Source organism: Hypanus sabinus, chromosome 2, assembly GCF_030144855.1.
Source record: "Hypanus sabinus isolate sHypSab1 chromosome 2, sHypSab1.hap1, whole genome shotgun sequence".
Taxonomy (NCBI): Eukaryota; Metazoa; Chordata; class Chondrichthyes; order Myliobatiformes; family Dasyatidae; genus Hypanus; species Hypanus sabinus.
The window spans coordinates 141,656,657-142,233,372 of NC_082707.1; the positions used below are offsets into that span (position 1 = coordinate 141,656,657).

A 576,716-nucleotide genomic window follows, 5' to 3' on the forward strand; every position below is an offset into this window, starting at 1 on the left:
AGTTTGTCAAAGTTTTAGATGTCATGCTGGATCTCTGCAAACTACTAAGGAAGTAGAAGTACAGCTGTGCTTTCTTCATAATTGCACTTACATGCTGCGCTCAGGAACATTGAGGAATTGAAATTTCCTGACCCTCTCCACCTTTGATCCTCCAATGAGGATTAGCTCATTGACATCTTGTTTCCTTCTCCTGAAGTTAATAATCGGCTCCTTGGTCTTGCTGATGTTGAGAGAGAGATTGTTGTTGTGGCACCACTCAGCCAGATTTTCAATTTCCCTGCTATATACTGATTCATCACCACCTCTGATTCAGCTGAAGCCAGTGGTGTCATCAGCAAACTTGAATATGGCATTGGAAATGTGCTTAGCCACACAGTCATAAGTGTAAAGAAATTAGAGAAGGGATATAAGCACATAGCCTTGTGGTGCACCTATGTTGATGGAGATTGTGGAGGAGATGTTCTTGCCAATCTGAGATGACTGGGATCTGCAAGTGAGGAAATACAGTATCCAATTGCACAGGGAGGTATTGAGGCCAAGGCCTTGAAGCTTATTGATTAGTTTTGAGGGGTTGATGGCTGACCTGCAGTGGAATAACAACATCCTTATGTATGCATCTTTTCTGTCCCGATGTTGCAGAGTTCAGAGAAGAATCAATGAGTTGACATCTGCTGTGGACCTGTTGCTCTGGTTGGCAAACTGCAGTGGAACCAAGTCACTTCTTGGGCAGGAGTTCATCACCAACCTCTCAAAACACTTAATCACTGTGGATGTAAGTACTACTGAGTGATTGCCATTGAGGCAGGTTATCATGTTCTTCTTAAGCACCAATATAATTGATGCCTTCTTGAAGCAGGTGGGTACCTCAGGTCAGTGGCGTATCTAAGGTATCGCAGGTCTGGTACCTGCCCTGGGCACCACTTGAAGGGGGGGGGGCGCCACTGAGCAGTTTCATTTGAAGTCAGACAAGCCATCTTCGGATAGTGAAAAAAGGATTTTCTTCAGTTGTATGATCTGTCTTTGATTATCATGGGTGAGAAGCACTGGGATGGCCTTATTTCAGAGCATTGTGTAAGAAGATCATGCAACGTTTCTTCATGAAGAAGAAGGAAAGTGGAGCTGAAGGATGGAAGAGACGAAAGTTGGAGGCGGTGGAAGCCAAGAAGTCGAGTAAGTTCTTCATGCCCTTCTTTGAAAAGCCCGGAACCAGTAGTTTGACACGTTCCATGGAGTCACCTGCACCTGCTACAAGTTTGTTAGAATCCAAAGCTGGATCAAGTACAAATGCATCACAAGCCAAGGAGGAAGTCAAGTCAGATAAATCCGATATGATGAGATTAAGAGTGAGGCTGCCACAGAGAACGTGGACACGACAGGAGGGGAAGACGATGGTGGTGGTGGTGGTGGTAATGTTGAGTTTATTGACGAGATTTTACCTGACGAGATTGAATCTGACGACACTGAACCATCTGAACTGGATGGTGTCAAAGAGCCTTGAACTGTCATACCAGAAGTGATTGAACAGCATGACATTAGACTTCTGAAGTTCGACAAGGATACTGGAAAAGCAATTCTGCCTGACACATTGAGAACAGAAATAATAAAGCTTGATTCGAAGTATTTTCAGAACAGTGAGGGGCCTTTCCTACTGACAAACAACCATTCAATGAACAAAACTTGGTTCAAGAAGAAATTGGAAAATGGTCATAGTGAGGAAGTGACTTGCTCATGACTGGTCTATTCCCCTTCTAAAAAGTCTGCATTTTGTATCCGTTGTCTTCTCTATTCCCGGTCAGACCATTAATTCTCATTGGAGCAGGAAAGTAGATTCAACCAGTGGAAAGCACCTGAAAGGATTAGTGTTCATGAAAATGCCAAGAATCATTGGAAATGTTTCACATAGTGGAAAGAAATGGAAAGAAATTTAGCTGGAAAGAGAGGAGTTACTTACGTGGTATTTCAGTCACAGATTGACAAGGAAAAGCAGCAGTGGTGTGTTAACTTGACGAGAATCCTTCACTGCATAAAATTCCCTGCGACTCAGAACTTGGCTTTGCGAGGACACAGGGAGTCACTTCATCTAGACGATGACTCCAATGTGGGAAATTTCCTTGGCTTACTGAAACTACTGGCCATCTTTTACCCTGTCATAAAAGAACACCTCACTCATTTGGAAAGTCATCCTGGATCCACATCTTATCTTTCACTGAGTGTCCAGATTCCAGAACGAATTCATCCACATGATGGCATCCAACGTTCGCCAGAGTTTACTGAGAAACATTCATAAAGCCAAATCCAATGGTCTCATGTTTGACTCGACTCCTGATCAGGCACACCGTGAGCAGATGTCAGAAGTAGTGTATGTGGAAGTTGATTTTGAGAGGAAAACAGTCCATGTTAGAGAGTGCTTCCTTGGTTTTATCAGATAAGCCAGAAGGATGCTGAAAGCTTGGTTGAAGACATCTAGAAACAGCTAGACAAGGACGAAATGGAGCTACAAGATTGTTGGTCACAATGTTGTGACAATGCTGCTGTGATGGCTGGATACAGAAGTGGTGTTCATCAAAGAATAAGTGAGAAAAACAACCTGGCAGTGTATGTGAATTGCAACAATCTCTCACTCAACTTGGTGGGTGTACATGCAGCCAAGCAGGATACAATGATGGTCACATTTTTTGGAACCATCGAAGCTCTCTACGAGTTGTCCTGTCCAAGACAGGAAGAAGCTGCAGAAGATCGTGAACATAGCCCAGCAGATCACATAAACCAGTCTTCCATCCTTGGACTCACTTTACACCACACGCTGTTGGAGCAGTGCTGCTAGGTTAATCAAGGACACGACCCACCCAGCCAACACACTTTTTGTCCCTCTTCCCTCTGGGAGAAGGTTCAGGAGCTTGAAGATTCGTACGGCCAGATTTGGGAGCAGCTTTTTTCCAACTGTGATAAGACTGCTGAACGGATCCTGACCCGGATCTGGGCCTACGTTCAAAAAATCTTGGACCTGACTTGCACTACCTTACTTTCAATTTACTATTTTCTAATTATGATTTATGATTTAAACTTTTATTATACTTACTTTGGTTTGTACTTCAGGGAGCGCAAAGCGCAGAATCAAATATCGCTGTGATGATTGTACGCTCTAGTATCAATTGTTTGGTGACAATAAAGTAAGTAAGTTTTTCTCGCATTCAACACAGCGCCAGGAAAAACTCAAAAATGCCATGCCTGTTGTTGTTATGTTGGAGACTGAAACCAGGTAGAGTGCAAGGACAAAAGCAGTGAAGCCCGTCAACAAATACCTTGCGGAGAGACTTCAAGTTCTCCAGGACATGATAGACAATGAAAACGAGACCAGTGAAACAAGAAGTGACACAAGGCAGCTGTACAACCACGTGTTGAGTTACGATTTTCTGATTTTGCTAGGATATTGGAACAAAGTATTCATTGGCATTGACCGTATTCAAAAGAGGCTGCAGGATCCTAGCATGAACTTCGACAATGCTACCCTGGATTTGAAAGCCCTCCAAGATCATTTTTATTATAAAAGAGAAGTGGTGGTCAGTGAGTCACTCAAAGAAGGAGTTGGTCTCTGTCAAGAATGGAATATTGAAGTTGAAAGACGTCAGAGACAAAAGAAAAGAATAGGTGATGAAAACTTGAGAGACACTGGGTTAACAGCTAAGAAGGAAATGGAAAGAGTCATGAAGGGAACACTCGAACGTCTTCACAGAGAAATGGACGAAAGGTTCGCTTGAGTTAGTTTGCAGAGAGGAGGTGCAGTGGTTAATGGACTGGTGCAGAGCCAACAACCTGTCTCTTAATGTGGACAAAACAAAAGAGATGGTTGTTGACTTCAGGAGGGCACGGAGTGACCACTCCCCACTGAACATAGAAGGCTCCTCGGTAGAGATCATTAAGAGCACCAAATTTTTTGGTGTTCCCCTGGCGGAGAATCTCACCTGGTCCCTCAACACCAGCTCCATAGCAAAGAAAGCCCAGCAGCGTCTCTACTTTCTGTGAAGGCTGAGGAAAGTAAATCTCCCACCCCCCATCCCCTTCACATTCTACAGGGGTTGTACTGAGAGCAGCCTGAGCATCTGCATCACTGCCTGGTTCAGAAATTGTACCATCTCAGATCGCAAGATGCTGCAGCAGACAGTGAGGTCAGCTGAGAAGATCATCGGGGTCTCTCTTCCCGTCATCACAGACATTTACACTATATGGTGCATCCGCAAAGGAAACAGAATTATGAAGGACCCCATGCACCCCTCATACAATCTCTTCTCCCTCCTGCCGTCTGGGAAAATGTTCCGAAGCATTCAGGCTCTCACAACCAGACTATGTAACAGTTTCTTCCCCCAAGCTATCAGACTCCTCAATACCCAGAGCCTGGACTGACACCTTGCCCTATTGTCCTGTTTATTATTTATTGTAATGCCTGCACTGTTTTTGTCCATTTTATGCAGTCCTGTGTAGGTCTGTAGTCTAGTGTAGCTTTCTCCGTGTTGTTTTTTACATAGTTCAGTCTAGTTTTTGTACTGTGTCATGTAACACCGTGGTCCTGAAAAACGTTGTCTCATTTTTACTGTATAGTGTACCAGCAGTTATGGTCGAAATGACAATAAAAGTGACTTGACTTGACTTGACTTGATGACACTGACACCAAGTTTGGGTTCCTTCTCGATGTTGAGGGATTGTGTTACAGTGCCGACAGTAACGACCTAAAGAAGAAGTGCGAAAATTTGGGTGAATTGTACAGCTCTGATGTTGATGGACAGCAACTATATGAAGAAATTTTGGATTGCAGAATGTTGCTATCAAGGTGGGTCAACATGAAAATATCAAGACCTGAAGAGCTTCTTGAATTTATTGTTCAGTATGGAGATGAGAGCGTCTTCCCCAATCTTCGCATTGCTATTCAGATAATGCTAACCATCGCAGTTTCCATCACCAGCTGTGAGAGATCATTCTGCAAGTAAAAAGTAATACTTTTGTATTTGAGAACCTCCATGGGTCAAGGCAGACTCTGTGATCTTGCTCTGCTGAGCGTAGAAAGAGAAGAAATTGAAAAAACTGACTTTGATCACATCATAGGTCAATGTGCATCTCTGAAAGCAAGGAAGGGGCAGTTATAATTTTCAAGTAGTATCATAATTTGTTAACTAAAAGATTAACAAGCTTGATTTGTACTTTTGAGCTGATAAAGTTATCTAAAAGATGAGTGTCAGACGTTTGGACAGGGTCGCAATTTCAGTGCTTGCCCATAGACGCTATTTTGCCTAGATACGCCCCTACCTCAGAAAGATTGAAGATCTCAGTGAATATTCCAGCCAGTTGATCAGTGCAAGTCTTTTGAACTTGGCCAGGTACCCTGTCTGGGCCGAATGCTTTTTGTGGATTCACCCTCCTGAAGGCTGCTCGCACATCAACGTCAGAGACTGAAATCATAGAATCAGCAGGGGCTGTGGGAGTTTGTGACAGCTCCTCCATGTTTTGATGGTCAAAGTGAGCATAGAAGGCATTGAGCTCATCTGGAAGCAAGGCCCTCTTGTTGCCTGTGTCACTTGATTTTACTTTATACCAGGAGAAAGAAGCCTGTCACAAGTGTGTGAAATATATATCAGGATGATTTGCTGCATCCTAGTAAGGCACTTCTTAAAACAGAGACAGATGTATTTCTTAAGGCTAGATACAGAGATGGAGTTTCAGTCAAAAATAGATTACGATTTTTGGATGTAGAATTAGAAACAGAATTAAAAAATAGAAAATATAGTGATAGAGATTCTTCAGAAATTGTGAGTGATTGATACAATAGCACAGAATGCAAGCAATCTCGTTCTAACTGAATATTGTAGCAGATGGATTTTGGATATCAAGAGGTTTGACAAAATTCATTGCCTGATTCTTTCAGCCTTCAAAATCAGAATCAAGTTTATTAACGCCTTTGCTGTGAAACTTGTTTTGTGACAGCAGAATTATAGAAGACAAAAACTTCTGTAAATTACACTAAATAAAGTGAATAGTGCAGAAGAGGAATAGTGAGGGAGTATTCATGAGTGCGTGGTCCATTCAGAAACCTGATGTCAGAAGGGAAAAAGCTGTTCCTAAAATATTGAGTGTAGGTCTTCAGACTCCTGTACCTCCTCCCTGATGGTAGTAATGAGAAGCTGGCATGTCCCTGATGGTGATGGTCTTTAATGATGGAGTTAAAAGAACCATGAGGCATCATCTTTTGAAGATATCCTTGATGGTAGAGATGCTTCTACCCATGATGGAACTGGCTATGCTTACAACCCTCAACAGCAGGGGTTCTCAACCTGGGGTCCACAGGCCCTTCAATTAACAATAGGTGTCCATTGCATAAAAAAGGTTGTGAACCCCTGCTCTACAACCTCCTCCCATCCTGCTCATTGCAGCCTCTATACAAAAGACAGTGGTGCAACCAATCAGAAACCTCTCTACTGTGCATCTATGGAAATGTTCTAGTCATTGGTGACATACCGAATCGCCTCAAACTGACAATGAAGTATAGCTGCTGTTGTACCATTTTGGTGATTTCATCAATGTGTTGGGCCCAGGATAGATTCTCGGAGATGCTGATGCTCAGGAACTTGAGCTTGCTCAGTGTTTCTGCTGCTGACCCCTCAATGAGGACTGGTGTGTGTTCTCCCAATTTCCTGTTCCTGAGGCCCACAATCAATTCCTTCACCTTACTGACGTTGGTTGCAAAGTTGTTGTCGGAACACCACTTAAGCAGCCAACCTATCTCACTCCTGTACGCCTCATCAGTGCCTTCTGAGATCTTTCACTGTCTTTCACCACTGACCATCAGTTGTTGAAAGAAGACACATAGAGGAAACAATTGAAAATCACATGTGCTTTAGTGGGAATTAATCCTATTATTGCAAAAGTTTATGGTGCTTTTTTACTTTGTCAAATATATTTCAAATAGTTGGGAAGTAAATACCACAGTGTTCCTGCAAGTAGCTTAAGAACGATGTCCTCAGTTTAAAAAGCCACAGGCTCATAATCAGTTCAATGAAATGAGATTTCTCATGGGTAGTTTTATTTCCCTAATACTTTGAGCAATTGTACTTTGTGCCAAACACTGCCACATGTTTTCCTTCCATACATTATGTAAATTAACAGGCCGTCACTGCCTGGCAAAAGCTAAGTGAGGCACTTAAAATAGAATAGGATATTTTCTTCTATCCTCAGCCTTGATTTGATCAACTCCAATTCTCATGCCATTGACAAACAGCTTGTTAATGAGGGTGGTCATAAAAGAATAGACGACTGGTTCAAGCTGGCAGAAAGACTTCAATACTCTAACTCAAATCACCACGTGTAACAACAGTAGTGTGTAGAAGAGTATTGCTGAACACAGAACACACCAAACCCTGAAGTGGATGGGCTACAGCAGCATTAGACCAGGAACATAAACTCCGTGGGCACTTTATTAAGCACAGGAGATATCTAATAAGTGGCTACTGAGTGTGTGCTTCAGTCACTACAGGGAGGCTAAGTACAATGGTGAAGAGGTTAAATGGTATAATTCACACATTATGATCTGATGAATGTTCTTAAGTTGCCCTTTCCACACATACTATCTCATCAACTACAACTGCAAGAGAGCAAAAACAGAGCAGGAAAATAGACCTGGTCAACAGATTTCTACCCTAAGGTTGTAAGCGAGCATTTTCTATGGCAATAAGCTTCCAATTGTACAAAATAATTTACTTTGCACTTTGTACTAACACACTCTTAATTGAATATTAAAAAATACACAGTAAAGTAATATATTTCCCAGTAGGTTTAAAGAGAGCATGGGAAGCAGAACCAGTGGAAATTCAATTGACGATGGGATACAGTGAGAATCAAGGGAGTGAGAAGGTGCAGGGAAGCAGGACAGCAGTGAGTGAAGGAGAGCATGGAAATCAACTTTAGCTGAGCCACAAGCAGAACCACTGGGGTTCCCAGATAATCAGAGGTGGAGATTAACTTTTCCTTTTATTCTATTCAGATTCAGAATGAGAACCAGAATTAAATCACAATAGGATGTGTGTGTGTGTGTGTGTGTGTGTGCGCGCACGTGCGCCATTACAAAGAAACATGGCAACGCCTCTAGGAAGTTTGCAAAATTCTGCATGTCATCTAAAACTTTGCAAACACGAGGAAATCTGCAGATGCTGGAAATTCAAGCAACACACACAAAATGCTGGTGGAACGCAGCAGGCCAGGCAGCATCTATAGGAAGAAGCACTGTCAATGTTTCGGGGCCGTGACATTTCGTCAGAACTAACTGAAAGAAAAGATAGCGAGAGATTTGAAAGTTGGAGGGGGAGGGGGAAATGCGGAATGATAGGAGAAGACCGGAGGGGGTGGGGTGAAGCTGAGAGCTGGAAAGGTGATTGGCAAAAGGGATACAGAGCTGGAGAAGGGAAAGGATCATGGGACAGGAGGCCTGGGGAGAAAGAAAGGGGGAGGGGAGCACCAGACGGAGATGGAGAACAGGCAAGGAGTGATTGTCAGGGGGGCAGAGAGAGAAAATAGAGAGAAAGAAAAGAATAACAATGGGGATAGATGGATGGATGGATAAACAAACAAACAAACAAATAAATAAATAAATCGGGAATGAGGTAAGAAGGGGAGGAGGGGCATTAACGGAAGTTAGAGAAGGCAATGTTCATGTCATCAGTTTGGAGGCTACCCAGCCGGTATATAAGGTGTTGTTCCTCCAACCTGATTTTGGATTCATCTTGACAGTAGAGGAGACGATGGATTATACATATCAGAATGGGAATGGGATGTGGAATTAAAATGTTTGGCCACTGGGAGAGCCTGCTTTCTCTGGTGGACAGAGTGTGGGTGTCCAGCAAAATGGTCTCCCAGTCTGTGTCCGGTCTCACCAATATATAGAAGGCCACACTGGGAGAACCAGACACGGTATATCATACCAGCTGACTCACAGATGAAGTGTCACCTCACCTGGAAGGACTGTCTGGGGCCCTGAATGGTGATGAGGGTGGAAGTGTAAAGGCAGGTGTAGCACTTGTTCCGCTTACAAGGATAAGTGCCAGGAGGGAGATCAGTGGGAAGGGATGGGGGGTACGAATGGAAAAGGGAGTCGCGTAGGGAGCAATCCCTGCGGAAAGCAGAAGGGAGGGAGGGAAAGATGTGCTTGGTGGTGGTACCTCCTACCCAAGATCCACAAGCCTGCCTGTCCAGGTAGACCCATTGTCTCAGCTTGCTCCTGCCCCATTGAACTCATTTCTGTTTATCTTGACCCTGTTATATTTCATTCCTGTATGCCCTCTAATCTTCATCTGAGATTCTACCAACAATGGTTGTATCATCAGCAAATTTATAGATAGTATTTGAGCTATATCTAGCCACATAGTAATCGGTATAGAGCAAGTAGAGCAGTGGGCTAAGCACACTCCCCTAAGGTGAGCCAGTTTCGATAATCAGTGAGGAGAAGATAGTATCACCATTCCGCACAGATTGTGGTCTTCCAGTTAGGAAGTCAAGCATCCAATTATAGAGGGAGGTACAGAGGCCCAGGTTCTGTAGCTTTTCAATCTGTACCGTGGGAACAATGGTGTTAAACATGAGCTATAGTCAATGAGCAGTATCCTGACATAAGTGTTTATATTGTCCAGGTGATCTAAGGCCATGTGAAGAGCCATTGAGATTGTATTGTGTCTGCCGTAGACCTATTGAGGCAATAGGCAAGATGCAGTAGGTCCAGGTCCCTGCTGAGACAAGAATTCAGTCTAGCCATAACCAAACTCTCAAAGCATTTCCTTACTTGGTTCAGGAACACACAGTTATTACCCCTCAACCTTCAGGGTCTTGGAACCAGTGGAGATAATTTCACTCAGCTTCATTCACCCTAACACTGAACTTTTCCTACAACCTAAGGACTCACTTTCAAGGACTCTTCATCTCAAGTTCTTGATATTTTTCTATTATTATTATTATTATTATTATTATTATTATTATTATTATTATTATCATCATCATCATCTTTTTTATTTTTGTATTTGCATACTTTGCACATTGGTTGTTTGTCCATTTTTTGTGTGGTTTTTCATTGATTCTATTGTTTCTTCATATTTACTATGAATCGCCACAATAAAATGAATTTAAGGCTTGTATATGTACTTTGATAATTAATTTATTTTGAACATTGAACTGCTAATGTTTTCCAACTGAGCTAATTCAAAAGGTGCTCAATGGTCATTTGTGAAACCCCGAGGAGTTTCAGAGGATTAATGGAGGAGCTTAGGATTAATGGCACCTAACGACAACTCCTTTGCTTGCATCTTTGGAAACAACTCTATTTCTATCCCTATTTTTCCCTTTCAGGGTTTTTTTGGAGTCCCTGACCTGGAGTTACACACTGACTTTGGTTCTTTGTGGGAACGGGACCCGCCCTCAGGGTTTCACAAATGGCTGTTGTTCATCACGCCAAGGGCTTGGCCTAAGAGCTTTGCTTGCCTTTGGAGGACCGAGATTTCGTCACCCTAGAGACGGGGTGATCGGAGTTTGGTGCCTCTGCAGGAGATCGGTGTGTTTTTGGAGAAGGAAGATCTCTGGCTGTGTGCCCAGAGACCCGAGATCTTCGGGCACAGACTCAGAAAAAGTGACACAACGGACTTCTAACATCGTAAACCAGCGAGTTGTTTGTTATGTCTCCCCTCTCGCTGTGAAATAGAGGCACCTCTTTCTCCCTTCAAGACGTACAAAGAAGCTGGATGAAATCAGCAGGTCGGGCAGCCTCTGTTGAAAGAAGCAGTCAACATTGTGGGTCAAGACCCTTCTATGTCGATTACCGGGTAAACAAGCAGTGCTGGTGGGGGAAGGAGGGATTGTTGCTTGCTGCCGCTTATGCATGGGAGGGAGGGGAGCTGGGTGGGACTTTGTGGTTCTAACATTTAACTGTCATTCATTCTTTGGAGCATTCCTCTGTTTTCATGGATGGTTGCAAAGTAAAAGCATTTCAGGATGTAGATTGTATACATTTCTCTAATATTAAATGTACCTTTGAAACCTTTGAATTGCTGATGAAGGTTTAAGATATATTGGTGTAAGATAGTTAAATATATGAATGTGACATTTACGGACACTGGTTGCATTGTTGAATAAACTAGTAAAGTGACTTTTCCAGGTTTGACTGCTCTCCCAGTAATCCTGGTGGAACCTTTGTGGAATTTATTAGTAAGATGCAGAGACATACTGCAAAGGAAGGCCAAAAAAACTAAGATAGTTTCTTTTTGTGCCCAGATGTCTCTTATGAGAAAAAAACAATTCTTACAGTACTAGTAGATTGAAATATATGGAGCTTGGATTCCCTTCCTGGGTATCAAATGGACTTAATGGTTATTTCAATGCTTCAGTACTAATTCTGAAATGAGCTGCAAAAGCCATTTCATTACTTTAATAGGCTACATGCAGATGGCCTTTCATGCATTGTGACAAATGCCCTGTTCTGTCTTAGAATGCTATTAGGCCGAAGTAAGCTGGCAGTGGTCCTTTACAAAAATGTCATTTGAAGGTTTGCTGGAATAGAGAGACCTCAGAAGATCAGATATAGAAATATTGCAAAGCTGCAGCTCAAGTTGATCAGAAAAGTAAGACAACCTCTGGACTCTAGAAATAATGCAGACAGCAAAAAAAGTCAAAGAAGTATAAAATCATTAACAATGGCTAATTGAATAATAGCTGGATAGATACCATGATAACGTGGCAAACCAGATCAGCAAATTTGTGGATGACACCAAGATTGCAGGTGTACTGGACAGCAAGGAAGACTGTCAAAGCTTGCAATGTGATCTGCACCAGCTGGAAAAATGGCCGATGGAATTTAATGCAAACAAGTGTGAGATGCTGCATTTTGGGAGGACCAACGGGGTAAGTCTTAAATAATGGGCGGTAGAGCACTGAGGATTGAGGTACAGTATAACAGAGGGATCTGGGAATACAGATTCATAAACCCTTGAAAGTGGTGTCCCAGATAAAGAGAGTCATAAAGAAAGTTTTTGGCACATTGGAGTTGGGATTTTATGTTGAAATTGTATATGAAGTTGGTGAGGATTAATTTGGAGCATTGTGTCCAATTTTGGTCACTTACCTACAGGAAAGATGTAAATAAGATTGAGAAAATGCAGGAAAAAATTAGTACAAGGATGTTGCCAGGACTTGAGAACCTGAGTTATAGGGAAATGTTAAATAGGTTAGGATTTTATTCCCTGGAACATAGAAGATTGAGGTGAGATTTGATATAGATATAGAAAATTATCCCAGCTTTTCTCACTGAGGTTAGGTGAGATTACAACTAGAGTCATGGGTTAAGGGTGAAAGGTGAAATGGTTAAGAGAAACATGAGGGGGAACTTCTTCAGTCAGAGAGTGGTGAGAGTGTGGAATGAGCGGCCAGCTTAAGTGGTGATTGTGGGGTTAATTTCAACATTTAGGAGAAATTTGTTTAGGTACATGGATGGGAGGGTATGGAAAGCTATGGTCTAGATGCAGGTCAATGGGACCAGGCAGATTAAAGGTTCGGCACAGATTAGATGGGCCTAAAGGCCTATTTCTGTAGTTTATAAAGGTCTCCATGGAGTGCCAGGGAAGTCTAAGGTCTGTCAGAATGATAAGAAGAATGAGGGATGGGAGCTAATGGGAGAGAAGTTTATGTTGGATTGTTCTCTTGTTGAAAACTTGTGGGGGGAGGGAATTAAACGTACTGCTACGTGAATTTCATTAAATATATATAGATAGGTAAGATCTACTTATTCTGATAAGAACTTTGTTAATCTGAGAACATAAGCTTAGAACAATTGGTAAAGGAACCAGGGTTGTGTTAGAAGAATGTTCTTCTAAGAGTGAACTCTAATGAACTGGAATTCACTGAAAAAAGGACTGGAAGCATATTCTGCAGTGGATTCCACAGGGACAGAAATGTTATGTATTTGCAAAGAGAATAATGGTTGTGTGGTGCAAAAAGATCAGGGAAGCAAGGATGGATGCAAAAAAAAAACTCAACAATTCAGGCAAAGCCAGGAACAGATTTAATAAGTCAAGCTCCTTTCTTCAGGACCAACTAGAAAGATCTTTCAAATCCATCGCCAGCATAGACATTACTGGGTTTAATTGTTTCCTTCTATGCCATATTATTCTATAAAAGCAAAGTCATAGATATAGCATGAAACATGTATTATTCAAATATAAAAGTACTGGAATTATTCTACAGGTCAAGTCTTCAACATGAAATGCTAATTCAATTCCTCTCTTTCTCACATGTTGCCTGACCTGCAGAGATTTTTGTCTATTTTAGGTATTCCTTCTCTCTGTATTTTACTTTAGGATGAAGTGTATGTCTGTATTATAAAACTTTTCTTAGAGTTATTTAGAATTTCAGTTGGGCAGACCATCCCATCTATTCAATAGCTGGGTTTTATTGCCAGAATTGCAGCATATAAATCCAAAGAGAGCACCTAGTATGTTGAAATGTTCTACTTGAAGAACTGGACTTGAAGCAAAAGCTCTAAATCAGTATTTTCATCTGAGCTTGAAAAATAGTATATACCTTAGAGCAATCCTCACTCATTTCCTTGCTAAATTGGAAGAGATATTTTCAGTGAGACACAGCATAGCTTACGAACTCTGCATCAGATACACAGACTCCGGGCATTAAACAATGAGAAAATATCAAAATGCCATTTTGCTTGTCAGAGTGGCATTTTCTCAATAAGCCTTCAGCTTGTTTACAGCATTTCACATTTAATAGCTGTCATCATTTATTGCAAAGTGCTGCACATAAGACACATCGCTTCTGATCAATAGAGCTTGATTATGGACACCAAACTGTAAAATTCCACTGTGAATCTTGTTGTCCACAATTATGCCTAATAAATAAACCAGTCAATAGAACAGAGTTTCCTAATTGGAGAGAAATTGTGTGAAAGGGCTTTGAGTTAATTGCACTACTTCAAGGTAGTGAGAGTCTGTTGCTCCATTTGTTCACTTATGAAATCACGTTGTACACTTCAAGGGAATCACTCTTGGGAACATATTATCAACCATTCTCTTGTTTGAAGTCAAGACCAAGTCACAAATTCTATTTTAAAATTGCTAATTATGGGGTCATTAGACTTGTAATCTTGTTGCCTTGAGTGGTACTAGACTCCCTCTATCAATTTAAGAAGGTCTACGACTGAAAGCTAATATCTTTTGACAAAGCCTTCTTTTGCAAAATGATGGCTGGTCCTTTCCACCTCATTAAAAAAAGCAAGTAGTATCATATCCATTGTGCGACTGTTATATTACAGACTTCGCTTGACAAAGGAGTAGGCATTCAGTTTCTTCATTAAATGAACTCTTTAAAAAATTACTTTCATAGCTGGAAAGAGCTACAGGCAGTGAGCAACTTTAACAAAGCCTGGAAAGGGTTCGGAAGAAAGCTGCCTGACATACATTTTTCAATTATGAAAGTGTTAGGGTGAGACACATACATTTTTTGCACCAGGCTTAGACTAATTGATCAGAACAGAAAAGTAAATTAAAAATATAATTACCCACCAAAGAAAAATCCACTAATTTCACAAGACTTTCAATGCCTTAGAGGGAAATGAGTGGGGACCTATTCAATATTTGAGGCTTCTCTTCCAGATGAGCTCAATGCCCTCTACAGTCACTTTGACCAGCAAAACATGGTGGAACCATCACTAATTCCCATAGCCTCTGATGTTCCTGCGACTTCTGTCTCTGAGGCCATATGTGAGCAGCCTTCAGAGTGTGAACCCACAAAAAGCATCTGGCCCGGACGGGGTACCTAGCAAAGTATTAAACATCTGTGCTGATCAACTGGCTGGAATGATCACCGAGATCTTTAACCTCTCACTTTGTCAGTCTAAGGTACTGACCTGCTTCATGCAGGCTTCAATTATACCAGAGCCTAAGAATAATGTGGTAACCTGCCGCAATGACTATCAGCCAGTATCATTTACATCTACAATGATGAAATGTTTTGAGAGGTTGGGGATGAAATATATCAACTACTGCCTGAGAAGTGACTTGGATCTGCTTCAATTTGCCAACAAGAGCAAAAGGTCCTCAGCAACTGCCATCTCATTAGTTCTTTTGTCTACCCTGGAACACCTGCATAGCAAAGATGCATTTATCAAGATGCTCCTTACCGACTATAGCTCAACATTCAATACCATCGTCCCCTCAAAACTAGTCAATTATCTTCAAGACCTTGGCCTCAAAACCACCGTGTGCAATTGAATACTCAATTTCCTTACTTTCAGACCCCAGTAATGTTTGGATTCACAATAATGTCCATCAGCACAGGTGCATCACAAGGCTGTGTGCTTAACCCCCTGCTCTACTCGTTTTCCACTGATGATTGTGAGGCTAAGCACAGCTCCAGTGCCATATTCAAGTTTGCTGATGACACCATCAGCATCAGCTGAATCAAAGGTGGTGACAAATCAGCACAGAGGAGGGAGATTAAATCTGGCCAAGTGGTGTCACAACAACAACCTTTCACTCAATGTCAACAAGACCAAGGAGCTGGGTATTGAGTACAGAAGGAGAAACTAGAGGTCCATGAGCTAGTCCTCATCAGAGGATAGGACATAGAGAGGGTCAGCAACTTTAAATTCCTCGGTGTTATTATTTCAGAGAACTTGTCCTGAGCCCAGCACGTGAGTGCAATTACAAAGGAAGCAAGGCAGCACTTCCTTTGTATAAAGGAAGTACAGGCACTGCCTTGCTTCCTTAGGAGTTTGTGAAAATTCAGCACGGCAACTAAACTTCTGGCAAACTTCTATAGATGTGCAGTGGACCGGCTGGATCACAGCCTCGTATGGAAACACCAATGCCCTTGAATGGAAAATCCTACAAAAAGTAGTAGATACGGCCCAGTCCATCACAGGTAAAGGCCTCCCCACCACTGAGCTCATCAACTGTTGTTGCAGGAAAGCAGCATCCATCATCAGGGATGCCCACCACCCAGGTCATACTCTCTTCTCACTTCTGTCATCAGGATGAAGGTACAGGAGCCTCAGGACTCACACCACCAGGTTCAGAAACAGTTCCCACAACTATGAACTCATTTTCAATGACTCTTCATCTCATGTTCTTGATATTTATTGCTTATTTATTTATCATTATTATTTCTTTTTTTGTATTTGCACAGTTTGTTGTCTTTTTCACACTAGTTGAATGCCTGACTTCCTGCTGTCTTTCAATGATTCTATTATGGTCATTAGTCTGTCATGGATTTTTTGGGTATGCCCACAAGAAAATGAATGTGAACCTACCGGTTCCTGCAGCTACCTTGACTATACCTCTTCCCAGCCTGTCTCCTGTAAAAAATGCTGATCCTTTTTCTCAGTTCCTTCATCTCCAGGATGCATCTTTCCTTTCCAGCACATCAGAGGGGCCCCCTTCTTCAAAGAACGGTGTTTCACTTCTTCTACCACAGATACTACCCTCATTTCCTACAAATCTATGCTCACCCCACCAACTCCCGCCTCAACATTAACAGAGTTCCTCGTGTTCTCACATTCCACCTCACAAGCCTGCACATCCTCCACACTTCCGCCATCTCCATAGGGCTCCTACCATCACACATATCTTTACCACCCGGCCTCTCTCTGCTTTCCACTGGGATCAGTCCCTCCATGATTCCCTTGTCAATTCGTCTCTCTCCACTAATCTCCTCCTGGCACTTATCCCTGCATGCAGCAGAAGTGCTACATCTCCCCAATCACCTTCTCTCTCACCTCCACCAAGGACCCCAGACAGTCCTTCTAAGTCCAGTGCTCCTGATGAGGCCTTCTCTACATTGGTGAGATCAGTTGTAAATTGGTGGTGACTGCTTCTCTGAGCACCTCTATCTACCTGCCAAAAGCGGAGTTTTCCATTAGCCCTAAATTTTATTTCCAATTCCCAATCCTGTTCTGACACGTCAGTCCATGTCCTCCTCTTGTGCCAAGATGAAGCTACCCTCAGGGTGGAGGAGCAATACCTTATATTCCATTGGAGTATGCTCTGACATAATGGCCTGAATACCAATTTCTCCTTCCAGTAAAAAACCCCTCCCCTTCCCCTTGTCTTCTATTCTCCACTCGGGCCTCTTTTACACCTTCGCATCTGCCTATCAGGTCCTCCTGGATCTTCTTCTCCTTCCCTTTCTCCAGTGGTCCACATTCCTCTCCTATCACATTCTTCCTTCTCCAGCCCTTTACCTTTCCCACCCACATGGGTTCCCCGAGCACCTTCGAGCTATCCTCCTTCCATTCCCCCACGTCCAGAATCAGAATCGGGTTTATTATCACCGGGATGTAACATGAAATTTGTTAACTTAGCAGCAGCAGGTGAATGCAAAACATAATCCAGCAGAGAGAGAAAAAAATAATAATAATACATAAAATAAAACATAGTAATATACAAGTAAATCAATTACATATATTGAATAGATTATTTAAAAATGTGCTGAAACAGAAATACTGTATATTAAAAAAAAGTGAGGTAGTGTCCAAAGCTTCAAAGTCAATTTAGGAATTAGATGGCAGAGGGGAAGAAGCTGTTCCTGAATCACTGAGTGTGTGCCTTCAGGCTTCTGTATCTCCTACCTGATGCTAACAGTGAGAAAAGAGCATGCCCTGGGTGCTGGAGGTCTTTAATAATGGACGCTGCCTTTCTGAGACACTGCGATGGAGCTGACTAGATTTACAACCCTCTGCAGCTTCTTTCAGTCCTGTGCAGTGACAGCATCTTCCCCCTTCCTTTCCATTCCTGAAGAAGGGTCTCGGCCTGAAACATTGACTGTTTATTCGTTTCCATAGATGCTGCCTGACTTGCTGAGCTTCTTCAGCATTTTGTGTGTATTGCTTTTGATTTCCAGCACCTGCAGACTTTCTAGTGTTAATAAATATCAGGGTTGTATATGGTGACATATAGGTACTTTGATAATAACTTTATTTTGAACTTTGAACTTTAATAATTTTTTCTGTAATCCAATGTCTTGATAGACATATTTTAAACTTATGAAATATTAGGATAGCTTTTCAGAAAACGGGGAGGTATTTTTATTTCCTAGAATGAGTGGGTTTCAGTTAGAATTCAAAATATAAAAGGAGTCAAACTCTTGCCCAAGCAACTTTGAATACAACCACCTCATATTTTGATAGATCAGTATGGAGAATAGATCACAAGTGCTTTCCCAAGAGCCAGATTTTCATTTAACTATTTTAACCAGGTTAAGTAAACCAGATTTCATTCTGCATTTCAGTCATAGTGTTGGGTGATTGGTTTTACTGGGTCTCCACTCCTGAAATAAGCAGTGGGCCACAGACTGCATTCCCAATGATACTTATTGCTCAACAGAAGGGGATTGCTATCCATTACATCATCATCATCAGGTGCCACACCCAGTTTAAGCTTTGACTGTCATGGCCCACACACTCCTGTTTCGGGTCAAGTGGATCAATTCATTGGTATTCATTTCCAGTTCTCTGGCTGCTGTCTCCATCATCATTTGTCTTTGCCTTCCTCGTGCTTTCTTCCCTTCAATCTTTCCCATAATTACCGTGCATTCTAACTCCTCTTTCCTAATCACAGGTCCAATGAAGTTATGTTGCCTTTTCATGATCTCATACATTATTTCTCTTTTTCTGCTTGCTCTGTTCATGACATCCTCATTAGATATTTGTTTCATCCATGATATTCTTTGCATCCTCCTCAAAAACTACATCTCTGCTGCTTCAATTTGTTTCCTCATGTTACTGGATATTGTCCAATATTCTGAACCAGATTAACATAACTGGATAAACATAACATTTCAGTGCTCTGAGGTGGGTTGTCATGCCTAGATTAGTGTTGGTCAGTATACTCTTCATTCTCGTAAAGGTGTCTTTTGCCAACCCTATTCTTCTTTTGATGTCCATGTCGCACCTGCCATCTGATGCCACCCACCTTCCTAAGTAGCAAAAGTTCTGAACTTGTTTTATGTCTTCCCCGTTTGTTCTCAGCCTGCAGATAGGACTCTCCTTCTTTTTGGAAATCACCATACATTCTGTCTTTTTGCAATTGATAGATAGACCCATTTTTGCACTTACTTCAACAACTGTATCAATTAAGTTTTGTAGTTCTTCCTCCGTACTTGCCATTAACACAGTGTCATCTGCGTATCTGAAATTATTGATGATTTCACCGCCAACTTTGATTCCCAAAATGTCTCTTATTTTTGTAATGTTGTTTCACTGTATACATTAAACAAATCAGGGGAGAAAATACACCCTTGTCTAATGTCTCTCTTGATTTTCGTAAACTGACTCACTTATCCATCTATTCTTATAGCGGCAGTTTATTCCCAGTACAGATTTCTGATTAGGCGGAGGTCTTTTGAATCTAGATCTAGAGTTTCCTGTAATATTTCAAATAAATTATTGTGCTTCACTTTATCAAATGCTTTTGTGTAGTCGATAAAACAAACAGGCAAACCTCTTTGCACTTGAATAGCTCGTTCTGATAGTATCCTTAACATCAATATCGTGTTTCTTGTACCTTTGTCTTTCACAAAACCACATTGTTCTTTACCTATTTCAGCTGTATCTTACTTTTGGCTCTTGTCATCAAAATTCTTAGAAGTGATATGACTCATTAAACTTATGGTCCTATGTAATTCACATTCTATTGCTCCAGGTTTCTTAGGGAGAGTGATAAATACTGATTTTTTCATCTCTTCTGGTATTATTCCAGTCTCATAAATGTCATTGATTAAATCAGTAAGTTTTTCCAATTCCGTTGCATATTAAGCAAATGAACACACGAAAACACACACACACACACACACTTCCCACAGTCCCTTTTAAACACAGGGTTTCTGGGTTCCCACATTGCCTTTCACAGATCAGTGCCCCATTCCCATTTCCCATGTCCACACTTCCTGGAATTTTACTGGTTTCACTGTAACATGTATCATCCTTCTACATAACATCTTAAAAATATTTAATTAAAAGTGCAGGGGTAACATCCAGCAGTTGAAAAAATTTGCTAGATGGCTCCACCATCATTGTCCTGAGCATGCTGGATTAATCAAGTTTTACTCACCTTCAAAATTCAGCCGCACTTAACACTGAATTTCAGAGGCAGATTCCACTGAATTGACACAATATATAGTGCATCCTAAACTAAGCGTAGTAAATCATTGGCCAATCCTAAATCAGTAAACATTCCTTCATATAGAGGCTGGTGAAAAATTACTATTTCCTGTCACATACGAAGGTTTAAGTGTGGAGCTATGTAAACGTACAAGGGATGGAGGAATGGAAGGATTTGTTGTAGGGTGAAAAAAAGGCTTGAGGAGGAATTAACCTGCCAGGGCTATTGTGTCCTTTTCTCTGATGTAATTATGTTCCGGTTATTTGTTAGATGACGCCATTGATCTGATGCCTAGAGATAAGGCTTTTCTTTGCTTGTGAGGTGAATGCATGTTAGCGAGGCTGTATTTTTATTGCTATCAATGGCTGTTGCAGATGTCGGCCAATGTCTTTAGGAACAAGTGAAGCCCTGGTGAAGATCATTCACTGATTATGATAATTGAGGTTTTGTCCTTTGAAAGTAATGGAATCCAAGTCATGAGAATGCATAACAAAGAGAAGAACTTGGAGGTGATTTTAATCACAAGAACTTTGTTTCCTCAAATGAAACCAAATTGTTGGCACTCATAATATTAAGACAACCATTGCACCGATGAAGCCAATGGGAAATCTTACTTTATAAAAGGAAGATACAGATGGTTGTTGGAGGGGAGCACTTCAGAGCTAAAGGCATTTCTGAGCTCATTGTGCTGGGCTCAGCGACCTTCATCTGCTTCAACACTGACCCTTTTCCAGCAGGAGGTTAGAAATGGAAATGCTTGTGCAGATGATTGCGCAAAGTTTGGTTGTACTAGCAGCTTCTCAGATAATGAGCAGTCCAGGCTGACGTGCAGAAGAGCCCATAAAACATTCAAGTATTGGATAATGTTTTGATAGGTAATGCCATACACTTGCCAGGCAATGATGATTTTAAACAACAGGAACTTTAACAACCTGAGGACAAAATCAGAGAAAAAATTAATTAAATAAGCCATATAAACATGGTGTTGGCAAGGAAGACCAGTACTCTTTAGCAGATAGCTCACCTCCTGAATTCTCTTTAATGAGGCAGAAGTCAGGAGCATGGTGAAATATCCTGACTTCTATCAAGCAGTGCAGAATTAACAGAAAAAAAGCATTGTTACTCGGGCTAAAGCATTGTTCTTAGCTCACGTACTCTCAACATTTTATACATTCATCAGATAGTAGCTATGGTCTGGCATTACCTATCATACAAGGTCGTCTCGGTAGCACAACAGTTAGTGCGATACTATGATAGCACAGGGCATCGGAGTTTGGAGTTTAATTCCAACGACATCTGCAAGAAGTTGACATGCCTTCCCGTGAATGGAAGTGTTTCCTCCGGGTGATCCAGTTTCCTCCCACATTCCAAAGGCATATCGACTAGTAGGTTAATTGGTCATTTTAAATTGCCTGTGATTATGCTATGGTTAAATAGGTAGGTGTCGGGTGGTGAGGCTCGTCGGGACAGGAAGGCCTGTTTTGTATTGTACCTAAATGAGAGTAAAGTAAATAAGTAATTCAGAATAAATTGACATTTCTTTGAAACTGCCTTCAATTGATCATGTCTACCATCTTAAAGGGCAAGGGCAGCACACAATTCTATTTCCTTTCAAACGATGTGCTCTTCTGACTTAGATATCCATTGCATTCCTTCAACGTTACTGGAACAAAGTCACTGAATATCAAATCTAACCACCAATATCCAGAAGTACCTTACCTACACAAACTGCAGCATCTGAAGATACTGGTTGGCTACTAACTTCTGAAGTGTAGTTGGGTAGCTAATGCTGCTACTGCCAATGATACACAACTCTCAAAGTGTGTGATATAAAGGCATTCATCATTTGGACTGTAAGGTTACATGCTATCCAAGAATATGGAGGAAATTATAGAAATATTACGTTTGTCCTTTACAGGAAAATCATGATGGCTATTTTCTTACACCTACTAAAGTGGGTTCCTCATTGTTTTGTTGTTGAGAATATGTAAGCACTAATTCATGTCAAAATGATCAAAAATGGGTATTATCTTCATGACAAAAGTATCAAAAAGCATGGTGTCCCCTTGCATCTTAAGGTAACATTACGTCTTAGGAAAGCAGTATCTTCTAATATCGGTCTACAAATTTTGGAAGAATTGTTTAAAAGTTATGCAGCATTATGTTGAAATCTCAGCTGCGAACATGACAAGATGGAAAATAGGAATAGCATCTAACCATACTTCTAAAATTGATCCAACATAGAATAAGATCATGGCTGTTCCTGATCTTCCTTGTGGAGAAACTACTCCTCAGCTCTGCTCTAAATTCTCTTTTGATGCACAGTCTAGTGACATGCCCTTGGGGTTATCACAAGGGCATGCCACTAAACTATCCATCAAAAGAGAATTTTCTCCTCTGTTCAGCCTCCTGGAGCCTAAAATATGGCAGATATGTTTTTTAATATCCCATTTCTCAAAACTCAAAAGAGTATGGGATGATTTTACTCAATTTAAGTTCTTAGTAATAATAAAAACAATAAGTATTTTATTAATCCTGACTGGGAATTTTTTTCTGTTACAGCATCAACATTTGAAAACACACTTAGCAGTGTGCAGAATTAACTAATATACACAATAATAATTTACCCATGTTCAGTAAGGTGCAATAATACTGTATGAAATAATAAAACAGACTAATGTACTATGATGTGTGTTCTCCTGTCACACAGAGATGAAATGCTGTATATGCTTATTGTATTTAGTAGGAGGGATTTTCTTTAATGATCCTTGTGACAGCGGAGCTGAATGAGGACAAGCCTTTCATCCCAAAAATTTATTTAGTGATGACAACATAATTTTCCTTGGGAATAAAAGTTGTAACTGCATGCAACATTCCAATTGTTCTTCTTCTCCCTAAACCCATCACCCCTAATGGGCCATGGGCCACCGACAGCAGCTTGCCAGAGTCGCAGACCAAAAGCTGATCGGCCTGTGGCTTCCATATTCACCACACAACTTCATCCATCTTCTAGACAAAGATCCTTCCGCTCGTAGGGATGAGGACCTTAGAGCTTCTGTTGTCATTTCTGTAGCTCTGCATTTTTTTCAGGTTGGGTTGCTAGTCCCATGCCCAACCCTCCTCCTTTTGCAGCTAGGCTTGGGAATGTCCTCGGCTATACCAGTGCATCTAGACTTCCTTGTTTTCCCACTCCTGTATCTAAGCCATGAAGGTCAACATTGTACTTGCTACTTAACTGCTTATCGTACCGGCATGGTACCTTTCTGCATCTCATGTACACATGTTGAGAAAGTAAATGCGATTGAAGTTTCTAATTCCTTCATGAATTCATAATTCACAAGCATATTATTTTTTCCTATTTTATCAGTTTTCTATTTTGAGTGATGGAAACACATTATCTTGCTTTCTCTGCTTACCAACCAGGTTGCCAAGGTCTATTAAAGGCCTTTCAGTTATGTAAACCATGTTCTCACAAGTTGATATTAATGTGTTGATTTGGTTGCTGACTTTGTAGGGGGTCAGCTTCACAGATGGAAGCCCAGTCTGGGGCAAAGAAATAAACTTTGATAATGATAAATGATGGTAGGAAGATGAAAGTGTATACCCAACAGGGATCCAGCAGGGAACAAGATATATTCATCCATCAGTCTCAAGTATACTAACTCTCAAAAGCTGACAGAAAGTAAAGCAGTCACTATGTGATTATAGAGCAGGTTGAGCTGCAGATTGCTGGAAAGGTATACCACAGTCAAACATGGCTCTGAGCAACAAACTGGTGCAGCTTCTGTTGAAATAATTCAGTTATACATTTGAAATTTATCAGATAGTCCCATAAAGATTGGGTGATCTTCTCTGCCAGTTTATTAGCCAAATGCTATGTAATAGTAAATGAACCGCCTCATCCCTTCCTGTAGCATATCGCTAACTGCTTGGCTGGGCCCAGGTAGGTGCAAGCATTGGCTTCAAAACTAAAGTAACCTTTGAGTCAATCACCACCCCTGTTTGTAATTCAGTAGAGTTCAAATCCACATAATGTGCATAGAAGACCAAATCCTTTTGACAGTGATACTTCTTATGAAACTCATGCTAAGCTACACATGCGTTTCTAATACTGATGAATACTTACCTATAATAGGAGAGATTTACCCATTTGTTTGGAGACTGCGCTCTCTGGTGAGTTCCCATGATTGCTAAGGGTGAAAAATTAGTGAGTGGTGACAAACTTCCAGTAATATAGCGGCAAGTTCTACGGGGTTAACAAAAGGTACTGCTGTTGCATTTAAACGTATTTTTAATTATCGCAAGATCCTGCTGAACGCTAGGAACTGCAGGTCTACCCTGTCAGCGAGTTGCTCGCTTGTGGAGAAAATGAAGGAGCAATGCAACGTGATGCCGCCTAAATTGAAGGAGGCTTACAGCCTATTGGCAAGTGACTATTTTGATTGCTTTTCTTGTAATCACAAGACCCTTTTGGACATTGTAAATGTGGAATGTCACAAGTTCGAGATGGCAGGGCAACTGCATGGCCTTAGTCATAGCAAGGACTAGGCCTCAAGCTGTGGTGTCACCTGTTAACAGCCGCCCAGGAGAGATGTTGGGGCTAGAAGGCTCCACCAGGGAGCAGTGTGGTGTGGCATCCAAGCTGGTGTTGGTAGTGCACCCTCACTGCAAACCCTCCGGAGCAGTGTGGTGTGGCATCCAAGCTGGTGTTGGTAGTGCACCCTCACTGCAAACCCTCCGGAGCAGTGTGGTGTGGCATCCAAGCTGGTGTTGGTAGTGCACCCTCACTGCAAACCCTCCGGTGCTCACTTGACAGAAGACAAGCTCTGTTGTGGGCGTCTGCTGATCTTGATAGTGTTTGATGGCTTGAGTTTAGTCTCTTTTACTGAGTGGCTGTATCTTTCTATCTTATACACATTACGTGTGCTTTCTGATGTGTGTGCCTGTTGGTACTGTGTTTTGTACCTTGACCCAGGAGTGACGCTGTCTTGTTTGGCTGTATTCATGTATGATTGAATGACAATTAAACTTGAATTGAATTGAATTGAATTGAATATGGAAGGACATTTGGGTTTTGGATGCAACTACTATAATAATTAAAACAGCCAGTCAGCCGGCTTCTCACTGAACTGTAGGTGTGAGTACAGTAGCAACCTGAGTACAGGTGTGTGAGAGTTCACTGCATGGCCCTTCCAACATGCTTTACTACTGAGCACTGCTCTTTGATCTGCAGCAGAGATCTCCCACCTCCCACTGAAATGCACAAAGAAGTGTGAAAAGTTATGTTTTGATAACTGACCTAGTTCATTGTCAACACCTTAAGGGTTCCGGGACGCACTCTGAGACAGACACTGGTTATTACTGCTGAGTTGTTAACGCAGTGGAAGCTATGCTTGTTCCTCTCAAATGCTCTTGGTCTCCCTGCAGAAAGAGCATGTTGTATGGAATGCAAGGAGTGACTTGTGGAAAGGACCTGTGGGGAAGGGCTAATGAGTGATGTCAAGCTCCTCAAACCTCCTCTGCACTGTGTGTAGTCGGGCACAGACTATGTATGTGTTCTTAAAATAACAACTTGCCCTCTATAGAACAGCCATGACTAATATAAGACATGAAGATATAGTTATTAAGACAGGTAGCTCTCCTGTTATTTGTATGAACTACAGAAATTCTCACCATGGCTTGAAGTGTTGATTTAGTAAACAAAACAGTAGGCTTGTCCCTTGTATTCAAAATGAGGTGGGAATAGATGCCTTGGAGCCACTTCCTCTCTCCCAACAGTTGCTGCAGTCCTCTGGGCAGAAGCAAGCTGTCAAAACCTTTTCCTTCTCTTGAGCTGCCAGAAGATGAAAAATACTCTCCTATACACAATTCCCAATCTCCTGTCCCCTCCTTCCAACAATGCACATCAAGTCATGCTTGCTCCAGGTGAATCCATTACGCAAAAGATTTTCTATTGACTTCTTGTTCTGAACTCAGTGGTCTACTGTTACATCTCTGCGACTCAGGAGAATTATACTGGAGTTCTTCTTGCATAGCATCACTGGAACTGATGTGTTGTGTTGAGGCTGGAAGAAGCACCCTTCTCACATTCTTCTCCAGACAACAGTGGGAAGAATTGGAGGAGTTAAGATCACCACAACTGGAATCTGCTTTAGGAAGAAAGAGTTAACATTGGCACTACCCAGTGATAATTCTTCTAGCTCAACCTATTTTCCTGCTAGTGACCATTCAGTTTTTCACGGCAATCTTCCAAAGTTGTGTCTTTCGAATGGTGCCAGCTTGGTATCTGAAACCTTTCCTTGCATCATTTTCTTTACTTCCTTACTCCTCTATTGTATTTGAACAATTGTGGACAGTGTTTGTAGCAATGATAAGCATCTCCCTGCTTAAATTAGCTCATGCCACAGCCAACACATGACCTTTCCTGAATCCTAGTCTGATATTGGCCACCATAATTCTTAGCAGATGTCACACCAGTCTTTGACTTAATGTAATGTGATAGGCCACTAAATGATAAATCCTCTAATTAATGTGCAATCATGGACCACTTTTACATGAACGTTTCCACAAGGTTATGCCAGCATTCGTCCAACTATACTGAAGCCAGAAAATAATAACAGTCCTAAGAAAACAGAAAATGAGGCTGGGTTGCAAGCAAAATATTGAACTTGAGCCAAAAAAGTGAGAAGTTGATTTGGAATTGCTGTGAATTATGTTATTTATGTCACTTATGCTTGTCATTTATGTGCTGTGGGGGTAGTTGTTATATTGAGAGGAACACCAGGGTTTCAATGGGGAGTTCCTTGATAGCGGGATTGATGGGGAACTTAGCAGGTTTGAGGGGCCTGATGTTCTACTCCTTATCCTATTTTAAAATATCCTATACAAAGAAAAATTGATAAAATCTTGGCCTGGAGGGCAGTTCAGCAAAATTACCTACACCTCCTGTGGTGAAAATAAGCAGTACACCACTTTTACAATCTTATTTTGCTGCAGGTTTCAAGGAAGTTTGAGACTTTAATATTATAATATTAATCCATTTGTTAGGCATAATGAGAAGAATTAGATTATACTGGTTCTTTGCAGATAATGTCAGACGGAAATTAATACCCTTTTTTGGCGTCATGCTTCTCATTTCAAATATTTCAATCAGCCATTTGGTTCATTGTTATACGCAGTCTGTGAAAATCATGAACGTTCAGCCTCAAGGTTTCTCCTTGAAGATGTCCTCAGTTGTCTTTCAATGTGGCCAGTGACATTTCTAATTCTGTCGCTTGCAGCCATCCCTCAACCACAGAGGTAGTTCAGCCAGCTTCCAAAAATACCAGCTCTTTGAAGCAACCCTCCTGTGCTTAGAGTGTAAAATGGGTCTCTCGTCCGTATAATAAATGAATTCATGAATCTCTATTCCCAGGTGACATTAATAGCAGTGTGGAACAGTTAATGTTAATTTCTGCAGGTAACGCATGAAGGCTCAATAGGAAGCTGTAAAGGTCAGCATCTGTTGTCATGGTGGAAGGTGATGAAATTTGATTGGTTGTTAAATGTCATCAATGTGTCCTAAAATTCTATGTGTCATAATCTCCATTCAAGCTGATTAATGATAGTGTCTCACTTTATTTTAGATGCCTGCTAAATTTCATACAGAAGATGATTAAGCAAACAAAATTCTTCTGAATTCCTTACAGGTTCCCTGCAATGTATGTTTACAATCTGCAGAAGGTCTCCCTTACAGCTTTTTGAATTCAAAGGCAGCTCAGGAATTCTCAGTGCAGTAATATGCAGCTTGATCAGTAGATGAACTAACTTCAATAGTTGCCATGGTACCATTTACCGACTTCTATGATACTGGCTGGAAATAGATTACAGGGCAGGCAAGCCATTTCAATTTCAATTTGCTCACCAAAATGCTGAGCTATCGCAGTACTCGGGAAATTTGTTAGAATGGTCTGAAATCCATTCCAGTCTGTAGATATTTCAACATCCTTTTTAATCAGACCTTGTTAAATGAATGCAGTGCCTGAATAATGTATGGCTATGGTTCTTTTGGTTAAATGGTCTAGATAGCAGGCAATCCTCGGAGGACCCATGTTAATCAGTCATTTCCAGGTGAACCTTTTCTCTCTGTAGGCAAGGCTTGATCGTTAACGCAGCCCAGGCATTACAGACTGCCAGTAATCATTTCCACTCAGTTGCATCTTTTTTCTTCAGTACAATTCGGCCTAAATTTGGAAAAGAAAAATTGCAAAACTCCAACCATAAATTGCATGCAGGCCAGTCTAAATTTCCATGATCCTCTGCATGAGTTTAAAAATAAAACATTGAGCAGGGTTAGGGTCCACTCATAAAACTGGTCAAACCCTAAAATGAATTCATCAGCATGCTCTCTGAACTTGTTGGCAGATCTTCAAAGAGGCCTTAAAAATGTGCAGAGTGCAAGGATATAGACAGAAGTAACTTATAAACAGTTCAATATAACTTTATTTTAATCAACCTGCCCTGTGCACCCGAATTTAAGGAAGAAATGAGAGGCATCATATATTTTAATAGTTTTCTTCAATCATATAATTTTGGATGGCTGGTGGGCCATTGACAATGTGACTTTAAGTCCTTATGTTACTGTGATACAATCATTTCCAAGCCCATAGTTACCAATCACATGAATATAAAGGAATATTTAATTGCTTTTTAAAATGCTGCATGACAGGTCATTTGATACAGATTTTTTAAACATTGAATGCAAATGCGTTTGAATGGGAAGCAGAAGAGACAAGATATTTTCCAAAGCAGAAGAAATTCCAGCCACAGTACCCATGATTCAATGGCGATGATTTTTATCTCAGCCCAGGGTCAGTACACGTGGCTGAGAGGTGTGAGTGGGCAGACACCAGATATTCAGAATCTCAGGAGGACACTGTGGCTTTAAATATAGACCTTATTAGAATGTAGTTTGCTGCATATTGCTTTGAAAACAGGGAAAGAAATCCAGCTGGGGAATAATGCTCTACAACTCCTGATGTAGCAAGATGTCAGGAGATGGTGAGATTAGTCACTTCCCTCAATATGACCACTCATTGCTTATTAACATATTAACATTAAAATTTACATTTGCCAAAAGCAGTTATACGTTTAGCCTACATTCAAACCTTTCTCACTTGGCTTTCCATTTTTCTTTGTCATCTTGATCCTTTTCTTCTCTTCCATGCCATTTACAGTAGGGGTTACCTTCTTTATTGGTGACCATGCCTGACTCCTCTGAACAGCAGAGCCTTCCTGGGCAAACACTGTCAGGAGCCCCATCTCTGCAGCCACTGCTCTCATGGTGGGAGACACAGAGAGTTGCAGTGACATACACTTGAGAGAGATGTGCTTCATTGTTCAGGAGCAAGCACTAGCAGCTGGAACAATCCAGTGGGTGACGTTTTTGACATCTCAACCATGAATAGATAAATACTTTAGTCACGCCAGCAATTACTAATGTTTAGTAAGAGTATAAAAGAGCTGATTTATGTGTGGTGAATTACATTTACCTGTCTGGACACGCCCCCCCCCCCCTGCTGACTGCTCCTGTGGATCCTCCCACAGACCCCTGTATAAAGGCGATTGGAGGCACTGCTCCTCCCTCAGTCTCCAGGATGTCGTGTGGGGATCTCTTGCTCATGACTGCTCTCCTCCAATGAATAAAAGCCTATATCTCACCTCACGTCTCCGAGAGTTATTGATGGTGAATCATTAAGCTTGCAGTAATTCCATCCCGGATCAATGTCACTTTGTAAGCCATCTTATAGGGTATGATTTCCTCTCTTTTAATTGATGCCAAGATTTAAATATTAAAATTCATTCTCAGGTTCTAGATTAGGATAACATTTGTATTCATTCCTTTTGCCCTCTCAAGGCGGTGGTGGACGGCCTTCCTGAACCACTCCAATACAGCACTTTATTAAACTGAATGGCTTCCTGGGCCACTTAGGAGAGCAGCTGGCCGTCATTGACAGCAGACACTGAAATGGCAGGAAGGCTAGCTGACCAGACAAGGTCAGCAGGCAGGAGGTGTTTCCTGCTAGAGAGGCTGCTACTCATGCACCATGATCAAAGGCCAGTAGATTTCAGACCTGCCACATTTCCTGATGATGCTGTGTTATGATTCAACAGTTACCAACTTCCTTCATTCAGGGTTACTTGTCCTAAACTTGGAATGTTCGCACTTCCAGAGGAGAGCTAACCCCATATCCCCACCACCTTCCCATACACCTGCAAGCTTTTAGCATTCAAGAACTTATCCAGTTAACTTCTGAATGTCGTAATTGAATCTGCTGAAGATTTAATACCTGATTGAATAGAGATATTAATTTTCATCTGGCAAAGCACTTGTGAAACCCCTTGGGATGTTTTACTAGCTTAAAGGTCCTATATAAATGCAAATTTGTGTTGTTGATGACTGCCTATAACATTGAAAAACTATTTGCTCAACAGTTTTTCATTTTGCTTCCACTAAAACCCAATTTCACACAGATTGCTTGAAGATTATCAGATTTTCTTCATTTATTTCTGTCCTGTTCAAAGTAAAATGAGAGCATCAAAATTTCATTGCTTGAAGTACTCTGATGACTTGTGTCCCAGTTAGGCAGAAACACTGAAGGCCCTAGATCATAAAAGACAGAGCCACCTAAAATGAGTGCAGAATCAGACCTTGAACAGGCAGAAACCTGCCGTGTTAATTCAGTTCCTCACTCTTTGCACGCTGTTGTATTTTCTACTCATTCCAGCAATGTGGCTTTTGCAGACTGAGGCAGTACGTAAGAGGACCTTCTTAGTTGCCCTTGTTCAGCATTTTGTTGAACTGCTGCACCCACAATGTCACTCAGGAGAGAGTTCCAGAACTTTGACCGGGTGACGGTGAAGGAATGGTGGAATATTTCTAGGTCAGTATAGCTTGTGGCTTATAAGGCAACTTCCAAGTGGTGGAGTCCTCCTGTTTTTGCCACATGTGACTTTTGCTTGAGGCTGTCAGTTTGGAAGGTGCTGTCTAATGATACCTGATCGACTCAGTATTTGCAATTGACGCCCGATTCCGAAGTAAAACATTTAACTTTTAGTTTCTTGGCAGATCTGCATGGCTAAGAGGTCCACAGATAGATCTGTTCTCCATGGAGAAATTACAGCACACGTCAACCAGGTGCTATTACACTTAGAGACCAGGGAACCCTCTGAACTTGAATTTAAATTAAATTTAAATTTAATGATGCATTCCTAATTATGAGGAAAAGGGCAGAGCTTAGTTATGCTCGTGCTAAACAACAACTCCTTTGCTTGCATCTTTGGAAACAGCTCTATTTCCATCTTTAATATCTCTACTTTTCCCTTTCAAGGTTCTTTTGAAGACCCTGACCTGGAGTTACATGCTGACGTCAGTTCTTTGTGGGAATGGGATCTGCTCTCGGGGTTTCATGACTGGCCGTTATCCGACACGCCAAGGATACGGCCTAAGAGCTTAGCACACTTTCGGAGGCCCAGGATCTCATTGCTCTGGAGACGGGCGGATCATATGTCAGTGTTGCGGCAGGAACTCAGTGTGTCGTGTGATTTGGAAGATCTCTGGCTGTGTGCCCAGAGACCCAAGGTCTTTGGGCACAGAGCTCCGAAAAGGCAACACAATGGAGTTTTAACATCTTAAACCAGCAAGTTGTTTGCTATGTCTCCCCTCTCGCTGTGAAATGCAAACACATCTTTCTCCCTTATTAGGGAGAGATCAAACTTGGTGTATGTTGATTACCAGGTGAACAAGTTATTCTTTGGTGTCTTTGCTGTTACTTTGCTCACGCTTGAGTGTTCAGTGGCTGGTGCCAATGCTTTTTTGCTGGTGGGCAGAGGAGGGGTTGTTGCTTGCTGCCTCATACGCGCAGGTGGGAGGGAAGCTGGGGGAACTTTGTGGTTCTAACTTTTAACTGTCATTCATTCTTCAGGGGCACTCCTCTGTTTTCATGGATAGTGGTGAAGAAAAAGCATTTCAGGATATATATTGTATACATTTTTCTGACATTAAATGTACCTTTGAAACATTTGAGACCATAGACCTTAAGGCATAGGAACAGAATTAGGCCATTCAAGTCTGCCCCACCATCTTGTCATAGCCAATCCGTTGCTGTCTTAAACCAATTCTCCTGCCTTCTCCCCATAACCTTTCACACCCTGACTAATCAACCTAGACCTTAAATGTACCCAGTGACCAGGCCTCCACAGCTGCCTGTGGTAATGAATTCCACAGTTTACTACCCTCTACCTAAAGGAATTCCTGCTCATTCTGTTCAAAATGGAAATATTTCTATTTTGCGGCTGTGCCTTCTGGTCCTAGAACTCCCCCTTCCAAAGGAAACATCCTCTTCATATCCACTGTATCTAGGCCTTTCAACATTTGATTGGTTTCAATGAAATCCCATCTAATTCTTCTAAATTCCAGCGAGTACAGGCAAGAGCCTTCAATCACTGCTCACATGAAGAGCCTTTCATTCCTGGAATCATTTTTTGTGAACTTCCTCTGATCCCTCTCCAACGTCAACACGTCCTATCTTAAATAAGGGAATCAAAACTGCTCACAGTACTACAAATGAAGTTTCACCAGTGCCTTATACAGCCTCAGCATTTCATCCTTGCTTTTATATTGTAGTCCTCTAGAAATGAATGCTAACATTGCATTCGCATTTTCCTCACCACTGATTCAACCTGCAAATTAACCTTTAGGGAATCCTTCCCAAGGACTTCCAAATCTCTTCCCACCTCAAATTTTTGAATTTTCTCCTTGTTTAGTAAGTACTCTGGTTTTACTCCTTCTACAAAAGTGCATGACAGCACACTTTCCAACATCTTCCACCTCCCTGCCCATTCTCCTGTGACATTTAAGTCTTCCTGCAGCCTCACTGCTTTCTCAACACTACCTGCCCTTCCAGCTATCTTCATATCATCCACAAACTTGGCCAAAAATCCATCAATTTCATCATCTAAGTCCTTGACATACAACATAAAAAGAAATGGTCCCAACTCAGACCCCTGTGGAACATCACTAGTCACTGGCACCCAATCTGAAAAGGATCCCTTTATTCCTACACTTTGCCTCTTGCCAATTAGCCAATGCTTTATCCATGCTAGAAACTTTTCTTTAATATCTAGGCTCTTATAATGTTTAGCAGCCTCATGTGTGGCACCTTGTCAAATGCCTTCTGAAAATCCAGGTACATACACAATAACAACAGATTCTACTTTGTTTATCCTGCTTCTTCTTTCTTTAAAGAATTCCAACAGATTTGTCGGGCAAGATTTTCCCTTAAGGAATTTAGCCTATATTGTCATGTGCCTCCAAGTACCCCAAAACTTCATCCTTAACAATCGACTCCTCTGCCTTACCAACCACTGAGGTCAGACAAACTGGCCTATGATTTCCTTTGTTCTGCCTCTCTCCCTTCTACAAGAGTGGAGTGACTTTTGCAAGTTTCCAGTCCTCTGGAACTATGCCAGAATTATTGATTCTTGAAAGATCATTAATAGTACCTCCACAATCTCTTCAGCCACCTCTTTCAGAACCCTGGGGTGTAGACTATCTGTTGCAGGTGACTTATTTGCCTTCAGACTGTTTAGTTTCCCAAGCATCTTCTCCCTCGAAATAGCAACTTCGCTCACTTCTGCCCACTGACATTCATGAACTTCCAGCATACTGCTAGTGTCTTTCATAGTGAAGAGTGATGCAAAATACTTATTCAGTTCATTTGCCATTTTCTTGTCCCATATTACTACTTCTCCTGCTTCATTTTCCATGGTACAATATCTACTTTTGCTCCTTTTTTTATATTCGAAAAAGCTTTTGGTAACTTCTTTGATATTATTTGCTAACTAAACTTCATATTGACTTTTCCCATCTTACGGTTTTTTGAGTTGCCTCCTGTTGGTTTTTAAAAGCATCCCAATCTAATTTCCCACTAATCGTTGCTCTGTTATATGCCCTCTCTGTGGCTTTCCTGTCGGCTTTGACCTCCCTTGTCAGCCATAGTGGCATCATCTTCCCTTTAGAATACTTCTTCTTCTTTGGGATGTAACAATTTGTGCCTTCCAAATTGCTCCCACAAAGTCCATCCATTGCTGCTCTGCTGTCATCCCTGCTAGAGTCCCCTTCCAATCAACTCTGGCCAGCTCCTCTCTCATGCTTCTGTAATTCCCTTTACTTCACTGTATTACAAATACATCTAGCTTTATCTTCTCCTCTGTCAAGTTTCAGGGTGAATTCTATCATATTATGATCACTGTTACTGAAGGGTTCCATTACCTTAAGCTCCCTAATCATATCTGACTCACACAACACCAAATCCAGAATTGCTGATCCCCTATTGGGCACAACCATCTGCTCCTAAAATCCATCTCAAAGCTATTCCATAAATACTCTCTCTTGTGATCTAGCATCATCTTGATTTCCCCAGTCTATCAGCGTACTGAAATCCACCATGACTGATGTAACATTGCCTTTTTGACATGCTTTACCTATCTCCCATTGTAATTTGTAGACAATATCCTGGCTACTGTGTGGAGGCCTGTAAGTAACTCCCATCAGGATCTTCCTACCCTTGCAGATACTTAACTCTACCTACAAAGATTCTATATATTCTGAAGATTAAATTTCCTATTTTATTAGCAGAGCCACTCCTCCTCCTCTACCTACCCGCCTGTCCTTCAGATAGATTTTATATCCTTGAAAATTAAGCTCTCAACTACAATTGTCTTTCAGCCATGACCTGTGTTACCCACAATGTCATACCCGCCAATCTAACTGAGCAATAAGATTATCTGTCTTATTTTGTATACTGCATGCGTGCAAATATAACACTGTCAACCCTGTATTTGTCACCCTTTTCAATTTTGTTCCTCTTTTACACTGCAACTCATCTCACTGACTGCAATGTTGCCCTAACATCAGCCTGTCCTGCTAGCAGTCTCACTACACAATGCCTCTGTAAACCAACTGCCCCACCCTCAGCACTATCACTCCAGTTCCCATGCACCTGTCAAATGAACTTAAACCTTCCCGAACAGCTCTTGCAAACTTGCCCGCAAGGATATTGGTCCCCCTCACATTCAGGTGTACAGGTCATACCTTGCCTAAAAGAGATTCCAAGGATCTAGAAATCTGAAACTCCATCCCTGCACCAGTTCCTCAGTCACCCATTCATCTGCCAAATCATCTTACTCTTGCCCTCGCTGGTATGGGGCATGGGCAACAATCCAGACACTGTTACCCTGAAGGTCCTGCTTCTCAGCTTTCTATCTACCTATCTTAATTCTCTCTTTGGGATCTCCTCTCTGTTCTTTCCAATGTCATTGGTACCAATATGTACCAAGACAGCTGGCTGTTCACCTTCCTCCTTTAGAATGCCGTGGCAACGATCCGAGATGTCCCTGACTCTGGCACATGGGAGGCAAAATCCCTCTATCCCATCCACAGGCTCTCCTATCTACTCTAGCTTTGGAATCCCCTATCACTACTGCATTCCTCCTCTGCCCTCTTCCCTTCTGAGCAACAGTGCCTGACTCAGTGCTGGAGACCCAGTCGCTGTGGCTCCCTCCTGGTAGGTTGTCTACCCTCATAGTATCCAAAACGGTGTACTTGTTACTCGTTATTGAGCGGAATGGCCACATGGCCTTGTGCTAGCTGCCTATGTCCTTTACCTCTCCTGACAGTTACCCAACCTCCTGCCTCCTGCAACCTAGGGGTGACTACCTCCCTGTAGCTCCTGTCTACCATCTTCTCAGTTTCCCTCATGAGCCGAGGTTGCTGTTCCTGGTGCAGATGTGGTTATCTGGGAGGCTGAAGGCTTTCCAGAATTCCCGTATCTCACACAAAGAACAAAATACAGCTCCTGGAGCCCACTCATAGTGCCCTAACTATACACTAATTGACCATGTTAATCCAGAATCAAGTTCGCTGTATCTCAGCCCAAATCAGTCTTCATTTTAAATGTACACAACACATGTTCCAACAGTCTCTCCAAATTAAGTTATTTCCACAATAATGTATAAGAAACCAAAAATCTGCAACCATTTTTGGAAGGTGGTATGATAAGTGGATCAAACTGTCTAAAGTGCATACGCAACATGGATAAAACATTTAAAGGGGGAAGAGGAGTGAATTAGCTAACACAGATGTGGAAGAAGGGCTGGGAAAACTCAAAACTGTCAGTATGGGAAGGGCTCAGATCACAACAGTAAGGATGCAGGGACAAAAGCAAAGTGTAGTGTTCAGTTAGAAGTACTAGGTGGGCTTGTGCTAATTGGCCAATTGTGGCTCTAGGAAGAACTCAAAGAAACCTAAGTGGTCAGTCATAGCAGTGAAGAGGCTCTGAATAAGCCACTTTTGAACTTAAACCACATTCTGAACATCCCAATGACAACTTCATTTAAATTTATTAATTAAATTTTGAGAACAGTATGAAGATATGCCACATAACCAGAAGATGCAAATAATGCTTTCTATACATTGTACCCAGTAGCTGTCCTTTGTTTAAGTACACACCAACATATTCTGAGGATTCTTGGTGACAGGTTGAGAGCTAAGCTACCTACAAGCCTGCAACGTTGCTGTCCTTCACCTTTGCAATACCCTATGAATTTAATATTTGGAACAGTAGGCAATGCAGCAGACTGCAATATCATAACAGTTACTTTCAGTTTCACTTTCGCAGTGAAAATGGGTGATATCTCTTGTGCCTTGTTAGTGAGCGAGAGAGCCTGTGGCATGCCGAACTGCTGGGTAGACGATGGTTTTTGTTGACTGCAGATCATGGTCTGTGTTTCGGTGCTTTGCTGTTACTTGGAGGGTGGTGGGCGCTGACACTTCTTGCTGAGGTGTGATTGAATATTTCTGCTGCTGCTTTTGTGACAGAGGGGGAGATGGCGCTATGGGGTTCATTCTTCTGAGATCCTTCTGTTTTTCATGGATGTCTGCGAAGACAAGTATTTCAGGTTGTATACTGTATACATTCTCTGTTAATAAATGCAACCATTTGAACATTTGAACCACTTGTTTTATCGTGAGGTGGCATTACATGGCACAACATCCTTTGCATCTTGCTTTTTATATTCATGGAAGAGTGTTTATTATTTCACAATGTGATTCAACAGAGATTCAGTACTCCCACCTCTCTAGTAAATCCAAAAACTTTAGCGTATTAATGGCCGTGCAATTTAAAGTATCTCTTAATAGAAACTGCTGTACTTTAAGCACAACATTGAAGATAAGCATCTGATCCAATAGCTTTATTCCTGTTCTCCTCAGCACAAAGTATATTTGAGACCCAGTTGAGTTATGATGTTCTTCTGTGGCAAGTGTGAAGCAGCTTCCTCTTTTAGTTCAGCATCACTTTCAGTCCCTCAAATACCTTTTGCAGACTTCCTCAGATGACACCTGCACCTGTGGTAACACCTTGTTCAGTCTTCACCTCATAAATCATATGATGTAACGACTTCCTGATGGCTGTTACATTCTTCCATCTCTCTTCCTGTTGGCTTGGTTGGATTCTCTTGAGCTCACCTGATTTAAGAGGAGACACTTCCGTAGCTGACATCCTCTTTTTATCCCACATGAGATTTTGGTTTTGCCACTTTGAAATTGGAATGTGGTTCTGGTCCTACAGTTTAACTGTCTCTGGATTTCACTGGAAGCGAGCCCTGGTATTTGCACTACACGAAATAGCATTATGAAGGACCCCACGCACCCCTCATACAATCTCTTCTCCCTCCTGCCGTCTGGGAAAAGGCTCCGAAGCATTCGGGCTCCCACGACCAGACTATGTAACAGTTTCTTTCCCCAAGCTATCAGACTCCTCAATACCCGAAGCCTGGACTGACACCTTGCCCTACTGTCCTGTTTATTATTTATTGTAAGGCCGGTCCTGTTTTTATGCACTTTATGCAGTCCAGTGTAGGTCTGTAGTCTAGTATAGCTTTCTCTGTGTTTTTTTAATTACATAGTTCAGTCTAGGTTTTATACTGTGTCATGTAAACCATGGTCCTGAAAAATGTCTCATTTTTACTATGCACTGTACCAGCAGTTATGGTCGAAATGACAATAAAAGTTGACTTGACTTGACTCGGCTTGGTGTCAATATACTTCCAAACATTGTAAAAAGCATCATTACAAGCTCCTTTTGCCTTTCTACAAAGTGACCAGGCTGGTCCTATGGCATTCTCCAACTTCCCACTGAACTGTGAATATTGTAATCACAATCTTTGGTGAGTTAATTTCTATTTTATGTCAAAAATTTTCAATTTCATCTGTGCCAAAATGTGTGCCATTGGCTGATCAACGTACCTATCAAATTAAGCCTTCAGCTTATCAACAGCTGCTGAAGATGTGGTTGAATTAAAGTAGTCAATTTCCAGGAAGTATCAATTGTCCCCAGCTTTTTTGTAATCTCAGCCATGGAGGGAACACTCATTCAGGCACCATCAGACACCTTTTGCCAAGCACTTGGTTCCTTGCCTCCTGAACTCTCATACCTTTCGTTTGAAGTTTTTAACTTCTCCATTCATTCCTGGTCATTTCAGAATCTGACAAAATTTCCTCAAATGTACTCTCCAGTTATGTGTGTTTCGGCATTTCTCTCTTCTTGGTGATGATGCTGGCTCTTTTTCAGCTCTAAAGCATAATCCGCCAGAGTTGCTGAGCTCATCTCATATGTGCAAGTATGAGTCAGGACTGTTTCACTGGCCATCCACTTGTAATGGCTACAAGCTATTCTTCCAGCTGTCCATCAAGCGATAGGCTTTGCTAAACTCCATAACTGATTCTGCAGATCCTTTTGCTCTGTTTCTGTGTGTCCAGAATTTGTCTCTCCTGCAGGAAAACACTCACGCTGTCATGCATCTGTAATATGCCTCTTACTGCCAAAATGGTGGACAATCCGTGAGTATATCTGCAAGCTCTCAGTCAGCTGCTATAGGCTCTTGGGGGCTTACTGGAACTCTTCATTACGAACACTTCAGGGGGTTTGGAATCAATTTGCATACGTGCACATCTCCCATATTAGCACTGCAACATCTCAAGGCCAAAAGTCACAGCCAATAGCTCCTTTGTGATTTGAGCTTAGCATGTCTTAGTCTGTCAGGGCTCTGTTTGTGCACAATATTGGTTGGATGCCTTGCATGAAAGCTGCTCCAGGATCCTTTGCTGAGGCTGATTATCGCATCAGCTCTTCTTCGTCATTGAATCAGAGCAGTTGTACACTTAGCTGTAGTTTGTTGATGGTGTACTCGTGGATATGCTTCAGACGGCATCCAATATTTCACCATGGGATGAAGAATTCCATTAAGCCTGAAAGAGATAATAGCAATTGAGTCAGTGTTTACAGATTGCCCATCATGCCAGTTATAAAATGCCCAGCATCACGTGTATCTTCCTCCAAGAGAGACGAAATGTTAACACAAGAGTAATCTCTCTTTGCTCAGTGATTCAGATGGGGAAGGAATTTGCTTCAATAGAGTCACCAGGATGGACTGCAGGGCTACTAGATCTTTAACCCACCACCTTATTGTGTATTTATTATTTCAGTAATATTTGATTAATCTTGTAAATATGTTGTTGATTATGCATTCTTGTGGGTTTAAATAATTCATTATAGGTTCTATACAAAATTAAATGAATTGTATGCGTCACAGCAGTACCAGTGATAATTGTGCACTTCACTTAAAGTAAAAAAATGAAGTTAATCTCATATCAGACTCATTTGTTTTCTTCTGATTAGTTTTATGTTTTGGAGTAACAAAGCATAATAGTAGTGATGAGGTATTTTTAAAACAAACCAAGGATGACTATCTACCTGTGGAAAGGCAGCAAGGTGTTGAAGTTAACAAAAAAGCAAGCTCAGCATGAGTTCTTCGAAAGGGAAGATACAGTTAATTCTAAAAAAAAGGCAGAAAACTGAAGAATTCACGGGTTGTTAAACAGTGAGTACCAGGTGACAATAATCATTAAGAAAAGAACAGAAATGGCTGGCTGCTTCAGAAAGTTTGACGTGCTTGACTACACAACAGATAGCTGGATTTTATATACAGAATGGATTGGGCAGTATTTTAAAGCAAAGGAAATAGCCAGTGAGAAGTGAGTGCCAGTTTTGCTGAGTACATTGGATTTAACAGCATACAGTTTGCTTAAGAGTTTGACTGCTCCAACCAAATCAGCAGAAATGAGCTTTGCTGATATTGTGAAAGTATCCAGGAACATTTAGAACTGAAACCATTGTTGATTGCAGAATACTTTAGGTTTCATAAGGGAAATCAAAAGGCAGGGCAGTCCATTTCAGCATATGTAGCTGAATTGAAGAGATTGACGAGCATTGCTAGTTTGGTAATGGGCTTAATGATGCACTGAGAGATTGCTTAGTTTGTGGAATCTTACAACAAAACAGTGAAAAGAAGCTTCCAACAAAGGCACAACTAACATTTAAAAGAGCAGTTGAAATTGCAATATCAATAGAAACACTAGCCAGAGACACAATTGATTTGCAGTCAGGAATGAAAGTGAGTGTGAACAAAATTGTAATGTCTAAACAGAGACCTGCCTGGCTGAACAAATTGGTTAATGTTGTGGCAAGAGTTCACATACACCAGACCAATACAGGGTTAAAGGTAAACTTGCATTAAATGCAACAAAGTAGGATACGTAAAAGAGCATGTTGGACAGATAAAACTGAATGGGCTGCAAAGAGAAGAGAAAAAGCTAAATCATCACGTTGCAGTTTCAAGAACAGTACGGATCTACATGCTGTTCATGAAAAATCTGATAATGATGAAAGTGACAGAGGACTGAGTAGCCTTTAGATTTATAGTGTGAAACTAGCAAAAGACAGCAATATGGCTTACAGTAGAAGTGAACAGAAAATTACTTAAAATGGAATTGGACATAGGTTCCACTATTTCAGTCATTCCACAAAATGAATTTGAATGGCATTTCAAAGATATTAAACTGAAGTTTGCTAATATCCAACTGAGAACATACTGAAGATCTGATAACTCCTGTGGGAATGAAATTCATGACAGTGAAGTACAACAGCCAAGAAACAACATTGTGCATGTATGTGGCAAAATCGGAAGAATCATCATTGTGGAGGCATGATCGGCAGAGACAACTACAAATTGATTGGCAATCCATCCACAATTTGTATGCCACATCACCTGTAACAGAGACCATAAGATCACAAGAGACAGGAGCAGAATTAGGCTATTCAGCCCATCGAGTCTGTTCTGCCATTTGATCATGGCTGATCCATTTCCCTTTCAACCCCATTCTCCTACCTTCCCCCTGTAACTTTTCACACCCTGATTTATCAAGAATCTATCAACCTCCACCCTAAATACAGCCAATGACCTGGCCTCCATAGACACCTGTGGCATTGAATTCCACAGATTCTCCACTCTCTGGCTAAAGAAATTCTTCTTCATCTCCATTGTAAAAGAACATCTCTGTATTCTGAGGTTGTGTCCTCTGATTCTAGTCTCTCCCAGTATAATCTCCTCATCACTTTAATTTAGGCCTTTCAATGAGATCACACCTCACTCTTCTAAATTCCAGTGAGTACAGGTTTAGAGCATCAACTGCTCCTCATAAGAATGTCTTTTGTTCCCAGAATCATTTCCTTGAACCTCCTTTGAACCTCTCTCTAATGTCCACACATTCTTAGGTAACAGGCCCAGAACTGCTCACAATAGCCCAAGTGCCATCTGACCAATGCCTTATAAAGCCTCAGCATTACATCCTTGCGTTTTGGATACTGTAGGTGGGGATGACCTACCAGGGACAAGTTGCAGTGGTTGCATCTCTGGCACCGAGAATGGACCCTCAGCTCAGAAGGGAAGGAGGGAAAAGAGGAGAGCAGTAGTGATAGGGGATTCGATAGTTAGGGAGACAGAAAGGAGGTTCTGTGGAAGAGATCGAGAATCCTGGATAGTCTGTTGCCTCCCTGGTGCCAGGGTCCGCGATATCTCAGATCGAGTTCCAGTATTCTCAAGAGGGATGGTGAGCAGCCGGATGTCGTGGTCCATGTAGGGACCAATGATGTGGGTAGGAAGAGTGAGGAGGTCTCGAAAGGTGAGTTTAGGGAGCTAGATGCCATGTTAAAGGACAGGACCTCCAGGATAGCAATAACATGCAGGTGGGTTTAGAAATAGTAAGATAGTGCAGATCAACATGCGGCTGAAGACATGGTGCAGCAGGGAGGGCTTCAGGTTTATAGATAATTGGGCAGTTTTCCAGGGAAGGTGGGACCTGTTCCGGTGGGATGGTTTACATCTGAATTGGAGGGGGACAAATATTCTTGCAGGTAGGTTGCTAGAGAGGCTCCAGTGGATTTAAACTAGTTACAAGGGGGGAGGGGAACTAGCGTGTAGGAGCAGATGTATGGGAGAAGGAAGAAAAAGAAGACAGTAAAGTTCTTTGTACTGTTAGAGATAAACAGAGAGGAAGAGGTGGAGAATTTCTTAAATGCATTTATTTTATGTTGTAGCTATTAGTGAAACATGGTTGCAGGAGGGGTGTGATTGGCAACTAAATATCCCTGGATTTTGTTGCTTCAGGTGTGATAGAATCGGAGGGGCAAGAAGGGGGAGGTGTTGCATTGCTTGTCAGTGAAAATATTAGAGCAGTGCTTTGGCGAGATAGATTAGAGGGTTTGTATGGGTGGAATTTAGATGTTAGATATGGCCCTTGTGGCTAAAGGGATCAAGGGGTATGGAGAGAAAGCAGGTACAGGGTTCTGAGTTGGATGATCAGCCATGGTCATACTGAATGGCAGTGCAGGCTTGAAGGGCCGAATGGCCTACTCTTGCACCTATGTTCTATGTTTCAATGAATTGAGGAATGGGAAAGGTGTAGTAACACTTATAGGGGGTATATTATAGGCCACCTAAAGGGGAGCGAGAATTGGAGGATCAGATTTGCAAGGAGATAGCAAATGTTTGTAGTATAGGAGTTGGGATATAATGTTAAAATTGCACAAGGCATTGGTAAGGCCGAATTTGGAGTATTGTGTACAGTTCTGGTCTCTGAATTATAGGAAAATTTGAACAAAATAGAGAGAGTGCAGAGAAGATTTACTAGAATGTTACCTGGGTTTCAGCACCTAAGCTACAGGGAAATATTGAACAAGTTAGGTCTTTATTCTTTGGAGTGTAGAAGGTTGAGGGGGGACTTGATAGAGGTATTTAAAATAATGAGGGGGATAGATCGAGTTGACATGGATAGACTTTTTTCATTGAGAGTAGGGGAGATTCAAACAAGAGGGCATGAGTTGAGAGTTAGGGGGCAAAAGTTTAAGGGTAACATGAGGGGGAATTTCTTTACTCAGAGAGTGGTAGCTGTGTGGAACAAGCTTCCAGTAGAAGTGGTGGAGGCAGGTTCGGTATTGTCATTTAAAGTAAAATTTGTCTATCCTGCTTGTTATTTCCTCAAAGAATTCCAACAGATTTGTTAGACAAGATTTCCCCTTAAGGAAACCATGCTGATTTTGGCCTGTTTCGTCATGTACCTCCAAGTACCCTGAAAGCTCATCCTTCACAATTGGCTCCAACATCTTCCCAATCGTTGAGGTCAGGCTATTTGGTTTATACTTTCCTTTCTTCTGCCTCCCTCCTTTCTTGAAGAGTGGAGTAATATTTGCAATTTTTCTGTCCTCCAGAACCCTGCCAGAACCTAGTGATTCTTGAAAGATCATTACTAATGCCTCCACAAACTCTTCAGATACCTCTTACAGAACCTTGAGGAGTAGTCCATCTGGATCAGGTGATTTATCTACCTTCAAATCTTTTAGTCCTCAAGCACCCAGTTATAGTAACTGCACTCACTTCTGCCCCCAACACTAGTGTCTTCTACAGCAAAGACTGATGCAAAATAGTCAACTGAAAGCAAATTAAGAAAGCTACTGGATGATGCCAAAACTGTCTCCATGCAAGGTCAGTATTGAATCCAGGTCTCTGCTCTGTGAGGCAGCAACTCTGCTCCCTATACCACTGTGCCTCCAATGTAGCATTGTACATTTTTAGTACTTTTTATTTACCTCTGGAAACTTCTTAAGAAATTTCTTAGGAGTGAGTTACATGTTTTAGCATACACTACTTGGGACTATGTTTTTCCATGTCTTCTGTGTTCGATCCCCTCTACTCTCTCTTGTTCCCTCTCCCCCTGCCTGGGTTCAGTGCCATGATGTTTTACACTCCCTTAGAGATTTCACTGGCACTCTGATCATCATGTGATATTGTGAACTGACCTTGACCTGTTTCTCATACTCCTCCGCTTGCTGCTAGATTTCTTACCTCTGCATATCTGTTTGCATTTGTGACATTTATTCTCACTAGCTGGGCATGACTCGTTCTGCTGTTCATGTCATTTCCCACAATACTTCCATGATTCTTTTCTTTGCTGGATATGTTTGATTGCCTTAGAAAAAAATTCTGTTGTCCGCTATCTGACCCAGTAAGCACACAAGATGCTGGAAGAATTCAACAGGCCCAGCAACATCTATGGAAAAGAATAAACAGTCAACGTTTTGGGCTGAGACCCTTCATCAGGACCCACCCTGATAAGATCTTAAGACCATAGACATAGGAGCAGAATTAGACCATTCAGCCCATCAAGTCTGCTCCACCATCCCATCATGGCTGATCCTGGATCCCACTAAACCCCATACACCTCCCTTCTCAAATCTCCTTTGATGCCCTGACCAATCAGGAAACAATCAACTTCCACCTTAAATATACACATGGAATTGACCTCCACTGTAGTCTGTGACAGAGCATCCCACAGATTTACTAATTTCTGACTGAAAATATTCCTCCTTGCCTCTGTTCTAAAAGATGGCCCTCTCCCTGTTTTGAGGCCATGCCCTCTAGTTCTGGTGCCCCATCATAGGAAGCATCCTCTTCACATCCACCCTATCTAGTCCTTTCAAAATTTGGTATGTTTCAATGAAATCAGCCCACATTCTTCTAGATTCCAGGGAGTTCAGGCCCAAAGCCAAAATGCTCCTCATATGTTAACCCTTTCATTCCCAGAATCAACCTGTTGAACCTCCTCTGGACTCTTTTCAATGAAAACACATCCTTTCTGAGATACGGGGCCAAAAACTGTTGACAATACTCTACGTGTGGTAAGACTATTGTCTGATAATGGCTCAGCATTATCTCCTTGCTTTTATATTCTATTTCTCTTAAATTAATTGCCAACATTGCATTGCCCCCTTTACCACAGACTCAACCTGCAAGTTAACCTTCTGGGGGTCTTGCACGACTCCTGAATCCCTCTGCACCTCTGATGACTGAACCTACTCCATATTTAGATAATAGTCTGTACTATTGTTCCTTTTACCAAAGTGCATTATCATATATTTCCCAACACTGAATTCCATCTGCCACTTTTTTGCCCTTTCTTCCAATTTGACCAAGTCCTGCTGAAATCGCTTTGTTTCCTCAGTACTTTCTACCCCTCCATCTATCTTTGCCACAAAGACCCCGATGAAGGGTCTCAGCCTGAAACTTCGACAGTTTACTCTTTTCCATAGACGCTGCCCTGCCTGCTGAGCTCGTCCAGCATTTTGTGCATTTTGCTTTGATTTCTGGCATCTGTAGATTTTCTCATGTTTGTGTTCTGACCCATCAGCACGACATTAACACACATTTTCCTGGTCTAAATCAGTAGATACTCACTCACTCTTGCATTTCAAAGTTTCTATTTAATCTCTTCACAGAGCAATGAATCCCTTTGATTTGCAGAGTCACAATTTGCAGCCAGTAACTTTGGTTCAATTAAATATGTGTTGAATTTCTCCCTGTTCACTGGACATCTCCTGACGTACTTGGATCTGTCAATCACTTTGTTGCATGAAGACTGCAAGAAAGTTGAAATGCTTTGAGCACCTCATCCAGTGCCTCAATGGGAGTCCTGATTGTTGACTGAAGTTCTCGATCTTAGTGACATACTGAGTACAATAACATCTTCATTTTTCATTCCTGCTCCTTACTAGCCATTAGAAAATCTGACCAAGAGAGAAAAAGCCTTCTCCTATTGTTTTTGCTTATTTGCTTAATTGCTTACCTCTAAGCCCAGCTACTGAAGTGGATTTATCTGGTCCATGTTCCAACTTGTGGGTCGATAGTGTACGGCCCAATGGTAAAATCAAAGTCTGTGGTTTCCACTCACACCACCCATGCATCCAGTGTGTGCTATCTCAAAGGGCTACTTTTATCTGTTATCAACATACACAGTACCAACAGATGATCCTATAATCTGTCTCTTTAAAGCCCTATTGCCTACCTATCTCCTAATACAATTCTCGTGGCATTTCTTGAGAGCAATTCAGTTTTACAAACAAAACCACAAGTAAAGTCAGTATAAATATTCAGCCTCATTTGAGACACCATGTTACATAATTCCCCACTCATAGCTGTTCTTTGAATACGTCCCTTGTCACATTCGGTGAATTCTTCACAAATCACATTGTAACGTTCTCCTTCGCGTGTAACGAAACGCCGAATTAAACGTCGAGATAAACCACAGTCAATAAGAACCAGATCGCAGTAAGATTAACCATTTACTGTTCACTCTTCACATTAACATATGGTGAAAACTGTTGATAAAACAATACAAGATTGATACAGTATTTGTTCCTTCCTTAATATCACATTTCAAGTGTAAATACTTGCAAAGGTGACTATAACTACATTACACTAAGGAGAGTATACAGGGAGAGTTTACCTGCTCCATTGACTACTTTAAATACACTTCCATGCAAACTATCCGCAACTCTTTAACTAACGAAAGCATAAACATTATGGACCGTCGTTACTTCTAACAGGATCGGCATTAACATCTTAGTTCAATATATCGATTATCTATTAACTTACAGCGTTGCTCTCACTGTGATTTCTCATGCCTGCAAAACAACTTCTGCTCAGGTGTGCCTCGTGGTGAGACCCCACCCTCGCGCTAATTTCAAACCGGTACTTTCCCACAAGACGCGGCGAAACCGGATGTGATGTCATCGCATGCCGATATATTTTACATGCAATGAATATACTTTAAACACTTCTAATTCTAACTAGAAAATACTATCGAATGAATTACTAGGTGAAAATATTATAAACTAAATAACTGTCGTAAAGACAGCACACACATAATTAGTTTATTTCTGAATTACATAAAAGCTTGTAGTGTGGCCAATGAACACCTTAACAAACCCTTTGCCCAAGAAATGCTAGTTGCTTACACAATTGTTGCATAACCATAAATTTCACCAGCATGAAACAAACTGCTGGAGAAACTCAGTGGGCCAAGCAGCATGCATGGAGGCAAAGGGATTGAAAACGATACTCAACCCACTGATTTCCTCTAACTGCTTACGTTTTTATTTGCTCTAGATTCCAGCAGTCTCTTGTCTCACTGTCTCTTGTGTCTCTAAGATATCGCTACATGGGACAAGATTCCTTAAAGGTGCAAGTCAGGATCCAGATTTAAATGTTTCATTTTTAACCTTGCACCTTGCTTCCTTCGTGCTCCATTCCTGCCTGTGTATAGGAAAATTCATATGACAGTGCAAAAGTGAGGAGACTTTCATCAGCCATTGGGAAAACAATTCTGGGCTCCATCCTTTAGATCAAAATTCGAAGTATTAAGGAAAGTGAAGTCAAGAATGATACTTTGATAAGAAATATGAATTTTTGCCAGTTTTACATCTGCATTGTTCTCTATCACACAGACAAATGTAAACATTAGCTTGATTTTCTCTCTCTAAGTGTACAGTTACTCCACAGATAAGCAAAAGACTTACAGTGTTTTCTCTTTCATTTTCACATTTTCAGCTTCTGCAGTACTTTGCTTAAGGTCAAGGAGAGATTTAATGTAGATGTTTAAAATTATGCGGGGAAGTCTGTTTTCACTGGTGACAGGAAGAGACAGATTCAGGCTACAGAATCTGAAGGATCCAGAACTGAGAGCCTGAAGCGATGAAGGAAACAGATTCAAAAGTAAATTCTGAACGGGATGTTGAATATATACTTACTGCAGAGACATTCTACAGAACTATGGAGAAAGAGATTTATTTTTGGAATCAACAGTGCTTGTTCCTGTACCTTCAAAAAAAGCACAGTGTAATCAAACCACAGTTGATTGATCCCAGAATATTATGATATGAACATAGAATATCAAACATATAATGCTACAACGTAATATGGGGGGATTAACTATTTGTAACTATTTATCTATTTTAACAATTTCTTCCAAGCACAGTATAGAAAGCTGCACACACAGCATAACCATAATTTTGGCAGACACCCGCAATAAAAGTCTTTTCCAAAAGACATAGGATTAGTAAAACACAAACTGTGCGTCATGAATAAAAACACATGTGGAAATTTGTTTATTTGTATTAGGGGAATTAAAATTTTATTAGGAAAAAACTTCTTCTGTGACCTGTGATACGTAATCCAATACAAATGCATCTCACTAACATCCAGCTGAAATGTAATGTCAAACAGATTCCACCACAGTACACATTTCAAGCTTTCCTACGTATTCTTTCATTATACTCACAAAATGTAAAGTAAGTATTTGCTTCAAAAGAATTTCTTTTAAAGAAATAAGGAACCATTTTCACAGAGACTTCACTAAATTCCTCTCTTTGTGGTACTGTCACCAGATCCAAGTACTTTTGTTTATCCAAAAACAGCAGCCCCAAAATGGCCCCTTTTAACTGGTGCTGAAAATTTGAAATCAAGACAAGAAAAATCAGAAATAATCAACAATCTCTAAACCACCCAGGCTCTTTTTCTCACTGCTGCCATTGGGAAGGAGGTACAGGAGCCTGAGATTGCATACCACCAGGTTCAGAAATAGTTGTTACCCTTCAACCATCAGGCTGCTGAATCAGCACAGATAACCACCAAAATGATTTAACAACCTATGAAATCACTTCCAAGAATTCTACAACTCATGTTTTCAGTACTATTCATTTGTTTGTTTGTCTGTTTGTTTATTTATTTGTATTTACATTTTTGTGTGTGCACAGTAATTGTCAGTTTTTGTAAATAGTTTTTCATTTATTCTATTTCTTTGTTCCCGTGAATACCTACAAGAAAATGAATCTCAGGGTTTCATACTTCGATAATAAATTAACTTTGAACACTTGTAGGTTCAAAAACAAGTTTGAAATTCCGAGGGAGGAGCCAGTCAATCTTGTTCAGTACTCTCCTACCCATCAGTTGTACTGTAATTTCCTTGTGAGGATCCACAACAGTCTTCCTTAAATAAATATAGAAAATGCAAGGTACACGCAGAAGATCAGGCAACATATGAGGAAAGGGAAACAGAGTTAATATTTCATGTCAAAACCCCTTCATAGCAACCAAATAAGCTTCAAACCCTGGACCTCTGAACTCTCTCTGCAACTGGATGCTCTACTTCCTTATCCGGAAACCATAGTCAGTGTTGATTGGTAATAACCTCTTTCATGCACTGACAATCAACACAGGCACATCTCAAGGATGTGTGCATAACCCACTGCTTTACTCTCTCTATGACTGTGTACAAAGCCCAGAACAATTGGCATCTACTAGTTTGCAGATTACACCACTGTAGTTGGCAGCATCTCAATAACAACAAGCAGGCATACAGAAGTGAAGTGTATCAGCTGGTTGAGTGGTGCTGCAACAAACTCACTCATTCTTTTTGCACAATTTGTTTATTTTGTAATTTATAGTATTTTTTTATGTCTGTGCACTGTACTGCTGCTGTAAAACAACAGTTTTTACAACACATAAATCAGAATTATGAACCTAACTCTGACACTGATCCTGAAGCAGCACTTGACCTGGTTGACGAGACCTGAACCAGGAAAGGTTTGAAGAATCTCCATTGACAAAAAGGCTTTGACTTCTGCTGAAGTGTACTAGCAGACTAAACCAGCCTTCAAGGCTTTGAAACATCTTGATTGCCCACACATTCCGATGTCACTGTGGATCAAACAGAGTATTTTTTTTTTGTTTTTTAATATTTTAAACAATAGAAGGAAAACATCTTAAGCAACAAGAAATGACTTAAAACAATTTTTTAAAGTGAGCCCAACTGGGCCAAAAATTTGTAAATGACCTTAAACTGATCCTTCCCTCTGTCTTATGCCATTCCTCTCCAGTGAAATGTGTGAAGTCACTGATTTGACCTGATACAGATTCAATAGGTAAATTTACCAGCATAGCTGCTGTGAAACAAAGAAGTTTGGATCTCCAGCAGTGGAATCCATTCAGATCCGAATGTTGAAACAGAATCTGATATTGTTGGGAATCAGCCATGAGGAATTTAGGACTTCTTACTTGCACCTAACTTGAGGGATTTCCTGAGTTTCCAGACATTTGTAAAGGAGAATGCCAATCATGGCAATGTGTTTTGTGTTGATGGTCTTTGACTGAAGGTAGTGGGAGAATTTTAAACATTTGCAAAGGGAGGGAGGGACATTTGTTCTTAGGATACCAGGATTTGGCTTTCAGTTTCTTTACTTAACTATGGTACTTCCAAAAATGAGCAGCACCATCTCTTCCATGAGGGTCCATCATCATCTGCAAGTAACTGGGTCAATACTGAAAATCAAAGCCCAAAGGTTGATTGGAAGTCCAGATCAAAGCCTGAAGGTCGTTCAGCAGTTCAGAAGTCAAGGGCCTATCACTGAACCCCTGAATCTGTGAATTTCGGTGAGTCCACTGGAGAAGGTGAAGACCCGAAGTCCTCTAGTGTGTTGGTTGTTAACGAAAGTGCTGCATTCCACTGTATATTTTGACTTACATGTGCTAAGTGAATCTGAATCAGAAATGCAGATGTACCTGCTCCAGTTTTACTTTTAGGAATAATGGACAGCATTTTTGTTTTATATGTTTCGTTTCTGGGTTGAATTGCAGGCAGCTGGCACAGACTTCGAGAAGAACTGTGAGGGTGAGAAGAACATGCAAGAAGGTAACTAAGCTGTAATTGGAAAAGAATGTTGGGAGGTGTGCAATGGGGATGTGAGGAACTGAGCAAAGCTCCTGGAGCCTCTTCTTTCCAAGAATTTCTTCACTTCCTCACAACTATCAGCACCCACTCCTGTTAGAATGCATTTCCCTTTTAGGAATTTATAGCAGCAAATAACACATAGAGCTTATCTCAGCACATAGCATGTCAGAGAACGAAAATCACTAACAGCCATTAAAAGCAATTTGTTTTATAAATTGGTTTGCACTTAAAACAGAAAACATTCTGTTTATTATGTTGTAGGTTTCTCTGAAATGAATATTTCTTCAATAACCTTAGTCAATAGAGAAACGTGCAGGCAATTTTAAAAGCAATGATGCAAATATCTGCTGGAACTTCGAGGTATTAAAATTCATTGTAATTACCACTGAGCCCTAGACCCCTTTGGTAATCACAAGTCCATAGTTTAACAGTCATGAAAAATTATAAGCATTTATTTCATTTTATTTATTAACGGCAATCATACAGTAAACTATTCAGTGAGAATCACAGGGAGCGTGTACTCTGTGTCCTGTGACAACTGGAAAGACTGTAACCGTTAAACTTTGTATCTGGCATGTACTTCTCAAATACTTCAAATTTCAGTGATGCCAACAATTTAACCAAAACCCTTTCAAATTCTCATTTTGGAATGTATTTTTCATAGTAATTCTTATCATAGAACAAATGTGATTGTAGCCAATGGTGCAGAAATATGGTTTACTTATACCCTTTGGGGAAAAAAAGTTTCCAACTGATGTATCAATATACAGAACACAAATAAACATAAATATGTACTTTTATTGGTACCACATAGAAAAAGACATACCTATTCACCTGGCTAGCCAATAATGTTGAAATACATATTGCATTACATTTTATCCCTTAATTATTTTAGATCACTTTTACATAAAAATAATTCTCTTCACCATCTTTGTTCTTTTTGTGATTCTCACCAACAGTTGAGTTTGACATCATGAATTTAAGTTCTGGAGGAATAGTTTCATCTCTAAAATCATTTTATAACAACTCCTTTCCAATCTGCTTAGATGAGGAGGTTGCTGTTTTAACTTAGAGTCTTAGAGTCATAGAACATTACCCCACAGAAACAGACCCTTTGGCTATTCTGGTTTGTGCCAAACTATTAATCTGTCTAGTCCCATTGATCTGCATCTAGACCATTGCTCTCCATACCTCTCCCATCCACGTAACTATTGAAATATTGAAATATTGAAATTAAACCCCTATCTATCAGGGTTGGCATTGGGGCCATTTCTTTTTACATTGTATATCTATGATTTGGATGACTTTTGTGGCCAAATTTGAGGACAATAATAGGTGGAGGGGCAAATAGGGAAGCAAACAGTCTGCAGAAGGGCTTAGATTGGGAGAGTGGGCAAATAAGTGACAGATGTAATATAATGTGGGGAAGTGTATGGTCATGTACATTAGTAGAAGGAATAAAGGCATAGATTGTTTTCTAAATGGGGAGAAAATTCAGAAACCAGAAGTGGAAAGGGGCCTTAGAATCCTCGTGCAGGATTCCCTTAAGGTTAACTTGCAGATTGAATTGGTAGTAAGGAAGGAAAATGCAATGTTAGCATTGATTTTGAAAGGACTAGAATATAAAAGCAAGAATGTAACACTGAGACTTGGTTAGACTGACATTGGTTAGACTGTACTTACAGTATGGTGAACAGTTTTGTGCCCTCCTCTAAGAAAGGAAATCCTAGCATTGTAGAGAAGGTTCATGAGAATTATTCTGGGAGTGAAAGGGTTAATGTATGGGGAGCATTTGATTCCTTTGGGCCTGTACTCAATAGAGTTTAGAAGAAAGGGGGGAGATTTTATTGAGACCTATTAAATATTGAAAGGCCTACGTTGAGTGGATGTGGAGAGGATATTTCCTAGAGTGGGGAAGTGTAGGACCAGAGGGCACAGCCTCAGAATAGAAGAACATCCATTTGAAACAGAGGTGAAGACGTACTTCTTTAGCTAGAGGGTAGTGAATCTTTGGAATTCATTGCCACAGTGGACAGTGGAGACCAAGTCATTAGGTATACTTAAAGTGGAGATTAATAGGTTTTTGATTAATCAGGGCATCAAAGGTTATGGGGAGAAAGCAGTAGAACGGAGTTAAGAGGAATAATATATCAGCCATGATGGAATGGCTGAGTGGGCTCATTGGGCTGAGCGGCCTAACTCTGCTCCTACCTCTCATGGTCTTATGGTCTATAATTTGCTTTTCAAATTGGCTGGTAAACCACCAAAAATTAAACTAACCATAAAATAAGAAACACATTGTTGTGAAGTTTCTTACTTCCCACACTTCACCTCAACAAGAATGTCAACTTAGGAACAACTTTTTCCTCTGAGAACTTGGTAGAACTTTTCACATGAAACCAAATGATAACTTGATCCTTCTCAGCAGGACTGAATACATACAGAATAAAGTTGGCTTTGTTTTGCTGTAGAATGTTACAGAATCATACTTCAATTCATTTTTTGATACTATAGGAGGAGTTTTAAGTGAGTTATACTAGGAATGTGATCAGCACAATGACAGTGAAACATAAAAATGAATAATAAAAATCAAAAAATCAGCTTAAAGCATTCAGCAGCAGGAATAGTCAGAATCAGCTTTATTATTGTGAACATTGATGTTTTACAGCTGCAGAACATTGCAAGACATAAAAATTACTATATATTACAAATATAAATAAATAATGCAGAATTCATGGGTTCATGAACAATTTAGAAATCTAATGGCTGCAGGGATAAGCCATTCCTGACGCAGTGAGTGTGAGTCCCTGATAGAAGACATGAGAACAGACAGACAGACAGACATACTTTATTGATCCCGAGGGAAATTGGGTTACATTCGCACCAACCAAGAATAGTGTAGAAATATAGCAATATAAACCCATAAATAATTAAATAATGATAAGTAAATTATTCCAAGTGGAAATAAGTCCAGGACCAGTCTATTGGCTCAGGGTGTCTGACACTCCGAGGGAGGAGTTGTAAAGTTTGATGGCCACAGGCAGGAATGACTTCCCATGACTCTCAGTGTTACATCTCGGTGGAATGAGTCTCTGGCTGAATGTACTCCTGTGCCTAACCAATATATTATGGAGTGGATGGGAGCCATTGTCCAAAATGGCATGCAACTTGGACAACATCCCCTTTTCAGACACCACCGTCAGAGAGTCCAGTTCCACCCCCACAACATCACTGGCTTTACGAATGAGTTTGTTGATTCTGTTGGTGTCTGCTACCCTCAGCCGGCTGCCCCAGCACACAACAGCAAACATGATAGCACTGGCCACCACAGACTCGTAGAACATCCTCAGCATTATTCAGCAGATGTTAAAGGACCTCAGTCTCCTCAGGAAGTAGAGACGGCTCTGACGCTTCTTGTAGACAGCCTCAGTGTTCTTTGACCAGTCCAGTTTATTGTCAATTCGCATCCCCAGGTATTTGTAATCCTCCACCATGTCCACACTGACCCCTTGGATGGAAACAGGGGTCGCCGGTGCCTTAGCCCTCCTCAGGTCCACCACCAGCTCCTTAGTCTTTTTCACATTAAGCTGCAGATAATTCTGCTCACACCATGTGACAAAGTTTCCCACCGTAGCCCTGTACTCAGCCTCAGCTCCCTTGCTGATGCATCCAACTATGGCAGAGTCATCAGAAAGCTTCTGAAGATGGCCAGACTCTGTGCAGTAGTTGAAGAGGACATGTCTGGGACGGTGAGGGTCCTTCATGATGGATGTCCTCAGTGGTGGGCAGGGTAATACCCTTGCTGAAGCTCATTGAGCTTACAACTTGTTGCACCCCCTTTCAATCCTGTGTATTGAAGCCTCTATAGTTGGTTGTGCACCAGTCGGAACGTGTGCATCTGTATGAATTTTCAAGAGTCGTCAGTGATGTACCACATCTCCTCAAATTCCAAATGAAGAAGAGCCTTCTTTACACCCAATTGTTGTAAATCTAGAAAATGTTTGGTTACATTATCATGGCAGATTTTTTATTTGGAAATTGACTGATATTCAAAATTTTATTTTGTGTAATTAATATTTTTCCTGATAGTGCTATGGTGTATTTCATTTAGTAGCTTTCTATAGAAGCAGTGTGCTTTGCTGATAGCATGTTTGGGTTTTTGGTTAAAGATAAGGGGCTTAATTCAGGAATGCTGAGTCAGCCAGTCCGAATGGTGGAATTCAGAGAGCTGGGTGGAGAAAGATTTGTGATGGACACTGTTGGGGTTCATATCCTTTTTGGCAGGAGCTGCAGAGAGAATAGGTGGGAAGATGGCTGAGGATGCCGTGGGAAGGAGCATCCCCACTGCACAATGTGGTTTGTGCAGATGAATAGATCCAAGGAGGAAGGGCCAATACTGTACTCCAGAGAGAGCGCTCGTTTGTTCAAGATGGATTTCAAGCAACGTTCAGCATGTGCTGTGTGCTTTATCGCAGACTCTGAGTCCAGCATGTGAATAAAAAGCACAACTTCAAGATGAGCTACAACTTTATCTGCATATTTGGACTGGGTAACTGTAATGGGCCCTTTTATTTTTTTCCCCATTTTCTTTTTCCTACAAATTGTTTGATAAAGCTGAAAGTTGGAAATATGGTTTCTTTATAACTTTATGCAGTGTACAATCTGTAGTTTCTTGCCAACTAACAATTATGTATGGGCACTATTTACATAGCACTTGTTCAACTAGGTTCCTTTAGTCGGAACATCATGATGTTCCTGTTTGGTTGAACCTCAAATCATACCGACCCTTGATGGCTACATGTTTATGAAAGGTAACCTTTTCACTGCTGAATCCATGGCTGTTAGCAGGGCCAGCAACAAGCCAAACTTCCATACAATCCCTGTGAGGGGGGCTTCGATGTATTGTTTTCTATGATGGTTTTTGAATAATTAATTTAGGTTAAATCACTTCTTCACAATCTGACATTAAAAAAAACTGGATCTTTTGGTTTTCCACTATAACAAAAAACACAATGACACGTCCCCATTTCCAGGCAAGATGCAACACAAGCCTTTCAGCATTCAGCTCTTAGTTTGTAGCTCTGGTAGTGATCCATAAGCTATGGCACTTTAATTACTCAGTTGAGTACATTTTCAATTAATTGAGGGTTTTTACCTCTGCCCTCTTTCAGGAAGTGAGCTCCAAATTCCACCACACTTCAGGTGAATATTGTCTGCTAATCCTTCTGACAATTACCTTACATGCATGCCTTTGCATTTTCCAAGTGGCTGATTTTAGTTTATACTGTTCGCTTTTTATTTCAGTGCCTTCAATTTCTACTTCATCTGTTATGTTCCACATTTAAGCTACTTAAATGTTTGCTTTTAATGATGTATTAGAATGACCAGGTTGCAATGGAGATTCCCTGTTGATCGCTTGCTGGATCATATTTGCCAGCCTCCATTTCTCTCAGGCATGCAGTAAATTTCTATCAACACACAACAGACCAAGCACATTGATTAAAAATTTCATCTTTGATAAATGCAGCTTTCAGAATGTTTTATATTCGTGGGAGGAGAAACATTAACACTCTGTTTGTAAACTAGAAACCCTGCTGCAGCGAATATTCTAATCTCAAGATCCAGAAATTACACAAAAATTTCTAATTGAGTAATTAGATTCAAATCAGTAATTAGGCCCACATTGTGACAGCACCAGTGGTATCAGAAATATGTGAAATTGCTACCATGGCACAGAGCCAAGTAATTATGGAAATACTTAAAGAAGCGTAACATAAGTCTACCTTCCTTAAATAGTTTCTGCACCTAAAAAGCACACTCATATTGAAGGGAAATCTGCTATATAATTAAACCCAAGCTTTTTGCTGAATGAGTGTTACTACAGAACTACAATTATGTCATGCAGTTTAGATGGAAAGCAAATTAGAAAATCGGAGTTATAGCAAGATGCACGATGGAAACTAACCTTTCAGCCCATCGAGTCCACACTGACAACAAACATCCATTTTAACAGTAACACAACCCAAGCATATTTTATTCTTCTCACATTTTCAAGAACTTCCCCCGAGATGCTACACTCAAAGATTCAATCCATCAGGACTCATGATGAAGTGTTGATGAAGGGTCTCGGCCCAAGACGTCAACTGTTAATTTCCCTCTGTAGATACTGCTTGATCCACTGTGTTTGTCTGGGTACTTAAGACTAATATCATGCTACCTATTTCCTACTAATGGCTACTTCATTTTGGTACAGAGTGGGGAACATATAGATCACATGGCAAAAAAAATCACAGGTTGTGTGAGGCAAGCAGCACGTAGCAGAGAGCCCTCTGCCTGTCTGTGTGAACCTTTGGGTAAGACGTTAAATCACCAAGGCATGCCTCACAGCTGAATAATAGCTCCTGACAGGACTTCACTTTAAACAAACAACTGCTTTTGTACACAGATCCAAGTTGCAGGGGTCCGTGATCAGTCTGCCATGAATTCTTGCCATGGCTTTGCCGAATATATGTGTCTGTCCTGTGGTGCAGCAATCCTGGAAGGAATCCAACATTATGTAAAATTGTCAATTATGTGCAACAGCATGATAAAAATCAGGTCCTGTTGTTAACACAAATGGAAGGCTTGTCCCAGCAATTGCCGATGATGAAGTTATGTGCACCTGGCAAGCCTGATACCATGGAACTATGCCAAAGCCATATATCTGAGTTATAGCAGCTGTGAGACAGATGGGTTGTCTTCTTTTCTGTCCATTCAATAATTATTTCCCCTCACCAGCATTACCTCATAAAGCAGTATGAACATTGTCAAAACACCTTACAAGGAAAATTTAAACTATAACCACAGCAAAGAAGGCATCAGATTGGATCAGCTAAAATGACTAAAAAACTCAGCCAAAGAGCTGAGGTTAAGAAGGGTCTGAAAGAGCTTCAGAGAGGGGAAAAGAATTTAGTGAGGTTATCATAAACATAAGAGATCGTGCAGATGTTGGAAATCCACAGTAACACATTCAAAATTGACGTTTCAGGTCAATACCCTTCATCAGATCTAATGATAAACGTCCTGCTGAAGGGTCTTAGCCTGAAACATAAATGGTTTATTCCTCTCCATAGATGGTGCCTGACCTGCTAAGTTCCTCCAGTAATTTGTGTGTGTTACTTAGTGAGAGAATTCCTGGGGTGTTCGTGGAATGGGTAGGGTGGAGAGAAACAGGAGAGGCTAAAGTCGGGTATCCATCTCAAAATTAGCTCAACTTGTTTACTTCTCCCCTTTTTGGTTTAAATTTCCAGCATCTGCAGTTTTCTTTTTATCTTTAATCTATCCTTCAATATATCCTGGACCTCAGTCCAGGGTAGAGTATTTCCTTATATTAACTTTAATAAGTTACTGACATTTTAATTTTCTTTTTCTTTTGACCTTTTGTCCCAGCTCTGAACTATGAATTACAACAAAAATAAGCTTTTATTTGTGGCCCTGCCATTTCCTTATTATCCACTCCAGATGTGTGTAAATCCACCCTTGATTTGCTCACATTTACTATTCCTTTGCTTTTTTAAAGATTTCTAGAAATGTTTGCTGGACATGTTAACATTCAGATTGAGTAAACAGTATTTTATACTCTGTAGAGATAGGAAACATGAAAGCGTTTTGTTGTTATTCACTCTTGCATGGCTTGACAGGATACATGTAATTTAACTAAGTTCAATGCCTAAAACTGGGGGTCACCGTCTCAGAAATAGAGGGCAGCCATTCGCAACTGAGTTGAGAAGAGGGTAGTAGTTCTTCGGAATTCATTGCCAAGATAGCTTTAGAATTCGTTCAAGACACACTACTGGATATCAAGGGAATCAGATGATGTGGGGACATGCCAGGATGGTGTTTTGCTTCCCAGGTGTCAGAATCAAGGATGTCTCAGAGAAGCTGCAGAACATTCTCTGCAGACAATGGTCATGTTTCAAATTGGCACTAATGACAGGGGTAGAAAGGGAAATGAGTCCTTTGTAGGGAGTTAGGAAAGAGGCTGAAAAGGTACTAATCGCTGGATTATTCCCAGTGTCACATGCTAATCAAGGCAGAGATAGATTAGATAAATGTGTGGCTGAGGAACTGATGCAGAGTGGCAGGGCTTCAGGTTCTTGTATAATTGGAACGTCTTCTGGGGAAGACGGGGTACTCTTTAACAGGAAGGGAGCTAATATCCTGGCTGGGAGGCTCACTGATGCTACTCAGGAGGGTTTAAACCAGTCTGGCAGGGGGATGGGATCCAGAGCACCAGATCAGAAAGTGGGAGGAATGAGAGGAAGAATGTCATGACCATTAAGAACAGGGAGGATCAAGATAATAGACACAATAGGATGGATGGTTTGAAGTTTGTGTATTTTAATGCTAGGAGTATTATGGGTAAGGGTGATGACTTTAAAGCATGGATTAGTACGTGGAACTATGATGGTGTTGGCATAACAGAGACTTGATTGAGAGAGCGATAAGACAGTGACAGTGGGAACAGAACATTCTACAAAAAATAGTTGTTCCTCTCTGCACCCTGTGATGCTAGCAACTCGACATTGTAAAAACAAGTGCTAAAGAAATGGCAAGAGAAACAAAAAGTAGTGGTTGAATGGAAAATCCTACAAAAAGTACTGGATATGACCCAGTCCATTATGGATAGAGTTCTCCCCACCATTAAGCATTTCTATATGGAGTGCTATTTGCAGGAAAGTAGCATCCATCATCAAAGAGTCCCAACACCCAGGCCATGCTCTCTTCTTCCTGCTGCCATTAGGAAGAAGGTACAGGGGCCATATGATCCACACCACCAAGTTCAGGAACGATTATTACCCCTCAACCATCAGGCTCTTGAAACAAGATAACCTCACTCAACTTTACTTGCCACATCACTGAACTATTCTCACAATCTATGGACACATTTTCAAGGACTCTTCGTCTCATGTTCTCAGTACTTAGTGTTTATTTATTTATCATTATATTTTTCTTTTGTATTTGCACAGTTTGTTGACTTTTGCATGTTGGTTGTTTGTCCGTCCTGTTGGGAGCAGTCTTTCATTGCTTCTATTATGTCCCTTGGATTTAATGAGTATGCCCACAAGAAAACGAATCTCAGAGTTGTAAGTGTGTACTTTGATAATAAATTTACTTTGAATTTTGATTGTTTGCTTATGTTCCAGAATTTTGATGTTTTAGAATAGAGTTGTGCTAATAATTAGACACTGTATCACAGCTGGGGACATAATAGAGGGCTCATCCAATGAGTCTATTGGGTAGAACTCAAAACAAGAAAGATTCAATCACTCTGATGGGATTACAGTACAGATCCCCTAATGGCCACTGGGACGTTAAGGTGTAGATATGCAGGCAGATTCAGGAGCAAAGAAATTTCTGGAGAGAGTTCTTAAGACCATAAGTCCAGAATTGGGCCAATTGGCCCATCATGCCTGCTCCACCATTTCCTCATGGCTGATCCATTTTCCCTCTCAGCCCCAATCTCCTTCCTTCCCCCCGCCCCCATATCCTGTCATGCCCTGACTAATTAAGAATCTATCAACCGCTGCTTTAAATATACATGAAGACTTGACTCCACAGCTGCCTGTGGCAATGAATTATTTAAATTCGCCACTCTTCATCTTCGTTCTAAATGGATGTCCTTCTGTCCTGAGGCTGTAACTTCTGGTCTAAGACTCCGTCGCCACAGGAAACATCCTCTTCACATACACTCTATTGAGGCCTTTCAACATATGAAAGGTTTCAATGAAGCCACCCCCCCCCCCCACCCCACCACCTCCATTCTTCTGAATTCCAGTGAGTACTAGCTCAGATATCTTATGGTGTCATGGACACAACAGGCCATCAGTCACTCAGCCATCAGTCCGTTAATGTGAAAAGTGAAGACTTGAATACCTACAGCATTTTTGTGTGAGGAAATTGGACAGACTGACAGAGAAAATCTTCCTGAGAAGGTATACTTATACAAAGCCAACTGAGTACAATGAAAACCAGCTGGGTAACTTAAATGATCCTGAATGCATAAGCAGCATCAGATGCATGTTCAGATTAATAATTATAGCTCATTCAGCTCTGAACTCTGGTGGGGAAACACAGCTACAGCCTCTACAGAGCTCTAAAAATTAAAAAAAATATTAGATAATAGACTGACTTCCAATGAGTCTCCATGTAGTGTGAAAAGATTTCCTAATTTTCTTTGCAAGAATGGACATTTCTTCAAATACAATACATTTGGTTTGTCAGATGGTTTACCTGTTCATGTAACTGCATATTATGCTGGCCCTAATCATTCAGGGCATTGACTATGGGATGTGCCAAGTTATGCTGTGGTGCTATAAGATGGTGATGAAGCTTGGGATAATATGTGCACAGCTCCGTTCATCCTGCTGTAGAAAGATGTTACCAAACCAGGAAGAGTGTGGAAAATATTCACAAGGATTTTGCCTGGACTTGAGTGCCTGAGTTACAAGGAGGGGTTGTGTAGCCTGGTCTTCATTCACTGGAATATGGGAGATTGCGTAGTGACATACTAAATACAAAAGATTCTGCAGATGTTGGAAATCCAGAGTAACACGTCAACTTCTGGATGAGACCCTTTATCAGGAAGATGTTCATAACCCTGCTCCTTTTAGTGAACCCTGGATGATACTCAGTAATATCCCTGTCCCCCACTACCTCTTCTGGTTTGTGGACTTTTCTAAAGCTGATTTAAACATACACAGTGACTGACTGAGATTTCCTTGCCAAAGAAACACCAGGACTCACTTGTATCCCATCTCACTGGAGACATGGCATACTCCTAGGCCATGGAACATTGCCCATTGAGAGTATGTTCACAATCCTCCCATGAGTGTTGGGCAGGGCTGCATCTGCTGGGGAGGGTCGAAGGAAAGGATCAACCTCTGCACTGTTCATAACCACCTGAAATGCACTGTGGATCAGCACACGGGTGTCAATTGCCACAGAGGGGAAATATTGAAAGCCTTGGACAGACATGGGAGGGTGTTTACATGGAAATATACTATTAGGTTTGGATAGAATTATAAACATTTGAAAAACCATGGTCTAATTAGGGACAGTCAGCGTTACTTTCTACAGGGCAGGTTGTGTCTTACTAACTTGAGTCAGATTTTTGAGAAGCTGACTGAAGAAGGTAAAGCTGTGGATGTCATCAACATAGATTTTAGTAAGGTGTTTCTTTGACAAGGTCCACCATGGGGTGGCTCATCAAGAGGTTAAGATGCAAGAGATTCACAGTGAATTGGCCATTTAGATTCAAAATTGACTTGCCCATTGAGGACAGTGGCTGATGGGGCTTATTTTGGCTGGAAGTCTGTAATTACTGGTGCTCTGCAGGGATCTGTACTGGAACCTTTGCTATTATGATATACATATAACTGACCTGGATGAAAACATAGATGGATGGGTTATAGGTTTGCAGGTGACACAAAGATTGGTGGTGTTGTGGGTAATTAGAAAACTGGCACAGCAGTATATAAAAGAAGCTGTGGCTCTGGACTGACAAATAACAGATGGAGTTTAACCCGGCCAAATGTGAAGTGTTACAGATTGGGCAATCAGTGTAAAGGGACAATACACTGTTAATAACAGGACGCTTAACAATTTTGATGAGCAGAGCAATCTTTGGGTCCAAGTCCATTGTTCCTGAAAAAGGCTACTCAGGTTGCTAGGGTGGTATGCTTGTCTTTATTTTTCAAGGAAATGAGTTCAAGAATTAGGAAGATACAGAATGTTGCTGCTTTATAAAGCATATGAAATATTGATTTCAATTCTGGTTGCCCCATTACGGGAATGGATTTGGGGATGTGGAGAGGGTCCAGAAGAGGCTACCAGGATACTTCCTGGATTAGAACGCATGTGTTATGTGGAGAAATGAACAAACATTTCCTCTCTCTCTGGAGCGGCAGAGCCTGAGATCTGTAAAATTATGAGAGGCGTAGATAGAGAAGGCAGCTGGTATCTTTTGCACAGGGTTAAAATGTTTAATACCAGACAACATGATTTTAAGTTGAGGGAAGTAAGTCCAATGATGCGCTGGGCAAGACTTTTTATTAAACACAGGAAGCTGTGATGATCAAAAATATTCTGTCAAGAGTAGCAGTGGATGGATATATATGGTAGAGACGTTCAAGAGGCTCTTAGATAGGTACTTTAATGTGTAGAATATAGACATTGTGCAGGCAAAAGGGATTAGTTTAATTGGGCCTATGATTACCAATTTATTTAGTTTAACATCGTGGGCCAAAGGGCCTGCTTGTGTGCTTTACTGTTCAAGGTTCTATGGGTGCTGAGTGCATGAAACTGAGATTGAAGTAATAGAATGGGATCCCAGATTCTCAGGGCCAAAGGGCCAGCTCCATATTTTACTTGGCTGTGTTCTTAATGATATGAGTAATTCTCCTTTTCATCACGCTATTAGTTTCCATGCATCTCTCACTAACTTTATTTTTTTGTCTACAATACAAATATCCATTTAATCCATTTATGATCTAGCCTAATTTATAATGATCTGTTTCTTTCAAAATTCATCTTATTGTTGCTATATGACTATGTCTACTGTAATCTAATATTAAATGCAATCCCGCCCCCCCCCCAGCATTCCCTCATTTAATCACTCCACCATTTCCTGTCATGAATTTTGCTGTTTCACTCCTACAATTTTAGGACTTTACCAACCTCTACACATCTCTACCTCCACTAAGATGAACCCCATCCACTTAAACAAGGCTTGGGTATTCTGCCATTTTATCCTGTTAGGCACCTCAGTGTCAAATATTGTATCATAACACTCCTGTAAACTATCCAGGGTGATCTGACTGCTGAAAGCAAACATACAAAAATCATTGTATGGAAGATGTTCTTTTACTGCAGGCCTGTTACCTTACCCAGACATTTAGCAGGGAAAATGATCAGGACTAGCCAGAGTTCATCGTATACTCAGTGCATTTATAAACTTTTTCTCAGAAACAAACCGAAGATAATGTAAGCTATTCCAATTATGTGGATGTTGTGAGATCTCTGGAGATAAAAGTTTTTCATTATTGTGCCTGAAGGGCTGCGAATGCCATGTTGATGAGGTTTTTGTTTGCAAGTACATAATATATAGTGTTTTTAATTGGGTGTTCAGTTGCTGCCTGATATATAACCTGGATATACATTGTTTTGATGCCTGTTTAAAAATAATCATGAGTAGAGTCACAGGAACACTTTTGTTTTGAGTATATAACTAACTGACTTCTCAATCCATTCCAAAATCTCAGTATCTGGACATTCTATTATTTCAGTCGCAAACTGATATGCTGACTTTAGATCAATAAGTAAACCTTAAAGTGACACTGCTTCTGAACCAAGTGAAGGATACCTAAACACAATCTATTAACCTGAAAACACTAACCACATCTACAATTTTAAAGTGATCAGAACCATTACCAGCTGTAATTCAAGAGTTGAGACACCAATGTAAAACAAGACAAGGGAACCTATATAAAAATATACAGGGGATATACCTTTCAGATCTATTTTTTTACTGAAAGGACAAGCTGTCTATAGCACAAAAGCAGACAGATCCACATAAATTGATCATTAACAAGACTGAAATTAGTCTAATTTACCAGGCTCTGTGCTACTGCTTTTCAATTTTGCTTAATTTACCTTTCAGCTTTCAAGTACCAGCATTTCTCCAGCCTTCATTAATTCCCTTTCTTTCCTCATGAGATTTGCTATATTCTGAATGAGTGCTGCAGTCTTTGTGCATTTGGTGAAAACGAAGAGTTTTTCTTGACACATTATACAATCTGAAGTCTTTTTTGCCAAGTATTCAATTAATATTCAAAGAGACAAAATACATTTTATTATGTAGACAAGAATAACATTCTTTTAGATTTAAAAAAATCTCACATATTTTAATGGGTAATCCTAACTCCCAATGGCTTTCAAAAGAACTTCTTTCACACTTGTTTAGCAAGGATATTAATGAATATGGAACTAAGACGGGTGGATGGAGTTCTGATACAGATCAAGAATGATCAATTTTAAAATATGGATGGGATCAATGAGCGGAGTGGCCTATTGCTATACCCAAAAGCTTAAAATATAAACACAAGTGAATCAATGTGCTAATGAACAGAACAAGTGTTTTATTAATTATTTCAGCTAAGATTATCAACCAATGGACAATTCCCGGTGGAAAAAAGATTTACGGAGCTCTGGGGAAGGCTGAAACGTTTGGATTAATTGTATAGTACTACCAAAGAGTAAGTGCGGGCATGAGGGGGTCAAAGAGCTTCATTCAGAGAAGAAGGATTCTATTATTTATGATTCTCTGGCTTCTATTAGATTCTCTTTTCCATCATCTGCAAATATCATAATATCTGTTCCCACTTAAGGTTTCAGAAATTAAAGGAATATTTACAAAGGATGAAATATGACTCATAGATACCATCTTTAATTTTCTAATGACCTTTTTTGAAGGAAAACAATTAAAATCACAATCTATTCTTTCTTACATAATTTTATCTGCATTATGTTTTCGTAAATATTTAACATTGGCAGTAAGCTACAGCTTTTGGGTGTCCATTGAAAATTGCAGACTCTCGGATATTCCTGATGCAGTTGTGCACAGTTTCTTGTTTTGGATTGTTTTCCGCTACAGTTGAAAATGACTTCCTATCATACACATAACTGAGCAAATCAAGGTGTTTTGTTACCACTTTCAACCACTCCCAGGCAGCCAAAGGAGTGAACTGAATTAATTGAACTGGGTTAATCTTTGTATGGTGGTTCTACCTACAATGAATTACCTTAAATACAATCTAACCTTCAATTAGTAATTGAAGCAAAAGCAAACTGTTTTGTTTTACTCACAGGCAAAATGGAGTCAGATAGGCCCAATGTCCTAGAGCAATGAGAATAAGGGTGATTGACTCTTTAGGATAATCAGGATATTGTAAGAAGGTATGAACATGGTCATATTCCTATTGATTCTAACTTAATATTTTGGTTCTGTCAAAAATAGTTTCATTATATATTTCCTCATCTAATTTGGTATATTAATTTCCATTTCATCAAGAGTTAATAGGCTTATAACTTATCTGATTTGTATTTTCCAATCCATTGACTGTAGCTTTTAAGAATCAAGCTAACATGAATCTTCCCTTTAGTTGTCAGCTCTTCATCCTCTTCCTTTGCATCTAACAGCAACCTTTTACCTCTAACTTATTCAAGTTCTAATAAAAGGATATTTACCTAATATGTTAACTGTTTCTTTCTCCACAGATGTTGCCTGACCTGCTAAGTGTTTCTAGTATTTCTAGATTTGGTTTTCTTTTCAGAAAGTGCTGTGCCCCTTCTTAATTGCTATTGAACTATCTGAAGAATTACCCATTTACTAACTGAGTAATACAAGCATAACCACGCTTAATGTACCAAGAATATAAAAAGGAAAATCTAATTGATTCTTGACAGTTTATCATTTTCAGACATTCTAATGTGATTGGAAACAGAAGCAAAAAAAATCTCCAAAATTCACTCCCTCTCAGCAACATGATGAAAACAAGCCAGAACAGAATGCAGACAACTGTTAAAGAGCTTTTTTATTTAAAACTTGAATTAGTTATTCCAAATAAATCATCTATAGAGTTAGCTGATATTTTTTGCTGTTGGTGTAGTTTGAAATTCAAAACAATTGTAAGTAAGACTCAATTGGGAACACAATAAAATTGTTGTCTTATTTCATTTTATTGTATCATTTTCTCCACCTAATAAAAAATCTTGACATTGAACCATGTAGTGAGCTGATAGTGTCGATTACCAAAATATGTTGATTGTAAAGGATGTCTTGAAGGAGCCAAAATGGCTGGAGACTCGTGGAGGGAATTCCTGAGCTATTGACCTTGATTGACGGCTGAGCAACTAATGCTTAATTAATACATAGAGGAGCAAGGAAATGTACAACTCACCTTGGCTTTCAACCATCCAGGAGAGATTGAAGGGCCCTGAATATCTGGAAAGGAGCACACAGAAACCATCTGCAAACAATAATGCCCAATGCAACCTGCCCACCTACTCCAGCAAGCATTATGTGTCTATCTGTCGTAGAATCTCTGCAATCCACGCAGGAACCTACGGAGGAAGTGAGTCATCACACCGAAATTGCCCATAAAGAAGAATAAGATGGTTAATAAAAGAAAACTGCAATACTTATAAAGAAACTCTTAATTCAAAAACAAAAAACACGATTCACCAAGACTCAGCTAGCCAACCAATGTAAAGCACAAATTAGTGCAGAACTAAACAGCAACTCCTGACACCAACATGCTAAGTATTTTCAGTTTTTCCTTTGTATTTCAAAGAAAATGTCTAATAATTAACCCCTTGGGAACAGTTGACCTGTCTATTTAAAAGCGCAAACGTGAGGAAATCTGCAGATGCTGGAAATCCAAACAACACACACAAAATGCTAATGGAATGCAGCAGGCCAGGCAGCATCTATAGGAAGAAGCACTGTCGACGTTTCGGGCCGAGACCCTTCGTCAGGACTAACTGAAAGAAAAAATAGTAAGATTTTTGAAAGTAGGAGGGGGAAGGGGAAATATGAAATGATAGGAGAAGACAGGAGGGGGTGAGGTGAAGCTAAGAGCTGGAAAGGTGATTGGTGAAAGGGATACAGAGCTGGAGAAGGGAAAGGATCATGGAACAGGAGGCATAGGGAGAAAGAAGGGGGGAGGGGAACACCAGAGGGAGATGGAGAACAGGCAAAGAGTGATGGGCAAAGTGAGAGAAAAAAAGGGGGGGGAAATAAATAAATCAGGGATGGGGTAAGAAGGGGAGGAGGGGCATTAACGGAAGTTAGAGAAATCAATGTTCATGCCATCAGGTTGGAGGCTACCCAGACGGAATATAAGGTGTTGTACCTCCAACCTGAGTGTGGCTTCATCTTGACTGTAGAGGAGGCCATGGATAGACGTATCAGAATGGGAATGGGACGTGGAAAAGGCCACACCGGGAGCACCAGACACAGTACTCACCAATACTGCGGTATTGTCTGGTGCTCCCGGTGTGGCCTTTTATATATTGGTGAGACCCGATGCAGACTGGGAGACCACTGCGCTGAACACTTACGCTCTGTCCGCCAGAGAAAGCAGGATCTCCCAGTGGCCACACATTTTAATTCCACGTCCCATTCCAATTCTGATATGTCTATCCATGACCTCCTCTACTGTCAAGATGAAGCCACACTCAGGTTGGAGGAACAACACCTGATATTCCGTTTGGGTAGCCTCCAACCTGATGGCATGAACATTGACTTCTCTAACTTCCGTTAATGCCCCTCCTCCCCTTCTTACCCCATCCCTGATTTATTTATTCCCCCCCTTTTTTCTCTCACTCTGCCCATCACTCTTTGCCTGTTCTCCATCTCCCTCTGCTGCTCCCCTCCCCCTTTCTTTCTCCCTAGGCCTCCCGTCCCATGATCCTTTCCCTTCTCCAGCTCTGTATCCCTTTTGCCAATCACCTTTCCAGCTCTTAGCTTCACCTCACCCCTTCCGGTCTTCTCCTACCATTTCACATTTCCCCCTCCCACCCCCCCCCCACTTTCAAATCTCTTACTATCTTTTCTTTCAGTTAGTCGTGACGAAGGGTCACGGCCCAAAACATCGGTAGTGCTTCTTCCTATAGATGCTGCCTGGCCTGCTGCGTTCCACCAGCGTTTTGTATGACTTGTCTATTACTTGAATTCAGGACAAACTCGATCAGCACTTGCTATACGACTCTGCAAATTCTACCAACTTTAAGGATTCATACGGTGAATTAAATATCTGCAGGATTGCAGAGGCAATCAGGAGAAGCAAATGACCCATAAATAGCTGATGATTTCATCCCTCCCAATAATGATTATTACTTCCTGCTGGTGTTCTGCAAGACAAGGTTAGGCATTACTGTTAACTGGAACTTGGAGCTCCAGAATTATTCATAGCACCTGTAGCGTACTCTGCATAATTTAGCAATGTGGCCTCTGGAACGACCATACTCTCTCATATGTTTCCATACAGACGTATGCAAACATATCTGATGTTATTTTGGAGGCAATGTTGTATTTCAACATTAAAACAAATCACATCCTTCAAAACCAAGTCACAGAGCCAATGATTTTTGTTTTTTGGAGGATGAACTGATCTGAAAATCTCTTTGTTTGCCCTGTTGTCAATGGTTACAGTTCTGCCAAGTATCAGGTATATTTCACTTTGTTGAAGGGATGACATAAATGCATTTTGTTGTAGTAAAATCATTATAATCTATACACTTGCAGGAGAGCACATTCCTAGATTGTCTCCATATAAACTTCTCAAATAAATAAATAACCATGTTCCAGGGTAAGATATTGCATTATACATAGTCTTTGGTTCTGCAGAGATCAGAAAAGCATTGGTGTTGCTGCAGCCCTCAAAGGAAGTTGACACAGAACTGTATAGCATGATCCTAATCTAAATTAATCCCATCTGCCTGCATGTGGTCTGTATCCCTATATTCCCTGAATCACTCTATTCCCTACTTTTTCATGCTTCTATCTAAATGCATCTTCAACATCATTATCACATCTGCTTCTACCATGAGTTCCTGCCACTCTCCCTACTTAAAGTTTGCCCTGTGGTATTCGATAGTCCCACCCTGGATATACGATGTAGACTGTCGGAATCAGGTTTATTATTGCTTTCTCATATGAAATGGAATTTATTGTTCTGTAGCAGTGGTACAGTACGAGACATAAAAATACTATAAATTAAAAAATAACTAGTGCAAATGAGGTAGTGTTAATGGTCTAATGGACCACTCAGATATCTGATGGAGACCAATGTTGAATGTTGGTGTTCAGGCTCCTGTAATCTCCTGCTTAGCAATGTTAAAGAGGGTAAGTCCGAGACAGTGAGGCTCCTTAATGATGGATGCTGCCTTCCTGAGGCACAGTCTAGAAACATAGAAACATAGAAAACCTACAGCACAATACAGGCCCTTCACCCACAATGCTGTGCCAAACATGCACTTACTTTAGAAATTACCTAGGTTACCCATAGCCCTCTGTTCTTCTAAGCTCCATGTACCTATCCACGAGTCTCTTAAAAGACCCTATTGTATCCGCCTCCACCACTGTAGCTGGCATCCCATTCCACACACTCACCTCTCTCTGTGTAAAAAAACTTACCCCTGACATCTCCTCTGTACCTGCTTCCAAGCTCCTTAAACCTGTGCCCTCTCGTGTTTGTTGGCATTTTCAGCCCTGAAAAAATGTCTCTGTCTATCCACATGATCAATGCCTCTCATCATTTTATACACCTCTATCAGGTCACCTCTCATCATCCGTCACTCCAAGGAGAAAAGGCCAAGTTTACTCAACCTATTCTCATAAGGAAGGCTCCCCAGTCCATGCAACATCCTTGTAAATCTCCTCTGCACTCTTTCTATAGTGTCCACATACTTCCTGCAGTGAGGCGACCAGAACCGAGCACAGTACTCCAAGTGGCGTCTGACCAGGGTCCGATATAGCCGTAACATTACCTCTTGCTCTTGAACTCAAACTCATGGTTGATGAAGGCCAATAACTGCGTGCCTCCTTAACCACACAGTCAACCTGCACAGAAGCTTTGAGTGTCCTAGGGACTCAACCCCAAGATCCTTCTGATCCTTCACACTGCCAAGAGTCTTACCACTAATACTGTATTCTGTCATCATATTTGACCTACCAAAATGAACTACCTCACATTTATCTGGATTGAACTCCACCTGCCACTTCTCAGCCCAGTACTGATTCCTATCAATGTTCCGCTGTAACTTCTAACAACCCTCCACACTATCCACACCACACCCAACCTTTGTATCATCAGCAAATTTACTAACCCATCCTTCCACTTCCTCATTCAGGTCACTTATAAAAATTACAAGGAGTAGGGGTCCCAGTACAGATTCCTGAGGCACACCACTGGTCACCGACCTCCATACAGAATATGATCTATTTACAACTACTCTTTGCCTTCTGTGGGCAAGCCATTTCTGGATCCACAAAGCGATGCCCCCCTGGATCCCATGCCTCCTTGCTTTCTCAATAAACCTTGCATGGGGTACCTTATCAAATGCCGAGCTGAAATTCATATACACTACACCTACCGATCTACCTTCATCAATGGGTTTAGTCACATCCTCAAAAAAATTCAATCAGACTTGTAAGGCACGACCTGCCTTTGACAAGGCCATGTTGACTATTCCTAATCATATTATGCCTCTCCAAGTGTTCATAAATCCTGCCTCTCAGGATCTTCTCCATCAGCATACCAACCACTGAAGTAAGACTCACTGGTCTATAATTTCCTGGGCTATCTCTATTCCCTTTCTTGAATCAGGGAACGACATCTGCAACCCTCCAATCCTCCTTTGATGCAAAGATGAATGACAGCGGTACAGCAATCTCCTCCCTCACCTCGCACAGTAGCCTGGGATATATTTAGTCCAGTCCCGGTGATTAATCCAACTTGATTCTTTCCAAAAGCTCCAGGACATTCTCTTTCTTAATGTTTATATGCTCAAGCTTTTCAGTCCACTGTAAATCATCTCTACATCACCAAGGTTCTTTTCCATAGTGAATACTGAAGCAAAGTATTCATTATGTACCTCCGCTATCTCCTCCAGTTCAATACACACTTATCCACGGTCACACTTGATTGGTCCTGTTCTCTCATGTCTTATCCTCTTGGTCTTCACGTACTTGTAGAATGCCTTGGGGTTTTCCTTAATCTTGTTTTCCAAGGCCTTCTCATGGCCCCTTCTTGCTCTTCTAATTTCATTCTTAAGATCCTTCCTGCTAGCTTTATAATTTTCTACATCTCTATCATTATCTAGATTTTTGAACCTTTTGTAAGCTTTTCTTTTCTTGACTAGATTTTCTACAGCCTTTGTACACCATGATTCCTGTCCCCTACCATCCTTCCCCTGTCTCATTGGAATTTACCTATGCAGAACCCCAAGCAAATATCCCCTGAACATTTACCCCATTTCTCTGAGAACATCTGCTCTCAATTTATGCTTTCAAGTTTCTGCCTGTTAGCTTCATATTTCCCCTTACTCTAAATAAGCATATTCCTCACTTGTCTGCTCCTATCCCTCTCCAATGCTATAGTAAAGCAGATGGAACTGTAATCACTATCTCGAAAATGCTATCCCACTGAGATATCTGACACCTGACCAGGTTCATTTCCCAATACCAGATAAAGTACAGCCTCTCCTCTTGTAGGCTTATCTACATATTGTGTCAGAAAATCTTCCTGAACACACCTAACAAACTCTACCCCATCTAAACCCCCTGCTCTAGGGAGATGCCAATCAATATTGGGGGAATTAAAATCTCCCATCATGCCAACCCTGTTATTATTACAACTTTCTAGAATCTGTCTCCCTATCTGCTCCTCAATGTTCCTGTTACTATTGGGTGGTCTATAAAAAACACCCAGTGAAGTTATTGACCCCTTCCTGTTTCTAACTTCCACCCGCAGAGACTCAGTAGACAATCCCTCCATGACTTCCTCCTTTTCTGTAGCTGTGACACTATCTCTGGTCAGCAGTGCAATGCCCCCACCTCTTTTGCCTCCCTCCCTGTCCTTTCTGAAATATCTAAAGCCTGGCACTCTAAGTAACCATTCCTGCCCCTGAGTCACCCAAGTCTCTGTAATGGCCAGAACATCACAGCTCCAAGTACTGATCCACACTCTGAACTCATCTGCCTCTTGAATATGTTTCAGTGTGGGGGAGGGTTGTGCCTGTGTTGAATCTGTCTAAGTCTACAACCTGCACATTAGATCCACCACACCAGGCTGTGATGCAGCCAGTCAAAATGGTCTCCACCATAAGTCTGTAGAAATTTGGAAGTGTTTGCTGATATATTAAATCTCTTCAAACTCCTAACAAAGATAATAGCTGGTATACCTTCTTCATCATTTCATCAGTGTGTTGGCCCTAAGATAAATCCATTGAGATGTTGTTGCCCAGGAGCCTGAAGCGGCCCACTATTTCCATCAATGATCCCTCAATCCAATGAGAACTGGTGTGTGCTCTCCCAGTGATCAAGTGACCAAGAATTTCTTGGTTTTCATGACATTAAGTGAAAGTTTGTTGCTGTGATGCCACACTCAGCCAACCATTTTATCTCACTCCTGTAACATCTGAGATTCTGCCAACAGCATTTGTGTTATCAGCACATTTATAGAAGACATTTAAGCTGTACCTACCAGACAGTCATGAGTGTAGAATGAGTACAGCAGTGGGCAAGTAGTGCATATGAGCTCAATTGCAATGTTTAAGGGATGTTTGGATATGTACATGGATGGTAGGGGTATGCAGGGCTATGTTCCCGATGCAGGACGATTCAGGTAGGCAGTTTAAATGGTTTAGCATGGTCTAGATGGCCCAAAAGGCCCATTTCTGTGCTCCACTATCTGTGACTCTATCCAATTGTGTATCTAACTTCATAAATAATTATATTCTCCGTTTTCATGATGGCCTTCTATAGGTTATGCCTGTAGAATTCTGGATCACTGGTCTTGAATTCCACAGATCATTCCCAGCGGCATTGAGAAGATTGGGTCTAGTTCCACCATACAAAAGCTCAGAGTAAAAGTCAAAGAAATATACTACCTCCCAAACTTCCCAGTTACACACCCCATCAAGGCCTTAGCATCCTGTCTGTGGCAATGTCTGTGTATTCACATTCGTCTTATCAGCATGTTAGAACCTATTGAACTGGAGGAAGCAAGTCATCTACAACCCTAGAAAGATGAAGGGTTGTATTTAATAAATGTTGTCTGGACCAGTTATGGATGCCCTGCACCCCATCACAGAATTATATCTCTCTCAATAGTTACCCTTTGATCTTTCACATTCAGACTATTGTGCCGGACATCGCTTGTCAGCAGTTGGAGTACAGGAGGAGAACTCATCAGAACATGTTTGTAGGGAAAACTTGTAGAATTGTCCTTTAATAAGGAAATGGCTGAGATTAATAACTAACCCTCAGAAAAAAATCCAAGCCATTATGCATCAATATGTAGACAACATTCAATAGCAGGCTATTAAATGATAGTTAATATTTTCCCAAGACAAGGACAAAGTCTATATGACCATAAGATGTAAGAGCAGAATTAGGCCATTTGGCCCATCAAGTCTCCTCTGCCATTTCATCATGGCTAATCCATTCCCCTCTCAGCCCCAATCTCCTGCCTTCTCCCCGTATCTCTTCATGCCCTGAGTAATCAAGAATCTATCAACCTTTCCGTTAAAAATAACAAATGACCTGGCCTCCACAGCCACCACTCTCCGGATATAGAAATTCATCCTCATCTCCGTTCTAAATGGTTGTCCCTCTATTGCCCTCTGCACCTAGACTCCCCATCATAGGAAGCATCCTCTCCACGTCCACTCTGTTGAGGCTTTTCAACATCTGATAGGTTTCACTAACATCCCCCTTCATTCTTCTGAATTCCAGGGAGTACAAGCCCAGAGACATCGGTCGGTCCTCACAGGGCAACCCTTTCATTCCTGGAATCATTCTCGTGAAACTCTCTCCAATGTCAGCACATCCTCTATTAGATAAGGAGCCAAAAACTGATCACAATACTCCAAGTGAAGCCTTACCAGTGCCTTATAAGAACTCCACATTACATCCTTGCTTTTATATCCTAGCCCTTTCAAAATAAATGCTAATATTGCATTTGCCTTCCTCACCATTGACTCAGCTTGTAAATTAACTTTTAGAGAATCCTGCACGAGGACTCCCAAGTCCCTTTGCAGCTCAGATTTTTGAAATTTCTCACCATTTTTAAAACTGAGCCTGACTTAGTGCCAGTCACTGCAGCTCTGGCCAAAAGGTCATCCCCTTAACAGTATCCAAAAAGGTATACTTATCATTCAGGGAAACAGCTACAGGGGTAGACTACTGCCTACCATTTCCCTTCCTTCTCCTAAGAGTCCCTCAGTTATCTTCCTCTTGCAACCTAAGGGTGAATTCATCCCTGTAACTCCTGTCTATCATTTTCTCAGTCTCCCTTATGAGCTAATCATCAAATTGCAGCTTCAGTTCCTTATCATGTTCTCAGAGGAGCTGCAGCTCAGTGCACATGGTGCAGGTGTGGTTATCTGGGAGTCTGTAGCTCTCCCAGAATTCCCACATCTTATACAAAGAACAAAGTATTGCCTCTGGAGTCATTCTTTCTGCAGTAACTGTGCCTAGTAGTTGAGAATGAAGAATAAAGAAGGAGAAACTTATCTGATACTTACTTCTCCCGAGCCTGATCTCAGCTAAGCTCAATGAGCCAAAGCAAAAAACCTTCCCAGTCTAACACACACGCAATGGACGCTCCACAATGGCTGCCTCGCTTGTCCCTGTCTTATTTTTAGTCACCTTTGCTAATGAATTCCATTGACTGTTTGGCCACAGTTCGACCTCTGAAAACTGCTGTGATGCACGTCTTTGTTAACCTTTAATCATGGATCTGTGTGAAGCCACACCTTCTTCTCACTCTCCTATCCACTGATTGCAGTTCAAACTCCAAATCAAAGCCAAAGTAAACATATTGTCAAAATACATGTATGTCACCATATGCTACCTCAAGATGTATTTTCTTGCAAGCATTTACAGGAAAATAAAGAAATACAATAGACTTTATGAAAAAACTAGACAATGTTCATCATCAATGAGATAAAATTCAACCCCACTTCCTACTGCCCAAACCCTGCCATCAACATTCTAACTAGGCAGTACATTCCATTGTAACGTATAACTACCCTCTATGTCAATCTTATGAAGGCAAAAAAAGAAAGTAAGCAAATTTGAGACCCTGATTCAACAGATAAGTCTCATCTGCCATGATCTTGTCTGGTTGTAGTGAGCAGTATTTTTACTCTTTGCAATTCTGGTTGAAAATCCAAAGGCCGGAGCTTTCCCTACAGAGACAGAATATGAAATTTTGAAATATTTAGAGATTCGTGATTGTGGTTTATCCATTGCAGCACTACTGTTCTGTGCAATACTGTCAGCACCGTGTAATTGGCCTGTGATTTTCTAACTTGAGCATTCAAGATGCTGAAGACTACAAAATAAATAGTGGACATCCCAGCACACATCCCAGAGCTCCGTTATCATGATTATGGTTGGAACATAGTGTACAATTTACTCTTACTATGCTAAGTATGCAGCAGCCTCTTATACTTCTATTCTGGCTGATTGCTTGTGGAGCTCCTGGGGAAATCCATAACCTTGGCTTGCAGCAGCCTCCCGTGAATCGTTGTGTTTCTACTCCTGAGTCAATTAGCAGTGCTTTTCAAAGAATAAATTTGAACAACTGCCATCAGTGAGCTTTCACCATTTGTGAAATTAGTTTACCATCAGCCAAGATTAATATAACTTCCATTCAAAAACAACTTGTTAAAATGATTTACAGGACTGTCAGAGCCTTGAGACCTCCAGCAGAGAAACAGGGTCCTCAATGCACCAAATACCTGCAGGTCATCCACCACCTATCTACATATTCTGATTTTATTTTTATTCTTCTCATATTCTCAACAACTACACCCCAGGCTCTACTACTCACCTGTATCCATTTATTTTACCAAACAGCACATCCTAGGAATGCGGGAGGAATGCAAGTGCATCCAGAGGAAGCACATCAAGTCACAAGGTGAGTCTGCAAAGGCCACACAAACAGACCTGAGGTCATGTGCAGCTGCAGCCTTATGAGCTGCACCACTGTAGATGCTTTCTAAATTATTGTCCTACAGGCAGTTTCTAAATTATTTCAGCAAAATGATATTCACCAATTTTATTTTCTGCCCAAACTTCTCTACTATTCTATAAAAGTTAAGGGTTTATCTAATTCTAGTGTTTAATAAGGTGAAATTCCTCTGGTGAGGAATCCAGAACAACAGTTAATGAACTTACAATTAAGCTATCCTATTCAAGAATGATGCTGGGTGCACTTATTCACACTCAGCTACTCAAGGGTACACACTAACAGAAATTTCAAATTTCTTCCCCCACAAGAGGCACTGAAGTTAATACCCTTTCAATAAATCATTTGAATTAAGGCACAAAAAAATCAAGTAGTCTCACAGTGCAGATCATCCATGATATAGTGGAATGGTGTTAGAAAATTAAAGGATGGATTACTCGTGTTGCTATGTCTTGATGAGCTGGTAAACCTGAAAATTAAGAATAAATGTTTATAAATCATGGCTAATTTTTGCAGACATATCAAGAGTGTGGCTTTATGCCCTCAGCAGGGTGTACACATGCTCATGGGATCTTTGCATTTACTTCTGACTTTGCCATTAGTTAACTTCCCAGGAGAAGAGTGTAAGAAGCAGAAGCAGGAATCACTCATTCAATATCTTGCACCTGTCCTGTCAATCAATGAGATTGTGATTGAAATTTGACTTGACCATCACTTTCTCAAGCTAACCATGTGTTCTTTGATTTCCTTAATATTTAAAGATATTTTGATGATCTTTTTTGGAATATGCACAACTGAACCTCCAAACCCTGTTGGACATAGATTTCCCACAATTCAGTATCCTTCAAATGAGAAATTTCTTGTTATACTGACAAACCTCGTTCTAAGTCTGTAACCCCTAGCTTTAGACATCTAGCCAGAGGGAACCTCCCCCCTCCATCTATAATGTCAAATCTCATTACAATATTTTATGCTAGATTAAATAAAACTCATTCTTCTAAGCTCCTCTGTTTAGTCTCTCAAAGGACAATTCCCCATCACGGCAATTCACCTCCTAAAGGAATTTCGTCAAACTATCTGGAGAGGGAATCTTAGCCACTTGCCGTTTCTTTAGTCCAGTGGTGAACAACAGGGGTGTTAACACTTCTTCAGCTGAGGTCATCTAACTTGATGAGCATAACATGTCGGCCTCTGGCTCTACGATTCACTGGATGAAGTCACTGATCCAGCATAGAATTAGAAACCATGCTTGTTGCTGATGAAGAACAGATTCTCTAGCAAACATTAATAGTGATAATAAATCGGAATAATTACATTGAACTTAACTTGTTACCAATCGCTTTGTTTAGACAGCAATGTCTGCAGCACCAGGGACATTGCTCTGGTGTATATCTGCTTCTGTGCAGAACTCCCGTGGCTGTAACAGACTGTTTATATAGGAATGCGAATGACAGCAGTGATTCATCATCCACTTTGGGAGAAGAGCAGCATCTCCTTCAAGGATCCCACATGGTGCAGGAATTGGTAAATAAGTAAAGCCTTCTAGCGGGGAAGATAAGAAGTCATTTTCTCAATCCACCTAATGCAGCTTGGAGTCTGGATTGGCTGATTCTCTCAATTGCTTCATAATATTACAAAAGGAAGATTAAAATTCTTAAGTAAAAAAATCTCAGAAGTCTTAGGGCTGAAATAAATGTAAATAATACAAGGTGGTTTATCAGCAATTCCGTACAGACCAGTGCTTCTATTTTTAAAATAAAATATGTCCAATATTTCAATGGAGGAAAGATGATTAAGGGACAAGATTCGACACAGCTTGCATTGCTTCTGCTTTGACTGCAGGATAAATCCTGTAGCTGTTGCATTATGTTGAAATTCAGTTCTCTATTCACAGTACAGCAATGAAATTAATTCAGCCAAATCATCAAAGCAACCTATGAGCTTTGCAGCCATACTTCCATTGATTAATATGTAAGTATACATATATATTTTCAGAATGACTTTGTAATTAAAGTTATAGATTATAACAAGTAGCCAATCAGTTCTGGGATGTGGGATAAAGGAGAGAACTAATGCATAGACAGAGAATGAAAGAAGCAAAAGGGCCATGAGATGATAGGTACTGGATAGAATTCAGCTTGCATTTCTACCGTTAAATTGGCACCACATTACCACATCCAGCTCAGCACCAAATTCATATATGACATGGCTCTCTTTCTGCCAGCTCTTTATTTCATTCAGAAAGTTCATAGAGATCAAATTTCAGGGTGAATACAGTTTCCATTCATCACCATGACAGATTTTATATTAATTCTAAAAAAAAACTTGCATTGCATTACTCATAGATCTGGGATTTCTTGCTGATGGGGCAGTTTGAAATGAGTCACTAATTCCTCCTTCTCAAGCTTGTGTTGTCAAAATTTATACAAAAGGGTTCTTTACTCAGCTTATGCTTTGGTCGCTGGGAACTTGCTTGGGTTACATGGTTGCTTGCTTGCAGCAGATATGAGCTTCAACAATGCATATAAATTATCTTGGAGAAAACCCACCATTCAACAAGGAGGTACAGACACTCATAACAGAGGACACCAGGATTGAACACCGAACCCTGACACCACAAACTGTAATAACATCAAGCTAATCGCTATGCTACCTTATAGCTTATTCTCTCCAATCCAGGAAGTATCTTGGTAAACATCCTCTGCACCTTCTCCATTGTCTCCACATCCTTCCTATAATGGGGTGACCAGGATTGCAAATGAGACTTCAAATGCAGTCTGACCAAAGTTTTATATAGCTGCAGTGTGACTTCCTTACCCTTGTTCTCAACAGCCCTACCAACTAAGGCATGCATGACATATGCTTTCATAATCACCTTATCCACTTCCATAGTCACTTTCAGTGAACTATGGACTTCAATACCAAGATCCCTCTTTTATTCAGTGCTATTACATGATCTACAATTAACTGTACACTTCCTCCATTCATTTGACTAGTAGATGTGAGCACTGTTGGGTGACAGTCATTGAGGCAACACACCCTTTTCTTTTTGGGTACCAGTGTGACTGATGCTCTTTTGAAGCCGGTAGGAACCTTTGACTACAGCAGTGAGATATTCCTTGAATATTCCAGCCAGCTGGTTGCCACAGGATTCCAGTGGCCTTCCAAGCACACCATCAGGGCCTAACACCCTGTGAGTGTTCACTTCTCTGAAAGAAGATCTGACCTCAGCCTCTGAGGCAACATCACAGCAGGGTCAGTGCTGCAGAGATTCACACAAGTATGATTTTATTCTCCCTTACAAAGCATTCATAAAAGGTTTTGAGTTCATCTGGGAGTGCAGTGTCATAGCTACTTATGATGTTAGGTTTCACCTTCTAGAAAGTACTGGCCTGCAAACCCTGTCAGAACTGACATGCACCGAGTTCTGTCTCTAACTTCACCTGGAATTGCTTTTTTGCTCTTAAGATGGACATACCTGGACTTCTTTTAAAGTTTTTGAACATCGCAGATCCACCCTTCAACTGATTGCAAATTTCCTGGTTCATCCGCCGCTTCTGGTTTGGGTATATCCAGTGAGTTCTCAAAGGCACACACTCATCCACACAGCTATTGATGAAATTGGTGACAACTGTGGTATACTCATTCAGGGCTGGAGATGAATCCCTGAGAATGGTCCAGTCCATCAATTCAAAGCAGTCCTGATGTGCTCCTAGATCTTCCTTGTCCATGCCATTGTGGTTTTCACCACGGGTCCTGTATGCCAGGTGATCTGACTTGCCAAAGTGCAAGCATGGGATGGCATGGTAAGTGTTCTTGATGGTGGAGTAACAGTGGTCAAGTGTGTTGGCTTCTCTAGTTCCGAATGTGATATATTAGTAGTATTTGTTCAGAGCCTTCTTCAAGCTGGCTTGGAATGATCGGGAAAGGATCAGGATGTATTGTCTCACAGTGCCGGCCTGACATTAGCCGGGGGTGGAATATAAATGGCAACCAGGATGAAGGCAGAAAAGCCACTCTACAGATAGAATGGACAACACCTGATTGCCAGATGTTCCCGGCTGAGGAAACAAGACTGGAACAGAATTGCCATGTCTGTGCAGCGTGATGAACAGATCATGAAGGAAACAGTGCCACCTCTGCCTGTTCAGACCATGCAATGGAAGGTGAAGCCCTCAGGCTGAAGCTTTGGGGGGCGGGGGGGGGGGGGGGGGGGTCAGCCATGTTTCTGTGAAGCAAAGTACACAGCATTCCCCGATGTCCTCCTGGGACTGCAATATCGCTCTGAGATCCTCAGTTTGATTTTCCAGACACTGCATTAGATAGGAGGATGGCAGAGAGAGGCACTGTGATATAATTTAGGAAAGTAAACAGGAAATAGATGCCCTGAACATAATTGACAGAGGAATGTATGGAAGGCAATCTCATACAGTGATATTGTATATCATGTGATGAATCAGGCAACAGTGAAACCTGCTCACAGTTCAAAGTAAATGTTGTTAGAAACAATATGTGTAGACCTGCTTTTGGGAGACCCTTTCCAATCACACAGGCTGTAGATGCTGAACACAAGAGATTCTGCAGATGCTGGATATCTAGAGCAAAGCACAGAGAATGTTGGAGGAACTCAGCAGGTTCGGCAATATTGGTGAAGACGAATAAACAGTCAACGTTTTGGGCCAAGACCCTTCCAGTATCTTATGTGTGTGGTTGTAGTTTCTTTTTCAGAGATCCAATCTATCAGTAGGATCTCCTACTCAACTGGCTCTTGCAGCCTACTGGATGTGTATTATATCAGTAGTGGAGGGACAAGTGCAAAGAGGTGGTGTGCAGGGCCCAGCAAATTTCTTTCTGTAAGGTGTAAGATCCTTACACCCCATTACAGGGCAGTTAACTGCATCTTAATCCTGCAAAACACTGATATTTTAAACAAGATACCCACACCCTCCACCCCAGGACTGTGCACCGCATCCCTATGCTCCTTCAGGAAGGCTAATAGTGTTGCCAAGTATGCCTATCTGGTCATTCTCTTTTCCCTCTTCCAACTTCTTGGTGAAGATACAGGAGTTTGAAAGCCTGGAAGCCAGACTCTAGACCGGGGGTCGGCAACCTGCGGCTCCCGAGCCATTTGTGGCTCTTTCACCTCTGTGCTGCGGCTCCCTGTGGCTTTGGGAAATAATTGGTCAGTATTTAATTAAAATGTATTTTATGTTAGTTTGTTAGCTTTTGAAATGTAATTCTAAATTTGAAGATTATGGTGATCTTGTACAATGTAAGTGTGGCGACACATTTTCTGACACATCCGAAACGGCTCTCAATTAGCCAGCATTCCGGCTAAGGGAGATTGCCTACGGGGGTTTGTGAGTACGTGTCTTTTGCAGCATCTGCGTCCATGGGGGCTGGGTTGAGGGAGGCTTAGAAGCAAGGCTGTTTAGTTCGAATAAAGTTATTCGACTGCAGTTTACTGACTGCCTGAACACACCGCTGCAACGTGTTTTTATCGCTATTAATATACGTCACCACTGCCAATACCTGACACCCGCCAGTGCGCGATTTCTTTAATTTTTCGATCCAAGGTAAGCCAACTATGGAGAATTCTAAAAAAAGAAAAGTGACTGAAGAAAACAGAACGTTTAATGATACGTGGACAGATTCATTTGCTTTCACTGTTGACGAGACTGGTTTACCGGTATGCTTAATATGCAATGAGAAACTAGCAAACAACAAAAAGTCAAATGTCGCAAGGCATTTCCAGAGTAAACACGCAGCCTTTGCTCAAAAATATCCGGATGGAGATGAGAGAAAAAAAGCCGTTTCGGAACTGATGCGGAAGGTTGATCTGAGCAAAAATCATTTCCAGAAATGGATGAAGTCAGGAAAATCAACGACATACGCCAGTTATATTGCCGCTCAGGAAATAGTCAGGCACGGGAAGCAGTTTACAGATGGTGAATATATAAAAGAATCTTTCATTAAGATTTCAGAACATCTATTCACGGACTTTAAAAACAAGAGTGAAATTGTGCAGAAAATCAGGGATATGCCCCTCTCTGCAAAGACTGTCAAAGACAGAACCATAAAAATGGCAGAAGACATCACAAGACAGCAAATTAAAGACATCAATTCAGCTGTGGCCTACTCGATTGCCTGTGACGAGTCTAAAGACAAAGGCGATATTGAACAAATAGCGTTGTTCTGCCGGTATGTAAACTCTGCCGGGCCACAGGAAGAACTGATTGAGTTGATACCTCTAAAAGACCAAACACGGGGGGAGGACATCTGTGAGGCTGTCTTGAATTGTTTAAGAGCCAAAGGAATAAAGACCACCCATTTGGTGTCAGTAGCTACTGATGGGGCTCCGAATATGACGGGAACGCACAAGGGATTTGTGGCTTTACTGCAGAAGTCGCTGGACAGAAAGCTGCTGACTTTTCACTGCATCTTGCACCAAGAGGCACTGTGCGCTCAAACATTTCCTCCGGAATGCACAGAAGTAATGGATGTTGTCATTCAGATTGTCAATAAAATAATGGCAAAAAGTTTAAATCACCGTCAATTCCGTTTGTTACTGGACGAGATGGAAAGCGCATATTCTGATCTCCTGCTGCACAACAAAGTCCGGTGGCTGTCCAAAGGGGAGGTGCTGAAACGCTTTGTCGCGTGTCTGGAAGAAGTGAAAACTTTCCTGGGCAGCAAAGGGCTCAACTTTCCTGAGCTGGAACAGCCAGAGTGGCTGGAAAAGCTACACTTCATGGTAGACATGACAGCGCACCTGAACACGCTGAACACAGCTCTTCAGGGGAAAGGACGCACAGCCCTGCACATGTTGGAGGATGTCTTGGCATTCGAGCGCAAGTTGACAGTGCTTGCCAGAGATTTACAGAAAGGCACTTTGTCTCACTTCCCCAATTTGAGAGAGTTCAAACAAGGTCACGACATGATAATTTCGGAGTATTTACATTCTGCAATCATCGCAATGCAAACATCGTTTGGGAAACGCTTCTGTGAGTTCAGAGAGGAAAAAAACACATTATCCTTCCCGGTCACTCCCTTAAGCATCGATCCTTCCCTACTGAATACGACTGCATTGGCAGGTGTGAGTCAACCTGATCTTGAGATGGAACTGGCCGACATAGCAGACAAAGACATATGGGTGTCCAAGTTTAGACGCTTGACAGCAGACCTTGAAGATGTTGCCCGTCAGAAGGCCGTTCTTGCTCAGAATCACAAATGGAGTGATATTGAAAACCTTCCAAATCCGGACCAACTTGTGTTTGAAACATGGAATGCTGTGCCCGACATTTATGTAAACATGAAAAAGTATGCGCTTGGAGTCCTGTCGATCTTTGGATCCACATATGTATGTGAGCAGGTGTTCTCCAACATGAACTTTATTAAAAACAAACATCGCGCATGCTTCACAGATGACAGCTTGCGATCCTGTGTAAAGATGAAGGTGACGTCATACAGCCCTGATGTGCAGACGCTGTGCGCTGAGGTCCAGGAGCAGAAATCCCATTAACCAAGTATGATAAATATTTTAATTGCCTATTATTTTATGTATATTCATATTTTTTCATTGTTCAGTGAAATAGTCCTTTTATTTTTCAGGCTGACAGCTGGCTGACGATATTTTTGGTTTGCTGCTGGCGGAAAATTTAAGTTCGGCGTTTTTCATAAATACAAGAAGGACTCAAATAGACATTGAGTATTTTACTTAAAAGTAACTTTCAACCCAACGTCTTTTTTTCGGAGTTCAAAATGTTTTTGTTGCATGCAGAAATGTAATTTCGTTTTCTCTGCAGGAGTTCATCAATTTCATAAATGCAACACATTATAGTTTGTTTATACATAGCATAAAGGCAAAAAAAACGTTGTATGCAGTGTTATTTCATTTTAAATGTCAAACGGGTTTTGCGGCTCCCAGTGTTTTCTTTTCTGTGGGAAACAGGTCCAAGTGGCTCTTTCAGTGGTAAAGGTTGCTGACCCCTGCTCTAGACCAATGTCCTGCCCTCTGCTGTCAGACTTCTGAATCAGTTATCTCTTTCGCATCCCCTTGCCAATAGTGCTTCCTTGTTCTCAGAACATTAATTCTACCTTTTCCTTCATTATCAATTTAGCATTTTTGCGCTACGATGAGGCATTCCATTGTTTTATACTCAATGTAATTGTTAATTTATAATTACCAAGTACATTATTTACTCTGCAAGCTTCATACAAACAAAGAATTTCATTTCATCCTCAAGTACATGACAATAAACTTATATGAATTTTAATTTGCAACCCACGATGCATTGGCAAAATCAAGGGCATCAATCTGCCATGATGATCTTCATTTGCACCAATGTATTGTTGAAGTAAAAGCTAGATATTTCTTCAGCTCTGAGGTGTCTATATTGTGCTCTTCTCTCTGAAATATATTCCACTCAGAAATTTTCCTCATTACAGTAGAGTACTGCATGGTGTGCAGTGTAAGCTGTCAGAGGATCCTTCAGAGAAGAGGAACAAAAGCAGCAGAGATCCTCCTCAGAAGAGTACGACATAGCAAAAGCAGAGGATGCAGCAGTTGACAAAGAAGCATGGTGTGGATAGTAAATTAATCTGTCAGCAATTTTGGTGGTCAGATTAGCCCCCTGCCCTGAAAATGGACACCGTTCTTACTAAAAGCTTCATCGTTCTTTCAATCTCGTATTAAGAAACATTCAAACCATTCAGTCAAGTTCTGTATTAAGAACACAGTGACAATGCAAACTCCAAAGCTGCTGTAGAAGTGTATTGCACATCAATGTGAAAAATGTGATAAAAGATGATAAATTTAATCCCAGCACAATATTGCCTTCCATTCATTCCTCTGTCAATTGTTGTCAGGAACATTTCCCAAATCCTACTTATACAAGTACATCAAAAATCATGAACTTGAAGGAACAAGCCTAGCCTTCCTTTAGTTATTCATTTCAAACCTTGTTGAAAAAGTTTGATATGATAATTTTATTAACTTTTTCTTTTTTTTAATGAAGCTACATCATTTGGATCTGCTCAAAAGGCACTGATAATTCACAAGCCAATCAAAGGCTAACATGTTTCACTCTCCCTCAAGAATATACATAAAATATTTAATGTTTGGTTTAGTTTTGAGTTGGAGGGATTAATTATAAATCTATCACGCTCCCAATTTGAAACCACAGTGCTGTGCAAAGCAGATTTTCAAATCTTGTCTGTCAGACCAAGAAGCTAAAGCCTCAAACTTTGTTTGTCAACTTGAAGGCATATTTAAATGAAAGAAAAACAGATGGTTTGTATTTTCAATGATAACAATATCTCAGGGCAATAGCAACTGGAATCATAAATATTTTCATGACAAATCGTAAAAGATGGTCCGTTTGTTTTCCAAGGCCTATATGGAGTTCTCAACAAGATTATACATTTTATTTTAGTAAACCATGTAATATTTTAATCGTTCATTAACCATAAAGAGTGCAAAAGTCCAACCACAGCATGCTGGCTTATTAAAAAATAATGTACATTTGCTTCAGGTTGCTTCGAGCTGGCTGTAAAAGCGACGTGTAAAGATATCTGTAATATGCACTTGTGCCAGCTGCAACACAGAGCAAAACAGAAAGGCATGTAAACAACCCAAGCGATAGATTGTAATTTTTTGTTATATCAATGTTTCATGATTAAAGCTGATAACAAAATGCTTGATCTGTTTTTGCTAGCTAAATAAACTTCTGTTTAATAAGAAATCAGTTTCTGTCAAACCGGTTTCTACCCTTAATCTGGCCACCCCTCATCAGGTTCTTAATCATGTGAATTTATAAAACTGTTCTATTCCACCAGTTTCACCTGTTCTGCCACAAGCATCAATTTATTGGCCTAACGTTGAGTGAAAATGCAATCTCTTTACAGAAGCATAACAGTGATTTTTGTACGGAGTCATTAACCTTTGTAAGGGTCTTCTCTGTAAGACCCAGGTACAATCTGTTGGAATCCAGCAGAGGGAAACTTTCCAATTAGCTATAAAGCACAATTTGAATATTTTTGCTGATAATCAGAAATGCATTTTAATCTGTATTTGCCATGTGGGGAAAAATGAAAATTAATAAATGATAATTTTCTGGGAAGTGCAAGCTATGGGGAGGGAAAGAGCATATGTTTCATCCCTGCCTGACGTATGAATAAAAAAGCAATTTCCATGCCCCAGGTGAGGAGTGGCCTTCATCCAGGCTGCTGTGTTCACAGTTAAGGCAGAGATACTGTAGACTCCTAGTTTTTTTTTCCAATTTGGGTACATCTTGGATGTCAGGGCTGCCTGACCTGCTGAGTTCCTCCAGCATTCTGTATGTGTTGCTCAGGATATTTTACTGTCTGTTTAATCCCTTCACACAGTTAGTCCGAATGTCCAAAACATGGGAGGAGTTCAGGACCAGTTCTGCAGCGATGACCTTAGTACATAAGCAATCAGCTTCTCATTTACAAATAAGAGCTGGAACAGGAAGAGCAATTTATAAGTCGTGTGGCACTGCTTATATAGCAAGGCAGAGTCCTACGTGATACACTGTCAGCCATCATCTACCAGTTATGCTTTAATGGAGTAGGCATCCCTGTAATTCATGAAGTCAGTGTGGTTTATTTGAGAGTGTGGAAGGCAACCAGATCTCAGAGCCATAGTCCTTATTTCCAGATATCCACATGAAAATTTACAGTAGCATTTGCTAAGCATATAGGCATTACTTCTGCTTTATGCAAATATAGAATGAGACAGGAGTTGCAGTATTTCCTCAGGCGATCATTCCAGGTAAATAGATGGAGGCCTGCAGTGACCTTGGCAACAATTGTGTGCTGGCTGTGGCAGCTTGCTCACAGGACATAAAATAGTCAGTTATAGCTTCCTTAGAGAAACACATCATCTTTATACTCTGCTCTTTTCAGACCAACCAGTACAACACCCTGCATGTTTCAGAATGAAAAATACAGATTCTTATCATATAGCCTTCTCCATTTGTTCTTCCTGAAGTTCTGCTCATTCCTGTGATCATGATTCTTCTCCACAGTGGGATCTGTTATAGTGATTGTTAAAAATCTTCCAATATCACAAAACTCTTCCCAGGCATTTAAAAAAAACCAGAAATAAATAGAAGCAAAAAGTATTCCATACTTCTCTGGCTTTGAAATTGAGAATACCTGAGAATTCCTCTCCCAAGTGTAGCCCAATCTTTTGTGACTGATCTGAGAAAAATGCCAGTGGTTAGAAACAAAATATCAGCATTCGGAATCAGAACCACATTTGGACACGTGTACAGTATGAATGCCTCATTTCTTGTGATCAGAACAAGTGAATTAGTCCACCATGTGAATTTCTTTCTCCTTTTGCTCTGAATTTAGGTTGCAATGAGGTGAAACACGTGTTATGATAAAGTGATGGTCTATTCAGTGTAGCATAAATGATCTCTTGGCATGACTCAAAGAAGAACCCTAGCCAGCATGCAACTTTTTCTGTTACTATCAGAACACACTGGCATATTTTCCTCATGTTCATTGGCTTACAAACAAAACAGTGATGACACTTGTTCATAATTCTAGGGCTGGAAGCACCTAGGATCATAGAGTACTACAAAACAGATATTGGCCCTTTAGCTTATCTAGTATCTTCTTCTCTATTATGTATTGCATTGAAATGCTGCTGCTGCTGTTAACAAATTTCACGTCACATGCCGGTGATAATAAAGCTGATTCTGATTCTGATTCTGACCAGCAGATATACAGAATAACCACGCTAACATGATATAACCTTACAAGTTCCTTGCTGTTGACTGTGTAGAATAAAGCACAGGGTAACACAGACCAGTAAGTGAAGAAATAGCTAGAATGCTTTATTCCACAATATTAGTGAAACCTTTGTTGGATTTGTGTATTTCTATGGAGTATAATGTGTTTATATTCCTGCCTAGCCCATTCACAGAATGAGCTTGAGAACTCTACTTATTGAAGAAGGTTCAAAGTAGATTTGAGATGTTTGATTACAAACACCACCATCTAGTGGCCTAACCTAAAGCTTCCAAATGTGGCTAGTAAGAATAATGACATTTCAATCAATAACAGATGTCAAATGCTGGAGAAACTTAGCAGATCAGGCAGCATCTATGGATGGAAATAAACAGTAAGGGATTTTTTAGTCGAGAACCTTCACCAGGACTTTGTGTTGTTGAAAAATTCCAGTATTTGCTAAATCTTTTGTGTCTCAGGTTTCCATCAGTGAGGAATTCTGTTTCCAAGTTGGCAATCAGGATGCTGCCATCAACATTGGAACAAATGATTTGGAAACAGGTACAAGCAGTACTGTGTCTTGATCTTGTTTTACTGGCTGACCTGTTCTGTTAACTCTGCCTTTTTAATATCCAGATCTTTTTATATGCTTATTGACCCTAGATGTAAAGGTTAACAGAACAAGCATTTTCTGAGAAAGTTTTCCACCTTTTGTAAGCAGAGGTGATTACTAACTTCTCCACAGGATATCTGATTCTAATATTGTCTCCTGATTCTAGACCCCTCCACCATGGTTCCAATCAAAATCCTCAATTAAATCATACTTTTGTAATCAATAAAAATATCAGTATTATTTCATTCCAAATGTGCAAATCAACTTTTCTTTAGTACATAATTGCAACTGATTAAAGGAACATAACGGATGGGATTACACTGAGAGTTGGCACAGATTCGATGGACTGAATGGCCTCCTTCTATGTATTAAGAACAGATGAGCAATTTGAGATATATGCATTTAGGAAATTTGGACTGAAAGAAGGTGTGCTTCTTCTTAAACTTCTAGAATTCAAAATATTGTTTCATCGAGGGAGAGTTGAACAGATGTAAGCAATGAACCAGTTCCAACGGCACCAAATCTCTTCTGTTGAATGAGCACTCACCTTGTCAGGATGTACTCAGAAAATTAGTGTTTATAGTATGTGTAAAAGTTTACAGAATCAAACTCCAGTAAAGTAAGAAAAATACTGCTGGAAACTGAATGGTGAAACATTTTGAGAGTTAAATATACAGAAGCTGAATCAAAAATATTTGCAACAGCAGAAACAGAGGAAATGATGCAAACACACACAAAAAATGTACAAAGCCATTAAAATTAGAAAGCAAAGGGAAAACACTGCTTGAAAGATGATAACAATCTAATGTAAGAATTTTTAACAGAAAACATGTGAAAGGAAAACAAATTAAAAGTGGATCAAATGAACGCAGAATGATTTCAAACTAAAGTTCCCCAGGAATGCATTGACTAATGATGGAAGTCCCATGCACATGATTTGCATGGGACTCATAGTATGAATAGTCCTCAATATCCAAACAGTCGACTTTACCTTACCTTTAGCATACAGTGTATGGGCTCCAGTATACCATTTCCCTAAGTGAGGGTATCATCAATTGCATTCACTTTGCCCACGATTTATGCCTGACCACTCGACCATTTTACACAAGCAGAAAGAATTCTATTCACCCCATTCCATTAGGCACAGCCAGAATTCAGAACATAGAAAACCTACAGCACAATACAGGCACTTCGACACACAAAGTTGTGCCGAATATGTCCTTACCTTAGAAATTTCTAGGCTTACCTATAGCCCTCTATTTTTCTAAGCTCCGTCTACCTATCCAAAAGACTTTTAAAAGACCCTATCATATCTGCCCCTACCACCGTTGCCGGGAGCCCATTCCACGCACTCACCACTCACTGAGTAAAAAACTTACCCCTGACATCGCCTGTACCTACTCCCCAGCACTTTAAACCTGTCAACAACACACACAAAATGGTGGTGGAACACAGCAGGCCAGGCGAATTTCCAGCATCTGCAGATTTCCTCGTGTTTGCACCTTAAACCTGTGTCCTCTTGTGGCAATCATTTCAGCCCTGGGAAAAAGCCTCTGACTATCCACATGATTAATGCCTCTCATTATCTTATACACCTCTATCAGGTCACCTCTCATCCTCCTTTGCTCCAAGGAGAAAAGGCCAAGTTCACTCAACCTACTCTCATAAGGCATGCTCCCCAATCCAGGCAACATCCTTGTAAATCTCCTCTGCACCCTTTCTATGGCTTCCACATCCTCTCTGTAGTGAGGTGAGCAGAACTGAGCACAGTACTCCAAGTGGGGTCTGACCAGGGACTAAATAGCTGTAACATTACCTCTCAGCTCCTAAATTCAATTTCATGATTGATGAAGGCCAAGGCACCATATGCCTTCTTAATCACAGAATCATCTGTGCAACTGCTTTGAGCATGCTACGGACTCGGACCCCAAGATCCTCCACCCTGTCTTATCATTAATACTATATTCTGCCATCACATTTGACCTACCAAAATGAACCACCTCACACTTATCTGGGTTGAACTCCATCTGCCACTTCTCAGCCCAGTTTTGATACCTATCAATGTCCCGCTGTAACCTCTGACAGCCTCCAGACTATCCACAATACCTCCAACCTTTGTGTCATCAGCAAACTTACTAACCCATCCCTCTGCTTCCTCATCCAGGTCATTTATAAAAATCATGAAGAGTAAGGGTCTCAGAACAGATCCCTGAGGCACCTCACTGGTGACCGACCTCCATGCAGAATATGACCCATCTACAACCACTCTTTGCCGTCTGTGGGCAAGCCAGTTCTGGATCCTCAAAGCAATGTCCCGTTGGATCCCATGCCTCCTTACTTTCTCAATAAGCCTTGCATGGGGTAACTTATCAAATGCCTTATCAGGCTCGTAAGGCACAACCTGCCCTTGAGAAACCCACGCTGACTATTCCTAATCATACCGCTCCAAATTTTCATAAATCCTGCAGCTCAGGGTCTCTCCATCAACTTACCAACCACTGAGGTAAGACTCACTGATCTATAATTCCCTGGACTATCTCTATTTAGTCATAGATGGGGCTGCATCTGCTTGGGCAGTCTGTCTAAATGAAGGAAGATTTTATTTCAGTGCAATTCTTTCACTCAGGGAGAGAGTACCCACCTTTATTTATTTGTTTTTCAAGTGAATTTGGAGGATATTTATGGAGACAGTGTTGGTGATAGCATTCCAGTGCTCCTGACATGTAAGTAGTCCAGTAGCACATAGGAGGATAGAAATCACTGCTAGATTTAGTTACCAGTTTCAGGATATGATCATCAAATACCCAGTTCTTCAATGAGTGAGTGCTGAACTGGAACATTGAAGACAATGATGAACGTTGTTATCAATGTCTGCTTTTGCCAAAAGTGGCTTCCAGGATGTACAGTAAGACGTCGCCCATGTTTGCCAAAATCATGATGTAAACCTTTTTTGTTATAAGACCATAAGACATAGGATTAGAATGAGGCTGTTCAGCCCATCGAATCTGCTCTGCCATTCCATCATGGCTGTTCCCGGATCCCACTCAACCCCATACATGTGACTTTTCACTATAACCTTTGATGCCCTGGCCAGTCAGGAAACTATCAATTTTTGCTTTAAACATATCCATGGTCTTGGTCTCCACAGCTGTCTATGGCAGAGCATTACACAGATTCACTACTCTATGGCTAAAAAAGTTCCTCCTTATGTCTGTACTAAAGGATCATCCCTCAATTGTGAGGCTGTGCCCTCTATATCTGGACACCCCCACCATAGGAAACATCCTCTCCACATCCACTTTATCTAGGCCTTTCCACATTCAGTACATTTTGATGAGATCCACCTGCATTCTTCTAAATTCCAGTGAGTACAGGCCCAAAGCTGCCACACGCTCCTCACATGTTAACCCATCATTCCCAGAATCATCCTTATGGTCCTCCTCTGGATTCTCTCCAATGCCAACATATCCTTACTGAGATATGGGGCCCAAAACTGTTGACAAAACTCCAAGTGCGGCCTGAATAGTGTCTTATAAAGGCTCAGCATTATCTCCTTGCTGTTATAATCTATTCCCCTTGAAATAAATGCCAACATTCCATTGGCCTTCTTTACCACAGACTCATCCTGCAAATTAACCTCTGGGAGTCTTGCACAAGGACTCCTAAGTCCCTCTGCACTTCTGATGTTTGAACCTCCTCCCCATTTAGATAAATGTCCACACTATTGTTTCTTTTACCAAAATGCATTATCATACATTTCACAACAGTGTATTCCATTTGCCAGGTTTTTGCCCATTCTTCCAATTTCTCTAAAACCTGCTGCAATTGCATTGCTTTCTCAGCACCACCTATCCTACCACCTAACTTTGTATCATCTGCAAACTTTGCCACAAAGCCATCATTTATTATCAAACAATATGAAAAGTAGTGACCCAATACTGACCCCTGAGGAACTCCACTACTCACAGGCAGCCAACCAGAAAAGGCCCCCACTTGCTACCACCTGCTTGTCAGCCATTCCTCTATCCATGCCAGTATCTTTCCTGTAACGCCACAGGATTTTATCTTGATAAGCGTGTGGCACCTTATCAAATGCCTGATGAAAATCCAATAAATTACATCCACTGCCTCTTCTTTGTCCACCCTACTTGTTACTTCCTTGAAGAACTCTATCAGATTTGTCAGGCAAGATTTCCCTTTACAGAAACCATGCAGAAACCAAGCTCTCAACTATGACCTTCTTTCAGCCACAACTCAGTGATGCTCACATCAACATACCATCCAAGCTCTAATTGCGCCATGAGTTTGTCCACCTTATTCTGAATACTGCGCGCATTTAAATACAGCACCTTCAGTCCTGCATTCTTTGTCCTTTTGAACTTTGCCTCTGTGGTACAATTTAACTCTTTGCTCAGTCAGTCTTTGTTCCCAATCATTGGCTTGCCCTTCCTTATGCTCATATTACATCCATTATCTACTTGCAAGCCTGCTGGCATGTCCTCCACTCTGTCATACTATTTCCCATTCCCCTGCCGCATCAGTTTAAACCACTCCCATGGAACATGTGCTGCAGCGGGGATAGGTTAGTAGAAACTTCTTGTCTTACAGCTGTTGAGTGTAAGGTCTATATTCTCTAGAGTTTCAGGGAATTAATGTCTTAAAACTCACACTCTGAATGCACATAATTGCAAGTGTTGTCTACTTTCTATAGACTTGGATTCTAGAGTGTAGTTGCTATACATTGAATAGCTCCCCATTAGTTATGAAGGTGAGCTCCATTCCTACAGGACATAGAGAAGTACAGAAACTAGTCCTTCAACCCATACAGTTCATGCTGAAATATTTAAGCTGCCTTCTCCCATCAACCTGCACTAAGACTATAGTCCTCCATATGCCAATCATCCCTCCCTATATCCAAACTTCTCTTAAACATTCAAATCGAGTTTGCATGCACCATTTGCGCTGGCAGCTTGACCCACACTTTCACAACCCTCTTAGTGACCAAGTTTCCTGTCATGTTCCTCTTAAACTTTTCCCCTTTTGCTCTTAAACCATGACCTCTAATTCTAGTCCCACTCAAACTCGGTGGAAAAATAGACTGATTGCATTTACCCCATCTATATCCTTCTTAATTTTGTATACCTCTATCCAGTGGGATATACTTTGCATCAAGGAATATTGAGACAAATGATATGACTCTATTGACACCAGTCACCACCCTCTGCTGTATAATCATTGGTTAGTATGGTAGCTTTCCAGTCACCCTGTGAAGGCAATTTCAGTGAACGGCCAAATTTGATGAGTGTTTTGCATAGCCACTCCCAATTTGTGAGGTCAAGAATGCATCAAGCCGACAATTGCCTAGTATCATGGATGTTGAGATTTTGCTATGCTGGAGCAACTTCCTACATTTTCACTTCAAAGTCAAAGGGAAGCTGTTGGGTGGCAGTGTTAACGACATGCCATGAGAGTGACGTGGGAGTCAACACACTTGTTTACAGTGAAAGCTTTGTTTCCACAATGATGATTATGAAGCAAACTATCTGGATCTTCAAGCAACAAATCGGCTATCTGCATCACTGGAGAGGAGCAGGAGCTGAAGCACATCTGGATCAAGTAGGCCTGTCATCAGAAAGCACAATTGCTCCCTGGGCTGGGCAACAGCAGTGGCAGCACAAATGCCTTCATGCAAAGAAAGAATAGTAGGTTGGTACTTCATCGCCTTGCTATAGTGTCAGCCTCTAGAACCAAAGGGGATAACTTCACTGAACTTCAGTTGCTCCAACTCTGAACTATTCGCATAATCTTCGGACTCACCTTCAAGGACTCTTCATCTCATGTTCTTGATATTTTACTTATCTATCTATCTATCTGTTTATTTTCCTTCTTTGTGTATGTGCACAGTTTGTTGTTTTTTGCATACTGCTTGTCCACCCTGTTGGTGCAGTCTTTCATTGATTCTATCATGGTTATTAGATTTATTGAGTATGCCCACAAGAAAATGAATCTCAGAGTTGTATATGGTGACATAAATGCACTTTGATGATAAATTTGCTTTGAATTTTGAATTAGGCCAAGTGATAATAAAAGAAAAGAGACTGAGGAAGGTGTACAGTTTGAAGGGAAATCTGTGCAGAGTAGTGTTTTCAAACACCTGCTGTCTGTGTCTTCCTTGGGTTTAGAAGTGTGGGTCTAAGAGATGCAGTTCCGCTACCAAAGCTCTGCTGCTCAAGCCTAGTCTGAACACAACACTGTGATCATCGCACAGATGTTGGTGCTGCCCTCAGCTGCAACCTCAGCCGTGTGCCAGCCATTCTGGCAGATGGAGAAGAATGCCGGCACAATTGTGTGATGCTCTCAAATCATTTTACTCTTCATTAATAGTGCCCAACCCTTATTGGCTATATGTTTCAGATTGTTCCTTGGTCTCCACAGGGAAAAAAAAGGATGAAAAGATTTGCTTTTGTACAGTCCCTCATTTGGTGCATACCAAATCCCTTAGCATACCATCAGGTAACTGCTGTGACACAGGAAACTCTCAGCAGTCAGTCTGCATGGAACAAGTCCCCACAAACAGAAATACAAGCAGGCAATTAAAACAAGTGCAATTACAGCAGCAACATCTGGGGCAAGTTGAAAAAATGAAATCCATCGTTTTACAAGGGTGCTCTTTGACTCTGATACTCACTTTCATCTCTATGCTTTGTATCTCTTCTCCTGATGACATTTCACCTGCCCTCTTTTATTCGGACTCCATCTTTCTGAGCTGGTGAATACGAGTGAGAAAAGGGAAACACATTCAGAATTTCTGAAGTCGTCTTTCCTGCTGAAGCACCAGGCCGCTTATCCAACACTCCTTTTCCATCTACTATAATCTGTCTCTTGAAATGATACGTGCAGGAAAATGCTGCATTGAAAGGTGATGGATGAAACAGAAACGTGAGGGAGTGTAATTCTGAAGGATTTAGGTGATAAAATGCCTGATCATTTCTTTCTCACTGTCACACTCCAGGAGTTAGTGCTTGAAAATTGTGGCAACTAATTTTACGGAGAATGAGTTGGCACATTTCTTAGTGAGATTGAGAAGGAAAAGTAGTGAATGCGACAAAACTGTCACTGTCAGCAGATCTGTTTTATGTGATATACAGTATTTATTTTGATTTACCAGAATATGTATACTGATAATCATAAAATGCAAAGCAGGTATTTTAAGCCCTGGTTACAGATCTTGTGCATGATAACAACTAAATCTTCGATATTGATTAGATCGTGTTGTGCCTCTATTATGCTATGTTGTGCACTTTAATTTTCACCTGTCAAAGATTGCACTGGAGATCTTTTACAAATTATACTGTAAAGGATAAAGTATTGGATCAAACATCATATGTTGTTTACCTTAGCACATCTGATGTTTTCTCAGGCATAGGCGCTCACCATTGAATTTTCTGTTTTGGTAATGTGCATTACTACCCTTTGATGGCATAAATTGCAACAAAAAGCTACAACCTCTGACCTTTGTGCAGTAGTCTTAGCATAAGTAGGAGCTTTATTGTTCTTTTCACTATTTAAAAGCACATGCCAGGGACATCGGGAGAGATGATTAGTTGTCTTCAGAAATGTTTCAAATTGTTAACCCAGCATCTACGAGTGCCCCAGTGGCATCCATAGGCCACATTCCCTGACTGGATCCATTTCTGTGGCCTGGTCTGTTTCCTTTTGACAAGCTGGGATTTAATATGGAAGTAGACAGAGACAAACCTATCTCCCAAGAACATGCTCTCACAGCCTGCCTGGACATTTAATATAACATTGGAGCAGAATCGGGCTATTTTGGCCCATCAAGTCTGCTCCGTTGTTCGATTATGGCCAATTTATTATCCCCCTCAACCCCACTTACCTGCCTTCCTTCATAACTGTTGACCCCCTTACTAATGAAGAACATATCAAACACCGCTTTAAATATACTCAGTGACTTGATCTCCATAGTGGTCTGTGGGTATGAATGCTCTGACTGTGCATTGTGGGACATGCAACCAGTAAATGTCAAAGCTATTGAGGCTTCAGTGGTGGCTGAGATAGAAGATAGATGAGGAACCCATCATGGTGCCTTTGGTTAGTGCTGATGAAATAGGAGGGTGGGACTATGGAGGAATCCATGGGAGAACAACAGAGGTAATGGTGAGAGGAGAAGCCATAATAGGATGTTTGTTAAAAAGCACAGGATAAATGCAGAACCCTGAGATGCATTACGACAAGTAGCTTTGGAAGAAATGGTGCAGTAAACCCTTCCAAAGGCTGCAGTCAGGTCAAGATAAGGATTAACAGCTTACACGTGTTGTCTTCCAGTTGGCTGCGATTAATGGATTCAGTGAGAGACATTTTGAGTGCTCTGGACAGAAGGGTATCCTGACTGGAGAATGGGATGGATTTGGAAAGCCACACAGCAAAATGGCTGTGATGCATCAACACAGAAATGTGTGGAGCCTTTGTGAATTAAGGGATGCTCTGACTTTTGCAAGCCCCATTAAAATTTCCCTTATAAAGAGCAAGACATCCAAAACAACATTGAAATATGTACTCAGAAGATGATAGAGAATCTTATTCTCGGATAACTTAGCAATGAGTTCTAGATAGCAGAACGTGATGTTTAACCCCTACATTCTGTTCGGGTTAAATTTGACCTGTTTTGACACTTGACAGCAGTAAAAACACCTTAAATGTCATTTTTTTAGCTGAAATTTGATGATTTTTCCTAAAGTGACCCAAAATGAGCGAGAATGAAAATATTTGAGAATTTTATATTTTTGAGCTGGTGCTACAGATTTTTGTACATTGAGGCTGTTCCGGGTCAAATTTGACCCGTATCTATTGAAATGGATTTTAGATCTCTGTAACATTAATTAAGAATTAATCACCCATTTATTAATGTCAAATAGGCTATTTATACATTCTAAATAGAACTGTGGTTCAAAATTTGATATAGACGCTTGTTATGAGGGGATTCTTGGGCCAGGTCAAAATTGACCCGGACCATACTGTGAAGGGTTAGAATATGAACACGTTGCCTGGGTTAAAGGAAAGTGATATGCTATGCAGACACATTTTGGGAAAAAGGATCATTTGTACATGTCAACATTTGCCAACTCCTTGATTGAATTTGTACTTTTGTTAGGGTTATCACTTTTGTTTCATTCTGAGGTTTATAATTTAGATCAGAGAAACACAGAAATTGACTTCAACTTAAATCTGAGAAGGACAAAAGAAGATCAAATCAAATTTCTAGAAGCCAGGTTTCAAAATGAAAGTGATGCTTTCTTCACAAAAACAAATGAACACATGGAATGGACTCCAAGGTGGAGACTAAAATTCTGGAATGATCAATTTGTTTTGTTGTATTAGGGGAACAAATTGCTCTTTATAAGGGAAATTTTAATGGGATCTGCAAGAGATGGTGCATCCCTTAATTCACAGAGGCTCCACACATTTCTGTGTCGATGCACGACAGCCATTTTGCCAGCTGTCTGAATTTATTGTATACCTGCAGTGTGACAAGCGAAGAGCACGAAGGTAGAACCAGAGCGCCTAAAGCAGAACACAGCAGAAGATTATATGGCAAGGAAGTAGAGACAGCAAGACGTTCGGACCAGCATGGATGGGTGAGAGGGGGAAGGGCAGATGGCAAAGGACAGAAAGAACTTGAGAAAATCTGCAGATGCTGGAAATCCAAGCAACACACACAAAATGCTGGAGGAACTCAGCAGGTCGGGCAGCATCTATGGAAAAGAGCATAGTTGACATTTTGGGCCAAGACCCTACATCAGGACTGGAAAAAAAGATGAGAAGTCAGAGTAAGAAAGTGGGGGATGGGGGGAGGAAACACAAGGTGATAAGTGAAACTGGGAGGGAGGAGGGGTCGCGAGGAGGCCACTCTCAGGTTGGGGGAGCAACACCTTATAGGGTACCCTCCAACCTGATGGCATAAACTTCGATTTCTTGAACTTCCAGTAATGCCGGACAGGACAGGGCAGTGAAAGGTGTTTTAGTCTTACTTAAAGCACTGGTATCCTTTGTGAAAATGGGGTATGAGGTGTGGGAATGTTTGACAAATCTAGCCTCCAAAACAAGGATATAGCCTCTGAGTATAGTGTACATCTGCTGACGAGGATTCAACAAAGAGTTACAGTGTGGAAGTAACTGCAGTGGCTGAGCAAGCCTATGATGTTGGGCTGCAGTCACCCCGGTTGTACTTAGCTAATCTGTACACAGCAGGGCCTACCTTGTTGACCCAGAGCAACATGGTGCCTAGCAACAATGCCCTAACCTGAAGCAGGGCCTCAAACACACACTAAGGGAAAGCTTAGCCCTTGAAGTTCAGCTTTTGCATATTTAAATATTTGAATGTCTTTGGCCAATCATCTCAGATTTATTTTTAATAGGATATAGGGCAAAAACCTTCTTTTAAGCCCACATACTTCCCAGACTTGCTCCTTTAGTGGTAGGGAAGAGGAAGGGGTTTTGGGGAATGGGATTATATATTTGCCAACAGCCCCACCTACTGGAATGTAAGCAGCTGGAGGTAAAGGAGTAGGTTTACCACACACCCTAATCACTGTTCCCCTCCAGAATCAAGAATCCTGTGATCCCACGCCTACAATAGAGGGCATTTGCTTTTGAGCTCAGACTGGCAATAAACTATTGAGAAGAACAGATTTGAATAAAAGAGCATCACTGCATTTACGTAGAACCAGACATCTATTATTTTCACAATTATTAGGGATGATATATAAAAGCAAAAGTGAGTCAGCCAATAATTAACTTTTAATTAAACTAAACAAGAATTAATCTTTCTACATAATCTTTATCCCATACATGCATAATATTTTTCTTGATGTGACCATGATTTAAATTAATTTTGCAAATCTGCTCAACTCTCCTACATCATTCTGCTATTATTTTCCAGGAGTTGTTTAATTATCCTCAATCCTTGCTAGGGGGCTCCATCTCCCAGGAAAGATTTACATCAGGTCAAAGAGCACTTTCTCAGTGATAAGTGAATGTTAATCCAGCTCAAACAGAACAGCAGATTTGCATTTTGACTCTCATTTATTTCTACAATGCATATAATGCAACAAATATTTCTCTGGCCAATTATTTTTTAATGTTCTGGTCTGCTTTAATTAAGCATGCTGCAGGTATCTCAAGTTTACCAGCACTGTAGGTGACGTGGAGCTTGCTGTTGAACTGCATTAATTTAGTAGGAAAGGAGCTTCTTTATCTTCCTAACAAGTTCTGTATTTTTCAGGAACTTAGAACATGATGGTTACTGTGGTTACATGCCAGCACATTGATGAATAGCAGTTCCTAATTAGACCAGATTTCAGGGACTTCTCATGTTCTTCTTACTCACGCTTCTGACAGTCTGCAACATTAGGTCACATTGTGCTTGGCTCAGCCAGCACCTGGGCTGATCCCCACAGATCCAGTAACATTCTGCAGCCTCATGGAGAGACATGGTCTGTGGGCAATTATCCCATGAAGCCCAGCTCCAAATTATCCTGTTGATGTAGAGCAAAGACTTACTCTCAAACTTTTCCAAGTATTTCTGAAAAATACATTTTAAATGAGTTGGAATCAAATTAAATAATTAATGTGTCTGAAAACACAATTAACTGATGTAAATTAATTAGAAAGATCATATCTCTGTCTGCTCACATCAATATCACAAATTTCATCCTCTCCACTGTGAAACCTTTCAACTACATTTTTCAGCCGCTCTTTCATAGCACTTTTTCGTTCCTACAGATTTTCCTTTCAGGCCTGCTCTTGGCACCAGATAATCTTAAATGTTATCAATAATGGAAGAATCCCCTTTATTTCTATAGAGTTAATTAACTAATCAGAGGCATATGGAGAGACCAAGATTGATTTGAAATGCATTGCCAGTACAGATGTGGAAGCAGATTTGCAGAACAGAAATGAATATGTACGCCTGAAGAAAGAAATTGCGGGGTAATGATGGAATGGACAGAGAGCAAAACTGTTCCTATGCTTCTTTAAAATATCCAGTTCAGCCAGGAAGGAACGTTTGTCTAAGCTTTATAATTTTATGATATTAATTCTTGAGTTCTGTGTAAGAATTAGATTATGATTCAAAATATTTCCAGTGGTACAAATTATTACCACTGCTAGTTGACTATTATAAGCATTCTGAAACTGTGGCCCCATCTACAAAATTGAAATCAGTAAACTGTTGGTCAAATAATCTTTACGTCAGGGAAGAAAGATTGTGAACCATCTTCCCTCAACAATCATATCTAACATTGCTCTTTAACTCTATCCAAAGAGTTCACAATGAATTACATTTTATCAAGACCAGACAAGTTTGTATGAACTAAAATCAGCATAGATGCACATAGTAGTTAAGAGCAACATGAACATGCCGTCGTTTCTCCGACATGCACACTACATGAACATCCCCAACATTTGATAACTAATGATAAAATGGACATTCACTAACATCCGCTGTATTCTGCTGCTAGGCATCCTCCTCAAATTGTAAGATGTTATCCATCACTGGTTTCCACCAAAAACCAACATGAAGCTGATAGGTAAAAAAAAAATGTCATGTTGTGCAATATCATTATGTACCATTCGATACAATTATTAACTATGAGTGGCAGTTTTCTTCATCGGTGCTGCGCTTGAGTAAGTTATTGTTTGACCTTTAGATTTACATGTTTATGCGTAGAAATGGAAATGCATGTAGCAATGTTGCCGACGGACATCCAACATGTGATTGACGTCACTGTTACCATATAGCATTATATGAAGTTACTTAGGAAAGAATATAGTCTCATGTTCAGGAGCGGGACTTGACTACGTGCTCCATATTAACAAAGATCCAGCACAATATTAATAACATTATGATAAATATTATAGTTTATGAGTATTCCTTAACACGTATTGCATGTCACAAAATGCAATTCAGTGTCCAGCTTGCCCAAATAATAAACTGCACAAAATGCCGGAGGGACACACCAATTCAGGCAGCATCTATGGGAGGGAGTAAACAGTCAGTATGTTGGGCTGAGAAAATAAATAAATCCCCTTAGGGACATTAGTTCTTAATAAGAAATATTGTATCCATCTTTTATCATGGCCAGAAGCAATGGCTCATAACCACTTGAAATTTTGCAGAAGCTGAAAATCTTGAGCAACACTCACAAAATGCTGGAAGAGCTCAGCAATACAGGCCTGATCTACGGGGGAAATAAATAGGTGACATTTTGGGTGGAGGCCCTTTATCAGGAGTGGGGCAGGGCTAGAATAAGAAGGTTGGGAGGTGAAGAAGTACAAATTGGCAAATGGTAGGTGAGGGAGGGAGAATGAAGTAAAAATCTGAAATGGTTGGTAGGTTGAAGAGATAAAGGGCAGAAGAAGAATTCAAACCCGATAGCATGAATGTTGATTTTTCAAACTACCGGTAATTACTCAGGACTGGAAAGAAAGGGTGCAGAATATGAAGGTGGGGAATAGAAGCTGATAGGTGACAAGTGAAACCGGGTGTAGGGGAAGGTGGGTGAGTGGGGTGGGGGGACAAAGTAAAATACTGGGACATGATAGGTGGAAGAGGTAAAGGGCTAAAGAAGAAAGAATCTAATAGTAGAGGACAGCGGACAATGGAAGAAATGGAAGGAGGAGTGGAATGAGAAGAGGATGATGGACAGGTAAAAAAAAGGGGTGAAAAGGTAACCATGATGAGGAATAAAAAAAGACAGAAAAGGGAGAGGGAGGAGGCGAGTAATTACCAGTAGATTGAAAAATCAATATTCATGCCATTGGGTTATCCCTTTATCTCTTCCCCTATCAACTATCTCAGATGTTTTCTTTATTCCCCCCCTCCCCTACACACTCACTTTTTCCCTCATTTGGTCTTACCTACCACTTGCCAACTTGTATTCCTTCACCCTCCCTCCCCAACCTTCTTATTCTAGCTCTGCCCCCCTCCTTTCCAGTCCTGATGAAGGGCCTCCACCCAAAATGTCGCTTGTTTATCTCCCTCTGTAGATGAGGCCTGTATTGCTGAGTTCTTCCAGCATTTTGTGAGAGTTGCTCAAGATTTTCAGCTTCTGCAGAGTTTCATATGGTTATGAGCCACGGTTAAGCATTGCTTCTGGCCATGATAAAACACGTATACAATATTTCCTATTAAGAACTAATGTCTCTAAGGGGGTTTTATTTATTTTCTGCATCCATTGACTGCTTGAGTAACTACGTGAGGTTAATGAGCTACATTTCATTGGCGTCCTGTGCTCTGATCTATGCAGCCAAAACTGGACTTGTTATGTTTTGCCAGTACAGCGAACAGGTCCGTAATTTTGACTCGGAGGTAAGAAAACTTCAATGTCTTTTGAATAAAATCTAAAAAATCTGAGTGAGAGAGAATGAATAGCCTGTGGAGAGATGATCATAGATTTTCTTTAGTGTGACCATCTGACATCACATAGAAGTACAACAACAAGCTACAGAAATGGGGCTGGAAAATGTATTGCCCAAAGCCTAGATAGAAGACTTCCATTTGGATTTTCTTATCATCTCATGAGCAGTCAGGTGGGCTGCTGGCATCTGACCCAATAGGGGCATTATAATATAGCAAGTTGGTGCAATTTCCTTAACATAAAAAAGTGGCAAGATCCCCTAAATTCCTGAAATGTCTCCACAATGGCTAAACTGGGAGCCAGATAGCTAAATTAGTCAACAGCACAGGACACCATCTTGGCAAAGTGAAAGATGAAACAGTTTGTTAACAACTTCAGTGCTCCATCAACATTAATGTCTCAGAGGAAAGAGTGCATGATGTGCTATAGGGGATTAGGCCATAAGAACATAAGATATAGGAGCAGAAGAAGACCATTCAGCCCATCAAGTCTGCTCTGCTATTGGATTGGAGGAGAGAGAGAGTGTTGAGCCGGGTGGATCCCTCTCAGGTTCCTCCTTTATCTGGAGAAGGAATGGAAAGAAAGCCAGTTCTGATTGCAAGATAAAGGTTGCAGATTTCTCAACTACATTATGGATACATTACAGACAATGATGGCTACATTAGACTTTTAAGAAACTCTTAGGTAGGCACATAGATGATAGAAAATAGAGGCCTATACAGGAGGGACGTGTTGGATTGATCTTACAGTAGGTTAAAATGGTGGCAAAAGATCATCAGCTAAATGTCCTCTACTAGGCTGCAGTGTTCTATGTTCTATATTCACTGGACATTAGATGGATTTGGAAATGCAAATGCCTTGGAAATAGTGTCACAGGTAGTTAGGGTTATAAAGAGAACTTCTGGCACATTGGTCTTCATGAACCAAAATACTGAGTACAGGAGTTGGGATGTTATGTTGAAGTAGTGTAAGATGTTGGTGAGGCCTAATTTGGAGTATTGTGGACAGTCCTGGTAGCCTACCTACAGAAAAGATATCAGTAAGATTAAAAGAGTGCGAGAAAATTTACAAGGATGTTGCTGGGACTTGAGGACCAGAGTTACAGGAAAAGGTTGAATAGGTAGAACTTTATTCCCTGGAGCATAAAAGAATGAGGGGAGATTTGATAGAGGTATAATAACAAAATTATGAGAGATATCGAAAGGGTTAATGCAAGTAGGATTTTTCCACAGAGGTTCGGGTGAGATGAGAACTAGAGGTCATAGGTTAAAGGTGAAAGGTGAAATGTTTAAGAGAAACATGAGGAAGAACTTCTTCGGTCAGAGGGTGGTGAAAATGTGGATTGAGCTGCCAAGGGAAAAGGTGGTTGCATGGTTGATTTCGACATTTAAGAGAAACTTGGATAGGTACATGGATGGGTGGGTTATGGAGGGCTATGTTCCAGGTGTAGGTTGATGTGACGAGGCAGGTTAATGGATCAACACAGACTAAGTGGGCCTGTTTTGTGCTGTGGTGCTCTATGTCTCTATCACTGTACATCATGAATATTTTGGTGCTGCATCCTGCATCTGTGCAGAACTCAACAATCTTCTCACCTTCGCAGTATGGTTCCACCTCACCCTTGGATTGTCTTAGGTCATTTTCAACAAACAATCTACTGACATTTATGATAAATCCACTGACATTCACAATAACTTTAACAGCACCTCTTCCTAGCCAGTCACTTGAAAGGAATCCAATTTCTCCGCCTCTACCACATGTTGTAAAATTGAGGCTTTCTGCTTCAGGACATCTGAACTGCCATCCTTCTTCAGGAAATGAGATCTTCCTCTACAGCAAGTTGAACCCATTTCCCATAGTTCTGCTTTTATGCTTTTGACATGTATGGTTCTTTAAGCTTGTTATAGCTGGGGGTGGTAATGGGGACAACTTCTACTGCGAGTTAACTGCTCTGAATGGCATGTACTCTAATAACCTCTGGCAACCAAGTCCAGCTCCTGGCCTTCACATGTGGCTTAGCTACTAAGCCCGGCAGAACCATTCCAACTGACAGGGGACAGGGCAAAGGTGGGTTACTGGTGCCTTAAAGCCAGTTGCTTTGAGTAGATGAGGCTCATCGGCCATGGTTGGCAGCTCATTGAAGAGAAAGGAAACTCTGATCTCAAAGCTCCGCTGCCTTGTAGTTATACCCACTCATGGAGAAGGCTTTGGGAGTAAACCCCAAAGGGAAATTTGGAGCTGGAGTCCCTAAGAAAGTCCTACATTGAGTTCAATGCTGATTGGCAACTCCTGCGATGCTTCTGGTACCAAACTGTATCGGTCTATGCCGTTCCTTTGGGTACATCAGCTGCTACGGTTTGCTCTCAATATCATATTACCAAGGCTTGCATACATAGACAGCTAGGACACAAACTCTGTGTTCAACTCTGACTGACGGAGGCTTGAGACTCAGACTGCGTGTGCAATGTCTCACAGAAACAGGACCTTTGACTCAGCTGGTTCATGCCGACGAAGATTTCCATTTCAGATGGTCCCACTTGCACACATTTGTCACAAGGGCAGTGAGATATGCCTGAAGTGGAACTAGATCCTCTGAAAGTGGAATAGTATTAGAAGTGAGAACAACAGAGCACAATTAAATAGTGGAAACATTCTGTACAATTCTTGATGGGAGAGACGCTATTACCATCTGACGAGGTGCAAGCTTACCTTGATCACAGGCTGAACTGCTGAATCAATCAGACTGAAGTCATATCCAGCAAGCAGGGCTCTTGGCATTGATTTCCTTCCTTATTAATCTACTTCCATATCTGCCACATTAACTGTCTCCATGCCCTCCTTCCTTTTGAGCAACCTCCTGTACCCGTTCCCTTAACGCCCCTTTCCTCCATCCCTGAATATTGCTGGTGAGGTATCACCTTTCTCCATTCTACCTCCTTGGCTAGAAAGGCACAGCCCTACCTCATCATCTCCCCCAGTCGTAGAATCATAGATCGAAACAGGCCTCTTTGCCCACCTAGTCTGTACCAAACTATTATTCAGCCTGATCCCATAGGCCTGCATCTGGACCATAGCCCTCCATACCCCTTCCACCCATGTACTCAACCAAACTTCTCTTAAATGTTGCAATCAAACCCGTATCCATCACTTCCACTGGCAGATCATTCCACACTCTCACCACCATCTGAGTGAAGAGGTTCCCTCTCAAGATCTCCTTAAATATTTCACCTTTCACCAATAACCTATGACCTCTAGTTCTAGTCTCACCCAACTTCGGTTGAAAAAGCCTCTTTGCATTTACATTATCTATACCTATCATAGCTTTATATACCTCTATCAAATCTCCCCTCATTCTCTTTCACACCAGGGAATAAAGTCCTAACGTATTCAACCTTTCACTAAAGCCCCTTGAATCATACTGAATCACATCCATCTTTTCCTGCAAACATCTTCTGTGAACATACATCCAGGAAGGCTTGATCTGATTGTGGTAAACTATGTATACCTGTCTGGACACGCCCCTCTGCTGACTGCTCCTGTGGCTCCTCCCACAGACCCCTGTATAAAGGTGATTGGAGGCACTGCTCCTCCCTCAGTCTCCAAGATGTCATGGTTCCTTTTGCTGCTAATAAAAGCCTATTGTTCACCTCCTGTCTCCGAGAGTTATTGATGGTGCATCACTGATACAAAGAAAAATTGCCACTACTCAGCACTCCAGTGTGAAAAACAAGCAAAATTCCACTTTTTTCATCTTCAAGCATTTTAGTACATGATAACAAGCAAGTAACTTCAAAATGGTGGCCTAAAACCAAACTTTTACAAATAGCTATCCGATTCTCAGTTCATCAACCAAAGTGTATTGCTTGCCATTACTCAACCTATTTGTTTTTAACCTTGGAAAATCAAGAGGAAAAAAATGGTTACATCTATAATGGAATCCTGTCAATCTATTGAAAGCATATAATTGCTTCCCTGAACTGTAGTGTTGGTTTATCCTCAAATACAAAAGGGCATTATCCCTAAAATTTGCTTGCTGTGCTTATTCTGAGTGCTAACACAGTCACTCAATCCTTGATTTCAGCTGCTCCTCTGGTATAAGGAGAATGATAATGAAATGTACAGTAAATCAGAGGATTTTGAAGCACAAGGTATCAATATCAAAAAACCCACTAAATTCTGAGGCAAAAGGAGTTTTAAAACATATTTCTGAATGCTCTGATACCTTGCTATCAGAGAGGCAGCCCTGATGATTTTGCGTAAACCTACAATGTGGCACTACACAGCCAGAGCAATGTTCTTTCATTGGTTGCTTAGAAACCATCATAACTCAAGCTAGCAACTTCCCTCAAGCTCAGCAACAGAATAGAGCAAAAAGAAACACTCAAAGCTGATTGCATGATTCTGGCCTCTCACTTTAAGTGTCTCAACAAAATGAAAGGTCTCCTGCCCAGCAAGGGTGTCAAGAATTACAGTGTCTTCTCCATGTCTGTTTTCATCCTTTCTCTGAAATAACATCTGCAGAACCTTGATGGATTGAAAGGTTTTGTCAATATTTCAACTCGCTCAGTTGCCAGGCAAACATTCGCATTTTTATCTTTGAGACCTGGTGACTGATGTGGTTGTATATGGTATAGGTACTTAAGGAGAACTGTGGATCAAAGCATGAGTTCAATAAATAGACCCAAAACTTGCAATTCAGAAAACAGTGATCTGTGTAGTTGTGGGAAACAATGAGGAATTGCTTTAGCCAACAGTGGTGCATGGAAAGGTTATTGCAAAAAGACCACCCCCATGTCCAAAGAGATCAAAGAACATGTCATCAACGATTGTTTTCACCATCTAATATTGCCTACATGCTGCACAGTCTACTACTCATAAATCATTTATAGCAATGATAATCAAATAGCAAACATGTCCTACACCATTCATGTCACTAACCTGCCCTTTGAGCTTTAACATAACCTGCCAGCTGGGTTCAACAAAGAAATTGGTTTACATTTCCCCAATTTTACACTCAATAAAAACCATCCAAAGCAATATTCAGTGCTCTGACTGTAACTTTGCATAGGTACAGGTGCATGAATGTCTTATTCAGGTACTCTATTTTATTTCCCATTATGGTACATTTGTCCATGATCTATGAAGCATTTACTGGCACTGTCAAACATACAGTCCACTGAAGCTGTCAACAAACAGCAGCATGCAGTGCATTCTCACAAGGTGATGCTGCAGTAACTCACCTTGTGTGTGTGTGTATATATATATATATATATATATATATATATACACACACAGACATATATATATATATTTCAAATTCTAATATTTGCACCTTTCCTACCTTCAAATGGACTGTAAGTGAAGGAAGTGTGAAATCATTGCCTTATACTCTCGTGCTTGTTCAGAACTAGCAATCAAAATGGAATTTTTTTCCCACTCAGCAGTCCAATCAGATACTGCTGGCTGAATTCCATAGGCTGGCACTCAGACAACGTACACTGGTTGCTTATTCTATTGGGAACCATTTGGAAATATCATACTGCTGAAGAAAAATGCACATGACAGTGTTACTAAATCCACTAGATCATCAATAACGGAGCCCAATTCTGTTGTATATATTGTGTGGATATGCTTTAAATTAACAGCTGCTTTAATTTTCCCAGATTTCATTCGACTCAAGACAAATAAGAAAGCTGTTCTGCAGTCTTGTTAGTACCATCCAATTATCAACATTTGTGCAGTAGGCCACTTTTGGCTACTGAGATCTGCAAATTCATAGGAGAAGGGTCCACTTAAAAACTGGCAGATCTATCCACATCTGTTGATTTTTACACAAATTGTATTGAAGCTTGTAAGTCCTGATGGAGTTCAACAGGGGAGCAGAGACTTCCTCAGATTTCCCTGCACTGTTTCAGAAAACAAGACAGAAGCCTGTAAACAGAGCCTGTGCCAGGTTAACCTGGAACAATTCCAGCAGGCCCATTGATTTGAACAGAAAATTAGCAGCAACAAGAAGAATGGTAGAGTTTTGTTTTACCAAGTGTTTGCAATGTGGGTATTGCTCATAAGGATAGCATTCATTGCCCATTCCATTTTGTCCTTCAGACACGATGAGTCACCTTCTTGAAACACAGCGGTCCACTGGTAGAAGCATAGTTATGTTGGATAGGGAGCTCCAGGGTACTGGTGCACTGGTGATGTATTACTGATGATATACACTCATTGGCCATGTTATTAGGTATCTCTTTACCCAGTGAAGTGGTCACTGAGTGTATGTTTGTGATCTTCTGCTGCTGTAGCCCAGCCACTTCAAAGGTCAATGTGTTAGGAATTCAGAGACACTCTTTTGCACACCACTGTTATTAGTTGAGCTACCTGTTGCCTTCCTGTCAGCTTAAACCAATTTGGTCATCCTCCGCTGACTTCTCTCATCAACAAGGCGCGTTCACCCAAAGAACTGCTGTTTCTCTTTTGGTTTTAATTTTTGCACAGTTCTCTGTAAACCCTAGAGTCTGCTGTGTGTGAAAATCCCAGGAGATCAGCGGTTTCTGAGATACTCAAAGCACTCTATCTGGCACCAACAATCATTCCACAGGCCAAGTCACTCAGATCACATTTCTTCCCATTCTGATATTTGGTCTGAACAACAACTGAACCTCTTTCCCATATCTGCATGTATTGAGATGCTGCCACATGATTGGCTGATTAGATATTTGTATTATCAAGCCAGTGTACAGATGTACCTAAAAAAGGGGCCACTGAGTGTACTTCCAAATGAGGAAAATGAGAAGGTTAGAGAAGTGCATGCAAAATGGCAGTGTTCCCATGGACCTTCTCTCTTACACTTCATGGAGATGAAGGTCGTGGGTCATGAGTTATAGAGGCTCTGTCAGAGTAGCCTAACCAACTAACAATAATATGTTTTAAACATAAGAAATTTTGCAAATGCTAGAAATCCAAAGCAACGTATACAAAATGTTGGAGGATCTCAGCAGGTCAGGGAGCATCCATGGAAACAAAACAGTCAACACTTCAGGGCAAGACCCTTCGTCAGTAAGTTTTGCCATAGTATATTCTTTAGACACAGTATATTGGTAGAGGAAGTACTGAATACTTAGGATATAGGATGGAGTAGCCAACCAAATGCCTGATTTTTTTGGATAACTTGAGTTTCTAGACTGATGTTGCAGCTGTGCTTGTTCAGGCAAGTAGAGAGCATAAACACAAGAGATTCTGCAGATGCTATCGAAATCCATAGCAACACATACAAAGTACTGATGAAACTCAGCAAGTCAGGCAGCGACTACAGAAATGAATAAACAGTCAACATTTAAGGCCGAAACCTTTCAACAGGATTGGAAAGAAGGGGGAAGAAGCAGAATAAGGAGATGAGGGGAGGGGAAGGATTACAAGCTAGAAGGTGATAGGTGAAGACAGGTGGGTGAGGGAGCAGTAAGAAGTAAGAAGCTGGGAGGTGATAGTTGAGAAGTTAAAGGGCTGGAGAAGAAGAAATCTGACTGGAGAGGAGAATGGATCATGGGAGAAAGGGAAGGAATGGGCATTGGGGGCAAACACTTTCTGCACTACATTGACAACTGGATTGGTGCTGCTTCATGCCTCTCCTCGTCAACTTCATGAACTTTGCCTCTAGCCTCCACCCTGCCCATAAATCCCCTTTCTCAATCTCTCTATTTCCATCTCTGAAGACAACTGTTCATTGATATTTTTAACAAACCCACTGCCGCGCTTAGCTATTTTGACTACACTGCTTCCCATCCTGTCTCCTGTAATAATACTACTCCCTTTTCTCAGTTCCTTTGTCTCCACCTCATCTGTTCCCAGGGTGAGATATTGGCCGATTAGGAAAAGGGGAGATGCAACAAGACCTGGGTGTCATTGTACACCAGTCATTGAAGGTGGGCATGCAGGTACAGCAGGCGGTGAAAAAGGCAAATGGTATGTTGGCATTCATAGCAAAAGGATTTGAGTACAGGAACAGGGAGGTTCTACTGCAGTTGTACAAGGCCTTGGTGAAACCACACATAGAATATTGTGTGCAGTTTTGGTCCCCTAATCTGAGGAAAGACATTCTTGCCATAGAGGGAGTACAGAGAAGATTCACCAGATTGATTCCTGGGATGGCAGGACTTTCATATGAAGGAAGACTGGATCGACTAGGCTTATACTCACTGGAATTTAGAAGATTGAGAGGGGATCTTATTGAAACGTATAAAATTCTAAAGGGATTGGACAGGCTAGATGCAGGAAGATTGTTTCCAATGTTGGGGAAGTCCAGAACGAGGGGTCACAGTTTAAGGATAAAGGGGAAGCCTTTTAGGACCGAGATGAGGAAAAACTTCTTCACACAGAGAGTGGTGAATCTGTGGAATTCTCTGCCACAGGAAACAGTTGAGGCCGGTTCATTGGCTATATTTAAGAGGAAGTTAGATATGGCCCTTGTGGCTAAAGGGATCAGGGGGTATGGAGAGAAAGCAGGTACAGGGTTCTGAGTTAGATGATCATCCATGATCATACTGAATGGTGGTGCAGGCTTGAAGGGCCGAATGGCCTACTCCTGCACCTATTTTCTATGTTTATATGTTTCTATGTAAGGCTTTCCTTTCCAGGATATTAGAGATGTCCTCCTTCTTAAAGAATGGGGGTTCTCTTCCTCCATCATTGATGCTTCTCTCATCCATAACTCCTCCATTTCCTGGACATCTGCCCACACTTATCCTCTTGCTGCCTTAACAGCATAGAGTTCCTCTTGTCCTTACTTACCACCCCATGATCTTCTGCGTCCAGCACATCATTTTCCGCAATATCCACCACCTTCAAAGGGACCCTACCATCAATTATATCTTTACCTTCCCCTCACTATCCACTTTCCACGGGGCTCTCTCCCTCAGTGATTCCATTGTCCATTCATCCCTCCACACTTATGTCCCTCCTGGTATTTTTACCTGCAAGTGGAAGAAGTGCTACACCTGCCATTCACCTCCTCCATTACCCACATTCAGGTCCCCTAACAGTCTTTACTGCTGAGGCAACAGTTTACCTGTGAATCTGTTGAGGCCATCTACTCTATCTGGTGTTCCTGATGTGACCTCCCTTACACTGGTTAGACCCAACGTAGATTGGAGGACCGCTTTGTTGAGCACCTCCAAATCCTGCTTTTTAGCAGGGTTTCCTGGTGGCCAACCTTTTCAATTCCAATCCACATACCCGTTCCAGCATGTTGGTCCATGGTCTCCTTTACAGCCATGACGAGGCCACTCTCAGGGTGGACGAGCAACACCTCGCATTCTGTCCGGGTAGCTTCCAATACGATCACGTGAACATCAATCCCTCCCACTTCTGGTATCTTTTCCCCCTGCCCCTTCTCTGTTCTTCAATTCCCCAATCTGAATCCCCCTTACCTCTTCTCTTCTCCTCACCTGACTATTACCTTGCCCCTAATGCCCACTGACAAAGTTCTACAGGCCCTGAACTCACTTCCAATATTTGACAATTCAAGGATGCACAATTTGATGGAAGATGTTGGGAACAGCAATCTTTATATGCTGGTGTCTCCAAATACTGGCTCAATCTGGAGCTGTGCATATGCAATCTTGGCCAGGCGCCATCCTCACAGTCCAGTTATTACAAAGCCCATCTTGCCGAAAATCGATTCTTGAGGTAAATTGCAATTATAAAATGTTATAACACATATCTGGCACATCAAGCAGGTATTGCTTTTTAATCAAGGACCATATAGTCAAATCATTATATTCTGCTTACTCTCATACGTGTCCAAACAGATTGTGTTATAACATCACCCTATTCAAAGAAGGTACAGATCCAAAATTTGTTTCTTCAACCTCATGAACAAGACCTGATACCCGAATTCAGTTTATTACTAGAAATATGATTTCAAAGGTATTCCACCAAGTGTCTACTTTAATTGATTAGATTCTAATCATTAGGATCTTTGAAACTTTGACTAATGAAAGAAGGCAAATCAGCTGGCAGATTAAAGCATATAAATTCAGTTAATGATGAAAAACACACTCATTCAACGTTAATGATAAAGAAGGAAATTTAGTAATGAAAAGGAAATCTATACTGTTTATGTTTTTAAATTGAACAAGCCTTTAATCATGATTTTATCTGTTTCTTTTGTTTATAGTCATCAGATGTATCTAATTATTGTGATATATACTGACAGATTTTGATGGATTCTTGCACAACTATGAGTTGCTGCAGAACGGAAATCCAGTATAAAGATAGAGTTCAAAATGTCCTCCTGGAAATCACACTTTGCTACTAACTGGGCAAAGTTCAAAACATTAAACATCTACCATTTGTTCAACATAGTCTAAAAGCTTTGAATTTTACTCATGTTTATAGTTATATTTCTCAAATGTTAATGCCCATGATATGTGGTGAATTGGTGAGATGTTGTGGAAATACTAAATGAAGATGGATACCAGCCTCTGAACAGACAAAGGAAAAGCCATCAAATTGAATAATAATTTTGCTTCGTTTCTGTTATTCTTTCCATCTGATCCTGCATAATTTTACTAAACTAACTGGACAGCCATTTAGAAGATCGAGCTTTGAAATAGTTTACATTATCCTTCTAATAAAAAAGGCAATTTATTTGGAATGACCCATAAAAATATGAAATTAGTTGATATTCAGAGCTGATTTAAACATTATAATGTATATAGTATCTTGGCAGAAAATGTTTTCTTAGGCAGTTTTTGTTGCTCGGGATGATCGCTGATGATGTTTTGGTTCGTCTATGATATTCTGGTGATACCATCACCAAGTCAAATGTTAACATTAATCCTCTGCCACATAACCAGACTGAACCCAAGATCCTACTTCTTCCCATGGTTTCATTCAGCCAGAGTCTTCCCTCTCTGCACACCTCCCACACCCCCTCTCACCCCCCCCCCCCACACACAATAATAGAATCAAGTGTGGCAAAATATCTCATTATGGCCACAATCATGATAATTTGAGGCAACTTGATACATTGGCCAATCAGGAGAGTCCTCATTCCTAACAACCTATCTCAATCAACAAGCTCATGGTCATAATAGAACCATAGAACCTTACAGCACAGAAACAGGCCTCTTAGCTGTGCTGAACCATTTTTCTGCCTGATCCCACTGACCTGCACCTGGGCCATATCCCTCCAAACCCCTCTCATCCATATCTGTCCATGTTTTACTTAAATGTCAAAAGTGAGCCCACATTCACTACTTCATCTGGCAGCTCATTCCACACTCCCACCACTCTCAGCGTGAAGAAGCCCCCCTCCAATGTTCACTTTAAACTTTTCCCCCTTCACCCTTAACCCATGACCTCTAGTTTTTTTCTTCCCTGGCCTCAGTGGAAGAAGCCTGCTTGCATTTCACTCTATCTACACCCATCATAATTTTATATACCTCTATCAAATCACCCCTCATTCTCCTACACTCCAGGGAATAAAGTCCTAACCTATTCAACCATTCTCTGTAACTCAGTTTCTCAAGTCTCGGCAACATCCTTGTAAACCTTCCCTGCACTCTTTCAACCTTATTAATATCTTTCCTGTAATTAGGTGACCAAAACTGCACACGATACTCCAAAATCGGTCTCACCAATGTCTTATACAACCTCACCATTATGTTCCAACTCTAATACTCAACATTGATTGTCTGGGATCAACAAGCAATTCCACCTGTCTGGCTACATTCCAACTGAATAGGGAGATAAAGTTTTCCATTTGGAATTCTGGACCAACGATATTCTTACAGAATCAGCCAACTAATTCTCTTTCAAAATAATCCTTGGTCTTTGTTTCAATAATGTTTTATGTCACATCCTTTGTGTTAATTTATACTAATATCATTCTATCCTCCTGAGTCAAACATTTTTACTTCTAACTGTTCCGTGTGAGTGGAGCAAAAGTGACAACAGAGTAGTAGGATTAAGCATTTTTACTGAGTCATGCTAGTAACGGTATGCTGTGGGTGACATACAGTGTGGGAGAGAAGAACCGGGCCCATCAAAGCAAAAGCATACTCCAAAAGAGAAAGCCTTCTGCGAGTAGGAGGCCTAATTGATTCACACGCGATCAATCAGCCACATGAGCAGCTGCCACATTCTCGCAATTGATCCAATACTGTTCACTAACAAAGCTTCATAATCTAGAAGCCCTTTGTCAAGACATCTGACAGGTGATCTCTTCAGATCTAATGAAGTGAAAACCTGAAATAAATGCCTCATCTTCAGTCTCTTCAAATGAATAAAGTGCACTATTTCTAATGCTTTTCCTTTCCTTCCCTAACAGATCGGTCATTGCTAAACTTCATTATCTGTCATTATCTAATTATGTTTTTGTACAAAGTCAACATTGTTTCTCAGTTTTTTTATTATTTGTAAGCCAACACTGTTTGGCAATAGCAATCGTATGAGAGCACTGGCAAGAGGCCAGATCTTGAAGCAATTCATCACTAATCACACAGCCCTTCCTCCATTCTTATGCTTTGATAATCTGTTAACTTGAAACATATTGAAAAATCTCAATGTTTAGTATTTCTAACTCCAAACAGGAGAATATCCTGCGTTAGCTTTCAATCATCAATTTCTGGACTCCTATTCATATCTAAGCTTAAGGACTTTATAAATCTACATGGTAAAAACTTAATCATAATTCATTTTAGCAGATCGCTCTATTCACAATGAACAGATATTCTCAGCTGGAAGAACAGACTCCAGTCATTGAGAGTCAGCAGTGGAAAGGGTGAGCAGCTTCAAGTTCTTGTGCAACAATACCTCAACAGATCTACTGTGGGCCCATCACATTGATGCAATCATGAAGAAGGCACACCAGCAGCTGTACTTCATTAGGAGTTTGAAGAAATTTGGTATGTCACTGAAGATGTCAGTAAATTTCCATAGATGTACAGTGAAGAGTATTCTGACAGTTACTGGTCTGAAACCTCCAATGCACAGGATTGAAAGACGCTGCAAAGCGTTGTACCCTTGGCTAATTCCATCATGGATACTAGCCTCGCCATCGGAATCCGAATCAGAATCAGATTTAACATCACTGGCATATGTCATGAAATTTGTTGTTTTGCGGCAACAGTACATTGCAATGCATAATAATAAAGCGCTTACTGCAATTTACAGAAATTAATATAAAAAATTAAATAAATAGTGCAAAAAGAGAGCAAAAATGAGAGAGAAAATAGTACATGGGTTATGTTGGGTCTGTGCACAACTACATATTGATTCAATAAAAGCACATGTGCAGGAGATGGCTTTAACTGTTGTGTTCACATTGCAGTGAGAGAGAGAACAACCTGCATGCATATACAACAGATCATTACGTAGTGCTAAGGGAAGGGGGTCTTTGCTCTAAAAGAAATAGATCCATACATTTCATTTTCTTTCCCTTCAGACTAATGCAACATAAAACTGTCTATGTACAAAACATTCAATTTCCCTTTCATAAACCCATATTGCATATAAACATGCTTTCAAAATAACAGTCCATAAATAACTTCACAGTTCTAAAGATTCAGTCTTCTGGGTGGTGCCTCTGGACCTGTGGAGAGTCATTAGGTTTGTTAGACATCCTGACTAAGACAACATTTGTTAGGCATCTTGGCCCAGACAATGTTCAGTGACATGATCATCACTGAGAGGTAAATCAAGTGACAGTAATGTGTTCATCTTGTTGGAGACAGTTGACTCAGGTGTGTTTTTCAGTTGAGCATCCCGTCTCTGGTCCACATGACGTCTCCATATCTGATCTCCAATAACCACTGTGTACATCAGTGGTCCAGTTCTTGTAGCTATCCTACTGGATGTCAGCTTGTCTTCTCTGTAATTGCACACTAGGACTTCCTGTCCAATCTCAAAGCTCCTTGCTGCTTCACTCGGCAACTGGCTGAACCGTTTATTCTGCACTTCCTTCCACAGGTATGGATTCAGGAATTCTACGCAAGATCTCAGAATCCTGCTCATGAACAGCATTGCAGGTGTTTGATTCAATGTCACATCGTCAGAGTTGTGAAACACTATAAGGAAGTTGTCTACCTTGTGCTGTAGAGGAATGTCCTTCTTGTCCATCGTTTTAATTGACTTCTTGAAGGTTTAGATGAACCTTTCAGCTAACCTATTCATTGCTGGGTGGTGAGGTGGTTGACTTTATCGGTATAACCTCCGGCCACTTCAAATGAGCATCCACAGCAATCCGAAACGTGGAGTTCATGAATGGCCCAGCAAGGTCAATATGTACTCTTTGCCATGGTGAAGACAGACTCTCCCGTGGGTATAATGGTGCCTGTGGGAACACATTTTGAACTTTTTGGCATCCTGAACAACTTTTGGACAAGTCTTCATTCTGTTTATCTACTCCCAGCCACCATACTTAGCTCCGGGCAAGACTCTTCATCTTGACTGTATCCAGGTGCCCTTCATGCAAATTTCCTAACAATTTGGTGCACAGTTTAGAAGGAACCACAACATGAGATCTCCACATTAGCATTCTTTGACAAACCATCTGTTGGTCTCGTCTCACAGAGAATTCTGGAAACATGGTGTTACATTGAACTGGCCATCCTTACATGGGATTTCATAGACTTTAGTCAATGTATCATTATTCCTTGTTTTCCTTTGTCTTTCAGAATTTGTTGCAGGCAACTAGTCCACCAATGTGGTGTAGGACACTTCTGCTGAGTGACTTCTTCAGTTGCCAGGAGTGGAAGATGTGACAAGCCATCAGCGTTGCTATTTTGCTTGGTACCATTGAACTCTATGTCATCAGAGTTGGGCTCCTATGAATAGTGCCTAACATTGTAACCAGGTAGCAATCACCACTGGAATTCTCTTCCTGGGATTGAAAATGGACACAAAGTGTTGGTGATCTGTCACTACTGTAAACTTTTGTTTGCAGAGGTAGTGGTGGAGCTTCTTTATTCCCCATATTAGATTAAGGGCCTCTCAGCTGATCTGTGCATAGTTGCGTTCTGCACTCATCAGCGATCTTGAAGCAAACACAATTGGTCATTCAGATCCATCTTCCATAATATGTGACAAAACGGCTCCAATGCCATTAGCAGATGCATTGCACGCCAGTCTGGTGGGCAGGGATGGGTCATTATGGGTGAGCAGTTCATCGGATGTTATTTGTCTCTTTATTTCCTTGAATGCTCTTTCACATCTTTCTGACCATTCCCACTTTGCTCCTGTCTACAACAGTGAGTTCAATGGGTTCAGCACTGTAGCAATGTTTGGGAGAATCCAGTGGTAGTAGTTTACAAGGCCCAAGTATGACCCGAGTTGTGACGCATTCTCCAGTTTGGGTGCCTGATGCACTGCTTCAATCTTCCCTTGTGACTTACATAAGCCATGCTTGTCAATGACATGTCCACAATACAAGATTTCATTCTTGAAAAACTCAAATATGATGGCAGAATTTAGTATTAATGATACTACTCTTAGCAGTGTGGAGGATCAGAGGGATCTTGGTGTCTGAGTCCATAAGACACACAAAGCAGCTGCGCAGGTTGACTCTGTGGTTAAGAAGGCATATGGTGCATTGACCTTCATCAATTGTGGAATTGAATTTAGGAGCCAAGAGGTAATGTTGCAGCTATATAGGACCCTGGTCAGACCCCACTTGGAGTACTGTGCTCAGTTCTGGCCGCCTCACAGCAGGAAGGATGTGGAAACAATAGAAAAGGTGCAGAGGAGATTTATAAGGATGTTGCCTGGATTGGGGAGCATGCCTTATGAGAATAGGTTGAGTGAACTCGGCCTTTTCTCCTTGGAGCGACGGAGGATGAGAGGTGACCTGATAGAGGTGTATAAGATGATGAGAAGCATTGATCATGTGGATAGTCAGAGGCTTTTTCCCAGGGCTAAAATGGCTGACACAAGAGGATTCAGGTTTAAGGTGCTTGCGAGTAGGTACAGAGGAGATGTCAGGGGTAAGTTTTTTTATGCAGAGAGTGATGAGTGCGTGGAGTGGGCAACGGTGGTGTAGGCAAATACGATAGGGTCTTTTAAGAGACTTTTGGATAGGTACATGGACTTAGAAAAATAGTGGGCTATAGGTAAGCCTAGTAATTTCTAAGGTAAGGACATGTTCAGCACAACTTTGTGGGCCAAAGGGCCTGTATTGTGCTGTAGGTTTTCTATGTTTCTATGTCAAAACTCACATTTCTCTCTCTTTGTGCACAGACCATACTCACTCAGACTGGTATGCACTTTACCAAGGTTCTGGAGGTTCTCTTCATCTTTTTTGCCAGTCACAATGATGCCATCAAGGTAACATTGTGCTGCTGGATATCTTGGAGCACTTGGCCCGTTGTTCTTTGCCAGATTGCTGGAGCTGATATAAGGCCAAAGATGAGATGATTATACTGGAACAGCCCCTTGTGAATGTTGATTGTTATGAGCTTCCTGCTTGACTCTACAATCTCCATTTGCTGATAGGCTGGTGACAAGTCAATCTTTGAAAACCTTTCCCTGCCTGCCAAAGATACAAAACAATCTTCTATTCGTGGCAGGGGTACCACACAGTACGCGGCACTGGGTTGATGCTCACCTTGAAATCCCCACATATGCAAATGGCTCCAGTCTTCCCTTTCTTGATCACTGGGACAATGGGCACGGCCCAATCCCTCCACTCAACCTTGGAGAGAATTAAAGATACCTCTAAGCTCTGCAGTTCAGCATCCACTTTAGTACATAATGCATAAGGCACTAGATATGCTTTATGGAATCTTGGTGTTGCTGATTCATCCAGTTCAATTCTGGTCTTCATACTTTTGAGTTTACCAATAACCTTCTCAAATACCTTCCCATAAACATTAAGCAGCTGTGCAGTCTCTGATTAGAGCTAATATTTGGGCTGCCATTGCCGGTTGATATCACTCTGAGAGCTTTGATTGAGTGCCACTCTTGTTGGGTTTTTCTCAATCATTCATGTCTGAAAAGTGTTGGCCCTTCACTTTTCAATACATAAAGAATTAAGTGTTGTGCTTGGCCTTCATGCATACCATTTACTTTCAGTTTGCCTTTGGGAAACACTTTGTCACCTGCGTATGTCTTCAGCATCATCGAGTTCTTCTCTAAAGGTATCTTAGAAAACAGTATTATTTAGTCAGCCTCTGGAATTATGGAAAAGGCTGACCCTGGATCCTGCTCCAATTTCAGTTTTACACCAGACACATCTATTATGATCCAAATGATTTTGTGATCTATTTTAGTTATCTTTTGCAGTTCTTGGCATAACAGTTCACCTTTGTCAGACTCCTTGTTGTCTGATTCTGTTTTGCATTCCGTAACTTTATGCACTTGCTTAGTTTTGTGTTTTGAAACTTTTCACTAGATTGTGCTTTTTGTCTGTCTTGCACAATCTCTCTATGTGACCTTGTCTGTGGCTCTTTTTGCGGACTTTTTCTTTGAACCAACAGTTATTTGCATCTTGGGAGGATTTGCAACATCAATGACATCGTTGGCTTGTTGCACTGTTCAGGGACATTTTGTGCATATGACATTCTAAGCTCCTTTTCTGTAGTTCTGCTGCATCCTTTGCTGCAGTCTCTAACGATATTGCAATGGTCAATGCTCATTCTAAGGTTAGGTTTCTTTCAGATAATAGCCTTTTTTTGAATACCTTGACTATGCATGCCACATACAAGCTTGTCCCTTAATGCATCAGAAAGTCCATCTCTAAAGTCACAATACTGGCAAAGTTTGTGCATTTCTGCAATATATTCAGAAATGCTTTCATCTTTTGACTGGTTACTTTAGTAAAATCTTTCAACTATTACCATCAGTTTAGGGTTCAAATGATTTTGTATAATTGTAACAATTTTGTTGAACGACTTGCTTGCTGGCTTTTCAGGGGTTACTGGTTGCATAAGTAACTTATGTTCTTGCACCCACTAAGCTAAGTGTAGGGGCTTTCTTTAGCTCCTTCATGTTGTTTGCAGCTTTCTTTAGTGCTATCAAATTTGTCAACTTTCCTAAATGAAGCCATCACCACATTATTTTCACTTTAAATTCAATGAGACTTTCACTGTGCTCACGCGTTCCTTCGTTAGTGTCCATGACGGCTTTCTCATGCTATTTAACCCCACCCCCCTTGTTTTGTCCCATAATCCTTCTGTAACTGTTGGTGCTGTTCATGATATTTTCTGACATTCAGGTTTGTTCTCGTCGCCAATTTGTTGTGTCTGCGCACAACTACATATCGATTAAATAAAAGCATGCAAGCAGGAGATGGCTTTAACCGGTGCATTCACATTGCAGCAAGAGAGAGAGAGAGAGTAAAATGCACATGCGCAGATAATAGACCAATATGTAATACTAAGAGGTGGGGCTCATTGCTCTAAAGGAAATAAGTCCACATGTTACAAGTTCGTTTATTGACCATTTTACTATCTGATGGCAGTGGGGAAGAAGCTGTTCCTGAAACATTGAGTGTGTGTCTTCAGGCTCCTGTACCTCCTCTTGATGGCAGCAATGAGAAGAGGGCACGTCCTGCGTGAAGGCAGTCATTAATGATCAATACTGCCTTTTGGATGCTGGAAGGTCTAGAGCCCATGATGGAGCTGGCTGAGTTTGCAACCCTCTGCAGCTTTTCTAATCCAGTGCAGTGACCCCTCCATACCAGATGGTGATGCAACCAGTTGGAATCCTCTCCACAGCACATTTTTAGAAATTTGCGGAAGTGTTTGGTGGCATACAAAGTCTCCTCAAACTTCTGCTGAAATATATCCACTCTTGTGCATTCTTTATAATTGTGCAATAAGTTGGGTGCAGGATAGATCTTCAGAGATGATAACACCCAGAAGCTTGAAACTGCTCACACTTCCCACCACTGATTCTTCGATGAGGACAGGTGTGTGTTCCCTCAACTTCCTGTTCCTGAACTCCACAGTCAATTCCTTGGTCTTACAGATGTTGAGTACAAGTCTTTTGCAACATCACTCAACCAGCTGATCTATCTCACTCCTGTGCGCCTCCTTGTCACCATCTGAAATTCTGCCTACAATAGTTGTATCATCAGCTAATTTATAGATGGTGTTTGAGCTGTGCCTAGCCACACAGTTGTAGGATGAAAAGTGAGTACTTCCATAGGCTAAGCACACATTCTTGAGGTGCACCAATGTTGATGGTCAGTGATGGGGAGGTGTTATTTCTGATCTGCACAGATTGTGGTCTTCCAATGAGGAAGTCAGGGATCCAGTAGGATCAAGGGAGGTACAGAGGTCCAGGATTTGGAGATTGTTGTTTAGAACTGAGAAGTTGATTGTGTTGAAAGATGAGCCATAATCAATAAACAGCAGTATGATGTAGGTAATGCTATTGCCCAGCTGATCCAAGGCCATGTAGACATGTTGAAGCAATAGGCAAATTGCATCAAGGGTATCTTCAAATGGTGGTGCCTCAGGAAAGTGGCATCTATCGTGAAGAAAACTCACAATTCCTGACATACCCTCTTCTCATTACTACCATTGAGAGGAGGGACAGGTGCCTGAGGACACACACTCAACAGTTTCTTCCCTACGCTCTCAGATTTCTGAACCCATGAACACAATCTCACTATTTCTTTTTGCACTATTTGTGTATTTTATTTTTATTGTAACTTAGTAATATACTGTAGTAATAATTGTAATATAATTCATTGGGATTGTAATTAATTATACTTGCAATGTACTGATGTCACAAAACATCAAATGTCAGTGACAATAAACTTGTATCTAATTCACAAGGGTTCTCACTCAATGGTCATTTTATTAACTACTTCTTGAACCTAATAGTAGCCACTGAGAGAATGCTCATGGTCTTCTGCTGCTTCAAAGTTCAATGTGTTGTGCGTTCAGAGGTGTTCTTCTGCCCACCAGTGTTGTAACGTGGGGTTACTGTCACCATGCTCTCAGCTTGGACCAGTCTGGCCATTCTTCTCTGAGCTTGCTCATTAACAAGACAATTTTGTCCATGGAACTGCTGCTCTCTGGATGGTTTTTGTTTTCTACTCCATTCTCTGCAAACTCCAAAGTGTTGTGCATGAAAATCCCAAGAGATCTGCAATTTTCTGTGATACTCAAACCACCCTGTCTGGCACCAACAATCATTCTACAATCCCAGTCACTTAGATCACATTTCTTCCCCATTATGATGGTCTAAACAACATCTGAATCTCTTGTCCATGTCTACATGTGTTTATGCATTAACGAGCAAGTGTACTGGAGTACCTAATAAAGTGGCCATTGAGTATATATTTTTGTTATTTGTTAAAATTTATCTTGCTATGGGTGGGCTATATCTTTCGCTGAAAGCAAAACGATTTAAGCCAGCCTTCAGCCATAACATTCTTCTTTAATGACCTTTTGTTTTTGAAATAGTTTGTTTATTTGGTTTTATAACCAAACAGCTCCAATAAGTGACACAGCTGTGCAATTATTAACTTGCAAAATCAATGTAATGTAAAAGGTACCATTGGATCTGAAGCTCAATACAGACATATAAATTAGTTCAAAGCTATGTCTGGAGTGAGGCTGATGCATTTGTTCACCATTCAACATTAAAACTCATGTAGTTTGGTGTGCTGCTATAGCTCAGGCTGAGCAACTTATTATAACAAGCTAAGTTATTAAGTTAGCAGATTTAATTTACCGTCATCGAGATATAACTTCTATTGGTGAAGTAATTTATTCCATCCTCTGTGGAGCACTAGGATCTCATTTGTTAGCATGCTGTTCTACTCAACCACTGCCTGCCATTCATCTCCAGTCTCAGTGGAATATTGAACCTGCACAGAATTTTAATCAGAATTGATTTAACTAAATCCAGGAACCAGCATCAAAATTGGTAGAAACCCTGAGAGAATTATTGTTCTGTTTCTTAAAAGTATCTATCAGACTAAATGCATTGGAATATTAATATGTTTGGAATTATAAAAGGAGGTAAGAATCTGTGCATGGGAGGGAAAATGGATCTAAGTTTTTTTTCTGGAGTACAGATGGATTTTTTTAGCTGCATTTGAATTATGCAGTTGTGTGTAAAATACCTCAACCATTAATTTTCACTCAGAATATCTGTAGCAGTGTATTCGTTCTTTCTTTTAATTAAAGCATATTCCTTTATCTATGCCTGTTGATCCACCTGCAGCTTTGGAATCACAAAAGTAACGGAGTCTAACACAGCACAGGCAACACAATCACATGAATCGCATGAAAATGAATTGTTTCCTTATTTTATTCTGTAAAGAATTACTTTTAATGTGTTCTAGAAATATAATTGGTTGCAGTTTTATTAAAACAATTGAAAATGGGTATATCCCCAATATAGGCATTACTAATGAATGCCCAATCATCCATCTCTGGTTTTAAAATTCAAAGTGGTTTAAAATTACAAGCTCATTGTTATGCCTTGTTAGCTCTCTTTCGAAAATTTGACTGAATTTTTTCAGGAAAATGCTATGATTTTCATAATGAACTGCTGCCATTTCCACAATATGTATCACCAAATTCTACATTTTCAAGTGTATTTGTATGGCTATAGAAGACCTGAATTTATTGACAGATGTTTGACAGTATTTTCCTGACTGCCCTCTGATATGTAGCCCTCATGGTCCTTCACCAACATTTAGAGTGAAGAATCTGTTCAGACAACTGTACAGAATAAAATAAGGAAACAATTCATTTTCATGCGATTCATGTGATTGTGTTGCCTGTGCTGTGTTAGACTCCGTTACTTTTGTGATTCCAAAGCTGCAGGTGGATCAACAGGCATAGATAAAGGAATATGCTTTAATTAAAAGAAAGAACGAATACACTGCTACAGATATTCAGTACTTGAACCAGCCAGCAAAATATTAATTACTACAACTTAGCAACACTATGACCACTTTGACAATGTTGCTGTAAAATGGACTTGTCCTTTTTTGTTCTACCTGTGTTCTTTTTTGTTAAAATATTCCTGAATTATTGATGTTACATTCATGTTTTTTTCTTGTGGAAGCTCCTTTTCTGATGCTATCTGCCTGCAATGCTGCTGAAAACAAGTTTTCAATTATACGTGCATACATGATTTTAATTTGATTTTGAAATCTATAATACAGGGAACGTCTGTGTCTAATTCTTGAACTGAAGTGCTGAAGAGCATTAGTTTGGTATATCTGTAGGATAGCTATGTAAACCATGAATGCTTTGACAGATGAATACAATGTGACCTTTATCGGAAATATCTATTACAGCTAGGCACTGGAGGCACTTGGGAGTCTTTGTGCAGAAGACCCTAAAGGTTAACTTGCAGGTTGAGTCAGTCGCGAGGAAGGTAAATGTAATGTTTGCATTCATTTCAAGAGGTCTAGAATAGAAGAGCAGGGATGAGGCTATATAAGGCACTGGTGAGGCCTCACCTTGAGTATTATGAACAGTTTTGGGCAGTTTATCTAAGAAAGGATGTGCTGGCATTGGAGACCGTTCAGAGAAAGTTCACGAGGATGATTCTGGGAATGTAAGGGTTATCATGCAAGGAACGTTTGATGAATTTGGGTCTGTACTGGCTGGAATTTAGAAGGATGAGGGGGTATCTCATTGAAATCTTTCTAATTCTGAAAGGCTTAGACAGAGTAGATGTGGATAGGATGTTTCCCATGGTGGTGGTATCTAGGACAAGCAGGCACAGCCTCACAATAGTGTCCATTTAAAGCAGAGATACATAGAAATTTCTTTAGCCAGAGGATGATGAACTTGTGGAATTTGTTACCACAGAGAGCTGTAGAGGTCAGATCATTGGGTGTATTTAAGGCAGAGATTGATAGGTTCTTGATTGGACATAGTTATGAAGAGAAGGCCAAAGAATGGGGTTGAGGAGGGGAAAAAAGGATCAGACATGATTGAATGACAAGCACCCCTGATGGGCCAAATGGCCTAATTCTGCTCCTATGTCTTATGGTCTTACAATGTATGATTCACAAAACCTGCTGTTGTGTCCATGACCTCTATAAAGCACACAGAAGCAGGGGCTGGAATAGGATGCAATGTCCCTCAACCTAGCTGTACCATTCAGTTAGATTGTGGATATGTGTTCTGTGCTGTCACATTTCCTTGCCAGATTTCTGTTTCATGTAGTCCAAAAATCTATCTCAATCTTTAATATACTTAATAACTCATCAACCACAGTTCCCTAGATAAGAATTCCAAAGATTCACAATCCTTAGAGGACTGTCTTCCACAGTCCTTTATGCAGACACTATGCTTTCCCATTCAAAAATATCCCTAGTCATCCCCACTGGACACCTCTCATTCTAAAATCCGGAAGGTACAGGTCAGAATCAGAAGGATCACAGGCTTGAAAGGTGTTCTGATGTTGGCCTCTGAGACAGAGATCACAGTGGCACCAGATGCTGTAGGGATTTGCACAGGTGTAGGTTTATTCTCCTTTTCAAAATGTGCATAACAGGTCTTTAGCTGAGGGGGGGAAGTCACATGATGACGTAGGGTCGAGACTTTGGAAATCCAGCTCCCTCGTAAAAAGTAATGAAATAGGGTTTAAATGAAGAAGAATTAATAAATACCTACTAGAAACTATTTATAAGTAACTCAGGATTATTTTTGGATATAGCTCCTAAACTGAAACAGAAGAAAGCTACTACTTTGAAGACTGTGCAAATCGGCTGGGAAGAAGGCCTAACCATATCAGCGAAGCCTTGGACTCAAGTTGGATCTCCTCCCGGCGAAGTGCATGGCACTTCTGATGATGCGGGACAGGAAGTTGCAACAATGTCGGCGGTCTCTAAAAATAAACAGCAAGAACAACGCATGCGCGAAGAAACAAGTATGCATGAACAGATATTAACAAAACTACAAATCCCAACTACGGCTGGAAGTGAATCGGAAGTGGAATCAGACTCTTTGGGAAATACAGAAGATGAAGAAGAGGAAAAGAAGAGAGAGATTAAAGGAGACGTAAGAGATATCTTGATATATATGATGAATGAATTAAAAGCTATAAGAACAGATATAAGAAGGATGCAGAATACACTCAATAATGTGGTGTAAAAACAAAAGAAGAGGGATAATAAAGTTAAAGAGATGGCAGTAAAAGTGGAAGAAAATACTGAAAGAATAGATAAGATAGAAGACAATAATCTTGCCTGGACAATAGAAAGAAAACGAATGTTGGAAAAAATAGATGCGCTTGAAAACTCTAGTAGACGAAATAATATTAAAATTGTTGGTCTTATGGGAGATACAGAGGGAGAAAATCCAATAAAATTCTTTCAAGAATGGATTCCGAAAATTTTGGAAATGAAAGAAGGAAGCCAAGTAATTGAAATTGAAAGAGCACACAGAGCTTTAAGACCAAGACCTCAACAAGATCAAAATCCAAGATCAATTTTGATAAAATGCTTAAGGTAACAAGATAAAGAAATGATCTTGAAGGCAGCTACTCAAGGTGCTAAAAAGAGGAATGGGCCATTGACAATAGAAGGGAAAAGAGTTTTTTTTTATCCAGACATAAGTTACGATCTTCTGAAGAGGCAGAAGGAATTTAATCCAGTGAAAAAAATTTTTATGGGAAAAGGGCTTTAAATTTTTATTGAGCTACCCAGCAAAACTGATAATTTTCCTGGATAACAAAGAAAGAAGATATTTCATTGATTACCGGAAAGCGGAGAAATTTGTACAAGAATTATTTGATGTCCACAAAGAGGACTAAAGAATTATAGAAATGAAGTGGACTAATGATGAAGACTGAAATAAGATTGGACTTGATGGACATTTATAAGGAAAACAAAAATAGTTGAGGAGTATTAATTGGGAGTAGAGACATTAATTATTTTCTTTTTTTTCTTCACTAATATATTTTCTTTCTTTTTTTTGCGGGGTAGCTGGAGGCGCTCCTGATCGATGGCTGTGAGTTTCACGTGTACAATCATGGCAATTGCCGTGACCCGTAAAATGGGGGAGGGTAATGTAGTGTTCTTTTTATTCGCAACATTAGTGGGGGGGTATTTTGTTTTTTTTTCTTATATATTAGTTACCTTTTTTCTATTTTTCTTCTTTTTTGCCTGGATGGTTCGGGAGAGACTCATAGCAACATGGAGAATTTCAAAGAGTTCCCAAGGTATTATGAATGATTAATTTACTTAATTTTTTAAGTTTTAATGTTAATGGACCTGTGAAAAGAAGAAGAGTTTTAACATATATTAAGAAAATGAAAGGAGATATAGCTTTTTTACTAGAAACACATGTAACAGAAACAGAACATAAGAAATTAAAGAGAGATTGGGTTGGAAATGTCATTGCAGCTTCATTTAATTCAAAATTGAGAGGAGTTGCAATTTTGGTTAATAAAACTTTACCAATTAAAATACAAAATGTAGTAGTTGATTCTGTGGGGAGATATGTGATTATACATTGTCAATTTTTTTTCAGAATTATGGACTTTTATGAACATTTATGCACCAAATGAAAATGATGCAAAATTCATACAAGAAGTTTTTTTTTGAATTTGGCTGATGCACATGATAAAATATTGATAGGTGGAGATTTTAATTTTTGTTTAGATCCAGTTTTGGATAGGTCAACTAAAGTTGCTACAAAATCAAAAGTAATAAAACTAACTTTATCATTAATGAAAGATTTAAACCTGATTGATACATGGAGAAAAATTAATCCAAGAGAAAGAGATTATTCATTTTATTCAAATAGACATCAAACTTACTCAAGAATTGATTTTTTTTTCATTATCAAAAAATATTCAGGATAGAGTGAAAAGTGTGGAATATAAAGCAAGAATACTGTGAGATCATTTCCCCTTGATAATGATGGATAAGGAGGAATCGATCTATAGATGGAGATTTAATTCAATTTTATTAAAACGTCAAGATTTTTGTGATTTTATGAAAAAATAGATTCAATTTTTTTAATACAAATTTACATTCAGTTGAAGATAAAATTGTATTATGGGAAGCAATGAAAACATATTTAAGGGATCAGATTATAAGTTATACATCTAAAATTAAGAAGGAATACATGGCAGAAATAGATCAATTGGAAAAAGATATCATAAAGTTAGAAAAAGAATCTCAAAGATATATGACAGAAGAAAAATGAAGACAACTTGTTAATAAAAAATTACAATATAATACACTCCAGACATATCATACAGAAAAAGTAATTATGAGAACTAAACAGAAATATTATGAATTAGGTGAATGATCACATAAGATTCTTCCTTGGCAGTTGAAAACAAAACAGGCTTCTAAAACAATAAATGCAATTAGAACAAGTATAAATAAGGTTACTTATAAACCTTTAGAAATTAATGAAACTTTAAAAAAGTTTTATACTGAACTATATCAATCAGAATCACAAAATAAGATTACTGAGATAGATAAATTTTTATCACAAATAACCCTTACAAAATTAAATTTGGAAGAACAGAAAGGATTAGATATGCCCTTTATGTTAAAAGAGGTTGAAGAAGCTTTAGGATCACTTCAGAGTAATAAATCCACAGGAGAAGATGGTTTTCCTCCTGAATTTTATAAAAAATTTAAAGATTTATTAATTCCTCCTTTTATGGAATTAATATATCAAGTAGAAAGAATGCATAAACTCCCACAATCTTTTTTAACAACGTTCATAACTGTATTGCCAAAAAAAGATAGAGATCCTTTAAAACCAATATCATATAGACCTATTTCTTTGTTGAATACAGATTATAAAATAATAGCAAAAATTTTATCTAATAGAATATCTAAATATTTACCAAAATTAATACATATGGATCAAACAGGTTTTATTAAAAACAGACAATCAATGGATAATATAACCCGGTTACTTAGTATAATTCATTTGGCACAAAAAAGAGAGGAAATGAGTGTGGCAGTTGCTTTGGATGCAGAAAAAGCATTTGATAGATTGGAATGGGATTTTTTATTTAAGGTATTGGAAAAATATGAGGTAGGAAAATCTTTTATACAATGGATTAAAACTTTAAATACTAATCCTCAAGCTAAAGTAGTTACAAATGGTCAGATTTCAACACCATTTTGCTTAACGAGGTCAACAAGACAAGGCTGCCAATTATCACCTGCTTTATTTGTATTGGCAATAGAACCATTAGCTGAATCAATTAGAACAGATTCAGACATTGGGGGCTTTAGAGTTAATCAAGAAGAATATAGGATTAATTTATTTGCTGATGATGTTTTGATTTATTTAACAAACCTATTGCTATCTTTGCAAAGATTATCTTTTAGATTGGAAGAATATGGGAAAATATCAGAGTACAAAAGTAAACTGGGATAAAAGTGAAATTTTACCCCTTACCAAAGGAAATTATAATCAATGTCGATTAGTAACTCAATTTCAATGGGAAATGAATGGGATAAAATATATAGGTATTAAAGTTGATGATGATGTAAAAAATTTATATAAACAAAATTATTTGCCATTATTAAAAAAAATAAAAGAGGATCTTGATAAATGGATAATGTTACCAATAACATTAATAGGTAGAGTTAATGCTGTAAAAATGAATATATTTCCTAAATTGCAATATCTATTTCAAACTTTACCAATACAATTACCTCAGAAGTTTTTTCAAGAACTGAATAAATATGTAAGGAAATTTCTTTGGAAAGGAAAGATGTCAAGAATATCATTGGAAAATTGATGTGTAAATTTGATTTAGGAGGGTTACAACTTCCAAATTTTAAGAATTATTATAAAGCAAATCAACTTAGATTTATTGCGTCTTTTTTTGATTAAAAAAAACCGGCATGGATTAGAATAGAATTAAATAAGATAGGAGAAAACATACCAGAAGATTATATATATAAATGGGAATCCAAATGGATAAGGGGATAAAAAGAATCTCCTATATTAAGACATTTGATTGATTTATAGAATAAGGTAAATATGGATGGTGAGATAAAGAAATCTTTATTAGCAAAAAGAACTTTAATTCAAAATAGGCTCATTCCTTTAACAATGGATAATAAACTTTTACATAATTGGTTCCAAAAGGGGATTAAATATATAGGTGATTGTTTTGAAGGAGGTATATTGATGTCAATTGATCAATTAAAAAATAAATATAAAATATCAAACAACACTCTTTTCTGTTATTTTCAATTAAAGGCTTATTTACGAGAAAAGCTAGGTCAATGTTGATGCCAAAACCTAGTGAAATAGAAATACTAATTCAAAAAGGAAAAATTAAAAAATTTACATCTTGTATGTACAATTCGATTCAAAAACAGACAATTGAATCTGGAATTCATACATCAAGACAAAAATGGAAATCTGATTTGAATGTTAAAATTGATGGAAAAAGTTGGTCAAGATTATGTTCTGATAGTATGATAAATACAATAAATGTTCAACTTAGATTAATATAATATAATTTTTACATCAATTATATATAACACCACAGAAAATAAATAGATTAAATTCAAATATGTCTGACCAATGTTTTCGATGTAACCAAGAAATTGGTACTTTTTTACATTCTACTTGGTCTTGTTTTAAAATTCAACCATTTTGGATACATTTAAGACTTTTATTGGAACAAATTACTGGAGTACAACTCCCACATAGTCCAATGTTATTTTTATTAGGAGATATTGAAGGGACAATACTGAAACTTAAGTTGAATAAGTATCAGGAAAAAATTATAAAAATTGCATTGGCAGTAGCTAAAAAAGTTATCGCAGTTACTTGGAAATCTGATTTATATTTAACTATGGATCGTTGGAATAATGAAATATATAGTTGTATTCCACTTGAAAAAATTACATATAATCTAAGAAATGAATATGATATGTATTTGAAAATTTGGCTCCCATACATACAAAAGATGGGATTAAATATATAGGTCCTTTGAAGATAAAATTATAAAGTAATTGGGGAAAGTAAAAATAAATATTAAAATTATTTTGAACTCCATGGAGCATGTGGGGATCCTCCGATATCCAGGCAATCTTTTTTTCTTCTTTCTTTCTTTCTTTTTTTTCTTTCTTTAGATAAGGGTAAGTGGGGGGGGGGGTTAAGGGGAGGGGAGAGGATCAATATTATTTTTCTTTTTTTCCCATTACATTTATTCTTTGTAATTTTCTAAAAAAAATTAATTAATAAATAAACAAAAAACAGGTGTTTAGCTCAATTAGGAGTGAAGCATCACAGCCATTCATGATATTAAGTTTTGCTTTGCAGGAAGTATTGTCCTACAAATCCTGCCAGAGCTGGTTTTCATCTAATTCTGTCTCTGACTTCAATCAGAATTGTTTTTTCACTCTTAACGTTGCCTTTTAAAGGTCTTAGCTGGACTCCGTGTATAGTTCTGGACCACTGGTCTTGAATGCCGCAGATTTAGCCCTCAATAGACTATGATTCTCTCGGATTATCCATGATTTCTGGCTTGAGTAAGTCCAGTGTGTTCTCAAAGGCACACACTCATCCACACAGGTCTTCATGAAGTCGATGTCAACTGTGGCATATTCATTCAGATTCAAAGATGAATCCCTAAGTATTGTCCAAAGCAGTCCTACAAATGCCCCTCAGCCTCCATTGAAAATATTTTCTTTGTTCCCACCACTGCTGCTGCAGTCTTCAGTCTTTGCTGATATGTCAGGAATAGAAGAACAACCAGGTGATGGGACTGTCTAAAGTGTGGCCGTGGGATGGCATGATAAGCATCTTGATAACAGCAATCATGGTATATTGGCTTCTCTGGTTCCATAGATGATATCAAGATGTACAAACAAACTGGATGAACTCAGCAGGTCGGGCAGCATCCGTTGAAAGAAGCAGTCAATGTTTCGGGTCGAGACCCTTCGTCAGGACTAAAGAAAGAGGGAGCAGGGGCCCTATAAAAAAGGTGGGGGGAGGGTGGAAAACCAATCAGAGGAAAGATCAAGGGGTGAGGGAGGGGAAGCAGGGAGGGGATAGGCAGGAGAGGTGAAGAAGGAATCTAAGGGGAAAGCATTATGGGTAGTAGAAGAAGGCGAGTCATGAGAGGTGATTGGCAGCTAGAAGAGGAGACAGAGTGAAGTTGGGATGGGGGAAGGGAGAGGGAGGGAATTACTGGAAGTTAGAGGATTCAATGTTCATACCAAGGGGCTGGAGACTACCCAGACGGTATATGAGATGTTGTTCCCCCAACCGAAGTTTGGCCTCATCATGGCAGTAGAGGAGGCCATGTATGGACATATCTGAATGGGAATGTGAAGGAGAGTTGAAATGAGTGGCAACCGGGAGATGTTGTGTCGGACAGAGCGGAGGTGCTCGACGAAGTGGTCCCCCAATCTGCGTCCGGTCTTGCCGATGTACAGGAGGCCGCACCGGGAGCACCGGATGCAATAGATGACCCCAACAGACTCAAAAATGAAGTGTTGCCTCACCTGGAAGGACTGTTTGGGGCCCTGAATGATGGTAAGTGAGGAGGTGTAGGGTCAGGTGTAGCACTTACGCTTGCAGGGATAAGTGCAAGATTGGAGATCTGTGGGGAGGGGCGTGTGGACCAGGAAGTCGCAGAGGGAATGATCCCCGTGAAAAGCAGAGAGGGGTAGAGAGGGAAAGTTGTCCTTAGTGGTGGGGTCCTATTGAAGGTGGCAGAAGTTGCAGAGGATAATATGGTGGATCCGGAGGCTGGTGGGGTGATAGGTGAGGACAAGGGGGACACAGTCCCTGTCGTGGTGACGGGAGGATGGGGTGAGGGCTGAAGTGTGGGACCTCTCATGACTCTGCCTCCTTCTACTACCCATAGTGCTTTCCCCTTAGATTCCTCCTTCACCTCTCCTGCCTATCCGCTCCCCCACCCTTTGATCTTTCCTCTGATTGGTTTTCCACCCTCCCCCCACCTTCTTTATAGGGCCCCTGCCCCCTCTTTCTTTAGTCCTGACTAAGGGTCTCGACCCGACACGTTGACTGCTTCTTTCAACAGATGCTGCCCCACCTGCTGAGTTCATCCAGCATTTTTGTACGTCTTGATTTGACCACAGCATCTGCAGTGTACGTTGTGTTTTCCTTAGGTGATATGTTGGTGGTATGTTGTTTGGAGACTTCTTTAAGCTGGCCTTGTTGAAATCCCCAGCAATGAGAAGAAGGTATTGGGGTGCACCGTTTCGGGACTGCTGATTACTGTACTCAGCTCCTCCAGTGCCTACCTGATGTTGGCCTGTGGTGGAATGTACACAGCTACCAGGATGATGACAGAGAACTCCCTCAGCAGATAAAATGAACAACATTTGATTGCAATATGTTCCAGCTCAGGTGAGCAGGACTGAGACAGAATCACCACGTCTGTGCATCTCGATGAGTTAATCATAAAGCATACTCCACCTCCTCTACCTTTAAAGGACTGAACTGTTCTGTCTTTGCAGAGAATGGTGAGGCCATTGAGCTACAACTGCAGCATCCAAAATGGCACCCATGAGCTATGTTTCATGAAGCAAGGTCACAGCAGTCTCTGATCTTTCCCTGGTGCTGCAATCTTGCTCTGAGATCTCCAGTTGTATTTTCCAGAGACTGAATATTCGCCAGCTGAATAGTTGGGAGAGGGGTTCTAAAGTCCTTACGTTTGTATTGTACCTGCAGGCTGGATCAGTTTCTATGCTTATATTTTCTTAAAAGAGTAATGCACATATGACCTGTGTCTGCAGTCCAGGGTCTGCCAATTTGAGTATCAATAGATTTTTAAAATGCCATAAAACAATGTTGCTCACTGAAGTACCCATGTCTGTGACTGTGGATTTCAGTTGTAGTAGCAGAAACATAGAAAACCTACAGCACAATTCAGACCCTTTGACCCGCAAAGCTGTGCCGAACATGTCCTTACCTTAGAGCTACCTAGGCTTACCCATAGCCCACTAGTTTTCAAAGCTCCATGTACCTATCCAGGAGTCTCTTAAAAGACCCTATCGTATCCACCTCCACCACCGTCGCCGGCAGCCCATTCCACGCACTCACCACTCTCTGTGTAAAAAAGCTTACCCCTGACATCTCCTCTGTATCTACTTCCATGCACCTTAACACTGTACCCTCTCATGCTAGCCATTTCAGCCCTGGGAAAAAGCCTCTGACTATCCACACAATCAATGCCTCTCATTATCTTGTACATCTCTGTCAGGTCACCTCTCATCCTCCACTCCAAGGAGAAAAGGCCGAGTTCACTCAACTTATTCCCATAAGGCATGCTCCCCAATCCAGGCAACATCCTTGTAAATCTCCTCTGCACCCTTTCTATGGCTTCCACATTCTTTCTGTAGTGAGGTGACCAGAACTGAGCACAGTACTCCAAGTGGGGTTTGACCAGGGTCCTGTATAGCTGTAACAATACCTTTCAGCTCTTAAACTTAATCCCACAGCTGATGAAGACCAATGCACTGTATGCTTTCTTAACAACAGAATCAACCTGCGCAGCAGGTTTGAGTGTCCTATGGACCCGGACCCCAAGATCCCTCTGATCCTCCACACTGCCAAGAGTCTTGCCATTAAGACTATATTCTGCCATTATACTTGACCTACCAAAATGAACCACCACACACTTATCTGGGTTAAACTCCATCTGCTACTTTTCAACCCAGTTTTGCATCCTTTCAATGTTCCATTGTATCCTTTGACATCCCTCTACACTATCCACAACACCTCCAACTTTTGTGACATCAGCAAATTTACTAATCCATCCCTCCACTTCCCCATCCATGTCATTTATAAAAATCATGAAGAGGAGGGGTTGCAGAACAGATTCCTGAGGAACACCACTGGTGACCAACATCCATGAAGAATACAACCCGTCTACAACCACTCTCTGCCTTCAGTGGGCAAGCCAGTTCTCGATCCACAAAGCAATGTCCCCTTGGATACTATGCCTCTTTACTTGTTCAATAAGCCTTGCATGGGGTAACTTATTAACTGTCTTGCTAAAATCCATATACTCTACATCTACAGCCCTACCTTCATCAATGTGTTTAGTCACATCCTCAAAAAATTCAATCAGGCTTGTAAGGCATTACCTGCCTTTGACAAAGCCATGCTGACTATTCCTAATCATATTATGCCTCTCCAAATGTTCATAAATCCTGCCTCTCAGAATCTTCTCCATCAACTTACCAACCACTGAAGTAAGACTCACTGGTCTATAATTTCCTGGGCTATCTCTACTCCCTTTCTTGAATAAGGGAACAACATCTGCAACCCTCCAATCCTTTGGAACCTCTCCCGTCCCCATTGATGATGCAAAGATCATCGCCAGAGGCTCAGCAATCTCCTCCCTTGCCTCCCACAGTAGCCTGGGGTACATCTCGTCTAGTCCCGGTGACTTATCCAAGTTGATGCTTTCCAAAAGTTCCAGCACATCCTCTTTCTTAATATCTACATGCTCAAGTTTTTCTGTCTGCTGTAAGTAATTCCTGCAATCACCAAGGTCCTTTTCCAAAGTGAATACTGAAGCAAAGTATTTATTATGTACCTTTGTTATCTCCTCCGGTTCCATACACACTTTTCCACTGTAACGCTTGAGTGGTCCTATTCTCTCATGTCTTATCCTCTTGCTCTTCACGTACTTGCAGAATGCGTTTTGGGGTTTTCCTTAATTCTGTCTGCCAAGGCCTTCGCATGGTCCCTTCTGATTCTCCTAATTTCTTTCTTAAGCTCCTTCCTGCTGGCCTTATAATCTTCTAGATCTCTATCATTACCTAGTTTTTTTGATCCTTTTGTAAGCTCTTCTTTTATTCTTGACTAGATTTACTACAGCCTTTGTACACCACAGTTCCTGTACCTACCATTCTTCCCCTGTCTCACTGGAACGTACCTTTGCAGAACCCCATGCAAATATCCCCTGAACATTTGCCACATTTCTTCTGTACGTTTCCCTGAGAACATCTGTTTCCAATTTATGCTTCCAAGTTCCTGCCTGATAGCCTCATATTTCCCTTTACTCCAATTAAAAATTTCCCTAACTTGTCTGTTCCTATCGCTCTCCAATGCTATGGTAAAGGAGATAGAATTATTTTCACTATCTCCAAAATGCTCTCCTACTGAGAGACCTGACACCTGAACAGGTTCATTTCCCAATACCAGATCGAGTACAGCTTCTCCTCTTGTAGGCTTATCTACATATTGTGTCAGAAAACCTTCCTGAACACACTTAACAAACTCCACCCCATCTAAATCCCTTACTCTAGGGAGATGCCAATCAATATTTGGAAATTTAAGATTTCTCAACACAACAACCCTGTTAATATTACTTCTTTCCAGAATCTGTCTCCCTATCTGCTCCTCAATGTCCCTGTTACTATTGGGTGGTCTACAAAAAAACACCCAGTAGAGTTATTGACCCCTTCCTGTTCCTAACTTCCACCCACAGAGATTCCGTAGACAACCCCTCCATGACTTCCTCTTTTTCTGCAGCCGTGCCACTATCTATGATCAACCGTTTCATGCCCCCACCTCTTTTGCCTCGCTCCCTCTCCTTTCTGAAACATCTAAAGCCTGGCACTGCCATTCTTTAGTGGCCATCCCTGCCTCTACACCATCCAAGTCTTGGTAATGGCCACAACATCATAGCTCCAAGTGCTGATCCACGCTCTAAGCTCATTCGTTTTGTTCATAATACTCCTTGCATTAAAATAGACACACCTCCAACCATCGGTCTGAGCGCATCCCTTCTCTATCACCTGCATATCCTCCCACTCGCACAGTCTCCAAGCTTTCTCTATTGTGAGCCAACCTCCCCTCTTCTGTCACTTCAGTTCAGTTCCCACCTCCCAGCAATTCCAGTTTAAGCACTCCCCCATAGCCTTTGCAAACCTCACTACCAGGATATTGGTCCTAAATGGGAATATCTAATTATCTCATCAGAGCTGCATGTAAAGAGTCACCAGTTACCAGGCAGCATCTTAACAATCAGGTCCAATCTGTTCAACCATCAGCATCAGACAACTATCTCAAACAAGGAATTTACCCACAGAATCTTCACTGCTCTGCCTTTAGTAAGGGTGATGTCCTTAAACAAGGAAACCAACTGCTATGCAGTGCTCCAAATGCAGCAGGACTTCACCACTGTTGTATTCCATCCTTCTGCAATTAGAGCTATTATTCACTTTGTCCTGCTATTTACTTGCAGTGCATGCATATTAACTTCTGGTGTTTCATTTAAGATGACAGCCCGATTTCTATGAAGACTGGCCTGCATTTGTCTCGCTTCATTAAAGCTTAGTCTGCATTTCCATCTTTCCCGTCAAAGTAGACAACTGCACATTTCTCACAATATATTCCATGATTTCAGTCAATCACAACTTGCCCACATTCTCTTTTCAGTTTTCATGCCTCCTCATGACCTACTTTTACACGAATCCTATTATTTTAAGCAAACAAAAATTAAGATCATTACCCCCTTAATCTAATCATTAAAATAAATTGTAAATAGTCAAAGATCCAGCTCAGATCCCTGAAGCACCCACCTAGTTACAGTCTGCAACTTGAAGAAGACCCAATTATCCTTACTCAATGTTTTTTTTTTCAGCATCACCTTCTCAGTGCATGTCAAAACATTACTCTCAATAATTTCTCTTCTGGTATAATCTCTTATAAGACATCAAATGCCTTTTTGAATTCCAAATATCTTTCTTAGACATCATTCTCCTTTTTCACATGCAAGTCCATAATACCTCATACAGTATACATCTGCAAAACAATAACTACAATTAGTTGTTCTGTGCAGCATTGATACAAGCAAGATATAAGTACTATTTGAACTCTGAACAAAATAATCTCTGCTTGTTCATAGCAGCCCTGTCTTATTTAATTCCAAAGAATTGCAGCTTACAGTATATACAAATGTGTTTCTTGGATGTTTGTAGGAGACTGCAAACCTTCTTGGTGATTCCCCCATGGAGAGGCTGCACTAAGGAAATGTCGCACCAAATGTTTCAGGCCCAGTGGTTACAGCTACTTGATATCTTCTCCAAGGAACAATAGTTTCATTGACTAATTAGTTATAAGAACAAACTGCCACTTTATTGAATCGATCCACTATAAAACCACACAGCTAGATAAATAAGAAGTTCTTTCTGTAGTACTTGAGTATGTCATGCCTTTAATAACGTTGCTGATTCAGCCAACATCTACATCTGCCATAACATTAATGTCTGCTTTCTGACAAAAATGGATCTCATCCCATTACATTGTAATCAGCTTGATTTGTCACCCTCTAATTCATTTTAACTGAGATTTCCTGACATGAGTAGTGAAAATCAGATAGGTTCTTTTATCTCCCCTCTCAGTTGTTGATAGGAAAAAAAATCTCTGTGGTGTAGGTATGAAAAAAGTTTTAAAACATAAAGACTACAAATCAAAATCCATCCCATCTTAAAAATATAATTATTTTATTCCTTCTTACGGGCACTATGAATAAAATGAATGCCATTTACCAGCATATTCATAAAGAGTCAGTAAGGCTGCAGGCAAAGCTCTCAAAAGAATATAAGAAAGAGAGAGTTTCCTAGTTAAAAAAAAAACTGGCAGCAATGATTTCAGAGGTCAGAAGACCACTGACAGCAGGCTTATAATATTTCTTTAAGTCATGCTAATGGTGGTAGGTCCCGGTCTCTTACCCAACCTTGGAAAATGACACCCCTCCTGACAGAGGCAGTAAAACATTCCGGAGGATCAGTGCATTGATATTTTAGTTAAAGAATTTCTATAGGATTGCCTGATTTATACATGTGGGAGATACTGACTGAGGGAAGATTTTATACCATTTGCACTGCGCTTCACGCTCTCCCTTTCCTCACTTTTTAATGACGGTCATCATAATGTTGCCTGTGGGATTGTGGAGAATCTTTCACTGCAGCTGCTCTTGTCTGAGGTCACAGTAGTTAATCTTTTTGATTTATGTACCCTGTTCAATATAATTGTAGTAAAGTATTTTTCCTTGTGCTATTGAGGTTCTCGATGTGCAAATTCATCCCACAACTGGTGTAGCATAATCCTTTTTTAAGTGACTTTCTTCCAAGTGCTGCTGAAGATCTCAGTTGATGTTCATTCTGTGCTGTAGCCTGAGAATTGCATTTGCTGGTCCTCCCTTATTTTGTGACAACAAGAAGCTTGAATGTGTTTAAGGTTGATACAGAACAGAATCAAAGAGTTTTCCCATCAATACATCTGACAGACTTGAAATAATTTACTTCAACCTTTAAATTACACATAAACAATATATTTCTGAAATTATGCATGTTATATCCATAGTGTCCAAGATATCTTCAAGGACCGGTGCCTTAGAAAGGAGGTGTCCATATTTAAGGATTCCCATCACCCAGGACATGCCCTCTTCATGCTATTACTGTTGGGAAGGAGGTACAGAAGCCTGAAGGCACACACTCAGGATTCAGAGGCAGCTTCTTCCCATTTGCCATCCAATGTCTAAATACACAATGAATCCATGAACACTACCTCTCTACTTTTTTATTTCTTTATTTTAACTTAACTATAGACATATACATACTTAATGCAACTCAGTTCTTTTTTCTCTATATTTATTTATCATGTATTTCACTGTACTGCTGCCATAAAGTTAATAAACCACAACGTAGGCTGGTGATATTTAATCTGATTCTGGTACACCCAATATGGAATATAAGAAATTCTGCAAAGTTTTTAGAACAGCATCTAGCCCAGTGCCTGCAATTAAAGCATCAGACATGATGGAGGATTAATAGTTACAAGTATCTCTTCATCCCTTGATGGCCTCTTGTGTCTCAGTCATTCAATTGATAAGCATGATCATCTGCTTAAGTATTTCTGAGGAGGTACTGGAGGAACAAAACAAAGTAAAAGCTGAATACAAAATATTAGTGCTTCACAACATTTCCCTTCAATGATAGTAATGTCCTGATTCCCTTTCACCTATCAGTTTTATAAGTGGTTTAGACTCAAAATCTCTGCATGAAAGTGGTGGTGCTCTGCTAACCCATACATTCTCATGGGAATGCGGGCAGTCTAGCAATTTCTTCCTTCCTGCTTCCTACAAAGACTGTAGCAACCAGCCAGGGCCAACCACAGAGTTCACTGTCTCAGCACTGCAACGGGGGTGGGGGGGGGGTGTCATGAGTTGCTGGATCAGTTAAGGCAAACCTTCACATAATGCTGAGACATGAGATTCTCCAGATGCAAGAACCATATTCTACCCACTTAAATGAAGAAGGCTGGGTTTAATTGATGCAACACATACAAAACGATGGAGGAACTCAGCAGGTCGAGCAACATCTACAGAAATGAATAAACAGTTCATGTTTTGGGTCGAGACCCTTCATTAGGTCTGGAAAGGAAGGTAGCAGAATTCTGGTTACCCTCTCACAACTTCTCTTCCTCTTCCCCCCACCTTCATGACCTGCTCATCACCTCCATTTGGTTCCCTGCCTCTTTCTCCTTATTCCATGCTCCACTGTCCTGTACTATCAGATTCCCTCTTCTTCTTTAGCCCTATCCCTCTTCCACCTGTCCCCTTCCTGCTTCGTACATCATTCTTTTTCATCCCCCTTTACCACTCACCCACCTTCTCCCTCACGTTTTTCACATCACCTTCCAGCTTCCCCTCCGCACATCTCTTTATTCTGGCTTCTATCCCCTTTCTTTCCAGCCCAGATGAAGGTCTCTGTGCACATTTTTCACTACTTATTTCCCTCCAGATTTGCTATCTGACCTGCTGAGTTCCTCCAGTGTTTTGTGCGTGCTACTTCATTTTTTGAAAAGGTAGAGTATTGTTCTGGGAGCTGGTGCTGCAACTGAAATGGGCCTTGCAAAATAAGAGGAGTGATGGATAAGAGAGTGAGGATTCCAATTTTCCATCGCCGTTCTCAGGGCCTGAATGGGGAAGATTTTTTTTAAAAGAGCAAGCAGTCCTAGAAGTTATTTCTAGCAGCCAGAGTTTAGTAACCTGCATGCTGACAGAAACTCAGTCACCTTGTACGTGGTCAAGACGACTGAATGTATCAACTCCCACCAAGCATACCACAAACATGCATTACCCTTTTTCACCACTCACCACCGGTTGCCTGTCAACAGACTCTATCCCCCAGAATGCACATTCAACACCCAAATGCACCAAACCACTCTCATACACTTCAAGCCTCGGACCCAGATTTTTCACACTGCCAGTACTGGGAGCTAAGTCACATCACTTAAGTGCATTACATGTGGACAGGTAATCTGATTTCATCTGGAACAAAGAACGGGTCAATCCAGCCAGGCAGTAAGTAACCAGAGATTTCAGGCAAGCCATCATCTCCTATCTCCTCATGGAAGAGGCCAAATTCAGATGTGTCACCTGAAACTGTCATCAGTGACAGTATTCACAGCCCAATCCTTATTCAATTCCACTACCTCACCTCATAGTCTTTGTATTTTCAGACCGAAGTTGATGTAAGCCTGCCTCTCTTATTTTCCCCAACCTATGCCACAACCTTATCCTTGAAACTTTTTCATTTTAAATACCCAAAAATTTCAACCTGGTCGGGCAGTGCAGGGAAGTCAGTAGACTGAAAAGACAAGAGACTGAAAGTGCAATATATCTAGAGCAAAACAATAAACAGCTGGTCAAGCAGCATCTATGGAGCAGATGGATGTTTTGGACAAATGCAACCTGCATGAATGCTGCCTGATCTGCCGACCTCTAACATCAGCTTGTATTTCATCTCCAGGAAATCAGTAATGGTGCAACTACACCGTCTTGGTTTCATAGCAAACAGTGTGCAAAGTTTAAGGAATAGCATGAGAGCAATAGAGAAGAGACTTCAAAGTTTGTCTCTCAAAGCTACTAGCAGACTCTTCCACTGAAAGTCCATGCTACAGACACGTCAGGTAAGGAAATGGCACATGGAAAATGGGTACTAAACCCTGAGAGTAAGTGCAACTGTTTTAATCTTTCAATAAATACTTACTTGCATTGATATTTTATTATCACATTGTGGTCAGCTGGACAATGCAGCATTAAGAAATAGGTGGAAGTCAATTATTGATGTGGAGGAATTATATTTCTTCTTTGTGGCAGCAATTTAAACTGATTTTATTCACACAGTCTGGACAGCTTGGATGTATCTACCTTTCCGTTTCCTTTTCCTCAGCTGCTTGCCAGGTAGCTGTCGACATGGGCTCTGGGCCCTGATGCACTTGAGTCGGCAAACCAGCACAACAACTACTCAGCCAAGTTCCGCTTGAGCAACTCAAGCAGTAGAGACATGGTTTCAAATGACCCAAAGGACTGCTCTGTCTCATTTCCAGTCACAGGGCATATATATGCAGGCCCAGGTGTTCTTCTTAATGTTCTTCTTCAAAGCTATCAGCCAGATTTTCAAAGGGTATCACTGTCACTTCGGTGGCTCCCTTTGTTCTGTGGAGTAGACTGCCACATGACTGCTGCCAGGATTCAAGGCACTGTTGTCAAAGACAAAATCTAAGTAAATTTATTACCAAAGTACCTGCAATATATGTCACCATATAATATCCTGAGATTCATTATCTTGCAAGCATTTACAGGAAAATAATGAAATATGATAGAATTTTTGAAAAATTATACATGTGTTTTTATACATATTAAGACTATTCTTTACTCCAATAACTACCTGTCCAGTAGTTCCATCACTTCAGTGAGCTGCTCTTTGTTCAGAGTAGCTGGCTAGCGGTTCAGAGAAGGTAAGTCAGCCCATCAGGCAGTGGATGTCGAATTGGGACATCGGGCCACAGGAGAAGCCAGGTTGGGTTCAGAGGAGCTAACCTGGGTGGAAACCGTGCTGCTGCTTGCTACTTGGAGACATCGGAGTTGGTGTCCTTAACCATGAGTGACTGTCTTGGAGGTTTCATTCGCATCGCAAGACCCTGTTGAACACTGATTGCTGCAGACCTGCTTCCCTTGTTTGGTGGTAGACAGGTGGCGAGGCAACAGTGTTGCCTTGGTTGTAGCTGGACTAGGCCTCAGTTTATGGGCTTGCGTTGTAGCTTGGTGTCTGCTCCCCTCGGTGCTGTCCTCCAGTGGTGGATCAGTGGAATTACAGGCTGGACACCGGGATGTCGCTTAGAACTTGGTCAAAAATTTTATTTTCTTAAGTGACTATGATCTTTTTTTCCTTTATTGTTATTCTGAATGAGCATGTATGTTTTTGCATCTTGGCCCAAGAGGAATGCTGCCTCATTCAGCTGTATCCATGTATGGTTTGAATGACAATTAAACTTGATTTGATTTGACTGACAAACAACCCATATGTGAAAGAAGATAAATAGTAATTTATATATGATACCTATATTATTTATATGTATATTTATATAAAATACTGAGACCATGGGTTGAAGAGTCCTTGAAAGCAAAATATTGTGGAATCCGTTCAGAGTTCACAGTTTGCTACATCAATAGCTGTCAGACATTGAGCATCTAAAGCCTTTTTTTTATTTCTAACAGAGACAAGTGTGATCAATGGTGCCTAAAGTTCAACGTGGCTTCAGTCAGTGCCACTTTGCCTCAGCAGCATCTTCCCTCAGTACACTAACCTTTAGATAAAAGGGAGTAAAATTTGGTTCTTTTTAGTGGCTTCCACGTGCAAAAAAAACTCGAATGACAATTTATCAGATGTTTTGTGCAGCTCTGGCTCCACTCACCAATGTACCTAGTGAATAAGAACTAATTGCTGTTGTACAGTAACAGATGTATGCTGTGATAAGAACACCTTGATGCAGTCTATCATTGATTCTATTATGGTTATTATTCTATTTGCGATTTATTAAGTACAGCCACAAGAAGATGAATCACATGGTTGTATGTGGTGGTGTATATGTACTGAGATCATAAATTTACTTTGCACTTCGTACCTCCTCCTCTTTCTTCTCCCAGCAGCGAGCCTGTTTAATCTCCCAATCACAATATCCTGTAAGAAAAATGCCTACCAGTGTACCCTTGTCTAGAACAGCACAGGAACAGGCCTTTCTGCCCATCATGACTCTGCTGACCATGGTGCCAATCTAAATTAATCCCATCCATATGCACATGTACCCTGTCCCTACTTACCCTGGCAGTTCACAAGTCTGTCCAAATATCTTTTAAAAATTGTAAGTGCTTTTGCCATTGCCTGTGTATTTGTCATTTCTACCCTGGGGATAAAGACTGGCTATTCCATCTACTCCTCTCATATTTTTATATGTGTCTATCAGGTTGTCTAACCTTTCCTTATTCCATGTACACTCCAATCCAGGTAACATCCTGGTGAACCTCTATTGTACCCTCTCCAAAACTTCCATGTCCTTTCTGTAATGTGGTAAGCAGACCTGTCCACAATACTCCAAATGAGGCCAAACCAAAGTTTTATACAACTGCAGCATGAATCGTCACCTTTTATTGTCAATGCCCCAACCGATGAAAGCTAGTCGGCCATTTACTTGCACTAATGGCACTTTGTGCATTACTGTGATATTTTGGTGCTGCCTCAACTTATTTTCTGCTACTTATCTATTTAATACTGTTTTTCTATTACTGTTTTGTTTTTATCTACCGCTTTGTTTGATTGCCTAAGAGGAAGCCAAACAGAGTTTCATTGTACCTATGTATAATGACAGTAAAGATCATTCAATTCAATTCAATTCAATTTATCATCTTTTATCATCCTATCCACTTACACTCAGTGGCTACCTTATTAGGTATACCTGTACAAATACCTAACCAGCCAATCATGTGGCAGCAACTCCATGAATAAAAGCATGCAGACATGGTCACAAGGCTCAGTTGTTGCTCGGACTAAACATCAGAATGGGGAAGAAAAGTGACCTAAGTTACATTGACCATGGAATGATTGCTGGTGCCAGACGAGGTGGTGTGAAATCTCAAAAACTGCAGTTTCCTGGGATTTTCACACACAACAGTCTCAAGAGTTTACAGAGAATAGTGTGATAAACAAAAAAAAACACATCCAGTGAGCAACAGTTCTGTGGGTGAAAACACCTTGTTAATGAGAGCGGTCAGAGGAGAACGGCCAGACTGGTTCAAGCTGACAGGAAGGTGACAGTTACTCAAATAACCTCGCATTACAACAGTGGTCTGCAGAAGAGCATTTGTGAACACACAGCATGTCGAACCTTGAAGTGGATGGGCTACAGCAGCAGAAAACTACACCAGGTTTCTCTCCTGTACCTAATAAAGTGGCCACTTTATTTTTTGCCATTTTTCTTGAGCTACAGTCTCTTACCTCAAGATCCCTCTGTGTATCAATGCTCCTAATGGTCCTGTAATTTACTATATCTTTCTTCTTGCATTCACCCTCCCAAAATGCCTCACACTTGTTCTGATTAAACGCCATCAGCAACTTCTCTGCCAAAATTTCCAACTGATCTATATCCTGTGGAATCGATTGGCAGACTTCCTCTCTACCCACAACTGCACTAATTTCCATGGCATCTGCGTACTTACCAATCAGACCATCTACAGTTTTATCCACATCAAACAACAGAAGTCCCTGCACTGATCCTTGCAGTATATCACTGGTCACAGACCTCCAATCAGAATGTCACCCTTCCACCTCTATGACCAAGTCCATTCTGTTTCCAGTTTACCAATGCCCATGTGTACAGTAGCAGATCGGTAGTGAGAATGTGCCAAGTGCACATGCAGCCAATCGATTGGGCCTCCTGTGTGCAGCAGACACTCTCCTTTGGGTGCAGGCCCATGAGTGCGCATGTGCTTTGTCTCAGTGGGCCCGTTGTGTAACTCCCACACTGTAAATTGCACAGCATGTGCCATTACTAACATGACTTAGTAAAAATGTTTACTCAAACGAGTCTGTTGTAGTTCTTGCTCTGCGCACATGTAATACCACAGAACCCATGTGAATTAAAGTTCTGCGCCCGTAAACCATGGGAGATGTTGTTAGGTGCTTTATTAATATCTGTGTGGAGAACACCCATTGCATCGTTAGTTATCTTCCCCACTTCCTCATAAAGTTCAATCAACTTACTGAGACAGGACTCACTAAGGCAGGTTGATGATCCCTAGTAAGTTCATAATTTTCTAAATGCAAGTAAATTCTTTCCTTACAATTTTACTCAATAGCTTCCCAATAATACCACTGACATGGAGCTCAGAAGCCTATAATTTCCTGGTTTGTTCCATTCCCTTTCTTAAACAAAGGAACCATATTGGCTATTCTCTAGTGTTCTGGTACTTCACCTGTGGCTAAAGAGGAAACAAAGATCTTTGGTAAGGCCCCAACAATCTCCTTCCTTGCATTCCTCAGTATTCTACTTGAGATATCTTCAGGCTCCTGGGACTCATCCAGGTTAATGTCTTGAGATATTCTGCACCTACTCATCCTTGGTATTGATATGCCCTAAAATATCAATATCAACTCCCTTAACCTCACCATCATCCACTGGAGAAGATTGAAACTAAGTAATTATTAAGGACTCATCAGCTTCCTCTTCACATATAAATCCTCTTCTTTATACCTGACTGGACCTACCCTTTACATATGAAATGCCTTGGGCTTATCCTTAATCTTTTTAGCCAAGTATATTCCATTCTTTCTTTTAGAGCTCATAATTTTTTATGTTCTTTCCTGCTTTCTTTATACTCCTTGAGGTCCTTGTCTTTATAAGTACTTCCTCTATTCTCATTAAATTATATTAAATACACTATATTTTGTTATCTAAGAACATTAGCAACCTCACAAGAACATGCCAGTTCTGAATCAATTTACCTTTTAAAAAACGCTCTTATATCAGATGCACAGTACACTTATTCCCAAACAGGACAGTCCCAGTATATTCTCCCAATTCCTGCCTATTGACATTCTAATGAGCTTCCCCTAATTTTAGCATTTCACCTAAGGACCAGACTTATCCTTATTCCAAGCAATTTTAGAACATACTGAATTATGCTGGTAAGGGAGTCTTCTAAAGTTATGTTTATTCTAAAATTATGTTGTTATTGTAAACGTAAATACATTCAGGCAGCTTGCAATTAGCCTTCAGTGTTCTGTAAATTGCAAGCAGCAAGTTGAAGTTACCAACCCAGGCTGCTCCACAGACCAAGAGATTGCATTTATATTGGCCAGATCTTAAGACAATGGGGTTGTATTAATTGCCCTGCATCAACTAAAGGTTTAAGGAATTTGCACCAATGAATAAGTGTTCCAGCCAAGGTATTTGAACAATCAGAGGTGTCTCCCACTGAAGACCTATAATTCAAAGGAAGCATTGGCAACCCAAAGTATTGATGTGAACAATGTCTTTGTAAAACTACAGAGTAGGTACCCTGCAATCTACCACTTATGAACTCAAAATGCCTGTTGTATTCCCTTATATTTAAAACCCTTGTTATCAAGGTTTCAAACTTATTCTAAAATACACCAGCTCACAAACAGGTATGGCACTATATTATGCCCCCAAATTAATGTATGCATACCCTTCTGGCATTCCAAACAGTCAGTAGCCACCTTTCACAACTGCTGGCCCTGTTTCAGCAAGGCACCGAAGACTGCCTGATAGCTGGTCTCTTACACAAACACGAATACACACATGAACTGTATTTTATACCTACCAATGCAGATCTCCACCATGTTCGTTGATACTTTGTGATCCTGTAGTCATTGATCTGAACAGATCATAACGTGGGTGCTGCTTTTGAAAATACTCACTCCCTTAGACTGCTAAATCACTAGCCACTCAGTGGACCATGAACGAATCCCGGATCAGCCCCCAGATGTTGTGATTGTGAATAAAATCGCTAAAGTCACTGAAGCTGGTGATATAGAAGTCTTTATTGAGCACAACAAGTAGGCATCATTTTGGAGACACCTTCAGTAGAGGCTCAAAAATTCAAAGGTACATTACATTTTTATATCCTTACGATCAAAGATAACAGTAAGTGATCCAATGAAGTTTCAATAGTTATAATGACATTATCATTACTTCAACACTTTGGGTTGGCAATGCCTCCCTGGATTTGCATACCTACAGTGGGAGACACCCCTGAATGTTTAAGTGCCTTGACAAGGACTCTTCCCTGAACTAACACAATGGTACAAATTCCTTAAACCCATAGTTGATGCAGGGCAATTATACAACCCCATTGTTTTAACATCTGGCTGGTACATATGCAGCTTCTTGGTCTGTGGAGCAGCCTGGGTTTGTAACTCCAACTTACTGCTTGCAATCTACAAAAACACTGAAGGCTAATTGTAAGCTTCCTGAATTTATGTACGAGAACTGAGTGTTTGTGGGAATTTAGAGTTCTAGCATAAGCTGAAAGAAATGATTGAAATTTACTAGATGCACCCAACTAGATGTGCTGGTAAAAGTGAAGTGCTTAAGGAATATTTGGGATAGTATTGTACAAGAGTGGTTTTAGCTTGAATTAATATCTGCTATATCCACATAACTCTAAAAGACTCTGGAATATACCTCTGGACAGAAATATCTCCCAGCAAGGCAAAATTTAAGAAGGTCAGATTAAGCAGTGCAAGGCAGATGCCCTTCACTTTAGATCCCTTCCCCAATGACTAGCCTACCATATCCCAACATATACCTATGTACATCTACACTATCTAACATCCCTAACTGGCTATCTACAAGACAGAGCAGAGATGGCAATAAAATGTTCCAGAAATTTGATTACATCCTCTTCATCCCTTCAATATCTGATAACTATAACTATCAGTAGTGGCCGTCAGTAGTCACTCTGTGTGCAGGGTCACCATCAAGTTAACTTCATTTCAGGTTCACAGGTAACAGTTCACCATAACAATACCATGACGGCTGATTGTCAGAATGATCTGACAATGGCATCTCAGTCCTATTGATTAACCTGCAGGAGGTATGGGGTAGTCTCTATTTGAATGCTCTAAGGACCTCACCCCAGTTAGTCTGTCATTTTGATCGCTGGCCTAGCCACTGAAAGGGCCCAGGACTTATTCATGCCAGGTCCTGATGAAGGGTTTCAGCTCAAAACATTGACAGTTTCCTCTTTTCCAGAGATGCTGCCAGGCCTGCTGTGTTCCTCATGCATTTTGCATGTGTTGATTAGCTTGGAGACATTTGAGGGAGAAGTTATGCCCAGGTGTATTTGATGGGATGGCAACTATTGAGGTGCAGGTAACTTAACTACCTTCAGACCTTCAATTTCCCAAGCACCTTCTCCTTAGTAATAATAACTACACTCACTTCTGCCCCGTGATGTCTTCAAAATCTGGCATCTTCCACAGTGAAGACTACTTACTTTGGCAACCTCATCGCCACATGAATTTTCTTGAACAAAAAGAATAAATCAATCCTTTGTGTGATTATGCCAATAACAAGATGAAATTAACCACAAATAACTTGCAATATTCATTATCAGCTAAAAAAAAGCACGGAATCAATTCCTTTGCTGAATGTGTTTATTCATGTTTTATAAAAGGGAATGCATTGGCTGGACCGCAGAGTCTGTCTAAGGTGTGCATGCACACATCTTTTGCTACAAAGGAATTTAAATGGCACACTAATGGTTGTCCCCCTCTACCTCGTTGGCATGTTAAGTATATTTTGCCATTGTACACAATCATATTTCATTTTCCAGTTTCTGATATGGACAGTATTGACAATGTGGAATTTGCAATGCTTTGTCTTTAGATTATAGAACTGTCTTATTTATACTTCTCTTATTGAAGAAATTATTTATTCACTATGTCAAATTCCAAAGAAGGGCATCAGGCACAAAAGAACTTGGAGATAAAGGTGGGAAGAATTGCCTGGAGGCTGTGGAAGTGAGCAAGGTCCTCAATGAATACTTCTCTTCGATATTCACCACTGAGAGAGAACTTGATGACAGTGAGGACAATATGAGTGAGGTTGATGTTCTGGAGCATGTTGATATTAAGGCAGAAGAAGTGTTGGAGTTGTTAAAATACATTAGGACAGATAAGTCCCCGGGGCCTGACGGAATATTCCTCAGGCTACTCCATGAGGCAAGAGAAGAGATTGCTGAGCCTCTGGCTAGGATCTTTATGTCCTCGTTGTCCATGAGAATGGTACCGGAGGATTGGAGGGAGGCGAATGCTGTCCCGTTGTTCAAAAAAGGTAGTAGAAATAGTCCGGGTAATTATAGACCAGTGAGCCTTATGTCTGTGGTGGGAAAACTGGTGGAAAAGATTCCTAGAGATAGAATCTATGGGCATTTAGAGAATCATGGTCTGATCAGGAACAGTCAGCATGGCTTTGTGAAGGGCAGATCATGCCTAACAAGCCTGATAGAGTTCTTTGAGGAGGTGACCAGGCATATAGATGAGGGTAGTGCAGTGGATGTGATCTACATAGATTTTAGTAAGGCATTTGACAAGGTACCACATGGTAGGCTTATTCAGAAAGTCAGAAGGCATGGGATCCAGGGAAGTTTGGGCAGGTGGATTCAGAATTGGCTTGCCAGCAGAAAACAGAGGGTCATGGTGGAGGGAGTACATTCGGATTGGAGGGTTTTGACTAGTGGTATCCCACAAAGATCGGATCTGGGACCTCTACTTTTTGTGATTTTTATTAATGACCTGGATGTGGGGGTAGAAGGGTGGGTTGACAAGTTTGCAGATGACACAAAGGTTGGAGGTGTTGTGGATAGTGTTGAGGATTGTCAAAGATTGCAGAGAGACATTGATAGGATGCAGAAGTGGGCTGAGAAGTGGCAGATGGAGTTCAATCTGGAGAAGTGTGAGGTGGTACACTTTGGAAGGACAAACTCCAAGGCAGAGTACAAAATAAATGGCAGGATACTTGGGAGTGTGGAGGAGCAGAAGGATCTGGGGGTACATGTCCACAGATCCCTGAAAGTTGCCTCATAGGTAGATAGAGTAGTTAAGAAAGCTTATGGAGTGTTAGCTTTCATAAGTTGAGGGATAGAGTTTAAGAGTCGTGGGGTAATGATGCAGCTCTATAAAACTCTGGTTAGGCCACACTTGGAGTACTGTGTCCAGTTCTGGTTGCCTCAGTATAGGAAGGATGTGGAAGCATTGGAGAGAGTGCAGAGGAGATTTGCCAGGATGCTGCCTGGTTTAGAGAGTATGCATTATGATCAGAGATTAAGGGGGCTAGGGCTTTACTCTTTGGAGAGAAGGAGGATGAGTGGAGACATGATAGAGGTGTACAAGATACTAAGAGGAATAGATAGAATGGACAGCCAGCGCCTCTTTCCCAGGGCACCACTGCTCAATACAAGAGGACATGGCTTTAAGGTAAGGGGAGGAAAGTTCAAGGGGGATATTAGAGGAAGGTTTTTCACTCAGAGAGTGGTTGGTGAGTGGAATGCACTGCCTGAGTCAGTGGTGGAGGCAGATACACTAGTGAAATTTAAGAGATTACTAGACAGGTATATGGAGGAATTTAAGGTGGAGGGTTATATGGGAGGCAGGGTTTAAGGGTTGGCACAACATTGTGGGCCGAAGGGCCTGTATTGAGCGGTATTGTTCTATGTTCTATGTTTAACTTCTCATTCATTTAAAGCAGAATGGCTTAACAAAAAAGTAGAAACAGCTACACGGAAATCTCACGAGGTCAGAAACACGCAGTTATGGGAAATATTCATGGTACAATACAGAAACTGGTGTTACTTGTGTGCATTGTTGCAATGCAGAAGCTGCTGGAGAATTGGCAAGTGGGAAGAAGTGAAGTGATATTGGAAACTTGACTTTTTAAAGCATCATTTAACAAACAAATCACATTTGCTCTGGCTAGAAAATCCTTCATTACCCTCTACAGGCCTGCTATGTATGTTTGTGGGGGTGCATACGAGTGTGTATGTGTACAAGAGCAAAAGCAATCAAGCCCAGAGGAGATCAAAGTTCGTATTGACTGTTATTTTATTTCTTTTAAACAATGAACAACAAACTAGACTTGGTAGTTTATAATCCTTAGAATAGCTTCAGGTTTACTTCCGTTTAAAATTCAGTGCACGTACATTATTGTCACTGGGTAAAAAATTGCACAGCGCAAGCTTTTTCACACACTGTCCAGTACAAATTAGAGGGAACATTATTCCAAAATGGCAGTACTGGAATCAGATTAGTCTTACACGCTGAATGATGCCACGATCTGTCAGCCATGCAGATTCCCTACAGGAGTTGCTATAATGTCAATTCATTCCAATCTGATCTAAGGAAGAACATAAAGACAGGACTAGGTCATTTAACACAAGCTTTTGCAATGAGGTATTGGCTGATTGTCACTAATTCTGTAGGCATGGTTTGGGCCATAATTTGTCAACATAAATCCATCGATCTCGGATTTGAAATTAGCATCTGAGCTTGTATCAAATGCTGTTTACATGTGAGTATTACAAGCCACAACCATATTCTGCTTTGCAGAATTATTTCTTAACATCACTGCTGAAAGCCTAGTTCTAACTTGTAGCCTATACCCCACAATGCTCAGGCTGTCCAGCCAGCAGAATTGTTTAATCTAATGTTAGCTTCCATTAACATCTTAGAACTTTCAACCAGGTTACTCTTTTTCTTTCAAATTCCAGAGAATATAACTCGTTTTTGTAATTGATCTTCATATTTCAAAGGCTGAACTTTAACCTTTAAAGTATATTACTGGGAAATTTGCATTGAATTCCTTTCTAAACTGCTGCCTGTAGCTGTAGGCCTCCTATAACTTTTTCATTCGTTTCATCCTTGTTCCCTGTCTCTGAATACTAGTCAAATTTCTAATCAGATCAATTATCCTCCTTCATTGATTCCAGTAGCTTCAACTTTAACTAACCCTTTCTAAACAACAGCTTTATCAAATGCTTTCTTGATCAACACTCATGGCATTCAATAACATTTATTTGTGGATATGGATAGGATGTTACCTACGGTGGGGGTATCCAGAACTGGAGGGCACAGCCTCTAAATTGAGGGGTGACAGTTTAGAATAGAGGTTAGCTAGGGAATGGTGAATCTGTGGAATGCTCTGCCAAAGACTGCAGTGGAGGCCAAGTCCATGGGTATATTTAAGGCAGAAGTTGGTCATTTTCTGATTGGTCAAGGCGTCAAAGGATATGGAAAGAAGGCAGGAGTCAGAGCTAGGTGGGATCCAGGATCAGCCTTGATGGAATGGCAGAGCAGACTTGATGGTCTGAATGGCCTAATTCTGCTCCCATGTCTTATGGTCTTCATTACATACATTCAGTGGCCACTGAATGTTTTTTCATGGGTCTTCTGCTGCTGTAACCCAAGGTTCAAGGTGCTGTGCATTCAGACAGGCTCTTCTGCATTCAAATATTGTTATTTGAATTACTGTTGCCTTCCTGTCAACTTGAATCAGTCTGACCCTTCTCCTCCGACCTCTCTCATTAACAAGCCATATTCACCCACAGTTGCACACTGGCTGCTTTTTGTAATTTTCACACCATTCTTTGTAAACTCTGTTGTGAGTGAAAATCTCAGGAGATCAGCAATTTTTGATACAGTCAAACCACCCCATCTGGCACCAACAATCATTCTATGGTCAAAGTCAACTTTCTTCCCCATTCTGATGTTTGAGCTAAGCTGCTTGACCAGGAGTGGCTGTTTAGATATTTGCAATAATGAGCTGGTGTACAGGTGTACCTGATACTTGCTCCTCAAGCCCTTCTCCATATAGTTAAAAAGCACCCTTAAAAAGCGTACCCTTAACTCTAATAGAGTAACTTCTAATAACAATTGTTCCTTATTTCTTGCAGTTCTCTCTCAGGATTCTTCAGAAAAGGAGTGCCATGCAGAATTTTCCAATCTAAGTAAACTGTTCGCCATTCATAAGACCTTTGTGAGGTTATAAGAGCATGTGCAATGTTCTCAACTTCTGCCTTTCAGTACTATATTTGATGGGGGAAGGGATGCCTAAAACCCATGGAGAAATTTTCACCACAGAAGCTCCTCTCAACAATAAAAACAGAGCAACTGAGATTCATGAAATGAATTAAATCCTGTATTAACATTCAGAAAAGCAGAAACAATTAGAGAGGGACTATGAAAGAACATTACTCTCTTCAGAATTTCAACTGATATTATTTGGCATTATTCCATAAGATATCATTCTCAAGTCAAGCTGAGAGCACACACACTCTCTGTCTTCCCAAGTGTTTGTCCTGTGGTTCACTGTTTGCAGGAATTAGCAGAATTTTTGATGTCTGCAGGGGTCGCATTACTGGCAACCAGAACCATCAACAACTAATTTTGTGGGTGTCATCATCTGTTGGCATGGGAAAATGTTCAATGTGATATCTCAATTGCCAATCTAAACTGCATCCAGCTCTATGCAAAACTGATTTTGCCATCTTTAGTTCTGATGTCGTTTTTCTCAAACTAAGATAATAGCAATCCATTTGATGATTGTTGATATTGTTCTTTTTCTTGAAACTTTTACTGGAAAATAAAATGTTTCAAGTACTATTCAGGAGTTTTATTATTAGAGTAAACACAAAATTCACAAGGCACAGCTGTTGATTTACTGAACAACATATAATAGTCAGGGAGTAGGATATGTATCAGCTACCTGTGATCTATTGAAATGAGTCATTGAATATTATTTCAAAAAGGTGCCATTCAATTTATTATCTGAGTCAGCTGTATGATACAAAACAGGCCTTCAAGAAAGTTTCCACCTGTTATTTGCAATTAAGAGAGCAGGCTATCTTGGGGGACAGTATTATGGTGGCTAAGGTATGAAGACTATTTTCTGGGTAACTGCAAATAACTTTCCTTTAAGAATACAGTATATTCAATTCCCTTCAGATAGTGCCGAGAGAATTTCGTTCTAACACACTTTCAAATTCTGCAATCCACATTTTAACAGTTCCTTCTGCAAAGAAATTTCCTATTTTGCATCTAGTTGTTTTAGCAAATATTTTAAATCAATGACATCTAGATACTAACCCATAGGAAATCGATTCTATCTCCTCATCTCTTGTCTCTCCTCATACCTGAGGCTACCATAATACTGCTTACAAGATAGTGAAGTCCCTGAAGAACCGTGTACAAATAGCACATCTGAGTCCAACCCAAAGATCTCCAGTACAGCAACTAGAGTCCACTCTCTCCCATTTTTTGAATACTCCCAAGATAGAACAAACTGCTGTTATATGATAAGTGCTGTTTTTAACAGGTGCAGAATAGTGTTAACCAACAACAAAGTGGGACCTCCAACAGATGTAAACTGCATGGGCAACACTGGCAGGACATGAATGACAAGATGCTGAGCAGATAAAGCATAGCTATCCTGCTGTCATAATAGAAAATAACAGGCAATTTTCTTGTAGGTCTGTTTTGGGGACAATCTATTTATATATACATCTCCATTAATTTCTTTAAACTTCTATGTTATTTCATCAAATAGCAGGTTTTCAAACACATCTATGTTGGCTATGCTGTACTAAAGTGAGAAATAATTCAACATGTCGTTGCCACTCATCTGCTTTTGAACAAGGAAGATGAAGGAGTTGTCTGAGCTCTTTGATCTGGGAGATAATTGCGCCCCTTAGGTTAGACTGGATTTGAACAGTGTAGATGAACAAAAAGGATTTTAGATCTTTCACATTCTTTTATAACACAAAAGGCCATTCAACCCACTCTCTTGGTGCTATCTCACGGAGCATTCCATTCTGTCAGTAATTTGCCTGCACTTAATGAAGAAGGCATTTAGCATGGTGACTTCATCAGTCAGGGTACTGAGTAGAAGAGTTGTAAAGTTATGCTTCACTTACATAAGCTGCTGGCTACACAACTCTTGAAGCATTGTGTGCAGTTTTGGTCACTCTGTTATTGGAAAAATCTTATTGTAAGAAGGTATGAAGTTGCCCTAGCAAGCAAGGCGAAAGAGAATCTGAAGGGATTCTATAGATATGTTAAGAGCTAAAGGTTTTAAAGGATAAAATCAGTCCTCTGGAAGATTAGAGAGGTAACCCATGTGTGGAGCTAAAAGAGATGAGGGAGATCTTAAATGGATTTTTTTGCATCTGTATTTACTAAGGAGATGGACACAGCATCTATAGAATTAAGGCAAAGTGGCATCAACTTCACGGAATCTATACATATTATGAGGAGGAGGTGCTTGATACGAATTAGGGTGGATAAATTCCCAGGGCCTGACAAGATGATCCCTTGGTCCCTGCAGGAGACAACTGCAGAAATTGCCAGAGTCCCAGCAGAGATATTTAAGTCATCCTTAGTGACAGGAGAGGTACCGGAGGACTGGATGTTGTTTCACAGTTTAAGAAAGGCTCTAAAAACAAACCAGGGAATTCTAGGCAACTAAGCCTGATGTCAATAGTGGGACAGCATTGGAAGGTATTCTAAGGGACTGGCTAATGAGTATCTGGATAGACATGGAGTGATTAAGGATAGTCAGCATGGCTTTGTACAGTAAGTGATGTCTAACCAATTTTATAGTGCTTTCCAACGAAGTGGATGAAGGCAAGGCAGTAAATGTTGGCACTGTGGGAGAAACTAGACAGTGACAGGAGAAATTAGCCTTTTTGACTTGAAACTTGTGGCTACTGGAGAGCAGCAGGGATCCATGTTGGGTCCGTTGACGTTTGTCATCTATATCAACAATCTGGATGATGATCAGCAAATTTGCGAATGACACCAAGATTGGGGGTGTGCTGGACAGCGAGGAAGGTTATCATGGCTTGCAGAGGGATCTGGACCAGCTGGAAAACTGGGCTGAAGAATGGCAGACTGAATTTAATGCAGATAAGTACGAGGTGGTCCACTTCGGTAGGACCAACCAGGGTAGGAATTACACAGTGAACGCTAAGGCTCTGAGCAGTACTGTAGAACAAAGGGATCTGGGAATACAGGTCCTTAATTAATTGAAAGTGGGGTCACAGGTAGATAGGATCGTAAAGAAAGCTTTTGGCACATTGGCCTTCATAAATCAAAGTATTGAATTCAGGAGATGGGAAGATATGTTAAAGTTGTCTAAGACATTGGTGAGGCCTAATTTGGAGTATCGTCTGCAGTTCTGGTCACCTGACTACAGGAAAGATGTAAAGAAGTTTGCAAAAGTACAGAGAAAATTTACAAGGATGTTGCTGGGTCCAGAGGACCTGAGTTATAAAGAAAGATTAAATAGATTCGGCCTTTATTCCTTGGAACGTAAAAGGTTAAGAGGAGATTTGATAGAGGTATACAAAATTATGAGGGGTATAGATAGGGTAAATGCAAGCAGGCTCTTTCCACCAAAGTTGGGAGAGACTACAACTAAAGCTCATGGTTAACAGTGAAAGATGAGAAATTTAAGGGGAACATGAGGGGAAACTTCTTCATTCAGAGGCTCATGTGAGTGTGGAACTAGCTGCCAGCACGTGGAGCATGTGAGCCTGATTTCAACGTTTAAGAGACGTTTGGATAGGTATATGCTTGGTAGGGGTATGGAGGGCTATGGTCCCACTGCAGGACAATGGGAGTAGGCAGCTTAAATGTTTCAGCATGATCTAAATGGGCCCTAGAGCATGTTTCTGTGCTGTACTTTTCTATGACTATTAAACTAGAAAGAGTGCAGAAAAGGTTCAAAGGGATGTTTCCTGGACTTTGGGGGCCTGAATTACAAGGAGAGGTTGCATAGACTAAGACTTTATTCCCTGGAACATAGGAGATTGGGAGGTGAGGTATGTAAAACCACATGGGACAGAGACAGGGTGAAAACACAAACTTTTTCCTAGCTAGAAAGGGACAGCAAGATGGCAATAGGTTGAAGGTCAGAGGCAAGAGATTTAAAAGGGATGTGAGTGGAGCAAAGGGCCCTGCATGTTTGGATTGAGCTGTCAGAAATAATGGTTGAGGCTGGCATGCTAGTGACATTTAAAAGCCATCTCAGTCTTGGAGAGGTGAGGATTAAAGAACTATGAGCCAAACACACACGCGAGAGTAACTCACTGGGAAACGCAGTCAACATGAATGAGATGGGCCGAAGGGCCTGGTTCCATGCTCTTTGACTCTCTGACATGCCGATGAGTTTCCCCTGAAGCCCTCACCACTGACATACAATAGGACCAATTGTTTTTCATTAACCATTAACCTATTAGCACATCATCGGCAGGTAGGAGGAAACCAGAACACTGGAGGGAAGCCCAAGTAGTCAAAAGGAGAATTTACAAACTCAATGCAGCCAGCAGGGGAGATGAGCGTCAAACTATTTTGTTGGAGCTGTGAAGCAACAACGCCACCTGCTGCACGCTTCTATAATGTGTCTGCAAGGCAGTCGGGAACAGAACCTTAAACTTGGACCTTTCTCAAAAGATACAAGCCACCTTTGGTCTGACTGGATGTGTTATTTTTCTTACAGTTTAACTTTTCTCTGCTTGCTTTATATAACTTTTATAGAATCAACTATATACCTGTAATTGTTTAGTGAATTTTCCAGTAATTCTAGTAAGCTACCTTTATATTTTTCTGGAAACTTCTTAGTTTTCAATAACAGGTGTCACATGACTTGAATTTGGCTATTTTATAGGCTAATTGTTATCACTAAAATTTTCTGTTATTTATCGTTTAAGTATGAGACAACCACAACTACTTGTTAGTCTAGCCTTTTCTTTGTTCTTTTGACTTCTCGTCTACTTGTTCTCCTTTGCTTTTGTAACCCTTAATAAAACAGTGATAAGCAATAAATTTTATGCCTCATTCTAAAGAACTTTTGGATAACAAAGGCAACAGGTGCAAATAGTGATGTAATAAGGGTGGTATCATGGTTCGGAGACCATTCCAGTCAAGAGATGGAAGGAGACAGAGTAAATAGGTGATGGATATTGATCTTTGCTGCTAGAGTGAGCAGATATCGGTGCTGAGTATCTGCATAACTCCAGGGTCAATGCAAGATACTGGAAGACAGATGGTTTTACGGTGCACCTAGTAACCAGCCACGCAAGTCAAATTAGAAATGAGCTTTGCTGTGACACTTTCAATAGCCAGAGACCAAATTAAAACTTGGAACTTGAAAGGTAATAACCTCTGCTTTTGTTTTAGCTGAGCCACACTTACATTGATGAGAGCGCTAAATGCATGACTCAAAAAATAGTGCAGGGAAAATTGGTTTCAATTCACACCATGTTGTCAGCAACAACAGTGAAAGGCTGAACTGAGATGGGCTCCACTTACCCAAACCAGAGCAGCATCCTGTCAAATAAGAGAACTGGGATTGTTGTCACCTTTAAAACAATAGACAATAGGTGCAGAAGTAGACCATTCAGCCCCTCGAGTCTGCACCGCCATTCTGAGATCATGGCTGATCATTCACTATCAATACCCAGTCCCTGCCTTGTCCCCATATCCCTTGATTCCCCTATCCATCAGATATCTAACCAGCTCCTTCTTGAAAACATCCAGAGAATTGGCCTCCACCGTCTTCCGAGGCAGTGCATTCCACACCTCCACAACTCTCTGGGAGAAGAAGCTCTTCCTCAACTCTGTTTTAGATAACTGACCTCTTATTCTCAATCCATGCCCTCTGGTACTGGACTCTCCCAACATCTGGAACATATTTCCTGCCTCAATCCTATCAAATCCTTTAATTATCTTAAACGTTTCAATCAGATCCCCTCTCAATCTCCTCAATTCCAGCGTGTACAAGCCCAATCTCTCCAATCTCTCTGCGTAAGACAGCCCTGCCATCCCAGGAATCAACCTAGTGAATCTACGCTGCACTTCCTCAATTGCCAGAATGTCCTTCCTTAAACCTGGAGACCAACACTGTACACAATATTCCAGGTGTGGTCTCACCAGGGCCCTGTACAAATGCAAAAGAACATCCTTGCTCTTGTATTCAATTCCCCTTGTAACAAAGGCCAACATTCCATTTGCCCTCTTCACTGCCTGTTGCACTTGCTCATTCACCTTCATTGACTGGTGAACTAGGACTCCTAGGTCTCTTTGCATTTCTCCCTTACCTAACTCGACACCGTTCAGACAATACTCTGCCCTCTTGTTCCAGCTTCCAAAGTGGATAACTTCACATTTATTCACATTGAATGACATCTGCCAAGTATCAATAAAGACAGGAGCTGGCTCAAAATGTGCGAATAGTCATCAATTTAAAGGAAAAAGTCATCTCCATAGCATAAAGACCTAATTAAGAAAAGACAGGATAGACAGAGTCCAATTGCAATAGTAAGCAATGTCAATAAAAATCTGTATGAAGTGCATATTAATGTATTAAAAAATCAAACACAATTAATCATACAACTGAAATCAAAGGGTCTTGCCCTAAAACTATATGGGGACCACAAATCTGTACTGGTCAAGAAGCTAATTAATAGGAATAAAGCTTCTTTTGCAAATGTGAGAGTTGCATGCATAAGCTAGATCAGGAGATTAAATTATTTTTACCAGTTGGTAAATAATGGCAAACATTTCAACCAGTATGCATTTCATTGAAACCCAAAGCCTAGTTTCTGTGATTTCTCCTCCCATTGATACACAGCCTATTCTCAATTCTAATTGTGGTATAAATGGGATGGGTGAGGGATTAAACATTTTCCAGATCAATGAAACCCCAGTTAACCTTGCTAGCAAGAGGGAATACATGTTTAAAGATTACCTATAAAACCAGAAGAGAGTTGTGGCAATATATATATATATTTTTAAATGTTATCTGGAAGACATTGGAATATAATGGCATAAAAACAAGATATGATTTATGTCCAAATTCGTGGTCATGAAATTTTCTCCCAATGAGGAGCCAATACCCTTGAGAGAAGAAGAGAGAAGCAAGTTGGTGGAAAACATCAGCTGGAAAAAAATGTTGCTGTACATACTGCTGTTGACTATCTAGTATAGGAATGGTTTACAAAAGTTTTATTACAGTACATTAATACCATTACCAGTTTGCTGAACTATTATGGAGATGGATTAGACATGGCTTTAAGACAATACGGAATGAATACATGTACGTACAAACCTGAGGTCTTGTGCAAATCGTAAATGTAGTATTTCTTTGCAAAAATATTGGACTGGAAATAAAGAGCTTGACATCAAAGTACAGATAGAAATAATGTACCATCTGCTAACTCATTTTAAAACTGCCAAACTGATTTCTGAGCTCAAGGTGACTTGAATTTTTACAGCAAGAAAGAAAGAAGAGACTGATATGCTCAATGCATCTAGGTTTAGAGTCCAATTAGAGATACAGAAGGCAGTAGGAAAGATTTAATGTTACATTGTAATGAATTCTGGTCATCACGTTTCTGGAAGGCTGTCAACATTTTGGAGTAGATGGGGAAGAAATCTACTAGGATAGTAAATTTCTTCCCCATACTGGTAATAATAGTAAGTCTCAGGTAAAGGCAAGTTTGTGAAGAAACTGGAAAAGACAAGTCTCTGCAGCTTATTTTGATACTGAGCAGTAGCTCCACCCCCCCACCAATACGAGATGGTGATGCAGCCAGTTGGAATGCTTTCCATGGTACATCTGTAGAAATTTGAGTGTTTTTGGTGACATACCAAATCTCATCAAACTCCGAACAAAATATAATGACCGTCATGTCTTCTTTGTGGCTGAGTCATTATGTTGGACCCAGGTTAGATCCTCAGAGATATTGAAACCCAGGAACTTGAAACTACTCACTCTTTCCATATCTGATCCCTCTATGAGGACTGGTGTGTTATCCCTTGTCTCACCCTTTATGGAGCCCACAATCAGATCTTTGCTCTTACTGACATTGAGTGCAAGGTCGTTGCTGCGACACCACTCCACCAGCTAATATATCTCGTTCCTGTACACCCTCTCGTCACCATCTGAAATTCTGCCAAAAGTACTCATGTTGTCAGCAAAGTAGCAATGTAGTCTCAGTACTTCTGAGTACTTTTCCTCGAGATTATCATCAGTTTGTGAATTTTAATTATCTATTCCTAATAAAGTCCCCCTTTCTTATGTTTTAAAGGAGGATATTCTTTCTTAGGCCCATTTCTAACTAGTTACATTTTCTAACAGTGTGATAGCTGATTTCTAATTACTCATTGTTCTGCATTGCCAGTTATATCTAACCATTTGCACCCAGCCATACAAATAGCTGCCAGGTCCTTGGCACTGACATCTGCCTTAAATTGGCTGTTTGTCAGAGCAACATTCATTATGCTAAAAATTATAATTACCAAAAATTATTACCTTCCTGTGTATTATTGTTTGAGCTGAACTTATCCATGTTAAATGGAGTATATGTTCTCACACTCCTGACTGTGCTTTGTAGATGGTGGGAACACTTTTTGGATAACTCTGAATACCAGACACTGACCTACTCTAGTATTTATACAGCAGTTAAGGATATGGTCAACATTGACTCAGTGGATGTCAATGGTGGAAGTGGACTTCAATGTCAATAGAAAATTAATATATTCACTTGGAGATGGTTATTGTTTGAAACCAGTGGTATAAGTATTGCTTGCCGCTGATCAACCCAGATAATAGCAAGAATTCAAAGGAAGCTTGCCTCTATACATCTAAGAAAAAATAGAGCTGCTATATTTATTTCTAGGTTGATAATGGGCAGACAATGTTAATTCGATTATGTACTAATGTCATAAAAGTAAAGGAAATTAATATTACAATGGAGATATATGTCAAATTTTATCATTTTATTTCTATTCTCCCCAATCCCATGGAAAATGGCATAATTATGATGTTTCAGCAAACTGTTTTCATCAATTATGGCTTAACCTAGTCGCAGTTAGGCAAACTACTAAATGGATATTAATTCTGTGGAAATCCTTCATAATGACAGTGATCCAAGTATGTCTAATGATTGTATTTGTCACATCCTCTGCTGATAAGGTGAGAAACCCTCTAACTGTAAAATTTGTCAATGAAACCATGATGTTTTCTTTTTTCCATAGGAGCTGCCTATAATTGTGCCATCCAAGTCAATTAGGAAAAAAATTGGACTTCCAGATTTGCAATACAAGTCACATTTTCACTGTCAAATTTATACATATGCAATCTTTCACAATTATACTGGTAGAAAAACAAGTAACAAAATAAAAGTCTTGTGAAATGCTGTCACATTCAAAGTATTGAAGAAATAGTTTAGTGATTTTAGATTGAATCTTCATGAAAAACAGCAATTGACATGCTGTAGATATTTGCCACGATATGTTCCTAAATCCTGGAACTCTGCCATTTATTTCAATCCTGCTTAGTTTATTGGCTCCAAGAATGAGTAAGATATAAGGCGGTACAGTTCATAGGACTAAAATGATACCAACATTGAAGTGGGAGTTGGCAAATACTGGATTGTTGTCAATGGACATTGCATGGGATTAGAAAACGTTGTCCTCAGGCGTTTTCACGTGAGGTGTGAAAGGTGGTTTCGTCAGCTCCACTCAAAGTGGAAGGTGCTGCTATGGCAGCAAACTCTAGACACGACAGATAACACCAGAGAGCACGAAGAGTAAGATGTGCTAAAAGATTTTATAAGCAACGCAGATGCAGTCAAACTCTGACAACTATTGACTTATGTTTCATTTTGGATGAAATCTCATTCAGATGTGTTACATTTCTAGACTTCTGTAAGTCACTGTTGTGAATCCAGCTTGAACTATTACTGTTATTGAAAACTTAATGTTTGCGAAATAAATCTGTCTAGCTTTGGCAAGTTATTACAATTTGCAAGCGTATTGAACCAAATTGCTTTGGATGGAAACCGTGATGGGAAAGATATGTAAGTGCCTTTGCCAATCTATTACAATTTACAGGCAGTTTGAACTCAGCTGCTGGCATTGAAACCTTGTTCTGTGAAAGAAATGTGACTAAATTTGCCAAGATTTTACACATGGCAAGTATTCTAAACTCAATAACTGAGACTAAAACTGTGATGCGAAAGAAATGTTGCCTGATTTTGTCAAATGCAAATATATTTTTATTAATTTGTAACTAGTTACATCTACTGCTAGAGGGCTAGAAACCTTGGCTGATGTCTTTTTATAAATCTGATAACTGACTAGATTGCTGCCAGTAGCTGAACAATTCTTGCAACGTAAATGATCCATGCTTACCTAGGGCAATCACATCCATTGTGCAAATGGGTTTAACTATTTGCCATTCCCACAGACATTAATTACAAAGATGCTATTTATACCACATTGTGCATGCTATCTATTTTGAGCAGTTCAATAAGATTTTTTTGCTATCTCATTAAAATGCAATTAACTCAGAGTAGTTAATTCTCTGTACCACTGTTTTAAAAGTTCTGCCGATTTCAATCACGTGATATGTCTTGAATAGATTTCAGTTTGCACTGGTGAGGATTCTCCCAAGGAATTGACAGCAATGTTTGTAACAGCAAAGCCCTGAGACTCCACATCAAACATTCACTTGTGGATGTTGATCACAATTCAGGAAAAAAGTTGGAAGTTAAGCAGATACTAGCCTTATTTTTATTGAAAGGATCTGAGTTTTATTATTAGCTTCATGTAGCAGACAAATTGAACAAAGCTGAAGCAGTGCAGAATTGTGGAAACTTAGCTTTTGACACTTAGAAACTCTTCCATTCCTGTTTGGTGTCTTTGAAATGCAGCTGTATGTATGTCGGGCAGGGGAGAAAGCAACGTTGAGCTTCTCGCTTGTCTTTTCTGCATCATGAAGGGACTGATTACGGAAAGTACTGTACACGCTGCAGTCACAAACCACATTCACAAGCAACACACGACTAGTACAAGCTTCAGGCAAGCTATGAGATGGGCAGGTGATAGAAGGAAAGCATCCTTCAAATAAAAAATCGTACATAGGCAACTCTCACCATGTTGTGTAGTTAAATATTTAAGTTGCCCTAAAATTGGCTGCACAGTTATCTTTAGGTCATAAACCGAACAGACAACTTTGGATACGTGGATTTTGTTTTAGGCTTGTTACCATCAAACAGAACTTATTATGTTGGTATCATTATCACAAAAAAAGGTTACCACGTGCTGTTGGTTAATGCCATTCTCGTATTTGAAAATCTATTCCCTTGTATAAGTCAGCATTAAACTGATATAGTTACCCAAATTTTTCCAGCCAAAGCAAACTGACTCCACAAGACCGCACCTACCCACAAATCTTTAGCATTCATTTCAAGAGGATTGCAACATAAAAACAAAGATGTAGTGCTGAGGCTTTATAAGGCTTTGGTCAGACCAAATTTGGAGTACTGTGAGCAGTTCTGGGTCCTGCATCTAAGAAAGGATGTGCTGGTATTGGAGAGGGTCCTGAAGACATTTACGAGAATGATTCCAGGAATGAAAAGGTTAATGTATGAAGAAGATTTGATGGCTCTGGGCCTGTACTTGCTGGATCTTAGAAGAACGATGGGGTTCTCATGGAAACATATCAAATATTGAAGGGCCTATATAGAAAGGATGTGGAAGGATCTTGGAATGGAGGGCGCAGCCTCAAAATATAAGAACATCCCTTTAGAACAGAGATAAGGATGGGTTTCTTTGGTCAGAGTGTGGTGAATCTATGGATTTCCTCATCACAGATGGCTGTGGAGGCCAAGTTATTGAGTATATTTAAAGTGAGTTTGATAGGTTCTTGATTAGTAAGAGTGTTAAAGATTACGGGAATAAGGCAGGAAAATGGGGTTGAGAGTGAAAATAAATCAGCTATGATTGAATGGTAGAGCAGAGTGGATAAGGAGAAAAGCCTGATTCTCCTCTATGTCTTCTGGTCTTATGGTCTTGCTGATTTTCCACAGGCAACTTCCTTCCCAAAGTTGTTCAATCCCAAATAAAAGCGGCCACAAAATTAAGTATTTGGATATTTTGACAGGTGGCTAATCCATAGCCTGCTGTCAAATATTTTGAATGTTTCTGAATATTCCCAACAAAGACAAGTAAAAGTTCATTTAAAAAGATAAACATTGATTGCATGTTTAAAAATCTTAATTTGAATTAAACCAGAAATAATACCGTATACCTAATACATCTTTGGTCCCTTGCAGCTGTTCATCTTTCTGCAGCTTGATGGGGGAATGAATGAAACTGCTGAGCACGAGTTGGAGAACGATGCTTTCTAATCGTACTTCATGACATAGTGTCAATAACAAAACACAGAAAATCAGCTCTCTGGAATTGGGACTTCATGAAAATGCATCCAGGTGCAGAAGTCCCAAGCTACCTCAAACATATTTCAAAGCTCAAAGTGCATTTACTATCAATGTATAAATTATACAACCTTGAGATATGTCAGCTTACAGGCAGCCACAAAACAAGAAACCTGGAGGAACCCAATTTTAAAAAAATTCTGACACACAATGCACAGGGAGAGAGAGGAAAAAACAAACCATGCACCAATAAAAGCAAAGAACAGCATTCACAGTGAAATTGAGCCCAAAGGGTGGAAACCCGGAGCAGTCGGAGCAGGCCCATAGCCTCAGTCGCCGTTCGTCATAGAGCTGGGCAAATCATTGCCAAACTTACAGACATGAAGCCTGGAGCTGCTGAAGTAGTGTCAATGCTGGGGAGAGCTGAGTAAAGTGTCAGCAGTTTCAGCATTTCTCTGAAAGATCCAAGCCATTACCACATTTATTAATATTTACCTAGACTCCCAGATCAAAAATGTTTAAAGCAGTAAACATGTTAATAAAAAAAGCAATATTTTTAAATTCACTTAGAATCCTGAACACACGAGATTCTGAAAATTCTGGAAATTATTGTTTGATTGAATATTCTTAAGAGTTATATATATAGTTTTTATTAATAATTATTTTATGCACATTGTATTGCCATATACTTGATTTTATTTTATAAATTTGATTTGAAATTATAGCAGCTCCTTCATCGTGAAAACGCCCATGATGCATTGCTTTTGTTTTGAGCTGTGAGAGCTTCAGAGCTCATTAATGGGACAAATTAAGAATTTATTACCAAGAGAATTTATTTTAATTCAGTATCAGAATGCCTGAGGAGAAAACAGATGTGTGCCTCCATCAAATGCTTCTCTGTGTTGTAAATTCTCTCAGTCGATGTGCGCATCAAATTTGACATCTGTGATGAAGAAATGCCTTTTTGTATTGCTTCACCACAGAAGTTAACCCTGGTGTACACATACACCACATATCTAAACAGGTAAAGGGTTATCGTCTATATCTGAAACATGATAGAAAAACCAGGATGCACTAACAACTGGACCAAACTAAAAGCTGTATTTTAATCAATGATGCAACAAAGTCATACCCACTGACAAAGCTAAATGAAAAATTTGCTTTCATTGCTTTATTCACAGTTTTCCAACAAATGTTGTTCTCTTTTTTCCTGTACCATAAAGCTCAGCTGAGTAATGCCCATTGAACTATTGGTAGAAATTTACTATAATCGCATGTATGTACATTTGCAGTGCATGTTGCAACAATTGCTCTTTTAAAGAGCCAGGGAAAGTATTTTGCTTTGTGATTCAAAACCCATGCCAATGTGATTGACTCCAAAATAGTGGCTTGATTAGCCATTAAATTTTAAAGCACATAATAAATCCCAGTGGAGCACCTGGCATTAACCCAAGTACAGAAGCTTCCATTGCTCTTGTCAAAATAAAGTTGCAATGGTACCTGAATCTACCCAGGTGACATCTGTCACAGTCATATTCACAGCCTCATAGTTCTCTGTGGCAATGTCTGATGCTTCCTGCACCCATAGCAGTATTAGTGTGCCAGAGCTGGAGGCATATTGGCAAAAAGGCAGTGGGGAGAGTTCTTGGAAAACCTCAACATTGATTCTGGTCAACAGAAAGTCCCATGGTATCAAGTTGAACACAGCTAGGATAACATAATACTGTTTACCTCTATTGTATTCCCTCAGCTTAATGGATCAAAAAATGGAACATTTAGCTTTATGTATCAAGAAACAGAACAATTCATTCCCACTAATTACAGCTGTCAATATACTCTCAATCGTCAGCAAAGTGACGGAGGTGTTGTCCAACTGTTTTGAGTTTTCACCAAAATTGATCAGTTCCAATTAAGCAATCCCTGGAGTATTAACTAGAGCAACATTAATGAAAGAAGTCTACACTGCTTCGATATCTCATAGATAATGAAAATGTCATGCAACGAGACAAGACACCATTTGAGCACGGGCTGATAGGTTCCCAAGTGATGATCTCGACAGTCAATGGTCAGCTTCAGAAACAATGGGTTTCATTTTCCCTCCTGGATATCAGTGACATTTTCATTGTCAGAATGCCCAACATTAAATTCCCAAGGATTACCACCAACCAGAAACTTAACAGTACCAGAAATACAGATTCCAAATTTGCAAGAGTAGGTAACTTGCTGAACCCCATGGGAAATTACTCTCCTCCTGATTCGGCAAAAATCTCCCCACTATTTACAAATCAGGAATGTGGCAAACTACCTTCATTTGTTTGGATATGAGCAACTTCAGCAGCATTCAGGTAACTTTGATGCCACCCAGGAGAAAGCAGCTCATTTGATTGTACATCCCATTAATCGTCACAAACTTTTACACTCCGCTCCTCCAAAGTAAATTTATTATCAAAGTACATAACTGTTACCACACACTACCTTGAGATTAATTTTCTTGCAGGTATTTACAGTAAAAAAGTGATAAGGTAAAACTTACAAAAAAGATACATGAACAGCCAAAGTCCAGCAGACACCACCATGCAAAAGAAGACAAACTGTCCAAATAAAAAAGTACTAAAAACGTTATTTGTAAGGAGTCCTTGGAAGTCAGTCCAGCAGGTTGTAGAATTATTTCAGAGTACTCGTGATGAAGTTGTCCATACTGGTTCTGAAGCCTGATGGTTGTGGGGTAATAACTGTCCCTGAACCTAGTGGGACTGAAGGCTTCTGAACCTTGGTAGCAGCAAGAAGAAGACATGGACTGGATGGTGGGGGTCTTTGATGATGGATTTTGGTTTCTTGTAGCAGTGCTGTATGTAAATGTATTCAGTGGAGGGGAGGGCTTCCCTTGCAGTGGACTGGGCTACATTCATCACTTTCTGGTCCTGGGCCTTGGTGCTTCCATACCAGACCACAATGCCGCCAGCCAGAATTCAGTTCAATTCAAGTTTAATTGTCATTCAACCATACGAGGATACTGATGAATATAGCCAAATGAGACAGTGTTACTATGGAATCAAGGTCCTGAAACACATGACCAACAGTCACACGCAAGAACGCATTCACAGAATAGAAGTGTCCTTTCATCCCCACCCCATGACGCTGTGGCTTAATGCCCAGTCTCACACACAAACAAGTCAACAAGCCCATATAGAATGTCAGTGAAGTACAACAACCCAGAATGTGCAAATATTTAGTCCAGCCCCCTCCCCGCACAGCCCACCAATATCGAATGTCAACCCACTCCAACGCTCACCAAGCAACACTGCAGTTTTGTGGCCCAGTCCTCATGTATACAAGTACGTTTGGAATACCTGCAAAAATACAATGGTGCAAGATATGATTGTATATAGTCCAGACCCCCCAGCCCACTGAGGTCATCTCTCAATTGGCCATGACATCCGAAGCCCGCTAGGTGATACCACGGCTTAGAGGCCCAGTCCTTGCAAATAGAGACACATAGAGATTATTAGTAAAAGCATAACCAGACAAATATATATGTATATAGTCCAAAACCCTCAATCCTAATGAAATTGTCAGTCACTGCGCTGTATCACCCCTGGTAGAGTTAGATGCCTCTCTCCCAGTGGGTGAAAAGCAGCTCGAGGCACAAGTCCATTGAATGCTGCCAAAAAGATCTGCAGTCAACCACAACAGAGCTTGTCTTCTGCCAAGCGAAACCCTGGGAGGGCAGCTCCAACTCGGTTCTGGACGCCACGCCACACCGTCCCCAGTGAGCACAACAGCTTTGTCTCCTCACTCTGGCGGCTGCAAGCAGGTGACGCCTTGGCTCCAGGCCTAGTCCTTACTACGGCTGAGACCAGGAAGCTCCCCTGCCTTCCGCCCCTGCTCGCATCCAATTAATCCGCAAATTGGATTAATCTGCATACCAGATTAACAATGTCCAAAGAGGTCTTGCGATCACAAGAAAAGCGACTGTGACAGCCACTTGCTGCTTGACTGTAAACCGCCATCGACCCAGGTGGCAGCACGTTGCATACCTCCTTCATTATCTCCGCCAGTGAGCAACTCGCTGACGATGTAGATCTGCAGTTCTTAATGTATATTGTGATCATTAGATGTACATTTAAGTAGAATGGTAGCACCTTTTGGTGATCCCATAGAAGCCGCTGCAGCCCATCTTGCCACCATCTTGCCAGAATACTATGCATCTATAGAAGTTTGTCAAAGTTTCTGGTGACATACCGAATCTACACAAATTTCTAAGAAAGAGGAGGTGCTATTGTGCTTCTTTGTGATGATCTTATATGCTCATAACAGCAGAGATCCTCTGATACGTTGATACCAAGGAATTTAAAGCTACTGACCATTTCTGCCTCCGATACCCTGATGAGGACTGGCTCGCAGAGACTCTTCTTCCTGTAGATAATAATCAGCTCTATTGCTTTGCTAATGTTGAGTGAGAGGTTGCAGCACCACTCAAGCAGATTTTCCATCTCCTTCTTTCATGCTGTTTCATCACTGCATCTCTGGTGTCATCAGCAAACTTAAATACAAAGGCACTATGGTTATATTTCAATTCTTTTCACAGAGCCAACAAGGATAGGGACAGTGGACACACAGGAACAAGATCTTTCCTGACTTATGCACCATTCTGGCATCTTTCAGCTTCCATTCCAGTACTGATGAAGGGTCCTGGCCCGAACTGTTGACTGTTTATTCATTTCCATAGATGCTGCCTTAACGATGAGTTCCTCCAGCAATTTGTGTGTGTTACTTATGTATCACAGATTTGGAAATGTTTCACCATCCCTCCTCATTGCTGTGTCTAAAACCTTGGAAGTCCCCACTCTCATGAGAATGGGAGTACTGTCACTATAAACTGCTGAAGAAGGCAGTTTTCTCAACTGATTGAGTTTGATAATACTGATGATGGAGTGAGTAGAGCAACAGGAATAAGCACAGGTGCACCACAGGTAAACCCCTGCTTGGCTTGCTTGACACCTATGACTGTGTGCTTAAGCAGAGATTCAGTGCCATATTCAAGTTTGCTGATGACACCACTGTTGTAGGGTGAATCAAAGATGGCAACAAATCAGCATATAGGAGAGGAACTGAAAATCTGACTGAGTGATGCCACAGCAAAAATCTCTCACTCAATGTCAGCAAGATGAAAGAGTTGATTATTAATTTCAGGAGGAGGAAACCAGAGGTCCATGCGTTAGTAGTAATTGGGGGACTGAAGGTGGAGAGGTTCAGCAACTTTAAATTCCTCAGAGTTATCATTTCAAAGGACCTGTCCTGGGCCCAACACACAGGTATAATTATGAAAAAAAGCATGGCAGCAGCTCTATTTCATTTTAAGTTTGCAAAGATTCAACATGACATCTAAGATTTTGACCGACTTTTATAGAGGTGGGGTGGAAAGAATATTGACTGGTATGGAAACACCAATGCCCTTGAACAGAAGATCCTACAAAAAGTAGTGGTTTTGCTCCAGTCCATCATGGGTAAAGCTCTCCCCAGCATTGAGCACATCTACACAGAGCACTGTCACAGGAAAGCAGGGACCCCAACATCCAGGTCATGCTCTCTTCCTGCTGCTGCCATCAGGAAGAAGCGATGGGGCCTCAGAACCCATCTTTCCAGCAACAGGAACAGTTATTATCCCTCAACCATCAGGCTCTTGAACCAGAGGAGTAACTTTACTCACCTTCACTTGCTCCATCACTGAACTCTTCCCACAACCTATGGACACACTCTCAAGGATTGTTCATCTCATGTTCTGGTGTTTATTGTTTATATTTATTATGGTTATTATTCTTATTAGTTTTTTTTTCTTTTTGTGTTTGCACAGTTTATTCTCTTTTGCACACTGGTTGTTTGCCCTGTTTAGTGCAGGTCTATCATTGATTCTATTATGGTTATTGGATTTATTGAGTATGCTCACAAGAAAATGAATCTCAGGGTTATATATGGTGATGTATACAGTATAGACTTTGATAATAAAGTTACATTGAACTTTAAAATCACAAGTACATAAAACTGCGAACAGATTGTGCCATCAGTTGAAATGATTCCAATTCCTTATTGAATCATGGCTCTAATTTGTCTCTTTCCCTTTGCTGATTATCATTGTATCTGTTTGAGTAAAGCAACATTCTGAAACATATTTACAAAACTATAAAAATAGTATTTGTGTAGTCCATTATTCTGCACGGAGGAAAGCTTCGATTTCCAGAGGCTCTGGCTGCGGGAGGTCTGAGAGGAGACCCTCGAACAGCTGTAAGTCTGCAAGCACTGGCTTTGCACTGCAGAGGGTTGACGCGAGAAACAGTGGACTAGCTGCTGGAAAAGCAGGAGATTAATTAATTAAATCATTGATTGATCAATTGATAGAACGCTTCCTAAACATAATGTCTTGATCGGCAATTTTAACAAATAATACTGAAGACTTCCTTTTAAATCATCTGCAAGGATCTAATGCACAGTTTCAGATATGTAGGAGTCAGCTATGAATATTGAGTTTTTGGAATCTTTCGTAGTTGGTTGGACCTACTTAGCTCCACCTGAATGAACTATATGTGACATACATTAGCTTTTATAAATACACTGTCGCCTCAACATTTGTAATGTATGACTTTAATAAATTGCTGTCAAAGTATAAAATCTCATCTGTAACATCACGGCTGAAGTTTCAAAATGAAAAATTGTGAGGTCATTGTTCACTTGTAATTAGCAGTCAGGCATAGAATTATAGGTCTATGGGTGATTTATAATTGGCCTCCTATGAACAATAATACAGAGTCATAAAGATCACCTGTCACCTTTGCCAACATCTACTGCAAACACAATTTGTCAATACAAAGCTCGCAGCATTCAATGGACATTGGAAAGCTGAGCTGTGCTGGGAAGCTTCAGTGAGTAGCAGTACAATGGTGCTGCCTATTGGTGCAATACAGCATTGCACCTAGGCGCAAACCCATACCCTCAGGATGCTTTTCTCCCCTTTGAATAAGGTTCTGGGGGGATGGGGGATGGAATTAAAGGTAAGGAAATTCGAAAAAAAAGGCACAATCCGAATATATTTGCATTTGTTCTAATAACTAGTCTCCTCTCCTGCTCTCTCTGCAACAATAAGCTTATTTTTTTCTCTTTCCCACTTTTGAAGGATCATTGACCCGAGATTTTAACCCTATATCTCTTTCCACATAAATGACAGACTTGCTAAGTGTGTCCAGAACTATCTGTTTTTATTTCAGACGTGCATTATCTACAGCTCTTTTTTGACTTTTATCCACTGCTATGATCCCCGAAGCCTTTTTAAATCTTCATCCCTACCCATTCAGTTGTGTATCACGACCAAACTTTGAAATGGGGCAATTGCTCCATTTGGCCAAGTCAGTGATGTAGACCATGCATAGCTGCGACCCACGCACCAATCCTGATGTTATCCCATTCACTGTGGTCTCAAAACCTGAAAATGGTACTTCTTTGTCCACTTTGTTCTACTACTGCTAACCAATTCTCTGTCTGCTTCGGTATATAGTAGCAGCTGGCAAACGCTTCATAAGGAGTTTGGACTTTCTCCGCAGAATGCACGGATTTTCTCCCATATTCCAAAAGATGTATAGTTAGGGTTAGTGAGTTGTGAGTATACAATGTTCGCACCAGAGACACTTGCCCAGCATAATCCTCTCAGATGTGATTCAGCTCAAATGGCACACTTCACTGTATAGTTCAATGTTATGTAACAAATAAAGGTAATCTTTTAATTACTTCAGTTTAGTGTGCTCCAACCTTGCTGACCAACTACCTATGTGAGACCTTTCCTAAAACTTACCGGGTTTTCAAGCATACAACATCCACTGCTTCTCCCTTCTTCCCTTAATACACCCTTCTTGTCACATCCTCAAAGAATACCAGTAGATTAGCCAAACATGATTCTCCTCACAAATACATGCTGATTTTACTCAATGCAATTATTCTTTCCAAGCTGCTCTGTTATTACATTTTCACAATTCATTCCAGAACCTTCCTCACCAGACAAACAAGGCTAAAATGTAGTTGGTTTCCTGCATCTATCCTCTTAAAGACTGCTACCATCTGCACCATACATGTCCCCACCTAGCTCAAGAGTAGCAGCACCACACAAAACCTGCAGTCTTACCAAGATCCCCAAAACGACTCATGGGAAAACTTGGGAGAAGCTTCAGTAGTTCTCCCCGTGCTTTCTGTTGGGGGCAGATAATGGAGCTCTGTGATGCTGATGGGTGCTTGCGCATATTTCCTCAATAATAGAGGATCCATTCAATGGGAGCATCTCACCTCTTTATTCTGACGTCTTCCCTCTTCTTTTGAGTCCCGAAGAAGGGTCTCAGCCCAAACCGTTGACTCTTTACTCTTTTCCGTAGATGCTGCCTGACCTGCTGAGTTCCTCCGGCATTTTGTGTCTGTTGCTTTGGATGTCCAGCATCTGCAGAATTTCACATCTGCATGACCATCTCTGTTGTCTGGTAATGCATTCTGCATATACAATGGTCATAAACCACAGGGCCTCTGACTTTGCCACTGTCCCTAATCCACAAGGCCATCTGCCCCCTTGCTGTTCTAAAGTCACAGGACCCCTTGTCACTTGTACTGCCTTTAAACTCATGGGTCTGCAATGAATTACGCTGCAGGTAATCAGGAAAACTAACAGAATTATACTGCTTATTTCTTGGGGAATTTAATGGAAAAATAATGGAATTTAATGGAAAAATGCTTCAGTTATATGGAGCAGAGTTAATGTCACATCTGGAATATTGTGTACACCATAGGTTTCTTAATGCTTTTTAATGCTCTGAGAAGAATTATTACATTGATAGTAGTAATTATGAGGTTGTCTTATGAGGAAAGGTTGACAGGCTAGGCTTGTACCTGTTGGAGTAAAAAAGAGTGAGGGGGTGTTAACTGAAATATATAAGAGCTGGAGTGTCCTGACAAGATAGAGTATGTGTGGAGAGAATGTTTCTTCTTCTGATAGAAACTTAGACAATTTTTAAAAAAAAACAGAGCTTGCCTATTTCAAACAGACATCAGAGAAATTGTTTTCTTTCAGCAAGAAATAAAACTCTTCAGAGCTCTCCTCATCAAAGGCAGTTGAAGCAGAGGTAAAGAGATGCTTAATGACCCAAGAAGTGAAAGGTTACCAGGGTTAAATGTGAGGTTAGAGTTGAAGCAGTAATCAGCCATGATTCAATTAATTGGCAAAACTGGTTTGAGAGATTGAGTGGCCTACTCTTAATTCACACCCCTCATTTTCAAACCTGCTATGGTCGCTATGTCCCACACTGACCCTAAGCTCACTGAATCACTGTCCCTGTATCTACCAGCTCTCCAGTGCTATGGAGACAGAAGCCCTGCAGTGTCTGAACAATCCAAGAGACACAGAAGTCATGATGTGGTCCATAAATTCAAGATTTAGATCACTTCAGAACTTTAATTAAAACATTGTACAGTGAACTCCACCTAGTGTCCAACGCTGAAATAGACTCAGCACAAGCAGTTGAATGTTTCTCTCATTCCAACAAAGCTTCACTCTGTAAAATATAATAATGCATAATTAATAAAAGAAAACAAAAACAGCTGCAGATTTAATCAGGAAACCTTCTTGCTGTGGCTTCCTGAGAGTACCACAAACATTCCTGGGCCAGCTCTGGCTGGCTACTGCCCATGGTTCTGATCAGAGCTGGCAGCTGTCAGCATATTTAAACCGCATTGAGACCTGGATTTCTACACATGCTGTCAAGTGTAGTCTGGCAGACCCTGTCTGCCTGCAATTCCTCAGAACTGCACTTGCATAGCGCCTCTTAGATTCTGTGCTGCTAAGTCTTTTGATTTCATTAGGTATTCTTGGGTGAAGCATTAATGGAAGGTAAATTACATTTTACATTATTTCATTTTATTTTAATGACTTTGATTACTGGTAGATGTTTTAGGTGTTTTAGTTAAACTTATTTTTACAGGTTAATATTTGTCATTTGCCTTTAATTATTTACTTCAGTTTTAATTGTTTTTAAATGTCCTTCAATGGTGGAGACATTTAAAAACAAATTAAAATTCAATTACGGCCTCTACAGCTGGCAGATGTCTACCTCTGTCAGGAGCAGCATCCCCTCACTGCATCACCAGATGCCCAGTCACTGCTGGGAACATTGCATTGTCTTCCAGGCACGTGAGGTCCTGGAAAGTTGTTGCCAATTCCTGGGTGAGCAGGATCAGCGAGACCAGTCCCGCTTCGTTCACGCTTCAAGCCCTGCTGAGGGTTTGACTGAAGCTAACACAGAACTGCAATACTGGGAGATTGCTGTAGTGCTGAGCTCTCTGTTTCTCAGATGAGATGCCATGTTGAAGCCCAGAAGCTCACCAGCTTCTTGCAGAAGATGGTTGGGCACTGTAATTCTGTATGCTAGTTGCTTGTGGAGGTCAGGCCATTGTGGTTAGGTGGAAGGTAAGTCTTTTAAAGCTTGGGGAACTGAAGTCTGTGGAGGGCACAAGAGTCGTTGAGACCTGGACTAGATTAGACCTGATCATATTGAGTGGTGCTCAGGCTCTGAGGAGGCTAAAGGTGCTCCAGATGACTGAGCTATGGGCTGTTCTGCAATTTGTACTGCCTAACCGGGTTAATTCATCACCTTTCATTTTGCCCTTTGTTGGAACTGACTGCAGTGCACTATGAAATTCAATAATCTGGCCTGGATTCCGACATTGTAACTCTCCGAGTTTGAGTATTACATTGCATGGTACTAGGTAACTTCAAAAATCACTGAAAGTGGGGTGCACAAAGAGAATTTTGCTGACCTCATTGGTGGTGAGGGGAAATATGGTTTGAATTTATTGATCGGATAACATGAAACTATAAAATAGAGCAAGCATGTGCGTTTGCACTGGAAATTCTTACAGAAAGTGGTGTCTGTGTAGTTCTGTACCCCATTTGGTAATGAAGGCCAGGTCCTTGTAGACAGGTTGTAGGTAAGTTTTTGAAAGACTGGAGACGTGAATTCTGTAGAGAGCTGGCAAAGAATTAGAATTAGAATTAGAATTAGAATTTTATTTCATCCATCCATCTCACAACATGAGGGAATAAAAATCTTTATGTAATGTCTCCGTTGCAAGGTACAAGTAATAAACTGGAGAAATGTTGAGGATTTTGTCCAAACACTAAGATTGTATACATAATTGTTCTGTATACATGTATGTACAGTCAGATATGCAATCAGATGAATGTGTATTGATCTATCTGATGGCCTGGTGAAAGAAGCTGTCCCAGAGCCTGGTGATCCAGGCCTTAATGCTGCAGTACTGTTAGACAGACAGTAGCAGCTGAACAGTTTGTGGTTGGGGTGGCTGGAGACCCCGATGATTCTCCGGGCCCTTTTTATGCACCTGCTTCTGTAAATGTCCTGAACAGAGGGAAGTTCACAGCCACAGATGCACTGGGCTGTCCTCATCACTCCCTGTAGAGCCCAGTGATTGAGGGTAGTACAGTTCCGGTACCAGGCAGTGACACAGCCAGTCGGTTTGCTCTCAATGGTGCCTCTATAGAAAGTCCTGAGGATATGGGTATTCGTGTCGAACTTCATCAGCTGTCTGAGGTAAAAGAGGTGCTGTTGTGCTTATTTTACCACACAGCCGGTATGTACAGTCCAGGTGAGATCCTTGGTGATCTGTATACTGAGGAACCTGAAACTACTTATCCCCTCAATTACAGTCCCACTGTTGTGATTTGGAGCTAGTCTGTCTCTGTTCCTCCTGTATTCCACGATCAACTCCTTTGTTTTTCAACATTGAGGGAGAGATTGTTTTCTTGGCACCACTGTGTAGGCTGTGTCATCATTGTTGGAAATAAGGCCTATCTATGTTGCGTCATCTGCAAATTTGATCAGCAGATTGAAGCTGTGTGTGGTAACACAGTCATGGATGTATAGGGAGTAGAGGAAGGGGCTCAGGACACAGCCCAGGAGGGCTCCTGTGTTGAGGGTCAGAGGGGTAGGGGTGAGGGTGCCCATCCTTACCACCTGCTGGCGATCCGACAGGAAATTCAGGATCCAGCTGCACAAGTCGGGGTGCAGGCCGAGGTCTCTGAGCTTCATGAGCAGGGGACATAAGGCCTGGGGTAGATTAGACACGAACATATTGAGTAGTGGGCAGGCTTGAGGGGACAAGTAGCCTAATGATGCTCTTATTTTCCTAGTTTGCAGTGCTCTCTATGTTTCAAACTACTTTTGATTGTCTGCATTTCCCTTTGCTCCAACTAAGATAAAACAAAATCAAAGGTTTTCTGCCCTCTTAGTGTACTGCTTTTGGATATGACCAATCACAGAGCTTCATGTAAGTCAATGCCAGGCCAGCAAGTGTATTTATGTGACCAAGGCAAGCATGAGTGTACCTCCGGGTATCAAGCTTTATTTACTGACAATGATTACAGTTCACAGCCCATGTACTCAAGGGGTTATGTGCATTGAGTGAACAGCATGTGCCTCACATAAAAGTGAGATACCAGATCAACTGTGTACTGAAACAATGATTCATTGATCTCAGAGTCTAAAGAGCCCACCAGCACATAGCACATCATGTCTTAAAGTTTATGAATGTTTGCTGCATGCTGCGGTAATTTGTCATCATTAGGACCATCTCAAGTCAAGTTCATTGCAACAACTGTACACAAAAGTGAGTGGTTGGAGAAAAGGTAGGTCTGCCTTTTAAAACCAAACAGTTTTAACTGCAGACTCCAGTTTCCCATTCACCAAGAGCTGCACATCTCTCTTCCTTGCATCATACACTTCAGTAATCATTGTTACCTGCTCTTGGCCACAAAACAAAAATAAACAATGTAAGATAACCAGAGATTTGTAGTTCAGACCTTACAAAACTACATAAAGGAATCGACTAGTCACCCTTCCACATTATCTGAATGGCTGCCTCCCATGCATTTTCACCTTTCTTTATTCAAAAGATGCATGCACAACAGACACGGTCAGCATTTGTTACCCATGATAGATTTTGATCTGGGTGGGCTTGCTCACCCCTTTCTGAGGACAGTTAGCAACCAACTGTATTACTGTGTACGTCAAGTCACAGACAAGCTAGAAGTGGCAAGGATAATTCACCTGAAGGGCATCAGTAAGCTGGATAGTTTTACATCAATCTAGTAATTTCTTGGCCATCGTAGTAATTTATTTAATTGACTTCCAATTTTTCAACTATGAAGAGATTGGAACGCAGTCTCTTGGATTTTGCAACATATCTTCAGATTATTTGTTCTGTAGCAATCACTTCACTACTGTGCCTACGCCTCAATGGCCTGGCATGGGACTGCAGCATCCCAGCATGAACAGCAGCTGTCTCGGATAGTTGTTTGACAGGCAATAGTGCGAGCACGGTCAGAGGAGTCATGTTGCATTAACAAGAGCTGTCACCTTGAGATAAGACAATAGATTTGTGCTCCACTGAACCATTGCAATCATGTTAACCTGTTAGAGAAAAGTTGCTGGACCACTGACAGGCTACAATCTCATGTACCTTGAATCAAAACGAGAGGACTTTCTGCTGTTATTCAAACATTGGTACTAATGGCAGAGGCTGTTGCTGAAATTACTGTAGATGAGTGAACTTGGTGTTTTGTTGCAATCCCAGATAAATAGTCTGCATTGAGAACTACTCAACAGTGGCAATGCAATCATTCCGAGAATCCTTTATAGTCAACTCATTACACTTAGTAAATGGCTAATCCCTTATGGATTCATATATAAAGCCATCGAGTCTGACTGACGTTTGAGAAAAGCCATCCCAGCCATTCCATTTCTGCTTTATCCATGAAAAAAATGTCTTTTCAAATATATTTCCAGTTCCCTTTATTAAAATTGCAAATGCATACTTCCACTTGATGGAGAGCATTCATGGTCAGACCCCTGATCCCCCTTCTCCTGTCCTCAGCCTATGTCCATTGACAACTGGTCCATCTGCCAGAACAAACAGTTTCTCCTGAATTAATTACTTACACTACTAATCCCTTCACATCTTTCTACTGAAAGGCAAAACATAACAGCAAACATAATGCCGGTGTTTCAGCTTTCCATGTAACAGTGTGGTAGAACCATACAAGTACAGGGGATGTGTAGCATGGAAGACAGAGCTCCCACGTTATAGTTCAGAATCACAGCGTAAGACCCAGATCAGTAGTGAGGTTGGAAGATGAGCTTGACTGGACTGCATGTGGGCCTGTACACAAGCTCTGAGTTTTTGCTGGATTAGATTGTTTGCTCCATGGCAAAAGAAAAAAAAACTGTCTCAATAACTTTGCAAAACTGTGAGTAGCAAGTAAAAATCCATCCTTTGCCTTGTGTGCTCAACGGACAGTGCTGTAGGAGCCATTACTATTCTTCCACAAGTCTGAAAACCAGAAACAGAGTTCAATTCACAGATGTTGCTGAAGTTCATGTTTAGCACTTACAACCAAAGTCATGTTTCCAACTCTGGATGTTTTATGTACATAACCATTGTTAGGGAAGTTCATGGAGAAATGGATGATAATTAGGGTAGAGATTTTATCTTGTCTATGTCATGAATATTGACCAGTTCAATGTATCTAGAGTCAATAAATCAATCATCAAGCAAAACATTTAAAACAGAGCAGAATCCATAATAAAGTAGAATTGTTTTTTTTATTGTTCCTTAAAGATTTAATGACATCATTTGGTGATTTACAAAGTCTTAAAACCAGAAAAACTAAGTTTTTTGATTTGTGCAAACTTACTCTTTGTAAGTTGATAATGTGGTGCTGTTAATGGTATACAGTCATTTATAAATCGTGTGACCCAAAAAATACGAAATGTACTATCTGTCTAAATTACTAAAAAAAAGTATTTTTGGTAAATCTGGTAAATTTGGTAAATTTTTGGTACAAGAGAGTGATGGCAATTTTCATTCTATCCTACTTTAAATGGAAAGGTAAAAGGTGGAGTCCCATTGTCTCATAATGTTAATTTTCTGAATAAACATACTTGTGATTCAATGACTGGAACACATCAGTTAGACTAAGTATTCAATTTCAATTTTTGTTACAACCAATATAATTTTATTTTGGCGATCTACACTGAATCGATTTAGAATCGATTGGAAATTCATTTCTAATTCCCTAAGTGACATTTCAGTAGATACTTTAATTGACAGTAGGCTAAGCTGTCCTAGGACAACACTACAGACTTGAGTTTTTCATCTGCTAAAGGTTCCTCCTCCTTTACCTGCAAATCTCATTTGCGGCTGATTTTGTTTGTGACACTCTGAAGCCTGCTGCGCTGTTGGTTCATAAAGGAACAATAAGAACACAAGAAATGGGAACAGATAGAGGCCTCTTTCTTTGAGCCTTCTTCACTGGACATCAAGCACATGTTTGATTTTCTACTTCAAACCCATTTTACCGCTGTATGAAACTCTGTTTTGAATTAACTCAATGGAAGAGTTTTTCAAATCCATTGGGTAGAGAATATATTTAAATTTTTCCTCATTGCATTCAGAGTCATAGATCATGGCAGTACAGAAACAGACCCTTGGTCAATCTAGTCCCAGCTGAACTGTGATTCTGCCTAGTCCTATTGACCAGCACCTGGATTACGGCCATCAATAGCCCTCCCATAGTATTTATCTAAACATCTCTTAAGTGTTGCAATCAAACTCACATTCACCAATTCAAAGGCAGCCTGTTCCACATTCACACCACCGTCTGAATAAAGAAGTTAACCCTCAAGTTCCCATTAAACATTTCACCTTTCACCCTTAAACTTTGATCTCTAGTTCTAGTCTCTTCAAACCTCAATGGAAAAAGCCTGCTTCTACTTATCCTTTCTATACCTCTCATAATTTTGTATACCTCTATCAGAAATACACTCATTCCCTGATGGTCCAGGGAAAAAGTCCTAACTTATTTAACCTTTCTCTATAACTCAGATCTTCAAATCCCTGCATTATCCTTGTAAATTTTCTCAGTACTCTTTCAATCCTTTTGATATCTTTCCTGTTGGTAGGTGACCAGAAATGCACAGAATACTCCAAATTTGGCCTCACCAACATCTCATGTACTGTAACTTTGATACAACATTCCAGCTGCCATACTCAATACTTAGATTTATGAAAACCAATGTGCCAAGAAGTGTCTTTATGCTCCTATCTACCTGTGATACCACTTTCAAGGAACTATGGATCTGTATTCCCAGATCCCTTTGTTCTAACACACTCCTCCATGCCTGACCACTTACTGTGTAAGTCCTACCCTGGTTTGTCCTCCCAAAGTGCAACACCTCCTTCACGCTTGTCTACATTAAATCCCAGCTGGTCCACATCTACCTGCAGACTTTGATAGCCTTGCTTGCTGTCCACTATGCTCCCAATCTTGTTGGCATCCACAAAGTTGCTGAATGGATGATCAAGATGGTGCTGGTGAGCATCAGTCACTCTCTCCGGCTGCAGGAATTTCTACATCTTCCTCTTAAGTATATTCCTGTAGCATGTAAATTTCCTCTTAACAAAGGACCACAAAATTACACCAGAGATCTTCAGATCTCATGTTTGATGGTTAAATGCGGAGCAGTTAAGTGTCAACGCCAAGGCCAAGGATGAAAACACAGCAGGAGAGGCAGGATTCAAACCAGGCTGAAGCGCGAAGGGTTGAGACCTCCTCAGCCTACCATCTTGTTAGCAAATATACAGTAAATTAAAAATAAAGTTGATGATCTCTGGACAAGGCTGCTGTATCAAAGGATGATGAGGCAGATCTCAGTTGTTTGATGCATTGAGACTTGGTTAACAGCGAACACGCCGGACGCAGCTATCCAACCAGAAGATTTTACGATTTTCGAACAACTTCTGGTAAGGAAAGAAGTGCCAACGTATGCTTTTTAGTCAATTCTCAGTGGGGCACAGATGTTGGGTTATGTCAACTTCTTGCTCTACTGACTTAGAACAACTAATGATTAAATGTAGACCATTGAATTTGCCTCAAGAGTTCTCATCCCATGATCCTGACCGCAGTTACATACCAGCCACAAAACTGCTTGATGCTCTCTGTAAGTCAGAAACAGCCCATCCCGACGCATTCCAATTATAGTCAACTACTTTAACCAGCCCTGTTTGAAGAAAACCCCATCTAATTATCACCAGCAATTAACCTGTTGTACCAGAGGTCCCACCACACTACACTATGATAAGGAATGACTATCGTTCTTTCCCGAGACTTCATTTTGGCAAGTCGGATCGTTTGGCTGTACTCCTGCTATCTGCATACAGACAGAGGCTAAAGGTCAAGGCTCCAGAGATCAAGACAGCCAAGAAGTGAAACACAGGAAGCTGAGGAATGATTACAGGATTGCTTTGAGTCAGAGGACTGGGCGTATTCAAGAACTCATCTGAAGACCTGAATGACTACACTAGGGTCATAACAGACTTTATTAAAAAAAAGCTGTGGATGAGTTTATCCCCATGAAATCATTCAGTGTTTTTCCCAATTTGAAGTCCTGGATGAACAATGAAATCCTGAACCTGCTGACAGCCAGATCAGAGGCTGGAGATCAAGAATGTTACAAGGGGTGCAGATATGATCTCTGGATAGCCATCTCTTGGGCAAAGTGGAGACTTCAGCCTAGACTGGAATCAATGAGGGATGCTCAACAGCTGTGACAGGGTTTGAATGCCATAACCTCCTACAAAGCTAGATCTTGCAACATAAGGGACAGCAGAGCTACACTCCCAAATGAGCTCAATGCCTACTATGCTTGCTTTGACCACTTGAACAAGGAGGAGACATTGCACACCCCTATATCTCCCTATGATTCTTTGATCTCAGTATCTGAAGATGACATGTGGTCTTCCTTCAAGAGAGCGAATCCAAGGAATGCATCTGATCCGGACTGGGCGCCTGGCTGAGTACTGAAGATCTGTGGGGCTGGTGTATTCACAGGTATCCTCAAACTCCTGCTCCGGCAGTGTGTGGTACCCACCTGCTTCAAGCAGGCGTCAATCATACAGGTGCCCAGGAAGAGCATGGTAACCTGCCTCATTGACTATCGTCCAGTGGCACTTACATCCACAGTGATGAAGTGTTTTCAGAGGCTGGTGTTAAAGCACACCAGCTCCTCTCTGAATGGTGACTTGGATCCACTTCAATTTGCCTTCCGAAACTATAGGTCTAAAGCAGATGTCATCCCCTTGGCTTTCCACACAATCCTGGAACATCTGGACAGCAAAGAATCAAACATCAGAATGTTTTTTTTTAATCAATTACAGCTCAGCATTTAATACCATCATCCCCTCAAAACTAACCAGTAGACTCCAAGACCAGGCCAGAATACTGCTGGTGCAATTGGATGTTGAATTTTCTCACTTGCAGACCCCAGTCAGTTGGATTGGCAAAAGCATCTCCTCCGGAACCCCCATCGGCACAGGAGCACCACAGGGATGTGTGCTCAGCCCCCTGCTCTACTCGCTTCACCCCTGTGACTGTGTTGCAAACTACAGCTCCAACACCATATAAAAGTTTGCTGATGACACCACTGTTGTAGTCTGTATCAAAGGTGGTGATGAATCAGCATACAGGAAGGAGATTGAAAATTTAGCTGAGTGGTGTAATAACAACAACCTCTCACTCAATGTCAATAAGACCAAGGAACTGATTGTCGATTTCAAGTGTTAAGTATCCCGTAACTGGATAACTTACCAGCAAAGATAGAGAGGTCCGTTGGAGTCTGATGGTACTATTTTCGAACGTTTTTATTCATAAAGGGGGGCACAAAAGTAAGGTTAATACAAACATTCAGAACATATACATCGGCAAAACTCAATCTAAAGCGCGGGTATAGCAATAATCATCATTAACAAATAATCTCGACTGTTGTCTAGGGGATAATATATTGTCCGTTGGAAATATAAAAGTCACTCAGAAGTCTGCAGGCTTCAGTCTTTTTTGGGGAATCGCTGGGTTTCACGTGTTTTAGAGAGATTGAGGAGAAACGACAAAACTTGCCCGGGTCTTTGATGAAGCAACTCCGTTGAGTCAGGGGAGCGTTGTTTCCCTGTTATTAGTTCGAAGTCCTTCTCGGTATTATCAGACACCCGCTCCCCAGGCAAAGGAGTTACGGAGCACACGTGGCTTTTGAATGGCTTCCAGCTATCACGGGAGCGTTGAGCAATCGAGTCCTTCTGGTGCGTCGCTGGGGTACCGCCTCCTGCAGTCCCCTTTTATCTTGACTTGCAGAGTTGTAGATGTCCATCAAAGTAGGGTGATGCAATCCCCACCCCCACGTTGCCCGAGGGTGTCCATATCCATGGTAGCTGTCACGTAGCAGGGTCATGCCCTCAGCACAGGTGTCTCTCAGAGCAATGGCCAAAACCGTTACATTGTCTCTCATTTTCCTGGGTCCGAGACCCGAATTAATAGTGCTCTTGCGATTCTCCGGAAGAAGGGGGCTGCTCCCGCCCCTTCGGCCCCTCAGAGCTGTGGTACATTCATAACACAGGAGAGCCAAACCAGAGGCTCATGAGCCAGTGATCATGGGAAGATCGGAGGTGGAGTGTGTCATTATCTCAGAGGATCTGTTCTGGACCCATTATATAAATATAATTGCAAAGAACGCACGACAACACTTCTACTTCCTCAGGAGTCTGCAGAGGTTTGGCATGGCATTTGAAACCCTGTCAAGCTTTGGTGGAGAAAAGTGTGCTGACTGGCTGCATTATGGCCTGGTATAGGAGCAAAAAATCCTACAAAAGGTATTGGGTTCGGCCCAGTACATCATGAGTAAAACCCTCCCAACCATTGAGCACGTCTGCATGAAACGTTGCAGTAGAAAAACAGCATCCATCATCAAAGATCCTCACCACCTAGTCTTTTCTCATTGCTGTCATCAGGTAGAAGGTACAGGAGCTTCAAGCCTCGCACCACAGTTATTACCACTCAATCATCAGGTTCTTGAAAAAATGGGGAGAGCTACACTCATTTAATTACTCTGTTATATTATTATTTCATGCTCATTATTTATTGCTATTTATTTCTATCTGTATTTGCACAGTTTGTTTACAGTTAACAGTTCCTGATGTTTACAGTTTACAGTTACTGTTCTACAGATTTGCTAATTATGCCTGCAGAAAAAGAATCTCAGGGTTGTATATTGTAGTCTGATAATAAATTTTACTTTGAACGTTGAACCAGTTTACCACATTATTCATATAGATGACGATCAACAATGGACCCAGCACCAATGCCTGTACCATACCTCTAATCACAGGAATCCAGTCAGAGAGGCAGCCATCTGCTTTACATCAACCACTCTCTGGCTTCTCCTGCAAGACAACGTTGAATCCAATTTGCTATTAAACCTGAATGCCAAGCCACGGAACCTCTGGACCAGACTTCCATGTAGAACTTTGTCAACAGCCTTGCTACAGTCCATGTACCCAACACCTGCTGCCTTGTCTTCATCAACGTTTCTGGTAACTTTCTGGAAAAGCTCTATAAGTTTGGTTAGGTATGACCTACCAGTCACAAAGTTATGTTGACTATCCCTAATCAGTCCCTGTCTATCCAAATACTCATACCTCTGGTCCTTTAGAATACTTTCCAATAACTTATACACTTCTCATGCCAGGCTCACCAGCTGATAATTTCTCAGTTTGCTCTTAGAGCTTCTTTTAAACAGTAGCGCAACATTAGCTCTCCTCCAACTGTCTGGCACCTCACCCACGGCCAAGTATGTTTAAATACCTCTGCCAAAGCCACTGCAATTTTTGGACCAGCCTCCAATAGGGTCTCTGGGGCACCTTGTCATGCCCTGATGACATATCCACCCTAATCTGTCTCAAGACAACAAGCACCTCCTCTTCTGTAGTCCTGATATGGCCCATGACCTCACTACTGTTTTGCCTCAGTTCAATAGACTGCTTCCAATTTCCAAGTAAATACAGATGCCAAAAATCCATTTAAGATCTCCCCCACTTCTTTTGCCTCCATGAATAAATGGCCATGCTGATCTTCAACTGGACTAATTTGATCCATTGCTATGCTTTTGCTCTTATATTCCTCAAGTACCTTGTTTGTCCCTTGCTACCTACACCTGCTATGCACCTTCATCGTCTTCTTAACCGGGACCTCACTATCCCTCAAAAACCAGGATTCTCTTGTAGCCTTGCCTTTTATTCTAGCAGGAATATACAAGCTCTTTACTCTGAATATTTCACTTCTGAAGGCCTCCTGCCTACCAAGCACCCCTTTGCCAGTAAACAATCTATCCCAATCTACACCTGCCAGAGCCTTTCTGATGCTTTCAATGTTGTCCTTTTCCCAGTTTAGAATCTCATCCCGAGGATCAGTCTTGCCCTTTTACATCATCATCTTGAAACTAATGGAATTATGATCCATAATGTTCCCCTACGTACACTTGCATCACTTGCTGTGTGTCATTCCCTAACAGGAATCCTAAACAGCCTACCCTTTCATCTAAAACTGTGACCCCACCTGTTCCGAACTCCTCACCCAAGAAAACAACCCTCCTTGAATGCAATTTGTAAAGCCCTATGTAAAAGAAATCATAAGTTCCAATAAGGTATCCTCTCAATTTTCAAAATGCTGGAATTACAGTTGAACTACCGGACAATACATGGATCTTTTGGAACTACACATGAAACTCCAACTTTAGGTACAGAGCAGAGATAACTCCATGGGGACATAGCATTCGAATATTTGAATGGATCACTTCTTGAACCTGTTTTAGAAAATTTCAGAGTCGTTGGCTTAAAAATAATACTTCTTGGATGTTTGGGCAATGCTAGTGTCAGGAGAAACATAATTCTTTTATTTGGTTGATGGTTTTATATTGGTCAATTAAATGCTAAGATCTAATCTATCATAATAACATTTATAATCAGTATTTTTAGGTCTACATTGCATTGAACCTTCTGTTCATTGTGTGGTATTTTGGAAAAAGGTTACTGAGAAACAATGTTCCTAAAGCTCTTCTGAGAATGGTTTCCAGAAACTGGAAATGGTAGATCAGTTATTGATGACGTTAACAATTAGTGTCATTATTGTTTAACATTGTGTTCCCTACAGGCCACATAGCAAAATGTTTCCAGATGCAAACTGCATCCATTGCAACCAAAAACTCTGTGAAAGATCCCACTGTGTCATCTGCATAGCAGGAAGCAAAATTCAGCTCGTGCCACAGAGGTTAAAATATTCATCAGAGGTTAAATATATTCATAAATATCTAAGTTAAAATGTTGATACATTTTGCACAGGAACACGGGAATGAATAATACTTATTGATTATTGACAGCAAGAATGTTACAATATACCCTAGGTTTGGAAGAGAAAGGTGGATGAAATTTCTCTTTCATTGCTGTTTCTATCTGCAACATTTTGCAAATAAAACAGAACATAAGGACCAAATAGCCTATTTTTTTGTCAGAATTGTTCAATGATTATTTGATTTTAAGATGAGGACTTCTCCCATTGAAATTACTGTGGACAGATGGTATTCTTTGGGCTGGAGTCCAAAAACAAGCTGAGCATTCTTAAAAATGTAAGATGGAACAGCGATCATCAGACATTTCATTAGGCACTAATGCGTTACATTCAAAGAGCTGTGTCATATCAAAATAAGTTTAAAAGGAAATTCAATGAAGATTGCAATTCCCGAAGTTGATAAGAAGGATGATTTTTCAGACTTGCTACTGAAGCAACAGAGCCAGTGTAAAGTGTAAGTTATTCCTGGTAGAATATCCTGAAGCTGGTCCTAGTAATTCTACATTGAATGCTACCACCATACGGTGGGCCATGAACATAGCTCATTAAAGTTACTATCAGGGAAGTACATAGGTTAATGTTCTTAAAAGACTAGAATTGAATGCAGAGACCTTGTCCACAGAAATTATTTTCAGGACTGATGAGCAATCACGGAGGAGCTCCTGCATAGGGCATTTCCTTTTAAATTATATGAAAGTAGATGAGTGGAAATTGTTATCACTGGGGTTCAACATTTGTAATTTAGAGATGTCAATTTTCAATCCATAAGATTAACAGGAAAGAGCTTACAAATACAGCACATTATTGCCGATTTAAATGAATTTATGCAAAGTTCTTCATAATATGTATTGAGATTTAATGATGGATTTTTAAAATTATGACCACTAATTAATTAATTAATCTATAATAATATTTGCTTAATGGAAAATATACATAGCATTGTCATAAAAAGGACCTTTCTCATTTTCTTTGTCTTGGCTATGTTTGAAAATTTAAGTTCAATTTCAAATTTAATTATCATTCAATCGCACAAAGGTATACAGCTAACATTGTTTCATATCCTTATTTCCCAGTCCTTGTTTCCGAATCCACCCACAACCTCAGCCCTCCTATTCCTGAATTGTCCCCAAACTAATTCTTCTCCAAGTCATCTACACTCCTACGTACTGTTCCCTTGTTTTTCTGATTTTCATGACACTACCAAGAGCAGCCTTGCCATCAGCTGCCAAGATCGCAGCTCCAAAGTTCCATTCACCAGAATTTGCACAAACTTTTCTCCTTTAAGATATTCCTTAATCCTAACTCTTGGATGAAGATTTTGGATAACTGGACCAAGTTTTCCAAAATATCTCATTGTCAGTGTTTTGTTTGATAAAATTTTTGAGAAAACCTAAAGGATATTTCATTCTTCTATCGAAGATGCTAAATAAAGGTTAACTGTTTTTGGAGCAGATTGCTCATCTATCAGAGACACTTTCCCAACTTTAATACAATTGGGCTTCAATAAGAAGGAATTCAGGCCAATTCTGGAATTTGCAAATTAGCAATTCAGCCTAATTTTTCTGCCGTAAATATCTCTTGTTGGCTGGATATATAAATGTATATATGCATACATTTTTAAAGATTGCAGGACATGCTAACAGAGTTGTTAATGAATTGAATATAAACCTAAACTTCATAGACACAGAGTATAAAAGCAGAGAGGTTAAGCTGAACCTTTCAACATACATGTAAGGCCATAATTAAGCTATTGTTTCAAACTCTGGGCATCACATTTCAGGAAATGTGAGGGTGCTAGAGACTGTACGGAAGAGACACTGAAGTGCAAATGGAGTTGATGGATTGCAACTAAAATATTACATTGCTTTAGATGGAGTTTATCTCTTTGGAACAAAGAAGTTTGAAAGAAAGTGTAAATAACAGGGAACTGATGGTTCAAGTCACTGACAGAAGATACGTCTAAGGTGAGAGACATGAAGAAAACATGGTTATGAAAAGGCACTCGTTGCATGTGGGAATAGATGAAATTGGATCAAGAAGTTATTGAAACAGCAGTGAGCAAAAATGATTTTCAAGGCTTCGGGGAAATGGTGTGACTGATGTGATTACTATGTGAAGCATATGGACTCATTTGGCCGCCTTCTATGCAGTAACAAGTCTATGGATTCCTAAACAGTAATGTAGGCATGAATGTGAACATTCGATTGTGATTTCCCTATCTTCCCAATGATCGAATCTATCTAGGCTATAAAGCAAAACAAAATTATTGCAAGTCTGATTGTTACAGGTTTTTGTGAGTCAAACATGTTTGTAAAGCTCCCCTTCCATCTTCACACCAAAGACTCTGGAGTATTAAAATTACGTTACATTGCAAGCTCCAAAAGGCAACAGGCACCCAACGTCCCCATTGACAACAACACATAGTTGGAGCATCTACCAAAAGAAAGAAGACTGATGTCAGATCAATGATATAATACTTTCTCTTATAATTACTGTTGCCTTTCTGCTATTATTCTAAGTCAAAGTGTATTAGAAATGAGGCAAACAAAAGCAGGAAAATAAACAGGAAGAAAGAGTGAGACAAAGAGAAGTTTACAGGAAGAATGGAAAGACATTCAGAAGGAAGTTTTGTGGGTGATGTGGAAGGAATATGGGACAGTGCAGGACAAAGAATAAGAAGAAAATTTTCAGGCTTATAGTTGAGAGCAATGAGAAAACAGGGGTAATTCCAATTTTACTCATGACTGTAATCCTTCTGACAGAGTCCTTGCTACCATTACGTTTTTACATTCATCAGTAAAAGTTTAAATTAATTTGGATATTGGAAGCCCTGAATGGAAAGCATGAGCACAGACTGAAGCATAAAGAGCTTCAGGAAAATAAAAAAAAATTAAATCATGTGGTTAGAGACTCCACATAAATTATTGATAACTATTGCAATATTTTGTAAATACTGCAATTGTGCATTGATTTAATTTAGCAGAATTATCATAGAACTGAAAATATTACAAAATTAGCAATGTACTTATGCCACACAATTAATAAACAATGATTGCTTGGTGATGTTAACTCAATTATTTCAAATCATCTTGACACACTAAATGCTCTTTGGATGTGATGGTGGTTTTTTTCTTGGATCAGATTTTAATTTCTTTTACTATTATTATACAATCTTTATTTCAAAACTAATGGTGGTATTCGTTTGAGATTCATGAGTCAAAAGTAAGTAATGCAATGTCTTTTATTCATTCAGTTTACTAGAAACAGCTCTCACTGCATTAATAAGAAAGAAATCCAATTCATGTGTCAGCAGCATAAAATAACAATTAATATTTCTCTACTGTCGTGTCATTATCATAGTTTCTTATTCCGTCAGATTGGTGAAGTAGAAAATAGAAATCTATTCCCAGTTCATGAATAAATAAGCATTTATTTAGAACTGGGCAAATAATGAACTGATTGCTATTTCTTTATTCACAGATCACAAATGCTTCCTTGAAAAGCAAGCATTACTATTTGATTCTGGTGATTGCATTCCTTTAAGATGTGTCTAATCAATTAATCAGCATTAAATTATATGGCTTGGACAGTAAAATCTTCTCCCATGTAATTCAATAGTGTTGAGTTGTGAGGGTCATGAGAAGGTTTGGCAAGGAGAAGCATTCCAGTCATAGATTATGGGTTTGAACTCCTGTCAGGAGCATTTCCCCTTTTCCTAAGCAAGGAAAAAGAAATTTGCATCAGTAAAGACCAGCAAGATGAGGTGATATATGCTGTTGATCATTATTTACACCATTTAAAGTAGATGTCACATGTACAAGATATAATTATCTAGTTGTGGAGACTGCTAATAATGCTCAATAATTTCATGCATCTCCACAATTAAATTCAGCTCTGTTTCTTGTCACCCAGGAGAATTAGGTCAACCTGCTCCAATATTGGACTTTTGGAACAAAGTATATGCAAGAATTCCTAGACATGGAGCACAACAAACTTAGTACTAACATTTAGGTAATAGTTGTTTGGAAATAAAAAGATCTTACCTGTCAATATGTCAATGCTATTGGCAGAAGTTCTGTACTTTAACTGAAATGGCAGTAGAATTTTATTTCTGCATGTTAATTAATAACTTTGAACCTTCATGCTCTTTTTTCCATTATGTTCAGTGCTTAAAGTTTATAGTAGCAAGATTATGCCTCAGTTAATCACATCATCTCTCTAGTCTGAAATTCCAAGCTCACATTGAAATAGCTAGGATGCAAGGTTTGAGGGGTGAATAATGTGAAGACTGAAGAGCTACTGTATGTTGATAAAGCTCAATGTTTAATGTCTGTAGCAATATTTAAATAAATTGAAAATGCAGCATAAACAGAAATATTTATCTTCACAAACTTCCCATTTCACACATGTAACTTCACCATTCATGAACTAGTTTATCAGCCTAATCACGCCACACATTAAATAATTCATGTCTCCAAGATTCTAACCAAAGTCCCGAGGGTCATTATGAAAGGGTAATTAGACAAATGGGGAAATGGAACATTAAGGGTCAGAAATTCTTTCCCTTGCATAACACCTTCATGTGCTATACAAGTAAATTTTAAACAAAATCCAATCTCTATATGTTCTTCTTTGAGACAATACAGTGATACATAGCACACATTCAAAGATAAGCTGCTTATCTCTCCACTTTCACTACTGTGACCAAAGCCCTCGAGTCAGTTGACTTACAGATGAATTTTGACTAGTGGCACCATCATAAAGTAAATGCCAGATACTCTGAGTTATAATTATCTTGTTGTAGAGACTCTGACAACACTTCTGTAATGTCATCAATCTCCACATTCAAATTCAGATCAATCTCATTGGATCCTCTGCACTACCAAAGACCCAAGCTTCTCAGATCTCTCCTCCCATTTACTGCTACTAACACTCAGCAGCTCCTCACCCTCTCTGCAGCTTGGTCATCACCACATCTGCACACACAAACACCTCTCTCCTCAGCCTCCCACTGGCTCTTTAACTCACTGTCCCAACCTTTCTGCCTGCCCCACTACACCCAACCACAAAACACTAATCTTCCACCCCTAACCCTTCAAGCATTATCTCTGCTCCCCGCAGTCTCTGGGAATTCTAGCCTTTGTAATGGTGAGAGAGACCTCAGGGGGAAAGCTACTGGTTACAATCGTATTTGTAAGCCTAATTCAAACATCATGTGAAGTAGAATGTCAGGCTCTTAGAGTAACATAGTCCTTTTCCCTGTGTGAAAACACATTCCAAAGAATTTCTAATCCTAATTACTTACATGTATCATAGATTGAATATAGACACTAGAAAACAAAAAAAAGGTTGCATTAAAGAACACGTTTTATAATTGCTTACAGGTTAAAATTAATGATCAGAAGTAATGAAGCAAGCCAGCAAATGACCACAAACAATGGATGAGTTATTACCACCCAAAAGCCCCAATGTCGTGCTGCACAGAATTCAGAGTCATCTGAGTCAGGGACAATGATCTGACTGATAAGAGATAGTAGATAAACTGCTTTCCTAATGCGTGTCTTGCCACTGACACTGTGCCAACTTGTTCTGTTGCCCCTCAGGTCACCATAGTGCAGCAGTTTCAAGCTGCCTTCTGAGCTGGTCTTTCTGGAGCCAGCACAGCCATTTGCCAGTGCTGTGTTCTTGCTCCACACATCAACTTCACTTCATGCTCAGGGCAGATGTAGAATTGCAATCCTATTTCAACAACAAGCCGTGTCAATTAGTCCATTCATGTTTGAGTGGAAGTCTGGTGCTAATCACTCGGGCTGAAGGAAGGACATTAAATGTACTGTGAGTTCTAATTATTGAAAGATTCCAGACACCAAAATTAAGCATAGAAATAGCAAAACAATTATTCAGAGACTTCGGTGTGATATTCTTAATTTACTTATCCTATTCAACAATGGCATAATTTGATTTTGTCAATCATTGAAATAAATTAATTTCTTTGTTATGAGAATGCTGCATAATGGTTCTGTCACTGGGCTGATAATCCTAAAACAACTGTTTAGACCATGTCAGGTGAGGAATTTAAATTCAGTTAATTCAATAAATGTCGATTTAAAAGCTTGTTTAAACAGCAGTAGACACAAAGCTGCGAGCTTATTGTGAAATGTCTGTCTAATTCAGAAATAACTATTAGGGGAGGAAACGTCTTCTGCTTTGGTCTACACGTGAAGCCTGATCTATAACAATCTGAATTGATCTTTGAGGTGATTTAGTGAACTATTCAGTTCAAAGGTGATTTAGAATGATTTTCGATGGTCATCTAATCAACAATAACAACATCATGTGAATATATAATTACAGCAAAAAGTACTCATCCACAATGGTTTTTTTTTGCTGATTTGTTTGGAGTAATTGGCAAGATGTTTGCCTCATCCAAAGGCCATTAAATGAAGTACATTTCCTACTTTGTACAGTTCTCCTGACACAAAGCATGAAGTATAAAAGACCATGGAGAACCATAAATAAACCTGGAAACAAATCCTTATCTGCAGCCTTCAAGACAGGTGTATTCCAAATCAGAAGAAATTTTCAAAGGGAAGAAGGACACTACCGTGGCTGACAAGTGAAGTCAGAGCAGAAGTAAAAGCAAAGGAGAGGGCTTGCAAGGAAGCCAGAAGATTAAGAAGCTTTTAAAAACTTGCAGAAGGAAACTAAGAAGGTCATTAGGAAAGAAAAGATTAATTATGAAAGGAAGCTGGTGACTAATATCAAAGAAAATACTAAAAGCTTTTTTAAGTACATAATGGGTAAAAGAGAGTCGAGGGTAGACATAGGACCAATACAAAATGACGCTAGAGATATTGTAATGAGAGATGCAGAGATGGCAGAGGAACTGAATGCGTGTTTTGCATCAGTCTTCACAGCGGAAGACGTCCGCAGTGTACGTTCAAGAGTGTTAGGAATGTGAAGTTTGTGCAGTGAAAATTACGACTGGGAAGGTGCTCAGGAAGCTTAATGGTCTGAGAGTGGATAAATCTCCTGGACCTGATGGAATGCACCCTCGGGTTCTGAAGGAAGTAGCTGGAGAGATTGCGGAGGCGTTAATGGTGATCTTTCAAGGATCGATAGATTCTGGCGTTGTACTGGATGACTGGAAAATTGCAAATGTTACTCTGTTATTTATGATGGGTGGGAGGCAGCAGAAAGGAAACTATAATCCTGTTAGCCTAACATCAGTGGCTGGGAATTTGCTGGAATCGATTGTTAGGGATGAGATTACGGAGCACCTAGAGGCACATGAGAAGATAGACCAAAGCCAACTGTCACAACCACGGATTCGGCAGCGCAGTAGATACGGCAATTGCGCTTGTGAATTTGCATGTGTCAGGTAATTATTATTTAATCGTGATAGCGTTGAACTACATTCTGGTCATTGTAGTGCTTGCTGAGATTTGGACAGAGCATAGCAAAGCTTCGCTGCTGTTTTGCATTCGGCCTTCCCTGAGCCATTGGTCTTTCTAGTGGTATTCGTTTAATGTTAGAGATTCTTTTTGGTCGCAGAGTAGGCTTCATTTCCCTTTTGAGAGTTTTAGCTAATGGTCCTGTTTGACTTAGTGTTTATTGTTTTATTTTCTCTTTTTTGTATTAAAGTCTGTGAACTATCAACCTGCTTCAGTGTCTCTCACTCCACAGTTGGGCCATATCCTAAACGTGGTGACATCAGCATGGTTTCCTGAAAGGAAAATCCTGCCCGACAAACCTACTGCCATTCTCTGAGGAAATTACAAAAGCAGGGTAGGCAAAGGAGATGTAGTAGAAGTGGTGCACTTGGATTTTCAGAAGGCCTTTGACAAGGTACCACATGTGAGGCTGCTTAACAAGATAAGAGCCCATGGAATTACAGTGAAGTTTCTAGCATAGGTGGAGCATTGGCTGGTCGGCAGAAAAAAGAGAGTGGTATTGAGGGGATTCCATTCTGGCTGGCTGCCAGTTACCAGTGGAGTTCCACAGGGGTCAGTACTGGGACCGGTGCTTTTAAAGATGTAAGTCAATGATTTGGTCTATGGTACTAATGGATTTATGGCTAAATTTGCCGATGATACAAAGATAGGTGGAGGAGTGGGTAGTGTGAAGGAAACAGAGAGACTGCAGTGAGACTTGGATAGTTTAGGAGACTGGGCAAAAAGTTGCAAAAGAAATACAGTGTTGGAAAGTGCATGGTCATGCATTTTGGTGGAAGGAATAAAAAGGCAGACTATTCTATTGACAGGGAGAAAATTCAAAATGCAGTGATGCAAAGGGACTTGGGAGTCCTTGTGCAAGATACCCTAAGGTTAACCTCCAGGTTGAGTCAGTAGCGAAGAAAGCAAATGCAATGTTGGCATTCATTTCTATAGAATGTAAGAGCAGGAATGTGATGTTGAGGCTCTATAAGGCACTCGTGAGACCACAGTTGGAGTATTGTGTGCAGTTTGGGGCTCCTTATTTTAGAAAGGATATATTGATATTGCAGAGGGTTCAGAGAAGATTCACGAGAATGATTCCAGGAATGAAAGGGTTACTGTATGAGAGACATCTGGCAGCTCTTGGGCTCTATTCCCTGGCGTTCAGGAGAATGAAGGGGGATCTCATAGAGACATTCCGAATGTTAAAAAGCCTAAACAGATTACATATGGCAAAGTTATTTCTCATGGTAGGGGATTCTAGTACAAGAGGGCACAACTTCAGGATTGAAGGACGTCCATTTAGAACAGAAATGCAGAGAAATTACTTTAGTCAGAGGGTGGTAAATCTGTGGAAATTGTTGCCACGAGTGACTGTGGAGGCCAGGTCATTGGGTGTAATTAAGGCAGAGATAGATAGGTTCCTGATTAGCCAGGGCATCAAAGGGTATGGGGTGAAGGCAGGGGAGAGGGGATGACTGGAAGAATTGGATCAGCCCATGATTGAATGGCAGAGCAGACTCGATGGGCCAAATGGCCTACTTCTGCTCCTATATCTTATGGTCTAAATGATACAGTATTGGGTATATCTCATTAAGAAACAATAAGGTGTTCCCACAGAAAGGTATACTATAAGTGGTGCCAATGGCTGGCTCTTCAAGCTCACCTGCAGAAACAGGTTAAATTCCTCTCTCTTAATGTCTCTGTTCCCATTTTCAAGGTGACTGGGGTTCTATTAAGGTTCATGACCCGCAGTGTCACTTAAAATGTAAATTTTCACAGTGGATGAGTTCCCATTCTTGGAGCTCAACAACTGGCTGTTTTCCAACATTCTCCAGGTGCGACGTGAAAGACGCACCTCCAGGGAGGGACCCTCGGAGGGCCTGTGGACAAACAGTTCCGGGCTGGTGCCGCTGGTGAGGCGTCACGGGAGAAGAACATCTTGGACATCTTGGTGGGTGGTGGATGCTGATGCTTTTTGCTGAAATGGGTGGAGGGGTAGGGGAGGGTTGATGCTTTGCTGCTGCTTGTGTGTGGGGTTTTTGGGATTCTAATGTTTTTCTGTCATTCATTCTTTTGGAGTTCTTCTGTTTTTCGTGAATGTCTGCGAAGACTAAGAATTTCAGGTTGTATACTGTATACTTCTCTGATAAACTGAAAGTGAACTGTGTAATTTTAACCGTGTCACCTAGCTTTACATACACTTGTAGATTTATTAGAGTGTTACGTGCACATCTGCTCCTTTCCTCCCATTAGTCAAAAGAGGGACACACAAGTGCTTTCAGAATTCTGGATGAACTCCAGGTAGCGCTGTAACCTTGGCACATGTTTGCCATAGGGTCTTCAGTTACAATGGAAAAAGCAGGCATCAGAGCAAGAGGAGATGGGCTGGAGACAGGCAGGATTCTCAGAGCCTAAACAAGGTAGGAAAGGGAGGCTTATTTTAGATTATATCCATCCCCCAAGGGAATTTGGAAGCTACTTACCTTTTCCTGCTCTCTGAGGAGCAGTGCATTTGGACACAGGTTTTCCAGATCAGTAAAAACAGAGGTCAGTGACCTTCTACAAATCTTCATTCAGCCATTCCTGATCTAGACTGTCCACCAAAATGCAAGGTCAATATCATCCTGAACTTACACTTGAGGTCACTTAAGTCGGTGCTGCTAATTTATCCTATAGACTCAAAGTTACCACTCAGTGCAACATTAGGGATCTTCATTTTCTTCATGAAATGAGATAGTTGGCATTACCCACACCGGAGTTAACAGTACTGCAGGACTCCATGCATTCACTCCCAGTTCTATCCACCGAAACATTTACTGAAGCTGCGTCTCCTCTGAGGTGCATGATATCCTTGATGGTCAAAGCCATATAGTCTGGCAGCTCATGAGACTCTTTCATCCTCAAGCTGCCGCAGCCACGGACTCGGCTGCAGGCTCAATGCACGCCCCATAGGCAATGTGTGCAGCAGGTTCGACAATTACACTCATGAATAAGTATGTATCAGCTAATTACTATTCCCTTCTTTTCATTGTAGCACTTGCCGAGATTTGCGCAAAGCACAGCAATGTTATGCTACCTGCTTGCATTTGGCCTTGCCTAAGAAAGTGGACTATTAAGTCTATTGACACTGAAAACTAGCAGCATTCACTTTATTTTTAGGTATTACTTTCGGCCGCAGTATCGGCATCTAGTTTTCCGTATGAGAGTTTAAGTTAATGGCCCTGTATGGCCTAGTGTTTATTGTTTTCTTTTCCCTTAAAATCCCGTTTGCATTAAAGTCTGTGAACAACTGACCTGCTTCAGTGTCTGTCTCCCCACTTGAGCCATATCCAAATGTACTGTCAGCAAGTCTCGCCCACACAGAAGTGAACCCAGCTGACTTTGCCCTGAGATTCATTGGTCAGGTAGGGGGCAAGCTTTAGCAATGGAATCTGTTCTGGGTGAAGCTACTGAAACAATGAGGCAGATAATCCCACGCTGACAAGCCCAGTCTTACCTGGAGGATCATCCCTCACAGCAACTGTTCAACAGCTCACCGCAGACAATCGGTGTCAGTTGTCTGCAATTTTTGCTGTCATGGCTGCCAACCACGAACTCACTGTGGACAGCCAGCATCAGCTGACAGCCATTAGCATTCCCGGCAAAGCAATTCAGCAGCCTTTTGCCGAGTCAGTCGGACTCTCAGTATCTCATCGGTCCTCCTTGTCTGCTGCTCTGACAACCTCTGCCACTAATGCTCACACTTCCACACCCAGAGCAGAACTGACTCCCAAATTTGGGTCACCACAGACTCCAACACCCGTACAAGAACTGAGTTTTCCACCAGCAGGCAGATGCTCTGGGGATCCCAATGGCTGTGGAAATGTTATTGCGAGCTGACATTCCAAGCCCAGCCTGATCATTTTGGTGATGATACGTGAAAACTGGCGCACATGGTCAATCTGCTGGATGGGACTCCACTCAGCCTGTTCAACACCTTACGGGAGCAAGGATACCCCGTAACTCAGTTGTTCTGCCATTTCATTGCAGGGTTAAGGAGGTTGTTTGACCTTCCAGTACGGGGTCAGGAGGCTACCCATCGACTCCTGAACATGTCCCAAGGCAGAAGGATGATGAGGGCTTACGCAGTCAAATTCCGCACACAGGATGAACGAGAGACTGCCTTCTAGCGTGGACTGAACGCAAAGGAGATTGCTGTCCTTGATGAGCAGGAAAATCCGATTAACCTGGCTTTTCGAGATGATGACCAGGTAACTGAGTGGCACAGGGGGAGAATATCTCAAGTTTCCTACACACTATCTGATCACCGTCTTTCCTCACCCCTTCCCTCATCATCCAGTACCCAGTCCACAGAGGACCCTATGTAAGTGGGGTATAGGTGCCTGTCTCAGGAGGAAAGGTTTGGTGCAGGAGAACAGGTTCCTGCCTCTATTATGGTGATCCAAGACACTCCCAGACTTCATGTCCAAAGTGTGCAGTGTAAGAGGAAACCCGACAGCAAGGAGGGTTCCTGATGGGTCGCTTCTCTCTACGACTAGCTTTCCCTTGTCGCGGGGATCTCAGATCCATAAACTTAAAGTATGTATCAACTCTGGTGCAGCCGGGAATCTCATGGACATCTCTCTAGATCAAAGATGGGGAGTTCTGACTCAGGAATTCAGAGATTAACATTATTAACAGTTTAAGATCAACATCAAGGCCCTAAACGGAAAACTTCTCAGCACAGGCTCGATCCACTTTTCCACCGAATGGCTCCAACTTGCTCTCGAAAGCAACCATAGTGAAGAACTCTCTTTCTATCTGGTTGATTCTCCTGAACTGCCACTGGCGCATGGTCTCTGCTGGTTATCCTGACATAATCTAGGGATCAATTGGTCTCTTAAAGCACTCCAAGTGTGGGGACCACCAGGCCTGTCTACTAGTCTGGGTCCAGCTCAAGTTCTGTTCCATGAACGCTCTCTTGTGTCAGCTAAGGATGTGGACCTGTCTGGAATTCCAGGTGAATATGCGGATCTCCTTGAGGTTTTCCGTAAAAGAAAGTCCACTCCCCTGCCTCCAAACAGGGCTGTGGTACGACTGCACCACAGACCTCCTACCTGGCAATACAGTCCTCCCTAGGGTCAGCTCATTTCCCCTTCCCATCCTGAAACAATGGCCATTGAAGAGTACATCAAGGGAGCACCGGCCTTGGGATTTATCCATCCCTTAACCTTGCCAGCAGGAGCAGGTTTCTTTTTGTGAGCAAGAAAGATGGCAAGCTCCATCTCTGTATTGACTATCGGCCCCTAAACAACCTCACTGTGAAGAATCATTACCCTCTTCCCCTGCTGGCGTCGTCATTCGGATATCTCCAGAGAGCAAACAGATTTTCCAAAATTCATCATCGTAATGCTTGTAATGTAACTTCTTATGAGAGAAGGGGGTGAGTAGAAGACAATTCTCAACACCTCTAATGGCCACCATGAGTACCTTGTGATGCCCTTTGGTCTGGCCAACATGCCTGCTCTTTTCCAGGCCTTATTTAATAATGTGCTCAGGGACATGTTGAACCGGTTTGTTTGTGCATTTAGATGACACCCTTATCTATTCCCACTCTCATCAGGAACACATCCAGGATCTCCTAAGGGTTCTTAGACAGCTCCTCAAAAATAAACTGTACACCAAGCCCAAGAAATGTGAGTTCCATAGAGACCAAATATCATTTTTGGGCTATGTGCTTACCCCATCCAGTGTTCAGGTGAACTAGAGTAAAGCTCAGGTAGTTACAGAGTAGTCCTAACCATCTATAGTCAAACAGGCACAGCACTTCATGGGATTTGCGAACTTCTTTCACCGCTGCATCCGGAATTGAGGCTTTATTGCATCTCCCATAAATACACTCACCAGGAAGACCTCGGCAGGATTCCATCGGACAGACAGTGCTGACCAAGCATTGTCAAAATTCAAGTGATGCTTCAACACTGCTCCAGTGCTTCAACACCCAGACCCATCATGGCCATTCGTAGTCGAGGTGGTTGCTTCCAATGTTGGCATTGAAGCTGTCCTCTCTCAATGCTCTTCTGTGGATAACCAGCTACACCCTTGTGCCTTTGTTTCCTATTGCTTTACTCTGGCCAAGAGTAATTATGATACTGGAACCAGGAACTTTTGGCTGTCAAGGAGGCTCTGGAGAAATGGTGATGCTGGCTGGAGGGGGTAGAGCATCTATTGTTGGATTAGACAGATCATATTAACCTTTCCTAACTTCAGGATGCAAAGAGACACAACTCTCATCAAGCCTGATGGGCTCTCTTCGTCACCCAGTAATTTCATCTTCACCTATCGTCATGGCAGTAAGAATGCCAAGGCCAATGCTCTGTCCCACCAGTTCGATGGATCTGAGGACAATGTTGATCCGGAGCTCATTCTTCCTTGCTTATGCATTGCTGCTCTGGTGACCTGAAAAATAGGGGTGGAAGTGAGGGCCGCCCAACAGTAAGACCTAGTCCCAGGTGGGGGCCACCCAACGGGGTGTATGTCCCTGCTATGGTGCACACTGAAGTCTTGTAATGTGGTCACTCCTCCTGTCTGGCTGACCATCTCTGAATTCAACAGACCCAGGAAGTTACAAGGAGACAATTTGCATGGTCATCTATGTCCCAGGATGTCTATGACTTTGTATCTGCCTGTTCCACCTGCGCTCAGAACAAGACCCTGCAGGTCAGCTATGTCTGCTGCCTGTGCTTCAGCACCCCTTGACCCACCTCTCAGTAGATAACCTCCTCTAATGGAAACACCTCCGTTTTGGTTGTTGTAGATAGATTCCCCAAGGCTGCCCACTTTATTGCCCTCTCCAAGCTCCCATTGACTCATGAGACTGCCATCCTCAGGGTTCAATATGTCTTCAGGCTCCACGGCTTTCCTCAAGAAATAGTGTCTGATTGTGGTCCACAGTTAATTTCCCAATTTTGGAAGGCTTTCTGCTCTCTTGTAGGAGCCACAGACAACCTCTTGTCTGGTTTCCTCCCCCAATCCAATGGCCAGACTGAAAGAGTGAACCAGGAGTTAGAGACAACCCTGTGCTGTCTTGCCTCTTCCAACCCCACGTCCTGGAGCTCCCAATTGGTTTGGACAGAGATCGCCCACAATAATCTTCAGCTGTCCTCCACTGGCACGACCCCTTTTGAATGCTAGAAGGGATTCCAGTACTGCTCTTCCCTGGCTGGGAGATTGCTGTAGGAGTTCCACTCAACAGCTCAACAGCTGATCCAGCACTCCTGGAGATGGGCCACCCAGAAACGACACTCCTGGCAGGCTGATTGGCTCCGTCAACAGGTGAGGCCTTTCAAACCAGGAGAGGAGGCACCGAGGGATCTTCTCCTGAAAGTCAAGTGCTGCAAATTGGCTCTGCGGGACAGTCTGTGAACAAGGTCTCATACAGATTGTGTCTGCCATCATCAATGAAGATTCACACAGTGTTCTATGTTTGCCAGTTTAAGCTGGTGACTAACTCTCCCCTGGCTCCAGTTACCTCATCTCCCTCTCCTCCCCACTTGGTGGATGGTTCCCTGGTCAATACTGTGCAGCACCTCCTAGCATCTCTCTGGGTACGGGGTAAGGTCCAGTACCTTGTGGATTGGGAACAGTATGATCCTGAAGAATGTTCTTGGATCCTGCAAAGGACATCCTGAGCAAGTTGCTCATCCGGGACTTCCAGCGGGCACAGGTTTGTGGTGCCTCAGGAGCTGCACTGAGGGAAGGGACACAACCACGGACTCGGCTGCAGGATCTACATGCCCCCGCAGGCAGGCTGCGATGCAGGTTTGGAAATCGCACTTGTGAATATGCACGTGTCAACTATTGTTTATTATTCCCTTAAAATCTGGCTCACTGTAAAGTCTGTGAACTGTCAACCTGCTTTAGTACCTCTCTCTCCACACGGGCCATATCCAAACACATAGGATCAGCTGTGCCTGTTGCCTTAACTCCATTCTCCTGCTTTCTCCCTCTAACATTTGATAGCCTTACTAATCAAGAACCTATCAATCTCTGTATTATAAATACCCAATGACGTGGCCTCCACAGCCATCCCTGGCAATGAATTTCTCAGGTTCACCGACCTCTGCTGAAAAACCTTTCTCCTCATTTCTGTTCCTACATGATATACTTAGATTCTGTTCCCTCCAGTGCTAGACTCCCCCACCACAGAAAACATCCTTTCCACATCCATTCCATTTAAATCTTTCAATATTCGATAGGTTTCAAAAAGATCCCCTCCCCATTCTTCTAAACTTCAATGAGTACAGACCTAGAGCCATCAATCGCTTCTCAAAAGTCAACCCTTTCATTCTCGTGATCATTCTGGTGAACCTTCTATGGACACTCTCAATCCTAGCACATCCTTTCATAGATAAGGTGTCACAACCACGGATTCAGCAGCGCAGTAGATACGGCAATTATGCTTGTAAATTTGCAAGTGTCAGCTAATTATTTAATTGTGATAGCATTTCACTCCATACTTGTCATTTGTAGCATTTGTTGAGACTTGGACAGAGCATAGCAACGCTTTGCTGCTGGTTTGCTTTCGGCCTTCCCTCAGGAAATGGACTTCCGAGTCAACCGACACTGAAGACTAGCAATATTCATTTAATGTTTAGACTTTCTTTTCAGCCGCAGTGTAGGCTTCATTTCCCATTTGAGAGTTCTAGTTAACAGCCCTATTTGGCTTGCGTTTATTGTTTATTTTCCCTTTAACACTGTTCGCATTAACGTTTGTGAACGATCGACCTGCTTCAATGTCCCTCATTCTGCACTTGGGCCATATCTAAACCATGTGACAGCAAGTCCTGAACACACAAAGATGGACCCAGCAGAGAGAGAGAGAGAGAGAGAGAGAGAGAGAGAGAGAGAGAGAGAGAGAGAGAGAGAGAGAGAGCAGCTGACCTTGGCCGGGAGATTCTTTGGTCAGGTAGGAGACAAGATACAGGCAATGAAATCTGTTCTCAGCGAAGTTACGAAGAGTACTCAGACAGCTTCTTGGAAATAAGTTATATGCCAAGCCTGAAAAAATGTAAATAGACCAGGTGTCGTTTTTGGGCTATGTACTTACCCCATCCAGTATTCAAATGGGCCTAAGTAAAGTTCAGGCAGTTGCAGAGTGGCCCAAACTGTCTACAGTCAAATCAGTACGGTGCTTCGTGAGGTTTGCAAACATTTGTCGCCATTTCATCCAGAATTTTGGCTCTATTGCGGTTCCAATTAATGCATTCACCAAGAAGACCTCGGCAGGATTCCATTGGACGGACGATGCCGACCGAGCATTTTCCGAGCTAAAGCGATGTTTCACCACTGCCCTGCTGCTGCAACACCCAGACCCATCGCAGCCGTTCATTGTTGAGGTGGATGCTTCCGATGTCAGCATTGGAGCTGTCCTCTCTCACCGCTCATCTGCGGATAGCCAGCTGCACCCCTGTGCCTTTCTTTCCCTTCGCTTGATTCCGGCCGAGAGGAATTACGATGTTGGGAACTGGGAGTTTCTAGTTGTCAAGGAGGCCCTGGGGGAATGGCGACACTGACTGGAAGGGGTAGAGCATCCATTTTTGGTCTAGACAGATCACAGGAACCTCTCCTATATTCAGGATGCTAAGAGACTCAACTCTCGTCAAGCCCGGTGGGCTCTCTTCTTCACACGGTTCAATTTTGTCCTCACTTATCACTCCGGCAACAAGAACACGAAGGCCAACGCTTTCTCCTGGCAGTTTGACAGACCTGAGGACAATGCTGATCCAGGGCCCATCCTTCCTCGCTTGTGTATCGCTGCTCCAGTGATCTGGGGAATAGAGGCAGAGGTGAGGGCCACCCGACAGTCAGATCTAGGCCTGGATGGGAGACCTCCCAACTGGCTGTTTGTACCTGCTGCAGTGGATTCCAAAGAGTTGGAATGGGGTCACTCATCCCGTATGGCTGGATATCGGGGAATTCAATGGACTCAGGAGTTTATAAAGAAAGAATTTTGTTGCCTATCTACGTCCCAGGATGTCCACGACTTTGTATCCGCCTGTCCCACCTGCGCTCGGAACAAGACATCACACCAACATCCTGCAGGTAAGTTATGTCCACTGTCTGTGCCCTACCGCCCCTGGTCCCACCTCTCAGTAGATTTCATCACTGGACTGCCCCTGTCCAAAGGAAACACCACCATTTTGGTCATCGTGGATCGATTTTCCAAGGCTGCCCACTTCATTGCCCTCCCCATGCTCCCATCGGCTCGTGAGACTGCCACACTCATGATTCAATGTGTGTTCAGGCTCCATAGCTTTCCTCAAGACATAGTGTCTGATCGTGGACCACAGTTCACTTCCCGCTTTTGGAAGGCTTTCTGCTCTCTTGTAGGAGCCACAGCCTATCGTCTGCCTTCCACCCCCAGTCTAATAGCCGGACTGAGAGAGTGAACCAGGAGTTGGAGACAACCCTGTGCTGTCTTGCCTCTTCCAACCCCACATCCTGGAGCTCCCAATTGGTTTGGGCAGAGATCGTCCACAATAACCTCCAGTCATCCGGTATGTCCCCTTTTGAATGCCAGAAGGAAATCCAGCCCCCACTCTCCCCTGACTGGGAGATCGACGTAGGAGTTCCTGCTGCTGAACAGCTCATCCAGCGCTACAAGTGCACCTGGAGACGAGCCAGGGCTTCTATGCTACGCATTCCTGACAGGCTGGTCAGCTCCGTCGACAGGTAAGGCTATTCAAGGCAGGAGAGGCAGTCTGGTTGGCATCAAGGGATCTTCCCCTGAAAGTCAAGTACCAGAAATTGGCACTACGTGGGACCGTTTGTAGTGGAAAAGGCCGTCCTATAGATTGCATCTACTAGCATCACTGAAGATCCACCTATGATTCAATGTTTCCCAGCTCAAGCTTCCCCCTCCTCCCTGCCTGGTAGATGTTTCCCTTGTCCATACTGTTGCGCCTCCTGGCATCTCGCCAGGTACGTGGTAATGTCGAGTACCTTGTGGACTGGGAAGGGGATGGGCCAGAGGAATGCATTTGGATCCCAGCGAAGGACAAATCACAGATCCAGGACTTCCAGCGGATACAGGTCTGTGGAGCCTCAGGGGCTGCGCCTAGAGAGGGATCCCTGTCACAGCAGCGCGGTAGATACGGCAAATGTGCTTGTGAATTTGCACATGTCAGCTAGTTATTTAATTGTGATAGTATTTAACTCCATGCTTATTGTTGTAGTGCATGTCGAGATTTGGACACAGCACAGCAACGCTTTGCTGCTAGTTTGCTTTCAGCCTTCCCTGAGAAATTGGACTTTCAAGTCAACTGACTCTGAAGACGAGTTTAATGTTTATATTTTCTTTTCGGCTGCAGTGTAGGCTTCATTTCCCATTTGAGACTTTTACTTGACATAGAAACCCTACAGCACAATACAGACCCTTCGGCCCACAAAGCTGTGCCGAACATTTCCTTACCTTAGAAATTACCTTGGGTTACCCATAGCCCTCTATTTTTCTGAGCTCCATGTTCCTGTCCAGGAGTCTCTTAAAAGACCCTATTGTGTTGACCTCCACCATCGTCACTAGCAGCCCATTACACACACTCACCACTCTCTGCATAAAATACTTACCCCTGACATCTCCTCTGTACCTCCTTCCAAGCACTTTAAAACTGTGCCCTCTCGTGCTAGCCATTTCAGCCCTGAGGAAAAGCCTCTGACTATCCACACAATCAATGCCTCTCATCTTATACACCTCTATCAGGTCACCTCTCATCCTCTGTCACTCCAAGAAGAAAAGGCCAAGTTCACTTAACCTATTCTCATGAGTCATGCTCCTCAATCCAGGCAACATCCTTGTAAATCTCCTCGGGTCTGATCAGGGCCTTATATATCTGCAAGGTTACCTCTCGGCTCTTAAACTCAATCCCATGATTGAAGGCAAAGGCACCATTTGCCTTCTTAACCACACAGTCACCTGTACAGCAGCTTTGAGTGTCCTAGGAACTCTGACCCCAAGATCACTCTGATCCTCCACACTGCCAAGAGTCTATTCTGTATTCTATATTCTGCCATCACATTTGATCTACCAAAATGAACCATCTCACACTTATCTGGGTTAAACTCCATCTTTTCATCCCAGTTTTGCATCCTATCAATGTCCTGCAATAACCTCTGACAGCCCTCCACACTATCCACAACACCCCCAACCTTTGTGTCATCAGAAACTTTACTAACCCATCCCTCCACTTCCTCACTCAGGTCATTTATAAAAATCATGAAGAGAAGGGGTCTCAGAACAGATCCCTGAGGTACACCACTGGTCACCGACCTCCATGCAGAATATGACCCATCTACAACCACTCTTTGCTTTCTGTGGGCAAGCTAGTTCTGGATCCACAAAGCAATGTTCCCTTGGATCCCATGCCTCCTTACTTTCTCAATAAGCCATGCATGGGGCACTTATCAAATGCCTTGCTGAAATCCATATACACTACATCTACTGCTCTTCCTTCATCAAAATGTTCAGTCACATCCTCAAAAAATTCAGTCAAGCTCATAAAGCACGACCTGCCTTTGACAAAGCCATTCTGACTATTCCTAATCATAATATGCCTCTCCATAAATCCTGTCTTTCGGGGTATTCTCCATCCACTCACCAGCCACTGAAGTAAGACTCACTGTTCTATAAGTTCCTGGGCTATCTCTACTCCCTTTCCTGAATAATGGAACAACATCTGCAATCCTTTGGAACCTCTTCCATTCCCATTGATGATGCAAACGTCATCAGCAATCTCCTCCCTCACCTCCCACAGTAGCCTGGGTTACACCTCATCTGGTCTTGGTGGCTTATCCAACTTGATCCTTTCCAAAAGCTCCAGTACATCCTCTTCCTTAATATCTACATGCTCTAGCTCTTCAGTCTGCTGTAAGTCATCTCTACAATCACCAAGATCCTTTTCCGTAGTGAATACTGAAGCAAAGTATTCATTAAGTACCTCTGCCATCTCCTCCAGTTTCATACACACTCTTCCACTGTCACACTTGATAGGTCCTATTCGCTCATGACTTATCCACTTGCTCATCAGATACTTGTAGAATGCTTTGGTTTTCCTGAATCCTGCTCGCCAAGGCCTTCTCATGGTCCCTTATGGCTCTCCTAGTTTCATTCTTAAGCTACTTCCTGCTAGCCTTATCTTCTAGATCACTATCATTACCTAGTTTCTTGAACTTTTTGTAAGCACTTTTCTTCTTGACCGGATTTACAACAGCCTTTGTAAACCACAGTTCCTGTACCCTGCCACCCTTTCTTTGTGTCATTGAAGTGTACCTATGCAGAACTCCACACAAATATCCCCTGAACATTCACCAAGTTTTTTCCTTACATTTCCCTGAGAGCATCTGTTTCCAATTTATGCTTCCAAATTCCTCACATTTCCCCTTACTCCAATTAAACACTTTCCTAACTTGTCTGTTCCTATCTCTCTCCAAAGCTATGGAAAAGGAGATAGAATTGTGATCACTATCTCCAAAATGTTCTCCCTATTGGCCTAGCATTTATTGTTTATTTTCCCTTTAACACTGTTTGCATTAACGTTTGAGAACTACCGACCTGCTTCAGTGCCTCTCACTCTGCACTTGGGCCATATCTGAACCTAGTAACGTAAGGTGCTACAAAAGCTATCTGCCTAATGCCTTGTAAAGCCTTGCTTTTATGATCTATGAATGCTAGCATTGCACTTGTTTTCCTTACTACTGACTTACCCTGCAAGTTAACCCTTACAGATATCCCTTTGCACCGCTGAGTCTGAATATAAACCCCATTTACAAAATAATCTACAGCTTTATTTCTTCTACCAAAGTGCATTTCCCCTTTAGGAAAACATGTTTATCTTGGTGTATTTTACCATGTACCACCAGTATCCCAAAACCTCAACCATAAAAAATAGGCTCTAACATCTTCCCAACCACTGAAGTCAGGTTAGCTGGCCTATCATTTCCTTTTTTCTGCCTCCCTCCCTTTTTAAAAAAAAGGTTCTAAAGTTCAAAACTAAATTTATTGTAGAAGTACAAATATGTCACCATACACAACCCTGAGATTCATTTTCTTGTGGGCATACCCAATAGATCCATAATAGAATCAATGAAATATCACACCAACTTGGACAATCAACAGTTTGCAAATGACAACAAAGTGTGCAAATACAAAGAAGTAATATTAAAAATAAATGAGCAATAAGTATCGGGAACATGAGATGAAGAGTCTTTGAAACTGAGTCCATCATTGGGGACATTTCAATGATGAAATGAAGTTAAGTGAAGTTATCCCCCTTATGCAAGAGCCTGATGGTTGAGGGATAATAACTATCCTTGAAGCTGGCGGTGTGAGTCCTAAGGCTCCTGCACCATCTTCCTGATGGCAGTTTTGAGAAGAGAGCATGACCTGGGTGGTGTTTGGGAGGGGGGGGGGGTGCAGGCCATGGTAATGGATGCTGTTTTCCTGCAAACATTTCATGGTGGAGAGGCTTTACCTGTGATGGACTGTGCCACATTCACTACTTTCTGTAGGATTTTCCATTCAAGGACATTGGTGTTTCCATACCAGGCTGTGATACAGCCAGTCAGCATACTCTCCACCACAGGAGTTTCTCAAAGTTTTAGATGTCACGCTGAATCTTTGTAAACTTCTCAGGAAGTTGAGACGCTGCGATGGTTTCTTCAAACTTGTACTTGCATCTTGAACCCAGGACAGATCCTCCAAAATAATAGCCTCAAGGAATTTAAAGTTGCTGACCCTCTCCACCTCTGATCCTCTGATGCGGACTCTCTTGTGGATCTTTGGTTTACTTCTCCGGCAGTCAATAATCAGCTCTTTATTCCTGCAAACATTGAGTAAGAGATTATTGTTATGGAACCACTCAGCCAGAATTTCTATCTCCCTCCTATATGCTGATCTGTCACTAATTTGAATCGGCCTGCAACAGTGGTATCATCAGCAAGCTTCAATATCGCATTGAAGCTGTGCTTAGCCACACAGTCATAAATATAAAACGAATAGAGCAGGGGGCTAAGCACACAGCCCTGTGGTACACCTGTGCTGACAGAGACCATAGAGATGTTTTTACCAATCCAAACTGATTGGGGTCTGCAAGTGAGGAAATCCAGGATCCAATTGCACAAGGGAGTATTGAAGCCAAGGTCCTGAAATGTATTGATAAGTTTTGAGGGGATGATGGCATTAAGTGTTGAGTTGTAGCTGATAAGGTACATCCTGACATGACCTTAAAGTGACATTTGTAATTTTCCAGTCCTCCAGAACCATTCCAGAATCTCTTGAATCTTGAAAGATTACTAGTGATTCCTCCACAATCTTTTTGGTTACCTCTTTCATAACCCTGGGGTATATTCCATCTGGTCCACGTGACCTACCTACCTTCAGACCTCTCAGCCTCCCAAGGACCTTCTCAATAGGAATAGCAACTACACTTGCTCCTGCCCTGACACTCTCCAACTTCTGGCTTCCTGCTAGTGTATTCCACAGTGAAGACTAGCACAATATATCTATTGTCATTTCTTTGTGCCCCGGTACTAGCTCTTCAGCATTATTTTCCAGAGATCCTGATAGCCACTCTTACCTACTTCACAGTAACAGAAACAGGAGTAGAGAAAGTTGGCTATCTATCTCAGAATCTCTATTTTCTTAAGGGTCTGGATCCATTTGCTGTGACAGCAGATTGTGCCACCATTTGCCTTTGGAACTTAATAGGTCTATGAGATGCAGGAGAAGAATAAGGCCATCCAGTCCATTGAATCTGCTCCTCAGTTCAATCATGGATGTCTTTTTCCCTCAACCTCTTCTCTCACCTTCTCCCTGTAACCCAGAACTCCTTTAGCAATCAAAGAGTTATCACTCTCTGCCTTAAATACACTCAGTAACTTGCCTCCACAGCACCTCTTTGGCAACAACCTCCACAGATTCCCTACTGTCTTGCTGAACATATTCCACCTCATTCCAGTTCTAGAGGAATGTCACTTTATTCTGAAGCTGCTCTCAGATCCTAGACTCTCCAACTCATGGAAACATTCTTTCTATGTCCACTCTACTCAGACTTTTCAATGTTCTGGAGAAATTATAAAAGCATAAGCAAAGCCAATAAGCAATGTAAAAAGCAATGCAGCAAAATCTGCCAATGGCCGTTTACCTCAGATAGGAGAGACACAAGGTTCATCTGAAACCCGGCTCCATGAATAATGTCTGAATGACACATTTTTCAGCGGCTTGTAGAAGTTTGTGTAGAGGTGATGGCATCACCTTCTGTTGTAACGAGAGCTGAGGGTGATTTCCCAAATGTAGGTGACATCTTGATCAGTTCAGTGGTGCTGAGAAAAGCTGGGCACGAGCCTGCATGGGTGCTACCCCCATCAGAAACACTCCTACCACGTTGATGCAGTGTTGCTTTTATAGACTAGACCTTGCAGAAGGAAAAAGGACACACACAAAATGCTGGTAGAACACAGCAAGCCAGGCAGCATCTATAAGGAAAAGCACTGTCGACATTTTGGGCCGAGAACCTTGGTCAGGACTAGTCTAGTCTAGTCTAGTCTAGTCTAATCTTTCATCTAGTCCTGACGAAGGGTCTCGGCCCAAAACGTCAACAGTGCTTCTCCTGATAGATGCTGCCTGGCCTGCTGTGTTCCACCAGCATTTTGTGTGTGTTGTTTGAATTTCCAGCATCTGCAGATTTCCGCGTGTTTTCTCAGAAGAAAAAAGGATATTACTTACCTGTTCCATGAAAAATGGAAGAACAGGAACAACAGAAGGCACCTGGGTATTGAATACCTGTAAAATCAAACAGGCTCCTCACTTGGAAAAGAACATTTACCTTCCCGAGTGCTCTATCTCTAACACGACACAATACACACAAAATGCTGAGGAGCTTAGCAAGTCAGGCATCATCTATAGGAATGAATAAACAGTCGCTGTTTAGGGCCAGGAATCTTCATCAGGACTGGAAAGGAAGGGGGAAGATGCCAGGATAAGAAGATGAGGGATGGGGAAGGAGGATAAGCTAGATCAGGGGTGGGCAAACTTTTTGACTTGAGGGCCACAAAGGGTTCTAAAATTTGACAGGGGGGGCGGACCAGGAGCAGATGGACGGAGTGTTTTGGTAATACACCTCATAAGAGAAAACAAAATATCATGGGATATGTAGAAAACATTTGCTTTAATTTCAATTGAAAATGAACAAATGCATTACAACAAAATATCTGTCTTTGAAGTTCCATGGTACTTAGCTATTTATTGAAATGACTTTTAAAACACTGAAAATTAAATGAATAAAACACAGCTTTTTTTAATAGTAACAGTTATTATTTTAAAGCACTGAAAATTCTATTATCCTTCAAGATATTATCATCATCACTCTCCTCCTGACTGTCTTTATTTCAAAAACGGTAGGATATGCAGGTCTACTTGTCCTGCTCCTTCTTATTCAATTGTCCCCTATGCCAAAACTCAACAACGACCCGCACAATGACAGAACAGTGAGAGCGCGCCAGTATGCGGAGCTCTGTGCTCGCAAATCCCCGCAGGCTATCTCCCTTAGCCGGAACGCTGGCTAATTGTGAGCCGGTTCGGATGTGCCAGGAAATGGGTCGCCACAAGGTCACAAAGTAAAGCGCAAATGTGGAGTAATACGCTGCACCTCGACAAAGGTCAATGTATATAGAGTGCGTCATCTATTGGGAAAATGCCAGAATTGCGGGGAAAAAACGTTAACAAGGTCTATTAATATAATTTCATCAAGTTCTGCAGGCTGGATTAAAAAGCTTAACAGGCCGCATATGGCCCGCGGGCCGTAGTTTGCCCATGCCTGAGCTAGATGATGATATGTTGTAAGTATTAACCCAAGACTTGGAGCAGTTCACGTTGAATTTCCTTCTCCTCCAGCACTCCTGTAGCATGGGAAGTGAACTCCTCAGCAAGCCCATGGGGTTTTGGCTATTATCACCTCCCCACAATACTTCCAAAGAATAAAGGTTTGCTTCATTCCCCATTCCTGTATTTGCTTCTTCTTAATTCAGTTACATTTACTGCAACCAAAGTTTTGAAAGCAGAAGCTTTTGAAAAGAAGATATACACAGCGCAAATTAACCACAAGAAAGCCCTCAATGGCATCATTAGCTATTTAATACAGTCCTTTCTATTTGTCCCAGTCTAGCATATGTCTTTACTAGGCTCACTATTCTACGAAGAGCCCTAGACACTCCCCCCCCCCACCACCTCCACCCCAGCATACCTGAGCTAATGGAAGAGGCAGCAAGTGGCAACAGGGAGGGCATTTGAGGGCAGTTCTGACCCTGGGCATGACTTAATTGCACCATCCTGCCTGAGCTGTGGCTGTCTGCGCTGGATACAGAGGGGTCACTGAAAAGGCATGGCTGGAGTGCCCAGTGGTGGTGACAAGAATAGGAACCCTCTTGTCCTAAAAGGAGGCAGGTTCCTGCTCTACGATCCCTCCAGCAGGCCTGGGTATCCAAAAGTTCAGAAATCAAACACTGATAAACTAGCGGCACAACCAAGGACCCAACAATGCTCAAAATGGAAAAGGGCTGAGTAATATTAGGATAGACCATCATTTCAACCTGAACAACCTGATCTTGTAGTGCACACCCACTCCTGTTTTGAATGTGACTATCTGAACTGTTCCAAGATCATAACAAGTCACTCATCCTTCTATTAACATCATTCAGTATATTTAGTGGTAATGTATGTTATATATTATAGTTTTTCAAATCTTGGATTATACTTAACCAATTTTAGATGAATGCCTACTACATCCTCTAGATGGTGTCAAAACACTGCAGTGACAATTCCAGAATAAAAAGAAAATGATCCAGATTCTTGCAGTTTGATCAGTTACTGTCAATCCCACTATATTCTGCACAAAAGCAAGTGCTAATTAGCCAACCCAGTTGTTATTATAGCAGAAAATTCTGAAGGTACTCAGCAGGTCAAGCTGCATATGTGGGATTAAGGAAGCTAATTATTTTTTTGAAATTATTTCAGTTTTATATCTTTGAGATGAATTGTATTGATAATGAACTTCATTTAAATTATAAATGATTTTCATTTTTAATTACCTACAGTAATTTTAATAGATTTTAAGTGTCACTGAAAGTCAGAGACTTTTAAAAATATTTTACTTCCTTGACAGCCTCAATACAAGACGAAGCTCCATCTCTGCCTCTTCAGCTTGTAGACGAGAACCATCAGGGTGTTCAATGACATATCCTGAACCTGCTCACCTCTGAGGGCCTGCCATGCCTTGCCATTTTCCAGAATACAGAGGCCCAGAGTAATTTGATTGATTCTAATCATTCATCTGTACCAGATTAGTAAGAAGAAAATATAGGGTCAGTGGAGGAGGGAGAGGATGGTAAGTCTATTCATAGATCCCAGACAGCAGACTGAATTCTACACAATTTAGTCCATGATTTGGGTCCTAGACACCAGTTGAAGTAGAATTGAGCCTTTCAACCACCACTAGACCATCATTTCTATTTATAGAACACCAGTGTCTTAAAATACCTAACTGTATATAGTTGGTATATAAATCTATAAAATAATTACTGTATTCAAGGGTTTTGATATGTTGATAATATGGAAACTAAAATAAGGGCCTATATCTGCAGCACAATCTGCTGGAAGAACCCTGTGGGTCGAGCAGCATCAGTGAGAGGAAGGAAAAGCTCGACGGCTGAGATGAAACCCTGTATCAGGACCGTGGTTTCTGCATTTGCACTCACATCAGAAAGCATGATCACATTTGTCGTTTACACAACGGGTCTGAAATCTGGAAGGAGACAACAACAAGCTGCTATCCCTTCAGTATGTTCAATGCAACCAGTTGGAATGAATTTCTTGGCATACTGTATGAGTATTTCTGATGCTCAGAAAAGATATTCTAAAACAATTTTATTTTAAAATCAAACTATAAAAACAGTGAACAATTGCTATAATGTAAAATCATTTAAATTCAAACAATTTTAAAAAATAAAGAAGTGGAATATATTAATCGCTTGCAGTTACTCTCTTCTGCAGAAATGTAGAAGAACTTTGTGATCAGCCCAGTGCTGGCACCAGAGTATTGTTGCAACACCATGCTTACCAATGAAAAGAAACCATCAGTGATCAGCTACCAACAAAAACTAAACTTCCATAACAGTGCATGCACATGTGGTAATCGGAGAATTGCTGGCAATCCTGCATGGAGTATTGGCGGTTTCATGCAAAACTGATAGGATTTCTCTGCAGATTCAGCAGAACACTTTCAGCATTATCACCATGAGAGAAACGGGTAATTTTTCTGGCCCTCATCCTTGATCAATTGTTCAAGGCATATTTGAAGCTTAACCTCCCAAAAGTGGATCTGTGTAGCTGGCATCACATTGAGTAAGTTATTAGTTATTGCAATTGCCAGCATGTTGGCACCCAGCCCTGTTAAACAGATGCTATAGATTTCTATCAATCCACCATAGATACTGGAATGCTGGGCCAAATATTTGTGTCAACTTCTTTTGAATAACACAACTATTAGTTCTTTCCACCCAAGCCTTATTTTATCTCATCCTTCTACATTCTCTGTATGGTTTCCTTCTTAATACTATTGTAAAAACCATTCCAAAGACCTGGAATCTATTAAAAGTTAAAGCTGACTAACATTTTTAGAAGTTGATAAAATACGCTGGTGATTAGGGAAGAGATTCTGGCGTTTAGTCAAGTTTTAAGATACAAATCAATTAAATACCACATCTTTGTACATGCAAGCTCTCAGTGGCTGATCACAGTCCATTCTACCATGCATTTAAATGCAAAAAAAAACTTATAACACCAAATTGATGAGGAAATGTCTCCAATTATATGAAAATAAATCCATCCTTGCTCATCAGTCAACAATGCACCAATCCTGATAGAAGTCTTTAGCAAAACTGCCTGAACGATTGGAACCCATAAATGCTTTGCGGGGCTTCTGGATGCAAATCCCAAAAAAAATACTGTAAATTGGACTACCCAAGCTGACAAATAGTATGGATATCAATGGCTCAGTGGATATGGTGCCTCAGGAAGTGGCACCATCACCATCTAGATATGCCGCCGCCTTCTCATTACCACAATCAGGGAGGAGGTACAGGAGCTTGAAGACCCATACTCAAGTATTCAGGAACAACTTCTTCCTTTATGTCAGCAAATTTCTGAATGATTCATGAACTGATGAGTGCAACCTCATTATTTCTTTTTTTTGCACTGTATATTTATTTTTGTAATTTATAGATTGTGCTGCTGACACAAAATTACAAATTTCCCATCGTATATTAGTGACAATAAAGCTGATTCTGATGTTGATTGATTCTGAAAAGTGAACATTCCTTAAAGCAATTAAAAATAAAATTTACTCTTTATATTAATTTGTTCATTTTTATGTTTAATAGGATTGAAACAGTAAAACACTGGTAAATATAAAAACAATCAAATAAATGTAAATTAATTCAATTAAATCAAATAATCGTAGATGAAATCAAATAATAAAAACAAGAATGTAGAGTGAGCCTTTATAAGGCTTTGGTGAAGCCTCACTTGGAGTTTTGAGCCCCCTATCTAAGAAAGGATCCACTGGCATTGGAAGAGGTTCAGAGGACATTCATGAGAATGATTCTAGGAATGAAAGGTTTACCATATAAGGAGCAATTGATAGCTCTGGGCATGTACTCACTGGAATTCAGAAGAATGAGGAGAGGATCTCATTGAAACCTATCAAATCTTGAAAGGTCTCGATCAAATGGATGTTGAGGGGATGTTTCCTATTGTGGGGGAGTCTAGAACCAAAGGGCACAGCTTCGGAATATAGGAAGAGAGATGAGAAAAATTTCTTTAGCCAGAGAGCATTGAATCTGTGGGATTTGCTGCCACCAGTGGTGTTGGATGCCAGGTCAGTGGGTATGTTGAAGGAAGAGGTTGATAGGTTCTTGATTAGTCTGGGTATGAAGGGTTATGGAGAGAAGGCAGGAGATTGTGGCTGTGAGGGAAATGGATCAGCCATAATGAAATGTCAGAGCAGAATCAAAAGACCAAGTGACCTAATTCATTTCCATTACTCCATTACGATCTTATATTTTCCACAATAGTAACTGAGAATATTTATTTCTACCCGACTACACTAAGTTGCTGTTGCAACTTTTTGTGTCTTTCTTTGCACCAGACTACTCCGAAGAAATTCTGACCAGTTTCCTACACCTTATCAACTTGATTTTCCCTTTAACAACTGGTGTACCACTTTGGAAACCATGGGGGGGTGGGGGAGGGAAGGGGTGACCTATCAGAGGAAAGTCACAGTGGTCAGGTCTTTGGAAATGAGTCTGGCTCTGTGAAGGAGGAGAAGAAGCGAATTGGAGTGATAGAAGATTCATTGGTTAGGGGAACAGAAAGGAGAGTGCTCCCAGATGGCTTGTTGTCTCCCAAATGCCAAGATCAGGACATCTCAGATCAAGACAACAACATTCTGAGGTAGAAGAGTGAGCAGCTGGAGACCATGGTCCCTCTTGGTACCAATGACGTGGGTAAGAGGAGTGACGAGGTTCTGCAAAGTGAGTTCGGGGAGTTAGTGCTAAGTTAAAAAGCAGGACCTCCAGGGTTGTAACCTCAAGATTACTACACATGCCACAAGCTAGTGAGGTCAGAAATAGGAAGATTGTATGGTTTAACACATGGCTAAAGAGGTGCTGCAGGACAGAGGGCTTCAGATTTTTGAATCACTGGGCTTTCTTCCAGTTAAGCTGGGACCTGTACAAGTGGGATAGTTTGCTCCTGAATTGGAAGAGGACAAATATCCTAGCAGGAGCATTTACTAGTGTTGCATGGCGTGGTTTAAACTGGAGTTGCAGGGGGATATAAAACAGAGCACCAGAACAGATGGCACAGCATTTGTGGAGAAAGATGTTGAACTGAAATACAAAGCAGGAATCAAAACATCAAGCATGGAGGGACTAAGGTTCTGAGCTGTGTATATTTCAATGCAAGAAGTATTGTAGGAAAGGGGGATGAATTTAGCGCATGGTATGAGATTGTAGCCATTAGTGAGATTTGGTTGCCGGAGGGGAAGGAGTGGCAGCTTAGTGTTCTGCGGTTCAGTTGGGTTTCAAATCTAATAGAGCAGGACAGGTTAAAGGTGCAGAGGTGGCATTACTATCAGGGAAAATTTCATTGTAGTAGCTAGTCAGGACAAACCAGAGACCTCGTCTAGTCAGGCTTTATGTGCAGAACTAAGGAATAAAAAAGGTATGTCCTCATTAATGCGATTATACTATAGACCACCCAACAGTCCACAGGGTTCAGAGGAGAAAATTTGTACAGAGATCATGGACTGTTACAATAAACATAAGGTTGTAATAGTAAATGCGAGACTTTATTTACCACACCCCCCCCCCCCTTTTTCTCTCTTTTTTCTCTTTCAGTCCCTCTCACAATCACTCCTTCCCTGCTCTCCATCTCCCTCTGGTGCTCCCCTTCCCCTTTCTTTCTCCCTAGGCCTCCCGTCCCATGATCCTTTCCCTTCTCGGGCTCTGTATCCCTTTTGCTAAACAACTTTCCAGGTCTTAGCTTCATCCCTTCCCCTCCTGTCTTCTCCTATCATTTCAGATCTCCACCTCCCCCTCCCACTTCCAAATCTCTTACTATCTTTTCTTTCAGTTAGTCCTGACGAAGGGTCTCGGCCTGAAACGTCGACTGTACTTCTTCCTATAGATGCTGCCTGGCCTGCTGCGTTCCACCAACATTTTGTGTGTGTAGGTTGTAACAGTAGATGATATCAACTTTCCACATATTGACTAGGATTTCCACAGTGTTAAAGGGCTGGATGGTAAAAAGTTTATCAAGTGTGTTCAAGAAAGTTTCCTTAATCAGTACGTAGAAGTCCCAACTAGAGAGTGTGTGATACTAGATCTCCTATTAGGGAATGAGACAGGCAGGTAACAGAAGTTTATGTAGGGGAACTTCTGCATCCAATTATCATAATGCCATTAGTTTCAAAGTAGCTATGGAAAAGTATAGGTCTGGTCCATGGGTTGAGATTCTAAATTGGAGAAAGGCCAACTTTGATGGTATCAGTAAGGATCCGGCAAGTGTGGATTGGGGCAGATTGGTTTCTGTCAAAGGTGTATTTGGTTAAGTCGAAGACCTTCAAAAGTGAAATTTTGAGAGTACAGGGTTTGTAAGTTCTTATCAGAATAAAAGGCAAGGATAACAGGTTTAGGGAACCTTGATCTTCAAGAGATATTGAGAGATATTGAGCCCCTGGTTAAGAAAAAATAAGAGGTGCCTAGGAGATATAGGCAGGTAGGAACAAATGAAGTACTTGAGAAGTATAAAAAATGCAAGAGGGCACTTCCTGTCTTGAGGAAAATTAGGGTGAATAAATCCCCAGAGCATGACAAGGTGATCCCTTGGATGCAGTGGGAGACTAATACAGAAATTGCAGGGACCCTAGCAAAGATACTTAAAACATCCTTAGCCATGGGTGTGGTACTGGAGGACAGGAGGATAACTAATGCTGTTCCATTGTTTAAGAGAGGCTCTAAGAATAAGCCAGGTAATTATAGGCCAGTCAGCCCGATATCTGAAGTGGGAAAGTTATTGGAGGGTATTCTAAGGACCAGATATATAAATATTTGGATAGGCACAGACTGAGTAGGGCTCTTCATCATGGCTTTGTATCTGGTAAATCATGTTTAACATATCTTATAGTGCTTTCCAAGGAAGTTATCAGGAAAGTTGATGAAGGCAAGGCAGTATAACATACATCAGGGGTCTCCAAACTTTTTTGCACTGCAGACCAGTTTAATATTCACAGTATTCTTGCAGACTGGGTGACTGGTAGGGGGGAGGGTAGCGGTAATCACGACTGGAATATAAGTGATAAGTCAACTAAGTCACTTATAATTGGCTAATACACTCAATTTTGTTCCTAAAAGGGTTTATCTAACAAATTTAATATTAAATACACAGCACATATTTTCTCTGTATGAACATATAAAATCATTGCAACACACCAATATCGCTGAATCAGTGGGAGCCCTGGGCTTGTTTCCCTGCAACAAGAGGGGTGATGGGAGACAGCGATACTCGAAAGGTGTTCCTTATTTCTATTCTGCAGTTTAGTTTTCGTTGTATTCATTGCAGAAAAGTCTGCTTTGCAAAGATATGATGTTGGAAATGGAAGCAACGTTTTCAGTGCTCTTGTGGCTATCTCAGGATATTCAGCCTTGACTTTGATCCAGAATGCCGGCAGAGATGATATGTCAAACATACTTTTCAGACCACAGTCATTTGCAAGCTTGAGGAGTTGACTTTCTTCCCGTGCTGACATGGATGACGCGTGGGGAATGACCTCACGTGTGTAATGACCTCGCATGTGTGATGACCACGCGTGTGTGATGACCTCAAGTGTGTTCAAGTTTCAACAGTGGGCGTGACAGGGAACGAGGAAAGGTGCAGCTGACTCATATCGTTTCATACCGCCAAATCATATCATTGCCTCGCGGCCCGGTAGCACATGCTTTGCGGCCCGATACTGGTCCGCGGCCTGGTGCTTGGGGACCGCTGATCTACATGGACTTTGACATCTACAAGGCCTTTGACAAGGTCCCGCATGGAATGTTAGTCAAGAAGGTTCAGTCGTTTGGCATTCAAGGTGACATGATAAATTGAATTAGACATTGGCTTCGTGGTAGAAGCCAGAGTATGGTAGTAGATGGTTGCCTCACTAACTAGAAGCCTGTGACAAATGGAGTACCACAGGGATCGGAGCTGGGTCCATTGTTGTCTATCACTTATATCTATGATCTGGATGATAATGTGGTAAACTGCATCAGCAAATTTATGGATGACACCGAGATTGAGAGCGTAGTAAACAGTGTGGAAGACTACTAAAGCTTGCGGTGGGAACTGGACCAGCTAGATCATAAGATATAGGAGCAGAATTAGACTATTTGGTCAATTGATGCTGCACCACAATTTCATTATGACTGATCCAATTTTCCTCTCAGCCCCAATCTCCTGCCTTCTCTCCGTATCCCTTCATGCCCTGACCAATCAAGAATCTATCAGCCTTTGCCTTACAGACTTACAGATTTACAGACTTAGGCTACACAGTTACCTATGACAATGAATTCTACAGATTCACCTGTCTCGGGCTAAAGAAATTCCTCCTCATCTCCATTCGAAGAAAAACAGCCCTCTATTCTGAGGTTGTATCCTTAGGAAACACCATAGGGAACATCCTCTCCACATTACTTGATCAAGGGCCTTGCACCATTCGATAAGTTTCAATTAGTTTACCCCTCATTCTTCTGAATTCCAGCAAATACATATGATGTAAAAAGAATTGGTCCCTACACAGACCCCTATGAAATACCACTAGTCACTGGCAGCCTGCCAGAAAAGGCTCCCATTACTCCCTGTGGTGAACTATGTGCCTGTCGGGACACGCCCCTGCTGACTGCTCCTGTGGCTCCTCCCACAGGCCCCTGTATAAAGGAGATCTGCGGCCTGACGCTCGGCCTCAGTCTCCAAGACATTGTATGATAGACACTCACTCCTGGTTCCTTCTTCCAGTCAATAAAAGCCGATATCTCGCCTTACGTCTCAGTGTGAGTTATTGATGGTGCATCACTCCCACTCTTTGCTTCCTGCCTATCAGCCACTGGTTTATCCATGCTAGAATCTTTCCTATAATTCCATGGGTTTGTAGCTTGTTAAGCAGCCTCATGTGTGGCACCTTGTCAAAGGACTTCTGAAAATCCAAGTACACAACATTAACTGATTCTCCTTTGTCTATGCTGCCTGTTATTTCTTCAAGGAATTTCTGCAGATTTGTCAGGTAAGATTATTCTTTGAGGAAACCATGCTGATTATGGTCTATTTTATCATGCATCTTCTGAGACCTTATCCTTAATAATCACCTCCAACATCTTCCCAACCACTGAGGTCAGACAAACTGGCCCATAGTTTCCTTTCTTCCGCTTCTCTCCCTTCTTGAAGAGTGGAGTGACATTTGCTGATTCTAGAAAGATCATTACTAATGCCTCCACAATCTCTTCAGTCACTTCTTTCAGAACCCTGTGGTGTACTCCATCTGGTCCAAGTGACTTCAGACCTTTCATTTTCCCAAGAACCTTCTCTCTAGTCATGGTAATTCCACACACTCCATAGCCCTTGACACATGGAACTTCCACTGTGAAGACTGATACAAAATACTATTCAGTACCTCTGTCATTTCATTGTTCCCCATTACTATATCTCCAGCATTGCTTTCGAGTGGTCAGATATCCACTCATGCCTCTCTTTTAAACTTTATGTATCTGAAGAAAAAGAAACATAAGGAGAATATGGGGGGAAGCTTTCTATGACTCTCCAATTCTATGTCATCTAAAGCTGTTATCCATGTGCAATTTCACCTATTTGCCCAGTTGTGATTAAAGAGTGACTTTTTTGCTCCCCATTAAGAAATTGCCTGTTTTTGAAATTTTCGCTCTTGTTTTCAGTGTGGTCTTGCCCTCACTGCAACCTCCTCCAGCTGCTTCATCTCTGAGATACTTGCTCTCCTCAAATCCTGGCTTCTGGATCAATGATGACCACTGACAGGTACAACAGAAGTCTATCCGCAAAGATATGGGGTCAGCAGTTCCCTCTCAAAAGCCCCCTGCTACTTCATGTCTTTTTTTTCCCTTTAATGCACCCGTAAAGCCTTCCACTTTCACCAAGGATTTGGTCATTTCACCTCACGGCCCAACACCAGTCTATGTTTGGTAACGTTGCTGTGCGATGGTATGGAATTCTTTACAATGCTAGAGTTTCCATGATTTTGGAATTTATTAAGCTCAATAAAAACTGAAATCATAAAGCATTTTATATGTTTGCCTGAGGCAATGCTTTACAAGTTTATGTAACACCTTGGGCTAACACACAGAAATGCTTTAATAATTTGGTCACTCTCCAGTTTTCATAAGTAAACCAATGAATCACAAAAAGCACATTGGAGCAGTGTTTCTTGTTTTGGCTTAAAATTCAAAACCGACAAAAAAATTTATTTTGGTCAATTGAACATGTAGAAGTAGGCAGCCATCGATCCCTGGTGATTAGGGGTTTGTGCCTCTGGTGGACTGTGTCCTCCCCAGGGAGCAAGGCTGGACGGGAAGATTTGAAGAACCGGCTGTTGCCCATGCAGTGGATTCCCCCCTCCATGTCACTGATGGAGTTGATGCACCATCAATAACCATCAATAAAAATAGGCTTTTATTAGCTGCAAACGTGACCACGACATCTAGGAGACTGAGGGAGGAGCAGTGCCTCCAATCGCCTTTATACAGGGGTCTGTGGGAGGAGCCACAGGAGCAGTCAGCAGAGGGGCGTGTCCAGACAGGTATACACATAGTTTACCACAGGAGTCCAAGGGAAGGACAAGTGACAAAACAGCTTTGTATCAGTGTCATTACAGAGGTTGCCAGAGTGAAGTTGTAAACAACATCAAACTGCCTTAGGGACCCTGGCTCCGGATTTCTTCCACGGGGTTTATTCCCGGTCTTTCCCATGGATGGGTAACATAAGACATACAATTACGTCCAGAGTCATAAGTATCATAAAGCCATAAGACCATAAGACATAGGAGTAGAATTAGGCCATTCAGGCCATTGAGTATGTTCCACCATTCCATCATGGCTGATCCCGGACCCCACTCAACCCATACACCTGCTTCTCAATATACCATTTGATGCTCTGATCAGGAGACTATCAACTTCCACCTTAAATGTACCCTTGGACTTGGCCTCCACCACAGTCTGTGTCAGAGCATTCCACAGATTCACTACTGTCTGGCTAATACAATTCCTCATTGCCTCTGTTCTAAAGGGTTGCCCCTCAATTTTGAGGCTGTGCCTTCTTGTTCTGGATTTCTCCACCAAAGGAAGCATCCTCTTCACATCCACCTTATCTAGTCCTTTCAACATTTGGTAGGTTTCAATGAGATTCCCCTGCATTCTTCTAAATTTCAGTGAATACAGGCCCAAAGCTGCCAAACGTTCCTCATATGTTAACCCCTTCATTCCCAGAATCATCCTTGTGAACTTCCTCTGGACTTATGCTTCACAAAAACGTAATTTGGCTCCACCAATAAATTTACAAATGGTTATTTTCTCTTATCAACATATTATTATTTAATTAAGTGTAGCACACATTTAGCAGTTTTGTAAGAGCAGTCTACTCTGCTTTCAGCCTGTTTGGGTTACTGCTGAAGATAAGGAATGAAAGGATTGTGTGTCATCCATTAGGAAGGTCAGGCTTGTTTTATTTTGTTCAGCGAGAAATGATGAGAGAAGACGCTGGAGAGAAGCAGTCATAGGATTCGACCCGGTGGGGGACCATGATTTGATGGAACCTGGTGCCAAGATTGACTGAGGATTGGCGAATATGAATTTGGAGAAGAGTTGAGTTCCAACTTGTGCACATTCAACTGTTTAATTATAATGGGCCTTCTTTTGTTTTTTTTCTTTGGTTTCTTTACTAATCCTTTAGTTAAATTAAGAGCCATAAATTAAATCTTTTAATTCCTATATTCCCTACACTTATACAGCCAAAGAAATTAGTGGGGTTTCATAAGCAATTGGAATCAAAGATTGTCCCTAGAATATTTCCAGAAAATGGAAAGTTAATTAATGTTACTTTGTCATATAGTAAAAGTGTATTTTATCTGCAAAAGCTATTTGCATCCTGGATTTCCACCATGTTAATCAAAAAACTGGAGTCTAGTATTTCAGGAGTTTCCACCTGAAAGAAGGTGTTGGATTCTGATGTTTTTGATTCAACTTTCTTTCCGAAGTCAAGTAAAAGGCAAAAAATTTGTTGCTTAAAGATCAATCTAATAAGCACTAATAGAAGAGACAGTAGCAGGAGTCTAAGAGCATACAGGGAATAAAGGGAAAGAAATAAAATCTAAAGATCACAGGCCAGCATGTTTAGCCCTTCTTATACCCCAGATAAACTGGAATTCTATTCAAATTTGTAGATAAGACTTTACCAATCAAATAGCCCCTATTCAAATAGTGTGGCATCAAGAAAAGCTTCCAGATCATACAAAAGCAACCACTAGGGGACAAACAGTACAATTGCTTGTATGGTGGATTCTGGTTAATTGGGACACATTGTAACCAGTACATCAGAATCAGATTTATTATCACCAGCATGTGACGTGAAATTTGTTAACTTAGCAGCAGCAGTTCAATGCAATACATAATCTAGCAGAGAAAAAAATAATAATAAATAAAATTTTAAATAAAATAATAATAATTAAGCAAGTAAATTGGTTAGATATATTGAATAGATTCTTTTAAATGCGCAAAAACAGAAATACTGTGTATTTTAAAAAATGAGGTAGTGTCCAAAGATTCAATGTCCATTTAGGATTTGGATGGCAGAGGGGAAGAAGCTGTTCCTGAATCACTGAGTGTGTGCCTTCAGGCTTCTGTACCTCCTACCTGATAGTAAAAGTGAGAAAAGGGCATGTCCTGGTTGCTGAAGGTCTTTAATAATGGACACTGCCTTTCTGAGACACCAATCCCTGAAGATGTTCTGGGTACTTTGTAGACTAGTCCCCAAGATGGAGCCAACTAAATTTACAACCTACTGCAGCTTCTTTTGGTTTTGTGCAGTAACCCCTCCATACCAGACAGTGATGCAGCCTGTCAGAATGCTCTCCAAGGTGCAACTAAAGACGTTTTTGAGTGTATTTCTTGACATGTTAATCTCTTCAAACTCCTAATAAAGTATAGCCACTATCTTGCCTTCTTTATAACTACATCGATATGTTGGGACCAAGTTAGGTCCTCAGAAACCTTGACACCCAGGAACTTGAAGCTGCTCACTCTCTCCACTTCTGATCCCACTATGAGGATTGGTATGTGTTCCTTCATCTTACCCTTCCTGAAGTCCACAATCAGCTCTTCCGTCATACTGACGTTGAGTGCCAGGTTGTTGCTGCGGCACCATTCCACTAGTTGGCATATCTCACTCCTGTATGCCCTTTCATCACCACCTGAGTTTCGACCAATAATGGTTATATCGTCAGCAAATTTATAGATGGTATTTGTGCTATGCCTAGCCACATAGTCACGTGTATAGAGAGAGTAGAGCAGTGGGCTAAACACACACCCCTGAGGTGCGGCAGTGTTGATCGTCAGCAAAGAGGATATGTTATCACCAATCCACACAGATTGTGGACTTCCAGTTAGGAAGTCAAGGATTCCATTGCTGATGGAGGTACAGAGGCCCAGGTTCTGCAACTTCTCAATCAGGATTGTGTGAATGATGGTATTAAATGCTGAGCTCTAGCTGATGAACAGCATCCTGATGTAGGTGTTTGCGTTGTCCAGGTTATCTAAAGCAGTGTGGAGAGCCGTTGAGATTGCATCTGTCGTTGACCATTTTAGCACAATTAAGTGGCTGCTCCAATTTGCTGATGTTTCATGGAAACATATAGAAGAAAAAGTGTAACAAATTATATATTTGAATGAAATACAGAACAAATTAGAAGACTTCCAATACTACTGTAGTACTATAAAACAGTGAATTAGTTCCTAACACTTATCAAGGGAGGAATTCATCCATGTTATGATCTTTTGACTGGTAATTAAGAAAATCAGTGCAGATGCCTATTCCAGATAATGGACTGCCTTCATCTAAAGCTATTGATGATTACGTTCTCAAAATCTTCATTTTCATTGTAGCATTGAAGATGATTGCTGATACTTTCAAATTCTTAGTACCTCCTAACTTGAAGTAGAGAAATTGTTTCATTTTTACTCACAGCCATTTCTGGCATCTCCAAGCCTGAATGCTTGAAACCAAAGCAAGCAAAACAGTTCTAAATTGATTTACTGCTTATTTCTTAGCAAATATCAGTGACAAAAGTCACTGATTTTTGAACACCAACACAAGCACCTGTTGCTATTTAAAAACTGAGCTTGTGGATTTCTGCCAATGCCCAAGTTAGGGAAAGGTCCATATGTAAGAGGTCATGGCCCCTCCACAGCTGTGACATCACCACAATTGCAGCTGTCTCAAATGCAAGAGATTTTGCAGATGCTGGACATAAAATGCTGCAGGAATTCAGCAGGTCAGACAGCATCCATGGAGGAGAATAAACTCCCAACATTTCAGGCTCACCCTTTATAAAGTATATCGTGGGTCTCTGCCAGATTTCCAGTGATGTTCTGAGGCTGATCACATGACATGTCCTGTTGCTAGAAGAAATGTGCCAGAGCAGCAGAGACAACTTAGCAGGGAGCAATCACTTTAAAAATAAATTGCAAAAAAATTCCACAAGGACCACAAAGCAAGAGAGAATGAATACTTACTATGACAAATCAACAAGGTAACTGAATGCTAGGAACAACTGATTGAAGCTGGCTGGTGCAATGAATGAACAAGGTCTGTGGATATGAGCTGGGTCTAAACAGGCTACAGGTGATGAGTTGGAAATGAGTGGCAGTTGACTCCTGTTAGCAGGGTGGAGACCGGGAGGTGTCTGCCTGTGCAGGCCTGACAGAATCCATCAACTGGTGAACAGTGTGCCCTGGACTGCCTTCCACCATCCTTGGTTCTGGAGCTGCAGGCTCCGATGGGTTAAGTGCTTCACGAGCAACAGGCTTGAGACATGACACATGGAAGGTAGGTGTCTTGCTGAGGGATGGAGGAAGCTGGAGATGGTATATGACTGGACTGATCTTGAAGGGACCGATGAACTGGGGCGAGAGCTTGCAGGAGCTGGTGCGCAGGCACAGATCTTGGATGGATAGCCAGGCATGGTCCCCAGGCTGGAGCAGTCTGGCTGGATGCCACTGGCAGTTGCCCTGACACCAGTAGGCACCTTTGGCAGCTATGATAGCTCTCTGTACCCTCTTCTAAGCATTCCAGCAGCAGCGAACTAGGCCCTGGCAAATGGAACCTCCATCAGTGTTGCCTTCGTAGGGAACAATACAGCTTCGTAGCTATGAAGCACCTCTGCCCGTGGCAGAGGTGTGTAGATTGTGGGGCAGTTTGGCACAGAGCAGATACCTCTTCCATGTTGTCCGGTTAGATCCAGTGGAGCATCACAGAAACTTCTCCACTTGCTAATTGGCTGTTTCTCACTGACTGTCTGTAGATGATAGCCAGGGGACAAACTCACTGAGGCGTGAAGGAGTGTGAAGGAGTGAGCAGAAGGCTCACCAGAAGTGGGAGACAAATTGTAGGCCCCAGTCGAACGCAATTTCCTGAGGAAAACTGTAGACGTGAACTACACATTAGCGTACCAGGCTGCCATCGCAGTAGCTGATGGAAGTTTGGGGAGGGCAATAAAGTGGGTAGCTTGGAGAACCGGTCCACCACTGTCATGATCACTGTGGCCCTATCAAAGATGGCAAACCCATGTTGAAATCCATGGCATTGTGGGACCATGGGTATCGAGGGACTGGCAAGGGCCCTAGGAGCCTAGAGGGTGGCTGGTTGGAGGAATTGGACTGTGCACATTGAGGGAAAGCACTGACAAATTGACGCACACCTGCAATCATGGTGGGCCACCAGAACTGGTGTTGCAGAAAATCCAGGGTCTGCCATGCACCTGGATGGCTGGAGGGTGGTGAGGAGTGGGCCGACTCGAGGGCCTCAGGGAGCACAGCTGCCAGCATGTAGATGCAGTTGTCGGGTGAGTTGGCCAGAGCTGGCTGCAGCTGCAGGGCCTGGCAAACCTGCTTCTCAAGAGCCCAGGCGATCTGCAAGGATGAAATGATGGGCTGAAGGTTGACCTCCATTTCAGATGAGATCAAACTATCATGACAGGTGTCCACCTTAGTGTTCTTGGAGCCTGGTCAGCAGATGATGGTGAAGCAGAATGGCTCAACGAAAACGTCTCAGTGAGCCTGACACGAGTTGAGTTGGCGGGTCTGCCGAATAGATATGAGATTCTAGAGGTCAGTCCAGATCAGGAAAGGCTTGGTGTTCCCCATCAGCCATCTCTCCATTCCTCCAAGACCTATTTAGTGGTGAGTAGCTCCCTGTCTCCTACTCCAGTACAGTGCTGTGTAAAATTGAATTTGCACATGCAGGGGCACAAGGGTTTGTCTTTCCATCTGATCGTCACTGGGAGAAGATAGCCACAGCACCCACGTCAGGTGTGTCCACCCTGACCATAAAAGGTCCAGGGAGGTTTGGATGGTGGAGAATAGGAACTGACGCAGTAGACCAGGCCATCCGTGAGGTGGGGGATTTTGTGAGGAAGGTAAGGGGAGAGGCGATTTGGCTGTAATTCCTGATGAAATAGCAGTAGAAGTTTGGAGAAGCACAAGAAGTGATGTGGCTGTTTGAGGGAGCTCAGCTGGGGCCATTCAATGACAGCACACTCATTCTGTGGGTCCATGGTTTTCCTTTGGGTGAAAGGACGTAACCCAGGAAGGAAATGACTGGGGAGCGGAACTGGCATTTCTCTAACATGCAGTAGAGCTGGTTTTCGAGAAGACACTTAAGAACTGAATGGATATGTCAGATACGGTCTTGGGGGACCTTGGAGAAAATGACGATGTCATTGAGGTAGACGAATACATACCTGTGTAGCATGTTCCATAAGATGCTTGTCAACTCAGACAGCCAGAATGATGAGGCTCTTGAGGTCAGTGGGCATCTCCCAAGTAGACAGCTTGCCTTTCAAGCACTCTGAGATGCCATGATCTTAATAGGCCATCAGTATGTCTGCATTCCAGCCATACATTACTGTGGGGGTCCTGAATTCCATGGTGTAATCCAGCACCAAGCATGAGTCTGGACACAGGCAAGGTATCCAATGCACTACCTACTTTCCATTTCCCAGTGAACTCCTCATATTTATTGAAAATATGAGATTTATTGTCTCATTTAGTGACAGCCCAGGTCAGCGCTCGCCCAGTCAAGAGAGAGATGATGAAGGCAATCTTGGCTTGGTCTGTAAAATGCAGAGGTGGCTGGAGCTTGAGGTGTAAGATGCATTGGGACAGGAAATTGTGGCATCAAGATGGGGGGGCCATTAAAGAATACAGGCACCAGAATCCAGGGCTCCAAGGGAGGAGGTTGACTAGCATAGGGTTGTCGTATTGAATTGGAAAGTTTGTTGAGAGGGGCAAGCAGATGGTCAATGGTTTCCTGGTGCTTCTGGATCAGGTGCTCACATTGACAGATGACTTCCTTTAGACTCACAAATTCTGATGGGTCACTCATTGGTTCGCCCATCCTGTCCGGAAGAGTACAGGAGGCTTGACCCAAATGCAGGGCAGTAGAGACAGTGGTGACCACTTCAATAATGATACACTTAATAATACACTTTAATAATAAACTGCAAAATAACAACCATGATGGACCACAAAACAAGAAGTAACAGATACCTAACATGACAAGGAAACAAGGTAATTAAAGGCTAGCAATCAGCAACAACTAGTTGAGGCTGGCTGATTCAATGACAGTACAAGGATTATGGATGGGAGCTGGGTTTAAATAGGCTGCAGGTGATGAGTTGGAACTGAGTTGCAGGTGACTCTTGTTTGCTGAGGGAAGACTGGGAGCTGCTTGCCACTGTAGTCCTGACAAAATGAGATTGGCAAATTGAGGAACATTTAAAATGAGAATGGCTGTGTTTAAGTAGCCATTACTGCATCTTGGAGTGACCTTCTGTCAGTGTTTTGTTGGGCATTAACTTGAACTTAACTTTCATTATCTGATGAAGTGTGAGAGAAATGAGAATTTTGATCTCTCTCCACCATCCACAACAACCAACATAGCAAATCCTGGTGCATTTACTATGTTATGTAAAGAAAGAAAGAACAGAGGACAGAGAAACGGGAGACAACAGTTAAGCATGATGCACTCCTCAAATTCAATCCATTTCCCCACCTCATCTTGGATATTCAGAGAATAAAGATCTGAAAACCCTAATGAGATCTGCAATTAGTTAGTTTCTAAAAGCTCCAGGAAATCAAAGACTCCATTTAGAGGAATGTGTTTATTATGGGGAACTGCCTATCTTCTTACTGAGCTGTTGTTGGTGCCCCAGTGGAGAATGGAGGACTTTTAATTCCCAGGCACTTATTTTGGTGAGGCAGACAGCTTTAGATTCCAGTGAAACTGATGCACATTTCATTAAGGCAGTATCCCAATGTCACAAGCAGTCAGAGCTACAGATTCTGCAGTCTGCTCTGAGATCCTGTTCAACAAACCAAATCGAATGCTATCTATAAATGCATTTCTTAGCTGAAATATTATTTCCAGTAATTTACCTTTGAAGTTGGAAGGGAGAAAGGGAATTTTCCAGCAGCTATACAGATCATTCCTAAATCCAACCCATTTTCTGGAGAGACCTCAGAGTCTCCTTGCTGTTGACAGGAGAAGACAAATGTTTATCAGTCAATGTGCACCTGGTTATATTATTTAGCATTTGTGTTATTTTAAATTTCTGATACACAATTAACAAAATCAATAGATATCTACTAACATACTGAAAATCTCTGCATAATGCACAATACCTGAAACATTTTTCATGTCACAGTTTTTCCATCATGAATTTCTATTGCACTTTAGTGTTCTTAGGTATTGTACTAGTCTGTTTTCCCCTCCCCCATAAACTGCATAGCATTATGGCTCAAAGTGTTTGATAATGCTTGTTCCTGATTGGCTGTGATTGGGCTTCCTGGTTCTTTCTGAAGTCAGTTGTTAAATGTTCTGTTCAGATTAGTTTTACATCTTTGACAATGTCTGTGAACATCTTTATTCTTTTCTTTTAAGTTGTTGGCTTCACCCTATCTGTAGCAGTTTTCTATTGGACAATATTTACTTTCTAGATTTCATGCCAGGTTCATTGTTTTACTGTCCTATTTGGTTTTCTATTTGAAGTGCCCTATTGAGGTTCATTTTGCCTTCCCTCGGCTGTTTCCAAACAGCACCTTTGCTTGTTTAATGTTTTATGCTCTCTTGTTTCCTCCACTGAGTCATGTACTTTAATAACAACTTCTATAATTAGACTTTAGTTTGCCCCTTACTTTTAACATTGTGTTCATGAGGACCTCAAATCACAACATTAAGAGTGGTAGAAGCACACCACTTATCAACTAATTACCCAAACACCTGCCCCGCAAGCCATCTCCTCTCCCATCTCTTGCAAAGTCCTCATTGGCTTCAATCCTTTCATTCAATAGGTGTCATGTCACTGGCTTTAACTCCACAACAGATGAGTAAGCAAGCTCCATCATTGCAGAGGGACTACCTAAGAAGTGCAAAAATGTTCTATCCCAGTGTACTTGATTTATTTTTGAAACTCTATTTCTTTGGGTGCATAATCTCTCTTAAAATAAATATTCTCACATATATTTTGAATACCTGTCTTCTTTTCTTTTGAATTTCCTTGCTTTTTCTCTAGCTTGTTATTGTCCAGCATACTATTTCCCCAGCTATTATTTTTTACCCAACACAAACTCCAGGATCACATTGCATCCCAACTCGACACAATTCCAACCTACCTGATAACTTGTTGCATATTTCATGCCTTCACCTACTCACTGGCCCTCCCTTCCTCTTCACTCCAAAACTCCAACTGCGAGCATCCTGCCTCACCAATTATAAAGCATTATAATGATTAACTGTCTAGGAAGGGAAACAGGTAGTCTGCCAACAGCAATGCGGATCACTCCTAACAGTCCTAACACGAAACAAAACTAATTCACTTTCATAATTTGGGTGAAAAATCATCCTATTGCAGCCAGGTTATGGTTTCCACTTAAATTGATAAAATGGAAAATTAGTTGAATTCCAAAATGGACAAGAAGTCAACTTTATCTGTTCTTCACATGAGAAGTGAAAATGAAAATTATAGTTGCACTACAAACCCACTTTCTTGAACTGTCACAATCAATGCCACAGGCACTCAAATTCTAAAGATGAAGAACAAGAAACATTTGTCCATATGAATGTATTTCCATTATAATTATTTACATGTGCATTTCCCAGAGTGACACACTGACATTTAAAGATAGCCATTCAACACACATTTTGTCATCAGCATCCAAATCATTAAAGAAGTTCTCCAAAGCTACTTGCATATATTTGTGTAAAACTACACTTACCATCATTGTGCAATGATAAATTTCTGCTTGTTGAAGGCAATGAAAGGTTTAAAAATATCCTGCAATGCAAGATATGAAATAACAACCTGCCATCTGCTATTGGCAGATTAATCTCTGCCAGTCACAGGTAGAATTTAAAAGCTGGCCAAATTTTTTTAAAATGTCCAAACAGTCAGATGTATCACAGTCCCAGAAATAAACCAGCAATTTAAATAATGTTTAAAGAATCATTTTGGCATCTCAAGCTGGAATTTTAGTTAGCATAGATAGCAAGACCATTAGAATCTCACAGTGTAAGTGCTGAATGCAAATATGAGTTGCAATCATCACAGAGGTCAATTTGATTATGCAGATTTAACATTCAAAAGGCATTGATAAATTTACAGTTTAAAGGAATGCTAAATGTATATTACAAAATGTATGAATTTATGTCCTACTAAACAAATTTCATTTAATATTCTTGATATAAATATGAAATTAAACAGCTCTATGTAAGGTGCTAATTGCGAAGACAAAACCCCTCAATGTGTTGGTATATATCAATTGATGATTCTGTGGGCAAGGAAAAATGAAGATAAGGACTGTAGTTGTCTGTGGAACAGAAAGATACACATTATGTATGTTTGGACTCGGTTGTAGAAAAAGATTCTAATGTACCTTCTAAGCACAATCATCAGTTACATGAGGTAGTGCAGACCAGTTATAGACTGGGAAGATTCAACAGGAAGAGGCAGATCTAAGTGTCGAGTAGGCTGGAGTCAAACAGCCAACGGTGCAGTGAAATGAACATACCTGTTAACCGTCACCTACATGTCAATAGGGTTTAATGACCAGATTCAAATTGATTTGATACTAGCTGGGGTAAGCACCATTTCTCCTAATGGGTTTGTGTAATGATAATCACTTACACATTCGAATTCTCAGTGTTCTCTTTGATTTTACAGGAGAAAACTTAAGTGCACATAATACAAGCTGCATTGCTTGTCATTAGTTCATGAGGGGATGTTGAACCTCCTTTTATAAACTGAGGTGATGGAATCCTAAGTTGACAGCGAGTGGCTAAGACCAATTGATTTGTAAATACACATCTTAAATTATTTTGTAAGTGTGTGCACAGAACAAAAAAAATCCATAGCTTGAAGCCGAAGCATGTATTACAGAAAATTATTTACTGCTTTCCAGATTTGTGAGAATGGTAATATTTACTACTCCAATCTTTCCTTTTCATATATTTGAGACATATGTAATTCACAATTTCCTTTACATCTAGACTTGTTGTCATTAGTTTCTTGAGATTAATAATTTCACTGAACCATCAAAAAGCTCCTTAATTCTGCCCAATCCATGATATTCCCATCATGTGTGTTGTAGGAAAAGGAGAGCACCTTTTCACTTGTGGTCTTCCCACTGAAGTGTGAGCATTCATGGTGCTGTGACAGATGCAGAAATGGGACAATTGTGTGGAGGACATTATAACAAGGAATCATACTGTGTTGTTTGCTTGGTTCTTTCTCTCTGCTTCACTAAATAAGTTTCACAATTGCTGCAAAGGTCGAAGCCACAGCATGACAGATTGAAATTGATGGGCCATAAAATATTTCCCTGCCTTAGGCTGGTTCTTAAATTGTTGGTAGATATCAGAACTGCAACATAATGGCATTGTTGATCACTTGTACTATACCAATGCATGCAGGGTAGTTTGCTCAGGTAGGCGTCAATGTATAGGCAGGCTCCGAGAGCACAAAGTGCCACTTGTGACATCAGCAGCTGCTTAAATTATGAAGCATCACATCTATCAAGGGATCCAGTATAACATGAGGTACCAGATAAAAAGCACAGTATGATAGAGGATGTGAGTAAGAGGACTGAAGGAAAGGGACGTGAAAGGAAGTACTGCAATTTCATCTGAAAGAGCCATCAATCTGTTAGTCATTTTCAATGATAATTAACTGTCCTTTCATTTGGTTGAAAGACTGAATGGTAAACAGAATTTTTCAAAGCCCAAATCATGCCTGAAATAAACAGCAAAAGTGAATGACTGGATGAAAGGGATTGAGCACCTGAGGCAATACATCAGAGCATATTTAGTAATAGTTGAAAGTGTTTATAGCCAAAATATTTTAAACATCATTTTGAATTTTCAAAATAGAAACATCACAGCCATTTTCTAATATAGTAATTTTTGAATCATCGTTCTAATTGGAGTTACGATGAGGCCCTAAGTTGTAGAATGAACCTTAAAAATTGCAGTTCAATTGTGTACAAGTATATAAAAAATAATTAACTTTATTGAGTTTATTTCAGTGTATATTGATGATATATTTTTTCCGAGGCTAACAGCTTAAATTATATTTTTAAGTGGTATACTACTTTTCTAAATTGAAAATTGGCCTTCATATCATAGCTGTTTCGTGTTTATCTTAATAACAATTGTCTTTTATTCAATTATGGTCTTCTTAGCCAATCCTCCTGGATGGAGGATGGCATGTTTTGAGAGTTTTGAAGTGACTGATGAGGTTAATATTAGAACTACAAACTTGCTCGCAGTTAAACCAACTGTCTGATGGAGTAGGTAGTGGGACAGCTTGGAAGGCAGACCACTCTTTCTTCGTGTGTATCATAGAATCATAGAGAGCCAATCCTGCATTAATTATGCATTCTCATCAACTACACCTAGATTCTACTGCTCATCTATATTAGAGACAATTTACAAAGGCCAATTAACCTTTTGATGTGGAAAGAAGTGGGTGTACCAGGAGAAAACGCGCAGAGTCAAAGGGAGAATGCACAAACACTACACAGATAGACCTGAGTTTGGGATTGAATCCAGCTACCTCACTCTGCTGCCTTTTGTGTGCTTCTAGTGAATGATGTCAAGGTTCTCAGTTCTGGTGTCCTCTGTAAGGAGTTTGTACGTCCTCCTCGTGGAATAAGTGGGTTTTCTCTGGATGCTCTGGTTTCCTTCTACAGTCCGGTTAGTAGGTTAATTTGACATTGTAATCTTTTCCTGTGATTAGGTTAGGGTTACATCAGTGATTTTGGGCAGTGGAGCTTAAAGTGCGGGAATGATATTGGTTTTAGGTAGCTGATATCGGAGATGCAAATAACGTGGCCTGCTCTAAGGAGCCAAGTGAGTATAATTAGGGTTGGAGATGTTGACCTGGGAGACGGTACTGACATTGCTTCTCTTACCCTTTCAAAGAATCTTCAGAACTGGTTGTACTCTTCCTGTGTCTGGGGTACCACTGATGGGTAATCTAAGTCTCAGAAGCCTTTAGAAGTTCCAGGATCACTTAAGTCTAGTAGTCCATGAACTTTGTGCAACTTTTGAGGTTTTATCCTTTCTGTCAATCAACCAAAGGCCACACTGCCATCTTGGAAATGGTGGTGAACTTTACCATTGATGTCTGCCATTACTCAGAGAACTGTCAAGGAAAGGAGTCATTCTCCAGGATTTCACTGTGAAGCTTTAGAGTAAATGGGCAGCATTGTACTCTGGGTGCAAGTTGGCAGGTGTCATTTATCTTGCAAATGACCTTTGTAGGGCTTATTTTGTCAGTGTTTCAGTGAATAAGACCAGTTATGGCTTGGACCTCGCCCTCCAAGTGCCTGCAAATGCAAATGTCACCCGTATACTTCATCTTAGCCATTGAGGTTCGGGTGATCTTGCTTCGAGAATATTGTCACTGTAGGTTGAGCAGCTTCCTGTTAGTTCCATTTCCATGGAAGCTGTGGTGGAAATGAGGTGCAAATTGTAGGGAAAAAGACTGGTAGATTATGATGCTCTGAATGTTGGAGGCATGGTGTTTTTGAAATCAGCAATACCACAACTTAGATATGGTCATTGGTGAGCTTTGGTGAGACCCATCAAAGAAGTAGGTGTGTGTGTGTGTGTGTGTGTGTGTGTGTGTGTGTGTGTGTGTGTGTTTTCATATGATGCTTGCATCAGGTTGGTTGTATTCATGGGTGTGGATCTCCTGGTGGCTACCCGTTTCATCCTGACACGTCCCCCATGGCCCCATGGCCTAAGTTTGAGGCCAAACTTAGGTGGGATGAGTAACACCTCATATTCCATGTGAGTGGCCTCCAACCCGATGGCATGAACATCGATTTCCCTAACTTCCGGTAATTTCTTCCCACTCTCTCCTCTCTTTTCCCATTCCTCATTCTGATTATCCTCGCATCCATTCTCTTTTTCCCACCTGCCCATTACCTCCCTCTGGTTCCCCTCCACCTTCCCCTTCTTCCATGGCCCAGCGTCCCCTCCAGCTTCTTTTTTTGCTCTTTACCTTTTTCACCTTTCCCCTCCCAGCTTCCTACTTCATTCCGCCTCCTACCCACCCTCGTCCCTCTCACCTTGTCTCACCTGTCAGGTGCCAGCTTCTTCTCCCCTCCCACCCCCGCGCCAACTTTTTAATTCTACTTCCCCCTTCCTTTCCAGTCCTAGGAAGCGTCTTGGCCCGAAATGTCTATTCCTTTCAAAAGATGCTGCCTTGATTTGCTGAGCTCCTCTCGCACGTTGCGTGTATTGATCGGCCTAGATGTACAGCATTTGCTGAATTTGTCGTGTTTATAACTTGTTCTGCCGGGAACATTGATTGTCCCATAACGTTCAAGGCTCATGGGTCCATTCGTACAAAACGTGAACTGAGTAATGTTTAGATTCGGAAGTTTAACGCATAGGCGATATTTCAATCGGTTTCAGTATCAACATCAAAATTCATAAATATTGAGAAATCGCGATTGATCTGTTACAAGTTGAGTTAGTACAGCAATCCACGGGAATACTTGCAAATGTTGTTTCTGGGAACAGTTGCTGGTTAAACTCTAATAACTAATGAAGCCTGTCTTCTAGTCTTCACCCTGCAGATTTCAGCCTCGGTAAACGAGTAAGACTTGGCGGCAGATTGTTGGAACTCCATGACAGAGGAGCATCCGCAGGCAAGTTTCAGCCATGCATGGAGTCTGGTCTCTTCTGCCAGTCTAGGCTGAGAGGGGGTAAACTTTAGACAAGGCTGCCACTGCAAACAGCTAACGGGACAAAAACAACGTGTGTGAAGTGTAAAACCCGGCGACGGCCATTGCAACACTGCGCATGTCAAACCGCTCCCAGATTGGACAAGATTCTGTTAAATCTGGCAGAGCTGCCCCGTACGGCTTCTACGTGTAGATCTTTCTAGGGGAAGATTGTTTCAATGTTGTTATTCTGTGTGTGTGTGTGTGGGGGGGGGGGGGGTCTGTCTGTGTGTTTGTGTGTATGCAGAGGAGGAAGGAGATTCTATCCATTTTTATATATCTATATGAAAAGAGTGCAGTTTGTCAACGAGGATTGTGCGAACTTGTATAGAACAATTTATACTGAGGTTAGCCCAAACAGTATAATTTGTTCTACTATTTGAATGATTGTTTTTAACATCTTTGATGGGAGTAAAGTTTTTGGTTTTCTCTGGCCTGATAACGACAAAAGAGTGAATTGCAAACTTGACAATGGGTGCAAAGCCACCTTTCGAAACAAGTTCTGCCTCTCACATCGGCGTCAGCTTTCGGGCCCGCACTGCTCGATAATGCCTCAGATGTACACGGAAGTGCGAGGTGTAATTACATTTGTAACTGAAGACTGGAAACGTACCTGGGAGGTGTCGTAGACCAGAATGTCAAGACTGCCGACACTTTCGTTCACGAAGGTTCAGTCAAAGCTGAAGAGTTTTTATTTCTTTGTTTGACAGGTGCTCGTCTGGAAACGAACTCGATGACTGACTCAACACGCAAGCAGATTTTCACAAAGATTGTTTTTAACATACATATAGGATAAAATTGTACAAACAGAATTCTGGTAAAGGTGCAACGGTGAAATTTAAATTGAAACGAACAGAAATTTTCAATTGAAATTTCAAAAGTAAGATTTTAAGTAATTGGGTGTAAGTTAGACATATAATGGGCGGTCAGAGTACTTTCCTCAGTTGTGGACTTCGTGAAGCATGGAGACGTTGACACGGTTGGAGGTAACAACATAAGAATAGTGAGATGCTTTTAACTTTTCTAAGAAAAAATAAATTATATTTTATACCAGCCACTTGTATTTTTAGTCGCTGGGTTTCACGCAATATGTTGGGCTGTCGGTCCTGTTTTTCTAAAGTCGACATTATAAACTTGACGGCTGAAGTCTGCGATTTTATCTCTGGTGGAACTGGCCGCATTGCTTTCAATGAGCTGAGCAAAGACACTACCATCTACCACTTGGTGACACTAAAGTGGCGCGGAACAAAGGCTTCCGCGTTCACAGCCGTCACAACATCGAAGCGTTCTGTGTAAGACCGAGAAGCCGCAAAGCGTGTCGAAAAGAATCCCGTTTAAAAATACGAACTTATCTGATATTTCTATGTAGTTTAAGTCACTTCCCCTGCTCTTGGTCTTTCGAAAGTGTGATCGACAATGTTTCAATCTCACCATGAATGTGGGTGTCCTACGCCTCAGTGAGAAATACCTCACATTCCTAAGCAACAATCTGCAAACCTCATCCTCTCTAGGTTGTAACTGAGAGCAAGTTCTTTCCCGCAAGCGAATGGCGTGCGGTAAAGTCTCGAATTTCCCAAGAACACAAGTCAATTGCGTTTACAATCTAACATTTTGAACCGTTGAATTCCATATTTCACTTAATATTATAACTTATTTTAGATTATATCAGAAAACTATCCTATCCTTAACACCGCATTATGTGGATTCTTCTTGCGGTTTCCAGTCTTGGAATGCTTTGCGCAATGCACTTCGGGAGTTGTAAATTACAAGGGAAAATAAAGTTCATTGCTTGACTGTCAACTACTGCAGACAGGCCTGGGTATCTAAACAAAAGCATTTTGAAAAATACGACATGCTGACATATTTCGGATGTCCATTGTTGCTCTTGTTGCAAAATATAGCAACAATATTGTTTTGTAATGACGGTGTTACTGCGGCAGCTTCTCGGCTGTTGAAGTCATTCACAATCTCTTGCTCGAAGCAAAGACTTTTAAGTATACGCATTTTGGGGGTATCTCGAGAACATTATTATTATTATACTGGGAAGGCTTGATGTATTTACAACCTCGTTGCAAACAGGGCTTGTCAGAAGCTCGTTCACGAACTGACTGGTGAAATTAGCAAACTGAAAGACCATCTGGGTGGCATCAGGGTCATCCCCACTGCTGTCTAACTCAATGATGGGCGAAATATTCCTGAATTGGATATCTAACCAAGGGGAAAGATCTTGCAGATATTAAAATGCATGTTTTCACGGCTCATTTATCTGGTAAACCAAATGGTCGTCAGTAGGTTTGATGGCGCTTCGCGGGCCCTGGCTGCGCGTGGATTCAAAGCCTCAGTGAAGGGGGTCACAAATAGTACTTAATCCATATTTCCCCAAAGTATTCCTAATCCGCAATAGAGCGTTCAAAACAAAACGCTGCGCCAAATTAAATAAATACATCGCTAATTCAGAAGGCCCAGTTGAATGAACTTGTAAAGGAGTTACTCGTTCGTCAAACGACAATCGTTACATTCGGAGTCGAGCTGAACGCTACATTTTCCGTCGGTCCGCTTCTCTCTCTCTCTCACACACAGTACCCAACAGAAACAAAAAGAAGTTCGGCACGTAAAGAGCCGCAAGTGCGAAGAATGCGCGGCACGGATCGGAGATTGTGTTAGTATTTTGATTTAAAGGTGCGCCCTAGTTCATCAACGGGAAATTCAGGTCAGTTGCGAGTTTTCTGAGCAGATGCAGGAATTTTACAGTTGGCAGCCGTCGGATCCAGAAACTAGCTTACTTAGTGTTCATTTGTTTCCACTGCGCTAACGAGAAAGTCTGAGCTGAGTTCCCATCAACCTTGGGAGTGGAAACTAAATTAATAACACATCAACCCCCATAGTGTAATCTACTTATTGCAGTTGGAGAGGTTTCCAACTGAAAATGAACGGAGTCTGGTTCATTTTCTTTTTCAGCCAAAGAAAATCCAGGGAAACCGCTCCATCTTGTTATCACACTGACGGGAGCGTGTTGTTTGCCTCGAACTACTGGCTCTCCTGAAACAAATGCTTATAAAATCCCAAGATTGTAATTTCATTCCGACGATGTTCATGTTACAGTTGACAGATTCGGCCACGGGCCACTGTGAAATTACAACTTTAAACCTGCTCACGAGTTCTCAGTACTTCCGAACATACAGTGGAGTTTGGAGGGTGGGGGTTGAGGGGGCTGCTTCATTTCGCATTTGGGTCGATATCTTGGGGGCAAATAGGTGGTGCAAGCGTTCAGGTAGAATCCAGAGTCCAGTGTTGAAAGTTTTGAGTGATGCAATGACATCAATTCCACCAAGTGTATCCAGTGAGATGAAGCAGTGAAAATAAGGACGGATGACAGCCCTTTTACCGGGACTGGTGTTCCGCCATTGCCCGACTCCACCTCCAAGTTTATAAAGAGGTGAGAAAATGGACCCCATGTTTCAAGCAATGCGCAGTTAAGCTCTAAATCTTATCTACCGCCCCACTACAAGAAACAGTGTAAAGGGGGAAAAGGTGCAGAAAAAATGGAAATGAGACTGCAACTCTAAACTCAATACGTGTATTTAGAGAACAAACAAATCGACTACTACTTGCTACCAATGGGGCTTTTATTGTTCTCTTCTACCACCACCCGCCACCCACACCATCAACTTTGCCTTGCAGTCCCAGAGTACCCAGAGACTACGAATACCCAACAATAATTATTCGCCTTAGGAACCCAACACGTCGGCGAGTGAACTGCCGCGGGAGTGATCTCCACCTTGTCAAATCAACTCCCAATCTAATATTCACACCAACTTGGTTTACTCATCCAAAGGTCAGGTGGAAGAACCCTGCCTAATTTTGCCGAGGCGCACAAGACACGAACGTAGAACCAGGATGGTTGGGTGAGGGTAAGAACACCCTGCAACCTTATTACTCCACACAAAAGTGTAAATAAAATTGTACGGAACTTGCATTGACGAGGCGCTGTTCATGAAAGCGCCATGTCTCAACAAGTTGCACGTATTACACAGCGCAGTGCCTCATTCTTCGCAGTGCTTTCGGGAATTTGGCTCCAAATATTTAAAACTTTATTTTCAATTAATTTAATAATTTACGAAGCTCGTCGTTTTTCTTAAAATAAAATATCGATTGTAGCCCTACCCAGTTTGTTCAGATTATCTGAGGTACCACATATATCGGGCCACAATTCTCAGTGCAGGTCTCCTTACTGGCTATATGTACCTGATTGGTTTTAAATCCCTAATGTAGAAGGCAGTGCCGACTATTAACTGGACAAGAATATCAGCATGAGAACGAAATTGAATATAACGCAAGGCAGAAAGATACATTTAGATTCAGAATCAAAATTAGGTTTAATGTCATTGGCGTTTGTGGTGAATTTGTTTTGCAGCTGCAGTACTTTGCAATGCATAATGATATTTTAAACTATCAATTACTAAAAGAAATATATATAGATTAAATAGATGGTGCATAAAGAGAGCAGAAGAGCGAGGTAGTGTTCGTGGATTTACTGTCCATACAGAAATCTGATGGCGGAGGGGAAGAAGCTGTTTCTGAAATGTTGAGTGTGTGTCCTCGGGCTCCTGTACCCACTCCTCCTCGATGGTAGTAATGAGAAGCGGGCATGCCCTGGGAAATGGTGGGGGTGGGTGGTGGTGTTCCCTAATGATGGATACTGCTTTATTCTGAGGTATTGCCTTTTGAAAGTATCCTCGATGCTGGGGAGGCGAGTGCCCATGGTGGAGCTGACTGAGTTTACATCTTCTGCAGCTTCTTCCGATCCTGTGCCGTGGCCCTTCCATAGGACAAATACTTCGACCGTTGTCTAATATCCCGAATAAGGACTGGGGGAGCAAAGTATTGGGGAACATTGTTCCGCCTTTCTTAAAGCCTTAATAACTGCTCGTCTGAGAACGTGGTCAATCAATATGCACTAGTGATTTACTCGTTAGTGATCAGCGCCGTCTCCGCCGTTAATGGCATCAAAGTGATAATCATGGTTATTTACTCTTCCCTGCTCCTCTTTCAGCATTTTAACTGTCTTGTATGTTTTCTTATTGAAACAGAAATTTAAAATGAAACAACTGTGCGACACTTTGCATCTTTACATGCGTGGTGATATAAAAGCAAATATCAATCCTCCGACAAATGTTTATTTGCCATTATTTACCAATCAACGCTGGAGTTTTTCTGGGTTACTGAAGGCGAAAGGAGCTGTATTGGCATATTCTATGCTTTCCCGCTGATTCTGGAAACGATTTATTTTCCGTGGGCTTTAATGAACAATTTTCATGCTGTGGTTGCTAAGTAATGAACTGGCTCATCACAAATTTCAATACGACTGTTTAAATATTTTTGTTTCATATACACCGTCTACTTTTGCAAACTGTAAATATTTATGAAGCATCAAAGCGAATGTTATTACATATTAGCGGTATTTGGTGTTTATCTCATATACAATACATTAGAGTTGAAACGCCAACCAGTGGAAACTCCAATTTGCGGCGAATAAATGTGAAGGATTCCACTAGATGGCGTACCTGTATTGTTTCCGAGCTGGATTTGAAGCTGTACCGCATCCTATTGAACCTGACTTTGCGACTAATTAAATACTCTTTGTTTCCTTCGTGGAATCTTGGAGAGCTATGCTAAAATCAACACTGTTTTGCTAAAATTTTACACAACACTTACAACAATCTCAGTCAACGCCAAATATTGTCACGAAGAGCTAGTTTAGCTATTATTACTGCATAACGCCCAATTTCTTCACTCTAAACCTCAATTTCGCGGTTTTGCTTGCCGTTATAATGTTAAACTATTGCCTAATTGCACCACGATAGATGATCAATATTGAAATTTCGTTATTGATATAAATAAACTTCAAATCGCTGTAAATAGTTCCAGGAGAAATATAAGTTTGATCTTTTAGCATATCGAATCATATGTAAGCACGCAGGCACAATGTTTCATAGAATCCTAGTTTTTCATCCTAAATGACTCCGCCGATGATGCACGATGAGGGTGATTCATAGATTACGGGAGCACAAACGTTTACATGGCACTTGGGAATAATAAAGGATACGAAGTTGTTGAAAATGATGCGACATTTGTGGGCTGGACTGCTTTGGCGAAAAGCAATAGCGGCAGTAATCTGTAGTTAGTTGCAGCGCTTTGTTTATGTTGTGTACTCTGCACAGACTGTAACCTTAGCGTGTCGAGACAAGCAGCTCATTTAGAAAATGTGCTGAGAATTGCTATAGGTAGATTCAACGGAAAGCGTTGTCACCGCCGCTCCGACAGTCGTTGAACTGCTGATAGAATTCACTTAGGTATTCATAATTATTCATACTGGTCTTGTGAAAATTACATCAATACGAACGAATCGCAATTGTGAACATCGTCAAAGTCACATATAAATAAAATATTAAACAGGGACGATGGCAATATTACTGCAGAATTTCGTTTCTTTAGCTGAAGCATTATTGTCGGGGACAACAACTCATATTACAACGCTAAACACCGAAAAGCGTGTTATTCAAGCAATCGGTTTGCGCCTCATTCCCGAATGATACTATTGAGTACTCTTAAGCAGCAAAGAAACAGAAAGCTGCTACGATAGGACACAGAGAGCCGCGGGAGACGAGAACTGAAAGCTTGTGATCACGATTAATTTTCACACTTGATCGGCCAAGATACTGAAGTCACAACCATACAAAAATATTAAATCATACCCCTTCGCCTTGTATAAAGATCGATTTTCGCAACTGATACTTCGAACAGTGGAACAATTAAGTTCCACAAGAATTTCAAGTAAGAACGTTTGTTAATATTACATTTATAGGGATTGATTTTTGTACCCAGTTTCTCTGTGCTGTCCCAGTGCCGTTCAAAATACATGTAGTATTGTGCTAGACAAGATGTTAAGCAAGTAACATTTAATATAGATGAGAAACGTTTTAAGCTATACCAGCGTAATAAATGTTTCATTTAAACTTTTTACTTTTGGCCATAGTTTCAATGCAAGCGGGTTCTGTTGGAGGCGATTTTTGCAGATTACTCCTCAAAAGGTTGTAATGTTTTATTTAAAGTGAGAATGTGTGAATAAACCTAATTATCTACTTCATACGATGACATCGGGATTTTGTCGTATATGGCTTAGTGAATTTTTCCTAATGTGGATGCCAATTGCATCATGTTGGGAAACGTCAAAGATATTTTTTACCCGTTTAAATCCGATGCGTCACACCAATTGCGACGAAAGTCAATATTTGAAATCATGTTGTTAACACGACGCCTGCTTAAGATCACTGGCTCATCATCAGTCTGTGTGCTTACGATATCGTCCATACAGGAAACAGCAAATAGCAATGCTGTATTTATCTTAGAAGTGAGTTCCCGTTAGGCCAAATTAAAACAAAAGATAACCATAATATTTTGCACATGACTTTATTTGAGCATTTCGTAACATAGATCAATTTATACATAGATTTGTACTTCCTACTAGAAGATAAATACAGAAATCTCATTAGTCTTTTATATTTCATGTTGGATTAGGAAAAACAATACACAATATAGCTAATCAGTTTAACTCTGAGACCAACCTAAACACACGAGTCAAATAATATTAATTATATTTTGGACCAAATTCAATACTGATTTGTCTTCGCAGCCATTGTCTTATCATATTAAAATTATATGATAATGGAAAATTGGAAATTTTCGCCTTATTACGAAACGGGTGCAGAATCAAGTTGAGTATGTTCAGGTGATCAAATACCACCATATTATTGCCATAATTTATGGCAGCATTGTTGGAATCCTAGAGTTTCCTAAATGCGATATAAAAAAGGTAAATGCGTCCTCTTTGCCAGATTTTTCCCGTATCTCTAGATTATTCGAAACGCTTAATATTTAACTGATCATTGGATTTTTAAAAATATAATTCTTGCAATATATTGGTAACCGGCTGCAAATTTCAAAACCTTTAGCATTAAGTCATGGAATCATTTTGATATTTGATCCTTTCGTGTAATCTTAGAAAAAATATCACCTTCCTAATGAGTCAATTATTCACCTAGCTTACTTATTTCCGAGTCAGAACCATATTATTTGTTTGACTCCGCCAGATTCAGCACATTGCAGTAAGTTTTTCTATTTTATCATTCACATATTCGTCTTTTTTTTTTCAGTGCAAAGGCCTTCTGCAGTGCAAATGCGTGATAAAGCTCCGACTAGGAGTTATTCAACACCCCCACAATAAATGATTCAATCTGCTGAGGCGCGTTTATGGGGATTTAGAGGTGCAATTTCTGTACGAAGTAAATTCGGTGGCTCACAGTGGTCGTTCGTCACCGACTAAATGTAGTGGTGCGATTTCGGCCTATGCACCTCGGAACGTGACATCACTACCTGTAAATAAAGAAACATTGACATTTTATGGATCTCAATGTTGCCATGTAGACAATGTTTAGGACATTTGCTGCATTTCGCTGATATTGAAACCAATCCCGAGTCCTTTGTTTAACCGAAATTGCTGAAACGTTGCCTCGATTTTAATTTTATTTTCGAAAACGTTCCGCGATATTGGATCGTGTTAACAGTTACTATGTGCTTGCGCAGGGGATGGGGGTGGGGGTCAAAGGTTCTGGTGTGTGTGTGTGTGTGTGTGTGTGTGTGTGTGTGTGTGTGTGTGTGTGTGTGTGTGTGTGTGTGTGTGTGTGTGTGTGTGTGTGTGTGTGTGTGTGTGTGTATTCCCCTGTAGTTTTCAAGAGTATTTCCCAGTGACACAATGTTATGATGGAAAGATGCTGCAAATGACAGCACCGGTAAACGTTCATCTTAATCATCGGGCTCTTAATTTAGCTTGGTGCTGTTTTTTTGTGCTGAGCAGCCGCTGACAACCTACAGGGAGTTAATGAGTGACGAGGCATGGCTGCTGTACCAAATAGCACTTTCCTGGTGCGAAGACCACTAACTGGGAAGTTTAGTTAACTACTGTTCTCGCAAACCTAATAATGTAACCTGTAACAAAACCCCCAAGAAACATAAAGCACGCTAAATACAGAAACTTTCAATCACTAATTATTAGCGCCTACAGTCAGTTAAGTGCATGGTTTAGTTACTCTGATAAGACATGAATCGCCAATTCCTTCAAACCTCTCCCGATCAAAGGTCCATTTCCCTCACTCGCAATTAAAATAACCAACAGTTGATGGGCCTCAATTCCCCAAATATATTTTTGTTTGAGTGGTGAATATGTGTACTTTTCCCTTGTAAAATGAACAACCCTCACAACATTTAAGCCGAAGTTATCAAATATTCTGAACCAGAGGTATCTTGATATTACTGCCTTTATAACAATCTATTCTACTACCGGGATACTTCAGTTGGGTTGTGTATCATTCATGACTGAAATTACTCCAGGAGAGTCAGCTCTTGGTCAAAGTACAAAATTATTGTATTTCGGGATCATGGCAGGTCAGTAAACCTAATAATTACAAATTTTGATTGTAAAGACTGGGATTGACTTTCCAACTGCATTTGGCCATATTAACCAAATTAACATTTATTACACTAGCAATGGCAAATCTCCAGAATTTTAAATACATTATCATCCAAAAAGTAATACAGTGCTTCAAAAAGTGCATGCAGAGACTGGAACGTCCAATAACGGCCGTGTTCCCACCACAACAGGGAAATGAAATACCCTGGAGTCCGCTCCCATGTCAATATTTCTTTTCATTGAAGGTCAAAGGTAAAATTCTGCAGAAGACACAAAAATCACCATTAATTTAAAGTAAATTTTATTTCAGAAACGTCTGAACTTCGTAAAAGAAACAATCAATTATGGTTAAAAATAGAGACGTTTCCATAAATGCAATGTTTATTAAAAATTCCGCGCTGAACTTTCTTTCTAATTCGAATGTCAAAGGGTGGCGGGGGGGGGGGGGTGGGGGGGAGGCGCTGGAATTTCACTGTAATAATTATGCTTATATAGCTCTTGATGTTTGTTTTCTTTTATTACAAACGCTTGTGGTAGCCTTTGGGAATAATTATTACTATTCCTCTTTAAGGTCCGTTATTTTTCCCGGTATCTACCAAGTAGTTATTTTGGCCTATTCAGTGGGGTTTGAATGAATTGCTTTATTTAGTATTCTAATTATCACATATTTTTTAATAAGGAAGGCTTATTTGATGCAAGTTTCTGAACCATTAAAACTCTTAACAGCCATTTCCAAATGTGTAACAACCGGAGCAGTTCGGATTCCCAAAAGATGATGCCCGTTTTTACTTGAGCAAACTTCTGAAACTTAAACTATGTCAAACAAGCAAAATTGAAATACGGTTAACACATCGGAACAAGCACAACGTGCTCACTTCCCTCATTGCTCCAAAATCAGTGTGGAATACACATTTGTAAACGCTTCAAAATTGTTACACAGAAACGCTGATTTAAGTACTGCCAAATCACAGCAACAACAGAGGTTCAATGCAAACAACAGCTGTGTCTATTTTTTCGAAACAATTCTATGACGACTTGTGCATGAGCATGCAATCAGCTAATCTCGTTTCTTTCGTGTTAATCAACACTTTCCTTCCTGCATATCATAGTACAAGAACTACAGTTACCCCACATCAGTAAATGTTTATGTAACCTGTCTTTTCCCAGGAATCCAGTTACGCTAAATCATTTCATGCTACACTGAATAAGAAAACGAGCAGGGGTCAGATTAGACTTTAAATATATACGGCGAAAATAAGTTCACAATTTGCTTTACGTGCGCGCACCCACACATGCACAACGTAGGGAGCAATTTACGACCTTGCACAGATTTACAGGTGACCTTTTGCCCTCAGATTGTGTTAAAAATTCACAGTGTGTTCAAATTGTGAAACCCTTTAGCTGAATTATAATACAGTAACAAAAGCTCTATATATTTAATTCGCCTAAAGTTTCTGATATCCTTTCAGACTCTCTTTAAAGGTTTTGGCTTAAAATATATATAATACAATAATATGTAATAAATGTTTCCATACCACAATTTACCACACAGTTAAAAGTTTTAAAGCAATTATTTTAATAATTATACTCGTCATTGCTTAGAATCGATCTTTAACATTACGTTCAGGGATTTAAATAAAATGCACAGCTTTCTCCGGGAAAGCGATACCAACCGCAATACCATTCGATGTGGAAAACCAGTGACAGAATGAGCGCTTTTGTTTTAATTCTGCCAAATAACTGGGTAGAATACCAACTGCCTTTAATTTATCGCACTTTTACAGCGAAAATAAAATCCGAGGACCCTAATCGGTCGCCTAGTTCAGGAGTTCAGCGCACACAACGTCGGGCGATTCAGTTTTCTTCCGAGCCGTTCGCCTCCAATATCTTGACTTCGCTTCATGTCGTGTCCCTGTCGAAGGAAAGACCCCGACCCCAGCTTAACCAGCAGAACAAAATATAAATATCAATATTTTGTAAAGTTGTGAGTTTGTCTGCAACTCTGTGACCGGAACAAAACTAAAAGGTTTGCACAATGACCAGCTATTTTTGCAACTATTCCAAACAGATCATAACAAATATTTAATACATGAAACAAATTATTATATAAGGTCGGGATGTTTTAAATGCACGCTCGTGAAAGCTATACTACTCATTTACAACCCAACATTTACAACCCATTTAAACGGTCATTATTTGTAATGGCCATAGAAGTTGAACTTCAGATGACGCATTTTATTGAATTTGAAGGAATTTAACATAAGGATAAAGCAGCGCAGTCCGTCGGGGCGCACCACCCGCCACCATGTCTCCAAGATGAAACACGGGATAAAAATCAGAGCAGACGAGGAGCATGTCGGGCTGGGTCCCCTGCAGACCGGTACTTAGGGATCGGTCCAGATCCGGCCTCGCCCCAAACCTAGACCGCTTCCCGGGACTTGCCCCAACCTTCGTCCCGCCACCCTCGGATCCATTGGGGCCTGAGATCTGTTTCGATTTCCTGCCCCAACTTTGCCGGGTCTTGGGCCGGAATGATGTCTCGGGGGAGCCTATGTCGTTGACCCGGGATGGGTGGCCTCTCCGCCGACAGCTATCCGAGGGTTTGGGGGGGGGGGGGGGCAACTGCAGCTCAAAGACATCAATCGCCGTCCCGTCATGAGCTGAAACACACTGAAGCATATTGACCGATGTTGACAAAATGAGACGGCGGCATCGATCCGCCCGGAGCAGCTTCAGGCATTTTTGTTTTGGGTTCTGGGATCACGCCCTCAGAGTTATAAAGTAGTACCGCGCCTCTCCCAAGACCTCCTCTATTTTAATTCCCCTTCCCTGAAAGTATAAACAAACTTCTAGCAGAAACATAAAACATTGACGTACCGAAGGCTATTATCCGGGCGCATGGTGAACGCGATGCATTTGTAGGAAGGGAGTGGAAGTGAAGATGGAGAGCATGGGCCAAGACGCGAGGTGAGGCGCCCTCCTCTTCCTCCTCGCTTCTCCCGCCCTTTCGCCGTATCCCTCCGCGGGACGCCACGCTGATTGGCTGCGGGCCGTGCCGACGCACAGGCGCGGCGCGGGCTGTGATTGGGCAGCGAGTGAAAAGATTGCGGCGAAGCTTTGGAGCGGAGCGCCCAGGGGCCGCGATGAATTGCAGCAAGCTGGCTCCGCTCGACGTGTTTTTTAAGAACATGAAGTAGTGGCTCTTTTTTTTATTGCTACATGAGTTGCCAGCGCTGGCGATTGCGGTCCAACTGTGCTGCTGCAATTTTACCTGTGTGTGATGTTGGACATGGGAGATAAGAAAGAAGTGAAAATGATTCCCAAATCATCGTTCAGCATAAACAGCCTGGTGCCCGAAGCGGTTCAGAGTGACACCCGTCACCGAGCTGCCCCCGAAGACGAGGACAAAAACATCCTGCCAGCCGTGGAGTCCAAGTCTGAAAACCTGCTCAGCAAAAGTGACGGCACCTCGGCCGAGCCGCCCTGCGCCGAAGACAAGGACAAGCCGGAGGAAAAGAAGGCCGAGGGCAAGGAAGGCGACGGTGCGAAGGAAGGAGAGAAGAAAAATGGCAAATACGAGAAGCCCCCTTTCAGTTATAACGCCTTGATTATGATGGCAATCCGGCAAAGCCCGGAGAAACGACTGACGCTGAATGGCATCTATGAGTTCATCATGAAGAATTTCCCCTACTACAGGGAGAACAAGCAAGGCTGGCAGAACTCGATCAGGCACAACTTGAGCCTCAACAAATGTTTCGTCAAAGTTCCTCGGCACTACGATGATCCCGGGAAGGGAAACTACTGGATGCTGGATCCGTCTAGTGACGACGTCTTTATAGGTGGCACCACCGGCAAACTTCGCAGGAGATCCACCACATCAAGAGCAAAGTTGGCTTTCAAGCGGGGAGCGCGCCTCACTTCGACTGGACTGACATTTATGGATCGGGCAGGTTCCTTATACTGGCCTGTGTCTCCATTCTTGTCCCTTCACCACCCCCGAGCCAGCAGTACGTTAAGCTATAATGGAACCACCTCACCTTACCCCAGCCACCCGATGTCCTACAGCTCGGTGTTAACTCAGAACTCTCTGGCAAACAATCACTCATTTCCAACATCCAATGGGTTAAGTGTAGATAGACTTGTGAATGGAGAAATCCCTTATGCCACTCACCACCTCACGGCCGCGGCCGCCTTGGCCGCCTCAGTGCCGTGTGGCCTGTCTGTTCCGTGCTCGGGTACTTACTCGTTAAACCCCTGCTCGGTGAATCTGCTGGCAGGACAGACAAGTTACTTTTTCCCCCACGTTCCTCACCCTTCAATGACTTCTCAAAGCAGCACTTCAATGACGGCCAGGACAGCGTCCTCGACGTCTCCACAGGCGCCTTCAACTCTCCCCTGTGAATCTCTAAGACCTTCTTTGCCAAGTTTCTCCACGGGACTTTCAGGAGGACTTTCTGATTACTTCACGCATCAAAACCAGGGGCCCTCTTCAAACCCTCTAATACACTAACAAATCCCTTCGAAAAGACTGTAAGTTAACATTTTACACACATTTGCGTTGTAAATAATTCTCAAAATAAGCCCAGGTATTTTTATTCAAGTCCCCATTTTTGTCTGCATTTTGTCAAATCCGTAGGGTCGTTTGTTTATTCAATTTCAGCAATGTGCAATTTGAGGCGGTTTAGATAGGAAGCCACTAGTTAAATTAATGTAGATGTGTATTTAAAATGACAGCATTCCAACTAAGTTTAAATTAGGCAGGTCTTTTTCAACTGTTCCAACAAATTCCATGTTCGCAGTATTATAAGTTATCATGGCTTTGTTGCTGGCTGCTGATTTCAATATTAGCGGTAACTTTTTTTACTAAAATAATTAATAATCATAGTTTGATTTGTTTTTTTTTAATCAAACATGACCTGACTTAAAACATGCCTAACCTTTCGGTCATTTTTTTCCCATTTGGTTACAAAATGGTTCATGTTTACTTTTAGACCAAAGACGGGGCTAGAAATGCACTCCTTGTTTAAAAGAACAAGTACTTTGAAAATAATTATTATTTCCAGTTTACAACACTGCCTGCAGAGAATCAGAAGGGGACAAATTTGATGAATGCCTTTAGTTTGTGTTGTGCAGAATTCGATGTATGTGGTCACTAACAGGTCCCTTTTCATTTCTTTATGTAAATGTAGTGAAATGTGTAAACCTATTGTACTACAAAGATAAAATTTTGCGGACGTGTAACCTGTGTTGCTTAAATGCCTCATGATTCCTTGAGTGATTGTTAATGTCGTCTCTAAATTTCATGATTGTGATATTGTGATCATATGCCCGTGTTGTCACTTAAAATGTTTACTATACAGAAGGCACCGAAATAATAAAAAAAATAGGTTACATTCAGAAACATTGACATCTTGTCCTTTTCTTTTTCATGACGAAATGCAATAATTATCCACTGTAATATTTTAAATGCATTTCTGAATGCAGTCTACAAGGGACGAGAATCTACCAAATCGACAGAGGACAGGAGCCAATTTGATCTAGGCCTAAATGATGCTTTTATTCTGGTTCAAGTTTAGCTTGAATGGTTGGTACAGTATTTAAGTTCGGCTCCAATTCAGTCATTACATTCAAATTTGCTGTAATTGAAGAAAATAAGGATTGCATATCTTGATAAATGGATACTTTATACATTAGAAAATATTTATCTTCAGCAGTCAATTTCCATCCAGTTCCATATGATATCCTTTAAACTGTTCGAGGTGGTTATTTTTAAAACAAATAATTTCAATTAATAATTCTTTAAATACTCTGACCATTAATTATATTTATATATAAAGTCGCGGAAGGCGCTTAGATCTTACTGTTGTTTGGTATATATTTTTGTTTTGAGCGTCTAATCTGGTTTCAATGAGCACATGGGCCTGTCATTTCACAACATTTCAGAATTTATATATCTTTTAAGCACTCCACTGACTTCCAAAAATGTATCAACAGCCAAAATATCACGTATTCTAAATATTTTAAATCGACCGTATTAAAATAAATGCTCCCTAGTTAACAGCGTGTTCATAGTTGTTGCCAATTGGTCCCATGACCATATTGCAATGAAAAATGGCAAATAATTTTCAAAACTACATTGACCGAAAATATCAAATGACCGCTAAACCTACTGAATGCTGTGTATATTACGTAAACATTCAGACACACAATATTTAATCGCTCCCTTTATAACCACACAAATATGTACATCTATAATTTAATCGAAGATTAAATTAATCTGTGTAATGATTGAGAACTGCTACCTTCCGTCTTGATATAGTTATTCAATATCAGTACAGTTAAAGGACCATAATGAAAAGAGGGGAAATCTCGGAATATACCACACTGCATGAAAACTTGTGCGAACACATTCCCTGCAAATCCGATCTGCCTGTAGGTCTGCCTTATTTGTCTTCTTGTACCGCATTGAAGATGCCCACGAGTAATACAATAAGGCCAGCGCCTTTTACAATAGGCCCGAAGGAAAACGAATCACTACTCAAGATGTTATCGCTCCAATGTTAAACGGGGTTATATGAAAGAAGGAAGTGTGTCTCCTGAATAAAATACAAGTAAATTTATATGAAAAGAAAAACGATAGTTTGCGAGGGACTGTGGAATGGATCTATTATAATAAGAACCATTACCAACTCCTAAAGAAACGTGAAGGTTCATTTACATAGTGGCAAGACGCAGTGACGTTGACTGTTATCTCTGCCTCTGACTAGTCGGAGAAACTATATCCCTCTTTCTCTCCTCAAAACCAGTAAATAAAGTTAATCTAATTGTTGATTGTACGATGTGTACAGCCGGTTTGAGAAAACGCACGGCTTCTCTATCGAGTGGTGGTTGTTTTACCAAAACTCAGATTAAAGATCTTTGTGCATTTCAGATCTATGGTCCGATTAGATACGTAACAAGTGTAACTTCGGAAAGCATTTGGATAAATATTTACAGGTTTTTGTTCGGAGTATGTAATTCTGACGTTTTACGAAATGCACATCGGAATATTCTGCATTTTGGAGGCAGGACGAAGAACTGACAAGCAGTACATTACATCTGGTAAGTGCATGCTTTATCTTATTGTTTTGTTGAAATAATTTGGCATGGGCTTCTAACTTAGTTTGAAATGTTAGATATCTGTATGTGTGAATTGTGCTGCACAATCTTTATTTTAATGATTTACTGGAGATGTGGTTTAATTAGTCATGGGCGTTATTCTAACATCATAATTAGCACCACGACCGAAGAAAAAAGGTCGTTCAACAGATTAATTTTATGACTTAATATCATATCCGTATTATATTGCGTAATATAAATCATGTGAATGAATACTAAAGTACATCCATGATCACTCCAAATCGACTAGAAATTCTCCAGTTTTTAGCAATATAGAATAACTTTTGTTTGTCATTAACAGAAGCCGATAAAGCAAACAAAAGTAACTCGTGCTGTAGATACCGTAATTGTGTTACTAATCTATTGTCTGGTCGCTTTGGGTGTCGCCGGATAGGGAGAGGGAACGGATCGCGAGAGTGTTTCAGTTCTCGAAAGTGCTGGGCTGTGATTGAGCGGACAACTAATATGAATACACGACACCAGATCTGCAATTACCCTTATACTAAAACATTTAGGTCCGTCAACAGCGAAGTCTGGAAGATTACAGTCCATTTTAAAAACGAGGCTATGGCCTTTAGTTATAAGTTCTTTTAGAATCAAATATTCCCAATAACATCCCTTACCCGATCGATCGGAATGCGTTTTATAATTTTGAAATAGTTCATTGCTTCCAACGCATTCATTTCTTTTCCAGAGCCCCTACTTTGAAAATGCAAATATCGAAACAATTGAGCTACTCCAAGAAACGAGGACAATATCTATATTATTGATACATCGTATTTATAACTAGAAGTATATCTAGAGCGAAGTTGTGATTTTTACAGTCAAATTTTGAACAAAGTCTTTAATTTTTTTAAAAAAAGTCAAGTTTATAACTCATTTAAACTTTTTGGTCAGTTTCCAGTCGTTTTGCAAATCTCAAACTGTACTGGTAATATTTTGCATGTCTGTTGCTATCAAGCTGAATCTGAATTATCTCAAATGCAACCTGCACAATTGAGATTTTTCCCATTTTATGTTCCCTTTCTAAATGCGTACCGTTTTCCATAGAGTACGTTTCGTTGGTTTGCTTTTAGCTGCATTTTCCCATCAACAGAAACGTTCTCCGTATAAACCAGAGATATATATGTCTACTCAAAAATATATCTGCTTGTTAGTCCGCTTATTTGGTGGGATATGTTAGAACTTGATTCGATTAGTCGGGGTGGAAATTTCGGTTCGACAAGCTTAGGTCAAAATTGGTGTTCCCGGGTTAGACGGGGTGAAGGTGAAGATCGCTGGAGGTTTAAAGGGTGTGTGAATGGTGCCTGGGGTTCGCAGTTCTTGTCTACTGTAAACCTTCCTGGCCAAGCTTCACCGCAATTGCCTCGAAACGGATGATAAATACATAGAAACCAGACTAAGAACTGAAGTTCATGCTATACTAGATAGGTAAGCAGTGAAGAACAATGCAATATCCGAAATCAACATATTAATCAAAGGAATCAACCTGTTATTTATTCTGTCAGAGGCAACGCGCTTAGGAACACCCAATGATCAAGAAGGCAAATTATTGCATTGCAAGTTTTATTATTCTTTTTACAAATAGAATGCAATTGCTATAAGATGACACTTAATTGTAAGTTTTAAAAAGCAAATATTGCTCAGTAACACCTCTTAAACGATCGCTTCAGAATACTTTCTACTATTTTGAAATAGTTCAGTATTTCAAACGCGTTCCTACTAACTTTAGCTGTGACGACGGCCATCGTTAAAGCAATTTTATACGCAACTTTGTCGATTAATATATAAAGATTAGGAGCGACTAAATACAGTTAAATGCAGTGTGACTTATACATTGTCGAATACCGTTTTAAGATTGTCTTTGTATTTACGTCTTGGTAATCATCAAATTGTATTTTATTATTAAATGTAGATACAAGTATTTTAGAGAACATTCAGCGTACAGGTTTCTGGGTGAAACAATTGTTGTTAAATTAAACAAAAACCAATCGAAAATTTAAAATTGTTGACAAATTAAGTGGATCCGTATAATTACCAAAAACTGGCACATGCACATGTTTCATTTTTCCTACATACTGCTAAAATTACTTAACAGAAAGCACACACACACACAATTAGCTTGATTTTCTTCAAATCTATTAACCATGTTTATTTTTTTTAATTTACTAAATCTTATACATCATCGGGTTGCATATACAAACCGCACGTCAACACGTGGTTGTATTTACATTTTCTTTAATTTTTTTGTATTTTAAACGATCTTAAAATTTTATTTGAAATAAGAATTCACAAGTTCGTTGTAATCATGTGGCTGTTCATGTTAAAATTACTGCACCGCTATGGAAAGTGAAAACCTGTGAACGTGCATCATTAATAATGTAAAATTTATCACTTGGAATTAATTTCAAACGCTATGTTAGTGCAATAAAACGTGCTGTACGTTAGTTGCAATTAAAATGTGCATATTGCATTTTTTTTATCTCGTGGGACGGATATTGAAGCATTTGGTTCACTGAAGACTGCGGATGTTATAGACGTACGATATTTATTTATTCAACAATTTCGCCGTGGAGTTGAATTATTTGCTGCTTTGGGCAATTTCATTAGGGTACGCCATACGCTTTAGTATTACATGTTTACAGTTGCTTAACGGCAAAGAATAAAATGTTGGATGCATTTCATTTACCGAAATAACGCAACGTTTTAAATAAGTTGATCGTAATATTTAATGTTTTGTTTTCAGACCGCAACATGGAATTATTTTTCAAATTACTATATATATTTATAGTTTTATATATATAGTAATATATATAAACATTCTTTTTTATTTCTGATCACTTATACATACATATTTTGCGTAATTGTAAGTGGTCGTATGTATTTTATTGTAACCGCAAATTATGATGGATAGAGAGTAATCATCTTGAAAATAACATTTTAACCTACATAGAAAACAGCAGCGGTGACCTTAACGAAATGAAGAAATACAAAGTGGTATATCTGCCCACTGAAACTAAAGTATTTTGCATATAATCTTACAAGCGAAATGTGTTTGAAAACGCATTTATTTGCATACAAACATTCCTAATTGTTTCATACTCTGTGTGATTATACCTAGACCGGTTCTCGCTTGAGTGCCAGGACTTCAACATTATTGAATGTGACAGGACAATTTGTTTGCGGTGTTTAAAGCTGTTAGCTCAATATATGGAGTTTATTTTCAGTGGCTATATAATACTTCCATCATGGAAATGTTCGCATTTCTCATTTTTTAAATCCGAGGAAATTTCACAAAAGAGTAAAAAGGTGTTATTTCTGCATCACACGAGAGTTTGCAAGATCCAAACCCTTCCAAACAGCATGTTTCACGTTTAGCAGGAATAATCACAAATATAATTTGTAATGTCTTTAAAAAATAGTGATTATATCGTTAGAGGACAGGTAGGTTTACCTTCTTTGCTGTTTTGATTTTATCTTTGACAACTGCTAACCTTTTCAAAAATAGATTATGACCGCAGTCAATGGTAGCGTGGGGGCGCTGTTGATAAAGCAATGAGACACTAACAACAGGTCTCTTTCAATATCTCTTTTTTTCTTCTCTCGCTTTCCTTCACAGCTTGTATCTGTGTTTCAAAAACATAATGCATGTTTTCGATTGTCTTTTCAACATTACGCATTTACACCACTATCGGCACCAAGCCGTTCCGCTTCTCACGGTCTCCAACATTGTGGTATAAATTCGAACTCAGGAGTTCGATTTGACTCCAAAGCCAGGAGTAACTTGCCTAGTAGATTCGGGTTTCAGACATGAACTGATAAACTTTAGCGCCGATGGGAATGGAATCCATCCCACGGTATCTTGCTATTCTAACAAGGCAAGGGCGGGTCGACACTCAGGAACCATTACACCGCTTGAACAACAGTTCAATATTACATCAAAAGAAGAAGTCACATGCCCAATTTTTCAACCAAAATTGTTCCCGGGGTTCCCTGCAAGCCTATTTAAATATATACAAAATATAAGTGTTATTTGGACAGCTGGTAGAATGCGAACATGCAAATCTTTGTTAGCAAATGTTTTGCTTTATAGAAATAATGTTCAAACTATTTACTGCGCGTTGTGTCTAGTCATTAATCTTTAAAAAATATTCAGCTTTTTATTTAATAGCAATAAAGATTCTGTATCATTTTAGAGTGTAAATATATTTGGATTATAATTTAAATGCGTGTCGGTACATACTTAATATCGTTATATTTATTTTTCCCTTTTTTTGCATTTTCATTAACACTTAATATTTTGACATCTGGAATATCATATGTCGTTCAGGCAATCGCGTTTTCATCGTTTAAATTATAATCACGCCTTCATTCCTTAACAATCCATCGTTCTTTTTTATTTAAAAATTCTACTGAAAACCCGATTTATATTATTAATGAAGAGTTTTAAACGTTCACTTAACAAATTTTAAAGACAGATTAGCATTGAAGATAAAATGCTGTGTGGTGACGCAAATATGTACTTTAACGGTGCTTCATAACCACGACCGTCCTAACTATCGAATGTTAAGTTAGTTTTCCTAAAAATCGTTGTTCTGTGTTTTTTCTTCTTAAAGAACATTTATTAGAAAACAATGATCTTCATGACATGGATCTGATTCTTCAAAAACAGCGTGAATGTGGGTTTTGCCAATTCCGTCGTAGTTTAGGTAGAAAATTACAGATACTAATTTATAAATGGAATTCGGAGTTTATGAATAAATTCAGTGGGAATTCTCCATTAACTGTCAAAGTTTATTTAAGAATTAATCGTTCATCAGTCAGTTTTGCCAAAGCCTAATATTATTTCGGCCAGGAATCCGCACTTCTACTGAACATGAAACAAGATTGCTGGGTGAATGCAGATGTAGGCGACTTTTAAAACAAAAGAAATAAGTTGATGCGATACCACACGCCCAGTGTCGGAATATTCACTAGAGGAGATCACTTAGATCACCTTCTATCGAAAGACACAACGATTTTGACAGGAAAGTCGGTAGAGTGAACACTCGCTAAACACAGGAGTTCTGCAGAGGCTCGAAGCCCAGAATAACACATACAAAATGCTGGAAGAATATTGTATGTGATAGAAATTGTGGAACTTTGCATTTGTTGACCTGCTGAGTTCCCCCAGCATTTTGCATCTGTTACTTACTCCCTATATTTACACTGTATGTCAACGTTTCGTATTTCAGGCATTACGTGGAAACTGAATGGAAGTTGATTTCTCGTATAATATGACATAAACAATTGCAGTTTCACTTTTTATAATTTTGTTTTGATGAGTATCTGCGAAACACTTGCAGGCCACGCGCTGTAGACTCAAGTGTAAGTGTGTGCGCTACATCGCGAATACGCCGGAGAGAAAGTCTTAAAACTAATAAAAAACATTTTTGCTTCATCAAGAAAACAATGAGACGTTTGCTGTACAAGACCTTGTCCTAAATGTTCCCATTGAAATGTCAAAACCGTTCATATTTGCCATGGATGCAATTGAAGCACAGCAAAGTTCACACTTCAATATTTAATATAAAATGCTGGTAATTGCTTCAATAATTAGACTACATTTTGTCTTTCTGCATTAACAGTTACTGCGTCATGCAATTTTCTACAATAATCTTCTCTAATGACCCACCAATTCTCCTCTTACTAAAATTAGTTTCTGATGATCTGTAACGTCTTGTTTTATTTTTCTTATGAACATTGCAATTCCTGTTTCTTTTAAAAGAGATTCAAAATGTTTTCCACACTAATACGTTCTGTAGTATGGAGCAAAAACAGAGAAAGAAGCTTTGTCTTTTGCCTTGAAGGTTGACTTAAGTATGAAATGATCCAAACAAGAAAAACGAAGTTAGCCAAAATGCTCATAAGAGCTTCCCACGTTTTGAGTAATAGCGGCATTAAACATTATTGACAGAGCGTAAATAAGAATTTACTACTCTGATTAGTTGATATGTTCAGGAAATGGAGAATACACTCCTATGCAATTACATTCTATAAGTCATTTGGGACTCGGTGGGGATTTATTTGCGGAAGCATGCAAGAAGGTTCGATTCTGACAGGAAACTTAATGTGCATATACCTCGGACTGCTGCACACATTTGGAAATAACGTCGCTGAAAACATATTCCACTTGCTCAAATCAAGCAGATAGTTGAAATGTATACTTGGCTAAAGCACATCGCTGAAATTAAAATTATTCTAAGCACATTTATATCAAACAGACACCTAATTTAAATACCCGTATGCGAGCTAACAATTTGAATTTGTAACTCATGGTACTTAAAATTATTACTGCAATGCAAACCGCGGCAAATTACATGCCCATTAAGCGGTGATCCCATAGCCAAAAAGAATAATAATCATTTTCTGTTAGGCTTATACTTAATTACTCATTCCGGTTGCCTAGACTATATCGACTCTGAAATTGACTTAGTGAAACTATGTGCGCAGTACGATGAAACGTCTGTTCCTAACAATAGGTAAACAAGTTAACCACACATTCAAGATGAATCATTTATCAGGAGCTGATCACAAATTACACAGGTTTTGGTTTGTATTGACTTGTGTGTTTATCTATTTATGAAATATTTTACGCAATTAATTCCATAGCCATTGGCTTGCGTTCATGTTACGGTATTGTTTTGAAACAAGCCTCTTATAATCGAGGGAACATGCCATAAAAGTATTTTACCTACTAATTATATTGGTAGCAGCGCTATTAAACATGACTGCGTTTAACAAATGAATTAATACCGCTTAATTCTGGATGTACGATTTTAAAGCGGACAAGGGAAATACAGAGTATTTCACATGAACCTTCTATAACTGAATAATATGAAATGCTGGTTTAAAATATACGCCACGTCTAAATCCATAAACAATTAAAAGAGTAATTCTACTTGAAAATTTGCAATTGTGCCGATTGATAGTAAAGTTGATGTCATTTTCTGTGCTGTGTTAGATATTTGATCAGCTATCGGAAATCAGCACCATTTCAGTTTGTTTTGTTACTTTAAATATTTTAATTGACTGTGATGGTTATTTTAAATGCCAGTTATCAATCTCTAGCCAGATTTTATTGATTTATAAATTGCTATTGTGATCATAATTTTTTTTTCCACCGGAAGACTTATTCATCTCTGGTGTCCGCCTGCAGCATACTCAAGCAAAACGTTTAACGCAGACTAGTCTTATTTTTTGTGATTATCATTGATACTGGTGAGATCAAAACCAGAAGTTATAATGAGAATATTCGACTGTTAGCTTGTTGAAAGTATTGCGGATTTGGGGATGTTCTCTTTCATTGTAAGGCACTCCATTTACGATTCCTGCACACAATCGGATGTGCTGGACAGGGTGGATGCGCGCACATGAGCGCGTACGATTCTCCTGCGCTGTTTCGACTTGGAAAGTCCGAGCCTGGCTAGGACAGCGTGGGTGGAAGCACTGATCTTTTCTTTCCGCTGACTCACTTGCCCAATAGCCTGAGCTAATGCTGAGGGCGTCGTGTGAATGAACTAGAAAACACTCGACAGGTCGTGAATAATCGTTTTAATGAGTGTGTAAAGCATGCGACGGGGTGCAGAGTGCTGTCGGGTTAAACAAACAACTTGTACCCTGATGTAATCCGATTGTTAAAGTGCAAAGTGGTGTCATTCCAGTTTTCCGTTCCGTTGCTTAAAACCAAGGCTCCAACACGCGGGAGTCCAATTGTCCCAATTAAAGTAAAATAACAATATTTTCTTAACTTGAATGTGATCTTGTTTAATGTTAGTCTGTGGTTTAGCCAAGCATCAAGTCAGACAAAAAGGTGATTTGTGATCGCACTACGGTCTTTAATCAAAGTCCAAATTAACACATAGTATAGTTCCTATCCATAGACAGCAAGAAATTGATATAGTATTAATCAAAAGAATGCGCATATTTAGTATATTTTCTTTATCAAAGCAGTTGAGTGGGCGGTACATTGAAAATCTTCTGGCACCGATGAAAAGCATCAAGAGGTATATTTGATATTTTATACCCAGGCGAAGTACACGGTGAGAAGATTTCAAACATTTGCAGTGTGTAAAATCTTGCCTTGGAAGCTGATTGAGACACATTTCCACACAAATAAAAGCTTAAATTACAAATAATCACGTGCTTCCAAAATGCAATCCAAGTCTGAAACTTTGGAAGACTTTGCTCACCGTGGTGGGGTTGGTTCATTTCGAGACAATAAGATCGAAATAAATACTTTAAATTAATCACAAGAATATGCACCCTACAGAAAGTTAAACGATGTTTTTAAGCAATCCACTTCAACTGCTCGTGTCTTTTTTGGTGAATTTCCATATGAGATATTGGCCAACTTTAAACCTGAAGATTGAAGAGAAGCATGGCGGTTTGAGTGAGATTGTATGCATTTTTAGAACGTCATTTCAGAACAATTTAAAAATAACACTTAATGTTGGTAAAGTGATAGTATCTGCAAAGAATTAGATAATCTGTCTGAATAAACGTTGAAATATTACCGGCCGTAAACATTAACATGAAAAGAAAGAGTTTGCAGAGCACTGGATATTTTTGATCTCTGTGATATTAGTCATTGTTAGTTTTTTCACACTTACTGTTCTTTATGAAACAATCTGCATTCTCGAATATTCACTTACACTTTGTTAATTGTTATTAAATATATTTATTTTGACATCCACAATTCAAAAATAAGGCAAATATTATATTGCCAAGTGAACAGATCAAACAGAATTGCAGTAATTATACAGTATCGTAAAATCAGTCCCAGCAAGTTGAAGATTTACACGGTGTAGACGTGTTATGTAACTTGCTTGTTCTGACCTTTCCAAAGGTCTGAGAAAAGTGGTAGAAATACAAGGGACTGATATTTCGGAATTATTTCAGTTCACATGCCAACATTACAGAAAAAGACCGAAATCACGGTCGTGTTTTTTTTTACAAAGCTCACACCGAATATTGCGTATTAATCTGGCTGTTTGTTTTCTCTGGTTTTCTGTGTAAGGAAAATGCACTAACATATGTTTACGACAATACAGCTGTGCTTTAAGAAACGTTTGTCTTGCTGAAGTGAAAACAGGTTACAGAAACAAAAACATTTACAACGTCAGAAGCAGGCGGTGACAATTCCTAACACGTCAACGGCAACCCGCGAGTTTCAGAGGCAAAAGGAAAATGGAGATGTTCCCCTCAGATTTCTATGTGACTACATGTTATGTAATTTGAAAGTGTTTCTCACGTCTAAACTTTAGAAGTAACTCTCACGCCTGTTTACGGCATCAGAGCCGTCGAATGTTTAGACAACGGAATTGCAATACAAAAACGCGACTCGTGTTACCAACTCCACCACCCCCCGCCTTTATTGCTTTAAAATGAAGCTATTATACAAATTCCAGCAATTTGCAAATAACACCTCCATCCACGTAAACTTTAGCGCTCTCTTATATTGTACCCGGATTAGCAAAAACAAATACAAATGTTTAAACCCACGTCAAGCTGCAAGAAAATGCAGGAGATTGCAAGTAAAACATTCCTGGTGTCGGGTGGGCGCGCCGGGATTACCCAGCCACACAAGTAGAGGACGTGAGGCGGCAGCCGAGCTCCGTTGCTGGGTTGGATGAATTCTCACTTATACTTCCTCCGGCATCAGACGAATCTCTGAAGCTAGATTCTTTCTAAAGTCATTGCACCTGCCCAGAGGTATCTTCGCTCTGCCAACATAATTAAATATGTCCTTATGACCACACTGGCGCTGTGATGATTTAGGTGCAATGCTTTCGCTTGAAGGATATGGAAGTTATTGTCCGAGATGGTGTCATAGAAGCGAACTTAAGACAACAAGGAATGCGGTCCATAGAAAGCGTGAATGTGATGAATAAAATGCTGGTTATAGTGCACGGAAAAAATGTGACATCCACAGCATAGAGTGCTCCCTTGTACAATAAAAGCATGGTTCGGCGCCGTTACTTGTGGACGGTAAATAGCAGTTCTCTGCCGGAGTAGGAATCGCTATTGTTAAACACGCTAAAGCAATCTTGTGTGAGATAAAGGAGAAAGGCTAGAGACATTCTTGAGATTGAATTTCTTGAAGTATCCCATTCTCGCAACAGTTCAATAGTTTTTGAAAATTACTGTATTAAAAGGAAACATTTTATCTAAAGTTCACAAGAGCAGAAACTGAGGGTTTGCTGTCTGCTCGGTCCATTTCACCCCCCCCCCCCCAGACTTAACGGTATACAAGATGTTTTAAGTGCCTTCCATATGTTTGATGTCATTGTACAATAGCGAACCTTAACCTGGATTGAAGTCAAGGTTGAATTCCATTATCGAATTGACATAATCAAACCTATGCACAACTATACACACATCGATGTCCATTTACTCACTTATTTTCAGTGAGAGTTATTGTCAATTCTTTTTTTCCCATTTAAAAATGATACATCTAAAATCTAAAATAGTTCTCTAGTAACTCTGCGGTAATCTAGCAATCTTCGAGGTACAGTTACAGTTTTATGTAGCAGTTGCATTAACACATTTAGCATTAACTACATTTTATTTAGGATTTAAAAAATAACAATCCCTTGATAAAATATGCATTGCATCACCATTTAAATTTGCTGAAATTAATCTTGCGTTGTCTAGACATTTCTCAAGATTATTTCTCTTGCTTCACTAAAACAATTGTCGCAAAAGTAACGTGATAATGCAACGTGTATCCTGTTTGTTATTCGATAAATTGTAATTGAGTTGCGGTATTAGAAGTTACAATCGAAAGTATTTTGACTTGTAACAGTGAAAATTATTTAGCTTATCTTCTGAGAATAGATGATAACATGGGATAAATCATTGGCCCAACTCGTTCACGTTGACTTGCTGTTCTCGTTCAAGTTAAAATTATGTACCAGCCGTTTATTGTTAATAATTTCTTCAAACTTTCTTTACAATAAGCAGCATGGTAATATTTTAGAGTACGTTTCACGTTATCAATAGCTTAATTTCTGTCAACAGACGTGCATCAGCCGCAAATTTCTCCCCTACAAAAAACATGTGGGGGTGGGAATCAAAAAATATGCTCTTCCACGGTATGATTTTTCAGTTGGACATAATGATCTCGAATAACCATCGCTTATCTTTTTTTTAACGTAATTGTTGATTAGATTGAGGTCTTTACCGCTTTTGGCATACCTCGGTTAACACAATCTTCACAACTGCTTCAATTTTTTTTCACAGAACATCAGCATACTAATATTTTAGCACATTTCATTGAGAGTCTTTCAAATTTATAATTTTACTTATCAAAACAGTTTCTTGACGTTTGCTTTGAAATTAACTGGCATATAATAATCCCCAATTAACTGAGAATGTAAAATAGAGGTCTTTCACCTCGCTTCCCAATTGGTATGAAGGAAGCGTTCCACGATTCTTACCGTTAAGTTTGGCATTCATACAAAACACCTAATAACATTATAAAATATGTCACCTTGGTTGACGTTTCATTGCCCACACGTGATCAGTAATTGCTTTCAGGGATATTTTTAATCTGATTTTTCCAACGTAAACGTCAAAACCATTATAGATTTATGTATATATGTTGGGTGAGTTTATGAACACTGTATTTCCACCTTAATGAACAAAATGATTTTAAAACGACTTTGCGTGTTTGAACAAGAGCTGCAAGATCTGAACATTATTAATGTTTCAACGTATCCACACTTACTTTTGAATATAGTTTATATAATCAAACGCAGTTTCAATGCTTGCTGCATCTGAGTATTTTGCAATTGAAAGTCCCCCCTCCCCCCACCCCCAGGAATAAACAGGTACAATTGCTGTCGGGCTATGTATGTTTTTTCTCCGCCATGGTGTTAACGCAGCTAAGCAGATCAAACAATAGCTAACTACAGTTGGAAGTCTTCCCATTGCTAACAAGTAGAGGAATACGCGTAGGTTTGTTTTTGTACTGAAAATATATGATCATTATTTGAAGCACATTGACTGCAGAAGTTGGATTTGTTTAGGAGAAAAAAAATTATAATGATACTTTAAAAAGTTTCCTTGATGAATAATCTTTAAAATATAATTGTAAAATGTTAAGATTCTTTGTTTTGTTCTAAGCTCTTTAGTACAAAAAAAAACCTAGGCAGACACTCAATGCAGGATGATAAGAATACTGCACTGTCAGAAGTGCAATGTTTCAGATCAGATGTTTCAGATCATATTGAGTAGCAAACAAAAATTGTAGAAGAGCAAGTAAATTATCCTTGATGTCCTAGCCAATGCACATTGTTCAATTAACGCCACTAAAATACATTATACAGACACTTCCACATTGCTGCTTAGCATGTACAACTGGCAACCAGACTTCCTACACTACAACCTGAGTCCATTCCAAGAAGTGCTTTATTGGTTATAAAGGATTCCGAGAAGGTGTTCTGAGATTGTGAAGATTTATCCTTGCTTGCCTTCATCAGTCTTAAGGTAACATAATTAAATCTGAACAACATAACAGAACCTTACAGTTCTTGTACAACAAAATAAGTGAACTTCAAATGTAGCATTTAATCTGAATAGTGAAAGATTAATATTAAGGCTGAATTTTTTTTAAACTTTATTTGATAATTTTAAGAATTTTAAATGTGAGATAAATTTAAACTTCATTCTCTAGAAAAGATTTTGTAAGAATTAGAATAATACTCTTTTACCTCAGGAATCTGAGGTATTATGAAGCAGACAGATGGGATGATTCATCTGCACAATTTGCTGCTTCTCCTACTCAAACAACTTTGAGCTATATTATCCCAGTTTTTATTGGATTTCAGTTGACTACACAAAACTGTCTGTAATTTGGCACCAATTGCAGCTAATTGAGCAGTCTCAGTCACATTGGCCATGTGGATGGTTTGATCTGTGGCAAATGGAAATGTCAGTGTTTGACAAGAAATGCTTGGAGCTGGGCACAGAACACATAACAGGTCCTATTCCTTCAGAAATGTAAGATATGCAACAAAAAGCATCTCATTCCTCATAATTTGAAATTCAATTGTTTCGGAATTAATATTATAAAACAAAAATGGTCATTCTTCAGTTACATAACATTATAGAATGAGATGAATGGGCAATTTTTGTTTTATTTTTAATGCACATTTCTACTCCGAAATACTGATCACCACATGGTAACCATAATGTATATGGCAAACAAGAGTGTTTTATTTACATACGAAAAATAAAGGAGATTAGTAAGTCAATTTTATTTAAAAAGTACATAAATTAATAGATTATTATACCATAATATGGATGATTGCTAACTTAATATTTTAAAGCAAAATAATTTTCCAAATTTGTAATTTTAAAATAGCTTTCTTGATGCTGAGAGATATCATGTTGCAAAAAACAGTTTAATGCATTACCTTGAAGTATATTATTATTTTGTACCATCATTGCTACATTTCCGAGCGTGCAGATTGACAAACGGTGTTTTTTCAGATGTAACTGTAGTACCATACCTACAGAAAATATGGTACCCAATGTACAAACTTGGATGCTGTTGGGAGTTCTAAAATGCATATGAAATCAAAGTGCAGGTAAGAACAGGTTGAAACAAAAGGTCTGTATTTTACTCTTTTTTTGATCAAATAATAGATTTGGTTATTTTCCCAATCAATGTGATTGGCCAATAAACACTCATTTCTACATCAATATAATTTCATATTTTATATACAGCATAAAGAAGCTAATACCAGGTTAGAAAGCAATACCATACATGCTAATTTAAGTATATATTGTAGTGCTTGCTAATTACTTATGTGAGAATGTGTAGGCATCATTGAAGGATAGAGGATATTGAGTAAGTTAAAACCAACAATTACCTCATGTTTTAATTAACAATCTACTCCTTTACCTAGCACAGTGTCTTTGCATTCATAAAATAAAACAATACCCTTGGTCTATATTTACTGAAAATTGCATATTCACATTCTCCCTGTTTTGTGAATTAAGTGTGAGATTACACAAGCAAAGCTTTTAATGTGATTTATTAACATTTATTTACAGTGTGATTAATTAAGAACACATTCAGGAATCTGCACATGCAGAACAAATGTACAATGCAAACAAATTAACTATTTCCATTCAGCCATTTATTATACTTGGCCTGATTAACTTTTTTTATCTACTGTTCTCAAGTTATTATATTTGTGAAATGCATTAGATACTCGTGTTCAATTTACAGAAGGATACCTAATAGTAATGACATATATGGTTTAAAAGTCATGCTTTTCAACATTCAGGGAATGGGGATTGTGTTTATTTTTAAAGGTAATATTAAACAGCTGTTCTTAAACTCAGTTTACGTTGAGACTGATTTGGTACAAATCTGTTTAGAGAAATTGTCTAGCAATGTCATTTTTTTAACGGCAAGGGAATGAAAATGGGATGCATTTCTCTGCCTTTTGTTTGTTGTTTCTGTGCCTTAAATTCCAACAACAGACTGTGTTAGAATAGTTCTTTTGATAAAATAAAGTGGCCAAAGACATCTTGTCTATCTGAGAGAAAATGCAGATAATGCATTCATAATTGTTACTCAATTCTTAAAGTTTTGAGCAACAAGAAAGGATTTCACCAGAGATTATTTGTCTCTGATTTTCCTCATTCTTTCAGGAGAAACTATTTGTTCCTTAAATCAAGATATCCTTCGTAGGAACATTATGCTCCCTAGAATATTCCAGTTGAGATTGGAGCTTGCTTATATGTGAATTTAAACTTTGATCCATTTCAGCCATTGCACAAGATATACTGTATATCAATTGCATATGGAAAATGCTAGAGATAATTGCTAAATGAGTTAGCATCTTGAAGATTTGTTTTAAGTCTATGACCTTTCATCAGAACTGGGAAAAGTAAGAAATCAAACACTTGGCTTGCAGAACAAACGTTTTATGATATTTTCCTATGTTGTTTCTACTAGTCATGCTGTGCCCATTGCAGGTGGTGTTTAGTTAATGCATAGCTACTTGATTAATTGAATCACTTTAGTTACAATAGCATATATGGCATTGTAAATGGTGACCTGAGGCATTTTGAGGCATAAATAATCTTTATTGAACTAAGTTTATTCTGATGGAGAATTAGGGGCTTGGAATGATAATTGTTTCTCTTTCCATAGATGCTGCCTGTTCCATTGAGTGTCTCCAGATATCCCCATATCGTTTCAGATTTTCAGCACTAACATGCTTTTGATTTAAAGAAGAATTTGGTTGTGGAGCTCAAATGCATATCAATTTACAATTTTGGTGAGTCTTTATTAATTAATCGCTCGTGGTTATATATATATATATATATATATATATACTGTACATGCAGTTGTTTCTTTTCATGGAATAATAATTTCCCTTTACAAAAATAAAATGTTGATATTATTGTACACCACTCTATCTTAATGTTAATTTTTCAAGCTACCAGGGAGTATTATGCAGTACTTTAACAGGCTACACCATATTAGGTTGTGATTCTTTTCTTGCAGCAAGGGTTACAGCTAACAGCTATTTTCTGTGGTACACTTCCTGCATATTATGATAGTATTATGGCAGAAACCTCTTTAGCTTTGTATAGATTCAAACAATTTGTCAGTCTTTTGAAAGCAATCCGATGTATTGTTGCAAAAGAAATAGCATTAGGTTTTCCAGTTGATCCCCCGATGAATTTCTCACCAATTCTCAGAATGGGAGTTGCAAAGAGTGTAATTCTGATCGTGGCAAATTTTGTGAAAAGGATGAACTTCAATGCTAGGAATAAAAGCACAGGCAATTTGCATGAAAACACAAGATCAATATAATTGAAGCAGGACAAGTAATAGAGAGGCAAAAAGGAAAGGTAGAGCTACTGCTTCGTAGTTCCAGCAACTGTGTTTGAACCTTGGGTGCTTTGTGTGTTGGCTTGGTACGTTCTTGTTGAGAGTACATGGACTTAAGCTGGGTGCTCGGTTAATTGGCTCTGTAAATTTCTGCTAGTGTAGATGAGTGAAAGGAGAATTGATGTGCATGTGTGTGGAGCTAATGTGCATTTCACAAACATACAAATTGCTGGAAGAACTCAGCAGGTCAGGCAGCATCTATGGAGGGGAATAAACAGTCAATGTTTTAGATCGAGACCCTGCATCAAGACTGCCGAGTTCCTCCAGCAGTTTGTGTGTGTTGCTCTGGATTTTCCACATCTGCATAAACTCTTGAGTTAATCTGAGTGAGAATGCTGTATGTTAAAGCATAATTGATGTATTTTCTCTGAGAATTACCTTAGACATGGGCTGAATGAGATCTTTCTACATCAAAAAGAAAATCTGAGAAATATACTTTAACCAAGTGTACATATGTGGATAGTGCCCGTGACTGGCTGTGTGACTCCAAGCCCAGGTAGGCCTAGCTGAGAAAAAGCTGGAAAGAAACACTGTTAAAGGAGAGAGACCATTACTCAAAAGGAAAAAAGGGATAAATCAATTGAACACAGCTCATTCAAACCTGTCCAGCACAAACTGAGTTTACTTCACAAGTAGTTGCTTAAATGACAGGGTTAGTCAAATTATTAGAAATAATTTTGAATGACAGTAATAATCCTCTTTTTGAAAGGCATAGATGAATCAAACACAACATGGAAGGATCAGATGATTAGATGTCATTAAGTGGATTTTAGCAAGGTTTTGACACATACACAGCTGGAGGACTGGTCAGAAAAGCAAAGGCCACTGCATTTGACTGAAACTGGAAAGGTCGATCCAATATTGGCCCAGAGGAAAGTACAACTTGTAATGGGTGGTTGAATGTCAGAATCCGAATCAGGTTTAAAATCACTGGCATACATATGACATGAAAGTTGTTGTTTTGTGGCAGCAGTACATTGCAATACATAAAATTAAAAACTATAAATTAAATAAGTAGTACAAAAAATGAAAAAAAGAAAACAAAATAATGAGGTATTGATCATGGGTTCATTGTCCATTCAGAAATATGGTGGCAGAGGGGAAGAAGCTGTTCCTGAATTGCTGAGTGTGTGTCTTCAGGATCCTATACCTCAGAGGTTCTCAACCTGGGGTCTATGGACCCCTTGCTTAAGAGTATTGGTCTATGGCATAAAAAGGGTCAGGAACTCCTGTTGTATCTCCTTGATGGTAGCCATGAGAAGAGGACATGCCCTCAGTGAGGAGGGTCTGTAATGATGAATGCCATCCATTTGAGGCATCGCCTTTTGAATGTGTCCTTAAACCTGTGGAGGCAAGTGCCCATGATGGAGCTGGCTGAGATTTACAACTTTCTGCAGCTTTTTCCGATCCTGTGCAGTGGCCTCTCCATACCATACAGTGATGCAACTAGTTAGAATGCTCTCCATGGTACATCAGTAGAAATTTTCAAATGTCTTTGGTGGCTTACCAATTCCCCTCAAGTTCCTAATGAAGTATAGTTGTTGTTATGCCTTCTTTGGAATTGCATCAATATTTTGGGTCCAGGGTAGATCTTCAGAGATGTTGACACCCAGGGAATTGAAACTCCTCACCTTTTCCACTGCTGATCCCTCAATGAAGACTGATATGTGTTCCCTTGACTTCTCCTTCTTGAAGTCCACAATCAATTCTTTGGTTGAGTGCAAGATTGTTGCTGTGACATTACTCAACAGCTGATCTATCTCACTCCTGTACGCCTCCTCATTAACATCTGAAATTCTTCGTCAAATTTATAGATGCTGTTTGATCTGTGCCTAGCCACACAATTGAAGAGAGTAGAACAGTGGGCTAAGCACATCCTTGAAGTGTGCCAGTGTTGATTATCAATGAAGAGGAGATGTTATTTCTGATCCACACAGACTGTGGTTTCTGGATGAGGAAGTCAAGGATGAAGTTACAGAGGGAAGTATAGAGGCCCAGGTTTTGGAGCTTGTTGATTGGAAAAGAGGGCATGAGTATGTGGAACGCTGAGGTGTAATCAAGAAAGTGCAGCCTAATGTGGGTACTACTATTATCCAGGTGATCCAAAGCCGCGTAGAGAGCCAATGAGATTACATCTGTGGCAGAACAATTGCAGCAATAGGCAAATTGCAGCAGATCCAGGTCCTTGCTTAAGCAGGAGTTGATTTTAGCCATGGTTAACCTCTCAAAGCACTTCGTCACAGTAGATGTGAGTCCCACAAACATGAGAAATTCTGTAGATGCTGGAAATCCTGATTTAAGAGTCCAGATGATGGGTCTTGGCCTGAAACAATCAACTGCTTACTCTTTTCCATAGATGCTGGCTGGCTTCTGAGTTCCTGCAGCATTTTGTGAGATGTGAGTACACTGGGCAATAGACAATGAGGCAGCTCTCTGGGCTCCTCTTGGGCACTGGTATGATTGTTACCCTTTTGAAACAGGTGACTGCAGCAGTGAGAGTTTGAAGGTGTTTTTAAACACTCCCGCCAGTTGATTGGCACAGATTTTCAGTGTCCTATCAGGTAAACCCTTGTGAGGGTTTACCCTCTTGAAAGATGTACTGATGTCCACCTCCAAGACAAAGATCATAGGGTCTCCAAATGCTGCAGGTATTTGCACAGGTGTACTTTTATTCTCCTTTTCAAAGCATACATAAAATACATTGAGCTCATCTGGGAATGAAGCATCACAGCCATTCATGATGTTAGGCTTCGCTTTGTGGAAAGTAACGGGTGCAGGCCCTGCCAGAGCTGATGTGCGTTGGATTCTATCTCTAATCTCAACTGAAATTGCGTTTTGCCCTTAAAATAGCCTTCCATAGGTAGCACCTAGACTTCTGTGTAGTTTTGGATCACCGGTCTTGAATGCCGCAGACCTAACCCTCACCGGACAATAAATGTCCTGGTTCAAACACCGCTTTTGGTTTGGGTTGCTTTCCTCACTGACTAATAGTTCTGCCAGGCTCTGGATTTGGCCCTATTCTTTTCATACATTATGTAACCGAATTAGACTTAAGTTTGGCATTAAGGTTAAGTATATTTCTGATGAAATAAAAGTTAGTTTGCGGCTAATAAGGGAAAGGAAATTGGAGATAGCACTGAAGTATCAAAGGTCTCGTCAGTTAGGTAGAAAGGTGGCAAGTGGAATCCAGTCCAAGATGTCTGAAGTAATTCAGTTAGGGAAAGCAAAAAGACCAAGGTAATGCTTCTTAATTTATCATTATTTTTGTCTGTAGCAAAGATTGTGTTTAATGCCCATCCCTAATTCATCGGGAAGAAGGTACAATAACCTTAGGCCCCACACCACCAGGTTCAGGAACAGTGATTATACTTCACCATCAGGCTCTTGAACTGGCATGGATAACTTCACTCACCTCAGCACTGAACTGATCCCACAACCTATGGACTCGCTTATTTATTGATTTATTTGTTTGCTTGATTGTTTACTGTATTTTCACAGTTTGTCTTCTTCAATTGAAGTTCAAGGTAGTATATGATAACATATATCTACTTTGATAGCAAATTTACTTGGAATCTTGAAATTTGAACTTTGTACGGGACTCACTGGAATGGAGTTCCAGGAGTTAGACCCATTGACAATGGAGTTCGGGTGCTTTATTTTCAATGGCGTCTGGTATGTAGTGGAGGGGAATCTGCGGATGGTGATGCTTTGTGCTGCCTTTGCTCTTCCTTGTGGTACAATTGTGTGTTTCAGAAATGCTAGGCAAGTAACACAGTGCACTTTACAGATGACAAACATCGCAGGCGGTGAAGGGAATGAAGGTTCAGAATTTTGAGTGGAGTGCCATTCAGACAGGCTCCTTCATTCTGAATGGTTACTGAGCTTATCAAGTCTTTAGCTGAACATTACCATTTAACTGATAAAAAGAGTATTCCATTGCCCTCCTTGTAGATGATGTAAATTTGTCATGAGATAAGTCACAGCACACCCAGAATACGACCTGCTCTTACAGCCACCCTATTTATGTGACTTTGTTCTCAATGGGCTTTGCTCCTGTGGGAACTCAATAATGACAATGCCACTGAATGGCAAAGGTAGGTGTTGGAGCTTTTCTAGTTAGAGATGTGTCACTGCGTGTCGTTACCCTTCTGCACATGTTGCTCACGTGATACATTGTGTGAGTAGCACAGACCAAAAGGAGGAGCTTTGTCCAAAAATCCAGATCCATGAGGTTACTGAGACATGCAGGTAAGATAACAACCAAAGCCAACAGGATTAGTCCGCATATCTCCTCTTCAGTTGAACTTTGCTCAATGATCCAAGTAGTTTCCATCAGTGCTCTAAATATCTATGACCCTTGGATAACATTAAATCACAACCAATCTGTATAAATAAGTGTGAGGTGCCCAACAGAGAAGTAGGCATTCAGAGTTAAAGAGAGTTGCAGAAAAATAATTTCAGGAGAAGAGATAAACGAATACCCGTCATGTTCTAAGAAGAGTTATCCATGTTTATTTAAAATTTTATTGATAAAATTTAATATTGAGTTCAATTGGAAATAAAAAATGGTAAGTGTCACTATTCCCCTTTCCCCACACCCATTTCCAATGAGACAGTAACTAATGGGAGTTGTCAATAGGGCTGTTCAGCAGCACTAACACATCAAAGACATGCTCAAGAAAGATGAGTCAGAGTCAGAATCAACATCAGGTTATTAACACTGACATACATCATGAAATTTGCTGTTTTGAGCCAGCAGTACAGTGAAATACATAAAATATGCTATAAATATGATACAAAATACTATAAATAACAATAATATATAAAAGAGATAAGCAAAAAGAAAGCAAAAATACTGGTATTAATGGATTCATTGTCAGGTCAGAAAACTGATGGCAGAGGGGAAAAAGCTGTTCCTAAAATGTTGAGTGCCTGTTTTGAGGCTCCTGTATCTTCTTGCTAATGATAGTAATGAGAAGAGATAACATCCTTCATTCTAATCACAGTGAAGATGTGTCTGCCTTCACGGCAGACGCTCATCTCCTGACTTCTCTATAATCTTGGTCCAAGAATGGATGGAAGAGCTAATTATGGAGAAGGACAGGACTGGACCTAGAGTTGAGATTTTTGATTGGAGAAAGGCTAACTTTGAGGGGATGCGAAGGGATTTAGAGAGAGTGGATTGGGTCAAGTTGTTTTATGGGAAGGATGTAATAGAGAAATGGAGGTCATTTAAGGGTGAAATTAAGAGGGTACAGAATCTTTATGTTCCTGTTAGGGTGAAAGGAAAGGTTAAAGGTTTGAGAGCACCATGGTTTTCAAGGGATATTAGAAATTTGGTTCAGAAAAAGAGGAATGTCTACAATAGATATAGGCAGCATGGAGTAAAGGAATTGCTCGAGGAATATAAAGAATGTAAAAGGAATCTTAAGAAAGAGATTAGAAAAGCTAAAAGAAGATACGAGGTTGGTTTGGCAAATAAGGTGAAAGTAAATCCGAAAGGTTTCTACAGTTATATTAAAAGCAAGAGGATAGTGAGGGATAAAATTGGCCCCTTAGAGAATCAGAGTGGTCAGCTATGTGTGGAACCAAAGGAGATGGGAGAGATTTTGAATGATTTCTTCTCTTTGGTATTCACTAAGGAGAAGGATATTGAATTGTCTAAGGTGTGGGAAACAAGTAAGGAAGTTATGGAACCTATGACAATTAAAGAGGTGGAGGTAATGGCGCTTTTAAGAAATTTAAAAGTGGATAAATCTCCGGATCCTGACAGGATATTCCCCAGGACCTTGAGGGAAGTTTGTGTAGAAATAGCAGGAGCTCTGACGGAGATCTTTAATATGTCATTAGAAACGGGGATTGTGCCGGAGGATTGGCGTATTGCTCATGTGGTTCCATTGTTTAAAAAGGGTTCTAGAAGGAAGCCTAGCAATTATAGACCTGTCAGTTTGACATCAGTGGTGGGTAAATTAATGGAAAGTATTCTTAGAGATAGTATTTATAATTATCTGGATAGACGGGATCTGATTAGAAGTAGCCAGCATGGATTTGTGCGTGGAAGGTCATGTTTGACAAACCTTATTGAATTTTTTGAAGAAGTTACGAGGAATGTTGACGAGGGTAAGGCAGTGGATGTAGTCTATATGGACTTCAGCAAAGCCTTTGATAAAGTTCCACATGGAAGGTTGGTTAAGAAGGTTCAGTCGTTAGGTATTAATGCTGGAGTAATAAAATGGATTCAACAGTGGCTAGATGGGAGATGCCAGAGAGTAGTGGTGGATAATTGTTTATCGGGATGGAGGCCGGTGACTAGTGGGGTGCCTCAGGGATCTGTTTTGGGCCCAATGTTGTTTGTAATATACATAAATGATCTGGATGATGGGGTGGTAAATTGGATTAGTAAGTATGCCGATGATACTAAGGTAGGAGGTGTTGTGGATAATGAGGTGGATTTTCAAAGCTTGCAGGGAAATTTATGCTGGTTAGAAGAATGGGCTGAACGTTGGCAGATGGAGTTTAATGCTGAGAAGTGTGAGGTTCTACATTTTGGCAGGAATAATCCAAATAGAACATACAGAGTAAATGGTAGGGCATTGAGGAATGCAGAGGAACAGAGAGATCTAGGAATAACTGTGCATAGTTCCCTGAAAGTGGAGTCTCATGTAGATAGGGTGGTGAAGAGGGCTTTTGGAACGCTGGCCTTTATAAATCAAAGCATTGAGTACAGAAGTTGGGATGTAATGCTAAAGTTGTACAAGGCATTGGTAAGGCCAAATTTGGAATATTGTGTGCAGTTCTGGTCATCAAATTATAGGAAAGATATCAATAAATTAGAGAGAGTGCAGAGACGATTTACTAGGATGTTACCTGGGTTTCAGCAATTAAGTTACAGAGAAAGGTTGAACAAGTTAGGTCTCTATTCATTGGAGCGTAGAAGGTTGAGGGGAGATTTGATCGAGGTATTTAAAATTTTGAGAGGGATAGATAGAGTTGACGTGAACAGGCTGTTTCCATTGAGAGTAGGGGAGATTCAAACTAGAGGACATGATTTGAGAGTTAGGGGGCAGAAGTTTAAGGGAAACACGAGGGGGTATTTCTTTACTCAAAGAGTGATAGCTGTGTGGAATGAGCTTCTTGTAGAAGTAGTAGAGGCCAGTTCAGTTGTGTCATTTAAGGTAAAATTGGATAGGTATATGGACAGGAAAGCAGTGGAGGGTTATGGGCTGAGTGAAGGTAGGTGGGACTAGGTGAGATTAAGGGTTCGGCACGGACTAGGAGGGCCAAGATGGCCTGTTTCCGTGCTGTGATTGTTATATGGTTATATAATTCCAATGTTGAACTGGGGAGAGAAATCCCTTGATAATAAGGCAGTACTTGAGCGCCAGTTCTGATGAAGGGTTTTCCACCTGAAATGGTGTGAGGTTTCTCTTTCTATAGGGTGCTGCTTGGCTGGCTGTGTTCTTCCAGAGTTTCTCATTTTGTGGCTGAATGTAGCATCAAGGAGCCCCAGAAAAGTGAAACCAGTCAGAACCTCAAGGTAATGATTCTGCTAGCCAGCATCTTATCTAGCCTTATTAGTCGCCTCTGAAGCAACAAGACTGGAATGGAAATAATTCATCTAACCCCAAGCAGCTGCCTGAAAAGTAGAAGCAGATGAGGGTGCTCTTCAACTTCCAGGATAAATACAGCTACAATAATGCTGAAATGCTCGACATTATCTTAAAGTGGGAAGTATGCTTTATTGGTATGTCATCCACTAACGTAAGTGTTGATTCCTCAACACCAACACTTCTGTTATGGTGCACCACGGAGGCTATCCAATAAAGTTATCGAAGTTTATTCACAAAGTTTGTTGACTGCACCTCCCAAAGTTACAAATTTTACACATAAAAACCAAAGGCAGCACATGCAGAAAACATCTGCAAGCTCCTCCCAGTGTATAATGACTTGGTAGTATGTTCTAAATCCTTCATCGGTGCAGAAAGGAAAAGTCCTGGAACACTATATCTCACCATACCATAAAAGAATCTTCATTATAAGAACTACATGAGTTCAAGATCAGTACTTGAAAATCTTTAAACTTCAGACACTGGAAGAACTCAGCTTGTCAGGTAGCATCTATGGAAAATATGGAAGAGACTAAACAGTTGATGGTTGAGCCAAGATCCCTCTTCAGGGCCAACATTTCCATTATGATGAAGCCTGTTAACTAAAAGTATTGAAGTCCATTCAGTAAGTTTGTTGACAACACATCCCAAAGTTGCAAACCCATAGTCTCTTATGGCTCCAAACATCAACTATTTATTCTTTTCCATAGTTGCTTCCTGACCTGTTGAATTTCTCCAGCATTTTGTGTCTGTTGCTTTGGATTTTCAGCATCTGCAGACTTTCTTGTTCTTGTGATAAAACTACAGATTATAGAATTATGAAAAAGAAATAGGCAGTGCTGAAAATGTTGCATACCATCCTAATTCACAACAGACTAAGAAGAAGATGTAACCATTAAAATGTTTGTGCCACTTAATAAATTCCTGGCTGAGCATTTACCTCAGCGCCATCTTCCTGAACTAATTTAATATCCTTTGATTACCTTAATATTTAGAAATCTATAAAAGCATCTTCAATATACAGAGCAATTGAGCTTCCACAATTATTTTGGGTAAAGACTTCTCAAGTCTCACTACTGTCTGGCTGAAAACAATTCATTCCATCTTAATATCAGATGGCCAACCTCTCATTCTGAGTTTATGACTCCCTGTTCCAGACCATAAGACCATAAGACAAAGGAGCAGAAGTTGGCCATTCGGCCCATCGAGTCTGCTCCACCAATTCATCATGAGCTGATCCAATTTCCCCTTTAGTCCCATTCTTCCACCTTCTCACCATAACCTTTGATGCCCTGACTACTCAGATACCTATCAATCTTTGCCTTAAGTACACCCAATGACTTGGCCTCCACTGCCACCAGTGGCAACAAATTCCATAGATTCACCACCCTCTGGCTCAAAAAATTTTTTTGCATCTCTGTTCTGAATGGGTGCCCTGCAATCCTCAAGTCATGTCCTCTCGTACTAGACTCCCCCACTATGGGAAACAACTTTGCCACATCCACTCTGTCCATGCCTTTCAACATTCAAAATGTTTCTATGAGGTCCCCCTTCATTCTTCTAAACTCCAAGGAGTACAGTCCAAGAGCGGTCAAGCGTTCCTCATATGTTAACCCTCTCATTCCCGACATCATTCCAGTGAATCTTCTTTGAACCCTCTCCAATGTCAGCACATCCTTTCTTAAATAAGGAGCCCAAAACTGCACACAGTATTCCAAGTGAGGTCTTACCAGTGCCTTATAGAGCCTCAACATCACATCCTGCTCCTATACTCTATTCCTCTAGAAATGAATGCCAACATTGCATTCACCTTCTTCACACTGACTCAACCTGGAGGTTAACCTTAAGGGTATCCTGCACGAGGACTCCCAAGTCCCATTGCATCTGAGAACTTTGAATTCCCTCCCCATTTAAATAATAGTCTGCCCATTTATTTCTTCTACCAAAGTGCACGACCGTACACTTTCCGACATTGTAATTCATTTGCCACTCCTTTGCCCATTCCCCCAATCTATCCAAGTCTCTCTGCAGACTCTCTGGTGTGCAACTTGCTTTGGTGGGTTGGTCAGGTTATGACATGCAACGAAACACAACATTCAACAATTATAAAGGTAAGAATTTAATGTAAAAAGCTGATAAAAGAGGTTAAAGGATGGATATGGAATAAAATGTGCATAAATAAATCAATGCTAACATGTATTTACAATATAACCAGCCTTATAAAAATGGTTTAAAGCATCTACAGTGCAGGGCAGTGATGGGTACTGATATATAGAGGGAAGTGGGTGGGCTAACTTAATGGTTGGTCAGATTCCTTTGGTATGCAATAACCCATATGTGCTCTCACTATGGTGTCAAATAATTGGAACAAGGCATCTCTTACTCTCGGGCTCAAATCCACAGAATAAATGCCAATGTATTGCTTATTCCTCACAATTGCTTGCAGTACCCACAAGATTACATTCAATGATTGTGTACGTAGCCACCCATGACACCTTAAACCTATGAGTCACTCATCATTTTAGAAAAATTCTGTCTTTCTACTTTTACTACCATATTAGTAGAGCTTACATTCTTCCAAATGAAGGAGATATATTACACTGGAGCAAACTTCTAGATCTTCCTATTGAAATCACTTAAAGGATCCTTTCACTTGATCCACCACAGCAGGCCAATATAACAGCATCTTACCAACCTCTCAAAAGCAAACCGGGGTGGTCCTTAAATGAAATTCTTCATCAATGCTAATAAACAATGAAATAAAGGATGATAACCTTAATGGCCCTTTCAATTAAGCACCTTTCCAAGAGCTCCAGGAGTCAGAGCTGATTGGCTAAAGGAAAAAGGAAGGATTGTGCCTGGATGACAATAGTACTACTTCTGCTTCCTCTCCAGAGTACTTGAGGATAAAATTCACGTGTGGGCATGCCCCAGGGGTTCCCAACCTTCTTATGCCATGGATCCCTACCATTAACTGAGGGGTCTGTGGTCCCCACATTGGGATGCACAGTGCTAACATGACCTCTTGACCTGGCAATGGCCCAATTATCCATTTGTGTCTGATGACTCACTATGAAGAGATTCTGCCCCGAAACCATCCTTGACAGTATATAGAATGCCAACTCCTGAGTAGTGAGCAACTTGTCAAATCAAATGATGGTCTGTTTGCCTCTTTGCTGCACAGTGCACAAGCAGTGACGGCCTAACCAGACTTGAGTTCTTGCCTTTCCGAGTACAGGGAAGCTAGTAATCATTGTAATGTTGAGAAGAAGGGTACAGATGATATCTGCATGTCTAATCTATTTGAATTTTGAAGACTCGAAGAGGAAGTAGAACATAAGAAGGAGCATAAGACTTCTTCATGTTAAGACATCTTCAAAAATGTCTGCTGCATGGTGGCCAGAGACTGCAGTACTGTCACAACAGCAGCTATCACTCTGCCCTATAGGAGGTTCAGCCTGTCACTGTCAATGATCCTGAAGTCGACGGGGGTACAGCCATCAGAAGACCATCAACATACATTCAGCGGCACTTTACTAGCTACAGCAGATACCTAATAAAGGGGCCACTCAGTGTAAATAAAAAGTGTCCTTGCTTTCATATCTACTTTGTTGTGGCTTGCTGCGATTGTAAAACCTCTGTGGACATTGAAGGCAAGGACTATAATTGTTCAAGAGCTGTTATCAACGCTTCAATGACCCTCACATGCTCTGAGTAAGTCCCAACATTAAGCGCTCTCAATATTAGCTACTGCTATTGCCACTGGCTGGATACTGCATTTATGACAACGTATACGACAGATAAATGCAAGAAATTCTGCAGGTGCTGGAAATCCAAAGCAATGCATGCAAAATGCTGGAGGAATTCAGCAGGTCAGGCAGCATCAGTGGAAGTGAACAAACAACCAACGTTTCAGGCTGAGAGCCTTCTTCAGGACTTGAAGAGAAGGGGGAAGATGCCAGAAAAAAACGGTGGGAGGAGTGGAAGGAGAATAGAAGGTAATCGGTGAAGCCAGGTGAATGCGAAAGGTAAAGGCTGGAGAGGAGAGTGGACCATAGGAGAAAGGGAAGGAGGAGGGGCCCCAGGGGAAGGTGATAGGCAGGTAACAAGAGATGAGGACAGATTGGGGAGAGGGAGGGGGAGGGAAAAATGTTTTTACAGGAAGGAGAAATTGATATTCATGTCCTCACGTTACCCAGACGAAATACAGCATGTTATTCCTCAGCCCTGGTGTGAGAGGAGGCTGTGGACTGACATGTCAGAACAGGAATGGGAATTGGAATTAAAGGTTGGGTCACCAGGAAGTTCTGCTTTTTGCAGGTGGAGTGGAGGTGCTGGCTGATGCCGTCCCCCAATTTACAACAGTTCTCACCAATGTAGAGGAGGTCACATCGGCAGCACCAGGCACAATAACCAACCCCGGCAGATTCACAGATGAAGTGTTGCCTCGACTGGAAGGACTGTTAGGGGCCCTGAATGGAGGTGAGGGAGGAGGTGAGTGGACAGGTTTAGAGCAACGTGAGGCTTGTAAGGAAGGTGATTAGTGGGGAGGGACAAATGGAAAACGGAATCATGGATAGAGTGGTCACTGCAGAAAGTGAAAAGTGAGGGGCTGGAGGTGAAGATTGGTGGTAGGGTCCTGGTGAAGATGCCAGAAGTTGCAGAGAATGATGTGTTGGAAGGGGAAGCTCATGGGGTGGTAGGTGAATTCAAGAGGAACTCTATTACTATTAAGGTAGTGGGAAGGTGAGGAAGTAAGGATATCTGGGAAATGAGACAGATGCGGGTGAGATGGTAAAGGAAGGGCAGCCCTGTTCTTTAAAGAACAGGACACCTCTGATGTCCTGGAAAGGAAAGTGTCATCCTGGGAACATATGTGACAAAGACAAAGGAACTGAGAAAAGGTAATAGCATTTTTAGAGGAGACAGGGTGAGAAGAGGTGTAGCCCAGATAACCTTCGGAATTGGTAGATTTATAAAAGATGTCAGTTGGCATTTTGTCTCTGGAGATGGATACAGAGAGATGGAGAAAGGAGAGGGTGGTGTCTGAAATGGACCAAATGAATTTCAGTGCAGGATGGAAGTTGGAGGCAAAGTTGACAAAATTGACAAGCTCATCATGGGTGCATGAAGAAACACCAATGCAGTCATCGATGTAGCGGAGGAAGAGTTAGGGAGCATTACTGGGAAAGGCTTGAAACATGGGCTGTTCTACATATCCAATGAAAAGAAAGGCATAGCTGGGGACCATGTGTGTGCCCATGGCTACCCCTGAAGTCTGGTGAAAGTGGGAGAATGTGAAGGAGAAATTGTTGAGGGCAAGGACCACTTCTGCCAGACAGAGGAGAGTGGTGGTGGAGTTTTCGGGAACTACCTGCACTTAAATCAAAATTCTGTTTTCTTCTCAGTTGGGTGCCAAACTGGTGTAGATTCCTCACCCTTTCCAGTTCAAGCATGCAGCATTTGGCATGATCAAATTTCTCCCTTACTTTGACTATCAAGATATGAGAAAGAAATCCAAACTTCTTCTTTGAAATAATGTCAGTGCAGTTTAGCACTCAACTGAGAAGAAAACAGAATTTTGATATAATGCTTCACCTGAATGATTGCATCCCTGCTAGTACCGACAACCCTGATATTTTTACTGAAGTCTGCAGTAGAGGACGTAAACCCCCAATCTTTTGATTCTAAGCCGAGCGAGCTGCTACACCAGCCATGGCTGATACAAAAACTAAATTAGAGGGAAATAAATGAAGCTTCCTCAAACATAACATTTGGTTGCACTGTAGACAGGTTGGAAGTATGAGAAGGATGAAGTGGGACAAATTTTGTAAATGTTAGAAGAAGAATGCTGTTACCATGCCACAGGGAATTGAGATTGGAGCAGAGCAGAGAACAGGTTGGAATTGTTAATCGTTTTGTGGGTTCATCAGAATAGCAGCTCCACAACTGATGGTTAAGGATATCTGATGGCTTTTCATTTCTTAGTTTTGCTATTTGTAGATGGTGTTATGGAGACCAACATTTTAGTGATACTTGGCAATATCTAATGACTTGCATGGTGGGAAAACAGCAGTTTCTGTTGATTGTGTGACTTTGTAGAAGAGCAAATATTGTCAGTGTAAATTACTTCTTCCTTTAGATTCCCATGAGAAGCTTTTAAAATATATCTTACCTGTTAATTTTTTGTTTAGATTGCTACCCAAGTTGCTGTTGAGCCCTGACATTTCTCATTGGGAAGAAGTGAAGCTGTTTGTTGATGCCACCTTTATTATTACAAATTTCATGAAAATCACATTTTTACTGAAAGTATGACTTAGCTCAAAGAGCACCGAATATCCAAACAAAATCTACAACTGATAAGGATTTTATTTCACATTTAAAATTAATATCTGAAGCTCTATCTGTTCAGTTAACTTATCTGAAGTGTGACATAAATTATTTATTGAAGATTTATTGCATTTTAACACTACAGAACTCATGAGCTAGGATCATCTGTAAATTATAAGGTTAACCTGATCATGCAATATAAACGCAGCTTTTAATCATTCAGAATCCTGTACTGTTCATATAAATTTTGGATTTTAAATGGGATTGCAAGCTTTGAAATCAAAACTGAGAAATAATAATATCTTTTTTAAAAACTTAAATGAGAAATTTAGAAATATATACAAGCACCTTTTTAATTTATAACGCATTCAATTTGAGCCGTTGATACAGAGAAAAACATATCTCTGCCACTTTGCAAAGGCTTATTTAAAAAAACTCATGGTAACCCAATGACTTGGACCAAGAAATGGATTTTAAGGTTTTAAAGGGAGGAGGTAAAAATGGAAAAGAAGGGAATTCTGCAGCATTGGATTTTGGTGAGGCTGCAGGCAATGTTGAGATTAATGAACTAGAAAGAAATAGGATGCCCAAGAACAATGAGTCAGCTAAATGGTATTTGGGAAGAAGAATTGGAGGTGTATAATACCAGAGGTCATAGGCTTAAAGACAATCATGCTATTTTGAAATCTGAAGTTCAGTGGGAATAGGGTAGGGCGGGATATGGAGAATGGAGTTTTGGATGAGCAAAGGTTAATGGAGACTGGAGGATGTGAAGAATTCAGGGTGATAAAATTTGCTATGGATTTGAGTAGATCAGCTCAGAACAGGAGCTGGAGAGAAGTTAGAGTCAGTCATAATGTATCAGTATTACAGTGGAGTAAAGGGAATTATAGAGGAATGTGAGAGAAGTTGACCAGAGTTGAGTGGAAAAGAACACTGGCAGAGATGATGGCAAAGCAGCAATGGCTGGAATTTCAGGAAGCAGATTGGAAGGCACAGGATGCATACATTCCCAAATGGGACAAAGTATTTTAAAGGAAAGCTAACACAACCATGGCTAACAAAAGAAGTCAAAGCCAACATAAAAGTCAAAGAGAGGGCATATAATAGAGCACAGATTAGTGGGAAGTTAGAGGATTAGGAAGCTTTTAAAAACCAGTGGAAGACAACTGAAAAGTCATTAAGAAGGTTAAGATGGAATACAAAAGTAAGCTAGGCAATGATATTAAAGAGGAATCCAAAAGTTTCTTCAGATAAATAAAGTGAAAAAGAGAGGTAAAAGTAGATATTGAACCACTGAAGAACAATGGTGGAGAGATAGAAATGGGGAGCAAGGAAATAGCGGACAGACTGAATAAATATTTTGCATCAGTCTTCACTATGGAAGACACTAGTAGTATGGTGGAAGTATCGGAAGTTACCATAGCTAGAGAGAAGGTTCTTGGGAAACTGAAAGTTCTGAAGGTAGATACAGTAACTTACTGATGGTATACACCCCAGAGTTCTGAAAGAGGTGGCTGAAGTGATTGTGGAAGCATTAGTAATGGTCTTTCAAGAATCACTGGATTCTGTAATGGTTCCAGAAGCCTGGAAAATTGCAAATGTCACGCCACTCCAAGAAGGGAGAGAGGCAGAAGAAAGGAAACTATAAGCCAGTGGTTGTGAAGATGTTGGAGTTGATTATTAAGGATGAGGTCTTCAGGTACTTGGAGGCACATGATAAAATAGGCCGTAGACAGCCCCAGGATAGAGGGGCATCTTTTTAGAACAGAGATGAGAAGGAATATCTTCAGCCAGAAGCTGTTGCTACAGGCAGCTGTGGAGGCCAAGTCCTTATGTATACTTAAAGGAAAGGTTGACAGATTCTTGACTGGCCAAGGTATGAAGGAACACGAGGAGAAAGCTGAAGATTGGGGTTGAGAGAAAGATTGGACCAGCCATGATGAAATGGTGGAGCAGGCTCAGTAGGCTAAAGGGCCTAATTCTGCTCCTACATCTTATGGTCTTATAATGAAAAAGCTGCTGGTAGAAGCTGAAAGCGAAGGGTTTGGACTTTTCAGAGTTTTCTGAGTGCTGTAAGCCAACACAAAATATTACAAGAAAACATGTTAATTAAAAATTGGAAAAGTATTATGCCTATTTAATGCCATCTTTATGCCAATTATTTCTTTGGATGTCTCTGCGTAAATTTATTGAATAATTTATAAATGCCTTATTTTTATACAATATTTCACAATCAGGTTATTACGTTGCCTCTCTGAGCAAATACCAGCTTTGGTTAATGTCTCATTTCCATGTGGTTTATTCAGTAATGTTTCTGATATCCTTTTACTGTAAGAACAGTAATTAGCATTTCAAATACATATATTACAAATAAGCCATAATTATTTTAGTGTGTTTTAGTCTCGGTTAAGGGATGCATACTGAGCACCACACCGGAAGAACTTCAAAGATTATAACAACATTTTGGCTCCATTCAAACCAGTGGAACAACAAAAGAATATTATGCTCAAAGGTGCTTCCTCAGGGGCAGATAGTACAACATTTATTCAGGTTGAGAGAATTCAGGACAGCCACCAATAAACCAATTTTGTGTCATCATCAACAAGTAAGCATAATTACTTAGAATAGAACAATGTAGGTATTTACAATTGAGCAAGAGATGTCAGTAATTCCAAATTATGTACTAATGAGGAATTGGTGAATGAAATCAGTGCAAATGAAATACTTTGGCAATGTTAGTGATACCATTGGTTTGGTCGGAAAGTTACCTTCATCTTGGAAATGAACAGATATTCTGGAACCAAGGGCAAGAAAAGGAGGTAATTATTGATCCACTTGTAGGATCCCAGGTCAGAGGTAAAACCAAGGACGTGATTTAATAAAGGGTGGCAAAATTCATGACCAGCAGAAGTGATCTCCTTATTAGCTCCATTATAAAATACTGAATGGCACAGACTGTAGCACACCCCTATGGTTCTACTCTGGGGGTTGAAATAAATTGGTTAAATGTCTGGTCTGGGGGATATGCAGCAGATTTAGAGCAATAACTACTGTCAGGAAGCCAAATCTATTCTTTTGCACTGCAGCAGAGAAACCTATACGTAGCATGGGGGACAGCAAGTTCGAGCAACTATGAAGGGCAATGTGTTAACCGGGGAAAGCTGTCTGTTTCAGAAGGTACATTGCACTCTCCATGATGGGGCACTCAGGGAAAGGCTGGTCGGCAAATGGAAAGTGCTATGCTTTGAATTAAGACTATAAGACATAGGAGTAGAAATTGGCCATTCGGCCCAGCGAGTCAGATTCGAGATTTCATTGTGGCTGATCCATTTCGTTCTTAACTCCAGACTTCTGCTTGTCCCCGTAACCTTTCATGCTCTGACCAATCAAGAACCAGTCAACATTTGCCCCAGTGACCTGGCTTCCACAGCCGCCTGTGGCAATGTATTTCACAGTTTCACCACCCCCTGGCTAAAGAAATTCCTCCTCATCTCCATCCTAAATGGACGCCGGTTTGTTATAAGACTGAATCCTCTGCTCATGGTCTTCCCCACCACAGGAAACATCCTCTCCATTTCCACTCTTTATCTAGGCCTTTCAATATTTGATAAGTGTCAATGAGACTGCCCCCTCATTCTTCTAAATTCCAGTGAGAGCAGTCCCAGAGCCATCAAACACTCCTCATGTGATAACCTTCTCATGCCCAGAATCATTCTCATGAACCTCCTCTGAAATCTCTCCAATGTCAGCACATCCTTTCTTAGTTAAGTAAGTTAGTGGTTAAGTAAGTGGTTCGGTTCAGAGAAGCTAATGAGTCATCAGACACAAATTTCCAATGACCAATTAACCTACTGAGAACATGAGTTGTAGAGTCCTTGACTGCATAGGTAGTGGAGTCAGTTAGGTGTTGAGCTGAGTGAAGTTATCCACACTGGTTCAGGAGCCTGATGGTTATAGGGTATGATGGCTGATGGCTGCAGGGATGCATGATGGAAAATATATGACAAAGTGGCACTGTTACAGACCAGTTCTGTAAACTGAGTGTGGAAGCTAAAGATATTTGCAGATAGAAATAAATGCTTGTCATTCATCTTCATGAAAGTAAATTACATAGTCACTGACATTAAAGAGGAAGAAAATAAAATACTGGACATGATGAACAATGGGAAAGAGAATATATTTAACGTGGTCCAGAAGAAAAAAAAATGTGAAAATGGTGCTGGCTCTGCTTATAGTTTATTAAACCAACTTGGGCTGGAGATGTGCTGCCAGAAAGTGGGAAGGTTACTGATGGGCTAACTTTTGCTTAAAAAGGAATAGGTTAACAAATTTCAGCTTAAACTGTCCAGCCAGTAGTCAAATGATTGCAATTTAATATTAATATTACTAATATAATTAATATTTTAAATGATTAGTTCTATTCAAAAGGATAAAACAGCGAATATAGAGCAGTACAGCAAAGGAACAGGCCCTATGGCTAGTGTTGCTGTGCCAAACTAGTTAAACTTGTAATTAAATGCCTAACCAAATTAATCCCTTCTGCCAATACAATGTTCATACCTGTTCATTCTCTACATATTCACATGCCGAGCTAAGAGACCCTTAACTGCCTCTGTTTCACTTACATCCTGTACCACTCCTGACAGCACCTTCCTGGCAGGAAGTTCATCCTACTGAAGTGCAAATAGTAAACACCAAAACCTGCAAATGCTGGAAATGTGATATAAAATCTACAAAATACCGGGAACGCTTAGTAAGTCAGATAGCAGCTGTGGAAAGAAAAACTGAACTAGTGTTTCACACCGAAGACTCCTGGTATTGAACATGAGTCTCAGCTTATCTCCTGAGATCTAGAAAGGGAAGAATCAGACATGGACCATGTGAAGGTGAGCACCGGGGAAATTAGCAACAGAAATACTGTATCTGTGATAATAAACTTCATTCTGATTCTGACAGTTCTGAATACTGTGAACGCAGGAAGTAGCACTATTGCAATTGTTACTGTTTTCCATGACATCTTGTCAGACACTTTTCAAAATTCTAAACTGAAAGCAGAATTTCTTGCTTTTTGTCACGTATGATTACTAATGATACCAATTGTTTGAAGGCCAGGATTTGATTGAGAAGATGTCACCATTATAATGGTTAATTTGTGATATTGCATTGTAACATATTTTTTTATTCTGTCATACTTTGTTTTGTTTTGAACAGAAAAAGATTCCATGAAGAATGAAATAGGAGCTGTGCATAAATATTCTGCATGGATATTGAAAGGCCACACATGCAGGAGTGAGATACCCATCTTAGTAATCATCTAATTGCATTCTGGTTTCATTCTCTACTCATTGTTGAACAGAGATGATAAATCACAATCACTACTTAGTGGATTTGCTGTTTCTTACATTTTTTATGTACTTTTGTAATCAATTTTCTTCCTGCCAAATGATATTATATTAAATGGGACTTTCTTAATACAGTATTAATACAGGATGTGATCAAGGTTGGTGGTTTGATGGACAAAAGGAAACCCTCTGAACATAACTCTGTTTCCATCTAATTCAATCAGAATAGGTAGGAATAATGCTGGTGGGCAGATGTGGTGCATGAGATGAGCAGTTAACACTCTGATGGACAGAAGGGAATGACTCCCACAACAGAAGACAGTGATGAAGAGTGAAAGTGGATTAATCTACAAAGAGCAGCTGATGATGGAAGAGAATGGGAAGGCTGGAGATGCAGAGGTCCAGGGTTTCCTTGGAATAGCTTATGAAAAATATCTTCTCCAGCCTGGCTAGTCAACAAAGCATCGTAGAAGTAATTAATTTTTTTGCACTTTTTCTACTCAGTGTGTCATGTCCTACTAGATTTAGACTCATGTGAGTATATCTTGTAACTGGGCCCTGACTACTCCTTTGCTGCCATTGGCCAGCAGTCCTCTCTTGCATGGCCTCTCATATCCAAAGACAATTTCAGTGGAACTCAGGCTGAAACTCTCCAGGTGTCCCGACAACCCACAAGGTCCTCTGTGCATTTCCAGTTGGTGTGCAGGGTAAAATTGTGAATGGGCTGCATGTCCAGCAATATGTCGGAATTCTTCCAGGATTAGAACGGAGCACTGCCGTGAATGTGCTGAAATATCAGAACAAGTAAACACTGCAACTGAAATATATCCTTGTGTAGGAAACCCATTGCTGCTCTCTCAACAGAAATGAGAAAACACAAATAGATCTTTTTGACCAAACTAACATGGGGTTATGTTAATAAAAGATAGACTTGAACTTCTCTAATGACTGTCTTACTTCATGTTTCTAAAGAGCCAATCATGAAGCATAGTTACCACTATGAGGCAGGAAATTAAATTAACATTTTCTATCTCATTTATGTAATTCTTCAAGGATTTTTAGAGACATAGCTCAGGAACAGACCCTTTGGCCCATCCAGTCCATGCCAAGCCACTTAAACTACCTAGTCCCATCAACCTGCACCTGGACATAGCCCTCCAAGCCCCTCCCATCCATTTACCTATCCAAACTTTTCTTAAAGATTGAAATCAAAATCACATCTACATTATCACCATCCTCTGAGTGAAGAAGTTTCCCCTCATTTCAACTTTCACCTTTATCCCAAGGCTCCAGTTGTAGTCTCACACAACTTTGAACTGTTATTAAATCCAATACTCCACAATGCATAACTAACCTCAGCCTATTGATTATATTGGAGACAATGTACAAAATCCATGCTGCTTAATGGTTTCATTGCAAAAGCAGCACTAATCGTTCTGAAGACAGGTTTGGCCAGAAATTCCCAGACTTTTATTTTTGTGTGGCACCGCAAGATTTTCCTGCAGTTTGAACATCATGCCAGAAGTTATTCTAATCTCTTAAATATGAATTATTTTTATATTTAACAGTGTTTACTTATCCTTAAAAATTAAAATTGCCCCAGTTTTTTCTGATTGCACCCCACTATCTTCTCCCACTGCCAACAAAGTTCCTTTTGACAACTGACTTAACTAGTTTAAAATAAATTATCACTGCCAATCGCCCTAGTTAAAAGGTGTTAATCACTGTCTGTAGCTGATCACTTTTGAAAAACAAGCCAAAATGAGAATCAAACCAGTTAATAATTTAACTAATTTCACAATTAACACATTTCTCAATTTTAATAAAAGGGAGAATTGTGAAACACCATGATAAGACCAACATGAGAAGGCACATGAAATTAAAATAATGCATGTCATTATGCCTTCACATTTAATGTGAACGTTCTTTAGATAGTTTATTAGTTGTTGCTTAATTGAACCACACTTTTGAGTTGTGCTGAAACCCTTGTACTGATAGTTAGCATTAGACGAAGTTGTTTGATCTCAGTTAATGTTTGGAATTGGCAGTCTATGAAGGTGTAGAAGATGGAGTAGAGTGCATTGGTATAAACACTTGGTTGATATGGTTCAAGAGTACATAACCACACGGGAAGAAATCTATTGGTGATAACTGAAATGTTAGACTCAGGTTGTTCCTTAAGGAGCTTTAAGGCAGGAGGATCATTTCCTGAGCCAGGTGGGCACATATGATTACCTACTCCCTCCTCCCGCAACTCCTCTTATTCTGCATGCCCTCTGCTCACTTCCTCAGTCCACGGGAATGAAAGATGATGCCCATGTTTTGGAGAAGCTTTGCAGTTCGGCATAGAGCACTATCAGTGTCGGCCTCACCGCTGTCAGAGGATGCTTGCAACCTGAGCTGTGGTATACGACCCCAATTACTCTACAGAATGGCAGCAACAGGTCGAGATAATGATCTTGTAGAGGGAGATAGAAACATCAAGGCGAATGCAGAAGTTGGATACCAGCTGCCTGCCTTTTGATCACTGGTGGAATTGTTCTGCTGCCAGAGAGGGAGGGCTGATTGGCTTGCCACAGTAACTGGAGGATGTTTTCTGTGTTTTGGATATGAATATGGATATGGATATGGACTATGGTTTTTTTCAGTCTTACAGTTTTTTATATTAGAACATAACATAAGAACATAAGAAATAGGAGCAGGAGTAAGCCATGTGGCCCATCAAGCCTGCTCTGTCATTCAATAAGGTCATGGCTGATCAGACTATGGACTCAACTCCATCTTCTTGCCTTTTCCCTATAGCCCTGAATTCCTCTTCTATGCAAACATCTATCCAACCTTGTCTTAAATATTTTCACCCATTCTTTCTTGTTTTTTTTTGTGCAGGGAAGGGGAATTTGGGGGTCGATGTTCTTGTATTTTTTTGTTAGTTTTTTTGTACAGGGAGAGGGGTATACAGATGATGTTGCTGTTCTTTTTTCCCTTGGTTTCATGCTAACTGAGAAGAAAAATCTCAGAGTTGTATACTTCAAAAATAAATGAACCTTGGAATCCTTTGAACATTAAAGAGGTTTTCCCTTTAAGGGCTTCTTTGGTGCGAGTTAGGATGATAGGTGGAATAACTTCCAATGTATTTGTTAAGATGTTCGAGGTTAGAAGAAAGAGCCAACTGGACTGCTAAGCTCTAAAGTGGTAAATCCAAAACATAGTATCCTGATTAACATCCTAATCTACCTGCTCTGTATATTGTTAATGAACATACATGGGATTGCACTCGTTCCAAAATAAGACTGTAAGAAGTAAGAGCAGAAGAAGGCCATTTGGCCCATCATGTCTGCTCTGCAATTTCATCATGGCCGACCCAACGTTCTTCTCATCCCCAATCTCCACAGATTTACCACTCTCTGGCTGAAGAAATTCCTCCTTATCTCCATTCTAAAAGGACGCCCCTCTATTCCTAAGGGTCTGTACACTCCCACCATCAGAAGCATCTTCTCCACATCCACTCTGTCAAGGCCTTTCACCATTCAATAGGTTTCAATGAGGTCACCCCTCACTCTTCTGAATTCTAGTGAATACAGGCCCAGAGCCATCAGAACTCTTCATATGATGAGCCATTCAAATCTGGAATCATTTTCATGAACCTCCTTTGAACCCTCTCCAATTTCATCACATCCTTTCTAACAGCAGAGTCCCAAAACAGTTCACAATACTCCTCACCAGTGCTTTATAAAGTCTGAACATTACATCCTTTCTTTTTATGCTCTAGTCCAATATAGCATACAATGCAATTTGTCTTACTAATAAATGTGCACATGCAGTAAAAGTGTTTGATGCACTCCCAAAAAATAATATAGGCTCAGCCAAGTCTGGTTTTGTTCTCTCAGTTTTGTACAGACTTCTTTTAATATTGATAGTGAATTGGAGCATCATGATACTTTTTTCTCATTCCATATATTCCCAATCTATTGACCTTAAGTAATTACAATAAAATGTAACATTTGTTCATTGCATTTCACATCATAGTGTGAGGTCTGCAGTAAAAACATTGTGAAAGATAAATGTAATGTAGACACTTAAAATAAAAAAAATGTGTGTATGGAGATACATATGTGGGCATATTTATGTAAATAGTCAAATTTGAATGTGGTAAGCTGTATTTGTCTTCACAACATACTTGCTACTATTATTACCACTAAGAGTTTCACTTTTAGCAGCTGTTGTATTGCATCATACTTGCAAATCATTTCATGGAATTAACTGATAAAAGCAACACTTTTATTCCTTTACAGATAGAAATTAAGATCATAAAATTATAGAATCTACAGTTTTTCTTGTTAGCATTGATGAACTAACTAAATACAGTGAATTCTGGTTAATTGGGACACATTGGGACCAGTACAATTTGGCCCAATTAGGCAGCTGCCCCAATTTGTTGAAGTTTCATGGAAATAGTTAATAGGTATAGAAAGGACAAACTACTGCTTAACTGAGTGTCAAATTATGTATTTAAATGAAACACAGAACAAATTAAAACCCTATCAATACTATTACAATACTATAAAGCTGTGTATTGGTTCCTAATTGTTATCAGCGGAGGAATTCATCTAGAGTACCTGTAGACTGCTGCGTTCTTTTGATTGACTGTAGATGAACAAAATCAGCACAGATACTTAGTGTAGATAAGGGACTGCCTTCATACAATGCTATGAACAACTGCATCCTCCAAATCTTCATTTTCATTGAAACATTGAAGATGATTGTCAATACCTTCAAAATCTTTATAGTTTCTAACTTGTTGAAGTAGTGAAATCCTTTCATTTTCACTCCTGGCTGTATCTGGCATCTCCAAGTCTGAATGCTTGAAACTGCAGAGAACAAAACTTTTCTAATTTGCTTACTGCTTATTTCTTGCCAACTATCAGTGACAAATATCAATGCTGTTTGAACATAAGTGCACACAACTGATGCTATTTAAAAATGATTCAGTCTGAGCATGGTGTAGTGTCGAACACCACACAAGTGCATACATCTGACACTAGCTAGAAACTGTTTGGCAACAGCCTCCTGGCCCAATTAAGTGGGATAGGTCCCAAATAAGCCAATGTCTTGATTAACCAATGGCCCAATTAACAGGAATCCACTGTACTTATATTTTTCCAGTATTTCAGACAATTAGTAATGGGTTTTTAAGTTAACAGTCAAGATGTTAGCCTGGTGAGAGGTGAGAGCAAGTATATAACTCAATGCAAAGTTATAGCATACTATTGTTTTTGATTTTAGAAAATATTGTTGCAAACTATGCTATTCCCAAGTCAATAGACTGAATAAAACTCATTGTGGAATTGTGTCTTGTAAAAATAACACTAGCTCCCAGTAGACCATCATTAGATGGTGAAATTAGCTGTCTATTTTTAGTGTCCTTATGATTTCCCTCCCTATCTTTTCCTGTCTATAACACAATTTTCAATGCTTTAAAGAGCCATTTTGTGTGCAATTTTCCTCTCTGATTTCTCTGTAAATTTGCATATGTTTGAAAATGTAACTCCCCTTCTTGAGTCTAAAAGTTGAAATGGGATGGACAGATAGAACATTGCAGTGCAGTGCAGGCCCTTCGACCCATGATGCTGTGCCAATCTTTTGACTTACTCTAAGATCGATCTAACCCTTCTACATAACTCTCCATTTTTCTATCAAGAAGTCCACAACCATGTTGTGGTTTGGAGGCTTGCATGCCTCAATGACTCGCAGAGCTACGTTGACTGGAGTCAGGGCCTTATGCTTTGGCTCTTGTTAGGGTCAACCATGCCAAACAAGTCAAAGGGTAGAGGCCAGACTAAGAGTGGTTCATTGGAACTCCAGGTTCAGGAGTGCAGGTCAGGGCTAGTAAACCTGTAATAAATGTCTGGGCTAGTAATAGTAATAAACCTGTTACAGGAACAGCAATGAAGAATCCTCCTACATCTGAGTGTGATGGTATTCCTGAGACTCTGCTTGGGACTTGCATGACTAACAATAATGAAAACTGAGAGGAAGCTACTGACATGATGAAGCATGCCCTGAACACCACCAGAGACAGAGGACCTTCATTGCTGCCCCTAATGCTGGCAGTACAATGGGCAGAATGTGTCTATCTAAGTGTTTCTTAAATGCCCCTATGGTATCTGCCTCGACCACCATGCTTGGCAGGGTGTTCCACACACTCACTACTTTCTGTATAAAGAACTTTACTTCTGACACCCCCCACCCCCATAGTTCCCTTCAATCATCTTAAATTTATGTCCCCTTGTATTAGCCACTTCTGCCCTGGCAAAATTCTCTGGCTATTCACTATATCTATGCCTCATATAATTGATTACACCTTTATCAGGTCACCTCTCAACCTTCCTTCAGAATAAAGAGAAAACTTGCTCAACCTCTCTTCATAAGACATACCATCTCGTCCACACAACATCCTGGTATATCTCCTCTGCACCCTTTCTAAAGCTTCCACACCCTTCCTATATTGGGGTGACCATGATTGAATACAACATTTCAAGTATGTTCTAACTAGGGTCTTATAGTGCTGTAATATTACCTCACTACTCTTGAACTCAATTTCCCACGCCCATCCCCAATTAATGAAGGTCAACACACTATATGACTTCTTAACAACCCTATTAACTTTCATGGTCACACTTATAATATTTTTCAAGAAATGTGATCCTGTCAGTTGTTTACATTCTGTATTGTCAAAAAGACAACTGTCTTAATTCCTAGAATGAGCCCTCCATATGCAATTTAAATCTAACATCATAAGGTGAATAGATAAAGTTAAATAACCAGAAGCTGTAAGATATGGTGGATAAATACCTCAATGCCACAGCAATGGAGTATCTAAAAATGGCAAATATATTAGTTAAAATTTAATTAATGTCCAGATTTTATAGACAGCAATGAAGCAAGACTTCACTTTTATTAAGCCGCTTCAAAGTTCTAATGTGATCCTGTGATGTCAATATCTGCTTATTTATGTCATTAGCAATATTGGATCACTAAGCTGCCAAATGCAACTGGATAGCTTAATTTTCATGTAATTGAAAATCTATATATTATTTTCTTCATGTGTGGACCAATTTTAGATCATTTGCATCACTCAGAAAATTCAACTGAGTAAATGATATTCTCAGTCACCTTTCTAGCCCAATGCATTTTCAGTGACGGAGGCATCATTCCTCATCTAATTTTCCTTTCTTTTGGAGACCTGCTTAGAAACTTGGGCCATGTGGCCCTGGGAATTCCTGTTGTTCTGTACTCCAGGGTCAACGTGTCTGACTCCTGTATTACCAACGTGAGAGGCCAAGAAGTTAACTCAAATTACACTTTTAACACACTTGGTAGTCACAACTATCCAGTAACAGTTTAGCAAGCAGCAACCTTTCAGAAAATAAACCAGAAAGTAAGATGCCTTATAGTTTGGTACGAACTTCTTAAGCTTTATAAAGAGAGCAAAATAAGGATAGGAGGACATACATGAAATTAACAGTGAAGCTTATTCATCAAAAACTTGAAAATATATTTAACCATGGAATTTTGAAATAATGATTCTAAAAGAATTAAACTCCTGATACAAAATAAGCTTGTTTAGGGCCAGATCTTTTACAATAATTAAAGCTTATTTCAAGATTTAGAAAATAAAGCATCTTAGCAGCAGAATTTGTGCATTAAAAGTTCCACGTAGAGAGTTCCAAGATATTTCTATCTTCACCTACTCACGCTAAGATTTATTCCAGGTTAGATATTTTATATTTGCAGTTTGATACAATTCAAAAGGAGGCCAATTGACCCCTTATGTCTGCACCAGCTCTTCTTATCAAAATGTCCAATCGGTCATAAAACCTTATTAATATATCATCTTTGAACTGAAGGATATTCGGGGATCACTGCCTTGCACTAACATATAAAGTAGTAGTGTGTGACAATAAATATTTTATGTGGGTTGGAAATAACAAATGATGCCTTTAATGGCTCACTTGGTAATAATTTGCACACATTAGGGATTGATAGTACTGCTGAAAATTCCATTGAACTGCGTTTTTAATAGTTTTAGAAATAATAACTGTATTCATTCGACTTTTGGATTTTTAACTTACAAACTATGTGTCACCATGGCGAAGATAGATTAGGGAAATTGTCCTGTTAAAAGATTTGCTCATCTGTTGAAAGTAATTTTCTCATTTTGCAAGGATTTCTTTTATCTGTAATGTGTACTATAGCAGGCACTAATTAGTTTTCAGTGAACTGACGTTTTCCAACACCCTCCAACTGGTGCAGCTTTTAATCACATATGATTTTATGTATTAATCCTACATTTTGTTCACATTGCCAGAGCTCATTAACACTAAATGTAACACAAGAACCTAGAGCCTTTGTAAGACGACTTCAGTACCTTACAGACAAAACAGAAAAATGTAAATTAAATATTAGTGATATTTAGTTCAGTCATTCTATGAGTGCTGAGGAAGTTCCAATCAAACTTGTCTTTAGAAAGAAGACAGGATGTTGAAACCATGTGGCTATCTTAATGGAAAACCTTAATTTGAATAGGTTTTTGATTTTATTTAATCTGGTGGCTGAAGGTGGCTGTTTATGGTAATATATTGAAAGTGGCTTGTATTGATATAACTTAATGTTTTTCAGGGGCTCTTTGATGCAAAGCAAACAACTTTATGAAACCTAGTTGCCTAGCAGGTGACCCTTGAAGTATGTAGTACCAAAGATGCTTTTAAGATATTCCTGCTACTTTATGGACGATTTAGGACGTCTACTGACATATTTTTTCAACTACTGCTTCATACTGAAAAGAAGAAGCAATATGAAAATATAATTTCAGATCACATCGTCTTTAACGGTAATCTGGCAACATAGAAAATTTAAAACATTTAGATCTGTCATCATCAGAGTTCATTAAGCAAGTGTACAAAAGCAATAGTAATTGAATTTGTGTACATTGACAACTCTTTACAACAGCTTATCTATTATAGATTGAAAAATAAAATTAGTTTAAAATTTTAATATATCTCATAACTAATCTAATTTTTAATTTTTTGAAAAATAACAGTATACTGAGAAGGATAATGAAGCCATCCTCACATTTATAGATGAAGATTTCTAATTGCATTGTCAAAAATTACTCATTTTTTGTCAATTAGTTTCATGTAAGTATTTTAATTTTTATGTTCTACGTTAAGATGCTTTCTTTAAAGGGATTTAAATCAAAGATTTTGATCTGACAGGAAAATTGCACTTCCACCATTACCAAAGGGATAATCAGCAGGGAAAACCTGGTCACAGTTCTGGTTTGACATGGTCTGTCAAATGTCAGAAAGGCACACTTGCTCATCTTCTTGTAGATGGAACCAGTTTCAATATCCAGGATGTAAAATAAAAACCCTTAATAATTCTCAGCTGCTAATATTTTTTTTTTGTTTTTGTGAGAAAGTAAAATTTCTGATCCATTTAGTTCTAAAGTTCTAAAATTATATGTTGGTCTGTTAATTATTGAGTAACATTGAAGTGCCATCGTACAAGAATTTCTGTTTAATCATATATACTTATACAGTGTATAATACAAATAAATAAATGCATAAAAAGACACAGTATACATCTTTATTTTTGTAAATTGCTTAATGCTAGTGAACAGATAATTCATTGTGCATTTTTCATACTTTTGTACTATTAGTAAGAATAGTATGAACAATTACTGTTGAGATTAAATGTTGGCTATCTATTTTTCTTTATTGAGAGATTCCTGCTGCGATAATTCTGGCCATCCGCTGATGTATAAAATCTCAGGTGGTTATCAAAACTGAGTGACACATTCAAATCATATTCACAGGCCTGAAGTAATTTGTTAAATACTGACATGATTTGCTGAAAACTTCTTGTCATATGAATCCACGAGAGCTCAATGGTGTTCTCAGTACATCAACAATTTACAACCAAATGTTGCCAAATTAATCACCATGCTATTTTACAGAAATTTCAACTGAATTGCAACTCACCATAGAAGAAAGCTGGCATTCAAGTGAAGAGAGCTGAACTAGGGTTTTGCTGCTACTGATTGCTCAAAACTTACAAAGCAAACTGTAAGCAGTATCAAATAAACATTTTGAAGGACAGAAAAGCAATGAAAATTTAGGTGCAAATTCTTCAGCCTCTCTTAGTGAACCACAAAGAATGAAGATGTGTACGAATTTTGCAGAGGTGGAATAGGTTGTCTGTCAGTCGATATTGGCGACAGTCTGTCTGCAGTCCGTAAGATGATCCTTGCAGCACCAGAGGAAAGTAGGTAGGATTCCTGGCTTGCAAGCACAGATATTGATCTACTTTAGGCAACTAAACAATGCCTCACCTGTTTGCCTCGTCTGTATTTTATTTTTTGCAGTCTAATGCTTGTTTTGTTTGGCTTTTCTTCTATTTCTATGGATCTGAGCTTTAATACACTTTTGGGAGTACATAAACACAGTGTTGTACATGAACATCATCCTCCTTTAAAGTCTCTTGGTGGCTAAAGACCACCTCCTCCCTACACAGAGACCATACTGATATACAAGGTAAAGTGAATAGCCAATAATTAATTCACAAAGAAAAGTGTGTTTTACGAGCATGCAGAAGGAATGCAGACAAGGTATTAGTATTTGGTTGCATTATGTCTTTAAAATCTTCTTGATCTAAAGTGACATTTGGTATATACGTTGAAGTTGGCTCTCTTTTTCAGTAAATATTTGAAGGTGTCTGCTAGTGGTTACTGTTAATATGATATATCAAGCTACATGCTCAAATATTTGTTGCCTCTGGCACTTAGGATCTGTCAGGTAGTTTCGTGAACAATGTTAGATATCAAATGATAATTATATCATTTGTCGTTATTGAAATTTGGCTTTTAAGGCTTTGATTAATAACCATCTGGGAAATTAGTGCCATGGAGAGTTTCTTAGAAGATGCTGTTGAACTGCAAAATACTCTTTATGTTGATTGAAGCATTCAGCCACATGTGCTCTCAAATAGCTATATCTTTATATCTTAGGTCATGAATAAAATTACTTGAACATGCAAATATTGATATAATATACAGTACAAGGAAAGTTTTGCATCTTCTGTTTTCTGTTGTTGGAATGTTGCGTTGTTGTTCACTTCAGTGAATTCCTTGATTAGAAGGCACCATGATGGCACATGTGTCAAACTCTGCTGTTTACCACCCTTCATATCACTGATAACTCGGTCCTTATTCTTTTACACTTCTAATTAGGAAATGTCAGAGTAAGTATGTTGGAAGCATCAAGGCCAATTCTCCCGTTAGCTCCATCTACTAGAAAGTCTTCAGATTACCTGCCAGAAAAAGAGATCACTTGAGTATCTTCATTTTCAAAACTATTTGCAGAGAAAAGTAAGTTTAACATTCCCAATAAACATAGAACTTTGCTAATGAATATGATAAAACTGGTATGCTTTATTCAGTATTGAATATAATGGTATAGACAGGGCATGTGATATCTAAGCGCTCTTTAGTTTATTAACTTGAGGGACTTAGCTTGGAAAACGTTTTATTTCCATCTTCCAGCCCAGCTTATTTCTCCAAAAACAAAACTTTTTCAAATTTCTTTACTACAATTAATGGTTGAAAGTACACTTTGTGCTGATCTTTTGGGTTAAATATATGAATAGTTTTGTTAATAGAATCCTAGATTCCCTGCTAGTGCTTTTATTTTCTGTGCTTCTTTCCATTACTGTCAAACATCTGTGTCAACTGAATCAATCCTTGGCTATCCCAGGTGAGCAAAACTTAAAATTTCCACTCCTAATTCAACTAAAAAGTATCTTACTCTTTTGCAATATGGCTAGATTTCAAGGTCCAAAGAAAACCATTTGAAAGCCCAGGCGTTAGTTCCTGAATGTCGTTAACCTAATCCTGGTCATACAAACAAAATAAACTTCAATACCATCTCAGCAATATTACGAACCGACCTCTGGTGCTGACATAGTCCAGGTCTATTCTCAACAATGGAACACTTCAGAGCAGATGTATATGCATCCTTTTTTTTAAATAATCCTGCTGAACACATTCACCCTTTCTCCCCTCTCAAACTCTGGACTCTCAAACCTCCAATTCTACTTGTCCACAATCACAAGACATATTTGAGGCCTCTGCTCTGTGCTTGAAGGCCAATAATGTGGGCATTGCTGATCTGCTTCCCACTCGCAAGCCAGTGACATGGATGCGTGATGAAGGACATCCGCAGATGCCGGGCTGTCTCAGGTCGGTAATTCCCGGCATCAACTGTCCGTGCAAGCAGGAGGCATGAGGAAGCTCGAGGGCCTGTGAGTTGGTGCACCCAGAGTCTGGAGTCCTGTTGTCAGCCAGTCCAGGGTCCAATATCTAAGGTCGAAGCACAGAGGTCAAAGGTCACACAGAAGCCTGGAAGTTGATGCTCAATAGATGAAGCCTGGAGACTAGAGACAAGAGGTCTGGAGGCCTGTTCTGGAGCTGTAGGATAGACTGTGTGTAGGTGTGTAGGTGGGAAGGAGGTGAGGAGGAGGAAAGGGGCTTGCTTTGCTAATGTTGTTTTGTTGTGCTCTGAGTTCTGTTTTTTTGTGTTCCGTGTTGTTCTGCTAAGCATTGTGGGCATGCTATGTGCTTGCCAGAATGTGTGGTGAGACTTGCAAGCTGGCCCCAACAAATTCTCAGGTGTGTTGGTTGTTAACACAAATGATGCAGTTCACTGTAGTTAACCTGTATGCTTGATAAATAAATTGGATTATGAATACGAAGCTGAGCTGTTAAAATATACCTTATGCTTATTTTTGTTACAATGGAAGCTGAGATATTGGCCAAAAAAAGCTGAATAATCATTGTGTTAGTAAAGGTGCTTGTGTTGGAAGGGATGGGCTTTGAGCTGTGAATAAATCATGTGTGAAGATGTTTTCTCAGTTCCCCATGCATCTTGATATTGATTCAAGATTAGTTCATAAAAATCAAACTTCTCAATTAGATTCATATTTTTAACTTATCAGAAGATTCTTAAGAACACTTAAATATACAGTGGATTCCCATTAATTGGAACACATCAAGGCCAGTATATTTTGCACAGTTAAGTGGCTGCCCTAATTAGCTGAAGTTCCATTAAAACATTTAAAAGTTTAATAAAAAGACAAACTACCATTTAAGTGAGTAATCATTCATGTATTTAAATGAAATACAAAACAAATTGGAACACTATCAACACCTCTACAGTACTATAAAAGTGTATATTAGTTTCTAATAGTTAGTGATGGATGAGTTCATCTGCTGTGTTCTTTTGATTGACTAAAATGAACAAGATACGCACAGACACCTAGTGCAAATAATGGACTGTCTTCCTACAGTACTTCAGCTGATTACATCCTCCAAATCTTCATTATCATTGTAACATTAAAGATGATTGTAGATACCTTAAAATTGTTCATAATTCCTAACTGTTGAAGTAGTGAAATCATTTTATTTTCACCCCTGGCCATTTCTGGCATCTCCAACCCTGAATGCTTAAAACCACAGTGAACAAAACAGTTCTGAATTGTCTTACTGTTTATCCCTCTTCAACTATCTGTGACAAAAATCACTGCTTTAAGAACGCAAACACATGCAACTGGGACTATTTAAAAATTGATTGTTCTAAACACGGCGTAGAGTCTAATGGCCACACAAGTGTCCACGACTGACGCAAGTTCGAAACCGTTCAGCAACAGTCTCCTGTCCCAATTAATCGGCATAGTGTCCCAAATAAATGAAGGGAATGCTGCCTATTTTTTCGATTTAATTTTTGTTCTTTGAGAGTTGTCCCAAATTAATGGCTGCCCAATTAATCAGAATCCACCGTATTCCCTTTTAATCTGAGGTGATGTGCTCAGGAATGAGGGCAAACACTAATAAATGGTAGGAAGCACAGAACAATTCAGGAAGCTGGCTGCTTATGTAGAGTCAGGTGACTTGTCCGGGTTCATTAGGAAATGGCATCTCGTTTTGTATGAGGGTACATGCACTTCACAAACAAATTTATGTTGGCCAGGATCAGAATGAGATGCAGTAAAGTGATTATGTAAATGGCTCTGGAGAGCAGTAGTGCTGCAGTAATTACTACAGCTGTAAGCAAGAAAAGATGGACGGGACAAGTTTGGAGAAGAGGTGCAGTGTAGTGCTTCTCAGGTAGGTGAATAGAAATAAGACATATGATCATTGATATAGAAGCAATTTGGCCCATCAAATCTGCCTACATCATTCAATCGTGGCTGATTTATTTTCCATCTCAACCCCATTTTCCTGACTTTTCCCCAACTTTTGATGCTCTTACTAATGAAGAGCCTATCCACCTTTGCTTTAATATACCAAATGACTTTGCCTCCACAGTTGTCTGTAGCAATGAATTCCACAGATTTCACCATCTGTGGATGAAGGAATTCTCCTCATCTCTGTTCTAAAGGGACATACTTCTGTTCTGAGACTATGCCCTCTGGTCCTACACTCTCCCACTATTAGAAACATCCTCTCCATGTCCACTCTATCCAGATTGTTCAATATTTGGTAGGTTTCAATAAGGTCACTCCCTTTATTCTTCTAAACTCCAACAAGTACACGCCCAGATCATCAGAGTCAGTCAGTCAGCCTAACACAAAAGATTCTGCAGATGCTGGAAATCCAGAGTAACACCCACAAAATGCGGGGGTTCTCAGAAGGTCAGGCAGCAACTTGATGTTAAGTTGTTGAGGGCTCCGTCGGTCAAAGTTGATCATGGATATTTCATCCTAGCTATATAGATATGCAAACCCGGGCACTATAATATGGAGAGCAAGCTGTTGCCCATGTAGCAAGCACCTTCTCTCCATGCAGCTGATAAACCCAAAGGAATGGCAGAGACTGATACAGTTTAGTACCAACAGCATCGCATGAGTTTCCGGTCAGCATTGAACTCAATGTAGAACTGCCTTAGGGACTCCAGTTCTGGATTTTTCCCTTAGGGTTTACTCCTGATGCGTTCCCCATGAGTGGGTATAGCCACAAGACTGCGGAGGTTTGAGATCAGAGTTTTCCTTCTCCTAGATGAGCTGACAACCATGGCAAATGAGCCACATCTGTCCAAAGCAATGGCTTTAAGGCACCAGTAACCTGCCTTCACCCTTTCTTCTGTCTGTAGAAACAGTTCTGCCAGGCTTAGTAGCTAAGCCACACGTGAAGGCCTGGAGTTGGACTTGGTTATCGGAGGCTGCCATTGGGAGCATTTAGTAGGAAGCAGGAGCTTGTGCCCATTAACATCCCCAACTATAACAATCTTAAGGAACCTTATGGAAAGTGATACTGGCTTTGGAGAAGATCCAGAGGAGGTTTACAAGAATGGTCCCAGGAATGAAAGAGTTAAGGGATGAGGCACCTTGGTAACACACACAAAATGCTGCAGGTCAGGCAGCAACTATAAAAAGGAATAAAGTGTTGATGTTTCGGACTGCAATCCTTCATTATTCCTTTTATACCTCTTCTCACCCTGTTACTTGTAAAAATGCCATCCCCTTCTCTCAATTCCTTCATCTCTGCTGTATCTGTTCTCAGGATGAGGCTTTTCATTCCAGAATGAAATAGATGTCCTCCTTCTTCAAGGAAAGGAGCTTCCCTTCCTCCACCATCAATGCTGCCCTCACCCGCATCTCTTCCATTTCATGCACATCTGCCCTCACCCCATCCACTCGCCACCCCACCAGGGATAGGATTCCTTTCATCCTCACCTACTGCCCCACCAGCTCCGGCATCCAGCACATAATTCTCTGTAACTTCTGCATCTCCAATGGGATCCCACCACCAAGCACATCTTTCCCTCCCCCCCCCCCACTTTCTGCATTCCGCGACTCCCCTGTCCATTCATCCCTCTCCACCAATCCCCCTCCTGGCACTTATCCTTGCAAGCAGAGCACATGCTACACCTCCTCCCTCCCTACCAGTCAGAGCCCCAAACAGTCCTTCCAGGTGAGGTGACACTTCAGCTGTGAGTCTGTTGGGGTCATCTATTTTACCCGGGGCTCCTGGTATGGCCTCTGGTATGTCGGTGAGACCTGACATTGATTGAGAAACCGCTTTGCTGAGCACCTATGTTCCATCCACCAGGAAAAGCAGGATCTCCCAGTGGCCACTCATTTTAATTCTACTTTCCATTCCCTTTCCGAAGTGTCCATCCATGGCTCTCTCTACTATTGTGATGAGGCCACACTCAGGTTGGAGGAGCAACACCTGAACACTGATTTCTCAAACTTCTGGTAATGTCCCCTCCCCCACCTTCTCTATTCTCCATCCCCTTTTCCCTCTCTCACCTTATCTCCTTGCCTGCCCAGTGCCTCGCTTTAGTGCTATTCCCACTTTTTCTTTCTTCCATGGCCTTCTGTCCTCTCCTATCAGATTTCCCCTTCTCCATCCATGTATCTCATTCACTAATCAACTTCCCAACTTTTAGCTTTACTCCTCCCCCTCCCAGTTTTACCTACCACCTTGTGTTTCTTCCTCCCTCCCTCCCCCTTTTAACTCTGACTCCTCATCCTTTTTTCTTCAGTCCTGCTCAAGGCTCTCGGCCCGAAACATCGACTGTACTCTTTTCCATAGATGCTGCCTGGCCTGCTGAGTTCCTCCAGTACTCTGTGTGTGTTGCCTGGATTTCCAGCAGTTGCAGATCTTCCCTTGTTTGTGATAGGAACAGGCTGTTTGCTGTTGAGAAATTATGTTTTGTGTGAAATTGCAGAGTTAAATAATTTGGTTATTCTTTTCATAAGAAATCAAATACATGCACAGGAGCTGCTCAGAGAAGGATTACTGGATCTGGCAATATTAGAGAGGGAAAGTAACTTCAAGTGTCTAAGAGCATTGATAGTGTTTGTATGACCAGTCCTGTTACAAGAGATTGTGTAGAAAGGAAAATGCCGGAGGCTGATTTCATGTTTGAGACTGTCAGAGAAGTGGCAAAGTTTAATGATTCTGGATGAAAGGGTCCTGACAAAATCATGAGAAGGAGAATGGAAGCCAATTTATTTTCTTCACTTTTGGATCACCACCTTTTTCTCCTTTTCTGCCACATTCCATAAACCACATCTGGGTTACTTCTAGTGCTGTTAACCACCTATTACCACGTGTGTTTGTCTCACCACAATGTTGGGCATTAAATCATTCTGAGCAGTAATTTTATGTTTGCATATTTAATTATAATGGATCTTCTTGCAATAATTTTATGTTTGTTTTAAATCAATGGGACAAGTAGTTATACCACTGAGTGGTCAGGAGAGTTTCCTTTGTAAGCTCCTTTGCAATTTTTCCAGAAAAATTAATGCTCTAATTTCTATGCTAAATAGACATAATCTCATTAAGTCCACAGAGATAAGAGCACATATTTTTTCAAAGATGTTTCAATAGCAGACTTGTACGCAAACTATTCCAAGGAAGTTGTACTTGTCTTACTCATTTCACTGGATGTCTCAACAAACAGTGCATTTTCAAGAATCTCTACCAACAGAGCCACTTGTAAAAGCAGCAAGGAAAGAGCTGGAACTTGCCTAGTAAAGCTCCATCCACTCTTGCCATGAAGGAAGGCTGGCCTGCCATTGAGTATCAAATATCGCATCATCAGTACTGCTGACAAACAAGTACTACAAGAGGAAACAGCTCAGAGCTGGCAAGGTAACACACTGGATCCCTCTTTGCCTGTGACTCTCTTAGACTTTACTACTTCTTTTTTAAAGGCACAAATGACAATAAAGACTCACAATTTCTGCCATCTTCCATGAGCTTCTACGACACATTTTCCTTCCATACCCACCAACTGCTCCCTTTCTTAGTGAACTCTGACATGCAATGTGCATGAGACGCAGCACCTTTCCATTTACCTCTCCACTTCCTACTGCCCAGGGTGCCAAACAGTCCCTCAGCATGAAACAATCATTCACTTGCACCTCTTTTATTCTAGTGGGCCATGTTCAGTGCTCGCTATGGAGAAAACAAATATTGTTTTACCACTTACTGAAGGGGTTAGTCTAGCACTTTACTCCTTTATCCCGCTCTCATTCTTACTTAACTGCCTTTTTGTTGAATTTATACATTCAAGAGATGAGTGCTTTGCAGGGCCATCCCAAATTGCCCTTGGCCTTGCCAGTGGCCTTCTGCGCTAATATAATAAAACCCAATATAAATTGAGGAACGGCTTCTTATTTTCAGCCTTTTGGATTCAACACAGGTTTCCTCAGCTAACTCCCTTTTGTATCAGAATTGACCAGTTCTGCTGTCATTTGTTCATTGTAATAACAACATACTTTTCTCCCCCTCCATTAGCACAGTCTGACCTGCTAGTCATTTCTTACCACTCCACACTTTATGGCTTACATGAGACATCACGCGTTCTTTCACCCTCCTTCTTTGACCTTATTTCATAGCTTCTGCATTCAGTTTTTCATGTTCTCTCTCTCTCTAATTTTCCTCATGAAGTCATACAAATTACAACTTAATCCTCGATTTATCCTTATGGTAATCAGCATCCCAGATTGTAATAGAGATATTACCTTTGTTTATTCTATCCTTCCTCACTCTGCAACTCAATACTAACTTTATCCCCTTTCTCCCAGTTCCAGAAAAGACAATAGTTCTCTCTACCTACAGGTGCTGCCTGACTTACTGAGTGTTTCCATCATTGTTTATTCTCATTTAAGCCTTTTAGCATTTACTGTTTTTGGTTTAGATTATAACAAACCTTACTTTGATTAGGGATTTGAGCACAGGATCTTGTACAATGGTTGCCTGTCTTCTCATTACAGCAATTAATTATATGTATAACACCAACTGCTTTAGAAATCAAAATAAAAACAGGGATATGGAGATCAGTAGGTCAGAGACAGCATTTTATTTCACTGCCTCAATGTCCTGCTTTCTTAATCTCTCTCATTTTTCTTTGCCTCTGTTGCTGACAGTTTGTCAGTGTGCTCCAGCCTCTATTTGCTACTTTTCCTATTTATTTATCTAGGACAATGTTACCTCTCTTATCTCCTCCTGTTTGAGTTTTGTACTTTCTCTGTTTCTATTGTTACTCTATCATTATTTCTAGCTTTAGTTATTCAATGTGTTTTTATCTGTGCCACTATTATTCTTTCTAGCTTTAGTTATTCAACACATTTCTTCTTATTCCTTTCTCATTTCCTTGCTGTTGCTTACGTTCTTGCTCTTTTGCTATCTCTGTGCCTCGTTCTCTTTATCCTTAATGTCATCACACTTACTCCAGTCTTAGTTTTCTGGAACCCAGCTCCAGCCCATTGCAAGCTTTCAAATTATGCAGCCGATGTATGTATGTGATGCCCAGATTTACTACTTTACTGCTTGGAATGCATTTTAACCAAATTTGAAGGGTTTAAAGTGAGAGTTCATTTTTGAAGTGGTCATTAAGATAACTAATTAACAGATTCTTGCTGCATTTCAAGAACACTCATTTGGTGTTTTATCAAAAGCCACCGAAGGGCATGATATTAATTCTTGTTTTGCTTCACACTGCTTTGGAAAGATTTGTCTTGCTTTCCCACTAATTGGAGTTATCCAGAAATGTCTTTGTCTAATTACTGGATGGAGTCACAGAACGATTGCAGATGGAGGCTATTCAGTCCATCAAGTCCAGACTGCTTTGTGTAAAATCAGTTCATTGCACTTCCATACTGTCTTCATAACCCTCCAAATTCTTCCCTTTCAGCTCTGTTGAAAAATACAACAAAAGTTGCTTCCACTGCTGCTCCTGACAATTTGCTGTTTAAAAAACAATTCCTGATATCACTTTTAGTCCTTTTTGCCAATAATACTTTTTATATGTTCTATGGTTGTAAAAACATCTCCGCCTTCTCTCCATATCCTCAAGGGTTAACATTCCCCAACAGCTTCCTGTCTTTCAAGGAGAACCGCCCCAGCTTTTCCAGTCTATCCACATTGCCAATATCGTTCATGCCAGTAATCCTTTCAGTAGATGTTTTCTCCATTCTGTTTTGTCCTACTTTTTCAAAGAAAGGGGCTTCCCTTCCTTGACCTTCAGCGCTGCCCTTAATTGCATCTTTTCCATTTCATGCATATGTCTGCTCTCACACCATCCTCTCTCCACCCTATCAGGGATAGGGTTCCTCTTGTCCTCACTTACCAACCCTACCAGCCTCCGCATCCAGCACATAATTCTCCAAAGCCTCCACCACCTCTAACAGGATCCCACCACCAAGCTCATCTTTCCCTTCCCCACCCCTCACATTCTGCTTTCCACAGGGATCGCTCCCTATGCAACTCCCTTGTTCATTCGTCCCTCCCTACTGATCTCCACCCTTACACTTCCTCCCTCACCACCATTCAGGGCCCCAGACAGTCCTTCCAGGTGAGGCGACACCACCTGTGAGTTGGCTGGTGTGATATACTGTGTCCAGTGCTCCCGGTGTGGCCTTTTATATATTGATGAGACCCGACGCAGACTGGGAGACCGTTTCGCTGAACACCTACGCTTGGTCCGCCAGAGAAAGCAGGATCTCCCAGTGGCTACACATTTTAATTCCACATCCCATTCCCATTCTGATATGTATAATCCATGGCCTCCTCTACTGTCAAGATGAAGCCACACTCAGGTTGGAGGAACAACACCTTATATACCGGCTGGGTAGCCTCCAACCTGATAGCATGAACATTGACTTCTCTAACTTCCGTTAATGCCCCTCCTCCACTTCTTACCCCATCCCTAACATATTTAGTTGTTTTTTTGCCTCTCTCTCTGCCCATCACCCTGCCTGTTCTCCATCTCCCTCTGGTGCTCACCCCCTCCCTCTTTCTTTCCCGAGGCCTCCCGTCCCATGATCCTTTCCCTTCTCCAGCTCTGTATCACTTTCACCAATCACCTTTCCAGCTCTCAGCTTCATCCCACCCCCTCCGGTCTTCTCCTATCATTTTGCATTTCCCCCTCCCCCCCACAACTTTCAAATCTCTTAGTATCTCTCCTTTCAGTTAGTCCTGATGAAGGGTCTCGGCCCAAAATGTCGACAGTGCTTCTCCCTATAGATGCTGCCTGGCCTGCTGTGTTCTATCAGCATTTTGTGTGTGTTCCAGGGTGGATCTCCACCCTGGCACTTATCCTTGCAAGTGGAACAAGTGCTATACCTGCTCTTACACCTCCTCTCTCACTACCATCCAGGGTCCTAAACAGTCCTTCCAGGTGAGGTGAACACTCAACCTGTGAGTCTGTTGGGGTCATTTACTGTGTTCAGTGCTCTCTGTGTGGTCTCTCGTACATCGGTGAGACCCGACGTAGATTGGGAGGCTGCTTCACCGAGCAGTTATGCTCCATCTGCCAAAACCAGTGGTATCTTTTTTCCCATAAATGCTGACTGGCCTGCTGAGTTCTTTCAGCATATTGTGTGTGTTCCTCAGATTTCCAGCATCTGCAGAGTTTGTTATGTTCCTAAAACCTTCCTTTCTTTTCTAAAGCACCACCTAGATCCAACACACCCATTGTGGTTGAACTAGGGTTTTTCACAAACAATCATTAAGAGTTCCTTGGCCTTATACTCTATGGCTCCATTTCTAAAGTGCAAGTACATTCTCAGCCGCTTTTCCAACTTGTCCTGATACTTTGACTGGGCTATTTATGGATATCCCCAATCAACTCAATTTTTCTGTCCCCTTTAAAGTGTTTCCTCTTACTTATGTTAATTATTTTTGTTCTTTCTACCTATGTAACACTTTGCATTACATTTTGTTTGCCATTTATCCATCCATTCCACGGGTGTGTCATAGCTCCTGAAATGCTTCTACTTTCTATTGATCATTTTACTTGTCTTTATGCAGTGCAGAGAAAGCAAGCTAAATTACTGCAATTAGTTTGCTTCTGTAGAGCCTCTGACCACAACCTGTATTCATGACACTAGGTCTGCTGCCGCTACCTAAGGTTGGGATTATTACATTATCCTGAGAGATCCTGGCAAAACACATTCCAGCTGCACCACTAACTTGTAAGGAAAATGAAATCATCTGTTAAACAGAGCAAGGTGTGATCATTTGTCTGCTGAGGCAGGTGTGCAGGTATTGCGATGGGTGTGGTGCATCTCATGTTCAGTTCACTTGTGTGGGATTCCTTCAGTAGTTCTCTAAGCATCATAGCTAAATAATTTCTCCGGCTGGTGAATAATGGTGCCAGTAATTGTGACACTGGGTACAAGGCCCATGAATGGCAGTGAGCAAGTCAAACATACCATCAAAAAAAGAGAAGAATCTTTCACAGCATTGCTGAATTAATCCATTTCTTGTACTTGTGGGACTGTACGATTCTGTCCATTTCACTACAGAATGCCCAAAAATATGTCATACATGAGCAAAGTAGAGCATCCACACTCCAGATGAAATAAAGGTGAAAAGAATTATAACGTCACATGAACAAATGCACCTAAGATCCTTACAGATAGGAAAATTATCCCTGTATTTAACTCCTTAAGTATTTCTTGTACTCAGATCAAATGGTTCAAAGGCAAATGTATTGCCAAGTGAGCTAAGGAGCTTAAGTATAAATGGATACCAAGGAGAATTCTTCACAGCACCTTCTCCCTCAAGATAGTATAAGTGGTGTAGAATTGAAGATAGGGAAAAGTGGATGGTAGTGGAAAGAATGAGCTTGATGGACAATGCGCTCTTTCCTTATCCTCTATTCCTTGAGTTTCCTTGCATTCTTTGGCAATGGAAAGAAATGGTTTTATTTAGCATGGAAAAGGTCATTCATAAATTTCTTTAGGACTTGCAAATAAATGTTGTATTGGATTATCTGCTATAAGTTTTTTTTACTGGAAAGAACAAAGAAATTACTGACTGTATGAACCAATGTCATTCTAATCCATATAATTTTTCGACAGAAAGAAAAAATATAATTGTATTTAACTTTATCCTAAATATTCATTGCTCGTGAGTCCTTTAAAATTGAGCATCATCATCACTGTAAAGAATAGATTTCCGTTTGTTTAATTCCATGTTATTGTATTGTTCTATAATGAATTTAATCTAAAATCAAGTTCTTAAAAGTGATTAGCTCCTGTTATTGTTTGTATGTGTGTGTATGTGTGTGTGTGTGTGTGTGTGTGTGTGTAGGTTATACAGCTTTGAAAAGTTGTCTTGACTGCTTTATGAGTTTGCAAGAAAGCTGCGGGCATCTGGAACATGTTCTGTCAACACTTTCCACAGAAGATGTCACACACACTGAAACAGGCCTTAATTAGTTGAAGTATGTTTCTGTGTGAGTTAAAGGTGATGTCCTTACCTGGTCTGTGATGAAAGTATCAAAGCTATCAGGTTATTCCACCTCAAGGATGTTTGTTGTTATTTTCACAAGAGTATCTCCAGAACCTCCTTAGAAAGGGAAGGAGGAGGGAACCAATGGAGGTGATAGGTAAGTAAAGAGAAGAGAACGGGTAACAGAGGAGCCAGAATGGGAAATGGAAAAAGATGTGGGACGGGGGGGATGGTATGTAGATCAGTTTTTGTAAATCTCAGATGGGGGTGAGAGGGTGTACAGGACAGAAATATGCCAACTAGTTGAATGGTGTTGTAGCAACAATGTTGCACTCAATGTCAGTAAGATGAAAGAGCTGATTTTGGACTTCAGGAAGGGTAAGACGAAGGAACACGAACTGATCCTCATTGATGGACCAGAAGTAGATGAGGTGAGCAATTTTAAGTTCCGGGGTGTCAAGATCTCTGAGGATCTAACATGGTCCCAACAAATTGATGCTGCTATGAAGAAGGCAAAACAGTGGGTTTTGTCTATATTTCATTAGGAGTTTGAAAAGATTTGGTTTGTCAACTAAAACACTCAAAAACTTCTGTGGATGTACTATGGAGAGCATTCAGACAGGCTGCATCATTGTATGAGGGAACTACTGCAAGGAGCAGAAAGAAGCTACAGGACGTTTTAAAACACAAAAATACAACTGCAGATGCTGTGGATCAAAGAATACGTACACAACGCTGGAAGAACTCAGCAGGTCAGGCAGCATCCGTGAGAAAAGAGTAGCCAACGTTTTAAAACTAGTCAGCTCCATCTTGGGTACTAGCCTTCGTAGTACCCAAGACATCTTCAAGGAGTAGTGAGTGCCTTAGGGAGACAATGTCCGTTATCAAGGATCCCCATCATCTCTTCTCATTGTTACCATCAGGAAGGAGGTACAGAAACCTGAAGGTGCACACACAACAATTCAGGAACAGCTTCTTCCCCTCTGCCATCTGATTTCTGAATGGACTTTGAACCCATGAATGCTATCTCACTCTTTTTAATATATATTATTTCTGTCTTTGCAGTATTTTTAATCTATTCAACATACATATGTAGACTTACAGTAATTGATTTAATTATTATTTTTTTCTCTCTATATTATCATGCATTGCACTGTACTACTACTGCTAAGTTAACAAATCTCACGACACATGCCAGTGACAAAAAAGCTGATTCTAATTCTGATTAGGGGACGGCTTCATCAAGCATCTTTGCTCCATCCAGCACAATAGGCGAGATTATTAATTCTTCTTCCCATTCTCATTCCAACATGGCCATGGCCTCCTTTGCTGCTGTGATGAGGCCACCCTCAGGTTGGAGGAGTAGCAATACCTCATATTCCATCTGGGTAGCCTCCAACCTGACACCATGAACACCAATTTCTCTATCTTCCAGTAATTTCTCCCACCTGTCCCTTCCCTCTTTTTCTTTTCTGCCCTCTCAACCCTTTCTTCTCCTCACCTGCCCATTACCTCTCTCTAGTGGCCCTTCTCCTTCCTTTCCTTGCTTGGTTCATTCTCCTCTCCTATCAGATTCCTTCAGCATCAGCTCTTCCCCTTTCCACCTATTACCTCCCAGCTTCTCACTTCATTCCCCTTCACCTGCCCAGCTTTGCCCTCACCTGGCTTCACCTGTCACCTGCCAGCTCGCTTTCCTGCCCTTCCCCCAATTTCTTATTCTGGCTGCTTCCCCCTTCTTTTCCAGTCCTGGTGAAGGGTCTCGGCCTGAAGTGTTGACGATTTATTCCTCTCCATAGATGCTTCCTGACCAGGTGAATACAGGCCAATTCATTTCTACTGCTAGCTGCAAAATGGCACAGTTAGATTAGTGTAGATTTTTGCATAAATGGCTTGTTTTTCATCCCACAATGCCTTAGGCCTTGTCAGAACATAGCAGGGAGGAGGTGAAGGGGTGGAGCAGGGTCACACCTTGAACAAAACTGGCTTATAGTTTAACTTGGGTGCATAACTTCTGTTTCTAAGTCGACAAAAACATATGCAAACAATCTTTAATGCAGTTTTTGTGGATGAAGAAATGAATGGTGATTTAAGGTAATGAATACTGACTTTTTAAACTGAGGTAAAGCTTAAAGACAAGCTGTCACCAATTATAAATATATCGGCAGGTTGTGTGCAGCTAGTAGAGCTGATGCTCACAGCAGAGACCCAGGTTCAAAGCTGACCACAGGCTGTGTGGAGTTTTCATATTCTACCTCTGACAATATTATTTTTTCCTTCAGGTGCTCTTCTTTCCTTCCACTTCTCAAAGACATGTGGTTTGGTGGGTTAATTGACCATTGTGAGTTGTTCCTAACTAGGGATGGGAATAAGCACCTGAACTTGCCAGCAACATTTTATTTTAATATTTTCAAATGCAATGTTTTGAAATAAAATCAAGAGAAACCATCTACAGTTCAGTTTTTAAAGAACTATAAAATCAGATAACAAAAAAATAGTTTCTATTCTTTCTAAATCTGCGGCAATGTTTACTATTTTTCTACAGGATTTTTTTAGTTTCATTAACAATTTTCTATTTCATATTATGATTTCTGGTAGCTTAATTGTAGTCTCACAGCAAATTTTAATTTACAGAAGTGATTATTGTTGAAATTGAAATACATCTTCAGCAGGGATTCTTCCTTGCTGTTTTTTTTTTTCAGAATTTACAGCCCGGATGTTTGATTATTAGAACAACAGGATATTTGGTAAAGTTTTTTAAAATTAACCAAAATTAATTGACTTGTTGAACAAAACAATTACCGTGCTCTTGAATCTTTTGGAATTGTAATCAGCATCAGCCTGCAGCTGGATCTCCAATTCTAATGGGTGATGGGAACTTGTGAAGAAAAAGAAACAGATGATTAAACTCACAGGGGATTTCACCACACTGTTTTCAATACCCAGAGCAACATATTAAGCCTTTTCACTTGTCAGAATTGCTCTGTTTCAAACAAACCTATACTGTAATCTTCATCCTTTTAATGAGGTACTGGTAAATGGATTTTCCATAAAGCACCTGAAAATATAAACTCTGTTTTAAGAGAATTGTGAAGCTACGATGTTAGTGGAGCTTTTGTGCTAAGAGTTGTAAGCCTGGTTTCTGCCAATGGAGATACAAAACAAATGAATCAGTTTTTAATGTAAACTTCACAGGCCAATTATCCACCTGGAATCATGGGAGTTTAGCAAACACACAGGAGCCCCTGCTGGGCTATTTCAGACTGGCAGCTTATTGTCATTGTGTAACATCAATAACTTTCAGACAGATCAATTTGTAATTGTGAATCTCACAAAATAATTTTAAACATCTGTAACAACTTTAAGGAACTACATTAGCAATTTACTTCAAAAAATCTATAACGGCTACCCCTCCCTTTTATTGACTCACTTCTCACAGAATGTTTAAAATGTATTAATTCATATTTACCCCATAACTTTTTCCTCCAAACAAGGATCACTTAGCACAGTTTGGTTACATCTTGCCCAACCATTGTGAAAACTCATGACTGTATCCAAGATGAAGAGAGGCTGAAAGAATCAATAAGCCACTGATGAAGCAGATTGCAGGAAATTCACGGTTATGAGCTACGACATGTAGGCATTAGTATCGAGCGTAGATGAGAGAAAATGAACTAACAAATCAATATTACACAGGATAGAACCTGCCACTAACTCAAATGCAACTACAACTGGTGCTTTTGCACTAACTCAGAAAAAATGCAATGTATCTATTCCAGATTTAAATTTTAAAATATCAGAATATCATGGAAATTTTTTTGATAAGTGTTTCACATCAACTGTAAGCTTTTAATGAGGATTAATAAATACATTTGAATCCTCTTTCTTCATTTTTGCTGGGATATTCCATGCATTGTTATTTCGGCTGATCGAGTTTGTTATGAATCCTTTCGTCCCTGGAAGTGGTGATAAGTAGCTGGTGTTTTCTATGCACGTTGCCACAAAATCACCCAATTCCATTTTCAGTAATGCATGAGATTAAGCCTGTCCAGGCTTTCCCAAATTACTTCATGGTTAAAGAAAATGGCAATAGCTTTTATGCAAAAGAAAAATTTTGTAATATTTCATTTCCAGATCTCGCAAAAATATCTCAATGCAGATTGTTAATTGCAGGTGGAAGCATTAGAAAAATAATTTATCTGCTTGCCCTTTCATTTTATTCCAAGAGATGTCCTGTAGATTTTTGAGGAACTTATTCTTTGAAGCCATTATCACTACATTGACTTTACAATGAGTTCCAAAATTATTTGAATGAAGCATGCTTCAGAGAATGGTAGGTTGGAGTGTAGTTGTCAAATTTTCCAAGTGCACTGTCCATCTTCCCATTTTCTGTGAGTGAATTTGCCTTTAATTTCTCATAGACCTTGTGATATAAACAAATAGTTAGTGATTAAAATAGATAAGCTTTGTCAATAATAATGAAAAACACAATAATATTCTGTGTAAAGTTCTCAAAATTCTGGAGGAATTCATCAGGTCAGGCAGTATCTATGGAACTGAAGAAACAGTCGACACTTTGGGCTTTCTTCAGGTCTAATATTCTGTAAAGTTATTTTTCAAATGTTTCTTGGTGAAGATTCAGCTGCCTTCTGTCTGTGTAATGCCAGAAACCTGTTTTCCTTAGGAAGAGTATTTTCTTGTCTCTGTCATGACCCTGATGAAATTATGGGCTGTGTTCTGTAGTTTTAGTATTCTTGCTGTAATAGAGAATGCAAATTTATCTGTAACAAAACCATAAATTACTATAAATTGATCTTGAGCTGTTTGATGATTGTCATTTCTTTCTTCCACCTGTTCTCTCTCCCCATCATCCTCACATATAACTTTAGGAATGTATTTATTTTGACTGCTGTGTTGATTGGTTTCTTTGTTCCTTTAATGCATCTTTCAACTGATTGTATATTTCATTTTCTATTTAAACCTTTAATTGTCTGTGATGACGTGAGAATGAACATTGCACTCTAGACTTTAATGCATTATTGTCCCCAATTAATGAATTTACATCATGATTTTTGGGATATCTGAATACAATATAGCTCAATAACCTAAAAACGGGAACCAATTCAACCAATGGCCCATATATGTCATCTATATTCCACAATATTTGTTTTTTTACAGTGAAACACAACATTGATATTTACTCTTACTACTGTTTATATATGCAGTCTTATACTTATTTATGTGTTTGCTCTTCTGAGAAACCCTTTACAATATACTTACAGAGAAAAGGCATGTATTGATGGGTTCAGCAACTGTGAATTTCGATGAAGAATTTTAAAGACTGCCAGCATTGAAAGTCTTAATATTCAGTTCTTGTCCAGATGCAATTTGTTGATTTAAAACTAACACAAAAACTGATATTAAAGGGAACTACCTGAGACAGAGTGGAAATGACCTTCATTGTCCTACAATGCTAAGAGGAATGTAGGGAGTAGTACCAGCCACAATTCATGGCCTTCTTTGACCTCATTAATACCTTAAAATGAAAGGAACTGTGGAACACCCTCCTCAATCTGAGTTGCCTGCTGAAATTGGTCTTCATCTTACACTTGTTCCAGAATGAAAGACAAGCCAATGTATCTACATCAGAAGCAACCTCACTGGGGTCCTACGTTAAACAAGGCTGCAAAATTGTTCTATCATTTTATGCAGTCTTTACCACGACACTATTGCCCCTCACACCCAACAAACATCCTCTAGGTGTGATACAGGCTTCAGTGCGATGATGAGTACACCCCAGAGCCAAGGTCAGCCAGTATTCGAGGTGCAGTATGCAGACACCTTCTGCATTTCCATATGCTCATTGGCAAAACTCTAAGATATTATAGATTTCCTCACCTCGACGCATGTGTATAAAGCATGCAAGTCACTTTATTTGGATGTCCCAGCTATGGGATCATTGATATTTGATCCAAGGTAGCATAATGGTTAACACTATATAATTACAGCTCTTGGTATTCCAAAGTTCAAGGTTCAATTTCGGCCCCATCCTGTGAAGAGTATGCCTTCTCCTTGGAATGCATTTGTTTCCTTCAGGTGCTGCAGCTTCCTCCCACAGTACAGACACATAGTGGGTAGGTTAATTGGTTATTGTAAATTGTCCCGTGATGAGGTTAGGGTTAATCAGGGTTTTGGGGCTTTTGGGATGCGTGTTTCGAAAGGCCACAAGGGGCTACTCCATGCTGTATGGCTAAATGACTAAATACATAACCACCATGTAGATGGAAATTGCATACGTTAGTTGTTGCTTCATTGTCATTGTGAAACGGGCAAGAATTCATTAACCGTCAAATCGGTAGATCAATAACAAACTCTGGGTTTTTGACAGTCTTCACAAGGACTGACTAAGTTTATTAATATGGAAATACATGAAGGAATTATGACAAAGCAATGTTGGTCAGGGTTAATGGCATATTAAGCAATTACACAATTATGAATGGGCCAGATTAAAGGCATTGTCAGGAAACCACTTTCCTTAAATGCACTGTCTTGCACTCTACCACACGGTAAAACTACTGTCACTTGCCTGATAACGTGTTATATTTCCTTGTGTCTTCCATAACTTTACTTGCTTTTGTTTTGCAATTTAATTTTGAAACATTAGATTATGAAATTATGTTCACAATTCAAGAATATGAGCAAGAAGAGGATTCATCATTGATCTCGGGAAACATGCTATTTACCCTTCCTTTAACCATTACTGCTATCCTGTTGCTCCTCAGTTTGGAAGTTCCAAGGAGAATGCATAGCATCATGGAAGAGTAAGATGCTTGGAAGGGCATTGCCCTTCTATTCTGAGTGGACTTAGCATTTTGATTCCGGTCTTGCAAAATTTTTTGGTGCAACCATATTCATTTGAAAGGCTATCAACTATGGATGGTAATTATTGCCTGTTTGTTTATTTTTCTCTGTTGTACTTAATACTGATGTTCCTAAATTATATCCACATAATGTGTTTTTAAAGAAAATTATTTCAAAGCAGAGACATTTAGAAACAGTTGAACATTCTTCAGAATGTATTGAAGTTAATTCAATTACAATGATTATACCAGTAAAAGCTAAAGCCTTGGTTGGGTTAAGCTCGATGCACGGTTCTAATTTTTCATCCAATACATTCTAAAATTCTCTGTTGAATGAATAGAAATGCCATCAATAGGACAAATGATTGAATATCTTCTGGAAGTCTGCATAAGACAAATATCAATTCAACTGGTTATATCTACAAAAATTCATTTAGTTTCTCAAATGCATTTCACCTATGACTTACCTTTTTTGGAAAATTGAAATAATTGCTTGCTTGGTAATTTCATTATAGTTTAAAAGTGTGCATACAGTACATATTGACTAAGCAACAGAATTTTTTGCTTCTTTCCCAAACAATGAAGTTACACTGAATGCAGTCTAACCCTCCAGCAAATTTTATTTCTTATAAAGGTTAAGTTATGCTGTATAAAATCTGCCTCCTTTAACAAACTGTGTGTAGACTATATTAGTCCTGGGACCTAGATAACTAAAATGTTTTTTTTTTCTAAAAGCATCTTGTTTTCTAATGTTGACACTATTTTTAATTCATCATTTTTGCTTCCACATTCTCACAAACACTTCTCAGAATGGCTGGACATTCTTATTTCACATTCTGCAATGTCACTATGTCACAAGTTTGTCACAGATGTTTATGTTATTTATTTATGCTTCTACAATTTATTATTTCCATTTACTTTATCTGATAAATATTTTTATAAAATCCTGTGGTCATTCCAGACTTGGTTAAACACTTTTCAGTCCATTTTTATGCTCTGCATTGATTGAGCCATAGTTTTATTTTATGCCTTTCTTTCAAATAGTTAAATGCAGCCTTAAATATAGAATCCTATACTATGAAGCATCCTGTTGGGACCTTAACAGGAATGTATTTTGCATTTTGTGCATCTTCTGTTTGAAAAATAACAGCACTGATCAGCAGTTTTCTATCCTTTGTGGCTGAAGGAATGGAGAATACCACTAAAAGCCAATGAAACAATGGTATCAAGAGTACCATCTTCACTATGGATAACCCTAGACCAAGAAACTTACCTCTATCATCTCCTGGATGAATAAGGATGGATATTAAATGCAGGGCTTGTCACCAGTACCCATATTCTGTATATAACTTTTAAAATATCACTGTTATAGGAGCACTGTGATTTGTGGAGACTGAAGAAGACGATGTAGGATGAAAGAGTTAGATTGATCACTGAGTAGGTTTAGACAGATTAGCACAACATTGTGGGCTGAAAGGCCTCTACTGAGCTATATGTTCTATGTCCATTAACACTACTCTGCTACAGATGTTGAAACTAAGTAAAAGATGTACAGGTAGATCCATTGTTTTTGCCTGCTGCTACCTCACAGAACTTCTGTATGCATACCTTGACTCTGTTTTATCCCCCTGGCTCAGTCCCTTCCCACCTACATCCATGACACTTCACATGCTCGCCATCTTTATGTCATCTTTATGACATCTTATGTCATCTCAATGACTTTATGTCGCTTGGCCCCAATTGTCTCCTTTGCACTATGAACCTGAATAGTACCTGTACACTTCTATCCCCCATCAGGAGGGTCTCAAGGATAACCAACCCAACCAATTCCCCTTCACCACCACTCTCCTCTGTCCTCATCCTCAACAATTTTTCCTTCTGCTCCTCCCACTACCTTCAAACCCAAGGTGTAGCCATGGGGACTCGTATGGGTCCAGCTATGCCTGCCTTTTCATCAGCTACGTGGAACAGCCCATGGTCCTAGCCTACACCTGCATCGCTACCCAACTCTTCCTACGCTACATTGACGATGACATTGGTGTGGTTTCCTGTAGTTCATCAATTTCATCAACTTTGCCTCAAGTTTACTTAGCCCATTTCTGACACCTCTCTCCCTCTCTATTGAGTTTCTTGTCTCCAAATTTGGAGACAGGCTATCTACTGATATCTTTTCTAAGTCCACTGATTCTCACAGGTATGTTGACTATACCTCTTCCCACCCTGTCACTTGTAAAAATGCCATTCCTTTCTCTTAGTTCCTCCACCTCCAATGCATCTGCTCTCAGGATGAGGCTTTTCATTCCAGAACAACTGAGATGTCCTCCTTCTTCAAAGAAAGGAGCTTCCCTTTCTCCACCATCAACACTGCCATCAAATGCATCTCTTCCATTTCACACACATTTACTCTCACCCCATCCTTCTGCCACCAGACCTCAGGGATAGGGTTCCCTTTGTCCTCACCTACCACCCCACAAGTCTTTGCATCCAGCACTTAATTCTCCTTAACTTCCACCATTCCCAATAGGATCCCAGCAGCAAGCACATCTTGCCGATTCTCCCATCCCTCTTTCCACAGGGTCCGCTCATTACGTGACTCCCTTGTCTACTTGTCCCTCCCCAGCGATCTTCCTCCTGGCACATATCCTTGCAAGCAGAACAAGTGCCACGCCTGCCCCTACACCTCCTCCCTCACTACCAATCAGGGCCCCAAACCGTCCTTTCAAGTGAAGCGACACTTTACCTATGAGTCTGTTGGGGTCACCTCTGTATCCAGTGCTCCTGGCGTGGCCTCCTGTCTATCACTGAAACCTTATGTAGATTGGGAGACTGCTTCGCCAAGGACCTTCGCTCCAGCTGCCACAGAAAAACGGGGTTTCCCTGTGGCCACCTATTTCAATTTTACATCCCAATCCCATTTCCATTCTCATTCTGGTACATTAGCTCACAGTCTCCTCTACTGCCAGGATGAGACCACACTCAGGTTGGAGGAGAACACCTTATAATCCATCTGAGCAGCCTAAAACATTATGACATGAACATCGATTTCTTGACCTTCTGGTAACTCCCTCCCCCCTTTCACCATTTCCCATTCCTGTTTCCCCCCATACATTCTCTTTTTCTCTGCCCATCACCTCCCTCAGGTGCTCCTCCCCCTTCCTTTTCTTCCATGGCCTTCTGTCCTCTCCTATCAGATACCCCCTTCTGCAGCCCTGTATCTCTTTCACCAATCAACTTCCTGGCTCTTTACTTCAACCCTCCTATTCTCATGGCTTCACCTCTCACCTACCACCTTGTACTTCTTCCTCCCCACCCTCCACCTTTTACTCTGACTTCTCCCCTTCCCTTCCAGTCCTGATGAAGGGTTGTAGCCCAAAACAGTGACCATTTACTCTTTTCCACAGATGCTGCCTGGCCTGCCGAGTTCCTTCAGCATTCCTTTGGATTTCCAGCATTTGCAGATTTTCTCATGCTTGCAAAAGATATAGCAATCCTTTTAGAAAGCTGCAGTGTTCTAAAATAAAGAATTAAAAAGTTATCTACAGCAACGATGCTTGTTCTTATGAAGTTTGCTGACAACACCACTGACATTGGCCACATCAAAGGTGTGGATGAATTAGCATTTAGGAGGGAGATTGAATCTGTGGCTGAGTATATTGACTGGCTACATTATAGCATGGTATGGAAACAGCAATACCCTTGAACGAAAAATGCTACAAAAAACAGTGGATATGGCCCAGTCCATCACAGGTAAAGTTCTTTCCACCATTGAACATATCTACATAGAATGTTTCTGCAGGAAAGCAGCATCCATTATCAGGGACAACCACAACCCAGGGCATGCTCCCTTCTCACTGCTGTCACCACGAAGAAGGTATAGGAGACTCAGGACACACACAAGGTTCAGGAACAGATAATTTCCCTCAATTATCAGGCTCTTGAACCAGACGGGGTAATTGCAATCAACTTCACTTGACCCATCATTAAACTGTTTCCACAACCTATGGATTTTCAAGGACTCTTTATCTTATGTTCACAATATTTATTGCTTATTTACTATTACTATTATTATTTCTTCTTTTTTCTTTTGTATTTGTACAGTTTGTTGTCTTTTGCACATTGGTTGTTTGTCTGTCCTGTTGTTTGCCCATCTGGTCTTTCATTGATTCCATTATGGTTATTGGATTTACTTTGAACTTTACGAAATGATGAAATGTAACTTGTTCATCATTGATGGTTCAGTGAATTTATTTTGTGTGCCATCCAGATTGGAATCCATTTTTGGATTTATTTGTTTCTGTCAATCTATGGGAGGAGTATTATCACTGACTTTAGTGACACCAGATTAGGAATAATGGTATTGTTCAAGGTCACAACTCCAGATTGTTTATATGAGGACAATATTGGGGCTGCCTTTGATGGTACTTGCTTAAAAATTGCCCTGTTTCTAAGGGTCAGTATTGAGCACCATCCATTTGAAATGAGCATTTTTTGAAATTGTTGGGGAGGGGAAATAGTTAAACCAGATATGAGTTCAAAAACAGAGATTCTGCAGATGCTGAAGTTTGAGACTAACGCACACAGACTGTTGGGGAAAGTTTAGCAGGTAGGCAGCATCGATGGGAAGGAGAATAGAGGTGCCGTTTTAGGCGGTGATCCTTCATCAGTGAATCCAAAGACAATAATGAAAATTATCTTTGTAAAATTATTTACTTTGTCAATAATAATAATGGTTAAAAGTTTAGTTAAATAGATCTTCAGCTTGAAATATATCATGAGGCATGTTTGTCACATTTGTACCAAATGCACAGTCTGAAAATGCATTTTGCATATCTGTCCCCATCACGTGTCTATAGGTAACTGCTGGGAGTGCAGCAGTAACATATTATTTTCATGTAAACAGGACTGACATTGCAGATGTAACATCAATGCACGCACATAGCAAGATTTAATGGGACATTCCCAGTGTCTACAGAATCTCTTGTGTCTAAGAATTAATGTGTGTTTGAGAGTCGACTCAGTCGGAAATTAGGCTAACCGGAGCTGACGTTGGAACAATCCAGCTGTAGCTGAAACATCTGCAATGAACCTAATCACTCCACGTCATAAGTAAGTGTCTTTCAATCATGGAGCAGAGATGAAAGTGGGCTGGAAATTAGATGGAAAATTTTTGATAATTCTGTTTGGTATCCAACTCCAATACTGTGATGTCTGTCAGAGAAGTGAAACACTCCCTTTGGCATCCCTCACCATTCTGGGCCATACTTTGCACATTAACTCCAGCTGGAATCTGAAATTGCATTGAATTCTCCTGCTATTGTGAGAGATTACGCTTGCCAGTTTACTCCTATAGTTTTGCTTTTAAAATATTGTAACTACATTGAAGACCCAATCCTTGACACAAACACTCACAACTTTGCATGGAGTTGCATGCACAAAATAGTACATTGCACTAAAATCTGCATGGCTCCCCTAAGCTGCTTACATTATCATTTATTTTGGGATAATTTAATATATGTTTGTTGTCTTTTTGCCCATAACTCTGTATTATAATCACTATTTAAAAGATTAAAGTAAGATGAGAGTTTTTTTTAAATTTCACATCATGATATTAAAAATAAAGTAATTGTGTCTAATTATAAAAACATTGGCAATTGCTTAATAAAATGCCTCATTGACAATTTCTTGCAATGCCCATCTTGGGGGTGGGGGGAATGCTGGAACACGACTAGTTACAAGTTTCTACACTAGATCAATCTGCAGCCAGTAAATGGATATTATTAAACTGCATGGGGTAGTGCAAACTGGGAAGAAAAGCTCATGGTGTGCTGCTTTTGAACAGGTCTGCCTCCATGCTGTGACAGAGCAATTGTCGACATGATTTTTTATACCAATCTGTAGAGTTTTCAACACTGGCTACCATGGTAACTAGAGCTTAACAGACTAAGCAGTTAACAAGCCTTCTTGAAGTGAGTTTTTTTTACTTCTATGATTTGCTTTCCTTGGTAAATATGAACTGAGTATCCTTTCCTTGCATATCATTTGGAAGTTGATCTTTCAAATTTGTTGGTGTTTGAAAACCTATCAGTAAAGGCCCCCACAAATTGTTTGCAACTTCAAAGTTCATAGTTATTAAAGCAGCTTAAATAGCATGTACTGTTCATCCCACTCTGATCAGGGAAGAGGCTATGTAGCGCCCATGTCAGGACCACCAAACACAAAAATAGTTACTTTCCTCAAGCAGTAAGGCTGATCAACATCTCCATTCACAAACCCACCCCTACACCTCCACCACCATTACTTTGTCATTTCCTGTCAGAGTCACTTTATATATATGACATTTATAGAGTCATATAACACTTTAGCTCAGAAACAGGCCAATTGGCCCATCCATTCCATGCCAAACCATTAATCTGCCTAGTCCCGTCAACCTACACTAGACAACAGCTCTCCATATCCCTCCCATGCACATATCTATCCAAATTTCTCTTAACTGAGCATGAAATTGAGCATGCATCCACCACTGGAAACTCATCCCTCACTCTCATCACCCTCTGAATGAAGAAGATAAGAAGATTCCCTTCAAGTTCCCCTTAAACATTTTAACTTTCACCCTTAAAACATGACCTCTAGTTCTAATCTCATCCATACTCAGTGTTAAATGCCAGCTTATATTTAATCTACTTATACTCATAATTTTGTATCAAATCTCCCCTCAGTCTTCTATGTTCCAGGGAATAAAATCTTGACCTATTCAACCTTTCCCTATAACTCAGGTCCTCAAGTCTCAGCAACCTCCTTGTAAATTTTCTCTGCACTCTTTCAATCTTACTTACATCTTTCCTGTAGGTAGGTGACCAAAACTGGACACAATACTGCACATAAGGCCTCACCAATGTCTTCTTCAATTTCAGCATAAAATCTGGACTCCTGTACTCAATACCTTGACTTACTGTATGAAGGCCAATGTGCCAAAAGCTTTGTTTTTGACCCTGTCTATTTATGACACTACTTTCAAGGAACAGTTCACACTTGACTGCATTAAATTCTATCTGTCGTTTTTCAGCCCATTTTTACAGCTGATCCAGATCCCGCTTCAAGCTTTAATAGTCTTCGTCACTGTCCACCACATGCCAGATTTTTGCATCATCCACAAATTTGCAGATCTAGCTTGCCACATTACCATCCAGATTGTTGGTATACAGTAGATGACAATCAACAACTGAGCCAGTATCGATTGCTGTGGCATGCCACTAGTCACAGGCCTCCAGTCAGAGAGCCAGTCATCTACTACCGCTCTCTGGTTTCTGCCAAGCCAACGTCTAATCCAATTTACTACCTCATCTTGAATGCCAAGTGACTGAATCTCCTTGACCAACCTCAAGCACCTTGCCTTCATCAATTTTCATGGTAACTCCGTCGAAAAACTCTATAAGCTTGGTTAGACAAGATCTTCCATGCAAAAAGCCATGTTGACTATCCTTAATCAGACCCTGTCAATCCAAATACTTATATATCCAGTTCATTAGAACACCTTTCAATAAGTTTCCCACTTCTGATGTCAGGCTCTCTGGCCTATAATTTCATGACTTATTCTTAGAGCCTTTCTTAAACAATGGAACATTAGTCATCCTCCAATCCTCTTTGTGCCTTCTCCTGTCAGTAAAAATGATTCCGCAGGGCTTGGTAGCTGAGCCACATGTGAAGGCCAGGAGCTGGACTTGCTTATCAGAGGCTATTAGAGATGCACGCCAATGGGAGCGTTTAATATTACTACGATGCTCCCTGGATTACAGGGTATGAATTAGAAGGTGAGGTTGGACAAACTTAGGTTACTCTCCTTAGAGTGCCAGATGCTAAGGGGAGACCTGATAGTGTTTTTTTTTAATTGTGGGTAGACAGTCAGACATATTCTCCAGAGTAGAAAGGTCAAACACAAGAGGATATGCCCTTAAGGCTAGAAGGGAAAAGTGTATTGGGAGGATGTGACACGTATTTTTACACAGAGTGGTATATCCCTGGAATAGCTTACCAGGGGTGGTAGTGGAACCAGACAGCTTGGTGAAGTATAAGAGACTTTTACATAGACATGTGAGTATGAAGAGAATGGAGGGATATGGATGATACCCTGGTGGATATTTAGTACAGACTGGAATCAAGATTGGTACAACATTGTGGGCTGAATAGCTGTCCACAGCTGTACTTCTTATGTTTTATTGGTATGGCAATAGGTTTCTCCTATTGTTTCGTTATGGTCCGGTCTGGAGCCCGCATTCCGGGTCTTGATCCGGTCCGCAGACTCTGGAATCCGGGTCTTGCAGCCATCCCTCCTGTCACTCTTAAGCCAAATAGGATCAACTTGGCTTAAGAAGGTGCACCTGTTGCCAATCAGCTGGCAGGTGGATATAAGGGACTCTGTGACTGTGCCTAGTTTGGGGGTTTGTCCTGAGTTGTCATGTTCTGAGGTGTTTTGGCTGATTGGCTCTGTTTGTCCTGGTTTGGAGGGCCCATGGCTTCATCCTCAAGTTCTGTGAGTCAGCCTTGGAGTCACCCCTGACCAAGTTCCCTCCTGATCCCTTGCTTCTGTTGGGTAGCAGGCTGGACTGCTGTTGCCTGGTGGGGGGACTCTGTCCCCTTTCTGCTCTTTACCTCTGATGGTTTGTGCATGCTACCTGCCCAGGTGTCCTGCATCTTGCCTGGGCCTTTGTGTTCCTGCCTGGGAGGTGGCCCTGCCCAAGAGTTATGTGGCTGCCCAGGAGGCTCTCCAGCTGAGCCATGGACTCTGGGATCCTGCTGAGCCATGGACTCTCTCTGAACCCCAGAATTACCTAGCATGCCTTGTCTTTCTTGCACACCCTAGTATCCCCATCTGGTTCTATCCTTTAGTTATTCCTGTCCTGCCCCTAGTACTTCAGTGCCTGTGTCCTGCACTTGGGTTTAGCTTCCTGTTCCCCTGTGACATATTTGTTTTTCAGTGCCCTGGTGGTGAGTACATAGCAAAGATTACTGGATGGTTATATGACTGGAAGGATGTTGCCAGCTGACTTTCAAAAGACAGAACATTCTTGTACATATTAATGATTTTGACTTCAATGTAGTGGGCACAATACAGAGTTTGAAGATGACAATATGGAATGGTTAATGGGGTTGGCACTAAGCAGGAAATATTTTGATTTCAGCAACATGTTCTGTAGGTTTAAAGTAGGTTACATTTAAACAGTTACAGTACCTGTAAAGGTGATGCTACTTAGGCCTAAGACCATAAGATATAGGAGCAAAATCAGGCCATTTGGCTATGGAGTTTGCTTCACCATTTTATCATGGCTGATCAATTTCCCCATCAGCCCCAAACACTCACCTTCTCCCCATAACCCTTCATGTCCTGACTAATCAATCTCTGCCATAAATATACCAAATGACTTGGCCTCCACAGCTGTCTGTGGCAATGAATTCCACAGATTCTCTCCTCCCTGGCTAATAAATTCCTGTTCATCTCCATTCTAATTGGATATCCCTCTAATTTGAGGCTCTATCCTTTGATCTTAGATTTGCCCATGTAGGAAACATCTCTTCCACACCCACTCCATCAAGGCCTTTCAGTATTTGGTAGATTTCAATGAGATCACACCTCATTCTTTTGAATTCCAGTGAATTGAGGCCCAGAGCCAGCACATTTGTTTCTAGAACCCAAACCATCCCAAAGTGTCAAATCCAATGCCTCTTATGAAGACAGTTCTTCAACCAGAGATGTTAACTTTACTTCTGTTTCTGTAGATGGTTTCTGACCTGTTGACTATCTGCTGTATTTTCTGTTTCATATTTCAGAATTTCAGCATCTGCATTTATTTTTGCAATTTAATGTTATAAACCTCTTTTATATTAATATTCCCCTTCAACCTCTTTGAACAACCACAAACTGTGTTTTAGTTTTCTTTGGAATATTTATTAGTTGTGACTTTTGAATTAATTGAATGTAGAACATTTCTTTAAATGCTTGCTTCTCTTTATCTACTGTAAAGCCTTTTAAATTACTTTCCCCATCATCTTTGTCATGTTAAGCTCTTGTATCTCTTCCTTAACTTAAGATCCTAGTTTCCATTTGATATGTCCCAGTTTGCATGCTGTTCTGTTATGTTATAATTATTACTTGACTGAGTGATAAATTAACACTATTTCATTAAACAAAATATGACCAGAGATGCTCAGATGGTCTGTATCCTCATTCTGTTCCTGATGTATTTCAGAAGATTGTTCTCAAAGGGTAGTCGCCTTGCCTTGGTCAGAGTACATGTTATGTTTGAATGCTCCTGAATGGAGGTTCATGATCAGGGTAATCCTGATTATTCAGGGAAGCAGGCAACCATGATAACCCTGTTTATATACTGAGTGCCAAGTAAATCACCTAAACCATCAGGATAGGATATTCTGGAAAGGGCAATGGATTTAGACCAATTCCTTCAAATAAATAATTGACAATATCTTGTTTCATTTGATGTCACTGTTTGAATATCAACTTAGATATTCAGTTGCGTGGAGATTAGTTTAATGTACTTCAAATGAAATGCAGTGTGATACTGAATGCTAATTTGTCGTCTATAGATTTTGATAATATGATTACATATATCCATGTATAAAGTACATGAAGTGTACAGTGGTCAAATCAGTCTGGGATAATACTGAATTGTTAGTTTTTCTGTAATCTGATTCATTTAAGTACAAATAGTAGTCACTGTTCAAGGAGGATGGTCCAAAGGGCAAGGATGATCCTTGAATTTGTGCTGTTTAAAGAGGTCATTAAATACTTGAACAATCTGTTGCAAGAAAACGATACATTTAACAGGATTGAAGATCGGAGAATTGAAGCAAATTTGGCTGAATGCCAAAGTTGCATTTTCTTGGTGTATTAATTATGTTTCTGCTTAGCATCCATTGCCAACTGGAACAGGGTGAGAGGGCCCAAAGACATTGCCTTTTACACCGAGAAAACTGAAGGAGGAATTGCAAATGGATTCTGGCTAAATTTGCCTCTGCCCAAGAGTCTGTTAGGAGCCATTCTTAGCTGCCCAAGAGGCAGTGCATTTATATAAGTTGAGGCTTTCCAATTCAGTACTACTAGCAATCTACCTGAGCTTCTGCAGACTAGCCTCCCTTCATGAACCTGTGGTTAGACAACTCTGCCTGCAGAGCTGAAGGTGAGTATCACGTTGAACTAGTTAGTATCCAGATTGCAGTGGCTAAAACATACTATCTTTTGCAGTTTAGATGGAACCTCCACCCCACTGTCAAAGATTTCCTTCCCTGTTCCTCATGGGAGCATAAGCCATGAGAGGCATACAGATTTGTAGAGATTCTTGTTCTCCTGAAGCTTCTTGGAGTGATGGACTGCATTCATAGCACTATAGCTTCCACATGTAAATCAGAAACTTCACTCCCTACCAGCCTAGTTTGGTTATGACAAGATTCTTGTTTTAACCCTCTGAAATGGTGAAGTATGCATGGAAAGTTCATCCTGAAACAGTGTATTGTGCCTGTGCCATTTCAGCCACTGTTATAAGAGTGCTTGCCTCTGGGGTTTCCCTTCCAGTCTTTGGCTCAATATGCCAGCCATCATGTTGGAAGGTGCATGGAGTGTTTGGATATACCAAGGTGACCAAGTGAAGAATTTCTTCACAATCTGCTCATCGTCAGAGCACCTCCCTTGCCTAGTGTGCAGCAAGAAGTGGAGGCAAAAGAAGTATGAAGAAGGCAAGAGATGTCAACGAATTGGAGTATATCTGAGACTTACTTGAGGAACTTGCATCATTAGCTAAACGCTTTCCCGTTCTGGATGCAGTAAGCATTTGGCATTAGTTAGAAGTCTGTAACATGCCTAATACACTATCTTCAGCAATGGACATCTCAACCAGTTGGCATTCGTCCAACAACAGGATGACATGGGGATGGTCATTGACAAGTTAATATCTTGAGTCAAGCACTTAATTACTGTGACTGCAGGAACAAGTTGGGAAGATAGAAACTTCACTGAGGGTCTCAACCTCTTACTTGGTAAAACCACTCCTAAACATTAAAGCTTTGTCAAGATTGTGGGAAAAATTTTGAAGCCATAGAGTCATAGAAACAAGCCATTCAGCCCATCTGGTCTATGAAAACTACAGCATCCTCCCTGCTAGTCCCAAGTTGCCCTCCCTGTTTGGCCCATAAGCCTACCTGTTTATGTACCTGTCTAAATGCCTCCTAAATGTTGCATTTGCATCCTCCTCAAACTCTGACAGCTCATTTTGGGGACTTTACTGCTCTCTGTTTTTAGAAGTTACACCTCAGTTTTCTTTAAAATCTCTTCCCTCTTGTATCTGCACCCTGCAGTGTTGGACTCCCCAATACTGGGGAAAAGACAGTGACCATTCAAAGCACCAACAACAAATTTTTTTTCAATCCCTATAGCATCAGTCTTTTAATTTCCCTCGAGTGTAACTGCAAAAGTATTGATGAAAGGTAACCCATGTAACAACAAAGAAGATCATTTGCACACATTGGATGTGATTGATGTTGCATAAGTCTAAGGGACAGAATAGTATATACAGTATCATTCACAGTGTATTTGCTGCTAAATAGAAATATCTATAGATAGAATGCCAATATTGAATAACTTTCCTAATGTTATAGCTGTGCTCATTTAGTCACTTCAAAGGTGCTGTGACTGATTGAATTGAATCAATTTCAGACTTAGATCTGGTTCCAGAATCAGCCTGCTTGTAATACAGTACTTGGATTTTAACATAATGAGCTCAGAAAATCTATTTCCACACGAGTAGGTTGTGAAAGTACTTTCTTGTATTGTCAGGCAAATTGAGCGACTCAGAATGAATGATTAGAAGTCAGTCAGATGGTGTTGTATGAAAACTAATGTTAAGTGTTGTCACAGAGAACTCTTTTGATTGTTCTTTCATTGCCGTATTTGCATGCACTTCATTGTCAGATTACTTTCTTCATTTTTATACCAGTACTTCAATACTTGGATATTTGTAGATCTCCTTCAAATATCATCTTACATCGACTGGAATCTACATTTCCAAAGTGATAAGAAAATCTGAGAGGCTTTGGAAAAAAAATCTAGCTCAATAGATTAATACGACAGGACCACAGCTCTAATTTCTTGATCATAGTTTCTCCTTTGACCTGAACTTGGAACAAAGTCAAGCCCTTTCCCTGCAGGCTTAGATTAAGCCTATTTAGGTGGTTGAAAACATCTGCCAAGTATGCTAATTTAGCTAAGCAAGGGAAATCACTGAAACAATGGGAACAGTCAGAGCCGAGTAGAGCACTCACTCCATCCCACTGTGCAAACAAATAGCACAAACTCTTCCCTTGAGAAAGACAAACCTTAATGTGCAAAAAAAAAAGTTGTCAGTGGTCACAACCAGTCTCAGCACAGAGCAGCAAATATTTGTGATTTCAAAGCACAAGCCTAGATGGAGTTAACTTTTTTCAGAGTCCTTCAAAATAATGAAGTCAGCATGTTTATTTATTGCAGCTGGAGTCTCCCTGTGCCACAAACTTGGCTGAAGGTGCATTTAAAACAATTCCAATTTGCACAAGTCCCATCATTAAATATCTTTTCAAACGTACCCGCTTTGACTGCACAGACAGGAATCAATGGCAGACAGCAGAGAAAAAGGCACTTTGGCCCACCATCTCTGCACCAACCATGAAGAACCAATTTATTCAAATATTTATTCTAATCCACTTCTCTGTTCTCTTGCCATCAACTGCCCTTTATTTTACCAATGATCTACACATTAGGAGCAAATTTCAGTGCTTGAATAATCTACCAATCCCTACATCTGGGGAAGCAAGTCAGAGCTTCTGTAGGAAACCATGTGATAACAAAGTAGTCAATTGGATTCAACATTGGCTTAACGGGAGAAGTCAGAGTGGTAGCAGATGGTTGTCTCACTGACTGGAAGCCAGTGACTAATCCTATCATGGGATCAGTGCTAGTTCCATTTTTGTTTATCATCTACATTAATGATTTAGATGATAAAGTGGTAAACTGGATCTACAAATTTGCAGATGACAATATGATTGAGAGGGCCTAGTGGGCAGCAAGGGAGGCTATCAAAGTTTGCAAAGTCATCTGGAACAGCTGGAAAAATGGGCTGAAAGATGGCAGATGGTATTTAATGTAGACAAGTGTGAGGTGTTGTATGTTGGGAGGACAAAGCACTGGGAGGAATACAACAGTGAATGGCAGGGGTCTGACATTTTCTGTAGAACAAAGGGGCACTGGGAATACACATCCATAATTTCTTGAAAGTGGCATAACAAGTAGATAAGATCATAAAGAAAGTTTTGGGCACATTGGCCTTCATAATTAAGGTGTTGAGTACAGGAATTGAGACGTTATGTAAAATTATATAAGGCATTGGTGAGGCTAAATTTGGAGTATTGTATGCAGTTCTGGTTACCTACCTGGAGGAAAAATATCAGTAAGCTTGAAAGAATGCAAGGAAATTTTACAAGTGTGTTGCTGGAACTTGAGGACCTGAGTTACAGGAAAAGGTTAGGATTTTATTCCCTGGAGCATAGCAGATTGAGGGAAGATCTTATACAGCAGGGGTTCTCAACCTTTTTATGCCATGGACCAATACCATTAAGCAAGGGGTCCATGGACACCAGGTTGGGAACCCCTGTTATAGGGCTAGACAAAATTATGAGGGGTATAGATAGGGTGCATGTTTGCAGGCTTCTCCCTCTCAGGTTGGGTGAGACTAGAACTGGAGGTTACAGGTAAGGTCTAGGTGTAGAGAGATGGGAGTGGCCAAAAGACCATGGATTAGATAGACCAAAGCATGTTTCTATGCTGTGGTGCACTATGGCTCTATGACTTGCTCTGAATCTATGAGGAAACATGCAAACTCCACACAGACAGCACCAGAGGGTGAGTCACCAGAGCTGTGAAGTAATTCAGTTTTTGTATCAGAGTCCAGTGAAAAACTTCGTTTTGTATGTCATCGACACAAATCATTTCATCACATCCATACATCAAGATGCTACCTAGGGAAAACAATATAAGAATGCAGAATAATGTGGTGCTGTTGCAGGAAAAATACTGTGCAGCACCATGATGAGGCAGATTGTCAGGTCAAAAATTCATCTTAACACAAAAGGGGGTTGTTCAATAATCTTATAAAAGGATATAATCTGTCCTTAGTCTGGTGATGTGTACTTTCACACCTTTGTATTTTCTACCTAATAGAAAGGGGAGAAGGCAGAAAGTCTGAATGCTCAGGCTGGTTGGGGGTCATTGACTATGTTGGCAACTTTGCCGAGGCAGCAAAAAGTGTATGAAGGAGTGGTGGGTTTTTGTGACCTGTTGAACTATGTCCACAACTCTTTGCAGTTTCTTGCAGTCTGGGCTGTACCAAGTCACTAGGTATTCAGATAGGATACTCTCTATGGCTCATTTATAAAATTGGTGAAGGACAAAGGGGACATACCAAATTTCTTTAGTGTCCTGCAGAAGTAGAGGTGCTGATGAACTGTCTTTGCTCTGGCAACAGCATAGTTAGACCAGGATGGGCTAGTGGTGATCTTCACTCTTAGAATTTTAAGATGTAGACAGGAGCATATGCACCACCACCAGCTCTTTTGTTTTTCTGATTTTTAGGGAAATATAATTGTCATGGTACAATGTGACTAGGCTCTTTATCTCCCTTTTTGTACTGTGAATCATTGTATTTGAGATTCAGCTCACTATGTGGCATCATCTGCAAACTTGTAGATAGGTCTAGAGCAGTGGCGAGTGTGAATGAAGTATGGTGGAAAGCAAGGAACGCAGCCTCGGGAAGCACCAATGTTGAGGATACTCAGGATGGATTTAATTGCTGCCCGTCATTATTGATTGTGGTCTGTTGGTCAGGAAGTCAAGGATTCGGTTGCAAAATGAGTTTGAGCCCCAGACCTAGGAATTTGAAGGTGAAGTTGCTTGGAATTATGGTATCAAAGGCAGAGCTGTAGTCAATAAATAATAGTCTAATGTGGGAGTCCTTACTGTGTAGATACCGATGCAAAGAACAGTTTTGGGACAGGGAGATGGAAACCACTATAGACCTGTTTCAGTGGTAGGCGAATGGCATTGGGTCAAACTTGTCAGGATAACTTGATCTAGTGTGTGGGGTGACCAGCCTCTTGAAGCTATTTGTGCCGGTGTATATCAGACCCAGTGGGCATTAGCCATTTAGCACATCACCTTGCTTTCTTTCAGTACATGGATGATAGTGATCTCAGAGCAGGTGGGCACCTCACATTGAAGTAGAGAGACATTAAAAATGTCCAAAAATACCCCTGTGAGCTGAACTGTGGAGGATTTAAAGACACAGCCAGGGACACCATCTGGGCTAGGTGTTTTCCATGAGCTTACTCTCTAGATGGATGATCTGACATCTGAAATGGTGACTGTGGGTTGAGTACATTGGAGGCTGTCGGGGTGGTTGGTGATATTCCACTTTTTTACTATTCAGAAAATGCATAGAATACATAGAGCTCATCTGAATTGTTGATGATGCTGCCCAAGTTCACTCAAGGCCTGTTAATGCCTGTAAGCCCTGCCACAGCTGATGACTTGAATCTTAGTTTTGGAATGGTGTCATCTCTTGGCATCCCTGATAGCTTAACAAACATTTTATCTTTATTTCCCGGATAGAGCAGGATCCCCAGATTTGGATGTTGCAGACATGGACTTCAGTAAGGAGTGGATTTCCTCATTCCATGGTTTCTGATTTGGGAGCACCTGGATTGACTTTCCCACACAATACTCTACGCAGTTGCTGATAAAATCTCTGACAGTAGTGCCACATTCACCTAGATTGGTTGCTGCAACTTTGAGCACAAACCAGACTTTCAACTGACTCAATGCTGTTGTGTAGAGAATCCTCTTCTACTGAAGCAACTCTACCTGCTGCATCACTTTGCTACCTTTTCTCCTTTGTTGAGCTCTGTTATCTGACAGGAACATTACACTCATTTGCTTGAAAGCCTTCTCTCTTAACACAGAACAAATTTCCTTTCCAGCTGGCAATAATATCTTGTCCACTTGTGAGAGGATTTCCTGTCTTTGCTGTGAGTGAAGACACCTCACAAGGTGTTTCCTGGCCATTTCAATGGCAATGCTGGTGACCACACTCTGCACTGGGTTTTTTTCTCCTTTCATTGAATTTTCCCAGCTTGTTGAAAAATTAATTTGTCCTACCTACACACTCAATCCGAGGGAACAAGTGGCAGTGAAGGTTATTTGTCTTTAAGCTCTCATTGGACAGACAGCATTTCATTGTTGAACTCACAACAATCTCTGCTCCTCTTCACAACCAGTCAAAGTAAATCCCAATTCCAAGTGTGTAAATATCACAGTAATTCCTCACTTGTTGCCACTTGGTAAACACTGACACTTGGTTTCTTTTCACTATCTTCTCTTTAAAAAAGTCCACAGATCTAGTTCTCTTATTTTCTGCTACTTCAGCTTTTGTGTTGCCACCTTCTGCATGTAACAGATTTTAGGTGAATAATCACATGACAATGCCACAACAACTGAAATCATTGTGGCAATCACACTGTAAAGCACATGAGTAAATAAATTCATAATACATCGTATCAAAATGTGAAAGATACTCAACAGCAGTTCCTCCTTTTATTTCATTTCAGCTTTTCCTTTTCAATTAAAGGAAATACACGTTTTATTCAATGTATAGGGCAATTGTGTGACAAAAACGGTTATCACTGTCAGGAACCTGCTATTATTTTGTTTTTTAATGGATCCCCAGGCTTTCACCATGATACAACATTACCAAAATTTCTTGGGTCTCAGCCTGAAATGTGGAATATTTATTTCCCTTTATGGATGCTGCCCAACTTATTGAGTTCCATCAGCATTTTGTGTGTGTTGATCAAGATTCCCAGTATCTGCAGAATCTGTAAGTTTTTATTAGCTTGTTGAAGTAGTTTGTGAAAGCCTTCTGCTAATCTCAAGAAGGTATCTTGACTAGCACTATCTTGAAAAGCAAAGGCATTTATCCTTGGTTACTTTAACACCAACAAGATAGGTTCTATAGCTCACAGCACCTTCAATATTCCATACCAATTGAAGAAGGAAGCCCTTCAATGGCAAAATGGGCTGTATGACTATGAGCAGTTCTGAGCCCAGATGCTCCACCCTTCACTCTCTTGTCCTGAGTAACAAGGTCTTTGATTAGTTGACTGTATGGCCACTGGAGCAGCAGTTCAAAAGCACAGATCCTGTGTAAGAAAAGAGATTCATGTTCCACAGGAGAATTTCTGCTCTCAAATGACTGACCAGTCTGTTGGAAGAAGGTTTTCTGGAGTGATATATTCATCTTTTGTCCTCGGCCAGCAAAAAAATCTAAAAGCCTCTTGGTAGAAATCAAAGTTTCCAGTGCTGCACTTATAATCTGGTAGGCCTCAGAATATGTTACAATGGAAGCTGAGATATTTGTCATCAAATCATGCACAATGAAAGGAACCATGACATTGATGCAGAGGCACCCCCCTCCTGACAAACACACACTACCACCTCTCTGGAAGGTAAAGTGGGCTTCAGGTTTCCTGGAGAGACACCCATGTTTTGAACTAGATCCTTTCACATACCTTGATCTCAAATGATACCTTTTAACAAGGCAGAACAATCTCCCAACCACCTCCATGCACTTGCTTTTCAGATTACCCTATTAAGGCCTTTATCAGAGTTTTCTAGAGCAAAATAGATGTGTCATCACTTTTCAGTGAGTTGATATGAGCCATAATTTCTGTCTAGTTTGCCTGCCTTGCATCTACAATGGTAAGAACAAGCAGCAATTGACCTGTGGCAACTAAAAGCAGGAGGTGCAGCGCGGGGGACAGGGCCTTCATTCAGTCAGAGGTGCAGCGGCTGCCCAGGGAGGGGATCATTGAGCCAAGCTCAAGCCCTTGGAGGGCCCAGGTGGTTGTTGTTTGGACTGGGCAGAAAAATAGGATGGTGGTGGACTATAGTCAAACCATCAATAGGTTCACACAGCTTGACGCGTACCCCCTACCCCGCATCGCGGATATGGTCAACCAGATAGCTCAGTACAAGGTGTACTCGACAATAGATCTGAAATCCACTTATCACCAGCTCCCCATCTGCCCAGAGGACCGCCCCTACACCACCTTCGAGGCAGGCGGCAGGCTCTATCACTTCCTGCGCGTCCCATTTGGTGTCACAAATGGTGTCTCGGTCTTCCAGAGGGAAATGGACCGGATGGTGGACCAGTGCCAACTGAAGGCCACATTTCCCTATCTGGATAACATCACCATCTGTGGTCACGACTGGCCAGACCACGACGCCAACCTCCAACGATTTCTCCAAGTGGCCGCAGCTCTGAACCTTACTTATAACAGGGACAAGTGTGTGTTCGGAACCACCCGACTCGCTATCCTTGGGTATGTCGTGGAAAACGGGGTTATTGGCCCTGATCCCGACCCTATGCGCCCCTGTTAGAACTCCCTCTTCCCACCACTCTCAAAGCCCTCAGACAGTGCCTGGGTTTTTTTTCCTATTATGCCCAATGGGTCCCCCATTACGCAGACAAGGCCCGCCCCCTGGTCAAGTCTACCACGTTTCCCCTCTCTGCTGAGGCCCGTGCGGCCTTCAGCTGCATTAAAGAGGACATTGCCAAAGCTACAATGCATGCGGTGGACGAGACCGTTCCCTTCCAAGTGGAGAGTGACACCTCCGATTTCGCGCTTGCTGCTACCCTCAATCAGGCAGGCAGGCCTATAGCATTCTTTTCTCGCACCTTCCAAGGCTCTGAAATTCGGCACTCCGCGGTGGAGAAAGAAGTCCAGGCCATAGTGGAGGCTGTTAGGCACTGGAGGAACTATCTTGCTGGCAAAAGGTTCACCTTGCTGGCCGACCAGCGCTCGGTTGCGTTCCTGTTCAGCAACCAACAGTGGGGCAAAATCAAAAACGATAAGATTTTGCGGTGGAGAATAGAACTCTCCACCTGCAACTATGATATCCTGTACCGGCCTGGCAGACTCAATGAGCCCCCTGATGCCCTATCCCGGGGAACATGTGCTAGCACACAGCTCGACCAGCTGTACGTCCTTCATGCACAACTTTGCCATCCGGGGGTCACCCGATTTTACCATTTTGTAAAAGCCCGGAACCTGCCGTACTCCCTGGAGGACATCAGGACAATGACCAGGGACTGCCAAATTTGCACTGAGTGCAAACCGCACTTCTACCGTCCTGACACAGCGCAACTTGTCAAGGCCACCCACCCTTTTGAGCGACTGAGTGTTGACTTTAAGGGCCCCCTTCCCTCCACTGACCGCAATGTCTATTTTCTCAATGTTATTGACGAGTACTCACGGTTCCCCTTTGCCATCCCCTGCCCCGACACCACTACCACGTCCGTCATAAAAGCCCTGCGCCAGCTCTTCACTCTGTTCGGGTATCCCTGCTATATCCACAGTGATAGAGGGTCCTCCTTCATGAGTGACGAGCTGCGCCAGTACCTGCTAGCTAGGGGCATTGCTACTAGTCGGACCACGAGTTATAATCCCCGGGGTAATGGACAGATGGAGCGGGAGAATGCCATGGTGTGGAAGGCCACACTTTTAGCCCTTAAGTCAAAAGGGTTGCGGGTCTCTCAATGGCAGGAAGTCCTCCCTGAGGCACTCCACTCTATCCGCTCTCTGTTAGGTACGTCCACCAATGCCACCCCTCACGAACGCCTATTCTCTTTTCCCAGGAAGTCTGTCACTGGGACCACCCTACCAGTTTGGCTGACGTCCCCGGGGCCAGTGCTGCTCCGGAAACACGTGAGGAGCAATAAATACTCCCCGCTGGTCGAGAGGGTTCACCTTCTACATGCGAACCCCCAGTATGCCTACGTGGTCTTACCTGATGGGTGGGAGGACACGGTCTCCATCCGCGACCTGGCACCCGCAGGTGCAGCAGACCACTACCCTGAAGACTCTCCAGTAACTATGAACCCTGCACCTGAGGTGACACCGTGTTCACCAGGCCCTACACAGACTCCTCACGACACTTATATACCGGGCATTTCGTACGCATTTATACCAGGCGCCTCGCACATGCGTGAGGGATTACTGGCACCTAGTGGCCTGGAACAAGCACAACCTCCGTCTCCTGTGCAATCACCAATGTCGCCGGCATCCGTGCAATCACAGCCGGTGCTACGTAGATCGCAGCGACAGATTCTACCACCTGATAGACTTGACTTGTAAGGAACTTCGCCACATGGGGACTCTTTTAAACAAAGGAGGGGTGAATGTGGTGAACTACATATACCTGTCTGGACACGCCCCCTGCTGACTGCTCCTGTGGCTCCTCCCACAGGCCCCGGTATAAAGGCGATCTGAGGCCTATGCTCAGCCTCAGTCTCCAGGACGTAGTATGATGGTCACTCACTGCTGGTTCCTTCTTCCAGTCAATAAAAGCCGATATCTCGCCTTACGTCTCAGAGTGAGTTATTGATGGTGCATCATGACCACAACACTGCATCCTGGAGACTGAGGCCGGGGTGGTGTCTCCAATTGCCTTTATACAGGGGTCTGTGGGAGGAGCCACAGGAGCAGTCAGCAGGAAGAGCGTGTCCAGACAGGTATATGTAGTTCACCACAGTGAGATAGAACATGTAACATATAAACAATACAGAATAGTACAGGCCCTTTGGTCTATACTATGATGCTTACTTATATAGACCTACTTCACGATCAATCTAACCCTTCCCCTCTAACAGACCAAACCCTCCATTTTCCTTACATCCACTAACTATCAAAGAATTTCTTAAATGCCTTCTTTGTGTCAGCCTGTACCACCAGCAGCAGCATGGTGTTCCAGGCACTTACCACTGGAACGCAAAAAACAAAATTTACCTCTTACCTCTTCTCTAAACTTTCCTCCACTCACTTTAAATGGATGCCCTGTGGCTTAGATCATTGCTGCCCTAGGAAAACGATGCTAGCTTTCCATTCCATTTGTGCCACTTATAATCTTCTGCACCTCTATCAAGTTGCCGCTCATCCTTCACTCCTAAGAGAAAAGCTCTCAACCTTTCCTTGTAAGGTATGTACTCAAATCCAGGCATTGTCCTGGTAAATGTCCTCTTTACCCTCTCTAAAACTTCCTTCCTATAATGAGGAGACCAGAACTGAACACAGTACCCTAAGTGTGATCTAACCAGATCTGCAACACTACTCCACAGCTCTTGAACTACATGAAGTGGGTGGGAATGAATCAGCTGGAAACATTTGTTATTATAGTTTGAGGAAAGAGCTTACTAAAAACAACATAGCACAATGCTGCACAGGAGGAGGTCATTTGGTCGTTGTGGTTGTATTGGCTCTTTGCTGAAACTCCCCATTTAGTCTCACTCAAACTCTTACTCTTTATCCCTGTGATTATTTTTCCTTCAAATATTTGAATAAGTTGTTGGTTTGCTGATTTTCTGCATTTGGTGACAAGTGGCTTAATGAGGGGTACGTTAGGATGAATGTATGAAAGAATATTCTGCAGAAAGTGAGAAAATGCCAAAGACCACATATGATATTGGGCAGCAATGAAACACAGGGTGGTTGGGTGCTCAAGAACTGGAATAGAAATAGATCAAAGGAATAAGTGGTGAATTTCATTGACTAGCTCAGGGGATTAAGTGCTTAGAATAAAACTAAAAATTTTGGGAGAGTGAATGGACAGAGCAGATAATCTTTGTTGACATCCCCAGAGTTAGACACTCAATGCTCAATCATTTTCCTGCATATTGCATCTGACATGTGGATAAAATGGAGGAAATCTGAAGAACTGATTTACAGTGTAAGAAATTTGTATGAAGCTTTCTCCTTTTTACGTAATCTTGGTGAGCGTGAATACTTTTGGCAAGAAAGAGATTGCAATGGTTTAAAGAACCAGTTGTGTTGAAGCTGTTGGTGGACAGAAGGTGAAAAGCATTCCTCAGAATGGTGGCATCCATTATCAAGGACCCACACCACCGGTGACATGCCTTCTTCTCATTGCTGCCACCAGAGAGAAGATGTGAATGCACAGCACTTAACATCTTAGAAACAGTTTCTTCACCTCTGCCATCGGATTTCTGAATGAACCATGTACACAAGAACACTATCTTTCCATTTTCCTCTCACTTTGCACTATCTGTTTATATATGTAATATTTATTACACTGTATATCTTGTATACTCTATATACTTTATATGTGAGGCCTCCATTATTGACATTGACACTGGATATTGCGTTCTAGCTATCTACGAGTAAAGGGGGTTTCTTCTTTTTTCTTTGTTACCGTGTATGTAATCAAAAGGGCTTCTTTGTTTTGTTAACTAGCAGGAATGCTCCTTTGTTGCGAGAGAGTGCTGGAAGCTTGTTTGGGTTAAAATTTACTGATACCGAGAATTGTATTCCTTTGTAAACCAAATGGGGATTAATGTTGTTCTTTCTTCTGAGTCTGTAAGCGGTTGTTGACGGGCTTTTGGGCAAATCGGCGCGAGGGGGTGAGAGAGAGAGGACGCAATGCTGTAAGCTGAGTGAGGAACGGACCCCAAGCGGGGGTCCGAGGCCAGGAGGTACTCCGAGGAGGGGGGATGAAGCTAGATGTGCTTGGTTGACCACTCGGAGGGTCCTGAGCTGTGAGTCGAGGAGTTCGGAGGGGATCGAATGGTGGCCAGAAGACTTCAGTAATTGAGCTCCAATGGTTGTGCACGAAGTGGTTTGGACTTTGATAAGTTTGGCGCCTTTTCTTTATTTTTTCTCTTCATATATACTGTATCGTTATTAATCACTTAGTTATAGTAACCTTTATAAATTGTACTCATTTAATCGCTTATGGTGTACTGTCTGTTTTTGGGCGAGGCGAGGACATCACACAGCATCCACACCAGCTGATTACCCAGTTTGGCGGGGCCGAAGGCTGCTCCCCCTAGACGAGAACGAGCCCGAGGTGCCCCGGGGGGTTACATACGTGTTACGCAAGCACAATATGGAGAGCATGCTGTTGCCCATGCAGCAGACTGTCCGAAGGAACAGCATAAGGATACGATTTCTCACCTGTGGCATCACAGAAGTTGCCAATCAACATTTAGCTCAACATACAACTGCCTCCGGGACTCCAGCTCCCGATATTTCCTTAGGATCTTACTCCCGAAGCCTTCCCCAAAACAGCGGAGGTTTGAGATCAGAGTTTTCTTTCTCCTGGATGATGAGCTCATCTGCCTGAAGCAATGGATTTTAAGGCACTGTGGCGGCTCATTTCCTAGCGTATGCGAACCGACTCACAATTAGATAGCCTACGGGGGTTTGCGAGCACAGAGCTTTGGAGCCTCTTCGCCATGGGGGGCCGGTTGACAGAGGCTTAAAAGTGAGGCTGAAGTTTTCGAATAAAGTTTTTCCTTCGACTGCAGTTACCAACTCCGTGTCGTAATTTTAGCGCTGCTTGTAGCACACCGCTACAATTGGTGACCCCGACGGTCCAAACGATTTTTGGACCAGAAATGACCGACGCCGCCTCTGTTCATGCGGTTTCGTTGAAACTGCCGGGTTTCTGGACACAGCGCCCGGACCTATGGTTCCAGCAAGCCGAAGCCCAATTCCACGTTCGCCGGATCACCTCAGAAGACACCCGCTACTACTACGTGGTGGGCTCCCTCGACCAGGACACAGTTGCCCAGGTCGCGGAGTTCGTACAGTCGCCCCCGGCAGACGGCAAGTACACGGAATTCAAAGCCCTGCTCCTCAGGACTTTCGGACTCTCACGGCGCGAGCGGGCTGCCCGTTTACTGCACCTGGATGGCTTGGGCGACAGACCTCCATCGGCTTTAATGAACGAGATGTTGTCTCTGGCCGAGGGACACACAGGCCTCATGTTTGAGCAGGCATTCCTGGAGCAGCTGCCCGAGGACATACGCCTGCTGCTGTCTGACGCGGATTTCAGTGACCCCCGGAAGGTGGCAGCCCGGGCGGACTTGCTGTGGAACGCCAAAAAGGTGAGCGGGGCGTCCATCGCACAGATCTCCCAGCCACGCTCCCGGCAGCAAACCAGTCCAGGCCCGGCCGCAGAGCCCACTAACCCCCGGCCCAATGACCACTGGTGCTTCTACCACCAGCGGTGGGGCACAGAAGCCCGCCGTTGTCGCCCGCCCTGCAAGTTCCCGGGAAACGCCAGGGCCAGCCGCCGCTGATGGCTACGGCGGCTGGCCATCGGGATAGCCTCCTGTATGTGTGGGACAGAAGGTCGGGATGCCGGTTTTTGGTCGATACTGGGGCTGAGATCAGCATTTTACCTCCGACAAGTTACGACACCCGCAGCAGGGCACCGGGTCCCCCCCTGAGGGCCGTGAATGGCAGCACAGTAAGGACCTATGGCACCCGTCAGGTGCAGCTACTGTTCGGCCCCAGCCAGTTCACGTGGGACTTCACACTGGCCGCCGTAGCCCAACCGCTTCTGGGTGCGGATTTTTTGCGAGCTCACAGCCTGCTGGTTGACCTGCCCAGGAAGAGACTGGTACACGCCGAGACCTTTCAGACGTTCTCCCTGGGCGCGGCCCAGTTGCCAGCCCCTCACCTCGGCTCCATCACGCTGTCCGACAACGACTTCACCAGGGTCCTGGCGGAGTTCCCATTGGTTCTGGCACCGCAGTTCACAGCAGCCATGCCCAGGCACGGCGTACAGCACCACATCCCGACACAGGGACCACCCCTCCATGCCCGTGCTCGGCGGCTTCCCCCGGACAAGCTCCGACTGGCGAAGGAGGAGTTCCAGAGAATGGAGGAATTGGGGATCATCCGGCGGTCCGACAGCCCCTGGGCTTCCCCCCTGCACATGGTGCCCAAAGCGACGGGGGGCTGGAGACCGTGCGGCGACTACCGCAGGCTGAACGAGGCTACCACACCGGACCCCTACCCTGTGCCGCACATTCAGGACTTTGCGGCAAACCTGCACGGCGCCCGGATCTTCTCCAAGGTCGACCTTGTCCGAGGGTACCATCAAATCCCGATGCATCCTGACGACGTCCCCAAGACGGCTCTCATCACCCCGTTTGGCCTCTTCGAGTTCCTCCGCATGCCGTTCGGCCTGAAGAATGCCGCACAGACGTTCCAGCGGTTAATGGACGCGGTGGGACGGGACCTGGACTTCGCGTTCATCTATTTGGATGACATCCTCATAGCCAGCGGCAGTCGTCAGGAGCATCTGTCCCACCTCCGTCAACTCTGCGCCCGACTGAGTGAGTACGGTCTTACAATCAACCCTGCCAAATGCCAGTTCGGACTTGATACCATTGACTTCCTGGGCCACAGGATTACTAAAGACGGGGCAACCCCTCTGCCCGCTAAGGTAGATGCGGTCCGCCACTTCCCCCGACCCACCACGATCAAAGGCCTTCAGGAATTCGTAGGTATGGTCAATTTCTACCGCCGCTTCCTCCCTTCAGCTGCCCGGATCATGCGCCCCCTGTTCGCCCTGATGTCGGGTCCGAGCAAGGACATTACCTGGGACGAGGAGTCCGCCGCCGCTTTCGTTCAAACGAAGGAAGCTTTGGCTGACGCCGCAATGCTAGTACATCCCAGAATGGACACCCCTACCGCCCTCACAGTGGACGCATCAAACACGGCAGTCGGTGGGGTGCTGGAGCAGCTCATCGCAGGTCGCTGGCAACCCCTGGCGTTTTTCAGCAAACACCTGCGGCCACCCGAGCTCAAGTACAGTGCTTTTGACCGGGAACTGTTGGCGCTCTACCTGGCAATCCGGCATTTCAGGTACTTCCTAGAAGGTCGGCCCTTCACCGCGTTCACGGACCACAAACCGCTTACCTTTGCGTTTACGAAAGCATCCGACCCCTGGTCATCCCGCCAGCAATGCCACCTGTTCTACATCTCTGAATACACAACGGATGTCCGGCACGTCTCGGGTAAGGACAATGTCGTGGTGGATGCGCTCTCTCGCCCTACCGTTCATGCCCTTTCCCAAGGGGTAGACTTCGAGGCACTGGCAGAGGCACAGCAGGTAGATGAGGAGATTCTGAGTTACAGGACTGCAGTCTCTGGTTTGCAGCTCCAGGACCTCCCCGTGGGCCCAGGTGAGAGGACCCTACTCTGTGACGTCGCCACCAGCCAGCCCCGTCCGGTCGTCCCCACAGCCTGGCGGCGACGTGTTTTCGACTCCATTCATAACTTGGCGCATCCCTCCATCCGGACAACTGTCCGGATGGTTTCCAGCAGGTTCGTTTGGCACGGACTCCGCAAACAGGTCAGTGAATGGGCCAGGACGTGCATGCACTGCCAGACGGCCAAGGTTCAGCGGCACACCAAAGCCCCACCGCAGCAGTTCCATCCCGCCCACCGGCGTTTCGACCACATTCATGTGGATATCGTGGGCCCCCTACCAGTGTCGCGCGGAGCGCGTTACCTCCTGACTATCGTGGACCGGTTCACAAGATGGCCAGAGGCGGTCCCGCTCACCGACACCACCTCCGAATCTTGCGCCCGAGCCCTGATCGCCACCTGGATATCCCGCTTTGGTGTACCAGCCCACATTACCTCCGACAGAGGCGCCCAGTTCACCTCCAGCCTGTGGTCAGCTATGGCCAGCCTTTTGGGGACTCAGCTGCACCACACCACTGCCTACCACCCACAGTCGAACGGGCTAGTGGAGCGTTTCCACCGTCACCTGAAGTCGGCCCTCATGGCCCGCCTGCGAGGAGCCAACTGGGCGGACGAGCTTCCCTGGGTCCTTCTCGGCATCCGCACAGCGCCCAAGGACGACCTGCACGCCTCGTCGGCCGAGTTGGTATACGGCGCGCCCCTGGCCGTCCCCGGGGAGTTCCTACCAGCCCCGAGGGGGCAAGAGGAAGAACCCGCTGCAGTCCTGGGCAGACTTCGCGAGAAGCTCGGTAACCTGGCCCCCATACCCACTTCACAGCATGGGCGGCACCCGACCTGCGTACCCAAAGACCTACGGAACTGTAAGTTTGTGTTTGTACGAAGGGGCGGGCATCGGCCACCGCTGCAGCGGCCATACGAGGGGCCATTTACGGTGCTCCGGAACAACGGGTCCACGTTCGTGCTGGACGTTGGGGGGAAGGAGGAGGTTTTCACGGTGGACCGCCTCAAGCCGGCCCATGTGGACCTGGCGCAACCGGCCGAGTTTCCGGCGCCTCGGCGCAGAGGCCGACCTCCCAAGCAGGTTCTGGCCCAGGCTGTGGACATTGGGGGGTGTATCGCCGGTTCTGGGGGGGGGTTATGTGGCGGCTCATTTCCTAGCGTATGCGAACCGACTCACAATTAGATAGCCTACGGGGGTTTGCGAGCACAGAGCTTTGGAGCCTCTTCGCCATGGGGGGCCGGTTGACAGAGGCTTAAAAGTGAGGCTGAAGTTTTCGAATAAAGTTTTTCCTTCGACTGCAGTTACCGACTCCGTGTCGTAATTTTAGCGCTGCTTGTAGCACACCGCTACAGCACCATTAACCTGCCTTTGCTGCTTCTCCTGCCAATAGAAATGGTTCCATTGGGCTTAGTATCTAAGCCACATGTGAAGGCCAGGAGCTAGACTTGGTTGTCAGATGTTATGTGTGATGCACATCATTGGGAGCATTTGGAAGGTAGTGGGTGCTCTCCCCCCCTACATCTCCTGGCTATAACAACCTTAAAGAAACATATTGTATTCACTGCACTGCTGCTATGAAACAGTACGTCATAATATCACAATACGTCAGTGATAATAAACCTGAATCTGATTTTAATGTCTGCTCAAGAAGATTTTGGAGTATAGCAGAGCAGGTATCACTGTAGCTGATAGGCCATGAATTTTGTGCCAGCTCTAAAGACAGTCTTTAAGTACCCAGTTCCTTAATTAAGGATGACGGTAAAGTTCATTACCAATACATACTTCCACCAGAAGTGTCTCCCCCAGGTTTGGAAAGTGGCCTTTCCATGCTTTTCCTGTGTCTTGCCATGAGCCTTAATTGGCAGAGGTTAATGGGGATGGGTTCAGAGACTATCGTTAATCTTGTGCATTTTGAATGTAACACCCATTCTCGCATATCTGAATGAATCAGTGATGTCTTGGATCTCAGCTTCTGTTTGCACACAAATAGGAAAACATTGGGACAAAGGTTCCACCTTGCTTGACCGCGTTTTTCACTGAGAGTAAGTAACTTTATTGTGGACCTATTGATTCAACGTCCAAACCAATCTATATCAAAGAATAGTATTAGCAGCAGGAATAGTCATAGATGATTCACAGGCCCCAGGTCATCCAGAATACTTGGAGATAAGCTGGTGTTTGTCTAGTATAGTGTCTAGTGTAACACATTAAATTGTTTCTGTCTGCCAGGACGTTTCCTTAAGTAATTCAACTCTGACTGGATTTTTCTGGGAACTAGTTTGTCGGAGGACATGATTCTAGACTGTATTCTACAAATGCATTTGAGGAGTGACAGAGGTCAGGAGTATACTATTAGCTGAGTGGATTTGAAAGCATCTAAATCCAGCATCTGCTATAGCAAAAGGAGGCACAGATTTCATGGAGAAGAGTGTGTAAAGTTCAAGCCAATTACACCTCCTCATTACTTGACATCCTTCCATGTCTACCAGCAGTGGGGATGGGAACCTTGGCAATTTACATTCTCACAAAGCAGTTTCCCTCTGCTTCATTACTCAGCAAATACTGTATTTCTTTCAGCTCATTTCAGCTGCTCCAAGCAAAAGAAGTATATTATATTCCACAGCCACTCTTACCAAGCAGACTCTTGTGTTAATGACCATGCAGACTACCTATTTCACCTTGAGCAGTGGCAGGTTTCTATCCTACAGATGTAACTCCAAGAAACAATGCTCCATGTTTACTGAATTTCTCACGTTCTACAAAGGTTTCAAAGGTACAGTTAATGTCAGAGAGATGTATACAATATACATTCTGAAATGCTTTTTCTTTGCAACCATCCATGAAAACAGGAGTGCCCCCAATGAATGAATGACAGTTAACTGTTAGAACCACAAAGTCCCCCCCCCAGCTCCCCTCCCCCCAATGCGTAAGCGGCAGCAAAACAACGATCCCCCTCACCCTACCAGCAAAAAAAAAGCATCGGCACCCGCCACCGAGTACTCTAGTGTGCAGCAAAGCAACAGCAAAGACACGGACTTGCAGTACCCCAAAGACTACTCGTTCACTTGGTATCTGTCATACCACATGTTCACTCTCTCCCTAATAAGAGGTGTTGCCGTTTCACAGTGAGAGCGGAGACATAACAAACAACTCACTGATTTATGATGCTAAAAGTCCATTGCATCGCCTTTTCCGAGCTCTGTGTCCAAAGATCTCAGGTCTCTGGGCACACAGCCAGGGATCTTCCAGCTCCCACGATACACTGATCTCCTGCCAGGACACCAACCTTCGATCTGCACGTCTCCAGAGCCACAAGGTCTCTGACCTCTGAAGGTGAGCTAAGCTCTTATAACCATTACAGCACAGAAACAGGCCATCTCGGCCCTTCTAGTCTCACTCTCACCTTACTCTTATGCTTACTCTCACCTACTCCCACTGACCCGCACCTAGCCCATAACCCTCCATTCCTTTCCTGTCCATATACCTATCCAATTTTACTTTAAGTGACAATACCAAACCTGCCTCTACCACTTCTACTGGAAGCTCGTTCCACACAGCTACCACTCTCTGAGTAAAGAAATTCCCCCTCGTGTTACCCCTAAACTTTTGCCCCCGAACTCTCAACTCATGCCCTCTTGTTTGAATCTCCCCTACTCTCAATGGAAAAAGCCTATCCACGTCAACTCTATCTATCCCCCTCATACTTTTAAATACCTCTATCAAGTCCCCCCTCAACTTTCTATGCTCCAAAGAATAAAGACCTAACTTGTTCAATCTTTTCCTGTAACTTAGGTGCTGAAACCCAGGTAACATTCTAGTAAATCTCCTCTGTACTCTCTCTATTTTGTTCACATCTTTCCTATAATTCGGTGACCAGAACTGTACACAATACTCCAAATTCGGCCTTACCAATGCCTTGTACAATTTTAACATTACATCCCAACTCCTATACTCAATGCTCTGATTTATAAAGGCCAGCATACCAAAAGCTTTCTTCACCACCCTCTCCACATGAGATTCCACCTTCAGGGAACTATGCACACTAAGCAGCACTCTTAGGCTGCGTCCTTGGCACGTCGAATAACAGTCCGTCGCGAAACCTCGAGAGGGGGTCCCATTCTTGCAAAGAACCAAAGTCAGCATGTAACTCCAGGTCAGGGTCTTCAAAAGAACTCTGAAAGGGGAAACTAGAGATATTAAAGATGGAAATAGTGCTGTTTCCAAAGATGCAAGCAAAGGAGGTGCTGAATGCAGATTCACTCAAGTCACTCTTACCTCACACGTGGTCATGGTTCTGCTGATTAGGAAAGAACATTTTCTCACAAGTTTCACTGAAGTATAAAGAAATCTATAACTTTCAGCAATCTTTAAGTATGCATTGCAGATGTTGTGTACCTTCCAATATTATCATTTCTGGCATGCTCAGATGCTTTGCGTATAGACCTGAAACCAGGAGCTTCAGCATCACAAGGCCTTGTGTTACTGATTGGCATCCAGTAAGTCAATATAGTCAACTTATTTTACACCAGCTCCCTTTCAGGAAAACAAAGGTCTTTGCCTGCTACACCATTATGGAGTATACAAAGGTAGGTGCCTTTCTAGGTGGAGTGAAGAGAAGGAAAGCTTGAGGGATGTTAGCTACAGTTATTGATTATGATGTGATCTTTGGTCTAGAGTTGCAACTGGAAGTAAACATGAGTTTGATGAAAAGTTGTTGTGTAAGGTTTGTAAGCACTGTGGGAAGGGTGGTCCACCCTGATAAAGGATCAGAACCAAAACTGAGTAAATAAATTTTTCATCGAATGATTACAACACAGAGACTACACGTGTTCTTCACAAGAACAATTCAGCTTGTATCTATGTCTCTTCCCATCTCTTGTGTCTTCATCTTATTGCCCATTACTATCTTTCCTTTCACTTGCTTCTCCAGATCCCTTGTATGTGCTATGATTTAATCCCCCTATATTGCTGCTTCTTGGTGAATATTTCAGATTTTAACTACTTGCTGAGTGAGAAGGGACTTTTCCTCATGTCAGGTTTGGATCTTTTGCTGAAACCTTTGTTTTGCCTGGTCCTTGGCCTCACTGTTAATAGGAATACTCTCTAATTCCCTTGTGATTTGAAATCTGATCCTTCATCATATCCCCTCTCAACTTACTGTGTTTCCACTCTAGTTTCTCCAACTTACCCATGTAATTTTTAATCTCTCCCTCACTTAGTATAGAGTTCCCTCCTGCATCAAAAGATCCACCATTGTCCATGTACCCAAAAAGACCAAGGTAACATGTCTGAATGACTGGCGTCCTGTCACACTCACCTGCACAATAAACAGAAGCTTTGAGAGGATGGTCAAGGATTACATCTGCAGCTTGCTGCCACCCACAGTGGACCCCCTACAATTGCCTACCAACACAACAAGTTAACAGATGACGCAATAGCCACAGTTCTGTACACTGTCCTTACAGATCTGGAGAAAAGGGATGCTTATGTGAGAATGCTGTCCTTGGACTACAGTTCAGCATTCATCACCATAGTTCAATCCAGGCTCAACAAGAAACTCAAAGACCTCGGCCTTGACCCTACCTTTTGTAGCTGGATCCTGGACTTCTTGTCAGATTGTTGGCAGGTGGTAAGAGTGGGCTCCCTCACCTCTGCCCCTCTGCCCCTCAACACAGGTGCCTTCAGGGCGGTGTCCTAAGCTTTACACTCTGTATACCCATGACCTCGTCGCCACCCACAGCTCCAATCTACTAATTAAATTTGCTGATGATATTACATTGATTGGCCTTAACTCAAATAATAACAAGACAGCATGTGGAGAAGTCATCACCCTGACACAGATGTGTCAAGAAAACAACCTCTCCCTCAATGTTGCAAAAACAAAGGATCTGGTTGTGGATTACGGGAGGAATGAAGACTGGCTAACCCCTATTGACATCAATGGATCTGGGGTTGAGAGGGTGAATAGCTTTAAGTTCCCTAGCATACACATCACCGAGGATCTCACATGGTCTGTACATACCGGCTGTCTGGTGAAAAAGGCAAAACACCTCTTTCACCTCAGACAGTTGAAGAAGTCTGGTACGAGTCCCCAAATCCTAAGGACTTTCTACAGGGACACAATTGAGAGCATCCTGACTGGCTGCATCACTGCCTGGTATGGGAACTGCACTTCCCTCAATCGCAGGACTCTGCAGAGAGCGGTGTGGACAGCCCAGCTCATCTGTAGATGTGAACTTCCCACCATTTGCAAAGACAGGTGTGTAAAAAGGGCCCAAGTCACCTCAACCACAAACTGTTCCAGTTGCTACCATGCAGGAAACAGTACTGCATCATAAAAGCCAGGACCAATGGGCTCCAGGACAGCTTCTTCCACCAGGCCATCAGACTGATTAATTCACACTGATACAATTGTATTTCTATGTTATATTGACTGTCCTGTTGTGCATACAATTTATTACAAATTACTGTAAATTGTACAATGCACATTTAGATGGAGATATAATATAAAGATTTTTACTCCTCGTGTATGTGAAGGAGGTAAGTAATAATGTCAATTCAATGGAATAGTTAGTCTCATTCCAGTGATCATGTTAAGTAATTCCCCTCAACACACTTAAAAACCTTCACATCGTTTGGAAACCATGGCACAGAGAAATGAATAAGCCCATAAGGGATAGGAGCAGAATTAGGCCATTAGGCCCATTGAATCTGCTCCTCCATTTCATCATGGCTGATCCAATTTTCCTCTCAGTCCCAATCTCCTGCATTCTCCCCGTATCCCTTCATGCTTGTCAATCAAGAATCTATCAATCTCTGACTTAAATATATATAAATACTTGGCCTCCACAACTGCCAGTGTGCAAAGAATTTCATAGATTCACCACCTTCTGGATGAAGTAATTCCTCCTCATTTCTGTTCTAAAAGGATGCCCCTCTATTCTGAGGCTGAGTGTTCTGGTCTTAGACTCTCCCACCATAGGAAACATCCTCTTCACGTCCACTCTATCAAGGCCTTTCGCCATTCGATAGGTTTCAATGAGGTCATTGCTCAGTCTTCTGAATTCCAGCGAATACAGGCCCAGAGCCACCAAACGCTCTTTATATGACACGCCATTCGATCCTGGAATCATTTGCATGAATCTTCTCCAGTTTCAGCACATCCTTTCTAAGAAAAGGGGCCCAAAGCTTCTCACAATATCCCAAGTGAGGCCTCACTAGTGCTATATAAAGTCTCAATATCACATCCTTGCTTTTATATTTTAATCCTTTTAAAAAGAATGCTAACATTGCACTTGCTTTCCTCATCACAGACTCAACCTGCAAATTAACCTTCAGCGAATGCTGCATGGGGACTCCCCAGTACCTTTGCACCTCACTTTTTTATATTTTTTTTCCATTTAGAAAATAGTAAACCCTTTCATTTCTCCTACCAAAGTACATGACCATACACTTCTCAACACTGTATTCCATTTGCTATTTCTTTGCCTATTTTTCTAAGTCCTTCTGTAGCCTCTCTACTTCCTCAGAACTACCTTTCTTCATATTGTCAGCAAACTTTGCAACGAAGCCATCAATTGTATCATCTAAATCATTGACATGTATCATAAATAGAATTGGTCCCAACACAGACTCCTGTGGAATGCCCCTAGTCACCGGCACCCAACCAGGAAATGTTCCCTTTCTTCACACTCTTTGCCTCCTGCCAACCAACCACTGCTTTATCCATGCCAGAATTTTTCCTGCAATACTATGAGCTCATAGCTTGTTAAGCAGCATCATGTGTGGCACCTTGTCAAAGGACTTCTAAAAATTCAAGTGCACATCAACCGAAATTCCTTCATCTATCCTGTTTGCCATTTCTTCAAAGAATTCCAGCAGATTTGTCAGGCAGAAACCATGCTGACCATGGCCTATTTTATCAAGTGCCTCCAAGCACCCTGAGACCTCATCCGTAATAATCGACTCCAACATCTTCCCAACCACTGAGGTCAGACTAACTGGCCTATAGTTTCCTTTCTTCTGCCTCTCTCCGTTCTTGAAGAGTGGAGTGACGTTTGCAATTTTCCAGTCCTCCAGAACCATTGCAGTATCTAATGATTCTAGAAAGATCATTACTAATGCCTCCACGACCTCTTCAGCCACCTTTTTCAGAACTCTGGGGTGTACACCATCTGGTCCAGGTGACTTATCTACCTTCAGACCATTCTGTTTCCTAAGAACCTTCTCCCTAGTAATGATAGCTTCAGTTGAAACCTATGTAGTGTTGCATAAAGGTTTATTATGATTTCTTGCTTTTTGTTCTCAAATGTCTCTAATTAAAAAGCCCCTGATCAAGATGTATTTTTAACCACCTTCCCAAACCTGACCTGATGATTTCAACAAACTGTGCACATATAACCTAGATTTGACAAATTTTACTTCTCTTACAATTGTCTTATCCAGTTTTTATTTCCTTTTCCAGTGGTCCCCAACCACCAGGCCGCAAAGTATGTGCTACCAGGAAACGATATGATTTGGCAATATGAAATGATATGAGTCAGCTGCACCTTTCCTCATTCCCTGTCATGCCCACTGTTGAACTTGCACGCACGCGAGGTTATTACGCATGCAAAGTCATTACACATGCGAGGACATCAGTCGCCTAAATGCAGTGATACCCTTGCGCACAGCTGGTGAGAGGTGCCATTGCCACTGGCCTGGAGCGCGGACAGATGGACGCCACCTCTGAACCCGTTTACTACACCGAATGTCTGTGGGGAACCCGGTGCTAAAATATTCGCAGACGACCTCATTCGGGCTCAGGGATTCGTAAGTAGCAGAGCAGCTACCTCGCTGCAATCTACTGGAAGTCATCCCTCAAGCCAAACTTTTGTCAGTCGAGAGATCCTATCGACCTACAAGGGGGGAGCGGGCGAGCACACGCCCTGTCGCACTCCTTGCTCGGTCGGTCGCTCTCTCCGGACTTCAACCGCCGCGGCCCCGGTACAGGGGCCTCAGGCCCTGACCTTGTCCTCTCACTGGTGTGTTGCAATGATTTTATATGTTCATACGAGGAAAATATTTGCTTTGTTTAATATCCAAATGTTACTTAAAATGTTATAATGCTTTTGACTTTAAGTGGGTTATAATTGACTTATCACTATATTCATGCGAGGAAAATATGCGCTGTGTGTTTAATATTAAATTCTTTAGTTAAACCCTTTTAAAAATGAAATTGAGTGTATTAGCCACTTGTGAGTGACTTATAGTTGAATTATCACCTATATACCTATATTCTGGTCGTGATTAACAATCCCCCCCCCCCCCCCCGTCAGCTGGTCCGCAAGAATATTGTCAATATTAAACCAGTCTACAGTGCTAAAAAGTTTGGTGACCCCTGTCCTTTTCTCATTCTTCTAACCAAGACATAACATTTTGTATTTTGCAGCATTTCACTCGGTTTCCATAATTCACCCATCCAACTGCTGTGGCATCTACATATTCAGAAATTATGCCCTGTATTTTCAAATCCAAGTCACCAAGAGAAGTAACGGTGCTGGTAGTGACCCCTGTGGAAATATAAGGCAGTTATTTCTGCTAAATCTATCTACCTTTACCAATGACACAGGATTTAAACTAATGCTCATTTTACTAATCTGACCTGGGGAATTAATAAAAAGACAGAATTTCTTATTCTCTGATTATTTCTCTTCATATAAACTAAAGATTAATTAATTTAAAAAATATTATTTATTCAGATACAGCACAGAATAGGGCCGCAACATTTAGCATTCTCCTGAATTAACATGGTCATGTGGTGAACGTATAGAACTTTTGCTTCTTGATCAGCTAGGTCCCTGTTACCAACTGCAGTGACTTAGTTGTGGAAAGCTTGTTCTTTTGCAACCAGGTTTTGGTCTGTGGCCAATCTGTCACTGCAGTCCTTCATCAGTTCTCTCCACAGACTCTCATCTCCAACCTTGCTTGCGTGACCCTGTAGCTCAAGCTTGTCTTCCACTGGCTTCAGATCTTGCTTATTCTGTATTGCCTGGCCTTCAGTATGTAAGAAATCAGCTCAGAGTATGTGATTTATTTCTGTTTTTCAGCCTTGCATTTAGTGTATGCTAATCAATAAACTATGGAATCACAGATCTGCAATCTGAATTAAGTTACATATCATGCAATAAATACATAGAGTACACTGCAAGTCTTTCTGCACACATCTGATTTCCCTACATACCATCTCCCACCTTGTAAAAGCAGTTCTGTAACCCTGTTATAATGAAACAAAATATTGTTCTGTTTATAGAACTTGCAGACCATTTACCTCTGGCCTGAGTAATGATCCTTAACTGCTCTTTTCTTTCTCCTTTTGCTTAGCCAACGTTTTTGTATTCTTTCTTTAGCTCCATTTACTCCATCATGACATCAAGCCTTTCATGTGGCACTTTACCGACTCTCTTTTGAATGTCCACATGACCTAAAACAGCTGCATTTTCCTCATCATCCCTCTATGGGTTCTTCATTAAAAACTCTAACAAGGTACAGACATGTATGTCATGTTCAAGGAAATTCAATGCAATCCATCCACTCGTTAATTGTTATTGATTTTGTTTTCAAGAACTTGCCCCATCACGAGACTTGAACTGATTTATGTTCCTGGGTTTAACCATGCTCTTTTAAAATTTTCTGGCAGTTGCCTTAAAATTATAAATGTTTTGATGGGCCTCTGAGATTTCCTCTGTTCCTTCCATTCATAATATTGATAAATCTCACCTAGATGAGGTGATTATCCACTTTAGATGTAGCTAACCTTTCCAAAATCTATGATTTCTCAGTTAGTCTAATGTAAACATTAACTACCTCTTTCTTTGTTGTAACGTCAGCAGCAGCCTCTTCCTTGGTCAAGACTGATATTACATAAGCATTTAAAATTTCAACAATACCTTTTGTCTTCATAAGGACATTTCCTTTGTATCTTTGATTGACCTCTCTTCTTGTAATCTGTTTTTGTTTATCTTCCTGTAGAATATCTTTGGATTCCCATTTATGTTTGCTTCAGACCTTTTCTCGTGCTCTCTCTTCGCCCTCTTACTTTATTTTAACTCCCCTCCTGAGCTTTCTGTAATCATCTAGGCGCTCATTTGTTATAATAACTTGACATACTCTGAGGTTTTTTTTTACCCTGCTCTATTTTCCCGTCTTTCTTTCCGCGCACACGGGGGAGGGGGTGACTTTAATTTCAATATCCTTCTCCCTCATGGCAATACACTCAGACTTCAGATGAAATATTGTACATAAAGAACACAGCACAGTATAGTGCAGCACAAGAACAGGACTTTCAGTCCACAATGTTGTGCAGAGCTAATTAAGTTATCAAATGGCCATCTAAACTAATCCTGTCAGCCTACACAACCTCCATATATTTTCATTTTCCTCACCTTCACGTACTTGACTAAGCATCTCTTAATGTATTTGCCTTTACCACCACCCCGACAGCACATTCCAGGCACCCGGCACTTTGTGTTTAAGGAAAAACTTGCCCTCTCATGTCTTTTGAACTTATACTCCCTTACCTTAAATGCATGTCCCCTGGTATTTCAACCCTGGAAAAAAGATGCTGTCTACCCCTAATCTAGACACCATCTTCTGCACACTTCTCACAGCCTCAACATTCTTCCTATAACCGGGTGACCAGAACTGTACGCAATACTCCAGATGTGGCCTAACCAGAGTTTTATGAAACTGCAATATAACTTCCTAACTTTTGAAAATGCATTAACCAATAAAGGCAAACATGGTATATGCCTTAACCACCCTGTGTAGCCACTTTCTAATTCCAGAACTAGACCCATGATCCCTCTGCTCAACAGTACTGTTAAGGGTTTTGACCTTAAAGGTGTAGTCTTTCTTAATATTTGACCTACCAATGTGCGACACCTCACATTTGGTTGGGTTAAATTACATTTGTCATTTGTCCACCATATCTGTAACTGATCAGTATCCTTTTCCATTAAAAAACAAATTCCTGGAAATTCCCACTTTAATACAAAGTTAGCTTAGCCTGGTTTGTTCCAAGAAACATGTCTAGTTATGCTGCCTTCATTATTGATCCAGAAACGTAGTAATCAAAAAATTTTCCCAGAGGAAAAACTCCTTTCCCACTTTACCCCTTACCAGCTGTCCTGGTCTGTTCTTTCGTCGTACCTAACTGATGTCATGTTCCAAGCTAAGTTCCTGTACCTGCTTTCTATATGTGTTTACTCATATAGAAACACAATTTTACTGGCGTGTTGGAGGGCTGCATCTTTGTGAGTGCTCTGCAGACAACCCAGCTGCTCATAAGCTATTCAAAATTCCAGAACTAGAATTCTAGAAATGCATTGTATATTGTTAGATGCAATATACATGTCCAAGGTTCTCTGTGCATGAAACACCTGGTACAACCAAACTTCCAGACACGTGCATCAAGTGAACCAAACATAAATGTCACTTTTTGTGCAGTTTCACAAAATAAAATGACTTGAATAGCAAAAGAATAACCATGCCACCAGTATCAAAGAAAATGGTTCATAACAGCTCTGGAGAGATGTGCAAAGTCCAGCTAGAATGATTTCATAGCATGCAGGGACAAGGAAGGCCCTTTTATTTTTGTGACTGGAACAGGCTACATCAGGTATTTACCACAGGTAAGTACTGTTTCTTTGAAACACCAGCTATAATAAGCAATATTACTTCTAAAATCACGTTGAAAACTTTCTTTGCCCTTTTCCTCAGATACTTCCAACATTCTTCCCAGCCAGTCGGAATCAGAATCACATTGAACATCACCAGTGTATTACTTGGAAAAGAACGGATTTTTGTTTATGTCTGTTTGAGAATAAAATTTTCAACTGAACTGCAAGTGTCCAATGAAATCAACTCATGGCAGATGGGACATATAAGAAGAAGAATATTTTTTGTTTGCAGGCCGAGAACATGCAGAAAACCTCTGATAACCTGGAAGAGTTTCTGGATAACTCACTTTTAATATTCCCTTTTTTAAGTTATAACACAGTACTGATATTTCCAGTGAAGGGTACATTTAAAGGGAGTGTGGAAACCACAGTCATGATGATAGAAAGGAGGTATCAGAACCAGGAGCCCCAGTGAGTGGAAATGGAGCCTAGAAACCAGAGCCTTGGTGAGTGAAAGGGGAATGCAGGGACTGAGCCTTTAATGAGAGGAAAGGGTGCAGGGGAATTGGGGCTTCAGTAAGTGGAAAGGAGTTGTGTCTCCTTTACTGTATGTAGAATTCATCTATTACATCTCAATCGAAAGCCAAACACCTAAAGACTGTTGTAAGGCCATACCTATGTATACATAAGTATTAATTTCATTTCAATTAGGGGCAGTCATCCAATTTCAGCTGGATTGGATATTACGCAAACAATTTTACACTCATTTACTCCTTTTGATTGTCATTTGCATGAGATGCCTGGAGTTAAAAAAGAAAAAAATAACAAACAAGGAAGGCAGTAGAACCGAGGGATCTGGGAATAAAGATTCCTAATTCCTTGAAACTAGTGTAACAGGTAGACTGGGTTCTAAAGAAAACTTTTGGCACGTTGGCCTTCATAAATCAAAATATTGAGTACAGGAATTGTGATGTTATGTTGAAGTTGGTGGGGCCAAGTTTGTAGATTGTATGCAGTTCTGGTCACCGACCTGCAGGAAAGATATCAATGAGCTTAAAAGACTACAGAGAAAATTTAGGATTTTGCTGGGACTTGAGGACCTAAGTTATAGGTAAAGGTTAAATGGGTTAGGACTTTATTCCTTAGAATGTAGGAGAATGAGGGGAGATTTGATAGAGGTATATGGAAGTATAAGGAGTATAGATAGGGTAAATGCAAACAGGCTTTTTTCTACTGAGGCTGAGTGAGACTAGAATTAGAGAGCTTAGGTTAAGAGTGAAAGGTGAAATATTTCAGATCAACCTGAGGAGGAACATCTTCACTCAGAGGGTATTGAGAATGTGGAATGAGCAGCAGCAGAAGAGGTGGATGATGGGTTTGATATCAACATGTAAGAGAAGTTTGAATAGGTATATGGATGGAAGGGGTATGGAGTGCAAGTCAATGGAACTAGGCAGAAGAACAGTCTGTAATGGACTAGATTAGCTGAATGGCCTGCTTCTGTACTCAAAAACGATCTTACGCTCTTCCAGTCTCCTGTGGGACTCGGTGATCTGGACTCCTGAGTGTGCAGGTACAGCCGGGATGGCCATCGCTGGGAGTGGGCACCGAAATGAGGCCGGATGGGGATGAACCCATAGGATGCTCTATTACTCTATGCCAGTGAAAGTGACAAGCACAAGTAAGATCATCAAGGACAAGAACGGCAGATGAACAGGTGCTAGGTGCTGTCAGCCTGCATTGGGCTGGTCTCCCTCTCTCCTCACTGCTGTCATTGGGCAGGAGGTGCAGGAGGCTTGGGTCCCATGCTGCAAGGTTCAAGAGCAGTTACTGCTCAGCAGCTATCGGGCTCCTGGATGGGCTTCAGTTACCTCAGCAGCTGTGGACTCACTTTCAGCGACACTGCACTTCATGTTCCATGTGTTTTTGTTTAGTTTTTTAAAGCTATTTGTGCTATTTGTCCTTTTCTGCAAATTGGATATGTGGCAGTTGTGTGTGTGATGTATAGTGAATTCTATTACTTTGCTTTGCAAGAAGGTGAACCTCAAGATTGTATACTTTAATAATAAATGTGAACTTTGAACATTGAATCCGACTCTACATACAAAGCTATACACGGTATTCTAGAAAACCCCCTAAATCAAGGGTCAGTAGTATACTTACTTATATTACATTTGGTATATATTTATTCATATTTTCCTGTTTCCATAGGTTTTCAAACTTTGAGGCGGGCAGCATATGGGTAGGGGATGTACCCAGGGGATGGCATCATTGTCAAAACAGTATTTTGCTCAATGTTCGCAATTTTTGAGAGATGACATAGTGATATAAAAAGTGAAATCATTCTGAAGGGTGCTTCTTTAAAAAAACTTCAAGAACTTCTTCCTTATTGTACTTATAACTGCCTATTTTATCATAATGGCCCATTAGTCTGGTTTAGCCCAGAAACAGAGCTTTTTCTCTGCATCAATCCTAGCAAATCCTTTTAAAATCTTAAAGACTCATGTCAGCTAACCATCAGATCATCTCTCACTCTTCGCATTTTCCTATATTACATTTTTGCATTATTGCATTTTCCTATATAGTACTTTAAGAGCTAGTTGCATACCCTTTCTGAAAATCTACTAACGTCTTTCCATAGTTTCTTGTTAACACTGAGAAATTCTTCTCAATGCTGGCAAGAATTACAGACTGCTAATTTTGAAATTTTGCTTCTAGTTCCCAGTTCTAAATTAAGTACATGAATGTGAAGAAGAGTCACATGACCTTTGAGTTCTATGTAAAATTAATTTGTCCTTTGTCTTGTGGTCTTATAGGAGTGTGTAATGGGTTGAGTAGGATCAGAGATCAGCCATGATGGAATGGTGGAGCAGACTCGATGGGCTGAATGGCCTAATTCTGCTCCAATGTCTTATGGCCTTGTGGTCATTTTACTATACTGAACAAAAAAACTTGATGTGGTGTTGAAAAGGTGATGGAAACCTATCTAAAAAAAGATCATTTTTATGGTTCATAAAAACCTGGAATTGTATGTGCAAAGCATAAATTGGTATGCAAACTGATGTTCATCTCTATTAATACAGTAGTGCACTATTTGAGGAGAACTTACTTCACCATTTAATACATTTGAAGTTTATGTTATTCATTAAATTTTAATAAAAGAATCTCTGAACAGATTCTGTTAAATGGGGGCAACAAAGTATTTTCACATTAAAAAGCCTTTTGTTTTAGGATAGTATCCTGGCAGATATGCCTTTATTTGAATTACTCTGTTACTTGTAAACATTTCATCTCTTTATTTTTTTTTCATGGACAATGGTCCATGCTTTGCATTGCTAATATTATTTTAAGATAGGCATGATACAATGAAAATTATTCATTTTGATAAGCAACATTTTTTCTGTATATACAGTAGATGAGTAATTTTCATTATAAACTTTGTTAAAGATAAAAAATTAAAATAATTTTGCAAATGTTAAGGTAACATTCATCATTAACCAAATTAGATTCTGCATATTTGGAGTTCCAACTTGGAATATCTAATAGATATTAGCTGCCACAGGAGTTCACTTCAGCTATGCTGACAGCAGTCTACATCCCACCTCAAGTAGACATGAAGCTCGCATTCAATGAAATATACTCCATGATCAATATGAAACAGGATATCCAGAGTACTGAAGGAAGTAATCGGTGACTTCAGCTAGGCCAACTTGAAGAGTGGGTTTCCAAAATACTACCAGCATGTCACTTGTCACACCAGGAGCCCAAATACCCCCTTGACTATTGCTACATAACTGAACACACATACCCCCCCCCCTACACATTGGTAAAGGAGACTAACATTTTGGGCTCCTTCTCCCAGCGTCCAAACAGAAGCTGAAATGGGAAGCTCCAGAGCAGAAAGTTGTACAGTGCTGGTCTGAGGAAATAGATGAGTTTCCACAGGATTACTTGGAGTCCGTACACTGGTCTCTGTGCAAAGACTCAGCAGCCAATTTACCATTGTCATAGACTTTATCAGCAAGTGTGTTCAAAACTGTGCACCAAAGAAGACAATCTAGTTGTTCACAAAGAGGAGGCCATAGATGAATCGGGAGATCCACTCTCTACTTCAAGTCAAGCACTGCAGTGTTCAAAAGTCAGATGACCCTGATATTTACAAAACAAATCAAGGTATGGCCTCCATAAAGCTTTCTTGGATGCCAACAGACAAAATTTGTCCAAAATTGAGTCCGAGATCAGTGCAACAGTTGCTATAATATGCCACAAAACAACGGCAGGCGGCATTACTGTCAACAACGCATCCTTCCCCAGTGAGCTCAACACATTCTGTCCATATTTTGAACAGAAGAGGATTGGAATGTCACACCTACCCTGACAACTTCCAATACACCCCGACTCCGAGTCACCGTTGCAGATGCAAGATCAGTCTTCCGGAAAGTGAACTCATGGAAAGCATCTGGCCTGGTCACCATCTCTCGCTGTGTCCTTAGATCGTGAGTAGATCAGCTGGTAGAAGTGTTTGCAGATATTTTTAAACTCTCACTGTTTCACTTTGATGTTCCTACCTGTGTTAACACTAATATCATCCCTGTACCTAAGAAAAATGAGGTAATGAACCTTAATGACTGCTACCTGCTGCCACTGATATCCTCCATTATGAAATGCTAGGAGAGGTTGGTCATGGCACGCATCCCTGGCATCTTTGTCCCTCTTCAATTCACCTACTGTTGGCTGAAAGAGGTCTATGCTGGACAACATCTTTGAAGCATCTGGACAGTAAAGATATATATGTTAATGCCTTGACTACAGCTCTGCCTTCAACAATACTATAATTCCAAGCAAACCCATCTCCAAACTAATGCACAAGAGGGCTGGATCCTCAGACACGTACTCTACAATTCTGCATTAAGTTCATCTACAAGTTTTCTGATAATACCACCATAGTGTGCTGAATCGCAAATAACACTAAGGAGATAGAGAACTTAGAAACATGGTGTCATGACAACAACTGCTTCCACAATGTCGACAAATAAAAGATCTGGTCATTGACTTTAGGAAGGAGAGAAGTGCACATGCTCCTGTCTACATCAACAATGTTGAGGCTGAAAGCATTGAAAGCTTCGAGTTTCTAGGAGTGAACATCACCAATAGCCTGGCCTGGTCCAACCCCATTGATGCAATGACCAATAAAGCTCACCTGCACCACTACGTCCTCAGGCAGCTAAAGAAATTTAGCATGTATCCTTTGACCCTCACCAATTTTTATCAATGCGCCAGAGAAAATATCCTATCTGGATGCATCACAGCTAGGTATGGCCACTGCTCTGACTGTGACTGCAAGAAACTGAAGAGAGTTGACAACACAGCTCACCACATCACTAAAAAGCAGTCTCCCCTCTATTACAGTCAACCCTTCGCTACCTTAGTAAAGCCGCCAACCTAATCAATGACCCAACCCACCCTGATCATTCTCTCTTCCATCGGGCAGAAGAAACAAAGGCCTATAATCATCTACCACCAGGCTCAAGAACTGTTTCTATCCTGCTGTGATAAGACCTTTGAACAGACCCTTAATACAATAAAATGGTCTCTTGACCTATAATCTACTTTGTCATGGCCTTGCATCTTATTGTCTACCTGCATCGCACTTTCTCTGAAACTGTGACACTTCATTTTGCGTTCTGTTATTGCTTTGCCTTATAGTATGTCAATGCACTGTCATAATGAAATAATTTGTCTGGATGGTAATCAAGATAAACTTTTCATTGTACCTCACTGTACACTGATTTTGAATGGTTTATATGTGACAATAATAAACCAATAAGCCAACTGCTTGCAAATATTACTTAGAAGATAAAAATGATAGTATGGGATATAGATTTCTCAGCGTGTTAGGGCAAAAATTGAATAAGTAGTAATTAACTTACAGATCAAGTAGGTATGCTCATGGTTTGTATGTGAGTAAAATGGTCTCTTGATTGATTGTATGTCAAGAGTCTGCACAGGAATGCTGAGTTACAAAGAATATACTTCATAAATTTTCTGTAACAAACTCATCCCAATTTAATTTCTGAAGTGTATTGAGTACCTTTATGGTTGCCCAGTAAGAACATGCATATTTAGAAGTCTTAATTGTTACGCCTGTGCCCCAACTCTGAGGGGCCGAAGGATACAAAGTAGCCCCCTCCTTTTTGAGAATCGCAAGATCGTTATTAATTCAGGTCAGGAGACCCAGGAAATGAAAGAAAGACATGCAGAATCCACAAGGGGTTTGGGAATGTCCTGGCCCCTCAGCGATACAAAGCCACGGGAAATGGCCATTGTCTCTTGGAGACGGAATTGTGTATTGAGTACTGTACTATTTATTTGAAGCCCTCAGGGAATGACCAAAGTGGGCTGGTTGAGGGATGGCACCATCCCAACCTGATTGACATCTGAGACCCCGTGAGTAAGGATAAAAGAGGGTCTGGAGAACAACCCCTTTAGACGCACCAGGAGAAACGCTGGAAATCTCGTGACAGCGTTTAATAGCGACAGCCGGTGGGGGGCCCAGGTGTGTCCTTTCCCGTTGCCTGGGATTGGGGCCTTATCACGGAAGACGGCTTAGCTAAGGAAGAGATCACCACCAATGAAGTTTCAAAGGATCGACATCATAAAAAGGAAAAGCGGGCAAGTTCTAAAAGTCTGTCTTTCTCCAACCGCAGGCTGCAGCCTGAATGAACTAAAGTGACTCTTATATTTCTATCGGACAATACATTATCCCCTAGACAACGACAGAGCTATTTCTTATTGATTATTATTATACCCGTGCTTTTAGATTTAGTATTGACGACGTATATTATCTGTAAGTTTGCATTGATATTATTTTTGTGTATTTTTATCAATAATTACTGTTAACAATAGTACCATCAGACTTCAACGGACCTCTCTATCTTTGCTGGTAAGTAACGGTTACGGGGTACATAACATAATAAAGAACTAAAATAAGACATTACTACAACATATTACTGTAGTACGTTAATGATATTAACAACTAGTTTCAAATAAATCCCTTTTAAATTCACCAGACTCTCAGATTATTAATTGTAGATTCAAACCCAAATGATTAAAAGATGGCACCCCAATGTAGTGTGTTATCATCGCCCTCTAACTCTTAATATAGTATTTGTTTGTGCATTTAAATAGTAGTTCTATTCTTCCTGAAGAATGAAGCAAATAAAAAAAATGTAGTTATTTTTGAACACGTTAAATATTTTGCTTTTAATTTTCTATAAAATAGGCTATTCTTTATAAAAAAAACTGTTCCCCAATGTGCAAGTCAAATAAAATCGAGCGATTTTGAATGGTTTATATTTCAGAAATTGTCACACAATTGTTACAGAAGTCACTTAGCAGGCAATGTGCAAATTTTATCATTATTTAGCAGTTTGAAAATCATTCATTTTACAGCAATGTTGAACAGTGCTACAACGGGCTTATGAATATTAGGACAATAGGGATTCTGAAAGAACTAGAACATTGTCAAGGCAAGGTAGGTACATGTCATGCTGTGGATTTTAAAGTGCTCTGAAATCATTTATGCTTGATGGATGAATAGAATTTATCTGGCATTTAGCATTGAAATACTATTCCCTATACTGTAAACCTGAATAGAACAGCTATTTTCACAGACGTTAGTTAAATGCAAAGCTTTATGGAATGGAGATAGCTCGACAACAGACAGAGGCAATGCAAATATTAACCTTTTGAATAGTTTTTTCTGCCACCTTTAGAGAACAAACTGCATAATGAGACACACTGTTTTTACACAGCAAACCTAAAGGATGAAATTTTCTTTGTAATTCTTAAAGCAGTCAGCACATAATGTACATTTTGACATGAAGGTTCTATTTATTAATATATGCAGAAGATAATGCATCTACTGTTAACACAATGTAAAGACATGCTGTTTGATGATGGTCAATATAAATATAAACATATTTGAACTTAATATTTTACACATTTTTGTGCAGAAATATTTGTTTTATTGAAATACTTTGAAAGGTAAATTTAGAAAAATATAACTGTAAATGAAAAATACTTTGTTTCTGCTTCTTCTATAAAAAGTAAATGAAAGATATTTAGTGGAACTTGATAACACAGATCTAAGTAATTAAGGAGATTGTCAATTACTTGTAAATTTGATGCTGATTTATCTCCTTTGCTTTAATGGGGATTTCTAAATCTTCACCGCAAACTCTACAAAGTAACCACTTTATCCAGTAATATAAATTTAAAAAAACAATTGCAGAAACTGGAAATCTTAAACAAAATTAGAAAATATTGAAAACAATCAGCAGGTTAGGCAGTGTGGGTAGAAAGAGATATAGTGGATGTTTCAGATCCAAGATTCATGGTTATAATTGAGAAAGAGCGAAAACAAGTTGATAAAAAAATGCTGGGAGAGTTTGGTTCTACAATGCAGCATCTCTTCTCGAGCAAGACCAAATGAACTAATAGAGCAGGTAGTATTAAATTGATCTCCTTTGTCTGTATTATATTGCTAATAGCCAAGCTGTGAAATATGCTCCACAGGCCAGACTATACTAATTAAAAAATATTTTAAGGAACCTCAGCCACAATGATAATAGGCAGAAATATTCCTTTCAGATATAAACTGAAAGAGTGAGTTACCTCAAGTTGGATAATTTAATATTGAACCTAGAAGACTGTGTGGAACATGAAATGCTATTCCTCAAACCTGCATTGAGCCTTGTTTTACCAGAGCAGGAGGCAACAGACAGTAAGACCAAAAATGGGACAGATACATTCCTGCCGAAGGGTCTCGGCCTCAAACGGCGACTGTACTTTTTCCTTAGAAGCTGCCTGGCCTGCTGAGTTCCTCCAGCATTTTGTGTGTGTTGTTAAGACATATTCCTTGTCTGCAGCATGTTTTAAAATACTTTCCAAAATCTCAAGTGGTATATTGTATTTTTCTTTATTCCTTTTACTTAGGTAACCTCATATTATCTTGCATCAGAAGCTGCATTGTCACCAACCTGGGGATCAGCATTGACCAGAAGCTTGGCTGAAACAGCCATGTGAATGCTGTGGCTACAAGGTTAAGTCAAGGATTGATTATCCCGTGATGACTGACTCTTCTCCCGAAGGCTCCATTTACAAGGCACAAGCCAGGAGTTGATGGAATGCATTCCAGGTGATTGGATGAATACAGCTACAACTCTACATAAAGCAGCCCACTTGATGGGCATCCCATCAACCACTCTAAACATTTATTCCCTCCATTACAAGAGCTTAGCTGCTGCAGTCGGAACCATCCACAGAATGATCTGACACTAGCCTCCTTAACCTCTCTAGCAGTGCCTCCTAAAAATGTGAACTCTGTCTCCAAAAAAGAATTAAGGCAGGAAACACATGGAAATACTATCAATCATAGGTTTCCACCAAGTCATGTCCCATTCTGATTTGGAAATAGAATCAGTGGCCACTTCATGAGGTACAGTATCTCCTGAATCTAATAAACTGGCAATTGAGTGTACGTTTGTGGTCATCTGCTGTTGTAGACCACTCTCTTCAAGGTTTGACCTGATGTGTGTTTGGAGATGCAATTCTGCACATCATAGAGTCAGAAAACTACAGCACATAATCAGGCTCTTTGACCCATCTAGTCCATGCTGAACCATTTAAACTGCTTAGACCCATTGGTCTGCCCCCAGAACATAGCCTTCTATACCCCTCCCATCCATATACTTATCCAAACTTCTCTTAAACGTTGAAATCAAAATCGCATCTACCACTTGCACTGGCAGCTTATTCCATACTTTCACCACCCTCTGAGTGAAAAAGTTTCCACTCATGTTCCTCTTTAGCATCTCACCTTTCACTTTAACCCATGACCTCTATTTGTAGTCTCACACAACCTCAGTGAAAAACGCCTGCTTGCATTTACTCTATATATACCCCTCAAAATTTTATACACCTCTATCAAATCTCCCCTCAGTCTTCTACGTTCTCAGGAATAAAGTTCTAACTATTCAATCTTTCCTTATAACTCTGGTCTTCCAGTCCCAGCAACATTGTTGCAACTTTTCTTTATACTCTTTCAATCTTATTTACATCTTTCATGTAGGTAGGAAACCAAAACTGCACATTCACCAACACCTTACAATACTTCAACATAACATCCCATCTCCTGTACTTAATACATTCATCTATGAAGGCTGATGTTCCAAAAGCTTTCTTTATGACCCTATCTACCTGTGACACTACTTTCGAGGAATTATGGACCTGTATTCTCAGATCCCTTTGTTCTATCACACTCCTCAATGTCCTACTGCTCACGTGTAAGACCTATCCTGGTTTGTCCTTCCAAAGTGCAACACCTCACACTTCTCTGCATTAACTTCCATCTGCCATTTTTCAGCTGGTCCAGATCCCACTACAAGCTTTGATAGTCTTCCTCTCAGTCCATTAAACCCTCAATCTAGTGTGATCCACAAATTTGCTGATCTAGTTAACCAAGTCATTACCCGATTCCAATTGTTGATATAGATGACAAACAATAACAGACCCAGTGCTGATCCCTGCAGCACTCCACTAGTCACAGGCCTACAGTCAGAGACAAACATCTACTACCACTCTCTGACTTCTGCAAACCAATGTCTAACCCAATTTACTAACCCGCCTCAAATGCCAAGTGACTGAACATCTTTGACCACTGCCTTGCCTTCAACCTTTATGGCAACTTCCTCAAAAAACTCTATAAGATTGGTTAGACACAATCTACCACACACAGAGTCAAGCTGACTATCCCTAATCAATCCCTGCCTATCCATATACTCCTATATCCAATCTCTTAGAATGCCTTCCAACAACTTTCCCACAACGGATGTCAGACACACTGGCCTATAATTTCCTGGTTTATTCATAGAGCCTTTCTTAAACAGCAGGACAATATTAGCTGTCCTGCAATCCTCCAATACATAACCTGTCACAAAGGATGATTAAACTATCTCTGCTAAGGTCCCTGCAATTTCTGCATTTGCCTCCTGCAGGGCTTGAGGGAACAATTTGTCAGGCCACAGGGATCCTAATTTGCCTCAGGATTGCAAATACCTCCTCTGTAATCTGTGTAGGTTCAGTGACATCACTGTTGCTTTACCTCACTTCCATAGTCTGTGTCTGTCTCCTGTGTAAGGACAGGTGCAAACAATCCATTTAATATCTCTTCCCTCTTTTGGCTCCACACACTGATTACCACTCTTGATTTTCCAGAAGACTAATTTTATCCCTTGCAATCCTTTAGCTCTTAACATATCTGTAGAAGCCCTTAGAATTCTCCTTCACCTTGTCTGTTAGAGGAACCTCATGCCTTCTTTTAGACCTGATTTTTTTCTTAAATGTTTTCTTGCATTTTTAATACTCCATAACTACCTCATTTTCTCCTACTTGCCTATACCTGCAAGGTACCTCCTTTCTTTCTTAATGAAGGCCTCAATATCTCTTGAAAACCAAGATTCCCTAAAACTGCTATCCTTGCCTTATACAAAGCACATACAAGCTCTGTACTCTCAAAATTTCAGTTTTGAAGATCTCCCACTCACCAAGTGCATTTACCATAAAACAGTGGGCCCAAACCACTCATGCCAGATCCTTTCTGATACCATCAAAATTGGCCGTTCACCAATTTAGAATCTGAACCCAGGGACCAGACCTATCATTTTCTATAATTACCTCGAAACAAATGGTATAATGATCACTAGATGCACACTTGCTTTGTCTCATTCCCTAATAGCAGACCAAGTATTGCACACTCATTAGGACTTCTATGTACTGATTAAGGAAACTTTCTTAAACATATTTGACAAATTCTATCCAATTTGGTCTTTTTAAAGTTTGGGAGTCCAAGTCAATTTGTGGAAAGTTAAAATCAGCTACTATTACAACCTTATGTTTCTTGCAACAGTCTGTGATCTCGCTACTAATTTGTTCCTCTAAATCCTGTGGGCTTTGGCTGGTCTATGATACAGCCCCATTAACGTGAACATACCTTTTTTATTCCTCAGTTCCACCCATAAAGCCTCACTAGGTGAGTTCTCCAGTCTGTCCTGACAGAGCACTGCTGTGGTATCTTCCCTGACTAGTAACATCATCACTCCATTTTCATCCCTCCTGTCCTATCTCGTCTAAAATGTGAATATTGAGCTGCCAGTCTTGCCCCTCCTGCAGCCAAGTTTCACTAACAGTTACAGTATCATAATTTCACATGTTGGCCATGTCAAGCTCACTTACCTTTCCTAAAATACTTTTTGTATTGAAGTACACGAAACACAGAACATTAGTCCTACCATGCTCAACCTTTTACTTCCTGATTTTGTCTGAGGTCTTAACAACATTTGTTTCCACAACCATTCTACTATCTGTTCTGGCATTCTGGTTCCCATTCCCTGTAATCCTAGTTTAATCCCATGCCTCCCCCATGCAGTCCCACTAAGATATTAGTCACCTTCCAGTTGAGATGCAAAACATCTCTCTGTACAGTTCCCGCCTTCCCTGGAGAGAGACCAATGATCCAAAAGTCTGAAGCCCTTTTCCTACACTAACTCCTTAGTCATGTGTTAAACTATATGATTTTCCTATTTCTGGCCTCACTAGCATGATGCATAGGTAGCAATCCTGAGATCAGTACCCTGGAGGTCCTGTCCTTTAACTTAGCACCTAACTCCATGAGCTCACTTTGTAGAACGTCATCCCTCTCCCTGCCTATCATTGGAACCTATATTCAGATTCAGATTCAGTTTATTGTCATTTAGAAACCACAAATGCAATGCAGTTAAAAAATGAGACAACATTCCTCCAGAATGATATCACAAAAACATGTGACAAAACGAACTACACCAGAAAATCCACATAACGTTTGGCAATCCCCAATCCAGTGTCCGGAGAGGCTGCTGCGTATTAATATCATGCTACTGTCTTAGTGCATTCCCCAGAAAGGAGCTCCAATCCCAGACAAACAAGACCAAAAACTAAAGCTACAAGACCTGCACAAAACCATATAGTTGCAACATATAGTTACAACGGTGCAAACAAAAGCATAATTGATAAAAAAACAGACCATGGGCACAGTAAAAATAATCCAAAGATGTTGAAAGGCTATAAGTTTGAAAGAAAACACCACACAGTTTCCACAAGTCCCCAGGGTCCCGACAGACTCGCCATCCCACGCCGGCGGCAGAAGGGAATACCCCCGCTATGGACTTCCACGGCGCCCCCTGACTCAGCCTCGCAGACGCAGCACACATTGTAAGTGACCTGATCGCCGCGGACTCCGAGTCCGTCGAACCTCCAAGCCTCCAACCATCCCCTCCGGCACAGCTTTTCCGAGCACCATCCTCTGTCGAGCGTATTAAGACGGCCCCGCCAACGGCCACCGGCAACGTGACCCCGAGGACTGGGGGCCTGTTCTTCCCAGCAGAGACCCGGACCTCACAGCAGCAGCAGCAACAAAGAAGGTCCTCCTGGAGATTTCCCAATGGTCCTCCATGCTCCCACAACCGTTTTTCATCTGATTATGATTGCGCACTGCACCCCGCTTCACAAATAACAGATAATCAGCTCTGGAGTGGCTGTGTAACTCCTTTCACCCTCCTGACTGTCACCCAGTTTCGTGTGTCCTGCACCTTGGGTGCAACTACTTCTCTATATATTCTGTCTATCACTGCCTCAGCTTCCCAAATGATCCAGAGTTCATCCAGTTCCTGTTCCATCTCCTTAATGCAGAGTGTTAGAAGCTGCAGCTGGATGCACATCTTGCAGGTGGAGATGTCAGGGTCCCTGTCTTCCCACATCCTGCAAGAGAAGCATTCAACTATTCTGCCTGGTAATCCTACTGCTCTAACTGCACAATTATAAAGAAGGAAACAATAAATAAACTGAAAAAAATCTACGTACAGCTTTTCGCCTTCTCTCATTCAAACCTCTCTTGACTGAATCCTCGAAGAGCTAATGCTTCAAATCCCCATTCTAACACTGTCCTCTCCAACAAAGGCTTCCAGTCCAACTTCCACTTGCTCCTGTCTCATCTTTATTTGCACTTCCTAATGAACAGAACCATAGAACATTACAGCACAGTACAAGCCCTTCAGCCCTCCATGTTGTGCTGACTCAGATAATCCTTAAAAAAAAGGATTATATAATCCTAGCATCCCTAGAATCTCGATCTCTTCTCTTGCTCCCAAGCTTGAAATGCATTAGTGTTGCAACGTGTGGTTATTTTAGTTACTGTTGCCTTCCTGACAGCTTGAACTAGTCTTGCCATTCTCCTCTGACCTCTCTCATTGGCACGATATTTTCACCCACAGAACTGCCGCTCACTGGATTCTTTTTCTTTGTTATTTTTTGCACAACTCTCTACAAATACTTAAGATGATTGTGCATGAAAATCCCAGAGATCAGCAGTTTCTAAGATACTCAAACCATCGTCTGGCACCAACAATCATTCCACAGTCAAACCCACTTAGATCATATTTCTACCCCCATTTTGATGTTTGCTCTGAACAACAACAGAACCTCGTGACAATGCCTACATGTAATTGAGTTGTTGATTGGCTGATTAGATATTTACGTTAACAAGAAGGTATACAGGTGTATATAATAACGTGATCACTGAGTGTATATTGGCATTTATTCACCCTGGGTCTAAACCCAAATTACCCACTGAAATTTTACACATGAGAGACTGTGGCAATTTAAAAAGGCAGCTACTTATGAGTAGCTGGGGTTAGGCAGTAAATCAGTGAGCAATGTCCAAAATGAATTAAATAAAGTTACGTTTCCTTCCGTATGGTGTGCCATGGATTGTTTTCTGAGATTGAAGTTACTGAGGTAATGATTGTCCATCTTTACATTTGTAATATCACTACAATGAATGCAAAATCAATGAAATCAGCACAAAGATTCAGGCAATTCTAAATGTGGGATCTTCCATGATCTTTTCTGCTGATTCAGATTTTGCATCTTCATTACCCACATGTGAGATACTAGATGACTAGAGGGTAGCAAATTTGGTTCCTTTATTCAAGATGGATAGTGGGGGGATAAGACAGGTAAATAAGCCAGTGAGATTTATCTTAGAAAATGTTTTACATAAGCAACCTTTCAAGGGGATAAGTTTTATTTACACTTCATAAAACATTATTGATAGTCATCATGGCTTTGTGTGAGTGCAATCCTGCCTCGCTAATTGCTTTGAAGAGTCAACTAAGTATATTATTGAGGACAGTACTGATGAAACTGCCTAGAATTACCCTACTGCTTAGCCGTCTATTTTTCTAAGCTCCGTGTACCTATCTAAAAGTCTCTTAAAAGACCCTGTTGTATCTGTCTCCACCACCATTGCTGGCAGTCCATTCCACGCACCCACCACACTCTGTGTGAAAAACTTACCCCTGACATCCCCCTTGTACCTACTTCTAAGCACCTTAAAACTATGCCCCCTTGTGCTAACCACTTCAGCCCTGGGAAAAAGCCTTTGGCTATCCACATGATCAATGCCTCTCTTATACACCTCTATCAGGTCACCTCTCATCCTCCGTTGCCCCAAGGAGAAAAAGTCAAGTTCAGTCAACTGATTATCATAAGGAACAAGTCGTACAGCATCCGTGGAAACGAACAGTCAACGTTTTGGGCCGAGACCCTTCATCAGGACTGAAGAGGGAGGTGGCAGGGGCCCTATAAAGAAGGCGAGGGGATGGTGGGAAGGAGAAGGCTGATAGGTGCCAGGTAAAAAAACCAATAAGAGGAAAGATCAAGGGGTGGGGAAGGGGAAGCAAGGTGGGGATAGGCAGGAAAGGTGAAGAAGGAATGTAAGGGGAAAGCACTATGTGTAGTAGAAGAAGGCAGAATCATGAGAGTTGCCCAGGGGCTGGAGACCACCCAGACGGTATATGAGATAAACACAAAGTACACTACAGATGTTGTGATCAAAGCAACACATACAACAAACTGGAGGAACTCAGTAGGTCAGGCAGTATCCATGGAAATGAGCAGTCAACGTTTCAGGCCAAGACCCTTCCTCAGGACTGCTCGTTTCCATGGATGCTGCCTGACCTGCTGAGTTCCTCCAGCATGTTGTACGTGTTGCTTTGACCACAGCATCTGCGGTGTACTTTGTGTTTACCATTGTCATAAGGCACACTCTCCAATCCAGGCAACAACCCTGTAAATCTCCTCTGCACTCTCTCTACAGTACCCACATCCTTCCTGTCTTGAGGTGACTAGAACTGAACACAGTACTCCAAATGGGGTCTGACCTAGGTCTTATATAGCTGTAACATTACCTTAGGGTTTTTGAACAATCCCAGTTGATGAAAGCCAACAAACCATACGCCTTCGTAACAACACCGTCAACCTGCACAGCAGCTTTGAGTGTCTTATGGACAAGGACCACAAGATCCCTCTGATCCTCCACACTGCCAAGAGTCTTACCATTAATACTATATTGTCTTTAAATTTGACCTAGCAAACTGAACCACTTCACACTAATCTGAACTCCATCTGCCACTTCTCAGCCCAGTTTTACAGCCTATCAATGTCCCGCTGCAGCCTTTGGCAACCCTCCAGACTATCCACAATACCCTGCCTATCCCCGGTTTGTGTCATCAGCAAACTTACCAGCCCACCCTTCAATTTCTTCAGTCTGGTCATTTATAAAAATTACAAAGAGGAGGGATCCCAGAATAGATCCTTAGGAGTACCACTGGTCACTGATCTCCATGCAGTATACAACCCCTCTACAACTACCCTTCGCCTTCTGTGGGCAAGCCAGTTCTGGATCCACAAAGCAAAGTCTCCTTGGATCCCATGCCTCCTTACTTTCTGAAGGAGCCTTGCATGTGGATCCTTATCAACTAACTTACTGAAATCCATATACACTACATCCACTGCTCTACCTTCATCAATGTGTTTAGTTACAGGGTTGCAAGGCAGTTATTAAACTGGACAGAATGCAGAAAATATTTACGAAGATGTTGCCTAGACTTAGGGACCTGAAAGAGGAGGAAAGATTGAATAGACCAGGACTTTATTCCCTGGAATGTAGGAGATTGAAGGGTGATGTGAAAGAGGGATAAGAGATCCTGTGGGACATAGACAGGCTGAAACCACACTGTGTTTTACACAGTAAGGGAGTGTTAAAAACATAAGGACATAGGGTATTGATCAGAGCCAAATGGGACTAGCTTGCTGAACAACCAAGTTGGCATGGGTGATTTGAGCTGAAGGGCTAATTTCTGTGCTGTATAACTATTTTTGTGATTATAAATTCCTAACATGGATGAGAAGGCAGGAGGTTCAATTAGTAAGTTTCACATGATACAAAATAAGTTTTGTGACAGAGCGGATGCTTTTCTTGGTCACAGCATCATACTAATCCACTAGCAAATTGGGGAGGGCAACAAAAAATGGAATTGAATTCTGACTAGAGCAAAGTGAGACTATTTGCAAGGTCAAGTAAGGGTAGGACCACCGGAATACTAAGACACAAAAGAGTGTTGATGGACAGAGGAACCAAAGGGTATGTGGATGAATCCTGAAGGAATAGGTAGCTACATTAATGAAGAAAGCATGTGGGATGCTTCCTGCATAGCACAGGATGAAAGAACAGAGGTGTCATGTTACAACTTTATAAAACATTAGGTCAGCCACACCTGGACTATTGTGTACATTTCAGTTCTTCGCCGTGCACTTGGTAGCCACTCTTTTAGGTACACTTGCTCGTTAATGCAAATACCTAATCAGCCAATCATGTGGCAGCAAATCAATGCATAAAGGCATGCAGACATGGTCAAGAGGTTCAGTTGTTGTTCTGACCAACCATCAGAATGGGGAAGAAATGTGATTTAAGTGAGACGTTGTCTGTGGACTGATTGTTGGTGCCAGACAGTGTGGTTTGAGAACTCAGAAACAGCTGATCTCTTGGGATTTTCATACACAACAGTCTCTGGAGTTTACAGAGAGTAGTGCAAAAAAGAAAAAGAAAATCCAGTGAGTGGACGAAAATGCCTTGCTAATGGGAGAGGTCAGAGGAGAATGGCCAGACTCGTTCAAGCTGACAGGAAGGCGAGAGTGACTCAAAAAAATCACACGTTACAACAGTGATGTGTGGAAGACCATCTCTGAATGCACAACACATCAAACCGTGAGGTGGATGGGCTACTGCAGCAGAATGCCATGAACATACACTTAGTTGCCTCTTTATTAAGTATAGGCGGTACCTAATAAATGGCCACTGAGTGTATATGAATGCAACTTATTTTACAATTAAGATCTTCAAAAATTTGTGTTTATTTATTACATTGGTTATCTTTAATCATGGCTTGGCTTCGTGAATGAAAATTTAGGAATGGGGCAGCCCACGTCTGCTGCAGGCTTGCTGGTGGCTGACGAGGCCAATACGGGACAGGCAGACCCGGCCACAGTGACTGCAAGGGATAATCTGTTCTGGGTTTGGTGCTGCTGTGTCACGGTTCTTCCTCCTCCTCCTTTTGTCCTCATGGCCAGCCCTGCGTGTGTTCTCGAAGGAGGAAACAGACTGGTGATCAATGAGTCGCCAGACCTTGCGATTGGAGGCTAGAGTAGACCACTGGTGATGATCTCTAATAAGAGCACAATAAATTGTGGTGCAGAGTTTTGCTCTGATACTAACTGTAATTCAAAAATGATACTGTACATCACAATTTGTCATTTACCAGAAATTTTGTTTTTTTTACTTTCTGCTGAAAAATTGGATCAAAACAGTAAGGTTCAGAATTCTGATGGTTCTTGCTCCAAATTTGTTGTGTTTCAATGAGGAAGTGTCATTCTGAAGTTACCATTATGTACCATTATACAAAGGGAAACTGGATGAAGTAGTAGGAATGACTTTGTCCCCTTAGCAGAGAGGTCAAAAATGAGGCAATGTATTTATGAAATAATTGGCAGAATAATTTAATGGGAGGCATGGATATCCTTTTTATTCACCAGAGGATGGTGGGTACATGGAAAATACTGTTTGATAGAGTGATTGAGAGTGGAGTCCTCAGCATACTTTAAAAGTACAGGGATGTGTACTTGAAGAACAATGACCTGCAGGACAGTGGCACCTATTGTTAGAAGGTGGGATTAGGCTAGCTACATTTACAACCAGCACAGACACAATGGACTGAATATCTAATGTGGCATAAATTTTCCATCATTTTAATTGAACTTCACACTAAAGAGAAATATATTTGAATATCTAACCACACAATTTGCTGGTAATAAACACTGAATTATTTATTAGCAAACTTAAAGGCAGCACACAGTGATGCCAACTGATGATAGATGCAAAACAGAAGACAAAATATGGTTAATTTATGAAGAAAATTTATTTAAAGAAAATACCATGAAGTAGGGTCAGATGGCAGATAGAAACAATCCAAACTTTTAAGTCTTCACAGTTATGACGTCATGTGAATGAAATGATAATATTACTACTTTGCTATCTTTCCTGGGTTTGCACTATAATATTATGGATTGAAAACCCTGCAATTGTTCTACCAAAAATGACCTTTTAACATTATCATTTCACCTTTTCAACAGTGACAGTTGTACCTATCATATTAATTAAATAAAGGCATGTATGCGGAGGTGGCTTTAACTGGTATATTCACATTACACTTCCTCCCCCTTGAGATTAATGTAACATAAACTGTATATGTAACAAAACATTCAATTTCCCTTTAACAACCCACATTCAAATAAGCATGCTTTCACAATAACAATCCATAACTAACTTCACTGTACTAAAGATTCAGTCTTTTGGGTGACACTCTGATTCTTTCTGCACAGCGCCTCTGGACCTGTGGAGTGGCATCAGGTTTGGCAGGTGTCTTGTTAAAGACATCTTTCTCTGTTGCAGGTGTCACATTGCTGTTAGAGACATGATCATCACTGAGAGGTAAATCCAGTAGCTGTAATGTGTCTGTCTTGTTGGCTGCAGTTGACTCAGGTGTATTCTTCAACTGAGCATCCAGTAACTGGTCCATGTGATGTCTCCAACATAAGCTATGTACATCAGTGGTCCAGTTCTTGTAGCCATCCTACTGGGTGTCCACTTGTCTTCTCAGTAATCATGCGCTAGGACTTCCTGTCCAATCTTGAAGCTCCTTGCTAATTCACTTGGCAACTGTCTGAACTGTTTATTGTGCACGTCCCTCTGTAGATCTGGTTCAGGAGGTCTAGGTGAGATCTCAGATTCCCGCTCATGAGCAGCATTGCAGGTGTTTGAATTGTCATCACATGAGCAGAGTTCCAAAACACAAAAAGGACATTGTCCACCTTGTAATGTAGAGAAATGTCCATCACTTTAACGGACTTCATGAAGGTTTGGATAAACATTTCAGCTAACCTATTTGTTGCTGTGTAACGAGGAGCTGACTTGAAATGTTTGATGCTATTGTTCTTCATGCATAGTCGGCATTGTTTTGACTTGTTTTGTGGTCATTTGTTGCTCACAATTTGCTCAGGTAAGCTATTTCTGGAGATGATAGTCCTCAGAGTGGAAACAGTCTTTTCAGAGCTGGTTAACTCAATTGGTATAACTTCCCACCACTTCGAATGAGCATCCACAGCATTCAGAAACATAGAATTTATAAATGGCCCAGCAAGTCAATATGCACTCTTTGCCATGGTGAAGATGGCCAGTCCCACGGGTGTAATGGTGCCTCTGGGCGCGCATTTTGAACTTTGTGCCATCCCGAACAGCTTTTGACCAAATTTTCAATCCGGCAAGTGGTCCACCAGTGCAGAGTGGAACACTTCTGCTGGGTCACAGAATGAAGACTTTTCTTCTTTAGTTGCCTACAGTGGAAGACATGACAAGCCATCAGCGTTGCTGTGTTGTTTGCTACTCTTGAACTCTATGTCATAAGAGTGGGCTCATAGGAATGGTGCCCAATGTTGTAACCGGGTAGCAGAGATCACTAGAATTCCCTTCCTGAGACTGAAAATGGACACAAGGAGCTGGTGATCTGCCACTAGAGTAAACTTTTGTCTGTAGAGGTAGTGGTGGAACTTCTTTATTCCCCATGTTAGATTAAGGGCCTTTCAGTCGATTTGTGTGTAATTGCACTCCGTACTCATCAGTGATCAGTGCTCCAATTGAACATTCAGATCCGTCTTTCATAGTGTGTGACAAAATGGCTCCAATGCCATAAGGGGACACATCTCACACCAGTCTGATGGGCAGAGATGGACCTTAATAGGTGAGCAGTTCATCTCTTATTTCCTTTGTTTCATTGAACGCTCTTTGACATCTTTCTGACCACTCCCACTTTGCTCCTGTTTGCAATAGTGCATTCAATGGGTGCAGCACCGTAGCAATGTTTGGAAGAAACTGGTGGTAATAGTTTACAAGGCTCAAGTATGATCTGAGCTGTGACGCATTTTCCAGTTTGGGTGCCTGCAGCACTGCTTTAATCTTCTCCTGTGACTAATGTAAGCCCTGCTTTTCAATGACATGTCCACAATGCAAGATTTCATTCATGAAAAACTCACAATACTCTCTCTTTGTGCTCAGACTATACTCACTCAGCCTGCTAAGTATCTTACCAAGGTTCTGGAGGTATTTTTCATCATTCTTGCCAGTCACAATGATGTCATCAAGGTAACGTTGTGTTTCTGGGATATCTTGGAGCCCTTGGTCCATGGCTTTTTGCCAAGTTGTTGGAGCTGATGCGGCGCCAAAGATGAGATGATTGTTCTGGAACAGTGCTTTGTGAGGAGCTTCCTGCTTGACTCCTCAATCTCCATTTGCAGATAGGTGCATAAATGTCTTCTGTCATGGCAGAGGATACTGCACAGTTTGCAGCACAGGGTTGATGCTCATTTTGAAAACCCTGCATATGCACACAGTTCCGGCCTTTCCTTTCTTGGTCACTGGGCCAATGGCAATGGCCCAATCGCTTCACTCAACCTTGGCGAGAATGCCAGATGCCTCCAGGCTCTAAAGATTCACCATCCACTTTAGGACATAGTGCGTAAGGCACTGGACGCACTTTATGGAATCTGGCCTTCATGCCTTTGAGTTTACGAATCCCCTTCTCAAACCTTCTCATTAATATTAAGCAGCTGTGACAGTCACTGATTAGTGCTACCATTTGGGCTGCAGTTGCCTGTTAATGACACATTGGGAGCTTTGATTGTGTGCCAATCTCGTTGGTTTGATCCGTACATTACATTCACTTTAGGTTTGCCTTTGGGAGACACTTCCTCGCCTGTGTAGGTCTTTCACATCACCGAGGTCTTTTCAAATGGTGGCTTACAAAACAGTCTGTTGTAGTCTGCGTATGAAATTATAGACAAAGCTGACCCTGTATCCAGCTTTATTTTCAGTTTTAAATCAGACACATCTGTGTTGTCCATATGATTTTGCAATCTGCTTCAATTTCACATTCAGTCACTTTATGCATTGGTCAATGCCCTTTCCAAGGTTAGGTCTCTTTTGGACAGTGTCCACTTTTGAGTGCTTTGACTATGCATATCATGTACAAGCCTGTCCCTTAATGTGTCAGGAAATTCATCTCTAAAGTCACAGTGTTAAGAAAGTTAGTACAGTACTGCAGTGTATTCAAAAATGCTTTCATTCCTTTACTGGTTCCTTTTGTGAAGTCTAAATCCTTTAGCTATTATTAGCAGTTTTGGACTCAAGTGATTTTGTAAAATCGCAACAATTTCATCGAATTTCTTGTTAATTGACTTTTCAGGAGTTACTAAGTTGCGTAAGAGTTTGTACATTTTAGCACCCATTAAGCGAGGAAGCATGGAGGCTTTCTCTTCCTTATCCAGGTCATTTACACTACAATACATTTCAACCCTCTTGATATACTATTCGCAGTCTTTATTAGCACTATCAAATTTGTCAATTTTCCTGACAATGGCCATTGTCACGTTATTTTCACTTTAATTTTGCTAGTTGTGCGTCTGTCACTATACATATATACAGTTAATCATGTGCCCTTTTTTGTTGTCAGTGACTGTCTTCTACGTACTGATTCACTCTTTCCTCTCGCGGTCTCTCTTCCTTCCTCCGAAGTCTGTCGTCCTGTAACTGTCTGTGCAGTTGGTGACATTTGCTGACATTCAGGTTTGCACTCATCGCCAATTTGTTGTGTCTGTACAACTACATATCAATTAAATAAAGAAACACAAGCAGAGGTGGCTTTAACTGATGTATTCATATTGAAGAGAGAAAGAGAGAGAACAGATTAATCTGCATGTGTACTTATCTGTCCATAATCAGTGCTAAGGGGAGTAATTGGGCTAAAAATTAGTTTCATACACCACAACAGTGTTCTTTATTTGATCAGCAAAGTTTTCTTCAATGAACAAAACTGGCCCAGAAATCCTGTTGCAGAGAACAATGTTCATGTACCTCACAACTGATTTCCAATGAAAATTTTAATGGAGGAAATTTGCCACTTGTTCATTGAATCAGGAGTCCATGGTGTTCCTTCATGTACTTTGTATGTTTGACTTGCAGTAATGTCCATCAGTGTACAACTCACATCTTAATGCCTCTTTCATGATTTAAAAGAATTCTCCAGTGGCCCTGATGGAGTTTGGGTCACCGATAGGAGAATCAAATCTTCACAGCGTGCAAGACCTGCTCCATCATTAACCAAAGGTCCCAGGCTAAATAATTGACATTGGGAACATGCCTCAAATAGGTCCTCTCAAGTAGGCTAAATGATAGCTCTTCCACATTAAATACCTCTTTCCCTCTCTTACCAATCATCAACTCATTTCAAGATCCTGCACTGCATTCAGAATCTAATCGCAAGTGCAACACCATGGTGAGGATTATTCCTGCCATGCTGTAGGTATTTTATTTTAGCAGTTCTATAAGAACAGTCTGTTCTGCTTTCAGCCTATTTGGGTTTGAGCTAAAGATAACGGGCTATTGTTCAGCTTAGGAATGTTGTGTCGGGCAATCAGGCTGGTGGACTTGGAAGAAGATTCTAGAGAACACTGGGCAGAGAGGTTTTTGTGATGGACATTGGTGTGGGTTGAGGTCCTTTTGGTGGGAGCTGGGAGAAGACAGGAGGGAAGATGTCTAAGGATGCCAACCCTGTTACACAAAGTACTTTGTACAGATGAATGTCTTCAAGGAGAAGGACCATTACTCCCGTGGGGAAGCCCATTTGTTCGAGATGAATTTTGAGCAACATTTGGAAAATGGTGTATGCTTTCACATCGACCATGGGTCCAGTGCATGAGTTAAAGATAACTTTAAGGTGAGCTCCAACTTATGTGCAAATTTGGACTGGGTTAACTATAATTGGCCCTTTTTATTTTTTTATTTTTCCTTTCCTTCGAAATGTTCGATAAAACTGATATTTGTAAATATATTTTCTTTATAATTGTATGCGGTGAAGAATCCACTAATTCTTGCCATCCTTCTAAATTCCAGTGTATACAAGCCCAGTTGCTCCAATCTTTCAACATATGACAATCCCGCCATCCTGGGAATTAACCTCGTGAATCTACGCTGCACTTCCTCAATAGCAAGAATGGCCTTCCTCAAATTTGGAGACCAAAACTAAACACATTACTCCAGGTGGGGTCTCACCAGGGCCCTGTACAACTGCAGAAGGACCTCTTTGCTCCTATATTCAACTCCTCTTGTTATGAAGGCCAACATGCCATTAGCTTTCTTCACTGTCTGCTGTACCTGCATGCTTACTTTCAGTGACTGATGAACAAGGACACCTAGATCTCGTTGTACTTCCCCTTTTCCTAACCTGACACCATTCAGATAGTAATCTGCCTTCCTGTTCTTGCCACAAAAGTGGATAACCTCACATTTATCCACATTAAACTGCATCTGCCCACTCACCCAACCTGTCCAAGTCACCCTGCATTCTCATAACATCCTCCTCACATTTCACACTGCCAGCCAGCTTTGTGCCATCTGAAAATTTGCTAATGTTACTTTTAATCCCTTCATCTAAATCATTCGTGTATATTGTAAATAGCTGCAGTCCCAGCACAGAACCTTGCGGTACCCCACTAGTCACTGCCTGCCATTCTGAAAAGGACCCATTAATCTGCCCACCTATCTGTCCTTTCGATAGGATGTATGCCCTTGAATATTCATTTCCCAGCCCTGGTCCTCGTGCAGCCATGTCTCTGTTATTCCTACAACGTCATACTTACCAACTTCCAACTGAGCTTCAAGCTCATCCACTTTGTTTCTTATACTTCGTGCATTCATATATAATACTCCATTACTCCCTTCGCTTCTCACATCGATTCCTATAGCACTTGGCCATACTCTCCGATCCCTTCTTGAGCTTTCTGCCCCATTAATTCTGTTGTCTTTCTTAACTTTCCTTATTCTCTCTTTCCCTTTACCACCATTCTTATATTTCCAGTTTGTCTCCTCCCCCCCACTACTTAGTTTAAACACAGCCGTGTAGCAGTGGCAAACCTGCCTGCCAGAATGTTGGTCCCCCGCCTGTTAATGTGCAACCCATCTCCTTTGTACAATTCATCCTTTCCCCAAAACAGATCCCAGTGGTCTAAGAATCTAAAACCCTGCTTCCCACACTAGCTCCTCAGCCATACATTCAGATCCATTATCTCCCTGTTCCTGCCCTCACCAGCATGAGGAACTGGAAGCAAACCAGAGATAACCACCCTGGAGGTCCTGCTTTTCAGCCTTCTTCCAAGCTCTCTGAAGTCACACTGCAGAATTTCTTTACTCTTCTTCCTGACGTCATTTTTGCCAACATGCACTACCACTTCCGGCAGTTCCCTTGAGGATGCCCTGCAATTGGTCCATGACATCCTGGATCCTGGCACCAGGGAGGCAACACACCATCCTTAAATCTCACCCCTGTTGCCGCAGAAACCCCTTTCTGTACCTCTCACTATGGAGTCCCCTACTACCACAGCTCTGCCTGACGTCTGTCTTCTCGGCTTTGCTTCTGTGCTAATTCTGACTCGTAGACCTGTCTGTCAGATTGGCAGTGTCTTCTGTCCCGACAGCTTCCAAAAGGGTGAACCTGTTTTCAAGAGGAACATCCCTCGGGGTCTCCTGTACTTCAAGCATCCACCCCTTCCTCATCGTCGCCCCCATTCTATCCTCCAGTATCTTCCGTGTAAAGATCTCGCTGTAGGTCCGGTCCACAAAACTCTTGTTTTCCTGGATGAACCTAAGGTCATCCAGTTGCCTCTCCAGTGCCCCAACACAGTCCTTCAGGAGCTGAACCTGGACACGCTTCTCACAATTGTAGAAGCCAGAGGCACTATCAGTGTCCCTGACCTCCCACATCAGGCAAGCACTTCACCACCTCTCACCCTCTCCAACTGTGGCATAGTTTCCTCCCTCAGCCTCCTCGCCGAAGACTCTCAAGCAAAAATTTGCACTTTTCTCACAAGGCACTTCCCTCTACAAGGCCGTTCCCCAACTGGCCACTCCCCTAGAGCAAACCTTCAAACCTTTCTTATATCTGCCGACCTTGAAGGTATGTGTTGCAGGCTGGCCCTGGCTGGTTTTTAAATCAACCACTGCTGAAAACAACAGAAAACAGACTCCCAAGAGCTTATCTTCTCTGCCAATCCCTGCACTCACTCCTTCACTTGCTGCACCTCTGCCGACCTTGAAGGTATGTGCTATTTGCTTTACCACTCTTCCAATCATGCTCTTGGTATTTGGCAGGACAACATTTCACCCTCCCACTAAGTTGCAAGACTAATCCCTGCCTCTTCCAGCAGCTAATAATGCATTTGCCTAATGTCTCCAAAAGATCTCCAGATCCCCTGAGTTTCTCAGCACCCCCACAAGAGATGACCTAATATCTGCCACTTAACTTTATTTTGTAATCACCCCATAAACTATTGCTGCATCTGACCAGATTTTTCCATGCACATAGCAAATGCAGAACATGTAAAGGAAAGACTGTTTCTTGGCTTCATGTCCCACAGAATTTGCAGCAATAGAACATGATAGGTATCTTTTGACGGTGCTTCACACACAAGCAAATTAACCTGCTTAATTTGCAGGTGATCTTCGCTAGATCTCATTGCTTAATACAGCAATGAGATCTAGCGAAGGCTGAATAAAGCAGTTGGTTTTTGTGGTAAACCTGTGCAATCCAGCCTGCTGAATAGACGCAGGAGCAACAGGGGTGTATGGAAGAAGATGAAGAAGGGATGGAAGAAGATGAAGAAGGGAAGGAAGACCAGAATGCGCTGAATCATTGTGCCTGATATGGCCATGCATTGCAAGAGCAGAGAGCACCAGTATGCTGCAATTTGGTGGACACCCTAGGGAGGGTGTCCGTATATTAATGGTCTTCAGAGTCAGTACTAAAAGCTATTTCAGGCAAAGCCTGGTGTTGAAACATGACAGGATATTTGGTGCATTGGCAAGCCTGCTTTACACAGTGCAAGAAACTGCAAAGCAGAAGGTGGCATCTCGCTATCAGGTGTGGGTAGGCTTGCCCAACGAGGGTCACCAGTTGGGAAAAAAAACAAATGTTAAACTGCAAAACCACATTAGTGCATAGGGGTTTTACATAGTCCAGATTAAAAAAAAACAATAGCTAAGCAAAAATTGTGAAAGAAAGTAGTACTTACAAATAGACAAATCAAAATAAACATAAACGTGCAAAAATTTACAAATATACAGAGGCTTTCTCCACAACATACTTTGTCATTAACATTCCAATATAACTATTCACCAACCATCAAATCCAACCTCCACACCTCTCCAGCAAAGCCAGACTGAGGGTTTAACTCTTGTGTAGGGTGTTGTGTGCATACTCCCACCAACACGGGCATTATTTTAGGATGCCCCAAACTGTCCATTGGATCTAGTTCTACAAATCAATATACCTTTGTGAGTGAAAATAAATGAAACTATTTGAAATGTCTGTGTCTATAATCCTTATTTTTATGAGTTATAACCCAGTAGAGCACATTAGTTAAAGGGATGGTTTTGCTTAGCCAAGTTAGTTTTACTGATGGAGTGTGTAAATGGTGAACTCCCAAGAACTGCAGAGTGGGAGGGCAAAGTATGTGAACTACTGGGGAAACTAGACCAGGGACAGAATGAGGAGGAGTGACTACCTAGACAAAGGGGCAAGTTTGCCAACCTGTTCTGTCACATTGGCTGCCCCACCTCTTCTGGATTGCACAAGGTGGGCAATAGGAAGAGATAGTCTGCCATGACAATGTGCTCTCCTGCCTTATGACGGATGTTGAAATGGAACAGTTATAGAGACAGATACCACCTGATGATACATGCATTGTGGTCTTTAATAGAGTAGGTCTCAGCCTTGACTGGTTCCACCAACTTCTCTGGGACCCGATAAGGTCACTGCTGGATGGGGGGTTGTTGTCCTTCAAGCGAATGTTATGCGCTGCCATTGTTGTTCGGCCAAGGTGGAACTGGAAGAGAGAGGGGGCTACTGGAAGACTTGGTTCAGCCCCACCTGTTGTTGAGGGGTCAGATGGCCCAGTTTGGGCTTTGGAGAAGCATTCCAAGACTGCAGATCTTCGGTCTTCTCTCCCCCATCTTCCTCCACCTGTCGGACCATCCAGAAAAGTTTTGGGCCCTCTCTTACCTTCCACTCCCTCAGCAGGTTGACATGATATGATGGAGAAGCCTTTCCTTTCCCGGATGGAGCACCTCAAAAGTGGCTGGACCTTGCTTCCTCAGGACTTCAAAAGGCCCTCGCCATTTGGCCAGGAGTTTGCTGGTGGAGTTGGGAAGGAGCAGAAGGACCTTCTGACCAGGGGTGAACTCACATCGCCACCATCTGTCACACCTCGCTATCAGGTGTGACAAAGTCAACCTGTTTTGTTGCAGACGGAGATGATTCTGTAAATCATGATCTGGAGTTAGTACATTAACACTCTCATCCTACAGCAGCTATTGGGTCAGGCAGCCATCCATTCAAGATTTATTGACTCTTTGGAGCCTTGGGCTGACTCAGTAATATCTCAGCCATCTGTTAGCCAATTCAGGGCACAGTTTTCCAGGCAAAAAGGGACTAAAGTCAGAAATAGGTGTATGTTATCCATGCTCAGACTAATGTCCATGCTGTAGATTGTTGTGTAGCTGGAGCACTGCATTGATTCCATGGGTGACATTGAATCATTCAAGCAGAAGGCTGTTGAGAGTGAGGGGTGTGCTAGAGGTGGCATGGAACTGCAAGTTGCAATAGGGGAATTGTAGTCTGGGACACATTAAAATTGAGCACCAATGTCTGCTAGTCTCCTAAGAATACCATTTCTAATGGAGAGCTTGGCATTGCTGTTTTTCTTCAGAGAGTCATCATCTTTCCTTCTACTACTGGACCTCAGGCCATACTCTTGGCCTTGCCTCCCCCTAGGAAATGCAACTGATAGTTCACCGAAAGGTGCCATGCAAGTAGAGACGATGGTGAAGAAGGCATTTAGTGTGTTGGTCTTTAACAATCAGGGCATCAGGTTTGGGATATGAGACATAATGTTGAAGTTATATAACTTAATGGTGAGACTACGGTTGGAGTATTCTGTGCTGTTTTGGTCACCCTGTTGTAGGAAAGAGTGTCAGACTGGAGAGAACAGTAGGACAGTGCAGTAAGAGTCATTTGAAAATAATATTGTTAGTACCAGTAGGTCATCTCATTATGTCATTGGCGGGGAGGGTACTATGGAATGACTCATATTAGTCACACTGTTGGCAATACTAAATGTTGCTGCCGATGATATTTATTAGTTCCCCTCTCATTGTTTAGATATTTATAGATAATGCAGGCGGTGATTTAATCTGATTTTACATGCCCACTGCAGCAACGTCAATTTGCAGTGTGAGCTGCAACAGCTAATCTGACAGTCGTTCCAGTCATGATCATGTTTGCAGCCCCGAAGAAATTTCACCCTAATCAAAAGCTAACAATGGAGGCCGACAGTGCTAAATGTTGAATCGGAAGTACACTGCCAATGCTTCCAATTGACTGTACTCTGTCGTCTCAAAGACTGCCATAAAAACATTGAAATTCTGTAAGCATATTCATTCTGCGCAATAACATACACACAGTGGCCGCTTTATTAGATGCCCCCATGTGCCTAACAAAGTGGCCACTGAGTGTATGTTCATGGTTTTATGCCGCTGTCGCACAGCTACTTCAAGGTTCGATACGTTGTGTGTTCAGAGATGTTCTTCCTCACATCACTATTGTAACTAATGGTTAGTTGAGTTACTCTCACCTCATAGTCAGCGTGAATCAGGCTAGCCATTCACCTCTGTCCTCTCTCATTAACAAGGCGGAGAAGAATGGCCAGCCTGTTTCAAGCTGACTTGAAAGAGCTGCTGCTCAGGGAATTCTGTTTTGCTTTTCATGCCATTCTCTGTAAATTGTTGAGATTGATGGCCCAGTCTGTCACAGGTAAAGTCTTCCCCACCACTCTCATCTCCATGAGGCATTGTCACAGGAAATCAGCATCCAACATCAGGGACCCCATCACCCAGGATACACACTCTTCTCACTGTGACCATTAAGAAGAAGGTACAGGAGCCTAAGGACTCACACCATAGGCTAATACCCCTCAGCCATCAGGCTTTTGAAGCAAAGGGGATAACCCCACTCAACTTCACTTCATCATTGAACTGTTCCCACAACCTATGGTCTCACTTTTAAAGACCCTTGATCTAATGTCCTTGATGTGCATTGCTTATGTAGTTATTTATCATAATAATAATAATTATTATTATTATTATAGTATTGTACTATTTTTTATTATTATTATTATTAATAATAATAATAATAATAATTTTTGCATTTGTACAGTTTGTTGTCTTTTGCACACTGGTTGAACACTCAAGATGGTGTGGTCTTTCATTGATTCTATTATCGGTATTATTCTATTATGGAAAATGAATCTCAAGATTGTATATGGTGACATATATGTACTTCGATAATAAATTTACCTTGAACTTTGAATTTTGCACTTTGTTTTTCATGAGAATCCCAGGAGATCAGCTGTTTCTGAGATAATCAAACCACCCCATCTGGCACCAACAATCATTCCATAGTCAAAGTCACTGAGATCACATTTCTTTCATATTCTGATATTTGGTTTGAACAACAATTTAACCTTTTGACCATGCCTGCATGCTTTTATGCATTGAGTTGCTGACACACGATTGGCTGATTAGAAATTTGCATTATCAAGCAGGGGATATACCTAGCAAAGTAGCCACTGAATGTATGTAACCAGAAAGGTGGAATGCAATGGGACATTGTCCATCTTCCTACAATACAATGAACAAAAGATGAAGTGTTGTTTAGAACCAAACAGAATTTGTTTCAGTTGGTATTAATTTATATGGCATTGTACTAAAATTTACTCTCAGTGAAGGTCAATGCACCATTTTCCTTCCTAATTGCCTACTCTACCTGCCTATTAACTTACTGTGGTTAATGTACAGGACCTCTCAGGTTCTCTGAACCTTTCAACCTCTCACCCGCTCACCCACTCAAACGCGTTATGAAAACAAAGTCAACTAGCATAAAGGCCAACTTCAAAATTAATTGCATTTTTCACTGAAGTCCTGTGTAACAACCTGAAATCACTTTTGAATGATGCCATTCCCATTACTGAAAATGCTTCAAAGTGCCCCTTTAAGCTATTGTGCCAAAGAATAGGAGGGGTTTGAGCAATACTCATTTAGTTTTAGATAACGGATGCAGATGTTCTAACGCAAACACAGGGAAATCTGCAGATGCTGGAAATTCAAGCAACACACACAAAATGCCAGTGGAACGCAGCAGGCCAGGCAGCATCTATAGGAAGAAGTCTAGTCGACGTTTCAGGCTGAGACTTCGACTGTACTTCTTCCTATAGATACTGCCTGGCCTGCTGCATTCCACAGATGTTCTAATTTATTTTCTCTGACAAAGTGCCGGAGCAGTGGTGCAGCTTGTTGAGTTGCTAGCTCACAGTTCAAGTGACCAGGATTGAATCCTGACCACTGTTGCTGTTTGTGTAGAGTTTGCAAGTTCTCACTATAACTGTGTTGGTGTTCTCCTGGTACTCTGGTTCCCTTCACATTCTAAAAATTAGAAGGGTTGGTAGCCTGGGTTATGTTTCATAACTCCAAACCATAAAACTAATTGAAAGGGAAACACAAGTTGGGAATGTGTGTCTAACTTTTGTTTTCACTTGAAGTGAGGCGCGCACGTATGATGTGGTGGCATCATGTACTTTTACCTATAATCCATAATTAATTATTTAAATGAGCAAAAATGATGAATCAAACTATGTATTTACTGAGATATTAAATACCCAACAGGTTGATTTGCCACTGTAATGTTGATCTGACTTTGTAGATCAGTGGTAAAGAAGATCTTTATTGACTTCTATTTATTGATTTCACTCACATTCCTCCTTTACATCAGTGGCACAGCAGTGGAAACTGCAAGCTGCTTCGAACTCCTGGGAGTTCACATCACATACCGCCTCCCATGGCCCCAGAATACATCTCACACAGTCAGGAAAGCTCACCAATGCCTCTACTTTCAGAGGCGGCTGAAGAGAGCTGGACTTTGCACCTCCACACTCACATCATCTTAGAGATGTGCAGGAGAGAGCATCCTGACAAGCTTCATCACTGTTTGGTACGGAAGCTACACTGCGGCAGACAGGAAGACTTAATGGGTAGTCAAATCAGCCCAACGTATCATTGGCACCAGCCAACCCACCAGCAAGGACATATATACAGAAAGATGCAGGAAAAGGGCCAATAACATCATGAACGATCCACTCACCCTGCTCAAAGACTATTTGTCCCACTCCCGTCAGGGAGGAGGCTACATAGCATTCACTCCAGGACCACCAGACTCAAAAACAGCTGCTTTTCCCAGCAGTAAAGCTGATCAACGCTCACTAACTCACCTCTCCACACCCCCAACCACAACTATTTTATCATTTCCTGTCAGTCACCCTCTGTACAGACACTCCAGCGCCTTGGCATCAGTTTATGGACATATAATCAATCTATGTGTACGTAATGCCCTGGTTAAGATTTTTACTGCTAATTCTGTAGGGTATTCCAATTAGTAGCTTTCTGTAGAAGCAGAGTGTCTTGCTGGTAGCACGTCTGGGTTTCAGGAAAAGTTAAGGGGCTGTGATGTTCGACTCAGGAATGTTGTGTCAGCCAATCAGGATGGTGGAATTGGGAGAAGGACCTAGACAGAGCTGGGTGGAGAGAGATTTGTGACGGACATTGGTGGGTGCTGCAGAAAGGACAGGAGGGAAGATGGCTGAGGATGCCTTGGGAAGGAGCATCCCTGTTGCACAAGGTGCTTTGTGCAGATAAATGGCTCCAAGGATGAAGGTCCAGTGCTCCAGAGACAGCTCCCATTTGTTCAAGATGGATTTCAAGTGAAGTTCGGAAGGTTGTGTGTGCTTTCAAGCAGACCATGTGTCTAGAGCAAGGATAAAAGGCAACTTCAAGATGAACTCCACCAATGGGCATGTTTAGACTGGTTTAATTGTAATAGGCCCCTTTATTTTTTCCCCTTTTCTTTTTCCTACTAACTGTCCAATGAAGCTGAAATTTGAAAATATACTTTCTTTATAACTTTATGCAGTGTATGTTTTGTTATTTCTTGCCGACTAACAATTGTGTACAGCTAGTAATTATGCAGCATTTGCTCAAATTGAGGTTTCTTTAATCGATCATAACGTTCCTGTTTGAACCTCAAATCATACCAGCCCTAGATACCTATTGTTCATGAAAAGTGACCACTGAGTCCCGTGGCTGTTAGCGAGGTTGGCGATGAGCCAGGTTTCCATACAAGCCTGAAAAGGGGGCTACGTATATAAGCTCGCTTATGTATTTATATTTATTGTGCATTTTATTATTACTTTGTTTTCTTTATCTTTTGTGTTATTTTTGTGCTGTATCAGATCTGGAGTAACAATTATTTTGTTGTCCTTTATACTTGAGTATTGGAAATGATATTAAACAATCTTGAATCGATAATTTGGGAGGAATTGATGGCAACGTGGAGAGAATAAAATGGGATTAATAAATGATGCAGAAGGATAAAGTTTTATGCTGTATGGCTATGACTGGGCAGAGAACCTTGCATGTTATCTTCTTTCCACGCCCGTCTGTTTTCACAATGTATTGTTATCCCCCCGAAGCCTCTACATCAGCTTCACAATCCACACTGCCACATACCTTTACAGCATCAGCAAATTTTCACTTATTACTCTTGATATTTCTACATTCTACTTAATGTGCTAAAATGATATGCACATTCAGACATTCCAGAGACAAGTTGTTAACTAAGTTTGCAATCCAGTCAGGTAGCATGCACCTTATTGAAGCATGAAGTAGCATGATTAGGAAAGATTTTCTCATGCTTTGGGCCTTGGAAGGGAAGACAGCATGTAGAAAAATTAAAGGTGCTGCTATTTCCAAGAATTGCAAGGACAGAGGAGATTATATACATTAAAAAGGATGAAACCATGAAGGTGCTTGAAAGCAGAGCTGATAATTTTAGTCATGGGTTTATACAACGTAGAATTGGGCCTGTCACCCCACTGAATCTATTATGACCATTAAGGACCCAAACACACTAGTCCTACATAATTGCCCCAAATTCCCATCAATTCTCCCCAGAGCCTACCACTCGCCTACATGTTGCAGGCAATTCACAGTTTTTCATCAAGTACCCACCTGGAAGTCTTCAGAACAGATGAAAGATTCATAATTCTTAATAAAGATACATAATTACTAAAAAGCGGTATTATATATCAAAGTATGGAGTACAGGAGTTGTATAGGATGTTGCTGAGGCCAAACTTGGATTATTGTATGAAGATCTGGTCACCTACCTGCAGGAAAGATATCACCAAGACTGAAAGAGAACAGAGAAAATTTGTAAGGATATTATTGAGACTGAAGACCTGAGTTATAGGTTGATTAGGTTAAGACTTTACTCCCTGGGACACAGGAGAATAAGGGGAGATTTGATAGAGGTATACAAAATTATGAGGGGTATAGGAAGTGTTGTGTCTGTGCACAACTACATAGCAAGTAAATAAAAGCACTCAAGCTGAAGATGGCTTTCACTGGTGTACTCACATTGCAATGAGCAAGAGAGAGAACAATGTGCATGCATAGACAACAGCTCACATGCAGATTGATACCTAGTGCTGGGGGGAGGGGTCATTGCTCTGAAAGAAATAGATACAGACATTACACCTCCCCCTTTATATTAATGCAACAGAAAACTGTATATGTACAAAACATACTCAATTTCCCTTTAACAAACGACATTCAAATAAACATGCTTTCACAAGAACAGTCCATAACTAACTTCACGGTTCTAATGGTTCAGTCCTTTGGTTGGTGGCCTGTTTCTGTCAGGACTATGCCTCTGGACCTATGGAGTGGCATCAGGCTTGGTAGGCGTCTTGTCTAAAAAAAAACATTCTTCGTTTCCACTAGGACTTCCTGCCCAATCTCGAAGCTCCTTGCTGCCTCACTGGAAATTGGCTGAACTGTTTATTCTGTGCTTCCCTCCAGAGGTCTGGTTTCAGGAGGTCTATGCGAGATCTCAGATTCCTGCTCATGAATAGTATTGTAGATATTTGATTTATCGTCACATGAACAGAGTTCTGATATACAAAAGGAAATTGTCCACCTTGTGCTGTAGAGGAATGTCCTCCCTGTTCATCGCATTAATGGACTCCTTGAAGGTTTGGATAAACCTTTCAGCTAACTCATTCATTGCTTGGTGGTGAGGAGCTGACTTGAAATGTCTGATGCCATTTTTCTTCACGAACAGTCAGAATTCTTCTGACCTGTATTGTGGTCCGTTGTCACTCACAATTTGTTCTGGCAAGCCAGTTCTGGTGAAGATAGTCCTCAGAGCAGAGACAGTCTTTGCTGAGGTTGTTGACTTCATTGGTATAACCTCTGGCCACTTCAAATGAGCATCCACAGGAATCCGAAATATGGAATCAATGGCCCACCAAAGTCAATATGCATGCTTTGCCATGGTGGGGAAGATCTCTCCCACAGGTGTAATGGTGCCAGTAGAGGTGCATTTTGAAATTTTTGGCATCCGGAACAGCTTTTGGGCAAGCCTTCAATCTGTTTATTTATTCCTGGCCACCACACGTAGCTCCAGGTGAAACTCTTCATCTTGACTGTACCCAGGTGTCCTTCATGCAGATTTTTTAACACTCTGGTGTGCTGTTTAGAGGGCGCCACAACACAAGATCTCTTCTTTGACATACCGACATTTGGTCTTGTCTTGCTGAAAACTTTGGAAACATAGAGCTACTATGAGTTGGCTATAATTACATGGTGATTTCATAGACCTTTGACAATGTTGAATCATTCCTTGTTACTCTTTGTATTTCGGAATTTATTACAGGCAACTGGTCCACCAAGGCAGTGTGGAACACTTCTACTGGGTCGCAGTATGAGGACTTTGGTTCTTCAGTTGCTAACAGTGGAAGACCCACAAGCCATCAGCGTTGCTGTGTTGTTTGGTGGCCTTGAACACTATGTCATAAGAGTGGGCTCTTGGGAATAGTGCCCAATGTTGTAACAATTCCCTTCCTGGGATTGAAAATGGACACAAGGGGTTGGTGGTCTGTCACTAGCATAAACTTTTGTTTGTAGACATAGTAGTGGAACTTGTTTATTCCCCAATACTAGACTAAGGGCTTCTTAGTCAATCTGTGCATAGTTGCATTCTGCAATTGCCAGTGATCTTGAAGCAAACGTAATCAGGTGTTTAGATCCATCTTTCATGTCTGACAAAAAGATTCCAATGCCATAAGGGGGCGTGTCGTACACCAGTCTGATGGCAGGGACGGGTCATTATGGGTGAGCAGTTCATCTGATGTTATTAGTCTCTTTGTTTTTTAAAATGTTTTTTCACACCTTTCTGACCACCCCCACTTCGCTCCTGTCTGTAACAGTGCATTCAATGGATGGGGCACTGTAACAATGTTTGGGAGAAACTGATGTAGTAGTTTACCAGGCCTAAGTATGACCTAAGTTGTGACACATTTTCCAGTTGGAATGCCTGATGCACTGCTTCAGTCTTCTCTTGTGACGTACATAAGCCATGCTTGTCAATGACATGTCCACAATACGAGATTTCATTCTTGAAAAACTCATATTTGTCTCTCTTTGTAAGCAGACCTTACTCACCCAATCTGGTAAGCTTCTGGAGGTGCTCTTCATCGCTTTTCCCAGTCACAATGATGTCATTAAGGTAACATTGTGTTCCTGGGAAACCTTGGAGCACTTGGTTTATGGCTCTTTGCCAAATTGCTGGATCTGATACAACGCCAAAGACAAGACAATTATACTGGAACAGTCCCTTGTGAGCGCTGATTTTGAGGAACTTCTTGCTTGATTCCTCAATCTCCATTTGCAGATAGGCTTATGTATGACAAGTCAATCTTTGAAAACCTTTCTCCGCCTGCCAAAGGTGCAAAAATGTCTTTGATTTGTGCAGGGGATTTTGCACAGAGCACACCTTGATGCTCACCTTGAAATCCCCACTTAGGTGAATGGCTCTGGCCCTCCCTTTCTTGATCACGAGTTCAGTGGCCGTGACCCTTTCGCTCCACCAAACACCTCCAAGCTCTGCAGTTCACCATCCTCCTTAGGACGTAGTGTGTAAGGCACTGGACGTGAATTATGGAATCTTACTGTTGCTGTTTCATACAGTTCAAAGGCCTTCATGCCTACGAGTTTGCCAATCCCTTTCTCAAACACCTTCATATTAGCATTAAGCAGCTGTGCAGACTCTGGTCAGTGCAACCATTTGGGCTGCGTTGCCTGTTGATGTCACACCAAGAGTTTTGACTTGCCAGTCTTGGAACATAGAACATCGAACATTGAAATTCACAGCACATTACAGGCCCTTCCGCCCTAGAGACTGCCTAGAATTTCTAAGTGCCTATCTAAGAGGCTCTTAAAAGATCCTGTTGTATCCGCTTCTACCGCCACTGCCGGCATTTCATCCCATGCAAATTACCCCTGACATCCCCTCAGATGAAATTTCAGAAAAACATTCCAGGTCAAATGAACTTCCACTTGAACTCATAACAGATAGGAAGAGGGCATGCTCTGAATGAGGGCATCAAAGTCATAATTACAGTCCTGTTTGTATTCTTCTCAAAGCATGTTTCACATGTTTTAATTATAGAGTCTTCTAAAAGCACATAATCTGCACAGAGTAATTTAAAGAAAATAGGTGTTTCAAAAGTTTCATCAAGATTCACATTTATAAAATTAAATGTAGTATCAATTTGTAAATTAATGATTTTGATATGTATATTCATATTTCAATTTACTTGCTAATTTTGATCATTTAACTCATTATGTGATATTTTTTCCAGTCATTATCCAAATGATAGTTCTGCGGTGATATCAAATATAAGTTTGTTTTCAGGTGCTTTATTGCCTGCTCTACTCTTTGAACACATCACCTGTCCTGAAGTACTAAGGAACTAAAGTGAAATAAAATACATTGGTGGCTATGTAATACAGGGCTTACCATTTGGAAGAAAGTTGTTTGTTCATGTTACTGTGAAATTGTTTTTTAATGTGATATTATTTTTAAAAGTGATGAAGATATTGAGATTATGATAAGAAAAGAACAACCCCTTCCAGAAAATTATGATTTCACTTTTGTACAGTGATGTTTATATTGTCTGCTTTGTAAAATGTAATGAAACTGTAGACACATTCTATTTTGTAATTTTGTTTTGATATATTAAAAAATATACGTTTTAATCTGTAAAATCTCAAAGGAAATGCTGAACGAGTTAGCTTACCACAGCTTTGTCATTCATCTCTCTGTTGATACAGAGAGGCAGAAAGCATCAGAGAATTTACAAAGATTAACTCCCTAGCTACAGGCAGAAATGGACATAATAGCACTAGAGTGTCAGTGGTAAACTCACTGGTGAATGCTTTAGATAAACACATAGCAATAATGATGCCAAGTATTCTGTACAGTAACGCATAACTTGCAAAAGAAATTTATTGTTTAGCACCACTTTTTGAAATGTTCTACAGTTCAAATAAAAAATGATGAGCCTTGAAGTCTGTGAATACCTGATCTACAGCTGTATATCTACTATCACAAAGTTTAAATGGGTTATGACACAGCATTATGACGAGACCTAAAGTTTAAAAATAATGTTAAGGGAATAGAATGTAGATATAACTTACAAGTTTAAACTTTACCAGCAATATATTTCCTGCATTTTTGTCAAATTGCAAGATCACTCCCTCGCTCAAAGCTGCCTTATTTTGTAACAGTATTTCTATAATCACTGCAATCATTTACCGTCTTGACAAAGATTCCGGAGTTAAAATGTGTAGGTACTCTAGAATTATTACTATGCAATAATTGTCAGCAAAATTTCTAATGACTGCAGATAATCATTATCTGCAATCATTATTGGCTGTATCCACTTGTTACAAATGCAGCACGTATGAGTGTCCTTAAAACTTTATTTTTTAAAGAACATGTACGTTATGATCATACCAAACATGCAGGGCTGGTAATGATGCAATTATAAACTTTCATGTTGATCCCAGCCTTTCTGATATTAAAGTCATGGAGCAACCAATTCTATAAAAAATTGCTATAAATTTTAAAGAACTTCATCAATGTTTATTTTATGTACTTCCAATATTTATTCAAGTTAAAAATATAAACTGGAGAATAACAATACTAAACATTTCAATTTATTACATACATTTGTATGAGGTCAATGGCATGAATCATACTGAAAAGTATAGTAACCTTATTCTTCCAAACCTCCCCCTTTTGCTGCAAATCTGTTAGGATGACAATGAAGCATTAACATACGATTAAACTCTATGTAATTCTTAACCACATCTTGGGTTTGATTGGATTATAAACTATGTGATCCATTGTCAGAAAATAAACTATTTGTGTCATATTGGACTTCGCTTAATGGACACGTCTTGAATCAGTAGGTAATGGGTTTGGATGAACAGAATATCTGCTGATCTATACTTTTTGTGTGTTTAAATATCTATAAGCTGGACATGGCCTGCTAAGTGTGTAATTCAGAAAGGGCAATGGCAACGACACAAGTGGTCTCACCCCACACTACAGCTGTGACATAGAGAAGAAACGAAAAGTTGCCGGGTGGTGCTTGAATCTGGAAGGAAGACTAATGCCTGCATGAAGAATTCGCTCAAAATTAATGTGATCGGAGGCAAATGGCACAGCCTGTCCCAGGGAAAAGCAGACTGAGACTATTTGTTATCAGCCTAAAATATTCTTAAATGAAAGTGGTACTGGGAGTTTCAGAGGTATTTCTCCAAACTCCAGATCTGGCATAAGTTTGCTTTGATCCTAAATCTATTTCTTAAAAAAACAAGAAGAGAACAATTCGCAAGCTCAAGAACAAAAATACATCCTAACATCTTCTGTATTGGCATGAACAAAATCTAATCAAAAGAAGAACAGATCTTATTGTAGCAAGAATTGAAGTAACATATCTTAAGTAACTTCTTTGTCCATCTACAAGATCAGTAACTTGATGATCAAGCTGGCATTGCTTGCAAAGGACCCGGTTACGGGTTGTCACTTTCATTCGTTTTCAATCCATCACATGTGTGGTATGCTGTGTTCTCCCGATTGCTGGACATTTGCCTAAATCTGACACGACCAATGTGTACACTAGGACAGCCAGTCTGCACAGTAGTTGCTGATTACTCCCTCACTGCTGCTAAGGAGTGGTGTGAGTAACAGTGAGTGGTTTGCAAAGTCTTAAGCACAAGAGATTCTGCAATGCTAGAAATCCTGAACACACAGAAAATGGCAGAAGGACACAGCAGGTCAGGTAGCACCTATGGAGAGGAATAAGCATAGCAATAAATCTGTGCAGTGAGAAGTCCTGATGAAGGGTCCAGCCACCACAAGGACAAGAGCAGGGAATGCCATCAACTGCAACTTTTCTTCCAAGCTACACACTATGATAAACTTTATTGATTTAATTAGGCTATTAATATGGATCATTGTATCATACATACAGAAGGATGCTGGAAAAGGGTCAGTTACATCATGAGGGATACCACCCACCCTGCTTTTGGACTTTTTCCTCCACTCCCATCAATGAGGAGGCGACAAAACATCCACACCACGGCCACCAGACTCAAAAATGTCACCTTCCCCAAGCAGTAAGGCTGATCAATACCCCCACCCATTAGCCAACCCTTGCACACCCCCACCACCACTACTTTATCATTTCCTTTTGTACAGCCATCCCTGTGCCCAGTGTCACTTGGTGGGCATACAATCAATGTATTTATTTTTATTGTGTTTTCTTTTTATTATGTTCTTCATCTTATTGTGTTTTTTGTGCTGCAATTATTTCATTCTCCTTTACACTTGTGTACTGGAAATGACGTTACACCTTGAATCTTGAACCTTGAATTTATGGCTCCTATTCTTGTTACAAACCCCATAACTGGGTATCTTACCAGCAAAGATAGGAATAGCCGTTGAAGTCTGATGATACTATTTTTAACAGTATTTATTAGTAAAAATACACAAAAATAATATCAATGCAAATATACAGATAATATACGTCATCAATACTAAACCTAAAAGTGCGGGTATAATAATAATCAATGCGAAATAAGCTCTATCGTTGTCTAGGGGATAATGAATTGTCTGATGGAATATAAAGTTCAGTTCAGTTCATACAGGCTGCCATCGTTGCTGATCACCATGTGGCAATTGTTGGAGAGAGAGAGAGAGAGAGAGAGAGAGAGAGAGAGAAAAACTTGCCAACTTTCCTTGTTACGATCTTGATCCGTATCCGTCCTTTAGCTAGACCGTTCCGCGGAGGACTCGCCACCCAGGCAAGGATGGACACACACACAAGCCCCCCACCGATCTTGTAGCATTTCTCCTAGTGTGTCTGAGGGGTGTTCCCCAGACCCGACTTTTATCCTCACTCATGGGGTCTCAGATGTCAATCAGGTTGGGATGATGCAATCCCTCAACCAGACCACTCTGGTCGTCCCCTGAGGGGTTTCAATGAATAGTACAGTACTCAATACACAATTCCTTCTCCAAGAGACAATAGCAGTAATCAGTGGTTCCGTTCCGCTTTTGTTAGGAGACATTCCACTTTTTGTGTATTCCTGCATTGTCAATAACAACTGCCTTTTCTGTTATCCTGTGTCTCTCTCTTATTACTGACACGATGTGTATCTCTCTCATTTCCTGGGTATCAGACCTGAAATAATAGCAATCTTGCGATTCTCAAAATGGAGGGGGCGACTTTGCACCCTTCGGCCCCTCAGAGTTGCTCCACATTCGTAACATTCTAAGCAGAAATACTAAAGTTAATTTTTTATCTTTTTTTACATTCATTTATGTCCTAAATGATTGAAGGAGTTTTGTTTACTTACATACACATATTTACACTCAGTGGCTACCTGTACACTTGCTCATTTATACAAATATCTTATCAGCCAATCATGTGCAGGCAACTCAATGCATAAAAATACTCAGACATGGTCAAGAGGTTCTGTTGTTCAGAACAATCGTCAATATAAGGAAGAAATGTGATCTAAGTGACTATTACCGTGAAAAGACGGGGTGGTCTCGTGGGATTATTTTCAGTCGCTAGTGCTTGCAGAGAATGGTGCAAAAATCAAAAAAAAAAAATCAGTGAGTGGCAGTTCTGAGCGAGAAAATGTCTTGTTAATGACAGGGGTCAGCGGAAAATGGCAAGACTGGTTCAAGCTGACAGGAAGGCAACAGTAACTCAAGAAATTGTGTGTTCCAACATTGGTGTGCAGAAGAGCATCTCTGAATGCACAGACATTTCGAACTTGAAGTGGATAGTCTACAGTTCTCACCATTAGGTGAATGTATGTATGTATATGTATATATATACACATTAGCTAATTTAATTCAGAAGTATATTTTGCCTGGATGCCAAAAATCAACTGATCTAAAATTCAGCCTAAGTTAACATCTCCCAAAAATGACATTTATTATGGTGATTACCAGTTATATTTCAGTGAAGACATGTAAAATCTACCATGAAAGACGTGGTTAATAAAATTGAATAGAATCCCTGTGAATATGAAAGGGTCGTTATAATTGCTTGTTTTATATTGTAGTTAGCAGGGTATTTAAAGGGTAACAATGGATATGGTATATTTGGATTTTTTTCAGAAAAATCCAATGAGGTTCCCACATGCAGTTGCTACAGAAAGCTGGGGTTCAATTAATTGGAGTATTGGTTAACAGACAGCACACACCAAATGGAATTCATCTTTTATTTAAATTGACAGCTATAATCAGTGGAGTATAGCGGTCCTTTGCCTGGGTTCAAATGTTTCAGATCAGTATGAATGATTTGGATAATGGGGCTGCTTGTGTAATTTGTGCAAGTTTGCTAATGATATGTAACAGAGCAGTAATGTCTGTAAAACAATGTATAAAAGAGACTGCTATTGGAAGATGGGAGCAATATGGAGAAATATGAACTTGGTCACTTTGAGAGGAAATGTAGAAAAGTATGATTTTTTAAAATATTGTGAGGAAAGGGGAATTAATGCTTTCCATAAGGACCAGGATATCATGACTGAGCAAGGCTCAAATGGGAATTTGGAAAGATATCTCAACTTTGTTATGGAAGGTTATCATTGTAAATGTCACAAAGAGAGACCCTTACTGTGTGGGAAATTCTCCAAAGCTTTGCAGTTTTCCAGAATGGATAAGCTCTTCAGTTGGCCTGCTTTGGAACTGGTAGTAAAAGCATAAAGCTGCAGCTGCAGCATGAAGCTGTCAAAGGAGGGTAAGCTTTAGAAAATGTTGCACGATGCGCATCTGAAGAATCAGATCAATTTATCCGTATTTAACCGGGAAGTATTATGTTCGTTGTCTCCAGTATAAATCAAATACAAATTGGTTCCTTTGTTAATTTTGCCATCCTTTGGTTTTATTGCAATATTTCCTAGTTAGTCTTTTAAAAATATAAACACTGAATCTAACCAACAACCATATGTGTTGGTAAGTAAACCTGAAAAAGCATTGAGAGTCAATAGTTGCTGATCATTTTCAGTTCAGTGAATTTATTGCAGGTGTTCTGTAGAGAAGAAAAATTAGTATTAAAGAAAATCTAAATTTATCATTATGCAACAATATGTATTAGAATGATTGTCTATCTTTAGACCATTATTTTTAAACCCTTGTATGTATTTGTTAAAACAAGTCTAACAGTGTCAATTTACTTTTACTGGCTAAAGGAACTTTATGAAATTAAATACATTCACTGGAATTTCTTTCAAACTTTGGTTACAGTGAATTGCTGTGCTAAGAGAAATATGATCGCGGATGATATACTGTAAATTTCTTTGTACATTTTGACAACAGTAATACTTCCTTCTATATCTTTCATCAAGCTGTCAATAAATGACAGTAGTAATGTAGAGGAAGGGTGTTTTGTCAAAATCTGTTGGGTGAAGTTCAGTTTTCATGGGTGGAGAATTTAAAGGTCAACATGGCAGCCTATTGGCTTTTAAACCTTTACAAAGTCAATATATTATCCGATTTTAAAGTGTACACAAAAGGTACTTTATAGGTGATTATGTGTGTTTTATTGTGACTTCAGAGTAATGGTCCTCTTTGATGATTTTTGAAAGGTGAGACTAGCATTAGGTAGCTTGCCCTGGGGTTGCCATTGAAAATTTAACATGATGCACTGAGCTCAAACACCTCGTAAAGAACAATAGTCCCTTACATGCATTATTACAGCCCATCAGTCATTTGTTTACATTGTATCTGAGAAGTTGAAATAGGGTTTGTCAACTTTCTTTGTTGAGTTAATGAAACAATAGCCACAACAAGGTTCTGGATCAAATTCGCACTATGTGTCTGTCTATTGCCACAGGTTATAAGTAAGGTAGTTTTGATACCTGATGGATATCAATGAACCTTAATTCTGCTGTGCATCTTATTCATTTGTCAGAAATCTGAATGAGTATGTGCATGAAGTTTTCCTATAATATGCATGATATAGGATTACTTGACATTTGATGGACTGTAATTACATCGAGTAGACTTCAACATAGACGAGTATCTACACAGATGTTCAGAGCATTGTCTTATAGCATCAGTTCCTAGGACAGAAAGGTATCAAGTACTGTAGTGTCATCTTCTGAAAATTGTTCTGGGTTTGCCATATAGAGTTATCATTTCTCTTTTTTCTTAACTAACATGTAACTCTGTTGAATAGTCATTTGCCTCACGGACAGATTATTTTACATAGCTTGATGCACTGCATTAATGATCATGGAGTGATGTTACATCCAATAATTATATTACCCTTTGGTTACTCAAATCTTGACTGCATGGTCCATGGCACCAAGTCAAGTATGACAAGAAAGCCACCTCTTGATTTTCTACTGCTGCCCTTTTTCAGATGATGAATCTCTGCTCTTCTGTGTTGGAAAGATCTTTGAAAACTAGCAAAGGCATATAACGTACTCTAGGTGAGGGTTTGTAGTGTTTACCATGAGAAGTGAAAAAAGCCAAAAATGTTATCAATGTGGCAACTCCTTCCATAATACAAATGACCTTTGGTTCAAAGAGAATGTTACAGAGAGTGTCACAGAGAGAATGAGCAAGGCAGATAAAAAGCTCAACCAAAGAGAAAAACTACACAGGGTGAAGAATTTCATAGACAAAACTAAACAAGTGCATAAAGTGACCGAATATGAAGCAAACAACACAGAGTATGACGAAGGTGAGCTATCATTCACAGAATTATATAGTATTACTGAAGCAGCTGACAAAATCATATGGATCGCAAAGGATGTGTCTGGTGTAAAACTGAAAGTGGAGCTGGACACAGAGTCAGCTTTGTATATAATTTCACAGGCTGACTACAACAGACTATTTTCTAAGTTACCATTAGAGAAGACCTCAGTGTTGCTACAGACCTACACAGGTGAAAAACTGTCTCCCAAAGGCAAACTGAAGGTAAAAATGATGTAGTTAGAGCTTTATATTTTGAAAAATGGAAGGCCAGCACTTTTCAGATGTGAATGGGTGAGAAAAATTCAACTATCTGGCACTCAATCAAAGCTCTCAATGTGGCATCAGCACAGGTCTACAGCACAAATGGTAGCACTAACCAGGGTCTGTCACAGCTGCTTAAAGCTAATGCAAAGTTGTTTGAGAAGGGAATAGGTAAGAAGAACAAAGGCTTGGCCAAAAGCTGTTCTGGATGCCAAAAAATTCAAAGTGCACCACTAATGGCACTATTACACTCAGGAAAGTAGCCATCTTCACCATGGCAAAAAGTACATATTGACTTTTCTGGGCCATTCATGGACTCCGTGTTTCTGATTGCTGAGAATGCTCATTCAAAGTGTCTAGATGTTATTCCAATGAAGTCAACCACCTCAGCAAAGACTCTCTCCGCTCTGAGGACTATCTTCACCAGAACTGGCTTACCAGAACACATCGTGAATGACAACGGACCACAATACAGGTCAGAATAATTCCGACTGTTCATGAAGAAAAATGGCATCAGGCACTTCAAGTCACCTCCTCACTACCCAGCAATGAATGGGTTAGCTGAAAGGTTTATGCAAACCTTCAAGAAGTCATTTCTCTACAGCACAATGTGAACAACTTCCATTTTGTGTATTGGAACGCTGTTCATGCTATGACAAATCAAACACCGGCAATGCTGTTCCTGAGCAGGAATCTGAGATCTCACATCGACCTCCTGAAACCAGACCTCTGGAGGGAAGTACAGAATTAACAGGTCAACCAATTGCCATTGAGGCAGCAAGGAGCTGAGATTGGACAGGAAGTCCTCATGCTGATGTACATAGTGAAAGTTGGAGAACAGATATGGAGACGTCATGTGGACCAGATACTGGATGCTCAACCGAAGAACAAGCCTGAGTCAGTTACATCCAGCAAAACTGACACATTACAGTCACCGGACTTACCTCTCAGTGATGATCATGTCACTACCAGCAGCGTGACATAGGAAACCAAGAACATTGCCTTAGACTAGACACTGAAAAACCTGATGCCACTCCACAGGTCCAGAGGCGCTATCCTGAAAGAAACAGGAGTGTCACCCAAAAGACTGAATCTTTAGAACTGTGAAGTTATTTATGGAGTGTTATTGTGAAAGCATGTTTATTTGGAATATGAGTTTATGAAAGGGAAATTGAATGTCTTGTGCAAATACAGTATTATGTTGGATTAAGTTAAAGGGGGAGGAAGTGTAATGTATGGATCTATTTCTTTTAGAACAATGGCCCACCCCCCCGCCAGCAGTACGTATTGATCTGTTGTCTGTGCATGCACTGTTGTCTACACATGAGCATTGTTCTCTCTCTCATTGCAATGTGAATACACCAGTTAAAGCCATCTCCTGCACGCATGCTTTTATTTAATCGATATATGGCTGTGCACAGACACAATAGATAGTATATTGACTGTTTGCATCACAGCCTGGTGTGGAAACACCAATGCCCTTGATTGGAAAATCCTATAAAAAGTCATGGATACAGCCCAGTTCATCACAGGTAAAGTGCTCCCCGCCACCGAGCACATCTCCAAGGAGTGCTGCTGCAGGAAAGCAGCATCCATCATCAGGCATCCCCACCATCCAGGTCATACTGTCTTCTCACTGTTACCATCAGGGAGAAGGTACAGGAGCCTCAGGGCCCTCACCAACAGGTTCAGGAACCTCAACCATCAGGAACCATTGTCCATCATTCAACTGTTCCTACAACCTATGAACTCACTGTCAAGGACTCTTCATCTCATGTCCTCAATATTTATTGCTTATTCATTTATTATATTATTATTTTACTTTTTTCTTTCTTTCTGTATTTGCACAGTTTGTTATCTTTTCCACATTGTTTTCTTCTCTATCCAGATTCATTGATTCTGTATGTTTGTTGTATTTACTGTGAATGTTCACAAAGATACAAATCTCAGGGTTGTATATGGTGATGTATATAATCTGTACTTTGATATAAATTTAACCTTGAACTTTGAATGATGTAGCTGACAGATGAGATCTGCGGTAGATACTGAATGAACCAACACATGGCATACTTGATCTCATCCTCAGTTTACCCAAGGCTGCACTGGGGTAAGGGCCACCCTGCAATCCTTGTTGAAACTGAGTGCTGTTTTCTCACCTCCATCATGCTTTGCGAAACAGGCACAGAACAGATGTGGCAGCTCAAAATCGGGTGTCTCTGCGGCACTGTGGACCAAGAGAAAATGCAGGAACATGCAGTGTGCCAATATGCAACCCCATGGGTCAGTTAGTATGTTCCTTGCTCTACAGCCACTGCCAAGTCAGCGATCATCTCTGATTAAATGAGATGTGCAGAAGGGTTTATGGAGAAAAGCACTAGGAATACCCTAAAATGATGAGACCGCAACACAGGGCTACCTGTGTGCTAAACAGCAAAACAGCCTGGAAAAAGATGAGCAAAGTGAATGCACAAGCAATGGGTCAGATCAAACCTGTGCAATCCCATCATGTGTGCTTGTGAATGGTGGAGAACAATTAACAGATGATAGAAAGCACACCTCCATCCTCACTGATGGGAGTGCGCAGTACGTGAGTGCTGAAGACAAGGCTGAAGCATTTGCAAACCTTATTCAGCCAGAGGTGCTGATCGCCCAATCTATACTGGCTTCTCCTAAGATTAAGAGCAGCACAGAAATCAGTCTTCAGTCAATTCGTTTCACTTCTTGGAACAACATAAACAAATGAATTGAAGCAAGCCTGTGGGACCAAATAATATGCTAGCTGTTCTACTGAAGTCTTGTGCTTTGGAGCCAGCTGTGCTTCCAGCCAACCTGTTCCAATACAGTTAGAACACTGACATCTCTCTGACAATGTGGAAAATTCCCATGGTATATCGTAGGGTTAACAGAGGGCAGGACAAATCCAATCTTGGTTATCATTGACCACTCAGCCTGCTCTTAATCATCATCAAAAAAAATGCAGTTAAATAAATTGGTTTATTCTTGTCACATATACCAAGGTACAGTGAAAAACTTGCCTTGAATACCATGTACATGGATCAATTCATTAAAACAGTGCATTGAGGTAGTACAGGCAAAGCAAAAACAGAATGCAGAATAAAATGTTACAATATAGAGAAAGTGCAGTGCAGATAGACATTAAGGTGTAAGGTCACAATAAGGTACACTGTGAGGTTAAGAGTTCATCTTCTTGTACTAGGAAATCATTCCATAGTCTTCCAACAGCATGGTAGAAAATGGCCTTGAGCCGGGTGGCACATGCTTTCAGGCTTTTGTATTTTCTGCCTGAGGAGGGAGAAGAGAAAATGTCCAGCTGGGTGGGGTCTTTGATTATGCTGGTTGCTTTACTGAGGCAATGAGAAGTGTAGACAGAGTCACTGGAGAGGAGGCTGGTTTCCATGATGTGCTGAGCAGTGTCCACAACTCAACAATTTCCTGAGGTCACAGGGCAGAACAGATGCCATATCAAGAATCAACTTTTTTCCTGTTAAACCTACTCACTGATATGCATTTGAGTCTGAGCAGATCACTAGATTGCAGACCTCATCAAGGTCTTGGTTCAAATGTAGCACAATATGCTGAACTCTAGTGATAAAGTGCAAATTACTGCCCTTGACATCGAAGAAGATTTTAATTGGGCATCTAAAGTTATTGGTCATTAATAGTGAAAAAAAAAGTTCTTGTCATTGGAATCATAGTTCATCTGAAGGAAAATACTTGTAGTTATTGGAGATCATCTCAGTTTAGGACTACAGGAGTCCCTCCGGACTTCTGCTAGGCCTAAACACCTCTAACTGCTTCATCATCGACCTTCCTTCTAACATAAGGTTAGAAGTGGGTATATTTGTTGATGATGATTCAGAACACCACCAAATTGTTGCAGTCCATGCCTGCATGTAGTACAGATAGACAATATTCAGGTTATGCTGTCAATGAATGTAACATTCATGTCACCAAGGTGCCAAACGACATCCATCAGCAGCAAGTGAGAATCTAAACACTCCCCTTAACATCCTGTAACATTACCATCATTCAGTCCCATATAACCCTAATCATAATACACCATTGAAACTCAACTGGACTAGCCAAAGGGTCCAGTCCAGGATCTAACAAAGAGTTCCTAACCCAAAATATTAACTGTTTCCCTTCCCACACAGTCTGTCTGACCTGCCAAGTGTTTCCAACATCTTCTGTTTCTCTTTCATCCATGTAAAGAAATCCGAAGTTACAAGAGTAAGTCAGAAGTTGGGTCTCCAACAGTGAATAACTTGGCCACTAGTTAGTTAATAATATATATTAAATACAAAATATATTATTTTTTTCAGAAGATACTGGATGATGAGGGAAAAGAATTTTAGGTTGGGACTGCAGAGCAGTTGTTATCTAAAAATGTAAGGAGTTGCTGAAAAGGAAAAGATGATAAAGTTGAGTAGGTGTGATGTCCCAGTGTACTGGGGCTAGGTGACTGAGGAAGTAGTGGCAATGAAGATTTTGACTGATACTAGAGTTATCAAGGTAAGTAAAATGTTTTCAGAAATATTAGAAGGATGAAGGAGAGAAGCCATGATTTGAAAGTGAGAACTTTATTATTTAAAAGCTGCCTTCTAAGAAAAAGAAAATACTGATGTTAGCCTTAATGTAGAAAAGTGAGCAGGTAAATCATTAAAGAAGATAATGAAGTAGGTTTTCAAAGTTTGCAGAGAGATTTAGGCCAGTTAGAGGAGTGGGCTGAATGATGGCAGATGGAGTTTAATGCTGATAAATGTGAGGTGCTACATTTTGGTAGGAATAATCCAAATAGGACATACATGGTAAATGGTAGGGCATTGAAGAATGCAGTAGAACAGAGTGATCTAGGAATAATGGTGCATAGTTCCCTAAAGGTGGAATCTCATGTGGATAGGGTGGTGAAGAAAGCTTTTGGTATGTTGGTCTTTATAAATCAGAGCATTGAGTTTAGAAGTTGGGATGTAATGTTAAAATTGTACAAGGCATTGGTGAGGCCGAATTTGGAGTATTGTGTACAGTTCTGGTCACCGAGTTATAGGAAAGATGTCTACAAAATAGAAAGAGTACAGAGAAGATTTACTAGAATGTTACCTGGGTTTCAGCACCTAAATTACAGGGAAAGGTTGAGCAAGTTAGGTCTTTAGTCTTTGGAGTGTAGAAGGTTGAGGGGGGACTGGAGAGAGGTATTTAAAATGATGAGGGGGATAGATAGAGTTGATGTTGATAGGCTTTTTCCATTGAGGGTATGGGAGATTCAAACTAGAGGACATGAGTTGAGAGTTAGGGGGCAAAAGTTTAAGGGTAACATGAGGGGGAATTTCTTTACTCAGAGAGTGGTAGCTGTGTGGAATGAGCTTCCAGTAGAAGTGGTAGAGGCAGGTTCGGTATTGTCATTTAAAGTAAAATTGGATAGGTATATGGACAGGAAAGGAATGGAGGGTTATGGGTTGAGTGGGATTAGGTGAGAGTAAGCATTCGACATGGACTAGAAGAGCTGAGATGGCCTGTTTCCGTGCTGTAATTGTTATATGGTTATAAGATGACTGTGATGTAATTAAATATTGTTTTCGGAGTAACAGAACTATAGATAGAGGTGGGTGATTATTATTTGAAAGAGGTTTTGTGACAAATCAATCAACAATGGACTTGAATTGATGTGTATGTGATCCTCAATAAAATAACAATATATTTTCAGGTCCATATGTTGTATGACCTGTAGGTAGGTGCTTCTCATATCTTTCTATATTATAGAGAGTCCCCTTGCACTGCTGAGTAAGCCTTTATGAATTTTTGACATCCATTTGGTAATTAATTTGATACGTTTTAAACCACTGGCCTTTGTACATCCCTCTTTAACAGGATGCTCAACTTCCTTATAGGAAGACCACAGTCATGGCAGATCAGTTATAGCATCTCCTCCTCAATGACAATTAACAAATGCACACCTCAAGGATGTGTGCTTAGCCTACTGTTCTGTTGACACCACTGTTGTTTGCAGAAACTCAGATGACAAGAAGGAGGTTGCAGGAGTGAGATATATCAGTTGGTTGAGTGGTGTTGCAACAATAACTTCATAATGTCATCGAGACCAAGGAATTGATTTTTCTCTTGGGAGAAAATTTACCAATCCTCACTGAGAGATCAGCAGTGGAAAGGGTAAACAGCTTCAAGTTCCTGGGTGTCAATATCTCAGAAGATCTATCCTGAACTGCAAACGTTGATGCAATCTGAAAGAAGGCAAGCCAACAGAGCTCTACTTCATTGGGAGTTTGAGGAGATTTTGTATATCAGCAAGACTCCTGCAAACTTCTGAAAACGTACTGTGGAGGCCATTCTAACTGGTTGCATCACTGGTCAATATTCAGCCTCCAATGTACAGGATCGCAAGAGGCTGCAGAGGGTTATAACCCACCCCACCATTGAGGACATCTTCAAGAGCCAGAGTGCATGATCACACAAGTTCTTCTGCAAAGGTCTTAAGTAAGGACCTATTCAGAGCATCAAAGAGAAGGGAGGTAAAGAAGACCCTTCAACTTTTCCACCCATCACCTCCTAGTTTCTCACTTTTATCCCCCTCCACTTGCTTTCCTCCTCACCTGGCTTCACCTATCACTGTCTAACTTGTACTCCTTCCCTCCCCCCACCTTCTTATTCTGCCTTCTTCTCCCTTCCTTTCCAGGCCCGAAGGAGGCTCTCAGCCTGAAGTGCAGACTTTTTATTCCTCTTCATGGATACTGCCTGACCTGCTGAGACCCTCCAGTATTCTGTGTGTGTTACTCTAGACTTCCAGCAACTGCAGAATCTCTTGTGTCCAAGAGATAATAGTAGTCAAGCTACAAGAGAAGATGAGTCTTATACCCAACATTAATAAAGCAAGAGTCCTTTACGAGTGCCCTCACCATGCAATACACCAGTCCTCATTCAGGGATCAGCAGTGGAAAATGTGAGGAGCTTCAAGTTCCAAGGTGTCACCATCTCAGAGGATCTACTCTGACAATTGATGCAATTACAAACAAGGCATGCCAGTGGCGATACTTCATTAATGAGTTTCAGGAGATTTGGTATGTCACCAGAATCTCTAGAAATCTCTACAGAAATGCACTTGGAGAATATTCTGACTGGTACATCATCACTGGTATGAAAGTTCCAATAAGCAAGGCTAAAGTTGGCTGCAGAGGGTTATATGATAAAAACAGCAAATTAGATGAAATCCTAGCTCAACATATGTAATATTTTCAACTAACCCATTCCTGTTAAAATAAACAAATCTTATTATCAGATTTTATTTTTGGTTCAGTTTTAGTTTCAGTGGAATTATTTTACACAATATCAATTATAGAAAGGCTTATACAATTCAAATTGGAGGCAATTCCCCTGGTAATAAATTTTAGTTCTGATGATGGGTTTCTGACCTGAAATGTTAACTGTGTTTCCCCATCCACAGATGCTGCTTGACCTTCTGACTGTTTTCAGCAGTTTCTGGTTTTATTTTAGGTTTTCAGCATCTGCAGATTTTGAATTTCATAATGCCTTTGCAGTAACATTGTTTTGGGAGAAGATCAATTTTATTTTTGGATCACTGAAGCTCAGTGGTACCACAGGTAACTTTGAGTCCGAGGATTGTTACTTCAACACCTCAGTACAAAGAGTTAGCCCGAAGTCTTGCTGGTATCTTGGTGTGGTACTGAGGGAGTGTATTGCAGCTGGATGAAACACATACACCCTGTATAGTTGTGGTCTTCCCCTGCTGCAGCCCATTCACTTAATGGCTTGACGTGTAGCAAGTTGAAGATGATATCCTGCACACCACTCTGGGAAGCTGACTACACTCTTTCAATAGTCCTGGATATGGGCCATTCAGGCATACTGTTGCACCCTGACAACCTTGTCACTCATGCAACCTCCAAGGTTATCTTTATCTAGGCTGGTAGTTTTGAGTGTCAAATCGAGTGACAGTGTTATACCATCTTCATTCTCTTCCCCTTCAGCCTGGCCAGGATTTGATGGTCTTGGCAATCTGAAAGGGCAAAATAACAGGTGCACACTTTCATCTGCTGGCAGCTTATAAGTTTCAGAAATTTGTGAAGAGGTGGAAAGTAGATTGTAAGAATAAGGACAAAATAGAACTTTTTGTCGTCTTAAATGACCCATTGCCTTTGTCGTACCATACTCCCAACTGGAGTACTATGGAAGCAGGTAGTAGAAAGGCCTTGCTGCCATATGTAGTTCCTTTCCATCACCATTGCCAATGGCTTCACCCACAGTTTTGTTGCTCTTGTTGTCCAGCACCTTCTTCATGAGAGGAGTTATTTGTTCAAGAGTAGTTGGGTGATCCAGTTCCCCTTGTTGAACGGAGTGTACAAGCTATGGGATGTGAGTGTGAAGCTTTCAGTGGTAGTGAAAGTGTGACCGTGTGGTGGGACAATGAATAGCATGTCCCTAGTTGGATTTATAATTGGACTTTTGGTAGGTGAGATGCATCGAGCATCCAGTGAGTCTGGTGGTGTGCATTGTGAGGCAAGGGTATTTTAAGGCATAGTCTGACTTCAGCCATATGTCAGTGTCATTAATGTTTGGTGAGTTTTGCTGTGTTTCTTTGAGATTACATTCTTTACTTTCATATCTAAAATGGTTTCTTTCCATTGTATTTTCATCATCTGACTGGACTTTCATCATCCTGGCCCCTGCGGAAAGAGGAACTCTTTGTTCCATTTCATCTCTTCCAGTGCTCTAGCCGAAAGCCATGAGATCATCTCTTCCCGCAGCAAGTCACAATTACGTCCAGAATGATTTCCATTGCTTGTTGCAGCCAATTACAGCTCTCTTTCAAAAACGGAGTTAACTTTTTGTTAAGAAATGCAATCAAACTTGAATCGTTGATGTCTACTGAAAATGAACCCCTGCTGACACGATAAAGTAATCTACAAGCTTACCGTGCACTTACCCGAAGTCAGGAAAATGTGCAACTGCCACAACTCTTATGCATGAACTTTACAAGGTCAATCTTGCATAGATTATTCACATCTATATAAATTCAAACTGGTCGCTTTCTGTTTGTGACCAGTTTACATTCACATACATCTAAAAAGTAGTCTCTTGATATCACATCACAATAAAAACACTTTAATGACATTTTCCTCAAAGTACGTGAGTACATTTGATATTCAGTCCACTGTATGCAAATAGAAGTTAAAAGTACATTTGGAGATCTTTTCCTTCATTTATTTACAGTATTTCACATTTCTCATATATTTTGTTTCACCCATGGCATGCTTTGAACTTACAGCTGAACACTACTATTTTAAGTTTTATTTAAAATACATTGAATGGCTCAACAGTTCTGGAATAAGAATGAATTAATCACTGTTTTAGTTTACATGGGAATACAGTATATTTTAAAGGCTTTTTAACCTTGAAACCAAATATTATTTACTTCTTTATTCTATATTTATGAAGGTATAAGAATCATAGATCTAATATTCATAGAATGAAACCATACTTTATGTAGCACAATTGATAATAACCAATTAAAACTTCATGTTTCCCACGCTTTCTTAAAATTACACATGAACTCTATTGTGTTCTTCATTACAGCAGAACTGGCAAACAGACAAAAAAATGCTTGAGGGAGTATTATTCCATGGAATTAGGTTTCTTCTATACATGTCACATTACTCAGATGCTCTATATTATTAAGGTGTAAATAACTGTAATTCTGCATGATACGTAACAGTCAAGGGCTCAAAACTAATTTCTACTGGCTTATTAAAAATATAAATATAAATCTATTAAATATGCTTTATAATTCAAAAATATGTAATATAAAACATGTTTCTAAATAATACGTGTCAATTCAGACAAGATTAATTAACTGTTTTACATTTGAAAATAAACATTTTTAGTGTGTGTCACCTGATGTTTGACAGCTCTACTTAGATATTGCTATTTATGTCTTAACTTACTGAAACATTATTTCATATTTAGATTGTTTTGTTCTTTTGCTTTGTTATTTTTGGTATTATCTCTACTGTGATTGGATTATATAGAGTGAGTCTGTGGGTGATGTCTTCCAGTTTCCTAGGTACGGTCATTTAGTGGTGAGTTATGATGCACAGGAAGTATTTCTGATGTAATTACTGTTAACTCATAAGGTTCAAACTCTTTTGATTTTTGTCTAATTCCATGGGAGGTTACTAAGTGGAATTTGTTTGGAACCAGTATTTCACACCTTTATGGTGTTAATATCCTTGCCAGATTTTTGTGAGATGAAACCTGAGCTGGAGAGATCCGGAATGCTCCAAGGTGTTATGTTCGTGGTACTGGGAAGCCGGGTGGCCGTGAATATCACACACAAGAGACAGAGAGATGGGGGGGGGGGGGGGGAGCAAACATGCTGCTGTTTATTTTACTTGTAAGTCATCTACCCAGAATGCCCTCTTACATTACGTTCAGTATGGAACACACGAGGAAGCTTGACAACAACCTGCAAAGTTGAAAAAAAACATGAATTTGTAAGTTGTTCCCCCCCTTTATTTTAACGGTTTCTTCCCCTTCGCATACACAGACTGGCTGCTGAACTATTAACATTCAATGGACCATTCCCAAATTCAACTAAGAACAAAAATAATGTTTTACTCACCTAGGGAAAGAAGGTAGACTGCCTGTATTCCCAGACATAACTCTGGGGATTATTCTGCCCCATGTACTGAGGATTAGTCACGAGAGATTCAATCACAAGTGAACAGCACATGGATGATGTCTCCTCTTATGGTGACAAAACATTTGTAAATGAATTGCCAAGATGGGAGAACAACTCAACCCAACGAGTAACCGCCCTATCTACGTATTTTCCAAGCTACGTCCAGATTCAATCTGTCTGGAGGCAGCCTGTCTGTCTGTGCGGGTACTAACAACCTGGGGATGACACCAATCTCTGTGGTCTTCGTATAGATCTTGGCTTGGGTGCTGCATTGTCAATAGGGGGCATCTCAGAAAATGGGGAGCACTGGCTCTGTCATTTGATCTTAACACAGGTTCTGCAGTTGTCTCAGAATCCTGTCCCAATTCTATAACTGGATCTGGATTGGTCAGTTTGCGCTGGTTTTCAGTAGCCTTAGAAGTTGGCATCCCCTGATCAACATGCCTTCTCCAGATGTTGTGTATGAGATAGAACCAGTTTGTGCCATCACCATCACTGGTATCTACTTTGTTCCAGAGACATAGTTCCTAGCATGTATTCTCCCTTCTGCTGTGAGACTTCTGTACTTTGCTTTGGCATGTCTCTCTGGTTGGGTTTTCAGTTCATTTCACACAACCTGTTTTGTGTCTGGGGGTCTAAGCAGGTCAAGCCTTGTCCGAAGCTGTCTTTTCAGCTGGAGCCATTTTGGTGGTGGCGTGAGGTGTGTTGCAGTATGTCAGCAAGTAAGTGCTAGGACGCTAATGAAGGATCCACTTCCCACTGAAGTCTTGAGGGTTTGTTTCAATGTTTGTACAAATCGAGCAGCAAGGCCATTAGTGACTGGATAATATGTTGCTGACTTGATGTGTTGAATACCATTTGCTTCCACAAATGCCTTGAAGTCTTCAGACAGGAGTTCTGGGCCATTGTCACTTATAAGCTATTTAGGAAGGCCCAAAGTAGCTAAAGGGGGAATGTAGCTCCTCAATGCATTTTTTAGATGTAGTGCTCTTCATGATGGCAACCTCAGGCCATTTGGAGGATATGTCCACTATGACCAAGAACATATGGCTTTCTACAGGTCCTGCAGAACCTACATGAATCCTCTTCTATGGTTCTTCAGGCCATTCCCATGGATGCAAAGGAGCAAGTTGAGGAACATGCTCACCTGCTGACAATGTGAGCATGCTTTGGCCTGCTCTTCAATGGGATATCCACTCCTGGCCACCAGAAGTAGCTGCATGTTATTTCTTTCACACGCGCCACACCACAGTGAGCTGCATGTGCTTCTGGACTTGTGCCACAGTTATCTGAGCTACATTTCCTTGAAATAGAAGATCACTTTCAAGGATGGTTCTGGAGCTGTCACAGCTAAGGGAAGTCCAGACAGCCCATTAGCATTCAGACATCCTGCACTTTATTAACAGAGTCCAATGCTGCATTTGACTAGCAGCTATGGAAGAAAGCTGGCATGCTGACCAAAAACAGATGCAATGACCTGGCAATAATGTTTATCATCGACCAAAGAAAAATTGATGGAACCTCATCTCCAAAACAATTGCAAGTACTTCCCACTCTATCCGGGCATACTGGCTTTCTGTCTTGCTTAATGTCCTTATTGTGAAAGTGATTGGACGCTACTTATCCAAAGGCATGATGTGTGAGATAATTGACCCCTCATCATAGGGTGATGTGTTGCAGGCCAACTGTATGGGCAATAACAGGTTGAAGTGTTTGAGTGTTTCAGATTGTGACAAAGTTATATTGGCCTTTTTAAAAGCCACTTCACAGTGATCTGTCCACTGTCCATGTGTTGATTTATTTAAAAGCTCATGAAGTGGTTTCAGCATGCTAGCTAGATTAGGAATAAATTTTACATAGCATGTTTGTAATCCTAAGAAAGATCTTAATTGACTTCCATTCTGTAGTGATGGAGCCTCCACAATTGCCGTCATCTTCAATGGTACCTTGTGAAGCCCTGAGCTGTCAATCACATGGCCCAGGTATTCAATCAAAGATCGAAAGAATACGTACTTGTCCTCCCAGACCCTTAGCCCATATTCCTTGAATCTTTGTAGTGTAGCATCTAGGGCTTGTAGGTGCTCACACTCATTTTTCCCAGTAAATAGTCGGTCATCCAACTATCATTGCAGCCCTGCCAACCCGCTCAGGATCTGGTCCATTGCTTGCTGAAAAGTGCAGGAGCCAAGATGATGCCAAATGGAAACCTTCAGCACCTGGACTTTCCCTTGTGAGTCACTGTGGTCAACCTATCCTGGGACTCTGGCTCCACATCCATCTGCAGATACTCTTGCCACAAGTCAATCTTATTAAAAGTCTAAAACATCATCAAGAGGATATTGTTTGGCAGTAAGAACTGGGTTAACAGTTAATTTGAACTTTTGACTGGAGGCGGGGTGAAGTCAAGGTGGCGCTAAATGATGACTCGTTTGCTTGTATCTTCGGAGACAGCTCTAGTTCTACCTTTGCTATCTCTTTTTTTCCTTTTTTGGGGTTGTGGGGGTCCTTTTAAAGACCCTGACCTGGAGTTAGACTCTGACTTTGGTTCTTTGTGGGAATGGGACCCGCTCTCAGGTCCTCACAACCGGCTGTTTTTTGATACCCCAAGGATGCGGCCTGGAAGACGAGCGCGCCATCAGGGTTCCAGGATTTCGTAGCTCTGGCTACATGCTGTTTCTAGGCTCATGCCCCTGACTGAAGCATCACAGGAGAACACTGAACATCAGGAGCAGGAGGTTAGCTTCCGGGGGGGTTGTGTATCTGGAGAGCAGCACCTTTTTGGTGCCAACTCTCTGGATGGATAGCTCAGAAAAAGCGACATAACAGGCTTTTAACATTGTAAGTCAGCAAGTTGTTTGTTATGTCTCCCCTCTCGCTGTGAAATGGGGACATCCCTTGTTAGGGAGAGAGAGAGCCTGTGGTATGTTGAATTACCGGATGAGTGAGTAGTCTTTGGGGTACTGCAAGTCTGTGTCTTTATTGATGCTTTGCTGCACACTTGAGTGCTCAGTGGAGAGCGCCGATGCTTTTTTACTGTTGGGGGGTCATTGCTTTGCTGCTGCTTGTGTGTGTGGAGGGGGAGTTGAGGGGGGGTTGGGGTTCTAATGTTTTAACTGTCATTCATTCTTTGAAATTTATTGAAATCTCCTCCAAGCCTTAAAGACCCATCCATTTTTAGGAGAGAAACCACTGGCATTGCCCATCTACTTACACACGTTGGTTCCAATACTTCATTCTGAACTAGATTCTCCAATTCCTCCTCTGCCTGTGGCTTGAGGGCATATGGAATGGGTCTTTCCTTCTGGCATTTGGGCGTTGTGTTGGGCTTAACAGCCAGCTTAACAGTGGTTCCTTCCATTTTGCCCAGTTCCTGGTTGAATTCTTCTGCGTGTTTCTTCGATAGGCCTTGTAGACCAGTGTTCCCACCAATTAAGTGCTCTTCGTGCCAGTTGAGCTTGAGCTGCTTCAACCACGAGCGGTCTAGAAGCACCGGATATTTACCTTTAACAATGTACAGTGCAGGTTTCTTTATTCGTTAATCTCCACTGTAACATGTACTACTCCCCTCACTGAAACAACTTCACCAGTATAAGGCTTCAAAGTCAACCTTGCAACTTCTGGGGTGAGTTGCTGCAATTTCTCCTTGTAAACTGTCTCTGATGTCAGTGAAACAGCAACACCCGTGTCCACCTGCATCCTCACTGTGGCCCCATCCAGCCACTAGTTCTTCTGACAGCCGTCTTTGTGTCATGAAACAGGTAAAACATGCAAAGATTCAACGACAGAGTGATGTAAAGTCACTGTGAAACAGACTTGCCTTCCTCTTGCTTCATTCACTGAAATTTAAACCTCTCAGCAATAATCAAAGGTTTAAATGTAGTCCTTTAAAACTTTAACTTTGTCCTCATACGGCTTATCACCAGGCCTAGCAGATTGCTTTATTTTTGTACCCATCACAGTCAGAGAAGGTGGAACAGGAATATCATCTGAGACTTGATTTGCCAGTGGAAAACATTCAAAGCTTTAGGTGTATGAACATAATTGCTCTGCTGTCTCATCATGTGGCCCCATACTTCCAAATATTGTCACTATTTTCAAACACAATCCATTCCAGAAAAATTAACTAGTCTTATTTATCTCTATCCTCTCTAATTTGTTTTATTTAACCATCCATTCTCATTCTCTGCCCCCAGGCTCTTCACTCACCACACTCTCCGTGGCTGTTTTACATGACATCTTCTTTTCAATCACCCACATTACACAGCCGTACACTGCCAGCATTGCACATGTACTTTACTTGCCAAAGGGAATATTGTGTGAAGACTTGTCACCTCATTGTCACTTCAGTTGTGTCATTTAAGGTAAAATTGGATAGGTATATGGACAGGAAAGGAGTGGAGGGTAATGGGCTGAGTGCGGGTAGGTGGGACTAGGTGAGATTAAGAGTTCGGCACAGACTAGAAGGGCCGAGACGGCCTGTTTCCGTGCTGTGATTGTTATATGGTTATATGTTATATGGTCATTGCCGGTTGTTATGTGTGTGGTACTGGGAAGTCGGGTGGCCGTGACTAACACACATGAGAGATTGAGAAGTGTGGAACAAACTTTACTCGTCTACCCAGAATGACCCATTACATTTAATACATAACACACAGGGAAGCTTGACAGCAACCCATTAGGGTCAAAATATAAGTGAATATATAACACAAGGCAGAGTTGGAGACTGACCAGCATTTTGACTGAGATATATCACTGGACCTGGAATACGTCCCACTGCTGAAAATAGCACCAATCTTTAAGGGAGTTAAACAATGAAATGGTTCATCAGTGTCCATGCTGGCTACTCTGGTTTTAGCTAATTAAAAGCAGTACCTTAACTATGCAAGGACAACACTCAAATCTTGAATTTAGGTAGCACCCGCAACACAAAAAAAACCCCAAATATTTCATTGGGGTGATTATCATAAAATTAAATATGATTATCTTCCATGACTAGTGGTGTTCTGCAGGAATCTGTTCTGGGCCCCTTTCTCCTGGTGCATTTTATAAATGATTTGGATGAGAAAGTGGAAGGGTGGCTTAGTAAGTTTGCAGATGTCATAAGAGTTGGTGGTGTTGTCAACAGTGTATAAAGTTGCTGTAGGTTATAATGGGACAATGATAGGATGCAGAACTGGGCTGAGAAGTGGCAGGTGGAATTCAATCCACAGATGTGAAGAGATATATTTTGGAAGGTCACATCTGAAGGCAGAGTAAAAGGCAAATAGGAGGATTTTTAACAGTATGGCAGAACAGAGGGATCTTGGGATGCACATCCATAGACCATTCAAATTTGCCACACAAACTAATAGGATGGTTAAGAAGGTATGGTGTGTTGACTTTCCTTTGTCAGGCTATTGAGTTCAAGAGCCAGTAGGTTATGTTGTAGTTCTATAAAAATCTGGATATAAATATTAGGTCACCTTGTTAAAAGAAGAATCTGGAAGCTTTAGAGAGGGTGCAGAGAAGATTTACCGGGATGCTGGCTAGATTAGAGATCATGAGGAAAGGTTGACTGAGCTGAGAGTTTTCTGTTTGGAGCAAAAGAGGTGACTTGATAGAGATGCATAAGATGAAAAGATGCATAGATGGAGTTGACAGCCAGCGCCTTCCTCCCAGGGCAACAATGACAAAGGAGAAGGGGGATGTCAGGAGTACTTTTTTACACAGAGGTTGGTAACTACCAATGGTGATGGTAGAGGCAGGTACATTAGGAAGATATAGGAGACTCTTAGATAGGCACATGGATGAAAGAAAAATGGAGAGCTAGTTGGTTAAATTGATTTTGGAGTAGGATCAAATGTTAGCACTACATTGTGGGCTGAAGGGCCTTTACTGTGCATCATTAGTCTATATTCTGTGTTCTAAAAATTGAAGAGGCCACATAAAGGAATAGGTAGTTAAGCAATGGGGCTTGTCCAAAGAAAGTCATTTTAAGAAATATAGAGAATCAAAAAGATGGGGAGATATACAGTAGGAAAACTTGCTTGTGAAGCAGGAAGCTGAAGGCATTTTAATTAAAGGAAATAATTGCTTCACAAAGTCAGAGCTCAATGAGACTGGAAAATGTGCTGTGATCTCAGTGAGCTGAAGTGATGGAGGAGGTTATGGAAAGATTGAAAGATGAATCTAAGAAGGGAGTTAAATTATTAGTTGGTTTCACACTCTCTCAAGCCATTGTTGTAACCTCACCTGCACCCGTTGCATATTCGCCCTGATTTTGCAATGTCTTTCAACTTCCTCTTACAGTGTTACACAAAGTACTTACGTTAAAAAGAATTTACAAAAAAATCCCTTTTCCTTGAAAATGCGGGAAGAGAATGGGCGGATGACGTCAGAGGTTAAAAACAATGAGGCTAAATTTGATAACACCCCCCTCCCCACCATCCTCAGATAATCAGTGTTGTGATAAGTGACTAACCCTGGACCATTAAGTGTGATGCAGATAGCTCACTGACTTCACACTGTGTGCTGATTTCAGTGCTCACCATGCTACGCTTCATTACTGAATCCATCAGCAGGAGCTAATATCAGAAGGTAGTCAGTCCCAGTTAATACCAACTCCCACTACTGCAGCTCCACAATGAATGTTGTATTCCAGCTGTGACTTGTCATCCTGTGAGAAGTGAGACTGACTGAGGAAATAGTGAAGAATGGAATGCCGTGGCAGAAAAAAAGCATTCTGGAAACTCGAATGGGAGGAAAGGAGTTGAGATGTCCTCTATCTGCAAATGATATTGTAGTTGACTCAATCAAGCAATCCATAGAGGGAGCCACCAGCTACAGACAGCAGTGCTAGGAATCCAGGCTCAATTAACTGGATGTAAGGCTGCAAGAAGTTCTGTGTCTGTCCACGTCTGACCATCAGCTCTCAGACTTTCAGATGTGGTGTTGCAATTTTGCATGTATAGCTCAGCCATAAACTTTACACCTTCACTCAGCAGCCTCTTTATTAGGTACACCCGTACACCTGCTGGTTAAGCCAATCAGCCAATCATGTGCAGCAACTTAGTGCAAAAAAAAACATGCAGACATGGTCAAAAGCTACAGTTGTTGTTCAGACCAAAAATAAGAATGGAGAAGAGACGTGATCTAAGGAAACTTGACAGTGGAATGATTGTTGGTGTCAGACAAGGTGGGTTGAGTATCTCAAAAACTGCTGATCTTCTGAGATTTTCATGCACAGCAGTTTACCATGGGTTTACAGAGAATGTTATGAAAAGCAAACATAAAATCCAGTGAGCAGCTGTTCTGTGGATGATTATGCCTTGTTAATGAGAGAGGTCATGGGAGAATGGCCAGATTGGTTCAGGCTGACAGGAAGGTGAGATTATCTCAAATAACCATGCAGTACAGCCATGGTGTGGAGAAGAACATCTCTGAACGCACAAAACATTGAACCTTGAAGTGGAAGAGCACATTTTCACATCCTGTACCTAATAAAGTGGCCACTGATTGTAAATCTTCAATACTGTCCAACCATGACTGCTAAGTTATCCAGACAATTACACAAGACATGCCTTGCAGGAGAAGGCAACCAATAGCCTCAGGTGCCAACTGGGGGGAGACATATAAATCGCCACCTCTGCAGAGGAGAAGTTGGTAGCCATTGATGAATGGAATTGTCAGACTGCTGCCAGTAATGGGCTTGGGCTTAATCAGTCAACATTGACCATGTCCTCATATTTCTTCACCTTCTGACGTTTCAATTCATCCTCATTCCATGCTAACATGATAAGTGGCAGTATCAGCTGCGCTCTTAAATGTGCAAGGAAATGATAGTTTCCAAACTGTGAGAGTCTAATTTAAGGATTGACTTGATTCACCATATACATTTACACGTATTTGGAATTTTCTGTGGTGTGTTAGTATGACATGCAGCAAAAAAAAAACATGAGAATTAGAATCAGGTTTAACATCACCGACATATGTCATGAAATTTGTTAACTTTGTGGCAGCAGTAACATGCAATAAAAATAGTGAAGAAAACCTGTGAATTGCAGTAACTATGTATATATATAAAATTAAATAAATAGTGCAAAAAATAGAAATAAAGAAGCAGTGAGGTAGTGTTCATGGGTTCAATGCCCATTCAGAAATCGGATGGCAGAGGGGGGAGAAGCTGTTCCCAAATCATTGAGTGTGTGCCTTCAGCTTCTGTACCTCCTTCCTGATGGTAGCAATGAGAAGAGGGCATGACCTGGGTGATGGGGATCCTTGATGATAGATGTTGTCTTCTTTGAGGATCCTCCTTGAAGATATCCAGAATGTGTTCAACAATTATAAGAATAAAGAATTCTATAAAAATAAAGTTAGAGTAAGCTATGGATATGGAAAAAAAATGTGCAAAAATACATAAATACCAGCATAGATTTACAACGTAAATGGCATTATAAAAAGTGGTTTAAAGTGCTTGCTGTGCTAGAGATAAGAGATAGAGAAAGGTAGGGGTAGCTAACTATATCGTTTGATCAGATTAACTGCCTGAGGGAAGAAACTTTAGAGATGGAGTGAAATTTTTGTTTTAATAGCCCTGTTGTGGACCAGAGCAACCACATAAATAGAGCCCTTTTAAGAGCAGGCCAGAGGCTGGATGCCCTATAGTCAGTGACTCATCGGATATCACAGAACCTTTCTACCAGTTACAAGGCACAAATCAGGAATGTAATGACCATTGCTTGTCTGAATAAGAATGAGTTCTGCTGAAATCATATTGAAAAAGACTGAAGGCATTGTGCTCAATTGGCACTCTAATCTTCCTTCCCTCTGCACTATGATTACCATCTACAAAATTACCACCACAACTACTCACCCTGGACTACCACGGTTCCTAAAGCCATGAACTCTACTAAGAAGCACAAGGTTAGCAGTTGCAGGATAACATCACGGTCTGCAGCTGCCCCTCCAAATTACACAACATCCTGATCTGGAACTATTATTACCATTCCTTCATCGTTGCTGGGTCTAGATTTAGGAAGCCCATTCACCAGAAGACTTGCAGCAGTTTCAAGAAAGCAACCTGCCGCTCTTCCTTTAGCTGTCAGGGATGGGCAACAAATGCTGCCCTAGCCTGATAGAAAAGGGGGAAAAGAAACTTCTCGAATCACTAAGTGTAAGGTAATGAAAGTGTAACTGCCCCTCGCCCCCTCATCATAATCTTCGTGTCCTGCCTTTCTCCTTTCAGAACCAAGTAGTATAGTCTGGCCGGGAATGTAATGTTGGAGACACACCATCACTTGAGTATTTATTGCCACCAGCTTGGATCGTTACACCCTGCATAATGGAAGGTGTAATGTTGAGATGAGATCTGCACATTGTGAGACAGTAGATATGAGTGGACAGGGATGATGTTATCACAGGTGCCACGTAATCAGGAGAAAAATTGCAGAACAGTGCAGAAGAAGATTACTGAGGATACATAATGAAATCTTCGGTGAATTAGTAAAACTGGCATAAAGCAAGGGGTCATTGTCAAGAGCACTAACTCTTCGCAAAGCTTGGTGTGGACATGCAGACATTTTGTATGTTGCTCCTCACAGAAGTACAGGAAGAGAAATGCTCACTCAGCACTCTGCATAGCTTTGGCCCAAAGTGAGGACATTTCTTTCAAGTCAAATCGAGTTTGTTGTCATATAACGATACACATGCATACTATATTTATAATCATATAATGTATATAGAAACGAGGTGTTTCTCCAAACCAGGGTGTAAAGCACATAGTACATATAACACACGTAACACATGATAACTTATGAAGGTAAGGACAAAACCTACAGATGAATCACGCATAAGTAACAAACTAAAGTGCATAACTTAAATATTGTATGGTACAGAACAGATCAACTAACGTCACTACAAATATGATGCGGCAGGGAGTTCAGAAGCCCAGTGGCCTGAGGGAAGAAATTGTTTCTCATCCTGACTGTTCCTATTTTGATGCATCGGAATCTCCTGCCTGATGGTAGAAAGTCAAAGGGGATGCTAGATGGATGGGTGGGATCGTTAATAATACTAAGGACCTGAGTATGCAGTGCTCCTGATAAATGTCCACAATGGATGATCCTCTCAGAGTCCTTTGTAAGGAGTTCCAGTCCGATGTTCAGCTGCTCCCAAACCAAATGAAGATGCAACCTGTCAGGACACTTTCGAAGGTGGTCCTATAAAATGCAGTTAAGATGGGGGTGAGATCCTTGCTTGCCTCAGTCTTCCAGTTCTATTGTCCCTTCTCCCACAACATCTGCTATTCTGAATACTTATGTTCAGTTCAGTATCTCAATAGAACTGCTTGCAATGGCAACACTTCTCCCAAGAGCTGGTTTATGTAGAAGCTTTGAATTGAAGCTCTTCAGTACTTGCCACACCCCTCCTTGAAGACACTTGCTCCTGAAAACAACAGCTCAAAGCACCAAATACTTGTAGAACAATAGGCCACATAATATCAACCAGCAACAAACATGTAAATAATTGATTCCTTTAAATGGTGCTAGAAAGGTTACATTCTGTTGCTGAATGCATACTTGGTGACACATTATTTGACCATCACATATTTGAGCCTTGACTTGGGTACGGCTTTCAATGAGGTGGTATCTTTTAACAGACTTGCCAGCAGCTCATAATGCTACTGAAGTAAACACTACAGCCATTCCTTTCCTTCAGCACTCATCATCATCGCTGATCTTCCAGCGTACTGGGTGAATACGTGCATGCTGTCAGATCAAATCCGCAAAACACAATAGGATTCAAATCACCACGATCTTGATGATTGCAATTTATTGTTACCTTTTCTGTGTTTACACTCAATTAGCCCTTGCAGCCAGTCTGGTGAGATTTTGCTCATCCAGTTGGCTTCTAGGTGGGTTTTCTGACATCCCCTATTCAAATTATACTGTGAGTCATATTTAGATCAATTACATGGCCTAAGTAACATAGCTCTGTACTTGCTAAAGGCAGTCCTAAAGAGTTTCAATGTAAAAAGTGATTACGTTGGTAATAACAGTAATAGGGCTTAACTTTAAAGCTTCTTCTGCCATATTTCTAAGCATAGTGCAAGAATAAGGCTACAAAGTCCTCTGCAAAATTTGAGTTAATTTCTCCAAAAATGTTTAAATTTGAACCAGAAATACTGTGTAATATCAACCATGTTATATTGTTAGAAGATGAACTAATTACAATGATTACCTGCCTACCTTTGTTAGCAAATGAAAACATTGTAATTACTACAACTGTCAGGCACACTCCAATTGTTTCTCCTCACCTGAGAGTTTTTGCAATAACACAAATGGGTTAAATTTTAAAAGCCACAAATGTCACCTGTGATTTCAGGATGAACACTAATTAGAATTTTTTTTATCTGCATTTATGAGACAAATATCCATCTAAGAACCGGTCACTGCTATATTGAGCATTGAAAGCTTCTTAGGATCAGCTTACAGCTGAGGATATATTTGCCCCATCCTGTCAGGTGTATGGTTTATAAGTCAAGCCAGTTATACGTCAACACCTACATTCGGAGCTGTCGAAGCAAAGCACCACTTTCCATTTAATGTTGATTTATGCATTCAATATGGTAGATCTCCCAACACATTGTGCCTGTTCTAATACCACTAAACATGCTTGATATAAAGAGAAAAGGCATTTTTGAATCCAGTGCATTGATAAAGTCGGGATGTGGCCTGAGGATGTGACTAATGAGTTTTTTAAAATTAATTAGGAGCTGGAATCAGAGCACTTGTGTAAGCTCCGATAAATAAAGCTGGGATCAGCAGCAGCAAGAACAGGGCTGAGCTAGGAAGATTTTGGAGCTGAATGGGCCCACAATGTATTTAAATACTCATTCATTTATTTTGATTCAGTGAAAGGTGCAATGGAAATTTTTAAAAGAGGTGAAACTGTCTCCGAGTAGATTTATTGGGAATGTAAATAAGTACTTAATTAGCTTTACAAAAAATAAAAAGTGAAGTGAGAACCAGAGATGTCATTTAGTTCCTTTGAACACCGATTGCAAACTGACCATTGATTTCCTTTTACCCTTTTGGTAAGAAATGTGGGGTAAAATATAAACTGTTTTGCATATCACTAGCTGGTAATGCTGGCCCCTAGACAGTCGAGGAGAGGCCTCCACCCAAGGTCAAATGAAGGCCTCTCTTTGAGTTTCCACCATGATGTATGCCCACATAATACCCACCGCTCCCTTTCCAGGATGGTATTGGATCCCACAACAACCTCTTGAACACAATTTTGCATGAAGAATACATTTACTTCTGCTTCAAGGCATAGAAGTTAAAAGTTCTACTCTGTCCTAGTATCATGGGATTTGCAGAGAAGGAAGAGATCATGAGGAAGAAGAGAGCAGTGTGAGGTGAAGAGGATAGAGCCTCAGTCCCTAGACTGGCGTATATCTATCTCACATTCCATCCCTCTTTCTTCAGCCCTCACTCTCACTTTTCTTTCCCTAATTTTTCTTCCCCCAATCTTTCTTACTCTCTATTTCTCTGTACTCTCTGTAACATCACCAAGGCAAACAACGGAAATGAAGCTACAGTGAAACATGTTATTGAAGTCAACACTCAAATATCAACAACAGAAAATGCTGGAAAGGCTCAGCAGGTCAAGCAGCATTCATGAAGGGAGAGAAAAAGTTGGTGTTTCAGCTGGACAGGGATAAGATCAAGGATAATTCTGATGAAGGATGCCTGATTTGAAACATTTAGTCTATTTTCCCCTTCCATGGACGCTGTCTAACCTGCTGAGTGTTTCCAGCATTTTCTGCATTTTCAAATTTTAATTTAATTAATATCAATGCTTGGTGCAGCAACATATCAAAAGGCATAATGTACAACATAGTATGTACAACTTCTTAAAGGTACATTCTTATACAACATCCTCTTCCTCCTCCTACTCTTTCTTCCCTTCCTCTTACTGTGTTTTCTTCCTTCATCTTTCCTATCAACTTCTGAAACTCACTCCTCACTTCCTTCCCCTTTTGTTGCCCTATTTGACCTCTTTCTCTTCATACAGCCTTCCATGACCTTTTCTATCACCATCTCTGAAGCAGACGTTAATTCATGACAATTAAGCCTCATTGTGAATAACGAGAGCAATTGGGATGCAAGGGGACATACAAATGCAAACTGGTTCCAAATGCCTTTACCTGATTCTTCATTCCTCTCCCCTTGTAGAATCTCATGTTTAAAAACTGTTGTGCTCTGAGCAGGATATTGAGCCAAAAACAGTCAATCATTAAGTGAACAAAACCAGTAGCTGGGATAGAGGGAATGAAAAAAAATTTGAATTTCTGAAGAACAGGAAGGGGTTCCGGTAAAAGAGGCAGGCCTTCAGAGATTTGAATGCAATACGAATTTTAAACTGAAGTTATTAAGGCAAAGCTTTTTTTCCATCAGACCATTGAAAATTATAGGCAAATATCCCTTCGAACCATGCAAAAATATTGTCATTTCTTATTGTTTAACAGTGCGATTAAAGCTACAATTAACATGATTTTTAGTAATGTGATCACTTGCAATCCAAATTTTGATCTTAAACCTTCTTAAAAATTAACCTGCAGCATAAGAACAGAAAAATGGCAAAAGGAGACAGGAATAGAGTTCTCTGATTCATAAAGCTTTGCCATCTAGTGGGAAGAGCCTCTAACAACATCGTGACAATTAATCTTATAAACATTGATTCATTACAATATAAATAGCAAAAAAGTACTGAATAAAAATAATTTGGAAAATTTGTACGCCAAAATGATAGAACTTTCCAGCATCAGAAAACACCTGTGGAAAGAAAAACGGTAAATGTCCTGGATCTTTCATCATTTATGTAACTGTTTCTCCTTCTACAGATGCTGCCTGATCTGCTGAGTATTCCAAACTATCTGTATTTATTTCAGATTTTGAGAATGTGCAGTTTTTGCAAGTTTTCATTCATAGATGTACCACCTTCAGTTTTTCAATAATTAGTGAAATTGAGTCTGGATTATTTGATTTCAGTGAGATCAGTAACTTCTTACAGTCACCTCTGTATTCCACAAAGGTCAGGACTGGGGATCAAAGTTCCATCCTTGGGGTTATTCCAGACTGCTGCTGATTATCTTTATATCAGCTCTCAGTTTGCTGCTGAAATCTATCCTCAGGAGCGAAGGCTTCATCTACTTCTTCAGCCCACAGGAACAGATAAAACTAAAATGAGTTTTGCTGCACTGCAGTCTTATGGCTGTTTGTACCTTGCTGGAGAGCCCAGGCCCCTTGCACAAAGAAAGTACATTGTGGGACATGTTTATCAGCTTTTCCAGGTGTCCCTGCCCTTTTGGGGCATTCTTCTCCTGTGCATCTGTGCTGGCATTTTCTGCAAGCTGCAGTATGAACCTGTTCTCCAAGGTCTTTCTTTACATCAACACTACTGAGGTTCATAACATTTACTGTACTGTACGTATCTTGTTCGTAATTAACATCCCAATATGTATTATCGCACACTTGTCTGGAATAAAATTCCATCTGCCACCACTCTGCTCGACTCATCAATATATCTAGTTCCCCTTTCAAGACCTCTTCTGCAATCCATTATCCGTCAACTTTTGTGTCATCAAAAAGCTTGGTAATCAGACCACTGACATTCTCCCACAAGCAACCATATTCCATTCATTGTTCCCTGCAGTACACCACTAGTTATTGACTTCCAGTCAGGACAACATCCCTGAACTACGACTCTCTGCCTTCTATTACCAAGCCACATTTGGATCTAATATGCTCTAATCTTGTGGACCAGCTTGCTGTGTGACCTGTCTCTGTCTACTCCACCCATTGTGTCTGCCTGTTCTATATTCTACAAAGAGTTGACCTTCCTGCCTCCTGTGCTGTTGTTCTGGTCCTATTCTCATGCCTCAAAAGTTTAATCCTGCCAAGTCTTTCTATCTATCACATCTTCCTCAGTGAACCCAACGTATCTTCTGCTGTCCTGTACTATCTGACAGGAGCTGCATAGTCATCAGAAACACTGGCTTTCTTCCTTATCTCCCACATTTTGTAGGAGCAGCATACTGACTGCCATTTCTAACCTCTCAAGTCATTGCTGAGTTTAAAAAAGGGAAGAACTTACCATGAGCTTGACCTTGACTTGCCTTATCATTGCTTAGCCTTCTTCCTTCATAATCGGCGACTCCAACTCTGCAGCTCTCAGAGTGGTGTACTCCATAATATCACTACCTCCCAAGGAAAGAAACTCCTCTTTAAGTATGTTTAAAAGGGCAAGACCTTAATCTGAAACTGTCTCCTCATTCTAGAAACCACCAGCAGAGAAAACTTCCCTTCAGCATTCACCCTGTCTATTTCCCTTAATAAGATCACCCCTCACTTTTATGAACTCCAATGAGTTAGAGAACAACCTTGCTGAACGTTCCTTTAGGTGTTGAATCTTCAATGCCGGAAACAACATTTTTTCTCTGCACCGCCGCAGATAAGATAAATCCTGCTTTAAGTACAGAGACCAAAACTCTATGCACAACTCAGGTGTGGGCTCATCAGTACCCTAGAGGTAAAAACATAATGTCATTCACCATGTTAACTTTTTAACCAGTTAAATTTTTAAACTTTGTTTCAATAGCTGCACATATGCTAGGTAATGTAAAGGGCTAAAGTTTAAAATGGCAGACTCTCTCAAAATGCAGAAAAAGACGTAGTTGTATCTATATAATGCTACATCTAATCATGAGGTCATTTAACCAGTTAATTGAGAGAGGAGTTTTCAAGGGCACTTCTATCCTCAGTGACTCTGTGTCCTGGTGTGCAAGCATTCACAATCATTTTTATCCAAAAGTGTCAAATAGATGATCCAAGTTAGCTGCCTCCTGCGATACCCTCCATCGCTGAAGCCAGTCATCAGCCAACCCGAATCATTCCACCGGATGTTGAGAGCTAGCTGAGAGCAATGGAAAACATGGAACTCACTGTGGCTACTGTACTGAGGTGTAAGAGTGAATAGTCTACCAGATGGTGTGCCAATCAAATGGGCTTCTTTGTATGGTTGATGCTGAGCTCTGGGATCATATGAACTGTGATTACAAAACAAGCAAGAGGCCACGTATCGTACTGAAAGACCCCAAATCCTTTCCACCATCTATGAGGTGATAACACTGTATGGGCCACAGAGTGGGCACAGGAGAACGTTGCCACTGTTAGGTACCTCTCTGAATCATGTGCTCTTCAGACTTAGTAGCATATTTGCCATCTTTCATCATTGGGGTGTCCAGTTCCTGGGATTCACCACCCAACAGCAGAAAGTCAGTAACAGCTCAAGAAGGCTGCTTACCACCACTTTCATGATGACAAAGAGGGCTGAGCAATAATTTCTGGCTTTGACAGTGATGTCTAGATTTCAGAAAAAAACAATAACTAAGTAAAACTGATATTAATAGACAATTCTCCCGCAAGCAGCTTCCAAGTATCAATAATTTAATTAAACATTAAAGAACGAAACTCACCTAGCAGACAGTTAGAGAACTTTTAATATCTCTAATTTAAAATAATTGATTTTAAATAATGTTGTCGGTGTCAAGCCCAGGTTATGTTTGACGTTTTCCTGGAGGTAGACTTTACTGCAAAGTGAAGCCTAAAGTGGCTTAAGTAACACTAAACATTTTGCCTCGTCTGACAAAGCTATTTTACAATTACAACGTTGCCCTCTTTCAGTGCTGTTGGCATACTATAACCACAGATATGGTATATAAATGTAAATTCTTCAGACGAGTGCACACATAGACAAGACACTTTATTGACTTGACCAAAACATTTTCACTCAAGTTGCTTGGAAATACAATATGATAATATTGCTGCTATAAAGTTTGCATACATTCCACTATGGCTTTTAAAATAGTGACAACTGCATTTTACATAGTTGAGGAAAAGCTTTGGTCAAATGTCAAGCCTTTCTTTAAGATGGTTTAGTAAATAAGCTGGCATAATGACTTTAAACATTTAGAAAATGAACTGCACTTTCACATAAAGGTTTTTCTTTTCAAGGAACCAGCTGTGCTTCTTTTACAGCCTGCAGGTAGGAATTGTAACTGAAGAGCACAGTCACTCTAAATAGAGCAGTCATTTCAGGTCCTACTTGATTCCAAAGTGTTTTCCTTTTGCCTTGCATTACCTAATGAGTGATAGTTTCAATTCAATGAATGACACCTTGTGAAAGTATTCTGGTAACATTTAATTGTGCAGCAAAAAAAAACACAAGTTGAAACACATTCCTTGATGATAAAAGTCAGGGAATTTCTGTTTTTTATCCTTCTGATACATCTGGTGGGAAAGTTAGTTATGACACTGTTCACATCAATCATGGCTTTATTATCAAGGTAGTAAAACACAAAGTAAACTTAAAATCTAATTAATCCAGTCTGACAACTGACAATATGGCATGTTTTGTGCAACACAAACATACAAATGTTCCAAAAGGGCCTCGGGCAGAAGTGTGAATCAAAATTTGTAAATGATAATAGTGTTAGTGAAATGGAATTAAAAATGATTTAGTGAATGTATCTTTTTAACAAAAGAGATAAAGAAATTAATGAAGTGTGATGCATTTTATTTAATTATCAACATCAGTTACAATATCAAATGATAATCAACATGTATTGAATTTTGTGATTATTCAGATGACCATAATGATCTTTAACTCTGCTTCAACATGTAGAAATCCACTTTTCATTTTATGGAGTTCTTGAAAAAGGAGAGTGAAAAAGATGAATTTTATGAACATCAATCTAAGATATTATCTGCTGTTAAGCTAAGTGACCAATGCAATATTTCTAAATGGCATTTGTTTTAACTAAAGTGACCTTTTATGTATACATGGGTCAACAATTGTTCTTCTGTTCTTGCGTTCAGCAAAAACTAAGGTTCACTTGACCATTAATGAATCTTACATGTCAGAATGGCCGTTATAAATAACCTGAGAACGTTTAAAGATTAGTTGGTTGTGTTCTTTATAAACTTCTTATGATCATAAAATGATCAACAATGTGACACAATTAGACCTATAGTAGGTAACACTGGAAGTAAAAATATCAACCCAGAAGTATTGTGTTTTTTCGATGTGGTGCAGTCAGAGATAAGAGAGTAAGAGTTGAAGCATGTTGAAATACAGAGATACTAAATTCTTGTGGAATTAATAGGTTCTGAAGTGGCAAATGACACAACACTGAATGCCAAAGCTGATTTCCTTCAATTTACCTCAGAATTTACTAAATCTAGCCCAGTATAGAGAATATGAACAATTAGTTCCCAAGCATGTCAAACCAAAAAGTGATTGAGTTTAGTTAGTCTGAGTATCCACAAACTTTAAAACATTTGCTTTGATTTTGAAAGCTACCTTTCCATAATTTCAAAGAGGAAATGCATTTTCTTCTCAGTAATTCATAAAATTTACTTTTGGCATTTTCTATTTATGCTCTGCTTCTGATGTGAAGATAAAAGAACAATGAAGAGAAATTAACATAGATATAAAGTTACAAGAAGACCAAATCATCTGGAAAATATCCTTCCATCATAGTTTACAGACCACCCCAGTGTCGATATATTGTCTCTGAAAAGGTCAGCTTAAAGAGCGGGTCTCTCAGTTCAAACTGACATCCTACGTTCTACCACAACATATAAACCAGTGAATAGCTTACTATGGGGCTTTTGAATTGATGTTCTAAAAAATGTTGATGCTTCAGTTTGAAGAACAATGGCTGTGACTCAGAAAACATCTCTGTCTTCTGAGTCAGAACGTTTTCAAGTTCTGCTCCAGCAATTTGAGTTCAGAATTGGAAGATAATCGAGCTTTGCAGTAGTAGTTCCTTCAAATTTTGGATATCATATTAAATAGAGACCTGAAATAATCTCTCATGTAAGCATAAGCGATACAATAGGAAAAGAGTGGATAATTTCTCTATCCAATATCTATCCAATTTGATGGCTGTATAAGCTAACTTCCATTTATCTCAATGCTGTTTTAGGAACTTGCCATGACATGCTACTGACATGATTCATGTGAGAACAACTTGACTGCACTTCAGAGATCATTGGTTGTGATGTTAGTTGGGATATCCTGAGCACATGACTGATGCTTTGGAATTGCTAAAGGACAGCAGGGAAAGAAGGAAAAGGGCATTCCGACTGATGAAATTTTTCCAGATCTGGCAAGGTAAGTTGATTAACCTCCCTCTGCATTGTTAAAACTAATAAATGAATTAGACTCCTTTACACAGGGCAGTGCATGGACATACCAGTTAATGGGGCTGTATCACAAACCTCCTCAACCTTCGATTCTGCACCCTACCCCTGCTGCAACTGGGTCTTTAACTTCAAGTGTAGTCAAGGCAAATAACACTTCCATGGTTATCCTTAAATCTGCTGCTCCACAAGGTGGTATCCTTAGTCCCTTAGTATGCTCCCTGTACATTCAAGTCAAGTCAAGTCAACTTTTATTGTTATTTGGACCATAACTGCTGCTACAGTACACAGTAAAAATGAGACAACATTTTTCAGGACCATGGTGTTACATGACACAATACAAAACCTAGACTGAACTATGTAAAAAAAAACACAGAGAAAGCTACACTAGACTACAGACCTACGCAGGACTGCATAAAGTGCACAAAAACAATGCAGGCATTACAATAAATAATAAACAGGACAGTAGGGCAAGGTGTCAGTCCAGGCTTCGGGTATTGAGGAGTCTGATAGCTTGGGGGAAGAAACTGTTACATAGTCTGGTTGTGAGAGCCCGAATGCTTCGGAGCCTTTTCCCAGATGGCAGGAGAGAGAAGAGATTGTATGAGGTGTGCATGGAGTCCTTCATAATGCTGTTTCCTTTGTGGATGCAGTGCGTAGTGTGAACAGAAGAGATTTTAGGGCACTACAGAGATAGCAACCTAAGTCTTGCCTCATGAAGTTGGCTTCATAGACTGTCAAAGTTACAAATTTGTATGGTCACAGAATTGAATCTTTGGACATCCACTACACCCGAAGGGATGTAGTGATTCTGTGTAGTGTAGAGTAGTGTAGATGCAGTGATCCTTTCCAAGTGATTCTGTACTGACATCAAAATTGTGATGGATGAATCTGCCAATGTTGGTTGTAAGGACAATCGCTGTTGCTTGGTTAATCTGTGGGACAGTTTCATTAATCCACCAATATTCATAGCAAGGATTTTGCAAGCTCATATGCTCATTTGAAGGTGACTGCATGCCAGCATTAGGTTGATGCTTGATGGTCTCCATTTATTTTCATTCTTATTGCATTTCAATGGAATTATTTTAATACAATTGGTGGTGGCATCCGTTAGTCTTGCGAAACAGTGGACCTGCGCCTGGAAAGTCTGCTGGAGTGTCCTCTCCAGGGCGCAGGTCTGGGCAGGGTTGTGGGGAAGACTGGCAGTTGCTCATGCTGTGTCTCCTCTCTCCACGACACCGATGTTGTCCAAAAGAAGGGCAAGGGCCGATACAGCTTGGCACCAGTGTCGTCGCAAGAGTTGTCAGAACGAGGTTGAAGGCAATGTCGGACTGCCTTAGGGACTCCAGCTCCAGATTTGTCCTTAGAGTTTACTCCCGAAGCCTTTCCCATGAGTGGGTATGACCACAAGGCTGCGGAGGCTTGAAATCAGTTTTCCCTCTCTTAGATGGACTGCCTTCCCAGGCTGACGAGCTCCATCTACCCAAAGCACTGGTTCTAAGGCACCAGGACCCACCTTAGCCCCTTCTCCTGTCAATAGAAACAGTTCCGCCGGGCTTAGAGGCTAAGCCATATGAGAAGGCCAGGAATTGGACTTGGTTGTCAGAGGCTATTCGAGGTGCTTGCTGTGAGGAACACTTTTAGGTAGTGGGAGCTTGTCCCCACTACCTCCCTCGGCTTGACAACCTTGGAGCACAATTCAGTAGTTTGATAATTCATTTCAAAGAAGAGTTAAGAATCAACTACAATATTTAGAATTACTAATACATGTGTTTCTAGTACTCACAGAAAATACTTTTATCTTAGCTTGGTTACATTATTTGGTTGTATTCTTGGTTATAAATAGTTGGTGGTGCTTTAACTTGGCAGTATTACCTTGGGGCAGCATGGTAGTGTAGTGGTTGGTGTGATGCTACATGGGTTCATTTCCCGCTGCTGTCTGTAAGGAGTTTATACTTTCTTCCTGTAACCCTGGGGGGTGGGGGGAATTCCTCCCAGAGCTTCGGTTTCATCCCATGTTCCAAAGACATGCAGATTAGTAGATGTGACTGGACAGTATGGGCTCATTGGGCAGAAGGACACTTTACTCTGCTGTAAACAAACAAACAAAACGGACCAATAAGTACTCGAACTAAATTAAAATCAAAATAACCATTAACAATGACATTCAACATTTTTGTAACTTACTAATTAATTAATTAATTGATACTCAGTTCTTTTGTCCCTAATTATTGCCCTTGGAGCCATTTTAATCGGCTTACAGTACAGCAGAAATATGCCTACTTTGAACAGAATGGCAATGGAAATGGGTTTTATCAAACAAACAGAAGAGATTTTAGGGCACTACAGAGATAGCAACTTAAATCTTGCCTCATGAAATTGGCTTCATAGATTGTCAAAGTTGCAAATTTGTATGGTCACAGAATTGAATCTTTGGACATCCACTACACCCGAAGGGATAGTCTATGCATCAATGACGCTAACTGACATGAAGGCTCCAGGACATTCATGTTACCTGCGATTTCTTTAATCAACGAGTGACTTTGTTCTAACACCACTTATGGAAGATATTAATTGCAGAACTGATAACTTTCTCACTTAGATAAATGTCTTTGTAGCCTCCAAATATCTTAGTAGATATTTAACTAACTACGACCAGTTTTGAAGCACTAATCTGGGGACTAATATATAAGAGTAAAAGGCTTCAGGTATCATGGAAGGTGTGATCCATAACTGATTTTATATATTTTCCAGAATCACATGATAAGTTCAGCCAGATGGATTTTTCAGTCAAAATCATTTTGTGTAACAGAAATTTGTGCATGCATATTTCTATTGCTTCAACCAAGGTACTTCATGGAGGTCCAATTAAATAGCTTCTGCCACCAAAGATATGATATTTGCAAATTCGACCATAAGGTTGTTTGAGGTGGGTGTTAAAGATGAAAAAGAGTTAGAGAGGTGGACATTAGAAAATTTCAGACCTATCAACTGAAAATATATTCTGCAGTGATCAAAATCTTTGGTAGCTAAGACTACATTGAATTTTACCAAAAATATGAAAAAAATCACTATACGAGTGCAGGTATTCATATCACATTTAATGAAGAATAAGCTCTTCTTTAACTGAAGAGTTTTAAATAAAAATTTTATTAAATTATTTGAAGCAAGAATAGACCAGAAGACTGGAGAACAGAAATAGACTATTTGGTCCATCAAGTCTGCTCTGCCATTTGATCATGGCTGGTTTACAGATGGCCCCCATTTTTTGAACGTTCGTTTTACGACAGCTCGCTGTTATGAAAGACCTACATTAGCACCCGTTTTCGCTAACCAAAGAGAATTTTCACTTTTACAAAAAAGGTGCCCGCTTTATACATGTATTTACCCCAAGAAAGACTACCATGACCGTGAAGCCTTGTGCGGGCAGTTATGTGCGCATGTGTATATGTGCATATGCGTGTACGTGCGTATGTGTGTACATATGTAGGCGTGTACATGCGCATGTGTGTACGAGCTGAATTTTCTCCCCAAATCAATTTTGGCTCGCTGTCTTCCCGAATCTGATAAATGAAATTACACCGTACCTACAATATTTCTACTTTATATAGGCTGTATATTTATCATATCATTCCTGCTTTTACTATATGTTTGTGTTATTTTAGGTTTTATGTGTTATTTGGTATGATTTGGTAGATTATTTTTTGGGTCTGGGAATGCTCAAAAATTTTTCCCATATAAATTAACGGTAATTGCTTCTTCGTTTTACGACATTTTGGCTTAGAAACTGTTTCATAGAAGCACTCTACCTTCGGATAGCAGGGGATACCTGTATTCTCCTGACTTCTCACTGTAACCTTTGACACCCATACTACCAAGAACCTATCAACTTCCATTTAAAATACCCAATGACTTCGCCACCATTGAATTCCACAGATTCACCACACTCTGGCTGAAGAATTTTTTTCCTCATCTCTGTTCTAAATGAATAACCTTCTATTCTCAGGCTGTGCCCTCTGGTCCTGGATTATCCTACTGCTGGAAACATCCTCTCCACATTCACTTCATCTAGGTCTTCCAATATTCAGTATGTTTCAACTGGCTCTCCCCTTATTCTTCTGAGACTCAGAAAATACAAGTCCAGAGCCGTTAAACACTCCTTGTGCATTAACCCTTTCAATCCCCAAATAATTCTCGTGGACCTCCTCTGGACACTCAACAAAGCCAGTACATCCTTCCTTAGCTATGCAGGCCAAAACTATCCACAATACTCCAGATGCAGTCTAACCAATTCCTTATTATGCCTCAGCATTTATATTCTAGGTCTCTCAAATGAATGAATACTAATATTGAATTTGTTTTACTTACCACCAATGCAATCTGCAAGTTAATCTTTAGAGGTTCTTGCTCTAAGATTCCCATGCCACTTTGCACTTCTGATTTCTGAATTTCCTCCTGCTTTAGAAAACAGTTCATGCCGATATTGCTTTTACCAAAGTGCATGACCATACACTCCCCTACACTGTATTTCATCTGCCAACTCTTTGCTCATTCTTCTAAACTGTCCAAGTCCTTCTGCAGATTCCTTGCTTCCTCAGCACTAGCTGTCCCTCCTTCTATCTCTGCATCATCCATAAACTTGCCACAAAACTATCAATAGTGTTATCTAGATCATTAGCACATGATATGAGAAGTAGTGGACCCAGCACAACTCCTGCGGAACACTGCAAGTCACTGGCAGCCAACAAGAAAAGCCTCCCTTCATTCCTATTCTTTGCTTTCTGCCAGATAGCCAACCATCTATCCATGCTAGTATTTCTTCTATAATACCATGGGTTTTTATTAATTTGTGGCAGCTTTTCAAAAGCCTTCTGAAAATCCAAATAAACGTCCACTAATTCTCCTGTGTCTCTCCTGCCTGTTATGTCCTCAAAGACTTCCAAGAGATTAGTCAGAATGAAGTGCAAAATTCTTGGATATGTTGGACCCTGGACTCATGAGCAATACAAATGTAGCCACAGATGTAATCAATAAAAATGATAAAGCAATGAATGAAAATTTTAAAAATTCTCCGATCATTCACAATATTGTTGTGATTGATCCACCTGACTTTCTAGTCAATGGTGACCCTTGGAGTGATTTTGGGAGATATGTCATTGAACATATGAATGGAAGAAAATATGCCTACATAATCTCATAACTGGGAAGGTCATTGCTGAGAAACAAGCTGCACTAATGTTAATAGCTACTTATAGTCCCATCCTTGGATGTTGTCCATATCTTTTGCTTCACTATCTTGGAATTTGTCAATGGAGCTGAACGATCTGTAAACAATTTGACTGAAGTTTTAAAAGGATGGTTACTCAAAGTAATTCAAATTCAAGATTTGAAGATTTGGTGAATTTAAACAAATTTTTGCAGGAATTTGCTAAATCATATACTGACAGAAAAACAGCATAAGTGGTATAACTTCTATTTCCAAAAGTTGAATAAACTCATATCTTGGCTATGGAACTAGTCTCCAGAATCCCAAACAAATGACAAATTCAGAGACAAAAACATGAAATCAAACCCAGCCAAAGAAAGCATAGCAATTTAAATCCATTAAACAAATAATATGGAATTGAAATGTAGCCTTGATAATGGCTTCAGTTACCATGGAACTGCTGGTCTGATGTAAGAGCCTTTTTGGTTCAACTGTCCTTAATGGAAAGAAATCTGCATTTCTTGCCCATTGCAACCCCTATGCACCTCTAAGTTGGCTTCTAACTACCTTTTCAAATAACATAGGGATTCAAAGGATGATGGGGTTTGAACTATAAATGTTTTCCACAGCTGATAAGTCAAGATAAAAGTATATAAAAGATTTGTTCCAATGGCACTTAGGTTAAATGCCAGAATTCATAATGTGCTGAAGTGTCAAGAGCAGGGATTATGAAGAAATGGACTGCCAAATCCAACTAATGATGTTTCATAGACATCAAAAACAACACATACAAAATGCTGGAGGAACTCAGCAGGCCAAGCAGCATCTGTGGAGAAGAGTAAACAGTCAACGTTTTGGGCTGAGACCATTCATTGAAACTCTTTTCCATAGATGCTCTCTGGCCTACTGAGTTTCTCCAGCATTTTGGATGTGTTGCTTTGGATTTCCAGCGTCTGCACTTGTTCTCATGTTTGTGACTCTATCATTGGCATCAGTTTTGTTCCTTATTCTCCATAAGCCAAAGCTTTAGGGAAATAATGCAATTACTTAATTTTAGCTCTAATTTTTAACAGTAGAATGTTATTATTCGGCCAGTACTAGATGCTAGACAAGTAGCTTAAGTAACTGATGTGCACATAGGGCAAGACAATATGTCAGATTTTCTAATAATACCAAAGTAGGGCTGTGGTAAAAAGAATAAAGGAAATAAATGTGGCATGCTATGAGAGGGAGCAGCATATGATCAACTTATATTAAAACAGATCACGGTTAAGTAAGATAATTTAGGAACTGATTAGGTGTTTGATATTCCTTAAGCCCAAAGGAGTGAAAGAACAGTCTGACGCTGCAGATACCACATCAGTATGCGGCAAAATATATACAAACTGTAAATATATTTTGTTTTAATTGCCAGTGAACTTTGAATGAAAGCAAGCAGCATTGACTCATCTACATGATATATTGGTTAATCTGAGTTGTGAAAGATTGGCCATGCCACTATAGGTAAATTTCCAGGGTTTTGAATAGCCAGGATAATACCAGGAGTGAGAAATTTTAATTGTAGATCTTGAAAGATGCAAGCATAGTGTCCACTCAAGCACTAAAGTTGAAGCTGAGGGAAGGTGGCATTAGGGTTGATATTGATTAAAGTTACTCAAAACTTCTGGTGGAACTTAACAGAGTAACTAGTCGAAGACAGTTACCACTGATTGATAAAAAGAGGCTCAAATTTATAGCAGTTATTGCTAAATGCAATATTTTGTATATAGTACAGGTAAAGAACAAAATTTTAAAAAACAAACCAGAGGCGTTTCAAGAAGTTCGAAGTTCAAAGTTCAAAGTAAACTTATAATCAAAGTATATATATATTACCGTATGTACTGCTTTGGGATTTGTTTTCTTGCAGGCATTTACAAAGAAAAACCAAAATACAGGATATAATTTGTGAAAAACTATACGTAAAGACTGACAAGCAAACAATGTGCAAAAGTGCAAATAGAAAATAGTACTAAGAACCTGAGTTGTAAATGGTACCTGAAAATAACTCTGTAGATCATTGAATCATTTTGGAAAACTGGTGAATAAAGTTATCTCATAAGTGATGGTTGTAGAGTAACAACAGAACCTGGTGGTGTAGGAACCAAGGCTTCTGTACCTTCTGCCTGATGGTAGCTGTGGGAATAGGGCAGGGCAAGGATGGCTGAAGTCTTTGATAATGGATTTTGCTTTCTTGTGGCAGTGCTGCATGTAAGTGCATTCTGTAGTGGAGAGGGCTTTGTCTAGGTTAGTTTGAGCTATATGAATGAATGAATGAATGAATGAAATTAATTTATTTCGGTCAGTACAAACGTAACAAAAAACATCATTAACAATGATGATTTCATAGGACAAATTTACAACAAAAAACATAGATATTCTTTAAAACAGACCGAAAGGGTGTAGGCTGAAGCTACAGCTTATTACGCCTACCCCTCTTACTTATACAAAAACATATTTGGCATCAATCATCACATCAAAAACAAAAAATTTCATAATCCAACTCCAAGTATCCTTTATTTACATTACACCCATTCACTTTAAATCATGTATTTTATATTTGTTCATTAAATAATTTTTAAATAATTTTTAAACTCGTTAAGTGTAGTGCATGTTTTGAAATCCTTGCTACAACTGTTCCATAGAGTCACCCCTCTGACTGAAATACAATGATTTTTTACATTTGTTCTTATCCTCTGTTTTTGAAATATACATGTTCCTCTCAAATCATGTTGACTTTCTCTTATTTTAAACAATCTTTGGATACCTTGTGGTAACTGTCCATTTTTTACTTTATGCATAGTTTCTATCATTTTAAAATCTCTGAATTTTAAAGCATTTAGTTGAATAAATAGTGGATTAGTTGGCTCATAATAACCTGTCTTATTTACAATTCATATAACTTTCTTTTGGAGTAGAAAAATTGCGTATGTATTTGTTTTGTATGCATTTCCCCATACCTCTACACAGTGAGTCATGTATGGGACTATAAGTGAACAGTATAATGTATACAAAGGTTCTTGATTTAAGAAATCTTGCGCTTTGTACAGTATTGCAATAGATTTTGACATTTTTGCTTTGATATTTGTGGTTTCCAGCTTAATTTACTACTCCTAAAAATTTTGTTTCAGATACCTTATCAATTTGAACATCATTCATTCCGAGTTTACTCTATGAGTTTGGTACACGGTTTCCATATATTATGAATTTAGTTTTACTTAGATTCAGTGATAATTTGTTAGTATCAAACTATTTCTTTATAATTTTTAGTTCTTTTTCCACTGTATCCAAAAGTTGTTTCAGATCTTCCCCACTACAAAATATAGTTGTATCATCAGCAAATAATATACATATTAATGTCTGAGTGATCATACATATATAACTTATATACAAAATGCACAGCAATGGACCTCGTGGAACCTCACAAGTTACCCTCAGAAGTTTTGAATTTGAGTTGTTTATATGTACATGCTGATACCTGTCTTCCAAATAACTACTTACCCAGTCATGTTGCATCCCTCTAATACCATATCTTTCTAATTTTGTTAATAGTAGTTTCTGGTCAATGGTATGAAATATCTATCAATTTCTGAAGCCTTTTCTGTTCTTGGACATTACTGTTTTGATATTGATAAAAATGGTGTTTTCAAAGAGAAAGATGGGTATTTTCTATGTTAAACAAATCTGAGTTTCCAGTAACACAGGTTCCCTTGTAGTAAATACATTTTTGTAATATATGAAATTGATTCCCACAAAATGTTTCCATCATTAATGCTGCTTACCTAGTGGTCCACCAGATACTTTTCATTTTAAAGATTGATATGCAGTGGATTCTGGTTAATTGGGACATGCCGGGACCAGTACATATTGGTCCAATTAAGTAGCTGACCCAGTTAGCCAAAATTTCATCAAAATAGTTCGAAAGGTATAAAAAAGACAAACTATGTAACAAGTTATGTATTTAGATGAAATGCAGAATATATTAGAACACTACGAATTCCACTACAGTACTATAAAGCTGGGTACTATTTCCTAATATTTATCAACAGAGGAATTCATCCAGTCCATGCTGCCATGTTCTCTTGTTGCCTTCAAATAAACAAATCAGTGCAGACACCTTCATACTGCTTTCATGCAATACCTTCAATGAACGAATGCTCCAAATCTTCATTTTCATTGGAACATTCAAGATGATTATTATTGCCTTTGAATTCTTTGTAGTTTCTAACTTCCTGAAGTTTTGAAATTGTTTCATTTTGATTCCCAGCCATTTCTGGCATCTCCAAGCGTCAATGCTTGAAACCAAACCGTAGTGTGCAAAACTGTTTTCCATTATTTTACTGCTTACTTCTCACGAAATGCAGGCAACAAAAATCATAACCTTTTGAACAGAAACAGATGCAAATGGTGCAATTTAAAAGCTGTACTCTCTAAGCATGTTGCAGTGTCTAACAGCCATAAAAGTGCACACAGCCAATGCTTGTTAGAAACTGTTCAGCAACAGTCTCCTGTCTCAATTGACAGAGTGTCCCAAATAAATGCAGGGAATCCCAGTTATTTTCTTGATTCATTTTTATCCTTTAAGAGCCGTCCCAAATAAAAGGCAGTCCCAATTAACCGATGGCCCAATTAACATGAATCCACTCTATTAAAAATAAAATAAGCGATACGATTACGAATAGCTTTATATTGCAAATTGGTTCTCATATGCAATCTTAATAGTAGCAAGGTCAAAACCTTAAAATGCTTCACTGTTTCAATTATTTGCAATCACAATGTGTGGAGAAATTCCAAGATCAATAATATTTTTTCCAGTAGCTCTCCTTTGTTCAGCTACTTCTCAATATTGTTCAATGCACCTATTCGTAACAGTTGCTTTTGTCCATTTTACACCGTCTATCATTAGATTTAATGTATGGCTCAGTCTGTATGCAAAGGAGAAGGACACTTGCAAGAAACTGGACAACATTAATCAGAAGAAAAATGCTGCACATCATTCACATGCTCAGCGCCAGACTCTGTTCCCAGTTCTGTCACAGGAATTGATAATCTGGTGGACAGATTCAAGGATATTCTTGAAGTGACTTGGAAAGGAGCAACACCCCTATTCACTCATAGAAGCTGCTTGTTCATGAGTACAGAAAATGACAAAGGAGCATTCGGATTTAGGAGACAAAGTTGTGAACCCTCACTGTCAGGGATCTCATCTGTTGAAGAGACCTTGCTGTCTTAGCATTTGCAATATGGCCTTTTACATCCTGTCAGGGCGTAAGTCAGGGGTGACAGCAGGGCCAGATCAGAAACTTTCCTGGGGGTTGGGGCCTGGGGCACTGCAACATATTCTGTCTCCCACATGCCCTGAACTGCCCTTTGATTTATTTGTCACTTACTGCGATAAATGGTAGTTTCATGCAGGTAATTATATACTGGCATAACTTTGGGATGTGAGGGGAGGTTTTGATAGAAGTCCACAAAGAAGGCATGCAAATTCCACACAGATAGAACCCAAGATTGGTTCATAATTGTTCCACGTCCTGAGAAGGAATGAAAAGCTTTTGTTTACATACCTTCCAGACAGGTTATTTCATACTAAATACATCATGATAGTAAAAGGAAAAGCAGAATGCAGTGCTGTAGTTACAGGGGAAGTGCAGAGCAAGTAGGCAAATAAAATGGAAGGGCGATGACATGGGAGGTCAAGAGTACATCACTGAGTGTACGAGATGTCTTTTCAAGTGTCTGATAACAGCAGGACTGCCCTTGAGCCTGGTGGTAATGCTCTCAGGCTTTTGAATCTCCAACAGGAGGATGGAAAAGGGAGTATGACTGGGCTGTGGTCCTTGAGTATGTTGGCTGCTTTCACGAAGAAGCGAGAAGTGTAGATGGAGTCAATGGAGTGGAGGCTGACTGGGCTGCATTCAGAACCCTCTGCAATTTCTTGGGGTCTTGAGCAGAGCAGATGCCATACCCAGTTGTAACACTTACCTCTAAGATGCTTTCTATGGTGCATCTGTAAAAAAATGATGAGTCATTGGGGACATGCCAAATTTTCTTAGCTTTTTGCAAAAATAGAGGCATTAGTTTGCTTTCTTGCTATAACAACTAGGTTGCTAGACCAGGAGAAATTATTGGTGATATTTAAACCTAGGAACCTGAAGTTTTCAACCATCTCTACTTCAGCACAATTGATATAGTGTGTTCTCTGTCCTGCTTCCTGAAATCAATAACCAGCTCTTTTGTTCTGCTGACATTGAGGGAAAGGCTATTCTGTTACTATCAAACCAGTAAGTAGGTATGTTTATATGTTCCATTGTGACAGGGAAAGGATGGTAGGGTAAAAGAACCATGGTGTACAAAGGATGTAGAAAATCTAGTTACGAAGAAAAGTTTACAACAGGTTCAAGAAACTAGGTACAGTTAGAGCTCTAGAGGAGGAGTCGTGTGAAAATAGGACCAATCAGGAGTGAGAGTGAAAACAAGTGCATGGAGCCAAAAGGGGTAGCAGAGGTACTTAATGGATACTTTGCTTCAGTATCTCCAGTGAAAAGGATCTTGGCAATTGTGGGGATGGCTTACAGTGGACTGAAACGCTTAAGTATATAGACATTAAGAAAGAGGATGTGCTGGATCTTTTGAAAGTTATTAAGTTAAGTAAGTCACTGGGAACAGATGAAATATACCCCAGGCTACTATGGGAAGAGAGGGAGGAGACTGATGAGCCTCTGGCAGAGATCTTTGCATCATCAATACAGACAGGAGAAGTACCAGAGGATTGGAAAGTTGCAAACATTCTCTTGTTCAAGAAAGGGAGTAGAAATAACCCAAGAAATTATAGACCAGCGAATTTTACTTCAGTGGTGGGCAAGTTATTGGAAAAGATCCTGACAGGCAAGATTTATGAGCATTTGGAGAGACGTAATCTGGTAGGGATGGTAGGCATGGCTTTGTCAATGGCATGTTGTGCCTTTCGAGCCTGATTCAATTCTTTGAGGATGTAACAAAACACATTGGTGAAGGTACAGCAGTGGATGTAGTATATATGGATTTCAGTAAGGCATTTGATAGAGTTCCCCAAGTGAGGCTCATTCAGAAAGTAATGAGGCATGGGATCCAAGGAACCCTTGCTTTGCAGATCCAGAATCGTCTTGACCACAGAAGGCAATAGGAAGTTGTGGATGGGTCATATTCTGTATGGAGGATGGTGACCATTGGTATTCCACAGCAATCTGCTCTTGGACTCCTTTTCTTCGCGATTTTTATAAATCACTTAGATGAGGATGTAGAAGGGAGGGTAAGTAGGTTAATCATCTTGAATGTTCCAATGAAAATGAAGATTTGGAGCATTCGTTCATTGAAGGTATTGCATGAAAGCAGTATGAAGGTGTCTGCACTGATTTGCTTATTTGAAGGCAACAAGAGAACATGGCAGCATGGACTGGATGAATTCCTCTGTTGATAAATATTAGGAAATAGTACCCAGCTTTATAGTACTGTAGTGGAATTCGTAGTGTTCTAATATATTCTGCATTTCATCTAAATACATAACTTGTTACATAGTTTGTCTTTTTTATACCTTTCGAACTATTTCGATGGAATTTTGGCTAACTGGGTCAGCTACTTAATTGGACCAATATGTACTGGTCCCGGCATGTCCCAATTAACCAGAATCCACTGCATATCAATCTTTAAAATGAAAAGTATCTGGTGGACCACTAGGTAAGCAGCATTAATGATGGAAACATTTTGTGGGAATCAATTTCATATATTACAAAAATGTATTTACTACAAGGGAACCTGTGTTACTGGAAACTCAGATTTGTTTAACATAGAAAATACCCATCTTTCTCTTTGAAAACACCATTTTTATCAATATCAAAACAGTAATGTCCAAGAACAGAAAAGGCTTCAGAAATTGATAGATATTTCATACCATTGACCAGAAACTACTATTAACAAAATTAGAAAGATATGGTATTAGAGGGATGCAACATGACTGGGTAAGTAGTTATTTGGAAGACAGGTATCAGCATGTACATATAAACAACTCAAATTCAAAACTTCTGAGGGTAACTTGTGAGGTTCCACGAGGTCCATTGCTGTGCATTTTGTATATAAGTTATATATGTATGATCACTCAGACATTAATATGTATATTATTTGCTGATGATACAACTATATTTTGTAGTGGGGAAGATCTGAAACAACTTTTGGATACAGTGGAAAAAGAACTAAAAATTATAAAGAAATAGTTTGATACTAACAAATTATCACTGAATCTAAGTAAAACTAAATTCATAATATATGGAAACCGTGTACCAAACTCATAGAGTAAACTCGGAATGAATGATGTTCAAATTGATAAGGTATCTGAAACAAAATTTTTAGGAGTAGTAAATTAAGCTGGAAACCACAAATATCAAAGCAAAAATGTCAAAATCTATTGCAATACTGTACAAAGCGCAAGATTTCTTAAATCAAGAACCTTTGTATACATTATACTGTTCACTTATAGTCCCATACATGACTCACTGTGTAGAGGTATGGGGAAATGCATACAAAACAAATACATACGCAATTTTTCTACTCCAAAAGAAAGTTATACGAATTGTAAATAAGACAGGTTATTATGAGCCAACTAATCCACTATTTATTCAACTAAATGCTTTAAAATTCAGAGATTTTAAAATGATAGAAACTATGCATAAAGTAAAAAATGGACAGCGACCACAAAGTATCCAAAGATTGTTTAAAATGAGAGAAAGTGAACATGATTTGAAAGGAACATGTATATTTCAAAAACAGAGGATAAGAACAAATGTAAAAAATCATTGTATTTCAGTCAGAGGGGTGACTCTATGGAACAGTTGTAGCAAGGATTTCAAAACATGCACTACACTTAACGAGTTTAAAAATTATTTAATGAACAAATATAAAATACATGATTTAAAGTGAATGGGTGTAATGTAAATAAAGGATACTTGGAGTTGGATTATGAAATTTTTTGTTTTTGATGTGATGATTGATGCCAAATATGTTTTTGTATAAGTAAGAGGGGTAGGCGTAATAAGCTGTAGCTTCAGCCTACACCCTTTCGGTCTGTTTTAAAGAATATCTATGTTTTTTGTTGTAAATTTGTCCTATGAAATCATCATTGTTAATGATGTTTTTTGTTACGTTTGTACTGACCGAAATAAATTAATTTCATTCATTCATTCATTCATTCATATAGCTCAAACTAACCTAGACAAAGCCCTCTCCACTACAGAATGCACTTACATGCAGCACTGCCACAAGAAAGCAAAATCCATTATCAAAGACTTCAGCCATCCTTGCCCTGCCCTATTCCCACAGCTACCATCAGGCAGAAGGTACAGAAGCCTTGGTTCCTACACCACCAGGTTCTGTTGTTACTCTACAACCATCACTTATGAGATAACTTTATTCACCAGTTTTCCAAAATGATTCAATGATCTACAGAGTTATTTTCAGGTACCATTTACAACTCAGGTTCTTAGTACTATTTTCTATTTGCACTTTTGCACGTTGTTTGCTTGTCAGTCTTTACGTATAGTTTTTCACACATTATATCCTGTATTTTGGTTTTTCTTTGTAAATGCCTGCAAGAAAACAAATCCCAAAGCAGTACATACGGTAATATATATATACTTTGATTATAAGTTTACATTGAACTTTGAACTTCGAACTTCTTGAAACGCCTCTGGTTTGTTTTTTAAAATTTTGTTCTTTACCTGTACTATATACAAAATATTGCATTTAGCAATAACTGCTATAAATTTGAGCCTCTTTTTATCAATCAGTGGTAACTGTCTTCGACTAGTTACTCTGTTAAGTTCCACCAGAAGTTTTGAGTAACTTTAATCAATATCAACCCTAATGCCACCTTCCCTCAGCTTCAACTTTAGTGCTTGAGTGGACACTATGCTTGCATCTTTCAAGATCTACAATTAAAATTTCTCACTCCTGGTATCATCCTGGCTATTCAAAACCCTGGAAATTTATCTATAGTGGCATGGCCAATCTTTCACAACTCAGATTAACCAATATATCATGTAGATGAGTCAATGCTGCTTGCTTTCATTCAAAGTTCACTGGCAACTAAAACAAAATATATTTACAGTTTGTATATATTTTGCCGCATACAGTACACTTTTACTGATGTGGTATCTGCAGCATCAGACTGTTCTTTCACTCCTTTGGTGCTTAAGGAATATCAAACACCTAATCAGTTCCTAAATTATCTTACTTAACCGTGATCTGTTTTAATATAAGTTGATCATATGCTGCTCCCTCTCATAGCATGCCACATTTATTTCCTTTATTCTTTTTACCACAGCCCTACTTTGGTATTATTAGAAAATCTGACATATTGTCTTGCCCTATGTGCACATCAGTTACTTAAGCTACTTGTCTAGCATCTAGTACTGGCCGAATAATAACATTCTACTGTTAAAAATTAGAGCTAAAATTAAGTAATTGCATTATTTCCCTAAAGCTTTGGCTTATGGAGAATAAGGAACAAAACTGATGCCAATGATAGAGTCACAAACATGAGAACAAGTGCAGACGCTGGAAATCCAAAGCAACACATCCAAAATGCTGGAGAAACTCAGCAGGCCAGAGAGCATCTATGGAAAAGAGTTTCAATGAATGGTCTCAGCCCAAAACGTTGACTGTTTACTCTTTTCCACAGATGCTGCTTGGCCTGCTGAGTTCCTCCAGCATTTTGTATGTGTTGTTTTTGATGTCTATGAAACATCATTAGTTGGATTTGGCAGTCCATTTCTTCATAATCCCTGCTCTTGACACTTCAGCACATTATGAATTCTGGCATTTAACCTAAGTGCCATTGGAACAAATCTTTTATATACTTTTATCTTGACTTATGAGCTGTGGAAAACATTTATAGTTCAAACCCCATCATCCTTTGAATCCCTATGTTATTTGAAAAGGTAGTTAGAAGCCAACTTAGAGGTGCATAGGGGTTGCAATGGGCAAGAAATGCAGATTTCTTTCCATTAAGGACAGTTGAACCAAAAAGGCTCTTACATCAGACCAGCAGTTCCATGGTAACTGAAGCCATTATCAAGGCTACATTTCAATTCCATATTATTTGTTTAATGGATTTAAATTGCTATGCTTTCTTTGGCTGGGTTTGATTTCATGTTTTTGTCTCTGAATTTGTCATTTGTTTGGGATTCTGGAGACTAGTTCCATAGCCAAGATATGAGTTTATTCAACTTTTGGAAATAGAAGTTATACCACTTATGCTGTTTTTCTGTCAGTATACGATTTAGCAAATTCCTGCAAAAATTTGTCTAAATTCACCAAATCTTCAAATCTTGAATTTGAATTACTTTGAGTAACCATCCTTTTAAAACTTCAGTCAAATTGTTTACAGATCGTTCAGCTCCATTGACAAATTCCAAGATAGTGAAGCAAAAGATATGGACAACATCCAAGGATGGGACAATAAGTAGCTATTAACATTAGTGCAGCTTGTTTCTCAGCCATGACCTTCCCAGTTATGAGATTATATAGACATATTTTCTTCAGACATCAGACTTCCTATATAACTCGGGGTCCTGCCATGTGCAAAAGTTTGCTGATGACACGGCCATAGCGGGGTGTGTCAGGAATGGTCAGGAGGAAGAGTATAGGAAACTGATACAGGACTTTGTGATATGGTGCAACTCAAACTATCTGCGTCTCAATATCACCAAGACCAAGGAGATGGTGGTGGACTTTAGGAGATCTAGGCCTCATATGGAGCCAGTGATCATTAATGGAGAATGTGTGGAGCAGGTTAAGACCTACAAGTATCTGGGAGTGCAGTTAGACGAGAAGCTAGACTGGACTGCCAACGCAGATGCCCTGTGCAGGAAAGCACAGAGTCAACTGTACTTCCTCAGAAGGCTGGCGTCATTCAATGTTTCTAGTGAGATGCTCAAGATGTTCTATCGGTCAGTTGTGGAGAGCGCCCTCTTCTTTGTGGTGGCTTGCTGGGGAGGCAGCATTAAGAAGAGGGACGCCTCACATCTTAATAAGCTGGTAAGGAAGGCGGGCTCTGTCGTGGGCACAGAAGTGGAGAGTATGACATCAGTGGCAGAGCGGAGGGCGCTGAATAGGCTACGGTCAATCATGGAAAACGCTGAACATCCTCTGCACAGCACCATCCAGAGACAGAGAAGCAGCTTCAGCGGCAGGTTGCTGTCAATGCAATGCTCCTCAGACAGGATGAAGGGATCATTACTCCCTAACGCCATTTGGCTCTACAATTCAACCACCAGGGGCAAGACATGTTAAAGTGCCAGGTTTAGGACTGAGCTTAAGTTACCACTCAATGCACTTTAGTAAACTATTTAAGAACTTTTTAAAAGCTATTTATTAATACTTTTTGGGAGGGCGATTTTAGATGCATATCATATTTATACTGAGTTAAATACTGTATGTAATTAGTTTTGCTACAATAAGTGTATGGGACACTGGAAAAATGTTGAATTTCCCCTTGGGGATGAATAAAGTATCTATCTATCTATCTATCTATCTATCTATCTTTCTTCCATTCATATTTTCAATGACATATCTCCCAATGTCACTCCAGGGGTCACCATTGACAAGAAAGTCAGGTGGATCAGTCACAACAATACTGTGAATGATCGGAGAATTTTTAAAATTTTCATTCATTGCTTTATCATTTTTATTGATTACATCTGTGGCTACATTTGTATTGCTCATGAGTCCAGGGTCCAACATATCCAAGAATTTTGCACTTCATTCTGACTAATCTGTTGGAATTCTTTGAGGACATAACAGGCAGGAGAGACACAGGAGAATTAGTGGACGTTTATTTGGATTTTCAGAAGGCTTTTGAAAAGCTGCCACAAATTAATAAAAACCCATGGTATTATAGAAGAAATACTAGCATGGATAGATGGTTGGCTATCTGGCAGAAAGCAAAGAATAGGAATGAAGGGAGGCTTTTCTTGTTGGCTGCCAGTGACTTGCAGTGTTCCGCAGGAGTTGTGCTGGGTCCACTACTTCTCATATCATGTGCTAATGATCTAGATAACACTATTGATAGTTTTGTGGCAAGTTTATGGATGATACTGAGATAGGAGGAGGGACAGCTAGTGCTGAGGAAGCAAGGAATCTGCAGAAGGACTTGGACAGTTTAGAAGAATGAGCAAAGAGTTGGCAGATGAAATACAGTGTAGGGGAGTGTATGGTCATGCACTTTGGTAAAAGCAATATCGGCATGAACTGTTTTCTAAAGAGGGAGGAAATTCAGAAATCAGAAGTGCAAAGTGGCATGGGAATCTTAGAGCAAGAACCTCTAAAGATTAACTTGCAGATTGCATTGGTGGTAAGTAAAACAAATTCAATATTAGTATTCATTCATTTGAGAGACCTAGAATATAAATGCTGAGGCATAATAAGGAATTGGTTAGACTGCATCTGGAGTATTGTGGATAGTTTTGGCCTGCACAGCTAAGGAAGGATGTACTGGCTTTGTTGAGTGTCCAGAGGAGGTCCACGAGAATTATTTGGGGATTGAAAGGGTTAATGCACAAGGAGTGTTTAATGGCTCTGGACTTGTATTTTCTGAGTCTCAGAAGAATAAGGGGAGAGCCAGTTGAAACATACTGAATATTGGAAGACCTAGATGAAGTGGATGTGGAGAGGATGTTTCCAGCAGTAGGATAATCCAGGACCAGATGGCACCGCCTGAGAATAGAAGGTTGTTCAATTAGAACAGAGATGAGGGAAAAAATTCTTCAGCCAGAGTGTGGTGAATCTGTGGAATTCAATGGTGGCTAAGTCATTGGGTATTTTAAATGGAAGTTGATAGGTTCTTGGCAGTATGGGTGTCAAAGGTTACAGTGAGAATTCAGGAGAATACAGGTGTCCCCCGCTATCTGCTATTCTTTTGGACAACATCGGTGTCGTGGAGAGAGGAGACACAGCATGTGCAACTGCCAGTCTTCCACACAACCCTGCCCAGACCTGTGCCCTGGAGAGGACACTCCAGCAGACTTTCCAGGCGCAGGTCCACGGTCCCGCAAGACTAACGGATGCCACCACCAATAGTATTAAAATAATTCTATTGAAATGCAATAAGAATGAAACTAAATGGAGACCATCAACCATCAACCTAATGCTGGCATGCAGTCACCTTCAAATGAGCATATGACCTTGCAAAATCCTTGCTATGAATATTGGTGGATTAATGAAACTGTCCCACAGATTAACCAAGCAACAGCGATTGTCCTTACAACCAACATTGGCAGATTCATCCATCACAATTTTGATGTCAGTACAGAATCACTTGGGAGGGCAATGTATTGCGTTACTGGTGAAAAGACCTTTCTACATTGACTTCAACCCCACTAAAGTCTCATGCCACCAAAACAAATGCATTTCCTAATGCTGCTTGTTGTTTTCCCTCAACTGATAAATTAATATTCCTCCATGATCAACAAAATTTTAGTCAGCTTTGCATGTGGTAAGGGCACCACATACAATAATCATCTGAACGATTCCTCTTTTAATGCTGATGAAGTGGTCCTTCATTATCCCTGGTGGATATTCCATCCTTTGTAGGGCCCTCCTCTTCCTTCTCCATGTCACTTCCTACCTGCTTCCCCAACTTCAACCACCACCAATTTCAGCCCCCAATCAAATCACCCATGGCTGTTTATATAGCAAAAAATTACTATGTAACATGCAAAAAATTACTGAAGATAAACCAGTTTGAAGAAACAACTGAGGAACAAGTACTGGACACAATAAACAAAATAAATGGGCAGGAAAAATGAATGACAGCAGAAAATAGCCTTCGAGCATGGAACATTGATGAAGGACATTCTTAAAGGCAACATTTATACTGATCTGCTGCATCTGCAAAATGGTAGACAAATTAACAATACAACTAGTGGTAAATAGCTATAAACTATTTGGTTGCAGGGTAACCAGAGCCAGGGACTAAATCTTCGAGGGCGTTCCACATTTATGTAGGATCGGCAAAAAGTACAAGGAGATGGTACAGCAATGCTAATGATGGATGATGCTAGGTAGTAGAAAGGCTACTTGCTTGGTAGATTATGGTGCAGAATTAGAATCAGTTTGAATGGAGCCATGAAGCAGCAGAGGGAATAAATTAGTAATGGGAGTTGTTCACAGGCCTCTGTGCAATAGCAGTAAAAAAGGTACAGTTTTAAGTAGAGAAATGAGACATGCTGGCGGAGGGCATGGTAATCTTAAGGGACTTCAATTTCCATATAGACTGGGGTGAATTAAATTACGTCCAACAATGTAGAGAATGAAGTCTGTAAAGTATGTGATATGGATTTGTAGACTAGTAATTGAGTAACTGGTGAGAGAACAGGCTGTTTTAAACCTCACGCTGTGTAATAAGAAAATTGTGATTAATAATTAATAAACTGGTTGGAAAGAGGTCCTAGGGTTACAGAGTTATACATCACAGACACAGGCCCTTTGGTCTAATTCATCCATGCCATCCAAAATGCCTTCCTGAACCGGTTTCATTTGTCTGCATTCAGTAAACCTTTCCTGTCCATATGCTGTAATTAAAATCTCACCTTTGCCAGTTCCTCTGGCATCTCTCTCCTAAATGACCAAGATAAGATAGAATTTCACATTAAAATAGAAGTCATGCAGGTCAAACTGATTCAAACTAAAGAAGGGAAACTATGAAGGGTTGAGATATAAGCTGGCTGGGGTAGACTGGCAACTCAACCAAAGGATACGACAATGGACAGGCAATGGCTGGCATTTGGAAAATAATACGATTTTCAACAAAGACCATAGGAAAAATGATCCAACTGTAGATAACAAAAGTTGGCTAGTGTTAAGTCCAAGACAAAGACATCATATGAAAGCAGCAAGTTTGAGGTTTGTGCACATTTTAGAATTTAACAAAGGATAACCAAGAAATCGATGAAGGATAAGGAAAATGGATCATGAGGGTAAACTAGCAGAAACATAAAAAGACTTCAGGAGGTTCAATAGATAACCAGAATGAAAAAGACCAGTGAGAGTAAATGTGGGTTATTACAGACTAAGATGGGGGAATTTATAAAGGGAAGTAGGAAAATGAAGACACAAAAGAAACTACTAGTGAATCTAGTATTCAATGCAACTGATCAAGTATAAGAAATTAGAATAGATTACAAAAAAACTACTACTGGAGGTTAATGACCTTGAAAGCTGAAAATCCCAAGGACTTGAGCTACATTCTGAACTTCTGAAGTGACAATGTTGTTAACTAGTGTTCTGACTATCAACTTACAAAATTCTGTGAATTTTGAAATGAACAGAGAATAGTAAATGTGATCCCAATCTTTAAGAATGGGAACAAGATGAATTAGGAAACTACTTCTGCCTCAGGACTGCAGATGAATCGCTTTCACTCTGGCTTCATGAGCCACTGCAGAACCCACAAAGCCAATGTGGGAACAACAGAGTATTCTGCAGGTGAGGTGGATAGTGAGTGACAGATGATTGGGTGGTCCAAACCCACTCCCACTTAGGCAGGACCTGTGTGCACCTCCCTGATTCATGGCCTCAATGTTCTCAAAATATCATAGATGCTCCTTCTCCATTTAGAGTGGTTCTGGGCCACAGATTCCATGAGAATGTAACATTTCTTCAAGTAGGCCTTGGCCACTTCCTTGAATCTTTTTCTCTGTTTGCATGGTAAACTCTCCTCAAGTCGGAAGAGAACTTCTGTTTCAGGGCTCTGATGTTGGCTGTGCAGTCAATGTGACTTGCACTCCCAATACCAAATGGATCCAAGCTTCAATATCAGCACTGAAGGATGCTTTACATGAATACCTTGACCATAGAACACTACATGGAGTTCCCTAATTCCACATGGTGAGTCACAATAGTACTGGATTAGCTCATTCTTCATGGTCATGCTCAGCCTGATGATAACACTTTTTGTCATGTGTGCACCTCTAAAAGAAGGAATACCTTTCACCTTGTTCCTTGAACTGGCCATCCCTGGCCCAGTCTTACTCAGTGCAGAAATATCATTGCCAAAGCATCTGAGCTCCTGACACTAACAGCAGAACAACACTCAGATCTCTCACCACAAGGATTGTCCTGCTGTTCTTTGTCCTACACTTCATACTGTAGAACAGAAGTTGTCTCTGTGTGAATTTATTTTAACATTGTGGCACTGTTACACACTGCCTATCAGCCAGGCTTCAAACAGCAAGATCTTGATTCAAAGGCGAGGAAGTCTAAGACGATTGAAGACCAGACTCAGATGGTGTTCGTGCTCATTCATTCATTGGCCTGTCAGTCTGATACTGAAATATACAATATCCTTGGAAGGACTGAAAGGGGAGATATATTTCTTCTGGACAAAGACTCTAGAACTAAGGTGCAAAGTCTCAAAATAATGGATTTCTTTTTGAGCTGAAATGTGGAGAAATATCTTAAACTTAGAAGGAGGTGAATCTATAGAGTTTTCTATATATGGTAACCGTGAAGGTTCAGTCTTACATTGGATTCAGAACAGAGTTTGATGCTACATGGCTCCAGTGATCTGGATTTGTTACTGAACTCCAATGCTGATCGTGTGGAGTTTCTGAAGTCTCATTTTGACCTCGTGCATTGCCTGGGTGCTCTGGTTTTCTCCCATATCCCAAAGGCATGCTGGTAGCTTAATTAGTTGCTGCAAATTTCTCCTAATCTAGCTGGCGGCAGGAGAGTTGATGGGCAAATGAGAGAGAATACGTATTGGGGTAATGAATGTAAAGGAGATGAAACATGGGCTGAATGGCCTTCTATGTTGTAGGAAATTTGAGATGGATTCTACTTATTATAGGAATTAAGGAATGTGGGGATAGGGCATGAAAATGACCATCCATGATTTTGATAAATGGCTTGAGGAATTGAAAAACCTACAACTGTTTCTATTTTCTTATGTTCTTATGTAAATCTTTAAATGATGCTTATGGATGATGTTGTTGGATGAGTTTATCACAAAGTGATTCAGGCATTGCAACAGCACAACATGTCGAAGTGTTTTATGGTCAAGTTATTTCAGTAAATCATTCAAACATGCAGTGTTGATATTGATGTCTGGTCTATTTTCTAACATCATCAGCTAATAATGAACATCTTATTGCTTTTTGCACACCTTATTGAATGTGGGATTTTTAGTGCCTGAGAAGTAAACATAACCAATTAAATCCCTGAAGTTTCTTCACTCCTAAATTCACTCCAGAGATCACGCTATCTATAATAAGGAAGATATAGGTTGACCATGTTACGAATGTGCCACAACTCTGAGGGGCCGAAGGGTACAAAGTAGCTCCCTTCTTTTCGAGAATCGCAAGATCGCTATTAATTCAGGTCTGGGACCCAGGAAATGAGAGAGAGACACGCAGAATCCACAAGGGTTTGGAATGCGTCCTGGCCCCAAGAAAGCCAGCACCATTGATAACGACTATTGTCTCTTGGAGACGGAATTGTGTATTGAGTACTGTACTATTCATTGAAGCCCTCAGGGAATGACCAGAGTGGGCTGGTTGAGGGATTGCATCATCCCAACCTGATTGATATCTGAGACCCCGTGAGTAAGGATAAAAGAGGGTCTGGGGAACAATCCCTTTAGACACACCAGGAGAGATGCTAGAAATCCCATGACAGCATTTAATAGCGACAGCTGGTAGGGCGCTCGCGTGCGTCCTTTCCCTTTGCCGGGATTGGGGCCTTACCACGGAAGAACGGTTTTAGCTAAAGGAGAAACCAACACCAACGGAACTCTGGAAGGATCGAAATCATAAAAGGAAAAGCCAGCAAGTTCTAAAAATCTCTCTCCAACCAAAAAGCTGCAGCCTGAATGAACTGAGTGACTTTTATATTTCCATCGGACAATACATTATCCCCTAGACAACGATAGAGCTTATTTCTTATTGATTATTATTATACCCGCACTTTTAGAGGTAGTATTGACAACATATATTATCTGTATGTTTGCATTGATATTATTTTTGTGTATTTTTACCAATAAATACTGTTAAAGATAGTACCATCAGACTTCAACAGACCTCTCTATCTTTGCTGGTAAGTGACCCAGTTACGGGGTTCGTAACAACCATAAGAATTTGATCCTCAGGGACATGGAATACCTTCAATGGCAACTTCAGACTGCACAGAGCTACAGAGCAGAAAAATGGCCCTGTCAGCTCACCATATCATGTCAGCCATTGAGTACTCACTGAGTCAATTCCACTTTCTAGCATTTGCCTCATGGACTTCTATGACAAGATGAATCAATTGTTTGTCTCATTCAGACAGTCCCTCAACTGTCCCTGCCTATGAAAATGTGTGTGGTAGTTATAGATCTCATCTATCCAACATGGAGAGGTATTTGCCATAATGGTGTCCAGAAGGGATGTATGTTCTGGAGTGACTCCTCATCTTTTTCAGGAACTTGCTGAGATGAACCTGCTGGAAAGATGAGGAAAAGCTAATTTAGCAGTCAGAAGTTGGACCTTCACAGAAACATAGTCATTCTGGGTGAGGTTTTGAAAATGAGTTTTCGTCAGTTCATAAAGTTCCTTGTGTAATGGGCTGTCACCTTGCCTAGAATAGGCGTGGGCTTGGAATCTGTAAGGTCCTGTTCAGGCAGCTATTTCAGCTGCTTGCTATTCTCTATGAATAAGGGTATCATTGGAAAGGACCATGCAGCGTTTGTGTTTATATTGGCTCTGCTTGTACTGGATTAGCTCCAAGGTGTAAAGGTCAACATAGTCAAAGAATAAGGAGATTTGAGTAGGAAGTATCCATCTTAAACATGAATGAAAATCATGCGATTATAGACTTTGCAATTGACACATATTGAGATTGCCTGGTCATTGTGCACAATTACAGTCCTGGAAATTACAAATGAAAAGTGGCAACACTATGGAAAGATTGACAATGATTATACCAGACAGTAGAAGATATAATTAATATGAAAAGCTGAGGTCAAATATTCCAGAAAAGAGAAAAGTGAACATTGACCTCACAATGGTCTTTAAAATTATGAAGTCCTCTAACGAGCCAACACAGGGAAGATCTTGGTCTGTGCAAAACACCAAGAGGGGCCCCAGTGACTTATTTCCATACAGACAATTTGTTGTAATTTTATGAAATAATAGATTGTAACTAGAATGTGCCTACTATAGCTTATAATTCCACATTATGCTGAAATTAGGCAGTATTTGGAATTGAGGGAGTACTGTGTTGTCTTAATTGAAACCAGCCTGTTCATCGCTCAGTTCCACACATTGCAAGTTATGTAAGGCTCAAAGGGAGAGAAGAACTGCCTCTGAATCTAGCAAAAGCTAGTTGTATGGACACAAACATAGCATATTATGCCTCTTCTAATTTCCGACCAGTGATTAATTAGAACCACAGGTTAGTCCCTATTATGTTATTAATTTCCACCCTTTTTGAGTAGAGATTTTCAATACGTGGCCCCAAGGAATTTATTTTGCCCTTTTGTAAAATCCAGTCTGACTATATACCGTATGATCAGGATGATCTTTATAACTCTGAAAAAGTGAGTGATAATTTTTTGACTATCAGCATCATTGCTATAAGTTCCATTCGCATCTCAGCTCTTGCATCATCAAATGTTTGATTTTATTAGATTATTTTGCTTCATATAATTATGTAGAAATGAAAGACATCATGTCTTGTTGAATTGAGTTAACTAGGTATTATTTCCTTGTGAATCAATATTTATACAACTGTGAACTTCATTACAATCTTTTGTGTTATTTTTGACCAGATATTGCCAATTAGATATGCCAGAAATTTATATAGCACTATTGACTTACAGACTAATTTGATTTCTATTATCTTTATGTTCAGCAAGGAACACTAAACTGTTAAAGCGTATTTAAACTTGTCTAATTGGTTCATCTACATTCTTGGCAAATAGTGTTTACAGAGACTCATACATTTTCTTTCTCTTTAAGTTCATGGATGATACACTGTTTAGATACTACTCTAGACGGCACAGCAAGGCAGGAGAATAGGGATGGGAGGAGCTGGATGATGTATGTTTATTAGCTCTATGAGGACATCTGTGAGTTCAGATTGGATAAAAGGTCATAGAGCACATTGCATGTTGCTAGGTAACATTGCCTCTTAGCCAATTTAGCTGTGAATCTGGAAGGGTTATAATTTTATACAAAGAAATGGGTTGTCTGACTAGTTATATGAATCGTCGTATGTCTAGCTGTGGCTGGTTGAATTTCACGAGGTTTAATGAATCTTATTGTTAATAGGAAGATGTTGGTTCCCAGTGCTGTTTTCATGATTGTTCCTTAAATTAATCTGCTGTAATCTCAAGATGGCAGGTAGGAAAAGGGATTGTGCAACTATCTTACTCCAGAGGAGAAAACAAAGTGTCATCTATTTGTGCTGTGTATTATCTATTATTAGGACTAATAGTGCTGTTATTCACATAAGTTCTTGCGTAATTATTAGTAGATAATATATCAGCTAACAAATTATAATTATACATATAATTCTAAAAATATGTACTAAAATCTGAAAGCATGAAATTCTGTTGAACGTGTATATAACTACTCAAATTCTATGCCAAACTGACTTTGTAAAAGCCTTGCAACATTTAAACAAATAAATACCTGAAAAGATAAATTATGCTGCTCATATCTAAAGTGGCCACAGTATTGTTTTTGCTGCATTAATAGGTTCAAATTTCCATAGCTTCAGAACATGTTGATCAAACTCTCCTTCTGCAGGGGAGACAAAGATCTGATGGAAAATCGAATCAAACAAGTTGCTTTTTAACTATGGGGATGTTTGGCATTTTGAAATAAATAACAAATTCATTTAATTTCAATCCTTGTAAAGGATTGAAATTAGGAACAAACTATTTTGATTTAGGAAGCTAAATTCATTGAGCAATAAAAGTCAGAAGAATGACTAGATTTTATCCAATAAATACAATATGGCTTAAATTTAGATTACCCTGCTTTTGCTAGTCAACATTATCCAGAAAAAAAACTGTGGCTTTTTGCCTCTTTGTTCACCTGACAATTTTTCAGTTTCCAATCTTTAGATTTGATTATATTTGCCATCTTAATCTTTCTCTGAAGCCATTTTTTGTCCTTGCTCCTTTATTATCTTAATTGGATTGAAACAGCTGGGTGACTGAATCTTTTTGCTACTGTTCCTAGAAATCTACTTTGAGGGAGGTGTAAATTTTTCAATGACTAATGAATGTGACATTGCATTCAATTCTCCAGCATCTTAATTGAGAAAAGATTTGTGAGATGCCAATAACCATTATTTACAGATCAGTGGAAAGCTGAGGAGGTACCAGTAGATTATACCCCCTGCAAACCAGTCTAGTGGTCACTTTCAAACTACTGACCAATCAGTCTTGCTTGCTTTCCATGTTAAACATTGAAATGGTCATAAGAGTAAATCTGAACATTATTCACACAGTAATATTCCATTAAACAGCAGTCATGTTGAATTCAGATGGGAAGGATTCTGCCTGATCAATAGTAGAAGTGATATCCCAATGGACTTTGGGAAACTGTGTGAGATGATGTGCTTAGACATTCAAAAGCTATTCAATAAAGTTCTACATGAAAGACTAGTTGATCAAATCAACACTTTGGGGATTTAGACTCTGTGGGACTAGTTAAGGAACTGAACTGAACAATAGGAAACAATGAGTTCTCATTAGTAAAGTTATACCAGATTGATAGCTTGGGGTGGTAGGGCAATGTTGAATAAGGTATCTCAGGGCATTCTGTGACAAATATATATTACTGACCTAAGTTCAGCAATTGAAAAACGCAGTAAATATATGCACAGTGGCCACTTCATTAGGTACACCCGCATACCTGGTCAGTACGCAAATATCTGTCAGTAACACAGTAGGGGTCAGTTTGAAGTCTTTACTGAGCAGAGGGTGGTCTCCCGTTAGCAGATGAACCCATGAGCACCTTGCAGTGATCAGGAGCAAAGGTATGCACCTCTCAGCAGTTACCTGATCTCAAGGAATGGAGAAGCATCGAATGTGAGCAGACTGCTCTCTTGGTTGAGTAGAGAGATGCTTCACTTGAGTGGATCACTTTGCATGACATGACAAGACCTGTGTCTCTGAGTCTGCGAGTCCACTGGGGAACTCGGAGGCCAATGCCTGTGATGCAAGTCCACCAGAAGCCGGAGAGTTAGAGGCAGCCTGTCCTGGGGTTGGATGATTGTCGGTGCGTGTGTGTGGGAGGGAGGGAGCACTTGTTTTCCTGTTGTTGTGTTGGCGTTCATCTTCCGTTGTTGCTGTTGCTTCTGTTGTTCTGATGAACATTGTGGGCATGCTATGTTGGCGCCAGAATGTGTGCTTACACTTGTGGGATCTCTCCAGCTCATCCTTATGTTGTGTTGGTCGTTAACACAAATGACTCATTTTACTGTTATGTTTCAATGTATGTGATAAATAACTGAAGCTGAATGACCTTGTCTCTCTTCTGCAGGAGCAGAGACCCGTTAATTACCCCCATTCAGGTGTCTGTTGGTTGCTAGCACAGAACTGCTCTATTATGCAGATAAGTGAGACAATGAAGTAAAAAGAACACATCAGGACCCAGTCAATAAAAACAGCCAATGCTGAAAAATCTCATCAGATCAGGCAGCATCTGTAGAAAGAGAAACAGTTAACATCTTGGGAATGTCAGAAATCTGAAGCGTTGACCGTCTCTCTTTCCACAGATGCTGATCCGCTGAGCTTTTCCAGCATTTCCAGCTTTTATTTATTCACTTCCCACCCTCCCTCATAAGCTCCATAGTCAACCATCCCAAGCTACTCTTTCAGAAGGCCATGTGTAACAACTTGAAGGTGCATGTTGTGCAAGGCCTTCATGTTGATGAAGACAGGAGAGTAGGATTGAGAGGGATAAAGAAATCAAACATGATGGAATGGAGGAACAGATTGAAGGGCTAAATGGCCTAATTCCACTTCCATGTCTTATGACACTATGTGGATGTCCAGGAAGAGGAAAAGTGGAGTCAAGTATTCAGACTGCAGCCATATAGTTCCATAGAGTCAACAATAGCCGAATGTTATAGCACTGAGATATTTAATTTAAATAAAAATGTGTAGGTTTTCTGTTGATGCGTTCTTTGACTTCAGCCTTTTACAATTAATTTTCAGTGCACAGTCAATGGCTAATGTCATTTTCATTGACATTATAAAATACCTTACAGAATGCAGAGAGAAAATATTGGTCTCGCAGCTGCTAGCTTAGCTGTGTATCCAATGATACCTGGTTTAATAAGGATGCCACAGTTCAAAGTTCAAAGTAAGTTTATTATCAAAGTACACATATGTCACCACGTACAACCTTGAGATTCATTTCCCTGTGGGCATTCTCAGTGAATCCAAGAACCACAATACAATCAGTGAAATACCACTCCCAACAAGCCGGACAGACAACCAAGGTGTAAAAGACAACAAACTGTGCAAATACAAAAGAGAGATAATAACAATAATAGTAAATAAATAAGCAACAAGTATCAAAAATACGAGATGATGAGTCCTTCAAAGTGAGTCCACAAGCTGTGGGAACAGTTCAGTGATGGGACAAGTGAAGTTAAATGAAATTAACCCCTCAGGTTCAAGGCATACAGTACATTTCAGCTGAAATGGATTGACATCAGACTCGATTGCCGCAAGATGCTGAGGTATGTTTTTCAAGGTTGCTTCACTGCAATGCAACACATGTGTTGCAGGAAATTTTGATTGAAAGAGACATCTTGTTGCAATTGGGAAAGGGCCTGGTGAAAATACATGCAGAATACTATGGGCACATCTCATCTCCAACACTCCAGAGGCATACATTTTTAACAAAGGAAAATGCAATGAAGGTTAATCAGATTGATTCTGTAGATGACAGAGGAGAGTGTGTTTGTCCTGTGAGGAGATATTAAACAGACTAAGCCTGTTTACTTGTGTTTAGAAGAATGAGAGATGATGTGATTGAAAAGTACAGAATTGTTCCAGGGCATGACACTATAGATGGAAGTTGTTTCCATTTCTGGCTTGTCTGGAACCAGTGATCACAGTGTCAAAATAAGAGGTTGGCCATTTAGGTCAGAGATGAGAAGAAATTTCCTAAGGGAGATGTGGAGTCGATGTCATTTGTTTTATTCAAGATAGAGACTGAAATAGCTTTAAGGGAATCAAGTGATACAAAGTTAATGCAAGAAAATGGTACTGAAGCAAAGCTTCAATCATGATCTTATTGAATGACAGAGTTGGCTCCAGAGGCCAAATGCCTATTCCTGCTTCTATGTCTTACTCCTAGTAAGGCAGCAGCTCGACATAATCATTCTTACAGAATTGTATCTCACAGTCAGAAGTAGATTAGCAAGAGGTTACGGATGTTGGAATCTGGTGCAAAAAAAAAAGAGCCATTGAAGAAGCTTGGAGGGTTAATTTAAGCAATATTTTTGGAGGGAACTGAACAGTTGACGTTTTGGGTCGAGACTTTTCATCTGGATGAAGCAGTCAAGGAAGATAATTGGTGTAAGAAGGTGAGGGAGAGCAGGATGTGGGATAAGAGTTGGCAAAAGACCATAAGATATAGGAGCAGAAGTAGGCCATTTGGCCCATCAAGTCTGCTCTGCCATTCAGTCATGGGCTGATCCAATTCTTCCAGTCATCCCTACTCCACTGCTTTCACCCAATACCCTTTGATGCCCTGGCTACTCTACCTATCTATCTCTGCCTTAAGTACACCCAATCACTTGGCCTCCACAGCCATTCGTGGCAACAAATTCCACAGATTTACCACCCTTTGACTAAAATAATTTCTCCACATCTCTGTTCTAAATAGACGTCCTTCAATCCTGAAGTCGTGCCCTCTTGTCCTAGAATCCCCTACCATGGGAAATAACTCAGCGATATCTAATCTATTCAGGCCTTTTAACCTTCAGAATGTTTCTGTGAGATCCCCCCTCATTCTCCTGAACTCCAGGGAGCCCAAGAGCTGCCAGATGTTCCCCATATGGTAACCCTTTTATTCCTGGAATCGTTCTTGCGAATCTTCTTTGAACCCTCTCCAATGTCAGTATATACTTTCTAAACTAATGAGCCAAAAACTGCACACAATACTCCAAGTGTGGTCTCACGAGTGCCTTATAGAGCTTCAACAACACATCGTTGCTCTTATATTCTATACCTGTAGAAATGAATGCCAACATTGCATATACCTTCTTCACAACCGACTCAACCTGGAGGTCAACCTTTAGGGTATTTTGCGCAAGGACTCCCAAGTCCCTTTGCATTTCTGCATTTTGAATTCTCTCCCCATCTAAGTAATAGTCTTCCTATTTATTTCTTCCACTGAAGTGCATGGCCATACACTTTCGAACATTGTATTTCATTTACCACTTCTTTGCCCATTCCCCCAAACTATCTAAGTCTCCCTGCAGGCTCTCTGTTTCCTCAACACTACCTGCTCCTCCATCTATCTTTGTATCATCGGCAAATTTAGCCACAAATCCATTAATACCATAGTCCAAATCATACACTGTAAAAAGCAGTGATCCCTGTGGAAATCCACTATTCGTGGCAACAAATTCCACAGATTTACAACCCTTTGACTAAAATAATTTCTCCACATCTCTGTTCTAAATAGACATCCTTCAATCCTGAAGTCGTGCCCTCTTGTCCTAGAATCCCGTACCATGGGAAATCCACTGGTAACCGGCAGCCAGCCAGGATAGGATCCCTTTATTCCCACTCTCTGTTTTCTGCTGACCAGCCAATGTTCCACCCATGCTAGTAACTTCCCTGTAATTCCATGGGCTCTTATCTTGTTAAGCAGCCTCATGTGTGGCACCTGGTCAAAGGCCTTCTGAAAATCCAAGTACGCCACTCTACTGCATCTCCTTTGTCTCCCTTGCTTGTAATTTCCTCAAAGAATTGCAGAAGGTTTGCTGGCCAGGATTTTCCTTTCAGGAAACCATACTGGCTTTGGCCTATCCTGTCATGTGCCTCTAGGTACTCCATAATCTCATCCCTAACAAATGATTCCAACAACCTCCCAACCACTGATGTCAGGCTAACAGATCTATAGCTTCCTTTCTGCTGTCTCCCACCCTTCTTAAAAAGCGGAGTAACATTTGCAATTTTCCAGTCATCTGGCATGTGATAGGTGGATCTGAATGAGGAGTGGTTGATTAGCAGATCGAGTCAGGTGGGGGAGGGAGAAATGGAGGCTAATGGCTCAGAGGTGGGAGGAATGAAGGGCTGCAGATTATGGAGTCTGGAGGCCACTTCTGTAAGGATGGAAAGTCAAGCTGTTGCTTAACTGGTCTGTTGGGTACTTCTCCCAAATGGGACTCCAGTTTCCTAGTGTTTACAAGGAGATCTTATTAAACTCTACCAGGCTAAGAGCAACTTGCCATGTCTGAAAACAAAGCCTGAGTGGATAGACCAGTTTATTTCTTTTCACTTGCAAGCAGGGATTAAGGTACAATGATGATTTGCCAGTTAATTTTTCAAGAGCATTTAAGAGTCGAAGTCATTAATGAGCATACTAGTAGTGCTAATTTAAACATGGATAAAGGAAAACAATTCAGCCAGAAATTAGACATTTTCCTGACTATCATTTTGGGGCAAAGTTTGTCTGAATCTTTCCAAAAGCACATGGATCAAATTGAGATTCAATAATCTTAAAGATGATAGAATAGGTTTCAACCGGTAGAAGCTTGACTTGAAGTCTAATGGCCATGGGCTACCCGAAGATTTAAGCCAAGTAATTTTGTGTCCAAGAGATTCAGTCTTGCCCATAGTACTCTGTTTCAGAAACAGAGTGGTACATGATGCTGATGCTTTGCATACACTAAGCACAATGCAGCCAGATGATGTTTTAGACAATAACGCTTTTTATTATGGTGGAAGCTACCACAGATGATGGGCAATATCAAAGGCCTGTGATAATTAATGCAGACTGGCTAATTGAATGTTAACAGTACTGTAACAAATGTAATTCTTCAGCAATATATCATAAATTATAAATAAATGCTACTTATAATGTCACTGCTTGTTTGGAAGTGATTTGTATGACAATCCTATCTTACTTGTAGTTTATAAATTAATCTAGATGCCCCAATGCTTTTTTTCATCAGTCACAGCACATATCATACAATTGCTAATCCCATTTCCACTTTTCAATTATCACTATGCTAATATTGAATTTCTCACCTCTAACTTCAACCTTTAGATTATAAACATCATTATGGCAGTTTTGCATGATGTTTCATGAAATTCAGAAATTCCTTGGGAGTTGTGAATGATTCAGAGTGATTTAGATGCACTTGTTCATCAAACACAAACAGTTAGCAGGCAGGACAAGCAAGTAATTAAAGAGGCAAATGTCATTTTTTTCATATTTGCCTTTATGGCTGAGGAATTGGGAATTTAAAAATAGGTAAGTATTGTTGCAATTGCACTTGGAGTTAGTGAGGTGGCACCTGGTATACTTGGTACAAATTTGATCCCCTTATTTAAGAAAGAATATAACAACATGGAAGTACTCCATATGAAATTTATGTGGTTAATTCCTGGGATGTGAGGTTTGCCTCATGAGATGCAGCTAAAAATGTTAGATCATATTATTTGGATGGTCTTATTAAAACAGTAGATTCCTAAGAGGACATTAAAAAAAGGTAAATGTTGAAATATTTCCATGAGAAGGAGAGTCTCATAGACAAGTAGTTTCTAGACAAGGAGTCTTGTCATTTACTGTTGGGGTCTGCAAATTTTTTCCTTGGTGAGTCTCTGGTGTTCTCTATCTAGAGTATTATGAGACAAGACTAGTTGTGGTATTTAAAGGGGAGGTAAACATATTGTTGAAAAATCAGGGAGTTTGACGACTATGTGGACAAGGAATAGGAGAGGATTTGAGGCATATGGCAAATCAGCCACACTCATTTTCAATCATGGGTAGGCTTGCAGGTAGCCTACTCTGGCTTCTAGAACCTTGCGTCCTTTTGTGTTCCTAACTCTTCCATCCAATGTTTGTAGATTAACATAATTTCAGAAAAATGCAAAATTTACTGAAAATTTTCAGATGCACCATTTTTCTCAGGAATTCTACCAGCTTTCAAATGCAATTCTTGTGGGATATCATGTATTTAGATTCTAAGTGAATGTGTGCATGATACTAGTGTGCAACCATTTGGGCAAATTTCCCCCTATTATTTATTTCAGACACTATTAATTGTTATAAATCAGTTGTATGCACTGTCTGGGCTACATAGTGGGCATAATTATAATGTGCCATTATAATTAGGAACACATCCCTACTCGGTTTCTTGGGGAAGGGAATAATTTCCTCAACTCACATTGTGCCAATGACATTTTAAATGCACATAGATATCAGAGAGATTTTGTATCTTGCCATAAGTCATTTTCCAACATTATTTTTAAATATAGATATACCTATGTTTGTGGCTTGTGTTGCATTCTGAGTTCTATTAATGTAGTTTAGGATTTCATATACACAACGACATTTTTTTCTGAAGGTTGGTGAAGTTGTTGAATTGAATAGATCTATTTGCAATTTTTAAATTAGTTAATACATTTCTTGTCACAAATAATGAATTGCAGGCTTTTCACACCAAAAATGCTGATGTACTTCAACAAACTGCAAATGTGTTTACAAGGAAAGTTAGAAAAATGCAGAAAACTTTGCAGATATTTTAAAGTGCGGTAAATAAATAATCTTCTTCTGTTGAGCCAGTTCCTTGGGATTGTAGATGAATGGCTTCCATTCCATTTGTGTGAGATATGAGTGGCTAATGAGGCCACAATGAGAACCATAAACTCTTCCACAGATTGGGCAGGTGATGGACAGTGGGAAAGGTGGGTGGGTCATTGGTGAGGTGGTCCATTCCTTCTGGCATTAAACTGACACCAAGTCTTTCAAAATACTTTTAATAGTAATACTCCAGAACATCTTTCCTCCAGCAACAGACTTCAAACAGGATTCTTATCAAAGGTTCTGCACTACCTTTGATAAGAATTCTGTTGCAAGCCTGCTACTGGAGTAGAATCTAGGAACTGCACAGTATGCTTCTGAAATGGGATTCCACTTGACGTGGTACTTACGCTGAAGGAATAGGAGCCGAGGGGTTTGTAAAAGATTAATAGATAGGACCAGCCTGATAGCATTCACTCAAGAAGAAATACAAATTATGTCACATTCTTTTTCAGCTATGCTATCTCAGGAAAACAGTGTATCAGTCTGGAAGCGTTTGAAGATCCCTTGATTGCTGCACCAGGCATTCATGCAACCTAGATCCACAGCATGAACAGCCCAGTCTGCTGTACTGCAGTCAATGCAGCTTTTAAACAACAGGCTCATTCCAAGGAAGTACTGACTTGTTAGCCCATTCAGTGATCTGCTGTGCTCTTTTCTATAAGGAATGTTATCTGTGACTCCAATGACAGGATGTTTATATTCAAACAATGTAACACTACTCACAGACTCTTCGGTGCGGCAACCATGTCAGAAAAATGTAATTAATGAATCACATCTTTTTATGATTTTAATTTTTGTAAAAGCCTGACAGTTTTTATTAATGTTTATACATTGTTGTTCCAATATCTGAACACAATTTCAAAAGCAGAGATGGGATGTAACTGTTCCTTCTCAATTTCAATAGTTCAATAATTCAGTTTCCTGTCTTTTTGTGCTGTTGCCCATGTGTAAATCGCTAATACATGCCTCCTATGTTCCATGACCAATGGTATTGGGATGTTGAATCACGAAAATTTCACAAAATGTCAAATGGACAAACTTTGGACATGGAGAGCAGTTTTAGTGATCTCAGGCCATTGAGGATCCAGCTGTGTGCTGCTTAAATGGCCTGCCTCAGTTGTCTATTCAGGTGGCGTTACGAGTGTGCAGAGCAAAAACAGCAATGGAAGAGCAGAATTAAATACTTTTACTGAGCCCTGTTAGTCACAGCACACACTTACAGTGTGGGCACCACAATCCAGGCCTGCTTTGATGAAAAATGTGCGCACCCGAAAGCCTGCTCCCAAATGTCTATCCTGTTCAGTGCCTGTCCACTGGCTGGCACACCCTCGTGGACCACTGCAGAGGAGCCTATGCCAATACTGTCTGTATCTGTTGATTGAAAGTTAGCAGATGCATTGCAAGACTACAGCAAATGCGGATGCACACGTGCCTTATTCTATCAGTCAATCCGATACGGTTCAGGTGAGGGGCTGGCAGCCACGTATGCCATTGATCCAAACAGAGCATATGCCACTGTTAAGATGAGGAGCCTTCGCAGGCTACTGGCTCTGCTTCTAAGGTTTGGAGGTTTCCACAATGCTCTAAAGGACATGCTGATAACCAGAGCTGAATCACAGCATTTCTAGCTCTTCTCAAAGGTCAAGTCACATCTGTGGGACTTTACATGATGCTTATGAAGGCACTCCTTTTGGGCTAACATCATAGCCTCAATGTCCCATTCAAAGACCACCTCCATCAAGGAGCAGAAACCTTCTGACCCCTCTGAAAATTCACTGGGAACTGCTGGTGTGGTCAATAGGACCGCATGGAAATCTCAAAAAAAAATTATTTTATCTATGCTATCAAGCCAAGATCCTCATTGCAATTCTAGGATATGAGCTCTTCCTCTTGCAAACTGGACGCTCAGCTCTCTAGGCTCACGGCCACCAATGCTGAGAATATCTCCGGCTTGAACTTCCCATGGGTACCAGTCACTAAGCTAGAATTGGAAAGTGTAAGGTGAAGAAATATTGACTACAGTTGCAAGCTGAAGTAATGCTTCCTGTTCCTCAGTATCACCTCCCCACCCCCACTTTCCTTCTGACTGCCTTTTTTCATGAAGATTTTGTCCTGAAACAGAAGAAAGAGACCAGGATGTTTGTAGTCCAGGTACTCCACCATGCATGCTATGGTCTCCTCCTGCTACTACCACCAGCAGGCAGAAGGTACAGGAAGAGCCTTAAATTCTACACCACCAGGTTCAGGAACAGTTACTTACCCTACAACCGTGAAGCTTCTGCTCTGGTGAGGATAACTTCACTCATCCCAACACCAAAATGACACAGCCTATAGACTCACTTTCAAGAACTCTACAACCCATGATCACAATATTAGTTTTTTTATTTGCACAATTTGTCTTATATTGCAGTTTGCTTATCAGTCGTTGTTTATATATAGTTTTTCATAAATGCTATTGCATTTATTTATTTGCCTGTAAATGCCTGCATGGAAAAGAATCTCAGCATAGTTTTTGGTGACATCTACGTATATTAAAATAAATTTGACTTTGACTTTGCCGTTCAGCAACAGGGGTATATAATCACTATTTGTCACCTATAAGGTGCGAGAAGGATTTAAGATGATGACATAAAACCCTGTACCTCAGTTTATGGGAACCTCCTGGGTCCCCCTTGATCACACTGTCCACGAACTCTGAGGAGAGCACATGAAGGAATTGCAGTTACAATGGCTGCCTACCTTCAGAAATTGCACATAATCCCTGCCTGTATAAAGTGTGTTTTCATCAGAATGACACGAAGTTTCAATGCTAGCATAGCGAGAGAGGAGTGTTTAAGTGTGTGCGGGTGACAGATTGTGTCGGGTCAGTGAGGGGCACAGCACCCATGGAATGACGTGTTAAGTTCCAAGGGGTTGGAGTGAAGGGCATAACAATGATTGGAGGAGAATACATATAAAAAGGGGAGAGGGGGCTGAGTGCTGAACTAGGAAGTACTGCAAGACTGAATAATAAGTAAAGGTACATATGACTTAGGAGACCTTCCCTTAATTGCGAGACTCAAACATTAGAGGTCATTCCCAGGTTACAGATACCCAATTCATCTACAGCCCCTATGTACGAGTGAGGGTTTCTTAGACTGGTAGTGTGAACTTGTGGGTTGCAGTGGGGCTGCTGGCATCTTCTCCTTCCTGGAAACTTGACTCACAGTTGGATTTCCGACTTGCGAACTGCTCCAGGTTGTGGACAGTTCACGGGAATGGAGCCCTGCTGTAACCTCAGGAAGGACCTGTACATATTTCCATTAGTTCCAGTGGATCCGGTCAACATGCAAGTCTTAAAATGCATTCTGCAATGCATTGTGCTCACAAAGTTCTCAATAACTGATGCATCATAGTCTAATTTCTGTAGTTTATTTTAATCCTCTTAAACGAGACCTGCAGGGACTCAGTTGGTGGATCACACGGAAAAGGTAAAACATTTGGGAACGTTGGTACAACCATTTCAGGGTGAAATTACAGCAAGAACTGTTTCTGTCCAAATATGCAAGCTGGTACATCAAGTTGGCTCAGCAGTCTTTGCTAAGAAACTTCATAAACAACAAGGAATATCAAGGCTTGTATCCTTAGATGTTGGTTGTTTTCATATTATTTTGTACTGTTAGCATAAATATTATAATCACATACAGACAACAGCAGAACTACAATATTTGGAAAACATGTTTCACACCTCATTATTAAACAAGACTATAAAAATTATGACTCATCACTGCACCATTGTTTTTGCATGTTTCTTTGTGCTGCTTGTATAGACACAGACAGCTAGCATTACTACAATAGGTAGTGTCTAGAGACTTAATAGATGTGATATGTTATACAAAGGTATCTGTCATTTTGAACAATAAGTGCAGTGATATATGATGTGTGTTTTTGGAAAACTGTGCTTGAATGTGACTTTAGTACTATGTAGATTTGCATTTACTTTGATAAGAAATTAGTTGTTGGTTTTCTCCATCATTGTCAAGTAGTCTGCCAAAAATATTGCCTTTCATTTGCCTTGTGATTGTAAATGCATTGAAGTTGCTGGGAGTAGGCACATAACGTGCTTTTTTTCTCCTTGTTCCTATCAAAACAACACAAGAGCACTGATGCTCCGGGGAGATTTGTATAGAATCTGACGCCTGTATCAGCTCTGAAAAAAAAACAACCAAATTACAGTCTGAGGTGATGCAAATGATATCCTTGGTGCATCTTCCCGATGCTCCTGTGAGGCTCTTGACAGCTGATGCCTGGATTAAACAAAAAGACCAGTAACTTATGACTATTAGCTCAAAGTAATCATCTCTCATTATTTCAATTACATGGGTAAATGCATGCAATCATGTATCAAATCACAGCTCCCTTTTGAAGAGGTTCTTTTCAGACCAGGATTCCTGCCAGAAAAAAAATGTGCAAATATTTACACTGGTCTTTCATCAAACTGCACCTTTGTTTGGCAAAAAAAAACTTCCCCATGGCTAAGATTTTGAGTGTGATTTTGCAAGTAAAAAACAAAAGGAGGATTGGAAACAGTGAAAGGTTTCCGTAGCTCATTAGCAATCAGAAAATGAGACACCTTCTGTTACTTATTGCTACCTGAGCTGGCAGCCTGATTATGGCTGCCATTCTTGAATCACACTACCTGCAAATAGAGATGCACTGGCCAATTCAAGGCTCTTTAGGCAACTATGATTGATGACTCAGTGACTAGGAGAAAATTGCTTTTTATGAATTATTCATCAAGATATCTCTATGCTGCTAAAGTAGCTGACAGGAAAGTTCTGACACTGTCTGGGCACAATTCACTTACAAATCACTTACAAGTAAGTGAATATTAAAAATAGCTCAGTTACAGCATACCACCATGGTATCAGGTTGGGCCTTTTTGCTGTATAGGAGTGACAACAAGAAAACAAGATATCTCTTCCTCGGAGTTATAATAGTATTGACAAAATGTACTGAACAATTAAAATCAGTTCAATTTATAGTGATAATTTTCAACTGTCCAATGTTTCAATAGTTTACAGCCAAACTTTATCAAATGTTGTGAAAGTTAACACTTCATTTAACTTTTTAGATCTATGTAACAGATAGTTTATTTCTTTGCAATTGTTTTGTCTGTAAAATATTGATATGGCAATATAAATGGTGTTTTGTAAATCAAAGAAAGGATCTTAAGTCTGGATATGTTTTGAAATAGCGAAGTTTCACCATACCAAGGGCTCTACCTACTATGTTAAATCAGTTAAATCTAACATTTTATATTCATTGAATTCAGTTTGCTTTGAGTATCATTACTAAGGCTACTTATTGTAGGATGACTACTTTGGTAGTGTCTTTAGTCAAAGGTCAAGTGCAGTAGTAAATTAATAGCTTTTTCATTCATTCGCCTGCTTGTTCTGTGGTCTGAGGGCAGCGAATCTCCCATAACCTTGCCCTCTAGTGCAGACACATTGCAGCTTTGCGTTACTGGCCTATCAGCACTTTGCCATTTATGCTTGACACTGATCTTTTAAATGTCTCTGGCCTTGCCCTACACGTCTGTCACTCTTTGCAATTCTATTTATTCAAAGTCAGTGTCACTCTTGGCATCATCTCTGTTTATTTAAGTTTGTATTTGTACCACTCCAGTCAGACTTACCGCACCATGAGTAGCTGCTTCAGGTTCTGGTCTTTTTTTCATGTATGTCACTTTATTTAAGTGTTTGATTAAATGACAACAGCACAAGATTTGACTAGAACAACAATATTACTAAAGAGAGAATATCAAGGAAAATGGGTTATAGGTGGCATGTTTCAACAAAGTCCGCAAAATGTACATTTTTGAAGCTGCCACGAAGTCTTCTTAACCAAACAAACTAATTACATGTGCAGAAACGTTTTAATCTGTATGACAGGAAACTGCTTTGTTTTCCAGATATAAAACCACAAGACAAATGCAAGCTGTTAAAGGTTCAAGAAAAAATTTCAATCACTAGGCACTGTATTGTTCAAAGCAGTAATGTTATTTTCATGCCTAGGATGATAGTTCGTATTAATTCATCGATGCTCCCCCCCCCCAGAGTCTCACAGGCTGGGTTCAAGATCTGATTTCTGATTAGAACCCACTAACTCCAAGCAACTCTGCTCAGCTTTTTTAATGATGGGAAATCTTATTTGCTATTCAGATATAATATCATGAGTTACTTAAAGGGTAGCTAAAATACTCTTTCCCAAGTTGTCTTTAAAAGTGCCAAATGAAAATTTAATGACTGAGATTTGATAAACTTTGGTTAGGTAAGGGAACCAACAACATGAGTGATACAGATACAACTGGCCTGTCTGAATGGAGGAACAGATTCCAAGACTGAGTGGTCTACTCGTGTCTGCATTCCTTAAACAATCATTGATGTTGAGTGACAGCCCTTGGGGCAGTGACTCCCCAGGCAGGACATTCCCATGTTATAGCTCAGCTGGAGTCAGGTCTTCTGCTGGGGCTGAGCATGAGGATTAATATTCTGTTAAAGGCAGACCAGCAAGTATTTAAAGTAGCATGCACATTTAATAATGGAGCTCTAAACCTGGGGAGAATATGGCATTTTACAAACAAGAAAAATAGAAACTGGAAATATGATCATGAATAATTAACACTTGAAGAGGCCATTCAGAAAATATACAAAGGACATGAAATAGTTATAAAGGGCCAAAACATTTTGCCGCTTGCTTGGAAGAAATTCACCTCCTCGTGGCCCAGTACATGCATGATTTCAAAGCCTGCAGGCATCCAAGGAGGTTTGAAGAATGGTCAGAACCTCTGACACTGACACACATCTCATCTATGCCACATTACTCCTCAAGGATTCAAAGTATATTGATAATCAACGTATGAATGCGCGATACAATGCTGAAATTTTTCCTCCCCACAAATAGCCGCAAAACAAAGAGCCATGGAGTCAGTTCAAAGAGAAAAAAAATAATCGAACTCCACACCCCCCCCCCCCACTCACCCCCAAAAAATTACGTAAACAGCTACAAAAAAAAACAAGCAGAAACAGGCTGGTAGACTGTGCTGAACACTCACTCTCTTTATTAATTTCAATCTTCCTTGGTGCATTAATTGACAAGATCGGCAGGAGATGGAGTTGATCTGGTCTCCAGGCCACATGCATTGTTCGCAGTCTCATGGCACGCTCTCAAAGTCAGCAAAGCACCAAATCGCCCAATCGACCCAAAAACACACTGCCAGGACCAGAGGGCCTAATACACCTACCCTCCATTTTCAGCACCTTTAGTAGAATGGATGGGAAAGGTAAGTGAAGCTAAGTGGTTCCTTTGAATATTAATAACTTTAATCAGTTTACATTTTTAAAATTAATGTTTTGATTGTTATGTATTTATTTAACTTCTAAAGTCCCATCATGATTATAGACATTTAGAAGCTGTTAAAAGACCTTTGATATTAGTTACAGTCGTGCAATCACTCAAATCGAGGAAGATGTTCTCCGAAGTTGTTGTCTATCAACAGGTCCTCGGGTGGCTGGGGAGACCAATACAGGGTCTGTTACAGTATGGACAAGGGTAAATGATGGCTACGGTTAATAGTTGGGTCTTTTGGTTGTATCCCTCGATTATACCAAATGTTAGAGGGCCAGCTGTGTGGTCAGGAAATGATGTGGGCTGGTCAACATTTGTGGACTAGTCTGCTTCCCAGGATGGCCATGGCATCAATCACACACAAAACTGCAAAAAGTGAGTTAAGCAGAGGTCATTTAACGTAGGAAACATTTTGATAAATTAGCACAGTTGCCTGAGAATCTAGTTGCATCGTGCCGTTTTCTTGAGGCAATAATACAATTGAAAATCACTATGGAGTGAAATACTTGAGCAGCCATTTCTGGGTAAACACGTATCCCTCAGAAAATCCAAGTTGCTACTTCTTAACATCAGTCACCCTGTATTCCTGACATAAGTTCCATGATAGCATCATTGCATAATGCTGTTCTTCATGCAGTGCACCTTTTGGGACTTTTCTTTGGTGCCCATCATTGAGCAGTCCTGGGACAACCAAGTTTTGTCAACATACTCCACAGTGTATCTTGCTAGATAAGTAAATTACTCTCATATTTGGACTCCATTGTACTGATTGATCCTCTGACCACAATAAGCTTGAAGATTGGCCTGGACATGATGGGCAAAAGAGCCTATCCCTGTGCTGTACAAATCTATGTCTCTAAACAATCCCCTCGATATGAAAGTTGTCCCAATTTTCTTCCTTCTTTTCCACCTGTTCTTTTCCCTCCACAGACAAGTGCTATTTCCTTCTCCCACCCCAACATCTTGGCCACTGCTGTTGTCTTCTCCCTCCTCATTCCAATCGTGATTACTCCACCCCCCCCCCCACCTTCCCCTCTACCCTAACATACACTCAACATCCTTCTCTCCCTAGCCATGGCACAGGCCCACTCAAGATTGTGGCCTCCTATTTTGTGAGCTTGGCCTTTGGAGTAAAACACCAGATGACAGATTTTTGATGCTGGTCATATAATAACCATATAACAATCACAGCACGGAAACAGGCCATCTCGGCCCTCCTAGTCCATGCCGAACTCTTAATCTCACCTAGTCCCACCTACCCGCACTCATCCCATAACCCTCCACTCCTTTCCTGTCCATATACCTATCCAATTTCACCTTAAATGACACAACTGAACTGGCCTCTACTACTTCTACAGGAAGCTCATTCCACACAGCTATCACTCTCTGAGTAAAGAAATACCCCCTCGATTTTCCCTTAAACTTTTGCCCCCTAACTCTCAAATCATGTCCTCTCATTTGAATCTCCCCTACTCTCAATGGAAACAGCCTATTCATGTCAACTCTATCTATCCCTCTCAAAATTTTAAATACCTCGATCAAATCCCCCCTCAACCTTCTACGCTCCAATGAATAGAGACCTAACTTGTTCAACCTTTCTCTGTAACTTAAGTGCTGAAACCCAGGTAACATCCTAGTAAATCGTCTCTGCACACTCTCTAATTTATTGATATCTTTCCTATAATTCGGTGACCAGAACTGTACACAATATTCCAAATTTGGCCTTACCAATGCCTTGTACAATTTTAACATTACATCCCAACTTCTGTACTCAATGCTCTGATTTATAAAGGCCAGCGTTCCAAAAGCCTTCTTCACCACCCTATCTACATGAGACTCCACCTTTAGGGAACTATGCACTGTTATTCCTAGATCTCTCTGTTCCACTGCATTCCTCAATGCCCTACCATTTACACTGTATGTTCTATCTGGATTATTCCTGCCAAAATGTAGAACCTCACACTTCTCAGCATTAAACTCTTGTGCAATACTTATCCATTATCTCTAGTGCCTTGCAACATATCGATTCGGAGGAGGACTAACAATCAGAGCAGTTGCTGGTAGCCCCTGCTGTACCATTCTGATGAACCCTTCACAGAATAGCATAACTAGAAACGTCAAATTTAAGGAGTGATCAGACACCAAATAGGCTATTTGGAAATAAATACCCAGGAAATGTAGATGTCAAGTTTTCTCCCACAGGGAATAGTTGAGGTAACTTTCATGGACATATTTAGATGTCTAAACGAGAAAAGAGGAATATGCTGAGTAAATAAACCACCATTAGTTGATTGCACAAAATGTTATGGTTTTTCAAATTCTATGTTATTCAGAATAATATCAAAAGATTTTGCAACATGCTCTAGGTACTTGAAACTTTCTTCAGTAATGCCCAGGAGAAAAGAATAGTTAGACTATCTGGAGTAGTGCGTTGTTTTAACTCTGGAAGGGGCTTTTACCTGGAGCACTGAGGTATTTTCTCTGGCAGGAACTGGAGATATGCCCATTGGTTCTTCACAGATTCAGTGCTAGACAGCAGGGTGGTTTGATAAACACCTCTAACAAGCATAATGCCGGCACAGCAACTAAACTCAGGCCTCTGGAGCTTCAGCATCAGAATGTTAAACAATAAATAAATTATAAGGAGAGGACATTTCTGCTTTTTTTTACATTGTACACTAAAATAATCATAAATATAATATGAATGTTGGTTGACTTTGGAAAGAATCTTACTCCTTCATTCTTCAATTTTTCAGAAATTAAATGCTTCTTTTGTTTAGGTTATTATGCAAATCACAACTGTCTTTTATAAAAATGTGTTTATGTCACTGTTTTTCTTAATATATTTACCAATTTTTAAAATAAAGGAGCAGAAGGAGTACATGGAGGGGCTTTTTACGAAATATACTGTGTAACTGGATGACATCAAAGAGAGTTAATGATATCCTTTATTGGAAGTCTTACACATAGTCTTTGTAGCAACCCTGGTACTTAAAAATGTACTTTTATATTCCCTGATAAAAGTGTAATTTTCTAGATTGCTCCAGGTCTCTTTTTATTGATGTTACATGTATGCTTGTCAGATGCAAGTTTTGAGCTGCAAAAAATAATTTGTTTTAAGGATTTTCTTACTCAAAAAAGACATGTTGGCATTGCATGCAAAATATTTCTAACTCATAGAGTGGAAGTACTGCTACATTGCTTATGTATGTCATTAATAAATCAAGGCCTTTTCCCAAATTAAACTTTTTCTGGGCACTTTTACAATTATGGAGTGATGGATAAGGCCCTTACTTGAATTCAGTTTCCCGCAGACCACTAGAATTTGTACCAACGTACGCTCAGGTACAGCTTTCAGACTAGTCAGGCCCGAGGGATGAGCAAGAGGGGAGAAAGAGAGAGAAAAAAACTATTTCAATCTCTCTTCCCTTTGCATTAGCTCTTCCCAGCTCAGACTCCATCGACCCTTCAGAGACATCACCGTGATTGACTGCCCTGGCAGATGTGCTGCTATAACAGGTAACCTGATCATCTAAACCCATCTGTCTCTCAGTTCTCTTCAATTCACACTTTGAAAAATATTAGAAATTGGGAGGGGTGGACTGCTTTGTTGTGCAAAAATGGAGGGGCTTCACCATCATACAAAAGATTAACCTCGGGGTGGAAGGAAAGTGAGGATGAGTGGCATTTTTACAACTACACTATACCTAAAATTACTGCAGTCATTTTAATAGCTAAAACTAAAGTCTTTACGCATTGAGCTCAGTCTGTAAACAGTATTTATAGATACTGAGGTCTCATCATACTCAAATAATTAATATTATTCCATGGCCATTCCCTACTAAAACAAAAATAAATTGAGTTCAGTAATTAGATTAAACATCTGAATGGTTAAAATTGGTCTCAGTGTTAGTTAAACAGATGGAGTGCTCAGTCGTGTGGAGTCAGAATGGCTGTCTTGTTCAGCAGGAGAGGGTTTTTGTTTGTCCTCTTTGGTGCCCACAGTCTGGCAAATGTTGTGACATAAGCAAGTTGAATTACTGATTTCACTTTCTAGTGGATTGGCTGGAACTTGAACATGCAGAAGTAACCTTAGCATCGTACTAAAATGTTAACTAATTTACCAGTGCAAATTTTTCCGGTAATTACTTCCCACCAAAATATTTTACTGTGCTTGTATATGGAGCATTTCATCCTACAGATTAGCACTCCCACAATGTAGGCTTTTTCTGTCTATCATCAAGTGCTGGTCAGGGAGGATATAAGCTCAAAGATATCTACAGTTGACACTCCTCCTTTCTAAGCGTTAGTGAAGAAAACTGAAGACGTGATTCCAAAGTACTTTACCAGAGAGTTGGCCCACTGTTCTGAAAATAAAGCAACGTGTGGTGGGCAGACATTAAAAAGGAGGAAATTGGTGAAATAAGTCAGCAAACATCTCAAAGAGACAAATGACAAATTGGAGTGGTCAAGAAAAGAAATATATCAAAGCCCTGCAATTTGTAGTGAGTCATAGAATATTTTGTTGATTGTAGAGATTGGATTTGAAATTTAAGGCTGTGAAAATTAAAGTTAACCATAGATACATTTACATCCATAGGACTTTATAAAATCAAGTCCGTTATTTACATGAGTCCTGAAAGAGTGGGAATGCAATGTAAAATATGTATATCAAGCTCTAAGTGTTACATCATAAAGTTAATAAACCACACTACAACCTTTATGGGTTTGTTGCTTACTTATAATTAAAATACTCCTTGTTTTTAATCAAGTCATAGCATTCTGCAGCAAATTTGCAACTTATATATAAATGTACACCTGCATTTATTTGAAAGCAGTGACCCTATTAGATGCATTTACTCTTGTTCCTGTATACAGGACTGGATCAGCGTTCATCACGAGCGCTAATGTGATTCTTGTAGCTAAAGGAAGAGCTGGTGTGTAATTTGCACTTAGGCAGATGACAGCTGTTGAGGAAAATTCAAGAAAGATTGCTGGGGAAAAACACCTTGCACCTTTCCTGATTGCAGTAAATCTGATAGTGTTCAGGAAGTAATGTCCAGTGCTTGCAAAACAGGCATCAAATCACCTTCATGCACAAATATTGAACTAAAAGGGATGTAAAATGTGAACGGACAGAAGCAATGACCAGATGACTATGGTTTTACATGAATTAACAAAATAAAATGCCCATTTTCTTGGGCCCTGTTTGATGGGACTGTGCTACATTAACAAGTGCTCCATCTAGTGGTTTCATCCTCTTTAGCAGTCTAAATTTTACAGATGTCAAGAGAATTCAGCAACTTTTTAATAAAAATATAATTCATGCATATGTTCTGATGACTAACAATTCTTTCTTCATTTCCTGTAATTAATCCACCTCAGATGTCAAATTTATTTGAGAAATACTTAATTTTATTTTATTTGACAGCTGGATCCCACTCTAACTTAACAACTTTATCATCATTGGATTCTCTGGCAAAATACTTTGGATGCTGTGGATAAATGGCGCTTCCACTAGTTCCAAAGCATTGAAGGATTATGAGTTTAAGAAAAACTGCACTATAGTATGTTGCCTCCAAGTTGTTGAATCACACCAGTGCCCAAGAACAAGGTGAGCTGCCTCAACAACTATTGCCCAGTAGGACTCAAACCTACCATGACGAAATGCTTCAACTGGTTGGTTATGGCTAGAGTTAACTCCTGAATGGTCAAGGACTTGGACACACTGCTGTTCATCTAGTGCCACAACAGGGGACACAAACTCACTGATTCTCCACTCTGCTTTGGAGTACCTAGACAACAGCAAAACATACGTCAGGCTGTGGATTATTGACCACAGGACTCATACTGAGTGACTTGGAGGTTCATGTTGCATGTGTTCCTGGATTCTGGTTTCTCCATTTTTTACTGTTCTAAGCAGCTTGATCAGGGTGAACAATGTGTACTGGGGTGCTTTGATGAAGAATGGCCCTGTGGTCTGCATTGGCGCTGAACTGAACAAAAGTGAATACTACCAGACTCCTGGTTTGATGTTTGATATTCCATGTGTTATCACTCGCTTTTTGCTCTTTGCACAATTTGCTCTTTTTCATGTGTTGGGTGTTTGATGTTTTCTTGAATGGGTTCCATGATATTTCTTTGTTTCGTGTCCGCCTGCAGGAGGACAAATCCCAGGGTTGAGTTCTGTTTACGTACTTCCATATTAAATAAACTTTGACTCTTTGAATCTCTGTACATCACTCTGCAACTGGATCCTCAACTTCCTCAGGAGAGCTTAATCAGTACGGGTCAGTCAAAACATCTCCTACTCACCGACAACCAACACAGCCACATTTCACGTACGTGTGCTCAGCCCATTGATCTACTCTCTACACTCACGACTGTGTGACTAAGGTCAGCTCGAACATTAACCATAAATTTGCAGAGGATACCACTGCTGGTAAAATCACAGATGGCAGTGAGAAGGTATACAACAGTGAGATAGATTAACTGGTTGAGCGGTGTTGCAGCAACGACTTCACACCCAACATCAACAAACCAAAGAATAGATTGTGGGCTTAAGGAAGGTGATGTCGAGGGAACCCTTATTGAAGGGTTATTGGTGGAAAAGGTTAGAAGCTTTGAGCTCTTGCGTGTCGATATTTCCAAAGGTCTGTTCTGGATCAAACGCTCTGATGCAGTCATTAAGAAGGCACACCAGTGGCTCTACTGCATTAGGAGTTTGAAGAGATTTAGTACATCTCCAAAGACACTAAAATACTTCTAGAGATGTATGGCCAAAAGCTTTCTGAGTGGTCATATCAGAATCAGAATCAGGTTTATTATCACCAGCATGTGGCATGAAATTTGTTAACTTGGCAGCAGCAGTTCAGTGCAATGCAAAACATAGAGGAATGAATGAATGAATAAATAAATAAATAAATAAATAAATAGCTAGATAGATAGATAGATAGATAGATAGATAGATAGATAAATAAATAAATAAATAAATAAATAAATAAATAAATAAATAAATAAATAGATAGATAGATAGATAGATAGATAGATAGATAGATAGATAGATAGATAGATAGATAGATAGATAGATAAATAGATAAATAGATAAATAGATAAATAAATAAATAAATAAATAAATAAATAAATAAATAGATAAATAAATAAATAGATAAATAGATAGATAGATAGATAGATAGATAGATAGATAGATAGATAGATAGATAGATAGATAGATAGATAGATAGATAGATAGATAGATAGATAGATAGATAGATAAATAAATAAATAAATAGAAAGATAGATCTTATTCCGTATACTTCATAAGGTACATGCATATAGTAGGGGAGTATGTGTATAGAGTAGGGGAGATTCAAACAAGAGGACAAGAGTTGAGAGTTAGGGCGCAAAAGTTTAAGGGTAACACGAGGGGGAATTTCTTTACTCAGAGAGTGGTAGCTGTGTGGAATGAGCTTCCAGTAGAAGTGGTAGAGGCAGGTTTGGTATTGTCATTTAAAGTAAAATTGGATAGGTATATGGACAGGAGAGGAATGGAGGGTTATGGGCTGAGTCCGGGTCAGTGGGACCAGGTGAAAGTAAGTGTTCGGCACGGACTAGAAGGGACGAGATGGCCTGTTTCCGTGCTGTAATTGTTATATGGTTATATTGAATAGATTAGAAATTTTGCTAAAAACAAAAATAATATATATTTTTAAAAAGTGAGGTAGTGTCCATTGGTTCAAGGTCCATTTAGGAATCGAATGGCAGAGGGGAAGAAGCTGTTCCTGAATCACTGAATGTGTGTTTTCAGGCTTCTGTACCTCCTACCTGATGGTAACAGTGAGAAAAGGATATGCCCTGGGTGCTGGAGGTGCTTAATGATGCACGCTGCCTTTCTGAGACACCGCTCCTTGAAGATATCCTGGGTACTTTGTAGGCTAGTACCCAAGATGGAGCCGACTAAATTTACAACCCTCTGCAGCTTCTTTTGGTCCTGTGCAATAGCCCTCCCCCACCCCCCCACTGCCATACAGACAGTGATGCAGCCTGTCAGAATGCTCTCCACGGTACATCTATAGAAGTTTTTGAGTATATTTGTTGAAATACCAAATCTCTTCAAACTCCTAATAAAGTATAGCTGCTGTACTGCCTTCTTTATGACTACATCAATATGTTAGGACCAGGTTAGATCCTCAGAGATCTTGACACCCAGGAACTTGAAGCTGTTCACTCTCTCCACTTCTGATCCCTCTATGGGGATTTGTATGTGTTCCTTTGTCTTACCCTTCCTGTAGTCCACAATCAGCTCTTTCATCTTACTGATGTTGAGTGCCAGGTTGTTGCTGCGGCACCACTCCACTAGTTGGCATATCTCACTCCTGTACGCCCTCTTGTCACCACCTGAGATTCTATCAACAATGGTGGTGTTGTCAGCAAATTTATAGGTGGTATTTGAGCCATGCCTATCCACACAGTCACGTGTATATAGAGAGTAGAGCAATGGGCTAAGCACACACACCTGAGGTGCAGCAGTGTTGATTGTCAGTAAGGAGGAGATATTATCATCAATCCACACAGATTGTGGTCTTTCGGTTAGGAAGTCAAGGATTCAATTGCAGAGGAAGGTACCGAGCCCCAGGCTCTGCAACTTCTCAATCAGGATTGTGGGAATGATGGTATTTAATGCTACAGTCAATGAACAGCACCCTGACATAGGTGTTTGTGTTGTCCAGATGGTCGAAAGCCACATGGACAGCCTTTGAGATTGCATCTGTCATTGACCTATTGTGACGATAGGCAAATTGCAATGGGTCCAGGTCCTTGCTGAGGCAGGAGTTCAGTCTATCCATTACTACCCTCTCAAAGCATTTCATCACTGTAGGTGTGAGTGCTACCAACCAATAGTCATTAAGGCAGCTCACGTTATTCTATTAAGCACTAGTGTAATTGTTGCCTTTGTGAAGCAAGTGGGAACTTTCACCTGTAGCAGTGAGAGATTGAAAATGTCCTTGACTCTTCCTGCTAGTTGGTTGACACAGGTTTTTCAGAACCTTACCAGGTACTCCATTGGGACCTTGCAAGGGTTCACTCTCTTTAAAGACAGCCTAACACTGGCCTCTGAGACAGAGATCACAGGGTCATCAGGTGCAGCAGCGATCTTCACAGCAATGGTTGTGTTCTCCCTTTCAAAGCGGGCATAGAAGGCGTTGAGTTCATCTGGTAGTGAAACACTGCTGCTATTCATGCTGTTGGATTTCGCTTTGTAGGAAGTAATGTCTTGCAAGCCCTGCCAGAGTTGTTGTGCATCTGATATCACCACCAACCTGATTGGAAATTGTCTCTTCACCTTTCAAATAGCCCTCCGCAAATCATATCTGGTTTTCTGGTACAGGCCTGGATCGCTAGACTCGAATGCCACAGATCTAGCCTTCAGCAGATGATGTACCTTCTAGTTCATCCACGGCTTTTGGTTTGGGTATATGTAGTACGACTTTGTAGGGGCACACTCATCCACACAGGTTTTAATGAAGTTGGTAATAATTGCAATGTACTCATTCAGGTTTGAAGATGAATCCTTAAATACAGTCCAGTCCACCAATTCAAAGCAGTCCTGTAGGCACTCCTGTGATTCCCTTGTCCAAACCTTCTTGGTCCTCAATACTGGTGCTGCAGTTTTCAGTCCTTGCCTGTACTCAGGGAGTAGAAGTACAGACAGGTGATCAGACTTCCCAAAGTGAGGGAGTGGAACAGCATGGTAGTTATCCTTGATGGTGGTGTAACAATGGTCCAGTGTGTTGTTTCCTCTGGTATTGCAAGTGATTTGTTGATGGTAATTAGAAACATAGAAAACCTACAGCACAATACAGGCCTGTAACGTTCTCCTTCGGGTGTAACGAAACGCCGAATTTAACGTCCGGATAAACCACAGTTAATAAGAACCAGATCGCAGTAAGATTAACCATTTACTGTTCACTCTTCACATTAACATATGGTGAAAACTGTTGATAAAACAATACAAGATTGATACAGTATTTGTTCCTTCCTTAATATCACATTTCAAGTGTAAATACTTGCAAAGGTGACTATAACTACATTACACTAAGGTGCAGTATACAGGGAGAGTTTACCTGCTCCATTGACTACTTTAAATACACTTCCATGCAAACTATCCGCGACTCTTTAACTAACGAAAGCATAAACATTATCTACCGTCGTTACCTCTAACAGGATCAGCATTAACATCTTAGTTCAATATATCGATTATCTATTAACTTACAGCGTTGCTCTCACTGTGATTTCTCATGCCTGCAAAACTGCTTGTGCTCAGGTGAGCCTCGTGGAAAGCCCCCACCCTCGCGCTAATTTCAAACCGGTGTTTTCCCACAAGACGCGGCGAAACCGGATGTGACGTCATCGCATGCCGATATATTTTACATGCAATGAATACACTTTAAACACTTCTAATTCTAACTAGAAAATACTATTGAATGAATTACTAAGCGAAAATATTATAAACTAAATAACTGTCGTAAAGACAGCACAAGGCCCTTCGGCCCACAAAGATGTACCAAACATGTCCTTACCTTGGAAATGCCCTAGGGTTATCCATAGCCCTCTATTTTTCTGAATTCTATGCACCTGTCCAGGAATCTCTTTAAAGACCCTATCGTGTCCACCTCCACCACCATCGCCAGCAGCCTATTCCACGCACTCACCACTCTCTGCATAAAACACTTGCTCCTGACATCTCCTCTGTACCTACTTCAAAACACGTTAAAACTATGCCCTCTTGTGCTAGTCATTTCATCCTTGGGAAAAAGTCTCTGACTATCCACACGATCAATGCCTCCCATCATCTTATACACCTCTATCAGGTCACCTCTCATATCACTCCAAGGAGAAAAGGCCAAGTTCACTCAACCTATTCTCATAAGGCATGCTCCCCAATCTAGACAATATCCTTGTAAAGCTCCTCTGCACCCTTTCTATGGCTTCCACATCCTTCCTGTGGTGAGGTGACTAGAACTGAGCACAGTACTCCAAGTGGGTCTGACCAAGGTCCTATATAGCTGCAACATTACCTGTTATCTCCTAAACTCAATCCCATGATTGGTGAAGGCCAATGCACCGTATGACTTCTTAACCACAGAGTCAACATGCACAGCAGCTTTGAGTGTCCTATGGACTCGGACCCCAAGATCCCTCTGATCCTCCACACTGCCAAGAGTCTTACCATTAACACTGTATTCTGCAATCATATTTGACCTACTAAAATGAACCACCTCACACTTATCTGGGTTGAACTCCATCTGCCACTTCTCAGCCCATTTTTGCATCCTATCAATGTCCCGCTATAACCTCTGACAGCCCTCCACACTATCCACAACACCTCCAACCTTTGTGTAATCACCAGATTTACTAACCAATCCCTGCACTTTTTCATCTAGGTCATTTATAACAATCAAGAAGAGTAAGGGTCCCAGAACTCATCCCTGAGGCCCACCACTGGTGATCAACCTCCATGCAGAATATGTCTACAACCACTCTTTGCCTTCTGTGGGCAAGCCAGTTCTGGATCCACAAAGCAATATCTCGTTGGATCCCCTGCCTCCTTACTCACATGGGGTACCTTGATAACTGCCTTGCTGAAATCCATATACACTACATCTACTACTCTACCTTCATCGATGTGTTTAGTCACATCCTCAAAAAATTCAATCCGGCTCGTAAGGCACGACCTGCCTTTGACAAAGCCATGCTGACTATTCCTAATCATATTATGCCTCTCCAAGTGTTCATAAATCCTGCCTCTTAGGATCTTCTCCATCAGCATACCAACCACTGAAGTAAGACTCACTGGTCTATAATTTCATAGAAACATAGAAAACCTATGGCACAATACAGGCCCTTCAGCCCACAAATTTGTGCCCAACATATCCTTATCTTAGAAATTACTAGGCTTACCTATAGCCCTCTATTTTTCTAAGCTCCATGTACCTATCCAAATACCAAATCAAGTACAGCCTCTCCTCTTGTAGGCTTATCTACATATTGTGTCAAGAAACCTTCCTGAACACACCTAACAAACTCCACCCCATCTAACCCCTTTGTTTTAGGGAGATGCAAATCGATATTTGGGAAATAAAAATCTCCCAACACAACAACTCTGTAATTATTACACCTTTGCCGGATCTGTTTCCCTATCTACTCCTCGATATCCATGGTACTATTGGGCAGCCTATTAAAAACACCCAGTAAAGTTATCGACCCCTTCCTGTTCCTATCCTCCACACACAGAGACTCCATGGACAATCCTTCCATGGCACTTACCTTTTCTGTAGCCGTGACACTATCTCTGATCAGCAGTGCCACGCCCCCACCTCTTTTGCATCCCTATCCTTTCTGAAACATCTAAAACCTGGCACTTAAAGTAACCATTCCTGTCCCTGAGCCATCCAAGTCTCTGTAATGGCCACCACATCATAGCTCCAAGTATTGATCCATGCTTTAAGCTCATCCGCTTTGTTCACAACACTCCTTGCATTAAAATAGACACATCTCAAACCTGAAGTCTGAGTGTGTCCCTTCTCTAACACCTGTCTATCCTCCCTCTCGTACTGTCTACAAGCTTTCTCTATTTGTGAGCCAACCTCCACTTCCCCAGTCTCTTCAGTTTGGTTCCCACTCCCTAACAATTCTAGTTTAAACTCTCCCCCGTAGCCTTAGCAAACCTCCCCGCCAGGATATTGGTCCCCCTGGGATTCAAGTGCAACCCGTCCTTTTTGTACAGGTCACACCTGCCCCAAAAAAGGTCCCAATGATCCAAAAATCTGAATCCCTGCCCCCTGCTCCAACCCCTCAGCCACACATTTATCCTCCACCTCATTCTATTCCTATTCTTGCTGTCACGTGGCACAGGCAGTAATCCCAAGATTACCACCTTTGTGATCCTACTTCTCAACTTCCTTCCCAATTCCTTGCAGTCTTTTTTCAGGACCTCTTCCCTTTTCCTACGTATGTCATTGGTACCAATATATACCACGACCTCCGGCTGTTCTCCTTCCCACGGCAGGATATCTTGGACGCGAACTGAAGCATCCCAGACCCTGGAACCTGGGAGACAAACTACCATCCGAGTTTCTTTCCTGTTTCCACAGAATCACCTGCCTGACTCCCTAACTATAGAGTCCCCTATCACTACTGCCTTCCTCTTCCTTTCCCTACTATTTTGAGCCACAGGGCCAGACTCTGTGCCAGAGGCCTCTTCCCCCAGGTAGGTTGTTCCCCCCCCCCCCCCAACAGCACTCAAACAGGAGTACTTATTGTCAAGGGGTACAGCCACAGGGGTGCTCTCTAGTACCTGACTCTTCCCCTTCCCCCTCCTGACTGTGACCCATTTCTCTGTCCCCCATGGCCCCGGAGTGACCACCTGCCTATAACTCCTTTCTATCACCTCCTCACTCTCCCTGACCAGACGAAGGTCATCGAACTGCATCTCCAGTTCCCTAACTTGGTCCCTTAGGAGCTACAGCTCGACACATTGGGTGCAGATATGGCCGTCTGGGAGCCTGGGAGACTCCAGAACCACCCACATCTGACACTGAGCACAGAACACCGGCCTCACACACATACTTCCTTTTTTCCGCAATTAACACAGGTAAACCTACCTCACCTTGTCCTGTTACTGCCTAAGCCCGTTGAGCCAAAGCCCTACCACCCTGCTGCCTCTCACTCCACTGCCCACTCCAACGCTGCCCGCTGGATATGGTTGTCTTCTTTTTAAACCTTTCATGCTCTACTGGCTGACGTCACGCGCCTGCACAGTCTCGCCTCTCTTTCACCCTGAGTAAAAAAACTGCCTTTGCTCCGGAAATCAGCCATTCACTTGCAGCCTTCTTGCCTCCTGGGTTATGTCTAATCCCTTTCTTGAATAATAGAACAACATCCGCAACCCTCCAATCCTCTGGAACCTCTCCCTGTCATGGTCCCGACTGTTAATTTCCCATTTTCTCTTAATTTCCTTTGATGGCAGCACACCTGGTTTTCATCAAGACCTGCAGCATAAAAACTCTGGATTTGCATCCACTAGTTGCCAGATCGTTGGTTTTGCCAGTGTGGTAATTAACATTTCCCAGCCGCTTAGGATTGTGTGTTCTAAGTTTGCTTTAGTACTGAGATTTACCTGGGCTACTCAGTCTCTCCAAGTCAAGGTAAGTTTTCTGAGTTCAACTCCAGTTCCGTGGTTTACTTGTGAAACTCTGTCTCTCCAAGTCAAGATCAGGAGAGCACTTCCTCCTGTTTGCCGTTCAATGCTCACGCCCACATCTGCATTCTAACTCAATCTCGGTGCCTGTGCCCTGCATTTGGGTTCACCTCATTCGCTGCAACACTCCCATCCCCATTGATGATGCAAAGATTATTACCAGATGCTCAGCAATCTCCTCCCTCACCTCTCACAGTAGCCTTGGGTACATCTCGTCTGGTCCCGGTGACTTATCCAACTTGATGCTTTCCAAAAGCTCCAGCACATCCTTTTTCTTAATATCTACATGTTCAAGCTCTTCATTCCACTGTAAGTCATCTCTACAATCGCCAAGATCCTTTTCTGTAGTGATTACTGAAGCAAAGTACTCATTAAGTATCTCTGCTATCTCCTCCATTTCCATACACACTTTTCCACTGTCACACTTGATTGGTCCTGTTCTCTGAAACCTTATCATCTTGCTCTTCACATATTTGTAGAATGCCTTGGGGTTTTCCTTTATCCTGTCCACAAAGGTCCTCTCATGGCCCCTTCTGGCTCTCCTAATTTCTTCTTAAGCTCCTTCCTGCTAGCCTTATAATCTTCTAGATCTCTATCATTACCTAGCTTTTTGAACCTTTTGTAAGCTCTTCTTTTCTTCGACTAGATTTACAACAGTATATTGCTTACTAAATTTTTTCAGGCTGGTTTTGTTAAAATTTCCCAAAACGATGGTAAAGGCGTTAGGATGCGCTGTTTTGTGCATGTTGATCCCATTGTTCAGATCATCTAAAGCCTGATTGTCATTGGCCTGAGGTGGAATGTATATTGCTAGAAAATTGACCCCGGAGAACTCCTGTGGTAGGTAAAAAGGACGGCATTTAACTGCTAGATATTCCAGGTCTGGTGAGCAGAATTGGGACAGCACTGATATATTTGTGCATCTAGAAGTGTTGATCATGAGGCATACTCCTCCACCTCTGTTTTTGAGGGACTCTATAGATCCATCCTGATTGTGTATAGTAAACCTGTCGATCTGAATCGATGTATCTGGTACGGAAGGGGTTAACCAGGATTCTGTGAAACAAAGGACGCACACGGTCCTAATGTCCCTTTGATTCAGCGCTGATTCTAGCTCTGAGATCATCAATTTTGTTCACCAGCAAATGCACTTCTGCCAGCAAGATAGTCAGTAGTGGAAGTTTAAAACCCCATTTCCTTAAACGCACCTGTAACCTCAATCTACAGCCATGCTTCCTCCATGGGCAATTCCATCCGCAATCTGAGTTGTTTCCATCAGTTTTAAGCAGCGATAGTTTGTTTAAACAGATTAAGACATCTTTGGTGACTGTACTGACTTTGGAAGGCATTGTGCTTTTTTTGCTCTATAAGGCTGAAACAAGAATATTTAATCATATCCATTGAGAGTACTGCTGATACGCGAGTCGCCCCTAGGTGCCCTGGAAGTCGGGGTATGGTATGAACGTTCCAATACATAGAATCGCAGGAGGTTGCAGAGGGTTGCAGGCTCAGCCAGTTCCATTACAGTTATAATCGTCCCCACCATTGAGGACATCTCAAGAGGCAACGTTTAACAAAATGGCATCTAAATTAACGACCTCACCATATGGGATACACCATCTTTTTCTTTCTACCATTAAGGAAGAGGTACAAGAGCCTGATGACGTACATTCAATCATTCAGGAACTGCTTCTTCCCCTCTGTCGTCAGATGTTTGAATGGTCCATGAATCCATGAATGCTGCCCCACTACTCATATTTCTTTGCACTATTTATTACTTTTGTAATTTATAGTAAGATTCAGATTCATTACAAGTACATCAAAGCATACAGTGAATTGCGTTGTTTGTGTTAACAGCCAACACACCTAATGATATGCTGGGGGCAGCCCACAAATGTCACAATATAGCAGGCTGACAATGCAGGCAGAACAATGCGGAGCACAACAAAATGGAACAAAACAAACAACAAAACAAGCCTGGTGGAACGCAGCAGGCCAGGCAGCATCTATAGGAAGAAGCACTGTTGACATTTCGAGCCGTCTAAAGGAGGAAGCACTGTCGAAGTTTCAGGCCATCTATAGATGCTACCTGGCCTGCTGCGTTCCACCAGCATCTTGTGTGTGTTGCTTGAATTTCCAGCATCTGCAGATTTCCTTGTGTTTGCTTAACAAAACAAGCCCATTTCTTCTCTCCCACCCTCCCTCTCAACCACACGTCAGACAGTCTTCCAACTGCAGAATGGATCTCTGGGTCTCCAGGCCTCCAGTTTCCAGGCTTCAGCCATCAGTCTATGACATCTGGACTTCCAATCCACCTACGGATTTTAGTCTTTGATATCCACACCTGGACTAGCTGATGACAGGAGCCCGATCTCCAGTCTCAAACACCAAGCACACTAGCTGACCAGCCCTCATGGCTCTTGCTCACAATAGCATTCACTGATCTAGGACAACCTGATATCCATGAATATCCTTTATCCAATGTCCACAATACCGGAGCAGAGAGCTATACTGGTACGTCCTGCATCACGTCATCATCGCTGGCTGTTGAACACAGAGCATGGTATGGAGGCCTGTTCCCTAAACTCTCCACTTCCTTGTCTCTAAACTCTAACGTGTCCCCTTACTCCACTCTCTGTCCCCAAAACCATTCCTGCAAACTTAATGAACAACCGTGTCTCTGTCACAATCTCCACAGAGAATGCATCTCGGTGCCATCATAGTAATCGTATGTGTGCACAGTACAGCTTTTTCAAGGCATCAAATTTTATGGCAACACATATTGTGATGATAAATGTGATTCTGTTTCTGGTTCTCATTCTTTCTTATGGTTTGTTAGTTTTCATTTAGGCAATATTTCCTACATTTGGTACTTTGAACAAAAATGTTAGCTTGAATGATAAAATGAGCACACTGAGTAGTGTCCAGTGGCTTATTCACCGCTAATAATGTTATTCTTAGCCTTCTCACTTCTGTGCCTTGTTTGAAATCGAGCTGATCTTCTACTCCCATTATCACGTTATCTTCCATACTTTCTCCTTCCAGTCTCATAATTCCACTATATTGTTTTTCTTCACTCATCTTAACCTGCATGCTGTTGAAAGTTACAAGCTTGGATTAACTGTAGTTGCTTCAATACTCTTCTGTTGGTCCTACCTGAATATCCTCAACTCTTCATAAACTTCTCATCCACACTTTTCTTCAACAGGGCAAGTTCGTTACATGCCCATCATTGCATGCTACACATGGGATACCAACATTATTATCTTTAAGTTATTCATCAGTCTAGCCTGTTCCAGCCCTATAATCATTTTCTGCAGAAATCTTTTATTCTGAATTCAGTCTTCTGTAATTCACTGCTTTCCTTCTCACTGATAATAAAGAATTGTACATGCAAAGCAAAACAATATCAGATAGTGGAACCCTGAAAGGACAAACTCTAGAAAAACTCTGCAGGTCAGAAGGCATTTTTGTCAGTTGCTGAAAAAGAATTGAGCCGGTAGCCATTTTGCTAACCAATGCTCTCTAGCTTGGTTTCCTAGACCGCCTTTAAATGCCTCTTTTAAATTCATCTCATCGCTGAACTTTTAGTTAACACCTTCGCTATTTTCTCTTTGCTGCAGCTGCTTTTACTCTGAAATGATTTGATGTAAATTAGCAAGAAAGGTATTACTTATTAAAAGACAGGCTATATAAATCTGTCATGATGCAGTACAAGATGAGAGATATGTTTGGCAAATTCACTGGATTTGAAAGAAGCACAAAAACTATAGTAAGATACCATAAAATTTAAATCAACAGGCTGAAAATCTGCACTTCTACAAGTTTCATTGCTTTACATTTTGTAGTTCCAGTCCCCACATGCAGCACTTCGTAAGAGATGTCATGTTGTATGCTTTAGTATCCTTTTCAAGCAATAAGCTTTGAGATGTTTTACCCTTTCTTAACAATTAGTGCACTTTCATATTAAGTTTACTTATCTAAAATTTAAGTAAATAGCATCGCCTTTGTTTTTACTATAATGTACTTCACAATAAACTTGGTTTTCCTGGTTTTTAACCATGCTGCTCAAATATTATAAACTCCACAGTTGACTTATTAAGGTTTATTATCATGTATTGCAGACAAATTGCAATTTTGCTTCATCATAAATGTTAAAGAAGCATTATTACAGGTGCATCATGATCAGCTGATGCTCCAATTCCCCTGCAAACAGAAGCCTATGTATGAAATTGCATGCAACCAAACTGCTGTCACTCATAATTTTCCTTTTTGATGAAACTTCACCAAAATCTGCAAGGAAAAGAGTATTGAGTGATTTTTCATAAAAGGGAAATTAAGTCTAGGCAATCAGTTTGTTCCATATAACATTCAATTCAGCTCCATTTTAAACAAAAGTTTTTCTTCATCTCGGCTGTCAGCTTAGAGGTATAACAAACACTAACTAACAATTTGAAATTTAATACTACACCTCATCCAAAAACAACCTTATGTTATGGGAGTTTTACTTTCATCAGCATGTGTTTCATAAAAATCATATCTGACTTGGTTATTTGAGAGCCTACACAAATGAAAGAGCCACTGAATAGGTACTTATTTCCCATATGTGAATCAAGTTTGTGGAGAGTATTTGGTGTCACTATGCTTTAATCTACACACAATGAACAAATATTGTTCCAAACAGGTATAGACAAATGAACACTGGATGATATTGGTCTATTGACACTTAGCAGCACATCCTTACCTGATCTTTTCCTTAAAGGAACGTTAGTTAGATAAAGGCTAAATTATTCATTTGGAAAACAAAGCAAAGATGAAAGGAATTCAGCAGGTAAGAATTAACACTGATCAATGCTTTTGTTTTGAGTGTTGAATGAAACAACAAAAGATTGCACCACAGATGTCTAAAACAGTTCCATATTTGATTCTCACAGAAACACAGCAAACTACTTTGAAATGAAATGGCAAGTCACAGAAAGTTCTATAAACTTTACTTCAGCAAGTGATAGTTAATTTTGCATCATATCCAGCTTATACACTTCTCAGTTCTAAAATATTCATTAACAGGAATAGAGCCTTATACAGTACATACAGTACCTATTTGCTTTTCATGCTGATGGAGCAGATGTGTTGAAGTGCAGAGATTCAAATCGGAAGAAGTCACCTACTGTGGCCCGTTAAACAAACGTTCATTGATAAGTTAAAAAGTAACGGCAGATAAGCTTAGTTTTTCCCTGAGTTCACTGCAAGGACGTAGTATTGTCAGACATCAGCACAAAGTCTCTTCTTGATCCTTCTCTGCCAGGTCTTACATGACAGCCTGCAAAACCATGAAGCTTTAAATATCAAGGTCATCGAATCATACTCAGATTCTTGACAAGTTCCTCAAAAATTCTTTTTCTGGTGTTTTAGCAATGAGATAACACCAAATAAGTTCAACAGTAAACAAAAAAGCTGCAGGAATAAGTGCCAGGAAGGAGAACAGTGAGGAGCGCTGAGTTGGATAACAACTATGAGCAGCTTGGATAACATCAGTAATATTTTTATTTGAAAAGCTTGTCTTCTTTGCAGATTGGTGTATGTCATATGTCATTTTTCACAAACCTCTATTGTATCTCTTTTTGTCTTGTAAATGCCTGTAAGAAAATGAATCTCAATGTGGTATATAGTAGCATATACATACTTTGATAAAAATTTACTTTGAAATTTGAAAAAAACTGAACTAACAGAAAATTATTTACCTGAAAAATTAACTCTACTTTTCTCTTCATAAATGCTGTCCAACTTCCTGGGTTTTTCGATTTATATTTTAGACAATAGAAGTGGATTTTAATATGTATAAAACATTGGCATCAGTGGACTCAGGAGCTAAAAAAACATATTTAGTTTGAATTTTGTAAAATCAGCAAGAACACCCTCAAAATAACTTGATCCATCTCTGACACCACTTCCTCTATCTCTAGATTTCTACTAATATCTTATACAGACCTACTGACTCTCAAAGTTTTCTTGACTATACCTCTACCCAATCAGACACATGTCAAAGTGCTACCCCTTTTTCTCATTTCCTGGTCTCTGCTACATCTGTTCTTAGAATGAGGCTTTCCGCTCTAGAACATACCGGATGTCATCATTTTTCAAAGAATGGGGTTTCCCTTGGACCATCATCAATGCTTCCCTGATCCGTATCTCCTTCATTTCCCACACATCTGTCCTCACCCCAGCCTCTTACCACCATAATAGAGATAGGGTTCCCCTTGTCCTTAATACATCCAGAGCATCATTCTCTGTAACTACGACCATCTAAGCATCCTACCGCCAAGCACATCTTCCCCTCCCCGCTTTCCATAGGGATGGTCCTCTAGGAGATTCCTTTACCCACTCATCCCTCCTGGCACTTATGCCTGCTGATGCTTCTCCCACTCCTGCACCACCCTCAGCACCACTGAGGGCCCCAGACCCTCGTCCCAGGTAAGGTGACACCTCACCTGCGATTCTATCAGGGTTATCTGTTGTATCTGATGCTCCCAGTGTGGCCTCTTCTACTTCAGTGAGACCCGGCGTAGACTGAGGGACCACTTTGTCGAGCAGCTTTGCTCCATCCATTTCCCAGTAGCCACCCATTTCAATTTGACTTCCCATTCCCCTTTCAACATCAGAATGAGGTTAAATATCACTGATATATGCTGTGACATTTATTGTTTTGTGGTTGTAGTACATTGAAATTCTTTCTGTATATATAGTGGCGAACATTCGGTCCACAATGATAGATGAGAAGAGCTCGTTTATCTCAACTGCTACTTTGATTGTGACAAGCACAATAGCAGACAGAGCAACTCCACTCCATGAGAACCAGTTCACATAAAGACGGGGGTGGGGACTATTACTCATCCCAATTACAGTCAAAGTGACCCACAAACACAAAAACGAACAACTGTATAACCCAATGTAAAATGTAACAATAAGTGAACTTGAACTTCTCACCACAATTCCACAAACATATTTTAAAACATAACAATAAGTATATTTGCTGTATGTGTGCGAGTGTGTGGATGTGTAAAGTAAATATATATTATACATACATATAAACTAACTGATGATATCTCCTACATTCAAGCATACACTCAACAGCCATTTCATTGGGTACACATGAAAACAAAAAAGCATCCACTGAGCAGAAGAATAATCAGTTAGGGTTCATGGATTCATTGGCTTATTGTCCATTCAGAAATCTAACGAGGAGGGGAAGAAGCTGTTCTTAAAACATTCAGTGTGTGTCCTCAGGCACCTGTACATGCCCCTGAGGGCAGCAATGAGAAGAGAACACGTTCTGGGTGATGGGGGTCCTTAATGATGGATGCCGCATTTTTGAGCATCGTCCTTTGAAGATGTTCTCTGTACTGGGAAGGATAGTGCCCATGATGGAGCTGGCTGAGTTTACAACCATTTTTCGATCCAGGCAGTGATGCCTCCATACCAGATCTGCACAATGCATCTGTAGAAATTTGCTAGAGTCTTTGGTGATACAGTAAATCTCCTCAAACTCCAAATGAAGTATAGCAACTGATGTGCCTTCTTTGTAATTACATCAGTATGTTCGACCCAGGGTAGTTGTTAAGAGATGTTGACACCCATTTCACTGGGCTGATTGCTCAATAAGGACTGGTGTGTGATCCCTCAACTTAGCCTTCCTGAAGTCCACAGTCAGTTCCTTGGTCTTACTGATGTTGAGACAAGGTTGTTGCTGCAAGACAACTCAACCAGCTGATCTATCTCACTCCTGTACATCTTCTAGTTACCATCTGAGATTTGACCAACGACAATTGTGCCATTGGCAAATTGATAGATGGCATTTAAGCTTTGCCTAGCCTCACAGTCCTGGATGTAGAGAGAGTTGAGCAGTAGGTTAAGCATGCAATTTTGATTTTCGGCAAGGAGGAGAATTTATGTTCCAATCCACACTCACTGTGGTCTCCTGATGAGAAAGTCAAAGATCCAGTTGAAGAGTGAGGTGTAGAGGTCTGGGTTTCCATGGCTCATCCTCTACTGTCGTGATGAGGCCATATTCAAGTTGGAGGCACATCACCTGATTTTCTGGCAGGGTAGCCTCCAAACTGTTGACAAGAGCATCGATTTCTCTAATTTCCAGTAATGTTTCTTCTCTCCAACCCTCTCCCGCACTTCTGTCTTTTTACCATTCTCCATCCTGGTTCTCCTCTTATTCCTCTTCTCCTCATCTCCCTCTGGTGCCCTTCTTCCTTCCCTTCCTTCCATGGGCCACAGTCCTCTCCTACTAGATTCCTTCTTCTTTAGCCCTTTACCTCTTCTACCTATCACTTTCCAGCTTCTTACCTCATTCCCCCCCACCAGGTCTCACCTATCACCTGTCAGTTTGTACCCTGTCCCTCTCCCTCATCTTCTTATTCTGGCTTCTGCTCCGTTCCTTTCCTGTCCTGATAATGGGTCTTGGCCCAAGTTATCTGTTTATTCCCCTCCATAGATACTGCCTGATTTGTTGAGTTCCTCCAGCATTTTGTGCTTATTGTACAGATAAGTATTTATCCATCAGAGAGTAGTACCTAAAAATAAAAACAGTCAGAAATAGATAATAAAAATAAGATTGGAATTGTATTTCAGTACCTCAGATTGATGTAAGGCAGTTTTATTGTGCAAGTGTAGCATGCAGCTTTTGATTAATAATTTTAGACAAATTTGTATAAAGGCTATAACAGCAATAAATCTGTATCTTTAGTCAGCTGCAAGACACTGCAATAAACAGAACTAAATTAACTTAATCCTGTAAAGAAAATTTAACAAATATGGGGAAGGTGTGGATCAGGCACGTTTGCCAATCATATAAAAAAGCTATCAATTAAACACTGTAATTTCAAATTTCCTTTCTTGAAATTCAAAAATATGAGGTATACATGAGAATACTTCAGTAAGTCATTTGTTATCTACTCTGCAATAACAAGGTACTTGTGAATTTAATTTAATTAGGAATTAAATCAATTTATATAGAAGTGCTGTATTCACTCTTATAAATTAATTTACGTTTCAAGTTTCCTTGAGAAACTGAAGTTTTGCATGTGTGAAGCATCTTGCAGTATAGCCATTTAAATATGACTGTGCACTTTAGAGCCTTTAAATTGATCAAGATATTGGCTTTGCCCATTGATAACACTGGAGCCATTAACAATCATGTTAATCATGGACACCTGACTCCAAAGTTCTTGTGCAGTAATTGAAGATATGGCACTCGGACCAAAGTCAGGCTCAGGGATAGAGTTTGGCAGGTGAAGTATGATGGTCTAGCAGATGCAGTATGGTGATTAGGACCTGTAGGTGAGTTCACTGAAGAAGATCAGTGGCTGGGCACATGAGGAAATTCTTTAGGGAGGACAAGGGAATGCATTCAGGATATGTGGTGGCTCTAGAAGGTTTGGAACCTGGGGTCAGGACAAACTGGCAATTCTTGGATTGATCAGGAGTTTGGATGATTGTAGGATTGAAGGAGTCCTGGAGAAATGGAAGGGTCTTGGAGATTTGGAAAAGACCAGGATTTGTAGTGATGGGAGAATCATAAATTTGAACCAGAACATCAGAGGATCATCAAGTCCACAATGGGAATCAAGGACTGGATCTTGATGATTGTTGTGATCAGTGTCAGCAAGGAGAATCGTTGCAGTATTGGACGGTCTTATACATTCTCAAGTTGCATTATATCTTCAAACATGGTTCTTCTGGGAGTGACCAACGATGGCCATTACTGAGACAATTAAGTCTAGCTTCCCCCATAATACTCCAGAAGGCATGTTACAGAGCAAATGACATCTTCCTAAATGTACTGGCATAGAAGCCAGGTCAGCTGTACAAAGTTGAGTGTCCCAGAAGTGCTTGGTGGAACTCCCAGAGAGACAGAAAATTAAATTGGCATCCACCTTTTTGATTGGAGGGAAAATTAGGTTTAAATTGCATAATATTGAATAAAAGAGTGACTATTTTTCTAGCCTCTTTAACTGATGCAATTAACGCATTGAGAGGAAAATGGAGAAAGAGCTCAAATAACAGATAGATTAGATTGAGAGAACAACATCTTAACAGGTAGGTACAGAAATAGAAATAGCAGTAAAGGATAACTGGAATTAGAGTAAAAGAGAAAAGAGACCAGAAATATTATTTTAAAATTCTGCAAGATGTTTCTTTTCTCTGTAGTGGTGAACAAAAGAAGAATCTTTAAGTATAGAGAGTCATAGAGTTGTCCAGCCTAGGAACAGACCCTTCAGCCCAGTTCATCTATGTCAACCTTTTTTCCCCAAATTCTTGCCCCATTTTCCCACATTATGCCTATATCCCTCTATGCTTGCCTATTTAAGTGTCTGTCTAAGTGCCTTTAAACCAATTCTGTATCTAATTCCACCACCTACTCTGGCAGTGCATTAGAGATATCAGCCACACTTTCTATTTATAAACATTTTCCCCTTAATTCCTCTTTAAAACTCTTCACTCTCACCATAAAGCTAGTCCCTCTTGTTTTTGATAATCCTACACTGGTGAAAAAGATTCAGACAATCTACCTGTCTACGTCTTTCATGATTTTATAGGCATCTGTCAGGCAACACTTAGCTTTCTTCACTACAGCGAAAACAAGCTGAGACTATCCAGCCTTTTTTTCCCCAATAAAAATATCCTCAGTCAGGGAAAATGCTAGCAAATCACTTCTGTACACTCTCTAGCACAACCACATCCTAACACTAGTATGACAATGAGAACCATGCATACTACTCCAAGTATCGTCAGAACAATGCTTGTTAAAGGTGCAGCAGAATGTCCCTACTTTTGCATTCAATGCTTGGCCTATGAAGGCAAACATGCCATATGCTCTCTTTTCCAGCTTACGTATCTATGTTACAAAGAAGAGAAAATCTGCAGTTGCTGGAAATCCAAGCAACAAGCAACACATACAAAATGCTGCAGAAACTCAGCAGGCCAGGCAGCATCTATGGAAAAGACTAATGCCACCACCCCCCTTCACCATTCCCCATCTCCTTTTCCGTCTCTCACCTTAACTCCTTGCCTGCCCATCACCTCCTTCTGGTGCTCCTCCCCCCTTTCTACTGTTCTCTCCTATCAGACTCCCCCTTCTCCAGCCCTGCATCTCTTTCACCACTCAACTTCTAAGCTCTTTACTTCATCACTCCCCCACCCCACCTTCAAGTTTCACCTATCACCTTGTACTTCGCTCTCCCCTCCCCCCAGTTTTTAAGTCAACTTTTCATCTTTTTTCTCCAGTCCTGCCGAAGGGTGTTGGCCCAAAGCCTTGACTGTACTCTCTTCCGTAGATGCTGCCTAGCCTGCTGAGTTCCTTCAGCACTTTGTGTGGAGTTACGTACCTATGTTAACATTTTCTGGGAACCATGGACTTGGGTCTCAAGGTTTCTCGATTCATTGTCTTTCTTTAGCATTTAACAATTAACTGTATATGTCCAAACTTCTGTTGGCTCCAAAAGTGCAGCATCTCATTCTTACTGAGTTTGAATTCTATCTGCCAATGCTTCTCACAACTTTCCATTTGATCTCCAGTATGTCCTGTGGCAGGCTTCCTCGCTATCCACATCAACCATCGTTTAGTCTGCAGGTTTACTGATCATGCCTTCTACACTCATGTCCAATTCACTCAGTGAGGCCACTTTATTAGGTACCCCAGTAGGCCTGCTAGTTAATGCAAATATCAAATCAGCCAATCATGTGGCAGCAACTCAATGCATAAAAGCATGCAGATGTGGTCAAGATGTTCAGTTGCCAATTAGATCAAAAGTCAGAATGGGGGAAAAATGTGATCTAACTGACTTTGACTGAAATGATTATTTACAAGCCATTAGACTTATAAATTCACGTATCTGTACATTGCGACGGAATCATAATGCAAAGATTTTTACTCCCTCACGTTGTGGGATGGATGTAGATTTAAATAAATTCAATACATAAAATCCTTCAGGATTTTCCGCAATAATATCACTAACATAATGCTCAACGGCATTAGTTACCAGACATCACTGCTGCCCTTCTTAAATAAAGATGAAACAATAGATATTCTCCACTCTTCTGGCATCTCACCTGTGGCTGCAAAGATGGAAATATCTCTGTCAAGCCTCACCTGTGTCCTCCCTTCCTTCCCATTACAACCTGGGATAAATGTTATTTATTACTTCAGGTTATCCATGTACTCCCCCTGGTCTCATTATCTTCCATGTCCTTTTCTTTGATAAATACAGGTGAGAAGTATTTATTTAGGACTTCACCTACATCACCTTTCACCACAAATAAGTTACCCCTTTAGTCTCCAAGGGGACCCATTATTTTCCTAGCTACCTCTTCGCACCAGAAACAGATATCAAATTGATGACTATCTCATGGATGGAGTCAATATCATGTGGACGTTTGTGAGGGCTTGCGGTGCACAAATTAGCTGCCATGTCAATTTTAGCAAAGTATATTTCATAGCGTAATTATTGGTTCTAGAATGCTTTGAGAAGCAATGAACTCATGAAAAGTACCATATCATTCAAGTCTGTCTTTGTTTGATACTGTGATTGTTTATGTGTGTTGGAACAACCTATATTCATTCCTTTATTTGTTACTCGTGCTAACAGTAAACAAAGAGGCTTGTCAGTTTGTTCTGTAAAGATCTTTTTGTGGTATTAAGCCACTAAAGGAACTACATCTGGAAACCAAACTTTTATGTTGGTTATTGTTCATCATCATCTTATACACCTCTATTAGGTCACCTCTCATCCTCTGTCGCTCCAAAGAGAAAAGGCCAAGTACGCTCAACCTATTCACATAAGGCATGCTCTCCAATCCAGGCAACATCATTATCGATCTCCTCTGCACTCTCTCTATAGTATCCACATCCTTCCTGTAGTGAGGTGACCAGAACTGAATACAGTATGCCAAATGGGGTCTGACCAAGGTCTTATATAGCAGTAACATTACTTCTCAGCTCTTGAACTCAATCCCACAGCTGATAAATCCCAGCACACCATGCATCTTCTTAACAACACTGTCAATCTCAGCAGCTTTGAAGGTCCTATGCAGATGGACCCCAAGATCTTTCAGATCTTCCACACTGCCAATCTTGCTATTTATATTATATTCTCTCTTCAAATTGAACCTATCAAAATGAACCACTTCACACAGTTGTCCATCTGCAACTTCTCAGCCAAGTTCTGCATCCTACTGATGTCCCACTGTAACCTCTGCCAACCCTCCAGACTATCCACAACACCCCCAACTTTTGTGTCATCAGCAAACTTACTAACCCACCCTTCTACTTCTTCATCAAGGTAATTTATAAAAATCACAAAGAGAAGGGTTCCTAGAACAGATCCTTGCGGAACACTACTGGTCACCAACCTCCAGACATAATACAAACCGTCTACAACCATCCTTTGTCTTCTGTGGGCAAGCAAATTCTGGATCTACAAAGCAAGGCCCCTTGAATCCCATACCTCCTTACTTTCTGAAGGAGCCTTGCATGGAGAACCTTATCAAATGCCTTACTGAAATCCATATACACTACATACACTGCTCTACCTTCCTCAATGTGTTTTGTTACATCCTCAAAGAATTCAGTCAGGCTTATAAAGCACAACCTGTCCTTGACAAAGCTATACTGACTATCCCTAATCGGATTATGTCTCTCCAAATGCTCATAAATCCTGCCTCTCATGATCTTCTCCAACAACTTTCCCACCTCTGAAGTCAGATTCACTAGCCTATAATTTCCTGGGTTATCTCTACTCCCGTTCTTGAACAAGGGAACAAAATTGGCAAGCCTCCAATCCCCTGGTATTACTCACAACCCTATTGATGATCATCACAAGAGGCTCAGCAATCTCCTCCCTCACTTCCCACAGTAGCCTGGAATATATCTCCTCCGGTCCTAGTGACTTATCTAACTTAATGCTTTCCAAAAGCTCCAACACATCCACTTTCTTAATGTTTATATGCTAAAGCATTTCAGTCCTCTATAATTCAGCCCCAGAATTGTCAAGGTGTTTTTCCCTGATGAATACTGAAGCAAAGTACTCATTAAGTATCTCCACTACCTCCTCCAACTCCATGCACACATTTCCACTATTGAACCTGATTGGTCGTATTCTCACACGGCTTATCCTCTTGCTCTTCACATACTTGTAGAATGCCTTGGGGTTTCCCTTGATGCTGCTCACCCAGACCTTCTCATGGCCCCTTCTAGCTCTCCTAATTCCATTCTTAAGCTCCTTCCTAGCAACCTTGTAATTTTCTAGGGCTCTAACAGTACCTAGTTTCTTGAACATTTTGTAAGCTTTTCTTTTCTTCTTAACTAGATTTTCTACATATTTTGTACACCATGGCTCTTTAACTCTTCCATCCTTTCTCTGCTTGAATGGAACATACTTATGCAAAGCTCCATGCAAATGTTCCCTGAATATTTGTCACATTTCTGCTGAGCATTTCCCTGAGAGCATCTGCTCTCAATTTATGCTCAGGAGCTCCTGCCTAATAGCATCCTATTTCCCCCTGCTCCAATTAAATGTTTTCCCAAATTATCTGCTTCTATCCCTCTGCAGCGCTATGGTGAAGAAGATAGAGTTGTGGTCACTATCTGCAAAATGCTCTCCCACCGAGAGATCTGGCACCTGACCAGGTTCATTTCCCAATACCAGATCAAGTACAGCCTCTAGATGACTTATCTACATATTGCATCAGGAAACCTTCCTGAACACACGTAACAAACTCCACCCCATCTAAACCCCTTGCGCTAAGGAGATGCCAATCAATATTAGGAAAATTAAAATCTCCCATCACAACAACCCTATTATTATTGCACCATCCTAGATTCTGCCTCCCTATCTGCTCCTTGATATCCCTGTTACTATTGGGGGGGAAGGTCTATAAAAAACATCCAGTAGAGTTAATGCCCCTTTCCTGTTTCTGACTTCCACCCATACTGACTCAGTAAACAATTCTTCCATGACTTGCTCCTTTTCTGCAGCCCTGACACTATCCCTAATTAGCAAAGACACACCCCACCTCGTTTGCCTCCCTCTCTGTTCTTCTTGAAACATCTGAAGCCTGGCACACTCAGCAGCCATTCCTGCTCCTGAGACATCCAAGTCTCTGTAATGGCCACAACATCACGGTTCCACATATTGATCGATGCTCTAAGTTCATCCACCTAGTTTATGATACTCCTTGCATTAAAACAGACACACCTCAAACCATCTTTCTGAGTGCATCTTTGCTCTAGCATCAGCCTATCCTTCCTCCCAAACTCCATACAGGTCGTCTCTATTTGTGCTCCAACCTCCCCATCCTCCGCCTCTTCACTTTGGTTCCCAATCCCATGCAAATGTGCAAACCCTCCCCAATAGCATAACAAACCTCCCCAACAGGATATTTGTCCCCCTTGGATTCAAGTGCAACCCATCCTTTTTGTACAGGTCCCATCTGCCGCAGAAGAAGTCCCAATGATCCAAAAATCTGAATCCCTGTCCCCTGCTCCAATCCTGCAGCCATGCATTTATCCTCCACCTCATACTATTCCTATACAGGTTTCAAGTCAAGTCAAGTCACTTTTTATTGTCATTTCGACCATAACTGCTGGTACAGTACACAGTAAAAAAGAGACATTTTTCAGGATCATGGTGCTACATGAAACAATACAAAACCTACACTGAATTACATAAAAACAACACAATAAAAAACTACACTAGACTACAGACTTACCCAGGACTGCATAAGGTGCACAAAACAGTGCAGGCATTACAAAAAATAATAAACGAACAATAGGCACAGTAGAGGGCAGTAAGTTGGTGTCAGTCCAGGCTGTGGGTATTGAGGAGTCTGATGGCTTGGGGGAAGAAACTGTTACATAGTCTGGTTGTGAGAGCCCAAATGCTTCAGTGCCTTTTCCTAGAGGGCAAGAGGGAGAAGAGTTTGTATGAGGGGTGCGTGGGGTCCTTCGTAATGCTGATTACGTAATGCCTCGAGGATGCGGTGTGTAGTGTAAATGTCCATGATGGCGGGAAGAGAGACCCCAATGATCTTCTCAGCTGACCTCACTATCCGCTGCAGGGCCTTGCGATCCGAGATGGTTCAATTTCCGAACCAGGCAGTGATGCAGCTGCTCGGAATGCTCTCAATACAACCCCTGTAGAATGTGATGAGGAGGGGGCTGTGGGAGATGGACTTTCCTTAGCCGCAGAAAATAGAGATGTTGCTGAGCTTTCTTTGCAATGGAGCTGGTGTTAAGGGACCAGGTGAGATTCTCCGCCAGATGAGCACCAAGAAATTTGGTGCTCTTAACAATCTCTACCAAGGAGCCGTCGATGTTCACTGGGGAGTGGTCGCTCCATGCCCTCCTGAAGTCAACAACCATCTCTTTTGTTCTGTTCACATTCAGAGACAGGTTGTTGGCTCTGAACCAGTCCATTAGCCGCTGCACCTCCTCTCTGTAAGCTGACTCATCATTCTTGCTGATGAGACCCACCACGGTCATGTTATCGGCGAACTTGATGATATGGTTCGAGCTGTGTGTTGCAGCACAATCATGGGTCAGCAGAGTGAACAGAAGTGGACTGAGCACACAGCCCTGGGGAGCCCCCATGCTCAGTGTGATGGTGTTGGAGATGCTGCCTCTGATCCGGACTGACTGAGGTCTCCCAGTTAGGAAGTCAAGTATCCAGATGCATAGTGAGGTGTTCAGGCCCAGTAGGCTCGGCTTTCCAATCAGTTTCTGAGGGATGATTGTGTTGAATGCTGAAATGAAGTCTATGAACTGCATTCCAACGTACGTGTCTTTTTTGTCCAGATGGGTTAGGACCAGGTGGAGGGTGATGGCAATGGTGTCATCTGTTGAGCGGTTGGGACAGTACATGAACTGCAGGAGGTCCAGTGAGGGGGGCAGCAGGGTCTTGATATGCCTCATGACGAGCCTCTCGAAACACATCATGATGATGGATGTGAAAGCAATGGGACGGTAGTTATTGAGGCAGGACACTGAAGACTTCTTTGGCACGGGGACAATGGTGGCAGCCTTTAAGCACGTTGGAACGACGGCACTGCTCAGGGAGATATTGAAGGTGTCAGTGAGAACATCTGCTAGCTGGTCTGCACATCCTCTGAGCACTCTACCAGGAATATTGTCTGGTCCAGCAGCCTTCCACGGGTTGACCCTGCACAGGGCTCTCCTCACATCAGCCACGGTGAGACACAGCACCTGGTCATTTGGAGGAGGTGTGGACTTCTTCACCGCCACATCATTTTCCGCCTCAAAACGAGCGTAGAAGTTGTTCAGCGCACCTGGGAGGGAGGCCTCACCTGCACAGTCAGGTGATGTTGTCCTTTAGTCGGTGATGTCCTGGATGCCCTTCCACTTGTGCCGTGAGTCGCCGCTGTCCTGGAAGTGGCTGTGGATTTGCTGGGTGTGTGCACACTTTGCCTCTCTGATGGCCCAGGTCAGTTTGGGCCTTGCTGTTGTCAGGGCTGCCTTGTCGCCTGCTCTGAAGGCAGAGTCACGGGTCCTCAGCAGCGCACGGTCCTCCGCGGTCATCCATGGCTTCTGGTTAGCGCATGTAGAGATGGTCTTGGACACGGTGACACCATCAATGCACTTGCTGATGTAGCTGGTCACTAATCACCATCGGTTGCAGCCTTCCTGAACATGTGCCAGTCAGTGTGCTCAAAGCAGTCTTGAAGTGCAGATGGCTTCTGTTGGCCAGGTTTTCACCTGCTTCTGAACTGGTCTGGAGCGCCTGACGAGCGGTCTGTATGCTGGGATTAGCATAACCGAGATGTGGTCTGAGTATCCGAGGCGGGGGCGGGGCTGTGCCCGGTGCGCGTCGGGGATGTTTGTGTAAACCAGGTCCAACGCGTTCTCCCCTCTCGTTGCAAAATCCAATTTCTGATGGAATCTGGGGAGCACTGGCTTAAGGTTCCGTGGTTAAAATCACCGGTGACAATAAACAGCCCATCAGGGTGTGTGTTCTGCAGTTCACTAATAGCCCTATACAGTTCACAGAGCGCCTCCTTAGCATTAGCACTGGAGGGAATGTACACACCGACTACAGGGACAGTGGTGAATTCCCATGGTAAATAAAATAGTCTGCATCGAACAGCCTCAATCTCCACAAGTGATGAGCAGTACCTGGAAACCAGCAGAGAGTTCTTGCACCATTCCATATTGATGTAAACACACAAGCCACCACCGCGAGTCTTACCGGAGAGAGCTGCGTCCCTGTCTGCTCAAAACGAGGCGAGCCCGTCCAGCTGAATAGTGGCGTCCAGGACTCTGTCGGTGAGCCATGTTTCCATGAAAACATACGCACAGCAAACTCTGTACTCCCACCGAGTGTTACGTTGGAGTCGGATGTAATCCATTTTATTGTCCAGGGAGCGGACATTGGAGAGCAGAATGGACGGGAGAGCCGGCTGGCTAGGGTTTGCTTTTTGCCTTTCACAGACCCCTGCCCGCTTGCCTTGCTTCCGCTTCCTCGCACACCGCTTACAACGTCCCCAACTCCGGCCACCTGCATCAGCTGACTCCAAGGACTGCAGGCCCCCGCTATCCGAAAGTAGAGCATTCCTATGAAACCTTTCATAAGCCGAAATGGAGTAAAGTGAAGAAGCAATTACCATTAATTTATATGGGAAAAGTTTTTGAGCGTTCCCAGACCCAAAAAATAACCTATCAAATCACACCCAATAGCACATAAAACCTAAAATAATAGTAACATATAGTAAAAGCAGGAATGATATGATAAAGACACAGCTCTATAAAGTAGAAATAATATATGTACAGTGTAGTTTCACTTACCAGAATCAGGAAGATTTGGCCAAAAACCGATTTGTAGAAAAAAATCGGCTTGTACACGCATGTGCACACATCTGCCCGCGCAAGGCTTCACGGTCATGGTGGTCTTTCTTGGGGTAAACACAAGTTTAAAGCAGGCGCCTTTTTTCGTAAAAGAAAAAATCCTCTTCAGATTTCTTTCAGTTAGCGAAAACAGGTACAAATGTAGGTGTTTCGTGAAAGCGAAGTGGCGTAAAGCGAACTTTCGTACAGCGGGGGACACCTGTACTCACTGTCGTGTGGCACAGGCAGCAATCCAGAGATTACTACCTTTGAGGTCATGCTTCTCAGCTTCCTTCCTAACTTCCTGTTGTCTGCTTTCAGGAACTCCATCCTTTTCCTATGTATGTTCCACGACCTCTGGCTGCTCACCCTCCAGTTTCAGGATATTGTGAACACGCTCAGAAACCTCACGAACCCTGGCACCCAGGAGGCAAGCAACCATTCTTGTTTATTTTTTGCGTCCACAGAATCTCCTATTTGTCCCCCTGACTATGGAGTTTTATTACCTTTATTAGAAAAACCTGAAATTGTTATTTCTAACAGCAAATGCAGAGAACCAACCAAATGGTACCTTAAAGTGCAGAAAATGTGAGATTAGATTGACCACTAAAGAAGTACACTATCATTTATAGAGCACATGCCTTGATGTGGGAATGTGGACACTGAGATCTAAAAGTAAATGATCATAATTTATTCATCATTACATCTTTCAAACATATTTGAGGAAGTGTTTTAAATACAAGCTACATGCTCAGTCAGCTTAGTGACTAATGTCATATGATAATATGACATAATCATCATATTATCATTTTGATGATTAAAAATGAAAATATGGAAGTCAAATTGCACTTCACTTTCTTGTTGTTCACTGCAGTAATGCCATCATGTAAAAAACTGCAAAAAAAGATATTTTCCTCTTTCAGCTTTTTTATAACTAAGCAATAGGCTTCAGTTACACAATAACTGAAGTAGAATTATACTGCCCAGTCCTGAGATGAATATAGAGCTTCTGATATCATTCAGTGCAAAGCAATGCAAGCATACAACCATGTTTGTCTATGTATGTTTACAGCACCTGTCAGACAAAACATAAGAAACAAGAAGAGAAATGTAAAGTGATCCCTCCCTCTAGTTGAATATTTAATGTAGTCTACAAGGAAGAAAATCACAGTCTACTTTTCTGTTGCCTTTCTTTTCTTGAAATGTTCTAAATATCTCAAGGGAGAGATGTTTTTCAGTCCTGGGCACTACCAGGGTCCATTTACTGCAGGATCCTTGCTCCCCAATCTTGGATTTCTTCCTGTCTCCTGAAACTAAATTTACTTCATTTTAGCCACCTCAAAGCAGACTTGTGTGTATATATTTTCAGGGAAATTTGATTGCTTGTATGGATTTTTAAATCAGTTTTCAGATCAAATTCAGAAATATGTAAACTGTTGTGTTATTTCATCATGCAGAGCTGGAACAAATACCTCAGACACTGAACATCCAATACTATAAAGTGATCTTTAACTGAGACAACTAGAACATAAATGGATTAAAGTGGCTAGTAATGGGAAAACAAGTACCCATTCAAAGTGCAATTGGAAGAAATTTAAGACAAAGAAAGTTGCATTATAAATGTATTCACACTTACTGCTCTGCTGAAATATGAGACTGTACTCTTTCCTGATTTTGTCTTCCTTACTATGAAATTATTTAATGTCTTCCTTTAATGTGCTCAATATGTAATGCATTTATATCAAGTAACTGTTGTAGGTTGGTAATTCAGTCTAAAAAGTTGTGATTTAATTGTGATCGACAAATATGCACTAAAACCAGTGTTCATTGATATAAACCCTTATCTGAACTTCAAGTGAATGTAACAGACTGTTAAGGAACCTTGAAATAAATAATAGTAATCTCCAAAGTTTAAACCCTTTAAAATTAGTCATAAAGGCATATCCTGCTTAATAGATTTATTGTGTTTTATTGTGATTTATTATATTTTAACTTATAACAGCTTATTGTGAAAGTTGAATTTCTTTAAACTTTAATTTTAATTTAAATTGAGTGTAAATCAATAATTTTGAATTGAAAGCTTTAAAAGATAAAATCAAATGTTTTTCAATAGATATATTGAAATGGTTCCGTCTATTATCAGAGAAAGTATACAGCATACAACCTGAAATTCTTAGTCTTCACAGACAACAAAAAATAGAGGAACCCCAGAAGAATGAAAGACAGAAAAATGTTGGAACCCCAAAGCCCCCTCCCCTGTGCAAGTCACAGCAAGGCTTCAACCCCTCCCCTACAAATGTTACATTTATATAAAGTATATATTTTATGCTAAATTTATTATTAATCTAAAATTGTCTTACAGTGACATTCATTGGTAATCACAACAGATTCATTCTGGAGACAAACATTAAGTACATACATATTACGTGTGAACACAGGAGTGCCCTTCACATGCTTCATGATTATCAGAGGCACATGATTCTGATTCATTACATGTTTGTAAAACAGACAACATGCCTCAGAAAATTCATCTTTTTCACAGTGTGTATAATCTGTTTTCATAAACTCACCTTGTAAGTGTCATCTTCGGTGTTTAAATTGAATTCAAGATGACCATTTAGCATACAATGTATAACATGAACAACTTGATTAACAAAGTGTTTCATATGTTGCTAATTAAACAAGAAGTGAAATCACAAACTACATGATGAAACAAGAGAAGTAGAGTCTGAAAACTTGGACAATTGGCTAATTTTAAGAGGAACCTCTAAGATTGTGGTTCAAAAGGTTTCAAGAAAAGAATTCCAAAGCTTTGGACACTGTGACTTAGCTGAAAAGAAAGTGAGTTAAATTATCACTGACTTATTAACTACTTCATTTTTTTACCAACTCAGCATATAAAATGAGATTACAAAGCAACATATGAATATCAATATCAGAACAGCTCTTATTACCATTTGAAAATAGTTACTACATCTATATTTAAACTGAGCCTGTAGATAAATTACCTTATTGTAAATAGTAAGAAAATTAATGGAATGCTAATTAGTGGAGAAAATAAACAAACATCTTGAAACAAATAATGAATAGTCAGTGAGGATTTCCAAAGGAAAATCTTTCATAACCACCCTTGTCAAGAATCACATCACCTGGGTCCTTCCAAAATTGAGCAGGTGCCCAATATGGGAGAAGGTCCCTTCTGAAAAAGAGATGGAAAGGAGGCAACTTATTTTGAGCTGAGGTAGCAGTTTTAGGAATCTTGAACTTAGGTGTTCTTTTTATGATGATAATACTCCCACAAAATTAGACAATATCAAAACTTTAAAATCAGAACAGCAGAAAATGTAGAAGTGAAGAGGTTATGTGACGTTGTGTGCAATTTGCAGTTTGAGAGCAGGTGGGGTTGCACAGATGTCCTGTTTCCTTCACTCTTTTTGAACGTTTGCACACCTCCTGGAGGCCTCATGAACATTTTCAGACAAGCACCACCCACTCCCACCATTGACCGCATTCACTTCACATTGCTTACTTACAATATTGCTATGCTCAAATATGTATTTCACATTTACCTCAAAGGGTAATCAATAAACCTCACTGCTGGCACACCATGGACAACATTAATGAACAGTTGGTACTCTCTTGTGGGCCCAAGCAATCTAAAAGCAGCAGCAGTGAACTAGAAGAGAAGTAGGCTTTCTCCTCACCACCTGCTTCCCCCTCCCCCCTCCACCTCATCCCTTGGAAGAGATAATACTGTCCTTTATTGCAGCAGCACCAGTTTGAAGATGACAGTACACTCATACCTGCATCAATCTCATTTCCTCCAACCCAACACAGTTATCCACATAGTATCGCCTTCCACACAAATCTTGATTTGTGCTATGTTGTGAAAAGACAAAGGAGAGTGGGGATGAAGACACAATGCCCTTCAATTGGAAGCTGAATTCCAGCCTCCAGCTCAGATGCAAAGCTAATTTGGAATTGAGGGCAGGATTTGCATATGTTGAGCACAAGACATGACTGGCTTGTGTTAAGGGCAGGTGGACAAAGCAACATAGCTACTAGCTGCCAGAGTTCAATGCAAATGAAGATCATTGTACAGTTATTTTCTATATCAAAATAAAATTTATTTGTAATAAAAATTATGTACAAGAATAAACCATGCAATGTCTTATCATTCATAAATGTGTTAAAGAGTGTTTTATTATTTCCCTTAAAACCAATAGACTATTGTAACTCAAGTGGCCCACTGGGGAGTGGGGTACACTACTACAATGATTGAGAGGCTTCCTCACACTGCCCCACCACTCCCCCTATAGTAGAAGAACCCTGTCCGGTAGTCTTTTTCCACCACAGTTAGTAACAGGCCTGCCAGAATGTTTGTGCGCAATGGCAAGGAGGTAGGAAAAGCCCAGCACCCACTTTGTCCAGAATTTGGAAGAAATGGGCACACTTGAGCTGGTCTTCTCATATGTAAATCTGCTACAACAGCATATCAATATTCATTCTCCCATGGCTAGCATTGCATCAGTACCCTTGGTCTCATCTGTCAGTCAACCCACTCAAATGATCTGAAGGTGGGACAACTTGATGCAGAACTGCTTGAAATTGTCCAGGAAGGCCAGTTGAAATTTTGTCCATTGCAAGTTCTGTAACTTTACTGCAGCTGCACTGTATAATTTTCAATCTTAGCATTCTACCCCCGTGTGCGTGAGATATACATCAGATTTGGGCATTCAAGTTCAGCAGCAAATGTCATCAGTACCACGCTTACATTAAGTACAAGGACTAAAATAAATAATGAAATGGTGAGCTGTTACAGACGGCACTATCCTTTAATTACTCACGTATCAGCTGCACACTTTGGACGTTGACTCATGTTGGGCTCCAGTATGTTCTGAGTCAGGGTTCCACATTTAGAAGTGTCACTGGCACCCTGTGCCAGTAGGGACAGGAGGAAGCTACTTAGCCCCACAAGTCTGTTCCGTCAATCAGTGAGACTAACTCCATTGCCCACCTTTCTCACAAATTGCTCAGTACCTCTGTTTAACAAAACTCTTCCAATTCACATTTAGCATTTCAAACAGGAGAAAATGTGCAGACGCTGGAAATTTAGCATTGTTCATTTAGCAACAAAAACCCTCTTCCCTGTGCAAGCTCCGGAAAAAAATCTCAAGGTAGCATATGGTGACGTACACGTACTCTGATAGTGAACTGACTTTGACTTTGAAGGGAACTCCGAGAGACTTCTGTTCAGCTGCTTGCAGAAGCCAGACCCAACTCACCGCAAATCTTTGCTTATAAGCCTGACCCTTAATTTTTAGACAATGCCTGCTACTGTTAAAAATACCAATCATTTGATAACTGGGAACATTCCAGTTAACTCAGATTCTGGTTGATTCCTCCTGTGAGGAAAGGCAAGGTTTGCCCTTGGAGAACGGTGTAGCTGTGCAGTGTTACTGGGTGGTGCAGTGGCATATGCTGCAGCTCTGGTGAGCCTGTTGGGGGCAAGTGAAGTCCTTTACTCTAGAGGACAATGAAAAAACACTCCTTGAAGATACTGCGTAATAAGTTTTGGTTGATGCATATGAAATATTTCGGAGAGAACCTCTCTTAGTGAATCACAAGTGCCTTAAGCATTATTTGGACATAGGAGAGATGTTGCTGTGACACGTCTGGGCATTGGCTCCTACAAAGGCCATTCTGCTGAAGGATCCCTAGCAGGATCTCATGTCCAGAGGTGTAATAGCAGCAATTCTCCTTTTCCATTCCCATGCAGATTGTCCTCCTTTGTGTTTCCCACTCCACATTCTCTCCATGTGCTCAGAGGAGTGAATACAAACGTACCCACATCAAGATACAACCGACGTAATGCAAAAGCCTTGAGGTCAATGCAAATTTCTTTAACTCCTGGCATAACAATGACTGTTCTTTAAGAACACAATTTTACCCAAAACAATACACCATGAAAATCAGCTAGAAAATAATTTGTAAGTAGCATTGTCTTTCAAAAGTAGTGGAAAATGGCCTTTCCTTCTGTAGGATCCATCTCTAGCCATGTGAGGGTAACAAATGGATTAGTATCCCATTGAAATCCAGTCTGGAAACACCATATCAAACCAGCTGTTGATTAAGGACTAATGTCATGATCTGATTTCTCTTGGTACTCTTGCAGGCATTAAAACTGCATACACCAACATGGCGACTGGCCCAACGTAATGCTTTGAGTTGCAGTGAAATCGATTTAGCATCTAACCGACAGGTACTGCATCACCAATATATTCAGCCTTTCACTCTCTTATACCCTATAAGTGCAATCATTGTCAAATAATCATAATGATAGTAATATCAATAATAGTCATTATAATTGTGGCCTACAAAGAACCTTGGTGCAGAAAGCCTTTAAAATCCACTATATATTTTGGAATATTTTGCAGCATTTTAAATCATTTTTAAATTGCAGTTTTCATTTCCATTGTTTGGAAATATTTACTGAAGCTAATGTGAAAATGCCAGTAAGATCAAGACTATAATGACCATTCCTAAATTTTGCTTTTTAATGAGATAAGGTTTATTGGATATTTTTATAAATATTGGAATTCAATTGTAAACAACATAGCCTTTCAAGATAAGCTGTAGGTGTATATCAAGATTAAGCTGTCAGTTTGTCGCTTGAAATCTATTATTCTTGATCCCTGCCCAACGTTGGCTTAACAAGTTAAAGGTAATCAATATTTGAATTAAACTTCACCACAAAGTGATCAATTAAGATGCCTTCTAAAAGCACTTCAAGAAAGGTTTAATTTTCATAATTTAGTTCCTGGTGTAGTTATTGCTTTGCTTTTACTTCAGTGGAATGAATGAATTTGCTTGCAACAGATGTTGCACTAAAAAATACTTCACGCATTAGGCTCAGAATTTTAAATGAACATGCCCTTTAATGACTTACTCAGTCCATGCAGACACTTAAAAATTGACACTGAAACCAAGAAAAATTACTTAAAGGATCAGTTACATCTAAAATGATGGAATCAATATCAATATTTTCCCTGAGAATCTTTCTCCCTGATAAGCAAAATCTTTGCTTAAAAGGTGCATTAAAATTTAATAGCCAGGCATGTGGTTTGGCAATTGATCATTTCTGGACAGCTGTTCTCTGCTATGTTTTAGCTTAGTGCTTCTAACCATTTGAGTGTCATCTTTTAATGGCTTATTTTAAGGACATTTTGTCCCACTAGACTAGATCCTACTCAAAAGAGACAAAATGTCAATTTATGGAGTGAGACACAAAGATTTTACAGAACTAAACAAAACAATAATAGCTACATATTAGGTGTCATACAAGTGACAATTTGTTCCAGGTGTTCCTTTATAAGTGGGAAAAAATCATGACCCACAACTCCTAAGTAGCGCAGACACAATATGAAGGTGTTTCAAACCATTTATTGTGCATTATTCAGTTTACTACATGCTTTTTGTCTGGTTATTTTCAAGTGAAGTGAAAAGTTCCAGTGGAAATAGGCTTGCAAAAGGACATATAGAGATGGTTTGATTCCATCAACGTGCTACTAATTACAATTGCTCTTGTACATTTCCTGTTTGATTTTACTGGTGTGTTCATTGTACACATTTACAAACTGTTGTGATATTTTGAGCAATTTAATCAAATTCTAATAGATTAAAATACTGAAAAAGTAATTGTTTTGTCCAAAAGTTATAATTATACTCCCATATTTATGGCTGAAGTACTTGCTTGTGATTAATTAAATGCCTTGGAAGTGGGGAGAGAGCGGTGGGGAGCGCTGAAAATATCTTCATTTTTACAAAGCACATTTTTGTGACCCATTGTCAGGAAAATACTGAAAAATATCCTTCATAAAACTGGGTTTGGCTCTTTATTAGGCAATTTTAGCTAAACCTTAAAACAGGTTTTTGGCCTCTTACCCTTAGCAACAGTAACTAAAAGAAAGGAAATCCAATTAAAATAAAGTAATGTTATATAAAAAAATATCATTTTGATACAGCAAAGTGTGAATGCATAAATATCAAATTCAAAATTCAAAGTAGATTTATGATCAAAGTACATATATGTCACCATACATATCCCTGAGATTTATTTTCTTGTGGGCATACTCAATATACAGTATCTATAGAATAATAATCATAACAAAATCAATAAACGATTCCCCAGCTAGGGCATTCAACCAGAGTACAGAAGACACTAAACAGTGCAAATACAAAAGGAAGAAACAACAATAATAAATAAATAAACAATGAATATTGAGAAAATGAGATTAAGAGTCCTTGAAAGTGACTCCATTGATTGTGGGAAGAGTTCATTGATAGGGTAAGTGCATTTGAGTGAAGTTATCCCCTTTGTTCCAGGAGCCTGATGGTTGAAGGGTAAAACTGCTACTGAACCTGGTGGTGTGGTTTCTGAGATTCATGTACCTACTTCCAGCTAAAACATAATGAAGGAAATGAACCCACAGCAACAGAATGTCATTCAATGAGGTCAAAATTCTTACTCATTTGAATGTTAACAATAGAACATTATGAATACATTTTCATTGCAATAAATGGAAGGAAAACTTGGATTCTACAAGCACTATGTTTTACTCTAAGCTAGATGTGCAGATATAAGTCGACACTTGCAGTATATATTCACTGGATATGGTGCATTTTAGAAGTTGAACCAAATTCCTCTATCAAATTTTAAATTATTTTTAAACAAAAATGCCACCAGATTAAATTTTCTAAGTAAGATTTGCAATGGTATAGAACCGTTCATGACATTTCCAAGTACTTTATAGCCAATGAGGCATTTTCAAAGTGTAGAACATATTATATGGAAATGCCACAGCCAATTTGCACACAGCAATTTTCTGCAATTATCAATGTGACCAAGATCATATTCTGTTTTAATGACGTTGAGTGAGGGATATTTTTACTTGTGGAATTTAAACATATATGTTTTGTGTAATATTGCTGGTCTGACACTACCAAATTTCCAAGTGTGCTAGATTATTGGGGATTTTGCACTACCTGTGTAGGCTTTTAATTCAAAACTCCAATAAATACATGGGAAAAAGTACGTCATTGTAACTTCGGAATGACTTGTTGATAATCAATTATTCAATATGTCTGAGCTTCATTCCTTAATCTAATGGTGTCATTAAAATATTTACAGTGAATACTAATGTTGTAAACCAAAAATTTAATATTCCTGACTTTTTAATCTTGCTTTTGATATGAATTTATGTTCTTGATTTTTGCTTGGACATTCTCTCGTACATCTGCTAAGACAGCAATCATGATTGCTGTATCACACTGTTTTTTTCATCTGTGACTCTCTCAGGAGGTGAATGAATTGAGATCAGCTTTCATGCTACTTGCTCTGATTACACTTGTCCTCCCAGCTCACCTAACATGACGGCAGAGATTTGCAGTGATAATGTAGTATTTATCAAAGATAGGCTTTTTAAATGAATCAATACATTCAGTCTTAGCCTGGGAGTTCAGTTTTGAAGCCTGGAATAGCTGACACAGTGGTCATACTATAGTAGCTTGTGGTGAAACATTCTTCACTAAGCTATTTTAATGTGCTTATCGAAATCAATAAGGTTAACTGCATTTGCCAGCATTGGGGTCAATAAAATTTGTACATGTTCGATAAAGGAGCTCACTTTAGTGTTGGTTTGTACTTCTAACTGGATGGTGTCACTACGGTACAATTCGTAGGTAATTTCATTATAGATTAAAGGCAAATATTGTCAGCTACATCGCATTTTTATGTTAGCATAATAGAAAAATTATGTAGTTGGGTGTAATCTAATACTGATTTAAGCCTTATATTTGAATATTAACCTAGGCCTGCTTGAATATTAATTAGTCAGAGCGTGTTGACGTCAAATATGGATATATAAATATTTTATATAGCGTTCAATATTAAATAATGAAAGTAACTAATAGGCCTGAGTTTGAACAAAATTTTTAAGTTTCTACATTGCAATATTTCTTTGTTTAATATGATTCATACCTGTTTTGGATATGTAAAGGTACAGGGATATATGTACGTGAATCTGGTTGAAGATGATGCGTAGCACCAATAAGTTAACTGCACAAATATAACAACGCTGTTTCCCTTACTTTTTCCCTTCTAATATAAACATTTCAGTAAGTATTCAAGTTAAGCAGTTGGCTAATTAAATTTATGAAAACAATACACATAGTATTTTCTTTTCCAAAGAAACTTCTGAGCACTGCTTGTTAGAAAAACATTAGAGCCTGTAACGCATGGTCACCAGTAAAGGAACGGTGCTCTCCATCCACTGTGCTTAAAGCTCCCATCAGACATTTCATTGGATTTTGAGCTGAGCCTTGCTGCCATTGGACATCCCACCCAATGACATGCTCTGTACAAGGATCAGTGGCCAAGGTCACACTGCAGAATGGCTCTTCAATCAATTATGTTGAAATATTCTCACCAAGGCAGTCTAAATTAGGAACTACAATTACAATATTCAGCATATTATTAATGCAAGTGCATTAAAATAAATTGCAAAATGAAAAAGAGTTTAAAAAGATTAATAAAAAAGGTAAACATTTAGTTTTAACATCTCAGCTATATTTAAAATCTGAATAAAGCTTTGCGTTGTAAAATTTAAATTTCAAGGCCAGGATGTTTATATTACATGAATTAGAATTATCGTGTTGCACTAAATTTACTCATGGCTGAATGAACAATCCCTGTTTCAGATATTTCAGTAGATAAATGATGCAATCCCATATCTTTACATGAATTTTGATGAAGTTCCAATCTGTTTGAGGATGGCAGTATTTTTTGTTGAAACTTTAAGGACTTAAGGATTCATTTAAAAAAAATCACAAAGGTGAATCTTTGGGGTTCAGGAACTCAAAATTTACAATGACAACCTATCATTCAACATTTCTGTACTTCATCAGCACAAAGTTCACTGTTTGCTGACAAAAGTGGCATGTGTTCTCTTACCTGACACTGAAATCTCTTCCTTCATGTGAAATGCAAGTTTCTTTACTCATTCATGGGCACTAGCCTCCCCATATCCAGGGCATCTTCAAGCAGTGATGCCTCAAAAAGGCAGCGTCCATCACCACCCAGGACATGCCCTCTTCTCGTTGTTATCATCAGGGAGGAGGTACAAGAACATGAAGGCACACACTTAATAGCTTCTTCCCTTCTGCCATCAGATTTCTGAATGGACATTGAACCTATGAACTCTACCTCACTACTCTTTTTTTTCTCCTTTTGCACTCCTTAGTTAATTTGCAGTTTTTAATATTGCATTGTACTGCTGCGGTTAACTTAACAAATTTCACAACATATGCCGGTGATATTAAACCTGATTCTGATGGATTCTGATTACTTTGAAAGGAAATATGATTTTCATCTGTACAGGATGGGATTTCTTTTCAAGTGCTGATCAATAATGGTAGACTATAATAATGGTATAAAGCAAGCACATTCAAAGAATTTACTTTCCTCAGAACGACATTCTGCTGCAGCTACATAAAATTGCTGCAAGGTGTCTCTTATACTCAAATCTTGCAAAAATGCTATTTATCTTTCAAAATGCTTGTTAAAGCTGCACATTAACTTTCAGTACAAGGACATCCAAAATCAGCAACATATTTCAATCTTCAGCATTTGCCTTTCGACATGTTCTTGGGACAGCCTAGCCCATTTCACAGAACTAGCCTGAAAAGGCTCTGAATCCCCTTATCATGGTACTTCATCATCACTCCATCTGTCACTGAAATGGCAGTTCTAAGTGTATCTGATGTATAGTGGCCTCTACTCCACTGGGTTCAAGTGTGCAGTAATCTGTTCTGTTTACTTCCGTCTAACATCCGTAACTCTCTGGAATGACACAACCACCCTTTGCGATGGCGAACAGCAGAGAAGGATGAAACAGAGGAGGCATTTACACTTACCGAGGAAGAGCACAGTGCTTCATTCTACCTGTCACATTTAAACATCAACTTCAATACAGGTATTGCAAGGTGGGTAGGCTATATAACGCGGGGCACCTGGCTGTAACGGACTACAATCAGAGTATAGGCAGAGGAAAGTCATTGTGTTGCCTCTGTAGAGTTAAACTCAATATAGTTGCAGGGTTCCGGAGGACAGGGGTGAAGAGTACAACAGGGCTATGCAATGGAAAGGTAGGCAAGCTGCATTACATAATATTTGGAGCATTCTACAGCCTGACGTCTGAGTGTGAAGTTAGCGAAGTCCTTCTCTATGCTAAATACAAGAGTTGGACGTCCTGACTTCAAAGAGAAACTCCTATTTCCAATCAAGTAGAGGTGTACCAATGGGTATTGAAATGTTTTTATCATGACTGATCTGCTTGATTTCTCCACTCTTGACTGCAATTCTGGAGCAGATCTGTGTCTAGAGAAAAGGGAGAGATGCCTTGATACCACATTGATAATAGCTGGAAGAGGTTATTTTTCTCCAGGTACAGAGGAAGCCCCTTGAAATGGATTAATTTCCACTGGGGTGATTGCAGCTGTTTGTGATCGGAGAGCTAAGAACATTATAGCCCTCAGGGAATAGACGGTGGTACTGTGGAATCTGATTATCAGTGATTGGGTCCTTGTTGATAGTTGTGTGATCTGTGCCTCAGCAGATACTAAAACCATTATCTGCCCAGTGTCAAGATAATGCCACTGTAAATGAGAATGCCCTTCTCTCTCAAGATGTTAGCATCACCCTTGGATCCACTGGTTCTCACTTGGTTGCTTCACCTCAGTCCTATACCCAACAATTCCAGGCAGCAGCTACTCATGGTAGAAGACAGAAGTCAGAAGGTAAATTTTCCATGACAGTGGCTCTTTCTGGCCTTCCATGACAATCACCTGCTATTCCCCTGAATAAAAGTGAGTAACCAACCTGAGGGAATAGAGTTCTAATAGACAAGTAAAGCCTGGCCAGGTGACAGTGACAAAGGATAAGCATCAGAGTCTTTAACTACTGATCGTAATGACATATGTCTCATTGTGATTCATTCATTTCATTCATTCAAGTATGAGGAATTGAGTCTGGGTGCAATTGGAAAAACCTACCTGGCATTATCCCTCAACCCAGAGGATTCTGCAGATGCTGGAAATCCAGAGTAACACACACAAAGTGTTGGAGGGACTCGGCAAATCAGAAAGCATCTTTGGAAATGAATAAATTGTCAACATTTCAGACTGAGACCCTTCATTAGGAGTGGAAAGGAAGGAGGAAGACACCAGAATAAAAAGGTGGGGGGAGAAGAAGGATAGCTAGAAGGTGATAGGTGGGTGGGAAAGGTTTCAGGCTGTAAAGAAGGAATCTGATAGAAGAGGAGAGTGGAACTTAGGAGAGTGAGAGTGAAGAGAGGCACTAGGGTGAGGTGATGGGCAGTTGAGAAGAGGGAAGAGGCCAGAATAGTGATAGAAGAGGAGAGGGAGAAGAAAAAAGAAATTACCAGAAGGTTGAGATATTGATGTTCATTCCAGCAGGTTGGAGGCTATCCAGAGGGAATATGAGGTGTTGCTCCTCCATCCTGAAAGAGGCCTCATTGTGGCAAAAGAGGAGCCCATAGACCAACATTGGAACAGGAGTGGGGATGGAATTAAAATGGTTGGCCACTGGGAAAGTCTGCTTTTGGTGGATGGAGCAGAGGAGATTGACAAAGTGGTCCCCCAACTCACTCACGTAGAGGAGGCCGCATTGGGAGCACCAAATGGTCCCTACAGATTCACTGGTGGTGTTTCCCCACCTGGAAGGACTGTTGGTGTCATGAACGGAGGGAAGGGAACAGGGAAATGTGCAGGTGTAGCACTTCTGTCATTTGCAGGATATGTGCCAGGAGGGAGGAATGAGTGAGCATGGAAATCATGGAGGGAGAGACACTGTGGAAGGCAGGGTGGGGGAGAAGATAAAGATGTGTTGGGTGGTAGGATCCCATTGAAAATGGTGGAAGTTGTGGAGAATGATGCGAAGGCTCACAGGGTGGTAGGTGAGGATGAGAGGAGCTCAATCCCTGTTAAGGCGATGAGAAGATGGATGCGGCGTGGATGTCCAGGAAATGGAGGAGATGCAGGTGAGGGCAGCCTCAATGATGAAGAAAAGGAAACATTGTTCTTTGAAGAAGGGTATTTCTGATGTCCTGGAAAAGATAGTCTCATCCTGTTCCTTATTAGAGTTTTAATCCTCCTATCAGTTGTGACAGCATACAGGACATAGGAAAAAAACACTAATGATTGAGATAGCAGCCAGCACCCCTCCTATTTCTTTCATAAAGAAGCAATTAGTGTTCCATGTCTTGAATGGAATGACATGGTGAATGTCTCCGAAGTATCCAGTAATAATAAAATGGACATTTGTCCCTGAGAGATTAGGCTCAAATTCACTGATACCACTTTCAAGGTATATTCTGCCTCTGCTTCACTCTGAGGCACTACCACTTAAGCTAAAGCTAGAGATGGTCTATCATTGAATGGATATGCATCATGAAGCCAATGCCAGTATTGACTCTGTACTCATTGACACAGCAGACAGTCCAATCAACAGTGAAACAGATTCCCTGCTGTCTACAGATACCATTCATTTTTGTGATGGAAATTGTTCAATTGCTCATGGTACCTCAAGTCCTATGTCAGATAGTCTGCTGCAAATACACTCCTTTCAGTGTCATCTTATCCCCGGCCTTTGTCACATGATATTGTAGCAATATTATCCTGCCAAGTTTTTAATCTGTTAGTGAAATCATCTGCAAGGATGGTTGAGTATTTTCAGGATCACTGATCACTACAAAATTTGATTTTATTTACATTTCATTTAGCTGCGGTTGATGTCAGCAGCTCTACATTGGGTGCACAATTGGTACCACGAATGCAAATGCTACTTCAGAAATGCAAAACATTTTGCTCATCTAATTTATCATCTTAGTGTTCAATCAGATGACTGCATTAATTAACATCATTGCAGATAATATCCAATTAAATGGCTAAGTAGCTGACCATTATAGGGAGAGCTGGCTGTAATTCAAGCAATGAATGAAGAGAATTCACATGATCTATTTTATTGCCAACTACATCGCAATGGAAATTTCCAGTGTGAATATATTTGTCAATGCAGGTGCCTTCAAGACCTTTTGCTGAATACATTTGATTGAAATCTCAAACAGTATTTAATAGAAGTAAATGACTGCAATAAAATAATACCCTTTGTTTGTTAAGAACACATTTGCAAAGCCTATGTAGCATTTGCTCAGTCAGATTGGTAAACCTTCACAGACTGGCTTCTTGAAGCAATGAAAACTTCATATCTTGGCAACCATTTGTTTTCATCCACATTTTTGTGCTCTTGTTGCACATGGGATCCAGCACTACAATACATTATGCATTTCTCTACTAGCCAAACCCTGTCTAGTGTTTTCCTTTTGACATTTTGTTGTATCAAGAAATAGTCTTCCAGTAGCTTCTGCTTATAAGATCTGCTTGAGTTGACATTGGCCTACATAACATTGGCCACTCACTTTTGACCCTTGTCAAGTGATGATGAATCATTGTTGGTGCCTATATTGCCCAGTCCATCATGGTAAAGCTCTCCCACAACCCCCAAAGAACACTGTCGCAGGAAAACAGCATCAATGGGACCTACACCATCCTAGGCCATGCTCTTTTCTTGCTGCTGCCATCAGGAAGAAGGTACAGGAGCTTTGGGACACACACCACCAGGTTCAGGAATAGTTATTATTCCTCAACCGTCAGGCTCTTGAACCAGAAGGGATAACTTCACTCAACTTCACTCGCCCCATCACTTAGCTAAATTAATTAGCAGATCAGACAGTGTCTAAATGGGTCACAATATTGCCAGACGTTTCACTTTTCTGTTGTGGTACTCTTTCCTCTATCCTGCTCTCCCTTTTGAAGTCACAGTGTAACCTGCTCTGTGTATCCCTTTTTGGATGATTTCTAAGGTTTTCACTTCTATCTTGACTATTTTCTCTCTGTTGTGTCATTTTTTTTTAGCTGACAGTATTGATTTGGCACATTAGTGGTAACTTCCTTACAAAGCATGTTGAATCCAGAATAAATGGCTGGCAGATGTTGTGAAGATTCCTTCAGTGGATCTTAGAGCTTATATATAGAATAATGGTTCAATGATGCCATTTAATATCAGAGACTGTATACAGAATACAACTTGAAATTCTTACTCTTCATAGACATCCTTGAAACAGAAGAAAACCCCAAAGAATGAAAAAAATGGAAGAACCCCAAAGGCCCTTGCCCCTTCTCCCATGTACAAGCAGTTGTAAGCAACATGAAACTTCTCCTCTAATTCCAGCAGAAAGCATCAGCCCACCACCTACCATGCAAGCAACAGCAAAGCCCTAAAGAGAGACCATGGTCCACAGTACATCAAAAACTACTGTTCATCCCAGCAGCTCAATATCCCACAGGCTCTCTCTCTCACTATCAAGGTGGAGAGTGATATCACTCCTTCCACAGAGGAGAGACAAAACAGCTCGCTGTTTCAATATTACAGTCTGTAGTGCCGCTTTTATTATGCGTTATCCCCAACTCAAGAACCAACTCAAAACTCTCACTCACCATTGAGAGAGAGAGAGAGAGAGAGAGAGAGCAAGAACGAGAGAGAGGAGAGAGCGATCACCTGCGTGCAGAGGCCTCCAACCTCTGCTGTCTCAGTGTTTCTGCAATGCTTCAGTTCATGACTCCAGCTAGAAATCAGGTCCACAGGGCCATGCAAGGCCGCACCCCAAAGGTGCCCGACTTCCGAACTGCTCCTGGAGTTATCGAAAATGTGGCTGATCGCCGAACTCCAAGAAGGGTAACACGCTGCCATGAAGAACCACAGTTTGAGTGCAGCTGTAGATCACAGACTCCAACAGGACCCAAGACACCTTGTAAAGGGGGAAAAAAGGCATCAGAAAGAAGAAGAATTTGAACTGTTCGGCTGATGGGCTGGGATAAATCACCATCTGGTGCCATCTTTAGCTCTACCCACATAGTGGAGGGCATAGTGTAATGGAAGAAATTAATGGAGTATATAACATGGATAATACATTAGTTTTGGATTACTTTAAACTACACATACGTTGGAGCAACAAAATTAGTTGTATTAGTAAAGAGGATAATTTCAAAAAGTGTATAGAGATATTTTCCTTGGTCAGTATGTTGAGGGGCCAATAAGGAAATGGTATTTTTGATAAGATATTGTATAACTAATACATGATCTGACAATTAAAGGCTTTTAGAAAAGAATGATTGAATTTTATATAATCATTGAAAATCACTTAAATGAACCTGAAACAAATATTTAAAAAAATGAACCAAAACAATCCACAAACGCATGAAGTCTGTTTTGCCAGTGGTAATATTGAGAAGCTATCTTAATAAATTTGATAGAGAACATGCAAGACCTAAAATCTGGAGAATTTTACAGTTTACTTCAAATTTATATGTTATTATGGTATAAAGACACAACAGGAAAATTGATACAACACACACAAAATGCTGGTGGAACACAGCAGGCCAGGCAGCATCTATAAGGAGAAGCACTGTCGACATTTCGGGCTGAGACCCTTCATCAGGACATCAAGAAAAGCCATCAGGAAAATTGATCTCAACATTGCTAATAAGATGTACTAGATCGATGTTGCCAAGGATAAATAGCTAATATGAAGACTGGGAAGATTTCACATTTCAGCAGCGGGTCAAGGAAAAGGAAGATAAGTAGTGGGGAACTTAGATGCAAACCATAAAATTATACATTAGTATGTCAAAATTAAAAGATTAGTAACATTTAATATAGGTCTATTTGCGGACTGAGTTAACAAAATGACAAAGAAATTAAACAAATATTTTATATCTTCACAGAAAAAGATACAGAAATTTCTCACTAGTAATGGGCTACACATCCAGACTAAGTGAGTGCTAGAAGATATGAGCAAAAGTTTTAAAAATTGGAGGAATTAGTGGGATTGAAAGCTAATAAATTCCCAGGGGCTAAAAGCTGGCTTCCTAAGTCTTTGGAAGTGGTGGCAATGGGAAGAGTGGTGCACTCCCAAACTTCCATTGACTCGAGAGCAGTTCCTATCCATTGTAAGGTAGCACATATAAACCCACAAATTAAGAAAAGAGCAAGAGGAACAAAAAGGAACTCCAGGTTAGTCAGACTGATGTTACCAGTCAGAATTAGGGTCATTATCAATGGCTTATAAATCATGTTTTGCAGCAGTTAAAGGAATTAAAGGAGTAGTTAAAGGAATAGATACAGCGATGGGAGAAATACCAGAATATATTATTAACACTGGAAGGGTATTTAGAAAATAATAATAGGATTGGGAAGACAGAACATTAGTTTATGGAAGTCTTTTAACTTATTCAAGTTGTAAACAGCAAATATCCGGGGCAGATCCAGTGGGCATGGTATATAATATTAAGACATTTAAAGGCCTTCAGCAAGATGCTAAACCAGAGGATATTCAGCAAAATCAGAACAAATGGGACTGGAATAATTTGCAGTGAATTGGGAATTTGTTAATGCACAGAGAATAGAAAGTAGCAATAAATGGACTTTTTTTAGAGTGAAAGGATGTGACTCATGAGATGACATAGGGACCAGCCAGCTATTAATGGCCCATATCACTGACTTGAATGTAAAGATTAAGAGTAAAATATGCAAGTTTGATGATACGAAGCTGAATGGCACTACAGTTTGTGAGAAGGATAAAAAAGAACAGCATTTTCAGATTGAAAATCATATTGAAAAGTGAGAAGCAATGTACTATGGCAGCAAAAATAGGAATTTTTTTCAAATGTCAAGCGGTTAACGGTGCTTGCGTTCAGATGGAGTTGAGGGACCCTGTGCACGAATCAAGAAAAGTTAATGCATAGGCGCTCCAGGATATTACACAGGCAAATGGTAAACTGGCCTTTCTTACTGAAGGATTTCAGTACACCATATACTCTTGAGTTATGAAGAATAAGAGGTGATCTCGTTTAATCGTTCAAAAATCTAATGGGACTTTTTAGGATAGTTAGAAGGATGATATTTTCCCTGATAGAGATGTCTAGTTGGGGGTCACAGTCTCCGGCCAATGGTCAGCCATTCAAGGTGAAATGAGAAGTCTTCACCCAAAGAGTAAGTGCAGCTTTGGACTTCTCATCTTATTTTGAATGTTTGGAAACTGTTGCCCCAACCTGTGGGCTATTGAGGCATTGTCAGTGGATTATGAAGACAAAGGCTGACAGATTTTTGGATATTAAATGAGTCAAAAAAAAAAGGGTTAATGCAAGAAAGTGGGGTTGAAGTAAAACACCAGCCATGATCTTTTTGAATAGGGGAGTGGGCACTAGTGTCTGAATAGTGATTCTCCTGTTTCTACTTCTTATATTCTCCTGGTATCCTCTGCAGCAGGTTTCTGTAGTCTAATTGCTTTTCTCTCTATCCTGGTCTCTTTCTTCTGTCATCATTATACAATACCTATTCAACTGTAAGTCTATAGTGAAACAGATGTGCAGCCAGACCTTACTATCGGACACATGAACAGTCAGCAATGCATTCTCAAACATCTTTTGCAATATATTATCTCTGCGTGTGTGTTTTTTATTAATACTATTGACTCTCATTGCAAACCCATATCCAGTGATTATGCTTTCGATTAACTACCATGCTTTTCCGGCAATCTCTCTGACTATTCTCCCTGTAGCCTTCTCACTGTCTCTAGTGACATCCAGCTTTGTGTCATCAAACTTCCATAGCAATGTTACTTAGCTGATAGTGATTGCTCACTGGAAGTCAATGGTTTGCAAAATAAATAGTACTAAAGATATGTAAAATGTTGACGTTGCAGCTTTATGATGATGCGGTAATTATTCCAAGGCAGGAGATGAAAACAGAAAAGGGGAGGGTATTGGAAAAGAAAATCAACCATCTGCAAAGTGAGCAAGTAGGCTCTTTGCTCTCCGCTGTGATTGCAAGACCAGCAATCGCATCCCAGATTGTTGACACTCAAGAGGATCTGATGTGAGATGTGTACTGAGCTCCTTGAAATTTAATGAACATAAGAAATAGGAGCAGGAGTAGGCCATCTGGCCCACCAAGCCTGCTCCACCATTCAATAAGATCATGGCTGATCTGACCATGGACTCATCTCCACCTACCTGCCTTTTCCCCAGAACCCTTAAATCCCCTACTCCCCTACTATACAAAAATCTATCCAAACTTGTCTGAAATATATCTACTGAGGTAGCCTCCACTGCTTTATTGGATAGAGAATTCCACAGATTCACTACCCTTTGGGAAAGCAGTTCCTCATCTTCTCCATCTTAAATCTATTCCCCCAAATCTTGAGGCTATGTTCCTTCAGTTCTAGTCTCACTTACCAGTGGAAACAACTTGCTTGCCTCTACCTTATCTATCCCTTTCATAATTTTATATGTTTCTATAAGATCTCCTCTCACCCTTCTGAATTCTTGGCAACACACTTAGTTAAAAAAAACAATGAAATGAGCAAGATCCTGTATTGAATTCTGTATGTGTCATTAATCTTGAGATGTGCAGCATTATTGGCATTGTTGCAACGCCTATGTCAAACAGCTACATATAACTGGTTGTGTCAAGCATGCACAAAATTTATGCATTCCATTTAAACGGGAACAAAATGCCATATCTCACTTATAACTAATCTGGATCCTGTGGTATTGAAAATAAGACTCAGACAATAAACAGAGGAGACAGAGCTACCTGGAACACAATCTCCAAGATTTCAAACATTACTGTCCAGAGTCAAAGGAAGCTGTGGTGTTCAGACTCTCAATGCACCAGTGGAACGTGTGCAGCTACGCATAAGGATCCCAGATCCTGCCCTTGCATCAATCAGGAATTTGCAAATGAATGAGGTCAGTCAATGCTGAGTCAAGTAATTTACAATAAGTCTCTGCCTTTGTTGGCCAGGAACACATAACTTGCATAACGTTTAACTTGTATTTGAACTTGCTGATACCAGAAGATGTTGGTACAATTTCCAAAGTGCTGAGCCCTACATTTTTAAGAGTATTCCATTTAATTAGTACCATTGATACAGTAAATCCCTCTAGGGTGCTTCACATGATAAATGACATCACCAAAGAAGTTTGCATTAGATAAATGACTCAAACCTACTCAAAGATGTAGGATTTTGAGAAATGGTAGTATGCAGTGGAGTGGGAGAGCAGAGCAAACCAGAGAAAGAGAAGTACGGGTAGAAATTCAGAGTAACTACTTGGCCTTTGAAAGCAGGATAGTTGGCTCTTGGAGCTTTCAGTGATCCTGGAAATACAAACGGGATACCTCTACTTTGTACAAGTTTAACTGGTTTTGCTATTTTATATTCATCCTACCCCCTACTGTCAATCACCTTTTGCTTTAAAAAAAAGTTTTCATATTGTTTCAAGATGCATGCAAGACATCAAATTCAGTGAATTGTGTCTAGCTAAAATTCAAGCATGTTGCCATATCCTAAATTGACAGAAACAATAAGAAGAGAAAACTTAGGGCATGCAAAGTAAATTGAATAATTTCTTGTGAAAAATAGTCAAACTTGCTCCACTAATCACCATTCCTTTAACTATAAAGACAAGTGGACTGGGTCCACCTGGTTAACCCCTTACAGGAAAATATCAATTAATCTTCTTCAGTAGAACTGAAGCATGAGTAATCCTCTCATTAAATTGTTTGACCCATTCTCTAAGTAAACAAAAGAGCCCAGAAAAACTGATTTGTCTTCCCTTGTTTTCATGATGAATCTTCAAGAGGCTTAAGTACAAGCCCTGGACACTGTCAGTTCTTTCATTCAATGGTCACTAATGACTGATTTAAGGCAAATGCAATTAAGACAGATATTTGGCACTAAGAGGCCTATTGTTAATGTGCAGATGCATGTATTTCTAAGAGTGTAAACGTATCTTTATCTTTTTGAACCATCTTAGCAATTAGCTTTTTGGGAAGTCAGTGATGGAAATGAAAAGTTAAATGCTCTGTCTGAACCTTAAGTCAATCCAATTTATTATATCATTGAATATAATGAGAAAGTCAGTGACAGACAGAGAAGTAAGTATGCACTTTGAAGTTATTTTGACCTCCATGTTTCTTACCAGGAATGAATTTGTTTGGACACCTTTTCAGGCCTAGGATTGGACTGACACAAACCAATAAACTGGGTTAGTAGTTTCTGAGAACAATCTTTTAGAATAATTCTTGAAGATTCCAATTCTACAATGCAGATTGCACTTCTCAATACTATGCCTCTGATTCCTGCTGGCAGAAGATATTTATTCCCTCATTTTTTAAAGGCAATGAAGGACACTCCAAGCAAACCGGTCTGGGTCAGACTCTTCTCCCTCTAGTTCTCTCTCTCAGGCTATGGGAGTGATTACTTTGTAATGAGGTGACAGGTGCCATTTTATTGCAGCTGGACAAGAGCAGGAGTGGTAAAATTTCATCACCTTTGACATCATAGAAAGACATTTGGACAGAAATTTAATGAGATTGTGAAGTCCAGCAAAGTGTAGTGTTAGTCACAGCCACATGTGTAATCTTACTTACTCCTAAAGGACACCAACCACTAAATCAGAACAATATCTCATTACTAAAGTCTGTCTTACTCTATCATGATCTTCCTTTGACACTAGAACCAGACTTCACTGTCTTTCAGATCAGCAAAAAGGAGTTATTTAATAAACTAGTCATCTGACAACACATCAACACAATGGCCTAAGTCAGCAACAAATATGCTTACTTTATGAAACAGCCCTGTGCTGTGACCCCAAGCACTCTATATAATTGATATGGACTAAGATACTTCGCTGAACATTTGGTCTCCAGTGCATATGTCAGTAGATAATTGTGATATATTAATTATAACATGGAATTTATTATTCAAAATTAAACCTCATGTAAATAGCTTTGCTCCACAATGAGTCCCATTAATCCAAACAGTTATCCTGTATTTGTATCCTTTGAGGGTGCATTTTCACCAGTTCATATTGGGTCGAGGTACTGTACACAAGATGAAGAGAGGGGAAGAGTGGGTCTGAGGCAAATATAATACCTAAATTTATCTATAATCTAGTTTACACATAGACTCGTAGATTTTATAGAATTAGGCTCACAAGAATCAAATAACTGTATTTGGTTTGGATTTATTCTTCAATCTAACTGAAAGTTTTATCTTATTGTATGATGGAATTGATTTTATGTTTTACTTCTGGGTAATTTCCAACCCAGGTAATGGGGTGAAGGTTCGTTCATTGTGAGTATTTGTTGCAACGTATATTTGCATGAACTCAATCTGATTGCAAGCCAGCATAGACTATCAGCATAAAATTACTCAAAATCACCAATGATAGTTAATTTTATACTTTCTAGAAATGAGAATATTTTCAGTGATCGAGGCGTGAGCTGAGAGAACTGTAAAGTGACATGGAATCTTTTAGTTAGTCAAGTGTGTTCTATCAATAATATTTTAGCACAAAGTACTGCATTTATCCAATTTACAATTATTCTACCACTTTTACAATCTCTGGAATTGGCCTTTTGCCAAAATGAAAGAGCTCACAAAAGGAAAGATATCACCTTTGCTGTCCAGGTATGAATTCACTTTATATCAGTTACAAGAACCTCATGATAGCTGTCCTAACTAAACTTTGTACTGGTTTAAATCTCATATGCGGCATCTGCAGTCTGTATGGAAATACTTAGCAAATACTTAAGACTAGCATGTCCAAAACTTCTTTCATGGTCTGAACAACAGTAATCAACCTCATTGCTCTTTTCTGCCCCTTTCATTCACAAACACCTGTATGGCACAATTTGGTGACCTTACTTTAAATGATTTTGCTATTCGGCAAAGCAGTTTTACTTCCATACATGAGTACTCTGGTGAAATTTCCACTCGGAGCAAAGGGAGGTTGGTGAATGAGGAGAGGGGTCACAGAATAGGGCAAGTTTGTCAGAAGGGAGCTGGGGAGAAAGCTATCAAGAAGTACTTCTGGCAAGGTGGTCAGAGAGTATTTCAGTGAGAGCTTACTTCACATGAAGGATTGACAGAGATGGCAGCATGCTTCTCCATAATGGTAGCCACAGAGAAGGCCAGATCCCTTGGGAATAAGAGATAAACTTAGGAATAGCTTAATCTTTCCTTTGAACTTCTATAACCCTCCTTAGCTTTTCAAAATTAATTCATTTTGATTAGGTTAAACCTTCTCAAGGAAAACACATTATGTTTGTCCCTGTTAATAAAGACATGGAGGAAATAATCTTGAAAAGTTAGTTTAACTAAAGGTGGTAGTCCAGCAAAATCCTTTTTAGTTTGTCACATCTTGGCAAAATATGCTGTGAAGCAAGTTTATGTGAAAATCTAGCATTAAATTCTAAAATGGAAATGATTCATTAAACTATTTGGGTTGAGATTAGTTGACAATAAGAAGAAAAACCAAAATTGCCCCAACAGTATTCAAGGTGTGATCTGTCCTAGCTGAGGTCATCTGTTTAGGGACTGAAACAAAACAAGCCTTCTGCAACACACACAAAAAGCTGGAGGAACTCAGCAGGTCAGGCGGAATCTATAGAAATGAATAGATGATGGTTTGAGCCGATACCTTTCTTCAGGACCTTCTGCCAAAAGGCGTCCTGAGGTAACTGGAAGTTTCATTTTAACTTGCTTTTTGTGCTAGAATAAAAGAATATATGATATCTAATGTGAGGACTCCATCGCAACAGAGCAAAGTGAGGGAGACTCACAAATGTTCAAACTCGTGAATAAATACTGTGATATTTTGTAATTTGTTTTTAAAGGTAACAACTGCAATGAGATATCATCTATTAAGGTCAGGCCTTCTTCATTAAAATGTTTAAGCTGATTTTTCATACTTGCTATCCATAATTTCAAGTTCTTGCATTTTTGATCAACACTGGCTGTCTCTTTTTGCATTGTCCTATCCAATTAGCATCTAATGCATGCAAGATAGTGTTGGAAAGTGGAATGGGAAGTAGGATAAAAGGGGCGTAACCATATCCCATGGCGTCAGGAATTTATAACCAGTCATTAAGTAGATTTGTGTGAACTCCCATCTTTCCTTGTGACTTTTCAGGAGCAGTCGTCAGATTATTTCCTGGCTCTAAAGGCCAAATCCCCAGTTTTGTTTTACACATCTCTGCCAGCATAGATTGCTCATCCCCTGCTGATAGGGGGCATTCAAACAGGACTGCTGCAGGAAATATGTGTACCATTTACCGTAAACCACCAAAATGCACCTGGGTCAGTTCATCATATATCTTTGTATCACCTTTAAAATGCCTCTTAGTTATTAATTACTTATACGGTTGCTTTTGGTTCTTATATTCACCACCTATACCCTTCTCCTCGTCTCAAGGGCTCTTCCTTAAAATAATACCTTCAGCAGGGAGCTCCATGCTTTTTATGATTTGCTACCAGTAAGTAATAGATCTCTGATACTAAAGTTATTTCTGAACAAAGGATACTTAATAAATGATGGGCTTTTAAATATAAGTGTACTATCTTTGAGCACAGAATCAGCATGAGCTACCACATAGATCATCAAAGCCCCAAGTCTAACTTTGGAGCCTGCAATGTATTTGTTAAGACATCAGTGTTTCTTTAGTATGACTTCTGTTTTTTCAGTGCTCTGATAACATTTACATGGAATTTAATAGATTTTTGACCTTTGCAAAACTTTAACATCTTTATAATCACACAGCTTTGCACCATTAAAAATAGCCTGTAAAGACAAATGGCAGGTTGACATTTAGGAAGAGTAGCTTCAATAGAATTGAGCAATTTTTCTCTTCGGCACCACATACCTGTTTAGCAATTTTAGATTTGAACAAACTCCATCATTTTCTAGCTAGTCATTTCACTTTTTGACTGTTGGCGAATCTGTTGTGTCAAATCCAACATTTTAATTTCTTATTTCCAGCAACCACTGTTTTATTTTAATTTCTCTTAGGTTCTCGCTTTTAGTTTATCTTCAGTGACTTCCAGCCAAATTGCACAACATTTCCCAGAGCTCCTTTTGCTTTTTTACTGAATCACTAGCATAATGTTTTTAGGCCTTGTTCACAACTTTCAACTACAACTGCTTTTATCAAAACCCAGTCAATGAAGGGACACATCAAACGCAACCAAGCTCCAGCTACAGCTGGAAGTGGGTGCTGCATTGATGGGCAGAGACTGCAAGACTGCTCCCTGGGGATCAGAGAGAACTAGAAAGTGTAGTGAAGAGACTAGTTCTTTCAGCGAAAAGGCCAATGCAGTCAGCCATTCCTCAGCTAAGGTTGTTGAGATCTCTGAATACCTGCACTCCGCCCACACTCATAGGCCAAAGGAGAGGGAGGTGAAGATTCTTCTCCTTGAGATGGGATTTTGAGTGACCTTCCTATTACAGAGCAAGATGTGGTGCAGAACTTCAGCCCGAAATGATCCTGGTGCAAAGAACCAGAGAATGCACTGTGACCCTAGGTTCCATAGGCAAAGTGGAGTGTGAGGACATAGGATAGTACAGGTCTCTGTGCAGGCCATAAAAAAAGATATCTATTAGGCCTTCTATTTTGAATTCAGGGAAAGAAGGTTAGCAAAAAGTAGTTGTTCTGTACGGAATAAGAACAGCTATTTAAAATATTTTAAAATACAGATGTCTTTTGCTTGATGCGTTACAGTTGACATAATTTTGGGTTTGAGACTAGAGGAACAAAAAAGGTGCTGCAGTGAATGAATATCCCTATGAGAAATGAAAAGCCAGTTTTTCTGATGGGTACAAAGCTGCACAGAAAAGTGCACAAAGTTGTTATCCGTTAATTTTACTCTGTGTTCAACAGCACAGCACTTCAGCTTTTGTATTTTGGAATTACATAAAACACTTCAACTCCATCTACCATCCAGCACTCTCTAGTTTATTCCTGCCCTGTAGTTGTCTTTGGTGAAATGAAACTTTCCTGAGTGTTATCTTCCTTGATGTCAACATCTCCTGTCCGGTGACAGAGAAGCTTGTATTGGAGTTACAATATTCTGACTGGGCTGCAGATCATTCAGTAATTGTTTGTGTCTGATGTAAGTGATTTCCTCCAGAGAGCCAAACTCTAATTCAACATCAGATGGATCGTTAACAACACATCTAACAGCTGTATGCATTGTCATCTTGAAAAGGGAATGAAGTTAAATGAAAAGTGGTTGCAGGAAATGTTCTGATTACACAACTGAGGACTTGTATTTGAGCAAAATGTCAACAAGTTGGTGTTACGAAGCAAAATTGCTGTTTAAGAACTGAATAGGTAGATGTTAACAAGAAAGCCCATTAACTTGAGAGTCATACTTCACCTATTTCTGTGGCAACACTTGAAGGATTTCAGGTTATAGGCTACTTTACTACCTAGTCTATAACTAAAGAAACTATTTTTTTAGTGTTTATAATATTCAGGGCCTAATAATATACAATTCTCCCATTGACTCAAATGTACCCAGGGTTTCAGTACTAGAGTTGGTGTATACTTAAAAACAGATACTTGGAGCCTGAGAGCGCTTCAGAGCAAGCAGCCCATTTCCATCAGAATAGGCCAGCGGGCACAATTAATTGTAGTGGGAAGGATAGACCTATAGTGAGCCCCCCCTTCCTGAAGAGTGTCTCTTCCATCAAACAGCTGGGCAAGGAGAGTCATAGAGTTACAGAGCACTACACCACTGAAACAGACCCTTCGGCCCATCTAGTCCATGCTGATTTATTATTCTACCTAGTCCCATTGACCCGCACCTGGGTCATAGCCCTCCAAACCCCTCCCACCATGTGCTTACCCAAACTTCTCTTGAACGGTGAAGTCAAATCCACATCCACCACTTCAACTCTCCACTCTCTACGTGGAAAAGTTCCGCCTCATGCTCCCTTAAATATTTCACCTTTCACCCTTAACCCATGTCATCTAGTTCTAGTCTCACCCAACCTCAGTGGAAAAAGCCCGCTTGCATTTATCCTAATTTTATAAACATCTAAATATAAAATCCCCAAAGTAAAATTCCTTTCAGAATACAGATACCTTAGGGTTTTTCAGGTTCCAGAATATTTTCGGCACTCTCGAATTATTTTGACATGTCATTGAAAGGAGGACTTTAAGAGAAGAGGCAAGGTGATGAGTGATGAGTGCAGTTATGGAGATGATGTGGTTGATATACCGTTGATCAAAACTATGCTCTCCTCCCTCATTAACATTAGTTTTGCTTCACACACAAATGACACTGAGGAATAAGGAAGATATCTATTCAAAGAATTTGGAATTCATTTCTCCTCAGAACACAGCTTTGTCAATGGCGTTGATGTTTCTGGTTGATGAGTCACCATGTTTACAGGTTACCTCGGTTTGCTTTCATCTTTGCATTTGCAGGAAATTAGAAGTTTTCCTCAGTTTCATATCTGTTGTTTTGAAACAGCAGCACTTCGAGCACAAAAGGCTCCCACAAAACAAGCGTGTAATTGGCTACACTGCAAAAGAATTTCTTCTTGCTTAGGGTGGGGAGTCTGTGGAATTGTCTGCCACAGAACGTTGGGGAGCTGAATCACTGGGGAGATTTTAAGAGGAAGTAAATACATCTGTGGAAGCTTGGTGAGTCTGTGGGGCTGATGCACAGAAGAGGAAGGGAGGTCTATGCAGATCAACCTTGACAATATTGAATGTTGGGGGAGGCTTGAAGGGCTGACTAGTCTACACCTGCTCACATTTACTTATGTCCCTGTGTTCCAAAGTGACTGCAAAACACTTTATAACATCCTGAAAGGGAAGTGAAAAATGTTAAATCAATTCAAGCTTTCCTTTTTTAATCATAGTGTAGAAAGCAAGTGTCAAAAACAGTATTTAAGGAATAGTCCTTTTTAGTATGCTAATTGTGAAACTTACTTTAATCTGTGTATAAGTTGTTATCGTTTTATACAGTCTGCTTTGCTTCATAGCATAAAAAGGGCAAAACATAAATCTGAAACTGTGCCAAAATAAAACAAAGTAGTTGTATCATATTGCACCCACTTAAATGTGAGCAAACATTTGCTCCATTTATTTCAACTGAATGCATTTAATACCGAGACTGCACTAACGCTTCTTACTGGAAACTATATTTGTATGTGTGTGAGTAGTATTGATTTCAACCTTTTGACTGGTGCAGAGTGTAAAGCTACAAATACAAATTAAAGCTAAAATTACAATTTACAATGAAAGCAAACATGCTGATCAAGATACTTTGAAGGGAAACTGATGGGTTTCAGTTTTTCCAAAATTTGAATGCCACCAAGCTTTACTCAGTATTTTTCCAGTTTTTAGAAGTGTGGTATCAGGGGTGAATGTTGGTGTGAGCAAGCATTTGTGAACTTGCATCTTCAGCACTGAGCTTCAAGCTCCAAGGCCCGTAAGGTTGCACTTCTACAAACTTTGAAAAAATTACCACACAGCGATGAAAATTCTCCAGCTGGAGAAGGAACTATATAAAAAAAATGAAGTTTACTGTTAGCTGGCATCCAGAGGGTGTTGTACTGACTTATTCATAAAGAAGTGTCACCAACTTCCACGAGGAACTGCTACCATTTTCTTATCTAACTGCTACCAGGCATCGGACTCCGATGTGTTCATAGATACAGTTGTGGATATCCTGAACTGCTGAGTCTTCTCCATCACTTCTTCATGTTGGAGCATGAAGTTGAATGATTCAGAGCCGTTATTACTTAAGTTCTCTTTGAGGGTGGGTGTGGTGTAGTAACAGTATCTAAAGTCATTTGGTGCTCAATATCTTTCAGTTTTACACCTCTTTTGAAATTGTTTGCCAATACTTTTGTTTAAAACTGCAATGAAACATTCAGACACAATGTGGCAAAGGTGGAAACTGCATTGAGAGCTCCTTAGACACCACACCATTTAGAAGATTAAACGATTTCATAAGAAAACCTTAGGCAATATTACATCAAATATCATTCAGAGCTCTGCTTCCCTTCCCAAGCATAGAACAATGGATGCCTTTGCCAATCCTGATTCAAAATTCAAAGTAAATGTTATTAACAAAGTATATATATGTCACCATATACAACCCTGAGATTCATTTTACTGTGGGCATATTCAGCAAATTGATTGAATATTGATCAATGAAAGATCAACCAGAATGCAGAGGACAACAAACTGTGCAAATGCAAATATAAATAAACAGCAATAAATTATGAGAACATGAGAAAATGAGTTAAAGAGTCCTTAAATAAGATCAATGGTTGTTGTAACATTTCAATAATGGACCGAGTGAATTTGAGTGAAATTATCCCCTTTGTTTCAAAAGCCTGATGATTGAGGGGTAGTAAATGTTCCTGAACCTGGTGGTGTGAGTCCTGAGGCTCTCGTACCTTTTTCCTGATGACAGTAGCGAGAAGAGAGCATGTCCTGTGTGATGGTTCCTTGTTGACAGATGTTGCTTTCCTGCAACAGTGCTTCATGTAGATCTGCTCAATGATTGGGAGGGCTCTACCCCCCGATGGCCTTGGCCAAATCCACTGCATTTTGTAGGATTTTCCATATTGGTGTTTCCATACCAGGCCATGATGCAGCTAGTCAATACATTCTACACTACACATCTGTAGAAGTTTCTCAAAGTTTTAAGATGTTATGCCTCATCTCTGCAGACTCCTAAAGAAGGAGAGGTGATGTATTGCTTCCCCCACAATTGTACTTACATGCTGGGTCCAGGGCAGATCCTCTGAAATAATAACACCCAGGAAGTTAAAGTTGCTAACTCCCTCCACCTCTGATCCTCCAATGAGGACTAGCTTGTGGACCTCTGGTTTCACTCTCCTGAAATTCATAATCAGTTCCTTGGTCTTATTGACATTGTGAGAAGTTATGACACAAATCAGAGAAATTTTTGATCTCCCTCCTGTCTGCTGATCCATCACCCCCTTTTGTTCGACCCATCAGCAAACTTTTCTATGGCATTGGAGCTGTGCTTAACCACACAGTCACGGGTGTAAAGCAGATAGAGTAGGAGATTAAGCACACAGTTCTGTAGTGCACTTGTGCTGATGGAGATTGTAGAGGAAGTGTTGATGCCAATATGAACTGACTAGGTCTACCTGTGAGGAAATCCAGAATCTAATTGCACAAAGAGGAATAGAGGCCAAGGTCTTGGAGCTTATTGATTAATTTTGAGGGGATGGTGGTATTGAATGCTGAGCTGTAGTCAATAAAGAGCATCTTGATGTATGCATCTTTGCTACCTAGATGTTACAGGGAAGAGTTAAGAGCCAATGAGATCGTATCTGCTGTGGACCCATTGCCCCAGTAGGCAAACTGATATGCTTCATCACCAACCTCTCAAAACATTTCATCACAGTGGCTGCAGGTGCAACTGGGTGATGGTTATTAAGGCTGTTTTTGGGCATCGGTGTAGTTGAAGCCTGCTTGAAGCAGGTAGGTACCACTTTGCTGAAAAGAGAGATTAAAGATCTCAGTGAACACTCCAACCACTTGGCCAGCACATGTCTTTAGTATGTGTTCAGGTGTTCTGTCCAGTCTAGATGCAATCCTTGGATTAATCCTCCTGAAGGCAGCCCGCAAGTCAGCTTCAGGTACTGAGATCAAAGGTTCATTGGGGGAAGTTGGGGTTTGCAATGGCTCCTCCAAGTTCTGACTGTCAAAGCGAGCATAGAAAACATTGAGCTCATCTGGAATCGAAGCCCTGTTGTCTCCTATATCACTTGATTTAACTTTGTAGAAGGTGATAAGATTCAAGCCCTGCCTCAGCTGTCAAACATCCCTTGCTGATTCACTTAAATGGTTTAACTGCACTTTGTCATTTACTCCAGTTGGACAAGCAAACAATATCTAGAAAGAGTTTGGTTAGCTCTTCTGCGAGTTGTGAAAATTGACATCTATAAAGCTTGCATGATAGCAGATTATTCATGGTCATACCTTAAACAGTATTGCAGTCATATTAATTGGTTTACTTTGCATAACTGTAATAACACAATTGCCTTGGCATTGGATGTGGCAAATGCATTTGGCCCTGTATGTTATGCACAAACCCAGCTAAGTGTGAAGTGGTTTGTTTTGGTAGGTCAAATATGATGGCAGAACATAGTATTAATGGTAAGACTCTTGGCAGTGCGGAGGATCAGAGGGATCTTGGGGTCTGAGTCCATAGGACATTCAAAGCAGCTGCGCAGGTTGACTCAGTGGATAATAGGGCATGTGGTATATTGGCCTTCATCAATCGTGGAATTGAATTTAGGAGCTGAGAGGTAATGTTGCAGACCCCACTTGGAGTACTGTACTCAGTTCTGGTCGCCTCAATACAGGAAGGATGTGGAAGCCATAGAAAGGGTGCAGAGGAGATTTACAAGGATGTTGCCTGGATTGGGGAGCATGCCTTATGAGAATAGGTTGAGTGAACTCAGCCTTTTCTCCTTGGAGTTATGGAGGATGAGAGGTGACCTGATAGAGGTGTATAAGATGATGAGAGCCATTGATCATGTGGATAGTCAGAGGCTTTTTCCCAGGACTGAAATTATTGCCACAAGAGGAGGAAGGTTTAAGGTGCTGAGGAGTAAGTACAGAGGAGATGTCAGGGGTAAGTTTTTCACTCAGAGTGGTGAGTGCGTACAATGGGCTGCCAGCAGCGGTGATGGAGGCGGATACAATAGGGTCTTTGAAGAGGCTTTTAGATAGGTACATGGAGCTTAGTAAAATAGAGGGCTATAGGTAAGCCTAGTAATTTCTAAGGTGGGGATATGTTTGGACAACTTTGTGGGCCGAAGGGCCTGAATTGTGCTGTAGGTTTTCTATGTTTCTAAACAGTGGATTAGAAGTCTCCTAAGAATGTTTTAAAGCATTGCACCTATTTCATTGAACCTACAGCCCTCGCAACAGGTCCACTGCAATGCACAGTACAAAGTAGAAAGTGCTGAGTGTTCTCAGCAGGTCAGGCAGTATCTGCAGAGAGAAAAAAACAGCTGAATCAATAACTTTCCCTTTGAATGAGTGTAACAGGAAGAAAGAAATACTGCAACATGAGATATGGAACACAGAAGTTGGTGGAAAATTCTGATAAAATAATGTGAGAACTTTTTTAAAGTTCAAAATTCTGTGAATTTATAATCAAAGTACATATATGTCACCATATACAACCCTGATATTCATTGTCTTGAAGACATACACGAAAAATCCATAATAGAATAATAACCATAATGGAAACAATGAAAGACACACTAATTTTGGCATTCAATTAGTGTGCAATGACTGCAAACTGTGCAAATACAAGAAGAAAAAAATAATATCAATAAATAAATAAGCAAAAAAAATTGAGACAAAGAGTCCTTGAAAGTGAACCCACAGGCTGTGGGAATATTTTGGTAACGGGGCAAGTGAAATTGAGTGAAGTTATCCTCTTTGGTTAAAGGGCCTGATGGTTGAGGGGTAATAGCTGTTCCTGAACCTGGTGGTGTGACTACCTTCTTCCTGATGGCAGGAGTCCGAAGAGAACATGACCTGAGTGGTGGGAGCCCTGATGATGGATGCTGCTTTCTTGCAACAACACTTCATGGAGATGTGCTCAGTGGTGGGGAGGACTTTACCCGTGATGGACTGGGCTGTGTCCACTATTTTGTATAGGACATTGGTGCTTCCATACCAGGCTGTGACACAGTCAGTCAATATACTCACCACTACAGAGGCAAAGCTGTAGATGTCATGACGAACCTTCGCAAACTCCTGAGTCATGGTTGTGCTTCCTTCATTATTGCACTGATGTGCTGGGCTCAGGGCAGGTCTCTCACATGATAATGCCAAGGAATTTAAAGTTGCTGACCTTCTCCACCTCTCATCCCCCGATGAGGACTGGCTCATGGAGCTCCAGTTTCCTCCTCCTGAAATCAATAACCAGCACCTTGGTCTTGCTGATATTGAGTAAGAGATTATTGATATGACACCACTCAGCCAGATTTTCAATCTCCCTCCTATATGGTGATTCATCAACACCTCTGATTTGGCCAGCAAACTTGAATATGGCATTGAAGCTGTGCTTAGGCACACAGTCATAAGTGTAAAGTAAGTGGTGCACAAGGAGATTGTTAAGAAGATGTTGCCAATCTGAACTGACTGAGGTCTGCAAGTGAGGAAATCGAGGATCCAATTACACTAGGATGTGTAGAGGCCTTCTTGTGCAACTTTTTAGCAGATCAGGTAACATCAGTGGAAAAAGAAAAAGCTGAGTTAATGTTACAGGAGGATAACATTGCATCAGAGCTTGTCAGTTCTGACAGAAACAGGAAAGGCTAGATATTTGAAATTATTAAATTCAAAATTGAGGTGAAAGGGCTGTAACACGCCCAGGAGGAAGAGGAGATGCTGCTCATCCAGGTTATATTTGATATTGTTATACAGTGCAAGAGGTCAAAGGCAGAGCAGTCAGAGTGAGAGTGGTTTGGATGATAAAAGAGACTGGTGACCTGAAGCTCAGGGCCACCCTTATGGTCTAAGAGAGTGTGTGATGCAAGCTAGTCACCCATTGTGTGCTTGGTTGCTCTGGTGCAGAGGAGACTGCATTGTGAGAGTCAAGCGCAAATGCTGGATTAGAAAAAGCGAAAATGAATCACTGCTTCATCTAGCAAGATTGTTTGGGTTGCTGATTAGTTGAAATGGGGGAGCTATTACTTTTCTTGGGATAGTGCTGTGAGAAGGGGAATGAATTGTATATTGAACTTGTATACAAACCTTAATTGCAGTAAAGTGACCCTGGTGTCACCAGTTACTGCTCTTTAGCCCAGCCTCAAAATTACCGCTGGTAGGCTGTTGCGCTTTGCATGTGCCTCACAACCTGCAAGTCTTGTGGCAGGAAATCTTGGGATTTAGCCCCTCCTTCTCCACTGAGGCTATCACTCGGCTCCACCTGGTGGCCACAGAAGACAACAGTAATGAAGCAAATGGCAGGGGAACAAGCGAATGACTGGCGCCCTGTGCACAGTTAAATGGTCAGAGGTGGAGAACTGGTGACTGTGTTTGTAGGTTATGGGTGATAGTGGGAGGAACTAAATCAAAATAGGAGGGAGAGTGTTCTAGGGCTAAGGTGCAGAAGGATTCTGGATATATTTTTCAGGGAACCACAAGATTTCCATGAGGTGCAGTTGACCTTTCTAGGTACAGGAAGCTTCCAGGAGGCTGATTTCTATCCCTGAAACTCTACTGAACACTGTTCCTTTATCTCAAGGTATGTTAATTTATATATGGGATTTCCCGAATCCTGTATGGACCCATCCCATCCACCAAATTTATGATGCAGCTCTTTCACTTTACTTTAAATTTGCATTGAAACCAGGGGTCACCACTACATTGCTGATAATCACTATCATAGGCAACACTGGAAAAGGCAAACGTTTCTAACTGTTCTTGAGAAGGTGATGGTGAATTGCCTTCTGGGGAAGGTGGTCCCATAGTGCTTTTTGGCAGGGAGTTCAAGGACTGAGACCTAGTGATGATGAAGGAATGACAATATGTATCCAAATCAGCGCAATATGCAGGCTGGAGGTGATCCTGCAGGTGATTTTGTACATGGCAACATTGCAGCTTCTGTGTGCTTGGTACAGTGGGAATGAACACTGAGGTGATGGATGGAGTGTCAATCAAATTTCTCTACTCTGAATAATACTGAGCTTCTTGAAAGTTGTTAGAGCTGCAGTCAACCAGGCAAGAATAGTGGCACAGTAGTGTATAGGTTAGAACAATGCTTTTTGATGCCAGTGATCAACAATTGGGTTTCAATTCCCAACATTGTCTGTAAGGAATTTGTATATTCTCCCCATGACTGTGTGGGGTTCCTCCCACATTACAAAAACATGCAGGTTAGGGTTAGGGTTAATGAGTTGTGGGCATTCAATGGTTGAATTGGAAACATTGTGACACTTGTATGCTGCAGCCAAAACGTCACTAAACTGCATTGGCCATTGATGCACAATGACACATTGTAATGCATGTTTCAATGTACATGTGACAAATAAAGCCGATCTTTTAAAGTGGAGAGTATTTTATCAAGGTCCTGATTTGTGCCTTGTAGATGATGGAAAGGCTTGGAATCCAGAGGTGAGTCACTTACTGAAGCTGTCCATCCTCCAACTGGCTCTTGTAGCCACAGACTGGTCTAATTGAGGATCTATTGGGACATTGCTGAGGGAAGCTCGGTGGCGGACAACCCATTGAATGCCAAGGGTAAGTCATTAGTCTTTTGTGGGTGAAGGTCACTATTGTATTGCACAATGTAAATTTTCTTTCTCCAAATAAAACTCTAGTAGAAGAACACTACTGGGCACCAACAGCAATGCCAAAGAGTTTTTGTAACAGCGAAGAAGCTCTCAACACCTCTCATATGTCTAACTCTAACTCAGGCCCACACACATCTCTGACGCAGAAGAGGATAAGATCAGATTTCATTTTGTCTGATACCCTGTCAGTACTCAAGTGTCTAGACTCACAAATGAAGTACTGGCTACTCTAGCAATACATCAGCCAACACTCTTGAAACAATTACGGCAAGAGTTAAGTCCTTTAGGATAAGAGAGAAGAAGAAAATTGATTGTAAAAACATTTCATCTACCCACCACTTCTCAAGTACTCTGCTGTGAGGTATTGAATTGAATTAGATTGGAAAGGCATGAGTTATACTAATGAAAGATTCAGGGATTGTTGAAATTCCTGCTGCTTACTGCGATTGAACACTAGGAAGTTCCTCCATGCACATGCAGTCTTCTTCATTTAAAAATTGTGATCAGCAGTCACCTAACTCAGCAATAAGTTTTCCATGTAGACAACCTAATAATGAAAAGCCCCAGAAAATGCATTCAGCGAAATGATATTTGAAGGAAGTGCAGAAACTGAGAAATACGAGTAACAGGGAAACAAATAAAGGAAGGTAAGATTTAAGCTTGAAGAAAGGCCAGTATCTTTCTAAAGAACAGCAAAAAAGTCTGTTTAAACAGAGTTTGGGAGTGTGTTGTCAGCCAAACAAAACCAGGTGAGATTATAATTATTGATGATTTTCAAGTAAGAAATCAGAAAAAGGATGCAACCTGTGTAAAGGGAGAGCATGGGACTGTAAACATATCAGTAAAATGAATCCTAAAAGAAGAATCTTCTCCACATAGAGGCCATAGGACTGATGTTTCAGCTGAGTTCACTGGCTGGGTCAATGAAACTAACTTCATCCTCTATCAAGTGGTGAGATATGATGAAGCTTAGTTCCCTGGCAAGCACATTGCTGAGCATAATGAGATCAAGTTTAGTACACAGCTTTGTTTTGATGATTTCTCAGTTGAGTTCACATGCCAGTTTAGTGTGATATTTAGTTAAGCCCCTTGGGGTGGTCAAATAAGATAACATTTCAGTTCTTTTACACCCTGCTAAGTACACATTGTAATGAAATAAGATCAACTTTTACACAGACCTGCCTTCAGTGAACTTCTCTTCCATTTTATTGTAATATTCATGCCAGATATGATCTTAATAACTCTCTGGAGGCAGAATAGACCAAATTCAGTTTGTGATACTTGAAATGAGTTTTAATCTATTCTTGATACATATGTCTTCAATTTCTTCAGTTACTTTAGAGAGTATTTTCTCATTTAAAATTATCATCGAGCTCTTGAGTCTGAGCTACCAACAAGGTATGTTGGAACAAAACACTACCTTTGTTATTTTTTTAAAATAACATTGGCAAACTTACTAGAAATCCTGTTCTTCCTGTTCACAATAACCTTATTCTTTGGACCAGAGTTGTTAAGAGATGAAATTGGTTTCGTAACACATAAAAATGAAAAAGATATGTACTTTTTTCTGAAAAAAAGTTTGGAAATTTGCCCTCTGTCTGTGAATTGTCTGTGATTCTAAGATCTGTTTTCACTGCCACGTTGATATGGGCTTATTCCCCCAGCATCATCTTCAAAGGGCTTTGGTCCATTTTCCACTGGATGGTGGATGATCAATGCACTCTACTCCTAAGTCCAAATAAAATTTAAAAGGTGTAAACGACTGTACTAAAGATCTTGCAAAGAAAAATCTTCCATAAAACAATCCAATAACATCAAATTCACCAAAATAAAAATAATGCTGGATAAGGCCAATGGTGATAATCTAATTTTAACAGAAGTTAAGAAAGCCAGGTATTTGTGTTAAGGTGAAGGGTATGAAGATGTTGCAGCTGTTAAGTTACTGGTCTAGTCAAACAGAAGCCTGGGTTAACAATCCAGAAATGTGAGTTCAAATCCTGCAATGGTAATTGTGGAATTCAAATTCAGTTAATATCATGGGATTTTTTTACAGTAAAGTTAGTTATTCATAAAGAAAACCAGAAAACTTTTAGATTCTGGTTCATTAATGTGCTTCAGCAGAGGAAACTCAGCAACCTTAGTTGGCGTCATTGTTATGTGACTCTCGGATAATTGTGCCAAATAGGATAGATAGGTTTGGAAAATGCTGGCAGTACAAGACTGGACAGCCACGAAGGCATGTGGACAATCAACAACGACACTTACAATGTGCATCACCACAATCAGTAAACTGTCGGCTTGGTGCATCAATGCACTGTAACTATTAGAGTAACCAAGAGTGACAGCCGTGACATCAAGGCAATGCTTGACAGTTTGTGACGCTATGGGGAGGACCCTGATATAACTGAAGTTAAGGAGCAACAATAAAAAAATCCAGTTGTCGGGGGTCATATTACAAAGTAAAATGGGCATGATTGATGGAGGTCAATCATTCCAGCCCTGTCATCACTTCAAGTGTTCTCACTGTTGTGTCCTTAATCTAACCATCTCCAGCTGTAACATCAATGATTGTCCCCCAACATATCATTCAATTCATTCCCAGTTTCATAGCATTTTCAACAGCAAATGCCTGGATGCAGCAAGACTGAGACAACATTCAGGCATAGGCTGGTAAACAGTAAGTTCACAGTCACATCTCAGAAGCCCCAAGCAATGACCGTCTCCAATGAGAATGGGCCTGACCACTTCGCCTTGACATTCAGTTACATTACAACCACCAAGTCCACCTCCTTCAATCTTATTGGGGGGGCAAGGGTTAGGGTTCACTATCGAAGATAAATTCAACTGGCCCACCAATGTGCAAACTGTCTAAATGATATTTCAGGGTCTGAGAGTCTTGCAGCTAGCGACTCCCTTTCCGACACTCCAAAGACTTTTCATCATCTACAATCCTACGTCAAGAGTTTGATGGAATACTCTACACTTGCCTGGATGAATGCAGCTTAACCACTCTAGAAGTTCAACAAGATCTGGAACAAAAGCAATCTGTTTACTTGCTACATCACTATCATGCTAAATATCATTTCCTTCACTGTCAGTACAGAGTAGTTGCAATGTGCACCATGACAAAATCTGCTTGCTTTGGCTACTGACAGCACCTCCCAAAACCCAGACCTCCACCAGGAAGATGGACAAGAATACCAGGTGCTTGGGAATATTAGCATCTACTGGTTACCTTCCAAGCTGCATGCCATACTGACCTGGTAATAGTTAGAACATAGGTCACCGCAGCACAGTACAAGTCCTTCATCACACAATATTGTGCTGACCTTTTAGCCTACTCTATCATCAATCAAACCTTTCCTTTCTACATCACCTCCATTTTTCTAACATTCATGTGCCTAACTAAGAGTTCCTTAAATGGCCCTGTTGTATCTGCCACTCTCGTCAGCCCTGATGAGCCACCACTCTCTGTGCAAAGGAAATGTCTTTGTTCCTTAATTATCCATGGGGTCTAAGTCTTGGAATTCTTTCCCCAGTACCACTGTGGAAGTACCTTTAACAGGAGACTGCACCAGCTCACCAGCACCTTCTCAAGGGCAGATACAGAAAGTCAATAATTATTTGCCTTCCCAGAAATCCCTAGATCCTGAAAATCGAATGTAAACAATATTCTGATTGGGTGTCACAAGCTCAGAGGAGGTTGTGAGTACAGAAATTCACTTTTGTTTAGTTGCAACATGACATCATAAGACCATAAGATATAGGAGCTGAATTAGGCTATTTGGCCCATCGAGGCTGATCTATTGTCCCTCTCAGCCCCAATCTCCTGCCTTCCTCCTGTATGCCCTGATCAGTCAAGAATCTACCAACCTTTGCCTTAAATAAAAACTTGGCCTCCACAGCTCTCTGTGGCAATCAGTTCCACAGATTCATCACTCTCTGATGATAGAAATTCCTCCTCATCTCCATTTTCAAAAGAAGCCCCTCTATTCTGAGGCTGTGTCCTCTGGTCTTAGACACCCCCACCATAGGAAACATCCTCTCCGTATCTACTCTATCAGGGACTTTCATCATTGGATAGATTTCAATGAGGTCACCCCTCATTCTTCTGAATTCTAGTGAATACAGGCGCAGAGCCATCAAACATTCTTCATATAACAAGCTTTTCAATTCTGGAATCATTTTTGTGAACCACCTTTGAACCCTCTCCAGTGTCAGCATATCTTTTCTAAGATAAGGGGCCCAAAACCGCTCACAATACTCCAAATGAGGCCTCTTCGGTGCTTAATAAAGTCTCAACATTACATCCTTGCTTTTATATTCTAGTCCATAGACCATAAAACCATAACATATAGGAGCAGAAGTAGGTCGTTCAGCCCATCAAGTCTGCTCCACCATTCAGTCATGGGCTGATCCAGTCATCCCCACTGCCCTGCTTTCACCCTCTTTGATGTCCTGGCTAATCAATAACCTACCTATCTCTGCCTTAAATACACCCAATCACTTGGCCTCCACAGCCACAAGTGGCAACAAATTCCACAGATTTGCCACCCTCTAACTAAAGTAATTTCTCCGCATCTTAGTTCTAAAAGGATATCCTTCAATCCTGAAGTTGTGCCCTCTTGTCCTAGAATCCCCTACCATGGATAATAACTTTGCCATATCTAATCTGTTCAGGCCTTTTAACAAACGGAATGTTTCTATGAGATCCCCCGTCATTCTCCTGAACTCCAGGAGCTGCCAGACGTTCCTCATCAGTAACCCTTTCATTCCTGGTCTTCTCAAAATGAATGGTAACATTGCATTTGCCTTCCGCACCACGGAATCAACCTTCAGGGAATCCTGCACACAGGCTCCCATGTCCATTTGTCCTAAGATTTTTATATTTTCTCTCCATTTAGAAAGTAGTCAACCTTTTCATTTCTTCTACCAAAGGGCATGTCATCATGATGTGGCTGTACAAAACGTTGGTTAGACCACACTTGGAGTATTGTGCTCAGTTCTGGTCACCACATGACTGAAAGGATACGGCAGCATTCGAAAGAATGTAGAAGAGAGTTACTGGAAGGTTGCATGGTAAAAAGGACTTTAGTTTGGAGAAGAGTTTGAATATGTTGGGTTTGTCAACACCAGAATGCTAAAGGCTGAAAGATGACTTTATATGAGTTTATAAGGTTTTGAGTGCCATAGATAAGGCAGAAATTTAAGAGTCTTTTTCTAACAATAGTGGAATCTAAAGCAAAAGGACATAGATTTAAGCTGAGAAGAGAGAAATTCAAAGGAGATTTGAGGGATAGGTTTTCACAGAGAGAAGGCTGATTGCATGGAGCAAACTGTCAGAGGAATTGACAGAGCTAGAAACAATTACAATATTTAAAAATCATTTCAACAGGTAATGGAATGGGAAAGGGGTAGAGGATACAGGTGTAATTCAGACAAATGGAATAAATGTAGATAGGCATCATGGTCTGCAAGGCTGGGTTGGGCCAAAGGCCCCATTTCTCTGTTGTGCAGCTCTATGAATTTCTAAATTTAAAAAATTGGGTGCAGTCACAAGGTGGAGAAACACCAGTGCCCTTGAACAGAAAATCCTATAAAAATTAATGGATATGGCCCAGTCCATTGCGTGTAAAGACCTCCCGGTCATTGATTACATCTACATGAAGCTCTGTCACAACAAAGCAGCATCTTCTCACTGCTGCTATCGGGAAGAAAATACAGGAGCCTCGGGACTCACACCACTAGTTCCAGGAACAGTTACTACCCCTCAACCATCAGGCTTTTGAACCAAAGGGGATAATTTCACTTGCCCCGTCATTGAAATGTTCCCACAACCAATGGACTCACTTTCAAGGATTGTTCATCTCATGTTCTTGATATCTATTGCTTACTTACTTATTATTATTATTATTTCTTTCTTTTTGTATTTGCACAGGTTGTTATCTTCTGCACTCTAATTGAACACCACAGTTGGGTGGTCTTTCATTGATTCTGTTATAGTTATTATTCCATAGATTTGTTGAGTATGTCCACAAGATGATGAATCTCAGGGTTGTATATGGTGACAAATATGTACTTTGATAGTAAATTTACTTCAAAATTTCCTCAGCAATATGAGGAAGAATCTGTAGATCTTACCAAGGAGCTGTGATGAGAAGTGACTGAGGAATTGAGAACCCCATTATGGAGTCATTGTGGCACTGCTGGTTACTACTTACTGACCCAACCAGGAGAAGTGAGCACTTTTACTCATCCATTTACATCCTATAAATTAAGTTCTTACCTTTCACCCTGGCTTTCTAATTGAACATACAATGACTTTCAGATGCACATCATCTTCACTGTTCATGCATCTGGTCTCCCAATTTATCTATCCATCATTCTTACTACAGTGTGGGATCCACATCTCTGCCTACTCCTGCTGTAATGCACACCTTCATTTAGGTTTGTTTCTCTGCCTCTTGTAGGAGTAGGGACTGTAAAAGGGCAAAAGAGAGGGCAAGAACAGGAGGTATGCTCTCAAAAATAGTCCCAGTTTATAGACGCAGTGGATGATGCCCTCCATGATGGAAATGGAGTTTGCAGAGAGCTGAGCAGCCAGGCACAGATTCTGAACTCAAAGAGCTGCCTTAAAGAAAAAAAATACACACGGAATACTGGATGAATGCAACAGGTCAGGCAGCATTTATGGAGGGGAATAAATGGTCGCCAACTTGAGCCGACACTCTTCATTAGGACTGGAAAGGAAGGAGGAAGAAGCGGCATAATAAAGTAGTGGGAGACGAAGGAGTACTGGCTGGAAGCCTGGTGAGGGGTGAGCAAGAGAGAAGCAAAATGTTGGAGGCATGCACTCATTTCCTACATTATTAGGTCCATTTGCATACATGACCGTAAATGCAAATATCTCATCAGACAGCAACTCAATGCATATAAGTATGCAGGCATGATCAAGATATTCAGTTGTTCAAAACAAACATCAGGAAGAGGAAGAAATGTGATCTAAGTGACCTTGACTGTGGAATGATCATTGGTGTCAGACAGGGTGGCTTGGGTATCTCAGAAATTGCTGACCTTCTGGGATTTTCATGTGAGGCAGCCTTTAGAGCTAACAGAGAATGGTGCGAGAGAGAAAAAATCACCCAGTGAGTGGCAGTTTCTTGTTAGTGAGAAAAGTCAGAGGAGAATGGCCAGATGGTTCTGTCACGGTCCAGTCCATTGACTCTTCATTTCTGTTAATTTCCTTTTCCTTGTATTTTACCTGGCTCCTTGACTAAGGCACCTGATCTTCATAAAATCTCCAGCTTACATCTACTCTGGGCAGGATCATCTCCTCAGCAAGTGCGGCAATGCACGTTCTGGGCTGCCGAGAATAGTGGAGAATAAAATAGTTGCTTCGCTGCCTGGGGTACTTTGGAAATTCTGTTGTTTTCATGTCCAGCTGAGTATTGCCGGGCGTTTGCCGCTACTCTGTCAAGATATGAATTGCCTGTTGTTGTTTGGTTTTGTCGTCTCGTGTCCAGCTGAGTATTACCAGGCGTTTGCCGCTACTCCAAGTCCAAGTCCAGGCCCTGTGTCCAGGTTCAGGTCCAGGCTCCATGTCCGAGGCCGAGTCTGAGTGCCGGCTCCATGTCCGAGTCCAAGTCCAAGTCCAGGCCCTGTGTCCAGGTTCAGGTCCAGGCTCCATGTCCGAGTCCAAGTCCAAGTCCAGGCCCTGTGTCCAGGTTCAGGTCCAGGCTCCATGTCCGAGTCCAAGTCCAAGTCCAGGCCCTGTGTCCAGGTTCAGGTCCAGGCTCCATGTCCGAGTCCAAGTCCAAGTCCAGGCCCTGTGTCCAGGTTCAGGTCCAGGCTCCATGTCCGAGGCCGAGTCTGAGTGCCGGCTCCATGTCCGAGTCCAAGTCCAAGTCCAGGCCCTGTGTCCAGGTTCAGGTCCAGGCTCCATGTCCGAGGCCGAGTCTGAGTGCCGGCTCCATGTCCGAGTCCAAGTCCAAGTCCAGGCCCTGTGTCCGAGACCATCCCGGCTCCATGTCCGAGTCCAAGTCCAAGTCCAGGCCCTGTGTCCAGGTTCAGGTCCAGGCTCCATGTCCGAGGCCGAGTCTGAGTGCCGGCTCCATGTCCGAGTCCAAGTCCAAGTCCAGGCCCTGTGTCCGAGACCATCCCGGCTCCATGTCCAAGTCCAAGTTCAAGTCCAGGCCCTGTGTCCGAGTCTGAGTCCCAGCTCTGTGTCCAAGTCCCAAGTCCAAGTCCAGGCCCTGTGTCTGAGCCCGAGTCCAAGTCTCGGCTCCATGTCCAAGTCCAAGTCCAGGCCCTGTGTCCGAGCCCGAGTCCAAGTCTCGGCTCCATGTCCAAGTCCAAGTCCAAGTCCAGGCCCTGTGTCCGAGCCCGAGTCCCGGCTCCATGTCCGAGTCCAAGTCCAAGTCCAGGCCCTGTGTCCGAGCCCGTTCCGGCTCCATGTCCGAGTCCAAGTCCAAGTCCAGGCCCTGTGTCCGAGCCCGAGTCCCGGCTCCATGTCCGAGTCCAGGCCCTGTGTCCAGGTTCAGGTCCAGGCTCCATGTCCGAGGCCGAGTCTGAGTGCCGGCTCCATGTCCGAGTCCAAGTCCAAGTCCAGGCCCTGTGTCCAGGTTCAGGTCCAGGCTCCATGTCCGAGTCCAAGTCCAAGTCCAGGCCCTGTGTCCAGGTTCAGGTCCAGGCTCCATGTCCGAGGCCGAGTCTGAGTGCCGGCTCCATGTCCGAGTCCAAGTCCAAGTCCAGGCCCTGTGTCCGAGACCGTCCCGGCTCCATGTCCAAGTCCAAGTTCAAGTCCAGGCCCTGTGTCCGAGTCTGAGTCCCAGCTCTGTGTCCAAGTCCCAAGTCCAAGTCCAGGCCCTGTGTCTGAGCCCGAGTCCAAGTCTCGGCTCCATGTCCAAGTCCAAGTCCAGGCCCTGTGTCTGAGCCCGTTCCGGCTCCATGTCCGAGTCCAAGTCCAAGTCCAGGCCCTGTGTCCGAGCCCGAGTCCCGGCTCCATGTCCGAGTCCAAGTCCAAGTCCAGGCCCTGTGTCTGAGCCCGTTCCGGCTCCATGTCCGAGTCCAAGTCCCGGCTCCATGTCCGAGTCCAAGCCCAAGTCCCGTCTCCATGTCCGAGTCCGAGCCCGTCCCGGCTCCATGTCCGAGTCCAAGCCCAAGTCCCAGCTCCATGTCTGAGTACGAGCCCAAGTCCCGGCTCCATGTCGGAGTCCAAGCCCAAGTCCCAGCTCTGTGTCTGAGTACGAGTCCAAGTCCCGGCTCCATGTCCAAGTCCATGTCCCGGCTCCATGTCCATGTCCGAGTCCAAGTCCCGGCTCCATGTCCATGTCCGAGTCCAAGTCCCGGCTCCATGTCCATGTCCGAGTCCAAGTCCCGGCTCTATGTCCGAGTCCAAGTCCCGGCTCCATGTCCATGTCCGAGTCCAAGTCCCGGCTCTATGTCCGAGTCCAAGTCCCGGCTCCATGTCCGAGTCCAAGTCCCGGCTCCATGTCCGAGTCCAAGTCCCGGCTCCATGTCCGAGTCCAAGCCCAAGTCCCGTCTCCATGTCCGAGTCCGAGCCTGTCCCGGCTCCATGTCTGAGTACGAGCCCAAGTCCCGGCTCCATGTCTGTCCGAGCCCGTCCCAGCTCCATGTCTGAGTACGAGTCCAAGTCCCGGCTCCATGTCCGAGTTCATGTCCCGGCTCCGTGTCCAAGTCCGAGCCCAAGTCCCAGCTCTGTGTCTGAGTACGAGTCCAAGTCCCGGCTCCATGTCCGAGTCCATGTCCCGGCTCCGTGTCCAAGTCCGAGCCCAAGTCCCAGCTCTGTGTCTGAGTACGAGTCCAAGTCCCGGCTCCATGTCCATGTCCGAGTCCAAGTCCCGGCTCTATGTCCGAGTCCAAGTCCCGGCTCCATGTCCATGTCCGAGTCCAAGTCCCGGCTCTATGTCCGAGTCCAAGTCCCGGCTCCATGTCCATGTCCGAGTCCAAGTCCCGGCTCTATGTCCGAGTCCAAGTCCCGGCTCCATGTCCATGTCCGAGTCCAAGTCCCGGCTCTATGTCCGAGTCCAAGTCCCGGCTCCATGTCCATGTCCGAGTCCAAGTCCCGGCTCCATGTCCGAGTCCGAGCCCAAGTCCCGGCTCCATGTCTGAGTACGAGTCCAAGTCCCGGCTCCATGTCCATGTCCGAGTCCAAGTCCCGGCTCTATGTCCGAGTCCATGTCCCGGCTCCATGTCGGAGTCCAAGCCCAAGTCCCAGCTCTGTGTCTGAGTACGAGTCCAAGTCCCGGCTCCATGTCCGAGTCCATGTCCCGGCTCCGTGTCCAAGTCCGAGCCCAAGTCCCAGCTCTGTGTCTGAGTACGAGTCCAAGTCCCGGCTCCATGTCCGAGTCCATGTCCCGGCTCCGTGTCCAAGTCCGAGCCCAAGTCCCAGCTCTGTGTCTGAGTCCGAGCCCAAGTCCCGGCTCCGTGTCTGAGTCCGAGCCCAAGTCCCGGCTCCGTGTCCGAGTCCAAGCCCAAGTCCCGGCTCCGTGTCTGAGTCCAAGCCCAAGTCCCAGCTCCGTGTCCGAGTCCAAGCCCAAGTCCCGGCTCCGTGTCTGAGTCCGAGCCCAAGTCCCGGCTCCGTGTCTGAGTCCGAGCCCAAGTCCCGGCTCCGTGTCCGAGTCCAAGCCCAAGTCCCGGCTCCGTGTCTGAGTCCAAGCCCAAGTCCCAGCTCCGTGTCCGAGTCCAAGCCCAAGTCCCGGCTCCGTGTCTGAGTCCGAGCCCAAGTCCCAGCTCCGTGTCTGAGTCCGAGTCCAAGTCCCGGCTCCATGTCCATGTCCGAGTCCAAGTCCCGGCTCCATGTCCGAGTCCGAGCCCAAGTCCCGGCTCCATGTCTGAGTACGAGTCCAAGTCCCGGCTCCATGTCCATGTCCGAGTCCAAGTCCCGGCTCTATGTCCGAGTCCATGTCCCGGCTCCATGTCGGAGTCCAAGCCCAAGTCCCAGCTCTGTGTCTGAGTACGAGTCCAAGTCCCGGCTCCATGTCCGAGTCCATGTCCCGGCTCCGTGTCCAAGTCCGAGCCCAAGTCCCAGCTCTGTGTCTGAGTACGAGTCCAAGTCCCGGCTCCATGTCCGAGTCCATGTCCCGGCTCCGTGTCCAAGTCCGAGCCCAAGTCCCAGCTCTGTGTCTGAGTCCGAGCCCAAGTCCCGGCTCCGTGTCAGAGTCCGAGCCCAAGTCCCGGCTCCGTGTCCGAGTCCAAGCCCAAGTCCCGGCTCCGTGTCTGAGTCCAAGCCCAAGTCCCGGCTCCGTGTCTGAGTCCGAGCCCAAGTCCCAGCTCCGTGTCTGAGTCCGAGCCCAAGTCCCGGCTCTGTGTCTGAGTCCGAGCCCAAGTCCTGGCTCCATGTCCGAGTCCATGTCCCGGCTCCGTGTCCAAGTCCGTGCCCAAGTCCCGGTTCCGTGTCCGAATCCATGTCCCGGTTCCGTGTCCAAGTCCGTGCCCAAGTCCCGGCTCCGTGTCCGAGTCCGTGCCCAAGTCCCGGTTCCGTGTCCGAATCCATGTCCCGGCTCCGTGTCTGAGTCCGAGTCCGAGTCCCGGCTCCATGTCCGAGTCCGTGCCCAAGTTCCAGCTCTGTGTCTGAGTCCAAGCCCAAGTCCCGGCTCCATGTCTGAGTCCAAGCCCAAGTCCCGGCTCTATGTCCGAGTCCGAGCCCAAGTCCCGGCTCCGTGTCCGAGTCCGTGCCCAAGTCCCGGCTCCATGTCCGAGTCCGTGCCCAAGTTCCAGCTCTGTGTCTGAGTCCAAGCCCAAGTCCCGGCTCCATGTCTGAGTCCAAGCCCAAGTTCCAGCTCCGTGTCCGAGTCCAAGCCCAAGTCCCGGCTCCATGTCTGAGTCCAAGCCCAAGTCCCGGCTCCGTGTCTGAGTCCGAGCCCAAGTCCCGGCTCCGTGTCTGAGTCCGAGCCCAAGTCCCGGCTCCGTGTCTGAGTCCGAGCCCAAGTCCCGGCTCCGTGTCCGAGTCCGAGCCCAAGTCCCGGCTCCGTGTCCGAGTCCAAGCCCAAGTCCCGGCTCCGTGTCTGAGTCCAAGCCCAAGTCCCGGCTCCGTGTCTGAGTCCGAGCCCAAGTCCCAGCTCCGTGTCTGAGTCCGAGCCCAAGTCCCGGCTCCGTGTCCGAGTCCGTGCCCAAGTTCCAGCTCTGTGTCTGAGTCCGAGCCCAAGTCCCGGCTCTGTGTCTGAGTCCAAGCCCAAGTCCCAGCTCTGTGTCTGAGTCCGAGCCCAAGTCCCAGCTCCGTGTCCGAGTCCAAGCTCAAGTCCCAGCTCTGTGTCTGAGTCCAAGCCCAAGTCCCGGCTCCGTGTCTGAGTCCGAGCCCAAGTCCCGGCTCCGTGTCCGAGTCCAAGCCCGTCCCGGCTCCATGTCCGAGTCCGTGCCCAAGTCCCGGCTCCATGTCGGAGTCCAAGCCCAAGTCCCAGCTCTGTGTCCGAGTCCGAGCCCAAGTCCCAGCTCTGTGTCTGAGTACGAGTCCAAGTCCCAGCCCCGTGTCCGAGTCCGAGCCCAAGTCCCGGCTCCATGTCCGAGTCCGTGCCCAAGTTCCAGCTCTGTGTCCGAGTCCGAGCCCAAGTCCCGGCTCCATGTCTGAGTCCGAGTCCCAGTTCTGTGTCCAAGTCCGTGCCCAAGTCCCGGCTCCATGTCCAAGTCCAAGTCCAGGCTCCTCCGGTTTGTTCTCTAATGTTCACGTCCACGTAAGCATCAAATCCTTGCTCTCCGGCCTTCCTGGCAACTATTAGTAAACATACTTCTGTTAATGCTACCTACATTTCTGTGTCCTGCACTTGGGTCCACTTCAAGTCGTTTATTGCAACCTGTTCAAGCTGTCAGGAAGGTGACAATAACTAAAATAACCACATGTTACCACAGTGGAGTGCAAAAGAGCATTTCTGAATGCACAACACTTTCAACCTTGAAATGGATGGACTGCAGTAGCAGAAGACTACGAATATACACTCAGTGGCCACTTTGTTAGTTACAGGAGGTATCTATTAAAGTGGCCACTGACTATTTGCAGGGTTACAAGGAAATGACAAATTTACCTCATGCACCTCTCTCCACTACAACAGAGAAGGAGGAGTTCTCCTAAATTGCCAGTGGATTGGTGGTTCAGGATTGGTAGGAATGCCAGTTAAGAGAACAGTGACCACCTCTGTAGAGCTTCAAATCCATAAGCAGTTCAGGCAATATGGGGTTGATGGAATGATACCCATTATGAAACACCAGGACATGAGGAATACCTAAATGTTGCTTCTTTCTGACTGCTCTATTTTCTGAACATTTGCTAAATTCATAGAAAGTTTCAAATTTATGACAAAAGTACTTCATTTCCAAGCGAGATCCTTTGAAATTATTCTAGAATTGCCTGCTATCTGTGCAAATGATCACAGTAATCCTGATGAGCAGGTACTATAAACACAGTCAGATGCTGCAGAAAACTGGAAACTTCGAACTCAATAAATTCATTAAATTTAGCCATAGATTTAATGCTCAGTCATGCATTCTTGCCTTGCAAGTCCCGTCTCCCTCACATCTACTTGTTGTTGACTTAAGGTATTAAAGAGAAGTACGGACCCAGTTTGGTGGTTTATACGGGAAGAAAAAGATTAGGCAAAATGAAACTCTTCCTACATTGTGCAATGACACTGGAAAGGATATGTCACTATCTTACACCCACTCCACAACCCCACCTTCTGGCCCCATGATCCTCATTATCCCCGTCTGGCAGTGCTGACATTATGCTTATCGGGTGACACGCTAGGCTAACGCACAGCATGGACACTTTCATTTGTACTTTCACACTCCAGGACAGTGACATTCTTTGATGAGTCCTGTTTGTTGTTGCTTCCTGTATCAGAGAGGGAACCTGACTGATGGGTGGGGTATCTTAGAAAAGGTGCCTGTTTGTAGTGGCACATGCTCTGTGCTGGCTCAGTGAAAGAGTTCATTTTGGAGAACGAGGAGAGCGCTGGCTCCCTAGAAAATGGTTAGTTATTGATTCAGTCCTGCTGTAGGGTCTCGGCCCAAAACCTTGACTGTACTCTTTTCAATTGATGCTGCCTGGCCTGCTGAGTTTCTCCAGCATTTCATGTGTGCTGCTTGGATTTCCAGCTTCTGGAGATTTTCTCTTGTTTGTGATTTATTGATTTTGTTTGGACAACGTCATCGTGATCTTACTGTGACAAATGTATTTGTGGATGTTTGAGATTGTGAAGAAGGATGTGAATTCCAGTGTTTTGGTTTTAGTGTAATTGTTCAGGGTGATGGTAATGACCCCCACCCCCTGCATCCCAAGAATGGACTATCCCTTTTCTCCTAGAGTAAGGAGTCCTTACTTAAGGGGTAATTTTGGTGTAAATGCGGAAGGGAGAGGTGAAGCAGTGCCGGGGAGGCAAGCTGCAAGAAAATGGAAGTATTCAAGAACTGGTTTGCACTCACCGAAGGTGGCTCTATTTTCAGCCAAGCATGATGGATCTGATGATGAGGCAGGATTCAGTAAGAGGGGTATGCAGCCCCACGTGCTCAGCTCAAGGCAGCGGAGCCCCTTGCTGACCCAGTGAGACTGTGCCAAATATAAGCTATCATGATGCTCCTGGATAGGTTCCTGATAGGCCAGCAAGAATGGGAGGAGTGGCTGATCCAGGAATTCTGGGAGTGGGATACCTATCTAATGATGCCACCACAGCCAGAGGATGTGAGGAGATCTGGCGCAGTTCTTGCAATGGGGATACCAGCTTTCACTAAAGGCCTGCAGGATGTTCCAGACCAAGACTACCCCTACCAGCTCCCAGGCAGTCTCTGCAGGCAGGTGAAGAAGGTGCAATGCAGGAGGCCACTGCGAGACCCACGAACCTCACTTACAGAACAGAACCAAAAATGCCCACCTTCCAGGATAGAGAGGACAATGAAAACCATTCGTTGTGCTTTGAGTGCTTGGCTAGAGGGAGTGTGGGCCTCTGTCAAACTACTGTTGTATTCCCTGAGAGGGGGAAGAAACAGAGCTGGAAGCCCATGAACATTCTACGTCACAGGGAAATGAACTTCCCGTGGAAATAAAGGGACAAACTATTCAGGCATTATTGGACACTGCGAGTGTGATAACCCGGATTAAGAGACAGTTTATTTCCCCAGCTGATGTTAATATTGTAAATGTGTGAAAGTGCAATGTGTGCATGGGGATGTTAAGTTATATCCTGCCACAGATCTAGCCCTTGGCATTGATGATCACCTCTTTCTATTGCGGCAGGTGGGAATGGATAGCAACCTGCCAAAAGCTATGGTCACTGGGTGGGATTTACCTGTGTTGTCTGATTTGTTGCAAAAAGCTGAATCTGGTATCACTGTTAAGCGTTCATGCCCTGTGTTAACCCGAGCTCAGACCAGGGCTGGGCTTGAACCTTTACCTGTTTGGGATAGCTTCTCTGAGGGGAGTAGGAAGAGCCCTCAGAAAATGCGCTGTCAGTGCAGCCTGGAGAAAGCCTTGGGTGCACCCACCTCTACGTCTGACACCACACACTTCAGCAATGGTCCATGGAAGGTTCCCAGTAACATAAGTGAACTTCAAAAAGCTGACCTGTCCCCAATTGATAGTGTAAATGTACAGAGAAAAAAAATCAGAAGAAATTACTTGTGGCAGACCTGCTCTGTCACAACATCTGTCAGAATTCAAAATGAAAAGGTAATCTGCCTGGCAGATTAATATTTGTGGTAAGTATCGAGGAGCATTGTGGTGATAGTTTGGATGGTCAACTTTGTCATTTTTTAGACATCTAGTTGAAGATATTAAATCAAAATTGGAATGAGGTTTATTATTACTGTCATATGTGCTGTGAAATTTGATGTTTTGTGGCAGCATTACAGTGAAAATACATAAAATTACCATAAGTTACAAAGTACGTAAATAAGTCGTGCAAAGCAAAAGCAGTAATGAGGTAGTGCTCATGGGTTCAGAAATCGGATAGGGGGGAGGAAGGAGCTGTTCCTGAATCACTGAGTGTGGGTCTTCATGCTTCGGTACCTCCTTCCTGATGGTCACAATGGAAAGAGGGCATGTCCTGAGTGATGGGGGTCCTTAATTATGGATGCCTCTTGGAAGGTGTCCTCAATGGTGGAGAGAGTTGTGCTTGTGATGGAGCTGGCTCAGTCTAGAATCTTCTACAGCCTCTTGCGATACTGTACTTTGGAGCCTCCTTACCAGGCTATAACACAGCCAGTCGGAGTGCTCGCCAATGTGCAACTATGAAACTTTGTAACAGCCTCTGATGCCATTCAGGATTTCTTCAAACTACTAGTAAGGTATAGCCGCTGGTCCGCCATCTTTGTGATTGCATCAATGTGTTGGGCCCAGGTCAGAACCTTGGCTGATATTAACAGCCAGTATCAGAAAGCTGCTCACCCATTCCACTGCTCACCCATTTCACTGCTCACCCATTCCACTGCTAACCCTTCAGTGAGGGCTGGTGTGTGTTCACCCAACTATCCCTTCATGAAATCCACAGTCTCCGCTTTGTCTTGCTGACGTTGAGTCTGAGATTGTTGTTACAGCACCACATAACCTGTGAACTCTCTCAATACTGTCTGACTTCTGAGATTTTACCAACCACAGCGGTATCATTTGCAAATTTACAGCTGGTACTTGAGCCGCGCCTAGCCACGCAGTCATGAGTGTGGAGAGAGTAGAACAGAGGGCTAAGTACGCAACTTTGAAGTGCAACTGTGTTGAATATCTGTGAGGAGATGTTATCATCAAACCATAGTGACTGGGGTCTCCTGAACAACAAGTTGAGGATGCAGTTAGAGGGAGGCATAGGTTTTGGAGACTGGTGATTGGTACTGAGAGGAGAATGGAACTGAATTCTGAGCTGTTATTTGGTAAACAATAGTCTAGTGTTTATCTTGTTATTATCCAGGGGCTCTGAAGCCAAGTAGGTCCACAGTAGACTTGTTGCAGGGTAGGCAAATTGCTCAGGTTGTGTTCCTTGCTCAGGCTGGAGTTAATTCTAACTATTATTTATCTTTCCAGTGGAAACCTTTCACCATGCTCCTCAATGACAGGGCCAAGATTTGCAGGGTAGATATTGAAACGGAAAGGCAGAAAATGAATCTTTAGTGACATGTTGCACTTCATGGTTTTGCATGCTTGAAGCATGTTGTCAACCAGCTGCACACAGTTTGGTGCTCTGTAGTTGCCAAGAAAATGTTCAACAACATTCTTGAGTGCCTTCCATGTGATTTTCTCCGGTCCCACTAGAAGTTCTTTGAATTGTCTGTCATTGATGACCTGTTTGATTTGAGGACCAACAAAAATGCCTTCCTTAATCTTGAAATCAGTTATTCTGACTTTAATTATAAATTGCTGCAACAAATATAGGCAATTTTTAATAAAATGGTATGTGATAGGGAAATTTCATGGTGATTTTTATGATTAGCCCGAAGTCCATAAGATACACCTAAATGTATTCAGGAAACAAAATCTTTGTTGTCCAGAGTATTTTGACTCTGGAATATTCAAACTTATTCTGTAATCTTGTCCTTACCAGCTCAGAAAGATCTTCTCAACATATTTGTACTTGTGAAGTTCTGGCTTCCTAAACATCCCTGAATTTATTTCCCCATTTTTGGCAGCTATGCCTGTTATTACAAATGCCATGAAAACTGAAATCTTCTCTGCCTCATTCTCTGTAACTCTCCCACAAGATGAACATCCTTTCCACATCAATCCTGCCATGTTGGCTCAGGATAGAAATAAACTCCCTCTCATTGTTTTATTCAACAGTTTTATTAGGCACAAACTTTTCTTCATAAAACAACACACCCATTCTAAATTATCAATCTGATGAGCCTCCTTTGTACTGTCTCCAATAATCTATCCTTCATTAATAAGGAAACCAGTACTGCACGCAGTATCCAGATGTGGTCTCTCTAATATCCTTATATAACTGAAGCATAAGAGCCTTGTTTTTGTATTTAATCCCTTTCACAATGAACAATAATAATTCTGTCAGCTTTCCTAATTACTTTCTGTATTTGCAAACTAACCTTTTGTGTATCATGGATTAGAGCATCTAGATCTCTCTGCATCTGAGAGCTTTGTAAACTCTTATCAATGAGATATTTTTAAAAAATCTTTCCTGCCAAAATGGGCAATTTCATATTTGCCCACATTTTGTGAGGCTAACTTACTGTGCCTTTTCCGCTGACAACCATTGAAAAACCAGATTAAAACTTCAGTGATCTTAAAGCTAAATAAAAAACATACCAAATATAATTTCAGTATAATCATAAACATTTATTGTTAAGCCAACATTTCAAAGTACAAGCACTAATCGTGCTACCTTTTTAGTTTAGAATTTAATTATTTCAAGCTTATATACTTCATATAGCCACGTGTAACAGGTCATGCACGTGTTGCTACAGTATGATAAAAAATGAATGGAATATTTTTAGTTGTGGATGTATACTTTAGCTGAATTACTGCAGCTTGTTCAGATCAGGACCAATAACTAATTAAAAATTTATGCTGATATAGTCTTACTGCCTGTCCTCAACTTGTAGAAAGGAGTTGTTCCTGTGATATTGAACTATTGCAGATCATGTGAAAACAGGATCCAGACTTATCGATGAACTCATTGATCCTTCTCCTACTTGTAGTCATTCGACTCGATGTGGCATGATCAGAAGTAACTTGACCTTCGGTGGGAGTTAAACAAACAGCAAATGGTCAAGATTCGGTGGATCAGTTCTCTATTTTCTGCTGAGCCATTGCCACCATTTTGTGCCCTACTGAGTTTTTGTCCTCTGTTTGTCATCGTGCCAGAATCTGAGGAGCAGCATTTGCCAGCATTGATGTTTGGCCCACTTGGCACTTTGTTTTTTTTTATCAAGACTGAACAAGAAGTATTTAGAAGTACTTTATACAGTTAAGAAAACCTGTTCATGGGAACTTGGAAGGAGTTGTTTTCATGCTGGGCTTCAGTCTAGAGATCATACACCTATTTCAATTACTTGGTTTTGGAAGGTGTCGTATTAATTTAAACAATTGGCAAACTTTTCTTGTTTTCCAAACACTTCAAGTGTTGTAATTTGTTTTAAACCATGTCATTGCATCACAAAACAAAATGTTAAATAGTTTGCACATATCCTTCCAGCAGAGTGGAACATCATTGTTTTGAAATTTCGCTGTTCTCAGTGATTGTACGAGTTTTTGCTTTAAACTGTCCTATTGGAGTACCATGTTTTATTTTTCTGCCTTTACCGAGGCATTGTGGAGGGCTGGATATTAGTTGCTGTGGTTTCAGAGATAAACCTAATTGGGTCTGGCACAGGATTCTGAAGTGTTAATCCATTGGGACAGTTCACATAGGTCACCTACACAAAATGTGACTGATCTTTATATGAATGTCTATGCTGGAAGAAAGGAGAACAAGTTACTGGATTTTTATTGTTTTAAAGCAGACCCTCCAGCTTCCTCGCTGACCTGACAAACTTGGTTTTCAAATAGCCTTGAAATGAATGACCAGCATCCCACTTAAGTCAGGTGAAAATTTTACTTTGTTATATAAACAAAGATTCTTGGTGGGATAACATTTATGGATTTGTTCTTTCCCCATTGATCTCTGGCTTGGAGCAGACCCTGAATGACAGTATTGCAGTTGGCTCTAATACAGATGCAGTGGCTGGGAGAAACAGGCAAAGCTACCAGATCACATCAAGCCCTCGAGTTCATAGACTGACACAGCATCTTCATTGTAGTCGTGCGCACACGCACACAAATATGGAGTCATGGACATGTATACATGCGCATGCGCACACACACACCCCCTAATCGAAGGCCAGTGGTCCCCAAGGATGGAAATTGGGTCAGCAGACACAGAATTCCCCCCCCCCCCACCTCCAAGGCTGGTTGACCCTGAGAACAAAGGCCAGTGACTCCTGAGGTTGGTGAGTCCTACCATCAGAGGCTCATTCTGGCAGGTCTGGAGGTTTGAAGTCGACAGGTCCAAAGTTCAAGATGTCCCAACCTTTTGGAGGTTGGGGTAGTGGGTAGAGTCTGTCTTGTTGCATGTTGGCTGTGTGTTGTTCTGCTAAACATTGTAGGCATGCTATGTTGGCACCGGAAGGTAGAGACACTTGTGGGATGACTCCAGCACATCCTCAGACTCTGGTGTTTGTTTACGTAGGTGATGCATTCCACTGCATGTTGTAATGTACATTTGACTATTGAATCTAACACCCACACACAGACACACGAACCCTTTATCCGATTCACCACTCAGCCTGAGCTAATGTTAATGATGGTAGCTCTGTCCCTGTGCAGGCAGTCTGAAGGCAATAACTCAATCGTGAAGGAATTGTACTTGCAACTGAAGTTGGAAATTCACTGCTTCCTGATTTTAAACATGATTCTGTACCTGACTGTTAACGTTCACCAAAACATTAGTTCATTTTACTGGAATTGTATTCTCTAAAGCTTTCGTCACATTAAATAGCATTCCCAGCCCTCCCCTTCCCCTTTGTTGCAGCTATTCCCTTCCAGCCTACCTCCTGAAAAACTAATGATAATTTTGGTCAAGAAGTAATTCCTAGAAGTTTACCTTACGTTGGATTATTTCCACATAGAAAAAGAAATATTCTGCTCTATACTTAGTGACATTTCTATTTGCCTTGTGTATCCTGCATAATTTCAGGACAACACTGGAGAGAATAATAAAAGCTGAAGTGATAGCTCAGAACATGCCAGTTCCCTTATATTGTTGTTAGTGCTATCAATCTGGTACGTGTCAGTTGTGGGGTATTCTTTTCAATCTCTATTCACTTTTTGCTAGATTATAACAAATACTTGAAGGGCATTTCAAAGCAAAGAAATAAATCATGGGGGGCTGTTCTTTGAGCAATTACATGGTGATAATACAACATAACTGGCTGTGGATCAAAACAAATTAAAGATTAGTTAGTCCAAATTCAGGCTGTCAAACTCCTGTTGATGGAATGAGAAAACTATCAATCATTTAAGAGATGAGGGAATGTTAGGCCAGTGACCTGACTTCACAAGTAGGAATTGATTTGCGCTTTCTAAACATAGGCTGGAGAAACTGTAAAATGGTCTACTTCACCTACACTTTTTAGATGGGCAGTTATGTTTCACCGCATCAGAGAGATTAAATTTTCATTAAATTGTGTGTGTTGCTCAGATTTCCAGCAGCTGCAGATTTCCCTTTGTTTGTGATTAAATTTTCATTTGTCTTTGTTATGTAGTTGGTCATTAGTTTAGGGTTGGATGGAGTGTTTGGCTTCTTTTCTTAGTATTGTCAAGTGATGTCATCTGCAATGTTGGAAAATCTCTCTCCCGTATATGGCTCCACACATTGTTTCCTGTAAAATGTATCTGAATCCATCAGTGAAGGATGGTTTTCTGAGAACTGGGATTTGCTGCATTAGGTGCTAAGTATGTGACATTTCTCAATTTATTTACAGAATTGTCACCAGCAATAAGTGTAAGACTTGCCTGCATTATGATGAGGAGTAACAGATCAGAAATACAGTGCACCTTCAATTTCCTTGCTGCTTTGTGCTTTGAAAACCTTCCCATTTAGCGACAAGCAAGCTTTTAAAGAAATATTGCTACCTTGATGCATGCCTGTTTTAAATCTGACATCTTTATCATATATGTATTATTCATAAAGTAGACTTAACAATGTCGCATTATATGACACATAGCTATTTTATAAAACAGCTAAGACTCTTTTGTACCAAAGATTCATGTGTGTACATATGCATATATTCATTAAACATTTTTTCAATGTGATTTATATGTTACAAAAGCAAATGATAATATAACAACACTTGTCACTGTTATTTCCTGTTACAATTCTTCCTTTTCTATTTCACTCTCTTTATCCTCATTTCATTCCTCTCTCTGACCGAGCAGTTAAGGATATGCTCTAGCCCCAGGATCTGGCTACTTTGCTTTGAATCTCACAGAATATGTAAGCAGAGTTCAAGCTCAGTAAGTCTGCAAACTGACATTGTTTCCACTCCACGTTACTCACAAGTGATCATTTCCACAAAGACTTCCTTCAACAGAGACTAATGTGAGCAAATTGTGGATCATAATCTGCAATTCACCTCATCTGCTGAAATTTTACATGCAGAAAGGAATTGCCAGCACTTCCTAAGCACAAAGTGCTGAGTTTGGTAATTGATTAAGAAATTGTTGGAATGGAGGGCCAGGTGTCAATTTATGTATTAAGGCTAGTTTTAGACTTTGCTATCATTTAACTCCGAGAATGACAAGTAAATATTGTGCGCAATAGAAACAGCCCACATGATAGTCTTTGCCGCTGAAATTTTTTAGCACATTTCAGTTTCAGAGCAAAGGCTCATAACAATCTAAATGTACTAAAGAAACATATTCCAGCTACCAAGGAACAATCCTTCTGTTCACCAAATAGGATTGATAAGTGAATGTGAACAGAAACAGTTTATGGAGCCAACCCTGAAAAAAAATTGCAAAAAGCTGATTGTAAGTTCAAATCTACGTAGGTTTTAGTCTCAGATCAGTCGAACTACTGAGCGTGGTGTGTAGACTTAGGGTCAGCTACTGAAGACAGCACTGGACCCTTCACCACTGCTCCTATTGCAGCTGGCTTCATTCTCCCATCACTCGTGTAAGCTTTAACAGTCACATAGTCATGCACCCACTGTGTCTGTGCCTGCCAGTACAAATCTGTCTACAGAACAATGCAGCACAGAAACAGGCACTTTGGCCCAAAATGTCTCTGCTGAACATTTAATCAAATCCCTTCTGCCTGCAGGTGTTCCGCACCCCTCCACTGCCTGCATATTCATGTGCCTATGGAGGAAAGAAATTGTTAAGTTCAACGGTAACGCCAGACAGTTGCAACTGCCAAGTGAACAACAAAGAGTGATTTCTTGAGGCTGCTTTAAGCTCTGTTTGAACAGGGTAGGAGGCCAAAGATTATATTCATTGTGAGAGCGGAGGGAATATTGAAGTAACAGGTAACTGGATCCGGTGCTCCCATTCACCATTCCCCATTCCTGTTCCCCTCTCTATCCTGCCTATCACCTTCTTCTGTGCTTCTTCCCCTTCCCTTTCTTCCATAGCCTTCTGTCCTCTTATGTCAGATTCCCCTTTCTCCAGCCCTTTATCTCTTTCACCAATCAACTTCCCAATTCTTTAGTGCATCCCCTCCCCCTCTCCCAGTTTCACCTATCACCTGCCACTTTGTACTTGTTCCTCCCCTTCCCCCACCTTCTTACTCTGACCTCTCCCCTTTCCAGTCCTGAAGAAGGGTCTCAGACCAAAATGTCAACTGTTGACTCTGTTCCGTAGATGCTGCCTGGCCTCCTGCATTCCTCCAGCATTGTGTGTGTATGCTCAACTGGAAACTCAGTGTGACGACATTAACAATGAGGCAAAATTGGATTGCCTGGGGCTGTTTCATCTATTTTGTTTAACAGAGGAGTGAAGAAAAATAGAGGGCGTGGTCTTAAAGTAATTGGTAGAAGTACTAGAAGGAGGATGAGGCACTTCCCCTTCTGCCAGAGGAAGGTAGGGCTCTGAAACAGAGTCCAGTAGGGTGGTAGAGGCGACATCTCTCATTGTGATATAGGTAATAGGAGGTAGACTTGGGGCAGTGATCTTCACAGACTATGAACCAGGCACTGAAAGTTGGAGTTATAGGCTGAGGGATATGGACCAACTGACATCCTCCTGAGTTATTTACCTTCTTTGATTAAAGTACTTGATCTATTCTCAGTTCATATTCCATTCTTCCAAAAATTGCCAATTGATCCCTACTCTATCTTTTGCCCGTGTACTTTACAGCCTGTGCACCACCACAACTGCCCCTCCTTTTTTCCTGAATGGCTTGCAGTTTTGTGAAAGATACACATCCATTTGGCCACTTAGCTGAAGTAAGAGCTTTGTGGAGGTCAGGAGGGCTTATCCTACCTAACAGGGCCTACCTTTGACCATAACTGGGACAGACCATGACTGAGCCCAGTGAGTGAAAGTAGGATGCCTTGCCTTTTCTGTCCTGCACCAGAACAATATTTATTTTATAAACCATACCAGAAAACTGCTCTGTACAGACTAAGTTGGAATTTCTGTGAAACAAGTGAGGCCGGGTAGTTGGTGAAACTGGGATTCCAGCCCTGTAATACTTATTTTCATACCATAATTAAAAGGCAACCAAATACAATGGGGTACCACAACTCCTTTGCTTCAGACTCTATAGTCAGGTAAACCACCACCCACAACCCCCCCCCCCCGTGTTTTATTTGACAAACAACAGGCCTAATTGATTTTCCCACTCTACACAGTTTTATTGTAGATCTGATAATCATGGCAATATTCTGAGTGCAAATGGTATTCTTAAGTGGGTTTGAGATGATCTGCAATTACCTGCGTGTTCCCCATTAAAACGTGAATGAAAACTTAGAAAATAAAGGCTTTCTTTTCAATTCCAGACTGCCTTTGCTGACATATCAAATTCATTCCATGGTAATCCAGACCATTTTCCTGAAGCTTTGAGGCTAGTGTGCGGTAGTTTGTCGGAGAGCTCATAGAAACTCAATCCTGATAGAGCAAAGAGCCCTTCGACTGTCACTTTATGTCATTAACAATTTGCTGAAGCCATTACAGATGGGACGGACTGATTAGAACTGAAGAGGGAGGATCTTTTTCCCAGCCAGAAGTGTCTCCTGGGGCCCTCGCAGCGTGTGAAGTTTCTGCTGATTAATGGGAGAGAAACAGGGACGCCTATCCTGCAGTTGCACGCAAAGCTTATTAGGCAAAGGCCTGATTTATGTTCCAAGTCTGTAATGGACAGATTATCAAAAGCATAGCTACTGTAAAGAGAATTTAATTTCTACTTCACAGAAATGCTGAATGCTAACAAAGTGTCTGTGAGGTATTTGCACCATCAAGTTAATACTCTGCGTTCAGCCTTTTTATTAGCAGCTTGATTGTGTTATGATGGAATACAAATGCTGCCAAAGGGCAAGAGATTCTTATCAGTGCTCCTTACCTCAGTCGTTCCTTCCATTCAGTTTAATTAATGGCACAACTGTAATACCATTTCTTCACATATCCCGTGCAAATCTTAAACATATCTATCAGCTGATTTGTGACACTTCAAGATTTTATCTGCAAGCGGGACTCAAATTATTGAACCTTGTGCTATTGTTCCAGTGTGTGGAGGATGAACAACAGTTCATTGAGGTGCATCTAGCACTCCTGTCCTCACCACCTGATCCCTGAAACCCAACTCCTTTACAAACCTTCTGCTTTCTTCGAGGCTGTCGATCATTACTGCGAATGCAATGTTGCTAAAGGCAGAGAATAAGGAAATGTACAGTATGATTTTTGTTACCATAAATTATAGCAATCCAGTTCTTCCAAACCCAGTCATTTGCTTTATAGCTGCAAGCTTCAGACCCAAACCGCGACCATTTCTGTTTGCTGACAGAGCTGCACATTTTTTTAATTTTAAGATGATGTTTCACAAGCAAATTTACTTTTGTGGATGAAGTGGTTATTAAATATTGTTTTGGAAATACCTTGCAGATGAAGGATATTTTTCTTGGCTACTTTTCTGATGTTTCTTCATTATGCTTAGTGGTGGATTCAACATCTTATAATGTCAAAAAGAAATTGGAGCTTAGTAACAACAGTTTTCCAACTTCTGAAGTATCAATAGTAAGCTAATTATCATGCTGGGGTGAAAAGCCAACAAACCTTTC

General features: G+C 40.8%; 1 protein-coding gene and 1 long non-coding RNA gene across 2 annotated transcripts; one reads left to right on the top strand and one right to left on the bottom strand.

Annotated features, from left to right (window-relative positions):
* Positions 1–249,573: 249,573 nt before the first annotated feature.
* Positions 249,574–253,412, bottom strand: LOC132405483 (uncharacterized). The gene is made up of 2 exons (XR_009515891.1): positions 253,291–253,412; positions 249,574–250,673 (listed from the first exon to the last, which is right to left on the bottom strand). It is a non-coding gene; the product is annotated as an uncharacterized LOC132405483 (long non-coding RNA).
* Positions 253,413–253,544: 132 nt separating this feature from the next.
* On the top strand, positions 253,545–255,776 carry foxg1a (forkhead box G1a). Its single transcript, XM_059990329.1, has one exon. The coding sequence runs from the start codon at positions 253,694–253,696 to the stop codon at positions 254,921–254,923; it is 1,230 nt and encodes a 409-aa protein (XP_059846312.1). The 5' UTR covers positions 253,545–253,693; the 3' UTR covers positions 254,924–255,776.
* The last annotated feature ends 320,940 nt before the right edge of the window (positions 255,777–576,716 follow it).

Excerpts from the sequence above, each read along its gene's own strand:
- foxg1a (XM_059990329.1), top strand. The coding sequence starts at position 253,694 with ATGTTGGACATGGGAGATAAGAAAGAAGTGAAAATGATTCCCAAATCA.